Source organism: Cucumis sativus, chromosome 3 (genome assembly GCF_000004075.3).
Source record: "Cucumis sativus cultivar 9930 chromosome 3, Cucumber_9930_V3, whole genome shotgun sequence".
Classification (NCBI taxonomy): domain Eukaryota; kingdom Viridiplantae; phylum Streptophyta; class Magnoliopsida; order Cucurbitales; family Cucurbitaceae; genus Cucumis; species Cucumis sativus.
Genome location: NC_026657.2, coordinates 33,242,899 through 33,800,719, shown reverse-complemented (window position 1 = coordinate 33,800,719; position 557,821 = coordinate 33,242,899). Strand labels below are relative to the sequence as shown.

Below are 557,821 nucleotides of genomic sequence, written 5' to 3'. Positions count from 1 at the left end.
CTTTTTGTTTGATCCCTTAGTTCTAAAACTATAAATTTGATCCATCAATTTTCTAATGGTTTGTATTAATCTCCGTGTTGTCTCGTGATTGATTTTTCATTAATCACTTAATAAATATTCTTACCCTAAAAGCATTAATGGCAAGAGTAAAACAAAACTCTATGTCTAGTACTTAAGTCTAGAGAGAAAATAATAATAATAGTAGACAAGTTAGATATTGAAAAATTTAAAAGAAAAAATGAAAATACTTGGACATAATCACCCGACAAGATTAGAAAACATGGGAAGAAATGATTAGGTTATTGATTAAACGAAGAAAATATAACTGACAATTTCAACCATTTGAAGAATAAAAGAGTTGATACCTGTTTCCATGGAAAGTGTCGAGTTGCAGCAAAAGCCATGGTGACAGCCGGGTTCATATGGGCACCGGAAACGTGTCCGACAGCGTAAATCATCACAGTCACGATCAATCCACCTGCAACTGAAGCACCAAGCTGCGACACTCTCCGTGCATCGCTCGCGTTCAATGCTGCCGCCCCACATGTCACAAACACTAGCAAATAGGTTGCTATCACCTCCGCCACCAGCTATATCATTGTTGGAAAAGAAAAAAAAATCATCATCGTTGAATTGACTTTTACAGAGATAGACATGTTTAAGAGTCAAAATCTCTTCCGTCGATTCAAAACCACTTGTAAAGTGTTTTGATTTGTTGAATATCAGTATGAAAAATTGATTTAAACGTGTAAAATTAAACAATAAAGTGAATCTTTAGTGATGAACGCAGGTTTTGGAGTGATTTTAAACGAAGTAAACATAAGTGACAAGTGATATACAAGAAGGTGATTACCTTTCGGGAAAACCCAGGAGGGTAAGGGTTTTTGAAGAAAGATCCAAACTTGGAGCGTTTAGAATCTGGGTTTTCAACAGATACGAATTCGTTAACATCCACAACAGCTTCTTGGTTGGAGAGCTGAGGATTTTGAATAGAACTCATTTTTTTTTCCTTGTATTGGGAAGAAACAGAAATTAAGAAGTGGAAAAACGGTAGTTAGAAAAGTGGGGTTTGGCAAATTATATATTTACCAAGGAGAAAGAGGGAGAAGTAAGAATGATAATATTGATCTCCCTCTATTTGAACGTAAACGCTAATATTATTATAAAGAGAAAAACACTTGTTTGCATATAAGTTGGAGTTGCAAGCTACCCCCTTTTATAATGAAGCTGAGGGATGGGGTGTAGGCCTCTTAGTGGTTCACATCGGTATCTTGTGCGTATATGCTTTAAAGCTGTATCATTATTTCTCTAAATGTTATTATACTTTTTTATTTTATTTTCCTATCCATACCCGTGTGTTTATTTAGCCTTTCAACCCTTTTGGATTTAAACTTATTATTATTTTTTATTTACTTACTCTACTTTCCTCTCATCCAACAACACATATTTAATCTAACCTCACCTTAAACCCCAACATCAGTCATGACTTATACCAAACTCTTTCATTGGTTACATTTAACATGGATTATTCATATTAAAAATTGAGTCAATCTATTTGGCTCAATTCTTGGATCGCCTCATTGGACTGTACTCTAGAATGATAAATTTAATTAAATATGTTTCTCTATATATAATTCTCTTGTATATTATATTTTTCAAATTTAAGTTTCTTGATATATTAAAATGTATTTCATAATTTAAATTTTTAAATTTTTAGTTAGTGTAAAAATTTTAGAAGTGTTAAGAACTTATTAAACTTTTTTTTTAAGAAAAATAATTTAAAGTAAATGAAACTCTATAGTCTCGGTTATTTTATTTAGTAAAATAATGAAATATCACTTCTTAAAAATAAATTGAATAAAAAATAGAAAATGATGATCACATGTTAGATACATTTAAATGAGAAAATCCAAAAATAAATAAACTAATATCAATAAGCTAGTAGTCAATATAAATTCAACTCAAAATAGTTTAGGCATTGAACTTAATTGACCAATGAAGATTAGTTTAGAGTTGGTCCAGACACAAGAAGTGTCTTAAGCCCTCCGGACATGATCAATGAACTAATTCAGATAGTACATGCATACTTTCAACTCGAATTCAGAGGTTCGCTTCACTTACTAAAAAAAATCTTAAGTGTTGGAATTTACATAGGTCATTGATAACTTATTAATTTATGAGATAGAATCGATTTATCATAGTACCTATTAAAAGAAATAAAATGAGACGTTATACAAATAAACATTTTTATCTTAAGAATTAAGTATCAAGAATTTACATAATGTGGATTGTTGTGTCTTCTCACGACTATATTAAAAGGTAGAGTATTTGAAATCGTTTTTTTACCTAAACTTTTCCATTGACAATTTTTTCAAACAAAGTAAAAATATTTATACTAAAGATTTCTTGATAACTCAACCATATTTAATATATTATTTACACACCGTTGAATTATAACTTTAATTTTTGTTTTATATTTTTCTATTGCTATATAATTGGTCAATTATCATACTCGCTGCAATAATCAAAAGTGAGTGTTGAGATTATTAAGAATTATTGGTAGACTTTTCTTTTTCCTTTAAAATAGAAAACTATTTGTAGACTTGACCGTTCTTAACATATTTTAAAATTATCTATTCTACAACTAATTAATATGATAGTTTATACTTTGTTAATTCAACCCTTTTTTATTGAAGTAAAATAATAATTATGTTATTAAATTTATATTGAAACCTTATCAAAACTTTGAGTGGAAAAAATAGTTTTTGAAATTATATATATCTTATTTGAAAAAACAATAATAATAAATTATATGTATGTGTGTTTTCAAATTAGAATTTTTTTTTCTTTAGAAAGACAATAAATCTACATTAAAAAAAGTTGTAGAAATGGGAAAAAGAATTGATAATAACGAAAAGACTCATTTTTAAATGAAAATTTTAGTTTGTAATAATAGATTTGGACTTATAATATTTCTCTCTATAATGTCATTTCTTCGACCTACGTGCAGATACATGTCCAATTTTAAATATTATTGGAAGTTCGAATTATTATTGTAATATATATATATATATATATATATATATATATATATATATATATATATATAGTTTCTTTTAATCTTAGTAAAACAAGAAAAAAAGAACAAACATGCATAATACAATAGTTTTCTATTGAAATTATACAAATAATGAATGGTGTATTTTATATATCTTTTAACACATTTATGATCTTTCATTTTCTTTTATTAATATTAACAAAAAAAGACAAAAAGCTATATATAAATGACATTGAAACTTGTAAGAATATATATTTTTTAAAAAGTACTAGGGATCAGGGATCTTAAATTTTAAGATTACTTATCTTTTTTTTTTTTTTTGGCATCTATATAAACTTAGCTTAATTGTCTCATAGTGTACTGCTAAATACAAAATTTATAGTTCCAATCTAATAGAACTATTGACAATAATATTATAATTATATATAAAAAAATTAATATGATTTTTATTTTTTAATTGACACGTTATTTTAAACGTTCTTTTTCTCTCTATTAACGTTTAAGATTTAAATTCATCGTTTTTTTTAAAACGTTTAACACTATACAATTTTAGGCAACACTACTCTTCAATCATACACAATTTTATCATATAAAATTTGATCATAAAATTAGAAAACGCATAGCATAATGAAAATTCATTAGAAATAACAAATAAATAAATACTAAAAACAAACTCAAACAAGAAGGCACATATTTTATTTGTTGATTTATTTATTTTGATGTAGAAAAAGAAATATAGTATGAGCATTTTATCTATTCGCCCGAGTTGAAAGTCTAGCCAGGATCACTTTAGATTATTTCAAACATTTAAACTTCACATACTTTTTTTTGGAAAGAGATAAGGTACGAGGCAGTAAGTACACTCAAGTATCACTATTTATTTGTTTACTATAACGTACTAACATAATTATTAACATAATGTTTGAGTGTGCACACTAATATATCATTTCTGATCCAAGGTTGGATTATTGTGCTAAAGATTGTAAGTTCAATCTAATGTGAATATAGATATTAGTTAAGTTCTTTTAAACATACTTGTAGAATTCTCAAAAAGGTTGAAGTCCATGTGTGACAGAGGATTAAGATCAGTATGCTAAACAAAAACATATAAATTAATCCACCCGAACTTGATGAGCTGGACTAAAACTTCTGTGCTTTTAATTATTCTATTTAATATTTTTTAATAGTAGTAGATTATTACATCTAATGCTGAAGATTTGACATTTGACTGACATTTTTTTCTTTTGCTGCCATTTTAACACCATTTCCTCGTATCAACAGATACATCATTTCATTTAAATTAACACAACCGTAACACTTTCATGTATTCAAATCTTGTGGAGTTACATTCATTCTAAGAAATTAAGGATATAGTCATTTTATATAGGAAGAGAGTCTATAAATAGCTTTAAAAAAATAATATACAAGATAAGATTAGAGAAAAACCTCCCAATTTTACTTAAATCAGGAAGCATTAATTTAGAAAAAAAAAAAAAAAGGTTGGGTTAAGTAGTTCAAAGGTTCTCATGTCACAAATGAGATGGGTGTTTTTCTGCATTTTGAAATGTAATTATATTCCTCTCAAATCAGATAAACAATAAAGAAGGAGCTATAAGCTTAGGTTAGTCCTAATAATCTTAGATTTCAGAGTTCTTTGTTGGAGAGTGAATCAAAAGATCATGGTTCGGGGAAGCATCAACATCTCCCACCTTCTTTAGCATGCTTTACTTCCACTTTTTTAGTTTTAAGAAAAAAATTAATTAGGAGTCCATCCACCAATTTAGAATTGTTTCACGTCAAACACACTTAATTGCTTAGATAATAGTTATCAAATTCTTTTAAGTATATCTTAACTATATATGATATATTGATATATTGAATCCAACGACTAACCAACTTCAATCGTTACTCCAAGAACAGTGTAAAGTATATATATATATATGTGTGTGTATATATGAAGTTGCATAGAGTACAGACACCAAAACTTTCAAATACCACACAATCAATGACTCCGAAAAAGTTGCCATTTTGGTTTAGGAAGAGAAAGATAAAATAAGTTCACTTTTTCAAAGTTTGAAATACATGCTCTTAATTAACAATAAATGAAAAAGAACTCTGGATGCAACACTCAACGGACCTTTTCAAAAGTATATAACTTTAGTCTTTTGTGTAGCTTTAAGGGGGTGGCAAAAAGGGGAACCAGGATGATTTAAAAGTTTATCAATATAGTTAGTACCTTAAATAACTTGATAACTAAATAAATAAATACATCTTAATAAAGTGACCAAGATCCAGTCTAAATCAAGAAGGTATATTCTATAAGTTTTAGGGTGGTGGTGGCGACAAACCCTAAAAATAAGGAAGAAATCAAACTCTAAATTAAAGTGTCTAACTAACTAAGGCCTTATAATTAATGCCCTCTAGCTAGCTAGGAGAACATTTCAAGAGTGCGAAGTGTTGTGCTCTTTTTAATTCTTCTATTGGGTTAAAATTTGATTTGTCATTGTTGAATTGAATAGAAGATCTTCTTCTCTCCTATGGCTTGTGGTTTAATTTTTATTTGTTAGTCATCGTCACTTGCACGTACTTAATCAAAAAGAGTTTCTTATAGCTCTACTTACTTATCCTTAGATCTTAGGATGGATCCTGCAGGTGAAAAAGTCACACCTCTTTGATTTATAACATATTTAAATTCTAGATTGTGACCCCAAATTTATGTGTAGATTAGATATGAGAACAATAACATATTATCAATTTTATAGAAGGTTATCTTGTCGAGTTTCACGACGAAGAAATAAAATATTGATCAAAATATATTAATGAAACAAGATGATGAAGTATTAAGAGATGTCTATATGGTGTACATGCTCTAATTCACTTACTGATCTGATGTGTAATTTTTCAAAAAATTATATTGAGATATGATAACTATTATCGCTATATATATTTTATGACAAATAAATATGAGAAAGGATGAAAATGATTTATGTTTTTTTTTTTTTTTTGTACTTATTGATCCCACCATCTAACTTGTCAACAAAAAAAGTAATATATATTTTCATGATCAATTGTTTGTAGAATAAATTTCAATAAATCTTACAAACAAAAAAGGTACACATGGTAGATATATTTAAATAAATTGAACAAAATTTCATCAAATATGAATACAAACAGTTGTCTTTGTAAAAAAAAATTAAGTTAGGATTTATAACTTATTTAAGCAATAAAAAAAAAACTTGTATTATCGTTTATAAATTTTCTTCACTCATATGCTAATTATTTTTGTCCAATTCTAAAGTATTGAGAGATGTTAATTATTAAGATACATGAATAGGAATGTTTAATTGATTATTTTATCACCACTTTTATAAATAAACTATGTAGGGAGTTGGTGATTTTTTTCCTTATTTGCATGTTTTCAACATTAACTTATTATAGAATACCTATACATTTATCTAATACAAATATCGGTGTGATGTTTCCCAATTTAAGTTAGCATATGACTTTTGAGAAAAATAAACCTACAATGTCGACAAGATGGTAAAAAGCAGGTATTTATGTTTTTAATTTAGGATATTTTTAAAAATAACAAAATATTGAAATTATTAATAAAATATAGCTGATTTGAAATTTTTACTATATTTTATAATAGTTTTATTTGTTGGGTTATTTATACCATCTCTCCTTTTCATCATAATTTGAAATTTGCACAAATTTCTTTTATAATCAATATTGTTATATCATATTGAGAGATGTAAAAGAAAAAAAAAGGTAAGATATAATATATAAAATTATTTTTTTCTTATGTTTTCTTAAAAAAATTAGTTAGAAGAATAATGATTAGATATATTTGATATATCTTTTAACACTTTTATTATATCTCATAACCTTAAAATAAATGCACTAAGAATACACATAATCAAACAACGATTAAACTACACTGTTCAAAAGATAAGATGTTGAATAAAATAAATAGAATCATGGAAAGGAACGAAAAATAAAATTTTTAAATTCATTATCTCTTTCAAGTATTTTTAATTCAAGCAATATTCTAATAATCTTAAGGCTTCATGTGATACAGTTTTTGGTTGTGCTTGAAGTACAACCAAGGTAATGAAAGTGTGTAAACCTAATCAAAATATTTTGGTGCACTTTCCAATCTTTATTGACACTGTATATATTATCTTTATTTTTTATATTTTGCATGCTTTTTTTTTAAGGGACAGACTAAATATTAAAAATGAGTATTATTAGTATGCAGTTTAGTTTACGCATAACATTTTAATGTGAATATTGATTGAAAAAAAGTAAAAGATAATTAAGGTTTAGAGATAATAATTAATTAAGTATATAAAAAAAATTGAATATAACAAAATCTACCCACTTAGATTTTTTAATAATTTTTAAACTTGGTGAAATAAGTTTAAGAAATTAATGATGTCAATAGCAGGGATACCAAAACTCTTAGGTGTTAGTTGGTTGTGCATTAAGCATTCTAATTTGATATATGTGATCAATAATTTTGTGGATGGATGTTATTCTCACCTAGTGAAAATTAATATAAAGTATCAAATATTTATAACTTATGGTTGGTCCTAATTTAACTTAACGTGTCACAAAAAGAAGCATGAGAGGGTAGGGTGGATTTAGGGAAGAATCTCTCTTTATAGACATAATTTTTTAAGTAATTTAATACAACGTCTAAGATAAATAGTGTTAAATACTACATAAAATTATAAATGTGATAAGTACATGTGGTTTAACATCATGCCTACCATAGTTGACCATTTTTTATTCTAAACCTTCTTGTGACCATTCATAAAACCTATTATTGTTTTCTAGTATTACAAATTATTAAATATAGATTATATGAATTTGATACATTCGTTGGTTGATTTACTTCTTAACTTTTATTTTTAAACTAAATGTCTAACATTCCAAACATTCGAGACATAACATGGATGCTTATTGAAATTCAACCTTCTTCAATCAACACTAATTTTTATTTTAAAATGGAGTGTTTATTTAGATTTGAATGAGCTCTGATACCATATATATTATTGTGGAATTATCATTTCAAAATGAATTGACAATAAAAAAAAGTAATCCATTGTGAGAGATTCCTGATGTTTTCATTGTGATGCTTAATAGAGTTTGGAAAATTTTAGATCTTAACTGCATTTAAGTTATTAATAGTACTTATTAATTGCAGTTGAGTTATTGGTAAATCCACGAGTCTCCCAATTTATTAAATTGAAGTACAATACCTAAATGAATTTAATCAGTGAGAGATTATATGGTTGAAGAATGTATATTAGTCCCATTTTTATCTTAATTGAACAAATGGTTTAATTTCAACCTAGGTTAAAGTCTTTCCAATTTCAATTTACGTTAAAGATAATTATGCTAATTAGCTTGAAATAACTTTTTTTCTTTTTTTCCGATTGGTCTCTTAGGAAATTCAGTTATGAAAACAAATATAATGCAAGAATGACATTCTAAGGTTGCATGAGATCGGATGTGGAAAATATCCAAACTATTAAATTCTAATCTTTATCTAAATCCTATGTTTAGGCATTACAATAAATCTTAAGTCACCATTTAATATATTCTCTTGATAAATACCTAACATGGATTTATGTAACTCTAATATATGATGAAATAGCTATATTAGTATACATATTTGAAATCTTGTATCTATTTATTAAAAGCTAAATTTTAAAGAACATCTGTTTTAAGTTTTGTTTAAAAAAAAATCGTTCAACAATTGAAAAGTTTTATAAATACCTTTAAACTTAAAAAGAGATAAAAAAAAAAATACTCTTCTTTAATCTAGTTTTTTAACACTCAAAATAAAAAATAAAATTTAAGTTAAAACTATAGTTTTAAATTTTCATATATTTATATCGACATTTTCAAGGGCTCAATGCCTATAGAATGGGTGAATTGATATTTTCATTGCATTCCAGAAAATCCACAAATCATAAATAAAAACACATAAAATAATAACTAATATAAATAATAAATATATTCACTTATTTGAAAATAATAAAATATTTATTTACTAATTAATTTTTTTTATATTTTTTTTATAATTTTCTAGAAATATCAAACAAAAATAGATATTTATGAAAAATTAATATTTTGATACATCCATCAATATCAATATTTTCAACTTTGGATAAAACGTAAAATTTCACAAAATCTCACCCAGTTTTAAAAAAACAAACTTCTTAAAACATATTACTACAATAACTAGTCAAATTAAAAAATATATATATATCACATTGATAGATCTATTCAAGTATCATTGTACGTTAATAGTCAAATATATTTTTATTTGACAATTAACTGTATGTTAATAAGGGTTGTGTTAATAATCTATCGTTAATAGTCAACTAAATTTAAAACTATGGTTTTAACATCTTCTTTTTTGTAGGTGGAAAACCGTTGTAAATTTTGGATAAATGAAAGCATTTTTAACTTTTTGTAAGTTTAATGGTATTTATGAAACTATTTAATAGTTCAAGGATATTTTTGAAACAAAACTTCATACGCTTTCATCCCCTTCAAACTTTAAACTTTATTCAAACTTTAAACTTTAAGAGTAGTTTTTGAAAAAAAAAAACTAATGGTAAAAATAACTTTTTAAAACTTTAAATCATTTTTAAATTTTTTGAAAATTTAAGTGTATGAGTAATATAAGTAATAAACACTAACATCCACTTGGATTGCCTATAAAAAATATTTTTTTAAAATATATATTTTTTAAAAATATGTTTGTAAAATAAGTTTAAAATCTAAACCCTTATATGTTTAAAACTAATAACACGTTATTTTTTGAAATTTTTAACTTTTTAGTTACTTGAAACTAAACTTTAACTTTTCTGTATTAATTTTTTTGGACAATTTTATTTTAGAAGTACAAATATCTTGAAATGTAAATACATAACCATATAAAAAAAAATTAATTTCCAACAACAAGATATAAATAAAATAAATAATTTTTTTTATACAATATAATATCAATTAGACAAAAAGATGTGCAATTCCATCAAGTTTTCCGTTGATCTTAATTTCACAAATGTAACAATTATGTTTTTCATTGACAACCTCATGATTTCTTTCACAGATATTAGGTCGAGTAGATTTGGCTGAAAGAAAAACATTTGTAAATCACTATATTTAAATGTATATTAACACACATTGGAGAAATATTCAAAGTATTTAAAAACAAAAACAAGATGAAACATGGAGTGAATCGAAAAATAGATAGCAAAAAAGGAATAGAGAAAAATAGAGGAAGAAAAATAAATATTGGGAAGGTATTCCTCGTTAAACATCAAATAAACATTTATTCATGTGTTTTCTCTAGAATGATTTATTTCATAATCTCATTTTTCTAAAAATTATTTTAAATTAACATCAAACACTTCATTTATCTTAAAATGAATTATTTTAAAAATTGAACATTTAAACAATCAATCCAAACAGATGATTCGATTAAACTTTTTTGTTATAAATTCTAGCTTTGTTTGATTGAAGGAATTAGGAGGTGCCATCAATTTTATATTTTATTACATCGTATTAATTTCTTACATCTTAAACTGAAGAATTAAGTAAGTATGAATATTCATAATTCCATATAATTTAGATTTACAACCGAAATCTTATCCCCAAACAGTATCCCATTAAAAAAGTTGCATAAATGCTTCATTCCGCTGCCCCTTTTGTTGGCTGATTTAATGTCTTTTAAACCCAATGCCAACCAAGTCTGACTCACAAAACTTCATTTTCTTAATGATGTTGGCCTATATAATATAATACAAATATTGTTATTTTAGGTGGCATTATTATGTTCTCCAACTATTCAACTATTTTATATCCAACTTGGATATTTTTGCACCTGTTAGGACCAATTTCTTTTCTTTTACATCTTTCAAACTTATGTTTGTTTGGTAGTAAAAAATTTTAGAAGGTGTTTTAGGTTGTCCTATATCATTGATTTCTTAAAAAAAAAAAAAAAAAAGATATATTGAAGTTTGCTTACAAAATATTGACGTTTCATTAAATTGTTATATATATTTGGATACATAACATGCATGCATGCCCCTCAAAATATACTTTTAACACAAAATCCAACTCGTTATCCAACAAAATTTGAGCCCTACTCATCAATAAAATTTATATATTCCCTCTTGAATGGGAGTGACAAATTCAAAACATTAGGTATGGGCTAATATAATCCAGAATAATATGAGATATTTTTTTCTTTTTGTAAATCACTATGATATTAAACTCACTAGTTTATAACCTTGGATTCTTAAATTTTTAAATATTTTGTCTAAGAAGTTCTCAACTAAGTTCTTCAACTAATAAACTTTTGAATTTTTCATTATTTTTCCTTTTATCTCATTTAAGAAAAAGTCAATGAAATTAATGTTCTAGTTAAGACATGAAATTGAAAAATAAGTATAAATTTGATACTTCACCACGTGTGTTTTTAAAATAATTTGGAAGTATATTAAAATATATTAAACTTATAATTTAATCAATTTAGAGACAAAGCTTTCAATATAAATTAAAAGAGACAGAAACTTGATATTGTTTTTTTTTTTTCTTTTTTCTGAAAAATGGTTAGAATTAGACTTTAGCTTTTTCATCCTATAAAATCTAGTGTTGGTCTGGGTGAAATTTCATCCAAAAAGCCCAAAATTACATTTGATAAAATAATAAATTAATTTTTTTTTAATCCAAATCTTGATCACGACTTAGGATAAACTGAGAAAAACTATTTCAACCAATTTTTTAAAATGAGATGTGAAAGAAGGAAACATTTTGAATGACAATATAATTTTGTTCATCATAAAGATCAACTCTGGCTTTTAATGTTTTTTTTGAAAAAGAGAAAACAAAGTCATGTGATATTTTGATAACATGTTTGCTCTAAAGAAGAAAAAATATTGTTTTTATTTGTTTTTTAGGATTAATAAATTCACTAAAGGTCAACTCTTGTCAAATATAATATTATAACAAAATAATTGCAACAACATTATACTCTTTAATTATACATTTGGATTGATTTGTTTTATATTATATGTTAAGACCATTTATTTATCCCATTTACTAACCCGTCGTTATCGTATTGCCTATATGTACCTTCATATTTGACTAATTTTTAATACTAAACTTTAATCTTGAGATTAGTAAAGAAAAAGAAAAAAGAAAGGAAAATCTATTATAAAGAAAAACAACCAAAAAAATATTATGGTTTTGCAAGTTATTTTAAGGTTAATCACCACTTGACATCCTCTTAATTTTTCTTTTAGTTTAACATTATTGGTTTATCAAGAACAGAATATGCTCTTTTTTTAAAATATAAATTGGAATAAAAAATTTGAACTAAAATTTTTTTCTTCTCAAAATACATGTAAGTGTAAGTTGAACTAAACTTTTAATAGCTAACAATGTTAAAAAAATTACTTTATTTAAAATTTTATCCTGTCGACTAATATGTATAAATGGTAATTTTCTTTTCAATTTACAAAAGAAGCTATCAAGTTATATTTTTCTTACCAACTCTTTTTCTTGATTAATTTAATAGAACTCCCATTGAATTGGTGAAGTATTGTTTTTTCTTCTCTTTATTATTTCTTAATACTTGGAGAGTCTACCCAAATGGTTTCTAATATATTTACAGTAAATTCTCAAGTTGGTTCTTCATCTCAATTTAATTATTTTATTTTCTAAAACCAATAGGGATTAAATACTTTATTAAAAATTAAAGCATGGTGTCACTGAGTTAATATTAAAATTATACTTTCTTGTATCTATCAACTAAGTTTTATATAACTGCACACCTAATAAATTTCTTTTCCCATTTTTTTTATTGAATTGAATTAACCACTCTTGAGTTAATATGTTGGGTTATTAAGTTTGCACGTAAGGCGTAAAATTGTAAAATGAAGTTGTTTGTTCTTCCGTAAATATAAAATGTAGAGAAGGAGAGAAAGATCAAACACATTGTTATCCGATAAATGTGAAAAATAGATAGAAAAATGTAGTTATTGAGAATTGTGAGAAAAAGAAGAAGTTTTACCCAAATGAAAATGCAAAAAGTAGAAAAATTCTAAAAAAAAGAAGAAACTACTCAATAAATATGCAATGGTGTTATTATTCTAAACTCAAAACCTTGGAAGCAAAATGATAATTTTCCTATTGGTATATATACACACACAAGGATATATAATTTATATTTTGGGGGAACAAAAGGACAAGTAATTTGAAAAGCAGTTAAGTGACATTACATGATGATTGATGAGTACCACAGAAAGAGGGCATGGTTGCTTGTCAAGATTTGCCCTTTTGATGCCTCAAATGAAAAGAAAGGTACCTAAGCCTATTTCAATTTCGTGTTTGTAAGATTTATGATGGGAATAAAGTACTCTTCATACTATTCACAACAGACTCTCTTTCTCACTTCTGTATTTTCTTTTACCAAAAATTAGAAAAGAAAATCAAGAATAGAACAAAATTATATTCAAACTTTCTTTAGTTTTTTTGAAAAGAAAATGGTAGAATTATTCAAAACCAATGATACAGAAAGAAAGGGTGCATAAAATCTCTCAAAAGTTATGGTCTCATTTTTCTTTACCATAAATGATATTTTTTTTCAAAAGTCGGTCTATTTTTGTAAGTATGTTAGTGACATCTTCTTCTCTCTTCTTAATTCTAAAGGAGGATAGGAGTTATAATTAGAAACTTCTTCATACATTTAGATTCATTGACCGTCTTCATCTATCTACCTATTCATATTTATCGATAACGTTACCTTATAGTATGGTTAAAACATGATATTTAGATTCGAAATAGTAACGATATTATATATATTCTTTTTAAGTTACGATTTTGCATATTTAATAGTTCATAATATATTTTTTTTAGCATATATGTAAAATAAAACAAAATATTGAAATCAAAATCTGAGGTTAGAAATTAAAAACAAATTCTTAATTATAATAATTGGTATCTTTCATAGTTGCATATCACAATTCAAATTCTATATATAATTACAAAGAAAAAGTTGAAAAAGAATATCTTTTTTAGACATTTAAAAGTGACATCTTAACTATTGTAAACTATTATTATGAGTCATAACTTTTATAATGTCACTCTAACCTAATATATTGAAATATATATAGAAAAGAATATTTACATATTTTTAAAAGATTCAAATTGCTTCAAAGTCATAAAGTTATATTTTGATTAAATTTTTTAAAATTTATTATTTATTTTCTAAAGAAAATATTTTCTTAATTAGTCTTGAAATTTTCAGCAAGTATACGCTTAGTATTTAAATTAAAAAATATATATACTAAATATCTCAAAATTTTAAAAATTGGATCAAAAGTTTCTCGAGTTTTTTAAAATTATTTAATTACTATTATTATTACTTTGAATAATAATGTATTAAGAATAATATTCTAAATTTATTATATCTCTTTTCTCTCTCCTCTCTCTTTTTCTTTACTTATTATACTGTTTCTCAACGCAATTAAAATATATAAAATACCTCTAAAGTCATAAATATTGGCAAACCATATGACCCATTTAAATATACATTAGCAAAACTAATACGAATGTGCTCAAATAATCGTAAGTTCAACGAATAAAAATATATTTAGTAAGATTTTTCTAAAGCCAACTCACAATCATGGGGTTGGGCGAAATTAACAAAACAAGGTCAATATGATGTACAATAATACATTATTTCATCACTTGCCAATGAATAATGTGAATGTCTGTCCCTCTATTTTAGTATATAGTTAAAAACATTCATTTATTTTCTATTTTAATAAATTTAACATCTATTATATTAGTAAAAAATTAACAAAAAAATCTATATCCTTCACTTTTATATCATCCCTAAATAATTATTAGTTAACTAGTTTAAACTCTCTATTAAAATTATGTTATAAATTAAGATGAGTAATTTTTAAATATAGCAAAATGAACCATTTTTTTAAAAAAATCTATTAATGGTAGTATTTATTATTAATAGATTTTAAAATTTTACATCTTACCAATTTTTTTCATTTGAAATAATTCTTGTATTGATAAAGTTGTAGACGAAAAAAATGTTAGAATTAAACAGTGATATGAAAAAATGAATCAAATTCACGATCAGCTCCAAATTCTTTTTAATATATGCTTTTGCTTTCGTTTCTTCCATACGTGGATAATATAAATTACTTACTATTCAAAATGAAAAAGTAATTTGTCGGCATACAATAGGTCATTGTAAATTGTGATACTTTTTTAGTCGTATTTATTGCATATTTATATTTAGTAAAAATAACAGCAGCTTAATATGTCTCTAAAACAATCAACTTATATCATAATTAATTCAACATTCTTGTGAACTTCAAAAAATGTGAACCCACTTTTAACTTCAATTTGTTACACTATCTAAATTATTATGTTTTTGAATTATGCTATCTAAATAATACAAATTATGTATCTAAAAATTCGAATGGATAATCATATTAGAAGATAAAAATGTTGGTGAAAAATATTTCATTATTCTTAAACTAAAAAATATGTGTTATATATAATTTAGTACAAATTATATGATATTAGAAAATAAAACTTTTACAAAACTTTGCAACATATGAACTTAATTAATATTAGTTTATATTTTTAATCTAACATTTTCTCTGTTACAATACAATAGAAGTCAGAAAGATTGGAAAGACAAAGTTCATAATTTCACGATATATTGATTTAGTAAATAATGACACAATTAGTTTATTGATAAATAGAATTAATATCAAACATATTTTAAAAAATTATTTAAAATAAACTTTAATTCCTAAATCTTTTACCAAACACATATTTGATAAAAAATGCTAATATATACAATTTTATTTTTATTGAATCCATGGATTTTATATTTTCTTTTCCAAATAATTATTTAAATATAGGCTTTAAGTCATAAATTTTGTATTCGATAGGTTTGAGAATTTTCAATTTTTATGTTTGATAATTTTTTGATGGATAGGTTGACATATTTATATTTTCTTCACTCAATTATTGGTTTATAATTACAACTATATATTAGCATTCATATATTATTCTACCTTATTATTTAATTTAAAGATATCGTTTAGAATCGAATTAGAGAGAGGAATGAGAGAGCGAGTGGGGAAGTAGTATGGAGGAAAAATAATGAAATAGAGAATAAAAAAAGAAGGAAGGTTTTGACGTTGGTGTGCTAATATACAACATGTGCCACTTGCTTATTTTTTCTAACATTACCAAAGATAATGCTAAATTAAGTTTATTTATTTATTTTGTTTTCCTTAAAAAATTATACGAAGAAACTTACCTCTTCGTTAATTACAAAGCTTTGACATTGGTTTTGGAGAATATATAATAGTCTAAAAGTATTGACAATTTGATAATATATAATTAATCAAGGTCTCATTAAAAATTATATAAGAAATATCTATAGGTTTGGTAAAAATATAAAATTATCAACGCGATATTCCGTACACTTTGTTCGTTTGTGTTTGTTTAGTTCAATAATTTCGAGAAACGAGATTCCTTCCTCTTTTATTTTTAAACCAATGAATAAATATCGAACATAAAAGTTGAAGTTGATCGGTTAACTAAGTTTAATATTTAAGTAGATAAGCCTTCTCTCCCAACACCTAACAAATAAAATCTAACAATACTTTAACTCAATTGGTATCAATATATACTAAAGATTAAGAACTTTGTAGTTCGAATTCTCCTACTTCTAATTTATACTTTAAAAAAATTATATTATTTGTATGAATTCAAAATGATATGACACCCTATAGACTCTGAGGGACGGTTACTATTATCACAATTAGAACCAAAGTACTTGTAGATATAATATAATGAAAAAATTAACAAATATAATAAAATGTTGTTTAAGCATATGAATGAATCTATCATTATAATAGACTATAATTAAGATGTAAAATATGAATAATAAATACATTTAATGAATTTTGTTTGACTGATTTTATTTTGATGTTGAGTTCTCCCCAAATATTCTTTAGGTCGTTTGTTGATTAATAATACGGAAAGTACAAAATTAGTAGCTAAATTGTGATGACATCCTCAAATAATTTATTGATAGGGAGGTTTCTCTCTTATTAATTCTATAGTATGTTATTTCAATTTTACATTTTGTTTCACCACTCTATAACCATTTTAGTTCCACACAAATGTAAGCAAAATCCTAGAAAGAAAAAAAAAAAAAACAGCAGAGGAAAGTCTTTTTCTTAAGAAAAAATTAGATATGGGCTGGCAGCCCAATAGTTTTAACAGATCAAAAGGAATAGCTAAACTAGAGAGGGACTAGAAGATCAATGAGAATTCAGTGTATAATGAAAATAAATATTACTAATTAAAAAATAGTAATGGAAAGAATTTTGGGTACCAAAAATAGGTAGAACAAATAAAATGATAATAATTATAACATATGGTAAATTGTGTATGTAGTTTATAGCATTATTGACATGAGCTCGTAGTCAGATGTCTTTCATGTGATCTATGTGGACTAACCTAGAAGAAGAAGTACAAATGACAAATAATACTTGAAAATGTAAGGCCTACCAGCAATCTATTATATATAATAGGAGTGTCACAAGTTCATAAATTTTGTTTTGATTATGGTTTGAGTGTGTCTCACAAAATGGGTCAAGATTAGTTTAGTCTATAAATATTATAAACATAGCATGATATTTAAATATAGTACCTCGTTTTCATTTGAAAATTGTTTTTTGTTACATGCTATTGAATCAAAATTGTAAACGATTGAATAGTCTCCAAAAGAAACCAAATTTCTTAAGATGTGGTTATGAAAAATTTTGAATTAAATATATCAAATCAACCATTTAGAAATAAACTGTTTTATAAAGTAAAAATTTGAAATCAATATAATTTTCTGAAATTAAAATGAAAAGGTTAATTTAGTTAAAAATTATGGTTAAAAGAAATAATTCAAAATATTGAAGTTTGTTGTTTAGAATTAATCTAATGGGTTGATCCGATCCAATTAGTCAATGGCTCAAGGATTGGGCTGACCCGACCTAAAGCACATATTTTGGGCTTGGGCATGGGCATAGGTTAATAATATTCTTTACTTTTTTTCATATTAATGAGTTAATTGTTTCAATATTTGCACTTATGATCTGTAATTAATTGTTAATAATGTGTAATAATTTCAATATTTATGTTTATAATACGGTAACTAATTAGAAAGAAATACAATGTGACCATTGTCACTACAGCATAATTAATTGGTAAAAAAAATGTGTCCATTGAAAGTTAATATTTTGAAAATTAAAATGAGTTTTAGTGCTCATTATAATTTTCAGATTTTGAATCTTTGGAGTCCTTTTTATTATATTGTAAGGTATGATTGTAATTTGCATGTTTTCATTAAAGTTTTATTTTGTTATTTTTACCAAGAAAAGGTAGGTTTGTCATTTTCTCAAATGACAATTTTAAAAATGTTATTCTTCTAATTAGTTTTTTTCTTTTTTCCTTATAGGCAAGTAATGTTCTTTGTTAGGTTTTGTTGATGTGTTGTTTCCCAAATTCTATCTTCAAGAGTGTTTGGTCATGGTTTTCAATTATGAGATTTGTTATTTTTGTTTGTAATGTTTAAAGTTAAACTTCAAATTTAAACTATTTTTATCGTCAAATAAATTGTTATTCTCTAAAAAAAAATTGTTACTAGAAGAGATAAATTACTTCTAAATTAGAAATGTTAGGTTAAACTTATAAAATTTAATTGTTTATTTTCTTTTTATAAAAAGAATCAAATAATTATCATTATTTCTACATTATTGTGATAGATGAAATTATGAATTAATTTAGAAGTACAGAAGGCAAAGGCTATGTAAATTTTAATTTAAAATGAATACATTAAAATGTTTCATTCAAAATCATTAAAAATATTGATTAGGAATACACAAATTTAGAGGGACAATCTACAATGAGGCATAGCTTCCTCCCAATCGTCTCTATTTGTTTGTTTGGCAAACTCATGGAGATTGGTAAATGACCGTTTTGATTATGGGTTGCCTAATCCATCTTCTTGCAACTTTAAAACACCACCAACCCACCAAGAACAAACATATTTAACTATCTTTTTAATTGTTCCTTTTTTCTTTTTCTTTTAATCATTGCCTTATTTATGTTTTTGCCAAACCAAAGCCCAAAGTTTGTTCTTAATATATATATACATATATATATATATATTTATATTGCCTTCTTTTATATACATATACTCATATATGTATATGTATATATATTTATATTTCCAAAATTTTATTTTAAGGTTTGTTTTGAGGATTTTTTTACCTATTTTTTTCTCATTCATCATAAAAATGATTAAGTTTTAGGTTGCATATATTTTATCTTCCTAATCAATATTGGTAATGGTGTAATGAATAACATTTTAAAAAATCATAACTAAACATTTTAAACAATTTGTAAATATATTTACAATATATTAAAGTCCATAGAACAAACTCTTATAGTTTATTAGTTGTTGGTTGTTTATCATTTGATAGATCAAATATCACTAATAAACTTGTTTTTTTTTTCTATTTTAATATCAAATTTGAAAAGTCGTAATTTAACTATATTTGTTTTTGCACTTTGTTTTGTTTATCTATTTGTGTAAATATAAAAAGAGTGTCTTTTTCTTTCTTTTAGCCAACGTTTTTTCAACTTCTGTTGTTTAAAGAACGTAAAAGTAATGGGAGTTTTCCTTGTTGATAAAGGATTTAGGTTCTCCCTCTTGCTATTGCCTTCAGCTGCTAACAAGCTCGAATCTCCGTGATCTCTCTTCTCTTAGTTTGGTGAAATTAAAGATCACGATAATTAGTAAATATCAAACGGATTTGGAGGATCTTAAGGCTAAGAATCCCTTCCTTGCCTTGCCGGCGATTACGTGATTCGGCTCGTAAAAAAAGAAAGAAGCAAAGTTTCTGATTGAGAAATGGAACCTCAATGAACAAGGAAAATTTCTTATGAGAACTGGAAGTCTCGTCAATATTCTTTCTTCGTTATTTTCTTCTTACGTATATAATAAAATAATTTAAGGTTATTAATATTATTTCTATCTGTGTATGAGATTTAGAAAATATTTGTATTACGTATATAATAAAATAATTTAAGGTTATTAATATTATTTCTATCTGTGTATGAGATTTAGAAAATATTTGTAAATGATCCTTGAGTTAATTTGACTGCTAGTTTACTAATGAAAAATGGGGTGGTTAATATTTTTATTGTTTTTTTTCATGAGGTGAATTTATTTTATTTTTCCTTTTGGCTTTCGTTTTTTCTCTTTCTTCTTCCATCCCCCGCCCCCCGTCCCTTCTCCTTTCTCTCCTCCTTCGTGTCCTTAAAAGTTAAAACCAGAAATCTTTTTAGGAAGCAAAAACTCATTTCAAAGGTATAATAATTTGTTTAAAAATTCAATATATATATATATATATATATATATATTGTTGTTTACTTCTTACGTATACAACAGAATATTAGTTTGTAAAAAAGAAATTAACCTTACTATAGAATACAAACAAAACATAATCTCTATACCTGTGAATAAATTTATGATTAAAATTTCTTTTTAATGATTGTTATTTGTAATTCTTATTTTTCTTAAAATTATCTACTGAGTTCAAACATGGAATTCTTAAACACAACAGTTATGTAATGTAACATCATGCATTGACAGTAGGCATACCTTCACTTGCGTAAAATTAAGATCAATGAATGTATTTTCAAAAGGTTCAATCACATTTATTAAACTTTTTCAATATTTTGACGGTATTTTTTAAACAACATTTTAATGGTTTTATACAAAATTAATTATATGAATATTTCTGAACTACTTTTAAAGAAAATTTAAGAATTTTTTTGATTTTTTTTTAAAAAATATAATAGTATTTTGGACAGAAACTACAGACTTTATATATGTGTGTGACTGATATCTTAAAAAAAATTATTATCTTAAAAAGGAAAAAAAAGCAAAAACCCTTGAACGTCAGCAACGATGACGATGTACATTAAAAGTAAGACACTCGTCTGACATCATTCATCTTTAATGCCAGGTAATAACCGACATTAAAATCTTAACTTGTAGTTCTGTTTGTGCAGAACAATTTAAGTTTTAGTAATCGACAATTTAACAATAATGTGAAAACTCACAAATTTTAACTTTTCCATTGTGGTTTCTCTTTCAAGTCTATAAATTATTACGGATCATACATATGCTTTCCAAAAGCTTTTTCGTACAATAAAAATATAATATTTTAGCATTACATATTATTAACAATGTCTTTCCATTAAACCCCAATGTTCAAGGCAGTAAATCTGGTATTGACTGTTATGGGATGAGGTTGTCCATATATAGCTCCTGCTTTTAAGCACACAAATGCCGACTAAGACAAAGCAACTATTGAATTATTACTCTATTATTAACAACCCAATCCTTTCTATTTCTCTCTCTCTCTCTTTCTCTTTCAATTGTTCGGATGGATGATGAGTTTGTCCATCGCACATTATCAGGCCACCTCCATGCGCCGCTTCTTAATGGGCACAAGCAAAACAACGACGTCGAACACCAACCAACCACCATCGTCAATGCCGGTGGCACCACCTCCTTTGTCAAAACCTGCTTCAATGGACTCAACGCTCTTTCAGGTTCTAAATTCTCTTTTTTTCCTTTTTTTTTTTTTAAATTTTATTTTGTTTGTTGTTGCCGCCGCCGCCGCTTCTCCGCCACCGCCTATGGCTTTCTTTATCTTCTAGGGTTTTCTTTATTTACCCAAAAGGGATTTTATTTTGTTTTGGTATTCTCCATAATTTCACCCAACTAAAATTTAAAGTTTTTCTCAGTATACTTGCAGTAGGGATTGAATCTCACCCAAGAGGGCTTTTAATTCACATTTAGGGACAGAAACCAAGATTACTAAACTAAAATTATTTTGACAACTATAATTTCGAATTTCTTTTGATTGTAAATGGGGGTGAAGAATTTGAATGTAGAACCTCTTGGCTCTTGGTATACATTAGTGCGGCTAAACTCCCCAGATTTACCTTCACTCTTACCCTGAGGGAAAGAAGCAAGCTTACATGAGAATACCCTTCCAGCAGAAAAGTCCAACTTAACTAGAAAATAGTCTGAGAGAATACAATACCAACAGACTAAACGAAAACCCCCTCCACAAGGATAGAACACACCATAATGATACAAATAAACACCGTCTCCAGCAACGAGAACAACCTCAACTTCTCCTTCAACAAGAAATCCAGCAACTTAATCCGGCAGAGTCAATTCGATACTGAAGACGAGTTGGGAACCACTTGGGAAACTCATTCGTCAGAGTGACAGATCGAATGACCTCTTGAAATAATTCATCCTTTTTCCGGCATTTGATTTGTGTTTTGCCTGTCAAAAGGGCTGTTAACGGCCAAAAGTGCCGATCCACACCTGGGTTCACCCGTTTGGCTTCATTGTTAATTAGCTCTAAAACTTAAGAGTTTAGAGAGAAGAATCTTATTTTACACACAAGTCCAGTAATTTGAAAACAAAATATTATATCCAACTTCAGAATTAACAAAATATTATATCCAACTTCATAATTTAACTATTGAGCTAAACTAACTTCGGAAAAAGAAAAAAAAAAACTACAAATACGACTTCTATCTTAAAACCCAATTTGAGAATTTTTTCGGGAGAAAGTTAACTTTAGATTTCAAAGTCGATCAAAGTTGAAAAAGATATTTATAATGTTACAACTTACTTTATGTTTAGAAAAAGATTAAATAGTTGTTTTAGGAAAAGTGGCTCAGTATAGCTACCAAAACTGACAGTCTCTAATATATAATTAGAGACACATCAGAGTTTTCTTTTCAGTGAATTCATAAACCACTCTTTTTTTTGGTCTATACCGTTCAAAATTAATATACTTTTTTCAAATATTAATTCTGTATAAAGACAAATATTATTCTTTTATCGTGGTTTGGACTCGATTTAAATTTTATTTCTGTCTATATTTCTAACCACATTCTTCTGCGGAAGAACCTAGAAAATGAAAGAATAATAACAATATATAGGGTTTTATTTGAATTTTTCAAAAGTTTTGAAAAACTAAAAAGAAAAAATAAAATGAAATATGAAGAATAATAATAAAAAAAACACCATTTTTTTGAGTGATTTTAAACTTAGTGGTCTGGGCACTTTTTGCTTTCTCAGATCAGCTCTGGAGTTTCTGAATATACAACAAGAAGAAGACAACAGTACAAACAAAATAGTTATTCTTTATTTTCTTTTCAAAAAATATAAAATATAGAAAGAAATCGCAACAAAAGATTAATTATACTTTTTCCTAAAAAAAAATAAACGGATACCAATCGTTTTGGTTTTTCTAATTTTTAAAAATTCAAATCAAAGAAACTTACAACCCTTTCGCTAAGGTTTCCTATTTAACAAAATATATGAATTTTTCAAGAATAATAAAATAATATAACAAACCATATATATATATAATGTGAAAATATTTACAACTTTTTTTTATAAATGATAGACTTTTGTGTTAGGGTGTAAACAAGTTAGGTTGGACACATCCTCAATCTAATCCATATTTTCAGGTTGGTTGAGTGGATAACCTGTATTTCTAACTGAACCCTCAAATTATGTGTTCGGTGTCCAATTGTGAAAAAAAGAGAAAAGAAAGTATAAGGTAGCATTTGACCTAAATTTATCTTTACTAAATTAATAATAAAATTAAAATATAAAATATATTTAGTATTAATTGTGTTGAATTGAATTGAACCGAATTTTTCAATCCAACTCGAAACCCAACCCAACTTGAAAAAACTCAAAATTTTGAACCCAACCTAACCCAATCAAATCTTTATAATATGGGTTGAGTAGTTGGAATTGTTGGATTATTTGAATTATTATTCACCTTAGTTCCTATGAATGGGCTAGAAATGTTAGAAATGTAAAGCAATAACTAGAATTGAATAAGGAAGTTTATTATAATAGAGATGGAAGTGAAAAAAATATATGAAGCAATTAAAAAAACAAAGTCATAATTTAGTATTAATTTAAGGGGGGAAAAGGGAAGAAAACAAGTGAAAGGAAATGAAGTAACCACTCTAAAAGAAACCATTAAGTTTATTTTTACTTTTCTATTAAAAAAATTATGAATGTCATGATTTTGACAAAAAATAAGCATGTGCACATAATAAACCCGATCAGCTCAAATTAATCAATATTGATGCAAATGACAACAAGAAATTTTGTTTTGTTTTGTTTTTTTCTTTTTCTTGTTTTGTAAACCCCAATAACTTTGTATTTTCCTATAAAGGAAAAAATAAAAGAAATAATTTTCTTTTGTTTGTTATTAAAAGTATGAAAGAAAGAAAAAATTGAGCAGCCAAGAATTTGACGAAGTGATGGCTGTATGGATTGTTATACAGAGCCAAACAAAGGTCTATTGAAATGTCAATAATGGAGCTTCCAACGATACCTTTTTCTTTTCTTTTCTTTTCTTCCAATTGCTTGAATTTGAGCTTACCCTTTACCTTTTTCATGATAATAATCCTAATGAATTTTCATTTGGCTTCTTCCACTTCTTTCAGTTTCTTTTGAATTCTTTTATTATTACGTATTCAATTTGCTTATGTTTACTACTTTTTTTACTTTATTATTTGGATAAGAATTCACTTTTCTTTTCTTTAATTGTTACGTATAGCTCAAATTATTAGACTGGACTGGCTGCCTTAGCTAATTAAACTTCTAAACTTCTTAATAGGGCACCATTTTGATTAGTTTTTAGTTTGGTTGGATTGTTTTGAAGAGCACCATTTTGATTAGTTTTTAGTTTGGTTGGATTGTTTTGGGTTGGTTCAAAGAAGTTTAAAGTGAGAGTAAGCACAAGACATTATTGTTGAAAATTAAATTTATTAACAATTACATAAACTTCATTTGATGATTAATTACTTTGTTTTGTTTTGTTTTGTTTTTTTGGTTGAATTTGATGTTTCTTTAAAATAGATGAAAGACTTTAAAGTAATTAGAATAGACAAACATAAAATTTTAAAATATTAAAATATTAAATTATCAATGATCCAAAAGCTTAAATCGAGTGAAAGTCAATAGTAACTCACCAAATAACATTGCAGAAACTTGAACACAGAATCTTCTTCAACCACCTGTCTTAACATCATCTTAAATCACGTACAAAAGCTTAAGTTGAAAATTAAATTATTTTTAAATTAGAAAGATAATTTTAAATATTCTAGATATAAAAGACTCTCACGAAACGTTCTAGGAACATAACACATGAGATTACATAAATAAATAATATTTTCTTTGTTCCAATTTTCAAAGTGATAGGCAAAAATACGAAGAAAAATAAAATTATGAACACCAAATTCAATAGTAACCAAGTGATCCTAAAATTTGTATACACTAATTATACTATCTCGTATCTCCCAACAACATTATTAAATTCTCTCTCTTCCCAAACATACCCTTACATTATATTTGGCTTATTTTCCTAATCTAGATCTCGCTTAATTACCACCTTAAGAGACTAGAACAACATCTAAGCTTGTTTTAATGTTGGCCCTATTGTCTAACGATGATTTCCATTAATCACGGCAATATAAGAGATAAAGTAGAGTTGAGTTAAGTTAGATTATATATATTGTATTTGGTTCATTCGAGTCGTAATTGAATGAATCAATTTGAAAAACCGTATGGGTACACGACATATTTTAACTGGCCCAATCTAACATTATGCACACATGTACGATGTCTAGTTATTGGTGGTGGTGGTGGTCCATCAGCTCTTTTCTCCTTCCTGGATGTATATAATAAATACACCATAGACATAAAATTAATCTTATATATTAGTTATTATATATATGTTTTGTAGTCTAAATACATCATACGTGACAGACTGTAGTAAAAGTTTAGGATAGAAAATATCAAAACTATAACTAGAGCGTGGGTTTACCTAGTTGACACATCTAATTAACCAGTGTTATACTTCCAAAAAGAAAAAGATAAGTTTTAAGGTAGAAAAACAAATTATATATATAATTATGCACTTTATGTTCGGTGGCTAGAAAAGTCATGATATAATTTATTTGATTAGATATAATCATCACAAATCACTAGTGATAAAAATGAAGACATGGTTTCAATTAGAAACGACAAAAATTTCCACGAGGTAAGGTCCCAGGGGTACCCATAGTCAAAACCTAAATTAAATTAAGTTGAGGAATCAAATTAATTTATATATAGAATTATAAAATTGTATCAAAGACCCTAACTTAAAAAATAGAGTTTTAAATCAATAAAATTATGAATTTAAATTTTAAATTGATATAACAAACAAAATATCTATTGGATATTTGTTTTGAAGATAAATGATTTGGTTCCAAGGGCAAAAAGGTTTTGTTTTGAATGGTTGAGCTGTCTTTTGTACGTTAACATTTGAACTTTTTTCTTTTCTTTTACACTTTTAACATTAAATTTATGTTTCTCTCATTTCTTCATCTTACCCCAATTAAATGCCTTTTGACTTTATATAATTTTAAATTTTGGAAAGAGTTTTAAGAAACTATTTTCTTTTAGTATCAAAATTTTGATGGTTAACTGTACTCAATTATATTTAATTTTGGTTGGTTTAGGTATTTCAAAATTTGATTTTATGCTTATATTTAATCAAATTGATAAAGTTTATCATCATTCATATTCAAATTATAAATCTACAAATTAAACATCTAGCAAAACTTCATTTAATTAATTCATTTGTATATTTTGGGATCAAGAGGTTTGAGGTTTAAATCCCTTCATCTCAACATCACTTGAAAACTTGTACAAAAATTTAAATTTAGAGGATAAGATAAGATGGAGAGAAATTAGTGAGAAGAGTTTTTTTTTTTTCTGGTTATATTTATTATTTTCTATTTTCACTTGGTCTCATTTTATCATATTTTCTTCAAATTCTTTTTTGAAGCAAGGACCAATAAGTTTATTTGAATATCAATCTCAACTAAATTGATACATCTATATATCACTCTAAAAAATGTAGTAATTAAAATAGTCTGGACCGATAATAGCGGTCTATAAACTATTATAATCTAGTAAAATTAGAGTTTAAAGTTATAAAATAGAAAACCATCCTTTACTTTATAATGTAAAACCATAGTATATGGGTTTAAACATTTTCAACTAATAAGGAATGTTAGTATTCCTCCTAAACATAGAAAAAAAAAAAAAAACTGAAAGAAAATATACTTACTAACCTTTTAAAAGTAGTTTATATTTTTTTATTTTTTTTTTATAATGATATATCGTGGAAACTTCAAAAGTATTTTAAAATAAAAGTATAATAATTCAAAATATTTTCTATAAACTTTCGATCTTCGATACGTGTTTAAAATCGAGTGATCGTAACGTTTTCTAAAGTCTCTTTGATACATATTTAAAATTGAGAGATTTGAAATATTTGAAAGTTAGAAAATAGTTTAAAGTGTGTTATCCAGAGTGAAAACGGAGTGATGGTAACACTTTTCAAAATTGAAAAGGATCATATCCAATTCCGCATTTCACATTAATTAAATATCACATCAAACATTTGGGCCCGTGATTTTTTCTGTTTCCATCACGTGTATTTGGTGCAAATACATTCTCACATGTTCAATGCTCATTTTAATTAACCAAGTCAGCAAACTCACATTCAACAAACCCCAAATAATTACTCGTCTTACGTATCATCCCATTATTTAAGGAAGAGAAAACTCAAACAGTTTGCTCAAACTCAAACACTTTGCTCAAACTCAAACACTTTTTGCTCATCTTACTCCTTAAAATAGTTCCTATATCCTCTTGGAATTTTGAGTTGATTCTTCGTTTTCTTGTAACACAGAAATGAAGGTGAAGATGTTCTTAGATTCATTTTTGAGAGTACCTCTATTGGTTGGAGAGAAATTTGACAGTGAAGTACTGACTTTAGAAGAAGTTGAATCAAATATTAATATTCATAATTCATCCACTTCCCAAAAAACCAATTTCCTTCAAACCACTTTCAATCTCCTCAATACTCTATCAGGTTCTACTTCCAAAACATAACTCAATCATTAACAACTGATTTATTTCCCTTATTTCCCTTTTATTTATTTGTTTTCTATTATTATTATTTTGGTTCTCGACATACAGCATTTTAAGTTTCTTTATCTTTTCCCTAATTCTTGTTTCAAAAGATATAGCTTTTTGTGTGGTTTAGACTCATCACATGTTATCCAAAACCAGAGCTTTTGGATTATACGAATTCTAAGTATCATGAAATGAAGATCCCACCAAATAGCTTTAAAAAAATGTAAATTTGTGAAATTCATCTCAAACTCACTTTAAAGATGTGTTGGTGCTTCATATTTATGTATGTTGATTTACTTTATATTCTCCCTGATAATCACATGGCTGTGTCTATTTTGCAGGAGTTGGAATTCTATCCGTTCCATACGCCCTCGCGTCAGGTGGATGGCTAAGCTTAATACTCCTATTTGTGATCGCTCTCGCGACGTTTTACACAGGTTTGCTAATCCAACGATGCATGGATGCAAAATCGGATATAAGAACCTATCCGGAGGTTGGAGAGCTTGCATTTGGAAACAATGGGAAGATAGTAGTATCAGTTTTCATGTATGTGGAGCTATACTTAGTTGCCACAGGATTTCTAATTCTTGAAGGCGATAACTTGAACAACATGTTCCCCGACGTTGGGTTCGAACTCTTTGGCTTTAGAATTGCGGGCCAAGCGTTCTTTGTTTTGGTTGTTGCCCTCATTATCTTGCCGTCGGTTTGGCTTGACAACTTGAGTCTTCTCTCTTTTGTGTCTGCAAGCGGGGTTCTTGCGTCGGCCATTATCATTGGGTCGGTATTCTGGTGTGGTGCTTTTGATGGAATTGGATTCAAACACAAAGGAACAACTCTCATTAACTGGAAAGGGATTCCAAATTCCATCAGCTTATTTGCGTTTTGTTACTGTGCTCATCCGGTTTTTCCAACATTGTACACTTCCATGAACAACAAACGACAATTCTCCAATGTAAGTTCAAACCAAATTCCCCTTCACCTCTAATTTCTTTTTATGTTCTATTTCATATATAACTAAGTTCTTTCAATCAAACTAACTGTTGCTAATTTAAAAATGATAATATTCATGTAGTTATCATTAGATCCCTCCTTGCCCTTAAAAAAAAAAAAGCTTACGTCCTATTTGATAACTTATAAATACTACCTTTACTTGTTATTAACATTACTTTTACTTGTTATTATCATACACAGCCTTTAACAACCCAATATATTAGATTAACAAATATTTGCAAGACAAACATATTACCACATGAAAAATACTTGGGCTCATTCGTGATACACCCATTGTATGTAGTCTACTCAGTTATCCAATTAAGATTCGACACATAGCAAACCTTCTTTTGTAAAGAAAAATATAATAAACTGTTTTTTGCTATGTAGATTAAAGAAGATGCACGACAATATGTGAAAAAATATTCAATACATAAAGAGATAAAAATTATTATATAGACGAAGTTTTTGTGTTTCAAACACATTAGGTAGAGGGACTAAAACGTAAATATATTTAAACCTTTTCTTCAACTTTTTGATGACGAAATTTGGTGTTTTGCTTGTGCAGGTTCTAACTTTCTGCTTCATCATTTGTACATTTTGTTATGCCTCAATGGCTGTAATGGGATATGCAATGTTTGGCTCAGACATTCAATCACAAATAACGTTAAATCTTCCAACGGGAAAAATCAGCTCCTTGATTGCCATCTACACAACATTAGTAAACCCCATTTGTAAATATGCATTAATGACTGTTCCAATTGTCAGTGCCTTTAAGAATCGGTTTACATCGAACTACAACACAAAGCCCTTGACTGTGTTAATTAGTACCACCTTGTTAGTCAGCAATGTCATTGTAGCTCTTGCAATTCCCTTCTTCGGCTCTTTGATGTCACTCGTCGGAGCATTTCTCAGTGTCACCGCTTCGATTATACTTCCATGCGTGTGTTACTTGAAGATTTCTGGCAGTTACAAGAAGCCGTTTGGATTCGAGACGATCATAATAAGTAGTATCATATTGATAGGTGTTGTTGTTGCCATTGTTGGCACATATGTAGCTCTTGCAGAAATTGTAGGACAAATGTAATTAATTTATTTGTTCATGTAGTAGTATTTTATGTATTAGATAAACATGAGGTTCCCCAGAGTAGTTGATGTATCTTTCAAGGATCGTCACTTCATATTTTTAGTGTGGAATCACAAAAATGATTTACGTTCAAAGAATTCTTTTAAATTCTTGTTACCCCGTTTTGTTAGGAATTTATACTTTAAAAGTATTGAAATATATTACATCTCTTATTTTGTACAAATTTACTTTGTTTTATTCAAAAGAGTTGATGTTAAGGGAGAGGTCGAGACGTTATTATTTATACAAATTTTAAGAGATGTAAATCCAGCTTTTTAAAGATGTAATATTCCAAAGTTCTCTATTTAAAGATTTGATATCTATGGAGAGGATGAATCATTCTTATGTATACAAATCTTAGGAGATATAAATTTAGGTTTTTGTATGTATAATATTCGAGAGTTCTATGTAAAATGGTAAAACATTTTTTTATATACAAATGATTAAGTGTAAGCTAGATTACATCTAATATTTCAGGTTTTCATTTTCTTGAAAAATAACTTTATAGTACGTACATAGTATCGTACTTTCTATTGCACACTACCAATTTTTTCTTTATTAACAATTTGTACAGTGAAAAATTACCCATTCAAACTTTTGAATTACTACTATCCATACATACATATGGTTGGTTTGTGCCTTTATTTGTTGAGTTTGACAAGTGATAGTATTTCAAAGTGAAATTTTCACCTATCACAAATAACATTATGTTTTGCTGATTGACAATTAACTTAGATCGTTTTTTTGATACCATACATGAAATTTAAACTTCTTTAAATACTACTTTCAAATTGAGACTGGCGTATGTATGTACGTATCGATTCAAACTTTCTAAATAAGATCTCTTTCAAGATGGAAATTGAGACAGACGTCTTACATAATCATTTTAAAATACAATTGAACATGTGTGATAAACTAAAAAATTGAACCGACTGTTCAAAATTGACGAATCAAAGTCGATTGAGATCGGTCTTAGTTTGGAAGAATCCAAATCGAAAAATTTTATAAAAATTTCAAAGGCTTAAATCGATCTAAACGAATAAATGAACTGACTGACGATCGATTTGCTACTCGTCTATACAGTTGAAATCGATTTGAATATTTACAAATATATTATATTGGAGAAAAGAAAAGATTAGATATATAAGATTTGAGAAAGATAAGTTAAGATTTGAGGAAGATGTAAAGTGTGTATTTGGTCTTCGTTTTTAACCAAAGAAACATTTTAAACATTTTATATATTTGTAAAGCACATTTTATATATTTACATTCAATAAAGCGTGTGATCAATGGAGTTAAAAAAGGAAAAACAGCTTTTTAAAAACCAAAATTTTAGGATTCATTGGGTAACTAATTTAATCTTTTGCTATCAAATCAATGCTTTCTTTCTTTCTTTCTTTCTTTCTTTTTTTTTTGGGGGTTAATAAATTATAAAACCGTTTTAGAATTCTAAACAACTTTCAAAAACGAGAAAAGAAAAAGTAATTGGAAAAACGCATTTTCGTTTTCAGAAAACACACACTTTTCAAAACCCTAAATCCTAATGCCTCTGGAAATCAACAAAGAAATAAGCCCTGAAGATTCATCCATCGTCCTCGCTCCTCTTCCTACTCAAGGTTTTTCAATCTTATTTTACTCTTTACTTTACTTTGTTCTTGTTTTTAGTTTTGATTGTTTCAATTCGATTGTATTCTATAGCATCAATTTCTTCATATGTAATCTCAATGCAGTTTGCTTTGTCCTGTTCCTTTTCATCTTTTTCTTCCTCGCATTATAGCTGACTAGTGGTTTGTTCTTTAACTGGAGATTTGATTCTACTGTTGGCTTAAGTAATTGGTTTGCCAATGTCAATTGCTCTGCTGCAAAACAGGGCATGATTGAACTCCATTGTTGTTGCATTGAACAATGTCATTTGGGATTTTGGGCTGTGACTCCACACTTATATCTTTTAGGAGGAGCTTCTTCCATTTGTCATTGGATCTTGATCATCTTTCGATTGTGGGTTCTGATTCATAATCGTACTCATCTCTATCATCTTTCACTTCCATAACAGATTTTTCGACACTTCTCAATACATCATCATCAAATTCGGTTTCTTCTTCCACATTTTCATGGGGTAGAGACAGTTCTTCAGCTGAAGCATTCATCAGTCTTACTCTTCTTCAAAATCTTCTTCAATTGTATTTTCCAATTCACAAGTAGACTCATTTTGTTTAGATCCAACTTCCCTACCAGATTCTTTTACAATGCTCCTTTTGTGAACAACTACTTCAGTTGGCAGAGAAAATCAATTTCCTCAGCAGAAATCTTCACAAAAGCATCATCTTGGCAAGCTTCATTTGCTTCTTCATCTTCAGAGAAGCATGTCACATCCAAATTAGCATGTGGTGCCTCTATTTCAGTATGATCACCACTCTTATCTCTAACTAGATTTTCTTCAGAAGATTTCAAGGGATCATCAAGAACCATTTCTCTGGTTTCAGACTTCATCTCATTCTTCTCTCGTTCATCAACTTCGATGTCCAAATCTTCATTTAATTTTCTTTCTGGTTCATTGGTTTTCTTTGACGCAGTTTCTAATTCTGCATCCTTCTTCACGGGTCCTGAACAGTTAGGCATATCATCGAACGAAATATGGATAGTAATTGACTCCATTCTCCCCTTTTCCCCTAAACTCAATCTCTCCATGTTCTTGTCCAACAATCTGACGGACCTCCTTGTACTGCAATCTTGCTGCTCTACAGCTTCATTGTTCTGAGTCTTGGTTTGTTTACAGGTTAAGGCCCCCACAACACTACTGGCTTTTAGGCACAGCTGACGTTTTTCTATTTGCATTATTTTCTTGATCCCGATCATTGTTCTTTTACTGATCATCAACCATCATCTGAAAATCCACTTTCTTGCAAGCTGAAGAAGCTGCCACTGTCCTTCTCCAGCCACCTGGAAAGGACAGAGTAGTCGAAGCCACAATTAGATCTCTGTTTTCTGATTCCCTTGTGTCTCTTGCTTCTGCAGCAGAACGTGTTTGAGTAGTAATTGCAGTAGTAATTGTCTCATCTTCGACTATGACATCCTTTCTTCTTGTCAAAGATATCAATGCAGTTCAGGTATTTCCAAGGAAACCTATGCTTCCATCGGGGATTTAGGTATCCTTGATCTTTTACTGTTAAAAAATTCTTTGATTCTTTCAACGGATGGAAGAGTGTCAGCCATGATGACATTAGTGATATTGGCCGGAATCTTATTCCTCTTGCAGAGTGCTTGGTGCTCTCTTCTTGACAAGGTATTGAAATCCATGGCTGTAGGAAGATAAAGTTTTGTATGGATTGAAGAAATTTTGCACTGCCACAGGAAATGAGGGGATTCCAATTGGAGTTTGGGGACTTGAACCACAGATCGTGGTCGCTAATACACTTGGATGTTAGTTGAGCTATGCTCGCTTTGGCATGTCTTATGATTTCTTAGATGTTTGCTTTCTTTGATCTTGGATGGACCATTATTATCTCTCTTAAATTTTCTGTCAGTAAACTTAGATCTCTTAGTATGGCTATCATATATCTCTTCAAGTTGGAGGTTCAAAACTTCGTACCTTGCTTTATTCGGAAAATTTTTTTGTTAGTAATTGAAACTACTAAGTTTTCTCCCTTCAAAAGTCCTCTTGGTCGTTTGCATCCTGTATGTTAAAATAATTCTAACAGTTCGCAGACAAAGATTATTTCTTATTCTCAATCAAATTTAGGTGGGCGCCTCTATAAATATGTTCCTTTATGCAACCGTTTATATAGATGAAGATACTAAAGTAAGATTGTTATTTTCAGGATTCATGAAGATCAATCATATTGAAGATGTTAATCAAATTGATGTATCAAGATTTGATGGGCCTTGGTCATTTAAAAATGAGACAATTTTTATCAATTTGATGGAAGATGAAGTTGCAAAAGGAAATCGTCCAACTACAACCTTTACCAAAACTAGTTGGACTTATATAAAGGAACAACTGTATGTAAAAACAGGATATGCTTATTCTCATGAACAATTGAAAAATAAGTATAACAGTCTTAGACATCGTTACAAAGAATTCAAAAAGTTGTTGAGTGATATTAATGGAAAAGGTTGGGATCCTGTATTGGGAACTATTACTTTAGGAGAGGCGCAGTGGACTAATCTCATTAAGGTACTGTTTCAATTACTGTTATTTAATCTTTGTCATTACTCTATGATAAAATAATTTTACCAAGAGCTATAAGTTGGTAAAATTTTGTAGGTTAACAAGAAAGCTAAGAAGTTCAAAAAGAGTGGATGTCCACATTACGGAAAATTGATGGGAATATATGGAGATACAATTGCAACAACAGAGCTTGATGCTCTTCCATCTACAAAACTTTCTTCAGATTCTGAATATGATAATAAAACAGAAAGTGATTCTCCGATGAGCAATGAAGATTGTGGAAATAGTAGAGATGAAAATCAAGGTCAAAGTAGTATGAGCAAGAAATCTAAAAGAAAAAGAGAAGTCCTAAATGATATAATGTCATCTTTCAAGGAAGCTTATGTTGAGAATTTAAAGAGGAGAAATGATATACTTGAAGGAAGACTTTTTGGTTTTCCATCAGGTGAATTTAGCGAAATTTCGTCAAAAGAAAGAGATTATGCTGATGAAGACTTAAACAAATGCATCAAAATTTTAAATAGCATGGTCGATATTGATGATAAAGCCTATACAAAAGTATTGAAACAATTGGTTGCTGACACTACTTGGAGAAAAGCATTTTTGTGTATTCCTGAATCAAGAAGGAGAGGATTTGTTAATAATCTTTAATTATTTAACTAACTAATTAGGTTAGATGATGGTTTGTACAATTTTATATAGTTTTAGAAAAAGAAAAACTTATACTTTAACTACTTGTTAAATGTTTTTGGGTTTTATAGTTTATATGTTAGAAAGACTTGGCTCATGCCTCTTTTTTTTTTCCCTTTTACGAGTTTATGATAATTTTTGGATGAAATTGAAACATGTACATTCTTGACATTTTTCTACGTGTTTTGATGAATGAATTTGTGGATATATATATATATATATATATATATATATATATATATAATTGCAAGGAGACAATTCTAAGAATATAGTTACCTAAGATTCTTGCTGGATTGTTTAGCCTCCACGGCATTAAACATATTTAGTATTTGCTTGTGAGTGATTTTAAAATTGTTTAAGGAGATGATCATTGGTATTATCACGAGAACAATAATTTTCATTGGTAATAAAAGACATTTTAAGTTAAACAAAAAACAAAGATATGAAGATTTATATTTAAAATGGACAATCTGATCATACCATTGTAAAGATATTATGAACGTCGTTCTCATTAACAACAAGAAGGAAGAAGTATCAACTTTGTTTGTTTGTGTAGTGGTTTTGATTTTTCAATATAAATTATTTTGGACGTGATGAATGATGTTACATATTTGAGACATCTTTTCATCACACTTTCATATTTTTTTTTTCTGCTTTCTTTTGATTTCATTATGAATGTGGAGACAACATGAATGGTTCCATTTTGTTTGGTCCACCTTATCTCTCACTACAAGCCTGAGGCTATACATTATTTGCCCAAATTATACTCAATCATTTAGGTGCTTATTTTCTTTTCATATTATGAAATGTTTTTCATATCGATATTTTGTCAAATATTTTGAAACAAACTAAAACAAAATATTAAAATTAAAATAAAAGTAATAAATAAACATATCACATTCACATTTCTCACATTAACTGAAAACTTTGTTACTATTAATATCATTTTATGTTTCTTTTTTCTTTTTCTTCTTTTTTTTCATACCAATGATATGTCTATATTACCATCAAACATTATGAAAAATTAGAGGAAAAACATGAGAGAATTTTGTAGGAAATATTTGAAGGAAAGTTCATTAGAATAGTTATTGATCAATTAGTGTAGTTTGCGAATTATAATAGTGTGTATATCAGTCGAGTCATAATATAGTTAAAAATATTAGACAATATTTTTATATATAACAAAATAAATCTAAGATATTTACAAAATATAACAAAATTTTAGAGATACAGAGTGCCAATCAATGTCTAACATCAATAAAATTTGAAATTTTGCTATATTTTGTAAATTTTAATACCATTTTGGTATGTACGACGATTCTCCTAAACACATTAACTATTATAATTAGGAATCTAATTAAGTTAATTATAGTGGATAACAATTATAGAGATAATAATCTAAGTATATAAACTCGCAAAATATTGTAAAACTATCACGGATAGACTTGTATCGCTGATAGACTTCGTACAATCTATCAGTCATAGACCAATATTTACAACATGGTCTATCGGTGATAGACTTATATCATTGATAGAATTTGACAAATTTTAGTGTATTTGCAAATTTTTTAAAATGTTGTTATATACTTTATTGCTAAATTTACAACTATCCTTCAAACTATTACACAATCTAATTGTTACATTTAGAAATGTCTCGTAGTAATTAGAATCCCATAAAAGTTGTGGCCCAAGCGGGCTTTCAACTTTAAATTACCACCATCATGGTGATGCGTGCTCAAATCTTGAAAAATCAACTAAATGTTGGGAAATCTAAGGGGAGGGGGGAAAGTAGAGATCGATGAAGTGGAATTGGATATGGGTGGTGGGTTCACTGTGGGTGTTGGGATTATGGGGATGGAGAGAATTCTGAATTGGGTTTGGTTTAGGCCGAAGAGGGTTGAGAAGTTGTTGAGACAACAAGGCCTCGCCGGCAACTCTTATCGCTTTCTCTTTGGGGATACAAAGGAGATTACGGCGGCCGTCCGGCAAGCAAGAACATCGCAGCCCATGAGCTTTTCCCATCATATTGCTCCACGCATAACCCCTTATGCTTATCCCACCATCACAAATACTGAAATTATTATTACTTCTATATATGCAAAGACCTGGATTCTAAAATACGTCACATTTTCGGTACTTGCTACTTCAATCTCTGTCCTTCTGATCAATCACGTCCCTTTCTCCCCTCTCGCACTTGCACCGCCTTTTTCACTTTCCTTCTTTATCAGGAGTGTGAGGAATTGCTCTACTTCTTGTGTTGGCAGAGGAGTGGGAGAAATTGGAGCCGATCTAAGGGAGAGGGATAGATAATATATAGCAACTACTAAGAAACAAATAAACAAGAACACGTTTGTTAATTATATATCATTTTATACCCAAAAAAAGAAAAAGTATTTATATGCTTAAAGTGGTTAGTTTGATGCATTCATCATAATTTATTACTATTGTTATATATGTATCTTTTTAATTTACTCAACGTAAATGGTCTATGCATTTAAAATACATTTTGTTCCACTAACAAGTACTGTCTCATATGTGTTCAACTAGAGTGTTCGTGCTTCTTTAGATGATCTAACTTTGTAATGAAAATAGAATGGCTTGATTTAACTAAAGCTAATTCATAGTATATTTGAAATGAAATTTGGTAGGTAAGGATTCTTTCACATGAATTGGAACAACTCCAAGAGTATATATAACAGAGCCAGAACAAGTGAAGATTGTTTTCTCTCAAATCAATGAATTTCATAAGACATCTTCTTTTCCCTTTAGAAGAAGAAGGAGAAGTGGGCTTGTCTCTCTTGAGGGACGACCTAAATGGGCTAAACACAGAAAGATCATCAACCCTGCATTTCATGTGGACAAGTTGAAAGTATACATTTTATTTCTTCAGTTAATTGAACTCCTCAAGTGATGTCATTTTCCTCCCACACACACACATATATATAGTAAATAAATTGATTTCCACTCCTTAGGTCAATCTGCAATTTAATGAATATGTGATCGAGAGGTTAGAGGCAAGCCGCTTTGAAAAAAAAAGTTTTAAAATTCTTTTTTGTTGTCTATAAAATTTGACTAAGAGAGTTACTAGACTTCAGTTTGAAAAGATCAAAACCATGGTTAGTAAAAAAGTTGTATGAAAACAACATATAATCTACAATGGTTTGCAGGATATGTTTCCAGCATTCTCGAAGAGGTGTAGAGAAATGGTTAACATGGGAAAACATGATTAGTGAAGAAGGAAGTTGTGAAATAGATATGTGGCCTGATTTTCAAAATTTAGCTGCTGAGTAATGAAGGAGGAAAAAATAATCTTCCTGCTCTTGAAAGAGGCAGCTTCGCTATTCACTACATACCTAACAAACAGAGTTTATTTCATCCCAGGGTTTAGGTAACACACAATTCAATTGGATGATTTATATATGTTCGGTTTAACTTAATTAAATTTGTCCTTCGAGAGGGTGTCTTTCTTTTGGTTGGGAACTGAGTGTCCATTTGGATTACATATTTACATGGGCTTTCATATCATTTTAGTTCACATGTAATATTATTATCAGAGGACTAATTGTTCTAATATAGTATTAAAGCTCATCAAATTCAAATAGATACTCAGTCCGAAAAAATTAAAATTAGAATGTCTAATTTTTTAAGTCAAAAGAGGTACACATATATCTTAAGTGGATGGTTGAGAATTACACATTGGGAAAGATCAACAGACCTCATACTCTTTGTAAAACCAATGAGTTATTTCTCTTCCTGTCGATTAATTGATGAACGAAACCTAATGTGTGTTTTACTATATATGTGTGTATGTATATATCCATAAGTCATATTACGATAACCAACTCAACGGTATCCACGTTTAAATATCTCTATTGTTTCTATTCGGTCTTTTCAAAGTTCTTAAATGTTTCACTGTCACCGAGGGAAATTAAATTGTGTAAACTAAAATATAAAGTAATAAGTAAAACTACTTTCATTGAATACATCAGTTCTTGATGAAATATTATACATATTTGTTTTTAGGTACATACCAACTAAATTAAACAAGAGGATGGGAGAGATTGATAGGAAAATACGAGATATGGTTTTAAGTATTATAACCAAAAGACAAAATGCTATGGAGAAAGTTGAAGCTTCAAAAAATGAAAATCTTTTAGGCATCCTATTAGAATCAAATGCAAGTCAAATTGAAGAACAACAAAACAAGAAAGATGTTGGAATGAGCATAGAAGAAGTAATTAATGAATGCAGGCTTTTCTATTTTGCTGGTCAATAAACCACAGCTGCATTGCTTACTTGGACAATTATTCTACTTGGTCGATACTCGGTATGGCAAGATCGAGCGAGCGCAGAAGTCTTGGAGGTTTTTGGAGGTTCTAGAACTTGGATTTTGATGCTCCAAGTCATCTAAGAATAGTAAGTAAAATCATCTTTGTTAAAATAACTTAATTTTATATGTACCATTCGATACAGGTCATTAAGTATGATACTAAATGAAGTTCTTAGGCTGTACCCTCCGGTTGGAATGTTAGCTCGAGAGATTCCCAATGAAACAAAATTGGGGAATTTGACATTACCAAGTGGAGTATCAATAGGAATACCAATAATCTTAAGCATACACCAAAATCCCAAAATATGAAGTGAATATGCAATTGAGTTCAACCCACAAAGATTGTCAAGAAGGAATTTCCAAAGCAACAAAGAATCAAGTATGTTATGTTCCTTTTGGATGGGGTCCTCGTATTTGCATCGGTCAAAACTTTGCAATGATTGAAGCCAAAATAGCATTATCAATGATTTTGCAACAAATCTCATTTACACTTTATCCAACATATACTTATGCTCCTATCACGCATATCACTGTTCAGCCACAACATACATGGAGCTCATCTCATATCCTTCGTAAACTGTAATAATAGTTTTGGTTTCGTCCTTCGTAAGATATAGTTTTTTATTTGACTAATGTCTTTAGGTACAAACATGAGAGGTTATTCTAAAACCTCTTACGCTTTCTTTGTTTCTACATTAGTTTTGATTTTGTAAATTGGTTCTTTTTTTTTTTGTAATGTTATTTAACTCGACGTGATTATTTTTAAAATGATGCGAAACATGACTAAATGGGAGAAGTATCCTTACGATATATAATATATAGTTATGCGTATATATAATAAGCTTAGCACGCATATATATGTGCAATTGATATAGACTTGACCAGATGGAACAATGCCAAAATTTACTTCACTGCTCCCAATGATATTGGATGCCCGGTGTTACTACTCCTATTCAATGGAACCTTACTTCGAATGAGGCAATGGTAAGGATGATAAGAATTATATGTGTCCATTTTGTTGAGAACTTTCAATGCAACTCATTAATATCCTTCAATTTTATAGATTTTTCTCTACTAAACCAATAATTTTTTTTATGGTAATTTTACATAATACCATACGGAAGTGAGGACTCTTCAACTCAATATTGTAAAGTAAATAGATGTTTTAATCAGGCTGCAAAGTTTTAATTTGAATAAAGTAAAATAATGTTTATTGTTGAGTTGGACTAAACTAATCTAATGAAAATGTTTGGTGATTGAATTGGACTAAGTTGAGTGGTTTTTGTTATAGTATTATATAAAATAACATTTAATTTAATTTAAACAATAATGTCAAGATGGCAGACTCAAGTTTTGGCCTTTGTGAGAGGGCTATAAAACCACTAGAATAACCCATACGGTTATATTTGAAATAAAGCCAATCTTTGAACACTATCATAACGAAGGCATCATTTATATTTTCTTTTAACTATAAAATTAAAGAAGTCCCAAATGAATATGATTTCCAAATTTATCATCCATTTATTCATATTTCATCCCCTTGATGGCAATGCCAATAAGGGTAAGGCTTGGTTGCATCACTACAAGTGGCTGGCTGTCATTGAAGCACAACTCGCAAATAGTCATATTCATTAACTCCTTCACACCTTGCATGCTATGAATATATATGAATGCCAATATACTCAGAAACAACATATTTTCTCTCTGCCTCACCATTTTTTAAAATCCTTTTGATGCGTTTATCATCCTAAGTTGCTTGTAAATGATCATCTAATTGGTCAAACCTTATTTATAACAGTTTCATGTGTGTGTCCTCTATTATTAATTGTTTTCTTTTGGTGATACTAGTGATATTTGCATTACACACAGCTTGTTTCTATTTTATTTCTTTCTCTTTTTTTGTTGCCTCAATTTAATTAGTTTAAGGAGACTCAAGGGCTACACATCACCATCCATATTGGGTTTTTAAAAATATGATCATGTTGAGATAAAGTATATGCGTGCAAAATATCCTTGTGGCATTAATTTCAAAGATATAGTGCTAAGCTTGGAGGAATTATTCATTTATTTTAAGTTTGAAAATGATAAATAGAAAGTGATCCTGAATAACAATAAACCATTATCCCCTTTAAATTAAAAGAAAAAAACAAAAGAAGCATAAACATTAAAATGCTATCACTAAACACTACTTCACCTGCGTTGTTATTATTTTATGTAGTACATGAATGTCTATAGGTAAATGTTTCAAGTTGATTTTATTAACCTTTTTTTTATAATTTAATTTATTTTGTGAGTAATAATTGAACTTTTTAATACAGCAAATCCTCGTATTGTTTAGTTGGGTTGGATTGATAAATGTTCTTAAGTTATTTAGAAAAATATACATATAGTTATAACAATGTTAATTTCCATCCAACTCTAACGAAAAAAATGGGGTCAAACGATATATCATAGAATAAGCCAAGAAATCAGAATCATATTCCAGAAAACACATGAACAATGAAACAGTGTGTGTGCAACAATGAGACGACAAGGCGGTGGGTGAAAAGTGATGAGCAACAAGCAAAGCAACGCAAACTGAGGACTGAGGACTGAGGACAGCCTCATACTTGGAGTGGGCTGACAAATATCACAGATCCAAACTTGCCCCCAAGTTTAAGCATTACAGGCCTCAAGAATATAGGATCGTAGCCCATGCATAACCTTAGAAGAAAAATGCAAATTGGGCTCGACTCCGATGAGGATGAGGTTAAATCTTTCGATTTAGGTTAAAAGTCCAAACCAACTTCTTTATCATAGGTCTTAGTTAAGAATGTGACTGAGGTCGACCTTCTCCATTTGTTGAATGGACAATATTATGGTCTATGTATGCCGTGAGAAGAGGAATGCTTTCAGTCAAACATTCAAACTTCACTAGGCATTTTTGAATGAAGTAATTAAAGTTGAGTCTTAAAAAATTTGATGATTAATTAAATACATGACTTAGCTTATTTAATTCGAGAGATGAACCGAGGTTATCAAATTATGAAACCAATATTCTAATTAATCCTAGTGGGTTGGGTTCTTTACAAGGCTTTTACTTTTTCTCAATTATTAAGTTTTTTCATTGGGTTAGATATTAAAGTCCATTTTTTTACAGGTCCTCTTAAATGCAATTTTTTATCCAAAATTTAGCACGAACAATTTTAACGAAAAAGTTGAACAAAATGTTATGGTCTAAAAGTTTGGGAAACGTAAGAAAAAGTTATCTAAACTTTATGACTCTTTCGTAAAATAATTAAGTGGGGAACTAATCTTTAACTAAAAAAATGGTTGGCTTGATTGAAAAGGAATGTTGTGTACGTAATCAATGACGTTGTAGTCGTAGACAATTATATATTCTCTGATTTGAATTAGTTACATATGCAGACAAGTATGATGGCTCCATTTATTTCTCGGGATGAGCTTCATGGAACGTCTGCATCTTGGTTTTGACATTATTTTATGCTTCAATCCTTTTAACTCTAATCAAATTACAAATCTCTAAACAACTATCCACACGTGGAGCTCTCATCTAATTTTCCACACAAAAAATACATAATTTATTTTGTGCCAATTTTATCTCCATGTCAATGGCATATAAAACAATTATTTAAACAAAAAATACAAAATTTATTAACTTTTGTATGTTAGATACTAATATTTACTAATAAAAGATTTAAACGTAATTAACATATACGAGATTAGAAAAACTAAACTTTATCAAGTATATAAATATCAGAATGTAGATAAAAGAGCTAAAAATAAACAAATCCAATTTTATATGTATCTCTGTGAATTTGTATAATAATTAATATTAAAATAAACAGGGAATCTTTAAAGTTTCAAAAAATCTACCTTTATCTTCTAATGGGTGCTGAAGTCCTTGCCTAGAAATTCACACACAATTGGAAAAGAAATGATATATATAGAGAGAGAGTTTTGTGTTGGAAAATTAAAGTGTAGAGTGGGGAAGTGGATATGATGAAGTGGAATAATTGGATATGGGGAGTGGGTTTATTGTGGTTCTTGGGATTACTGGGATTATGGGGATGGAGAATTGTGAATTGGGTTTGGCTTAGGCCAAAGAGGCTTGAGAAGTTGTTGAGACAGCAAGGCCTCGCCGGCAACTCTTATCGCTTTCTCTTTGGTGATACGAAGGAGATTGGGGTGGCCGTCCGGCAAGCAAGATTGCAGTCCATGACCTTCTCTCATGATATTGCTTCACGTGCCACTCCTTCCTCTTATCCCACCATCCACAAATATGGTACTACTCGTCTCTATCTTCCTCTCATCTAATTCTGATCTTTTTTATCACTACTTCATCTGGTTATTATTTGTTTAAAATGAAATATTAATTGGTAGGTAAGAATTCTTTCACATGGATTGGAACAACACCAAGAGTGTATATAACAGAACCAGAACAAGTGAAGATTGCTTTCTCTCAAATAAATGATATTCGAAAGACATCTTCATTTCCCCTTAGACGAAGAATGGGTAGTGGACTTGTCACTCTCGAGGGATCTAAATGGGCTAAACATAGAAAAATCATCAACCCTGCTTTTCACATGGAGAAGTTAAAGGTATAATTATTATTATTATTTTGGCCTAATTTCAATATATTCCCCAAAAAAAGTTCATTTTTGTGCATTTACTTTATATTAAAAAAAAAAAAACTCGAACCCAAATTCTACCGAGTAGAAATTAAGACTACCATGTATATAAAGCTACAATTTATATGTATTTTCCATGTTTAAACTTCTTGTCTTTCTGCCTTACTGTATGTGTAATTAAAGGAATGGATCACCAGAGATTGAAGAGTTTGTTTTAGATCCAACCAAATTGTTCGGATTATTAATTTTGTCATGATTCTATTACCTCCTTTACTCTCCTTTTTTTTTTCCTTCATATTTTAGTCTTTCATGTTTGATTAGATTCCCATTTGGAGATGCAGAGTTTTGGAACTTTACCATTTTTTTAATTCATTTCTCATTGAAATTTATTTCCATTCTAAAGAAAAGTACGTAGGACCCACAAACACATTTCAAAAATACCTTCCTTCAATAATGTACATCTGTGATAGTGATATCATGATTAGTTTTTCCAGGTTCACTGTTTTTTATCAGATTCCAAAATTTTATTGAACTCAATACCAATTGTCAATAACAAAAATAGTCCATCCATCTATCTTATAAGTACAATCACAGTATGAGGTTCTTTGCTTTTTTAAGTGTATTTTATGCTTGTGAAATTTTGTGTAGGAAATGTTTCCTGCATTCTCGAAGAGTTGTAGAGAAATGGTTAACAAATGGGAAAAGATGATTAATGAAGAAGAAAGTTGTGAAATAGATGTGTGGCCTGATTTACAAAATATGACTGCTGATGTGATTTCAAGAACTGCTTTTGGGAGTAGTTATGACGAAGGAAAAAAAATCTTCCAACTCTTGAAAGAGTGGGCAATGCTATTGATGTCGTACCTAACAAAGAGAGGTTACTACATTCCAGGGGCTAGGTATGATAATTCAATGTATTATGGGTATATGTTGCTTTAGTTATTTAAATTGATCTCAACTAAATATCTTTTTGGTCTCTTTGCCATTTTTTAGTATAACTTTCATTTGGTCCAAAGTAATATATATTCTTACTCAACCGACCTCATAGCTAACTAATTCACAATGAGATAAATAGTATCAATGTATTTTTTAAAGATCTTGAGATCTCTCTTTTTGTTTCAAATATTGTAGGTTCCTTAATGTGTCTCAATAAGATGGTGTGTGATCTTTTTTAATTACTTATTTATGGATTGAATCCAATATTCTGAACGGTTGGATGCAAACGTTTGATCAGCTTCCGACTATCCTAGTATATTAAATTTAATTAATTTTTATTTGATGATATTTAATGTTTCAAGATTTTCATTTTCACTCACTTTTGGTTTTGAGTAAGGGTGTACAAATATGAGTTGAACCCGAATAACCCGGACTACACAACCCATATTATAAGGGTTGGGTTGGGTTAGGTTAAAATATGAGTTGGGTTGGGTTAAAAAAAATGATTTTTTCGGGTTGGGTTGGGTCTCAGGTTGGAGGGTTGAAAATTTTGGTTCAACCCAACCCAATCTGAATTATGTAATATATAAATAAGTAAATAAATAAATAAATATTATTTTAATAAAAAAAACAAATTAAATGTATATAAATCTTGAATTTATTGTATGAAAGTTTGAATTATGTAGGTTTGAAATTTAAATGTAACAATTTCAAACTTTTATAATCATTAGAAATTAGAAAATGGGAAAAGAAAAATTAAAAAAATAATTATATATACAATCCGACAACTCAACCCATATTTTACGGGTTGGATTAGAAACTAAATTCGGGTTATTCGAGTTGTCAACCCAAATAACCAGAAAATATGGGTTGAGTTGAGAATGTCTCCCAACCCAACCCAACCCGATTTCACCCTTAGTTTTTATTGGTAGCTTTTAGTTAATTAATTTTTTTTAATTGAGAAAATAACCATTTTTTGTACTTTTTGCTATTTATGATTCTAGGCTTAAGGCCAAAGAGTTTAGAGAAGTGTCATTTATATATTCTTTAATTCTATTGATGTATTTTCAATCAGTATTAACTAAGTTTTGTCTAATAATAAATTGATTTTTCCATCTATAGTTTAACACACGGTCAGATAATCAAGTAAATATTTGTGTTTATCTTTATTGTGAACTGTTTTTTGCTTTTTATTTGTCGTTTTCATAGTTGAAACGACTATTTTGATTGAATTGTTGATGAATAGTACATATATTTGGTTTTAGGTATGTACCAACAAAATTAAACAATAGGATGCAAGAGATTGATACAAAAATACGAGATATGGTTCGGGGTATTATAAACAAAAGACAAAATGGTATGAAGAAGGGTGAAGCTTCCAACAATGAAGATCTATTAGGCATTCTTTTAGAATCAAATGCAAGTCAAATTGAAGAACACAAAAACAAGAAAGATGTTGGAATGAGCATAGAAGAAGTAATTAGTGAATGCAGGCTTTTCTATTTTGCCGGTCAAGAAACCACAGCTGTATTGCTTGCTTGGACAATGGTTCTACTTGGTCGATACCCAGAGTGGCAAGATCGAGCAAGAGCAGAAGTTTTGGAGGTTTTTGGCGATAACAAGAAATTGGATTTCGATGGTTTAAGTCGTCTAAGAGTAGTAAGTAAATCATTCCTTTCTCTCTACATTTAAGTTATTTAATTTACCATACAAGTTTTGCTCATAAATTTTTATGTGTGTATTTATTCTTTAAAAATGTTAAAAATTGCTTAATCAATCTTTTAGGGACAATTAATGATCCTCCAACACATATACTTCTACGTGATGATATGAACATAACCTTCATCATGTCTTAATCTTTTAAAAGTTTTAGTTTTTTTGGTTTGATCTACAATTTTCTCGTTAAAAAAACAAATAAACCAAACCGAACTGATACTAGGTTATATGTAAAGTAAGAAATCGATTAAAACTCGAACCAAACCGAACTGGTTAGTACGATTTCAAATTATTTCTTGGGTCAAAATACTATAGAACCAACATGTTATGTTCGATTACTGCTTTTGACCAAAATCAGACGAACACCCCTACTCTCTAGGCAATAAATTGAAAGCTACCTCTTTGCTTGGTACGATTTGATCTTATAAGTATTATTTTTCACTTGTTAATTTTAGGTTTTGTTCTCAGGATTTGAGAACTAATTAGAAAATGTAACTTTTAGAAAAAAAAATCTGTTTCTAGAATTTTGACTAAGAATAATTGATCAGTATTTGTTATATGTATTTTGGTAATTATACAGGTAAATATGATACTCAATGAAGTTCTTAGGCTGTACCCTCCAGTTGGAATGTTAGCTCGAGAGATTCACAATGAAACAAAATTGGGGAATTTGACATTACCGTGTGGAGTATCAATAGGAGTACCAATCTTAAGCATGCACCAAAATCCCAAAATATGGGGTGAAGATGCACTTGAGTTCAACCCAGAAAGATTTGCAGAAGGAATTTCCAAAGCAACAAAGAATCAAGTATGCTTTATTCCTTTTGGATGGGGTCCTCGTATTTGCATTGGTCAAAACTTTGCAATGATTGAAGCCAAAATAGCATTATCAATGATTTTGCAACAATTCTCATTTACACTTTCTCCAACTTATACTCATGCTCCTATCACACATATCACTATTCAACCACAACATGGAGCTCATCTCATCCTTCGTAAACTGTAATAATAGTTTTGGTTTTATCCTTTTTCCTAAGCTTTTTCCTCAGCTATATAAATAGCTTTTTATTTCTCTAATGTGTGTTTCTTTTCCAATTAATATACATTTCCACGTCTTGCTTAGCTCTTTCCATATATTTCAAGCTGAATGAAAAAAAAATCTTTTCCCATTCGCTTAAAATTTTGGATTGAATCGACGAGAAATTAGTGTTGCAATATTAAAAATAAACTCTTTTGTTTGCCATAATATTTTCTCTAATACATCATCTCATTATCTCTCTCTCTATCTCAAGTCAGAAAAATCTTCTCCTTTACAAATTCTCTCTACTGCTTACGTTGTGAAACATTTACTCATCATCATTAATCATATTTAATGGAATACTGTGTATAAAAAATAATAGAATATATATATCAAAAGGTTTTAATTTGTAACTTCCTTTCATTTTAAATAAGAATTTATAAAGAAAAAAAATTCTTCTCCTCATGCTTGATATTGTTTTATATTCTTCTCCATAGCAATCTTCTAATGAGTTTTTTAAATGATTATTGTGTCTTAATTATTTCATTTTTTGTATTTTAAAAAAAATTAAGTCTATTTTGTTTATGACTTAAAATATTTTTTACATTTAATTTTTTTTAAATACAATCCTAAAATTTTTATCCAAAATTTCAAAACATAAACAATTATATTATATGAAAGCTGCTTTTTTATAATTTTCAATTTGTTGCAGTTTATAGACTTAATTTTAAAAAATAAAGACCAAAAGAGCAAAATAGTTAACAAAAAAAGTTGTAGTTAATCACTCATTGTCCCAGCAAATTGGAGCAATGTTTGAGTTAATATATATGTAACCTCACGTTATGAAGACAAATTTATCCAATCACTATTAATTCTTTGTAACGTGAGGTTACAGATGCTATTTTGGATTAAACCTGGAGTTCTATACAATTTTGTTCATAAAGAAAATTGTTAATAGATAATGTTGGATCGGCAGAGCAGAGAGTTACTTAATTCCAAAGTGTGGATCTACAAATGACAGGAGGAAAGTCCGGGAGAGTTCCTAACAAAAAAAATACAACGTGCAATTATGTCGAACCAAATTGAACCACCTCGTCCCTTAATTAGGTTGAGGCTAACTAGGCCTTTACCGCATGCCTCGGCCTCATCCATCGAAGCTAAACGCAAAGCTAAGGTCGACCCAAGATGAGTAATCTCACACAAAGGCGGCAGAATTGGATCAGCCTCCATTCTAGAACATTTTCGTGGCCAAAATTCAGTAACGTGCACTCGGTTTCTAAATAGGAACAGGAAATAGCTTCCAAATCTAAAAGAGATAAGGAAGATGTTTGAATCTCATCATAAATAGCAATGAAAGAGCCCAGTAAAACGAGACTTTTGCTCCTCCATCTCTAGCTTGCTCTATTTCTTTTAGCGAATATTGCTTAAGCATTTTAGAGGTTTTGTGGCATGCGTCAACACCGATGCTTCCTTTTCTCGTCTTTCCTCTTCAAAATAATAAATTTACATTGAAGATCAAATGGGTTTCTTTGTCTAATATAATACTGAGAAATTTTTTAAAAGAGAAAATATTGAATGAACCTAAATATTGAACAAAATTTTTAAAGGAAAAAAGAGAAGCATTTATGGCGTAACCCTATTAATTGATGATGGAAAATGAACCCCAATATTTTTCAATAGTGTCTAATAAGTAGCAATTATTTGGTTGAGTCCAAAGTGAGAGGGCACGTAAATACGTGTGCATGCCTAACCTAGCTACGTTCATATAAGCCGTCTCAGTTGAAACAATTGATATGAATATTGTAATTATCAACACCAATTATTTCACATTTTTACTTCAAATATCTTTGTTTCTTGTTCAATGTTATTACTGATGAAACTAATATAAAATACGTATACACACATACACTTTTAATATCATAATTAATGAATGATCTGGATAAGAAGCCACCCCTCATCTCCATTACTCCCACTGCTGTGGTCAAATCTCTTATAGGCTAATATCCACAAAAATGTTAATAAATAAATTCCCAATTGTGTACCTATTAAATTAAAGGGATGAATTGCAAAAGTAGTGAAGTTTTGAAGAAAAAAATATTAAAGAGAAGTAGTTGTTTTGAAACAAATTAGATAAATAAGGCATTTTTTTTGTTTCTCTCTCCCTAAAAAATGGCAAGTGAAGATTAATGTTTAAAAAAACGTTCTTAATTGTTGACTTTTTTCTTAATATACATCGGGAGAGATGTGTGAAAACATAAATAATATAAGAAACATTTTTTAAAATAGCAAAATAAATTAAAATATTTATAAGTTATAGCAAAATTTTGAATTCTATTACATAGTCTTTTATTACGATAGTATATCGATAACTATCGGAGATAAAATTGTTATAGGTTGTAAATATGGTTGTAAAATGTACTATTTCTAAAAATTCTTCCAAATATAACTAACATCCAAATGAATATATCAATCAAAATTTATTAAATTCTTTTATAAAAATAATTAGTATCTAAACTAATTTATATTATTTTAACCATCATAAGATTAAAATTACGACAATTAATTTTAATCCTCTTTTTGAAAAAAAAATTATTGTAAAAATAGGAATAAAGACTTGGAGAACCAATGGAGAAAATTAACCTTCCCACCACGACACATTTATAAGCTAGGGAGGGCTTAAGTCTCTTCTCAACTTTATACATTTTATATTGCATGTATATTTTATATAAATAAATGAAATAAGTATAACCATGTTCTTGACGAGATATTTGAAGAATATTTCAATAGCTTCTGTTACATCCATGTTCTTCACCAATTATTATAATTCTCGACTCAAATAACTATAACTTATTTCGCTTTAAAGAGTACACTATATGAAATAATGCCACCTCTCAAGGTTTTTCTTTGAAGTCACACATGTCAATATACCTTATTTCCATGGTGAAACTTCTATCTTATATTTGGCTCATAAGTAGTTCTTCAACCATCAACACATAACTTCCACTACGCACCTTACATAACTAATAAGTGAATGTTCATGTGTGATGAGGTTAAGTGCGCATCGAATTATAATTATATAGTAAAACCGTGTTGATAAATTGGGTATCGTTTTTAAATAATTAAAAATAATAACAGTAATAATAGGAAGGCAATATAATTAACATGTAAAAACTCCATCTCAGACAAAAAAAAAAATCATGATGAAGTAAAAATGTATATATTACGACCGTACATATAAATAATTGAGCTAGGTGTTGCAAACTTATATATGCTTCTTCAAATTGGGATGGATGGAAATCAAAGAAATGTGTCTTTTTATAGAACTGATCGAAGTACTCTCAGTTTGTTCAATCTCAACTGTGATAATTTTTTTAATATTTTTGTCAAAATCCAACAAATTTTAACATTAAAATTAGAATTGAACATTGGAAGAGTTGTGCCAATTTTCCCTACAAATAATTTAGCTAAACGTTGAAAATTCTAACTTTTTACAATTTTTGTCGTTCATTCCTTTATTTTTAGTTATTAAAAACCATCTTAAAACTCATTCAATACAAATCAAACTTTGCACGCAATTAAGTTGGTCAGACAAATCACATTAAACAACACACCCCCAAAAAATTAAATTTGCAAGTTTCATGGGAAAAAAGTTCGTATCATTTTTCTTTAAAAAGAAAAGTTAGTATCAAATTTGTAATCTTATCAATTTCATAACAAAATATATGTATGTTTTAATTTCAATTGATTCTTCTTGAGAACACATCTCATTTTATAGTAACACTCAATACATTCCTCTTGCATAAATGAGAGAAGTGTTGATATGATGTATATATTAGATATTATATTTATTAATAACTCTTACTTATTAGGTTAAGCTTTTAGTTTAATTGTTTATTGAGGAAGGTATCGATAAGCTCATGTGTTCAAGCCTTTGTTCCTTCCAGTTAATACTCATCTTCACGCTTAGGCTTTTGAAACGATTGATGGATTTAAGATGGTTTTTGGGTCTATAAATATTGATTTATTTAAGATAACGTGGCATGTATTGATAGACCGTCGTCATAATAATTATGGTGAAATATGTAGAAAGTTGGGAAGATTTTTTAGTATAAATAGTGGAGAGGAATATCAATGCTCACAACTTGAATTTAATTAATAAAATGGTGGTAGCAATGGCAGGGGGAAGGAGATCAGATATTAATATTGTGTTATTGTTCGTGGTTACCTTAAGCATCAGCTTGTTTCCTATTATGAAATCACAACAATTTGATAAATTTTACTTTGTTCAACAATGGCCACCAGCTGTTTGCGATGGACGTACAGGAAAATGTGTAGGAAAAGGGATGTACTACTTTACAATTCATGGTGTGTGGCCTCAGAAAGGAGGAAAATCTGTAATTAATTGCCCTGGCACCCAATTTGATTTCAATAAGGTATTCTATTTTAGAATTCTCAAATTCACTCTATAAATTTTCCTCTATCTACATATATATATTATTTAAATTAACTTTGAATAAAAAGAACGATTTGAAAATAAATACATAGTTTAGTCTCAACACGACTCTTTTTAACATTACGTGGGAATGAGTTTCAGATTTCGAGTTTAGCAAACACTCTACATCAAATTATGAAGGATGTGATAAACGCAGACGACCAATTTTTATGGTCTCACGAGTGGAACAAACATGGAGTTTGCTCAGAAAGCAGGTACTCAATGAAACAATACTTCCAAATGGCGATAAATATGAAGTACAAGATCAATGTTCTTAGTGCCCTGAGGATGGGTGGGATAACCCCAAACAACCACTTGAAGGCCAAACAAAGAGTAGAGGGGGCGATGTTCACTGCATATAACGCATATCCTCTTCTTCGATGTAAAAAAGATTCATCTGGCCAATCCCTATTGACGGAGGTTGTTATGTGCTTTGACAATGATGGTGTCACCCTTCTAAACTGCACTACAACGAAATCCAATTGTGATGCAGACGTTCTCTTTTGATAACATATGTAAACTCTTCAATTCTCATGCATGCCAATAATAATGTTATTAGTTAACAATCCATGCATGTGCTTAATTCCATGCATAAACATAAGAAATAAAATATATATGTGTCATGTGGTTATCTATCTATAATTAAAATAAGTTGGTGCTATGCTTCGTCACCAATATTTGTCTCCAAGTTTATATAATATACCGTGTGTTTAAAGTTGTTGTCTTCTGTAATTTAAAGATACAGGGATCGGTAATATAATACTTTGGAAGTACTTTTTTTATTCTTTTTCACCTTTAAGAAATTCTATACATCTGCATTTTCTAATTAACACTAAACAAATTTTACCACTGCTCTGATATTTAGCACCCAAAAACCATCATCCCTTCCGACGTTGTTCTTTCTCTTCTAATTCAAATTTCTCACTCTCAATTATAATTGAAAAAATTGTGAAAATGATCAGCAAAGACCAACCTCATACATGCGACCCCTTGTTTAGATTACGTAACCATGAACAATAACCAAACACTAACGTATATAATCATCTTTTCCGGAAGTCCTTTGTTTAACTGAATATATTATTTGTTGTTTTATCCTAACAAATTTAATTCATTACATTATTAGAATTTATCATAAAATGTCTTATATATAATTTGGAACCATATTTCTGCAAATATGTTTATTTCCTTTGAAAACATAGTTCATCCAATATAGTTTCAAAACTATGCTACATTTAATTAGTTATAGTTTGTTGTAATTATTCACATGTATTATGTAATCATACAATGAAATGTTACCGAAACCAATGATGATCAATCTAATTGTGTTTGAAGACATAAATATTGTTACTATAAAAAGTTTATGAAATATAATAAACCAGTCACAATATTATTATAATTACTAATATATTATCATGTGACTCTAAACGACAACGGTAAGTGTACGACAATGTAAATAATCAAATTTTATTTTAAAATGCTTAAACAAACATGATAAAAGAGAAATGTGGGGCTATTATCAATCAATTCATGAAATCTATTCAGCTTACCCTAATTTTAATTACCAATTACACCCATTTGTGTGTTACCATATTAATAATAAGTATATAACAATATTACTTAAAAATTACAAATATAAGTCAATTACCAATTACACCCATTTTTGTTACCATATTAATAAGTATATAACAATATTACTTAAAAATTACAAATATAATAGACTTAGTCTATTAATGTAGACTTCTATCACTGATGTGTGATATATGCATGACTGATAAACTTCTATTACAATAATATACATACATCAAATTAGGTTAAGAGGTTTTTTGACTAAAATATTAGAGTGATTTGAATGAAAAACTCAAAATATTTAAATAAATATAGGTTCAACTATCAAATTATAATATATATATATATATATATTTTATATTTTATAAATTTTTAAATATATACGACAAAACTTTAACAAAATAGATATATAATAATAATTCTAAAAGAAAAATATTAAAATGACAAATATAATGTATATTTCTTTTATTAATATATATTGAATTTAGATCAATCCAGATTCTTTTTTGGATAGATCGGCAATCCAACCTAACCCACCTAACCCTTATATCTTATTATAGGTTAACTCAACTCAAACTAACAAGAAAACTAAACTCAATCCAACCCATATATTTTATAAGTTAGGATTCAATTCTAACCCTTATATTTTATATGTTAGGATTCAATTCAACCCTTATATTTTATATGTTAGGATTCAATTCAACCCTTATATGTTAGGGTTGGATATTTGGCTTCTGATTATTTGAACACTCGTTATCATTTTATCAATGGTACATATTTAATATTATTAACACTATTATTATATATACTAATATTTTGTAATAGCAAGATTTAAAATCTCTCGAAATTATGTTTTGAAAAGAAAAGAAAAGAGAAGTGAGAAAACTAAGTTTATTGTCATAATATCCACAAACATTGTCCTGTAAGGATTCTTATTGAGTATGAAAGACAGTCCGTAAACTACAGTCATAAAAGGAACCTAAGCTTCAAAATTCATAATTGATATTGTTTCCCCCCTTAACCGATACCAAACTCTTCACAAAAGCAGTACCTTGAAACTTGGCTGGATCCCCTTTTATAGGAACCTCTTTCACCTCCCCACTTTTAATATTATACACAATCACCTGTCCACCATTACCCTCCATTAGAAGTTCTTCACAGCTTACAAACAACAATGGCTTCTCAATCCCACAAACAGGCCCAATTGTCAATACCTTCGACCATGAAACCCCACCCCATTCATCCTTCGCCATCTCCCACATGTCGAAGCTTCTTTCATCTCCTCTCGATGGATAATGAAACAGAACAATACATCCATCCAAAACCCCTAAACTCCTATACCTGTCCCCCGTCCCCTCGAAACTCTCCGGTACCGGAATTCGGCCGAAAACCTCCTCGCTCATGTCAAATGTCTGTATAATCTCCGTATTTCCTTCTGTATTTCCAGTCATCGCCCACCAGTAATACGTTCCTTCATGAAACATCTCAAAGCAAGGCGCCCAAAATACATGGCCACAAACAGGGCTTTCAATTTCTCTCCATCTATCTTTACTCAAATCGTAAACTTCCACTCTGGGAGGGTAAAAATAGCCCGGTCCTTCCACAAAATCAACAACCCTAACTACTTTGAAATCCCTAGATTTGGAATCGTATCCAAATCCAACCGCGTTGGTTGATGAATCATAGTCGTCGGGTTCAACCGGAGGTTCAGTGAGAAGGAGAATGGACGGGGGAAGCTTATGAAACTCTCTGGTTGAAGGATTGCAGAGGAAAATATCCTTGCGAAGATCGGTGAGGCAGAGTAAGCCATGAGAATGGCCACGGATTTCGAAAAACCGAAAATCCTCGTGGAATGGTAAATCGATATCGGAAAGGGAGAGAGATGGATGGATTGAGAGAGGTAATTTGAAGAGGGAGAAGATGTTTTCCTTGTTGCCGGAGTGTTTGGTAACAAGGCGCTTGAGAAGAATGTGTTTGTGTTGAAGAGAAGTGGAAAAATGTTTGGCTTTGAATTTAGGATCGTTGAAGAGAGCATACCAGGATTTACGGACGCACTTGAATCGGAGGAGAGACTCCGGAGGAAGTCTGGAGAGAATGTCGATGATTACACCATCAGGAAGATTTGGGAGGGAAGCCATTAGAGGCGTTTGAGAAGAGGTTGTGAACGTAATAAAGAGACGGAAGGTTACAATAAAGGGAGGTTTGAAATGGAGAGATTGGTAGTGAAGTCTTCGTTGTTAAGAAGAGAGGAAATTGTTGGGTATGGACGAGACTAGATACCAGGCTTCATGATTTACACGTGTGCAGTAGGATGTAAAATATAATGTGCTGTCAGTTGCAAAATTCCGCATGCATATACATATCACTAAATTACATTAAAATGAGGGCAAAATACACTTTCCTCATCAAATTTGACTTAATCTCTATTTACTCCTTTATCTTTCCATACAATAAAATATGAAATCGGCTTATACAAATATGGATGAAAATAAGATTGAATTAACAAGTAACATGAAAAGAGTTACACATACTAATATAAATTGGAAAAAGAGACTAATAAAAATGAGCTACATATTAATTCAATGATTTTTCTTTAAAAAAAACTATTTAAAATTAAATTACAAAACTTTTGAAAATATTTATAAATTAAAAAGAAACTAATAAAAAATTATTTTAGTGACTAAAACTTTGAAAATATTTAGTAATTAGAAAGAAACTAATTAATAAAAAAAAAAATCCTAGTCTATCTGATCAAATATTATACCGGAATAGATTACTGTCAAATGTTAAATAGAAAGTGATGTATGTTTTGTTTCATTTGACATTTGTCAAATATTTATAAACAAAACTGAACTTTAAAGCCTTTTATTTAGCAAAAGCACAAGAACAACGATGAATATATAAGAAATGATTATAAGAAGTTGATAAATATTTGTTGTATATGCAATAGGGCATGGCGTAGACGCCTCTTTCAGGCTTCAGCATACAATAATCTTGACAGTTACCTCAAAATACTGAAGTGTAATATTTAAGCTTTGGATGATTAATCTTTATTGTATATTGCCCATAACCACAATAATAATTGAAGTGAAACAGGGAAGCTGATAATCTTTTTTAGTATAAATAGAGAGTTGGATGGCAACACCATATTCACCAATCTCACACAACTTGAACGTTTGGGTGCAGCAACATAGAAAGATCGAGCAATGGAAAAAACAAAGAGTGTCGATGTTGTGTTCTTCGTGTTTGTCTTAACCATTTTGTTTCCTATCGTTAAATCGCAAACTTTCGATGATTTTTGGTTTGTTCAGCAATGGCCACCAGCTGTTTGTACTTTACAATCAGGACGATGTGTAGGACGAGGGACTCGATCCTTCACAATTCATGGTTTGTGGCCTCAAAAGGGAGGACGTTCTGTGACTAATTGTACTGGCAATCAATTTGATTTCACTAAGGTAAAATTCAAACATCCAAAATATATAATCTATGTTTTTTTAAGTTTAATTTTCAGTTGGTTAATGTATCATATATTATTATTATTTCTTGTTTAAGAGTTAATGGATAGTTTATGGTAGTCATTCTTTTTTGTTTTTGTATTCGTTCTTATATTTTAAAATGATATAGTTGTTTCTTATTTATCAAACTTCTAAAACATCTCTTCATCTCTTATCTAAAAACATTGACAACTAAGTTTGATTTTCTGTTTAGAAAATAAAAGTGTTAGCAAACATACTACAGTGCTTCAATTTAAAAAACCAAATGAAATATTATAAGAAATTTGAAAGGAATTATACATGATTATTAAGTATTATGTTTTGAAAATTTATTAAATAATCGGTTTTGATAGTTAAAAAAAGAAAAAGGGTTTGCAATTCTAAAGATTGAATAATGTGTGGGTGTGTTTCAGATTGCACATTTAGAAAACGATCTAAACGTAGTTTGGCCGAATGTGGTGACGGGAAACAACAAATTCTTTTGGGGTCATGAATGGAACAAACATGGGATTTGCTCAGAGAGCAAGTTTGACGAAGCGAAGTACTTCCAAACAGCGATAAACATGAGGCACGGTATCGACCTTCTTAGTGTGCTGAGAACTGGTGGAGTAGGACCAAATGGAGCCTCCAAGGCAAAGCAAAGAGTCGAAACCGCGATTTCATCCCATTTTGGAAAAGATCCAATTCTTCGATGTAAAAAAGCATCAAACGGCCAAGTCTTATTGACGGAGATTGTGATGTGCTTCGATGACGATGGTGTCACCCTTATAAACTGTAACAAAGCAAGATCCAATTGTGCTGGGAGCTTTATTTTTTAAAAATAAACCCTCCAATATAAACCCCTATGCAATAATGTTATTAATATTATATAATAATTAATATGGTTTTAATCATATTATATCTATACTTTTTTATTCCATAAAAATAAGAGTTTGCACAATTTCGAATATGATTGATATTGTTTAGTTTGTTTCTATTTTGTTCTACCAAACCAATTTCAATCCAATCGTATTCATAAACAACAAGATTCTTCATCCTTTGAGCTCAAACTTTCCCAGCTCTAGTGCAGGCAACTTTCCATTCATATTCATAAACAAATCAAAATTCTCATTAAGTACAAGCAAAATGAAGTAGATTAGATTATTTTTCTGTAAAAGCTAAAACATGAACTCAAAATTCATAAGTGGTATTACTTACTGATTTTTGTGTAAAAGCTAAGTCATCAATTCAAAATTCACAACGGGTGTTATTTCCTCCTACTAATACTAAACTTTTAACAAAAACAATAGCAAAGCAACTAGTTGGAAGCTTGCTTTTAGTATCATTGTACAAAATCAATCCTCCTTCGTTGACTTCTATAAAAAGTTCATTAGAGTTTGATCCACTATGCCTTCTCAATTTTGAAAACAGACCCAATTGTCAATATCGTCTTTGACCATGAAACACCCCAGGAAGAAAGTATGAGGTCCACACATATATATGAAAATAAAAAAAAAAGAACAAGATGTGGAACCCATAATTAATATAAATAATGAATAAAATAAGAAAGTGTTAGATCACGTGTAATATATAATATAAATAATAAAAAAATATAAGGTATGCGATCCAAAACTACCCTATTAAAATCTTAATAATTATATTATCCCTAATATAATTATTATTCTCTTCCAAACTTTAAATTTTACAAACAAATGCTAATAACCAACCTCTCAAATCTCAAATAATTAACTATTCTTCCTTAGTTCATCCAAATTCCACAAAAATCAAATATTTCTCAACCATTATCTAAAATAAAATCCAAAAATGTCCAACATAATAAATAAATTCAAAATAAATAAAATTAAAATTACCTTAATTTTTTTAATGATGCAATCTTCCTTTCTTTCAAAAACTTTCATCCTCCAAAGTTCTAATATTTGAATAACTTGAAATAACGAGCTCTCATGTTATAAATAACAGCACTCCCCATCAAAATTTCAAAATCTTTACTAAAATATACATACCCATGCACATATATTTAATTAATCTAACACATTACACCAAGTTCCATAACTTTACTTCAACCTCATATCATATAATTAGATCAAATTTTCAACGAACACCACGAATTCAAATCTTCGGATTAATTAAATATTCATCCAACAAATATCGAATTAATTTCATTGTCCATAAAATAAAGAATTCTCCTAATGTGAAACCAAACAACTCTCAACGAACTATTGTTGCATATGTTGTGAGAAGATTGAGTGTGTATATATGTACACACATAATCCTGTTTAAGATTATTTTATTGACTCTTTGTCATTTATTAAGAGATCTTAAGTACAATAGATTTTGGTTTGCATTATAATAATTGTCTACCATACTAGAGAGGTACTCTATGCAAATCGGGTAACTTAGAATGACGAAGTAAGCTTTACTAGTGGATATGTATTCTTAATAATAATAATAAAAAAAAAGTGTCATTGTATGGGGGACATTGGTATGAATGATATAGAAGCCTAATGGGAGATTTACCATTGTGGGGGGAGGGGGCTATACCAATATATCTTTATTGAGATTCATACACTTATAGATATTGCCAAGAATAGTATGTTGTGACAAAAGAAGACATATTTGTCTGAAACATGAAGTTGCGAGATGATAGTTGAATGAAAGAATTATCTTCTTGAAGTATATGAGGTACGAGGAACTTTGTAGATCAAAGCCTAACAAGGAAAGTAATTCTAGGATTTTCAACAAGTATGAGACTCAAACATTTGATGGTCCATAGCCTTTTATTTGGATGGTGTGTTGCAATAGACTCGATGATCCGTAGCTCTCTTCTAGGCAGTCTATTTTGATAGAATTGATGGTCCATAGCCCTTTTCTGGGTGGTCTATTACGGTAGACTTGATGGTCTATAGCCACATGTGGGTAATTCTTAAATGGATTTGAGAGATGAAATTAAAACTTTTGAAAATTTCATAGCCCTTCTTTGGGTGGTCCTGGTATGGACTTGATGGATAACTGTAAAATCTTCATAGCTCAGTTTTAAGCGGTTTGTCTTTGACAGACTTCATGAAGTTGGTCTTGATTTAGATTAGATGTGAAGTCTTCATAGCTCAATTTTGAGTGGTCTATTGTGATAGACTTGATGAAGCAATAATCGTGATTGTGAAGGTGTGGCTGCCTTCTATGAAAAAGTTTAAGGATTTTTTTCTTGAGCTTTCACGTTGACCTGAGGTTCAATGTGCATGGTCTTAAATAGCACAATTTTGAGTGGTTTATTGTGATAGACTTTATTGCGAACAAATGAAAATTTATGAAGTAAAACGTGTTGTGGGGTCTCAACCGTTGTTATCGAAAATTCAAAAGGTAACGTACTTTCGATAATTGGATTATTGTCCCACCTCACTATGCATCAATTCAAATTGAAAGATATTGATGTTTAAGTTTATACTACTTCTTTCTTTGCTTAGAGAAAATTCTTCATTATTATTTTAACTAGAATGCAGTAATGGTAGTCATTCGTGGGGGATTGTTGGGAATGACTATCATCGTACTCATTTATAAATAATGTTTGAGTTGGAAATTAATAATAATTATTATTTAATATATTTTATTAATTCTAAAACCATTCTTCTTCTTGCAAAAACCCTAATTTAATTCTCTCTTAGGAATTTTTCTTTGATTTTATTCCTACTCCGACGAGTGCACGCTTGAGTAGGAAGTTGTGTTAACCTTGGGGAGTAACCGACATATGCAATTTAGCACTAAGGTCGTGCCGAATTTTGCTCAACACGTCACAACTAAATTCAACAATGATCAACATTTGTTTTTTCCAACAATCACGAAACCAGGAAATCCACTTCTAGTTTCTGCATCTTTATGGAAGACACCCTCATTTCTTGGAAGTCCAAAAAGTAGAGTGATGTATCTCGATCCTCAGGTAAAGCTGAATATAGATTGCTTGCCTCAACCACTTGTACTGAACATGTGTGGTTAAATTCCCTAATTCATGATCTCTGTATGCATACCCATTTGTATAACCTTCCATCTTATATATGTGATAATGAAGTCACCATCGAACTTACAAACAATTCAAATTTTCATGAAAGAACCAAACATATTGAACTTGACTACCACTTCATTCGAGAGGATTAACTTGTTGTGTTGAATACCAATAACATTTAACTCTCAACCTAGGTGTGATATCATCACAAAACCACATGAACACCTTCTCCTCCCTATTTCTCTATCCTATTCAAGATGGGGATGGTTGATCATCCAACTTGAGAGGATATTAGATGAAATAAGTTGTTATTCTAATAGTTTAGCTTAAAAGATAATTTGTTAGTTATCAGTTAATCATGTATAAATACCCCTAAATCAAAAATTATCAATATCAAGCCTATTATTTGTCTTCTAGTGTCCAACTTTAATACTAATAAATTAGGTTATTTTGTACCTTTTCATGAGTATGCAAACGAACTTTGGTTTCACGTTTTTAAAACTAACGTTTTTTTCCCCTTCATCTTACATCATCAATATGCGAAATTAGCAAAATGATCCACCGAACCACTCGTCAACTTTCACTTTGGTTGCATTTGAAGATCCACTTTGGTTATCATTTTGAAGGTTTTGGCTTATTATTATTAATCTTCTTTTGAGACTTCTCTTCCCCGATTCCCTTACTAGTTTTCCACTTTCTTATCTGCCCAAACTCGTCAATATTCTTTCAATTATTTTTTGAGTGTGTTTTCTTTGTTCTTTTAATGGTATTTTCATTTTCTTTTCCTTTCTTCAACAATTGGAATTCATTAAACGTGTTACTACAATAAGAATCCTACCTACCTCAGCTTAAAAATGGATTTCAGACTTTGGTGTTTGATTTCCACAGACAAACCCATGAACACACACAAAAATAAATGTTGAACCATTCAAAATATTCTGTACCAATAAAAATATTTGTCATTCCTCGTGGCGATAGAAATAATTCCTTATATATATATCACTCACAAAGACCATGAGAACTATCAATATTGACAAAGTAAACAACAAACCTTGCTTTAAGAAATTTTAAAGAATTAAGTATCGAGTGATCTTTGTGTAAAAGCTAAGACATCAATTCAAAATTCATAAGTAATGTTATTTCCTCCCTTCACCGATACCAAACTCTTAACAAAAACAGTAGCAAAACAACTATCTGAAAGCTTCAAGCGTTGACTTTTAGTATCATTGTACAAAATTAATCGTCCTTGGTTGACCTCCAAAAAAAGTTCATCGGAGTTCACAATCCACCATGCCTTCTCAATTTCGAAAACAGATCCAATTGTCAATAACTTCTTTGACCATGAAACCTCACCGAATTCATCTTTCTTCATCTCCCACAAGTTGAACATTCTATCGTATCCTTTATATGGACAAGGAAACAGAACAATGGATCCATTAAAAACCCCTAAACACTTATCCATCACATCAAAATCATCAGGTAACTGAATTTGACCGAAAACCTCATCGCTGATGTCGAATGTCTCTAGAATCTCGGTACCTTCTTCACTAAGCCCACACCAGGAACACATTCCTTCGTGACACATATTAAAACAAGGCTTCCAAAATCTATGCCCAAGAAAAGGGCTCTCAATTTCTCTCCATCTATCTTTGCTCAATTCATAAATTTCCACTCTGGAACAGTAATACAATTCAGGTTCTTCTGTAAAACCCATAAACCTAACCACTTTAAAATCCATAGATTTTGAATCATACCCAAATCCAACGGCCCTTGTAAAAGAACTGTACATGTCAGAAGGATGGAGAATAATCGACGGCGGAAGTTTACGAAACTCTCTGGTCAAGGGATTCCAGAGAAAAATGTCCCAATGACGAACAGTGAGACAAATTAAGCCGTGAGAATGGCCAATAATTTCTACCCATCGAAAATACTCGTTTAATGGGAAATCTATATCGAAAAAGGACACTGATGAATTCAGTGAGAGGGGTAATTCCAGGAAGGAAAAGGTATTTACCTCTGTGTCAATGCGAGGACACCAGAGAAAAACGTGTTTGCGCCGACGAGAATTGGAATAGTGTTTTGATCCGAATTTAGAGTCATTGATCAGTGCATTCCAGGATTTGTTAACGCACTTGAAACGAAGGAGAGATTCCGGTGGAAGTTGAGAGAGAATCTCGATCATCACTTCTTCGGGAAGAGTTCCGAGAGACGCCATTAGAATTTAAACAAGAAAATTTTGGAGAATGGTGAGAAATATGAGCAAACAAACTAAGCACACTTATAAACATTCGTTCAGCTCCGGTACCTGAGATTTAGTTAAAAGATTTATTATTTTTTCATCATTTGGGTCTTCTTCTACGGCAGATTTTCCCATACGAAATAGGTTTAGGGTAAAAAAATTCAAATGTTTCTTACCATAATCTTTTCAAATCTTTAACACCATAAGATAACTGAGAAATTATTAATTTAGATAATCACTAAATCAATTTAAAATTTGTGTAAATATAAATTCTAAATAAGATTTACAATATTCTATATAAGGGTTTTGTTTTGGTATAGAATTGGCAGAAAATGATGTGAATCTGGATGGACAAAATAACACATTATATATTTGAACTTTATCACTGAAATTCTATATATCTGAGCTTTTTCATTAAAATCTTAGGCACCCTCGACACCGAAATTCTTTATATATCTCAAATCTTATCTCCAAAATTTGATCTATATCAAAATTTTAAAACGTTGCATTAATTTGAAAATTCTATTATCTTCTCTGCAAAATTTGATATATACCAAAATTTTAAAATAATGAATCTATTTGAAAATTCTATTTTGATAATTGGAAAACTCATTTGAAATTTTGTGAAACAAAAATTCGCTAAAAATTTACAGTATAATTTCAGTATTGAAAGATTACATACAAAAATTAGCAAATCTTGATGGGTAATAAGGAGAGATGCATCAAGAAAACAAGAAAACTTTTAACTAAATCTCAGCCATCCATCTCATCTAAGATGAACCAATAAAAGAAGGTATTTGAACGGATAGCCCCATCTGATAACAGTTGCATGGACAACACATTTGGAAGCTCAACAGCAGTGGCCATTTTTCTGTCCATTCTGTTAATCTTGCTTTAAATATTTCCTCCTATGAGAGCTTTCCATACATGCCTTTATGAAAGTTTAAAATCCCTAAAACATATAAGTTTTTCATATGGACCACCATTCACAAAGGGATCCTCACTACTGAGATGATTCAGCAGACTCAAAAATCTATGTCTCAACCCAAATTGGTGCATAATGTGTAAAAATAGTAACGAAACTTCATATCACATGTTCTTCATATGTCCCTCGGCTCTGTCTTTATGGAACAATAATATAAAGGTTCACACTAGGTGGAAAACACCTTCAACTGCCCAAGAGATCATTGTAAACGTATTTGCTCTATAGATACCAAATCTCAAAAGGGCCGGGTGTGATTCGCTATAATATCTTGGTCGCCACCATCTCGGATATTTGGTTGGAAAGAAATAGGAGACTCTTCAACAACAACCACCTCACTTCTTTAAACCTAATGGGAGAGAACATTTGCAACCTCACTGATCTCTGGTCATCAAACAACAAGCTTTTCAATAATTATTCTCCATCATCTATTGCTTTAAACATCAATGTTTTTTTGTTAGTTTTGCTATTTTTGGACTTCTCTCTAGCTCTTTTGTACTGATCGTGAACTTTGTATCCCTTATGTTTTATTGGATATATATTTGGAGATGATAAGGGCGTGAGGATGCTTAGTGTGGCTACTGATCCTAAGTAATGAAACCTCGTTTGGGTTATTTTCTGACAATTTTACAAAAAAAAATCACAAAATGGCATAAAACTCAAAAAAATTTCTATGATTGACATTTTTAAAAACCTTATTGTCATTCAACTTTTGAATATCATATTTACATTCAATTTTCAAGAGGACAGTGCGTAGGATGAGAGAAACAATAAATGTCTAACTATGAAAAGTCTAAAGAGGTTATTTTGACTAAAGTTGGTAATTATAATAGTGTGTATGGTTGTTATAATCTATACATGGAGTAAGAATAATATGTATATGAAGAAAATATATAGTGCAGATCCCAAAGATCAGCTGAAAGGAAGTTCAAAGACAACATATTCTGATATTCTTCCTGATCCCCAAAGATCAGCTTAAAGGAAGTTCAGAGACTAAATTTTCTGAAGTTGAAGACAGACACCAAAGATCAGCTGAAAAGCAGTTCAAAGACAAAATCTTCCGATATTCTTCAAGATTCCAAGGATAGGCAGCTCAAAGAAAAACACTTCGTGGGCATAGGGTTATGATAGTACTTTTCACGCATACATAAAAAATTTCCTCTTGCATCCATCAGAAACATTTTCGTCAGCCAGTTCTTTTAGGCTCTTTAAACAAAAAAATAGAAAAGATGCATTTAACAATCCTACTACAAACGCCAATATTAGTTGTAATTGTTTCTTAACTAAAGGAACTACTTTAATTATATATGTTAGTCTGAGCTCTGGTCCCCATTTATATTTCATTTCTTCTTTGTAGGTTATAGTACCTCGATATGCAAATTATGCCGGCCTCCAAGATACAAATGTTCGAACAAGATATAAAGTGCACGGACAGGTGCAAGAACTTTTACTTTGAGCTGTAATGTTAAGTTCAATTTTCCAGTATTTTATCACCTATATATGAATTTTTCATCTTGCAGGACCACGAAGTTTCATATTTCCAAACATATGTATATGGAGTGGACTTTGTCTTCATTGACAACAGCATGTTTCACAACAGGGAGCAGAATATATATGGAGGAGGTCGTCTGGTAAGATGATGGCACCTGTTATTTTACCTTCGCAAGTTATCCTTGGGGATCACCTTGGTTTAATAGTTATATTTTTGGTTCAAAGATGATTTCAATCTGATATCGCATGATCCATTTTATTGCCATGTATAATTCACTACGTGACCTTAGTTTATCTTCAATTTCATTGCCTCTAGCCTAATTTTTCTGCATAAATACAATGGTGCCCTATCCAACTTCACTGGAAATACAATATTTTAATTTTTCTTTGGCCTATTATGTTTCTTCATCTTTGAAATATCAGTGATTTGCCTTCTTTCTTCTCGCTACAAATTTCTTAAGGCACTACATTGACATAGTCTTCGCCAAATCTTATTACCCTCCAATTTATCATTAAAGCAATTAATTTATTATCATTTTCAAGTATTCACGTCTTAAATGCTCTTTTGTTCAGGATATATTAAAGGGTACGTATGATACTCTTTTGGCAAGTCAGCAATTGAGGTAATACTGGTGAAAATGTATATCTATTTAGATATGTATATTTATTTGATAGGGAAACAAATTTCATCAATGCAATGGAATATACAATAGTAAGGGACACCCAAGGATGGAGTTAACGAAAATCTCTTTCAATTAGCACAAATATTGGTAAGCAAATAATGACAAATGATGTCTCTTACACCAAGTGGCTGCTTTATTCAAAATGGGCTGTAAATGATCAATGAGGTCTCTCTCCTTTCCACTTTGCAAGGTAATAAACTAGTGATAAGCGGAACACAACTAAAACACACAAGAACTGGGAATGGATTCTGGTTAACAAGCACGAAAGGTTACAATGATAACTCACTTTTTTGTAGTACAGCTAAAAAGCAGATCATATGTTATTTGAAAGTAATGTTTTACTTCATTTTTTCCAGGTTCCCTGGTATGTCTCATGTGGTGGTGTATGCTGTGGAGATGGGAATTTTGTTTTCGTTGCAAATGATTGGCATACTGCATTGTTATCTGTATATTTGAAAGCATATTATAGAGACAATGGTATTATGAAATTTACAAGATCGATCCTCGTAATTCACAACATAGCTCACCAGGTATGTCATATAGTTTGGTGCATTTTATTCAATTCAGTCATAGTTCTTTTCATTGTCAGTGAAGCTCAAACATTTCAATCAACATTTGAGTGGAGGAAGATGGAATTTAGATGAAGTGCATTCGTTGCTCTTGTATGGAAATTTTAAGTAGACGTTCCAACCCTTGATCATGGTTCTCTGGCTGATGATTATTTATTTATTCATTATACACACATTCACACACACATACATATATATTTGGGTTTTAGAAACCAGCCTTTATTGAGAATAAATGAAGGAATACGAAAGAGACTTACAAAACCACTGCTTAAAAAAATAAGAAAACAATGGTTCAATTCAAGGGCAAGACCTAAAGGATAGTTACAAGCTTACAACTATCCTTGGACTCAAATTCCTAAAAACCAACGCCTGTATTTCACCACATTTCTTGATCGTACAGGGCCGGGGACCAGTTGATGATTTTTATCATGTGGATCTTCCAGAACATTATATCGATCATTTCAAGTTGTATGATCCTGTTGGTGGTGAACACTTCAATATCTTTGCAGCTGGTTTAAAGACAGCAGGTCGTGTGGTCACAGTTAGTCATGGATATGCTTGGGAACTTAAAACATCGAGGGAGGCTGGGGTTTATATGGAATAATCAATGAGATTGGCTGGAAGATGATGGGCATTGTGAATGGGATTGATTAAGAAGAGTGGAGTCCAGAATATGAGGCAATTGTGGTTTCTTGAAGAGAATCAAAATAATAGATAGAAATTTTTTAACTTTTTTTATGAGAAGTAAATATTTGGAAAATGTTCTATTTTTGACAATTTTATTAATAAACAAGAAAATTGTAGGAAAAGTAATCATTTACTGTTTAGACAGAAATTCTAATAATTTTGCCTGTAGAACCATCTAAAATACTTCTGACAATAGAAATAAATGTCATTCCTTATATATATGGCAAAGACCACGAGTATTGTCAACACAAAGTAAACAACAAACCTGATTTTTGTGTAAAAGCTAAAGCATAAGTTCAAAATTCATAAATGAGGTTACCTCTATTTATCGATATCAAACTCTTAACAAAAGCAGTAGCAAAGCAACTGGTTGGAAGCTTCAAGCATTGGCTTTTACTATTATTATACGAAATCAATCCTTCTTTGTTGATCTCCATAAAAAGTTCATCCGAGTTCACAATCCACCATGCCTTCTCAATTCCGAAAACAGACCCAATTGTCAATATCTTTGACCATGAAACTCCACCAAATTCATCTTTCCCCATTCGCCACACGTTGAACATTGTATCATATCCTTTATATGGATAAGGAAACACGACAATGGATCCATTAAAAACACCTAAACACTTTGGGCCGTCAGCAATCACATCAAAATCCTCCGGTATCGAAATTTGGCCGAAAACCTCATCGCTCATGTCGAACGTCTCTAGAGTCTCGATACCTTCCTCACTAAGTCCCCACCAGTAACATGTTCCTTCGTGACACATATTAAAACAAGGCTTCCAAAATCTATGACCAAGAAAAGGACTTTCAATTTCTCTCCATCTATCTTTGGTCAAATCATAGATTTCTACTCTTGTTCGGTAATAAAATTCAGGTTCTTTTGCAAAACCCATAAACCTAACCACTTTAAAATCCATAGATTTTGAATCATACCCAAATCCAATAGCCCTCGTAAACGAACTGTAGCTGTCACGAGGATGGAGAATAATCGACGGCGGAAGTTTACGAAACTCTGTAGTCAAGGGATTCCACAAATAAATGTCCCAATGGCAAACGCTGAGGCAAATTAATCCATGAGAATGGCCAATGATTTCTATTGACCGAAAATACTCGTTCAATGAGAAATCGATATCGAAAAAGGACACTGATGAATTGAGTGAGAGAGGTAATTCCAGGAAGGAGAAGGTATTTACCTCTGTGTCCATGCGAGGACACCAGAGAAAAACATGTTTGCGCCGACGAGAATTGGAATAGTGTTTTGCTCCGAATTTATAGTCATTGATCAGTGCATTCCAGGATTTGTTAACGCACTTGAAACGAAGGAGAGATTCCGGCGGAAGTTGGGAGAGAATCTCGATCATCACTTCTTCTGGAAGAATTCCGAGAGAGGCCATTAGAATTTAGACAAGGAAATTTTGGAGAATGATGAGAAATGTGAGCAAACAAAGTAAGCACAATTATAAACATTCGTTCAGCTCCCCTAGCGGAGATTTAGTTAAAAGATTTGTTATTCTTTTCATCATTTGGGTCTTCTTCTACGGCAGATCTTCCTGTACGTAGTAGGTTTAGGGTAACAAAATTCAAATGTTTCTTACCATTATCTTTTCAAATCTTTAACACCATAAGATAACCGAGAAATTATTTATTTAGATAATCACTAAATCAATTTTAAAATTTCTGTAAATATGAATTCTATATAAGATTTACAATATTTTACATAAGGATTTTGGTAAAGAATTGGCAAGTGAATGTCGATGAACAAAATAACACATTTATATATATTTGAACTTTATCCCTGAAATCTTGGACATATTTTACAACTAAATTCCATATATTTGAGCTTTTTCAGTAAAATCTTAGGCAACATTAAAACTGAAATTCTATATATATCTCAAATCTTATCTCCAAAATTTGATATGTATCAAAAATTTTAAATGCTGAATTAATTTGAAAAATCTATTTATCTTATCTGCAAAATTTGATATATCAAAATTTTAAAATAATGAAAATTCTATTTTGATAATTGGAAAACTCATTTGAAATTGTGTGAAACAAAAATTTGCTAAAAATTTACAGTATAATTTCAATATTGAAATATTACATACAAAAATTAGCAAAATCATGATAGGTAATAAGGCAAGATGCAACTAGAAAACTTTTAACTAAGGATGTGTTTGGTTTAGATTACTTAGGGTCTATTGAATTAAGAAGAAAATGTTTTTCAATAATACATTTCCTTCTAAACATTTTTTTGAAATGAATTTAAAATTTAAACATTTAATGTTTGGTTAATCATATGTTTAGTTATTATAATCTATATATAGAGTAATAATCATATGTATATGAAGGTGAATCGTCTATGATAAAAGTAAATACTATCTTAACGTGGATTTAAATAGTATGTGTTTAAGGTACATACCATTCTAATATAAGTTTAGAAAGTTTGTGTTTATGATGCATGCTTATTTTATCATATGTTAAGAGAGAATGAGGCACATATTATTTTACTCAAATTTTATGGTTTTTTTTATTATTGTAATATACCAACTCCTTATTTAAATATCATATTGTGTAAAATGAAAATAAAAAATAACCACGTAGTATGCAAAATTCTCCCCTGATAGCTCTTGGTTTTACTCAATGCAAAAGTTGATTACTCCTTATTTGTTCATGAAAAAGGAGAACACTCGTTGTCTTGTTAGTGTATGTTGATGACGTAGTCATAACGGGAGCAAATGAACAACATATCTAATAAGAATCGTGATGTTCAATACAAGCCAATTACAAAATCAAAGACATCAAAGATTAATGAATCATTCATTTTTCATGTACAAGAATGGATAATGTCAGATCGTCCTCAATTGAAGTATTGAATGTCAATGTTTTCTCAATTGAAGTGGACTATGGGTAGACATTCCTTGAAACCAACAATTTGAAAACTTCACGACTTACTTAATATCACAATTTTATTGTATTTTCATTTGTTTTAATTTAACAAGTTATGGTAACTACCATTAATTAGGATAGAATCTCTACAAGTCTATATAATGTCTTTATCATTTCATTTGTAAGCACAAGACTTTTGATAAATGCAATTTAAAATCTCATTTTGAGAGTTTTTCCTTAATTTGCAATTCTTGTGATAGAATGCATGCAAGTTATTCAATTTAACATAATCATAACTTTCTCTTGGTTAATCTAAATTAATATAAGGTGTTAGTTTCTTATTTCAAAAGTTATTGCTACGTTAATAGTTTAGATCTTTGGATTGAGAACTAAGGATGTCTTAGCAAGATCAGTCAAGTTAAGACCTTACAACATGAAAAGTTTAAACTCAAGAACCTTAGCCCCCTCGGGTATATTTCTTGGGTACTCTAGAACTTGCTTGATCCAAGGGAGGAATATCCATAAAGATATTACACTACATAGGTACTACAAGATGTTGGGCTGCTAGCAACTAAACTTCTTTCAATTCCAATATGGACCCTCACGTAAAATTAAAGAGTTCAAAAGATTGTTCTAGATGACACCCTTCATCATATGGAAGGCTAATTATTAGAAGATTATTTTACTTAACCATCTCACTTTGTTTTTGCGGTAAACAAACTCAGCCAACTTATGGCTAAACCCTGCATATCTCATATGGTAGTTGCTCACAATCTACTAAGATATCTAAAGTCTTCACCAAGGAAAATAATTTCTTACTTCTCCGACAAATTAAAGAGCTTCCAGTAAAATCCTTTGTTGTCTCCGTCTGGGCATCATGCCATGAAACCAGGAAATCCACCTCTAGTTTCTGCATCTTTATGGAAGACACCCTCATTTCTTGAAAGTCCAAAAGGTAGAGTGTTGTATCTTGATCCTCAACTGAAGTTGAATATAGATTGCTTGCCTCAACCACTTGTGAACTTGTGTGGTTAAATTCCCTACTTCACTTTGGTTTCACAAAGACCACGAGAACTTTCCCTTCATCTTACATCATCAATACGCGAAATTACCACAATGATCCACCGAATCACTCATCAACTTTCACTTTGGTTGCATTTGAAGATCCACTTTGGTTGTCATTTCAAGGTTTTGGCTTATTATTATTAATCTTCTTTTGAGACTTCTCTTCCCCGATTCCCTTACTAGTTTTCCACTTTCTTATCTGCTCAAACTCTTAAATTCTTTCAATTATTTTTTGAGTGTGTTTTCTTTGTTTCTTTAATGGTATTTTCATTTTCTTTTCCTTTCTTCAACAATTGGAATAAGAATCATACCTACCTCAACTTTCAAATGGATTAATCAGATTTTGGTTTTTGATTTCCACAAACAGACCCCTCAACACACACAAAAATAAATGTAGAACCATCTAAAATACCTCATACCCAATAAAAATAAATGTCATTCCTTGTATATATATATCACAAAGACCACGACAACATCGATAAAAAGTTAAAAGGATTAAAGTATCTAGTGAAGAATTAAAGTATCTAGTGAATTTTTATAGAATTTTGTATAAAAGCTAAGTGATTAATTCAAAATTCATAAATGATGTTATTTCCTCCTTCATACCAAACTCTTAACAAAAGTAGTAGCAATAGTATCATTGTACAAAATCAATCCTCCTTCATTGACCTCCATAACAAGTGCTTCGGAGTTCACAATCAACCATGCCTTGTCAATTCCAAAAACCGACCCAATTGTCAATGTCGTTTTTGACCATGAAACCCCACCGAGTTCATCTTTCTCCATCTTCCACACGTTGAACATTCTATCATATCCTTTATATAGATAAGGAAACAGGACAATGGATCCATTAAAAATCCCTAAACACTTATCTATCACATTGAAATCATTGGGTACCTGAATTTGGCCGAAAACCTCATCGCTCATGTGGAATGTCTCTAGAGTCTTGATACCTTCTTCATTCAGCCCCCACCAGTAACATGTTCCTTCATGACACATATTAAAACAAGGCTTCCAAAATCTATGGGTAAGAAAAGGACTTTCAATTTCTCTCCATTTATCTTTGCTCAAATCATAAATCTCGACTTTGGAAGTATAATAAAATCCAGGTTCTTCTAAACCCATATACCTAACCACTTTAAAATCCATAGATTTTGAATCGTACCCAAATCCAACTGCCTTTATAAACGAATTGTACCTGTCACGAGGATGGACTATAACCGACGGTGGAAGTTTACGAAACTCTCTAGTCAAGGGATTCCAGAGGTAAATGTCCCAATGACGAACAATGAGGCAAATTAAGCCGTGAGAGTGCCCAATGATTTCTACCGACCGAAAATACTCGTTCAATGGGAAATCAATATCGAAAAAGGACATTGATGAATTGAGTGAAAGGGGTAATTCGAGGAAGGAGAAGGTATTTACCTTTGTGTCAATGCGAGGACACCAGAGAAAAACGTGTTTGCACCGTTGAGAATTGGAGTAGTGTTTTGCTCCGAATTTAGAGTCATTGATCAGTGCATTCCAGGATTTGTTAACGCACCTGAAACGAAGTAGAGATTCGGGAGGAAGTTGGGAGAGAATCTCGATCATCACTTCTTTGGGAAGAATTCCGAGAGACGGCATTAGAATTTAGACAAGGAAAATTTTTGGAGAATGGTGAGAAATATGAGCAAACAAACTAAGCACACTTATAAACTTTCGCTCAACTCCGGTACCTGAGATTTAGTTAAAAGATTTATTATTCTTTTCATCATTGGGTCTTCTTCTACGGCAGATCTTCCCATACGTAGTAGTAGGTTTAGGGTAACAAAATTGGAATGTATCTTACCATAATCTTTGCAGATCTTTAACACCATAAGATAACTGAGAAGTTATTTATTTAGATAATTATATTTTATATAAGGGTTTTTTTGGTATAGAATTGGCAAAAAAAAAAAAAAAAAAAAGTGAATCTATATTTGAACTTTATCCCTGAAATCTTGGACATATTTAACAACGAAATCCCATATATTTGAGCTTTTTCCGTAAAATCTTAGACAATATTAACACCCAAATTCTATATATATCAAATGTTTAACAACATTAAGACCCTGAAAATCTCGGTGGGTAACAAGTTCGAGATTTTTAAAAACTAAATATCAGTCATCCATTTCACTTAAGATGAACCAATAAAAAAGTAATTGAACGACTTTTTAAAAAGGGTGCTACCTTTTCGGGGTGAAACCTCATTTCCGGACAATTCCACGTAAATTTTCACAAAATCACCTAAAAATCAATTCCAAACTTTTTATATGATTCACGCATTTTTAAAAATGCTATTCTCATTCAACTTTTAAATAATCATATTTACCTTCAACCATTATTTTTACCAAATAATTCTTCTTCCAAATATCAATACTTTTTCTTTCAAGTATTCTCAAATATCAAATTTCTTCCTAAATTATTACAAAATACATTTTTTTTCTCAAATATCAATAGTTTTGTTTTCCTAAACATCAAATTTATTTTCTAAATGAAAGATAATTTGATTTCCTAAAACTAAGATAATTTTTTTTTAAAAAAAAAAAACTCATCTAACATATAATCCTAACTTATTTTCTAGCCCTAGTTTGTTATCTAACAAATTTTTAAAAAATGCAACAAAATGGGTGATCCAAACTTCCACTCTCTCACCAATATTCCATAAAAAATGCATTGTTTTTTTATTATTTTCTTTTCTTTTTTGTATACAAATTTTAAATTTACATATTTACATTAAAAAAATCATGTGAAAATTGTCCATCCTTTTTATGCTACAAATGAATTTCTAGATTCGTTACTGGTTCGAAGTAAATACTATTTTAATATGAATTTAAATAGTATGAGTTTGAGGTACCTACTATTTTAATTTAAGTTTAGAAAGTTTGTGTTTAGGATGCATGTTTATTTTATTATATGTTCAGAGAATATGAAATTTCTAATTATTTTACTCAAAATTTAGGGTTGTTTTTATTTATTATTATTATAATATACCAACTCGTTATTTAATATCATATATTGGAAATGAAAATAATAATAATAAATTAATAACCACACCCTTTTCACGAGAGGGGCAGAGAGGAGTTCACTATGGTTAACTCAACGCTATAAACCAATGGCTCCTTGCAACTAATTTTGGTGTCATAAATGGTTTTATTTACACATTTTAAAATATATCATATAAAATCATTTAGTTTCAACCAAACTTACCACAATATTTGCTTACAACTGAAATAGTTAACATGAATTATTAGGGTAAATAATAGGTATTCCAAACATTGAAATAAAGTAATTTTAATTTGAACACAAAGTTGGTAAAATATAAAATAGAAACTATGAGTATTGAAAAGGTAATTAGAGTAACAATATCTGATTTGATATCTCCACTTGACAAATTAAGCGATTTTCAATTTTGATTTGTCAAAGTTGAGTTGAATCCTCACGTCGATATCGAGAAAATGAAGTTATTAACTTTACGAAAGAAAAAAAAAACCACGTTTTTCCAAATCAGAAAACGTGGCCGATTACACTGTTGATAGTTGATAAGCCCAATTTATTGAGTTAACGAAGAGTTGAAGGATGAACGTCTCTCAATTGAACGTTTTTATGGACCACCCTCTCAACAACGCTGTCACTCTTCCAGTTCCTTCCCACCACCAATTTTCTCTTCCTAATTTCTCAGTTAATTTCGGCCTCACAGATTCTTAGCTCCATTACCCATCTCTGATTCCTCTATTTGCGGGACCAATTTCACTGCCTTTTCATTTAGATTCTCCTTCTCTGAATATCCCCCATTGTTCTTCTCCTTCAAAACCTCTCTTCATTTCTTCTTTTTATCTGGTCTTCATCTGGGTGTCCTTGAATTTCCATTTTCTCACTTGGGTTTCTTGTCTTTCCTTGAGAAATGGCGTCTTTAGGATCTCTGCCATTCACCATCGAGGCCAAGACTGAGAGCTCCATGTTTGTTCTTAGTAAGAACTATAATCGGAGTTTCTGTTCTCTTAAGCCCCAGAATCAGAAGCCTGCGGAAGGATTGGCTTTACTAGGGGATAAAATGATTGTGAGGAGTGGGAAATGGCCTAAGCCTATGCAAGCAAGAGCAGCTATTTCGGATTCTAGTGGTCAAAGGAGTGATGATCCAGACGAAGCTATTCAAGCCACCATTGAAAAGAGTAAGAAGGTTCTTGCAATGCAGCAACAGCTACTCGAGCAGGTATTTTGCCTTCTTCTTTCTGAAATTCTGATTTTGTGGAAGATTCCATTTCTCTTTATTCTTTATGCATTGTTGAACTCGGTTCTTAGCTTTGCTATCACATAAACTAAAATGAAGTGTGATGCCTGAGTTTCCTGATGGTGATCAGCTAGCTAGTTAGGAAATCCCCAGATTTTGTGATATCACTAAAGATAGTGACAACCTTTTGTCTTTTTGATAAGGAACTGATAATAAATTGATCAAAGAGATTTGTACAAAAATAGGGGAAGGGGAACGAGGTTTTTCCTACAAAGCCAAAGGGTTACAAATGGGCCTCCCAACTGGCAAATCTATGTAAGAAATCATATTTACAACCTTTTTTGAAATTTAGTCAATGGAGTTACAAACCCTGATCAAACAGTTGAGAGGTCTACTACCCTCCGCTAATTCTACTAGGACAAAAGTGATAATAGCCTCTTGCTGATACTCACATATAGACTGACAAGAAACTGTACGTATCTGCCTAAAAGAATAAACATGGAACGAACTTATATATAGCTGGCAAACATGTAACAAACATCAAACAGACTTATATATAAAAACTGAAAACCGTAAGTACTAGCTGTTCTCTTAGGCATTATTTTGGCTTGTGCAAACTTCTAGTTCTAACTCCTATAGGTATAACAGACTGGAGGCCAGACATTATGCTGAAATATTGTTGTGATGTCCAGTTGTGTTTTTTAGAAGTACTCTTACACTTAATGCAATAGTTTGCAAAAAATGATCTTGTTATCCATCCTAAGATTCATGTTTTTCCTGAATTTCCATTTGTAGGAGCTCAAAGTTTGACATTGAATTTAACTTTGCTGTGTTATGCAGATTGCAGAGAGAAAGAAATTGGTTTCATCCATTAAAAGTACTTCTGCTGACTCCACGGAAAAACAAGATTCAAGTGAACAAATGGATGGCTTGTTACCTAGTCCTGATTTTCCTTCACGTAATGATGAAAGTAGCGTTGATGTTTTGAATGGAAGTAGTCTATCTGTCAGCAATGGCAATGTAGCTGTTAGAGAGCAACTGGATGCTGTACCATCTTCTTCCAGTAGGCCATCTGATAAAAATGATGAGAAGCAAGTAGTAGATCTTAAAAAGAAAATATATAATGCAGATCCCAAAGATCAGCTGAAAGGCAGTTCAAAGACAACGTATTCTGATATTATTCCTGATCCCAAAGATCAGCTGGAAGGAAGTTCAAAGACTAAATTTTCTGAAGTTCTTCCAGATCCCAAAGATCAGCTGAAAGGCACTTTAAAGACAAAATCTTCCGAAATCCTTCAAGATTCCAAGGATCAGCTAAAAGGCAGCTCAAAGAAAGACTCTTCGGATTTTGTTCCAGCTTTTCTTTCCAGTAAATCTTCACATTCCACTGTAAAAGAAGGAAAGGACGGACAACCAAGTGAACCAACTTTGAAGGATGATAGTGATTCTGTTGAAACTGCTGGCGTGGGTGTTAAGCCTCCTCCTTTGGCTGGGGTTAATGTTATGAATGTTATAATAGTTGCTGCGGAATGTGCTCCATGGTCAAAAACTGGTATTTTACTATTAAATGGATGATCCTAACTTGTGAAATCATTTTAGGATTATTTTCCTTTTTATCTTCCGTGGAAACATTTAAAACATTTTAGAGTTCCTAAATTTTTTTTTCCCTTTTTCTTCTCTGAAAAATATTCTAAGTAATTTACAGTTCAATATTTGTGATTTATGAAATTCACTGAGCATTTCTGACATTCAAACTGCTATATGAATGTATTTGCCTCATTAGGGAAGACTGATTAGAATATCATAAATTGGATAAGGATATAAATATTGCTCTGCCTTGGTTGTTGTCCTTCGGCAATCATTCCAGTAATATAAATAAATCTCTAGTTTAATTTGCTTAAAACATGATCCTTCTCCATTAATTGCACCTCTTAGCCTATGTTTATCCTTCAACTTCAGCTTGCCTTCGTATGATTATGATTTTGATTATTTCTATTAAATTATTGAAGATGTCAGTGAACAATAATTTTTTTTTGAAAAGGTGTCTACACACCCTACCTCATTTGTATGTACTTCCCTTCACATTCTAAATGGATTATGTGCTGATATTTGAAGATTTCTTACAGGTGGACTTGGAGATGTTGCTGGCTCTTTACCGAAGGCTTTGGCTCGTCGTGGGCATAGGGTTATGGTAGTACTTTTCACATACATAAAAAAATTTCCTCTTGCATCCATCAGAAACATTTTCGTCAGCCAGTTCTTTTAGGCTCTTTAAACAAAAAATAGAAAATCTGCATTTAACAATCCTACTACAAATGCCAATATTAGTTGTAATTGTTTCTTAATTGATGAATTACTTTAATCATATATGTTAGTCTCAGCTCTGGTCCCCATTTATATTTCATTTCTTCTTTGTAGGTTATAGTACCTCGATATGCAAATTATGCCGGTCTCCAAGATACAGGTGTTCGAAAAAGATATAAAGTGCACGGACAGGTGCAAGAACTTTTACTTTGAGCTGTAATGTTAAGTTCAATTTTTCCAGTATTTTATCACCTATATATGAATCTTTAATCTTGCAGGACTATGAAGTTTCATATTTCCAGACATATGTAGATGGAGTGGACTTTGTCTTCATTGACAACAGCACGTTTCACAACAGGGAGCAGAATATATATGGAGGAGATCGTCTGGTAAGATGATGGCACCTGTCATTTTAACATAGCAAGTTATCCTTAGGGACCACCTTGGTTTAATTGTTAGATTTTTGGTTCAAAGATGATTTCAATCTGTTATCACATGATCCATTTTATTGCCATGGATAATTCACTACGTGTTCACCTTAGTTTATCTTCAATTTCATTGCCTCTAGCCTGATTTTTCTGCATAAATACAATGGTGGCCTATTCAACTTTACAGGAAATACAATATTTTAAGGGAAATTGCATTAGATGACAAATAATTGACGGTAATCAGACAGTAATCTGTTCTTAAATTTGTCATTTTTTGCAATTTAAAAAAAGTAGATGACATGGGCTCTATTATCATAAATGTTTTTGCTATTTTTGCAAACTCTCCATATTTTAATCCGTCTTTAAACTATGTTTCTTCATCTTTGAAATATCAGTGTTTTGCTTCTTGCTTCTCGCTACAAATTTCCTAAGGCACTACATTGACATAGTCTTCACCAAATCTTATTACCCTCATTCAAGCAATTAATTTATTATCATTTGCAAGTATTCATGTCTTAAATGCTCTTTTGTTCAGGATATATTAAAGCGTATGGTACTCTTTTGCAAGGCAGCTATTGAGGTAATACTGGCGAAAATGTATATCTATTTAGATATGTATATTTATGTGAAAGGGAAAATTTCATCAATGCAATGGAATATACAAAAGTATGGGACACCCAAGGTTGGGGTGTACGAATATCTCTTTCAGTTAGGATTAATATTGGTAAGCAAATAATGACAAATGATGTCTCTTACACCAAGTGGCTGCTTTATACAAAATGAGATCTAAAAGATCAATGAGGTTTCTCTCCTTTCCACTGAAAATTCTCTTGTTCCTTTGCAAGGTAACAAACTAATGATAAGTGGAACACAGCTAAAACACACAAGAACTGGGGAGTGGATTCTGGTTAACAAGCACAAAAGGTTACAATGATAACTCAGCCAAATAAGAGAGCTGTACTCTCCACCAAAGAAACTATTGTTCATCATACAATTCAAGATAGCTAACCCTAAAACAAAACACATAAAGATACCTACATTCCCCTGACAACTGTACCAAGAAAGACCCCTCGCCCCCATCTGTCTGAAAATTCCCTTCCTTCCCTTCCTCTTGTAAACATGCTTGAGAGGAGGCCTAACATCCATTCAAGCTGCCTCCTCTCAAGCCATGTGTTCCAAAGAAAACTTTTATTCAAATTCAGCCACAATTCTTTTCATCTTTCTGAAAGAGTGATTCTGCAGCAGGGAATGAAGATTGCTTGAGAAATTGCAATGAAAAGGCTGCTACTTACCGAAAGTCGAGGGGAGTTTCAAAGAAAAACCAAAAGAGAGCCATGGACAAACAGATGGTACTGGGATTCATTATCCCACTTACAGGAAGGATTGTCTTCAAGAAAAAGATAGAGATGGGGATTATTTTTTGGATGCTGTGAATACATAAGCAACTCTCCCGTTTTTTATAATCTTCTTTGGGTACTTACCTCTCCAAAAAATTGAATTGAACTCGTGATGGAGAGAGGAGTTCCTTGAGGGAATGCTTTGACAGGGAGCTTAGCAGATGAAGATCCCCAGTAGTTAAGCCAACACCATGGTCCATGAACCCAGAAGGGATTGAGAGAAAGAGAGGCCCTCAGGGTTGCTCTTGAGAGAAACCGGTCAATTTTTCTTCTAAGATTCCTATAAAGGATATGTCCCAGGATCTTGAGTTGCTCGACTTAAGGCAGAGAGCTTATAATCTTTTGACTATTGTTAGCATCTGCAAACAGAGAAAATGTCTGGATAGAGAGAAGCAGAGAGCTTAACGACGTGTTACCAGTCCATGGATCTTCCCAGAATCTGATTTTCTAACCATTATCAGTTTTGTAGGATGCGTTAAAAGGTGATGAAGGCCATAGTTTTCCATGTCTCTCCACTGATCTTTATAGATTTCTGTAGAGCAATAATTCAGCCACCAATTCTAAGGGGAGTCTATATTTGTTAAGGATAAGGATAACGTTCCTCCAAAAGGCTGATTTTCTTTGGGCATTTCTCCAACACCATTCAGCAAAAAGAGATTGGCGTTCCAATGAAAAGTTACCCGAACGGTGCCCACCTTGAAGGGGGCTAGGATTACCTTCTTCCAAGCAATAAAGTGGCTTGGGGCCTATAACGAGGCATGTATTAATGTTAATCTTCTTTCTTCATAGAAAAGGAAATTTTTTCAACCTTGAACTTGAAGTTTGTTTTGAACTTCAACAAGGATGGGTTGCAAATGGGTAGGAGCTTGAGTTGCCATGCAGGGAGAGGGTGAGGCATGTTAGTCAGTGTTCAGTGGTCAATCTTGACAATTTCTTTGGTTATAGAGTCATTAGGGTTGATCTAGAGGATTTTTCTTTTGTTGAGGTTGGATCCGGCCTAAGGGAGGCTAGATTATATTGACAAATTTAAGCAAACTAGTCTCCAGTGGAGGATATTGAGAATAATACGGTGTTGTCTCCTAATTAGGGATGAAGATGAAGGAGAGTGCTGACCGATGGAAAAATTGGATATCAAAGGGAAAAATAGTATTCACAAAAAGAAGGAAGAAAACTACAAATTGAGGCGGGCGTGGACTCTCCATGGACTTTTCCCATAAACTGACTTGCCTAAAGCTTCTTATCCTCTTTACTTATAACTGTGAACATACACCAACTTCTAAACCCCGTTTAACACCATTTGGTTTTTGGTTTTCCTCTCTACTTGAAAAAATTTAGAGGTGGAATGAGTGTTTATAGGCTTAATTTTGAAAACCAAAAACTAAAAACCAAATAGTTACAAATCGAGAACAGATTATAAGTAATTTCAATTGTACACAGCTAGTTTTTTTGTAATAATATTTAAATTATTTTCCTATTTATATTATAACAAAATCCCTATGAGAAGATTATTTTTGTTTTTACTACTTTTTTTATAAGTTCAAGAATATGTGGATGGAGGATTCAAACATATGATGGTGTATGCTTTAACTAGATGAGTATTACTTAGCTTATCAATCTTTGAATAAGCCTGAATTCAAAACATTTTTGAATGATGATTGAATTAACCAATCACCAAATTGAATTTAAGGGTAAAGTGAGGACAACCTTGTCCAATACCTTAGGAAATTGTGATTATACTTGAGGTCTGCCATTATATCCTCCATTTCTAAAAGATGAAAAATGAGAAACGAGTTAGAGGACACAAACACTTTACATTTTATAAAGTTGGAACTTGGGAACACAAAAAGGAAATGTTTAGAAGACCTTTAATACATTAGTATTTAGTACTTCGATGTAATTTCTGAAGATGCAAATGATGATAAGAGATCTAGCCGATGTGAAAAAGTCTATCTAACATTTATGTTGTGTCCTAAATTTGAAAGTTGCTATTTTCCAGTAATATTCTCACTTTTTTAGTACATCTAAAAGCAGATCATATGTTATTTGAAAGTAATGTTTTGCTTCATTTTTTCCAGGTTCCCTGGTATGTCCCATGTGGTGGTGTATGTTATGGAGATGGGAATTTAGTTTTCGTTGCAAATGATTGGCATACTGCATTGTTACCTGTATATTTGAAAGCATATTATAGAGACAGTGGTATTATGAAATTTACAAGATCGATCCTCGTAATTCACAACATAGCTCACCAGGTATGTCATATAGTTTGGTGCAGTTTATTCAATTTCAGTCATAATTCTTTTCATTGTTAATGAAGCTCAAACATTTCAATCAACATTTGAGTGGAGGAAGATGGAATTTAGATAAAGTGCATTCGTTGCTCTTGTATGGAAATTTAAGTAGATGTTCCAACCCTTGATCATGGTTCTCTGGCTGATGATTATTTATTTATTATACACACACACATATATATACATTTGGGTTATAGAAACCAGCATTTATTGAGAACAAATGAAAGAATACAAAAGAAACTTACAAAACCATTGCTTAACAAAATAAGAATAAAATGGTTCAATCCAAGGGTAAGACCTAAAGGATAGTTACAAGCTTACAACGATCCTTAGACTCAAATTCCTAAAAAACCAGCGCCTGTATTTCACCACATTTCTTGATTGTACAGGGCCGGGGACCAGTTGATGATTTTTATCATGTGGATCTTCCAGAACATTATATCGATCATTTCAAATTGTATGATCCTGTTGGTGGTGAGCACTTCAATATCTTTGCAGCTGGTTTAAAGACAGCAGATCGTGTGGTCACAGTTAGTCATGGATATGCTTGGGAGCTTAAAACAACTGAGGGAGGCTGGGGTTTACATGGAATAATCAATGAGATTGACTGGAAGATGATGGGCATTGTGAATGGGATTGATTCAAAAGAGTGGAGTCCAGAATATGATGTTCACCTTACATCAGATGGTTACACAAATTACTCACTTGAAACACTTCAGACTGGAAAGGCCCAATGTAAAGCAGCACTGCAGAAGGAGCTCGGGTTACCCATTCGTGAGGATATACCTCTGATTGGTTTCATCGGGAGACTGGATCAACAGAAAGGGGTTGATATAATAGCTGAGGCCATTCCATGGATGGTGGGTCAGAATGTCCAACTAGTCATGTTAGGTACTGGCAGACAAGATTTAGAACAAATGCTCAGAGACTTTGAGAACAAACATCGCGACAAAATCCGGGGATGGGTTGGTTTCTCTATCAAGATGGCACACAGAATAACTGCTGGTATAGACATCTTACTCATGCCATCAAGATTCGAACCTTGCGGACTGAACCAACTCTACGCAATGAACTATGGCACAATACCAGTTGTTCATAGAGTTGGGGGTCTTAGAGATACCGTTATACCTTTCGATCCATTCAACGAATCGGGATACGGGTGGACGTTTGATAGCGCCGAGGCTAATAAGTTAATACATGCATTAGGGAATTGCTTACTCACTTATAAACAATACAAGAAGAGCTGGGAAGGACTCCAGAGAAGAGGGATGACTCAAGATCTAAGTTGGGATCATGCAGCTGAGAAGTATGAAGAAGTTCTTGTTGCTGCAAAATACCAATGGTGATGGGTTAATATTCTCAATCCTTTTATTTTTGGGATTTGCCTGGCTTTTATGAGTAAATTTTGATTCCTGATTGGTTGAAATGAATGTCACTACTTCCTTCTTTTCCATACATGCATTTCAGGCAAATGGAATTATGCTATAATAAGATTCTTTACCTGTAGCTAAAGTGTATAAAATTTAATGTTATTCCAAGTTTTTGTGCCCAACATTATGGTGAAGTATGAACTTGAATTTTCAAGTAAGCTTTGCTGATGTACAGTGTCTGATTTGTTTTCCATATACATGTGCATATATTTATATGCAGGTAGTTCTTTGTATTTAGAATTATACAAGTATTGGGCATATAATTTCATTTAATGTCACGATATTACTGAGTTTGATTCATTAAATTGAAGAATGACTTAGTTAAATCAAATTGAATAAATATACTTTATTCTCAAAATTGTTTAAAATATTTATAAATATAACAAAATGTTAGTTTAAAAAAATGAATGAACTAGAGTTCATATCTATAAGATAGTCTATTGTTGATACACAATAAATCATCTTCTCTATTTATAAATATTCTAGTTTATGTTACTATATTTGAAAACTAACGATAAAAAACCAGACTATAAGATTAAAAAGTTAATATATGCTTTTTAACGAAATTTGACTCAGTTTTCATTTGTTCCTGTTTGAAAGTTGAAACTCAACCTTTTTACCCAACTATTTTGGTGTCTATTTAGACTACAAAAGAAAAGGAAAGAAAGAGAAAGGGGTGGGGTTACACAATAGATGAGGGTAGTCGAGGTTGCCTCGTGTTTAAATATTGAGTGAGACTTCCAATATCTTCTATAATTATATTTTTTAATACAATACAAGTAAAATAATTTAAATAGAGATATTTTAATTTAAATATATTATATAATATATATGGTTGAACTATTTTCATTTTAATTCTTTTTAAAACAGTTTCCAATTTGTTTATTAATAGAATTAAACTAACTCACCTTTTGAAGCTAATGATTTCTTCCCAATTTTTTTGTGCACATATGTACATAGTTTCTATCACAGAAAAATTTTGTTACAACTTTTATAACTTGAGCTTTAATATTGTTTTTCACTGTGACTTAGCTCAAAGACTATACTCTACCTTATTTAATTTATTATTCTAAAAAATAAACATTTAACCCATATCTTATCCTAATTATTAATTATTAATTTTAACTCAACCTATTACACCATTGGCTTCCACTAAGTAATTCTCTTCTTATTATTTCAATATGCTCATGTTGACAGATGGTTCTTATTATTCATTCCACCCATTAATTTAATACTGGTTGGTCAAATATTAAAGTAAATTTGCAATTAATTATATCACAATATTTAAAAAATTAACCTTTTTTTACATTAATTGTGTTAAAATTAGTTGGATTCTTCTACCCACGTATTGTCAAAAATAAAATAGATATCGCTCATTCAATTTCCCATTTATTGTATACAACCATATACAAGCCCTTTTCTTTTCCAACTTTTTTCAGACTTAAAAGCAAAAAGGCAACTTTAATAAAATGCATGATTTATGAATCCACAAACAAACCCACTTTACAAAAAAAAACAAAATAAAATTAGGTAATTCAACATCAATAAACCCTTCTTTCCCTACCTTTCCCAAACAAATACTATGAACAAATAACATTCCCACACACACAAACACAAAATAGAAAAATTAAAGAAACCCTTTGTTTTAATTTATAGAGAATTGAATTAAACTTCATCCATGATTTGGAGGAGGAGGTGGAGAAACATAGCCACCTTTTACATTCGTGTTTGGCTCTGGATCTGCATAATCCATTGTCTCCATCTTCATCATCCTCCATTTTCTTCCACTTTCCTGCATTTTTTATTTTTTGTTTTTTAAATTTATTTGCGAACAGAACCCACAAATTAAATACCAAAATTTCCAAGATTCATTCACCAAAAAACTTTAAAGAAAAAAAAAAAAAAAAAACAATTTTGTTACCTCTAGTAGAACTCTGGAGTTATGATGTGAATCAAGAGGCTCCACCACCATCCTCAAATTCCTTCCAAATCCTTCAGATTTGCAACAGAAAACAAACCCTTTTAGTAAAATAATTAAAATTAAAAAAAAAAAAAAGGAAATTTAAGAAGAGATTAGAAAATTACCATTAGAGAAACAGAGAGTGATTAAGAAAGAAAGAAGAAGAAGAATAGAGAGAAAAGAAGAGCGACCCATTACTGTTAAGAGGATTTTGAGAAATGGGTTGTTTTTAGATTTATGAATGAATGAGTAAGTGATGAGTAATAACAGTAAGAAAATTGAGTTTTTCTCTGTTTCTTTGTATATTTTTCGAAAAGGAAGAAAGAAAAAAGAGAAAAAGGAAAATAGGAATTGAATGAAAACCAAAATGAAAGGCTAAAAAAAAAGGGGTTGTGGAGATCCTTTTTAGATTTGTTTCATCTTTCATGTGACTGAACTGTGAACAAACATACATCATACAGCTTTTTCTTTGAATTTTTCTTCTTCTTTTTTCTTTTTTAATCTCTCTCCTTTTGAGTTTAGTGTTTATATATATATATATACTTCTAAGTCAAATGGGAGAGAATCTAATTAGGTGAGGAATTTTAAATGCATTTCTCAAAAAATATTATCATTTACTTGCCTTTTTCAATGGTTTTCTGGTAATTGTACTTTAGATTTTGATTTTAGTTTTGTACTTTTTATGAATCTTAAAATTAATTTATCCTATTTTGAATCATTATTTTTTTAAAAAAAAATCTCTTAGTTTTTCCTATATAAATTTTGAAATAAGAAATCAATCTTTCCTTGAATAAAAGTTATTGATGTTATTTACCAAATTCTATTTAACTTCTAAACTTTTAAAAAATATCTAAAAGCTTGAAAATTCCTAGAGAAAGTTCTAAGTTTATAAATTTGTAGGCACTATTTAAAATTCCTAGGAACTCTATGTTTAACTTGAATTTATCCCTACTTAGATTTTAAATAATCTTAAAGACACCGAGTTAATCTTTTAATTAACATTAGTGTGGTTTCCCTTGTGAAGTTCTTATTCACCTAAACTTCATATAATCTTTGATATATTCCTATTTTCTTATTTCTTTTAATACAAATAGTTGATTTTATTTTGAATAACATATATCTTACATTCAATTATGTTAAGCAATTTTGGAGTTAAATTTGGGATATCAATTCAAACTTTTAATAGGTCAAAAGTTACTATGATGAGAATCATGGTGTTCCACTCGTTCTAGAATGACTAATTACATGATCTAAAGGATCAAATATTTAATAATCATTCATTCTTTATGTACAAAAATGGATACGGTCGGTTCACCCTCAATTTCATGTGTCATATACTAATACAATAGACGAAGGACCATTTGCAGTTTTGAAGGTCAATGTATTCTCCATTGAAGCAAACTATGGGGTAGACATTGAGCTTCCATGAATCCAACACTTTGAAAACCTTATGAATTAGTTCATATCACATTTTTATTGTATTTTCATTTGTTTTAATTTGACAAGTTAGAGTAACTACCATTAATAGCTTAGTATTAAAGAGGATGATTGAAAATTAGTTATTTGAAGATAAAAAACTTGATTAATGTTTTGATATTTTCATTAACTATGATAGAATCTCTACGAGGCTATATAATGTTTTTATCAATCCATTTATAAGAACAAAACTTTTGATTAATGCAATTTGAAAACTCATTTTGAGACCTTTCTTTAACCTTTTTTTTTTTTTTTTTTACAATTCTTGTAATAGAATGCATGCGAGTCATTCAATCTAACATTGATCAAGTTTGATTGTGGAGTCACTCAATTTAGAACAAGATTTTCAAATCTTGCTTCTAGATTTTTTATCTAATAGGTAATCTAATCCTAACTTTCTCTTGGTTGATCTAAATTAGTATAAGAAGATATTAGTTTTTTATTTCAAATGTACTTACTACGTATAATAGTTTTGATCTTTGAATTTGAATTGAGGATTAATTAGGATTGCTACATTATTTTAATCGAGTATAGTTCAACTAACAATTTAATTATATTACCGATTTTGATGATTTTTTTTTTCTACGATGAAAAGTATAAAAATTAAACCTCTAGGTTGAAAATTAAAAAAATAATTGAATATGGTAAAGTGGGCAGCTCATGCATGTACCCAAAAAGTAAGGCTTTTTTCACACCAAGTACAACTCTACCCAAAATCAACAACTTGGATATATACTTTTACTTTTCAAGTGTACACACACACATAATTGATTATAGTGTCATCAAACCACTAATTCACATTGGGATTAACCTTCTTTTCTTTCTTTAATCATTCTATTGGGATTAACTTTAGCTTTATATAATAATTTACCATCTCTTATTATTTCCCCCACCATTTTATTACATATCAACTATATGTAAAGGACGAAAAAGGGCTCTAAGAGCAGATTTTCTACCATTTTATTTCGCCCTTGAAATTCATACAAATGTTTATTAGATATTATTGTATTACAACTATTCTAAAGATCGAAATGGTTACGTGATGAAGTAGTGTATTCTTTTATGATATTAATGTAATATTTATCTTAAATACGAAATATCATGATCTAACGTTGGAGATTTTGTTTGAATATGAAAGAAAACACATCTTTTGCTTCATTACAATGGTATATCATTCCACATTTATATGATTGTAATCTAGATTACATATATAAAATATCACTATTCAATCATTAATATGTTTGAACGAATAGTCAAATTAAACTCTCATTAATCATAACTATGACTATTTGAATTGAAATGACAATATAAAGTGGAATATTGGAGTATAGGAATGTAATCTTGATCATAAATTTAAAAAATAATGTAATAGATATATACGTTTGAGCCAACAATCTTCTCATTTTTCCAACCTTCAAAATTTTATATAACTTTCCTAATTTGTCTTTGTTTTTTTCTTTCAAATAAGACTATTTCATTAGTTGATGTTATTATTAGAATAGGAAAAAATTATATAAAAAAAAACAAGTAAATAAATTTAAGGGAGGAAAAAAATAGTTTGCAAAGGACAGAGAGAAATATAGAAATCAATTGTTTTTTTATATGTACTTCTATTTTTCTTATCACATCAATTTTTTAAAGCATTTCACATTAACTTTTTTCAAGGGTTGTATGGTATCCCAATATTTAAAAATGGTATACAATTAAATTATTCCAAACAAATATTATTTATTTATAACTCTAACTATTAATAAATTTGAATATACATATATTATATTTACAATTATAGATTACATTGTACTAGCTTTTATACAACTAAATATTATTTTTAAAGTTTATATTAGAACTTAACCTTATATTCATATATAATTTATAGGACAAATTGCAAAACCCACTCGTAAGTATGGTGGTTGTTTCAATTATGCTCTTAAACTTTCCAAACTAAAAATTAAACTTTCAAACTTATTCAAAATTTAAAATTGGACTCTCAAACTTACATGACTGCATAAGTTGTACTAATTATACAAGTTTGAGATTTCAATTTTTATTATTTATGAGTCCAATTTTCACAATTATTGCAAGCTTGTGGATTTAATTTTAACACTTTTAAAAGTTGATGTACTCAATATTTGCTATTAAAATTTGATTTGGAAGCATGAAATGATGCTTTACTATTTGTGGGTCCAATACATTGTGTACCAACATTTTTGTAAATATTTTTACTATTTACAAAAGTTTATTTTTGAAGTATTTAAATTAAAGGAAAAAAAAAAAAGAAACTCCATTTTATTGTTTGGGTGTTAGTAATGAATGATGATGGAAACATGAGAGGCTGAAAATGAACAACCTATAGGTTTGATACAAATAATGAAATGAATATCTGAGTTTAAATGATGAGAGAAAACATAGACATTCCATTTCCAAATTTTCCATGGCCCTAACTTAACTATTTTCTACAAATTCAAAAGAAAAATAATTTAATTATTTTGAAATTGAAAATGCCTCAAAAGAAATGACAAAAAATAAATAGAAAAAGCAATTTTTGATTAAATGTCACCACGTGATTTGGGCCCCACCCACACCCAATCTCTTCCAATAATTCTAAATATCTTTTTTCTCACCTGAATTTTTGCTTCTTTTATCTCTCCCTCATACATACATACGTAAAACTACATCTCACACACATACATATATGATATATATATAGTTATAGTTATACCATGCTTTTCGAAGTATGATTATACTAATTAGAACAAATTAACACAAAGTTCAAACTGCCGCATTAAAATTGTTTCTGTATACCAAATATTCCAGGTGAAATTTACGATATAGTTTGACTAAATTAAAAATTTGTGTACTTATGGTGATACATAGGTGGTATTGGGATTTAATGAAATTTAAGATTGATAGGACTGATTACAAAATAATTTTTATGACCATTGGTGCCTGCCACTTGTTAAGATTCTTAAATACTTTTAGAAGTGGAGTTAAAAAAAGCAGGTTGGCTTTTTTGTGATGACAGTTCAACACTTATCTGCAGAAGAGAAGATGGGTTTTATCTTTCCAATAGCTTCCAAAAATGGCTGTTTCCTCATTGGTTTTCAACTCTTTGATTATTGTTGTATGTTTTTTCCAACTAAATGACAAACAAAAAGTAACAACAATCCAATTTCCTCAATAACTGTTCTTCAATCATCCCCATCCCTATTTATCTGACGGATCTGCTTAACATAACAATCACTTACCTTCAACAATATGCACAAATGGAAAATAGTGTGTGAATGTGAAAACAATCTAAAATCAATTTTCTTTTTTTTTTTTTATTTCTAAAACTTTATTTAAGTACACATTTTTAGTTATTATTGGTACTGCTACTACACCTCACTCATTCCTGTACTAGCTCTCTCTTCCTGGATCCCATACATTTATATATATATATATATATGTATATGTACATCATGATTCAGAAGAAAGACAAAACTTCAAACTACAAACAAAATGCCATCTACTTCTTCAACACTACAAGTACACAATAAAAATCAAAGTCATTTTCGTCCTCCTGCTACCGAAACTCGAGGGCTTTTCTTCTAGAAGGTAACTGCTGTGGGATCTACTGTTCTTTTCCTTGGATGGATCTAATGGTTTTATACAGATTTGAAACAGAAGGATCAACTTGTGGCAGATGTAAGTTTGTTTAAAGTTTGTACTATCCAGATGGAGTGCAGTGAAAACTTTGATGGCACATTTGGGGAAAAGCATTGTTGTATCCTTTTACGAGCTTTCGTGAAATTTGATTGATCTGGACAATGCAGCTGGATTAACTTGCAAGACTGGAGAGGCTTCCGTTTTGTGATTCTTTTCGTCAATCTTCTTTGACTGAAAAACCTTGAAGAGCCCTTCACTAACTGAATCAGTCTTGTCATTCTTGATTCCTAGAGTTGCCCATATGGAGCTTTTAGCTGCTTCGCCAGGGTCATCGATCCTCAATGTTTTAGGTATCCAAAGACATTTCTCAGTTTTGGTATCTTTCTGCTGCTCGTCTTCCCCAAGATCACTTTGCCTGGTCACATTCTCATCTCTTGAATGTTTCCCCAACGTTGGCGAGTTGGGAGCGTGATTTTGGGGAACAGGGCTTAGAGATGGCGGCTGGGAAACCCATGGAATGGGCCAGGCGCCAGGAACCGTACAACCCCAAAATGGGGCGGTCGGATAGAACGGCATAGGAATGCCAGGTGGATAGAAAGTAGGAGGCGGAACAGGAGAGCTCCATTGTGGTGAATTCCATGGGTAAGGCCAAGGAGTCCCAGGAAAGAATGGAACGTGAGGAGGTAAAAAGCCTTGACAATTATGAATAACTTGATCTTGTGGCCCAGTTTTGCCTTCTTCATTATTAATAAATGATGGAGTTGGAGCAGATTCCGGAGATTGATCATCGTTTTCACCATTCTCATAAGCCACAGGAATTTTCGGAGCTTCAGGTTTTTGAAAGCCATTTCTAGTACTATTCTGCCTTGTTTGATCAGCAATGTTTAAAATGGAAGCCATTGATTCACAAAGAGGGGCATCTGAACCAAATGCCAATACATTTGCATTAGGTTTGAGGGTAGAATGATGGATACCATTGGGAACATCGGTTCGAGCATGCTGAAGGGCTTCCGAAACAATAATCTGACGATGGTGAGAAGCGGAGCTTTTGTTCTTCCGACGTCCTGCACCAACAGGAACGTTCCTCATTGTCCCTCCAGCAGTCCAATACCTTTGACAGTTCTTACAGAAGTGGCGCGGTTGATTAACATTGTAATTATTATAGTAACAGAACTTGGTATCCATACTATTACAGCGAGGGCATGGAAGTATCTTGTCGGGTTTCTTGAGAGTCTTCTCTTGCGAATTACTTGTTTCGTTCTGTTCATCAGTCTTTGTAGTAGTAGATGGATTACTTTCGTCGCCAGAAAGTACTTTAGAATTTTCTGATCTCACTACAGAAGTATCTGAATTCGTGAACTCTTCAGTCGAGACAGACAACCCTCCATCTCCATTTTCCAGCTTAGCCCCAACTGATTTCTCGCTCACAGCATCCTAATACACCAAAACACAAATACAAAACAAAAACCTTTATGAACACATGAAAACAACATTACTGAATTTAAGCAACAAAGCTAAAGTTTCAAAAAGACATGTGTAGAAACTCCTGACAAACTCAATAACCCAAACCCAAATTCTGAAAGAATGAAAACAACATTTCTAAAAAGCCTTCATACTCAATTATGGAAATTACAGCAAAAAAGTAGCAGCATCACTAAATTAAGTAAACATAACAAGCTTTCCAAATTGGTAAATCTGAGTGCAAAAATGAAAAGTGAACATAGTCATCAACAGAATCAGAAAAGACCCACCAAGGAACAGAAATGAAGAGAATGAAAGAAGAAACCTAAATTTGGTAGAAGGAAGAGATGAAGATGTATGAAGTCAACAAAATGAATAGAAGGAATAAAAAGGGAAGAAAGATACTGGCAATAAAGGAAATGGGTAGGTGAAAAGAAAAAAGAGAAGCGATCAAAGGAAAGTGAATACCTTATCGAGTTCCAGATCTTCAGCATCGACATCGAAGGTTGAAGAAGAAGAATCGTGGTCATGATTAGGAAGGGGAGTGGTATGGTGAGGGGGTGAGAGAATAGGCAAAGAAGAAGGAAGGTGAGGAGTGGCCGGAGAAGGGTCCGGTAGAGGAATCGTCTTGCCAAAGAGCTTGATCGCCGGATCTTTTGGCTCCGACATTTCTGCCCTGTTTTTTTGTTTTTGTTTTAAATTTTTATTGTGAATAATTTGGTATTTTAAATTTTCATTTTGGAAATGAAATCCAAAAGAGAGAAAGAGAGAGAGAGAGAGAGAGAGAGAGATCTGACACGAGTGAAGTGTCAGCGTGGAGAAATTTTACATCCGGACTACCACAACGCTCAAACTCCGCTTTTTCCCTTTTTTCCTTTTTTTTCTTTTTCTTTTTCTTTTTCCTATTATTATTATTATTATTATATTATGTACAATACAAAATTACAAATATCATACTGTTCAAATACTTTTACATTCTTTCTAATTTCAATACCAATTTTTACTACCATCTCAATTTCTTGGAGTATATATGTATATAAGAAATATAGAAATGAAAAGGACGACGTAATTGGTGATGGTATTGGGTTATATTTTTTAGAAAAGAAAAAAAGAAAAGAAAAGAAAAGAAGGAAAATGGTTTGGATGGGGTGAAATGACACGTAAGCAGGAGTGGATGATTCTGAGCCACAAGCTTGTTTGTGGCCTTGAAAAGATCTTCTTTCTTTTCTCTCTTTTTGATTTTATTCTTTTTCTTTTTCTGTTTGCTTTCTTTTTTTCCTTTCTTTCTTTCTTTCTCCTTTTGGTTTTGTTAAATATATATATATATATATATTATATATATTGACGTCCTCTTTCAATCCTACTCACCATTTATTCGCTTTATATATTTCTACCTAATATCTCCCTTTCCTCGGCTACCAATCAACCAATCGCCCATCCAAAACCTTTTTCTCTTTTTCTTTTCTTTTCTTTTTTTTTTCTTTTACACTTTTACTCTCCCCTCCATTTTATTTCCTTTTTATCCATCCTATTAATTTGTAATAACGTTAATCTTCATACTTTAATATATATATTTCAATTTTAGTAATTAAAAATAATAAAGAAGGCAAAACGTGATGAGAATCTTAAAACATAAAAAAATTCTTGACATTATTTATTTTTTGAGGTAATAAAAAGAATATTTTGATAAAACACATACATATAGGCATCTTAAAATATAAAATTAAGAAACATGTTGAAACGCTACAATCCCTCAAACGCTTTCCAGAATGAATTGTAATACAATAAACCAAGAAAGATGCTGCTGGATGAGAAAACAAACAAAATTCAATTCTTTAAACATTAAAAATCTTTTCTTTTTTTTTATTTATTCAACCTTTTAAAATTCTAATTTTAAATATTACAAAATAAATCAAAATATTTACGACTACAGCAAACATATATCAAATACTTTTAGCAATTTAGAGATGAAGTAAATAAAATAAAAAATGTTGAATAAGAAACCATTAAAAGAAAAAAAAAAAAAAAAGGTTGAAATAGTGTCCGAGCTCTTGGGGAGTTTTATTTTGGGAGATGCAAATTGCAAATATCAAAAATGGTAAAGGGGGTCGCAAGTTGCAAATTTATATATTAAATAAAGTAAGGTGTGGGTGAAGATATGAAAATGTGGAAAGACGATAAAGCCCATTGTATCCATTTCAATTTGAGTTTGTTTTTTCCCCAACAAATCACGCGACCCGGGGCCCACCCTTAACATCTTACCACTTTCTTCTTCTCCTTCTCCTTCTTCTTCTTTTTTTTTAATTTGGGAAATTTATAAATACGTAAATAAAGTAAATAATAATAATACACAACCCAATAAAATACTTTCTTATGGAGAAAAAAAAGTAAATAAATAATAATAATAAAAGGGGAGTATATTTGAGTTTGAGTTGGACCCTATTATCTGAAACCACGTGTTTGAAAGTGCCACACGTGGGGTTCATTTGCCTTGGGATCCAATTCTAATGGATTACCTTTTTCTTTTTCGTTTTGTTCCTTTCCTTTCTTTATCCATCAACCACAACCAATTATATTATCATTACTAATAAGTGACGAAAATAATCACATTTTTCCATTTAATAATTCTAAATTTTGACCTTATATAAAGGAATAGAGTGATTCAAATTAACTTCGAATTTTGTCTTATCTCTAAATCTCATTCCTTAAACTTTGCCATATACTCCAATTCTTTCTTTAATTTCTCACATGCCCTACGCCTAATTGCTATTCGGCCCACCCGACTTTCTCTTCCTGGGCTTAACTTAGATTACCCCGCCCACGACTCTATTTTAATACAATTGGGCTGATCACTTGGACTTTAAACCAATGGAAATTCTTATTTTAAATTATTTGGATATTATTTATAGCTATAATTGAATTATTGGATTAACATAATTCAGTTTAAATTTATGAAATTTAGAACTTATTTATTTGAAAATTTTTGGTTGATTAAAATAATTAAATATTTGAGTTAATTTGGAATGATCAGATCAAAGTTGTCCAAGCTGTACTGTCGCTCCACTCTTTGGTATGCTATCACCTCTCTTGATGTAACTACCCTGAGTTTGATGAATTTTTAAATGAATTTTGTTTACCATAGTTTTTATAATATCAATTAAGGTTCAACCTTCTAAAGTTGAGTTTATTTTTTTTTTTTTTTGAATGAATTTGGGTTTTTCTTAAAGCCAATTGGAGACTCTTTTTTTTCTTTTAATCTAATTTGCGGACCTTGCTCTTGGTTAGAAATTAGTTTTCAACCTCCATTTAGGTAAGTAAATTAGTGTTGTAGTTGAAGATAAATTTATTAATTAGATTCATTGTGTATAGGTTGGATTTGTGAATTATTTTGCAACAAAACTTAATTTAAGTGAGTCTTCCACCCTTGACTTGAGTTGGACACTTAAAATAAATAATTATTCTTTTAGCTATGGTACCATATAAGTATGCTATCGTATAATACATATAAATTTATTTGCTATATATTGTATGGACATTATTTACATTAGGAAGCTTTGGACTATGACATTATGCTAAAGTTTATTGATTGATAAATGCATGCTAAGATGATCGGTGATTCTTAATTCTCTTGTCAGGCTATGTGCATCTTATATATGTTTTGTGTTTCTTTTAGATCACTACCTATGCTATGAATTGATCACTATTTACGATATGTTTTGTGATCCTTCAATGTCATTATCTGTGTCATGTTATCATTTGTATATTATACCTATGTTCGAATGAGTTTAATACCTCACCTAAAAGGCTACAGTAACGAGACAATTACTTACTGGGTATACTGCATATATTCAGACAAAGGTAAGGGAAAAGCTAAGCTTACAAGCAACAAGAAGGAATTGTGACCAGTGAGAATTGCTTGGTTTATGCTTCCGCTATTGTTTTTAAAAATTTAGGATAATTAGATTAGTAATGGTCTCAACTTGGTTTCGAAAAGTTTGGGTCGTTACTACTTCATCTTGGGCTTAACTATTATTTTGGTTTTGGAGCATATTGTTGTACATGTAGTCTTGGGATAGTTGCAAATATAACAATTATATTCAAAATAAGAAAATTATAAAAAAAAGTAAAATAAAATGATTTACTTAAAATCATGTATAATAAAATTTGTCTTTTACTTTTACTTTTTATTATATTTATGAAAAGTAAATTGTTCGTTGTTTTCCTATTTAAAAAGAAAATCCTTCAAAATATTAGCATATATAATAGCATATTCAATCTAACAAAGGAATAGAAGTCCATCACTAGTAAAGTTTATTATATTTACATTTTTAAAAAAATATTAATACATAATATTTAATTATTATTTCTAAAATTGTTATCAATTATAATTGTGAGTAGTATATTACACCCATATCACCCATATAGTCTATAGTCTATTGTTGATGTATTGTGTTGTATTTGAAATTTTTTATTAAAAAAAAATGTGATTTTAAAAATTCAACTTATTGTAATTACCCTTTTGAAACTCATCAAGTTTTTATGTTTTTTCTCTCTCTCTCCCTTATTTAAATCTTGGTTAAAAAAAGTAAAATATATTAGTTTTTGAGCATAAAGCAAATAAACAATATATATATATATATATATATATATGTTTGTTTTAAAAATTAATTGCTACCCCATTTAAAAGTTAGATAATGTTACAAATGTAATTACTTATAATTGGATTATTTCATTACCATAATGAGATTCAATATTTCATGTCTCCTTACCTGATTTACGTCCTAGAGAAGCAAGCTAAGGTTTTTCCTTGGTTGATTGCAGTTGCAATTTTGTTGAACACCAACTTGCTACACATGTTCACAAACATCGACAGACCATCGACTATGGAAATTTCTTTCTAATAACCTATCGATACTTTCCTTAGCTTTCCCTTTTGTCAAAAAAGTAAATTTTATTTTTTTGTTTCAAAAAAATTATTTCTCATAGTATTAAAATAAAAATTAAGAATGATTTCAAATATAGTAAAATGACTTGTTTTATTTATAAATATAGCCCAATTTTACATTTTATCTACAATAAATTTAACTTTTCATTACATATAGAAAGTAAAATTTTGTCATAAATATTGTCTTGAAAAAATTGGTATCGAAGTATTATAAAAATGATCGAAAAATGGAAGACAATGGAAGCATGTGATTAAAATTAAAAATTTGTATGGAATGGACTTTAGATGAGTGGGAATGTTTGGGAAAATGCATAAAGGTGAAAGGAGACTTTTGAATTAATTAAAGTAATGTACACTAGTTGCCCCATGGAAAAAGAAAAGACCTCATTTCTTAGTAACTTCTTCATTTCATTTGCTACTTTCCTTGCATATCTCAAAAAAAGGTGACCCATCACTCAATTATTTTATTCCTACCGTCATTCTCTTAATGTAAACGTTACTATGTATATCTTTTCAATTTTTTGTGTGTATCTTTCGGTTTAACAAATCAAATCTGACTATTACATTTTTTTTTTTTTTAATTCTTATCAAAATTGACTTCGTCTTTCATTAATCAAATCAAATCAAATCAATTTATTTGTGATTTTATATCTTTTTGACCACGATGTTTTGAAGTCTCACTACAATAGCTAAACAAATGGTGATAATTCATTGAAAGCTTTTATATTTGCTTTTTACTACAATATTATAAAAGTTGAGGTTGGTAGATATGTTTAAATTATCCTAAATGCAAATCATTAACGAGTGCGTTCCTTAAGTCTTAATTTAAATTTTAATTGGGGTTACTCTAACAACACTCGTGCAATGTTCATCTACTACCACATTGATTCTAATTTCAAATTATAATAATAAGCTTTAAATGTAGACTTTCATCGGTGACATTGATAAATAGTCTATCAATTTCTATTATCGATAAAATCCAAAATTAGGTTATAGCTTGTAAATATATATATGGTTCATTTTAATATTATATTTTAAAAATATTTACTATTTACTTACCACTTTGATTCGTTTTGATTTAAAAAGATAGATATTTTTTTCTTTTTTTCTTCTTCTAGTTTTTTAAAAGATAAATTAATTTTTTAAATGTTTAAAGATTAATAGAAACAAAAACTAAAAGTTCAAATACCAAAATAGCACACAGATATATAACAAGAATATTTAAAGATTATAGTGTAAGGATTATACCAATTGAATTATACTCATTTAGGTATCTTTATATTTCTCAATCGTCCATTCAATAAATATTTCAACATTTTTTTCTATTTCAAGAAATGTTTAAAGCATTCATATTATGTCTTTCATTTTTTTGTACAACCTTTTGGGTTTGTTTGGTTGAAGAACTATCTAAAACCGTAATATAATCATATATTGCTACTATAAATATTATTTTAAAGTTTCCAATTAACTATAGTACGTACACACGGTTTTAAAACTTTCAACATATTAATTGTTTTTGCTATTTTACCTTCATCATTTTTAAAATTTTATTTTCTATTACAACGTTTACTATTGTTTTATCAAACTAAAATAGTTTACCGTCTAAATACATATTACTATAACTCAAACTAAAATCATTTATACCATAAATATAAACTATTATAATTCAAGTAAAATAACGTAAAATTATAATAACTTAGTTGTACAAGAAATGGTTTGTAACTATATACTCACAGACAATTTGTCATATGAAATCCCTCCTAGTTGGTAACCCAACAAAGAAGAAAAAAAAAAAGAGCAGGCCAAGTAGGACACACTTGTTACTTTTCTTCTTCTCTTCAAATAATAAATTAAAAGAGAAAAAAACAAAACAAAACTTGAAAAATGTATTGAAGTTTCCTAACAAAACATCTCATATGAACGTTATTTTCAATGTTAATTGCACATCTTCTTGCACACATAATCACAGCAACAAGCTAGTAAATTTCAAATACCAACCTGATCAACTTCGTGTACACATATATATATATATATACACATAAACTCTTTCCCATCTCCAATTCACCACATTAACTTAGTCCCCAAACAAAATTCTATATCCATGTTCTTTAGATTAGAGTACTATTTAATCACAATGGAAACCCGGTTAACCGACATCAAAAGTGTGCAGCTCGACCCGTCACCGTTCGTGTTTGTCGATCGGATATCAATTCTACCAATTTTATTCAACTTTGCAGACAGAATACAAGAGCTGGTAAGATCTCTACCTTGGCCAATTCTTCAACCACACTCCAAAGAGAAAGCTTTATCACAATGTAATTGCTCTTCAAAATCTGGTGATCAAATCATCATCACTACTCAACAAAATTGCAGCTCAATGAGCAGAGAAGAAGTGAGATTTGTGATGGAAAAATTAGAGCTTTTCTGGAGGGAAGAAAGGGATGGTGGTGGTGGTGATAAAGGAATAGGGGAAAGCGATGAAATGATAAGAGGTATGTTTGAAGAGAATGAACCAAGCTTGGAAGAATTGAAGCAAACATTTAATGTGTTTGATAGAAACAGAGATGGTTTCATTGATGAACATGAATTGTTCATAGTTCTGAGCCTGCTTGAATCTAATAAAGGCATTTTCATCCATGATTGCAAAACAATGATTGCCAGATTCGATCTCAATAATGATGGTAAAATTGATTTCCATGAGTTTGTTAAGTTTATGGAAGTTGCTTTGTCTTAGAATATTTTTGGTTCTACTGCTATAATTATTTGTAATAATGTTTTTCATTTTTGTGGGCGTGGTGGACATTTTCATTCACATTTTCATATGAAACCAATCCACCTTTTCATGATATATTATAAAGATTTTTGATGATATATTATAAAGATTTTACGTAATAGAACAAAAGAATATTGAATAATATACTAATGTGAACATAATATAAAAAGCAAGAAATTTAACTTAATCATAAAACTTTTATATGGTAGCATTAATTTCTTTTGGAAATTTAAAATATAATTTGTGAAGGTAGAAAAATGAAAAGAAAAATGAAAGATTCAAAGGGCGGGAAAATGAGAAGTTTCGCACACAATTTCTTCCCTATTTGATTGAGAATAGAGTAATGCCAAAGTACGTGCAACTCACGTGTTATAATATTTTATTTTAAAATTACAAAATCACATTCAATTTTTTTGTTTCTTTTATTATTATTATTATTATTCAAATATGGAAGTTTAGATGCAAAGCTTTTGACGAATTAATTGATGCCTTCATCACTAACCTAAGCTAACTCTTTATTCACATTTGGCCCACACTCATGTTTTTGTTTGCTTTCATAGTTTTTTTTAAATTATAGCACATTTTTTAAAATTTGTGGGTCAATCTAAGGTGAACATCAAGAGTTTTCTAAAATTTTAATACTTTTATAATGTTTTAGGATTTTTGGATGCATCTCGGTAGAGATTCTATCTTTTTTTAAAATCTTAATTTACCATTTTTCCTTTTTCCAATTGGTTCTCATCTCCAACCCAAAACCTCAAAATTGGACAGCCAACTACCACGGCTCCCACTAGCATACTCAAGAAACAAATTGTAAAGCTCCTCGCTATTATTCTTCATACTATACCTCTTCCCAAAACACCCAATAATAACTGTGGGTAATCATAACCAGGAACATCTAAAACTTACTTCAAGTTCTTAAGCGAGGCAGAGCACAAACAAGTCTCGATATGATTTAATTGACGGAACAAGACCCGGTGAAATCGATGGTAGGAAAACTTCCATGTCCAACCTCATCTCCTCAAACCCAAAGAAATTAGAATAAAAAAATCGTCAGCAGGTTTTGGATTGAAGAAGAGAAAATGGGAAAAGGGAAAAATGATGATTTGGTTTTGGGTTGAATCAAGAAAACAATGGGGAAAAGAAAAAAAAAGGTCAATAAATAGTTGGGAAAATTGGCAGGAAGTAGCTAGCAAAAATTTGTTAAGATTTAGTGAAAGGTTTAGGGAAAGATTATGTGAAAAGGAAAAATTAGTTAAGATTTGGTGAAAATTTGAAAAAGTGTTTGAATAATTTTTTAAAAACATTAAAATAAAATAAATAAAATTTGGGAGGATTTGGAAATGATAGAATTTTGGTCTAATTGTCTACCTAAACCCAAAACAATTGATAATTTGGAAAATATTAAAATTTTATGAAAAACAGTTTTATGAGTTTTAAAAAAAATGTGTTACTTTTGAAAATGTTAACTAAAAGTATGCTATTTTTGCCAATTTTTCTATATAAATGGAAAATATGAATTTTCTTGGCAATACAATATTGAGAATGGATGAAAGAAGAAATGTCTAAGACTAATTAACTAAATCACAATATTTGAATAGTAATTGTTTTTTTAATGATAAAATAGTTGAAAAAAATATTTATAAATATAACAAAATATTTCATCAAATCTAATCATGTTTATCATCGATAGATAATCATATAATTTGTTGTAGTTGATTATATTTTAGTTCATTTTTGCTATATTTAAAAACATACGTATAATTTTAAAGTGAGATAAAAAAAAAAATAGTTTGAAACAAAATTTCAAATTATGATGGAGCAAATAGTTAGCCAATCACACAAGACTGTTGAAATTAAAAGGCATTAAAAAGTGTAAACACTACAATAAAACGAACCTTGACGTGTCCTTGTACCTTAACCAAAATGAATCGATTCGTCTTCCCGCGACATGTCCGAGAGGGATGTCACGAAAAAGTGAAGTAATAAATTAATTAGTATACTTACCGCGACGTTTGTTTTTCAGACGTCGTGGAATGTGGTATTTGGTGACGTGTTAACACGGACGTCGTGGAAAGTCCAGCAACGCTGACGTTGCTTTTAACGACGTCGTGTCTCGTGTCGCGATATCTTCGATTTCTTATAGTGAAAGGAGTGGATAAAATGTCGAGTGAAATTATTAAGTCTAAAGTTTGAGGCCAAAATTCAAATAAGGTAAAAATGGACGACTCATCGGAGTTTTCCTAGAAGTTATAATCTCTTTTAATTGTAATCCTAATATGTTGACTACTTTTCCAAAAAAAAAAATAAAACAAATAGATACAAAATTCAATTTTCTTTCTCACACAGAGAACAAGTTTAAAAGTAAATTTAAAGTGATTTTCATTTATAAGTTAAGAAAGTAGCAGAAAAAATACTAGAGAAAAGTGTTCCAAATAGGAGAAACTTTGAACACATCAAAATGAAACAGAAAGGGGTTACAATATAAATGTGCTACACATGACGATCTTTATCTGTAGTGTGGTATATGGTGAATGTCGTTTGGAGTAGAGTGATGAGGGCGAATATGACGGCAAAAATGAAAGAAGTAATAGTCCATGGCGTATTGAAATAATCACGCTTCAATATAGCCATCCATTGGTTACTTTTTGCGTCGCAATGTTTACGTAAATTTCTGCTTGTACTATCATAGCAAAAATGTCCTCGAAATCTCACACCTTTACCAATGTTATTGAACATATTGGAAACTTCTTCATCACTACCTCCAATAAGATTACTTAGGATTCCCTTCTTCATAAGTAAACTTGAATCTTTCTCTTTACTTATTAAAGCCCCTAAAAACAAAATATAATGAATTGCTGAGCTTTCACTCGCACTTCCACCTTGAAAATTCTCAAATGCCAACAAATTCCTCATGGTGATTTCAAAGAGATCATGAATTTCAAAAGGTGGGATTTTAAGAACCCCGCCTTCAAAACTTATGCCCATAATGTTGTAATGATCATTTGTAGTTATTGCTTTCTCCAAGATCACTCCAGCTTCATACAGCTCAGTCGTAGATGGAGGAAGAAATAACAATCTGTCGTTGCCTTGATTAATAATGTCTGTAGTGGTCGGGGAATAGTAAAAGCCTAAGAAATCTACCAAATGCCTTATATTTTTTCTAGTGGGGGAGAAGATATTTTGAGGAATCTTACAATAATGTTTCATGAAGTTAGCTTGAAAAAAATTATGTACAATATTTACTAAGACCGTAAAGCTATCGTCATTGTTCGGTTCATCAATAAAGTAAAGAAGACCTTGAAGAACGAAAAAAGGAAGCTGGTTCTCGAGCAAGATCAAGTCATGATATAGATTTATGTTCATAGCTTTGGACACTAAAGGATCAACTCTTGATGTAGTTTGAGTTTGAAGTTGTTCACTAGCTATCAAAAACTCGACCACGAAACAACCATCCACAAGCAGCATATGGACAAAGTCGTGGCTATTCATGCTGATGGCACAATCTTCATAACACTTGCGAGCTTTGGTCTCCCATTCCAAAGCGGCTTTTGTTAGAAATTAATAAGCTAGATACATTATGGATAACACATTAATAGATACATTTCTAGTTTCAAGATACATATGCATTTCTAGATACATGTAATTATTCAAGTACATGAATGGTATGTATTCATGTACTTCATTTATTTTGTGTCTTTTAGGAAGTGTCTCTTGAATACTATATATAGAGATCATTTCCTTCATTTGTATACATAGATAAAAAAGAATCAAATCAATAGAAGCAAATTGAGTTTTAGAAAGTAAGTGAGTTTCAAGAGAACAACATTCTTCTCTTGTGTGTTATTGAGTTTTCTAAGAGAACAAATTTCTTCTCTTAAAAGTTTGTGAGATTTAGAGTAAATTTAGAGTGGGCTCGTCAACGCCTCCAACAGCTTTAACAACGACCTCAAACGACAAAGGCCGTCTAGAAAGACGGGAAAGATACCGAAGGAGAAACTGTAGTTTAAATTGTTCCATTAGCTTCAAATGTTCCCGACCATGATGAAAAGGACCGATGGAAATGAGTTGAGGTTCGTAGACACTAGGGTAAATGTTAACAAGTCGTTTGGAAACACGATAGATGCAACATTCTTCAGTAACACAAGGTAGGTTTTGGAGCTTGTTCTGGATTAATGCAGCGATGTAGCTAACTTCAACGCTATCATTGGGTTTATGCATTTTTGGTTGCAACCAAAATAAATTTAAATGGAAAACAATATAAAAGAGGGATTTATTTCAAATATTAATGTTGGATGGATCATGAGAGATATGTTTCACATAACCTGAATTAAATGGATATATAAAGAGATCAGGAGGGATATATCTGGTAACAAAGTAACTCAAGTGAAGTCATGCAAACTAATTGCAGGCACTGTGTGTATATAATTTTTGTTCAAGAAAGGACAAGGTCAACTATATATATAATCATACACCAATACAACATAGTGGTCGTTTTGCTATATCTTAACTCAATTTTAGACCAAGTTCCATTACCTGATCTTATCATATTAAATCTCCCAACGTCACATGAATAACAACTAATGTGTTAGATTATTTTATTTATTATTATCTGTTTTTAGAAATAATAACTAGCTAAGAACACATGCCATCAAGTTAAATTATGTTTAATCCATGAATTTTCAAGCCTGTGTTTATCAACTTTACAAAAAATATATATATATATATATATATATATGTTACAAAATTTGTATATGTTAACCACGTTTTTGCACTTCTCATATATCTATTAAATCCTTGAAATTCTAATTATGTCCGACTCTCCATTTGTATGTACATAAGATTCACAAACTTCAAAAAATTTGAAAATGATCTAATATGGAACTTAATTAGATATAGGATTAAAAGTCTATTGTTGTTTTTGTTTTATAACCAAATCTATTGATCGGATTTTGGCGACAGCACTGGTTGAGCTGTAAAACAAGTGGATTTAATGTCATACGAAAATGATAGTTACTTAAATTGGACATTTCATGAATATTATATAATCCACCCTTTCAAACTTCTTCTTATTATTATTAATTCATCTGTATATACTTTTCATCTCTAATATTTCACAATTTTCAATAATAAATTATATGTGTGTGGACATAAATTAATGTGACCGAGACCAAAATCAAATAATACCCTTTGTTTACGTCGTTCTAATGATTTTTTATTTGTTGCCTACATCAATGTAGAAACATGTTTAAAAAATCAAGCAAAAATTTGTTTTTATTTTCAGAACATATTTAAAAATGCATGTATGTATTGACCATCAATACAAAATTGTGAGAAAAAAAAATACGTTCCATAAACTAAAGTGTATATGTATATAATATATATAATAGAATGGAGGAAGTGATTACGTTTGATAGCAATTGGATGTGTTTAAAACAAAGTGGGAGCATCAAATATGTACAATGCTCTTCAAGTCGTAGAAGAAGTATTGCTTAGAGTCTTTCTTTAAGCATTACAACAAAAAAAAAAAAAAAAAAAAAATTGGCACAAACCACCCATATCCACATATGATATATTTCAACAATATATTTAAAAGTAACAAAATAAATTAAAATATTTACGATATATATCAAAATTTTGGATCCTATTTATGACATAAACATATCAATGTCTATTATTAATTGAAATTTTGATATATGTTGTCAAATTTGTCATTTTTGACAATTTATCTGTATCTTGTGACTTTCCTTAAAATAATATTAGTCATTTGCTTTACTATTAAACTTTCAAAAGTTAAAAAAAACCATTGATTTAACTTTTAAAAATTACTGAAAAACCTTTAAAACTTTATTTAAAAATACTCATAAATTATTTTTAAAAAATCATAAATATCTGTAAATTAAAAAAAATTTATTAATCCAATTTCCAAAATTTTTACCGTTCAAAATTTTAAAAAAAATCACCCATATTTACTAGTATATATAAAAGTACCATTACACCAAGTAAATTCTATTTCATAATTACGATAGCGATATTTACAACTATTTTTGGCGTGAACATTATTAGCCATGTTAAAATATTTATTATTGTTCATTTATCATATTCTTCTTTTCTTTTTTATTTGTTATTTTCATCTAGATTATTTTAACCCACAAATTATTAAAACTAAAAAAAATCAAAACAAGTAAATTGTTATTCTTCTGAAAAGGAAAGTTGAGGAACGAAAGTAATTTTTAAGGAAAAATATAAAACAATTAATTTTGGAATGAAATTGGAAAGTGAATAGAAAATATATGTGTGTGTAAATTACGTATTTGTCCTTGTAAGGGCAAATACGGAGTAATGATTTCTTACCTAACTCAACTTCCTCCTGCTAAGTACTACATCCCCTTCTACATCCCCATTTAATTCTACTTCTGTTCCCTTCTCTTCCATCTCTTCAATGACTGATCCATAGACAGTGATTTTGATGCATCTTTCATCCTTTTTTTCTCTCTCTTTTTTTAGTTCTTCATCTTTCTGTATCAAACAATTATTATAACACCAATCCCTTTCATGTGCTGTCCACTTTAATATAAAATTCAACTGGTTAAAAGTATCCCAATAACTTTAACTAAACACTTAGATATTCAAATATGTTTTTAGTTCAATAACAAATGGAATGGAGATCGAGTATCTATCTCATCCAACACACTCTCTTATTGTTCCTTAATTATTATTTTTTTCTTATACTTATTACGATTCGATTGTAACTTACACACATTTGAATTTCTAACCTAAATATCAATACTATAAATTTTACCATATGTAAGATGAAAGATTTGAATATCTCTAAATGAATATGAATTGAAATAAGTTTTTCTTTTTTTGGTATTTAATTACATTTAAATTAAATTACATTAACTACTTTTGTAATTTTTTGAAAGCTTGTAAGAATTAAATATTTAAAAGAAAAACCATAAGATATATATAAATCAACACTTTTGCATTTCACCATATACAATTATTCATTAATATTTATAGTGTATTATTGTAACGTTGTTCAGACTTTTATTTACAGTTCGTGTGGTAACATCAATTCTCATGAAATGGAGAAGACATGTGGAATTAAATTTGGTCTCAATCCAACAAGATTTGAAACTCTTTTTCTTTTTCTTTTTCTTTTTTTTCATTTTTAACCAAATGGTTTTTAATAATTTTCGTTGGAGTTATGGAGAAAAGGACACAATTTTTTGACCCCTCCTTGGCACCAGATTACCCTCTTCTCTGTTCAACCTCTCTAAAATGCCTAACATTTATTGTTTACTTAATACTCTCCATCATCAATTTATATGTTAAATAAATAAAACAAAGTTATTAGAGTCTTGCACTTTCCAATTTCTCTACATAAAAACCCACCATTGGCCAATATGCTGTCAACAAACTCTTTCTTCTCCAATCCCATATTTCTTCTCTCCTTCTCTTCTTCTCCACGTTCTTCTTCCATTCTTTCTCCACTTCCTTCCCTTCTTTTTCTACTTTTTCGGAATTAGAATAACGTTTTTTTAAACATATCAGATTGAGTCAACTTATATTTACAAATACTACAAAAGTTCATTTTCTATTCATGTGATCATAAAAAAGTAAAGTTTTGTTATATTTGTTAATATTTTGAATAACTTTATGTGATTTAAAATAATTTTCAATTTTTTAAACCAATCTTTGCTCATATCATCATATTTACACCAAAAAAAAAAAAAGTGGATGAGGGAAGATCGTGACAGTGTGGAAATAATAATTCAGGAGAGCTTAGAAATTTTGCATGGGATAGAGAAAGAAATGAAGAATAACAGGTCACCTTTTATTTGATAATGAGTCTATATGGTATTTTTCATCAAAGCTTTTGCATGTGGGAAGGAGGTTTCAAGTGATTCAGCCAAGGATGACTTGCCGGCAAAACCATTTAAACTCTTTCTTCCTAGTTTCAATTTCTTTTCATCTCCATCTATTCTTAAGTTGGATGAATTAAATTCCAATAATTTAACCAATTCAATTACGTTTACAGTACTCCATGAATTGTACTAGAAAAAAACTAATCGTACAGTAATGTTATTCTATTATGGTTTACTTTTGGTCGGCAAGGCGTCTTTGGCTATATAACTTCCTCCTTCTTTCATGCAAGATCGTTTTTGATGAAGATCGCACCTACCAAATCTATATATTTGTGTTACATTGAGCTAAATTCTAGTTTAGCCTCATTTTACTTTATATTTATTATATTCTTGGACATCTTTTAATTTTAATCAATTTTCAAATATCATGTTTTAACATTTGAATCATTAGTGCATGCCCTTTTATTTACTATTTGTATTTCAAGTGTTTTTTTATACAGTTTCAAACGATTTTATGTTACTAATAAATTATCCCTTTAAGCCTTTAGTTACTTGCAATTTTATTTGAGATATGGATATATAGAATGGAATGATATAAATATGGTTGTGCTTAGTTATTTCTTCCTTTTCATGTAATAAGTTCTTGTAGTACATTTTTTATTCCATATTGTTGTTGTTAGGTTTTGATCTTTTGTTCTTATCTACAATTTCAACAATAAAATTAATTGATACTTCATCATTTGTTTGCACATTTATTATATATGGTACAATACTGTTTACAATTGAATCTAACAATTCAATATACATATACTATTGTATATGTCTACAACATGATATATATATATATATATATATACTTGAAAATCCCAATGTGATAAAGAATTTCTTTGAGATGTTAGTACAATGGGGTGGGTGGGTTTATATTTTGTTGGATATATTACATAGAGAATCTAAAACTTAATACTTTAATCATATATACACCAACATGTTATAAAGAAAGACAGCTACCATGTGACAGAATGACTACATTGAAATGATTTCAAGTTATTGATTAATTCGCAATAATTGTATAGAATTTTGGATAATTGTATAGAAGCCTACAAAAATTTTAAATGGATTTTGCTTTACTTTTTGAAACTTAAAGAACTTTGCCTTTGTGCTTATATCATCATTATGCAATACATTGCCAAAACGATTGCTTAATATATGTATATATATTTTTTGTAATTATTATCAAATGCATGAAATAAGTGTATTTGAATAGGACATTTTTTATCAGATTATGTAGCTAGTAATTAACAAGGATAGTTTGACTTTGCATAAGGCTGCTCATTTTTTGAAAAGTCCCTAAATTATTAGGGTTACAAATTCCTTTAACATTTAATTTACTCCTAAAGTTGTTATGAAAAAAGAAAAAGAAAACTACAAATACATTCAAGTAGTACTATTACTATTACTATTACCCATTAATTGTAAATCTTGAAGATGAGATCTACAAGATTTAAACAAAGAAACTAAAATTTGAAGCATAGCATCGGATCGCATCACATCACATCAACTTACACTACTCAATCTCAATGAAATTTTCAGATTTATGCAAAGCCTTGACCAAAAACATTAATGATCATGAATGGATCTCAAACTTGATATATGATCAATCCACCAAGATATTATTACAAATAAGAATACAAATGTTTAAAGAATACATAGCTAGAAACAAAAAGGTAGCGAAATTAAAGTTGAAAATAGGTGGAAATTAGTAGCAAAAAGAGAAATAAAAGGAATTATAGGTAGGGATGTTTAAAGAGAGATGAAACCTTCATTAACAAGAAGACCAAAAATGAGAACAAGAAGGCCCACTGTGATGCACTCAGTTGGAGATATCAAAGTTTGAGAATAAGCTGATAAAGTTATGGCTGCACCAACCAACCCTATTAGGAGAGAGCTCAAATTTTGATTCATTTTTCTTCTTCTTCTTCTTCGTCTTCTTCTTCCTCTTTCTTGTTTGAATGGATCAAAGAAGATGAAAATTGATAGAGAAGAAGAAGACTAATTGAATGGAATAATGATTAACATTTAATTGTGTGTCTATGTCTTTTCACCAATTCATTCAGCCAATATCAGAAGTCAACTTCGTGGAGAGAGAAGATATTCATGTGGACAGATCTATTTAAATAAGACTATACTACACAATGACAATACAATTAATGACAATTGTATAGTCCATATATATTTATTTGAAAATGATGTATATTTTGACTACAAACTTAGTTAGGTCTGCATATATCAATTTCGACTTTTAAGTTTTCATTTTCATCAAATTAGACTTGAAACTTAAATAAAAGTTTGTATTTGCCTTCCATTCAATAGAATAGAGTTATGCTCAATTTTATGAATTTAAAGTTCAAAGTTAAAAGAAGGTGAATAATGAGGGATCAAGATTCGATATTTTCTGTTGAGGTCAATAAATAGGAGTATAGCAAATTGGGTGAGAAAAGGATATTTGTACAAACCTTGAAGCCTAATCTCTAATCCAGAAAATGAATATATGAAGCTCTTTGAATTGTGGTGATGACTCCCACAAGGATGGAGAAGGAAATAGCTCAATTCCATTCAATCAAGTTGCATATATGAAAATCTTATGCAATTTTTCAACTTATAGATTACAAAATGGTTATTAATTGTGGTAAAAGTTGATGCAACTAAGGTAAGTTTAGAGGTAAGAAAAAACGTGGGCTTAAGCCCTTTAAAATTTAAATAGACGCATGGGGTTGGGCCTTTGGGCATTGCCTCCACATCGGCCTCACTTGATGCACTTTTGGGTGGTTCTATTACCTATAATATGCCTAACCATAATAATTTAGACGGCACACTATTGATTATAATATTTTGATTCAATTTCTTATATCTAAAAAATGACTCTAATTAAAATCTATACCAAAATTTTAAACTAACGTACAACTTCTCCATGGTAAAAACAGCAACAAAAAAAAATTATGATAATAAAATCATGTCATTATATTTTCTAAATTGTAAAAGTAGTAAATTTAAGACCCGATAAGTCTATGATTACCGTTGATATTACTAATTTTAATACGCAAAAAATATATTTTTTTATTTTTAAATAGAAAAGAGTAGTTTTCTTTTTTTCTTAGTAATTATTAAAAGTCTAATTTTGTTTTAAAATCTTTTCAAGCATTCAACTCTTTGTTCAAAGAAATAATCAAACAAGAACTTGAATTTTTATTTTTCTCATTTTAAAAATTAAGCATATTTTCCTTCCAAATGGATAATAATATCATTATCATTAGTTTTTTTTCCTTTTTTACGATTTAATTGTTATATTTTATTCTAGATGATTAAATTGTAGTTAATAATCTAAAATATGTTTGAGTCAATGAGAATTAACATAATCTTCTAAAAAAACATTCAATAAAAAAAAAAAATTTAAGTTGTGAATTGTTTTTGAACGATCGTGTTTAAATCTATTCCTAATTTAAATTATCGTAGACGTGGAATATGATTCATCTAGATATTAAACATTCAACCATCTGAATTATTAGCCATTTATGTAAGTAGCCTTTATATGCACATTAATTAAAGATAATCAAAGTCTCCTCCTAGTTTGTTAATAGAACTAGAAGAATTAACTTGCAAATAATAGAAATTCTCCACCACGATTGAAACAGAAAGTGACATTAACTTAATTTAATAAAAAAGATATATATCATTATTGACCAAAGCTTTTTATTTAAAGAACCCATCAATTCTTTGAAAATAATGTCCAATAATATATGCATATATAGATAGTGAAATGAAACAATGATGTAGAAGAGTCTCTTAGAACCCTTTATTTTAGATTTAAATAAAACTAATGAATAGCTTAGGAACTTACACCTAAGTTGGAACACTTAATATACTAATAAGTAGTTGGTTCCAACTTTAACAATTAAAAATGTTTTTCTTTTTTATAAATTTTTTAAAGCAATTTTTAAACTCATAAAATCATGTTATCTTTTAAATTAATTCAATCTATTGAATTTGGCTGTCAACAAAAGACCTAATGTAGCAAATAAATAAAAAATTTAACATTATCTTATTTTATTTTATGGTCTTTGATATGATGGACACAAATTCCTTTGTTGATTGTTTTGTTGACTAAAAGTATGCATGAAAGTAACTATGCCATACTTTTTAGAATATTTTCATTGCCAATAATTTTATTTCATAGTTTATGTTCAAGTTTATATCCCTAAAACAATTTTTTTACCATAGAAAAAATATTTTCGAGGGTTTATTATTTAACACAAAGAGGAGGATTTTCAATCTTGTCAAGAAGTAATGGTTTGCTATTATTTAAAACACATCAACTTATTAAATTCATTTAAATTTTTCTAATTGAGTTGTTCAACAACTTTGAGACATTATTAAACATATAAAAAATTGTAAAAGAAAGCTATTAATTAAAGTGATAATACCATTCCAAATTAATTAAAAGTGTGTGTTCTTAATGGCATGAAAAGTTGGCTCTAACTTTGGTTGATATTATCAATACTAATTTTTGCATATATACTCCAAATTGAGCAGCCAAATGTAAAAAGCCATTTTTCTTTGGAAATATGATAATAATGCTCCAATCTTTAGAGAAATAAAAAAGGTCTCTTTATATATCTAATATTAGTTCAATTTCATATCAATTTGCCAATTTAAAAGGCAAATTCATACAACTTTTAATTCCCATCTTTGGCTCCACAAAAATATTCCAAAAACCATCTAGCTAATTTATATGTCTTAATTATATTCAATTTTTCTAATTAATAAGTATATCATCTTTTTTAAAAATTTTAATTCATCTAATTCATTAAGGCCTTCAAAATATCACACCCCTAGGGTTTTAATTAGGTTTTCTTGCTTTCTATATCTCCACCTATATATCTTTATTCCTATTTCTTTAAATATAGACCACTTATTAAGTTATTTATCTTTTGCACTATAAGAGGATGTGTTTCTTTTTATTACGTATTTTTTAAAAAAGTAAAAAAAGAAAAAAAAATTAATATGAAGGTTTAATTTAAGATGTGTCGATGTAGATAAAAATAATGTTTAAGATTTAAATTTACAAATATCCATAAAAATATTGATAAAATGTTCCCATTAATGTGAATATATTTTTAAAAAACTTATAGAAACAAACAAATATATTTTTCATTAAATTAAAGAAAATGGTGTAAAATATTCCCAAATTTCAATATTGACTTTCTTGAATCTATACATTTTTTAGTCACTTAAATTTGAAATTTCATTTCATAATTACAATTTTGATCTTATCTAATGTCCACTATTTTCAAAATGATGCGTTTTGATTACTTTCTTTGTGTTTATTTTCTTGTTTTATAAAATGCCCTTGAAATTAACCCACTTTCATTACATCTCTATAAAAATAAAATAAAATTACCTACTCACAAGTCAAAACGGCTTTATTGAAAAAGAAAAGAAAAGGAAAATAGGCTAATTAAGAATGTTGAAGGAAAAAAATAAAGGTGTTTGGTGTTCAACCTCTGTCATGTCACTCTCTCCTCTGTCTTTCTTCGTTGGAGGTTGGAACTTACTTACGAGAGAGCTTTCACCGTTATCGTTGTGTCAAAAATATTATGATGCTTAAGTTAATATACGAAGTGTTCAATTTGACAAAGCACACAAAATATTGCTTGTCCCATGTGTTGATAGATTGAAACTATTTACAAAATATATATATATATATATATATATATATATATTATTTTACAATCACTTAGGATATATACAATATCGTGGTATTCAACTTAGATGTTTTCTTCAAGGTTACATGATTTTGGTTAGTAAGCTCAACTTGATTATTTCTCTTTTAACGAACTAAACTAAATTTGAATGAACTAACTCAAGGTTCGAGATTTTGACTTCTCATATACGAAACGTGGAGACTCTCTCAAAATGTCCTTGAATAATTTAGGTCCACAACTAAGCTTGAGTCTTACTTTGGAGAAAACTCCAACAAAGGGTTATAAAGCAAAATACATCAACTATAAAGTAAGAAAACTTTAATCTAACAAAAAAAAAGCAGATAAATATCAAGCAAAACATTTAGATATCACGAGATTTAGGTAGTATTTATAATTAAAAAGTAGAGTTAGAACAATATGTATAATAGTATACAAATGAATGATTAGTCATTAAGTAAGCCAAATTATTAAAGCAAAATAAAGAACTGGATTTATATATCATGGTTTGGTCATGGATACTTTTAGGATATCTCTTTGTTTTTCCTTTACATGCAAAAGAAAAGTTGGTTCCTTTCTTTGTTTTTGTAAAAAAGCATACACATAATTAAAATATTGTGATATTAGAGGAAAAGTTGGATGCAACCAAAGAGAGAGTCTCATATGTAGTATATATGATAGGAATACACAATCCATATGCATGCGGTTTTCCTCTTCTTTTGATTCAACAAGCAATAATTAGGGTTTTGAAATAATGGGTTCTCTACAAAAGCCCTTTGGTTGAATAGTCAATACTGTACGTTCTTCAAATAATGCAAATGTTCTTATCCTCTATTTACACCTCGTGATGTAATATATATATATTGTCCAATATAATCTTAATAAAAGTTGCCCATTCTCCAAAAGACTTTGATTGGATGGTTTACTTTATATATATACATAGCATAGTTTGAATATATCCTACCAAGAGACCACTTCTAAACTACCTTTTTTTTCTCTCTTCATGTATATATATATGATTGAATTAAAGTTGAATTCGTTCCGTTGGCATGGTTTTATTGAATAATATTGTAGAATTTTAAAGTAGAACTAACACATAATACATCAAAGCTAAACCACGATGTTTCGACAAGATAGCATATATATTAATCAACGTAATAACAAATATATATAACTTTAATACTTTCAAAAAATAGTGAAAGCATATTTCGATCAACGTGAGAACTATTCTTTGGAGTTCTTTATTGTACTAGATACATAAAATTCATAAAAATTAAAAGAAAAGTTCTACGTACTTATTGATGAAATTCAAATACGTCATCATCCATCCACACGTGAGAAACATCCATAAATTAATTACAAATTTAAAAATTTTGTAAAGCGCTTAAGTCGAATTTCAATTTCAACCAAATCCTTCAATTATACAACTCACGTAAAGCTGCAGATGATTGAAGGAGAATTATTTAATAATATATATGCTTGGATAGTTGGATATATGAAAAAAAATCGATGTAAAAATTAATTTTAATGGGAGATAAAATAAACATTGCAATAACTTAAACACAAGATGTCCAGCAACATGTATCACCTCCTCCAATACCATTCTGAAATGATGGACTCTAAAAGCTTAAAAAATATGAATAATGAATGTGACTTAATAATACATCATTCAACACACACTTCTCAATACAACATCGGACATTTGTGGCAAGTTCTCAATTACAACCTAATTGATTTAGGACACTCACACCAATTCAAACAAGTCTAATTGATTAGTGAAAATATCCTCGACATTAAGAGAACAAGAAGTTCAATAATAACACATACAAAAAGTAAGGTTTAGGTACAATTTGAATGTGCACCAACTTTGAATGTGCACCAACTTTTCTCACAAAAGGACTAGACCTAGACAAACACAAATAAGAACAAATCAAAACATCTTGGAAAGGCTGTTAAGGGAAGAAAATATTCTTTGCAATAATAAAGAAACAAATTAACAAATCTTAATGCACCCAAAAACCATAATCGATAAGGAAAACAAATTCCTCAATAATGTAAGTATTTTTTGTCTTCATTTTAATAGAAAAAGTTGACAAGATGATGGTATGAAATAAATTAAAAACCTATAACTTTTTATTTAAATTTTGTTTATTGTTTTCTAAATGCAAAAATAGTATTTTCTAAATTATTTACTTTTAAAATTAAGCACTTAAAAAGTTTAAACAAAACATAAAAATATTAAAAGCAAAATTTGAAAAGGGGAAGGATATCGTATCAAAATCTTATCCTAAAAGAGTTATTACATAACAAGAATTTGAAGGCTTTTTTTTTTTCTTTAATCTTGTTTTCTTTAGAAACAAAATAAACTCCATTCAAACTAAAGTTTCTCTTTTTAGATTATATTTACCCCAAAGTTCTGATAAGATAGCTAAATAAAGAATTTGACAATGATGGTCATATATAACATTATTACCAATATATAAAAAGAAAATGACTAAGAACTTAGTTGCAAAATCACGTCTGTAAAGTCACATCATCACATTTTCGATCTCAAAGAATATTATTATAAATAAATAAAATTATTTATTTTTCTCACCATTTCTGTTATGTGGTTGAAATTTGTCCAAATTGCTCCATATTAAAATATCAAAACACGGCTATATGTCATCTAATTTTAATATATAGTTTGTTTAATATAATTTTACATAAAAGGATGTTGACAAGTATGTCCATAATGGAATCCTTTTAGAAAACATAGCTAAGGGAGGTTGTTTGGTATGGGATATTAAAGAGAGAATAATAAATATGAGATTTCGAGATGAAAAAAAAAAAGGCTCGCCACGGATATAACAAATAACAATAAGTTATACTACAAAAAAAAATAGTTTTTGCCTAAACGATAACTTTTGACAATAATAAATTTATCAAAAGAAGTAACATTTTTCGATAGAAAATATTATCGTTGGGAGAAGTGATATTTCTATTATGTCACATGCCATATTGGACCATAAGAACTTAATTATGCGTCATTTATTCTAACGATTTGTATGTGTGATGTCTAATCGTATAAATATGAATATCTTCCAAACTTTAGATATTTTGAACAATTTTGAGATTTTTCTTACCAAATTAGTGCCCTTCATTTAAATATTCTTCTTTAGTACTTTAGAACATCAAATGTGATGTTGTATCTCTGGTTTCAACCATGTGTATAATTAATGATTTTATAGGTATCAATTGTGTATGTTGGTATTTTTGTCGACATAAGAATTCTTTTTAATATTTGGTGATAATAGGATATTTGATGGAGATAATTTTTTTTTGAAGATTGACCTATTTATTAGGAATCTTAATATATATCTTTTAATCAATAAGATCAGAAATATCTATATATTATTGCTGCTTGTCATATTAGGATCTGACAACACCATACCTTAATTCGAAAAGCATTATTTGTCGAAGAAGTTTTTTCAAAGGTATTGCAGTTAGCTTATGAGTTATGACGGGATATTAAAGATCGCTTAATGATCTGTTTAAGTATTAATTGATAAGAAATATGAATGAAAACTAAAATAGTTGAGTTGCAGTCAATCAATTTAGGGGAGTCTGAATTGGTTTTCAAGGAGATTTACAATTACCTTTAGGGAGAGTTTGAGTTTATTTTAAGTTTTGGTGATAACTTATCGAAATAGCTTTAAAATTAAGTTACTAATTTTTTAATCTCAATAATATTTCTTATTTGAGCTTAAGAACTCCCTAGATGATGTAGGTCGTATTTGTCGGATTGGGTTACCAAAGTCTTTTGCGTTATTTGTTCGTTTTGTTACGTTAGATATTTTTGCAGTTAATTACTTTTGATATAGTTGGAGAATATTATAGATCGTGTCTCACGTGCTTTTTCAGTCTAGAAGGAAGAATCAAGCGTTAAGATCAAACGATGGTTGAAAATGAAGCTCAAATGCATCAACTAAACAAAAGACCAAATTACAAAAACATGACGAAGGCAGGGCGTCGTGTTAGCACAAGACACTCAAAAGCAAAGATCACATATATAAATGTGAAATATAGTAGCGTTGCGAACGACGGAGTTCCTTCCAATTGAACAATAAAAATGGCCAAAAAGGTCGAAACTATTTAGAAGTCAGGTGTTGGCGTAGCCATAAGACTTTCTTGTTAACATCTAATTCGGTCGCCTAACCCTTCCTTCTCTCTCACACACACTCCGTACTTTTCCACCACTTGTGTCATGTGGAAATATGTAGTGGCAACTCTCATGTTGAGGTGTGAAAAGGGAAGCCCCACATTCGTTTCCACGTTAGCATCTCTCAAGTCTCCAACTGATCAACATCCCAAACACAACTTTGCTACTGAATAAATAGATAGAAAATTATTGTAATCTATTATAAATAAACAGTAATAATTGAGTATATACTTATAAACATTTGAGTTGAGGTGGTTTGATGAAAACTAATCCTAAAAAAAAGGGAAAGGAGGGGGTAGTGATGTAGCAGAAATTTGTGGATAGGCCAAGTTCATGGAATTAAAAAGCTTTATGGAAAAATGGGAGGTGGCAGAGTGAGCGATGAAGTTAGAGGCGTTGGATTAGAGAAGAGTTTGCCAATTAGATTGAAATTTCGGAAAATAGATGAAAGCAGCCACGCGCAATTCAATGCATGCCTTTATAGTTTCCTCAAATGGAAACCCTCTTCAATGCTCTTCTTTTTAAATAAATTCTTCTTTTATTGGCTTCAATAATTATACAAAATCTGCACAATTTTTACTATTCTTTTATCCCATTTTTAAAAATAATCTTAAACTTTAAACAAGCATTCAAAAATACCATTATTATTATTATTATAGAGCATTGATTCAAAAAGTGGTTCTTTTTTAATCGAAGAAAACCTCAGAAGAAGAAAAAAAGTATCAACATATACTAATAAAGAAGGTACAGTACAAACATTTTTCAATCTTTTCTTAGATAAAAGCTATTTGTAATTAGATGTTATTGGTTTTTGTTTGTATGCGAATGTAATGATTTTTTCTTTTTCCAATGTTTAAAGGGTATTTGTGAAACTTTATAAGATTTGGAATATTTTTTTAAAAACCAAACTTTAATTAACTTTTATATAAAATTTAAGAATTTTTTTTTTATATATATATATATAACATACAAAGTTCATGGACAAAATTTATAGTTTTAGGATAAATTTAAGTTTTTTTGCTTTTTTTTTTTTAAAAAAAAAGTTGGTCTAACTTATCTGAAAGCAATAATAGTGAGTATAAACCAAGAGATACCAATTATTGTAATGTCAATTCTTTTACGCTACAATTTTGTTTTAAAAAAATTTTCTTAAAGAAAAGAAACTTAAAAGATGGATTTATTTGCCATAAGAGAATAAGCGACAAAAAACGAATAATTAATATAAAAGAGAGAATATGATGAATTAGAGAGAGGAGTATACTTTTCCTTAATTGCTCCTTCAAAACAAAATCCAAAACTTATATATTATTAATAATTTATCATTCTTTGTAAAAAAGTATAAATATTCTTCTTTTTTTTCAAATTTTGATTAAATTATTAATGGGCCGCCTGATAAATAAACTTTAACAATTTTGGTTAATTTATAATTTTGGTACGTGCACGTGTCACCAACGTTAAATTTCAAGTGAAAGTGATTATCGACAAAAAGTACCAATATTAGTGTGGTATTTTTCTCTTACACTGTAATATTACAACAAACTCATTATAATTTTCACGTGTTTGGATATGAGACAAGTTATGCTATTTAAAGTACTAGTATCAAATTTTTTTCACACAACTTTACCTTGAGTTTTGAATGGGCCGTCTTACATGTGGAGGAGGGAGTACTCTATTCCCACTAGTAAAACTATGCATCTATAATTTAAGAAGCATTAAACTTACAAATATAGACATATTCATTATCATAGTTGAAAGAAAAAAAAAATTGTTAGGTTAAAATATTACTTTTTGTCTATATGTAGTTCGAGGTTTGTTGGATTCGCTCGTACTACTTGTCTTATTAATTTTTTTCAAAGATTATTTACTAAGATATTTACCTTAATGATTGAAAACACATATTCATATACTATATTCAAGTGTTTTTTTAAAATAAAAAATTAACAAACTATTTACTTCACATAACAAAATCATTATATAATTTTTTTTTCGTAAAACATTGTATTTAAAATGAATAGAAAATGATGGAGTAAAATGTAATTAAATAAGGAGAATTAAAGAAACAATATTTAGAAAATGGGATTTTGGTATTTTGACATTGCCATGAAAAGTGAAAGGTATAGAAGTGGAGCCTGAAGTCGTCACTTCCCCCAAGGTTAGGTAAATGCATAATGCCTCCTTAGTCCTTTCTCCATTCTCCATTGATGTGAATGCTTTCTCCAAAATGCCCTAATTAATTCTTTCATTATTTCCTCCTTCATAATCTATAATTTCTTTTGTTAATATATTTTTATAAATCACTTGTCATTTTTCTTTTTAAGAGTATTTTTCAAAAGGTAAAATTAATATTCTTCTAAAATCACATATTTTCTTAAAATTATCATATACTAGTATGATGTCCATTTTAAATAGATTTTAAATTTATGTAGTGAAAAAGAAAACCCAATTTAATGGTTTTTTTCCTTCTTAATTTATAATATATATGAGTCAATTTTAAAATAAAAAATACAATATTTTATAACTAATATTTCTAGTCTTCTAATTCGGCGATAAGTTTCTCAAAATTAAATATAATAGACCAAGGAATGAAAAATAAATAATTTTGTTAAATATGACGAGAAAGTGGCTACCAAATTTATTTATTTAAATATGTGATCGAAACAAATCCAACGTTTACTTTTAAATTTAATAGTATAAATACTAAATCAATTGAATTACGCTCACTTTCAATAAAATATATAAATAGCTTTGACTAAATAGTTTTTAAAAAACGTGATTTAATTTTTAAAATTTTGGTCTTCATTTTTATTATAAAATTAAAAACTATATATATTTGTATATAATGTTTAGTATATTTTAAACATACTATCATCCAAGAATGATATTATCAAAAATTTATGGAATGATATTTGTAATTTTATTTTATAATAATTATATTGATATTGAAAGCAAATTAAAAAATTGATGTCCGTTAATAACTACGAATATAAATCTAAGTTAGTTGGAAAGGTAACAAAAGTTTAAGAAAAATAATAGTATGAATGATGTTAGGATATAGTCTCTCACAGCATATTTATTTCTTTTAAAGACAAATTGTGTTTATATAAATAACAATGCTAAAGTATACTTAATTATACTTATGGACAAAAATTGTTTGTTGGCGGAGGTTAATCACATGACAAGTACTTTTGAATAAAATGAGATTAGGTTACCTTTATATATATATATATTATTTATTTAAAAACAAAACATGCAATTAATTTGAAATTAGTCTCCAAGATTTTTATGGCCATATGATTGTGTTTTTCAAACGTGAATAGCAATTTATTTTTAAAAAATATAGCAAATTTGTTAAAGATAAATTTAGATTTGATATATTTACTAATACTTTGTGTCTGATTAACATGTTTGTCATCTCTTCTTTTAAATAAATATTATATGGTAATTTATAAATATTTTTTTTAAAAAAAACAAGTATATGCATCATAAATTTTAAATTTTTTTTCAAGTTGTTGAAACAAGAAGGATAGAAGATAATAGAATATAGAAATTAAAACATCTTTTTACCTATCAAAGAACAATCGAACACAAAAGAGTTCACTTCTCGGGAGACGTAACAATTAAAAAGGGCATTTTCAATAAAGATCTCAATTATAGCTAAACAAATCTCATTTCCTATGGATAGGATTAACGATTTCCATGAAATCCAACTCTCCTACTCCCTTCTTCTTGAGAAGATTAATGACTTCTAACTAAAAGAATGTACTTCTCACACCATCCCGACAAACACTTAATGTAGATGTTTTTAATTTGTTATTTTGTACTAATTTAGATCTTATATCGTTATAATTATGATTAAGCTTTAATGAAATTTCTTAAATTAATTTAACCTACTATGTTTATAATTATAGTTAATTAATAAAACTATGAATTCTTTTTACCAATAAAAAATAAATTGTTACAAATTTAAAAGTATAAAAAATAACTAAATTCTCATGTATACTAAAAGTTTAAGAAGGTATAGTTACCAATTTGGAAAACTAAATTAAGTTTTATAACCCAAAGTAGTTTTAAATATTTATTATTATAACATAGAAATATTTTTAAAAAATTAAATGTAAAATATTTCTTCGTTTTAGAAAGGTTGAAATTGGAATGTAAAAAAGAAGAAATGAATGGATGCTAATAATTAGCGCAGTGTTGTCACTCCTTACCGACATTAAATCACATACAAATATTTGACAAATTCAAATATATATACAAAGCAAAATACAAAATAGATTAGAAAAATGGATATCTTCAACACGAAGACATTTTTATATTTGTTATAAAGTCTATGACTTTATGTTTAGGCAGATAACAACTAACACAATGACTTTTATTTTCTCCAACTCTCCTCTTTTGACCTAATTAATTAACCAATTTACACTATTCCCAAATAATATTTCAATTCCATTCCCAACTTTCATCTTTTTCAAAAACAAATTTATTTTCTTTTATTTCAATTATTCAAAACTTAAACCCTTTACAATGAATTCACATTAACTCAAACTATGTCTTCTTTTTCAAACCCCTTCCTTGTATAGAAATATAGTCAATAATTTTTTTTTTAAAAAAAAGATGACAACAAAGTTGAGACATTGTATATATTAAAGCAAATTTATCCCTAAACTAATTTCATTATTCATATAACTAACTTAATTACCTCAAACTTTAATCTCATTCAATTCTACATTAAATTTAGATAATTGTTCTTATTTTTCATATTTTATTTGGTGTGGAACTTAAAAGCAAATTTGATTTTTCATTAAAGTAAAAGTTCTTAAATTAAAGGACGAAAGTTGTAATACGTATGTTACATCTATATTAATCCAATTTATATGATAAAACTAAAAAAATCCCTCAATTATAAAGTATAAAGAAGGATATAATATGTATTTGGAAGAGAGGAAAAAAGAAAGAAAGAAAGAAGAATAAAAAAAAAAAACAAGAGTAGTACATATATAATTGGATAAGATTTGACGTAAAAAACCCCTTTATCAATTAGCATTAATCCATTAAAGAGAAGGGCATAATAAAATTTGAAGCTTATATAAACAAGGTAAAATGTTCCTAGTCAAGAAGAACACAATAAATAAAAAGAGAGAGAGAGTCATAAACAAGGCTTTATTATAAAAGAAGGATTAAGTTGTTTCAAAATTCCCATATTCCTCAGCTCATATATAAAAATTTAACCACTGAACCCCTTTTTGTGTGTGTGTGTGTGTGTCTCTACAAAAAGCCCCTCTGTTTCATTTTTCCCCACCACCAAAAACTTGGGAATTGAAATTAGAGGGCGATGGAACTGCCACCTGGATTCCGATTCCATCCGACGGACGAAGAGCTCATCACACACTACCTATCCCCTAAAGTCCTCTCCTCCACCTTCTCATCTCCGGCGATCGCCGAAGTGGATCTCAACAAATGCGAGCCCTGGGATTTGCCAGGTAATTAAAGACGCACAGTAGTACATATATGTCCTCGTCTCATATATATTTGATTACATGTTACGATCGATGGGGTTTTTGGTTTTGATTGTGTTGGCAGGTAGGGCTAAAATGGGGGAAAAGGAATGGTATTTTTATTGTGTGAGAGATAGGAAATACCCAACAGGGTTAAGGACGAATAGAGCCACAGAGGCAGGGTACTGGAAGGCAACGGGGAAAGATAAAGAGATATTGAAAGGGAGAAATCATAACAATAATAATATTGTGGGGATGAAGAAAACTTTGGTGTTTTATAAAGGAAGAGCTCCAAGAGGACATAAATCTAATTGGGTGATGCATGAGTATAGATTACATTCCAATAGTAATCATTCTTCTTCTTCTTCTTCTCCTCCTTATTCTCAACATCATCCTCTTCCTCTTCCTCTTCCTCTTCCTACTACTTCATCTTCTCAGGTACAAATCTCTTTTTCTTTTCTTAAATAATACCTTTAATTTCTATTTTCACATTCTCAATTCTTTTTCTATATAATTCCAAAATTTTATAATTATTTACTCTTCTCTATTTCTATTGTTTGATAAATTCTTTGTTCATGAAGATTATTTAAAGACTAAAGTTTAATTTGTTAAATCAATTCTTTCACAAACTTTATAAAATTTGACTCATTTATATGAATAATATTGAAGACACACTATTTTCTAGAAAAATATTTAAACTCAGTTTTTTCTTTATTACAGCTTATTTACCATGGTTTTTATTTTTATTTACTTCCTACCTAAATTTAAAAGAAGAAAACACTTTATTAAATAATAAAGTGGATAACAGAATATAACTTTCATAAAAAAAAATGTACTTTTCTTTTTCTTTTTGTAAATTAGAAAAAAAAAGGACTTAGATAATGAAGGCCATGGTGCACGAATGATATTGTGGCACGTGGCAATTAAATTTCTTAATGAATATAAGTTAATTTACGTTTTACCATTTGTATAAAAGGTGAAAAACATTTGGTAGTACAGCTAATGATCGCTAAATTTGATTATTTAAATTGGGTGCAGAAGGAATGGGTAATATGTAGAATATTCCAGAAAAGTGAGAGCTCAATGGGAAAAAAAGGAAACGATGAAATAACGATGGCAGAGAGTTCATCCTCTTCCTCTCTTCATGCCCTTCCTCCATTAACCGACTCAGATCCTGCTTTGCACGTGACCTGCTTCTCCAATTCAACGGAGATGGAGCCAGAGGACTTCCATTACCTTCAAAACCACGACGCTTTCTTTTGGTTACCCGATTTTCAAGATATTAAACAAACCCAAATCTTTTCTTCTTCTACTACTACTACTAATAAACCCTCTAATTATGACCACTACCAACTTCATCCATCTCCTCCTCCTCCTCCTTCCCTTTGGAATTACTAATCTATGTATATGTATATGTGTGTATAATCCTTTAATTTTCTTGTTTTTATTTATATGTTTTTCTGACTACGTGTGGTTTTGTCGAGTTTAATACTCGTGTAATGAAATGTCCCACTAGTTGATTTTTGGAATGAAAAGTATGTGTTACATTACATTTTTGGTCTACTTATTACAATATCAATCACTAAACCAGATAAATTTAAAATATTAATAACAATATTTAAATTTCTTTTATTATTGATGAATTTTACTATATATTTATTCTTCCTATATCTATTATAATTATTTTTTAATATTGATTAAAGTATGTAGATGGATGAAGTTTTTTGAAAAATTAAAACATGCATATAAATAAATAAGGAAGAGACATTATTATGGATAATTTGAAGAGAGAATTAATTTTCTCCTTTCTATAGTTTGGTTTTATATGTGAAGTGACCTTTCCTTTTATCGCTTTTGGAAAAAACTTGAAAGGTATTTCTTCTTAGGAAAGTTAGATGCTTGTAAATAGTAATTTGAAAAGCACACACAATGACTTTAGAGTTGCAATTCTTACTTTCTATCCAACTTTTATTATATTTATCCGCTACTTTTTTCATTTTTTTAAAAAGAAAATTAAGATATAATACGTAGGTCAAACAAGTGTACCGATACGTCATGACTAGATTAACTTAAACATAATGTAAAAAGGTTAAAAATTGTCAAAATGAGACATAGTTTGATTGTTATAAAGCGTGATTTCTTGACCAAATTAAACACATAAGATTAGTATCATCTAGTTGAAGTAAGTTGTATTTACAAAGAATCAATAATGTACTTTAATTTGTATGAGCATCTATTCTTAAAAAGGTATAGAGAATTCATATTTTTTAAATTAAAGTAAAAATTGCTATATTTATTAACATATGTCTTATTATGAAAAATATATAACCCATCTCGAATTATGTTCGTCTTTGTACATACACTAGTGTTGTATGATTGAAAAGAGATGAAAAAGACATATGAGTAAAGTTCAAGCTGATGCATATCCAAATATATTAAACAGTTTCATATTAGGAACCGTCTTTAATCAAGTAGATCTATAGACAACAATTTGCTTCAAAATGTTAGTTGAGATCTTCTTCTTGAAACATGACTTTAGAAATGGTAAAAAAAGTAATCATAATATAGCATCAATCTAAAAGTTGTTTGTAGCTATTTGTTTTCTTGAATAAATTACAACACTTGTGGTTACAAAAGTAAACATTTTTATTGTCTCATTTCTTATTTAAGAGATGAAGAGAGTGAGTTAGGTCACCAACCCAAAGACAATAGATGATAATCAAAATTACTCCAACAATGGCCAAATGAGGGAATGTGACAATTTTAGAACAATATATAATAACATATGCAATACACATGTTTATTATTTTAAGTCAAATATCATATTTAAATAATTATTTCAAATGACTAATAATTGTAAGCGTTTGATGATGTAGTTATCCGTTTAAAACGAAAATGATAAACATTTTTCTACCTAATATGAGTACATGTTGTTTTCGTCACTATTAAAAATTCACTTCTGCATTGTTTTTAATTAATTTATAGATATTACTGTCAAAAATTGAAAGTGAATATTATATTTATGAAAAACTTCGAGGTTAAACGTGTAAAATTTTGAAACCTATGGATCAAATTAAAATAAAACTCAAGTAATCTCAACGGTATAGTTGAAACTTTTTGAAGTATAGAGATATTAATTTGAAACCAAACTCAAGACTTGAAAACTAAACTTATGAAAATTAATTAGTTGCTTTATATATTTCAATTTTATTGAGTCTTTAAACCTTTTGCATATGAGGTTGTAGGTGAAAAATTATGTAATATTGTTAAACGTTTTTTTTTAAGAGAACCAATGGAACCGAACCAATCCAATTCTGTTTTTTTATGAATTAGTTTGATTTGAATTCATAAATTAACAAAGACTCAATTTGGGTTAGCATAATATACAATTAAAATTATAAGGTTGGACAAAAAATAATCCTAAAACTAAACCAACCCAACCCATGAATACCGTAACTAGAATACATTCCAATGTAATATTATTACATCAACATTTCAAAAGTAAAATTCTACGTTGAATGTTGGATGAAAATTGAGACTTTGAGTCTTGAATGATGTGGTTGTGACAACGGACGTAGAACTAAAAGTAGTATTTAGACACACATTTACTCTAGAAAACTAAATGTTGTATTATTTTATACAATTGACAATTAAAAATGTAGATTATAGTCTAATTAAGCATCAAAGTTTGGTTAATTAATTATAACAACATCCATAAACAACTATTGAAAATCGTATGGATTTCATTTCCAATTAACACCATATTTCAAACCTTGTTAGTAAGGGCTTCAATTTTGTCTTATTTATTTAATTATCCATCCCATCTTTCCTCAAGCTCCAAGGACCTCACGGCGAATCCACCATCTCCGGCGATCCTCAGGCGACCCAACTCAATTACAAAGAGCCGGACCGTCCTGGCTCTTCCTACTCCGGCGGATTCAGTTCCTCGCGGCAGCAGATCTACAAGTGCAAGTGACCCACGAACGGCTCCTGCGACGTTTCCCACTTATTCTTCTTCTCCGGGCAACAAGCTGCACCGGCGCTAGGTAACCTTCGAAAACAAATCAACGACGGCGGCATTTGGTTGTGCATTTGTTATCTCTGATTTTATATTTTCATTTGAACAGAAGAAAAATCGTTTTAAAGAAGCCTCAAGGTTGTCTCTGGATTTTACTATGACAAAGACTTTGGTCCTTCCGTTCCAAGTACATATGCTTTAGTTATCAATAAAATCCAATCTATTTATATTCAATTTGTATTTGGTTCATTTTGTTGTCTGTCATCAACTCTTCTTCGAGCAACGTTCATGTGGCGTATTATAGTTCAAGCATTGTAGGATGTACTTTGATCGTCATCTTCGGTGTGATATTTTCGTAGTTTCCTTAACCAATGACAATTTACTAAACTTAAATTCAGATCTCTGCTTTCATTTCACTGATTGCTACATTGTTGATGGTAGCCACTGAAATCACCTGGACAAAAGTTTGAAGGGGTTAAGTTCATAAGGCGCCAAGGGCCAAAAATGCAGCTCACACTTACCCAGCCTGATGATTGGCATCTTCATCTTCGTGATGGTGATCTCTTAAAAGCGGTCCTCCCTCACAGGTAAGCTTATCTTTTATTCTTTGTACATGTTGGTAGTGGTTTTGAAATGATTAAAATCACTTTTGTCAAGTTTAAGTTACTCTAATGCATGCTTTCAATCATTCATAGTCAATTTTAGTTGTATAAAAATAATGTTTAAAAGTGTAAAATCCAGCATTGGGTTGCTTTTCATTGATTGAGATATGTTTATGGGTGATTTTGAAGGTGTCAACAGTTTTAGAATCACTCCTAAACATATCATAATTGACATGTCAAGCAACCACATGATACATTCTATTTTAACATGTATATCATGTTTTCAATTGTTTATTCTTGTCCTAAACTATCAATATGCAGTGCAAGTACCTTTGGAAGGGCTATTGTGATGCCAAATCTGAAGCCACCTGTCACTACCACAGCTGCTGCTGTGGCGTATCGGGATTCTATCTTGAAAGCGTTACCGTCCAATAGCAACTTTGTTCCTCTTATGACCCTTTATTTGACGGATACAATGAGCCCAAACGAGATCAAGCTTGCAAGTAAGTTTTTGCTTTCAACAAGAAATTTTGGAAGAGATCTGTTATTTGGTGATTTTTGAGGTTGTATTCTATTCTTTTTTCTAACATGATGATAGACTGACAGGAAAAAGTGGGGCCGTTTATGCTGTAAAATTGTATCCTGCCGGTGCTACGACCAATTCCCAAGATGGTGTTACAGATCTTTTTGGGAAGTGTCTACCTGTTCTTGAGGAGATGGTTGAACAGGATATGCCTCTGTTGGTAGTTTGCTGATAGGAACACTTTGTTTATTCGTCCAATATATAGAGAAGCAGTGCATTCTTTTTTCTTGTTAATTTAAGAAGAGATATCTCTCTGTAGGTTCATGGTGAGGTAACAAATTCTGATGTTGACATGTTTGATCGTGAGAAGGTCTTCATTGAAACTGTGTTGAAACCCCTGATTGAGAGGCTTCCAAAGCTGAAGGTGGTGATGGAGCATATTACTACTGCAGATGCTGCTAAGTTTGTTTTGTCTTGCGAACATGGTATTTATACTTCATTATTTTCATTGAAGTGTTTTTGTTAGTTATCCCTCTTTCATTTTGTCGACCATTGGTATCACTTTTTTATTGTAAATTATGCTTACCAATATATGACTTTTAAAATCCTTTACAGCGCTTCTAGCAGCAACTGTCACTCCACAACATCTTCTTCTCAACAGGAATTCTCTATTTCAAGGAGGACTGCAACCACATAATTACTGTCTTCCAGTACTCAAAAGAGAGACTCACAGTATGTTCCAACTATATTTTGTGCTTATTCTTTATATTTTCCTCACACATGTTCTTCTTGTATGACTGTATCAGTAGCCTTCATGAAAAACAATTTCTCCTTACAAGTATAAGATATTCTTATCTAAGTTAGAAGGTTTTTTGGAGGTTAGGATGGATTAATCTCAACATAAGGTGGCTTTTGATATTCGTCATGTATCTTAGAATCATTGAAGTTGGCCTAGTGGTCAATATTAATTATAAAAGGCTTTGGGTGAATGAGTTCAAGCCATGGTTGTCACCTTCTTAAGATTTAATACCTCATGAGTTTTTTTGTTTGGACTTTTCTTCATGAAACTTGAGAATCCCCCAAAGAAAGATGATTATTTCTTCATTTGTGCTCACGCCTTTTCTCTCATCTAGGGCAGGCAATCGTGTCAGCTGTAACAAGCGGAAGTAAAAAGTTCTTCCTCGGAACTGACAGCGCTCCACATGAGAGAAAAAGGAAAGAGAGTTCATGTGGTTGTGCCGGTATATACAGTGCCCCTATTGCCTTATCATTATATGCAAAGGTGTTTGAAGAGGTATACCATCTTGTTTCTTATTATGCTAATAATTTGAATCACTTCATCTTTATCAAATAATCATCATTTTCTCCTTTTTGGTTTCTTTTTCTCTGTCAAGGCGGGTGCTCTTGATAAACTAGAATCATTTACAAGTTTCAATGGACCCGACTTCTATGGACTCCCCAGAAACACCTCAAAAATTACACTGCAAAAGGCTCCATGGCAGGTTCCAAAGTCTTTTTCATTTTCTTTTGGGGATATTGTTCCAATGTTTGCAGGTGAGACACTTGAGTGGCAGCCATGCTTCAACTGAGACTAACAAGTTCCAATGTTGCTTGCTTACACAATAACACCACATTCTAAGCATGTCCTCAATTCTCTTGTTTAACTACACTTCTGTAGATTTACCTGAATTAGAACTTTTTACTGTTGGGACATCTATGAATGATCCCTTCCCTCCCATTTTTGAAATGAGATCATGATGAACTTTTGATTTGTATGAGATTTTGAAGAAGTTGATCTTGGATATTGTTGGTTTGGTAATAAAAATTCCCAAAATTTGTTTTTGGTAACTCTAGTAAGTTCATACCATGTAGTGGTTGTAAGGAATTCAAATATGATGATTATACACCAGTTAATATCATAAAAAAAAATTACAAATGAGAAATTTAGATGTTCCTCGTTCATATGAATAAGTTGGAGGTTCGAACTCACATATCTCTTTATCACAAATTTCTTCTACTAGGCTAAAATGTTAATTTTATATTAATTATGTTATTACAATTAATTCTATTAATTTATAGTTTATTCCTAATTAAATAATGAAGATAATAAGATATGTGCAATCTCTCCACTCTCAACTTGTTCAAAGTGGGTAGCCAAAATAATTTAACTCTTCTTTAATGTTCATTTAACTTTTGGTGTTGAAAGTAAGGTTTATAAATATTTCTTCCAATATGAATTTTCTTAACCATGTTTTGAAAACAAACATAATCCTTTTTTATATTTTTTAAATATACAGGGAATTCAAATCTCGAAATAACAAAACAAACACAATTTAAAAATGTAATACTAAATGTGATCATTAAAGACAAAATAAAAACGTCTATAGATGGAATTTCATGGTCCATATTCCATATGATTTTAATCCTTACCTCTCAACTAAAGTCTTTCTTACTGCTATGAAATTTCATGGTCCCTAAGGTTTTAATTCTTTAGCTCTCAACCAAAGCAAGCTCACTAGTATTAACATGACCTTTGATTTTAAGTACTTAGAAAGTCATAAACTCTATGTTAGGGGTATAAGTGGATTGGTTTGGTTGAGTTAGAGATATTTCTTTTATTGATTAAATTGACAATCCAAATCATCCAAATATGATATTTAATCCAACACAACCTTAAGTATATTTTTTGCTCACTTAAATACTTAAATTTGTCTACAACACACATTAATAGTGATAAACTAATAAATTTAAGAAAAAAAAAACTGAAGTGAAACTTATTTTCATTATTATTTTGAAAATTCCAAAATTTAAATAATGAATATATTTTCATAGGTTGAAGATTGGGCAAAGTGAAACGACCACCATTCCTATGGGAATGCTGAGTAGCTTCCGATCACTCTGCAGCTGCCATTGCCACCGTTACTGACGATGTGGAACGTTACTCATGGGGCGCCCACGCCCACAATCACTCTTACCCATACACCAACCATTTTCTGTTCTATCGGTTTCACTGTTGCCGCCACTAAGCTTCCGCTCCGCCGCGGGAAATGGAAGCCAACGCAAATAATTGCAGTTTCCTCGGCTTCTCTAACTCAATCCAACACCTTTCATTCCGTCTCTTTATCAAATTTAGGGCCAAGCGAGGAGCACCGTCAGCTCCTTCCTCATATTTCGGAGGAAGATTTTGTAGTTGTTAATTTCTACCATTTCGTGTTCATCGAAGATCCCCAAGCTGAGGTCTCTAAGCATCTCTACTTCATGAGGGTAATTTCTAGTTTCTTTTTTCTTCCTCCAAGTATATTTAACCCATAGTCCTTCTTAACAAAACTTTGAAAATTTGGTTTTCGTAATTAGTTATGGGGATAATGTGTAATGTTCGTTTCTGTTTTTGCTTAGGACTTGGATATACATGGCCGAATCTACCTAAATGAACAAGGAATTAACGCACAGGTAATTTCCATGTATTCCTGTTTTTCTGGATGAGAGTCATTCACATACCTATACATTCTGTATGCTTTCTCTGATTTTTCACTTTGAAGTTTGAGTTTAGAGTTTGCCATAGAAACTCTCTAAGGGAGCTTGGATAGATTACACAGGCAAACTATGGAGAATCTTGTGGATAAGAATTGATATTTACCTTTTTTATTCTGGCATGAATCTTATACAATAGGGACGAGTATCTCCTTAGGTCTCATCCCAAAGGCTTTCCTAAAGAAGTAATGGGTCAATTTCCGATCTTGCTATTGAGAAAAACAGTTTTGGATTGAATTGCAGTAACACAAGTTACCAAATTGTTTGTTTTTAGATTTTCTCAAGATCATATGTCATAATTATCTATCATTACTTAAAGTGCAAAGAAAGTTGATTTGACTCTCAAGGTTATACTGTAATTTTATTTACGATAGCAGCATTTCTTGTTTGTTTGAGTGCTGCAAAAGAGGTGGAAATTGATACTTTTGAGCACTTCTTCTTGCCGGCTCGCAGTTTCTTTATTATTTTTTTTGTTTCGTATCTTTTTTCCATTTTGAATTCTCCAGATTTTCAGTTGCCTGTTAACAGTAATATACATAAACAGGTGGAATATTATTCTGCAACTCCGGCTAAATAATGCTATATAATCTTTGAACCTCAAACACCAAGATCAAATGCCTACGACGCTAGTTTTACTTTCTCAATCCATTGTGATTGTTAACCATCTCTTATTTATTTTCTACTCATTGGTGTTTTGCTTTGATGCTAATCATATAATTGTTGGTTCAGTACAGTGGGCCATCAAAACATGCTCTTGCTTATGCTAACTGGTTAAGAGAAGATCCCAGATTTTTGGATATCCTAGTTCAAGTTTCTCCAGCAATAAATGACCATGCATTTCCAAAGTTGAAGTTGCGATATAAGCCCTCACTTGTGCAAGTAAGCAAAATCACTTTCTTCATAATGAATTTCATTGTTTGGGTCCGCTGGATTGTTGCACCCTTTTTTTCCTTTAGCTTGTTATCTCATTTACTGTTTTTTCTTTGTTGAGCTTCATTTCTAGGTTTTTCCCTCTCACTGTAGGGTGCTCAAACTGTCTGTTTTCAATATGCTAAGGGTAGAGTTTAAGTGAACCATCCTTTTCTGTAGCTTTGGTTGGGAAGAAACTATAGCATTTTTTAAGACAACTTCTCTTCATGGTTGAGCCATTTGGAAATTATCAAGATCGAAGCTTCTTGTTGGTGCTAGTTTTCAAAATCATTTTTATGACCCTTTTTAAGTTATTTGTAGCAATTGGGGGTCTTTATTGTAGCTTCTTGGACTATTTTCCCTTATTTCTGCTGTTTTCTTCTGCCTTGTTCCTTTGTTAGGTTCTGTTTTCATTGTTTCTTGTTTCTTCTTTGCTTTCTCTTTTGAATTCGTCTACTCTTTGTAAACTTGATTTGCTTTTCTTGTGGTCGCTCTATTATTAATAAAATTACTGTTTCCTTTTTAAAAAGATTAATACATTTCTGTACAAGACAACTATTTGAATGACTTAACTCTAAGCCTCTAATTTGTTGATCCAAAGGGAGTGAGGAGAAGATTCGCTAACTTGTAAGCTTTCTTTTTCCCAGATGGAAGGAGATTTTTCACATGTTTCTTTACTTGACTCATCAAAGCGAGCAGTTCCTCTAACTCCATCTGAGTGGAGAAAAAGATTGGAAACATTGAATGGCAAGAGGGATACAAAGTATATTTTATTAGATATTAGAAATGGTACGCTTCTCTTCCAAAATCTTTTCTCACTTAATTTTCTTGTAAAAGTTGCTTTGGTTGTGTATTTAAATATTCCCTGAAAGTAACAATATGCAGTTAATGTACTAATCTAACTTACTTTATGGCTGGTAGAGTCCTGGGCGACCATTCCTTGACTACAGTTATTTTATTTTCAGTTCTTTCCTTGGAAATTTTACAGTTATTTTAGTTGCAGGGTTGATTCACTTCATTTTGTTATAAGTGCTTTTTAACTGCATATATTCAGGATACGAGTGGGACATCGGTCATTTCCAAGGTGCTCAGCGGCCTACTGTGGACAGCTTTAGGTGCACGTCCTTTGGTTTATCCCAAACTGAGGTATGCCAACTGTGCCGTGTTGTAAGAGTTGACATCGAGTCAGTCAGTCACCAAAAGCAACAGCTCTTGCAAAATTAAATCCTAATATAATTCCTTGTGCTCATATCCATTACTGATTTCATTTACAACAATTTTCAGAGTAATTTTGTTGTATTTGGATACCAATTGATGTAATTAATTCAATTTATTAATATTTAGTACATGTTTTCACACCCTTTTAGTAAAACACAGCATTTTTCCCCCTACTTTGTGAGGGGATAACTTTCTTCTTTTGTATTTGTTTTCTCTATGATTAGGATAAAGAAATAAAGACGAAAGATAACTTGAAGAGCTTTTAATTAAGAACCGTTGTGATTTCTGTTTGCTAATGTTATTGCCTCGTCCCCAATTTATGCTTTTTTAGGATGCTGCTTCTGATCCTTTGGCAAATGTTGACAAAGAAAAGACAGAGGTATTGATGTATTGCACTGGGGGTATCCGTTGTGATGTATATTCGACAATTCTAAGGTAACTCAGTTTCTCATCTCTTCCTTCTTCAGATAAAACATGGAAAGTCGATACAGTACACACTTACATTCATAGTTTTTGCTTGATAATTGAAAAACAACTTCAATTGCTGTAGAAGTTAGGTTATATGATTCATTTCTCTTCTACTTTCTTATTTTACGAAAATATAGCTTTCATTGACCATGCCCAAATCCCGATAACGTTTAGTACACGTTGATATCGTGATAGGAATTAGGATTCCAGTTATGAGGAAACAACACTAAAATTCTATGGCGATATGAAGAGAACTTGCAATGATGGTAGCCTTTTGAGAGGGTTATCTCTGCTCCAAGATTACTAACTCCCAAAATTATGCCTAATCTCCACCTCCCTAACTAGATTTATATCTACCCTAACAACTTCGGTAATTATAATTATACAACTGTTTAACATATTGCAGTGTAATTGTCTTGCCAAAAAGTGGAGAAGCCTTTATATTATTGATGTAACTTCAGCCTGTAATTGATACGTTGAATAACTGTGAGTAACCCGAAGCATCGATCGATTCACCATGAAGACATCATGGGCACGATGATGATGTGGTGTTATGGCCTGTGAGATGAAGATATAATTATTTCTTATCATTGTGGCAGGGAAAGAGGTTTTCAAAACCTCTACACCTTAAAAGGTGGAGTCTCTAATTATCTAAAAGATGAAGGTAGCAAGCAGTGGGTTGGAAATTTGTTCGTGTTTGACTCGCGACTCTCACTCCCTCCATCAGCCTACAACCCCGAAGCCGAATCATGCAGTACCCCTCAATTCTCTGAAAACAATGCTTTTGCCAGATGCTATATCTGTAGTTCCCAGGTTTCTCAATTAAGGCATCGTAATTGTGCGAATCTTGACTGCAATCTACTATTTCTGTAAGTTTGCATTCTATGTTTTTGTGATATTCCTTCTTTCTCTTTAATCATTAGCGCCTCTCTTTTGCAATCTTACAAAGATTGCGTGATTTTGATAAGGGAATGAATTCGTTTGTGGGGTTCGGTTTCAGATGCTGTAAAGAGTGCGTGGGCGAGTTGAGAGGATGCTGCTGTTCAGAATGCACGAGTTCGCCTCGTCTTAGACCTGTTTTAGCGGGGCCTCAAAGGTATCAGAAATGGCACATCTACCGCGACTTTAAACAAGAACAACCAACCTAATTTCTGTATCAAAACCTTCATTTCATTGTGCTACACTACAACTGTAATCTTCTCCTGATTTATAACCTTTTGTTTTAGATAAAAGAATGGGATTCGGAAAATCCTGTATGTTCCTTTGGAGTTTAATAGGTCTTGTGTCATGAAATGGATGATCTCCAGGTGGATAGGAAGTACAAAGTAGAGAGTTCAGTACTTTACTAGATGGAACTATTTTTAAATATTCATCTAAATAGAAGTTCCATCAAGTCAAGAGTATCCTGAAAAAAATGCTTTAAGTTAAATATCCTTCAAGTGTGTGACATGTTAGGCTTTTTTGACGCCTTAGAAAACCGAGATTAAAGGAAGACATGTGTTTTTTAGTTATGGATTTAGGAAATTAAACTTGGGTTTAGGTTAGCTTCGTGGAGTTGGAGTTTGTGATTAAACAGCTGTTTGGTAATTCATTTGTTCTCTGTTTTTTAAATTTAATTTTAGAAAAATAGATGTGTTACGAAATTAATTCTTTTTTTTTTTTCTATTTTAAACAAGAGAATTATTTTTAAAATAAAAAATGGAAAAAGAAAAAGAAAACTGAAAACAAAATTATGTTTTTTATTTTTAATAAACAAAAAGTCAAAAACAGTATTTAAAAATCAGAAAAAATAAAAACAAACAGTTGAAATGATTATTAAACTAGGTTTAAAAATATGTTTCTTAAAAAAAAAAAGCTTTTTGTCCAATGTCAAAATAACTTACAAGATATATGTATCAATTGGGTGAGGACTATATGTATCAATTGAGTTGTAGTCACCCAATGTATAATCCACTTAATATATTGAAAAATAATTAAAACTTTTTTTTAAAATAGAAAAAGATAAATTACTAGAAAAAACTTATTACATTTGATTGCTATTTTTGTATTTTTATGTAAAAAGTATTGAATTTGGTTATATTTTGTAAATAGTTTTAATATTTCTTTTATTGTAATAAAATATTGTGAAATGTATTTATTTTTATTAACAATGAGATGACACATTTATGACACATGTAAATTGGAAGGCGATGATTGTGCATAAATTCCAATGGAATATTACTAAGATTCGTTTCCCCTTAAATTAATTCTCTCTTTTACCAAAGTCAAGTTCCAACACACGCTTGCTTCCATTTTTGCTCATTCCAATTCCCCCCCACCACACCGACCTACTTCCCCGGCGATTTCTCCAACTTTTGCCGATCAACATCGATATCAGGTTTTTTCTCTTAACTATGTGCAGTGCAAAAGAAAAAGCTTCTTCACCTTTATCAAATTTTCTTTTTCTTCTTCGTCTATCCATTGAATTCTAAAGACGATCACTAACTTCAGCAGCTGCACTCTGGAATTCTCAAGCTCCGGACACCATGAGCGAGGTATTCGAAAGATACGAGCGTCAATACTGCGAACTTTCTGCCAATCTTTTCAGAAAGTGCACCTCCTCCACTGCCCTAGACGGAGGTATCACTTATCACCGTCCAATTCTTCTTTTCTGAGTTTCTATCTTCGTTTTTGTCTTGTAATATGTGTTGAATACTACGATTTTCTTTCTAATTCTGCAGAGCAGAAGAAGCAAAAGCTTTCTGAAATAAAAGGTGGTGTTGATGAAGCGGAATCTCTGGTACTTGTACAAGTTATTGGCACTGATTGAATTGGAATTTTAAACTAAATTATTGGATTGACCTGAACCTTATTGCATTTCCTTAGATTCGGAAAATGAATCTCGATGCGAGGAGTTTGCAGCCCAGTGTTAAGATTGGTCTTCTTGCTAAGCTAAGGGAATATAAATCAGATTTGAACAATCTGAAAAGTGAAGTAAAACGGATTACGTTTGGCAATGTAAATGCAACTGCGCGCGATGAGTTGCTGGAATCTGGATTGGCTGATACCCTCAATGTATGGATTTATTTAGTTGCTTGACCTCTTACAAATTGTTTTCATATGCAGGGGAAGTGATTAATCCTACATTCTGGAAAATGCATATTTACTCTTCTTTTTTGCTTTTATGGACGATTCTTATAATATTTGAAGCTGTTTAGTTGTTTGCGTATGAATAAATTTACGTGACTTTTTTGTTTAACAGAGTTCAAGAAACCATTAGCGGTATAAACTTCTGACAATTGTTCAAATCATTACTTCTTAGTTGTAGTTTTTGCTCATCCATCAAGAATTGAGAACTTGGTCAAGCAATGTATTGGTTGACTGTTGCTTGTAGACTTGTAGTTGTTTGGAAAAGTCTGCGCAATTAGAAGTTATTGAGATAAGGTGTGTGTCGAGAAAGCCGTAGTGAAAAAATTTTATTGAGAGAGAAGTTATTAGGAGAATGCATGTGGAGTGTAATTAAAGAAAGGAAATGTATCATGAGAGGTTGAGTATGAAGTGTTCAAGTAAATTGCATTTGATAAGCCACTTATCAATTGTTTCTTTAAAAGCGCTTCTTTAAGCTTTAGCTTTTTAAAAGTGCTTATAAATTTAGTGAATGGTAGATTAGTAGGAAGCTCTGTTAACCAGTTAAAAGGTGATTTATGCGCTTCAGTTTTTGTATCTGTTTGCTTTATCTTACCTTTCTCTCTGAAATTTGCGGAGCAATCTTCTAACGGCGATGAGGATGAAAACATATTCTTTAGGTCTCAGCTGATCAAAGAACTAGACTAATGACCACAACAGAGAGATTAGGCAATATGAGTGGCAGGATTAAGGATAGTCAAAGAGCTATGCTCGAAACTGAAGACCTTGGTGTCTCAATCTTGGAAGACTTGCATTCACAGAGACAATCGCTTTTGGGTGCTCATGACACGGTAATCCTTCTCATTATGCTGGAAATGGTCAATAAATCTTGCTTTAGTTTGTTTCCTTGTCTTTCCTTTTGTAGTTACTCTCCGGCCTCATCCTTAAATATTTTCTCTGCTTTCAGCATTTCATTAGCCTTAACCTCTTTTTCGACTGCCATTTTGACACCACTTACAATATTGAAATTAGGGAAATTATGAAAATATATCTTCATTCACCTTTTTCGTCAGCACCGAAATGAATATAACAGAATAATGTAATTGTTCCTTTTAAATCTTCGTCTGTTTGCAGCTTCATGGTGTGGACGATAACGTAGGCAGAAGCAAAAGAATTTTAACCAATATGACAAGGAGGATGAACAAAAATAAGTGGACAATTTCCTGCATACTTACCGTTCTTGTTATCGCCATCATTGTGATATTATACTTCAAACTTAAATAGTTAAATACATTCCATGTACAAAGTTAACTTCTTCCCCCTTCTCTTTTTTGGTTGTGAAATAGTTGTTGGGAGATTAGTTGATGGCCATCTTCAACTCCTTGGTTTCTTTGACTCTCACTATTCAGTGGATGTATATGAATCTTCTTTTTCTTTCCTTTTACGTAGAACATGAGATGGGTTTTGTTTTGAATATATTTTATCATTGTTTGTTAGGTGGGTTTTGATTTTTCAAAACATGGATATTAATTCTCCTAGGAGAAAAAATATATCCAACCTGATGTAACTTCTATGAAATATATCAATTACATAACATCCCCACCACCAAGGGTAGAATTGTCTTTTCTTATTTTTCTTTTACGATACTTCCAAATCAAAAAGCTGTTATTTACTTGATACAATATATTGTAAAAAAGTAATTGGAATAGTAATTGCTGATGCAGTTCCTATTTTGGTAGAAAAATAATTGATGAATTAAAAGAAACTACTTGCAATCAAACAAAATTGTTTATTTGATATAATATATATTGTAGAAATGTAAAATCTCTTAGGGACTTCAAATACAAAAGTAGGTTTCTTTTTATCATTATAACAAAGTTTTGGAAGTTAAAAAGGTTTTACAAAGATGTAGGGACTCATTTTGCAATGGGCCAAAAAATTACTATTTTTTTTTTCAATCCAGATAAAAATATGACAGATTGATTTGCCAACTTATCTCCTTAGTTTCAATTGAGAACATCCATAGTTTTAATTTAGTATAAAAGTTGATGTTATGTAATTTCTGACTAATTTTCGTAAAAATAAATGGGAACCTTAACTAGAAAGGGATGACTATCTTTGCATTATTTTTGAACTCATACTATTGAAAAGTAAGAAATCAACAACGAAAATAAAATTATAAAAAAGAAGATGGAGGAGGTCCACACAAAGAACAATCAAATTGTAGCATGTGATTTAGAGCTCTGTTTCCATCTCAACTTCAAGACAATTCAAAGCTCCCTTCAATTGACTTTGGTCGCATCTGTCATCATGGCCAACGAGTTCCAAGCTCAACATGGAGACTGGACGTACGATGTTTTCTTAAGTTTTAGAGGCGAAGATACTCGAAAAAACTTCACAGATCATCTCTACTACGCATTGAAAGATGCAGGCATCAATGTCTTTCGAGACGACCCAGAGCTCCAACGAGGCGAAGACATAAGTTCGGGGCTGGAGCGAGCAATCGAAGGATCGAAGGTGGCAGTTATCGTATTCTCGGAAAGGTATGCGGAGTCGGGATGGTGTTTGGAGGAGTTGGTAAAGATCATGGAGTGTAGAAGGACTTTGAGACAAATGGTTTTGCCAGTATTTTATAATGTGGATCCTTCATGTGTGAGGAAGCAAAAGGGTGAATTTGAAGAGGCTTTTGTTAAGCATGAAAAGGGTAAGGATATTGATAAAGTTCGTAGGTGGAGAATGGCTCTCACTGAAGCTGCTAATGTAGCTGGTTTGGGTTTGACACAAAATGCAAATGGGTATTTATTTCCCTCCTCCTCCTCCTTCTTCTTCTTCTTCAACTTAGTCGACTATGCTTTAATGTTTCTAATCGTGAGTGAATAAAAAAAAACAAAAAAAGTAGTTTTGAAAGCGGGTTTTTGTCTTTGAAAGTTGAACTAAAAAAGGACTAATTTTACCCAAACATCATAACGAATCTTTATATTTGAGGAAATGAATCTGATGTTTTGATGAGTAGATGTGAATCTTGTATGGCAGGTATGAGGCAGAATTCATAAGGTCAATTGTTAAAATGATATCAAAGGAGGTGAAGAGCAATTACTTATTCATAGCTCTCTATCCAGTGGGAATTGAATCAAGAATCAAACTTGTTTTACCACATCTTCATATTGGTTCAAATGATGATGTTAAGTTTGTAGGAATTTTGGGGATTGGAGGTTTGGGAAAAACCACCATTGCAAAAGCACTTTACAATCAACTTCATCACAACTTTGAAGCTGCATGCTTCCTTGCTAATATCAAACAAACCCCCAACCAACCCAATGGTCTAGTTCACTTACAAAAACAACTCCTCTCTTCGATTACAAATTCCAGTAACATCAATTTCGAAAACATGGATCGAGGAATCGTTGTGTTGCAAGAAAGCCTTCGTCGCAAAAAGCTTCTTTTGATATTAGACGATGTAGACAAAATAAGCCAATTAACTGCATTAGCAACAAGACGTGAATGTTTCGGTTCAGGTAGTAGAATTGTCATAACAACTCGACATCGACGTTTACTAAACCAGATTGAAGTAGATGGAATTTGTTCCATTGATGTAATGGATGACGCTGAAGCGCTCCAACTCTTTAGTTGGCATGCCTTTCACAATAGTTATCCTTCAGAAACTTTTCATCAACTTTCAAAACGTGTTGTTAATTATTGTGGAGGATTGCCATTAGCCCTTCAAGTGTTGGGCTGTTTCCTTTTTGGCAGAAGTAGAGAAGAATGGCAAGATACATTGAAGAATTTGAAGAAAATTCTAGATGATCAAATTCAAATAAAGCCTAAAATAACCTTTGATACCCACAATGATCACACTTGTAAAGATATATATCTTGTGAACCAAATGTTAGATGGGTGGGGATCTTTTCCAAGAATTGGTGACATAAACAGATTAGTGACAAGTGATTTGTTAAGAGATCATACCCAACTTTTTCTTCCGAAGGAAGTGCGCCTTTCTGTACTTGGACCAAAGGTAAGAAAATAAAGTCCTAATAATTTGGTTTGATTTTATACATATATATTTCATTGGTATTAGGGAATTGAAGATCTACAAGCTGTTAGCATCTACTGAATTGATGACTAATGTTTTAGGGAGGACTAGGCAGGAGTTTACTAGAATGTGGATTTACACACTGTTTTCAAATCTTTCTGCTTTATCTTCCCTTAAATCCCTTCCTCTTTGAAATTTATGGAGCAATGATTGAATACTGAGGATGAAAACATATTGTTTAGGTCTCAGGTGATCAAAGAACCATGCCCCAAACTGAATACCTTGGTATCTCATTCCCAGAAGACTCGCATTCACAGACACAATTGCTTTTGGGTGCTCCCCATGACAAGGTAATTCTTCGTGTTATGCTCTCTCTTTTCTCTTTCCTTTTCTAGTTACTCTCTTTCATGTGAAGTTAGACAATTACAACGTTGTGTTTCTCTGTAGAGACACAGCAATAACAGTGACACACAAAAAGCTGGGCTTATTGAATTGACACTTTAGACTCCCTTTAAATTTGAAACTCCCTCTCAAAACACCTTAAGATCCTCTTAAGTATGTGAGTACATATGTAAATGAACACTTTGGCTCCCCTAACTATGGAACTGCTACTCCCTAAGAAGCTTATCTCTATTTTTTCTAGGGAAGCTCACTGCACTTTATGAAATTGGGATCCCTCCAAGTTAGAGAATTCCTCTCAACTTTGATGCAGACTCGACCAGTATTACCTATACGATAATTGTTGACATATATAACACACAACCTTCACCGAAAAGGTCACACACTTGTGATTCCAGTAGAGCTCACAAGACAATGACAACAACGTCCTTTTTAAAAAATGATTCCCAGCCTTAGCAAACGCAAAGACAACCCTTCAAATATGAACAGAGCACAAAAGTAAACCTTCCCCACTAGACAAGGAAACAAAATCAAAGAAAATAAACTGCCATAAAATCTTCTCAATAGGGGAACTACCAAATTGCATAAACAATATCTTAAGGAGAACAACAGATTGTCTGAAGCCACACATTTTGACCACCCACGGAAGAAAGCCAACACAACTCTTAGAGTAAACAAAAACCAACCTTCAACAAATATTGCCGACAACGAAACTCTAACCTTGACAATACCTTTTCCTCTTCTCTAGATTAATATCAAGTAATTTAATTGCAAAAAAAATGTGAATAATATCCTCTGGTTGAATCTGTGGTTCGTTTTTCTTATTGATAAAGAGGAACGAAAAATACATCATCAAAATGAACTCAACGCAATCATGTAATTTGTTCCTTTTTAACCTTCCTTTGTAGCTTCACGGTGCGGATGATAACAACGGCAGAAGCAGAAGCGAAAAAGTTCTAACCAATGTGACAAGGGAGATGAACAGAAATAAGTGGACAATTTCCTGCATAGTTACTGTTCTTGTTATTGCTATCATTCTCATATTATACTTCAAACCAAGATGGGTATTGTCATGGAATAGTTGTTATCCTTGTTTGTTAGTTGGGTTTTAATTTTTCAAAACATGAATATTGTTTAGTTTAGCTTGGGGCGATTTTTTCCTCTTCCCTTTTCCCTTGTAATCAACAAAGAAAGAATATAGAAAACGTAAAGTATAGTTAATCGCCACAAAGATATACGTACACCAATAACTCTGACCCCTCCTCCAAATGATTTCAACTAGATGAAATCCATTGTCAAACTCTATAACCATTTAAGTTTAAAAGAAAATTTTTCACATTTTCAACAGAAGCTTAGAAATCACGAGCAAGTTTAAAATTTGAGAAAAGCAAAACATGTACCCAAATATGTACTTGAATCTTTGGTAGAGTTTAAGAAGTATACTGATTCTTAAACAAATTAATTTCCGATTCAATGTAACCAAGGAGGTTGGGTAGAAATTGTAGGAGGGGAATAAATTGCAAAAAGGAAATTAAAATGAAGAAAATATCAATGTCAAAAGAATCTAGTTTGGGTCATTCACCTAACCAATGTAATAGAAATTGTCAAATAATTTGTCCGAAGGTTCTAATTATTGTGTACGATATTGGATTTTTCAATTAGCATTAATTACCCCTTAGTGGAATGAGTAATTCTCAAACATCAAATTGACATTCAATAGATTCAATTTTAGGTTGGTTAGAATCAATATATATCAATATAGATTTACTTACTAACCTAACCTAACCTAGTATTGCTTCTAACCAAATCCTATCTAATTGTCATAAGTCAAGGATTCAATACAAAGCAAAGAGTTTTATATAATTTTCATGTGTCTAAACAAATGAACAGACTTCATTCGAAAATAAAATTAAACCAAAGATTATATAATACCAAATTTAAGCCCTCATAAATTTATAGGAGAAGGAGAATCTAAAAACTCAAGCCAAAAAATAGTAGCTTAGCCTCTCATCCACGTGCCCGATGATGAAGAATCTTTTCATTACGAACCAAAAGATGCTTTATAAAAATGTCTAAGCGCCATTGCGCTTGGCCATTTATGCAAAATTGGAGCTCTATGCCTTTCAGCGCGGTCGAGGCTTCAATTACCAAACCTTCAGTTTTTGCTTCATTTTGCCTCAATTCGCTTCCATTGAGGTTGTATGACTTCAAAATGGCCTTAGTACCATATTTAGTGATACGTGCACACACACCAGCCCCTGTGAAAATGTGAAATGTGTAGAGACTTGCTATCCATATTATGCACACAAAGCAATCTGTAGTTATACTGTTCACACACATCTTCAAATTTCGAAAGTTCAAAAGTGTACGTAGAAAAAGAACCTAAAGGAATCTGACTATTTTGCATTATTTTCAAACTTGGGATTTTAACAAATCAACAACTTGACAATAAAAATACTAAAAAGGAAGAGGGAAGAGGACCACAGTTCTGTCAATTTGTAAGATGTGATTTTTAGAGGTTGACGACTCAAACAGTTGACTTCCGTTGCTTGCATCCGACGCCATGGCCGACGAGCTCCGACCTCAACACGGGAATTGGACTTACGATGTTTTCTTGAGTTTTAGAGGTGAAGATACTCGCAAGAACTTCACTGATCATCTCTACTACGCATTCAAAGATGCAGGCATCAATGTGTTTCGAGACGATCCAGAGCTCGAACGGGGTGAAGACATAAGTTCGGAGCTCGAGCGAGCGATCGAAGGGTCGAAGGTGGCAGTTGTCGTATTCTCGGAAAGGTATGCGGAGTCGGGATGGTGTTTGGAGGAGTTGGTAAAGATCATGGAGTGCAGGAGGACTTTGAGACAACTGGTTTTCCCAATATTTTATAATGTGGATCCTTCATGTGTGAGGAAGCAAAAGGGTGAATTTGAAGAGGCTTTTGTTAAACATGAAGTGCGTTATTTTAGGGATATTGATAGAGTTCTTAAGTGGAGAATGGCTCTCACTGAAGCTGCTAATTTATCTGGTTGGGATTTGAGAAACATTGCAAATGGGTATTTATTGATTCCTTCCTTTCTTTCAAGTTTTGAATGTTAATTAGCATATAGAAGTTTCTAAATAACCCTTTTGGTTTTTTGAAATTAAGCTTGGGAATACTTGGTTAAATTGCAAATTTGGTCCAAGAAAGTTATAGTTTAGTTTCTATGATAACTTATAAAAATCTGATAAAACACCAGTTTTAGAAAACATGTTCTTTGTTTTTGGAAATTGAACTCACAATTCATATGGACTGAAAAATTTACATTAACATATCATATACCCAACAATTATATTTGAGTCTTCTCCTAAGTTTCGATGAGTAACTTATCTAAATCTTGCTATATGGCAGACATGAAGCGAAGTTCATAAGGTTGATTGTTGAAAAGGTATCAAAGGAGGTGAACAGTAAATACTTATTCATAGCTCTTTATCCAGTGGGAATTGAATCAAGACTCAAACTTCTTTTATCACATCTTCATATTGGTTCAAATGATGTTAGATTTGTAGGAATTTTGGGGATGGGAGGACTGGGTAAAACCACCGTTGCAAAAGCACTTTACAACCAGCTTTATCACAACTTTGAAGCCAAATGTTTCCTTTCCAATATCAAAGCTGAAACCTCCAATCTAATTCACTTACAAAAACAACTCCTCTCTTCCATCACAAATTCTACCAACATCAATCTTGGAAACATCGACCAAGGAATCGCAGTGTTGCAAGAAAGACTTCGTTGCAAAAGGCTTCTTCTGATATTAGACGATGTAGACGACTTAAGCCAGTTAACTGCATTAGCAACAACTCGTGATTTGTTTGCTTCAGGTAGTAGAATTATCATAACAACTCGAGATCGACATCTGCTAAATCAGCTTGAAGTAGACGAAATTTGTTCCATCGATGAAATGGATGACGATGAAGCACTTGAACTCTTTAGTTGGCATGCTTTTCGCAATAGTTATCCATCAGAAACCTTTCATCAACTTTCGAAACAAGTGATCACTTATTGTGGAGGATTGCCATTAGCTCTCGAAGTGTTGGGTTCTTTCCTTTTTGGTAGAAGTAGAGAAGAATGGGAAGATACACTGAAGAAATTGAAGAAAATCCCAAACGATCAAATTCAAAAAAAGCTTAAAATAAGCTTTGATGGGCTAAACGATCATACTTACAAAGATATATTTCTCGACGTGTCATGTTTCTTTATTGGAATGGAAAGAAACTACGTTGAACAAATATTAGATGGGTGTGGATTTTTTCCAAGAATCGGAATTAGTGTTCTTCTTCAAAGATGTCTATTAACAATTGGAGACAAAAACAGATTAATGATGCATGATTTGTTAAGAGATATGGGGAGAGAAATTGTTCGTGAAAATTTTCCAAAATACCCTGAGAGACATTCAAGACTTTTTCTTCATGAGGAAGTGCTTTCTGTTCTTACAAGACAAAAGGTAAGAAAAGAAAGTCCTATTTAAGTTGATCCAATTGTATTTTTAAGCTTAATATTTTTTATTTCATTGGTTTAGGGAACTGATGCAACTGAAGGCCTAAGTTTGAAGTTGCCAAGATTTAGCAAGCAGAAGTTGAGCACAAAAGCATTTAATGAAATGCAAAAATTGAGGTTACTTCAACTTAATTTTGTTGATGTAAATGGAGATTTCAAGCATATTTCTGAAGAGATAAGATGGGTTTGTTGGCACGGATTTCCTTTGAAGTTTTTGCCTAAAGAATTTCATATGGACAAATTGGTTGCTATGGACTTGAGATATAGCCAAATCAGATTCTTTTGGAAGGAGTCTAAGGTACACATTTTACTGTTGAATTAAAATGTTTTACTTTGGTTCTATACCTAGAATATAGCCAAATCAGATTCTTTCAATGAGTCTTTTTCACTGCTACTGTTAAAGTAGTGTTGATATTATTGAATTTACCGTAACTTATCAACTTTAACATTTTGGATTAATCACTGTTATTATAGCATCATAGCAATGCCATTTTCTTCTCAATTAACGATTTTTCCTGATCTCTTTGTTCTCTGTTGTGTGAACATGCAGTTTCTCAAGAATTTGAAGTTTCTTAATCTAGGCCATTCTCATTACTTAACCCACACTCCAAACTTCTCCAAACTCCCCAATCTAGAGATACTCAGCCTCAAAGACTGCAAGAATTTGATTGAATTGCACCCTACAATTGGAGAATTAAAAGCCCTCATTTCCCTAAACTTAAAAGATTGCAAATCCCTCAATTCACTTCCAAATAGTTTCTCAAACTTAAAATCCTTACAAACTCTCATTATTTCAGGTTGTTCAAAGCTCAATAGTTTGCCAGAAGATTTAGGCGAAATTACATCATTAATAACTCTAATAGCTGATAACACACCAATCCAAAAAATCCCTAACACAATTATAAACTTAAAAAACCTCAAATATTTATCTTTATGTGGGTGCAAAGGGTCACCATCAAAATCATCATTCTCTTCAATGATTTGGTCTTGGATTTCACCAAAGAAATTATCTCAAAACTACACATCAATTCTTCTCCCTTCTTCATTACAAGGCTTAAACTCCTTAAGAAAATTATGCCTTAAAAATTGTAACTTGTCAAATAACACAATTCCAAAAGATATCGGGAGTTTGAGTTCTTTGAGAGAATTGGATTTGAGTGAGAATTTATTCCACAGTTTGCCATCAACTATCAGTGGCCTTTTGAAACTTGAGACACTTTTGTTGGATAATTGCCCTGAACTTCAATTTATACCAAATTTGCCACCACATTTGAGTTCATTGTATGCATCAAACTGTACTTCATTGGAAAGGACTTCAGATTTGTCTAATGTGAAGAAAATGGGATCTTTGTCTATGAGTAATTGTCCTAAACTTATGGAGATTCCTGGCTTGGACAAATTATTGGATTCTATTAGAGTTATTCACATGGAAGGATGTAGCAACATGTCCAATTCCTTCAAGGATACCATTCTACAGGTTCTAATCTCTCTCTCTTTATTAATTGAAAACGAACACAAAATTAGAATAACTAAAATAAACATCGTTTTGTTTTGATTTGAAAGGGATGGACAGTTAGTGGATTTGGAGGAGTATGTCTTCCAGGCAAAGAAGTTCCAGATTGGTTTGCATACAAAGATGAAGGTCACTCAATATTTTTAGAATTGCCTCAGTATAATAATTCCAATTTAGAAGGCTTCATTGTTTGCATAGTTTACTGTTCTTGTTTTAACAACACAGTCTCAACTGACCTTCCAAGTTTATCAGTCATTAATTACACAAAATCTTCCATTACAACCAACAAACCTCTTACCAATGATGTAATAATGTCAACTCAAGATCACTTGTGGCAAGGCCATTTATCTAACAAAGCCTTCAAGATGGAACCTGGCGATGAAGTCGAGATCATCGTTGATTTCGGTGCTGAAATCACCGTGAAGAAAATTGGCATCTCGCTTGTGTTTGACAAGTATGTCGATCAAACAATGTTAGAGTTTGCATCCACCTCTAATGATGATGATGTCGTCGTGGATAACCAAGATGAAAATGTAAGTGAAAAGGATGGAGAAGTTGGGAGCAAGAGAGGTTTTGACGAGAATGATGATGAAGGATTGAAAAATTCATACCAAATTCCCAAAAGGTTGAAGTGTGAGATTGATTCTAACATGAAAATTGATGAGGAGTAGAAGCAAAAAGAAAGAGTCTGATATTGAAGTCATATTACTCTTATAGTATTCTTGAACCTCCAACGTTAACACTGTGATATGTCGATTATGATCTTTTATAATTTAATTCTTATCAACTTGTTTAAGTTTCTATATTATAAATTTCACAACTACAAGCACATGCTTTCATCACATTACAAAATGATAAATGAAAAAAGTGGAGATGCAGGGGATCGAACACTGTGCCTCTTGCATGCAAAGCAAGCGCTCTACCATTTGAGCTACATCCCCATTGATGAAGTGTAAAAAGTTTTAATCAAACTTTTTTACCAAAAAAGTCATTTGCTTTGTCATTTATCACATTTAATGTTCTTTTATAAAATCAATATATATATATATATATATATATATATATATATATATATATATATATATATAATTTTAGTTAATAAATATTTGATTATATGTTAACCAAAAATAAATAAATCCTCTTTTGGATTAAAAAGTCTTTGAAGTGTTTTTGAGAGTAAAATTATTAAAATATTTACCAATATAACACATTTTTTTTTATATTAATTCATTTCAAATTTATTTTAATGTTTTTTAGTTAGTTATTATTCAAGAATTAGCATTTTTTAAATGAGCTATTTTTATTTTAGCACGGTTAAATAGAGGTTTATCTTAATTTGTTTTGATCTCTTATTTGTAGATTTTGATATTTTACTATATTTGATAATACTTTTAGAAGTTTTATCATTTTAAAATAATTTTTCTTTTTATAGTTGCATACCGTTTTAGTTTTAGACTGAAACAGTAAAGCTTGAGTATCTAGACTAGTTTTAATATTTTTATACTAAAACACATTTTTAATTATTTAACTCATATACCTCTTTGCTCATGATATGTTGCCTAGTCTAATGAACACATTCTTCTTGTTTACATCTCGGACTTAATTGATATTATTTTACTTCATTTTTAGGCTCATTAGATAAATGTAAATGTTAGTGACTATGATACTAAACATATTTAGATTGACTTTTTAAGTGTTGTAAAAAGTATGTATAAGTACACAAAAAATGTTTATAATCACTTAGAAAGTCAATCCAAAAGCACTCTCAATCAAAAACAACACTCATGACATTACATTGTATACTTGAAGTTAAGTAGCTTTGCAGTGTGATGCAACAACAGAGGTATAAATAAAGAGAGAATGCAAAAGACCAAAGTATAAAATATTGAAATTGTATTGAAAAATCAACTTCACTTTTTAAGTAAGTTGGGCAAAGGATAATCGTTTTAAGTTCAACAATATGGTTTGTTGATAAAAGAATGTACACTGTTGAGAAGTTGAAGAAAGAGAGGGAAAAGAAGAACAAAAATAACCTTTCCTTATCTGAACCAACTGAGTTAGTAAAGGAGAGGAGAACAATCTAAATCCTGTCATTTGCTTTCATCTTCTGCTAAAGTATTACTATCCCTGAGAACCAAAGATAGTTTCTTGATGAACCATATTAGTGTGTTGTTGCACAACCAAGATCGTGGCATTCTCCATGAAATCTGACGATGATAATACCTCCCCGATTTCTCCAAGTTCTGTGCGCTCGTTCCAAAGTACCAACCCTTGAACCAATACCGAATAGGGGTTATGTCGTCTCCCAACCATTACAAGATCAAAATGATTTCCCATCGAACGGAGTACAGAGACTGTTCCATTGCCATCCTTCACCACTTCTTCTATGAACCTCACTCTATAGTTGTCTACCATGACTCTTTGAAACGCAATCACTGCTTCACAGTCGAGCCTCCTCTCTTCCATGTCATCACTTGTGACACTCCCATTCTCCAACAGTCGAATTACTGTCAAGTTGATATTGGGATGTCCAGACATTTTTGCCCCGATGAACATTGCCTCGCGATCGTCAGGTCCACCTAAGAACACCACAGCTATTTGAAAACAATACAAGTCTGTTGCAATAGACCTTAAGATATTTGAATTTCCTCGGTTGACAACAATAGCGACCGAGCAAGGTGCCTTATCAAGAATATGGTTGTTGACCAATTTTAACTTATTTTTGGATAATGACAGAACACCGTTGGAATGAAATCTCTTGTGGAAAGGAACAAGAATCAAGGAAACGCTTTTGTCGAGAGCAAGTGAATAAACATCATCATGCATTGATGCTGGAGGTGAAATCGCAGTGAAGGGATAAATTGTAACAATTTCACGGTTGCTTTGTCCAAAGTATTTGAATGCATTAATGATAGGTTCGGAAGGGCCGGACCTTGAAGTCCTTCCTCTTGAAAACTTGTGTGAAATGAGTTGGGGGTTAGCTCGACCAAAAAGCTTGACAAAATGAAGCATGTACACAACAAGATGGTTTCGTCTGGTGGGATTCAAAGCCTCAAGTAAGTTTATGGCATTTGGAACATCTTCTTGGTCATGAATACAGACTAGTACACGAAGATCAGATTCCGGTCTTGAGTGCATCACAGTTCTTCTCTTATAAACTACATACCTTCTTGAAGGATCAAACAAATATCGTATTATGGGAGTAATAATCCCAACCAAAACCATCACACCTGTGCACATAATTCCAAACGATTCGTTGTCTATCTTCTGCACATATTCACAAAACAAAACCGACAGGGAGTTTGAGAAACATGATGATTGAATGTAATTATCTATATAATGACAAAATACTTCATTCTTACCTTGTTCTTCTTCAACATTTTAAACATACCAAGCTCGAAAGCTCCTTGACTATTCATGATGAGGCTAAGTGACACAGCATCTCTCACCGGCATTTTGTTGAATAATGACATCACAAGGACACTCAAGAACTTCCCAAATGCACTCACAAAGATAATGAATGACAAACCTAGTAGTTTCTTTAGTTCGATGGACTGCATATTGACAACCAAGCTTGTTTTGAAAAAGAAGATAGGCATGAAGATCCAAGACGTAATGGACTCGAGTCTCTCCATCACTGCTGGTCCAATGGGAGGCCCTGGAGGTATTATAATCCCAAATACAAGAGCACCAAAATAGCTGTGAGCACCCAAAGATTGGCTACAGAATGCACTCACAAAAACCCCTAAAAGCAATGTAACCACAAAGCCCTCCTTCAATGGCTGCCCCACTGGATTCTTCTTTATCATCCACATAATAACACATCTACTACACAAAACAAGGCCAATTCCAATAACCCAAGATACAGATTCCACAAATAATGCATCATAAGTGGTTCTTTTTATTGGATCCAACATAGATCCTATCATTATAATACACATGGTGCTAATACCTGAAACCATGGAAGATGATAAAGCAATCCTCCCAAACTCAGAGTTTATTAAATGAAGCTCAGAAAGAAGAGAAGCAACCATGGGAAAGTTGATAAATGACTCTACTCCACCTACTAGAAGAATGGTTTTGGAAGTTTTTGAATCAAAAGCATTCACCAAAGCTACAGAGAAAAAGATGGTGAGAAGCAAAGGCACAATCACAGCACAATACCCTATACCAAATGCTCTTGTGTCAATCTTCTTCACAATCATCATATCTGTTTGCACTCCAATCAAAAAGAAGTAAAAAATACTCCCAATTGAAGACATTACATCCAACAAAACGAATCCCCTGCTGGGAAAAATTGTTTCTCTAAATGCTTTCCATTGCCCTAAACCCGAAGAACTCAGAACGAAACCACTCTGATAAAGATCATAACACAAACAATAAAGCAATTTAAAAACTCAAATTCAAAAGGATAATCGAATTGAAGAAACAAAAAAAAGGAAAGAAAAACAGAAGTTACCAAAATTTGTGAGACGATTAGGGGTTGACCGAATGGTTTGAGGAGCTGATAAGAAAAGAGAGTAGTTCCAGCACAAATTCCCACCTGCAACAAAAGAAGAGGAACTGAAAATTCCAAAGGGTTTGCTCCTGTGAAAACGCCGGTGGAATGAATCCGGTGAGCAGATGCACATATTTTCGTGATGTTCTTCAAAGTCCTACCAGCTCCCCCACCGCCGCCACTGAAAAACGCGGATAGATCGTCGGGTTCTGTTAACATCGAACCCATTTTTGTGAAGCTTGGAAGGCGAGGAAAAGTGAAAGGAGAAATGGGAATAGGGGGTAAATGTAATGAAAGCCATAAATAGAAAAAGCTTTGAACATTAACTATTAGCTAACAAACTAACAAATTATCCAACAAAATATTGTTCCTGAGTATTATTTGTTGTTGTAATAACCCACTATGAAGAACTTCAAAGAGATAAGAAACCAAAAGAGAAGGCAAGAGAAATGGGAGAAAGCCATTGGGAAATGGGTAAAGCTTTAAATGGAAGATGGGAAAGGAAGCCATTGGTAAAACTGCAGAGTAGTGGGAAGAGGAAGAGCTTCAGACAGAGGAAAACAAGGGAGAAGGACATTGTTCTAATCTAACTCCTTAACAGAAAAGGCATAAAACTCCTCAAACATAGAAGAAAGCCTATGTAGACTTATGTAGACTAACCAAATAAAACTCCTCAAAGGACAAAATTGAAAGAAGTGCAAAAAGGCATTTTTTGACTTTTGAAAAACCAATATCAAATAGCTATTTTTATCCACATCCAACCATTATTTTAAGAAATGAATTGCTAAGGATATAAATAACAAAACCCATCACATGGTTCCTCAAATTATACTGTCTTTTTCTTCGAACAATTTTCTCATTTATATATCTCCACACTAGAGCTCTACACATATAGTAAAGTAAATTGAAAGTACTTTTCTTCTTCTTCTCATTACAGAAAGCACTTTGGAGGATATTGAAGAAAAAGAAGAGCAATGGTTCACAGTATGGTTGCTGTTTCTCTTCAACTCCCACAGCTTGTTATCAATCCAAATTACAAGCTTAGCTCAAAATGTTATGTTCATCACAAAAAGAAGCATTATTATTATTATTATTCTAATTTCATTTGCTTTGCATTGAAAAAGAATAACAGTAATTGCAATACTATTCAAAATCCTCCAATTTTCTCTCTCAAGTTCTCCAGTTTCAGTCCACTTTCTGAATCTCCTCAGGTAATTAATTATCTCTCTATTTAATTTGGGAAATCAAAGTTAGGTTGTTCTGTGAGTTTTCTATTTCATTTCATGCATGGCATAGGCTTCCTTTGATGATTACATTGAAGATGAAGCTAGATTGTTGAGAGCCACTTTTTCTGGAAAAAGTGAAAAAATCAACCAGGTATCTTCATCTTCTCAATTACTTTTCTTTTATTTTATCAAGAATTGAAAAGTGATTTTTCCTTGTTTGGGGAGTAATGTTTTTGAAGGATGACTGGAGAGTTGAAATGCCATCTTTCCAAGTGCTTTTCTTGAAGGTGAGCCCAGTAGCTGATGTAAGATTAAGTTGCAAAAGCAGCACAAAAGATAGCCCTATTCATATTCCTCAAAATGTCTCCAAATTTATTGACCTTCAATTGGTACACAATTCTCTCCAACTTATTATAACCTTTCTAATTTTTATCCAATACTTATACAAAATATAACTATCTCTTTCTAATAGTATTTACCATAGCATACTATTCTAATTTAGGTAAGAAATAGTAAACATGGTAGAAAAAATATGCATATAATTTGCATCAAACATGCAATAGGGTATAGTGATTTACTCCACCAACTTTTGAAAAGTTTTGTATAAAATGATGATGAACAGATGGGATGGGAATTGAAAGGATTGAGCAAAGATTTCAAAGCATCAAAGATCAAAATCAATGTAAAAGGAGCTATGTATGCAGAGAGAACAAAATCAAAAAGTGTTCTCACAAACAATTTGCTTCTCAATCTTTACAACTTGGCTCCCCAAAAGCCCATTGATTTCTTTGCACAAGATTTCCTTCAACCTCTTGTGGAAAAGGTATTGATCATCCATCACTCATCACTTTCTTTTTTCCTCCATAAGCCCTCGCATTTTTCATATATTATTGCATTTAAAATAAGGGGACTTGTACAGCAAATGTAACATTTTGTGAGGATTGAAAGAGAAAAGGGGACAAACCGGTAGATAGGAATGAATAGATGAAGAGATGTTTGAATTAATGTAGAAACTTTCCATTCATCTTTTTCCTACGTAGCTTTATGCCTCCACTTTTTATAATATCAACAATTTAACATATAAATTTCTTTAATTGTAATTATTAACTTTGTTACTAATGTTTAAATAAAACAGGTTAAAACTTCCAAAAAAAAAAAACTATTTGAATTTAGGTTCAAATGAACTAAAAGTTTGTTTTACCCCTAGACTATCTTCTAGCATTGTTAATAATTTTAGTCATGTATATATATTATAAAGAGCATAAAGTAAAAGAAGGGATTAAGTCCCAAGACCTATATTAAATACATCGATAGTTGTCTCTCTATCCTTATTTCAAATTTAAAGGAAAATTTGAGACTATGAAATCTCTCTTTATTTCATACGTCTCACCTATATTTGAAACTTTTTTAAGAAGAAATTGAAAAGTGAGGGAGAAAATGAGAAATAGAGCTAATGCAATGTGAGCTATGTTAGTGATCAAAATGCCAACAAATATAGAAAATTCTATTAGTGTGGTAGACTCAAGCGCTAATGACTTCTATTAGTGGTATATTTTGTAGATGCTAGATTTTTACTAATAATATGAGTCTATCATTGATAAACTCTAATAGCTATAAGTAAATTTTTAGAGATCGGCAATAATTTAGATTTAATTGTTATATCTATAACTTTCATTTTTGAATAAATTATAAATGTTAACATGATGATTGATTATTTGATGGGTATATATATATATAGGGATTGAAGGGAATGATGGAAGAAATAATGAAAGAATTTACAGAAAATTTGCTATTGGATTACAACAAATACAAGAAGGAAACACAAAAGAATGAAGTTCCTTCCAATTATATATAAGCTAATTACACTCTGCCCTATTTATCTCAACATTTTTCCAATATTATTGTAAAACATTATTTGCAATGTTAAATAAAATTTTCAAATATATATTGAAAATTCCTTCGTTTTTGCTTTATTTATTTTATAAAGTATAATATTGTTGTGTTGATGCCTTTCTTTGTTTGGGTGGGTGAGTTAACAAATTTATTTGCAAAGTTAAATCATTGGGAATAATCCATCCATCATTTACTCCAGTTATCTTTTTTGTTTTTTTGTTAAAAGTACCAATCCCACGTCATATTAGAATAAAATTCTTCTAATAAAAATTTGTATTAATACAATTTCCAAAATTTATATATAAATAAAAGAATGATTGTAGACGTAAAAACTTATGAAAATATATTAAATTTTTAAATTTTATTGATGATAATAGACTTCTACCTACCATGGTCAATATTGAAGATAAATTTAAAATTTTATTATATTTTTTTCATTTTTCTGTATTTCAAAATTATTTTTATAGATAAATAAATAGTTAACCCTGTTTGAAAATAAATTATAAAAAATAAAGAATAATAATTCTTTTAGTTTGTAAAAAAGAAAATTATTTTGAAAATAAGCAATAATAAATCTATAAATTATATATAAAAAAAAGAAATAAATAAATGAATCTGTTTCATTTCTTAATGAAATAATGAATAAAGTAATGAGAAATTAGAAGGAAAAAATGGGATCTATTGGGTAACGAACCAACCAGCTGTCCTTTGAAGATCCAAAAAGGGACAAAAGAACGCGAAAACGACGCCGTACACACACGGTTAATCCCACTACTAATCCTTCGTTTCACTCTTCTTCTCTTCATCTTCTTCTTCCTCTCGCAACTCCAAACACATCCGGAAAAGGAAAAAACCACGAGATTTTACAATGCCCTACTACTCCAGAGATGATGAAGCTGTCGACGACTTCGATGAGTACGATCCCACGCCTTACGGCGGCGGTTTCGACCTCTTTCTGACATATGGCCGTCCACTTTCACCCTCCGAAGAAACCTGCTACCCTCACTCCGCCGGCAACGACGACGACATCGATTACGAACGTCCCCAGTTTGAATCCTACGCTGAGCCCTCCGCTTACGGCGACGATGCCCTCCAGGCTGAGTACAGCAGCTACTCCCGTCCAAAGCCCCATTCCTATGGAGCTCCCTCTGGGGAACAAGGATATGGATCTTCCAGGCCACAGCCGGCTTATGGCTTCCAGCCCAGTGGATCGGAGTATGGGTCTGAAGGATATCGCCGTAAACCGGAGTATGGAGAACAGGAGTACGGATCTGGTGGGTATGGGAGGAAACAGGAATCGGAGTCTTACGGATCTGGAGAGTATGGATCTGGTGGGTATAGGAGGAAACAGGAGTCAGAGTCTTACGGATCGCAAGAGTATGGATCTGGTGGATATGGGGGGAGACAGGAATCAGATTCTTATGGATCTGGTGGGTATGGTGGGAGAAAGGAATCAGACTCTTATGGATCTGGTGGGTATGGGAGGAGACAAGAAGAGGGAGAATCGGAGGGATACCGGCGGCAATCTGAATCTGAAGAGTATGGATCAGGGCGGAAACAGAAGTATGGGGAAGAAGGGTATGAAGGTTCTGGGTATAAAAGGGAGGAATATGATAGGCCGAGTTATGGGGATGAGCCGAGGAGGCCGAGCTATGGGCGGTCGGAGGAAGAGGATTACCGGAAGCCAAGCTACGAGAGGCGGGATGAGGATGAAGAACGCCGATATGGGTATGGGGAAGAAGGATATGGGCGGAAGAAATACGTAAGTTAACTCAATTTTCAATGGAAGATTCAATAAGAAAAGATGAGACTGTAAAGATTTTGTTGTATTGATATTTGTGGGTTTTGTGATTTGCAGGGTGGGGAGGATTCCGGTTCCGACGAGGAGAAGCACAGCCGCCGCCACCACCACCGCCGGAACTATGACGACGAGTGAGTGACTGTGAGTTAGTGATCGGCGTTCTGAAATGGGTACTAAATAAGATTGGGACGCCCATTGGTTGGTTGTTTCTGATACATTTGTCCAACTGTGTGTTGTGTTGATGCTTTCGTTTTACTGTTTTGAATGTTTTTGTGTGGTTTTTGTTGTTTTGTGATTTTGTAACATAACAACAACAACAATCTACTTCTAAATACTTCAATCAAAGTTCATTGTGATGTTTGATTGCATCCTTTAGTTTCAATTTGAACCTCTACTCTCTTCAATACTAAAACATGCTAATTTTCTTTTGTTATTATTATTAATGTTCTTGAAATTAAGGTTTAAATATGTTTTTAATTTTGGTTGATTTTGGTCCAACTCTCAAAATGTTCAATTATGTTTATATGTTAATTTTGGTCTTGAACCTTTTTTACAAAGCAGCGGTCTCTTCGTTCTCATTGTTAAGTGACCAAAAAAAGCAATAAAAGTTACAAGTCTAAGGATATAAGTGATGGAACCAACGTCTTACCTAGTTTAAACGTATATTTTAAAGAAAATGCAGTAGTTTTAAATAAAACCATAGAACATGTTTTGTTCCTTCCATCCAAATTATTGAAAGGGAAACTATAGCCATTGGGGTACATAGGTTGAACATATTTTGTTCAGTGTACATTTATTTTTAATCTTTCTTAGTTTCTTCTCTCAATTTGAATGATTATAGGTTCCAGATTTTATGAACTTTTCAAAATTTTCACTTTATCTTTTATACTTTAGCACATTTATTCTCAATTCTTTTGAACCATTTTAAATTTTCTTTTGGCTTATTTAAAATTAAATACAAAGTATTCGAAGTATTTCTTCCGCAATGTGAAATCTTAGAATAGAATTTAAAAAGAAGCAAGGATAAATTTTAGGATAGAAAACTAAGAATGAAGTTCTACTCTAAACATTGGTTAGTGTACTGTCATACAACATTTAATTACTCATATAATTGTTCTTACAATTTGCTTTGTTTATTTTATTCACATGATTTTTAATTCACCACATAGTGAAAGGAATTCAACCACAAAGTAATTATTAATACAAACGATGTGAAGCTCAATGCATATCTAGACAGACACCAATTCGAAAACAGTTATGAAAATGTTGTTAATACCAAGATAACTCACAAGGATGAGAAAATTGGGACTCCAGGTAATGTGGCTCCTGCATCGACTATGAAAATGTTGCCCGTAACATATCTAGAAGAGTCATGCACCAAATATCGAATAAGTGTTGTTAATGCTGGATCGGACGTTCCGTAAGTCTGTAGAGGAACGGTCTTCAATGCTACATTTTTAAGCCAATCCTTTTGCATCAAAACCTTTGTAATCTCAGATTTAAAAATTCCAGGACATATGGAATTTACTCTGATATTGTATGCTCCTAATTCAAGGGCCATGATCTATCGCCACAGGTAAACTTTTCAAAGTTAAAACAATTTTAACAAAAGGAACAAAATATTATAACATGAACCATACATGCTAGCACAAAGAGAATCACACAGATGATGAATTCGTGGTCAGAATCTTAACTACAGAGATCAATTGACCTATCAAGTTTCAAACTGGTTTAGGTAATGTAGACATTGCCTAAGAAGCAAAAACCACTTCGGCCTAATTTGGCTAGAGTAATGTCCAACATATATTGGATATTTATTGGACACGTATTAGACACACTAGTTGTGAGCCCTAAACGGACACACACATAACAAAAGACAAAAAAAAAAAGATTAAAGGTGAAATACATGGAACTAAAAAGTCGAGCATATTTTCTTCTTGTATAGAAATAATATATATTTTAATAAACATGTTATTGGAGAAGTTGAGAGTCTCACATTGGAAAAACCAAGGGGGACTCATACTCCATATAAGATAGGTCGACTACTATTCTCATTGTCAATTGGTTTTGAGATGGAACCTTATATCATCAAATTTAACACATGTCATTGTCTCATTTGCATCCTAGATTTTTTTTATATATATAAAAAAAAAAAGACAGCATATCACTTGTGTCTGTTGTTTCATATCCATGTCTCCTATTTGTGGTATGAATATGTTAATCCAACTTTCAAAACTCACCTCTTTAACCAAACACTTGTTTCTAGCATACAATATAAACTCGCCCTTCGTAGCTACATAAAAACGTGCATATGCTTTTCCACTCTTCAACATACACAAACTCAAGTTCATCAGAAGTATGAAGCAAACCATGGCCTAGCAAAAACAAATGTCAATGAATACCAAGAACATTACCTTTGTCAAAGTGTTTAAGCCAGCCTTTGAAGCACCATAGACAGAGCCTCCAGGAATATGACCTCTATTAAGACCACCAATTGAAGAAATGTTGATAAGGGATCCACTTCGATTGGTGTCACGCATGTGAATGCACACATACTTTGATACCAACCAAGACCCTTTCAGGTTTGTTCCCATCACATCATCCCATTCTTCTTCAGACAGATCCAATGAAGACTTCACAGTCCCTGATATACAGAGCTACTCAAACAGACTTCATCTCAATCAAAATTTAAAATCAGGGAAAAGAAGCTAACAGGGCATCACATTCAGAAATCATTACCTTCTTGAAGATCAAGTGAAAATCAACACAAAAACTGGATTATTTGAACCTAAAAAGTTGAGCCAAAATGCTATTTGTTGGAGGCAATGAAAGAAACTTAGGGTAGAGTACATGATGAAGAGAGCATGTGGATAAAATTCTTCTAACGAGTCCTTTTTTTCTTACTTGTTCATAGGTGTCAAAAGAAGACTCTAAACATTCCTAATAAATAGTTCTCGCAAGGAAATTACAGTCTTTAATTTATTACCAGAACCCTGGCATGTTTCAAAAAGTCATATTGAAGAACTCAAACAACTATTAGAAAATACATTTTTTTTAACAATTTGACCCAGTTGTTTAAAATAAGATTTTACTACCCTCTTCAAACATTTTTTAGTATTTTCTTTTCTTCAATCTCTCTCCCTTTCTTATTCCTCTTGTCTTCTTCCTATACATTCATTCTCTATATTTCATCTCCAGCAAGAACCAGAGCAAAAGCTAGATTGGGAAAGAAAAAAAAAAACTTAATGACCCAGCATTAGAAAACCTTGGTTTGAGAAGGTAGGTCAAACTTCTTTTTTTTCCCAAAAATTCAATGTGCAAAAGTACCCAAAAAAATTATTAGGATTCAAATCAATATCGACCTGAAGTTCGAATTCCGACAGAAGAATATTTCCTGCTACCTAAATTTCGTCAAGAAAACAACTTCGAACAACAAAATTTACCTCTCAAACCACCATTGTTCACTAAAGCATCGATGAAGCCGAAAGAATCCCAGGCTTTTCTGACGGCATCCTTGATTATCGTACTATCGGCTTTGAGATCAAGCTCCACAGCCACAGCTCGAGGGGTGGCCGTCGGAAATGTAGAACCGGAAGAAGAGGAACTGTTGATTTCTTGGCAGAGAGATTGAAGCCTATCTGTACGGCGTGCGACGGCGACGATTTTGCATCCAGCCCTAGCAAGATCAAGACAGAACTCGCGGCCGAGCCCCGACGAGGCTCCGGTGACCATCACCACTTTGCCGTTCAAGTCATTCCATGGTTCAAGCTGGGGAGAATCACGCTGGAGGGCCATTAGTTCCGACCGATCAACAAGTGGGAAAGAAGATATTCGTTAAGGCCGTTTGCGTATGAGAATTGAAAGGGAAATTACTGTAAATGATAATACTACAAAATTTATATATATACATTTATAAATATAAGAAAGTTTTAATTTTACACATCTTTCCAATAGAATTTACAATTGGCTATATTTTATAAATATTTTATTTCACTTTATATTTTTTTATATTTTATGTATATGAGCTTCTTTTAAAAAGTACAAACTATTTATACTCTAAACACAAAATTTTATTACATTTAATTTTGAGTATCAGTATATTTGGCTATTTTTTACTATTTCGCTGTAAAATTATCTTTATGAGAAATGTAATCAAAATTTTGTGATGAAAGATTATTAGTATATTTGGTTTAAATTTTATTGTTTAATACAAAAAAAAACAAAAAATATCACTGTTAAAAAAAAGTTGAAATCACTCAAAAACAACTTATGAAATAGTTTGGTTTCACAGAATATATGCTCTAATAAAGTCTTTTACAAAAAAGAAGTAAAAAATAAATTAGTTATTATAGTCAGATTACAATAGTTGGTATTTAGATACAAATTATTTTACCTTGAGTTATCATATATTTAAGATACTGTAAACAGTAAACACGATACGATATCATATTGAAGTTTTTGAATAGTATTTACTATTCACATGATTATTAGAGATAGTTTGGGTGATGGAATTTGGTGGGATGTAATGTAAGATTATTGGTAATTATACCAAAGAGGTTAGAGTGCATAATTGGATTCGTCCTATTATAAATTAATGTGTTTGGATTGTAGTATTGGAATTTGTTCGAGCTTGACTGTTTGTATTTAATTATATTTTTCTACTTTTAGATTTGTTGTTTTTTAATCATACTAGAGAAAAATATACCATATATATCTTAATTTTATTAGAGACCAAAAAAACAAGCAACACCTCTCTTTTTTGTCCATGTCTAACAAATATTCATGTGTAACACCTCTCTTTTTTGTCCATGTGTAACAAATATTCATGTGTAACAAATATTTTTGTCCATGTCTAACAATATTAGATATATCAAATGGCTATTAAGGAGTTAATAGACTACTTTTACAATATTTAGAAAATATAATGATATTAGTTTTATCATCATAAAAAAATTTACTACTTTTGTACACTCCGTTTTCTTAATTTAAAAGTAGAGAAATTATCAAAAATAAAAATTTGACAAAATATTTACAAACATATAAAATTTTGGAAGAAGAGATCAAATTTATAAGGAACCTAAATTTTGGAGGCATAGGTGGAACCTATCCTAAAAAATTCAAGGGCATAATTTAATTTCAAGGTAAAGTATGGAGATAATTGTGGTATCGATAAAAAAAACTTAAAGTCAAAAACCTCTTTAATTATTATTTACTTCTTCCTTTCTTTTTGTGCCATTAGCGTGTCTTATGGTCGACGAAAATTACCAAATACATGCTGCACTCTTTAATTCTTGGCTCAGTCATTTCCACTCTCACCACCCTCGCTTTTGTTATACCTTTTTCTTTTTTCTAATATAAAGAGGGATACCAAACAGTAATGAACAACGAGCGAAACCCAAATACAAAGAGCATGAGTGAAAGCAAGTTGTAACACAAATTACGTATCAAATTTATGCTGTACTGTGAAAATTGTGAACCTGATTTTAACTTTAGAAAACGTGTAAATGTAAAAGAGAAATACTGAGTAGACGTAGACAGAAGAAGACAATTTAACCTTGATGAATTGGTTAAGGAAAAATAACAACAATAACGTCTAGGGATCATTTTCTGTTCCTGAGGGGAAGGGGGCGATAATAAGAAAGGGTGTTTGTTACCATACAAATGAAGGCTCCAATTTAATCGAATCATTAACAGTACGACGACTACAATTGGCAAATCAAAATTCAATTGATACACCAAAACTCAAGACCAAAGAGCAAGATGGATATCTTAGAAAAAGAGAGACAGAGAGAGCACAATTATCTGTGTGCAGCTTTAAATGGCATCAAGAGCCTGCAGAATATCAGCCTTCAAATCCTCGAAGTCTTCAATTCCAATGCTGAAGCGCACCAAATTGTCTTTTATTCCATACTTGAGCCTCTCCGTTTGGTTAAGATCCCTATTCCATTTCCATCACCAAAAACTTCATTACTTCCACCATTAACATATAAAACCATGGACTCAAATAAGTGATTTTAAAATGGCTAAAATCAATTTTTTCATGTCCAAAATCACTCTAAAACACATCTTTAATCACTCAAATTTAATGTAACATTTCATTTTCCACTCTTAAATGCAATTTTCATATCAAAACTGATTTTGAATGAATAAATGTTCAAGAAAATCGCTTGTAACATCTTTCATCACTCAAAATCAAGGTTTAATGTTACACGTTTAAATGCGTTTTTCACTGCATTAACATTGATTTGAAGGAACAAAAGCATTCTTTTGAGTGATTTTAGAAGTGTACAAACCATTTTTTACTATTCCAAAATTACTCCTTAAACATGCTCTAAAATATGTTTCGGAATTGGATACTTACCAATACGACATTATTGCTGGCTGGTCTATGATACTCTCACACCCACCAAATGATGGAGCAATGTATGGAATTTTTAATGAGTCAATGAATTTTGCGGTGGTCATTAAATCGCCATCAACCTGCACCAGAATGAAGAAAGTGATGAACCAAACATGGTGGAGGGTAGTGGAAAAAGAATTAGGAGATAAACACTTCAAACGAAGGGACGTTTTTCTAACCTCGAAACTAACTACACCCCCAAAACCAGTCATCTGCCTTTTGGCAAGATTATGTTCAGGATGACTTGGCAGTCCCGGGTAGTAAACACATTTGATCTGCACATGGTAGAGTATTAATTTCATCACATCTGATAATGCAAATAAATTTTCAAGCACACAATCATATCCAGTTAACGTATAAATTGGCTATCTAGTCCATGTTAATTAATAAGTTGATAAATGCGGTTTCAACATGCTACATGAGCATGCTTAAGCCTTAGGACTTCTAGATTATATCCTTGCCATTGATGCCTCAAAGCTTCAACAGTGAAACTTACGTTTGTTCCTTTGCATTGCCTTGGTTGTACTTAGGTAGTAAAATTAAACATGTGAAACAATATTCAGTTGTATTTTTCCTTGTAATACAAGCACTGCAGCTAGATAAACTAAATGGCATACCTTAGGATGAGCCTCTAAAAGCATCGCCATCTTAAGACCTGAGGAATTCTGCTGCTGAACACGAAGATGCATTGTCTTCATGCCTCGTATAATTAAGTAAGCGGCATTCTGTAGGATGAAGAAATAGGAACTTATTAGACAGTATGACTTGGTGCAAGAAATGGTTGAAATGAGCACAAAAAAAACAATGGAGCATTCAATCATTAGAAAGCATTACTCCACAATTAACAAGCTACATATCCAGTAATTAAAGAGCATAGGAGGACTCACTGGGTTTAAAGCACCACCTATCACATGATGAAGATTCCGAATCTCTGAAACTAGTTTCAGAGAACCACTTATACAACCCGCAAGGACCTAAAAGACAATGCTTGGTAAATTTCTTTTATTAAAAGAAATATTGGTCACTAAAATCTTAATTGATTAATAATTTAAATTCAGATTACTCTAGTAAAATCAAAATCACATGTGGACTTACATCATTGTGGCCCCCAATATACTTGGTTGCGGAGTGAAGAATTAGGTCAGCCCCAAGTGAAAGTGCCTTCTGGTTCAATGGTGTGGCAAATGTACCATCAATGCACACCAATGCTCCGTGTTGATGACACATCTCTGAAACAAGTTTAATATCAACGCATCTCAAAAATGGATTTGTTGGGGATTCAGTGAAGAAAAGAGAAACCTGCATGGAAGGAAGTTACAGGTAACATCAATTTCTGAAGAAACCAAACGCAATGTTTTGAACAAATGAAAAGAATAAGGTTGGTAAATGGTCACACATTATTCTCTTTCAGAGCTACTTCAAGGGCGTTGATATCCGCAGGATCAATGGTGGTGGCCTGCATTCCAAGTTGTAGTTATAGTTACCAAGTCAGCTATCAACACAAAATTTTCATTGTGCAAATAAGCAATTTCTGCAACTTCCCACGAGAAAAAAAAAAAAAAAAAAAAAACTTGTTGCTTTTTAATTTTAATTTTGGCATTTATATTTACCATTTTCTAAATTTGTACAGAATTCCGACTTAACATAACTAGCACAACATAAAAAAGATGGCCAGAAGTATAGAGTTTTCCAACCACCCAGTTCTACCACAGACCATAAGGCACCAACAATTAAACAAATCCATCAAATTTTCCTTTTAAAGAAAAGAAATCCCATACGATTAGAAAAATTGTCAACATTCAAAAAATTTAGATCTTCTATAATCACTGAAAATAAAACAAGAGGAAGATCGTCAACAGAAGCTACCACATTATATGGCAATGGAAACTATAACTTTCAGATCTGCATGTCCATCTAACCAATTTGTTTGCCCCATTTTCTTTAAATTAAAGAAAAAAAGCTCAATAAATCCCATTTTCTCATATTTTCATTCCTGATACTTCATACTTTTTGGTATCTAAAAAACACTTTTTAAAACAATAAGAAAGTCCAACCCCCTAAGGTGGCTAGAAAGAAGTAACCAAGTGGTAAAAACAGGAGACCAGAAAGACTAGTCCCCCCCCAATGAGCCAAAATTGCTTACTCTATTCTTCAAACCTAAAGGTAAGTTGTTTGTACAAAGTTCACAATTCTGTCTGGGGTAGGCCATTTACTTACTTCTCCTCCGATCTTAATTATTCTCTTTCTTTGCTTCAATACTATAACTAAATAGATATACGTCTGTGTGTAATAATAATAATAATAAGTTTGTTTTTTCTTCAAATAAGTTCTCGCATTAATTTGAATAAAAACAAAAATTAATCTCACACACTCTGCCCAGAATTAAAACATACATGTGGGGAAAGGCCATATCCCGACAAGACTGATCAAGTTTGACACGAAATCATTGAAGAAGACAGCAGAAAAACATCAAACAAGACTAGCATTAGCTAATAATGAAAATATATCATTCCACCAAAAAAGAAGATAAATAAAATAAACAGAACCAAAAGTGAAAGCTATAGTACCGTGATTCCCATTTTGGGAAGCATGGTCTCAATAAAAATCCTCGTCTTCCTGTAGCAATCTGTGGTCGTCACGATATGCCCTCCAGCTGGAACCAACGCCAGTAACATCATAGTGCTAGCACACATCCCTGAGGCCACAATCAGGGTAGATTCAGCCCCTTCTAAAGCACTGGTTCAAAACCAAAATCAACTTCAACGCTCAATTCTATTTGCTCCAAAACATGGCCAGCTGGTAAGGATTACAAAAGAAACCAACAACTAGTTGAGAACCAAAACCTTATCTTCTCCTCCGCAACAATCGTCGTTGGATTTCCATAGCGCCCATACTCGAAACTCACAGCGCGCTTCTCCTGCAATGGAATCGAATATGCAGTAAAGACTAAGAAAGAAGATCCAAATGTTTTCCGATATTGTTTTATTCCAATTTAGTTGTATGTTTGACAATAAACAAACTCATAGATTGCTAGGGAAAAAATGATAGGTAGCACTGTAAGTTGAAGTCAACCGTTATGAATCAACATGGAAATGCAAGTACGTACCTTGAAATCAATGAGATCAGCAGTTTTTTTAAAGAAATAAGCGGAAGTATTAACCACGGGAGTAGTAATAGCGTCATCAGCTCTACCACGACCAAATCTTTCGCCTGAAATCCGTAACGAAAACACTATTACATGTTGCCAGAAATGAAAAACAAGATTCCTAAAAAGCGATAAAAGAAAGCATCAAAGACGAAGTCAAACTTCAAACTGAACCCTACCGGCGTGGATTGCAACACTCCCGTCGGAATCAAAAACAGAGGTTCTGGAATCAACTAAACCCTTCTCCTCTACCTTCAAACTCTCATTCCCAACGGAACCTTCCAGCGCTACCGCATCAGATGCGGTAGGCACTGCGGCAGCGGCAGCAGCAGCGTCGACGGTATTAACCGCCGACGCCGCCGCCGCCGCCGCCGAGGAAGAAGGAGAAGAGTTGTTCGACCACGAAGCAGCAACAACTTGCGCAACACCAATATTGCTACAATTTCTACGCGCTTTGTTACTGAGTTGCCTGACGAAGTTAGGCGGGAACTTAAAAATCGGGAAAGAAGACAAGCCATGAGACGCGACCGTTCCCTTCACCGATTTGGGTTCGTGAGCGAATCGGCCGTAGGTGTTCCTTCGGTGAGCAGATGCAAGAGCAAGAACGGGATCGGAGCGACAGTCAAATGTAGGGGAGAGAAGACGAGCGTGAGAAGAAACAGCCATGGCGGAATAGAAGATGATGATGAAAGGAATCGGAGACGGTGGGTGGTTTGAGATCGGAAAAGAGAAGTTGGAAATGCGTTTGTGTGTGTGGACTGTGGAAAGAGTGGAGTTTTAATACGACGTGTTGTGGTTGTCGTTTTGTGAGTTAATTTTGTTGGGGTATATATTTAACCAGTGTTAGGTAGTGGCAGCTTAACTATGGTTAGCTAAGGGTTAGGATGGGATTTTTGTTGCTATTGCACTTTGAAGATGAACTAGACATTCACGCGGAAGCGGACGCGGACCCTGAGGCCATCGAGATTCAAACTCCCGATGGGGCCATTGAGTCTGACGTGCCTTCTTCTTTTAGACAGATACTGTTATTACTCAGTATCTCCTTTTGGTTCACACCCACCCTTCTCATTGTCTTCTTCTTCTCCTTCTATCACCTCTTCTTAATAATCCCTCCCCCAAAATCAATTTGGTTAAATAATATTCACACCATCTTCTAAATAGTAATCTTTTTTTATTTTTAATCCTTTTTTAAAATTTATTTTCTCCCGTCCTTATTTTGTTACAAATTTCATAAACTTCCCACTTCAATTTTCCAATTAGTCAAATCAAATCACGTGTGCAAACGATATTAAGTTGTCTTTTCAAATAATCCCTTATTGGATATTGAGTTTTTAATCTGATGTCTAATATGTTTATTAACTTTCAAAAGGGATGAATTAGTTTCTGAACTTTTGCTTTTAAGTTTTTGTGATACACGATTAGAAAAATAATGTTATTTTCTATCGGAGTTTAGTTTTATAATTAGTATCTTCTAATTTTTTAAATTGTTCAAATTTCTCAAATCTATGATGTTAATTTGTTAAAATCAAAAGAATATTAATTCCAAAACTAAAAGCTTTAAAATGTTAATATAGTTTTGAGGATCAAATAATGCAAACTTTAACAATAAATGACAACATTTTCTCCCTGGTTTAAAATAAATTATAAAGATGGATATACAATATAAACTTGATAAATTTGAGAGAAAAACAAAGTTCGACTAAGTTAATCTTATAGAATATTAGTTAATTTATTGAATTAGTTATTTGAATCTATTCAATTTTATGGACAATCCATTTTACAAGAAGATTAAACTTCTAATCTCAACAAAAGAAAATACAAATAATTACTTATTGGGGCGAGTACAGTAACATTTATTATTATTCCAATAATCTTTAAAAAAAATACAAGTCGCTTTCATTGAAATGGTAACTAATCTTTCACTAAAATTAATTATATGTAGTGTGTATATATTAACCATTATTGTTATGAAAATAAAGAAACTCAATGCATGTACTAAAGAATATTCTTGATTTGACAATAATGTTGGATTTATTGAGTTAATTAGAGGATGCATGTATCTACCAAAATTAGAAAACCACTCATCCAATTCAAAATGAATAATTGTGTTAGGACCCAATATTTTATATATGTTTTGCATTATGATCTATTCTAAACTTTTAGGAAAACTTCCAAATACCACTTGTTGGGGTAAAAATTCAAACTAATTAACAACCTAATTCAAAAAAGTTTCTAATTAGTGTAACCATAAAAAAAAAAAAAGTGAACCAAACTAGGAATGAATTAGAAGTTGAAAAAGATATTTGTGTTTTAAGTTTGTTTAGGAGTCCATTTAGATCCCACTTGGAACCTGTAGTTGAAAGAACCCACAAAGCTTTTAACATAAATAAGTGGAAGTGGGTAACACAAAATAGTTAAGAAAGGGTAGGTTTCCATTAATTTCAAATGTTGTGCAAATTTGGCTATTTTCCAAATGCATTATATATTCTTCGCGTTGTCTTTTTTCCTCATTATTTTCAATATTTTGTACAATTTTGTCTTCTATAAGAAAATTGTAGGGATCTTCTAAAAAAATTATGTCCACGATGAAAAATACAAAAAATGTTATGTGATAATTAGCATGCACAAATCTATACTATATTTTTCAAGATTGTTACATGATCGTTTAGATTTGACACACAACTAGATTGTTTAAATTTGGATAGCCAAATTTTTTAAAATTTAGTATACAATCGTTTAGATTTGACTGTTCTTTTTGTATACAATACCAATCTAATATACTAAAAAAAATTTCTATCATCTTTTATATTTGGCATGCGATCTTAAACAATCAAATACTTTGAAAAAATATATAAAATAATTTTAAAAACAACCAAATAATAATTTGAAAAAAAATTGCACAAACAGGAAAAAAGACATGAAAAGAAAGGACAAACAAAAATATTTTTAAAAAATGAAGAAGAAGAGAAAATGGGGATGAAAAAAAATGGAGAAAGAAGAGAAAATAAGGATGAAAAGAAAAAAAATCGAATAGGAGGAAAAGAAAAAAATCGTAGTAGAAAATAAAAGAAAGACGATAATAAGGAAGAACAAACCTAAAATTAAAAAAAATATATATTCAATTTCACGGGGCCCTAAATATTTAGACGACTTGTTAGATTTATGAAAACTTCCCAAAATTGTACTTGATATTAACCTTTGTTTATTTCCAAAACTCTCGCTCTCTCCGTCTTCGTCCTTCGACTTTTTTTCCCTCTTTGAGCTCTAACACGATACACAATTGTCGCTTCACCTTCCATCCCAATTTCCCTTGTCAATTGTCTATGCTTGTAAATGTGTTCTAGCCTACCTATCGTGAACCTTGTTATCAAAACTTGTCTTGTAATTGTAGCATCAACACTCTTTAGTTTAAAAATAGTTGTAAATAATTTATTTGTGATAGACTGCTATCTATATCTAGTATGAAACAAATAGACACATATAATAGTTTATTGCATACACATATTTAAATTTATTTGGTTGGATTTAAGAGTGTTTTATTCACTCATCTTATTTTAGAAACGTGATAGAATTTGTTGGATTTAAGAGTGTTTTATTCACTAATCTTATTTTAGAAAAGTGATGGAAGAAAAACATGTAAATGGGTGGTTGAATGTATATGGTTTACATATTCATTTTTGGATATTAATTCATTGCATGAATACATATTATATATCTCACCTAATTTCATACTCTTCACCTTTTGTATGGAAGCAAAATTTCTAAAAACTATCATTTTTGAAAAAGAAAAAGAAAATCATATGGTAATTCTTTATTGGGTACGACTTCTAATGTCCAAAGATCAATACAGTTGAAAAAGTACCCAAATAACTTTCTATATCACCACTTATACAACTGAGTTATTTAGGGTTTTTTGCCTTTTTCTTTGTAATTATATTTTGGGATTAGCAGCTTCCCATAAATAATCTTTCATGCAATATATATATATATATATATATATATATATATATATATATATATATATATATATATATATATATCCAAGAGCTTTGAAGATAAAATAACCTTAGTATGTTACGTTATTGTTTTCATAAAAAAAGGTAAAAACACAAACAACAACTAATAAAATTTGCTTGCTTGACACTCCATTTCTTAATTCATACACACAATGGAAAAATATAATTTGAAAAAAGAAATCTGTCTAGGGAAATAAAGAACACAACTTTGAGAGAAGATGGCAATATAAAATGTACAAACATTAACAAAGTTTCAAAGAAAAAAGTGTAGAAACCCAATGCTCATAGAAGAAGTTTCGTGTCTATTAACAATTCGGATATTGCAGCTAATGAATGATTTCACAAAAGATGATTCCAAAACACAATATCACTTTCAACCCTTCTTGGAACAAGGTTATAGCTTCCAGTACAAGTTCACATCTCAATGCTGGAACCTAAATCTTCTTCATTTTCCTTTTGTTTTTTGTATTTGGTTTTTTTTCTAGTTTTTATTTCTCTATAGCCCTAGTAGTAGTAGCCATTTAGCTTCTTAATTGCTTTACTAGTTGTCAAGAAAAAGAAAAGACATTTTAGGTATGTATGTTAAGTAAAAATTTAAATATTGAGGGTTTTGTTTGTTTTGTTGCATTTTTTTCTTTTTTATACTTTAGCATTTTATTTGTCTAATAATGTGTTTGTGGATTTGCACCTTTAGAGGCACTCAAAAGGCATTACTTCCATTTTAATTAATACAAATGTTTTGGGCATGAAAAAGGCCAACTTTCTCTTTCCACTTAATATAAAATTATAGGCTCAATTCACTATTACATATGCTTTTCTTATTATTGTTTTTTATTTTACCATTTATTATCGAGATTGACGATACAAATTTTAAATCATTTGAGAGATATGCTCTATCTTCACTTTGAAAAAATTTAAAATAAGTGTCATTTTAATTTCAATATAGATTGGTTTAATTTTTTCTCACTCGAAGTATTAGTATTGAGTTTATTTTATAAAAAAATGTGAATTATGATTTGAGTGGTTTATGACAATATTTACATTTATTTTAGAGTTTTTTTTTTTTTTAACAAGAAGGGAATTACATGAAATCAAACAAGCTAAATCGAAACAACAAAGTATTCATTGACATGGTTCGCTTTACATAGAGAAAAATTCAAAACCTGAATGTTTCTTAACTCTTTCAAAATGTAAGGACTTACTATGCACATACAAAATGCAATGAGCAGCTTGATTCTCTTTTCTATTACAAAAGGAAAAGAAAATCGAAGAAGGAACTAAGGACCCAAACAATAGTTCGACCACCTCCATATTGAAGAAGAAGCATGTGTGAACTTTAGGCTGCACTTAAAGTATGAAATGATCACACAGTGTGACAATTTTCTTTTTTAAAAAGAAAGAAAAAAAAGATACATTTTAATACTTTTGTAAATGGTGGAGAAATATTGAAATATGTGTAACCTCAAGCACCCCTAAAAATTGTGGTTTATGGTATTACAATAATCATATATGATATGATATGACATGATAGGAATAAAGACTTTCCAAAAGTATATTCCTGCTGCTATGGCCTATGCACATGTGATAACTTTTTGAATTATATTTTACTTTCAATTGTAAAAGCTATGCTTAAATTATATTTATTTGATTATTAATTTCAGTCTACAATTACTTATTTCAACAATTGTTTAATGAGAGAGTTAGGTAGCTTTGGGAAGTTATTTAATATTATACTTTCTTAAAAAGGTGGTTAATAGAGAAAATCATTTTTTGACTATATTTTGTTCAAATAATAATTTTATATTTCTCGTGTATAAGGACATTTAAGAACTAAGGTTTATTATAGCTATTTGCTAATTGTTAATTTTTATATTTATAAGTGTTTGGGCAGGTTAGATTACCTGCATATCGACTAACTCCGTGAGACAACGCGTCTGACTCTACAACATTTAGATGTTTAGAAAAATTAATAATGTATATGTAGGTGATCACCATAAACTGAAACCTTAATATGATATCTTAGACATTTATCCCTTAACACATTAATTAATATTGTTTATTAAAAGGTTAGTCATAAACATTTAGTGATTGCAAGAATAGCAAAAATTTCAAGTTTAGCCCACATGTATTGGAATGAAATGTCCAAAATACCCTTACGGTTTAGTTTCCTTATTTGAAGGGTTAAATAACATTAGTTGCAAGATTACTAAAAAATGGACCGCATTTGTAGAAATGACAAAAAAAATGATCCACCCAGATATATTATTGATATACTTGACAGTTGTTTGTTTGATACCTATTATGGACCATTTTATTGAAAATTGATTGATATCTTATATATGTATTATCAATATACTTGAATGTTGATCATTGTGTGATACATTTTTTATATTCTTAAGAGTTGTTATTTGATAGACACTAATATTCAACTGATATACTTAAATGTTGATTGATATGTGATATATATTAGATTTCAACATAAATTAGTAGCTATGGCTAGAATAAAAATATACGGATATATATTATCAACCAAAAGGTTAGATGTTCGAATGATTCACTTTAAATTAAAGTTTCAATGTTCAACTCTACTAAGCTATTATTAATTTAAAAGGTGAGATAAATTACTCCATATATTTTCTTCTCCTTGCAAAAGATATCTCATACTAAGACATTATTGTTTCACCCACTAGCACGTTCTCCCATGGTTCCTTTTGTGTAGCACTTTGGTTGCATTTTTAACAATCACTTTTTTAAATTACAAATTAATATTATTACAAAGTCTCCTTAAAAATAGTTATGATCCGTCTAACTCCTATTGCTTAGCTATAGCTATCTTTCCACATCATTGTCAATTCGTTTAGAGCTCGATTTTTTGAATCAACTCAATTATAGATATGACACCAAAATAACTATATCTATCTTCTAAGGCTAACCACATGCTTCTAATTTGTTTGAATCTAACACCAATTGATAAGGACAATACCCTTTTTGTACATCTCCACATGAGTATGTTGTATTGTTCACTTTAGAAATAAGCTCTTAAAACTTTATTTTCGAAATCTCAAAAAAGAAAGAAGTTTCATATATATATATATATATATCAATAAATATTTTATCCTCACTAAATACATCTTGAGATCCCCTCGTTGTCTAACCTAGTCCCAATATATAAGGCTTTAAGTCGTGTTTCCAATATTTTCTGTAAGGTTTATTAATAAAAGTATAGGAAAGAAATGAATAAGGACATTCACCTTTTCTCTCTTAAAAGAACGTAGGACAAAGGTGGTTGATGCATTTTTTCAAGGTAAATGGTCTTCGAAAACAAATGTTCTTGATTGGCTAAGGAGTTCTCAATACATCAACAACGTTAACATATTTCAAAACGACAGTCTTCATTATTAACTTTTACCACGAACAACTTTAACATATGTATACTAACATTGTTTAGCGTCAAAAATGTCAATTTTAGATTCTTTGCTGACACTTTTTCCGTTTTAAACAATAGCTAATGACGATTAAATTTAGAATTAAAGCTATTTAACATAATATAACAAAAAAAAAATCATTTTAGGAAAAAGAAGAAAAACCACATGGTATGGAGAATCCTACCTTGACAAATTTGATTTTTGTGATATATATAGAGAGATTGTATGAGTTTAAGCAGTTGAGAGAAAATAAATGATAATAAAAGCACACTTTTTTGGATGTCATTACTCTTTAAAGATCAATACTTGCATAGATAACAATGCCTATAAGTTGCATATATAAATATAGATGTGTTGTGTACAATAAACTATATGAAATTTTCTTTATATACTTTTTCTTTTAATTTTAGAAGTCATCCAACAACATGTGTACTTCATCTAAAAATTAATATCATATACTTCAAACAATTTATACAAATAACATTATTTACAAACGGTTTGGTTTAATGTTTTATGAATTTCTTGAAAATATCATAAAGAAATACATCTAAAATGTATAAAATACAATAAAATATTGTTTTTTTTTAAAACTATATACTTATCAAATTTTATATTTTTTGACAAACTTTCTAATTCTTTAGGTATATAGACACGTAATTATAAATACTTAATTAAATTAATTTTACATATATTTTCACACAAAAAAATTGATGTTACATATTAATAATTAAAGATATTTTAAAAAATAATAAAATATTAAAACTATTTATAAAATTAGGAAAATTCAACCAACTCTATAAATATTTTTAATATCTTGATATTCATAACAATTACTCTTGAATTTTTTATAATAATTCAATTAAATAGCTTAATATTTTCTGAAAATATTGAATGACTAATTGATAATATATAAAATGTATGTTTCAATGAAATTAAAATAAATTCGCGTTTCATAAAATTTCAAATAAAATCATGAACAAATGTTTTTTTATTTATTGTAAAAATAAAGACTCAACCATAATAAGATTTTAATACAGTAAGAAAAAAAAAGGGCAGATATTGAGAAGAAAGGAAAATTGCAAAATAAAATGATGATAAAATTAAGATATATATAACTAATAACTCAATTTTATTAATTTTCATTAATTCAATACTTGGCCTCAAACTAACAAATGAATACAAGCTCACTAAATAATTCAACACACACTAAACAATTTGGAAGAGAGAAATTAAATTGAACTTATTATATAACCAAACATAATTAATTGTGTATGATCAAACTTTCACACATTAATTGGTAAAATAATAGTTTTCTGTCATAACTTAACTATAAAGATTAGATCTCATAATCTCCCAAAAAAAAGAAAATTTAAAAAAATTATATCATAATTATTTTTTGAGTAATTTTCTTCTTCCTTCTTAAAAATAAAAACTCACTTCCCAATCAGAATCTCAGGAATTCACCAAGAATTGTGTCCGGCCACCCATAATTCTTGCTCTCGCCAGCGCTGCCACTTCCCGACGACGGCAGATCATCGGCAACACCCCTCTCTCCGGCCAAATGTTGGCAGTTTCCGGTGGCAGTTGACGACGTGGTTGGGGACTCCACACCGCCTTCATAGCAAAAAATAAAAATAATAATATAGAGAGTTATACCGATTTGGTATTCTGTTTTTTTTAAAAAACTAATTTCTAAAGAAGTGTGTTTGTAATTTTGATTCACTTTTTTTTCTTTTTTCTTTCTAAAAACTTGTTTTTAAAATTATGAAAGTAAATTGAAAAGACTTTGAAAAATACATTTTGTTTTTAAAAACAAGAAACAAAATCAACTATCAAACATATATGATTTTTGTTTATAATAAACAAAAATTTAAAAGCAGAATTAAAAAAAATAATAAAGAGATTGAAATGGTTAGTCAATGGTTTTAAGACTTTTATAGTTTTTTTAATTTTGAAATTTGATAAACCAATAATTTTATTTTTTGTGTTTTTGATTTTGACACAACCTGAAGAAGAAGGAATTGGTTGAATCTTATGTTGACGAGCGAGTCTTTCTTCGGCTTCGAGTCGAGCTGTTTCCCACTGAGCCATGTGGCTAAGGGTGGAATTATTGATATTATTTTTCACCTTCATTTCTTCATTATTGTTCTTCGTTGGTTTGTGAGTGATTGGATCTATCCCCATTTTTATCAGCTTTTTCTTCAGATGAGTATTCCAATAGTTTTTTATCTCGTTATCTGTTCTCTTTGGCAAATGTGTTGCTATGGCAGACCACCTAAAACACCGTGTCATCAAAATCAAAATTCTTAAACAAAAAAAAAAGACTAATGATCTTAAAGTTAAATTTTCAATTTCATGTACAAATCGACCTGTTTCCAAGGAGGGCATGCAACTGTTCTATTGCTTGCTCTTCCTGCAAACTGAACTTTCCTCTTTTAATGTCAGGTCGGAGATAATTCGTCCATCGAAGTCTACAACTCTTTCCACATCTCTCAAGACCTATATGTTTTTCAAAAGAAAGAAAAAAAAAAGTAATCATTTCTGATCTCCTAGTTGTCGAAAATTCAAAACGTATACGTACCGGCTTTGGAGGGCAAGGCGCGCCAGCTTCCATGGCCATGCTGGTGAATGTAAGCTAAGAGCTTGTGATCTTCTTCAGGCGTCCATGGGCCTTTCTTCAACCCCGAGCTGTCGCAGTAAGGAGACCTTCCCATTTGGATTTATCACAATTTTTGTCGTCGTACAGATTATTCTTTGCTTTTTTCTTTATCTTCTTTGTTATATATTTATGTGAGGAAAGGGATGTAGGCTTCGGAAATGGAGTAAATGCCCTAATAATTTGCCACTTGTTTACAGACATAGTTTAGTTCTTTGATATATGATTTTCTTCTATGTATAGTTTTTGTAATAGTAATTATGTACTCTCTATTATTTGAAGAGTTTAAATGCTTCTGATTATGACTTATAACCATTGTTTAAAATGTGCATTTTTTACCTAAATTTTGTAAGTTCTAATTTTCTGAAAATGTTTATATATATCTTCGACTAAAATTAATTAACAAATTGAATTGTGTCAAGACAAGTCTACTCGATTCACATGGTTGTGGTATATTATCAACTTCAAAAGGTTTCATACATTTTTTGCTAGATTTAATTAGATTTTAGTAATTTTATGATCAAGTTTAACATTTCTTACACGACTTTGAAGGTTTTGATGATTGAATTCCATGTGATTTAGGCTCTGTTCGGAATTTATGTAGCTTTAAAAATACTTTTTGGTGATTGGTACTTCTAGAAAAATTGACCTAATATAAAAAAAATTCATCCAATCTAAAATTACTAAAATCACTCATTAATTAGATTTTACAATAGTTTTGAAAAGCAGCTGTCATAAAATTTATGAATTTAATTGACTCACCCAATGTAAGTACTTGAACAGTCATTTTTCCATATTCATTGAGTTATGAATTATTCATCTAATTGTTTGGCATAGTTATTCAGTAGTAAATATGATGCAATATACATAGATCACATTTAAAAATGAATTAATTGTAAAGCTTGTATATTCTTAATTGGCTTTCCTTTTCTCCAAAGCAAGTGAACGAGGAAAAAAAAAAGAGTAAGAATCATCTATTCTTGGTTGCCACGTTAACATTTCAATGTAGGGTGTAGAATAATTAACCATTAAATATATATTTCGACCTAACAATGTATGATATTAATATTTTACCAATCTCACTAAACTAAATTCATTTGTCAATAATAAACGTATTTGTGGTTAACTTTTAGATATTTTTTCAGCACAACCTTTTGGGATTAGAAGGTATATCAATACCATTGAGCTAGGATTTACATTGACAATATAATATTGTTATTAGGTAATCCAAACTCACGATGCTGATCTTAATATACGATTTGTTTTCTTTGATCATTAACGTACTTTTATACCTAAGTTGAAAATAAATATTATTTTATTGTTAATTACTAATTTATTAAGTAGAAAAGTCATGGGAAAAAAAGTTATATAAGTATTTAATGTTGTGTCCAATAATGGAACCGACTTGGTGGATATATGAAAAAGATATGTAATGCATATTTCACCAAATTGATTGATCTATTTGTCCCTTAACTATATATGTTTGAGATCTAGAGGTCTCTACTCTATGTGTTCTATTATAATAAACGGTTTTATTTATCAAAATGTCTAGGAAGCTTTATGAATTTTGTTGGAAGCTTCTTAAATGAACAAAAATCACTCAAACTTTTTATAAAATATTGTAAATTTTGAGAAAATTATTTATGGAATAGTACATATCATTTGTGTCTTGTCACGTATAACATATAGAGTTTTAGAATCAAAGATATCGTTTTCTCCACTATCGACTTTGTATCCAATCATCTTCACACCAAGTAATGATCTGATTGTTAAATTTGTCAAAAGCGTGTTGGAAATCAAAATTGAAAATGAAATAATGGAGAGAATTTTGTGGGAATATGGTGAAATTTTTTTCTTATAATGAAATAATGAAATATGATTTTTTCCTTATACTTCCAAAAGAATTCTGAAATATTTCACATGTAAGATTATATTCAAGTTGTCTTCCTTTTTCAAAAAATCTAAAGTTAATTTCGAATTCAGAATACAAGAACTTTTCCTTTTTGAGATATTGATAACAATCGGTTTTTTTAAAAAAAACTATGACAAAGAATCTTTACTACATTATTTTCTGTCCACAATTATATATATTATTGTTGATCATGCCCTCAAATTACTCCAACAGAGAGAAGAGGAAACCTCAAAGATAATTTTCATTAGCCAGCTCTGCTTGTGCCCATGTCGATACTGATGCCGTGTTGACATTGTCAATACCCTAATAGCTACATTGCTAATATTAGCTGTCGTTCAATAACACCATGTCCCGTAGTTTCTTCGATTCGACAACGTCCACCATATACCCCAATCCCCAAATCACATCCCTAGATGATTCCTACATTTGTGTATTCGACACCACTCTTCGTGATGGTGAGCAATCCCCAGGTGCATGCAGCCCTGACATCGAAGCAGAAGCTCCAAATTGCTCGTGAGCTTGGTGTGGATGCATGCAATCAAGGCAGAGTTCCTTGAAGGTATTAGTACTAAAGAGATCTTTTATACTAATTTTTGTGAACTATTGAGTTAAAAATGACCGAAGAATTCATTCTAATAGCATATATCGTTATTGATCGGTTGAAAAAAACGAAAGTAAAGTACACACCAATAGAGTTTAATAGACGGAGAAGGCAACAGAAAATTCATCCTTAAATAAACACATTCCTAGCTTTTATGATATACTTTTTTTTTTTCTTTTCCTGTAAATTGGTTAGAATGTTGGGTTATGATTTTTTTTTAGCGAATATAGAAAAATGAATTGACTAAATAAATATATGCTATTTTTTCTTTTAAGGAAAAAGCTCCAAGTGCATGGGCAAAAACCAATAATACAAAATAATTTAGTAGAACCCCACCTAATTTGAAAAACAATAATTGAGTAAACATGAAACTTGGCCATGGCCCATGACAAGGGCCTAAACATTTAAATGTAAGACGTCCTCTAGTCCGATCCCTCCCTCTCAAAATGAATTATTTTTTAATTCTAAATATTGAAACAAAAAATGGTAAACGTATGTAATTAAATTGTTAATAAATCAATTTTCTTTTGATATCTATAAATATATAAACATATATTAACTATGTATGTAAAAATTTAACAATAAAATAAATAAAAATAGATGTTTACCATAATTTATTGAGTTAAATTATAATTTATCAAATAGAAAATATAATTAGTAAGTTAACTTTTGGAACCAAATCTCAATGTTAAATATATAAAAATTAATTCATTACCCACCCGGCTCTCACTCGCCCACCCGACACAATGGGATTCGTCAAAACGCACACAAGATCGACTAAACCCTAACGACGCCATTGAAAACTGTAGTTTTCACATCTAAAACCCTTCGCCATCCGCCATGGCTGCAGCTCTCCCCAGAACTCCAAGACGCCTGTTTCTCATCTCCAGACTCCATTCCTTCTCATATTCAACTACTCCACCCCTTCAACCTACCTCCGATTCCCCTTTCCCTTCACTTCGTGCTGCTAAATCTGCCATTTTGTCTCAATCCGATCCCGATAAGCTTGCCCAATCCTTCATCCAAGCTTCCACCCTTCCTTCCTTCTGCCGCTACCGCCCAATCTACCACCAGTCCATCCGCAAACTCGCCCGTGCTCAACGCTTCGACCTCATTGATGTTATAATTCAATCCCACCACAAATCCCCCTCCGCCACTTCTGAAGGCTTCTGGATCCGCCTCATCATGCTCTACTCTAGCGTTGGCATGGTCAACCAAGCTCTCTACATTCTTGATCAGGCAATCCTTCACAAATCCTGCAATCTGTCGGAGAAATCGCTCTGTGCTATTCTTTCTGTTTTTCTCGACAATTCCATGCCCGAAAAAGTCCACGAGATGTTCAGATCCATTCCGGAGAAGATTGGTGTTACTCCGACGGCGGTTTCCCACAATCTGGTATTGAAGGCTTTTGTTCGGCAAAACGATCTTCCATCGGCTCGGAATTGGATCGATGAGTTGTGCAAGGACGATGCTAAGGTCATCCCTAACATTGACTCCTTCACTATTTTGCTAGGAGCTTACTGGAGCAATGGCGATATGATTGGATTCGATGAGATTGAGAAGGAAATTTCAAAGAGAGGTTTGGAGTTCAATTTAGCTACTTACAATTACAGGATTTCGAGATTGTGCAAGAACAAGGAGTGTGCTCGGGCCAAGAAAATACTGGATGAGATGATTTCAAAGGGTGTGAAACCCAATTCTAGTAGCTATGATTCAATCATCCATGGCTACTGCGATGTCGGGGATATCGAATCGGCTATGAAAATTCTGAAGGGTATACTGGAAGATGGCCATGTTTCTCCTACTTCTCGAATCTATTATCGTTTGATTCGAAGCATGGTTAAGGAGGGGGAGTTTGAGATGGCATTGGAGACATGTAGAGAGACGATAAAGAGGAGATGGGTTCCTCCATTTGAGGCAATGGAGGCCCTGGTTCGTGGGTTGGTGGCTATGTCAAAGGTTGAAGAGGCAAAAGAGGTTGTTGAGAAGATGAAGAAGAGGCTCAAAGGGCCTGCAGTGGATTCATGGAGAAAAATTGAAGCTGCTCTTCCTCTGTAGAGTGAATTTTGAGTTTTACAGAGATATCTGTGAAACTTTGGTGTTCGTCACTGGTTACATAACATCCAAGCACATATTTGATTTTGATATGTTTTGTAGGTTATGTGCGTGGAGAAGTTATAACCGGTGGATTTAGATCCAAAATAACCATTAGATATAGACTCGAAACTGGTTTGGTGCAATGGAGTACTACCATTTCGTGACATGACCTTGTTTTTATACAAGGATACTGATTTGGAAGATTTGAGATGTGTTGGTGATTGAAGTTTTCTATTTAACAAAGAGACTAAAGAGCATCAAATTCTCACTTATATATCTGCCTCTGTTGCTGATCTACCCGTCTATTATTCTGGTATGGAAGTTGCTACCCGTTTGCTCTTCTTATGCCTGTTTTTTTTCTGTTTTAAATGAAAGGAACAATGAGTTTCACAGTGCTACTACCTTTTATTCTTTGGACTCCATGCTTTGGATATTTAAGTTAGAACCAAGAATTGAGTCTATGGGTTCATCTAAAATCTAAATCAACAATGAGAGGGCCTTCTTTTCTTCTATGTGAGGTGTGTTTGGATTTAAATTTATTTATTCGGATCTCAATTTTATTTTTGGATCGAACTCCTTTTTGGGGATAGATTTAATCTCACACCAATTAGCAACAAGAACTGTATGCCATCTATCTTTTAATTGTGAAGTTGAAGTTGATTCATCATTTTAATGGATAGGTTTAATTAGAGGAAATGGGTAGAAAGATTACTGAACGAAGCTATAATGATTAAAATGTGAAAATGTCACGTGGACATTGAGATTTCAATTTTAAATTTTATTTAGATTAATAACCGAATTGTTTTTATCAATAAATTAGATCGTTTTTATGAAGTTATGAATATGGTTATTGATATTTTTATTCATATTAGATTAAATAGATAACATATTGTCTATGAACATTTATAAAAAAAGAGGTTGGATATATCCATAAAAGAAGCTAACCACAACCACCGTCCTCTTCAAAAAGATCCAACCACTCCTTCAGAGCTAGAAGAAGAGTTGCACGAGCTAAATGATGAGCCATCCCATTTGCAGAACGGACACACCAAGCAAAAGACTCAGTTGGCATTAATGAGTTGTAGGATTCAACACAAATTCCATTCAAAGCCCCACAATGAGAAATATTAGTGAGAGAATTCAAGAATTTTGATGGGCCACTTGAAACAAATTTTTTTTACAACCGGCGATGATGAGGAATCCTGAACCACCCTGCTAATGCCTAATCAGTAATCCTCTCGACTCCTCACCACTATCATGCCCACTAGTTTAGTTTGTGGTTAAGAATGAATGGAGTGATAGAGTTTTCCATTGCACATTTTATGAAAAAAAAAACCACATAGGAATGATTGATTTGTTTACCTTTGGTTTTGATTTATACTATTTATTCCACTTTTGATATAATTCTCCATTTTCATATTCTAAATTAGATATCGCAATTTATTTTAATAAATAAAAAAGAAACTAAGAATATGGACTAAGTTCAAGTCTGAAGAAGTTTTTAGCAAGTGATTTAATCAATTATAATAATAGATGATATTTTAAATTACTTTTACCACTGTCAAAACCAATTTTTGTAAAATACTCATGTTTAACACAAAAATAAAATTGGCTTGAGTAAAAAAAAAATCACTTTTAAATTGATTTACAAAGCATGAACAATTAAAATCATTTTTGTGATTCTTAGAATTACGATGAAACATATTTTAATAATTAAAACAATGTTGATGAAATAAAATTAATATTTGGAAGTATAAAATTGGCCTTTTATTTAACTAATTTCCATAAAATTGACATTTTTGAAGTAACTAAATTTAAAATACGTAAGTGGAAGATATGACTAAAATGAAACTTAGTCCCAAAATTTAAATTTAATTATTATTAAGAAGGTAGCTTTGATTTGATTATGATGAACCCGGTTCATTCCCATCAAAGCTAGGGACTGAGAGAAAGAAAGAAAGAAGCAAAGACAACCCACGAGTCTCTAACGCAACCCAACTCAGGTAACCCTATCGCTCCTCTCTTCTCCATCTTCCTCCTACCTGTTTTTTCTTTGAGATCCAATTTCTCCACTACCCATTGATTCAAATTTCATGCTTTCCTTGTTCATCGCTCCGTAATCTTTGTTTTCTCTGCCTTTTCCTTTCAAGATCTATATGCTTTCAACCCCTTCACGAAGATTTATGCTGCTGTCTGTATTGGGTTCTTTACGAAATTTTAGTTTACTATGTACAATTTCTCTTTATCTAATTTGATGGATCTTTTTTTTGTAGGTTTTAACTTTGATTTCATGAAAATTGGTTAATAATGGCTAGCTATGTGGGTAAAGGAGCCCCCTCAAATGGGTCTATTTACATCTGCAACCTGCCGTATGGGACAGATGAGAATATGCTTGCTGAGTATTTTGGGACAATTGGGGTATTAAAGGTTGGGAAATTTGCTTGCCTGTTTCTATGTGTATTTGCCTTTTGTTTTATTAGTATTAGTCTATGTGAAGATTTTCTTTTTCTTTTTTTCTTTTTTTTGCCTATTTATAATAGTTATTGCTCTTTTTTTTCCCGCTTGTTTAATCTTCAAAGAAAGACAAGCGAACAGGTAGACCAAAGATCTGGTTGTATCGTGATAAATCAACGAATGAACCTAAAGGGGATGCTACTGTAACATATGAGGATCCACATGCAGCTTTAGCAGCTGTTGAATGGTTTAACAATAAGGATTTTCATGGTAGCATTATTGAAGTTCATATAGCAGAGTCCAAAAGTAAGGATGATCTTTCATTTAATGTGGTGGTGGATCCAATTGTTGCTGCTGGTGATGATATTGGTTCTGAGGAAACTGCTGTGGGTATGAACGGTGGCGGTGGAAGGGGGAGAGGTCGTGGTGATGCTCCAGGAAAAGCATGGCAACAAGAGGGAGATTGGCTGTGTCCAAATACAAGGTCTGTGATGTGATATTGGTGAGCAGCTCCTTCTTGCTTCTTTCAATTAATCAACCTTGGTTGCCTTCTAGCTTTCATTTTTTGTTGTTTAAATGGCTTCTCATGCTTTATCCTACTGGCAGTTGTTCCAATGTTAATTTTGCATTTCGTGGTGTGTGCAATCGATGTGGAAGTGCTCGACCTTCTGGAGCTGCTGGTAGTGGTGCAGGCTCTATAGGCCGTGGCAGGGGCCGTGGCACTAGCAACCAGGACTCTGGAGGCAATAGTCGTCAAGTTGGTGCCCCTACTGGGCTCTTTGGTCCAAATGATTGGCCTTGTCCAATGTAAATATAATTTTCCTTTGCATTTCCTTTTCTGCAATATTATCATTTGGTATGTAAGGAATTATAGTCTAATTTTGTAAAACGACTAAATTAATTCATTTCTTTTCAACTAAAGTATACAGATCAGAGTGGATTATTTAGTTAGAAGTTAAAATTCCATTCAATTAAAATAGAAGAAGATAGATTTTTGGTTTATTATCTAACGGCAAGAAGTTCTCTCTCCAATAATTGATTCCACACGTTTTGTATCCAATCTTTACTGCTGGTTTAATAGAATAAGCACTAAAGTGGATGATGGTGATACACTTGAATTTATGAAAAATTTTGCGTTATATTTTTACTTGTTTTTTTGGGTGTGTTTATTTATACATTTATTTATTTTGGTTTTTCTAATGTTTTTAAAAATATCATGGGAATTGTGAAAGGATGCATCTCTGGAGAGGGATACGAAGGAGCAATAGCAATGTTAATTTGAAGTTTTGGGAGAAAGTTTCTCTTGTATGGTTATTTGTTTCTAGATACTCGGTTCTTTGGTTGGATAATACTGCTTGCTTGTGTAACTGGTTCTTCCTTGTGCTTATGTTTCAGGTGTGGTAACATTAATTGGGCAAAGCGTACAAAATGCAATATTTGTAATACAAACAAACCTGGTCATAACGAGGGTGGTGTGAGGTATAAAGTTAACAATTTTTTTTTTTGAAAAGCACACGATCTTATTTTCTGATGGCGTTGCTTGCATTTTGTTTTTTGTGTGTCTGTGTGTTTTAGTTTAATGTGGCAACCTTCTCTAGGGAAATATGCCACCTTTTATTTGATTAAAATGTGCTTTAGACTTTCTATCAAATTGACATGAATTTGACTTTTGAGATTAGCTTCTCATGTCAATCAATTGAGTTTAAAGGAAATTTATAATGTATTTGCAGTATTATGAGCTTTAACTTTTCGGTTTATCTAAAAGATTAGTTTAGAAAATGGGAATTAAGACTTTCTGTTACTACCTTGAAACTGAAAATCAGAATCCAGACTTTCACTTGACCGTTTAAACATCTTTTGTCTTGAATATTAGTTTCTTAGCAGTTTTACTTGACCTTTTAACATGTTTTTTTGTCTTAAAAATATTAGATTTGTATTGTCAATCTGAATTCTGGGCATATAGCTCAACTAATTAAAGCATTCCCTCGACCAAGAGGTCTGAGGTTTGCATCCTCCCACCCCCTCTAATAAATGGAATTCTTATTACTTTGATAAACTTTTACTGTTTGATCAGAGTAATCCTCTATTTAGGAATGATTTTGAATTGTTGAAAATCATTTGTCATTATTCAAAATCACTCTCAAAAGGATTTAAAAGCAATCTTAATGGTATGAAAGTTGTGTTTAAAAGTGTAAAATCAAACGTTAGATTGTTTTTGCATGACATTTCTGACTGGTTTTGAACACGAGAAATGATTTTCACAATTTTAGTATTACTTTGAAATGTGCCCTAATGCCTACCTCACTTGAATAGATTTGTTCTATAGAATTGTGTACTTGAGTTGTACTAATAATAATAGCCTGCTACAAAAACTTCTCTTTGTTTTTTCAATTATGATTGAACAGAGGAGGGCGTGGTGGAGGTTACAAAGAACTTGATGAAGAAGAGTTGGAGGAGACTAAACGTCGGCGACGAGAAGCTGAAGAAGTAAGATGGGGAACCATTATTTTGTGGAAAACAATTTTCTGATTTTGATTTGACAGTCTTTAATTATAATATCAGGATGATGGAGAGATGTATGATGAGTTTGGAAACCTTAAGAAGAAGTTTCGTGCCAAATCCCAGCAAATGGAAGCCGGTCGGATACTTCCAGGTGCTGGGCGGGCCGGATGGGAAGTTGAGGAACTAGGTACGAATCTGTCCACTAAGACCTTGCTGTTGTCCTTAAAATTATTATGAGAACTTTTGTGCATGACTGTTAAATAAAGCTTGTAATATCGTCGGAGAATTTAGCCCCCCAGGGGGCAGCTCCGCTAGTTAAGATCTGCAGTCTCTCAGTGTCACTTCTTGGTGATTGCATGTTCGAATCTTTGAGTGAGCTTAGCATGGAAAGTTCTTGATGTCTCCATGATCGGGTCTTGGGTTAGATGTGGGCTTAAAAAAATTGTCTAAAAATATTTGTGCTATGTTATGAGAAGTTAGAAGGAAACTATAAGGAAGCAATATCCTAATGGAGAAGTAAGCTGTGTTGAAATCATTGTGTGGAACGAAATCAAAATCCCAATTATTATGATCGTACCGATCATCTTGAACAATGATTGGCTTGAAACAAAGCTACCTGATTACATTTTTTTTGCAAACTTTCACTTGCAGGTGTAGTTGAGAAAGATAGGAGGGAGAGAAGTAGAGACCGAGGAAGGGACTGGGATGACCGAGACAGCAGCAGAAATAGAGAAAGAGAAAGCAGGGAAAGACATCGGAGTCGAAGTAGGGAGCGAGATAGGGGAAGAGATCGTGATCTAGATTATGAGTACGAGCGAGATAGAGAATATGGGAGGGACAAGGACCACCGGAACAGACACCGATACTGAGAACGAGTGGTGTCTGTGAATTGATAACCGGTGGGGATATAATTTTGTTGAGGAGTCAGGGGGAATGGTTGAAACATTTGGTTTATAAAACAATATGGTAGAACCTCGTGGGTCTTATTTTTTTTTTTTTGAAAGATTCTATTTAATACTGTGATACATCTTTTTGTCACTTGATGAATTTGCAAAGCGATTGGAATTGTCTTTTGCAATCTTATCAGGTTTGAAACACCCATTCTCTACCGTTTTGATACCACTTTTCATTTAATGCACGTTGAAACCAATTTAAAAACTATAAAATTTAAAATGTAGCTAGCCTTTGTTGTACTTATTAAACAAAAATAAAGATCAAAATCCCCATGATTGTGCAGCAACGAAGGATAGATAATTCATAGTTTATGATCGAAGTGCACTTACCTATCTTCAATGGACAAATGAATACCCAAAGCTACAAATTTAGAGGAATAGGAAACCCTTTAACAAACAACATCATTGGAAACTAAAAGGTTAAAAGAAATTAAACTTTCTTTTTTTCCAAAAACACAAAAGGTTAGATGTTTTCTTTTCAAAATATTTTATAAAACAGTGTTAAAATTAGTATCCACGTCTGAAGGAACTGTTTTTCTTTGTAAGAACGTAGATAGCTGAAATATTTAATACTTGGAACAGCTATATTTGTTTTTGTTAACATACTTAAATAACTATGCTTGCTTTTGTAGAAACAACTGTTTTCCTATAATATATTTAGTAATACTATGGATAACTGTTTCTGTAGTACGATTTCTACACATACTTCAATTTACTGCACAAAAAAATGCCGTAATTCCGATACCCACTCTAAAAAACGACCAATGAATATTATTTGTAAGAGGAAAAATAAGCTTTTAAGATGAACCGATTCGGATCGGTTATAACCCGGGGTGAACCGAATCGTTAGCAGCCCATGTTCAGCCGAATAAATACCGGCGCAAGCCCAAGCCCAAGTCTAAATTGGAAAAACGCCAACCCTAACCCTAAATCCCCCACCCTTCCTCACACTTCCCTTCGCCGGCGTCTCTCGTGGTCTGCACTCTGCAGTCGTACCTCCGTTTCTGGCAATATATTCTCTACGAGTACATTCTAGCTTCGATCTTCATCGAAAATGCGTCCAATTTTGATGAAAGGCCATGAACGGCCTTTAACTTTCCTCAAGTACAATAGGGATGGCGATCTTCTTTTCTCTTGCGCCAAGGATCATAACCCCACCGTCTGGTACGCCGACAACGGCGAGCGATTGGGGACTTATCGTGGTCATAATGGTGCCGTTTGGTGCTGTGATGTCTCCAGTATGCTTCACCTTTTTTTCTTTTATTTTTTGTTTATTCAGATTGGTTTATAGAGTAACGTGAAACTGAAGTTGTGTCTGGTTCTACTTTAATTTCAGGAGATTCAATGCGGCTTATCACTGGAAGTGCTGATCAGACGGCAAAGTTATGGAACGTACAGACTGGACAGCAACTCTTCTCCTTCAATTTCGATTCACCTGCTAGGGCAGTTGATTTTTCTGTCGGTGATAAGCTTGCAGTTATTACCACTGATCCTTTTATGGAGTTGCCTTCTGCTATTCATGTTAAACGCATTGCCAGAGACCCCTCGGAACGTAAGATTTCTTATTCTTTCATTTTTTTTACAAAAAATTATTGAATTATTTTAATTAGCGTCATTATCTTGTTTTCTATGCACTGTGGTTGTTCGTTGAATATGAATTCTATTCTGTTGAATGTCTTCTTTTAAAGATCAATTATGTACTTCGTTTCATGATTTGAATTCTCCATTGTGCATTTGAGTCGAATAATTCATTTTACAAGGGATTTGGTGAGATGCATTATGTTTGCATATTCATTAGTATTCTTTGATTCAGCATTTTCCATTTTAAGTAAACAAATGCTGATTGTGAGCGAGATCTTGTTGTAGCTAACTTGAAAACTGTATTATTGCGAAGTAATAGGATTTTCGTTTTACACCTTTTAGGATCTTAAACATGCATATTTACGCTCAATAAAATTACATTAGCTTTGAGGAAATATGCAATTTTCTCATTCATATAGATACCAGGTCCTAAGACCCCAGGAGTACGTCGATGTAATTTTGCAAGTTTACTGCAGACTTGTTTGTGCTTTATTGGTTTTTTATGCTTGTTCTCCCTTATGAACAATGTATGGGCTTAGGCTATTATAAGCGAATTCCAACAATTCTGGGATTAGAATGAATATTTGTTTTTGGCTCCTAGCAATTTGTTTATCCTTATTAAAGTGTTTCCGATATGCTACAGAGACTGGTGAATCTGTGCTGCTTCTTAAAGGTCCCCAAGGAAGAATCAATAGAGCTGTTTGGGGACCTTTAAATAAGACCATCATAAGTGCAGGAGAAGATGCTGTTGTTCGCATTTGGGATTCTGAGGTAATGATTGTGCTTATGGATGCTTATCAAATAGTATAATAAATTATTATGACTCCTTGTCTTTTATAAAATTATAAGAGCCTTCTGTAGGTATTTTATTGGATGTTCGACTAGATCTTTCATATTTAAACTTTTTAAGATGTACTTAATACGCAATATTGCATTGTTAATTTTAATCTGATTAAGTGGGGCTGTGGGTTAGGTGTTCGGAACTTGGACAAATGATGTAGTCCTAGTGAAATCGTTTATTCCAACCCTAACCCCATTAACTTGTCTATTAAGTTTACATTTGGACTTGTCCTTTCACCTAAAAAACGCACTTCAGACTTCAGTAGTAGAGCGTATGAATTAAGTTGAAACATTGGTCAAGTGTGTTCATATGCCATTTTGTAAACTCAAGAAAAAATTGAAATTAAAAACATGAATATTTAATACAGTGTATGTAAGAGGTAAAGTTTGATATATATTTTTGTAAATGAAGTATTTGTATTACATCTAGAGAAACTCTTAGATATGGGCTAATGGATTTTTAAACTACTGTTTACGCTTTTATGGAAATAAAAAACATGAATTTATTTATTTGAGTTTTTGTTTATTGTTTTTGAATTCTACTTTAGTTTGTACCTTCTTTTATGTTTCTTGGTGAATCTGGTTTATTCTTCACTTGATGTTTAATTAAACCACAGACAGGTAAACTTTTGAAAGAATCAGACAAGGAGATCGGCCATAAGAAAACAGTAACTTCCCTTACGAAATCCTCTGATGGTTCACATTTTATTACTGGTTCTTTGGACAAGTCTGCTAAGGTACTTCTCAGATCTCTTATTCCCCCCTCTCCCACCCACGCATGCAAGCATATCTGGTTGATTGATCAAAATTTGTGGTTTAATTGTTTTCAATTCCAGCTGTGGGATACTAGAACATTGACGCTTATCAAGACGTATGTGACAGAACGCCCCGTCAATGCAGTTACAATGTCTCCACTTCTTGACCATGTATGTGTATATATGTGAGCTGCCAAAGTAGCATTTCCAGACTTCTGTTCCTGAGACATTTGTCTTATGCTTGATTGCCTGATATGTTGTTAAATGTCTTGACTTAGAACATCTTTTTTGGCTTTCAGGTGGTGCTTGGTGGTGGTCAGGATGCTTCAGCTGTGACAACAACTGATCATCGTGCAGGAAAGTTTGAAGCTAAATTTTATGACAAGGTTCAATCTTCTGTTGCATTCTTCTTGTGATCGTTGAGTTAAGAGTCAGTTTGGTTGTATGATATTTTTCTCTTTTGTCTGATAGATCCTTCAAGAAGAGATTGGAGGTGTGAAAGGGCATTTTGGACCCATCAATGCTCTCGCTTTCAATCCCGACGGAAAGAGGTATGGTGTATTGCACTTCTTATGTGATAAGCTAACCAAACCATTGCATTGATTTGCTAAATGTTTGACAACAATTGATATAATTATATATGGATTTCGTGTTCTTTTAGTTTTTCAAGTGGAGGTGAAGATGGTTATGTAAGACTGCATCATTTCGACCCCGACTACTTCAACATCAAGATTTAAATTTGCCGAGCCGGGGGGAATGCAGTTGTGCGTAGGGCCGTTGATGATAAAATTTGCACAGCGATGTATTAATGATAAGCTTTTTACTTGTTGTAGTCAAGAACCTTGCCTCTTAGATTTTTTACATCATGGTGAATTAATTCAAATATCTTATGAAGTGATATTCCAATCTTGTGCGACGAGAGGCAGAGTCTTAGACGTGGAATTCCATTGTAGCCATTGCTGGAAGAGGATTTTGAACTAGTAATCACCTTGAGTTAATCATAAACTATAACTATAATCCACTATGAGAGATTCATACAAAAAGGCTTTAGCTTTGGCTGGAGACTTGCAAGATTTGTAATGATCAGAACAATTTTTTTGCCCCGTTTCTGATTATCCTTCCCATCAAAATCAGAGTTTAGATTTTTGAAAATTTACATCCCAAATTTATTCTTTGGAAGATTTCATAGTGTTGTGTACTTTATGGCCGTCATCATTGCTAATTAACTTTGAATAATTAAAGATGTATTATTTTAGTGCTTTTAAATAAGATAAAAGTGATGTAAAATTGATGTTTCCTAATTTTGTTTATTTTCTTGTATAACCTAAATTAAAAATCATTGAGTCATTTTTTGTGTGTTTATAAATATGATTGAAAATATTAATAACAGAACATATATTGTTTGATATATAAGACACTTTATTTTATTTATTTCTAATATTCCTTGTCAAATTTTTTCTTTTTTAGTATGTGATAACTTCTTAACTAGTTGAATTTGTGTTAAGTCTTTTTTTTTTTTTTTGTGTGTGTTATTTATATATGCAGACTTTAATTATCTCATTAAGAAAGGAAATTATGGGGTTGAAACTTTAAAAGATGGCCAACTCTCCACGAGTTAATAACAGTTATATATAATTCAATGTAGATAAATAAATGGTATTCAATGCTTTGTTTTCTTTTTTAAAAAAATTATTATTGTGTAATGTTAGACAATAAATGAAATTAGAAAATAAGATATAATGTTAATTATTACAAACTAACTCATTTGAAAATTGATATCAAGGATAGAATCGAGCATTTAAGTGCAGGTTTGAAAACAAGATATTCAATAAAAACAAAAGTTGTATTTTATATAATTATTAATTTGTATTACTATGTAATTTATAATACATTACATATTACGTATTATATTTATAAAATGAATTGAATTTTTTTTAAAATAAACAAATCGTGTTTGTAACATGACATATTGTATCTCTAAATAGTAATTAATATAATTATGCTTTTTAAGATGTAAAGTTCAAATTCTGAATACAATAAAACAAAAAATATTGTTTTCAAACTTTGCACTATTTAGATCACAACTGAAAACAATTTTAAAAAAACAGAACTTATTATTTACCAAACGCATGTATATTGAACTCAGTAAATTTGAAAACATAAAACATAATCTAGATTCTCTATCAAACAAGTCTTAAGCTTCAAGAAAAGTGAAAAATGTAGAATCTACAAACCAAATATAAATTTAAAAGTTAAAAGTATTCACGTACAAATTAAAACTAAACTAAAAATTTATATTTAAAAATATAATATTATGAAATGTAGAGAATTTAGGAAGTAGATTTATTTATTTTGTGAATGAAAAATTCATTTAAAAACTATGAAAGTTGCAAACTATATATAATCAAAATTTAGTGTTTAATTAGGTAGATTAAACTAAAAACATAGCTTAATTAATTAGTTGAACAAGTTTTAAAATTATATATAAAAACATAGGAGAGGTTAGAAAATAGTTTAATCTTTAGCAAAATGGCAAACGTTTCTCCAAGAGAATGGACAAAGATTGACAAAGGAATGGTTTCTTTTTATTTCTTTCTTCATGTCCTTTCCATTTTCGTCCCATTTTATTTCAATTGGAAAGCATTTTGGGTTGCTTTTGGGTCTCGATATTAGCGTTTCATATCACAAAAATCTTTCACATCGAAGTTTTAGCCTCCCCAAGTTCTTTGAATACATGTTTGCTTAATGTGGAGTTCATGCGCTACAAATTTGACATTTAACGTAATAATAACTTTTCTTTTCTAATATTTGTTTGTTTTATACTAAAAATCTTTTGTTATTTTGTATGTTTTAGGGTGATCCAATTGATCCAATTGGTTGGATTAGTACACATAGAAGTCACCATTGATTTGTTGATACAGAAAGGGATTCACATAGTCCTATTCAAGGATTTTTGTTTAGTCATATCACTTGGACGTTTGATTCAAATTTTTACACTAAAAAGGTTTTTCCAAAACAAACCATTAAAGAGATTGAAGAGAAGCATATGCCTATTAGTGGTAGGAAGCATGAGAGAGCAGATAATGTTGGTGACTTGGAGAAGCAAATTTTGTATAGATTTATGCACAAAACCTATCTTCTTCATCCAATTATTCTTGCAATGTTGCTGTTTCATGTTGGGGGACTTCCTTTTCTCACATGGGGAATGGTATGTAAAATTCCACCTTTGAAGAAGAGTGACACAATAACCACCATGCTTTCGAGTATTCGGCTAGGATTGGTCTAGAATGGTGGCAAATTGACCTTGGTTGGTACGTGATTATGCTTCTTCAAGCAATTGGAGTGGCCACTAATGTCAAACTACCTTCTCAAACTCAACCAAAAATTGGCTATGTATTAATCAAAATGTCCAGTCTTGTGTCCATATAAATATAGATATACGATATCTATTATTAGTTAAGGTTTTAAAGAAAATGTACAATGATGATATTTCTTAAATAACAACTTGGACATTTTTCAATTTATTTTTGTTAATATGTTTGCTCTCATTTCTCAATTCTTTAACAAATATATTTGAATTGATGTCGTGCCATTGTTGAACTTAATAATTTTGTTAGTGGGAGAATGCAGTTGAACCAATGAATTTAACACATCAAATTATTTAAATTTACAATCTATCAATGTCAATAGAAACATATCAATGACTATTAATATCTATTATTTATAGAATTTAAAAATACAAATTTTGTTATATGTTAAGTAAATATTTAGTTAAATTTGTTATCGTGGATAATTTTTTGTAATAAATTATTATATTATTTTCTAAAACTAGAAAAAAAAATGTGGTTGAACAAAAGAAATCCAAAATGAAATAATAAAATGTAAATGTATATACTTATAATTACTATATACATAATTAATTATAGAAAAATTCTTTGCTTCAACATCAAGTGGACAATTTTAGTAGATTTCTATTTTTCATTCACTAGTAAAAACACAATTATTTGTAAGGATATTTTTAGTTGTTCACTCGAAAAATATATAATAAATTAATAAATTATTTTAGTATATTTCTATTTTTCATTCACTGATAAAAACAAAATTATTTGTATGGATATTTTTAGTTATTTATTTGGAAAATAGACAATAAATGATTTAATGACGTGGTAGAAGGAGATGGTGACATGTGACAAATATGTGGACAAAATATTTGCACGTGTTGTGGGCTAACGTCCAAAGAAAGGAATTAGAAATCAGTTATAAAGGAAAGAAGAGGAATTTCATATCGTGCCGCCAAAAGCCAACGGTTATGGAAGTTAGCCTTTGAAATTGGTTCCACGTTCCATAGCCATTGACCCCAAAAGCTTCCAATTTGTTGTGTTTTGCCCTACAATGGCGGCCATTTTTCCTCCAAATTTGGGGCTGAGAAATTCTCCCCCAAACTTTCTCTTCTTCCTCCTACATATCTTTCCCTTCTTAATTTTACCACCCCCCTTCCTGTTTTGCCCTAATATGGACTTCAACTTCTCCTCCCGCCCACCTTGAATTCCACCTCCTTTTTTTTTTCGTTTTCAAGCTTTTCTAGGGTACTCCAAATCTCTCTTTTTACAGGCTATTTACCTAATTGGATGCCCTAGAATTGTTTCTGCTCTTCCTAATTTTCATCTGAGGAGCTTATGTTCTATCATTCCTGGTAATCACCTCCTTTTCCTTTTTTTTTCTTATCTACGTGTTAGATGATATGATATTAAGATCTCTTGGGTGAATCGGTGATTTAGGACTTTGCATCCCTTGTAATTTGTAATGTGGTAGAGATCAGAACGTTTCTTTAGATATTGGGGAAAAAGAAATTTGCAATTGTAAATTTTGTGTATATCATAGTCCTTCAACTGTAGAATTTATGAATGAATGAGGGTGAAAATATTGAAATTAATTGTTCTTTATACAAAAGGGGCTTTGAAAATAGCAATTGATACACGTTCTGGACTAACTGGTTTATTGATAGGTAGTTTATACCATCTATGAGGAGGAGCCTGTCATAGGGGTCAAATGGGGATTAAATTTTCAAAGCCAAATCAGGTGAAGGTGGACAACCTTAGTCTGCAACACCACCTGATCAATTATCTCTCGAAAAGCTTTTACATCCGTAACTTGGTATCTAAGCAAAGGAGACGCATGCTTGTTGCTGGATACGATCTTGACATGTCATACATCACTGATCATGTATTGGCAATGTCATTTCCTGCGGAACGGATGCGCGCAGTGTATCGTAATCCCCTATGGCAGGTTAAGTCTGTATTGGACATGAGGCATCAAGGACATTACAAGGTATCGTTTTGTGTTTGCCTACTTAATTATAAATCATTCAATCTACCATATATACTTGGTCTTGCTGTAATTTATACACTGTAATCTATAACTTTATTTCTCTAACCATTCCTAGTTTGTGCTGTGTAAAACTAACGTGATCCGTGTACACCTTGATATTTCTTTTGGGACAACACAGATCTATAATCTCTGCATTGAAGAATCATATGATCCATCACATTTTCATGGGCGCGTGGAGTCATTTCCTTTCGACGATAATCATGTTCCACATCTACAGATGATCAAAATCTTCTGTGACAATGTCTCTTCATGGTTATCATCCCACCCAAAGAATATTGCGGTTATACATTGCATGGTAATTGTGATTGTAAATAAATCATTCAAACTATTGGTTGTCAGCCAGAGGAAGAGCAGGACTGTTGTTTCATTTCTTAGAAATACTCTGGAAATCTAAGAAAAACATTTTCACCTCTTTATCGTACCATTTTTTTTTTGCCAACTCCTTTTTTAGTTTCGTATTACTTGTAACTATTCTTCAGGCTGGAAAAGGTCGAACAGGATTGATGGTATGTGCCTATTTGGTTTACTGTGGCATGTCAGTGGAGGATGCCCTTCAGCTGTATGCTCAGAGGCGGACAACCAATAACGAAGGAGTAAGTCATGTTAGGTGCTAGAATTTAATGGTAAAGTGACATTAATAGATGGATGGATTCAGTAGCATAAAACTTTTTATTTTAAAAATCAGGCCTCTTTTGTTACTAATATTGGACTACAATCTAAATTTAGCAATCTTAGACAGAGAGAGGTAAAACATTAACCTTGCCTTGTGCTAATTTACTATTGAACCCAAGAACTGACGTCGTTAGATTATAGGTTTGATTTTGTTACATTCTTAGCATTTTCACTCAGTTGTGAGCCTAAATTCCAGTTATTTTTCATGATATTTAACACATTTATTATTGATGAACTAGAATAAATATCATCATTTAATATTATCTCAACAAGACTGGGAAAAAGAAGTTATGACTTAAATCTATATAGGCAGATAACCAATATCCATTTGTTAAATAAAAGAAAAGAGAAGATGAGTAATTCAAGGTATACTGTGAAGATTAAAATTTGGGTTAACGAAAGGGAGAATTGAAGCTAGTTCTAAAACAGTCTAGCTCAATGAGCAATTTTTCATTTTGCTCTTCGTATTTTTCTAAAGTATTTATTTGTAAATATAATATAAAATCTTTAGTGTCGTGTTTGGTCAATCAGATTAAGTGTGCTTCTAATGTTAACAGGTATCAATTCCAAGCCAACGACGGTATGTTGGCTACTGGTCAAGGTGCCTTTCCTTTCCCAGGGGAGTTTATAATGGACCTCCCGAGGTGAAGTTGCCCAAACCATGTCGGAGGGAATTGCAAAGAATTCGACTTTATGACGCAGTTAACACTGAATCAATTTTCTTTGTGGTCTCAGAATCGCAGGAGGTAATTTATGTTCACATATTTATTTAGGAGTGATTTTGAAATTGTTAAAATGCAATTTTCATATCATCAAAATTGTTAAAAGCATGTTTGAAAGTGAGTTTAGAAATGACAAAAGTTATTTTAACACTTTCATAATAACTCCCCAACATGAGTCTATTTGAATTACTTCTCACACTCCTTCACAAATTGATAACATCATCTCTCCATTGCTTTTGTTGCGATCCTCAATTTGCTAATTTAATGTAGGGAACAAGTGATTGATTATATTATCCTCTTTTTTTATGTTCATCAAGAGTTTGTTCGTTAATGTATGTAGGTTCCTTCTCAGCTATACCGTCCATCTGCGGAACTTACCAGGAAATGTTGCAGACAATTTAAGAGTGGATATGAAAGAAGTAATAGTCCTCGTTATTTTCTATCTTTTGTTGAAGGCGAAAATGAAGGGAACAAGTCCGAAGTAGAGCCTCATCTTGTTGTTCAAATGGATACTGAGTGTTCCGCACTATACAACAAAACCTGCCTTGACTACAATTTTGAGAAGCCTCTACCAGTAAGTTACTAGGAGGCTACCTTTTTTCTATCATTACGCTTAGCACTCATTTGAATATTCGCCATTTCTTGCACACACTGTACAATTAATTTGATAAAAAAGTTGATGTGCAGCATATTATTTTCTGATAATTTTATATGATATATTGAATAATTCAGAGTACATAATACCTATTACATTGGTGAATAAATAGAGATCAAAAGGAAAAATACAAATAGAAAAATATTAAATCGGAATAAATACAATAGGTCCTAATTTCTTTGAACATTTACTAAATTTTTTTTGGAAACAATTCAGCAGGCCTCTGTCAAATAGTAAAAAAGAGTAAAATCACTACTCTTACGTTAAGAACTCATTGATCGATATACTTGGGGAAAGTTTGGCAAGATTTTTAGGAGAGTGAAATTTTTTATAGCATTAATTTTGTTGATTTAAAACGCACTTTGAAGTCCTTTTAGAGGAAGCCCTTAATGTCTCAATAAGAAACATGTTCATCCAGAAGTACTTCTTTGATAAGTAATCTGAAACTCACTCTAATACTTATTTGTGTTCTTTGAATTTTGTTTTCCTTTCTTTCTGAAAAGCTATGTAATTTGATTGAACAGCTAACGGGAGATGTGCGCATCATATTCTACGCAAAGATGTTTGGAGGTCGTCTCTTCTATGCATGCTTCAACACAGCATTCATTAAAAACAGCTTGCTACAGGTTCTTTGACTCTCTGGTTTTCTACTGCTTCTAAATTCTTAATTGCTCTGCGCTTGAAAACTAATCATCTCGTTCACCATGATTTCAAATCTTTGTCTGAGAAGGCTTCAACTTGCACTCAATGCTGTGATAGCATTTTAGTTGTTATGGTTTATGCTCGGTTTCAATTTAAGAGATTTAGTCCCTATTAAATCTCTTAAAATTTACATGATCTTACGAAATGACTGCTTGTTTGCTTATATGAATGATGAAGAATCACGACATGTATATGGTGTGAAGAGACGCAATGGCGTCCAAAGAAATGCGCCACGTAAGAGAACCACCGCTAACATTTATTCAATCAAAATAGTAGTTATGTGGGATCCAACTAAACCACATTTTGATAATACTAATACTGATGAAACCATAAGAACCAAGCTGAAACCAAACACTAATTGTAGGACTAAATGGAAATTTGACCAAAGCACTGTCATGGATGTGGCTAAGCAAAATGAGACACTTTTAATTCTTACCCTTTAATTGACGCCTTGTTGCAGCTAAGGTTGCAGGATTTGGACAAAGTTGGGAAAAAGGGAAGGTCAATTTGTGGTCCTTCCTTCTGCTTGGAGTTAGTATTTGGTCCTGCCAATGCAAAACACTTGTTTTCGACTTCATCGGACGACAATGATGATCCTCAAAGTGATTTGTCTTGAAACCTCAAAAATGTAGAATAATTCTTCTTTCTTCTTCTTCTTCTTCTTACAGGACAGACAGGGAGAGAATAGTTTTAAATTCATTTATCTCCTGTAATCAAATCATCTTCTCAGAGAGCAAACAAAAAACCCCACATTTGTATTTATTGAACTTTCTATTGGTGGAAGGAAGGCATTAGGAGGAATAAACACAAATTTTGTATTCTAGTGTATAAAATTTTGCAGGAAAGGAAATGGTCCAAAGAAAAAAGGAAAGAAATTTCAGTTTTGTATATATTTCGAACTTCAAAGTGACCACAATTCATATTTTCTCAACTTGCTCTTATACCTGTTTTAAGTGGGTATAAGCAATTAATTCTTGTTAGCCCCGTCCGTTGTTTCATGCTCTCTAAACATTTTTATACCTCTTAAATAAATGAAACATTATTAATTATCACTAATATTTTATCTTATCTTAATTTTGTACAAATTATAAAATTTTATAATTCATTATTAATATTTTAATAAAATTATTTAATCAATAATATTCATCTAATTTATGACTAATATTATTTGTTCGGTATCTTGGGTAAATTATTTTAGTTTAGGTTATAATAGTATATGTTTGGTGTGTGAATTATTGTAATTTGATAAGAAAATAGTAAACATTGTAGGAAAAATTGTAGCTAATAATGAAGATTTTACTGTAACTAATTGAAGATTGTATAATAAAGATTTTTAAATTATTATAATGCTCTCAAACGGCCATTGGTATTTGGTACTATAAATCAAATACATTTTCTTAACTTTTAGACATTAATTATCTTACATAATCAAACACAAACATTAACTATTTCATATATTGCAGATCCAAATAACTAAAAGTGTTTTAAACTTTGTTAGTACACTTGTTTTTTATAGAGCAAAACCTAAAATGAGTACAATAATTGAAGGGGAAAATTAATGTTTAATGAAGTGTTAGTATATTGATTTGTTGCAAATATTATAATTAAATATAACATATCCACATCAGTCTATCATAAATAGAAATCTATTAGTAATATATTTTATCACTAAAATGAGATTATATTTATAATTTTGTAAGAATGTTGTTAAACACTTCATTGTTGTTATTAAAATTTTTATCCATTTCAATTATCGAAAAACCAAAAGTGTGGTTGTGTTCTCACTCAGTAAAATATTCATCAATTATTTTTACCATACTTTACTTATTCAAAATTGAATGAGGAGTGGTATTTGGACCGATCTATTAAGGGGCCGGGGGCATGTGTCTCCCATTCACATTCCCGATTTTTGTATTTTAATATTAGTTTTGAAGTGTCAAATTACTATATATCTTAAAAAAAATGTATCCCCTCACATTTCCGATTTTTGTATTTTAATATTAGGTTTGAAGTGTCAAATTACAATATATCTTAAAAATGCATTTTTTTACTATATTATGTCTTTGTTACGGTGGTTGTGTTCGTTTTGAAATCCAAGGTCGTGGGTTCAAAACTTATCCATTTCTAGATACGTGGTAAGATGCAGCCGATGACCATCTTACTTGAATCAAATAATTTTTTTATTCTAAATGCAAAAACTTGCTTAGTGAAAATATCTTATTGTAAACGTCAAAACTATTGAATATATGAAAGTAAAATTTTGCTAGTAAATATTTTGGTTTATTTTCATATATTTAAAAAATGTTACTCACATTATATAAGATAATTTTTTTAACCCTAGAAAACAAAAAAAAAAAAAGAAAATAGAAAAAACAACTCTAGGTTGGATTTGTCCAAATCCTTGAGAGAGAGGAGAGGCAAAAGGGGAGGATCATTTCTTTGTTTTGTGTTATTCTAAATTTCTGTTTAAGAATTGACAATTCGTCAATTCGTCAATTCGTTCTTGTATTGCTTCTGCTGTTTCCAATTGAATAAGATCACTCTTAGTTGGTGTGTTATATCACATTCTCAATAACAAAAATAAACTATATTCATTAAGGAACTCAAAAGCTCCTAATGTCATCATAACGTTACAAAGTATACTCAGTTCCTAAAGTCTTAATCCTGAATATGTCAACTATGCACCTCTCTTTAACACTATCTTGTACTAACATTGATACACAAACATACGTACACAACAATTTACCAATAACGTTAGACTGTCAAAGAGAAGCTACTGTGTTGTGGTGAGTGCAGAATGAAGAACATCTTCAAGATACTTTTCAGCTGCAGCATACTGCCTTTTCTTGTCCTCAATTGCTAAAGCAGCCAAAGCTTTATCCTGTAATTAAGACAGAAATTCAAAGTTCAATCCTTTTACTCTCTTTTGATGAAGTTAAAGGTTCAAGAACTATTTGTACACAAAACAAATTGGCAGTGTATGAGTAAAGGGGAATGAATTACAGGGGGAAGATCTTGGTAGCTCCTTAAAGTATCAAGCATGGGCTTTGTTTTCTTCTCCAACTCTTTCCTATGCTCAGCCATTTCCACCAGTATCCCATGACTAATATCTGGTGAGTAACCCACACGATTAAGCATTGCCTGTCAAATAAAATACTTCATCAAATCACATTTTGAAGGAGACAAGTCTACAGAGAACTTCGTAAAGAGATGATGATATTATACTTGCAGTTATGAAGAAGAAATGTGATTTTTCTTATTTTTCCATGTCAACATAATTCAACAACAGAGTTCGGATTCATCAACTTTAGCATCAATATCAATACGATACAACCTTGATATTATTATTATTTTTATAGGAAACAAGAATTTATCAATAAGACACAACATATCAATAAAATATAACATATATCTATGCTTCAAAACAATTTTCTTAATCAACTAGGTCATCAACTACGAAGAGTACTTTTTTCAGTTTTGAAAACTACACTTGGTCTTTTATAACATTGGTAAAAAATAGATAATGGAGCAAGAAATTTAGAGGTGAAAAGGGTGTTTACAAGCTTAATTTTTATAAAAAACAAAAACAAAATAGTTATCAAACAAGACCCTGAGTTTTTTTGTTCCATTGAAGGGTTTCAATTCATCCAAAAACTTGGAGAACATCTCCAAACATCCTGTATTCCCGAATCATGAGGCCACCCATTGGGTCTCTATGCTATGAAAAAACTCATATCCAGATGCACACCAGTCTACATGTTTATTTTAGTAGGTAGCAAAACAAAAAGAGCACAAGTACCTTGTAGTTGGCACATTGCTGCATATACTGCCTCTCCTTGGCAGCCATTACAGCTAAATTTGTCTTCCAATTATCCATTTGAGCTTCACATGGAGCTACATCATCTTCTAGCTGTGCTAATGTTCTACCAAGTTATTCGTTCATGTCAAAGTGATAACAATCGAAACCCAAACACTAAATTGTAAGCACACACAGAAATGTGGTAAGAAAGAAATTTCTCCAAAAAAACTAACCTCTTCAAATATGTTAATCTAGCTATTGCCTTTCGAGTATGATCAAGTAGAACCTTAGAATCCTTCTCCACCTTTGCCCTCTTCTCCTCAACACTTATTTTCCTCAAAGAAAAATCCCCCATTGCAACCAGAAAGCTACATTGTTTAACAATCTCTCGATCAAACAAACACTCAACCAAATTTCAACCACAAATTCATCAAGAAATTTAGGGATTTCAATTTCATTACCTACTGAGCTCAGTATCCCTAATGTTCAACAAATTTGCCACATTAGCAAGAACTTGCGCCGATGAAACCACATTGGAGGGTAAATTCTCCTGTGCCATCCCTACGCTCTCCAAAATCTCTCTGATTCTCGCCTCTAAAAGCCCGAAAAACAAAATCAATCAAAAGAAACAAAACCCCATAACAAATCTCAATCGAAAGCTGAGAGATATAGTGTTTTACCTTGGGCGCGGTACTCGGCGGCCTTGAGGCGGAAGTCTTTGGCCAGAATCTCGGCGGCGCGTGTCTTTGCTTGGGAGAGATTGCAGAGATTGTGCAAATGAGAGACGCTAAAAGGGGTGTATTCAAAATCGGGAACTTCTTTGCCTGCCCTGCCGAATTCAGATCCCAACCACTCTTTCACTTCGGCAATTCGACTGGTTGGATCTGATCCCATTTTCGAATCGGAATCGACCGCCGGTGACATTATATCGCTCATAATTGGCCGGAAAATGGGATGATTTTTTATCCCTTAACCAAAAAAAATAAAAGCAAAAAAATGGAAGTCGGAGGTTGGAGTAAAGAAGATCGGTGGCAGCTCCCAATGATCCGTCGGATCTGCAGGCGAGTAGTGAAAATAGTTTCTAAAAATTGTCCTTCGCTATCGTTGTTGTTATTATTATTATTTTGAAAAATATGAAAACTAAATTCTGATTTTGGTGGAGTTGAATATAGTATGTGTATGGATGGAGAAAATTGATGAATTTTGTTGGAATCTATGACTCTTGACAGAAAATTCACTAGTCTTATGAGATTTTGTTTAATTTAAAAATTACAATGTTTTTCTAAAATCACAATAAGATTAGGTTAACCTAAAAAATGCATGGCTCTTGTGAGGCCTAGTAGCAATACCATGAAAAAGTTCTAAATCCTGATGGCATGCACATCCAATTAACTTAGGATTATGATAATTTTGGATACTGATAGATGTTTGTAATACAATGCTAATATAAAATGAGTCAAGTAATCTTAGACCGTTAAAGTTGGATATTTATTTATTTTATCAAATAATTAAATTCATTATTTATTAGACAAATTTTATAAAATAAAATTTAAATCGTGTAGTCGAATACATGCTATAATGATAAAAGTTTAGATGTGTATAAATATTTTAATTTATTTTATTATTAAAAAAATGAACGGGAAAGGTCACCGAAACAACAATTCATATGAAAAATTTACTCGTAAAAACTAACAATTCATATGTTTGAAGACTAACCTCTCCGCTTCTTTGTTCCTCCGTGGTTGCTCTCCCTCAACATCGTCGTCGCTTCCGTCGTGGATTGCTTGCCAGATTTGAGAAGGCAACCTGTTCTCAGGCGCCCGTGAGTTTCATATTTATTCTTAACGCTTTGTGCTTCCGCCTTCTCATTCTCCTTCATTTACCTATTAATCAATTGATAGAGGAGGTAATTTCGGCGCGAAATTTAGCATATCTTGCCTTTTCATAGTTAGAATCTACTTTCTCTTGCCAATCTCAGTCAGTTTATCGATTTCTTATATTAACGAAACTACTGCTACTTGCCGATTACTAGAATCAAGTGTCGTAGGAGCGTATTATTCACCATCGTACTATTCTCGGTTCTCGCCTATCTGAATGTCGGACAGTAGTTTTAGTTTGGATAATTACTTCGAGTGCTTGTTTGTGTTCCAGTATTTCTAGGGTGTTTTTATGTCTATTAAATTTTTGTTTTAAAGCTGTTTTCAATGGAGAATGTCCCCAACGGAAATCTGATTGCTTCAAATTGCTTGATTTTTCTTGCTGAATCATATTTCATGAAACTCATCCAACCAATTTAAATAGATAATTCCTTTTAAGCTTTGAGAACTTCTACATGTTGTCAAACAATTATGATGTCACTGATCGTAGGGTGCTTTTTTTTAAAAATATTGAAATTTTAGTTTTGGAACCCCTTGAAGTCTAAAGCTCTAGGAATGGACCCCAAGCACACGGGAGAAATTCTGAAGTAAGTTCTTTTCAACGAACTTTTTTTTGTAACTCCTTTTGTTTCTATGGATATTGGATGCTGATCAGTGATTATTAACTTCTGATTTTGTGGTGCAGGCATTTGGAGAAGCAGGGTGAGTTTCTTATGGATGCTTATAGATCAATGTCCCACGAACTACATAAACTTCAGGTTTCTTTTCTTTCTCTGTATGTCTGATTTGTTTAATGTACTTGTTTTACTGATTTAGTATTATTTTTATCTGAGTTCATCTTAATGCAAATGTTTGAGCTGTATTGCACACATTTCTTACCTTACAGAAAATATGGAGGAAATCTGACATATTAATACATATATGATTCCATAACTCTTGTCTTTACAGATTTACTTGACTGGTATCCGTGAATATTTCATTCAGTTGAAGACTGTATTTCATTTGACTTTCATTTTTTAAGTTCTTAAGCCTCTAGGCCTCTAATTTCTTAAGCCTCTAGTGCGTAAGTAATTGGGATTCTAATATTTTCAGGTGGAAGAAGAAATGCTGATGCGCAAGTTTTATGAAATAATGTCAGCTCATGGTCTAGTAAAGAAGGTAGTAATATCCATCCAGCATTATTATTTTATTTGGATGATCTTTTATGTGCTCAATGAGCTCAAATGGTCAATAATTTGTTTTGATTCTGATCAACCTTAAGAACTGATAAGGTGGCTTAGATGGCTCAATAATTATTATTGCTGTTGTTGTTGTTATGATTATTATGATTATTATTATATTTAACAGGAAACCAATTTTCATTAAATGGCTTTAGTATTACTATTAATCGCAGGTTACTTTTGCAATTAGGTTGTTCAGGAGTAGTGCAAACTTGCTAATTATCATTGAAAGTAAATCAAGTAAATCTTACTTGTCCTCTTTATCACTTGTCTGGGAGGATTAGTGGGTGGGGGTGAGTTCCTTTGTTCTTTGTTTCTGCATCTTTATCACTTGTCCTCTTTTAAAAAAACGCCTGATCTCAGATCCTTTGGTTGGGTCTGAGAATTCTGTGTTCTCTCTTTTGGGTTCTATGGCAATTTATCTAATAGGGAAATGACGGAGGTGGCCTGTTTTCTTTCTTTGTTTGAGCGGTGTAGCTTTAGGGAGGGGAGGAGGGATACTTGCATTTGGAGTCCTAATCCCATTTAAGGTTTATTCTCTAATGAGGGATAGTAGCAGCAGTAGTTGGAGGTGTTTTTCTTCTCTAATGAGGAAGGGTGTGACTTGTATTCCTGTTTTTGGTATGGTTCTTATGACAGATGTTTGGCTGTATTTGGTTTGGTTCAAGCTTTTTAAATTTTCATTGGGGGTCTTTCCCAAAAAATAAACTAAAACTACAGCCACTTAAAGTGGGAGCAGCCTCAAGCAAGTATCTGGAGGGCAGTAGACCAGTAGTCATGTAGATCTGTGTGAAAGTACTAGTTAAGGGTATCTGAGTAAGATTCGTAAACATTTGTAAGGGCATAGTGAAAATTAGCGTGTCTTGGTTATAAATAGAGGGTTTTATAATTCTTAGAGGTGAGGACCATTTTAGTGAGAGTTTCCATTGTGGGACTTTATGAGAGAGGCAACCCTCTCGAAAATTATTTTGGTATGTTGTAACTTCTTTTGATAATGCAATTTAAAATGATGAGTGGATTTACACCAAGAAAAAGCTGAAATCAGAAGCAGTAACTCATAACAGCTTTGTCATTCAAAGTGGTGGTTTTTTCCCCTTCCAGAGCAGCCAGAGCTTCTGCTTACAGCATATATAGTGTCAGAGGGTTCATGATGACTGCCAAAAAAGTTATTTGATGTCTGAGCCGAATGTCTCCTTCTTTTGGATCTGAATGTCCGCCATGAAAGTACAGGACATAAAGAAGTGGTTTTGATCTTTGCCATCTGTTTCTGAAAATATAGCACCAATTTGAAGAGGTGAACTGGTAGGGAAATCTTTTTTAAAGGCAATCCCCGTGTCTACATCTTGTGGAAGCTCTCATAGAAAGAACTTGGAACTTGTGGGAAGGATCCTTTCCCAATTAAATAAAAAAAAAGAGGTCTTTTATTTTTTGGATTATGAGTAAGGTCTAGAATCTAGATTGAGAGATTTTACCTTGAAGTTTGATGGGGGTCCAAAATCCATTTCCATTCTTCCGCTCTCTCATTTAGCACAATTTGGGGAAAAAAATGTTCAAGGGATGCCCATTATGTGATTTTATCCTCTTTCAGGTTTCAGTTAAATTTGATAGTATGGGTTCCATCTCAAAATCAATTGGCAGGGAGAGGAGTAGTCCATCTATCTTATATGAAGTGTGAGTCTTCTTGGTTTTTTCAATGTGGGACTTTCAACATTTTCTTCAAATGTCAAGCAACTAAGAATTAGTATCCAGTTTCCTCAAAATCTTTTTCAACTATTTAAGCGTCACTTTTGGCATTTTGAAGAGAGATGGGTAATAAATTGAGAAACTAGACAAAGTGAGGCGCCTCCTTGGGAAATGTTAAAATGTTTCCAGTTGTGAAGTTTTTTATGAACTCTCTTGATAAAGGCTCCAAAATGGAAAGAGTCTTTGGTTTACCCCCAAGTTGGAGGCCTAGATAAGCAACTGGTCAAGAACCCACCCTAGTTGTCGATTTGTTCAATTCTCCATTTATTAAGTTGACCCCTGACAACTCACTTTTCGTAAGATTAATGTTTAGACCAGAAGCTTTCTCAAATAATGAGATGAAAGTGAGATAAAAGTATGAAGATTCTTGATTACTATTGAGTCAAAAGAGGAGAAAACCAAGGTAATATGTGCAAACGGTAAGTGATTTATGCCAAGTGAAGATTTACCAACATTTTGGATTTCGTAAATCCTCCCAAAGCTCCATGGTTCAGCTCCTACTTTGACAATCTACAACAATAGTGAAAACGAATTGTGATGACGGGTCACATTGCCTAACGGCCCCTTGTGGGGATGATCTTGACCTTGCCTTTGGCCTATTAATAATAATAATAGAGGGTTGACGCTTGAAATACAGTCGTGAATCCACTCCTTTTATCAATCTTTTTCAGGATGAGACAAATATAGGTCTCATTGAGGGCTGCATTGTATGATTTTTAGTGTACCAAACGTTCTTGAAGAATTCAGCGGAGAATCCATGAGGTCCCATAGTTTTATTAGAACTCAAAGCGTTAACTGTTACATGGTCTCTAAAGAGTTTCCTTAATCACCCGAGATGGCCTGCCAATCGAGATTAATGGGGATGAAGCAGGGGTCTCTATTCTTCGTGTAAAAATAAATCAGGGTAGAATTTCAAAAACTCTTTTCACTGTCTTAGTCATTTAGAAGGCGTAAACCCTCTCTTCCCCTTACAAACTTCTAAAATGTCATGTAAACAGCCCAATTAAACCAAATAAGTAGCACTTCAAGTCATGTAAAAAAAAATTAACCACTAACTTTTAGTAAAACAGATATCAAGTATCGATATAAAAGTAATGTGAACAATTGAGTGATATCTTACCAATTACTCTAATCTTTTTCGAAATTTATCAACTCTGGTCTCTTCTTTAAATCTATCATACTCTAATTTACTTTATATTAGAGCTGATATTTCTTAGCAAGTATTATAAAAGTAAAGCAATTATCAAACTAAGCCCAACACTTTCCTTATATAAACTGTTGTGAACTTTTAAGTAAGTTACCAACTAATTAGTAAGACTCCCCTAATGACATTCTTAGTAAGACGCTATAGCCTATTGAAATGTAATTTGTTTGTGGTTTGCAGAATGAAGATGATCGTAATAGTTCTGGCAGCGCAAGGAATGGCGATAACAACATCGAATAAATTACCGCAGCCACTCGATCCAAGGAAAGTCTCAATGTGACTCTCATGTATTTATTTTTTTGCATTGGTACCAAATGAAACATTCTTTTGAAATATAGAAAATAAAAAGGAAAATGTTCTTATTTAATTCATAAATCATTGTTACAGACATCGATAATAATTAATAGATAGTATTGAATATCAAAAAATGAAAATCGAACTCTTTTTTCTTTTAAATTAAGTATATAGACACTACTTTCATTTCTAACTTTCTTCCCTAGTTATCTATTTGACGGTTTAAAATACCAAGTTAAAATTTTCAAATAAAAAAAACTTTCAAAAAAGCTTTTGTTTTTGGAGTTGGTCAAAGAATTCAACCATTGTGTAAAAAAAAATACAAATCATTGTCTTACAAAGGAAATACACTTGCTTTTATAAAACAAAAACAAAAATAATATAAAATGGTTATCAAACTATGTTTTGTTGACAATAATTTTCGGTCAAGAGTATAATTCAGTAATATGATTGTGAAGGTATTAAACTGAATTTAAATAATTTACATAGTTTGAAGTGCATGAGAATCATCGATACATTTCATCAAACCATGTCATTCAAACAAGAATATGCTATTTTTTAGTTCAGTTGGTGAATGAACATTTCATCAAACCATGTCATTCAAACAAGAATATGCTATTTTTTAGTTCAGTTGGTGAATGAAATATAAGTACCATAATCCTATGAGAAAAGTTGCTTATTTGAGATTTTTATATTAATAATTTAAAAATCAATACAGAATATTTAAATCTCTAATTTTATAATTTGTTTTGTGTAAATATGCGTGGAAGAATGAGCACATGATAAAAAAAGATGATCGAAAGAAAAAGAAATTGAAAAAATATAAATATAAAAATATATATATAAGATCTATTAAGATTGACTTAAGAAAAAAAAGAACGTAATTGTTTAAATTCGTTTTCATAAAATTTATTTAAATACACTTAAAAATCTATTTTGGATGACATCAAACACTTTCCTTTATTTTAAAATAACTTAATTTTTAAAGAAATTTTTAAATACAGAAGAATTGACAAAACTATTTTTTTAAGTATTTCTTTTTTGTTATAGAATCTAAATATTTTCCATATTCTTCTATTTATATAACTTCTAATTTTTAAAATTAAACACTTAGAAATGTTTTTATATTTATATAAATATTTTTTTTATCTTCATATAAATTTCACATTTTAAAATTATCAAATACAAGTTAAAAATGTATTCAAATACAAGTTAAAAATGTATTCAAATACAAGTTACCCTTTCATGGGTTAACAAATGTATCTTACTCTACCTTTGAACTAATTGAAGAATTTATGTTCATCTTCTGATGAATCTATCCGAGAATGAAATTTTTTTAATATTAAAATGCCAAATTAAACGTGCACTGCTTTTTAAATATTTCATGAGCGTCCATACGCACATCTTGACTTTCATCATAACAAAACCCATCCAACATTACAACATTTAGGTATAAAGAAACAAATGTACACTTTTCTCGATATTTATATCTAAAAAAATATCATAATTTCATCAATCTTACTTTGAGACCATCTCCCAGTTATACTGATTTCTTGATTAAGTAAAAGATCTTTATTTTCAAATATTACAACTTACAAGGTTAGGCAATAAGCACTGAATAGTGCCCAGAGAAAACAATATTAATTCTCAAATATAAATTATCTTCATAAACTATTTCGTTCCCAAACCATAAGATAACAAGCAATTAAGTTATTTATCAATTTTAATCAATCAACATTTCTCCACTTGTGGGTTGAATGGTTGCCTTGCTGCTCTGCATTGCAACCCCTCCATCTAGTTGCTTCTTCAGTTCTTGTGACCTAATAAATTCTTTGATTCTTGCTTTCAGTTCTTCATTTGGTATTAGCATGTCCGCGGTCAGATGAGACCGGTTGAATGGGTCGGTCTGCAAATTGTGCAAAGTTTAGCACAGAAAACTGAAAACTTTTTTTCCGTTAAACAGATGTTACTGGAAGGAAATGTAAGTCTTACACTGTCGCTGAGGAGATGTCTTTGAATGACGGGTCTGTCGACGGTGATCCTCGAAGAAGGTAAGATCACAGGGTCCTTCATTAAAGTGTACTGCATAAGAAGAAAGATAAAAAAGCTTGAACTAATCTATCCACAGCATATAGGTATTAGTTTCATTCTTGAGAAACACGTTCAAAGCTTTTTTTGCTCAGTCATCATACTCGTACATAATGAATTTGATAAAAATATAACTTGAAAGAGCGAGTGAAATCCATGACTTAAACAAACAATGAGTGGAAAAAAACATACTTGGATTGGGTCGAGGAATTCGTCGGGTATATCTCCTAGAGTAGCTTCAGCATCCATTGCCTCAGAAGCTGCATCTTTGGCTTTGTTACCAAGATCAGTAAACTCCTGTATTATCCTACTATCTTCTCTAATACGTCTAATAAGTACATCTGCTGCAGCAGTGAACAACTGGAGAAAGCTCCAAAATTTAGGTAGAGAATTTTTGAATTATCATACCAAGGGTTTGTCACAAAGTATAAATAAATTACCTGCTCGTTGTACGATCGGCCGTCCTTCGAAATGGCAGCTGGGAAAATATTCTCCGTATCCCCTCTTGCCAGATGAACATATATTTGAACAATCTTCAAAATTAAACAAGAAAAGTCAGACACCGCGTGCACAACCCAAAAGATAACAATAACTGCCAAAACTTCCTTCAAAGTGCCCGAAATACATCTTCACTATTTGTAGGGAAGCATTTCATATTATCTCGTCAAAGTAAACACAAGGGAAAGAAAATAAAAACTTAGCTTAGAAATTGAAAATGACATAAGAAACATAAACAAGGATATCAATCAGAATTGTATAGGATATCGACTAACTATTTCCAATGCACCAAACTCTGCATTTGGCTTAATAATCAAGAGAGCAAACGTGAATATGAAGAATGTGGGTACATGAACTTATACTTGCACTTTAGATAACATTAAAACAGTTGTGATATTATATTCAATATAAATTTCATTGCTTGTCCCCTACATGATTACATGAACAAATAAATCCAATCATGCTACTACTCCCTCAATTACAGACACAAATTACAAGACAGTGATTAAATCTATTAAAGCTAATGTAACATTAAAAGACGGAATAATCTAGTGACCTATAAATAGAAACTAGAATCTAATTCTCATGTACCTGCTTAAGCAATTCTCTTGGACGGAATTCATACTTTTCAGGGTCTTTCAGACTAAGAGATTTTCGCTGAGGACCAACAAGTTGCAAGAGAAAATAATTAAGCATGCTGGCCACCCTTTCAACCTGTAAGAAAAAATTTGAAGGCACGATTACCAAATGTGATGAATTAAAGAGGAAAGTGTAGTCAAAACACATAGAAAATATGTTTGTGGGCAACAGCGGGAGCACACCATCTCTGGAAGTAGGAAAGGAGCTGTGATTTGCTCTGAAGTAAATGCCAGCATACTCACGTCCTCATTTGCTAATTTCATATCGATTCGGATGATCTGAGAATATCAAATAATGTTGGATCAAACAGGTCCTCGAAAATCAAAATCAATATCAAGGCTTTGGGAGTAATTTACAACAATTCACAAGGTGCATTCATAGAAAGGTCATCAAACCAACATTTTCTTGGGAGTGAAAGAGCCGAGTTCTTTCCTGCCTCTCTTGAGCAGGTCGCCGTTCCCATTCTGCAGTATTTGACATTTCAGCTTCAAGCTCTTTAAGTTCAAGAATCTTATTAAGGCTTTCGTCAAGAAGATATATGCTATCGTTGATTAGGAAGTTCAAGAAATTCAGGTAAACACCCTTCTCCTCTTCCTTGGCAATCTGAGATGGAAAATTAAGGGAAATAACATGTAAAAGAAAGACCCATAACGCTGATCAACTAAAAAATTACTGAGGAACAGGAAGAACATTTACCATTCTCCAAGCATTGCGATGACTAGGAACCTGCCAAAGGTATTCCAGAAGTTCGGCAATATTATGACGGATGTTAAACTTGTCATAAAACTGCACCAGAGAAAAGAAGACCAGTCAAGCAATGTTGAGAATTTTCAATTCCTCAAAATTGGAACAGGCGTAACATTAACTAAAAATCTTAATTTGCGAGAATAAATTGTAGGCCTCGTTTCCTAGACTAATTTTAAGATCTTGAACAAGAGAGCAATTTATTTTGTTCTTTTTTGATATAGCCATTTTTGTTATTGCATTGTATCATTCTAATATCCTGTAGAATCAGCTTTGAAGATAAAAGCTGTAACCATTTCATAGAATAATTAGTGCAAGATCAATACAGAAACAAATGGAGAAAGCAGCCAAGATCTCCCTGAAAACAGAATAATTGCCTTCGCCTACTACATTTAAGTCGGCAGTTTAACCATGCTGTACCTGTGTATGTGATCCAGTAAACTCGATGTCTACATAGAGTTTTAAAAGATTCCTAACAAGATACTCAAGCGATAGTTGGTGGCCTTCAAATAGTGTTGCCGTTACAGATGAACCACTGCAGTAAACAAAACCCACACACTCAACTCCAAAATTAATGTGGAAAAAATATCAAATGATTAATATATGTACATATCAAGTACGTAAAATAACCTTCTACGAGGAATCCAGCAGTTCAGAACTTCAACCATCTTTGCTCTTAAGTAAGGATTTCTAATATATTCGGGACTTGCCATGAACATAATAATGAAGTTCATAAAATCATCCTGTCAAAATGAAAACAAAATATCAAAATTTTCCACACAACACAGATGCTCAGCATTTAAAGATATGAAAGAATCAATTAGGATGAGTTAGATACCAAATTGATGCCATCCAAAGCTTTTGGAATCCGAGAAGCAAATATAAGCAATTCCATAGCATCTTCCACAAAATGTTCTGGCATGGATGCAAATTCCATTGGACAAGCTGATGGAAGAGGCATTTTAAATCCACCAACCAAACCAACTAACCAGATGACCATTAATCGATAGAAAGTAAGAGCTTGCTGGATCAGTGTCCCATCCTGTAAAGAGAGAAATTACCACCACTGTTAGTAAAAGCCAGTTACAAACATAGGGTCAACTGATATAGCCAATAATCAACCACAGTGAAGTTTAAGTTCCTAATTTAATTCAGGATAAAAAATGATCTCAACGTGGAACCAAATGTTATATAGCAAAAACAAAGATCACGTTTTTGTTGGTGTAAATACTATCTTTGAACTCTCAAATAAAGATGGTGAAGAAAGCTGCAGATATAAACAATGATAGCTCCAGTACAAGAGGAAGATTGAGGATATCGATCAATTAGATAAAAAATGAACTTGTAGGTCTTACAGTATCCATTCAATTTATTAATTGCAATCAAACACGTTAGACATAAAATGAAAAAAAATACAAATGGAGATCTCAAAAATAAAAAATTATAAAATAAAAATGATAATAATAAATAAATGAACAAAAGAATGAAAGCTTCTTAGCTAAAATAAGGTGATTCAACACTAGTAATTATTTTTTTTCTCATTTACTTCCCATGAAGCTTCATACGTTCCAATAAATTCTATTAGTATAAATTGGCTGGCCAAGTTCATATCATTACAGCGATCAATCAATCATTAAGGTTCTGTTGGAATTCGCAAATTAGCTTGCCATCTCCTTTGTTTGCCTAATTCTAGCTTTTTGCCATTGACTGAATTCTTCTCTATTCTCTTGCTCTTAGTATAACACTCTTGTACTTTGAGCTTAAGTCTCATTTATTAATAATAAATAAAGAGGCTTGTCTCCATTTTAAAAAAAAAATCAATCATTAAGGTTCCAATGCCAAATTACCCTAACATGTGGACTTGCAAAGACTTACTATGCAAGAAAAGTGTAGGGAAATTTTCATCTTTTTTTATGCCAATGGGTCAAGTTATGGAGCCTCTTTTTTTTGGAAATAGAAACATTTCATGGATGAATGAAATAGATGATTACAAGAAATCTCTCCAATGGGAGAGGAAAAGGGATAGAGAGTAAGAATTTAAAGGAGACTGAGTTATGAGTGTTCGGGCCAGCTGATGTGCACCTCGATTAATCTCACGGGACAACTCACCTGCCCCTATAAGGTGTCAAAGTAACTCCTAGGTTGAACCACAACCTCTTAGTTAGTTATTGAGACTATGTCTTCTTTTTACCACTAGGCCAACCCATGATAGTTTAAAGGAGACTGAGTGCTACAACTGTTAAACGCATGAATAAGCACAAAATAAAAAAAATGATCCAAAGAAAAAGAAATGCCTCGAAAGATACTCCCATTGCGATCACACCAAAGAGTTTGAACACTACTAAATTGAACCATTTTTCAAGACCCACTTTACCTTTAATTTCATCCAAATGAACAATATACTCGATTGGGTAGTGAGGTCAATACATTTGTGTAATATTACCTTTTTTTCATAATTTAATAATGCAACATTCAATAACATAACACAATCTGATAAAGGTGAGACAGAAATATACCCTCAGTATTTGAGCTTCATAACAAAGTTTTTCCTGTGAGTACAACTCTATTTCCTTCTCAAGGCGAGCTATATCCATTTCAAGCTGTGGGGCAGGGCCTTGTCCCTGCATGGCTTTAAGCGTGGACAATGTATCTTCACACCTAGATATATCCTGGTCAAAAATTGATTGAAATGAAAAGATCCATCAAAGAGAATGAATAAAAGAAAAATATATATAGAATGAATATAAATTCTTAGCAAAAAAAAATAGAAAATTGTATGTGGTTTTTCGTTTATCCTCCATTGCATGATTTATAGCTACCTGTACTAAATGCTTGAAGTCTGAAAATGCTTTTAACAAGCCCAAATTCAGCACCCTTGCAGTCATAAAGAAGCACTCACATATAAACGGGTACCTAGTTTTATCACTACTTGATCTTGCTTTTGCAGTAGAAGATCCAATAGTAGCATTACTGCCAGAACTGGAAGCCTCCTGGGATTGTAGCAAGCGACTTTCACTGTCGCTGGACTGCCCAGGGTTATCAGTTCTCAACTGAGTACCATTATTAATCCACTCGGTAACTTCTTCAGATGAAGCATGTAGAGCAGTTAATCCTCTGAAAGTTACATAACCACATTTAAGAAAAGTTGTACTAGGCCAATTATGAACAACAAAATAAGCAAGAAGACAAAATCATCTTACCTCAACTCCAATCGGTTACTATAACATACATATTTTGGATCAATTTTATCCCTTTTGGTCAAGTTTGCATCTAGAAAAGGCTCACAAAGACGTAGCATGATGGCACTGAGATTAACAAACATGCCCGAACTTGCACAGGAGAGAGGATCAACCTTAAGAAATAAAATATATTACATAGATTGTTAGAAGTTGTACCATTCAACATTGATCAACACGTCTCTATAGTCACTAAAAAGAAAAAATAAAATAAAATTACAATAAAAAATCAAATTTTGAGCTAGAAACTAAAACATTCTTTTGAAAACAAAACACTGCCCTTGTAGCTTCCTTTCTGAAAATAAATTTGCCCCCTTGGATACAAACGACTTGCTCCATGTCTTGGATTACTCCTCCAACATCCAGAGGCTCTTTCAAGGTGATGACTCTAATGACAGAAACGAAGACAAGGGCCTCCAGTTGATGGTTTTAGAGGAAAACGCTGATCTTACAGCGCCTAATGAACAGACGACCAAAATTGAAAGCGTTACTGAATTAGAACTAGTTGCCTCTCTGCAAAATCTGTTCCCGTTAAGCAAGGAAGTAATTGCAGCACTTCTTGGGTATGACTTATATCCGGGCAGTGACTAGGAAAGGGAAACTGTAGAGAAAGGGTGGGGCCGCCACAAGCAGTAACAAGAAGCTTACTAGAGAAGTTAAAGCTTTACTAGGTAGTAGGGAAAGGGAAGCCAAGCAGCCAAAGCCAGTACTTCCCAGAGCTCTGATAGTGATCCATGCTAATTCTTTCCTGGAACGTTGGGGGTCTTAATGCTCACCCTAAAAGAGTTTTTGTTAAAGATTTGCTTGTGAAGTTCAATTCATATGTTGTTATTCTCTAGGAATCTAATGTTAGTGTTGTTGACCGAAAGCTGGTGAAATCGGTTTGGAGCAGTTGTTTAGTTGGGTGGGCTGTTTTAGAAGCCTGTGACTCTTCGGGCAATATTCTTCTAATGTGGAAAGAGGATTCAATCATGGTAATCAACTTTATTCAAGGTCAGTTTTCTGTCTCTATTCTTTGCAAAACTAATGCTGGCTTCTCTAGGTGGATTACAAGTGTGAAGTGTGTATGGTCCTTCTTCTTATAGGCTAAGAGATCAATTATAGTGAGAACTATCTGGTTTTTGGTCTTTGTAATGAGTATTGGTGTGGCCTGCAACCTTTGGCAAAAACTTTCCCTAGCTTGTTCTCTTTGCCGCTGAACAATGATGCTCTTGTTGCTAATTGCTGGTGTAAATGTAATGTTAAGTCATTCTTGGAATTTGGGTCTTAAAAGAAACTTGCTTAATAATGAGCTTGACAACGTGGTCACCATTCTAGAAATTCTCCATTCTTAGGCCCCTTCAGATGATCGTGATAGTTTTAAATGGACTCTTAATGCTAATGGCAGCTTTACTACGAAGTTTACCTTTCTTAAATAACCAAGGGATCTCCCTCCATTGCTGCCCCCTGATTTGCCACATTTGGAAGACTAAAATCCCGAAAAGGATGAAATTCTTCTTATGGTCACTTGCCTATAGAAGTCTCAACACTCATGAGAAAATTAAAAAAAAAATTCCCGCACACCATGCTCAACCCCTCGATGTGCTGCCTTTGTTCCGTATACAAGGAGACCCTAGACCACCTATTTTTGCATTGCGCTTTCACTAAGAAAGCTTGGTATACTCTGTTTAGAATCTTTGACGTGGAGGTTTGTCTTCCTTGTACGATTGACAGTTGGATGATGGAAGGACTCAAAATTAGAGGCCTTAGTCCGAAAGGTCACATCTTGTGGAGTTGTGCTATCCATTCCCTTTTGTGGTGTATTTGGAAAGAAAGAAATAGTAGAGTTTTTTAAGATAACTATAATTCTTTTGATTCTTTTTGGAACACAGCTTCTTGGTGGAGTACAAGTTATACCAAACACTTCAGTAATTATAGCCTTTCTATCATTTTCAACAATTGGAAGACCCTTATTCTTTAGTTTCTCTCGGGGAGGGCCATCTTGTCCCTTGCCCTAAGGCTGTTTATCTTTTTTATCATTGGATATATCTGTTTCTTATAAAAAATAAAAATAAAATAAAAAAACACTGTAAATAACAAGTTGACAATAATCAAACTGGTGGTGTACAGTTGACACCACTAAGCTCATATAAAAGTACCTGTATATGAGCCCTTGATGAGTTTCTATTTATCACCTCTGCCAGATACTCAAGAACATTTTCACGGGTCTCTGTGTTCTTAAGAAGGGAGAGAAGAACTTCCGAAAGGCCATCATATAAGTTATTCATGACTGTTTTAATTGTAGTGAATGAAGATAGTAAATCAGCTGGTCTACGAGTTGATGCTTCTGAAAAGCACTGCTGGCTGAAGTTCTCAACAAGACATTCACATGTCAAAACAGAACCAATTCACACAAAGAACTAAAAACTCAAAACACAATAAGATAAACACTCACCCAACATCAGGTTGGCTCTTAAAAATGGCATGGTCAGGCAGAGCACTGACATGGAAGAAAGGCCCCAAAATGCTTGTCATCTCAATGACACGCCCATTGGAATATTTACCAGTAGGAATCCACCAAGGGTGATTCACAAGAGATTTAGCACCGACAGGAAAGCTGACCAGAAACCTAAGTGCTCTTAAGGGCTGCTGGAAGTTCCCAAGAGCAGAAACTTTAAGGACACTACCCCTTAAATCCTCATACAACCCCTTCAAAATGGGTTCTAACGTATCAAAATCCGAGTCACGGAGAAACTCCTCCAGGAAACCCGGAGGGCACTGATAGGCTCCACCAACACTAGTACTAGCCCCAAATCCATCCATGGAGCTCCCACCGACCTCAGAGAAAATCAAAGGAAGCAAAGGCGAAGTGTTGGAGTTAGTACCTAAATCGGCACCGGAAGAAAACAATTCAGGATTGCCTAAATGAATCCTACAATACGAAATCGTCAACTTCTTGGCCTGCTTAAGAGCAATTTCCATATCAGAGCGCAAAGTCTTATCCTTCATGGAAGCGATTTTCTTAGTCTCGTCGTGAGCTCGACGGTAGCACCCAATTAGGTACTGAAAAGGGGGTTCGGCGGAGGGGACATGGGCAGAAAGACGATCGATTATGATGCGCTCCATTACATCTCTTGAAATCCTCAATGGTTTGCCTTCGCTAAGAAGTTCGGCGGCGGTTTGCTCGAGATAGACGATTCTGGAATCAGAATCGGAGGTATCTGTGAGAGAAATTAAGAAGACTTTACGAAGGATGATATCTTCGACCTCCTCAGGTGACCTTTGGGGTTTTGAGGTCGCCATTAGAGTTGAGAATTAAAGAAGAAGAGGGAGATCAAAGGACTGAACTTTTCTTCGTTGTTGTGTCAATGGCAAAGAGAAGAGAAGAGAAGAGAAGCGGAGAGAAAAAAGGTATATATGTTTTTCTTTACAAAACAACTTATTCCTAATAGTATTTGGAAAACGAGTTAAAATACCAAAATATAATTCATGTCAATTCCTTTTTTTAAATAATAAAAATAACCAAATTTAAAAACAATTTGATTAATCTTATATTCCTCAAATTTACAATATACACAAAAATATTATTAATTGTTTTTTATAAATTTTTATCATTTAATGCCATTTTCTTAATCACAACCAATATTTTAGATATATTAAAAAATATTCTTTTAATTCAATTCAATTGGTCTGAAAAAATGGATGAACCTTTCAAAAAAAAAATCAAATCCCATAATCTAATTTATCATTAAATCTATTATTAAAATCTTTCATATTTAACTAACCAAATAAACTAAATCTCTCTTGTATATAATGTAAAGAATAAATTGATAACAATATTAAAAATAGGAAAAAGTAGAATTATGAGAGTGTGGAATTTCTTCAACTTTCTCCAAAGTTCTTTGAAATCTACAAATGTGTTTTACAGAATCTATAAACAATCACTTATTGGAGAGACTTTGACAAATGGAATGGTGACATGTTTGAATACTAAATAAAAAAAAAGTTACTTGGGCTATAAATCATATTTATTCTACACGATTTTCCATAATTCTTATAGCACCCTAATAATCATAACAATGATTAGCAAACATAAACTTTAAAAATAAAATACACAATTGTAGTCAGTCTTTTACTAACACAAATATTTTAAATCTGTATAATATATTAATCAAATATCTATCACAACCTAATGATAAATATAAGTTACATATAACAATCCAATATTGCCTTTAGTTACTATTTACCTTAATGGATATAGGAAATACTATTTGACGGTTTAATATTTTGGTATACGAGAACCATAACCGGTGTTTTTTTTTTTCTTCTAAATATTCAATTACGATTCTCGTTAAATCCTAATCTATTTGCAATAGACAAATTTAATAAAATAATCAAATGTAATAAAATTATTAATTCTTATGCATAGTCCACACTTTAATTATACATTTTATTAAATATAAATGTGATTTAAAGTTTTCATGAGAGGACATAAGCCACTTTGGAAGAACATTTCTTCATGCCATCTATTGAATTGTACTTGTTTAAATAAGAATATGCATGGACATTTTCAACGTTTTCATTTGATTTCTTAATAATAGACTTCATCTTTTAACTTTTCTTAAAAATGTCTAGATAAATTCGAATAAGAGAGAAAATTGAACTAATATTAGATAAACAAAGTTTAAATGTTATATATAATGAAAAATTACAATAAAAATATTTAGAAAAAAACAGTTCATCGTATATATATATATATATATATTATGAAAAAATTTAAAAAATATTTATAACCTATAGCAAATTATATAACTATATGTAAATATTTTAAATTATTTTATTATTTTTAAAAATTGTTTGTATCATATATATATATTATATGGTAAATATGAACCATATTAATATTGTCGACTTTTTAATTAGTTATTTTATAATTTAATAAATGTATTGTAATAAGGTAATTTTTTAATGCTATTATTGGAAACACTAGTATATTTAAAGAAAAACGCATTCTCTCCTCCCTTTTTATTTTTTTATTTCATATTTTCGTCTCCTGAGTAGAAGCACTCAGCTCAGCAGGTTTCTCCTTTCTTCTAAAACCCTATTTCACTGTCACTCACGCTCCCCCCGGTCGTGGCCCTCCCATCTTCTCCGTCGTAGCCTCACCCTTACGAAGAACTCCTAGCCGCTTCCTCTCACATTCTCTCGTCTATCTGAGGAAGCATAGCTACTTATCTCCCTTGTTCTTTTTCTTCTCCTCAGAAACAGAAACTGTGGTTCAGCTCCTTACTCGCGCCATTGGTGAGACCGCTCATTTTTCAGAACCCTAAGGTTTTTATTTTTATTTTTATTATTTTTTGTTTTGTTTTTCGATTCACGTTGATCAATTCCGTTCACCCTCAAAGAAGGAAGTCAAGAGAAGTTTTTTTTTTTTTTTCTTTGAATTCTTCATAACCCAATGTAGATGAAACCATAAAACTAAAAATGGATACCTCACGAATAGAAAAAAATTTGAATCAATAAATTAGAAGGAATCCCAAGAAGTACTAAATTAAAAGAAAAACGAGTTTAAGAAGATGAAGGAAGTAAAAAAGAAAACTTACCAGCTCTTGTCAACCATCTTTACCATTTTTTTTATTGTCGACATGGTAATCTTAGATATAAAACATCCTCATTTTCAGGCACTTTGGATTTTGAGCATCAGTGAATCCTTGTAAACCAAGATGGACAAGGTGAAGATAGAAGAGGTACAATCAACCTCTAAGAAGCAACGGGTAGCCACTCACACTCACATTAAAGGCCTTGGTCTTGAGGTATCTTGCTCTTACTTTGTTCTGGTGTAAATGACCATTGTTATTTGGTCTAAACGAACTTTGAAATCCATAAAAAAAATTAGTTTCCCCCCTCCATGATTTAGCGTATGTACGATACTGCATATACTTTCTTTGAAATTTTGGTATCAACTTTCCTCGTCTTTTATAATAAAGTTTGCCTTCTGACATTCCTTCTGTGCTTTATTATCTTTTGGAGTAAGCTTGTTTGTTACCACCTTCTCCGTGCTTCAAATCTTCTCTCTAACTCTATCTTAAAATATTCTATCCTAGGCCTCTGGAAAGGCGATGCCACTGGCTTCCGGTTTTGTGGGTCAATCAGAAGCCAGAGAAGCCGCAGGGCTAGTTGTCGATATGATACGACAGAAGAAAATGGCAGGCCGAGCACTTCTTCTAGCTGGACCTCCTGGTACTGGAAAGACTGCGCTTGCACTTGGAATTTCACAGGAGCTAGGAAGCAAGGTTCTTCTAATTCCTCTCCTCACTCCAAGAAAGTCACCAAGAATTATTTCATTGTTGGCTTATAAGGTTAGCAGCCTTTTGTTTAGAAAATGTTCTTACTTATGATCATGGACAGGTGCCCTTTTGTCCAATGGTTGGGTCTGAAGTATACTCATCTGAAGTGAAGAAAACGGAGGTTTTGATGGAAAATTTCCGACGATCTATTGGTTTACGGATCAAGGAAAATAAAGAGGTCTATGAGGGTGAGGTTAGTGCCTACTGCCAACTGCCAACTGCATATGAATCTCTAAATATTGTGGATAGCTACTACAAACATTTTCATTTTGTAGTGGTGTTGATGTGATATATCTTTACCAGGTGACTGAACTTTCACCAGAAGAAACAGAGAGCGTGACTGGTGGCTATGGGAAAAGCATAAGCCATGTTATTATTGGTTTGAAGACTATTAAAGGAACAAAGCAACTAAAATTGGATCCGACTATCTATGATGCTTTGATTAAAGAGAAGGTGACATTTTCTAACTTATTATTTCTTTAAAATCTTCCAACTTTTCTTTTTCCATCTTACTAATGACCAATCTTGGCTATAATAAATCATCTTCAAGCAAAGTAATTTTCAGGTTTGATTATATTGTAAATGGTGGGAGTGAATGTGTGCATTCTGCAGGTAGCTGTTGGTGATGTTATATATATAGAAGCAAATAGTGGAGCTGTAAAAAGGGTGGGCAGAAGTGATGCTTTTGCTACGGAGTTTGATCTTGAAGCTGAAGAATATGTTCCACTTCCTAAAGGGGAGGTTCATAAAAGGAAAGAAATCGTCCAGGTTGTCTCCCTGTGAAGTACCCTTTTTGTGTTCCATTTCCTCAATATCTCATAAGTTTATGCAGTTCTAAATTTTTAGTTTGCTAGCTTAAGAGAAATATGTATGCTTTCTTTGATAAAAATTTTGCGTTCTTACTTAAGTTATTATTATCATATTTTTGAGAACTATTAAGTTGTAGCATACCAGCTTGCATATTTAAAACACGTAGAATATGGGTTTTTGTATCAAAACTTTGTCCTATACAGGTTGACTGTAAACTGTTTTCTGTTGGTTAGTTATGTCTTGTTATGAGAATCTTATGTTTGATGATATTCTTTTGACTTTGTACATATGCCCTTAATTGTCTCACGCTACTTTAACTTGTACTAAGCTGCAAGAAGCTTATGCACTAGAATGCTTAGCTTCATTAAGAGTCTGAGCCTAGCCTGTCTCATACAAGTGATTTTAATGGCAGAATCATTTTGAATTTTTCCGGCTTACCATTCTGAAATTTGAGGATCTGTAGACTTTTAATACTTTGAGTCTGCTTTCTGATTTGAAAACAATATTGTTGCCTACGTTTTTGTTCCATTATTCTGGAAACCTTTTGCATTTATTGAGATACAGCTTACACTACAGTCCTTGTATTTATTTATTGTATTAATTTCTTTTTGTATCTGACAGGATGTGACTCTACATGATCTAGATGCTGCCAATGCACGGCCTCAAGGTGGACAGGATATACTATCTTTAATGGGTCAGATGATGAAGCCGAGGAAAACGGAAATCACAGACAAGTTGCGGCAAGAAATAAATAAGGTATCTCTTTCTGTATGAAAGGGTTTTCTTTTGAGTTGCATACATTCTTGGTGATTTCCTGAATTGTGGATAGTATTGTCATATTTGATTGGGAATGTGAGTTCTTAATTGTTTTTTATGAGAAAAACAACTTTCATTAAGAAATAAAATGAAAAAATACAAGGGCATACATACAAAAAAACCCGAAACCTCATATACAAAAAAAAACCAGCCCACAAAAACACCCTAACTAAAAGAAACCAACTGAGAAGAATGTTACCAATTGAATAATTACAAAAGATCTTCGAAATCGAAGCTCAAAAGGAAACATGAAATATAATCAAAGATCAAACCGCACTATGATCCCTTTTACTACCACGAAACACCCGATCGTTCATCTCCCCTCAAATATCCCACAAAAGAGCACACGCCCCAGAGTTCTTAATTGTTTTCATTTATTTTTGTTTTTCATGATCTTAAAACTAACCTAAGAAGGTAAATTGTAAAAAATAAAACTAACCTAAGAACTGTATTGTTGCCGTGTTTCATATATTCTGTGCGAGAACACACTAACAAGACCATTATAAATTTCATTGATATTTTCAATAGTACTGGATGGTTTACTTTTTCTATGCTTCATTTTTTCTCAACAAAAGTGGCCTTTAAGAAAAAAGCACTAGAGTACTGGAGGGTTTATTCTATTTCAGTAAGGAATTTTTTAACACAAGAAATATTATTATAATTGTTTGGGGTTTATTTAAATGACAGGTGGTTAATCGATATATTGATGAAGGTATAGCAGAGCTAGTCCCGGGAGTTCTATTCATTGATGAGGTTATTTCTCCTTTTAAGCTCTTTTAACATTCTCTGTACTCAAAATCTTTAGCTTGTTTATGAGGTAAGTAAAACTTGCAGGTGCATATGCTGGATATGGAGTGCTTTTCGTACTTAAATCGAGCTTTAGAGAGCTCACTCTCCCCAATAGTGATATTTGCAACAAACAGAGGAATCTGCAATGTGCGGTAGGAAGTTCTTACTCTAGTTGATCGTCTTTCAAGTTGTTCATTCTTGCACCTTTATCATGCTATGGACATTTACTCCATCTATACATGGGTTTCATATTCAACTTGTCGGTGGTTGATTTTTTTCCTAATTATTTATAGTTTACTTCTGTAAATTTTCATCATTGCTAAAACCTACTTGAATAATGATCTGAAATCATTTATTTTAGAACAAATAATATAAAACGAAGTTGGAGACTTAAAAGAGACGCCATCTTTCACCAAGTTGAAATTGATGCAGCTGCTATCTTAAATGAAACATGACATATTTTCACCCGTAAAAAATTATTGCTGAATAAATGCTCTTTTCTTTCTTTTATTCAGAGGGACTGATATGAATAGTCCTCATGGAATACCTGTTGACTTGTTGGACCGATTGGTGATCATCCGAACTCAAACATATGGCCCTGCTGAGATGATTCAGGTCAATTTGCATTCTTTTGTGGAAGTTTAAATCTTATGCTGTATATGAAGGTGCCAAACCACTAACGAAGCTATCTGATGCTTTGTGAAGATATTAGCCATTCGGGCACAGGTGGAAGAGTTGGTTGTAGATGAAGAAAGTTTAGCTTTCCTTGGGGAGATGGGCCAAAAAACATCGTTAAGGTACCATAACGTTAGATTTTTGTGTTTGGAATGCTTTTAGAATAAGTAGTTTTAATAGAGGTAATTTGATTATAAGCATTTTAGTGAAAAGTGTTTAGTTATAGCTCTTGTAAGTGCTTCCATGAAGTTCACATAGGTTAAAAGTTTTCTACAACTCTTGATTTGATTTGATTGTTTTTGTTTTTTCCCCCTAGAGGCATTTATGAACTACTAAAAGTAATGAATTTGAGTGGGACGTAAGCAATTTTGAGCATCACAAAAGTGCTCAAAGATAATTCCAAAATCAGTTGTGAACATATAACCATAATAAGGCTGAAATCTTTTGGTTGTGCTGTAGACATGCTGTTCAATTGCTATCGCCTGCTAGTGTTGTGGCGAAAATGAACGGTCGAGACAGCATATGCAAGGTATGTATAAAGTTCGACAGATTCTCGAACCTTAGTTGTATGTGACATCCATCCATGTTTGGGTTGACGCGTTAAAGTGAGCTCTGCTTATAGACTCTTTAAGTTTTGATTGCTTCTCATCCACAGGGAGATCTCGAAGAAGTTTGCGCTCTTTATCTGGATGCCAAGTCTTCGGCTAGGCTTCTTCAAGAGCAGCAAGAAAAATACATTTCTTGATTTGTTTCCAAGTGCTACTCCATTTTTAACCATTTCCCACCGAGAGATTTTTAATCCCAAGAGGTAAATTTCTTTATCTCACAACATTAAAGATGGAAAAGAGAGGGAGAAGGATTATTCAGTGGTAAATTTTTGTGATCCGCTAATCTTAGTTGTAAAATTTTGACAATGAAAGATGTATGGATTACTTGGTAGTTTTATGTCTATAGTGAGAGTAAACATTATGCAGTGTTGAATGTAGATGCACATTCTCTCATATTTGATTTGATATTGTACAAACTTCAATCTTACCACCTGAAATGAAAATTTGGGTTCATGTTTAGTTTTGTTTGTCAGCATTTTCATTTCACAACTCTATCGACCTAACCTAACAAACTCAAAAGATTAGAGTTAGTAATTAATACGATCTATTTGGTCAATGGAACATAAAGGTGAGTTAATAACATATATATATTTTTTCTCCCTTTTTTGTTTCAAACAAATGTAGGAAAGTTCAGATGATTGCGTTATGAGACTAGCTGAAATGTGTGGACGTTCACTAGTGAAGAAAAAAAAAGATCATTGTATCCATTTAGGTGAATTAAGGAGTGAGAATGAATAGGATTAATGATACTAAACAATGATGATGAGCCAAAAGTAAGTCAATGTTTATGATTGTGGCTTATTATGATTGATTTACACTCTCTATGATCATATTTATCTTAGTTATGCATCAGTAAATTATACCTTGGACTACAACATTTTTTTAACGATTTAATACATTAGATTCTATCTCATCTCTCATCTGTTAATGAGATATACACCCATCTATTAATTATTATTTAGTGGACACTAATTTATTTTATTAGTAATTATTCCAATAGAACTAATGCTTTTTTTAGAGATAATTGTCTAGAAAATTATTGCCAAGATTTTGCTAATTTTTTAAGCTTTATTTTCATTTCCTTTCTTTTAATAAAAATTCCCATTAGACATTGTCATTCACTAAATTTCTTAAAATATTAAAAAGTGTTCGTTGGGTATAAAATTTGTGTTAAGAATTTTACAAATAGAGATTAAAAAGATCATCTTTCAAAAGAATAACAACGGAGGTTTTAGTCTTTTTAAAATTTTAAAGTTAACTAAAGTAAGTTTAATTACTTACTCTAACTTAATACTTAATGGTATTGACGTGCACTTACTTAATAAAAAAAATTGAATTTTAATTAAAATTAAAATTATAGAGACAAAAATTTCCAACCACAAAGTTTATGTGAATGTTTTTATCCCATTTAGATATTGATTCCCAATTCGACAAAAATTTCCAACCACAAAGTTTATGTGAATGTTTTTATCCCATTTAGATATTGATTCCCAATTCTCTCTTGATGGAAAAGGTAGATAATATCATTGGAAAAAAAAAAGGATTCCAAACAACTAAGAGTTGGTTTGGTAACCATTTTGTTTCTTTGTTTTGAAAATCAATTAGTTGAATTATTTGTCAAATTTCAAAAACAAAAGCAAAAGTTATGTTTTTAGTTTTCAAATTTTGGTTTGGTTTTTTAAACAATTAGTAAAATATATAAATAATAAAGAAAGAAAGTTGAAGGTAAAAATAGTATTTATAAGCTAAATTCTTTTTTAAAAAAATTACCAATTGAAGCCGAAGGTAACGTTTCTCCAAGTCAAATGGAGAACTACAATAACATTATACAGAGGCATATGAGTTGATGTAGAAGTTTTTGGGATAGAACGCAGCCTTTACAAACTGCTTTCGAATTCATTGCAAATTCCCGGAGCCCCGTTTTAGTGTAAACTTTGAAAGAGATTCCCTGTGTTTCTGCTTCTCGTAAACATTTCCAACACATCAAATGCCCAAAACTTTTGGCATTCTACAGCAATACCTCCGTACTAGAGATTGCGGAACCCTTCCGCTTTGCCAACTCGTTCGCAATGCTGATTGCACTCTTGCTATGCCTAAGAGAGAACTCCGCCAGTAGAATTTGTCTTTCTTCTGATGTAAGATCTCCATGACAGCCCTGAAAGGTTTGATAAAGAACATCATAATCCATCAATTCTATGATAGAAGCATTTTCGAATTCCAGCTCTGAGAGAGACGATGAGAATTCTCCCTTATTGAGCTATCCAAACCCTTATGGCCTGATGAATCCAAGAGTATTCAAACATGGTTTTTTATAGTTACCAGCCGAGAAGTCCGATTGCAAACAGCATGGTGCATGAGGATGCCAGCAGCAACTGAAACGTTGAAGGAATCTACCATGCCATTCATAGGAATACTGCAATGCAAATCTGATAGCTCCAGGGCTTCATTACTTATTCCCCTAAAAAAGGAAGAAATCTTAACCTCAGAAATCAACATAGCTACAAGTATAGTTTCTCCAGACTCCGACATCATTCATGCGTCGAAACTTGCTAACTGAAGCATGAGATAATTGTCAATTTCAAAAAAATGTTGCTACTTTTAAGCGTGTATTCAGTTATGATTTCCTAAATTTTACTGATATCTATTATCTCCCAACTTGCAGTGATTCAAAAATGTTCATCGAATAACATAGAGAAAACAGCTATTGCAATCATCCCGTAACTAATTGCTTTGAACTTGATCACACTCCATATTACTGGAGCAAGAAGATAATTACCTACTTTCATTCCCCACCACAATTGCAGTTGGACACGACCAATCCATATCATAGACAGAAACCTACAACAGGACAATCGCAATTCAGCTGTCAGGACAAGCTTACAAAATTTCTAATGTGAAAGAAGGGCTTACAAAATCAATCAATACCGCATTCGCTCCTAGATGAGTAGAGACTATTCTATAACCCCGGGATTTCAGAATTTTAAAACATTCTGGGGTAGAGTTCCAAAGTTCAATGTCCAACCATTTCTCTGCTCCCATGCTAACATGACGATTCTCTCTGTACCTGAATTGAATAGCAATGATGTCGGATGAAGAAATACGAGAAAATATTCACAAAGAAAATGTAAGCAATGGGAATTTTTGCCATTCTTAGTAAGCTGAACGAACTCATGTTGCACCCTAATTTATCAAAGCATGATCTCATTCAGGGTAAGCATGAGAATACAAGCACTGGAAAAGGTTTCATGCCCAAGACAAATATGACTTAATGTTATGAAATGGCGAGATAAAGATGGCAAATGAAGGAAGAAAAAACATATGAACATATACTTTCACATGGAAAATAAACGTTGTGCAATGAAAAATAATACATTAAAATCGACATTTGGTATAAAGTTTTCAATGGTTATGTGCATATAAAGATACAATATATACAAGAGATGCACATTTGCAGGAATTCCATTGCTCAATCTGTGTCACATTGTCATCCGTATTTAAAAATTACCAATCAAAATCAAACGTATTTGATCGGTTTAACCTTCTAACCATATTAACCAGCAAGGGCATTCGACTAATTGATTGAATTCAAATGGTCCATTGAACAACAAAGTAAAAGCACAAGAACAGTAATGAAATTCCACACCATCACATTGAAAACAAACCAGCTTCCAAATTCCAGAATCAAACAATTTTCCCGAAAGAAATTAAAAAAAAAAAACAAATGCATTCGAAAACAATTTCACCTCCATGGTTGTTGCACCTTTTGGAAGCGTCGCAAGAGACCACATGAACCGACTGAAATCCAAGCGCATCAGCAGATCGAAACGCCGCCGAGACGTTACCGAAATCTGTCAATCCCTCCACCACCAAACAAACGGAGTAGCTTCTATTCCGCACCACGTTCTTGAACCGCTCTTTCCTCGAGTCCAATATGAGAGAATCCAAGGCCTCCAAAATCTCACCACTATTCAACCAAGAACTTCCACAGCTATACTTATCCAGATACGGAAACCACCGCCCTTTATGTGGATATTCAGCTCCATCTAACTCAACCGACCTCCGTTCCATCTTCATCAACCTAGCAACGTCATTGGAATGCGTGAGCAGGTGCTCCACCGTGTCTTGTGTACGAACCTCCGGTGGTTCTACGTCAGCCACAATATCTTCTACTTCTAGTGGCGATGTTGCGGCGGAAATTGAAGCGAAACATCTTGTAGAAACTGCGTTAGGGTTGCTTCTTGAGACTATGTAGCAATAAAAAGAGAAATAAAGTAAAGAAGAGACTAATAAAAAGAAATGTAAAGATAGGGCTCCAAGAGAGGGAAAGAGAGAAGACAGTACATCTGTTAGTGAAGAACAGAGAGAAGGAGGGAAGGTGTAGAGAAGGGAGAAAAACAGAAGAGAAAATCCGTTGAGTTCTTCGGGGACTGCAGCTTTGGAGCAGAAAAAGAGAAGAACGGGATACGATTCTGCAGGACGCCATGGATGTGCGTTGAAAGAGGTTCAACGGTTCAGACAGAGGTAAGAAGAAACCAACCCAGCAGCTACTAAGAACTAACAAGAAAGATCTTTTTTTAGGGGTACCAACCACAAGGAAATAACACAATTCCATCTCATATTACTAATTTTACCATATTTGCAACAGGCAGATGACTGATATAACTTTTCTTAAAAGTATAGGTTTTGACCAAAATTTAATATTACTTCTTCTTTTGTTGCTCTCCCTTACTTCTTCATCTTTTCGTTCTCACTCACTTGGAAAAACTCACATAATACCACTGACATTGCACGGAATCATCATTTCTAGCTTCTTTTTTTTGCCTAAAAAACACTCTATCTCCTAAACTCGAGACATTTGAATAGATTGGAGAGTAAATTAACGGTTTAAGTTTTACTTGTACATATTTAGCAAAAGACACGTATGCTTTGCTATTGAGGTTTCAACATGCATTTATGTTTTAGGTCATTACAAGCTTAGTTTTAGCTTTAAGTGATTTTTAGGTTAAATTTTGATATTGAACCGATCTCACTTTGTTACATCTTATAGTACTTCGAATTTACTTGTTCACCGTTCGATGATATCGTTGGACATAATACTAAATTTGTTTTCACTCATCAACTTAAGTATTTGAATCAATCAATAGTTTAAAATAGATTAAGAGAAAGTAGTTTAGAAGATCAATTGTTCAAATATTAGAAGATATAATATTAAAGAAAAATTGATTTATAGCATATTTTAGAGTTTAATTTTGAAAAATGACAAAAAGCTAAAATGGGAAGAACTAGAGCTAATCACTTTCTTTTTCACAGGCAGAGTGTCTAAAGCCGTACTTTGTATAACTTGAAACAAAGAATGACTGTATGCTTAGATGTTGGACGATTAGTTTTTTTCTTTTCTAAGAAACAATACATTAAAATAACAGAAAAATAAACATACTGAAAAATGAAGCAAAAATAGAAGTTAATATGTGTTAACCCTAAGTTATTAGGAGGGCAACAAATTAAAAATGAAACAAACATATAACTATAATCCACCAAAAACAAACATCAGACTATACTTTTAACCAACAAACTAATTATTGCCAGTTGACACATCCCTAACTAAGCATTCTTTGAAATGACATCAAAAGATATGCCATTCTCTTGGAGTCTTTGTTGGAGATCAGTTGGTCCAAACACAATACCTGGAGTTAGAACTCCTCCTTTTGGCAGAGCCTCACGTCTGCTTAGAACAATCAAAGCACATTGAACAAGGATTATAGGGGTCGTTAGATACCCAATCTCGGGCCCCATCACTCTCGTTACAATTTCCATTTCGGGTTCCACATTTGCCTCATTGTTGCTGCTTCTAAAACCGTGACCAACAAACCACATTTTGAATGAGGCACTATTTACCTCTTCTTCTGAGGGACCCTTCTTTCGGAACCACCCAAGACTGAAAACCGAAGGGAACGTCAAGAGAAGCCACCTTCCGAGTGAAGTTTTACCCAACAGCCCTATGAACATACCAACTGCGATGATTCGAAGAATGCCAATCAATGACTTTGTGCCAATTTTTACTCCAAAGTGAGCTGGCTTTACCGATGACCAAAATGTCTTCCTCTGTTCGATTTCGTAAGCGCTCTCGTTAACACCAGGAAGACCTTGTGGGTTTTCGACTAGAGTAGAGAGTGTTCTTCGAACAACAGTGGAATCAGCTGAAGGTAATCTTACAGACCAAAGGCCTATTTCCTTCTTGTGTTCAATAGTTGGTCCTTTAGGAGGAGGAGGACCAGGGATCTAAGTGACAAGAAAATTTACAACACAGAGTGAGGACTGAGGACGATCAATCTTGAAGGTTTTGATTAAAAAAATGATCACAAATTACAAAGGCTTCCCAACGACAGACAGTCAAAGCTGCCAAACATATTGTAAATTTATGCATAACGTTACTAATAAAGTTCAACACAAAGCAATGGGAAAGAAAATTGGACGTTAAAAACTTATTCAACACATAATTAATAATTTAGGATTAGGAACATATTAGACATCTTTTAAAGTGCAGAGACCAAATAAACACAATTTGTTCATGAACTAAACTAGGTTGTATTCGAATTTCTGTTATTTACAATTTTAGCCTTAGGATTTGAATGGGTGCACTATATTAACTTTCCGACTTTAGAGGTACATCTAAATTCTATAATCTAGTATTGTAACTCTAATAATAACCCTCTCCCTCTACCCATGAACATGGCCCTAGCTAATACACGGCGGGAACCATATAAATCTCTTTGTCGATTTCTTTACTCTTTACATTTACTTGCTTTGTTTGATCTTTGAATTCTTAACATAAGCCTAAATCATCTATCATCATGGAGTGGGTTGAGCATACCTTTTAGTTGTTATTCAGAATCACCTGAAAAAATTATGACAAACACTAGTAACCTGAGGCATGACACATTCAAATTAAGCTGCCAATATATGATGCTATAGACTCCATCTAGCAACTCTTATAGTTTGAAGCACAATCAAAAAGTCTCACAAAAGATATGTAGAGTAACAATTGTTAGAAATGGCTTCTCAAAACTATTCATACTGAAGCATTCAGTAATGTAAAATTGAAGGAACTTCCTCACCTTAGGCCGAGGTTTTCTAGGCCTCGAACGCCTCAATTTCAACAACTGATCAGCATTAGCAACACCCAAAACAGCCGATTCAAAAGTCCCAAAGTTCCCAACTATTTTCTTGCTCGATTCCAAGCTCAAATACGCTTCAATCCGATTCGGCGCCGTTTGCCCAACCCACTGCCTCGAATTGAACATCAAACCCAATTCAGCAGGAACCGAATCAAACCCGCAAGCAGAAACCACCAAAGCCCCACTCTGAACCGCCCTCTCATGATAATTAGCTTCCATTTTCTCCATGAACTCAGGCTCTCCACATATATCCAAGTAATCACACCCTGTCTCCACGCACGCCGCAACCACCGGCTCGCCGTAGCGGCGAAAGGGTCCGACGCAGTTGAGAATGAGCTTGGTTTGGGTACAAAGCCGGTGAATGGATTGTGGGTCGGCGATATCGGCGATAAGGAGAGGAATCGGCGGCGGGGAGTGGGGATGAGCTGCCCATTGGAGGGTCTGGGTCAACTTGGTGAGGTTTCGACCGGCAAGAGCGAAAGATTTGAGAGGAGAAGAAGGGTTGAGGAATCTGAGAGCTTCTCGAACAACGTACTTGCCCGTGAAGCCAGTGGCGCCTAGAATGATGAGATCGTAAGGGGTACCTTCCATTGATGAAGGTAAGGATCTGAATTTGAAGGCGGTGGACTCAGAAATGGAATTTCTATAAGAACACAAAATTCCAATTTCTTCTTGGTTTGTTGCTATCATTAATTAGTTATTAGACTGCTTACATTTATGCTTTAACCGAAATTACACTATTAGGAATTTTAGTTAATCTATCTTTGCAAATATAATAAAATATTAATATTTATTTAAATAAATTATTAATTATTCTTATTTATCTAATCAAGAGATAGTTATACATTTACACGTGTATACATCCGAAATAGATAATAAAATTTTGTTGTACTTATAAATAATTTATTTTATTAATTTTTAAAACTAACATTTTAAAAATCTAATTAGTAAATTGTATGTAAGAGAATAAATTGATGTAATTTGAAGGTGTATTTGAATTATTTTTAAAATGTTTAATTTAAAAGTTAAGTTATTAAAAGAAAAAGTGTTTGAAAGCCCACAAATTAGATTTTGAGGTGTATTTAAAACAAGTCTTACAAAAATGAGTTTAAACAAAAATAAATTTGTTGAAAAATATATATATTTTTTTTAGAAAACTTAAATTTTAGAAATTATATTAAAAAATAAAATATATGTGTTTTCTTTCTTTTAATATTTTAAAATTTTTGAAAATTATATAGAAAATTAAAAATAAATATATGTATTTTCTTTCTTTTAATAAATAAATAGATGTATCTTAAGAATTTGTTATTTTTAAGGAAATATAACCAATCATCCAAATATTTAGCATACAGAATAATTTCGAATAACCTACCAAAAAAATATAAAAAAAGTGTCATGTTATTAATTGGTCACTCTGTGAAATATGAACTATCAATATCCAATTTTTTAAGGCAACAATTTTTGTTCACTTTCATGTACCAAGATCATTAAATATTTATTAAATCATCTTGGTGCACGATCTTCGACAAAAAAATATCATGATTTCAAAAATAAAAATAAAATAAAAAGTGCGGAACAAGGAAAGAAAAAAAAAGAAAAATTACGGAAAGAAAGAAGAACAAACTTGAAATAATTTTTTTAAAAATCTAATTCCCACTTTTTAATTTTGTCACATCCCATCTTTGGTTTTATTTATGAAAATTAATTAATGTAATATTGAGAATTAACAATTTATTTTGAGCTTTAAAAAATAGTTAAATAAGCATGTGCATTAATTAACATATTAATAATAAAAATAAAGATTTTACATAAAGATTTATGATAATATAAACTATTAATTACAAATTTGTTAGTTAGAATTGATCAAGCCTATTGAATTAACTATTAATAATTGGTAAAGATTAATTAATATCAATTCACTAATTAGACAATTATGTTAAGATGAATTCATTGTGCCATAAATAACATTATTATAAGTTCTAAAAGTTGAAAACTTTTAAATGAATAGGAAGATATTAAAGAAATTATGGAGTAGCATATCCAAGATTAAATTGGAGATTTTTACTTTCTATCTCTATATAGATAGCAGTTACATTGTTGATTCAATTTCTAAATCTCATGGATAAATTAAGCGTGGAAGATTTGAACTTTGCACTTCTCCGTCTTGAATTCATGCAAGTGTTCGTTGAGCTAAACTCTAGTTGTCCGTATGAATACTTCATTCAAATGTTAGAATAGTGCTACTTGTTACATTTTATCAATCTAGCATAAGTAGTATGTATTTCATTGCCAAAAGTGAGTTTAGTTCAGTCTCTTTTGAATTCATAATTGTTGTATTAAAAAAATGTATAATCAGTAAAGATTAAATATGCTATTTTAAAATTTAAATTGTCTTAAATGACAAATTTGCTAAGATATTTACAAACTCAACAACATTTTACTTTATCAACAATAGACTCGATATACCATTGTTTGAAAAAATCAAAATCAATCGGAAGAGAGAAGTTATATTTATTTATAAATTGAAAAATAGAGCAACAAAGAGCTACAACAAAAATACCGTATTTATAAATCACACACTTCATTTCTCCAACTTAACATCATTAATTATTTGAAATAACATCAAAAGATATACCATTGTCTTGGAGTTTTTGTTGGAGATGAGTTGGTCCAAACACAATACCAGGAGTTAAAACTCCTCCTTTAGGTAGAACCTGACGTTTAGTTAGAAGAATGAAAGCACATTGAATAAGTATTATTGAAGTGGTTATATACCCAGGCTCTGGCCCCATTATTCTCGTCACTATTTCTTTATCATTCCCGTTATCATCAAACCCATGTCCCACAAACCACATTTTGAATGACACATTGTTCACTTCATCTTCTGAAGGGCTCTTTTTGTTGAGCAAACCAAGGCTAAAAATTGAAGGGAATGTCAAAAGAAGCCACCTTCCAAATGCTTTTTTAGCAAGCATTCCTATAAAAATCCCGAATACGATGAAACGTAAGATTCCGAGGAAGGATTTCATTCCGATTTTTACTCCGAAACGAGCTGGCTTCACCGATGACCAAAATTTCTTCCTTTGTTCGATGTCATCTAGAGTCTCGTTTGAACCAAGAAGACCTTGGGGGTTTTCAGCTAGAGTGAAGAGTGTTCTTCGAATTACACTTGAATCGGCTGATGGAATTCTTACACTCCAAACTCCAAACTGTTTTTTGTACTCTAACAATGGTCCTTTTGGAGTTGAACGACCAACAATCTACATAACAAAATAATATCAAACACTTCTCAAAATCCTTAAAGTTCAAAGTATTGAGAATGAAATGTTAATCACTAAAAGTGTAACCGTGATTAGGTGCAACTTATATATTGCATCTTCTTATGAAATATAGTATTTTAACGTTAAAACTACATTTTATTTCTAGATTAGCTTTTTTTATTATTGAAATTTGAATTTTTTTTTTGTTACCCGGTAAGATTTACATTTTTAACTTTAGAGTTTTAATTTTATTTTACTAAATATCCACCTTTAGTAAGTTAATGTTATTAATTAATTTTAAAAGAATTAATATAATTATAATAATTGGTTCTCACTAAATTTCTATCACTATTAAAATGAATTAAAAATTTCTACTTCATATTATTTTCGATCAATTAATTAAAACTACTTAGTTTTAAAATTTAACCTGCAGACCCTACATAATAAAACCTATAAATCTAAAGTAGTATTATAAGTTTGTTTATTTATAAAAAATGTTCTTATTTTTACGCTATTTAGCACAATATTTTCTATAAATAATCGGTATTATAGGCATATCATTTTGTTCCGGATATTTGAAAGAGATACACTGATTAATATATACACTCAAACTCGTAACTCACCTAATTTTGTAAAAATATTCTAATTACTAGTAAATTAAATTAAAAAATTAAAAGAAATATATAAATATATTAAATTTTATTGTGAATATAACTCAACTAACATATAAGATAAAAAAAATTAAAAAAAAGTGCAATTTAAGATGTTTAAGATGAAGTGAGAAAAATTAAATTATTCAATCTAGTGCTCAATATTTTTTGAAATAGATTTAGATAGAAAATTAAAACTCTAAAGTTATAATATACATAAAATTTAATTTTATATCATAAATATATATTTTCAGTTCACACGGCTTATATCTAAATAGATTTAGATACAAAATTGAAAGTTTTAAAATATATTATAGACAAAATTTTAAGAATATGTATTATATATAAAATGTAAAATTCAAACACTTATTGAACTCTAAGTTTAGAGATCAAATACAGTTGTTCCAAAATAATTAAAATTATCTTTTCCTATTTTTAAAATCATCACGAGTCATCAAGAATTTAGTTTAATCGATGCTAACATATGTTGAGAACAAAAAAAGTTTTAGTTCATTCTTTCACTTCAATGTGTTTTTTCTGTTTAAAATTGATGATTTTGATATATAAAAATTATATTTAAAAGTATAAAATTTAATATTAAATTAATTTTAGATTTAGTAGAAAAATATTTGCAAACATAAGAGAGTAAGAAAAAAGAAATAGAAAATTGTTACTCACCAACGGGCTGCGTCTTGGGGGCCTTGAACGCCTGAACTGGCGTAACTCACCGGCATTAGCAACACCCAAAACAGCTGATTCAAATGACCCAAAGTTACAAACTATTCCGTTCTTCGACTCCACATTCTGTACGCTTCAACCCAACTCGGCGTCGATTTCCCAACCCACTGCCTCGAATTGAATATCAAACCCAATTCCGCCGGAACCGAATCGAACCCGCATCCCGAAACCACCAAACTTCCTTTCTCAACCGCCATCTTATCATACTCTGCCTCCATTCTCTCCATGAACTCTGGCTCCCCACATATGTCCAAGTAATCGCACCCTGTTTCCACACACGCCTCAACCACCGCCTTCCCGTACCGCCGGAACGGTCCAACGCAGTTCAGAATCAGCTTGGTATAGCTGCAGAGCCGCCGGATGGAATGTGGGTCGGTGACGTCGGCCAGTAGGAGTGGAATTGGCGGCGGAGGCAGGGGATGAGCTGCCCATTTGAGGGATTCGTTCAGTTTGGTCAGGTTTCGACCGGCGAGAGCGAGAGATTTGAGAGGGGAAATGTTGAGGAATTTGAGAGCTTCTCGAACCACGTATTTGCCTGTGAAACCAGTGGCTCCTAAGATTACGAGATCATAAGGAGGTTCTTCCATTGTTTCATGCTCTGTTCTTGGAATGAGTTTTGGTGAGTTTTAACGACGAAATATTCCCACTTCAAGTATACTTTTTCATTCCCTTCATGTTCTTTTTTAAAATTAAAAACCAACAAATAATTAAAGCTCAAGTAGGTGAATATCAAATTGTTTTTTAATTAAATAGTAAGGTTGAGGTGTATTAGACTTGTAACAGGTTACTATAGTTAAAGTATGAGTTGCTATTTTAATAGTAATAACAATAACAGCGATAATAGTAACAATAATTATATTTTGTAAAGGCAGTAGAAACATGCGTTAGTAAGTTTCATATATTTCTTGCATGCAATCAAATTGATCCCACTCTTTTTGTCAATCAAATATTGGAAATGGACCTCACATATCAAGTATATATAACAAAATTAGACAATACTAAATACAATCAAATATATGTATTTTTAAAATTAGCATTGAGTTATTACCTTGAGATTAATGATTTTTTGATTCAACATTATATTTTGTTTCACAAATAACATTATTTAGTAAGGTTTTGTTTTTGGATGAAGGTTAGGGTATAAATGAAAGATAATAGACCAAAAAGGCAACCTAATCTTTTGTTGCTTAGTTAGGGAGCTCCGAATCTGCCGTTCTACTAAATTGTCAATTTAAAAGAAAATGGTGCTAACCTTTCCAATTTTATATTTACAAAATACATTAATTAATAAATGTTTAGGAGTGTTATTTATGGGTTTAATTGAATTGATTTAAAAGTTTTATAATCAACCTAACCTAACCCAACCAAGCTGTACTATCAAATATTTGGCTTATTTAAATATTTATTCTAATAATAAGTAAAACGTTAATACGACAAAAGTTATTTAATTATTTTCATATAATGTATTGAGAGTAACACCTCATCAATCTCAATTGAAAAACTTATGCATATAATTGTTTTTGGAGAAAATTTAAAATCAATATAATAACTTCTTAGCTTGAGTTAATTTAGTTAAATTGGTAGTATGGTTGGAATATCTTTTTCAAATGATTATATTAAAAGATGAAATTGTGTGTTTGAGAATTATCTAAAATATATATTTTTTAAAAAAAAATTAGTTATGAGAATGAATTTGTGGAACACTAATGAATTTTTATCTTTTAGTGGTTTTTTAAACTTTTTTTTTATAAAATAAGTTAAATTAGAATTAACACTTAAAACCAACTTTAGAAAAATGAACGTTAGCCAATATGAATAGAAAGTATTTCTATCCCAAGCGTTGTAGTGTGTGGGGTGGATTTATTAAAAGTGCTTCCTCACATTCTTAATTTTTGTATTTGAATCAGTCGCTTTTAAAGAGGGCACAACCACTATACCAAAAACAAAATATAATAAAAACTTGCATTATTTAAAATATATTGTAATTTGACACTTCAAAACTAATATTAAAATACAAAAGTCGGGAATGTGAGATGCCTCCTGGTCCCTTAATAGATCTGTCCATGTTTTGAATGACACATTATTCACTCCGTCTTCTGAAAGTCCCTTCTTATTGAACAAACAAAGGCTAAAAATGGGAGGGAATGTTAACAAAAGCCACCTCCCCAATGGGTATTTAGCAAACTTCCCTATGAACATCCCAACTGCGACGTATTGTAAGATTTCAAGAAAGGATTTCGTGCCGATTTTAACTCCAAAGCGAGTTGGCTTTACCGACGACTAAAAAGCGTTCATTTGTTTGATGTGTTGGGGGTTTTGAACTAAAGTAGAGAGTGTTCTTCTAACTACGTTTGAATCAACTTATCAAGTTAATCTTACTATCCAAAGCCCCATGCCCATTTTGTGCTCTATTAATGATCCTTTCGGAGGAGCACGACCAGTAAATTGCAAAATAATTCATTAACAAATCCGGAGCCACAATGGATTAATTAGGATTAAAAAAACGTTGCTAAAAAAAATACTTTAGATGCATTATGAGTTCACATGACCAATTTTTGTTACTCTTTAAATTATTTTAAAAATCACTGTTTCTAAAAACAAATACACTCTCAAATATACCTTGAATTTATTTTCTAAATTTATTAAATATTATATTAAACCTCTGCTCACTTTGTTGCTTTCCTACTATAAAATATTGTCTACAGTACAAATTAACATTCAAAATAAATATAATAAACTAAACCAAATAAATTTGGTAAGATTTGCTAGTAATAATTAAGTATTATGTTGGGTTATTCTTTTCTTTTTTTTTTTCTAAACGGGGTAAACGTTTAAGTTTAAAACTCAAACAAATCATTCAATCATTAAAGAATTATATTTTGTCGGTCGATTTGATTTTTTAAAGAATAAAAAGAAAAACAAGCTTGTATACTTTAATTAGTTCGATGAGTTGTTTTTGATTGATTCTGCAATATATTCTTTTGAAAAGAGACATATTTCATACTTATACAGCTAAATATTCTCACTAGATGATACCTTCATTATTTCCACTTCAAAATATATTCAATAAAATCTAATAAATGCATAATAATGTGAAAAAAGAGGATCAGAGATAAGTTCAAATAATAAATAGAAAGTAGTAGGAGAAAAGAGTATATTAAGAAGAAGTTAAAACTCCAATATATTAGGTTGGGTTAGTTGGATAATTAATATTAAGTTATGCACGTTTTGATTCAAATTGAAAAAGAAATGAACAGAAAAAGTTATGATGAATATTTTGTTTGTAATTTAGTGAAAAGTTAATTGACAATAATTGCAAAAGTAATCAGATATTTGTTTTCTTAAACAATTATTTAATACCATTTAAGTCCATTGGATGAATACTTGACTTTCTCATTTTTTATTTGAAATCTTTTAACATAACAATCTTATTTTTTTTTTGGGAAAGAAATATACAAAATTATAGACAAATTAAAAGAAAAAAAACGAACCGTAGAAAATGAGAATATAGATAAACTATTTATTTATGATAAAATTGATAAAATCAAGCACAATCATTTTTTTGTCATTTTTTTTTCATATGATATAATAGTTTGTATTTTTTTATTATTCTTCAGAAGACCCCTAAAAAATTACATCCATTACTTTAACAAAAGAAACTACTAATATAAAAAATTATTTACTTTATATGGTTTGAAAATTTTATTGAATAGTTTGTGTCAGTCGACCGACTCATCATGATTGGACCAACATAAATAGGTTTTATTTTTTAGCAACTTAAATATACAAAAAAGAAAACTCAAAATAGCTCAAAAAAATATTTGATTATTTTGTTAGAGTTTGTAAATAGTTTCAATTTCTCTATTTGAAAATTTTTCATTGGTTAAAAAATTAATTATTTAATATTACTTTTTGAATATAGCATAGTCTTTTTTAGATATTAACACACCATTTTTAGAAGTATTAGAAAAACAAAGGAAACTTTGTTTTAAAAAATTACATTAATAATTTATATAAAAATAAAATAAAAACAAACAATATTTCATGAAGAAAATCTAATTAATATATTAAAAAAATATAATAATAAATGTTTAATGAGATAATTGAATAAATTAGCATGTGTGAATATTCAACTTGAATCCAAGTGAAAAAATATAAGAAATTCAATTCAATCCAAAATAAAAATTTATTTAACCCAACTCTTGTAATTTAGATTGGATAGTTGGCATTATTTGAAAATGAATAATTTGAAGTTTGAAAGAACACGTAACGGTCAATTTTAAATGTTTAGATCACATTTTAGTTTGTTTTAGTTTACAAGAGGTTGAAAAGTAATAAAATATATTTTTAAAATGCTGTTTACTTGGTTACCTCAACTTCGATCTAAGGAGAGTTCGATTATTGAAAATTAGGTGACTTGTCCAAGCTGCATAAACAACACATTAGGCTATTGGGCTTGGATTTGGATCAAACCCAAAGTGAATCCACAAGTATTTCTCAAACCATTTTTATTAAATGATAATTTTCTTTAGTTTAATTACCAACCTTCATAAAATGACTAATGTCATTTTAAAAACATACTTTTAAATCATTCAAAACCAATAGCAAAAATCTGTATTTATATTTATAAACATCATATTTTCACTAAAGACATATTTTAAATTTGATGTATCGTTGAAGATTAATGATTAGGTGTAGTCTAGATTGCACTTAACTATCATGCATCCTCTTCTTAACCATACAAATAAAAGAAAATTTTAAAATAAATCAAACGATCATGCAACAAAATTGAAAAGCATAGAAGATGGAAGCATTCTAGTTACATCCCACATGTTTTATGATGGTAGGTAATATGAGTTAGAGAGAAATAATTTTGCTAACCTTGGAGCGACGTCTAGGGGTCCTTGACTGTCTCAATTGAACCAACGCATCAACGTTAGTCACATCCAAAACAGTTGATTCGTAAGTCCCAAAATTATAAGCCATACCTCCATTACACTCCACATTCACATATGCTTCAACCCAACTCGGCGTTGATTTCCCAACCCACTGCCTCAAATTGAATATCAAACCCAATTTCGTTGGAACCGAATCAAACCCACATCCAGAAACCACCAAACTCCCACTCTCAACCGCCCTCTCGTCATACTCGGCCTCCATTCTCTCCATAAACTCTGGTTCCCCACATATATCCAAGTAATCACACCCGGTTTCCACAGATGCCGCAACCACTGCCTCCCCATACCGACGAAACGGCTCAACACAGTTCAAAATGAGCTTGGTATGAGTACAGAGTTGGCGATGTTGTATGAGGAAAGAAGATTCAAAGGATATGTTTTAGTTTTTGTATATATAGAGTTTATATGATCAACGACATATGATCTTTTAAAGATTACTAGTAAACAACCAACAAAATTTTAGTTTTAATTTAACTTTATCAATAGTTTAAATCTTTCTCATATTCATATATGAGTGAAAAATAAATACTAAATTTAGAAATATCATAATATCCTTTTCCAATTTTTTTTTATTTTTTATTTTAATTACAATTTAAAATGAAAATTTACTTTTTATTTTAATACAAGTGTGAAATAGAATATTTCAACTATACAAATATATCATTAGTATAAAAACAATTGATTCAATAAAATAAATATCATAATTATATTATATTTTTTTTATAGAAAATGTCCAATACTTAACAACTTAATTAATATGAATTATATTTAATAAATATTTAAAAATTTGTTATATTTGTCCATATTTCATTTAAATTTCAATCATTACATAATATGTGAATAATTTTTTGTGTATTTTTTATTAAAAAAAGAAGTAAATATACACTTTGGCTATAAACTACATTTTTTATTATTTGCATTTACATTGAGTTGTAGCGTGAGGCCATAAAGAAATAATTCTTTGCATGACCATATATTTTATAAATAATATTAATGAGTCATAAGAAAATATATTATCAAAATACCCCTAGATCTCACATTGTTTTGTTCACACATCTTCTGTCTTTACCATGTTAAGTACCGCTATTCTTAAGACTTTTCATATTGCTTTCCTTGTCTATAGTCTTTCAATTAGCGAGACTAAGTTGTCATGACTCTTGCATCCGAGAAAAATACATTTGGTTAGTTATTAACAATAATTATTGCTTTTGCAACAAAATTAAAAGTATTTTATGATTTTTTGTTTATCTTTTATTGCTTTCTTCTTTTGGCATGTTAATCTCTGGTCGATAACTTTTTAGCTTCTTATCGTATTTCAAACACAATCCTATGTAAACCTAACATTTTTCACTTTTTTAATGGTCAATTTAATACATTTTGTAATTAAGTAATCAACCGAAAATACACTTTAAGTTAATTTGAGAACGATGTATGATCACGTGAGCTGTCATCGTAATTAATCTTATTATAAATTATTGATGGGTATATAACCCATCTTAAAGTCTTATGCTATACACACATAAGGTGCTAGGTATAAGTGTACATGTGTTATGAGCTACCAATGAAGCAATAGTCCCTAATAATGTTAAAGCAAAACCTAATAGAAAATGATGTTTATTATTGATTGTGTCATGAAAACCTTTATATCTACGTTCCAATTGTCTTATTCTACTAGATATTTGTACATGTATATACAGGGTTTAGTTTAGCTTAAAAACGAAATCAACTAAAGTATTTCTATGGATGGATGACTTTGTAAAAGTAAGAATATTTTTTAATTCTTTTTAAAAATCTAATGGTTTTTATGAGTTACAAAGTTAAATAATATATATATATATATATATATATTTTTTTTATATAATTTAAGCTAAAAATATATAAAGTAAACGTGAGCTATAATGAAAATTTAAGAAAAAAAAAAAAGTTTGAACTTTTGTAAAGGAAACCGAGGGGGAGGGGTTTCAGCCAAGGGGAATCTACAACCTGATTTGGAGCTCTTCTTCTTTGCTGAGAATAAGGACGACGGTGTCAGACACTCAACGCCACGATTCTAACTCTTAACTGTACACAAGACACTCTCCGAATCTCCAACACAACCCACCAATCCTCTTCCATTTACCTTACCACCCACCGTCTCAGATTCCTCTTCATTTTTTCATTTTCTTTCCTCTCTTCTTCTTCGTTTTTGTTTCAATGGAGGCTAAAGTTTTGGGCATTTCCCCTTCTCTTCACCCGGTTCGATTCCGCTCAGAGATTTCTCGATCCAGCTGTGCTTTTCCCATCCAGAATTGGACGCCCGCAAGGTGTTCGATGTATTGTTCCAGTATGATGAGATGGGGCTTTCGGCCTTTTAAAGCTTCTTCCGCTTCCACCCGGTATGTATTTGACAACCCTTTTGAAGAATGTTGGTTATTTGTTTGTTTGTTTGTTTTTTTTTTTTTTTTTTTTTTTTTTGTGACTATTGGTCACTTTGGTTTCTGAATGTTATATTCAATTTTTGCTTACTTTTTCACGTGATGTAAAAGCTTAAATTCTACGAAACTTTCCACTTTCGTTGGACGGTAGGTTTATCACTTGGCAACATGGTTATTAGTCAAGGCTTCCTGATTCGGGGCAAAATGTACTCAGTCCCTCTTGCTTAGAAGTTATTTGAGGAGGAGGAGGATGGGGATATTGCAAATTTACTTCAAATCCGGATGTTTTCCTGGGACTATGAGATTCCTGGATTTACATCCAACAACTAGAAAGAGGCTAAGAACATTATCATTAAATAAATTTTCCTTGTTTTTTCATTGAGCTTTAGGTACCTGATGTTCTTGTTCATTCTCAGTCAACCTGTATTTGTACAGGTAGTAAAACTTTTATGAGGTTCTGAACTAGTATACTCTAGGTTAAATAACAAAATATATCCCCAAACTTGGATATGGCCTTAATGTAATTATTTTTTAAAGGAATATTTTTTTTTCATTGATGAAATGAAAAAAGACTAGCTGTACATTAATTCCCAGGGAAGAAAAGCAAAAAACACCGAGAGAACAATGATAGAGTAAAAAATAAAGTGAGCAAAGTGACCCATAAATGATGTAAAAGGGTGCAACAGGATGGGACCTTGAAACTAGTGAGTATGAGCAAAACAATCTGACCATGGGAAGCTTCCTAAATCTCAAGATTAAGGCTTTTCTCAAACCAAATTTGTAATACCAAGAACATGGTCTGTGATACACAAATACAAAATAAAAATTAATCTTCCCCAATTTTGGGCTAGACCAATTTAACAACTTTCATACCTGTGAGAAAAGCTTTACTACTAATGTGGTTGACCCCAAGACCATGAGAAATCCGAGAAATAATTCTAGAAAGTCTTCGAACATCAAGCATAAATTTGGGTGAAATCAACCAGATAAAATTTTTTGGATGGAATTTGAGAAGGGGAAAGAGAGGCTATCGCCCTTGATTCTATTGGACATTAAAAATTCTGGTCCTCCTAAGGAAGCTCACTGATTAGACCATTTTAGGCCCATTTATTTTTCTCTCCACATGTTATTAGGACCCAATATGAACAAAATTTGTTATTTTCTTCCCGATACCAAATTCCAATAATATTGGATTCTTACAATATGGACGTAGAGGAAGGAAAACTAAACCTAAAATGGCCTAAACGGGTCTAATTAGCTGTTTGCTGACAACAAAAGAAACATCCAATAAAAGGTTGCTTAAACTATGTTTTTGTGGCATTTTATTTTCTATCAACCTTCCGTTTTCTTTTCTAAATGTCATGAATAATTAGTCCTTTCTCCAATAGGCATGTTATTATTTTGTTTATTATAAATAATAACAAAGCTACATAGAATTCTTATTTAAAGATTGAGAAAATATTTGAGTCTTTTAGATTTCTCGGACAATGAAATAATCAAAGTTCATCAACTAAAGTTATGAACAAAACTTATTATTTTGGGAACTTTCTTGGTTGGTTGTTCGGAAGCAGTTCACTCAATTTTATGCTAATAAGTTGTAGGCACACCAAAGTCCACCGCTAAAGAATTACTGTAATCATACATCTATTTACTCTCTTTTCCATTTGTCAAGAAACCTTCTAGAAGGTTCTCAACAATACTTAGTATAAGAAAATGGTTTTACACTTAGTTTATATGTGCCTATGGCATCTTTATGATTACCTTGATTAAAAACGTTTTTTTTGTAGCCCGAAGGATCTGAATCCATTTTCTTCTCCAATTAATTGTACATGGATTGCTATAGATTACTAGCAATGAAGAAACGGGTGGACATGAGTGAGACCTTGACTCTCGAAAGTATAAGATTTTCATTAATCCGACAAGAAGATAGCATAATATTTGGTCTTTTGGAGAGAGCACAATATTGCTACAATGGCAACACATATGATCGAGACACTTTTGCTATGGATGGGTTTCATGGTTCTTTGGTAGAGTATATGGTCAAAGAAACTGAAAAACTTCATGCAAAGGTGTGCAATTCTATATTTGAAAAAACAAGATATAACGAGGAAGGTTTTATTTTCATTTAGATTTTTTGTCTAACAACAATCTGTTTCATGTTAGGCGGGTAGATATAAAAGCCCTGATGAACATCCTTTCTTCCCTAATGAGTTGCCGCAACCGTTATTGCCTCCACTGCAATATCCTCGGGTATAGTTAAGGTTTCGTTTGAAATGAAAATTCTTAGAATATTTCTAAATTAATGTACATGTCTCTTTAATCTCTTCAATTTAGTAGAAATTGATGACTTAGGCCACTGGTTCGATGGTAGTGTTGGCTATGTTCACGACATTTTACCTATAATAAGTAGTTGCGTTAGTTAAGTTGCATTGACCCATCCTATTTAAAAAATTATAACTTCCCGTGGATTGTTCTCTCTATAACACCTGATTAATTGTCCATCCTTGTATCTTATATATCAGCATGCTTTAGTCTTAAGGTGGATTTATTTATCAGCTTGGTGTAATTTGAATTTTGGGTTGGCCTTCATAATTTGGTTTATAGTTATACTTCACTAAGATTAGCTTAAAAATTAACAAAATAAATCTTTGTATTTACATATGATTTATGAACAATACTCTAGAAAATTGGCTTGTTGTATAATGGTTCTGTTGCTCTATTTTTTTAAAACTACATCTTGTGTGGTAAATAGGTTCTGCATCCAATCGCAGACACCATTAACATCAATCCAAAAGTATGGGACATGTACTTTAGAGATCTGATTCCAAGGTTAGTCGAGGATGGAGATGATGGTAACTGTGGATCAAGTGCTGTTTGTGACACAATTTGTTTGCAGGTGTGCATTTCAACCAATCTATTCTTTAAATCGTCACTGTTAAAAGGAAAATGGAAATATTATGATGTCAAAAAAAACACGGACAAACAAGAAAAATTAGGTAGTGCCATACCCTTAATTCTTGAAGATCCAAAGTAACTCCATGACTGTGGAATTGGATCTAATTGTGTTAGAGGAGTACAACGTCAAATGAGGCCAGGGACAGTCACCCCAACTAACCTTCTTTGTCCAAATAACTAATAGCTACTTCACGTGTCACGAAGAATCACTCGTCTCTCCCAATAAAAAATTCTTCCATTTTATCAAATTTTTTTCCTTTTGGCGCAAGTGTTAAAGCCTTAGGCTTGAGTTCTTGTCTTTTTCACTCGTCTTATCATTTATTCGTCCTTATAGGTATCCTAGCCTTTGCTTTAGTGTTCCATTTCTTACTTTGTGATTGCAAGGTTGTACTAAGATTAATCTTAGGCCCGCATGGAGTGAACAAATTTTTTTTGGAACAATAATTGACCCCATGACAGCTTGCATAACTACAAATTTATTGTTGACTGGCAATAATATTTGTATATTTCAGATCTTACTATATTGAGCCATGTTACTTGTCTTCATATGTATGTTAAAGTGCTGCTAAGCTGTTGAATCTATCCCGGTTAACCAAATTCACTTGCTACACTTCTCAACATTTGATTTTTCAAGGCCTTATCCCAAACACTCTTAAATATTCGCTTTTCTTGCAGAAATTTTATGCTGATTTAGATGACAACTACCTTGTATGAATGTATTCCTTACTATTTGCAGGCCTTATCAAAGAGAATCCATTATGGAAAATTCGTCGCAGAAGCTAAGTTTCAAGCCTCACCCGATGCCTACAAAGCAGCAATTAGAGCACAAGTAAATAAACTCAAATTAGATGGAAGCCCCCAATTGCCTGTTTTTCCACATCCCTACTGAATAACGTTTTCTTTGTGAAATTTCAAAGGATAAGCAAAAACTGATGGATATGCTGACGTACCCGACCGTAGAGGAGACCGTGAAAAGGAGAGTGGAGATGAAAGCAACGGTTTATGGTCAAGAAGTGACTACTGATGAAGAGGGTGAACTCCAAGCAGCTTACAAGATCAAACCAAGCGTAGTTGCTGATCTATATGGGGATTGGATCATGCCATTGACTAAGGAAGTTCAAGTTCAATATTTGTTAAGAAGATTGGACTGACCACATTAATCTCCAAAGTCAGGCTGAAGCTGTTTTGTTCCAAATAATTTATTTTGTGTCATATTGTATGATTATAAGTTATTTGAATCTAATGTCATACACATAAATGGGAGAATTTGTACTGCTTTTCCCGTTATTTTTCAGAAAATAAGATAATATTTTGTAATCCGCTTATCTGGTCGATATTTAAAAAAAGGCAAAAAAATCTTATATATGCAGATTTCAGTAGACTTCAACCAAGAAATTTAAGAGTGGAACAAAGTCCGAGTTTTATTGATTATCATGTGCCAAAAATGCTTTGATGTATGCTACTTTGATTTTCGATTTATGCATACTTGAGTTGAAGGTTGGAGTGTTTATGGATGTTTGATAATATTATAGTTTGAGAATCCAAATCTTGACATTTTGTTTTCTTAGAAAAGCAAATTGACAGAGAAATAGGTGAGGAGATTTGAGTTACATGTTTTGATTATAAAAATAAAAGAAGCTAATTTTATAAGTTAGGACCATTGTTTCTCTTTGGCACATATAAAGTAGTTTAGTCTAAAAAGGACTCATCCATTGACAGCTAGATTACATGTGAAATTAATAAACTTTTCCCTTTCATTTTCAACCCCCTCAACTTCCCCAAATATAAAAATTAGAGCCATCTCAGCCTTAATTCATGCAATATTCAAATCATCATCATCATATATATATATAGTCAAATAGTATTAGGTTGAATTTGGTATTTGACATTTTGAATTTCCTGACTTGTGTTTTAACTTAATTCAACTATATTGAAATTATAAATTCACATTTTGTAAGTTTACTTATTATACAAATATTAGCTTATTTACATGTACGAATGTAGTAGAAAAGTAAAGTTTAGTTGAGGTAATGTCACATCCTCTAACCTAATCTATGAGATTATTTGTATTTAAAGTTTTAAAGCATGTAAGGGGCAATAATATTAATATTCATTAGCTATATTTATTATATCTATATATACATTTGGTATTCTATGTTTTTTGTTTGAAAGCACATTTGGGATACATTTATTGGTTGCCATTTTGGATGAAACAATGATCCTTTTGCAATTCTATTCTCTTAATTGATATTAGAAAACATAATTATTACTTGACATTATTATGTGTAATAAATAATAATAATGACATTAGTTCCTTATTTATATTACAAAATTTTGGATGAATCATGATGTTACCCTTCAACCAAATATCAATAGCAGTTTTTCCTTTTTCTAATTAGCAATCAAATTTGAAAATTATCTCAATAATTATCCCAATTTCATCCCTCATTATTTCATTTTATCACTTCAAAATTAAAGTATATTATGAATTCACCAACTTTTTTCTAAAGGAAAGTGGAGATTTTTTCTTTTTCCTTTTTCTTTTAACTCAAAATCAAATTTGAGTCGTCAATCATTATACTTTAAATGAGTTAGGTTGGACAATAGAACTTTTTTTTAGAACTAAATATACGATAGTATAAATATTTTTCATGCTACGTTCATTCTTTACTTACCATAATGTTAATTATCATTTCAAAATTATATAAAATCTAAAAAGTAAATGAGTATATAACTATAGCAAAATATTAGTTTTTTGTGATAGAAATGTGGTAGACTACAATATATTACTATTGTATCGAACTATCTGTTTCATGATAGAATAATAGTGTATCTACGATGAACTATGGTAGACCACGACAAATTACTAACTATATCTAGCTATTTGTATCATGATAGAATAATAGTTTATTTTGTAGGGAACGAGCATCGATTAGTTGGAGTAAGTTTTTCGACCAAACTGTCGATTCAATAAATGTTCAATCATGAAGGAGTATAAATCAAACATTGATCAATCGATTGTTCGATCTATTATGCTCACTTTTATTATCTTAATCTATCGGTCGATAAACTGTGATAGTTAAAAGAAATTTAGAATAGTAGATGAGATAGCAATGTAATGTGTTTCTTTGTAATGAAAGATGATTGATGATAACACATACCATAAGAGGATAAAAAGCCGTTGGAGCATATTTAAGAAAGAGCAAATCAGCTAACTTTTTCTTTTTTGCTTTTAAAGTTTTAAAAAAGATCATGAATTCAGAGAATAATACCAAACATGAGCTGGCTGTCGTGAAGAAAAATCCCAACTTTTGTATCCAATTTGTTTAAATTTTATAAACAATTTTTTTAAGAAAAGGCTGAGGTATAATAATAATTTGTACTAACCCAGAAGTTTAAGTTTGAATTAAAAAATTAATGGAAGTTGTAGATCCATAAAGCAACCTCTTTTCTCTTTTTTCAATCCTTTATAAGCCTCACTTCGCCCCTTCTAGAGAACATTGGAAATACAGAGCAAATGGAAGTTCTAAGAACAAGGGTCGGTGGCAGTGGGCTTCTGGTGGCCGTTGCGGCAGTGGTGATACTGCTGGCGGCGGTGCCGGAAGTTTCGGCGACACGGTGGACTGTCGGTGGCAACATGGGTTGGAATACTAATGTGAACTATACTACCTGGGCTCAGGGAAAGCACTTCTATTATGATGATTGGCTCTGTAAGCACCTCTATCTATAGATCTGTGAATGGTGTTTAGAGTTATTGCTGATTTTCAGATCTTATGTGGATTTTCAGCCTCTTTAGTTTGTTTTTGGGGTCTTGTTGGATTTGCCGGGGTTTTAAACCTTTAGCTTGAAGTTTTTTTTGTTCTGTTTGGTTGCTGAGAAAATTGGGGGGAAATTAATTTCTATATGAGTTGTTTTTGAATGGGTTCTTTCTCAACTCAAGATAACTTCAAAGGGATTGACTGTTTGTGCTGAGAAATGAGTGATTGAGTCGTTTCTCTGTTTATTTTGGATGAATGTGGATGAGTTAGGAACTTAGGATTGTTTGTGTTCTTGTTATTTTGTTTGATCCATATATCTCTTGCTCATGCATTGACATCTAAATACAATGTAGTGATATTTTCTTATAAATCAACTGAGTACTTTCTTCATGTTTTGTTAGAAATTTGCTATGAGATCTTTTAATTTAGTCCAAATATGCCTAAGCATGAAGTTACTAGCAAACGAGTTTACTAACAAAAGCAGGAATGTGGCTCTGGCTTGTCTGTAACCTGAAAAACACAGTGTTCTCCAAATTAACAAAAAATACTTTCGGTTTTTCGTTAGATGGGGAGTGTTTATTTGCTCCTTAGTTACTAGAAAATGAGTTCACTTAACAAAAGTGGGAAGATGTCTCTAGATTGTCTATAACCACACAATATTCTCCGAACCAACTACAAATTCCTTTGGTTTTTTTTTATTCGTTTTTCGAAACCTTACATAGAGATTAGTAACAATTGGAGGGTGATTTTGGGTCACTTCCTTACCCTTGTTGTGTACTAGTTTTTGTGTATGACAGGAACCAAATGAATGTGTTGGAGGTGAACAAGACAGACTATGAGAATTGCATTTCTGATCATCCACTCCACAATTTCACCACAGGAGCTGGAAGAGATGTGGTTCATTTGAATGTCACCAGGCCTTATTACTTCATAAGTGGAAAAGGCTTTTGCTTTGGAGGCATGAAGCTTGCTATCCATGTCGAACACCTACCTCCCCCGCCCTCATCCTCACCCTTGAACGAAAAGAGCAGTGCTCTTAGATCTACCAACACTGGACACACCCCATTCGTTCTAACCGCTGTTTTCGCCATTGCTGCTGTACTTGAAGTTTTCACTCGGGTCTGGTAGAGACCAGTTCTTACTTGATTCATATTCAATAGAGTACATTTTTCTTCACCAAATTGTGGAAGGAAGATCAAGTTATTAATTCTCTTCTTTCATATTTTTTTTTGAGGGTGTAGTGTCTCATTGTGTTATCTTTTGCTCTCACTTTGATTTAGACTTCAATGTTTCAAAATAGTTTTTCTTTTTTTTGTTTGCTTTTGAAAACTTAAATTTTGGAATTTTTGTTGTTTGGGTGGTGGATATAAAAATTGTAGGGATTGAATTTTTGATAAGACTCTAATTTATTTGTCCTGTCCTCTTAAATGGTTTTTGCAAGCAACCAAGCATGTGAATATAGATTCTTTTGTCTCTTTTATTCATTAAATAAACTGGAAAGCCATTGCACCAATGATCTCACCTCTAATGTTGTTTGGACCCTTTGTCCACCCCATTAAACCACCCTTTTTTTTTTTATTTCAATTCGATTGAGTTTGTTTATGTTGAGGAAAAAAAGAGAAATTAAGTAAGTTTTCATTCGACAAGGTATTGTAAATACAACTTGGGTTGGAGGGTATGAATGTGAGACGAATCCTCGAGTACATACATATGTGAGGGTGTGAAGGTTTATGTTTAGTTCGATGATTTTTCTCATTTGAAAAACCAATAAATCAAAATCAATTGAATTTCGTTGAAATATTTTCTAAATTTCAAAAACATAAACAAATTTTTAAAAACTACAAAATTTTGTTTGGTTTTGAAAACATCAACCAAATGGATGAAAGTAAGATTTCTAGGGTTAATAAATTTTAGAAAATGAAATTCTTATTTATTTATTCTTTGTTTTATGAATGTTGAAAATATTTAGTTGAAGGGATGATTTATTAATTGAGATGAATAAAAGTGTATGTACTTTAGGTTTTCTTCAAATAAATTATAATTTAGAAGTGGAAAAAGAGGTTATAAAGCAAAGTAAGATTAGACTAAAAAGAGAAAGAAATTAATGATGATTTGATAAATCCATCTTTCAATAAACATGATTTCTTAAGATTTCACACTTCAGCATTGATCCACTTTGAAAGAGCGAAATCAAGTCTTAGGATTGATTTCTATATTAATTAGATCTTTTCCTTTGAAAGATATATGTTTATGACATCTTTAAATTTGAATTAAGGGGGTGATATAATTGAAATCTTTTCCTAACAAAGAGCATCAATCGATTGAAGTCGATTTTTTGTAAATGTTCAAATCTATCTCAACCGTTGAGAGGTGAAAGTCAATCAGTTTGATTATTTGAACTTTTTTTTTTGAATTTTTTTCAAAACGACATAGATCAACACCACTCTTTGGACTGACTGATGGTTGATTCGATTTTCAATCTATCATGTTCATCTCTAGTTACTTATATATATATATATATATTTGAATGGGAAAAAGAAAAAGAAGAAAGATGCATGAAAGAGATCAATTATAAAGTAGAATTGTGGAAGAAGAGAACGTGGGAATTAGAAGTTGAGAGAAAGAAAGAAGGGAAAACGCGTCGTCTCTAATGAACACTACACTTTGAACTGACGAACCCCACTTGGAACCTCTTCACATGCTATATGCTATATGCTATATATATATATATTATAAACACAACCACACTTTTCTTTTCCTTCTCTTTTTTCCCTTTAATTCCTTTTTCCAAATAACAATAATATTTCATTAATATTTGTATACCTTTTTTCATTTGAAATATTGACATAACCTTGCACATGTTTACTGTTCCGATATCGTTCAACATGCATCAAATGAAAAGCTCGTACCCTAAAGAGGAAAACACAAAGCAAGATTAGGAAAAAAAAAAATACTAAAATCTTAATTTTAGAATTATAAAAACTAATTTTAATTAGTAAATAAAAATCAGATATCTATCATTTATAGTATAATATATTTTAATTATGTGTTATAATGAAAAAAAAAGAAGAAGAAGAAGAAGAGAGAAACGAAATGATTATAAAATGGAATTATGTAAAAAATTGGATAACGGTATTTCCCCCCTTTCTAATAGTAATAATGAGTAGAAGGAGAGGAGGTGTGGTGTCCACGCAAATTAAACGACTTTAAAGAAAAGCCAAATTCAAAGGTTCGTGTTGACTCCACTTTTCCCCCCACAACAATTCTTTCATATTAACCCTTCAAACAAAACTTCCATAATTAACATTTATTTTCTACTCAAAATGCTCACATGATGGATGTGAGTTATAATAAATTGTTATATTTTATGGGTATCTAACCAAACTATTATTTATTGTTGAGTTAATTTACTATTTTAGTTTATTGTTATAGTTGGTGTCTCAAACATGGAGTGAGCTATAATAATCTACTTTACTAACTTTTAGTTATTGTACTAAACGATTTCTAAAAGTTTAATGTACATTTACTGTTTTTGATTCTTTTTTTCGAACTGTGAGTTTTAAATACCTCACTTTTGTTTACTAGGCTTGTGGAGAGATCTCAGCTCGAAAAATTTCATTGTTTGTTTGGGAAGAAAGGAGAAAAAGAGGATGGGAATAGGAAGAGGAGGAAGTGGTAGAATAAGATTTATCATAAGGAAGAAGATGGTAATGGTTTGTACTGGATGGTTATTGTTAATAATGGTAACAATTGGAAAGGGAGAGGAGCTTCATAAGGTGGGAAATTCACAAGGATGGACCCCTAATCAAAACTACACTCATTGGTCCTCTTCTCACCATTTCTATCTTGGTGATTGGCTTTGTAAGTTTTTCTTCATTTTCTCTCTTCTTCTTCTTCTTTTTTTCATTAAATCATGAGCAGTCCTACACTTTTTTTTTTCAGATTAATTATTAACCACCAATTCTTTAGTGTGTCTTAAAAATAAATTTATGAGGTTGATATGACTACAATAATTAATTTTCTTGTTTTAATGCAAGAGAGAGTGAGAATTTGAACTTATCATAATGTAATATGACTAACACTATTTATGTCTCATATTAAATCAATAACAATGATTGATACTATTGTACTTCTTGAGTGTTTTCTTTTAAATAATAATAAAAAAAACTAAGAAATTTAGTTTTAGTTTGATAACCTTTTAATATATGAAAACTAAGCTTAGAATTCAACACTATTTATGTACTTAATTATATAGGTCTTCTTAATTTTTGTTATTTACGTCTTGATGCAAAGATATAGTTTTCTAAAGAACATTTATTTTGTTTAATTATTTATTTATTTTTGGTTAGATTTGGTTGTAAATTCACTCAAATGGTTTCTTAGCAAAATATGAAAAAAATTGAGATATTTGAGAAAATTAAACAACATGTGAAAATTAATATATTGTCTCAAAATCTTAACATATTTTCTATTGATCCATATTCGATATATAGGGTGGAGAACGATCAAAAGATAATGCAAGTACATTAAAAATAATAAATTAAACATAAATTATTATTCTTTACCAAGTCAAGGATAAATTCATATAGAAAAAACTAATATATACCCTAACAAAAATGAAGTTATATCCATCAAAACATCAAATCTATTAGTTGATTTATAACTATTTTTACTTTGATGCAGATAAAACTGAGGTGAACATGAGTTTAAATAAAGTTATACTCTTCTGAAATACCAAACCAAAAGTGTAAAGAAAAAGTACTATTGTAATTCTCACTAAATAACTAAAGAAAAATAAGAGGAAGAGAAGATAATTAAGATGAAAATCTAAAGAAACCTTTATTATTTCTCTTTAAAGTCTTTCTCTTTCATTTCTTTCTCCCAATATCTGTCTTTTCCTCTCTCACACTCATCTCCACAAAAGTTCAATCCCAAGAAGATTTCTCAATCCCTCCCCCAAGATATTATTTTAAGTAATAATTCACTTCATCCAACCAAAAAATACATATTACGTTATAGCCGAGGTTTAAAATATTGATATTCATGAAAATATCGAGATCTTAACTTTTCTTTAAAGAAGTTAAACGAGTAAAAAACATTTTGTTATTTTCAAATATGTGGAAATACGTATCTATTATTTACGTTATATTTATTTTAGAGGCAATTTGATTCACTGTTCGATATCTAACTATGACTACATGTTGATTAGATTTTGTGTTCGACAAACGGTATTACAATGTATTGGAAGTGAACAAAAGGAGTTTCGAGGACTGCAACGAGAAGGACTTCATAAAGAACATCACAAGAGGTGGACGAGACGTGTTTCAGCTGACAGAGTTGCATCCATACTTTTTCATTGGCGGTGGCGGGTACTGCTTCCAAGGAATGAAACTCGCCGTCTACATGTCGACAGTTGATCATTCCGCCCCAGCTCCGTCGCCTGCAGGCTCTAACAAAAGTGGTGGTGCATTCCTATCAAATAATCCCACCCTTTGTTGTTCAATTTTGAATGCCCTTCTGCTTTTTGTAGCCATTTTCTTTCTCGGTGGTTAACTAAGATTGAATGGCACTGAAAGCGCCTAAATTCTCTCTTTTTGAACCTTTGTTTGATTTAGAGGCTTTGGTTTTGAATTTAGGAAGTGAATCTCTTATTCAATTTGTTTGGTTTGTTGTCTGCTTTTAAGCTTTGGCTTTATATATATATATATAGAAAAAAAACTTTGAGAAAATTTTTATGTATTTATATGTAATTGCATTGATTTGTGTTTTCAACTTTTTTTTTTCTTTCCTCATTTCATTTTATATTACTAGGGTATTACCAGGTGCATTTGACGACCAAGAATATGAGATTTTAAAGGGACACAACCACCATACGAGAGGTCAAATTTAGTAACAAAAGAAGATTAGTTAATATATATTGTAATTGAACACTTCAAAATTAATATTAGAATACAAAAACCGAAAATATGAAAAGGCACGTACAATATGGTCCCTTAATAAATTCGCCCTTATATTTATAAGTGTATTTTTGTATCAATATTGGATGGGAGACGTTCATGAATTTAGGCAACACAATGATCGGTGAATGAGTATTATGATCCAAAATTTCAAGAAATTAATAGAATTTTTATTTATTTATATTAATCTTGAATGACATTTTCTCTCGGAATCTCTCTAAATTCAATATTTGAAGAGTAATTTTGATGGTAACATTTTTAAGTACAGTGGATGTTGTAATTAAAAAAAATTAAAATTATTAAAACATATATAAGAAATTAATGAAATTAAAAGTTTTTATATAGTGATTAAGAACTGCCTTTTAACATTTTTATTGACGACGACCGAACTAAAAGGACATTTATCAAAATAATATTTAACATATTTTTATTTCAAAGTTTATATTTTTTATATTTATGGATGATAGAGTCTATCGTTACTAGATTTTGTTTTATTTGTAATCTTTTAAGAAGATTGCTCCAAACTTAACATATTATTATATTAAAAACACTATCCAAATTAAGATTAACCTTTTATATATATATATAGAATGAATAACAATTTGAGCTTCATGTGCTTGACAATCGTATTAGATAAATATGAGTAATTAAATAGTGTATTCGCTGTGTTGACATCCACTTGCGTTAAGGTTCATTGATATATAGGTACAACAATAATAATTTTGGACAAGGGATCAATGCTATAGCTAGGTTTGATTTTATGCGACAAAAAGATATGGATAATCATCATACATTTATTAAAATATAGTCGTTTTTTCTTTTTAAAAAATCAATACATGTACGCACATGAATATCACATGTGCAAATTTAGTTTAAAATAGTAATAAAAACAAACTGAGCTATATATAATCGAGGGAGTGAGAAAACCACACGAGAAAGAAAAGAAAATGAGAATGAAATGGAAGAGAAAGGAAGAGGAAAAAGAAATACAAAAGGAAAGAACATCCCATTATTATTTTGGGGAATGAAATTTGTAAAAGAGAGAGAGAGAGATTTGATATCATATATTTCCCCATAAATTTACAAATTGATCAACTTTAGGCAAAGTTTGTTGAGTACTCAATCCTCCTCTTCAATAGTAACTAAAGTTGGGAGCTGGCCTTGATCCACAAAATCAACTTTGTTCAATCTCAAACAGCACAACACTTGCTCTGGCAATTCCTCTGGCTTTTGTGCCTATTCATCACAATTTATTATGTTCATACACACAAACTTAAATAACATAATTTGATTTGATTGTTTTTCTAATTTGTTACAAAATTTTATTGTTCTTACCTGGATTGTTAAACCAAGATCGATTATTCCGTTCCTTAGACGGTCTCGAAATGAATCGAGTCCCTTTCTTGATATGTAGCTAAATCGATGAATATCTAAATCGATCTCAAAGTAATTTGAACCCTTGCAAATCAAAGAAAACAATACGAATAAACTAATTTATCCTTGTGAATAATGAATGAAAAACATACATATTATGGTTTTTAACTTGGAACTACAAGTACAAACCTCCGTTTTCATATTTACCTCCTTTCAAATTTTAAGCTAACAAACAAGTCCTAAACTATAATAATTTATACCGTTTACGGAAAGAAATAACCTATACGAGTAAATACGAAATAAAAATTTATGGAGTTGTTAAATGTGTTCTAAACTATAATAGTTTATACCGTACTTGAATATCAAAGTTTAGAAACTAAATTTGTAATCTAACTTTAATTTTAACCAAGAAAGGGTGTAGTATTTTACCGTAAAAAAGTTGTGCTGAGGACGAGAGAGGACTGGTTTTTCATTGTAGGCATTTACAAGCTTCTTTTCTGTTGAACTTAGTTGGAGATCCTCCGGATTAACAAGTCCTGCCATGATCTTAAGCCTTTCTCTAAAGGGAAAAACTGACTCTTTTGCAAAACCCTTGCACCTTTCCATCTCGTCGTCGATAAATTTCTACCAACAAATACCAATTATCGTAAACATTGATACACTGATCATTTGGATTTTGAAAATTAAACTTACATGTAAATGTTACAACTCAATCACGAAACGTGGAAAATACGACTAACAAAGTCCTATATCTTAACTATACAAGCGTCATGCAACATTTATATCGGTATGTGGTATTCGGTGCAGAACCAAAAAAGAAGATAGGAAGATTTTCCTTGTAAAAAGAAAGAGGAGAAGGTACCTTGATGTTTTCCTTATAATGACTAGAGATTTCGTTATTGAAATTCTCAGAAACTCTGAAGTACAAAACCAGACTCATCCCTTCCCCATCACTATCACCAAGGAACATTGCAGCTGGATATGTTGGTAACTGCCAAAATGAATAGATAACAACAATAATTATCTTTACCTTATTCCACCATTTTCAACTAATTTCATGAAACTAATATGGTATAAGAAAGAGGTGTACCTGGATGTTTACAATGAGCAACGGAGGAACGTCAGTGGCATTGGCTTCAATGTTGGGAAGCTCGAGGTGCTGTGCAATGTGGTTTATCTTTCTGGGGCATATGAACAAATCGACACCTATCGGGACGTATGGACTAAAGTTTGAAGCGGGGGATTTTACTCTATCTCTGTGTTACAAATTTTCAAGAGAAAAAAATAGATTGAATTAATTATATTTTATTGAAATAACAATTGAAAAGTGAATTCAAATGGACTCGTACTTACTTGAAATAGTTAGGACCTCGAAGTTTAAATGTTGATGGGGGAATCTCACACCAACATCCAGGAGTTGGTTTCTCTCCTTTGAACCTTGGAATTATATGCCCAGCTCTTGGACGGTATAAGTACTTCTTCGACTCACCTATTCAAGTTTTTAATCCACGTTAACTACTTTTAGTTATTCATTCTTGTCAATAGTTACATTCATCCATATATTGTTTTCAATGTCTTACTGGTGTCGACATTTTAGAAGTGTTATCAAAATCAAAGCCAACTTTTAGAAGCTAAAAAAAAAGTAGTTTTTGAAAACTTGTTCTTGTTTGAAAAAATTAACTAAGAATAACTAGTAAAACCAGAGTTAGATAACTATCAATTGAACCTAAATTTTTTATAATGGAATGACTTTTCTAAGTGTGCACTTAGATGAAGTCAATCCAAAACTAGAATATATATATATATGATGAGGGTATAGCAGTATGTTGTTATACGTACAATGTTCGTTGGTTTCGAAAACATCACATGATCGACGTCTAAACGAAAGGCGAAAAACAGCAGATTGCATTTTCTGAGGAGGTTGGGGAGTTTGAGAATTCAAAATCTTCTCATTAAAGCTAGCAGCAGACACCAATTTCCTCAAGCTGGTGTTATTATCTTCGTGGCTTTGCCTATCAACTTTGAGGCCTTTAAAGCTTCCATAAGAATGACGATCCAACAAAGTCTTCTTTTTTCCACAAGCTTCAGCCTTAGCCAAACGAGAAAGGCCATAACCAGGAGCACTAACCATGGCATAAGTACTGCTAGATTCTTCATAATTTTCTTTTCCTACTAACTTCTTTGCCTTCCCTCCATCTATTTTCAAGTAACTCTCACTACAAAACTCTTCATATTTGCAATTGTTGTCCACAAAACATGCTGATCTTTCATATTGAACCACTTGACCAGTTGCTGGTATGTTCCCAATTGCATTCCCCACCACTGGAAACCCATCTGCAATCATATCTGAGAGGTATACGACGTTTTTTATATATATAGTTTACCCAGTATATAATATGACTACAGATATTACTAGTTTCTCCCAAGAGTGGTTACATAAAACTTTATTTGGTATTGGAAGCAATATTCCAATTATATATATATATATAGTAGTAGTTACCATCATTTGGAGAGTAAAAAATTGGGGAGAGGGAGGGTAAAATTAAAAATAAATGAAGCAAAATTACCTCCATGTACACTACAGAACTCTTCATCAGAATCAGATTGATCCACTAAGCTCACAGAATCATACCACAATTCCTCTTGGCAAATCCCTATAAATGAGCACATTATTAATATATATATATAGTCTAGCTACTTCTCTCATTTGTCAATTTGGGTGCATACCATTGGCGTCATATTGACTATGTTGCCATTGCAATTGGGTGAGATGGAAAGTAGAATTGGTAACCTCTGATCTACAACATGTGGTTGTAGCGCCATGTTCGAAATCCATATGAACAAATTCACTGACGGCATAATCAGTGACGACACCACCTCCTCCTGCATTGCTATGTCGTTTCTTAACATGACCTTCTACGATAGAATTTGTTTTTCTCATACCCTTTGACTTTCTTGATTGCCTACGATGATGACGATGATGTTTCTTTTTTGCTGGTACTATTTTTGCATGAGTTGATACACAGGTCCCCATTTCTTAAAAATATTTTATTTTTCTTCCTTTTTGATTTTACAACAACAAGCCCACTTTCAAACTTGCCAAAAGTTAAAACTCCAAATGTTTTGTTTTATAGGCCTGCAACCATCATAATTTCAAAATATAATATAATATCTAATTATCAGTAACTACATCTGGACATAGGCATCGGTAGCACATCCTCATCATACCCCAAAATCAAGAGCGATGCATTCATTCAAAAAGGAATGTTCGCTATAAGATGATCAGAAAGAGAAAGAGCACGAAAACCACAATAAAGAGACTACAAAGGATAATGTATCATATAGCTATAACAGGGGGGATTTTTTACGCCACATAGCTGCTTGCATGATCTTGCATGATATATACAACCCATAAGTAACTCAGATTGATCAATCATAACATTCATTTATTTAAACCCAACTCACCAACATGTCTTTAATCGAACCTGATCCGATTTCTTGACCACTCGACCCGAAATCTAAATATCTCAATTGATCTGTCTATATGTATATATACGTACATATAAAAGGTGAATTATGAAGATCACCGTAATGACACATCCACTAATACAAAACCATGCAATGTACACAAGATCTTTTGTTTCAGCCGTAAGAAGAGCACATAAAAACAGATTAAAACGCAATAATTAATAACAGAAAATAACAGATGAAAAAGAAGAAGGAAGAAGAAGAAAAGATACCCAACAAGGAATAAGGAGAAAAGTAGCCTTGTTGTCCTATGTAACACCGAAAAAACAAAAGGAGGTTACATACGAAAGGGAAAATTTAGAGCCCCACCAAATTAAATGGAAATTAAAAAAAAAAAGTGGGATGATGGAGATCCAAATTGCAAGCAATTATTCCTAAAACCTGCAACTTCCGTTTGTAAGAAAATAGAACCCATTAAATAAGGCTTCCCAGAGAAAATTACTCCGACTATAATGCCGATCAACATTGAGATTGAGATTAAGGATCACTATAATTCTTTTCCTTTTTCTTTTTTCTTTTTTTAATTTCCACACATATGCATGCATGCACACACACACAAGTGTACCAAACAAATCCAAACCGATAATAATGATGGTTTGGTTTGGTTTTCGTATAAAATCGGACATCTAGATTGGTTTTTAGAAAAAACCAAAAAGAAAAAACGTTGGTTCAAATTGAGGGTTTTGTTGAAAAAATCAATAAAATAAACGAACGGACCGATCATAAACTAATGGTACGTGTTTACCCTTGAAAACAGTGGAAATAAAAATAAAATTTCTAAAAGAAGAAAGGAAGGGCCAAAATCCAAGAACTAAACGGATAATAAACCGACGTAACCGAATTGACTATCACTTGATACTTTTTATAACACTAGTTTGGATTATTAATTTTCTTGTAAAACCAATTGATTTAGTTTGATTCTTGGTTGTCTCCAAGATTAACAAAATCAAATCTAACTATCATTCCTTATATTTATTGTATAGCCTTTGCATGAAAACGTTTATTAACCAACCATCTCTCAGTACAAAATAGATTTCTTAATCAACTGGCTTCCTCTGTTCTTTGTTTCTTTTCAAATTCATATTCAAAAGTTATTTTTAGAAATTTAGTTTTATATATGCTCTACTTCTATATAATTAGTAGCTAATTTCCTTCTTTGCAGGGATTTTGATTAATTTACCATCCCTTTACAACTCGTTTAAATTCAACTAAACTTGGGGAGTTCTCAAATATATTTTAGAGGTGTGTTAATGTGTCGGGATGGGTTGTATTGAATTGAACAACTATTTAAATCTAATGTTATAAAGTTTCTTTTAACCAAATAACTTTTATTAGAAAATGAATAATCGCTAGTTCATCCTTAAAACATTCGAATTTCAATTGATTTGGGTTTTACTTGGTTAGTTTATTTAAATTTTTGGTGTTGATCAGTAAAATATCAATATAATTATTTTTATACATAAAATTAAAATTCATTAAAAACTCAGTTTCAAAAACCTATTTTTAATTAAGAGTTATTGGGCAATTATAAATTTTCTAAAGAAAGACCTAATTCTTACATTATAAATTAACAAGGAAATTAATAGCGCAGGCCTTCAATTGTAATTATATATACCTGTCCAAAAGTATACAAAAACAAAGAAACAAGATTGTTTTTTAAAAACGAGAGAGAGAGAGAGAGATGAAGAAAACAAAAAGATACAAACACACATATTGTCATGATTACTTTCAAACTATTTGTTTATGCTGTCTCTCATTTGGTTCCAGCAAATAATGACACAAAAATCTACGTAATGTATTAACAATGGGGTTATATATGATCTCTAAACCCGTAGATCTGAAATAGTAAATAACATATGATGCATATACCAATCTGGGTTTCAAATCTTTCCAATAGCAGATCAGTACTTTTTGGTCATTCCATGCACTAGATAAGTACACGAAAATCAAACGAGAGCTTAGTTATTATATAACATTCAAAATTTAAGCACGCATGGGCCATCTGCTTGGATACTGAAAGACAAAAACAAAAAAACAAAACAAAAACCGTTCATATTATTATATATACAAAATATGGTTGTTGGTGAATACAACAATAGAGATAGGGGGAAGGGGTATATTAAAAAGAAAGAACTTGATGTGATTGAAAGGAGAGAAGACACAAAATAAAAAATGGATTCTAAGTGTAAGCAATGGATAATATCAATACTATTATTGGTGGGAGTAATTCTGTGTTCAAGAATAGAGTGTTCAAAAGAGAGTGATAGAATCTTGAGGTTGCCAGGACAACCAAGTAGTAGTACTGTTAACTTCCAACAATTTTCAGGTTATATTACAGTTGATGATTACCAAAACAGAGCTCTTTTCTACTATTTTGTTGAAGCCTACACTGATCCTTCTTCTAAGCCTCTTCTTCTTTGGCTCGATGGAGGTAATTAAGGGCTTCCCTTTTTCGGTAATTTATATACAAACTATACATTATTGATGGTAAAATTAAGTTAGGTGTTTTGTTGAATTAAATTAAGGTCCAGGGTGTTCATCATTGGGTGTTGGAGCTTTTGTTGAGCATGGCCCTTTCAGACCAGAAGGAGATGTTTTGATTCATAATCGCTTCAGCTGGAACAATGGTCGTTTCTTAGCTTCTTCATATAATTAATTAAAACATTAATTTTCTCTTTATCTCTTCTTCTAATTTAACTTATTTCCTTAATTAATTGTGATGAAACACAGTGGCAAACATTCTATATGTTGAATCTCCAGCTGGAGTTGGCTTCTCATTTTCTGAAAACATCACATTCTATACCACAGTTAATGACACTATTACAGGTATATATATCAGTTATCACCTTCTTAATTCATTATTTTGTATCTAATCATTCTTTTTTATTTATTATCATAAGTAGAATATTCAAATTAAACAGTAAACCGCCCCTCTTAACAAACGCCATTATTATTTATGTCTTTTCAATTTTTTTATATATCAAATATTCCATGATGTTTTTGTTATAAATTTATAAATTTCAGCACAAGACAACTTGGTATTTCTTGAACGATGGTTCAAAAAGTTTCCTGAATACAAAAATCGAGATTTCTTCATTAGCGGTGAAAGCTATGCAGGTCATTATGTTCCACAGCTTGCAACACTCATTCTCCAATCAAAACTCAGCATCTTTAACCTCAAAGCTATAGCTGTACGTAAGTTCATTTTGAAATAGTTAAAATATGAATATATATTTTTTCAGATTACCCTAAGATATATTTGTACGGACACGTTTGAGTGTGTGTCAGTATTATATATAGAATTACTTTGGGTCAAACATATATAAATCTAAGATATGACAATTAAATCTCCAAAACTTTGGATGAATTATTGGGACAAGAAGTGGAGGCTGTAAAAATTAAACCATGCATTAACTCAAATTGTGGATTAGTTTGAAGCAATAAAGAAAATAAATAAAGAATTGAAAAATATACCTCAACATGTACTCAAACATTTTCATCGATTATTTTTACCTTTTCATGAGTTGTTCAAACATATAATCGTTATTAATTGTAGATAGGGAATCCATTGTTGGAGTTCTACACAGATTTCAATGCAAGAGGGGAATATTTATGGACACATGGCTTGATTTCAGACTCAACATATAAGCTTTTGAACAAAGTTTGTAATATTTCTGAAATCACGAGACAATCCATTCTCCACAATGTTTCAACATCTTGTTCTTTTGTTGATAATTCGGTATCTAAAGAATATTCTGAGTTCATCAACTTGTATTCTGTCAACCTTGACGTTTGTACATCCTCAACACTTTCACAAGCAGCTTCTTCGTTTCTCTCAAAACGAACTCCTCGCAAAACCCTTCCGCAATACTCGGTACTTCGTTTTTCTTTTGTTAGCTAGAAATTTAAAAGTATGAAAGGAATCTAAATCGTAACAAAGTTAAAGTTGAAGGACTGAATTGTAACTATTATGAAAGTATAGGAAGAAAGTGGAAAGATAGATGTGTGTATAGCAGATGAAGTTAGTAGTTACTTAAACAGAGAGGACGTCCAAAAGGCTCTTCATGCTCACCTTCTTGGTGGACTTTCCAATTGGAGTTTCTGCAGCTTGTAAGTATTATTAATATATTATTATTAATTTTAATTTAATCAGATGATCTTTGATCATTAATATTTATTATTCATACAATACATTAATTATTAAATTGTATATTATCCTAATTTAATTTTGATCTCAGCTAATTAAATTGACTATGGAAATAATGAAGATAAAAATTAAATTTTGTTGCAGTGTTTTGAAATATGATAAGAAGAACTTATTGATACCTACCATTGACACCTTGGGTTCCCTTGTTCACTCAGGAATTAGGGTTCTTGTGTACAGGTATTTCAAATTATTGTTATTATTATTATTATTATTTTGGTTTGAAATTAAATTACACTTGTAGTCCTTGAGATTATTTCATTTAGATTTCATTTTTTTGTTTAAGATGTAATAATATTGTCAATGATTGAATTGGCAGTGGAGATGAAGATGCAGTTATTCCATTGATTGGGAGTAGAAGATTGGTGAATAAATTAGCAAAAAGTTTAAGGTTGAACACAACCCTACCTTACTCACCTTGGTTTTACAACCATCAGGTATATATATCTATCTATCTTTTCTTGAATATCAGATTGATGATTTTTAGATGTAAGTCCTAACTAAAAGTGGAATTTGATTATTGTATTCAGGTTGGAGGATGGGTAGAAACATATGGGGAAAAGAACAGTCTATCATTTGCAACAGTGAGAGGTGGAGCTCATCAAGCTCCATATACAGCCCCTCAAAGATCTTTAACACTTATTACTGCTTTTCTTCAAGGAACCAACCCATGAGTAACATTATATCTTCATTATTCCCAAAATAAATTACTTACAAATTAAGACAAATGCTCAACTAAGAGTTAAATCAAGCTTTAATTTATGACTATATAGTCTATATATATACAGATTCGGAAAATCGATCGATTTGAATAAAGCCTTTAAAAACTTTCTGATATTTTGGATCTTTTTAAGTTCATCTTGCTTAGCTTGCTTGAACTGTGATATGTTGATCTCTATATATAGATTAGTACAATATTTAAATATATGGAGAATTATTGCATATATGTCATTATTTATAGAATGAGAATGCATGATGTGTTTCCTATCACTTTTTAGTTAAACTTTCACTGTTTCTTTTTTATTTGGGATATTATTCTTTTCATATACATCACTATATTTAATATCAAATTGCTTAAATTTTCTTGTAGGACAAAATGACTACCTATAAAATTATGATTATATAATCTAAAATGTCTAACCATATATCTCAACCATATTCATTATTATTATCTTATGTAACAATAAAGCTTGATTTTTTTTGTTTTTCTTAAAGGATCAAAATTTTAAATATACACTTTTAGTTCTTTTGAATTTGGTATTTTTCGGAAGGGTATTTGAGTTAAATTGGAACTTGGAACTTATTATGATATAAAGTGAAAGAGAAAGAAAAATATATAAACTCAATAAACTATCGCGTGTCAACCAATTTTTTTCGCTAGTCAATTAATATTAATAGTGTTAAATTAATTAACTCAATGACTTCTTACCACCATTCTCAAGATTTAGTAGAAGTGTGTCTCCAAGTTTTATTTTTGACTCAATTAAAATTTTAGCTTAAATAAATAATATTTAATTAAATCAAAATAATTAATTTGATTGAATGATTATAAATAAAAATATACAGTATCATATTGCATTAAAATTGTTTAATGCATATAAAATATATTTTACGTAAATATATTTATGAGAGTCAGATTTTCAGAATGGGTAAATATAGATTTACCTATTAATGCATAAATTAATAGGTAAATGTCTAATATTTTATATGCATAAAACATGAAGTATCAAATTCTCATTAAATCTATATTTAATAGGTAAATGTTATATTTTTTAAAATTGCATTAAAATTGTTTAATGATTTAATGAGACATAAGAGAAAACCAAATAGATTTTAACTTATTTTTAGTAATAATAATAATATTAATGGAAATGAATTTATAAGAAGAGGGAAAAAGGCACGTGGTAGGCACGGGAATAAAAGGAATGAAGAAAAAGTCAGTGGGATTTGGCAGCGTCTTGGGGGTTCCGTACCACGCGGTCTATTACTATTCTTCAAAGACAAAGTCAAGTTTCTTCGTTTTTTCTTTCTCTTTCTTTTACTTAATTACAACTAATCCATTTTCAACCTATTTTTTATACATTCATTTCCCTTTTTCTCTCTCTCTTTTTTTTTAATCCTTTACCTTTCAATTATTTCTCATTTTTATTCCAAAGTATATTCCACAACTAAAAGCTATCCATTTCATACATCTCTCTAGATTCAAACATTCTACACAAATCAATTTCATAATCCAAAAGGAAGTGAGAAAAGTGAGTTTATTTATTTATTATTTTACAGAAAAAGAAAGAGAGAAAAATGAATTAATTATATGGAAAGTCCTTTAGATTTTGGTAATTCCTTGGCCAATCCAAAATTCTTCCCTTTTTTATTTTCCTTCTTTATTAATTTCCGTTTTTTCCTCATATTTTTAATTTTATTTTCCGGTTCCCAACGCCTTAATTTCTTTCTATGTCGGTGATTTCTCTGTTTAGGTTTCAAAATTCTCACAATTCCTTTGCCTTTTGAATTTCAATCGTATGGGGAATTGGAGAAGACGATACGGCTCTGAAATTCCTCATCATCAGCTACTCAAATCCCCCAGAAACCCCTCTCCAGGTATTTATGTAATGCGCTTCCTCCCTTCAATCCTATTTCCTTGATTTTTCCTAATTTTAATCGTTTTCATTCTTCGATTTCTTGATTCTTTCTTCTTCTCATGCTTCCTTCTTCTTGGTTCTTTCATTATGAATTATCCCTCTCACGAATAATGGTTGCGTTTATTGTTCTGTTTTTCCCTTCTTCTTTTTTTCTTTTCGTTCAACCCTTTTCTCCAATAACTTCTTTGAATTTAGCTCTTGTTTTATAGCGGATTTTGATTCCTTGTTTAGGTTTGTTAGCTAATGCTTATTTTTTAAGTTATGCTTTCGATTCATTTTTAGCATTCTTAAAGTTTCCGACTCTATTGTATAAGCCTATATCGATTTCATCTTTGAAAGTGACTTTACTTTTGTGTTTTTGCTTGTTTTGGGTATTCAATTTTCTTCTGGGCAATGAAGTTTTGTAGTGTAATTACTTTGTATGGGGGGTTTTGTGCGTTTTTTTTTTTTTAATAATCCTCTTTTGTTACAGATAATTGGCACGCTGGTGTGCCGTCGTGGGAAAAGAAGTTTTGTTCATCTGTTGGGTTGATTTCATGGAAGAAGTTGTTGGATACTAAGAAGTGTATGTACCTTTATGACAATGTGGTTAAATGGAATGACTCGGCTGGTGAAGAAGCGTTTCATAATGCAAAGAGTAGGTTTTGGGCGGAAATTAATGGATTGCCTTGCGATATATCGTTGCCTGATCCTGACATTTATATCGATGAGATCGATTGGAATTGTAATGTTGACCCTGATCTAATGTTAGATTTGGAGAGAGAACAGATTGCTCCTGTTAGGGAGGGAGATGTAGTGATTGCGAGTTTGTATGAGGCTCTTGGCTTGTATCAGTCATATACATGCGTCGGATGGGGCGAAGCTAAAGAAGATCTTCAGAAACCGAAAGCAGAGCCGGGTAATTGTGATCAGAAGGTGGATGATGGACAAAACTCTTGGGAGATGAGTTCTGCTACCAAGAATAATGTGGGTTTGAGAGATGAGTATTTGAATAATTCAGTTGGTTGGAATGATTGGGGGAATAATCACACTCACAACCCCAGTTACAATCAAAATCACAATCACAAAGAATCAGACAATAGGTTTACGAATCGGATTTGGAGAACATGTGATGTGAACTGCAAAAACTCGGGTGGGAATTGGTACCATTCATCGACATTCAAGGGATCGAGATTTCATTACGATGGCTATCAAAAGGAAAATGGTTGGAGAAACAGCAGGAGAGGAGGAAGGAAGAGAGTAAATTTTGCTCATGAACCTAATAATTCTCCTGAATGTTGGAAGAATTCGAATCCTAATAGACCAGTAAACCAACAATGGTCTAGCAATGGGATAAATGGAGTCAGGAGAAACCAGTTTTGTGAATATTGAGTCTATATATTATCATTCCTTATATTCTTTGTTACCTTTCAGGTAGAAATCATATAATATACAAAAACAGGCAAACTACGTGTCGTTTGCTTTTCTTTGCGCACGGCTTGAGTTTCGGTGAGTATAGAAATATATATATATGTTCATTCCCCCCGATTCCTTTGTACAGTACAGTCTAAATGAGCAATATTGTGGCATATTTTTTATGTTGTTAGAAAAAGCTTTCCCTGTAAATTTTTACTTGCCATGTTGGTTTCTTTTTTAGAAGTTTCATGGCTTGTTCAGCTGGAAGTTTAGTAACTGAAAATGGATTCATGTGTCACGTTATTGTTCAAATTTGGTCCATTGTTGGGTTCTGATGGTGACTGTCTGTTTTTGGATTCTTTAGAAAATAATAAATAAATAAGTGTTTGATGGGTTTTGAAGCCAATCGTTTAGGTACATATAAGGTTTGTTGGTTGAATGTCTTGCCTTTACAAGTAAAGCCCTTCAATCAATCTGAATAAACTATATTATGATGGTACAAAAAAGGTTGGTTGGTATAAAAATATGATTGTTGGTACGATCATAACTGGCTACGGTTAAATTATTAGTTTAGTCCTTGAAAACTTATATATGTGTGCCTTTTAAACTTCTATCAGTATTATGTGAAAATGTGTCTTGTAATATATATTGAAAAGCACATTTAATTTCATTTAAAAAAGAGAAAGATTATTTGTTTTAAAATTGTATGTCATACTAATTCATAGATTTTCTAAGACTATACATGGAAAGATCAAAATAATCCATACACTTGTAAACACTTTTTAAAGTTCAATTAGAGATTTGGTGGGCATGGATATAGAATTTTAGGTTGGGTTTAAAACATTACTTTTTATGAGTTTTTGTATCGAAGAAAAATTTGATAATTGTTTGATTTTAAATTTTTAGTTTTTAAAAATTAAATATTTTTTTCACTTTCTCAGTATCAATCTTAGGAGAAGAGTTGTTATTCAAGTTTCAAATACAAAAATGTGTTTTTAAAAACTATTTTTATAGTTTTCAAATTTAACTTTGTTTTTTAAAATATGAATAAAAGCTAATATGGTATATAGGCTTAATTTTTAGAATTTTCAAAAACAAAAGATAGACGAAATTTCATTTTCCAAGTATAGATTAGATTTTTTATAATTGAAGCCAAAATTTGAAAACTAAAATAAATAATTATTAAAAAATATTTATATTTCTAAAATTTAATTAAGAATTCAATTCTTTTGTTTGTAAATATGGTTACACACAGTAAAATATTGAAAGAAAATATGATAGATTTTCAAAGAAACTTAAAAATAAAATAATTTAAAAAAGAATTAGTCTTTAGAAAAACTTAATATTGTTTTTAACTTAACTAAGTATTCAATTGTTACTTGCAAGTATGGGTGTGGGTTAAGTATTGTTTAAGTTTATGGACCATAGTGGTTTAAATTAAATATTTGTAGTGGTAGTTTTAGAAAAATCTAACCACATATATCCTTTTATCAACCATCAACAATTTGATTAAACATAGTTAACTAATAATTTAATTAACAATATTAAACATATATGATAAAATAAAATGTTAGAATGTAAAAAGTTTTTACTACGACATTCTTTAAATACAATAATTAAAATTTAAAAGTTGTAGAACTCGAAACATTTTATAACTCATTCTACTACCTATAATGAGCCCTTTTTCTCTTCTTTATTTTTGTTCTCTATCTTCTCTTTGCTCTCAAAAACCTATTCAATTTTCAAATCATCTCAAGATGTTGGTGGTATATTAAAAAATTTGAATTACACATGTTTTCATGGTATACTAAAGTTGCAATGGATCATGCACGTATGAATCTATATATTGTTGAAAACCAAAAGGAGAGAGAGGGAGAAACAAAAAGGTCTATATATTGATTGCCAAATGAGCCCCTTGGTTCATAAAGTGGGAGGGTTTTCCTTTTTTCTTTCTTTTGGAGAAGCAAGGCTAAAGGCTAAAGCTTGAGAACAAGGCCAATGGGACAGTGATCACTACCTCCCACATCGGGGAGTATGTAAGAGTCATGTACCTTCTCTGCCACCCTCTCTGATACAAGAAAATAGTCCAACCGCCATCCTGTTTCACAAAAACCTTTCTCTTTACTATCTTTTTCTTCTCTATATATATATATATATATATATGTATGTATGTATGTATACATGCATAACAGATTCATTTCATTGATAAAACGAGATTATGAAATCGAGACATCTACCCCCAATGGATTACAGAAACATCTCTAATTGGCCGTCCAAGCCTAATTATGAAGAGAGCTCAAGTTTACGCCAAACTTTGGTTCTACTATCATACTGATGACCGTAAACAAAATGCCCCACAAAAAATAGCTCAAAATTGATAATAGAAAAGGATAAAATTCCAGTTGCAAAAATGTCAAGAGAAAATGGTTCAGTTAAGTGTGCTAGACTGGAAAGTTCTCCAAATTTACTCATAGTTGAGGAATCCCATAGGATGATCACACTTGTTTCAGATGGGCTGGCTGAGTTTTAACAGAGTAAAGCAAATGAGAAAAAAAGACATGAGAATTAAAAACAGAAGCAGTTTTGGTTACCTTTGTTTGTTTTGCGTCCACCATGACGATAACCCCAATATGTATAGCCAACAACATCAGGATGCTTTTGTCTAAAAGTATCAACAAACCCCTTTTGCAGAAAGTTGGTCTCAAATGATTGCCTTTCTTCGTTGGTGAAACCAGCACTTTTTCGGTTTCCCTTTTCAATCCAAGCACACAAGTTCAACAAATAAAGAAAGGTAACAAAAGCCAATGGTACAAGCAACAAATGCTTTAAATGAGCTTGCATGAAGCCATGTTGCCTTTACGAAATTTGCATTTTAGTTACATTTTATAGGATTCAGATATAATAGCGGAGAGAAACTCAGAGAGCTAAATTTGATGGCTTACCGCAGGATTATAGAGGTCTATCTCCTGATGTGCACAATTTAGATCACCAGTCAAAATCACGGGCTTCGACTTTTCCAACTCCTATACAAGTTGTTAACAATAAATGTTAATACATACACTGAAACAGCAAACAATTGATTGCTTTGTTTTTTGGCACTAAACAATGTTTTACACCCCCAATCAAAATCGCTAAATTGGAGAATAATACAAAAATAATGTTTGGCAAAAATCAAAATCACCTTAAAGTGCTTTGTAAAAATGCACATTTCAAAGTGTTTGACAAGGGCCAAACATCAAACTGGTTTGTTATTCAATAATTATAATAAAGTGCCTATGATTAAAATGTGTTCGCTAAAAGTACTTATTCTGAAAGCACCTATTGACCACTCCCACAATCACACTAAGACTTTGGGAACATCCAGTGTTGTTTAAAAATCACTTTTAGAGGAAACACTAGTTAAGTGTCTCTCCCACAAACATTTTTATAGTTTTCAAGATCACTCATAGTTATCATCCAAACACTGAAAATTTTGAAGGGCTAAAGTCCTTTTTCAAATTTCACCATTAAAAAATCGTGTCAAACTCACCCTAACTACGGAAAATTGGGAATGATAAAGAAGTAAACTGAAAAGATAAAAAGGCATACCTTAATATAGTTACTGAGAGATGGATCCCACTGGGTAATCCTGTATGACTTGTGAAAACAGAGATAGCAAGGCAACAAGAAGCTTCAAATTAGAATCTATAACCATGATATCAAGAATTCATGTTACTATGCAATAAACCAAACTATAATAAAGAACCACAGTTGGGAAGTCATACCAGTCTCTTTAATCCATCTCCAGAATTAGGAACATAAACATTCAATAGAAAAAAAGAATCGAACTCCACCATCACAACCCGACCTTCACCATCATGTTCTGATATGCCTAAACCATATCTAACTGAAATTGGCTTTATCTGTAATAGAAGTTTATTCACCAGATTATAAGCACCCGTCAAGAAAACATTTTTAAAAATAAATGGCGGTAGCTAAACGTGTCTGCAGGTGGTAGTATCTTTTGGCACTGAGATAAAAAACTTGTAAGATTTAAGTTATAATGATGAAGCAAAGAGCAGCGTCAAAAGAAAAGTTACAAAAAAAATATATCATTTGTTCATAAATCAGCTGAAACAACTTACTCAGACCTTAACCAATAACCTACAAAACTATCGCCTGACTCTACAACACTTTTGTCTGGCTCTACAACCTATAGAATCAAGAAAATCATAAGTTTTTGAGTAGCTTAAGAAGATAGCTACCACGAACTGCTTCAAAAGCATTTTACTTTACAATTCGCCTATCTCATCAGACCAACCACACTAGTCGAATCAAAATTTATAACAACTTACTCATTAGACATCCAGTAGGTGATCATTTTGTCTAATTTGATAATATATAGACTTCATTTCCAAGTTTCAGAAAGCATATCAAGATAAAGCATATGCAAAAGAATGACAAAAAAATAATGGGAAAAGATCAATTTTAACTCTGAACTTGGAAAGGTACTAATGTGTATCAAATTTTACCCTACACTTCAAATTTCATCCAATTGAACCCCTTCTTCCTCTCTCAATAGTCAATACTGCCAAATCTTCCAAGAATATGGTCTTCACTTCTTAGGTTTTGTCTAACTAACTTTCAGAATCAAATTATAAGTTGAATATCAATACCATAAATTGGTCACCACAAATAGGATCCAGGACTTGATCGTGATTCATTAATCATTATATATGCATTTTAGATGATCAAGATAACAAGTTTATTTGCTATTCTTTCTTGTCTAAATATTGTTGTTCATATATGAGAAAAGGAGAATCATACCCGGGATATGATTGCAGTTCCAGAATAGCCAAGTTTAGAAACGCTGCACGTCCAGTAGGTATAATGATATCCATCCACAAGAGATTTTGTAATATTTAATATGTCCTTTTCCTGTAGGCGAAATTGACATTATAACTCAAGTCCAGTTTGTAAGGAAGAAAAATTAACATTTTTTTTTTCATGATATGGCATGTGGATACTGACGAGTGAAGATTGCTAGAATAAACAATTGAATACTTCAAATTTTCACCCTTGCTCTCCAAAAGCAAAGTCCGCCAAACCAGAAGTTACTATTTTTTTTCCTTTCCTTTTTCTATGGTAAGAAACCTATCTTTCATTGAAAAAATGAAAGAAATGGGCCTACAAAAAACAAGTCCCTACTAACTACAAACAAGAATGGACTCCAATCCAAAAGAATAACACTAAGCTGATAATTACAAAAAAATCAGCAAACCAACTTCCATAAAGAAGCATTAAACCTCATCCCTCCCATATATCATCCAAAGACATCACCACCCCTCTCCCCTTGCACAAAACTCAGAGTTCATTACGATCTCCCAAAAAAAAAAAGATAAAAAATGAATATTACATGATTTCACCCCTTGTTGCAAAACTCTGAGTTCCTTACAATTCAATGATAAAGGAAAATCATTTTATGTTGACAAATGATTCAATCTAAAAACAAAAGTCCTGAAACTTCGCCAGTGTATATAATAGAATTTACTAAATGTAGAAGTGAAATAGGAATTAATCGACTTGCCTGCAATTTGGTCTCTTGTAAGCACAATACGTCAAAATCTTCCCTTTCAGCAAGTTCCACTGCTGAAGACCCCTTAAGTAAGGCTCTTAACCCATTGACATTCCAAGATAAAATTTTCACAGATTTTGTATCCTTGGAAAGAGGTTTAGGCCTCATGATTCTTGGGTTATACGGGATCCAACCTTTTTGAGGCTTCTTATGAGCAAGAACAACCCATGGTTCATTTTGCATCCCCTCTACTCCATCCTCTTGCTTCACAATGCTGGAAACAACGTCTGAGGAATCTTTTCTCTTTCTGCTAGATGGGTTACTGCCTACAATGAAATCATTTACGCAAGAATTTCTTTTTGTCAGTGTACCGTACCAGTAAACAAACAAAGTACTCAAGTGCATGTATTGAGGTATATAAAGGGAAAAATAATGCTAAAGATAAGAAAGAGAGTTCAAAGGATAGATAGCATTACCTATTGCACCACTTGAAACCTTGTTAGATTCAGCTGACTGCCTCTCCTTTGGTGTTAGGATTTTTGTTTCAGCTTTCACAGTGTCACCATCAGAAGCTGATACATTAGAATTTCTCTCTGTCTGTTGTGTTCTATGATTTTCTACTGCATCAATAAAACCACCTACATCAGATATATGCTCAGTCTCCTCACTCATTCTACAATTCAATAGAAATCGAGGATTGTTAATCACTTGATCTATAGCTTGAGAACAAAGACTATAAACTGATATTACTTCATATGAAATTCAACTTCAAAATTAACTATATTTATCATAGTCAGCACTAAAAGTGGGGATATTTCACATATCTTCAATGGTGTAGAACACTGGTCACGTCAAGTAGTAGTGCACTTAAAATTTGGAAGTACAAAAATGCAACCTTCGAAGACAAATAATGCATACCAACTGTTTCATTCTCCACAAAGCTTTGCAGTGCAGTTACAAGATCACGCTTAAGCCCTTTGGCTAGAAGACCCAAGCTTCTGAAAAATGTGAACATAAATGATAAATAAGAAAGTTAGCTACAATTCTATTAGACGGTTACAAACTGAATCCAGAACTGGATGCGCTTGTGCTTTGAAATGGCAGCTGCAGCACACAAACTCCAAGCCAATATTCAAAATGAAGAAGTTTCAACAGGGCGCATCAAAACACGTTATTTCAAAGATAAAGCTCCCAGCACCTTAATGTCATTCTCAGTTTTTGGACCGTCATAGCCTCAATTTTCGACGGGTCATCCTTAAAACTTTGAATGTCCACTTTACAATCATGTTCCTACATGTCAAATCCATGAATCAGAATAACCAAGAGCCGCCGCATAATAGGTAAGTGAAATATACTCAAACAAGAACCATCTCACAACCTGGACAACAGTCTCATTGAAATTCCTTCGCACACTTATACCTCTCCCCGCCCTGCTAGGCTCTGAATTCTTTGTGAATAAAGGTACAGAGGATTGATTCAACCTCGACGACATTGCATTCTTTTGCAAAGGTCGTATCAATGTTGCAACTCTCAGCCTACTCTGATTGACTGCAAGGCTAAGGAAAGCCTAAGTCAGTTCAGCTGAACAATGAGCCCATTGAAATAAGAAATGAGACAAAAACGTTCATCCAAAAGTGGTGGGGTTTCTTAAAAATCCATTCCAATCTAAACGGAAGACGTTTGATTAACTATCCCTCAACTTTTATGAACAAAGATAGATGCAACAAAAAAAAAAAAATAAAATAAAAAATTAAAAGGAAAAAAAACCTGAAGAAGGAATGAAGGAAAGTCCTAGACCAGAATTGCAAAACAGACTTCATGGGCAAATTTGAGATGGAAAAGAGCATTCAGAGGGAGAAATTGGTTAAGGTTGAGAAAGTTGAGAAAAGAAAAGTAAGATATAGAGAAAGAGAGCAATGAAACGGCAAAGACGAAGAGGAAGAAGAAGAGAAGACAGACCCAGACCCAGACCCAGACCGTTGCGCTCCGCATAAACCCCACGCATTCCGGAGAAACGGGTTTAGGGGTGCTTGTGTGTGTTGATTTGCTTGGGTTGAGACGGTCAGTGGCAAAGACGTTTCTCTCGTAGTTTTTATTCGCTTAACTTTTTCATTCAACTAATTCAATTGCCGCACATGAATTTGTAACACTCATTTGTGTGGCCACGCCTGCCTATGCCTCCATAACATTCAATTTACTTCTATTCAACTTCTTAAGAAGTCCATACTATAATTAGTTTGATTAAATCAATTGAACCATAACCATTTACACATCTTTAACCTTTATAGAATAGTTTATTATATACAAATATGGTAGAGAAGAAAAGGGAAAGAAAAATCCATTATGTATATATTTTGTTGATATATGAGTTAGAAGAGGTACATTAAATAAAATGTCCATAACGGTAGGTGGGAAAAGTTGGAGCATTATCATTTATATGCTTAGTTATTGAAAAATGAAAGCACACACAAATTAATGATAATAATGTGTGTATGAATTACTAATCAAGGGTTTTTAGCTTGGAGGAAAGCAGTAAAAAGTGTCAAAGATGTTGCTGGTGAAGTGTAAGGAGCTTGATGAGCAGCTCCTCTAATGGTTGCAAATGATAGATTGTTCTTCTCTCCAAATGTTTCTACCCATCCTCCAACCTAACACCACACACACACACACACACAATAAATAATTATTACAAAAGTCGATGAATACACAAAATTGTTTTGCAATCCGTAAGTGATAAACCACAGGAAAGATATTTGAATTTAATTACCTGATGATTGTGAAACCAAGCTGAGTAAGGGAGAGTGGTGTTCAATCTCAAAGCTTTTGCTAATTTATTTACCAAAGTTCGACTTCCAAGTAATGGAATTACGGCATCTTGATCTCCACTGTCATTTTTTTCGTCAACAAATTATTATTTTCAAATATACCAAAAAAAACTCAATTGTTTACGATAGAGTAAAATACCACAATCTATTTGTAATGGATTGTGATAAACCACTATTTGTATTCATATGTATTATGACATATACATATAGTAGTCTGTTTTTGTATATCTTATATGAAAAATTTTAGAGATAGTTGTAAATTTAGCAATTAAATTCAAATTAATTAAGTATATAGCACAATTTAAATTTTTTTGCAAATATAGCAAAATTTGTCAAATTCTATTAATGATATAAGTCTATCACCGATAGACATATTACAAATATTGGTCTATCACTGACATACCATATAAAGTCTATCAGCGATAGTTTTGCTATATTTGTAATTTTTTAAAATGTTGTTATATTCTTAATTATTATTGCTAAAATAACAATCCATTGCAATTTTCCAAAATTTTATCATTTAAAATAATTTTTCTTATTTTTACTCACAACTCAAATTTAATCTTTTTCTCCTATAATTTGCTCTTATTTTCGTTTCTTTAAAAGAAATGTTTACTCATTTTATTGGCTTGTTTCATAATTATTTAAACCTAATGATTCATTTTTTTTTTTTTTGAAATTTACGTGTTTGCTTTCTTTATTTTTCTTTATTATTGTATTTTGAAATTTTTTTAAAAATAGTAGATTTTACAAAGTATTCACAACCTATAGCAAATTCTATCACTGATAGTCGTTGATATGTTATAGTAATAGAAGACTATCAGTTATAGAATCCAAAATTTTGCTATAGCTTGTAAATATTTTATCTTATTTTACTATTTTAAAAAATGTTCCTTGTATTTTTTATATACATAAGAAAAATAATTTTTAGTTAAAGTCTAAAAAAAAAGTTTTGAAGACTATTGGTTTTAGTAATCAACGCTTGGTTTCATTTTTAAAAATATAAGCAAATAAGTAGATAATAAATATATGAAAATGTGTATAAATGAGAGTAGTCTTTTTACATGTACAAAATTAAACATTCAAATCATATTAAATCATATTAGTCTAGATAATGTTTACATTGAAATATGATTAAATTGAGTTGTATAAAATATTTATAAATATATAATAAATCAAAATAAAGAGCAAAATGTTCAAATAAAAAAAACATAACTAATTCGAATTAATTGAAACAATTACCTGAAGATCAAAACTCTTATTCCCGAACGTACAAGTGAACCCACGATGTTAATGGTTGGTACAAATAAATTGGTCCTATCGTAGTCCAAAATACTGCAATAAACAAAATCAATATCTATAAGATATATCATTAAATGTAAAAAATTAAAAAGGAAAAGTAGTATGATTAAATTGGAAAAAGAAAATAAGGGGAAAGAATTTAAAAAAAAAAAAAATGATGAAGAACTTAACTCGCTGCAAAGGGACCAAGTAGAAACTCCAATCAATTGAGCATGAAGAGCTTGTTGAACATCCACTCTATTTAGATATGCATCTATCTCATTCCCTATACAAACATCTACCTTTCCTGCATCCCCCTGTCATCAAAACTCTTGGGTTGTTGATTGACCGTTTGATAACATTGAATTAAAACGTATACAAAAGTGGTGAGAGACGTAGGTGTGGTGAAATGGAAAGTTTTGAAAGATTGGAGATGAACAAAGTATTAAAAGTAAAGAAATTACTAACCGAGAACTGTGGGAGAGGGGTGGAGGAAGTAGTTTTTGCATTAGATTGCTCATCTCCTAATTGTTTGGTGAAAGTGAAAGAATGGAGAGCTGAAAGAGCTGTTTGCGTTTGATCACCACTCAAACAAACATCAAGATTGATGGAATATTCATTTATAAAAGGAGACATCTCCCGAGCAATCAAATCATTGATACTTAAACATGCATCTGAAATCTCCCCATTGATACCCTCTCTTACAATTTGAGAAATGCTACAAACTGTATTCAGAAGCTCAAATGTGGACTCAGATATCACTCCATGTGACCACAAATATTTCCCTCTTGAATTGAAATCCGTGTTGAATTCCAATAATGGATTCCCAATCTGAGAAAAAACAAACAAATGATTCTAAAGGAATGATAATAATTTGATAAGTAGTAGTAGTAGTAGCAGTAGTGTGTATATATATGACTTACAGCAATTGCTTTGAGTTTAATGCTAAGTTTGGATTGAACAATAAGTCTTGCAAGCTGTGGAACATAATGACCAGCATAGCTTTCTCCTGTTATGTAGAATTCTCTGTTCTTATATTCTGGAAATTTTTCCAACCATCGTTCCAAGAAAACAATGTTGTCTTGTGCTGTATCAAATAAACATTGAACCCAAACAATAATTTATCGATCCACATCTTCTTTATATTAATAAACATTATGTTGGAACAACGTTTATAATGAGAAAACTCACCAGTGATTTTGTCATTAACTGTATCATAGAATGTGGTATTCTTGGAAAATGAGAAGCCAACTCCAGCCGGAGATTCAAGATATAATACATTTGCCACTATCAAATCAAATCCACAAATAAGTAACATATCATTAGTAAGTAATATCATTCAAAAACAAAGAGAGTTGAGAAAAAGGCATATACACGTAATACAAACCATTGTTCCAACTAAATTCATTGAGAATCAAAACATCTCCTTTTGGTCTAAAAGGACCATTCTCAATAAAAGCTCCTGCACCAAGTGATGAACAACCAGGACCTAATAAAGCAAAACAAAACATATATATATATATTAAACCCCAAACATTTGAATACAAATTGAAAAAAGGAATTATAGAAAAGAAGAGAGAAAAGTTAACCTCCATTTAACCAAAGAACAAGAGGCTTTGAAGTGGGATCAGATTGGGCCTCAACAAAGTAGTAAAAGAGAGACCTGCTTTGCAGTTCATCAATGGTAATATAACCTCCAAATTGTTTAAAATTAACAATTGGTTGTCCTGGCAAGCTCTTGATCAAATGACCTTCAAAACACTCTCCAAATCTAAACATATTTTGTTGCATCAATAACAACATAATTAACCCAAAAATGCCCTCTTTTCTCCATTGCTTACAGTAATAATTATGCATTATTATTGTGTTAGATAGATGTCACGAACTCTTTAGTTTCTTTGCCTTAGCATAAACTAAATAATGCTCATCTACTTATATGATATATATACTTTCTAACTTTGCTTCAATGTTGATGCCTTTAAGTTGGCTTTTTCCCTTAAACCTTTTGTTGGATGGCATCATCAATAACATTGAATTTGGATTTATGTATTGATAGCGGTATTTGAGTTACCCAACAAATGTTACAATCTTAAATTTTCGAAGTTTATAAAAATCTATATGCATTAATGGCAGCTTAGATGTCAATATGAACATAATTCAACTAGTTAAAACATGTATTATCTACTAAAATGTTATAGATTTGAATTCTCCAACTTACATGGTTGAATTAAAAAAAATACTTTAATTAGTGCAACAATTAAGAGTTCGAGTTCTCGTTTGTAGTAACAATAGTTCTTCTCGTCTTTAAAATAAATTCAATTTACAAATAACTAAACATAATTATATACAACACAAATACGGTTTATGTGTGATAGTTAGGGGTGTTCGCAAGGGGATAAACTCACTCATTTCTCACACCGTTATTTGCATCAACTCCTTGGTTTATAAGAACCATCCACTTAATCCAAATCTCCGTACGAAACATCGTTCTATAAGTTGTTTCGACCCCTTGTGGTCGATTGTACCAACTAGCTAGTTGTATGCTTCTTTTTTAAAAAAAAAAAATTGATGTGTTTTTATGTTTGTTGGAAAAGTTGAATATTATTATACGTAAGTTTTGGATTAGAGCAGAGAAGCAATATAACATATATTTTGATGCTGTTTGGTTTGTCATTTTCAAAGAATGAAAAAGGATAGCCGGCGTTAATCTCCTAATGTGCAAAATAGTTTGTTTTTGTCAATTTGTTCAACCATTCTTGTTTCTTCTTGGCCTTTCATCTCTATGATCATTGCAGCCCTTGGCCGGCATTTTTGCTATTTTGTTTATCCCATTTATCAATTTCATTACAATCCTTGATTTTATTCATTTCTTTTTGTTTAATTAATTCAATCGTTAAATTTGATTACAATGATTATATGTCTTCTTTGTTTGAGATTAGTTTGAGATTATCTAGATGCATATTATTTGAAAGTAATTTTTTGAATGGTTAAAATCCTTTTAAAAAGTTAAGGGAAACAAATAATGTTTATATCGCTTAATCTTCTACCTCAATCAAAATTGTTATCTTATTTCCATTCCATTTCAGGATTCAATGTCACTAAGAAGAAACTGACGTCTACATATATGCAATTGTACGTTAAAATCTCTCGAATTAAGATTAGTTTATTAGCCATTTATTGCTCAAATTCAAACCTTCGGTAACAATCTAATGGACTAGATTTAAGAAAAGAAATAATGTTAGTGAGAGATAACATCTATGAAACCTTTGATGTGATGATTAGACACAGGTAAAATCCTGGAGTTGATAGTAAACATATGGAGAAGGGGCTGTAAGGATTAAGGTGTGTTAATGTTATTACAATGATGTTGGTTACACACAACAACACTCCATGCCATTTTTATGAGTTTTCGTCGTCTTCCTGTGTGTCATCCGATGTTAGAAGATGGCCAAGGGCGACTTTCGCCTTCTTCGGTTTTGACAGGGCTTCCTCACCAATAGTCCCATCACTCTTCCTCTTCGATTGCTCGTCCCCTTGGTCTTCTTCATCACTTTGCTTCTTTGACTGCTCAACTCCTGGATCTTCTTCATTTTCAGTCTCATTTGCCTTCGGAGAGGGTGCCTCATCTTCTCCTGATACTGTTGGCTGTGAATGAGTTTTCCCGGCTTTCCCTTTATCTTTTGGCTCTTCTTTCTTAGATGATTTTTCGTATTCTTCCAAGAACAAGCGGATTTCTTCATTACTAGCCAAATCAAGAGGGGTTTCACCTGCCTTTGTTCTAGCACTCAAATTTGCACCTTTCTTTGCTAAGTACTTAACAAGCTCCAAATACGAACCTTGCACAGCATAGTGCAGTGGGGTCATACCCTTTCTAGTAGAAGCTTTTAACGATCCGCCACATGAGATCAAAGTACGAACTACTTCTAAATGTCCTTTCTGAGATGCAAAATGTATAGCAGCCATATCATCCATGGCAGCGGCTCCAACATCGGCCTTGTTCTTGCATAGATAATTTATAACCTCTGCTTGTCCAGACCATGCTGCCAAATGCAGTCTATAATTCAAAGTGAAGGAAACACAGTCGGAGGGCTGGGATGCTAGAAGTAAGTGCTTGCTCAGTCAAGCCAGCAGAAATCATGAAATTGAAAAGATAAGAGAAACTTAATAACCTGTCAAGCATCATGCATTGTGATAAAATTTAAACATAAGGTAAAGAAGACTTTCAAGAATTTGAATACACCATTTAAATACAATCAGCATTAATAAGCCAGGGAACTCTGCTCTAGCAGAAACTCTACAAGCAGGGTTTCTTGGGAAAAAATGAGAATATATCATTTTTACTCCTTACAATTTTAACATTGAACTTTCAATTTCATCCGGTCAAACCTTCAACTTGAGTAAGTGAAATACTTTTTTAAAACAATAATTGAAAATTGCACACGAATCAACCATACCACACACCCATAAAATTGAACTACCAAATCATTCGATTTCAAAGTACAAAAATGCTCAAACTCAACCATGAAATTGCCAGAACCAAGCCACAAAATCAAGAAGGTAAAACAGCTCCCAGAATCTACAATGAAATTCAAACCTGGCTGAAAAGCATCTAAACAGGATTGGTTTACCTTGTACCCACAAAAACAGAGTACATGTAGATTTTTGAGTAAAATACTAGAAGAATATGTTGTACCACATTGCAAAGGTTCAAGAATGTGATGGACTCCAAACGTTATAAAATAAAGTCAGCCTACAACTTGGGTTTCTAGCTTAAGCATGAGTGTGCTAACTCTAGTTCAATTCCCTTTTTGTACTCTATAGTTTGAGAGTGGAGAAAAAGGGGTGAATGATACAAGAGTTTTGAGTGAGTGTTCTTGTAATTGGGATGGGGGAGAGATTTAATGTAATTGTAACAATTTTTCAAACAGTGAAGTTTTTTCCTAGTAGACTCTAGTTTTTCTTTGGTTTGAAGTTCTCCACATAAGTTCTTGTGTTCCTTAGTTTGTTGTTTTCTTTTAATTTCTCCATTATTTTCTATTTTTCCTGCGGTAGAATTGGGATTTTTTCCCCCAAACATCCCAAATAACACTTTTAGTAAGATAAAACATGTTAAGAACTCATTGAGGGCAATAGTTGACCTCTTTTAGTATAGAGTTTAATTTGATGAAACTAAAAGTTGAAATGTTAAAATTAACTCCCTAAGCTATACAAGGTAAGAAATGAAATTTTCCCAAAGAACTAGTTTTAAGTTACAAAACAACGTCTTCCTATCCAATGGCAGCAGCAGGTAAATTGAGGAAAATTTTCCTTCATTCATTTAGTGTTAGCAATTAGTCAATAAAAGGTGTCCCGACTAGCTGTGTTCGTGTTTGAGTCATTCAGCATTAATTCCAAGATTTCTGTTCATTAGTTGCAAGCAGGAATACAATTCCAAGTTTTTTAATTTTTAGAAATAATGTCTTAACATGCTTTTTCAGGATAAACTATCAAATAATAGGAGAACCAGTGCATCCCCTCCCTATTGTGATATAATGAAGTGACGAGCTAGACTATCAACAGTAGAGGGAATAATGAATGAAGAGATACAGTTTTTGTAGAGCAACAGCAAAATTCAAAGACAGTCAGTTACCAAATTTCTTTCAGAATGTTCTGTATGCCCTGTTACCCATCTCTTGACAGTTTAGATATTATCTACTCTCCCTATTAATTCACGAAGCATAGATTTCATAATAGCCGTGAGGCAAGAATCCACCCGAATTCTCACAATGAAAGCTTGAAAATCACTCATCAAGAGACAAACTAAAGTTATTGGACTCTTCTCATTAAGCCAGTGTCAGGCTTGAAAAAAACATTTCAAGGAAATTTTTTTAATCGAGAGATTACATTTACATATTGGTTTCTCCTCCTTCATGGATAATAATAGTGGAACTTTACTTATACACACACACACACATATATAGATGTCTTTTGGATTCAGTGAATATACTCAAACTCACTCATCAAATGACTCTGGTTATGACAAAACTCAATTCAATCACTAATCACCATACAGCATTACTGCATTAGATTGATTTAGATTTTTCGATTAACTTACCCTAAAATTTATAATCCAAAAAAACAAAAAACAGAACAAACCGTATTAATTTCCAAAAATTATTGAAGGATACAAGACCTAAAAACGAGTACTTGGGTGGATAATAAAATATCCTCATATAAAGATAAATTTTAGAAATTAATTTACTTGGATTTGTACGGTTGATTTAACCTAGAAACAACCACTAAGAAGCTACTTAAACCAATCTAACCTAAGCAACTTCAATTTAATTAAACTCAAACTGAGTCAAGCAAACCTATAACTGAAAGCAACCCCTGTATTTAAGTAAAGCAGAACGAAGGGATGATGATCCGAACAAAATTATTTTAAAAAAAATTATCTGCAAAAAACAATTAATAGGATGAAACATAAGGATACGGAGTCCGGGAGTGCTTATCTCTGGAATTGACAGACGAAGGGTTAGATGCCAAAATAGAAATGACGGAACTCAAGTCGCCGTTTCTGGCTGCGGCGTGAAGTTGATCGTTTCCGCCGGTGGCTCCGCCTCCGCTCTTTCTTTGAGGCCTTCCCATTTTACGGTTGCTCCTGAGAGTGAAAATGGAGGAGCTGCGAGCTGAGAAAGAAGAAGACCCATTGGACCTTTCACACCAAAACTTTATGGGCTTTTCGAGATAGGCCTCATTGTCAATGGGCTTTGATTATCTCTGTTTGAATTAGGGAAGCCCATTTTCAGAATTTTATTATAGGTATAGTCAATTTATTGAAAAAGAAATAATTAACTAAATATAGAAAAATGTGTCAAAATTTATAAAAGTCTATTACTAATAGTTGAGGTTACAAATATTGTTTATCACTAATAAACTATAAAATTCTATCAATAATAGAAGTCTATTATTTATAAACTTTGCATCATTTTAGTTTCAAAGAAACCAATAAATTAAACCTATTTGCATGAATTTTGAAACATAGTTGGTTAGAAACGTAAAAAATAAGTAAATAATTGATTTTTCTTTACCTATTTAGGGTTTAACTTTTAGACAAGGCATTTTCCATTCAACATGTTAAGTAGGCATTTAAAATGTCAAGTTGATATTATGTTTTACTTTTATCAGTTTTGTTAATGGTAAGTGACCTTTTAAACCTCACTAGTTTGATAGAATGATGTGAAGTTGCTTTAAGCATTTTCCTACAACTTGGTAGCATCATTCTTGTTTGTATTAGGATGTTTTCGAAAGTTAGAACTATTCTCACATATAAATAAGGCATTTTAAGACACATTGTTTCATTCACTTGATATTCTTTTAGTACAACAATTGTGGGAATGATGACAAGAATCAAACTTCTTACCTTCACAATGAAAATTCATGTCAATCATTGTTGAATTAAGCTCACTTTGATATTGATAGACTATCGTTCTGTTCAATGGACAATTATTTTTATATATTTTCTCAAACTACATTCATGTTTATCACAAATAGAAACATTTTCGTGTTTATCGTCTATCACTGATACATACTTATTACATACATACAAAAAAAAAAAAATGATATATGAGCAATTGATTACTATCAACAATTTATTGTCATTTCATATTTTATATTCTCTCCCCTTATATATTTACAGATAAATAAATAATGGTTAGTTTATAAACTTGGAAAATTGTTTATGTTTAGAGACTAAAACATATATTTCTAAAAGTTTAAGGATCAATATAGAATAAAAAAAGTTCATAGACCAAAATAGAATTTGAACCAAATTATTGTTAACCAATATTACATAAAATTTTGGATATATTACTGTATTACGTACGTTGTTGCTTCGAATATGTAACTTTATTTAAATAATATATAGATCGTTTCTTTGGCCTTTGGGGGTGCTATATTGCATATGAATATCCCAAAAGAATTAGAAAAGAAAATGAAGAAGAAGGAAAGGGTCACATTTGTTGAAGAAGTAATTAAATTCCATCCAAAAATGCTTTGAAAAGCGCCAAAGATGTCTTGGGTTGAGTCTCTGGAGCCAAGTGAGAAGCTCCTCTTACGGTTGCGAAGGATAGAAACTTACCATAAGCTTCACTCCACCCACCAGCCTATCAAATCACCCCGTAAACACAATCAACTATCATTATTTTCAAATATAATTACTCCAAATCCTAACGGTAGAACTCATAATTAAGTATATAGTAATATTTTTAAAATCACAAATATTTACGGATAAAATAAACTTTTACTTTCTATAGACCATAGATTATCTAACTTTTACTTTCTACCGACGATACATTTAGATAATTATAGTTCATTGTAGCCGTTTATATAAATATTTTCATCCGTTTGATTGAAAACACATTTTTTTCAAAAAATCAATGTTAAAATAAAAAATTTAATGACTCATCTTAGTCCTTTTATTAATTTTAAAATTTTTTAATGGTGGTAAAAATGATATAAAAATATAAATATTCATGTTTTAAAAAAATAATATGAACATTTTTAGAAATAACAATATTTTACCGGCTATAGCAAAATTTTAGATTCTATCAATGATAGTTATTGATAAACTGGTTAAACTTTTACTAGTATTTAAAAATTTTGCTATATGATGTAAATACCTTATAAAATTGGCTATTTTTGAAAACTTTCCAAAACAATGTTAGAAGAAAAAATTGAATTGTGTTGTTTTTGGAGAATAAAAAAAATATAAGTGCACAAATTTTGTTTCTAAAAATTGAAAACAAGGTAAATAAATTGTAAACTTCCACGTAAATTATCATCAAACGAGCCATGAATACTAACCTGATTGTCCACGACCCAAACTTTGTAAGACATAGTTATATTTAGACCCAATGAGTTTGCTAATAAATTCACCAATGTCCTTGTTCCAGTAAATGAGACGACTGAGTCTTGATCACCACTGTAAACAATATATCAATAGCCTTCAAAATTTACTTATCAATTTCAAAATTTGTATTTATCAAAGTAGTAGATGATGGTCATGAGAAGATGAACCTTTAGTAATAAGGTTATTTTCTCTCTAATTACTAATTAGTAATTAGTACCTGTAAACCAAGACTCGAATGTGAGACTTGACAAGTGAGCCAACGACACCAATCGTAGGTGTAAGCCAGTTCTTAAGATCATAATGCCAATCTCTGCAGATTAATTTATTAGATATTTGATTCTTTAATTTCTAATTAACTTCAAAGATTAATATATATAATTAATTAGTTAACTTACGAATTGTTGCTGTTGCATACACTCCATTGATCGACTCCAATAAGTTTGGCGTGGAGAGCTTTTTGAACATCGTTTCTATTTAAATACTTTGCTATATTTTCTTGTGAACAAACATCTCTGTCAATACCAACCTTTTCCTGATCATCCATCACACACACCTCAACATTTTAGTACTAATTAACAATTTGTATATATATGTGTTTGTGTAAATTGCTAGAGGTAGTTAATTAAGTAATCTCACCTGAGGGTGACTTAGAAGGTGGCGTTGTGAAACAGATTTAGTGATGAAAGAGGAAAGTGGATGAAGGAGAACGGAAGGCTGTGATTTGGCGGTGAGGGAACAAACGTCGCCGATGACATTGTAATCATCTATGAGGGGAGAAAGTTGCTTGGAAACCTCAGAAAAAACGAAGATACAATCTGAAGAAATGAAGCCTTGAAAGATCTCTTGATAAAACCGTGAAGTATTGCATATTGAACTCAAAAGCATATAAGCTGAGTCGGAAATGACGCCGTGTGACCACATAAATTTATCTCTAGCGTTGAAGTCATTCACCAAGTCTAGAAGTGGATTTCCTATCTGCGCCCATAATATACATCCCCTCATTAGAGTTCAAATTCAAATTCCATTCCATTCAAATTAATTAAAAAATAAATTAAGTTAGAAACTACTCGTGTCGAACTTTTTGTTGTAAAAATTGAGCTCTTAAATTTACAACTCTTCGTAAAATTTGAACGTTCCATTTTTACCAAGTTTGAGGCTTCAATTTTGACCCTATATAAAAGATTGAACAGAAAACTCAAGAGCGTAATTGAAATGGGGTCTAATACTATACTCACAGCGATTCCTTTTAGTTTGATATTGGCTTTGGACTTGAGAATGAGCTGGGCTAATTGTGGAACATAGTGTCCTGTCCTCATAGAAGTCAAACATGGTGCAAAATTAGCATAAAAAAGAATACGTTCATTGAATTGATCGATAAGTAATTAACGTGAATAATATTATACTATTGTAAAAGTATTTATCGTTTTTTAAGAGACAGTAAAAACGTAATCAACAAAGAAAATGATATGAACTATAACACCGTAATAGTCTAAGGAAATTTAAGTTAACAGTAATTGATATGACTTTTTATTGTATAGAAACTAATTTAAAGAAATACCTCCGTAGCTCTCTCCAGTAATGTAAAAGTCTGCATTCTTGTACTCGGGAAATTTGACGAACCAATTCTGAAGAAATAGCAGATTGTCTCTTGCTAATCACCAAACCCACATTTCAGATCATTTTAATATCACATCATTTCAATCATTTTATTTTATTTAAACAAACCTATATTACCTGTAATTTTATCGTTAATTTTGGAGTAGAAAGATTTATTAGAAGAATATGAGAATCCAACACCTGCTGGTGACTCCACATATAACATGTTTGCTTCTAAACAAAACCAACAACATCAATGATTCACTAACTCACTAAATCATGCTACTTTATTTGTTGCCATCTACTAAATAATTCAAATATGTCTTGCCTGTGTTCCAACTATACTCATTCTTCACTAGAGTTTCTCCATTAATTTTAAAGGGCCCATGTTCTATGAAAGCTCCAGCTCCAACAGAAGAACACCCAGGACCTACCATTCAGGAAAAAGAAAACCAAACTTTTCAATCAAGCCCTCTATATTGACCATTTAATATTTGATTATTCAACAAATCATGCATTAAACTTGAGATAATTCTTTCCCATTCATCTAATCATAAAAAAAGAACTTTCGCATTGTGATTTTTCAAGAAAAGAAATAACAGAAGAGATCAATTGTACAAGAAGAGATCGAGGTTTGGTGTGATGGGTGAGAGAGGGAAGAACAGAATAGAGAAGAGTCTACAAGTGAGTGAGAGAGATGAGACCAAAAGAGAGAGTGAGAGGAAACGAAAGGCCAATCTATGCGTACAAGATTCCATTTTAATGGTTAAAGTGGATCTGACATGAACAACAATAAGAAAAGTAAGATAAAAAAAAACTTAAAATTTGAGAAGTAAGACATATTTCATTTCCAACTCAAATTTAAGTCATTCATCCACCGAACCAAAAACAGAAAGAAATTACCTCCATTGAGCCACAAGACAAGAGGCTTAGAAGTAGGCTGGGTTTGTGCTTCAACAAAGTAATAAAACAGAGCCCTCCCCTGTTTCTCATCAATCGTAACATACCCACCAAACTGCTTGAAATTTGCCTTACTATCACTTGGTTGGCTTGGCAAGCTTCTAATTTCATCTTCTAAATGAGCACCCAATACACTTGAAAATAATAGTACTGCCACATGAATTACAACCAAACTCACTACACTTAGCTTCTGATCATCCATTTCTTTCTTCTTTCCCCCCCAAAACTGCCAATCGATCACTCCAGTCTCTTTCTCTATTATCTATCTATATAAACACATTTGGCTAGAAATAGATGGAATTTAGAGAAATAATGGCCATTGGTGCACTTCTCACATGGACCAAATCAACACGTAATTGAAAGACTTTTTGAATGATCAATAGTGGTCATGTCTTGCCCCTTGGAAAAGAAGGAGCTTTGTTGGGTGTTGTTCACGGTTGTATTAGTGGAGTTGGAAATGATATTGAAAAAGACCACAAGAGAGCCAAATTTGTGAGCCTACTTTTTAAATAAGAGCGTTATGAAAAGGAAAATCAATAGTATCGTGTATTATAGAGTTTATGTTTTGTCTTCTGCTAGCTTTCTTTTCAATATGCAGTGAGACTATAATGGTCCCATGATTTGGGTTTCTTAGTTAATTATCACTTGGTCTTACACGTTTATTATCACTTTGCAATTCCACACTTTCTTAATTACACCAATTGATCACTCTCTCACTTTCTATTCACTCACGTACACCTTTTTTCCCTCTTCCTTTTTAACTTTATCTGGTGGGAAACAAGTTCGGTTTATTTTATAAAAAGTAATAATTAAACCGGATCTAAATAACTAGACCGAGTCATTCGATATCTGTCGGTTCGAAGCCTTCGAACCGGCTGCTGAAGTGCTGATTGCTTTGGGGTTTTTCTCAGCGTCGATTCTCTCTCTCCCTTCACTGCCGTCAGTCTCTTCCCCACTTGCCTCTCTCACAACTCACACTGCCGTCGATTCTCTCACCCACTGCTTCCGATGGTTTTTTTCACACGCACCTGCTCTCTCTCGTGCCTCATTTCCTGTATTCATGTTTCTTTTAGGGACAACGCTTTTTCTGGGTTTACAATTCTTTTTAGTTTGGGAAACTTGAAATTGTGATTTTATTTGATTAATTTGGTATCCAAACAGGGGATTTGGATTTTGGTGGGTTCTTCTGAAATAATGTAGAGATAATGGGATCATATCCAAACCTCAAATTTTCTGATATTACCTTATTTTTCTTCCTGTTGAAATGACGTTATAGTTAAAAATGCATAGGGGAATTCAGAAATTGTTGGAACTCAGTCACTTAACTGAACTGTGATTGTGTCAGCTCAGGTTATTTGAAAATTTTCGTGTAATTGAAGTTTGCCTGTTGCAATGGAGCTGTTAATTTATGGAGTTATTTAATTATTTATCAAATAAATTTGTTTCCATTGTTAAAAGATCTTGAATCGAAAGTTGTTCATGAAAGGTTTGTTTCAGGAATTTGATTCAGCTTGTTTTGAGTGAATGAGTTGCAGATAATTTCCGGGAGAATGGTGGGAGGAGAAAAGATTTATGGGATGCTTTTGGACAAATAGGAGATGAAAAGTCCAGATTGTCCCTTAAGTTAAAAAAACCCTACAAATCTCAATTTGGTGAATCTCCATCTTCTTCTCGCGCATACGGCAGAAATTCCCCTAAATCAGGCTATCAGCAACCTCACTATTAGATAGACTATGCACGAAAGTGAGGCAAAAACTGGCGGCGGCTTCATTGAACGGAGACAACATCAGAGCTCTGGCCGTTGAACCCTTCGAACGTTTGGGTAGTCACACGCGTGGGGGTCTAAATCGTGTTCACCTTCCGTCGAAGTCGCCGGCGGTCACAGTCAGCCAATCCGAGTGATGGAGAGGGGAAGAAGGAGAAGGTCGATTGAAAATTTAGGGGTTTCTTTAGTGAGGGCATTTACGACATTTCATAAATAATTGCCTCAAAACTCATACATTTTAGAAAGGTATCCTAAAACCCTTAAAACCTCCTAAAATTGTCTTATTTTTGGCAATTTCCCGTTCTTTCTTAAATTTATATTTACTGATTCCTTTTTGTTTTACAGCATTTTCAAATGGAAGTAATGGTAGCATGTTAATGAATTTTGATATAAGAAAGATAGCTATATGGCCAAATCTTTGTTTCATAATCTTCGCAGAGCTCCTCTGCTTTTCAGATCATCATCTCTGAACCAACTGTCTTTCAGGTACTATTCATTCAAGCTTCTTCCATCTTCTTTACTTGAATATCGATGTGTTTTTATTTTGAAGAGCAATTTCCAACCCCCTTTACTTCAATTTTGCACATTACTGATAAATTTCTTTGTTGTTCTGTTTCCTCTCGTTTTTTATGCGTTTATAATTTAACCTGGCCTAGCAGGTTCTAGATTGGAAGATAAAAACTTGTGTTTGATTTTGAAGGAAATAGTTTAGAATCTACAATATGGATTTATTAAATTTTGCTGAGTTTTCTGGTTGAATTCTAATTTGTTTCCATCATATATTTTTCTTGCAGACCTATTCTTGAGATCCCTGACACTGTTTTCTCCCAAATCAAAAAATTTCCTGAAGCCAACATCTCAAAACCTTTGTTGGGATTTAGAAATCTGAGCCATGGTTCTGTGAATCTTGTCGTATCCCAAGGGAAACCAAAGTTTGAAACACATGAAGTAGATCCTCCAAAAAAAGAGAAGTGGAAAACTAAAAAAAAGTTGAAGATGCAGCGAATGAGATTAAAGCAGAAAAGAAAAGCAGCAAATAAGAGAGACCCTCGTCAACTGCGTGTCAAGGGGAAGAAGAAACAGAAATTTCCAAATGCAGCAGAGAGAATCAAGAACAAGCTGGAAAACGTAAGCAAAAAAGAAATGTTTCAGAAATGTTACATGGGTCTATAATGTTAAGGTCTAGTTTATTCAATGTATTTGGGGAAAGTTCGCTCACTTCAAAAGAAAAGATTTTTCTTTTTTTTTTTTTGGGATTAGAGGAGATAGTTTTCAACTTCATCGATGTTGGCAATTTTTCATATGTTATTCAGTTACAGTTGCACATATTTTGTTGCAGGCCAGGATTAAGGAAGCATTGCTGATTGAGAGGTTAAGGCGGTATGAAGTTCCTAAAGTTCAGGGTCCTATGGTGAAACCACACGATCTGACTGGTGAGGAACGATTTTATATAAAGAAAATGGGTCAAAAGAGATCTAATTATGTACCTATTGGAAGAAGAGGAGTTTTTGGAGGTGTGATTCTAAACATGCACATGCATTGGAAGAAACACGAAACTGTTAAAGTTTATTGCAAGCCTTGTAAACCTGGCCAAGTGCATGAGTACGCACAGGAAATTGCAAGATTGAGTGGAGGAATCCCAATACAGATAATCGGTGATGATACTATTATCTTCTATCGAGGGAAGGACTATGTGCAACCAGAAGTTATGTCACCAATTGATACATTATCTAAAAAACGGGTTAGTCTTTAAATTTTCAGTTTTCCTAATGTATTCAGTGAATTTTTGTAAAGTACTTGTCTTTAAATTGGAAATCCGAGTGTTTGGACCAGTGCATCTTTATTTTAGACATTAAAGTGAAGGAGAATGTACAGTAGGATTATTTAGCTTTTTGAGTGTAAAATATGCACATGGGAGTGAGCCGTGTAATTAAGTAACAGTATTGAAGTTAGAGAAGTGTGCAGTTCACCTAAGCAAATATTTTGGGTTTTTGGATTGTTGGAGTGTCAAACACTGGGGAGGGAGAGTACAAGCCTCTTGGAGACTTGGAGAGTTTGTAATTCTTTTCTTCAGTAATGATCCAGATCCAGCGGTTTCATAGATAACAAGTCCAAAATCACAACTGTGCTTTTGTTCTATGTTCTCTGTCCTATCAGAATTTTGTGGTGTAAATGGTTCTATAGCGGCTCTTCTCTGAGCTTTCTTGGGGAAAAAAGAATCAAACAAACAGAGAGGGAAGTTTAGGATTTTGCATCTTGTGAAATTTGATAGAGAGCATTACTGTACAATGATATTGCTAACATTTAACAATAACAGGCAATTCCTATCATGCTGTCAGGTGTGTAGATACCTTGAAGAATAATGCAGTATTCCATTTTCACGTTAAGTCATTTAGTTAGCTTGATTAGAAAACAACGTACTGAAATTAGGCCGTTGTATAGGAAAGCCTTCATTTAACAGCAAATACCCAAATGTTGCGAACTTGGTCTGGTCTCCCGTTATGTTATCGTATTGTTTGCCTTTTGTTATCCTACCTTTGTAGCAATGGACATGTTTAAAACGTCGATGTGAATGTTAAGTGGATTTTTTTTCTTTTTCTTTTTTCGGAAATTGAATATGAATATATCATGTGAACGCCTTCCATCCTTGCAGGCACTGGAAAAGTCCAAATACGAGCAATCCCTCGAGTCTGTACGCCGCTTCATTGCCATTGCTGAGAAGGAACTGGAGCTATATTACAGGCATATTGCACTTTACGGTGATCCAAATGATAGGAACCCATTGTCCATCTTAAACGTTCCATCTGACAACTTGAACTCAGACAAATATCAAATTACTAATATGGAAGACTCTCATTCTGCTGCTCTTTGCCTAGCATCTGATGTTATGAATCAAAGAAATCCCGATTTCTCGGATGACGAATCATTAGATATTGGAGATGGATTTGCAGATGCTTGCTTTTCTACAAGTGAATCAGATTTTGAAAGTGACAAATTAGATGAGTCTGGTGAAGGGAGAATGGAAGTTAGTGTTTCCCAGACGGAAGAGATTTCCTCAACCACAATGAACACATGTTCAGCTTTCCCGAACAAGTGTGAATTTCATAAGCAAGAACTACCGATACACTCATAAAAATTGCATTAGATGGAAGTTTGATTTTTGTTCAACTTCAACAGATGTATGATACTTTGATTCAATGAAAACACGAGTTAATTTGTGTATAAAAGAAATTTTCAAATATCATAATAGCCAACTGCTTCTATAGATTTGACCTTGAATTTCTACCACTTTTAAGTTTCATTAAGTTGGAATTTGATTTTGATATTTAAATCAAATTAAGTTCTGTTTTAGTTTTATCTCAATTTTTTTCTTCGTAAAAGACTTGAATTCTTCACCATACTTTTTTTAAGCAAAGGACTCAAGTAGAAGTCAAATGGTTATCAACGGTTCTGAGATAAGATGTAAGTTTCTTGCTATTTCTATACGGTCAATTAAAATGAAGCCTGGTTTGTCAATTTGGTATCATCTTCGATGACACTTAGGCTATGAAAAGCTGTTTTGATTCAAGAAATGAAAAGAGGAAGTTCTTGTACTATGTAAGATTTGTAGTTCTGGGAAAATAAAAAATGTTTGTTTGAATTTTAACATAATATATAGTTGGTAACTACATTACAATGATATCTTTATAAAAATGTATTACCCAACATACATCTTTGAAATTTCATTACTAAATTTGATGCAAAATGCAAAATACTAACTCTAGTCTTGATGGATCCATTGTCTCACTCCACTCTAACTTATACACAGTCTTGCATTATTCAAAAACCATTCTGCCACGAACAAATGAGCAATCTCACATGTTCAAGCTTCGAAGTGTACACCACTCAACGTTCCCCAGCTGCTCAAACCTCCATTTTGCTAAGAACTTGATCGATGTGAAATCAATACTGCCACAAAAGAAACATTTTCATTGATTGGAAAAGGCTGAGAAAAGGCAACTTCAAACACTACAAAAGAATCTTTACTTTGCTCACAATTACATCAACTATCAAACTATTTAGGTACTTCTAAGTTCCCACATTATGAACAGACATATCAGGAATTTTGAATGCTAAATCTCCACCCACACGCTGAGAGGATATACTTGAAAAGGTAAAACAAAGAGCAGACAATAGAGTAAATGAGGAAAGGTGAAAAACAAAAAGATGGCTAAAATATTGAGAAAGGAAAGGAAGTGTGGCCGAGAATTAGTGAAGAAATGAGGAAAAGGTGAAATGTGAGTAAGTTAAATACCCTTTAGCTACCACGTTTTCCTATTATGAGTTTGTTTCCTTCTTATGTGGAAGAAGGTATCTCCATAAAATATTTTGGGAACATATATATATACCAAGATCGGTGGTTGTTACGGAAGTACGAAGAAATCCGATTCTCGAAAGAATTATACGAACTCGTCTGATCAAGTTGTTCAAGGTGAATGTTTAATGAATATATCATATTGATCTTGACATTGTAGACTGTGTTGTTGATATGTGAATTATGAGAAGATAAGAAATATATTTATATGAAGACCATTGAATTGAGGGATCAATTCACGAAGTCAAGGGGAGTCTGGACTAGTTTTAGAAGAGATTTTTTGTACCTTCAGAGGGAGCCTGAGTTTACTATTAGTTTTCATTATGACTATCTAATGTAACTAGTGAGATAAGTTACATATGATGAATCTCAATAATATTTCTTATCTGAGCAAAGAAACTCTCCAGATGTAGGCCGTATTTGCCGAACTGGGTAACCAAAGTGCACTGTGTTACTTATTTTCAGTGTGTTTTAGTTATTCGTATAGTTAGATACTTGTGATATAGCTAAAGAGTATTTAACTTACTCACTTTTCAATTGGTATCATAACGGGTTCGATATAAAAGGAAACGCTAGGAGAAGTTGTTGTCGCTACAAGACCACCCATATTGGATGGAAAAAACTATTCTTATTGGAAGACTCGCATGACGTCATACCTAAAGTCTCTGGATGCAAAGGCCTGGAAAGCAGTTAAAATTGGATGGAAACCACCTACGGTTACTGTTGATGGTAAGCCTGTGCCAAAACCAGAGGAAGCCTGGACTGATGCAGAGGAGCAGGAATCCTTGAGAAATTCTCGAGCTCTCAATGCCATACATAATGGAGTCGACCTGAACATGTTCAAATTAATCAACTCCCGTGTTACAGCAAAAGACGCATGGAAAAGCCTTGAAGTAGCATTTGAGGGAACATCTAAAGTAAAGACCTCTCGTCTACTGCTGTTGACTACTAAGTTTGAATCACTAAGAATAATGGAAGAAGAAACCATAACTGAGTACAATGTACGGGTTCTGGAAATTGCCAATGATTCTTTGATCTTGGTGAAGGAATTCCAGAAGCAAAGCTAGTCAGGAAAGTCTTACAATCTCTCTCCAGAAGATTAGAAGCACATGATGTCATACTCTCTCTAGATGAATTGTTTGGTTCCTTACTCACATTTGAAATCTCCTTAGCAGATAGAGTAGAAAGTAAATGTAAAGGTGTTTCGTTCCAATCAATTCATGAAGATGAATCCCTTGAGAAAGGAAAAGCACTCTATGGTCAAGTAAATGAGTCCATTGCCATGCTAACAAACCAGTTTTCCAACGTGATCAAGAAAATCAGCAGTTCCAACAATTATGGATCGAATAATCGATTTCAAAACAATTTTAGAAGAAGAGAGTTCCAACAATTTAGTCTCTGACATTTGGTCTATTAAACTCTCTTCTTTTGATTTCAAAATAATGTTTTGGAAAAATAACACTAGAAAAAAAGAATAATTGTGTTGTTTCCAAACTTTTAATTAGAAATGCTTATGAAGAATAAAAAATATATAAGAAATAAGAATAGTTCATTGCCAAAAAATTTATTTCTAAAAATTGAAAACTAAGCAAATAAATTTAAGGGTTACTTTTGAAACTTCGTAGACGAATATAGACACAATCACCCAACCCAAAATCCATAAACCAAATAAACACCAACTCCAAATTATAGGAACTAAATAAAATCGTATTTTAACCATTGTTAACCTATAACTTTGAAAAACAATAAATTTAAACCATGAGGTTGAAAAGGAAAAGTGAAGTATTCAAGTTTAGGATAGAAAAATACCTGAAAATGCAAGACGAAGTTAGGAGTAGATGGGAGCCAAGAGAGGATGCCGTTTCGTTCAGGTGTTTATGTGCAGATTACAATTCTTTCATTTCTTTTTCTTGATTGGCAGGATCACAATTTACAAGACAATGGCCTGTGCATGACATTCAGTAACCTCCATCCTCAACGAACCCCACACTTGACTGCATCTCTCCCACTTTTGCTGCATACTTTCCAAAAATGCCTCTGCCCATGCCTCCTTCGCTCCTCTCATGCTAAGCTCATAAGGCACTGTGAAACTGTTGTTCAAATTTATTTAGTAAGATACTCAATATCTATTTTTCCAACAATCGTATCCCAAAATTTGAACCTTAACTTACCTTAGAAGCTCTTCTAGCTGAGATTCTTTTGTGGAACCGCCTCTCCTGTGGTACAGTAACTCAGTCAGTTGAAAGACCTCTAGAGAAAAATCTTTTAAGTACTTCTTCAATAAGAAGTACTTTTTGAAGAACCATTTTTTCAACAAATACTTTAATCGTGCTTCTTCTATAATTGCTTGAAAGTGAGATTTTTTTGTAAGTTCATTTATATGTTACTTCCAAATTTTCTTTTAATTATTTAACTGAGCCATATGAAATATTGAAAACTGTTTCTACAAATCGGCTAATAGCATTATTCAATATTCCGAAAGTTATTGTAAACTCATTCTAAGAGAATTAGCTAGCGTTTAGTTTAGTTTTTTTCTTTATCTGATAGGTATGCAACAAGTTTGCACAACTCCACTTCATATGATGTTAGAGAAGGAAAGGCTTTATGAAAGAAGAACTGTCAAACAACACGAAAAAAGCATCCATCAGTTGAGTCATTAACGAAATTTAAGGACTGGAATTGGGTTTTAGACATATGAAAAGTTTGTCAGCCAACTAGTTTACTGTTCTTTCGAATTGATTTTGAACCATAAATAGATTTGAATTATGGAAGGGTTATGTCAGTATCTTGAGTATGGTAATCATGCAGAAATGAATATAGATTATTTTTTCCCCTACTTTTACTTTAAGATTGTTTCTTATCATGTTTAGCATTGAAACAATTTTACTTGAATAAACTTTCTAAAATGATCATTTTGCTCGCAGGAAACAAATTAGAAATGGTGTACCTGCTAACTGATAATCTGAAGATGTGAAGAGGCTTAGCAGAAAGATTGTAAGTAGCCTCAGATATGTGCTCCTTATCAAAAAGGTATACAATTGGATAGCCAAGAAGCCATCTGAAGCAAATAAACTCAATTTATAAAAAGAAAGAAATTAAACCATGCTATAAATCACATTGAATGCTCATTTGAATTCCTCTTCGTTCCCTTTTAATAAGAAACATTGGAAAAGAGATATTAAAAGAAAAAGCATAGCAAAACCACCAAGGGTCTTGGGAGAGCTAAACAAGAGGAAATCTACAAAAGAGAGCCTTCTAGTCAAAAGTTATAATTGATTTCTTTACACTTATTTACATTTTAAATTGGTAATTCATTCTCATTGATAGAATCAGAGTTTACAACAGGACATAATGAAACTTCTGAACCCTTAGAGCTAACAAAAAATTGCTCCAACTAGAATTACCTACTCAAGTGCTAAAGCTACAAAAATGCTTCTCCAACTAACTATATGAGAAGAGAGATTTTCCAAAAAGGTCTACTGAAGGATCCAAATTCAATCCCCTAATGTCTCTCTAGTCAGAAGGTGGTTACTTTACATACAGGTAAATTTCCCTCTATATCCACTTCATTCCACAATTTTCCAATAACGTTGACTGCAAAGCTAAAAAATGCCTCTAGGTAGTCTATGAGTCCTATGGAAGCAATGAAGGATAAAGGGGTGCACAAAAGTAAAGAATTACCCATTTAGAGTTGGCAGAGTGATTTCAGTATGCTGCAAAAAGTTACTAAGATCAATGACAGAAGACTGAGAACTAATCCCATGAATAGAGGATCTGATATCCGTTGTGCAGGTTTCCCCAACAGATGGTAATGGGCCACTTTCTGTTTCATCTTGAGAAAACAAAGATGAGAACAACTTTTGAATTGATTTAAGCTGCAAACCCAGTGAACTTTTCTCAGCATCTACTATCATCTGAAGCAAAGAAGACAAAAGGAAATCACCAAAGATGGTAAAATGCAGAACCTCGAAAATTAAAAGATGATAATCAAAGATCACTATGAACCTTGGGAGGGTCCTGTTCAATGTCCACAAGGAGAAGTGTGAATTTGGAATTTAAAGTTGAATGAACATGTTCGGCGAGTCCTTGCACATGTATCAGATATATCATATCTTCCATGACCATTACCTTAAGATTCTCAAATATATGTAATTCCTGCACCGGTTTAAAACATCAATATTATAAAAGTTGCAACACAGGACACTAAGATAGATAAAATGGCCATAAATCTTCAATGACCACTGACCAAACGATTTTAACGATATACAGACATTAAACAACGTAATTTATATTCCAACACAATATGCAAGCAAGAAGTAAGTAATGAACCGTTTGAATCAGTTTCAGAAGTGCACAAAGCCGCTGTTGCAGTTCAGGCATCTTCCCACCATAGTCTATCATCACAACTGGTCTCATTCCAGTACACAAAGCTAAGACATCTGCACCATCAAACAAACCATGATCAAGGGATGATGAATGTATGGATAAAAACCTGTAGCTTATGAAACTTTATGTTCTACTGCAAATGCTTTCCAAACTCGAAAACTTCATATATGCAATAATCAAAATTCAAAACCCATTAGCATGATGAGTTGCAAATTTCGAATAAACCATAAAATGAAACGGAGGTTGCCAAAACGAGGATATTAGGAAACAACTAAGGAATTGAAAAGGTGAAAAGTTGAGGGGAAAGAAGAAAGGTAAGAGAAATTGACCTAATTGGAGACGACGCTTGGCTGGAAATTTGAGACGCCATTTGATTTGAGAAAGAGAAGAGTCCAACACCTTCAGTGCTTCCTCCATTTCTCTTGCCTCCATCTTTCTTTCTCATTCATTCATATTATTTTTTGATTTTCTTTTAAACTAAAGAAATAAACTTTAAGTTCAGACTATTTTCATCATTTGCAATAAATAAATAAATAAATAAATAAATAAATAAATAAATATATATATATATATAATATTATTGACATTTTTAAAAATAGCAAATAAATTAAAATATTTACGAGTTATGCCTAATTTTTGGATTCTAACAATGTCACTTGTACATTTTTATCTGAGTGACTGTCAATATCTATTAGGGATAGAATCTGAAAATTTTCTATATGTAATAAATATTTTATCAAATTTGTTATTTTTTTAACAATTTTTTTATTATAAATATTATTAAATAGATGAACCTACGTGGTAACAAAATGTAGTTTTTTTACCTTTCACAATTTTTTTATAAATAGAGATATTTGATAGGTTTTGTATTATATACCCTTAGTAAAAGTTCAAAAGAAGTCGGAGATTGCATAGATTTTAGAAGAATTTTTCTATTTTCATTCTTTCTTATTTTTTATTTTATTTTATTAATATCTATGTTTTCGTGTGGTTTTCGTTTTTTAAAAATTCAAAAGTTTAGTCTTTTACTTTTTAAAATTGTCGATGCACAATTTTGATCAAAGATGTGGCGTTGAAGAGATGAATTCCAATACTGAAATCACACATAGATTTATACAATTGGTATGTCAGTAATATACCTAGTTTGATATTATGATATAGCATTTGATTTATAGGAACATTTGAAATAATTTAAAACTTTTAAAGTTTAATAAAAAAAGAATGTAGTCATAATTCTAAAACACAAAACGTGTTGCTATAGTTGTGAATATGACATATTTTAGGAACTCATTATCACGAAAGGAAAAAAATTAGACAAAGCTCGAATGAATGTAGGAATTAAGTGAGTGTGTTCACTTTTATTTACTACAGGGCCCATGGATTTTATTTCAAGCTTAGTCTTACAAACAAGAAAGTCATACTCAAGGATACTAGTGATCATTATTTTGTCTTGGGTGTACTTTGGAGTTCATATAACCAAAGATGTCTAAAGACCATTGTTCAAACCATAGATTGTATCAATTGGTATTCATGTGTTGGGCTCTAAGGTTTGACGTATCTATATTCTTGTTGCATGTTTATGTGATTTCTTCCACAACATAAAAAAAAAAAAACTATCTAAAAGAACAATATGGATATTTTTAAAAAGAATAGTTGCAAATTTAGCAATTAAATTCAAATTAATTAAGTATATAGCACAATTTAAAAAAATTTGCAAATATAGCTTTGCAAAATTTGTCAAATTCTATCAATGATATAAGTCTATCACTGATAGATCATGTTGCAAATATTGGTCTATCACTGATATATGATATGAAGTGTATCAGCGATATAAATCTATTAGTGATAATTTTGCTATATTTGCAATTACGATGAAATTGTAACTTGAAAGTTGTTACTATTTTCTGTTTTAAATATGGGATGTCTGAGTGAGGGAATGAACATTCTCAAAATCCATATTTCTTTTCTGATATGTATAATAAGCAAACAAACAACTGAAGAAATCACAAACTGCAGCAACAGAAATGTTTTGGGGAATGTAGTCAAATAGGGCTACTAGAAAAAACCAACCAATCATTAACAATAAATCCAAAATCCAAGCTCTCTCTACAATTCTAACTCTATAGACTGTAAGATCTAAACCTGAAATGTACATCAGCCGCTTGGACAGTGATCGGGAAGAACCCCATGAATCAAACACTCAAATTTTGCATGGCTAGGCTAGAGATCGATCAGTCACCTCTTGGTAAAAGTTCCCTCCTTTGCCAGACTAATGAATTCCAAATCCTACAACTGAGGACTGTGTGAAATCGAAACAATTTACGATGATGTATGGTGATAATTATGTGTCCACAGGAACGGGAACGTCTTCGTCGAGGCTGGGGGGAGATAACGGTGGGATAGCTGAGAGATCAGAAAGATTGTCCACAATTTCCAGGATCTTTCGGGCAGTTGCTTGAAAATCTCCGCTATTAATACCAACCTTTCTAGAAGATAGACCTCCAGATTCAATTCGTCTAGAAGAGTTACTACTCTCGACAGATGATAAGAATTGATCTTTGGCAAGTGTATTTTGAACAGCAGATGAGATTACAGAACTAAAGATGCCAGAATTCCTCAATCCTTGAATAATGACCTGTAGATAGAACGAAAGGCATTTGAGTTTATCTTGCACCATGCATCTTTTAAGCAAGATGATTGGTCATTCGAAGGTAAATGCTTAAACAATAAAGAATTTATACAATTCAACTCACCATAGGTGCATAAATGCGAGTCAGAATACCCTTTCTTAAAAGTTTTAAATTCAGTGCTTTATCAGTCCACACAATCCGTTCACGATACCTAAAACAGAATAAGAACTTGTTAAAAGCCATGATTTATGTGAATCTGATGGCTTGAGTCTCAAGATAACAAATAGGTCAGCAACGATGATAAGCAAGAAAATAACCAAGTTGAAGAAGACACAATGGGACAGTAGAGAAGAATGCCTGGCATGATATTTCACAACTGTTATCTCAGGAATGGTTTTGCCATAGTGACAAACATTCAGAAAGGCATTCGAAAAGGAAGTAGACTAGACATTAGAAACAATACACTTATAAACATCTGGAAACTAGACTATATGTCATCGACTCCTTGCTATCACTGTGATTTAAGAAAGTTAGACTTAGAAATATCCAACCCATTGACCATTGACCATTGAACCAAGGCTCAAGTCTATAGTAGGCATGAGATGACACAATCAGTTGAGATTTTATCCTTGCCTGGTGCAATCTCTGATAGCCTTGAGATTTAGATTCTATTCAAACTAAGATTCTACATTCGCAACCAAATGGAGATGGAAATTATACTATTGTGCATAATAATTACCAGCGTAGCATTTCTTCCTCTGTTGCAGTTGAAGCAATTATGAACGCCTGTAGAGAATATAGTTTGAAGATGTCAAAGAAAAGCCCAGTCTAAAATCCAATAGAAAGAACAATTTAAATAATTGTGTTAACAAAAATTCATACGTGAGTTGAAATCAAGAGTTCATGTTATATATCCTACAAATAGCTACTCCCATAAAAGAAAGATAAGGACCCTTTGAATTTGTTAGTCTCCGTGTAGAACTTCAAACCAAAATGCGCAAAGAAACTTGGACATGGACAATAGACAAGATGCAACATAGGTACACATCCATTTTGAACAAACTAGCATACAGGAATTTTTCAACACATTTCAATAAATTTTACGTGAAAGAAGTTTCCATGAAACAGCAGGAGAATGATCGGTAACAATTTTAGCTTTTCTAATCATTCTTGGTTCTCTGAAAAATATTATTCAACCTTTAGACGGAAGAGAAAAGAAAGAGTCTGATCAGAGGGAAAAAAATCGAATCCTCTCAAATTTAACCATGTTAACTTTCCATTGGCTTGGTGAATTTCTTCAGAATTCATCACCTAAATCAGCTGGATGAACTTCCTTGTTCTTTACTATAATTTTCTTCCACTAGATTTCTCACGCATCAATGTAACGTTGAAGTTTTTGCCAAACATCATATATTTGCGGCATATCCCTTAAGGATTTTTCTTTCTTCTCCCAAAAAGTCTTTTCCTTGTAGTTTTTCTACGCTTTAGAGAATGAGTACAAACAAGTGCCCGCAGAAATGCATCTTTGGCCTTCAGGACCTGATGAATAGGACTGTTCTCATAGCGGGAAAAGAAGATAAAGTTTATTGCTGGCATGAATGTTTGCACTTCACTCTGCTCAGCAGTTCAAGAAAACTCTTTGACGTTGCTAATTGCATGCCAGCTTCAATATCCAGGTGCTGGAATGAGAAATCAGAGTTCTTGAGTTATTTATTTTCCCATAATCACAAATCAAGAGGTGAATGGTGGTGCAGTCCATGACCTCTCATGATTCTGTCACCTCTTATATATATAGGATAGGTGCTTGTGCAAATACTTTTTTGGTGACTTCTCAGTAAATCTTCCCTTATTAACTTGTACTAGGACAGATTCCCATAAAACTTTAGTTAAATGGAAAGGTAGGCATCCAATTCTCTTAAGGATTAAAAGAGGCGTGCTAACAATACTTATTTGATCCAAGCTACCTTTTCTATTCAACGTATTTCGTACAATAGTCTTTTTTTTTTCTCTACGTCGATATCCCCATCAACCAAGAGGATTACAAAAAGGATTCTCAATTGGAAAATTATATATCAAATCAAAATTTTAAAAAATAATAATAAACAAATAAAAACTTATGAGATTAGACACCAAGAAGAAGCAAAACAATTGATATATGCCTTTCAGATTGGTATAGAGCAGTATTTGTGCGTCCAAGAAGTAATCATATACTCCTCAATAGTCATAAACTCAGCAACACCAAAGATCTAAACCTACGCATGCCTTGTATGGTCATATCCCCCGGCTGGTATATTTTATGTAAAGCTGATGATCAGAGTCATACTTTTAGCCGTACTTTCGCATGGTAGTTTTGGAGTACCGTTTTTTAAGCCTTTGGGTGGTTCACGGTTCTGCCTAAAGGATATAAAGGATCTCCTCAACACTATCCTTGTAGGTCATTCTTTTCGCAGGGTCAAAGCCTTGTTGTGGAAACACATACCAGGGCTTTCTTCTGAATCCTTTGGAAAGAGAGATTCGTAGAAACCAAGGAGTCTTCAAGGACAAAGCTCTTCCTTTTGAAGTGTTCTTTGACCTCGTTACTTATTATGTTATCTCTTGGTGTAAATTGTCAATTCACTCTGCTTCTTAAACTTGTGCTTCCCTTTTTAACCAAATGGGTAAACATTTTGTAGTTCTCACGGATTTCAGAACCCTACTGTAAATTTCATGTCATTGAATTGTTTCAGCAAATCTAATGGGACTATTAATCTTAAGGATGACTTGTCAAGGCCAATTCTCTCACCTTTGTGTGACTTTTTTGCTTCAAGAAAATCTTCATCACAATTTAAAAGATCATTACGAAATATATATACAAATCTTTCTTTTATAATAGCATGTAATTACAAATCTAGACTCTAAAATGTCTCTACATACAGTTTTGAGACTTAAAAAGAAACAACACAATGAGTTAGCGGAGCACAAGTAACAACTGAAATGGCTTAACTTAAAATTAAAAGCAGTAAAATGGGGGGGAATGAGGGTAGTGAAACTCACAGCTCTATCAAATTCTAACATAAAGCATCTTTTAACATCGTCCTTTGTTGGTTTGCAGCCACATCGATCACGTCTTGAAGTCAAATCGGTAAATTTAGGGTATGTGTAATGTAGAACAGCAGCTTCATCCAACTTGATCTCACTACCATTGTTAAATACATGCACCAAGTACAAAGAAATGATCAACAGAGGTCAAGAGTCGTTAAGGATGATATTCTAACTCTGACCTACCCAGGCATGACAGAAAAAATAAGCTCAATTTGAGGAAAAAAAGAAAGAAACTGAAAAGATTACCATGGATTCAAGTAACGGTTAGCTAAACTGCTTAATTAGAAATATGATTAAATAAAAAATAGAAGCATTTTAAGACACAGAAATGTGAAAACGTCAAATAGATGAAATAATAATCTATACTTGGGGGTTTTCATGTAATTGTGCCATCGATGTGCCCCATTTGGACGAAGATGGTCTTGAATCCGAGCAGCTGATTTTCCATTTCCATAAGTCAAGAAATAGTTTGGATTGCCACGGGTTGCATCTTTGTAATTACCAAAGTACACATCTTTTGGTAGATGGTCATAATTCTTTTTAAACATCGAAACCTGAACAAGAATAAAGGATTAGATAACAAACTTGGCCAGATTCAACAGCAAATGGTTTAGCAATCCCAGCCCATGACTTTATGGTTCAACCCAGACTCCTTTCTGTTTCGTATAGACACAAGCTAATATATTCAATTACAGGCGAAACAAAAAAATGAAGATCGTTTGAAGGAACACGTTGCATATGTTGTAATGGAACTAGGTCTGAGTCCATATGAATTCCATTAATCACAGAGAGCAGCCTCTGCTTAGAAACGCCAGAGAAAGTGAGAGAATACTATCGGAAAGAGATCATAAAGGCATGTTTGTGTTTTTTTCTTTTTTGTGTGTGTTCTGAAAACAACTTTCAAGTTTTGTTTATTGGATTGATTTATAATATACTACACGCTCACCTATTCTCAATAGATAAAAGATCAACCGAATATTACTGTAAGGGGCACCTCGACTATTTTTACACGCACCTAGATAGATAGCATTTAAACCAATTCCTCTATAAAACTATTTGAAAGCATATTTCTTATAACATGACTAATAAATCAACTTTACAAAAACATTTTTTTTTTCTTAATATTAAATCTAAGTACTTTTTTAGAGCAAAAAAGACAAAAAAAAAAAAAAAAAGAGTCTATGAACAGTCACTTCAGAGCTGCAAAGAAACATTTGAAAATAGTAAAAGTGTAAAACATAGTCTTGTTTTCAGTAATTAGTAAACCGTCCAGGGAAACTCTATAACTTGAGTAGTTCCCTGAACCAAAACTGTTTTTCAAATAAAATAAAAAGCTAATAATGAAACTGTATTCTAACAAGCACTTAAAAGTTACAATTTACAAGCCCAGTACCAACTAACTACATAAGCTTAAATTTTTTTCAATAATAACACTTAAGCAAATTAACTACTGAAAATTTCTAACTCCACATGACCTAACAAACTTGCAATAATATTTAATTAGTTAAACACTCAATGGTTAGCCTTGAACTGAATATATGAAAGATTCTGTACCTCACTGAAAGGTTCCTTGACATCATCTCGCTCAACACTGCTCTCCTGATACAAAGCACACCCAATATCATCCAATCAGTGACCACTTAAAATAAAGCAATTAGGTTCATGCAGGTTTCTTAGCACCGAAATGAAGGCATTGAGACAATCATATGGAGCAATCTGAAGGAAAACTTTATGAAGTTAAGACTCACATAATTTGGAAAAATAACCATATCAACATTTGAAGGCACATCCGCAAGCAATTGTCTCAATGAATACTCCCGCGTGCCCGCAGGGTGCATCAGTTCATCAGTATCCAGGTGGATGATCCAATCCATACCAGCACTCTGTTCAATAAGAAGCAAATTATTTAGATCGAGAGAAGTTCCCATATTAAGAAACTGGATGGATGTCCAGTGCATACAGAGAAAAAGAAAAATACAATACCTTGGCCATGACAATAGCCATTTCCATGTTCAGAGACTGCTTCACGAACAATTCATAATTGCATGGTTTGTAGAAGAAGCTTGACAACCATGTCTCATTCCAAATCCGACTAAAATTCAAACAAATGAATCTCAGTTAAAAACAAAAAAAAAAGACAAAAAAAAAAAAAGAATAAAAGATCGTTATTCTAAAGAAAGAAGTGTTTTACAAAAGAGCATTCAGAAGCCAGGGAAAAAAAAATTCTCCAAAAAGCAACACAACGAAGGCAATGCAGGGTTCTCTATTCTTTTCATTTATTTTTGTTCGTGTAGATGCAACACATGATATGTTGGTGGGTAGTGATGTATATATTATAATTTAGCTTCCTAAATCGGATAGTGAAAAGATTAAACTAGCTATCCAGAGTTGAAAATAAAAGACAAAAATTACAAATCAACTATTAAGAGAAATAAGAAGGGAAGGAAAGATAATGCTATTCATATGTGGGAAAAAAAAAATCACTAACCTTTTTGTTTGTTGCTCTTCTAGCTCTTTTGTTCTGTATATAACTTTCACTCCCTGAAAACAAATAAGTTTTAGTTGAAGAAGACAAATCCAGAAGACAAGAGATATAGATTAATTAACATGGAGTTCACACTAAGGCACAGAATAAGACATGGCTCACCGGAATGGTCTCTAAAACTTTGGAAACATTTGGAGAGGCAGCCTTTCCTTCCACGAAAAGGAAAAAGTTTGAAACTCCAATCACCTTGTGGTAAAAAATCCAGGGTAAAGTCTGCTCTAAACCAGCAGAAGTGCTTGTTGTAATGCATATCTGATAAGAACAAGAATTCAGAGAGATAAGTCAAACATAGCTGTCTAGGTACATAAGCAACAAAAACAACTAAATCTCTTTTCCCAACGTTGTTGAACTAGCAAGGCAAGAATATTACATAATCCAAGTAAAAAACGATAAAATTCACGTACATGATCGAAATTTCAAACAATTTCCAAATGCTCAGTAAATCACTAGCGTCTTACGCAAAAATTCATAAATAATATACCAGACATTCGTCAAAATCAAACACATACCCATTCAAATAAAAAAAAAAATTAAATGAAGGGCATTGAATGGGATCCAACAAACAGTGGCAGTCCAAACCAATCAGCCACCTTAACAAGATTCGATCAAATTTGGGGCCACACCCAAATCCAAACACCGAAATCCCGCGAAATCGATTAAGCAGCGAAACCCCACAAATCCAAGGGCATGAAAAGTAATTAAACAAAGTAAAAAGAAAAAACAGAAATACTGACCTTGGGCTTCAGATCCGTACCGTAGTCGAACTTCCAGTCTCGGTAATAAGAAAATGCAGGGGAATGACTCCGACCTAGAAGATCGACACAATCCGAACGGGAAGAATGAGAAGCTATGGAAGGGGCAGTAGTGGACATACCGGGGAATTCATGCTGGTCGGGTGACCAACGGGTAACGGGATCATTGAGGCCGCCACGCCATTGGAGAAGGAAAGCAAAGCAGGCGAGAGTCAAGGGGAGAAGAGTTAAGAGGAAAAGCAAGCGAGAAGCAAGAGTAAGAGATGAAGAAGAAGATGAAGATTGTGAAGAAGAAGAAGAAGAAGAAGAAATGGGTCTTAGAGAGAATTGACCCGCCATGTGGAGTTGCAGAATGAAAGTGTTTGGTGCATCGAAAGAGAGAGAGAAATGGGGATATAGAGAGAGAAAGTTAAAGGAGTTGAGGAAGGAAGAAGGAACCGTTTTGTCGTTAGGTGTTTGTTAATGGCCCGATTTTCATTTTCTTTTTTTCATTAAAATAAATAATTTTGAAATTTAAAATGGTTATTATTATGTACTCTATCATCAGCCAATCATACTTCGCCACCTCCTCTTCATTTTTCTATTATTATTCTCATTATTGTTAAACCTTTTGTTGAATTTTAGTTATTTTACTATAAATAAATAAATAAAACTTATTTAAATGAACCTTCTACCTCCTCTAACAATAAATTTGTACTAAACAAAAATTTGTTTACTTTTAATCAAGTTTTCAATTTAACTTTATTAAGACAGATTAAATAAGTATTATAATATTTTATAGCTATTTTGTTTTATATCACAAAACTGCTAAAAAAAAATATTTTACAAATAGTTTCTACGAAGGATGTTCAAAAAATAGTTGAAAACCAAACCGAAATCAAATGTACATGGTTTAATTCGATTTGTGTTGAATTGAAATTGATTCTTATGCGGTTCGGTTTGGTTTAAGACGTTAAACCGATTCTAAAACCAAACCAGTTTCAAACTTCAATTTAATTACCGTACAAATTAATATAACCTATGTTTGTAATTTTGTAGAACTTTTATTGATACATAAACCATTCAATTTCGATTCGGTTTCATTTATGCATAAGTTGTTCGGTTTCGATTCGACATATTTTAGTCGTACTTTGATTTGTTTTACTACATTTATGAAGATTCATATTTTCTACGTGGGTATGTTTTCAAAACTTAGAGTAAAAATGATAATAAATAACAAAATATTTGGTAGAAAAATCAATCCTAAAGAAGCAGTCCCTGTTAAGATTGGTTGAAAGTAAATGCACTAAAATTGGACATTTTAAGGCAAAAACCACTCTAAGTTGAGGATTTAAATGATAGTGTTTTGCTTCTCTATTATGTGATGTAGTAAAAGGTTGAAAGAAAAGGAAAAAGTCATTTTAGGAATGTGACATTAATGCCATCTTATTATATTTGGTAAATGGAATCACAACAAAGATATAGCTGTTCTAGACTACAACCTTCCCACTACAATTTACAATATATCTTTACACCATAATTTGGGGATAATTACACTTTTCTTTACACCATTAATTATTTTAAGGAAAATATATTTTTTTTCAACCTCTAAATTAAATTATTTTAAGTCTAGTTTTACATTTTTAACTTTAGATTAAAAAAAAATTATCTCTCTCTTAATTTTAAGATTTATACTTTTACTTGTTAATATTTATTAATTAATTTAAGAGAACTAAGTAAATTATAGGGTATTTTTTAAAAAAATAGAAAAATTAATTAAATTTATATTTATGTTAGTTTCTCACCATTATAATTAATAACACATTTTCACCTTTTAATTACTTTAAATTAATTAACTAAAAGTTAAGGTAATAAAAAGGAATAAAAAAACAAATACAAAAGTAAGCATTAGTGAAAATTTGGGACAAAATTGTGAAATAGTAAAAATTAGCAATAAAATGAAAACTAAAGGTGTGTAACTCTTGAAATAGTAGTGTAAAATTATGAGAAGTAAACCCTAATCTAAAATAATTAATTAATGATAATCTACATGTATGAACATTATAAATTTAACTTAAAACGTTAGTTAACTTTTTTTAAAAAATTTGAATGTGAGTACCATTTATTTTCATTAGTTATATGGACTTGTGCCTTTTTTGTTATCATATTTTGTTACATCTTATGATAGCAACAATTGAAGTTGAATTTAATAGAGGATGTTTTCTTTTGTCTATTTTATATGGAAATTGCACATTATAAGCTTTTCAATTCATTCAAAGCAATACTTAATTTGTCATCCTTCATTCTAAAACCTCAATCCTTTTGACTTGAAAATACACATCTACATTGGGTATGGGTGAAGGTTTTTATTATTTGAGACTTATTTTTATTTACTCCATTTACCATTGTGTTTTTCTTTTTATCTTTATTAAGCAAAATTTTAAACATTTATTTGATGTGTAAAAGGTAAAAAACTAAGGGATATATGTATAGCAAAAAATTATAAATATAGTTAAATCTGTCAAAAGTCTATCAACCATGTTGTAAATATTGGTTTTTCACTAATAAACTATAAGGGGATAAAAGTCTATAAGTGAACTTTGCTATATTTGCAAATGTTTAAAAATGTTAACATATACTTAACTATTATTTGTAAAATTATTGTCCATTATAATTATCCTAAAACTCAAGAGTTGTTTTCAAATATTTATAATTATAGAAAAAAAATTAGGGTTTATTAGCGACAAATCGTAATAATATAAATATGTTTGTCTATCACGATCTATAGTTTTGTCATTTAATACAACTTTTCAAAATTAAAACGAGTGCAAAGGCTTGAAGTAATAAATATTGATAAGAATCAACAATTTTGAACTTGAGAGTTCCAGAAACAACGCCTTCATTTCCTTTTTCCTTTCTTTTGTATCTTTGTTTTTGTTTTTGTTTTTTTTTCTTCTCTCGAATGATACTCATTCCTACCATATATCTTAAATAATGCGTTTTTTTATTATATTCTGTCTTTAGTGTAGTGGTTTTGTCTCCTTTAAAATTCCAAAGTCTCGGATTCAAAAATCGAGAATGTGAGAGGACACGTATCTCTGACCTCTTAATAGATTTTTCTATGTTGGTGGACAAGAGGAAATAAGAATAAGTTCAAGATGCTTTTATCAGTGTACTCCTTCGACATCTGAACGTATTGATCACACAACAAAGTTTACCATTTTTGTTTCTTTAGAAGAGTTTTGACTTACAATGCTTCATTTAAACAAAATAATCCTTAAGCATTTATGCAAACAAACTTCACTGAGGTTGAGTGTAAGACATTCAATATTTATGAGGAGTTATTTTAGTGCGTATATAGTAAGCATTAATAAAAGTTTTTATAGTCAGACTTGAAACTTGAATCCTCTTCTCATATTTGTGAATTTATTTTAGATAAAAAAGTTGTTAAAAATATTTATAAATATAACAAAACTTCATACTCTACCGGTCAAAAATAGTAAATGACACTAATAAGTTAGGATCTACTAACATCTATCAATGATAGATGATAGAAATTTATCACAGTATATATCAACATTTTGCTATATTTATAAATGTTTTAGTTTATTTTGGTATATTTGAAAACAACGTATGTTGAAAACGATTCCTAGCACCAAATGAATTAAGCAAATCAAATATGTCAATTTCATTCTTTGAGCAAAATATGAGAGATAATGCATGCATTCGCATCCTCAAATTCAGAATTTAAATCTCAAATCTGTAAATTTGTTTTAAATAAAAAAAATTGCTAAAAATGTTTATAAATATGGCAAAACTACATACTCTATCGGTGAAAAATAGTGATGGACACTAATAGTTGTCAGTGGCTCTTAGCATCTATTAATGATAGATAACTATCATCATTTTACTATATTTGTAAATATTTTAGTTCATTTTTCGACTTAAAAAAAATAAATCAAATGAAATAGGACAATTTTATTCAAAATATGAGAGATAATTGACATGCCTTCCCTCCCTTGAATTTAGAATTCAAATCTCAATAAAAATAAATAAATAATGATTGTGGTATTAAAAGCAAAGGCCAAGCTACAAAGTTGAACGTTAGAAAGATTCAAGAAGAGATACTATCACAAACACCAGAAGTTATTGAACAAATAAATAGTATATTACCAAAATCTCAATGATTTGCACCTTGAAAAAGAATAAAGTTTTATTTTTCCATGAAATATCTACCACCAGAAAATGAATACCAAATAACTTCAAAATTAATTTATTGAGACATGAATTGAATGAACAAAAGAAAATTGGGAAGAAACCCAACCGACAGGCAGATCCTTGGAAGTTTGGAATACCACATCCTTAACGATGGGGGAGACCGGATGAGTTCATGTTCATCTAACATCACCTTTTTAATAGTTTTAACACGTCTCCTACTAGATGAAGTGATCCAGTGACAAGAACCTGAATCCAACACAGAATTTAAATAAACAACTATTTTCGTTATCTTCTTTTTCTTTTTTAATTTAATCTTAGAAAAGAATACAATGAATTGCATGACTCATGAAATACAACTCTGAAGAACTCAACCAAGCACAAAGTAAATGCATGACTCGTGAAATACAACTCTGAAGACCTCAACCAAGCACAAAGTAAATGCATGACTCATGAAATACAACTTTGAAGACCTCAACCAAGCACAAAGTAAATGCGGATCATGGAGAAATCTGCAGAATTATGATCAATGAAGAAAGAGAGAATAGAAGAAGAAAAGTTATGACTTAGATATCTATCAGACTATCACCCTATGACGACTATTCCCAACTTTCATCTACCAATGAAAAGAACAAACTATTCCCACCACCATCTTGTTCCACTTGAAAACTATTTAAGAGTCAAAAGGCCAAAATATGGTGTCAAGAAACAGAAGTTTCACACGCCATTCACAGAGTGAGATTTGACTGCGCTAATTCAGTGAAATATCTAACCTGTAGTCTAATGGATGGGGATTCTCGAACGCAATCTCTCAACCATTTTATCGCCAATGGCAACGAAGGCATCACTGCACTGCTACTCAAGTTGTTCTCCGAAAGACTTGAGAGTGAATCTTCATACAGAGCAGGCAAACCCCGCTCACTGTCTAGCTTAAGATCCTTTTCTAATATAGCATCTGGTAATCACAAGCAAATGAGATGACAACCATGTTTGATCATGATTTAAATAAGAAAAATTAAAACATAAATAATTAGTTGACTCCTTTACAAAATCACCTACTACAAATAGAGATCTATCGTGAGTTAAGTATTTAAACTATCGATAGCCTTACAATGCTGTTCATTTATATAAAGTGTCAAGTGAATTGCCAATGTCAAATGGAATCATTTTGCTGCATCACCAAATATAAATATTGTTCTACGGAACTACGTATAAGTGACTTGCCTGTGAGTTACACCATTTTTATAGCAATACAAAACCTTCAAAAGAGGCCTATCACACACAGTAAGCCATTACTTTGCTGCATCATCACACTCAGGTCTGTGATTGTTTGTTGTATTTGTACGTGTTTGTTTGGCTTGAAATAGTTTGTAGTTCTAGTTATTCTAAATATAATGAGGAGGAGGTTCTTTGAATCGGCCACTATGAGAGAAGGGTTCGATTTTGTGGCAAGCTGGCTTTTTTGGCCCTTTTGTAGGGCCTTTGATTTCAGAAAAATATCAGGATAGTTAGAGCAATTGAGAAATCCTAGGAAGAGGTGTAGTCTCTTGCCAGCTTTAATGCTTATCCTTGACTAAGAACGTTAGTCTTCTACAACTTTTGTAATTATCCATTGTCGCAGCATATACTTTTGGATCGGAGCCCATTACTTTATGCAGTTCAATCTGGTTTGGCTCCTTCAGTAGGGATGTTTCTGTTCCTTTATTTTTCCTTAATAAAAGCTTGAGATTCCATCTAAAAAGAGAAAAAAAGAATCCTAAGTCTCAGGCCAGTTATTTTTTTAATTGGGAGGGAGTCTTGTGGACGTATATGTGGGGTGGGGCCCTATTTTGTAGTAACATATAAGATAACATTCTGTTACGTCAGGGAAGGAAATATTTAGGGAGCTACGGTGTTCTATGGGTATCCTAACAAAAAGCGTTTCACTATAAGGTTCTGAAGTGGAAAGTCCAACCTCCCGAAGAGAACTTTCTAATTCTTTTCCATTTTTGTATCAATGTAATCAGTGCAGTGAAACTTATTACTTCTATATTTTTCATTGGTAAATTCAAGAATAACCACTGGTTGATACAGACTAAAACTTACAGCTTCATCAAAGGTTTATTTATTTCATTTGAAGAACTAAGATGGTGTTTGGGGTGCTAAATTGGTAACTATAGTCAGTTTTAATATAGTTTATGGATTATAATAGTTTGTGGTTGGGTATAGTCTATTATTTTAGTCCGAGATATAATAATCTCTTTTTAGAGTGCAAACTATAAAGTCTATATAGAAAATAGTACACACTGTAACAAATATGATTTTGAAATAGTAACCCTCAAATTAAATGTAGGTTATAATAGTTGAAAACACTAACTTATAATTGGAGCTCCAAAATGGAATGGGCTATAATAGCCCACTCCACTCACTTGAAATTGGGGGCTCAAACACCTCCTCCCTAAAGTTTGAAGTTTAGTATTCCCTCCACAAGTGGGTATCTAATATTGGTTATTCATATTGCTGAATGCTGATCATTGTAACAATTTCATATATATATTATATTCCACAGAAAGAATTTGAAGAATTTCTATTAATTATCTCTATTTTCAAACAAACTAAAGCCAGATTGGAATTAAACAAACATTTCACTTCCATAGAGATTAGAGAATGCACGACAGGCATAACTGCATTATATAAAAAACAGACAAAGAACTAACATAATATAATCAATTGTTGTGCACACTTGAGAACAATAAGAGAATGAATAAATACCCTTTCCATGCATAATCTTCTCCCAAAGTCTCTGTAGGTTGAGTTGCCATGACAAATCCTTGCTTATATTATCTGATGAAGTCACTGAATTACCAGAAGAGACTTTGCTATACGTTGACATGGTAGGGACAAAAAGGGCTTTCGAAAAATGAACACCTACATTAAAAGACCAACGTCAGAAAAATGGGCTCCAAATCTTAAAACCCTGCTGATTTGAAATGAAGATTAATGAGGCGTGCCTATTAACCCTTTTTCCAATTATAATAAACAAAAAACACCTTTTTATCAAAATTTGCTGCAGAAAAGGAAAATTACTTCAGAACCACCACAGTTAAGCATTTACTGCTTGCCAATGAATCGGCCTGTTAGAATTCTATCAGAAGCTTCCTGGAAATCACCATGGCCCTCTCTACTCAGCAAGATACCACGCCATAAGGCAGTTAGACCCTCAACACAAAATATGATTGACCAGAGGGATTAAATTGGCTGTTGCAACTTGCATGGACTCTTCTCCATTCCAAGTTGAATATCTTAGATAAAATCCAAAAGAATAATCCTCAACTTTCTGTCATCTCCTTCATGCATTATGTTTAATATTGACCATGAGATGGAAGATATATCATGTTATATCGTTCTTAATTGTAAGTTTTTCTTATTTCTTAATTATAATTTTTTCTTATATCTTTCTTGTTATTTTATTCACCTTTCTCCATCAGAATTTAGTATTTTTAAGCATCAATCTCTTTACATTATATCAATTATATATATATATATAGTCTAAACAACATGTATTTTATGAAGATTTGAATCAAAGACTATGCACCCAAAAGTGGAGGATAATATGGCTTAACGTACAATGAGCCTGTATGTAAGGGGAAGGAAAATTGAATTGTGATTATTGCAGCTTTTTGTGGGTTATTTAAGTTGAAAAAACCCAATAACATTTGAAGCCTCAGTTTCTTGTGCCCAAAATGCAGATGCAAAATTTTTTGGTACCAAAATGAGTCACGTAGAATACACTATATACAAAAAGGCTAACATCCAAGCCAATTCGAGATGTTTATAACTTCCTTAGCTAGGTTGGAAGGTAGCCTCTTCTTCCTCTCCTTTTGTACTCTCTTTTTTCAGTATAGTATTGCATTGTACTAGTTATATATATCTTTTTAAAAAACAAATAAAATAAAATAACAAGGATACAAGTGTATACCTGAGGAAGCACATGTATTCACTAGTCGTGGAAGTAATATATGTGGGTCTCTCACTTCCATGCAATTGAATAGGAGAACCTAAAAAACAGGAAAAATAAAATTGACTGTCTTTTACAACATCCAAATTTAATAGGTTACCCAAATAAATTGTAGTAGACTGTACTAGAAGAAATTCACCAGTAACGATGAAAAGAAACACTAAAATCCCACAATATAATGTTAATTATGGAAAATACCTGCTTTGATAACTTTGTGGACTCGGCTTCCTGCAGAACTTTTACAGGGTCATCATTTCCTGAATCTCTGTCCACATTTTTAGCCCTAAAACTATTTAACGACTTATGATTGCCCTTCACAACACTAGAGAACCAGCTAGCACAAGCCTCCATGCTTTCTGGACTATGAGCACCATCCAAATAGAATACTAAATCTCCATTTGAGTTGTCAGACTGCGTTGTTGAATTAAATGACGATGTATAATAATCATAAACTGTCTGAGCTCTCCCTGAAAGATTGGCAGTTGAAAGACCTCTAAGAAATGCAGCTGGTATTTTGGCCCCTTTGCAACCCTGAGTTGTGCAAAAGACAGAGATAATCACAAGGTTTAAAATATCTTTGTTTAAGAAAATAATAAGAAGAAGAAAAAGGTCAACTCCTCCAGTTTGATTAAGGCGCAAAATCCTTTAGCTGCCTAGATAAAATAGATATTAGATAAAATAGTTATCTAATATCATCCAACATTTTGATAGATGGGAGATGCGTGTACATGCATGTACGTATGGCAAGAGAAGCACATCCATTACACAACATGCATGTCGACAAGGAGTGGGGAAGAATAGACTAACAAACCTAACACTTCCCGTCACCATATTCTCACGCTTTCTAAGTGCCACGACTAACAATTCAAGAAAAGATCCATCACAAAAACACCATGATAAGCATAAAGTAAAATGTGAAGATTGAACCAACATTTAGGAGCATCCTTTCCCAGTTTCCAGTCCTCTGAAGCCAACATTTACAAAGGGAGACAGCAAGACCAGAATTAACGAACTGGTGATCACCAGACATGCCAAGCTTCAATCCATCCAGCTTTTTATCGTTAAGTGGTTCAGCTACCTCTAACGGGACCTGCAATAGGCACATAGGTTAATGTCTACTGAGGTTTCGTATTATGACTCTTCACATCCCCCATTAAAATGTACACATTTGCTATTCTAGACCTTTCGAATAATACCCATACCACCCCATGTAGAATTTTAGCCTATCTCTATGAAATTCTCTTCAGCCACGAAAATGTTATTTGTTTTCTGTGACAAGAGATGATTTCATTGAATAAAACTATAAAAGATTAACAAAAGTATAAGGGGATACCAAGGAGTTACATAAAGGATCTCCAACTGCTATGCATGTAAGATCAAACATAATTACAAAATAACTTGGAGCTCATACATGATACCAACAACAGGAACCAGAAAACATAGTAGAATCCAGTGACGTGCTTAAAAAGAATACTACATCTCCACAAGCATTAACCTAGAGGACTTTCTTTTGGTAAAACCAAAGAAATTCAATAAGATGTGGCGCAATCTGTCATTGCTCTACTAATATCAACACCCATTGATGTGAGGCTTTTATCGCTGTTATATATACGTACATGTAATATGTATGTATGTGTGTACGTCTGTGTGAGTGTGTATATGATTATGGACATAGAAACCCACTTTTTTATCACTGTTACAACATGACCAAAACTCTTAACTACAAAATCCTTAAATTTTTTAAAACAAAGATCAACAAGTATTTCACTGCTTAACTGCTTGCTCCAAAATGTCGTTGAAAAAGAAATCCATTTCATGATTCCATTCAGTTCACAGATAAATGCAAACCCAAGAAACATGAAGCTGCTTATAAGCCAAAGTTTAGCTGGAGTTGTAACTACTCTTCTCGTGGGAAGAAGAAAATTACCATAAGCTCACGTGCCTTCTTCTGGATAACATCCATTGCTTCCGGAAGCTGTGGTACTGTGAATGCAGGAACTTGAGGCTTTACATGGACACAAGATGTGAAGCTGACTCAGAATATGAGTGAAAATCAGGCATAGTGTGAAATATATTTATATTTGTTTCTTTAGAACTCTAATTTTGTATACTCAAAGTAGAAATACAGTAGTGATTGGGCATATTTACACTTATCCGCTAGAAAATAAATAAGCAAAATCATGAATAACACTTTGTGCAATATTGCGGTATTTTATTCTTCAAAAATGTGATTTCTAAAATCAAAGTAGAATACTACCCTGGGTAGTCATGTTTAGAACAAAATAAACAAATCATGTTATTGCAATTGCTTACATTGACACTGTACCTTGAGAATTCCAGCCTTGTGTGAAGCAATCATCCCAAGCGAGTCTCCTGGAACATGTGTCACTGTCAAAATCTAATTTCAACAACCTACCCCAAATTCACAGTTAACTAATTTTTTGTATCACACATGAATGCCTGAACCAGGCTTATAGCATTTGACCATTAATTTGTTTCTAGAATTCATACTGCAAGTCATCTCCATCTCGGCACTTGAATGGTTTTCCCCATAAAATGCACATGAAAGAATTTAAACCTAGAAAACTGAAGATAGAAAAACTTAATAACAAGTAAGAAAGATATGCCTAATATCTCCATGTGGTCCATCCCAAGCGAAGTGATGCCACATACTATAGGTTCTTCAATCTGCACAACAACCACTAATTGATCAATCAATTTTTATTAATTTTAAGATTTAATAATTTCAGTATCAAAAACATTTGGAATAAACCTATTATAATAGGCAGAGCATACCACATTTGTTGAATCATACGTTCCCCCAAGACCAACTTCAATAATTGCAACATCAACCTATTCAGATAAAATGGATCGATAATTTCATAATGAGAAACAAGAATGGGAAAAGGAAAAAGGAAAACAAGAAGGAAGATAATCATGCAACTCTTCGGACCAAGTTACCAAGTACGAACATGTTTAGAAAATCTAATCCTAAAATTAATCAAGTTTAGAACGATGCAACTGGTAGGGAAAGAGCTTCTTTTCTACGGATAATCTTTTTATGAAAATCCTTGTCATAACCTTTCTTACTTGGCTCCAACAAAGAAGAGATTCTAAGCAGACGAAAAGATATATATATATACATATATAAATTCCACCTGAAACAGACTAAATCAGTGAGTCGACCACCTTGAGAAAATAAGGTTTTCTTCCAAGACAAAGAAAGTTTTGGCAGACATCACTTGGCCATATTTTTTTCTGGGAGAACAAGGGATTAAAAGGTTTGAAGAACCTTACTGAAACTCAGACGACTACTTCCCTGCCATCTCTATTATTTCAACACTCATAATAATATATAGGAAAGGGATAGAGAGGCTAGAAACAAAAAATTGTGAATTTTATGCTAGGTTATCATGCTATGACATTCAAAGTACACGCCAGTGAGGATGCTCAATTCTTGTACAAATAGTAAGTTATTGCCGAAAAAAGAACAAGGCAATATGAGCAATCATTGCAAGCATCGCTCACTGTTTAAAATAAGAGCTATATTAACTGAAACTAAAGTGACTTACCTCTTCGTCTATGAATATTTTAAAAGCCAACAGTGTTAGAAACTGAAATAGTGCAGGCATTGGCAGGTGCTCTGTAACATTTTCCTGCAAATTAACACCCAAGTCACAAAATTGAATGTTCGAATTTGCAAGCTGGTGGAAGAAAAAAGTGATGCACATAGACATTGTAGAATTGTAATTTGTTCCCTTATATATATATATATATATATTTTTTTTTTTTTCTATGAATGATATATTTGTTTCCTGTCAAAAAATTAGGAAACCCACGAGAGATAGCTATGCCATGTGAGAACAGAAAATAAAAACATTTGGAGCTCAACATAGAACAACAGGCATTATTGGAGTTTTCACACATGATTCAACTGAATTATTGAACTGTTCAAATATTGGTGTTTTCACAAACTCTATTACCAACTATTACTCCAGCGCACTCCTAAATCCAAGAAGATTGGTATGTGTACATCTTCACCTCCCAAGTGACTGACTCGTCAATTCCAAATAAACCCAGCAATTTAGCTGAATTGGATCTTTATATTTTTGTATTAGAAACATCAGCAAAAAAAGTTTCATCAATAATCGAGGATACAAGAAATTATGGGCCAACTGTTTGTGGGTATACCAAAGCAGGTCAATTGTGTTAATGCATATGTAAGTCATGTCATCATTTGATATTTTCTCATGCAGATCTACAGTTGACTAAACCATTTGAACATGCAAATGACGTATATACTCATTGAAATTTTTAAAATCATAACTGCATGGGTTTAAAGTTCAAAGAGAATAAAACTAAAGAATAACAACAAACCTTCAATTGCGTCCAGCAGGCCCAGAAATACTGCAGAAATTTATCCTCTGATATATCCAATCTGATCTTTCCATTCAATGTGAGATTGTAAAAATAAAGCAAGAAACACAACTTCAACAAAGTTAATGAAGCATGAAAATAGCAAGTAAACGCAAAGCTTCTTAATAAGTTCTTTGTGTTTGCGTGTACATGGTATCTGCGTATGATGTTGGTGTTTTATAATAGAAAGAGAGGGATGGGTAAGATAAGCCACATTTTTGCAAAATACAACATATGTATTTCAACACTAACCCATTTATTCGAAATCTTTCTCGCACATCAATGAGATGAGGGGAAGTGAAGAGTCCAGTTCGAAGACCACATTCTCGTAAAATTGCTTCACAAAAGGTGCAAGTGGAACCCTGAATATACCGATGACATGAAGATGAAAGAAGATCAAATAACATTGCAATACTGACTTACTTATTCTTTAACCAGGTTTTGACGTTAAATTTTCTGCATCAGCAATATATGAATGAAGGTCAAAAAGTTTTCATTTTAATTTGTATAGCCAGTAGACAATCACAAGTGAGTTAACTTTTGGTTTACAAATTCGCTATGCATTCATATTTAGTTCACTCCATTATTTAACAAAGTTGTATCAAATGTCGTTCAAAGAAAACTAGCCAGCTCATTCATTTTATTTGTTAAGAAAAAAGTATGAATATGAAATAAATGATGGATAATAAGTAACTTTTCTACAAAAGAAGATACTTCTCATTGATATAGTAAAAAGTTACCAACAAAATTTAATATCTCAGGAGGAATACAAAAAACACTGCAAGATTTGAGGTGAAATTTCTGGGGAACATATATTTTGTATGAAATATTACCAAAATCCAACCCCCCTAGCTTTAGAGGACTACAAAAAATTGTCTCCAAGGCTAGAAGATCACTAAGAGACTAAAAGGTAAAAAGTTCAAGGTCCTTCACTCCTAAAACATGTATCCTATGTAAGTTTAATTTTGTGAGCATGATTTTGATTACATCAACAAAAACCAAAACAAATTCACCTCCTTAATGTACTACTTTTCCTTTCACGAAGGCCATAGTGAAGCTATCACAATAGGCACCTTGTTCCAAAGCTAAAATTACCCTCTTGATTTCCTTCAAACTAAAAGGAGTCTCCAACCCTCTTGTGGATCTTGAATTATAAATTGATGAAAATATCATTAATTTAAATATAAAAAATTACATAAATCTAATTTGGTTGAGACACAAAGAGGTTATGAAATATACGATACTCCAATGATCTTATAAACCAAGTGTTTTTCCTCAACTTCAATGCATATATGCAATGTTGAAGATACTAAATAAAATATTTACCTTCCCCTTAGTTCCTGCCACGTGAATAATTTTGAGTTTCTTTACACATTCTTCTATGCCTAGAATCTGCAGAAGAAATAAAAGCATTGTGATCTGATCTATAGAAAGAAGTTCAAGCATTATGATTGGCAGTCACAACTTATCATTCCCACCCTTCTCTATTGTAACAAAAGTAAACATTTAGAAAGAGCAACAAAACTAAATAATTGAACCACAATAACTTTTATCACATATTCACAATATCAGATCAGCAATATTGATAGATTTTCTTTCATGATTTATTCATTAGAGTCAGATAGCAGAAGGGTTACCTCTACGTACTTTCTCATCCTCATCGATTTCTCCTCATTACGGATTGCAGAAACCATTTCTCCACGCCTTTTCTGTGTTATCAAGGAGGAAAGTGCTTCCATAGTAGATTCATAGGAAGGCAATTGAGGCAAACTGTTTCTCATTTTGTTTTACAAGGAAAAGCTTCTATGCCTTTCTGAAACCTATCGCATCACTGAAAACAAACAAGAATTTGAGAATCTCATACTCAATAATAAAAAATCATATTGAGGCAATGCCAAAGAAGATTCCAAATCTTTCTATATACACAAATCTCACAAACCATGAGAGAGATGGAGATAGAAAACCAAGTAGTTTTGAGAAGGAAAGAGATGGTCCATTACTGAATATCCTCAAACATAAAAACCTAAGAGCAAGGTGAAAAAAAAAAGTGCAGGCATCAGGGAAGCAACACACGCAGTGCATCAAGAAATTGGTATTTTATAAAACGAGAAGAACAACCGAAGAAGTGTAGTATTTTGAAGTAGGAGAGAAATAAAAGCATTACAATAGAGATTGTCAGGCTTTGTATACAAAAAAGATAAGCAGGGGGGAAAACTTCAAGCGTGTGGTAAAGCTCCAATGAATAGATGGCTTTCTAAATCCAATATCTTAACAATGAAATGGTGTGAACTCTAAGAACCAACTTAGACGAGTGATTTCAAGTGGGGTTTATCTAATGCTTTCAAATTGTAAATACCCCCATTAGCAATCAATCAATATTGTTACAGGAAGAAGAACACTGTGTTGTAAAGCTAGATTAGAAAGTAATAAAATTTAAGTTAATTGCACAAAATTCAAACTAAAACGTCGACATATACTCCAATTTCTCAACAAAAGACAAAACATCGACAGATAAGGATAAAAACCCAGTAGTTCTATTTCAGTCAATTTGTTCTCAATCAGTAGAAAACAAGATTTACGAAGGTAACATTGCATAGAGAAAATGAGAGAACAAGGTGGCAAAGCGAGAAAAGAAAAGGTAAGAATTATACGTACAAAAACACAGAAATGCAAGAAACTGGTGTGAGGGTGCAGTGAGATTGATAAGACTAGAAGAGAGAAGCCGCCATGGGAGAGTATCCGAATCTGGATGAGCAATGAGAATAGAATAGAGAAATTATAGAATATATGTCCGCGCTTTTTGGCCGTTGAAACTGCTGTCAATATATCAACTTCGATATCTCTCGACTCACCCATGTTTTTTCTTTTCTCTTTTTCATTTTTTCATTAATAGTCCTTTTAATCAACCAAGTTTCACTCAATGCTAATATTTGATGTTATTAGTCTATCAAATTTCAAAACCCATATTTGAGTTTCAAATCATTCCAAAATAGTTCTAAATCATCTTTATGTTAAAAAAGTTGACTAACAAAAGAATAGCAATTGTTCTAACAATTTTATATCAACGTGTGTTGATTTATTTTATTTCTTATGTCTTTCTTATTGAGCTCTCATTCCAAAACTAAATGGCATATGTTAAATGCAATCTAGCAGGTTATGTTTTGTAAAATTTTGGTATTATCAAACTCATTGCTTAAAAGAATAGCAATTATTACTTATTTTTTTTTTCTTTTTACAATATGTAGAATGGAGGTCGAATCTCTCATAAGTACATACGTAGTTCCTAAGTTTTTTAAATAAATGTCTATTTATTTAAAGCCTTAATTTTACTTGTCTAATAACTTTTTTTAGTTTTCAATTTTGTGGGATATATTGTACTTATTGAGCATAAAATTTGGAATTCGAATTATATCAGATACAAAATTTAAGTCATGAAAAATTGGTTCTTTGTTAATTTCAATGTCGTTGAATATGCGATCTAACCAAGATGCTCCCTCAAAGGTGATCCGTAAATTAGATTCTAAATTTTGAACAAAATAGTCGACTTCATGCATTCTAATATTATAATAGATATAAACATATGATTAAGTCATCTCAAAAATTAATTTGCAAAGAGTGGAGTAACTCATGTAGCTTCTAAATATTATAATTACGTTATTCCATCTTTTTAATATGAGATTTTTAATTATTCCATCTTTTTAATGTGAGATTTTCAATAATGCATTTTTAGAATTATCATTTGATTTACAAATCGTTGTGCCTCTATTAAAATAAAATTAAAAAACAAAATTAAAAATTAAACGTTTTTTATACATTTTAAAATTTTAAAGACCTAATAATTTCAAGAATAAAATTTCAAGACTAAACATATACTTTAAGCTAACTCTAAAACGAAGGTTTAGGGTTTAGAGTGTAGGACTCACTTTGAGGCACCTAGCATTTATTTATTCTTCATAATCTACCACGTTAATGAATTAAATAATATTTAGTGCCTGTTTATATTGATTTTTTAAAATATTTAAAAGATCAAAAAGAAAAAGAATTATAATTATTAATACACATTTTTCCACAGTCTATATATATATATTTTTGACACTTTTGTCACTATTATTATTAATTATTAATAGAAAGATAACATGACACTCAAATTCTACTTTCTTTATATTCAACCAACCATGTCAATTGTATATTTTATACCAATTGATTTGTCCTTAATTCTAATTTCTAAATACTGTGATATATAGTTTATTGGTAGTATATTATACATAAACTCAATTAATATACTCCAAGTCAATATATTGTGCTTCTTAATAAATTATTATTGGTTTATTTTCTGTTTGAATTGTGTTTTATCAAATATTAAAGAGAACATCACTCAGCGGATATATTCTGACTAACATTAATTATATATACCTCAAATACAACGGTGCTAACAAAGCTCCCTAATATATTAGTAACACTACTAATTATTCATTTATTTTCCAATAAACCATACACACTACTATCTCAATAATAGTAAGAAAGAAAGAAATAAATAAAAAGATTAGTCCACAGCCTGAGCAGTAGTCTACTTGACATATGAAGTAAAAATAGCTATAGTTTCAAATATATTAATTGATTTTACGAGGAGGATGTATTAGCAATTAATGTCATAGTTCCGAACTATGCTAGATATTCAAATATAGTAAAATGTCACTGTCTATTAGTAATAGGCTATGTTAGACATCGACAGATTACTATCATCTATTACTGGTATAGACGTCTATCACTAGCTATATTTGGAAAAAGATTCGTCGTTCGAAGCAGTTACCATATTAATAAATGGATCAATATGATTATTGATGTCAATAGCCTCAATCTAAGTTTTGTGGTCTCAGCTTCTACCAAGAATGATCGTAACCTTTTTGGCTGGATATTCAAATGTAGGACACACCCCGGTGATGTAAATCAAGGTCGGAATAAAATAATTCTACTTTTCCTTGATAATTTATACGCTTTTACAACATATAGAGAATGATCAAAACAGTGAAAAATACAGTTCTTTTGGTGCATCTACAAGTACTTAAACTACCCTTCATATTCACAGTCCAACACTTCAAACTTTTGAAAATCATAAGAAATTTCACGCTATAAGGGCCATGGAAGTAACCCTTTTCTCCAACAGACCAAAAGACAAAAATGAATATACAATAAAAGAACTAAAAGCAAAAAAAAGATTGAGAAGATCTTTGGTCTTACAAGATGCAGCATAAAAAATGTGCAAATGAATGCAATGAAGAATTGATGCTAAGGTTATTGTCACTTACTGATTGTTGGATTTACTGTCTCGAAAGCTTGTACGAGTAACTCGACTTTTCGCTTACGAGCAGGAGTGAGTTTGGCCACGGCCTGCTGAAGTGCGTAATCAAGCATCCATTCCTCTGCATTCTTTCTATCTTCTGTGTCTTGATGCCTCAATTGAACTTTTTCTGATTCTGCATCTTGCGTCAAAGGCAAAAAATTTGGTTTTTTTGGGTTGAATTTCTTTACTTTCTCTATTGCTTTGAGAAATCTCTTCAAAAGAATAACTTTTTTCAAATTGCTCCAATTCTTTAGAACTTGCCGATTGTCTTTGCTTCCAAACTTTGGCTCTTTTTCATCATCCTGGCTGTTTAAATCAACAGCATTCGTTGATCCTTCATCAACATTAGAATCAGTAGTATCGTATGCTTCCCCTTTTCTGTCTTTTATCTCAGAGGCATCTTGTTTCTCTTCTAGGAATAATCCTGGGTCTCTGATCAAGTTGCTGGAGAATGATCCATCATGGGGCGAGGTATTGTTTTCTGGAAGAGGAATCTCATCAATTGCTTCATTTACGAGCTTTATGGCTTCAATGCATTGGAGTTTCACATCTGGGTCATTCACAAAGTTATTTTCCAATTCCATATTTTGTTTTCTTGAGGAAAATTCCTTTTCATCCTTGTCAGCCTCCTCACTAACGAGAGGCTTCGAACCATTTTCAGCATCAATACTTGAAGCCATGTGCTTGTATATCAAGAACCACATGCTTGCATTTTTCTTTTCCTCAACCCGTTTTTCACTTGCTTCACCAATGCTGGAAGCAGCATTGGTTTCCTCTGGAGTAACAGATTTTGCTTGCGTGGAACCAGGTTTTGATTGAGCTATCCGACTTCTATCGAATATAGCAGCCCTTGTTTTTTCCAGTAGTTCATTGACTTCAGTTGATTTCTTGTGTTCTTCACAAGTAAGACTTCTAGCTGCTGCTGATGTCTCATATTCTTCTGAAGAAAGGCTTTTGGATATATCAGATACTCCACTAGTTACACTGATCGAACCATCACTTTTGGATATATTTTTATCAGGCTCCAGATCTTCATTCTGAAGTAGTTCAGTGTTTAAACGTGCAATTACATTTTTAGATATCTTTAGAAGTTTTCCATTTACTGAAACCTCTTCATAGCTAGTGTCTTTTGGCTTCTTGGCGGTCTCCCTGTCTAATATGGCATAGTTGGCCTCTGGCAAACATATATCGACTGGCTCAGGATAGGATCCTTTCACATTGACCTCTTTTTTTACCGCAACGTCCCCTACTCTCCACCCTATACCAGTATTTTCATGAATAGCTTGATCTTGTTCTGGTTTCTCAAGTTGTTCCAAGTTTGCTTCACTTTTAATAGAAAATGTCATGGAATTCCTGTTTCCGACCTTGTTTATATTGTTTGCTTGGCCTGCAGACGCTTGGACAATATTTTTCATGTTCAAAAGATTCCCAAAAAAGGTATTATCAGCACTATTTTGACGTTCACTTTCTTTATCAGTTCCATCAGAAGCTACTTTGGTCTTGATGTGAGCCTCAACTCCAGGCACTGGAAGAACTGTTTCGAAAGCTTCTACAAGCAGAGAAACTCTCTTCTTCTGAGCTGGTTGTAACTTTGAGATAACCTGTTGTAATGCATAATCAAGCATCCATTCCTCATTGTTTTTCCTTTCTTCTGTCGTTTGACGTTGAAGATGAACCTTCTCTCCTTCTGGGTCAGGCTTGAGTGATAGAAAACGTGGCTGCTTCTGTGGGTTAATCTTTTTTACTTTCTCCAAAGCCTTGACAAATCTCTTGAGAAGAATTAACTTTTTAAGGTTACTCCATCTCTTAGGTCCCGACTGATTTCTGTTCTCAATTGGCATTGTTTTCTTTTCCTCAATAGATGGTGAATTCTCAACTTTTGTTTGCGTGTCTTCTGCATCTTGTGCAAGATCCTCTCCTGCAGAATGAGTACTGGAAGAAGACGTTAGGAGGTTTGATCCTCTAACTTCAGCCGGAATCCTTTCCGGCAGCTTCTCTTCTGAATTCCAGTCACGAGATAGAGATTGTTGTTCTTGAATCTCTGGTAGAAGGATTCTATCAAAAGCTTCTTGCACTAGCTTAATAGCTTCGTTCTTGAAGAGCTCAAGTTTTCTATAGGCTGCTGCTGCATGAGGAGACACATCTGCTCCTTCCTGATCGACATTGGAGACAAGCTTAAAGGAGTTGGAGTTGGTATCTACAAGCAATTTGTTGTCAACTTCCTTTGACGTTTCCTTCACCTGAAGAATAGGTAGTTCATTACCAACATTGCCAGAGTCACTGTCCACTACATTCTTATATACCAACTGCCACATTCTGATGTACTTGGGATTTATCTCCTGCACTTCTGCTGTAAAATTTAAGCTGATACTAGAGCTGGAGCTCGTACGCGATAGACTATCGATCTCCACTGCCAAATCTTCCTTTGGATTTTCATCAGCTTCCCTCTGATGTTCCATTTCCTCATAACCAAAAGCAGAAGATCCCAAAGTGTCCTTCAAGTTGCATTCATCTGCATCCAATTTACTTTCCTTCATATTGGATAATTCTCCCGTATCGATATCCCTAAGAACACTAGGATCAGATTCTTCCTCTGTAGCACATACTAACATGTCTCCGTTCATCGTCTCATTAGCTACTGATCTTTCTCTGTCAACCACTTTGCTTGCATTCATCTGCATCCAATTTACTGCATCCAATTTGCATTCATCTGCATCCAATTTACTTTCCTTCATATTGGATAATACTCCCGTATCGATATCCCTAAGAACACTAGGATCAGATTCTTCCTCTGCAGCACGTACTAACATGTCTGCGTTCATCGTCTCATTAGCTACTGATCTTTCTCTGTCAACCATTTTGCTTGCTCGAAGACCTTTCTTCCTATTTCCAGATTGTTTGGCTTGAAAAGGTGGTTCACTCTCGCTCTTGTTATTGTTAGCTCTCAAAGCACGTTTCCTTATAGACTTGAAACGCTTCAACGGAGGGGTATTTCCATGAGAATGACCATGGAGGGAACAATAGCTATAAGGACAAATCTTTTTGACAGCAAGTTTTTCAGATTCTTTCTCTTCTCCTGGTTGGAGCTCAATGCTATCAGGAAACTTAGAACCCTTGAAGGTCGAAGAACATGTGGCCTTTTCAACACAAGATTCTGGATTTAACTCAGATATTTCCATATTTGAACATTTCTTGGACTTAGAAGCAGCCAATTTCGCTAACTTCCTTACAGGTTTAAGTGATGGCTTTCTAGTTAACATTATCCCTGAGATCGTCGAATTTGATTTTTGTTGCCCAATGTTCTGATTCTCCAATTTAGATTTGCGAGAACTTACTGGAAATTCCAATTCTCGCTCATCGGTAGACTTCCTGATCAATGTTCTTTTGAATCTAGAACTCGACATTCTTGTCAAAGTTCTGGAAGGCTTTGAACCAGAGCGATTTGATTTCTGTTCCAACCAGTAGATTTAAAAATCTTACTACAATATCCACTACGACCAAACGCAATTACTTGAGAAACAAGAATTTGAAATCTGAGACAGACCTGGTAATAGTTCCTTCTCGCTTCTGAGCTGGTAGTGGTCTTCATGAAATTTGGGGCCGAATCTAAAATTGAACTTGGAGTAGACTCATCAGAGCTAGATGACGATGATGAAGAAGAAGAAGAAGAAGAAATGATACCCAAACTAAACTCAGATTTCTGTTGTCTTGCTGGGGATTTATCCAAGCTTGAGGCTCCATCATCTGCATTTCTACAATCTTCTTCTGATTGGGAGTGGTGATGAGAATCGAGGTCGATCATTCTCTCTGAAGCTGGAAGAAGAGAATCAGAAAACCGATTGGGTGAAAAAACAAGGAAGGGGTGAGGAATTTTGATGTTCAGAGAAGAGAATGAGTGGGAAATTGAGAGTTTTGTGGATGAGAAAATATGGAAGCAATAAAATTGCAGTCAGATTTGAATGTGAAATTAAGGAATGAAAATGGTTTTCTTGACTTGTACAAATGTATAAGCCTATGCCTAATGCCTTCCTTTTCATTCTTCCGTAATTGGGTTGACCCAATTCTCACACCCTTCACCAATAATAACAACTTTCCCTTTCTCTCCCAATTTGCTAACAATTTGCTACCCTTTTTATTATTCCATAATTCAATCTTTTTTTTTTATAAATATACTTTTATGATTCAAATTAAATTAATCTACACACGATATCAAACTATAATAACCTAAGACAATAATAAATGACTCTTTGTTCAAACGTTCGTTTTTTCCTGCGTTTCAAAATTTAACATTTTGATATCTAAAATTTTAACAATATTTAATTTAAGTTCGAATAAAACAATGGTGATGCGGCCAACTTCTCATCCTTTACTTCAAGTGTTCTATCACACGTTTGCCATGTCAACCTCTTTGTTATGTCCCATCCTTTTCATTAGTTTCCGCTTCTTCAAAATGGAAGTCAAGAACCCTATAAAAATGAAAGAATCAAATTCATTTGAAGTCCATTATGAACTAAAACACTTCAAAATACAAAACTTTCAAGTAGAACATGACAAGATTCGAGACCTAAATCTAAATTTTGCAATATTTGTAGATTATATGTATTATGTTATATTTACATATGTTTTGAGTTTGGTTGTTACATTCGTAGCTATTCCTATATTATTTCCTACAAGAACAACTAAAACAACAACAAACAATAGTGGATTTAAAAATTTTGTTGATGAACGCTCTATAGTTAATCTGAAGGAAAAAAATGCAAGAAATAGAGCTTGAACGTGAGCTTAGAGAGACTAAACTACAATTTAACCAACCCCACGATGACAACAAATACAACCTATCACTTTTAAGGCAAATGAGCAAAACCGAGAAGAAGACTATTGTCCAAAAAATAAAGTCTATATAACATAAAGCATTTTTATTGTTTTAAATTGAACAAAAATAAAAAACAGTACCAATCCAATCCTATATAACATGTAAACTTCTATTATATACTTTCATAAATTTTATTATATTTGTAAATTATTGAAAAATGTTATATATAATTAACATTTTAAATTTAATTACTATATTTTCAATTTTAAATTCACAAATTATTTTTCTTTTTGTTTGGTATTTCTTTTCAAGTCAACGGGTCAAAAAAGAAAAAGAAAAATTACTCTCTATTTCATCCCATTTGATCTCCATGGCTAGACTCCTTCTTCAACCTCAGAAAAAGAAAGATATTATCTAGTCTAGATCCATCCAATGTCAAAGGAGACGAAACCCGGGGTGCTGTGTTGTATAGGGGACATCCATGGATACTTCACCAAGCTTCAGAACCTATGGCGAAACCTTGAATCCGCCATCGGAGCCTCTGACTTCGCCTCCGCAACTGTCATCTTCTTGGGAGATTACTGCGATAGGGGGCCCAATTCACGAGAAGTCATTCAGTTCTTAGTCTCACTGCCTTTCAGGTACTCAAAAGATTATACCCTTTTATTCTTTTTTCCCCTTTTTTTGGTTAAATTATAAAATGTGCATTCAAAGTTTCAAAATGATACCCCTCACTGTTAGTAAAAGAAACGAAAAATGATATGAACGGTTAAAAATTCAAAAGCATATTAGTTGTCATCGAGATGTGCCTAAGCTACTTGTAAGTGTATTTACAGTGTTCCAATTAAATTAACATCACCTTTCTTCCCAGTGGTCTGAGATTTGATTACTCATTCTCGTAGTGTTGTTGTATTCAGTCAATTTTCCTCTACTTGACCAATGTTGAGGATAGTTTTGGACCGAAGGGGTATATTTTTTTCATATAATTTATAGAATTGTATGTATTAAAAGATATAAAAGTTAGAATGAACAGAACTTCGTTTAGTAGGAAATTTGAAAAAGAAAATAGAGTTAAGATACATTACAACGTTATAAACTAAAAAGAAAATATCAAAAACAGAATTTGAGATGTAGTTCAGCAGACTGTAAATTTAAAACAGAATCTAGATTCTCGATTGAATAAAACCTAAAATTTTGGGTTGGTTTGAAAGGTATCCAGATCAAAAACATGTGTTTCTAGCAGGAAATCACGAGTTCGGATTGGCAGGGTTCTTGGGGCTGGTGGAAGCTCCGTCGGACGGATCGGGGTTCGAGACGACATGGAAGGGGTTCGAGGAGAGAGAGGAAGAAGAAGGATGGTACAAGGGGGAGGGGTATGAGAAGATGCATTTGCAAGCAAGGATGTGGGGTGGGACTACAAGGGAGAGATTTGATGCATATGGAATTGAGTTTATGGGCTCAGTTTATGATGCTGCACCAACATTTGAGTCCTATGGTGTTCCTCATGGATCTTATGGTAACTCATACCCTTTTTTTTCTTCTCAACTTAAATTTGATTCCATATTATGATATTTCTTTTAGACAAATAGAGTGAGGGGAGATCAATAATTCTTAACACGCGAATATCAAATGAGTTACTATATTTTTGTTTGTCAGATTTGATGAATGCAGTACCTGATGAACACAAGAAGTTCCTTTCCAATCTGGTTTGGGTTCATGAAGAAGTAAATATTTGCAGTATTTTTGCTGTTTTTAAAACAAATTTTCTTATATATATGAACACTAATGAAAGAAATAATTAAGAAAATAAAGTGTATGATATGTAGGATGATGTGTGTTTGGAGACAAAAGATGGGATAAAAACGTACAGATTGATAGCAGTTCATGCAGGTTTAGAGGAAGGGAAAGATATCGAAGAGCAACTCAAGTTTTTGAAAGCCAAAGAAACCAAATTCCCCAAAATAATGGGCCTCAGTGGGAGGAAGAATGTTTGGAATATCCCAAAGGTCAATATTCTTATCATTTTAGGCCCCATTTCATTATACTTATTTTCTTTTTTTTTTTGTTAACTTTAAATTTAATGGAAAATGATGAATTAATCCACCGGTAATTCTATACATTTAAACATAAAATTAAAGATTACAAATACATAAAAGTCGTCACTTCATCACTTCTTACACGAGCTTAACTTCTTCATTTTAATTTAACAAAACAAATTATTAAAATTCATCTCCATACATAAAAGTATAAGTTTCACTGTGATACAATTATATTGTTGGAAGTAATAATTATGATGATGTTACAGGAACTAAGTGAGAATAATAATGATGAAAAGGGAACCATACTTGTAAGTGGACACCATGGAAGACTTCATATGGATGGGTTAAGATTCATCATTGACGAAGGTGGCAGTGCCCCTGAAGTCAATCCCTTAGCTGCAATAATTCTACTTCCTTCCATCAAAATTGTCCGTGACACAGACCTCCTTTAAACTCTCTATCTTATCTTTTCAATAATCACAGTTGTATTCAACTAACAATTTAGTTTCTTTTCCCTGTACTGTATTAAAAAATGAAACTATAATAATAATAATTTAAGAATGAATTGAGGGCCAAGTAGTAGAGGCAGAGGAGATTTCGGTGGGCATGCAGTTGGTGTATAATAGTTATTTTCTATGTGCACCATAGTTTCCGTGTTGTATGCGAAGTCGGCCCCGTTGGCGGACTCAATCACGCCCCTAATTGTGCAACTTTCAAACCTTCTCAATACATATATATATATATATATATATGATATGCATTCTCACACACACTTATCTTCTTCTTTTGATTTCAAATACAATAAATAATAATTCCTTTCGTTTTCATGGATAAATTTTGATAACGACATCTCATTTTTCTATACTTAAATCCTCAATTTTATTCAATATTATCTTCATTTAAATTCGTTTATTTGATTGCCTTTAAGATTATTATTAATAAATATAAAAAAAAGATTGAGTACTTTTCAGTTAGTTATGTATATTACAAAATATCAACGTTTGCAATCAATTCTTCGTGACAATGTAATTAATTAATAAGAAAGTAGTGATAAATATTCAATTCAACATTTAATACGTAGGGTGTGTTGTTGATTGACAAGGTAGTGGTTTTTACTATTAACAACATTTTATTCGTTGGGTATGACTTAATATTAAATATTCACCTTGTTTCAACTTTTTTCTTCTTTTTTTAAGTACTCTTATTCTTCAAATTAAATATATTGCTTGTTAGTTAAAAAGATACAAAAATAGATTTTGTGTTCATTTTTTAATTACACAGCAGATTAAAAGTACAAGGTGATGATTGTTGGTTCAATTATATGTTCATTGTTATAGGGTGGTTTTTTATATGTGTAGTTTATATCATACTTAAAAGAATACATTATTTGGATTCTAGTAATTGTAACAAGGGAAAATACGTGACTTTTCAAACATATATCTCAACTATTAGTTCATGGTATTTCATATCTATAGTCTAAATTAAATCACTCATGTGTGAACGTTGAATAGGAAATTTTGAGATCAATCACAAATTGTCATATTATTTATTAAATTAGTGGTGAAAAGTACAAATAATTGAATTTGAAACTAATTAAAAAATTGATATGTATCTCAAATTCAATTTGAAAACGTAAATTGAACAATTCTGATAATATCACATGTTTTCATCGTACCCATTGGATCAAATTAATTATTTTGGTTCAATTAAATATTATTTACTTATACTAAGTTTAATTGAGCAAAAAAAACTTAATTGAGTCCAAATAGTAAATATGATTCAAATTCATGTGGTTGAGGTGAGAAATGTGGTTGAGGTCAGAAGTCTGGTCCATGAACCAACCAGGCTTAACCCATAAAATTCACTAGACAACTCTATAAATAGAGGAGTCATTCTTCGAAGAGCTATAAGACTCACTAATTTATGAATTAATTTGTTCCTCCCGAATTAATTTGCTTCCTCAAAAAGCCACATTCTGAATTAATCAAGCGTAAGCATCCAATCGATGGAAGAATCCAATCGAGCGTAAGCATCCAATGGAAGGAATCCAATCGAGCGTAACGGATGCGAGGGAATCCAATCGTCGAATACAATCGATCGTAAGCATCCAATCGAGAGAGAATCAGATGATCAAATTTTAGAGATTGAAGCACATCAAATCAACAAAAATACACAAGTTCAACTCCACAACATCACATCAAATCAACAAAAATACAATATCAACTCCACGAACCAAATTTCTCCATAAATCTATGCGAACAATGAAATAATTAATATACCCCATTTAAACATATTTATTACAATATCAATAATGAAGTAATCTAAAGAAGGTTAACTAAATCCACAAATAGGAAAAAAAACAAATATTAATAGAAAAAATATTTGAGGACACAAATGGTGTGAGAGAATTTGGTTAAAAATTTTAATATATTGAATGAAAAAGAAAGTGTGTGTTGGTGTGAATTAAATTCAATGTACCTGTGAGAAAAGAGAGTTTATGTGTAGGAAAGATTTATGATTTAATAATTGAATGTTTCTGTATTGATATATTAAAAAAAAAGGAGACAATGATTTGGGTATGATTGGATGACCAAAATGTTCCCATTTCCCATTACGCGTAATCCTCGTGTGCCACCCGCACCCACTCATTCAATTCCTATTTTCTATATTTCTTTATATTATAAATCTTTTATTTATAATATCATGAATAAATTCTAAAAAATAGCAAATTTAATCAAATGTTTACAACATAATAAATTTTTCAGATTCTATCAATAACGGTATTGATGAACACTTATATACTTCTATAAATAACATTGATAGATACCGATAGAAGTCTATTATCGATAGAATCTAAAATTTTCCTATATCCTGTAAATATCTTAATTTATTTTGTTATTTTTAAAAATGTTTCAATACATTATTTAATTTTTAAAATACATGTGGTAAAATTAATCTATATTTATAAATTATAGTAAAATATAATGGACTGTAGTAGTAGATCAACAAATACGTACATTTCTGTTTGTATTATTAAATTATCTCATTTTAAAATAAATTATCTAAATAAAATAATAAAACAATTTAATAATAATGCAAAAATAAATCAAATTTTACCTTAAGCTTTTGTAGGATGTTTCCATTTTTATGCTTGGTTTAATTGAGTTAAATCGTTTAAGTCTCGTTTCGTTCATGATTATTTGTTTTTATTTATACGTTTTCAAAAACAAAAAAAGAAGTTATTTGGTACGCTTGTTTTTAAAAAAGATTCAAATTTAAAAACAACATGCGAAATAGCTCATTTTTGAAAATAATAAATTATCATTTTCTTTGTTTTTAGAAATAGTGAACGTGAGATACATTGTTGTATTTTCAAAACTTATAATCAAACATAAATTTTAACGTTTACTAAACTGACCATAGTTAGTTTGATGCAGTTTGATGGAAAAATCAAATCTAACTTACCACTTCTCATCTCTATTTACAAACCTACTTAACCATTAAAAAGTGAATTTAATTTAACTTTTTGCTCGGTTGAATTTCTAACCCCACACGTATTATTATTATTAATGTTATTATTGTACTAAAATAATAAAAAATAATACATTATGGAATTAGTAACTTCATATATAAAATGCACATGTTAGTTGGTTTGAGAGTGGAATAATCCCAAATTGAAATCAAAAATATAAATTAGGTTTAATTTGAAGGGGACAGAGAATGAAGAATCTATTGATTTACATATCTTTAAGAATCATAGTAGAGCCCAATCATGGGTTGCCACTTGTACAGCTATCCTTCCCAAAGAATCTTCAAATTAATTATTTGAATAATTGAGTAAAAGAATATTAAAGATGATGAGCAGTACAAAAGCCACTTTCTTTGTAATGATTTTGGGTTTTTTTGAACATGGGATGGCAACCCTACTTTCTGCTTTCTGCTTTCTGCTTTCTGATTTATATCAAAACTTCATTCCTTTTCATGAAATATATTTTGCCTTCTCAATGCAAAAATGATCACCCACGGGCTTAAAAGCAAAAGTGGCTTATGTGAGGCTTTTACAACTATATATCTCAATTGCACTGGTGTATGTGTTTGTATATGGATGTCGTATAACTCATTCGTTCATGTGAGGTACATGGGTATGATACAAAGATCTCTAAATTATATTCTTTGATGCTCTCTCCTATGTGCGTACGTATACTTGCTTGCTTGTGTTTCGAACAAACTTGGTTTTATTGATCTTTATGTTGGACATTTGAATGTTGGATTTGACCTATAATTTGGCCTTGTTCATCTTTATACGTTGGATTGACTTTTGGTTTACTGATCTCTTGAGTACGTTCGCTTCAATTTGAATGTGTAAAATGCAAAATGTTTGATTGAATTACCAATAAGAGAGCAATTATCTCACCACAACAAAGAGGTATAATCTTTTCGGTATTTATGTGATTTAGATTTCTAGAGACCGTATATATATTTAACATTGGGAATAAGTTTGAAACGACGATTACACTCTCTGTCCTTTAAAATTCAATAAATTGTTTATTTTATCTCTCTTCAAATGGCTAAAAAATATTTAGAGATCAAACAATAATAACAAAAATATTTTTATTAATTAGTTCTTTTTTAAGAAAAAATTAAACCAAAAAATGTTTGATAGAATAAATATTTTTAATTTTGATAGAATAAATCTTTCAACTTTTAATTAAATTTGTGTCGGTAAAGGTTAACTTTTGTACGGTAGTAATTAATAAATTAAAAAAAAAAAAGATGAAAGTGTGGCTCTTAATTTATAAAATTTAACCCAAAACTAAAAAAACGTATCACGAAAACGTTTGAAAGAAGAAAGAAAAAAAGAATTGGAAAAATAGAATATGAGTCTAATTTTTATTTTAGTTTCAACACTTTTCATGTGTACTTAACACGCTTACAAACACTTCCTTTAAGAAAAAATATATTACATACACGACAAAATTAAATAGAATCGAATCCATTACCTACGACCTCTTCATAGATAGTAGAGGAGAACCAATAATCATACAAAAACAAAAGAACTTTAAGTCAACTTCTTCAAAGAAAGAAACAGAGATATTATCAAAACTAACTTGATGTTATCGAACTTTGCCATCAAATGAATAAGACGATTCATAAGCTCAAAACATACATTCAAGTACTTTGCCAATTAGCTATTTTATTTTTTAAAAAAATAGCAATTTGCTATTTTTCTTCTTCGAATGAAACCTTTTATTAATTAGTTATTCATCGAACATTAAACTTGACATGTATTCATTCGATTGGATTATTATTATCTCCCACTTTTTTTTGTCTTTTTAAGATGAATTTTAGTATTTATTTATGTTCTTTTAGTTTTGAAAAGATTGTGACTAGAGAATGTACTAATTATTTTAGTACTTAAAGTAAATTTCATGACAAAATGCATGCATGAAATTAATTTCAAAAACAAAAAATCAAATGATTATCAAACTCAACATTAACAATATTTTCACATGTGAAAGAGCATCTAGACTCCGTAACTTCTCAATATTCGGTTTTTATATCATAATTATTGAAAATTCTAATTATTATAACTCATACTAGGTACACAAAAACTATTTTAAAACCCCTCATTTTTTTTAATAACATTCGTAGGATCTGGAGCTCAAATTAAAGCCATGAAACAAGTAGCTGGAAAATTAAAATTGGAATTGGTTTATTATATTTTGTGTAATAATCCTCTATCCTCATACAAAAAAATAATATACCTTCTAAACACAAATTAATATAACCTCTAACCATAAACTATATTAATTAGCTGAACGTTCCAACACATCGTAAGTTTCTATATTTTCTAATTGACTTCAAATGAATATTTTAAAAACTCAAATTATAATAATAATAAATACAAAATAACCACATATGATTGTTTATTAAAATTTAACTAGAAATTCATTTCAGAGGTAATTATTATAAAAACTACAGCAATCTGCCTTCATTATTATTTCCTACACATAGGTGAGCAGAAAGACAAAAAGGTTAGGTTAGACTTTATGTAAAAGTAACTATATGACATATAAAATAATATAAGTTAGGGTAAAACAAAAGGACGAATATTAAATTTTTCCTTTAGGTGGAAAGAGTAAAAAAAGGTGAATAAATTATTGAATGAGAGTATCCATTGGAAAAAAAAAGTAACAAACTATTTTGCATCTTTCCAACCAGAATTCAATTCAATTGATATTTCTACTTAAGTTGTGGTTCGAATCTACTAATTTTAATTTGTACTAAAATTTGTGTCTCTAATTCCGTGAGGGATGAAAACTACAAACAATAAAACAAAAAAGATTTGAAATCATTGTCATCATTAGTTTTAGAACAAGTACTTTGAATTATAAGACATATAATTCATCTCATGATTTTCATAAGAATGTAAGAGATGTTTTTAGCCAATAATGCAACACGTAATGTAATCCAAACCTCTTGTTTGGATTGATTTTTTTGGACCCAAAGTAAAGGTATTAAACTCGTTTTTCATTTTGACATTTCACAATCTCATTCAGGTTCAGTTATCAATTCGATGTACATTTTAATAATTTCAACTACATTTTAACCTCTCAAACAACTCCTTCGTTAATTACGAGCGCACATTTCAATCTCTCAAACATTATACTAATTTCATTTTTTAAAAAAAATAAAAAACAAAACATTTAATGACCCATTCTTTTAAATATCCATTCTTATATTTTTATTTGATATATTACCGTTTCTTCCCACGAAAAGTAATGAAAATGAGAAAAGATAAAAAAACAAAAGTCTATAGAAAGGAAGTTTCCGGGAAGCTGCACTAAGGGAAGGAGCAGTACACAATTTTCAGAATTCTCCACCATTTAACCCCCTCTTCATCTTCTTCACACAACTTGTCTTCAAAACAAACTTCCATTTCCAAAACCCCAAATCAAAATTCATACTTCATTTCCCTCAAACATGAAGCTTCTCAAATCCTTAAACCCCAACCGTCTCTTCTCTTCCAAATCCCACCGCTCCAAACTCTCCCGATCTCAACCTCCTTCTTTCGGCTCCGCCTCCTCCTCCTCCTCCTCCTCCGCGGCAGGAACCCCCACCAGCGTTCTACCCTCCCTCGACTGGTCCGATTTCTCCGACCCCACTCTCTCTCGTAAAGAACTAAAGGCTCTACTCGGCCTAATCGGAGCCGAACCGCCGAGTGAGGAAGAGATTAAGATCATGATGGGCGAAATGGACCGGGTTGGACCGACTTGCCACTCCGAGTTACGTGATACGTTTGAGATATTCGACGCGGACCACGACGGGAGAATTACGGCGGAGGAGCTTTTTAGTGTGTTCGCAGCTATGGGAGACGATGGGTGCACGTTAGAGGATTGTCAGCGTATGATAGCAGGTGTAGACAAAAATGGGGATGGGTTCGTCTGCTTCGACGACTTTGTGCGTATGATGGACTGCCAGAGATAAATCCAATCAACGCCTTTCATTTTTTTTTTCTTCTTTTAAACTCTTTTCTTATTAAATATAATAATGATGATAATAATTTTGAGAAAGAAAAGAAAAAGAAAAATGGATGTTTGTGTTTATGTGTTGTTGATGCAAAGTATATAAAATCGGCAGTAAGTCGTCGGATCGGACATTGGTCTAATTCATCATTCCTTTCTCCAATTCTTTTTTCTTCCTTATTTATTTAATTACTTCTAATTATAAATTGTGTAATTTTATATGTTGAAATGTTTTCAAGTTTAGTTTATATATATTCCATGTATTTTTCTTTAAATATAAAAACAGTCTTTGTGTTTGGATTTGATTTAATTTCACAATATGATATTATGAGATTTAGATATTTGAATAAGAAATCAAATTTGTCGAAGGAAGATTAATAGAACGAGTTTTTAGTGAAGAACATATATAAATTAGATTTAGTTATTTTTAAATATAAAAACTATTAAATTTAAAAGTTCAACAAGTATAAATACTAAAATTAAAAAAAAATTGTGAAAAATAATAAAAAGATATAAATTTTTTACATATTGGTGATCAAAAAGCACTAATGATTTATACTTGATTTTACATTAAGGTGCAAAACTAGATTTAGCTTTGGTAACAAGTGAAAGATTATATAGTTATTAAAAGTCTATCATAGTAGATTACGTTCTAATTCTGCTATCCATTGTAATTACTTTTTTTTTTTTTTTCTTCAAAGAATAGTATGGAGACCTAAAACAAAACAATAAAATATTACACTTCTGGTTCCCTACGATTTCAGTTTGATTGCATTCTTACCCTTGAGTTATCATATTTGCTATGTTTTTTAAAAGTTGACAAAGGGAAGATGAAAGAAAAAGAGAGTGAAAAAAAAAAGTTGACACACGATAACGGTAACATTGACGATAAAAGTAATCAGAAGAATATAAAAGAAGTGTACTTTAATTATATATATATTAACAAAAGTGTTGCCACATAGATTTGGTTACCCACGAAACATAAAATTGGTAACATAAAATACTTCAAAATACAAACTTCATGGATCAAAAGTACAAGTTTTATTCAAAATAATATATCACCTAATATTGTTATTAAGGTCCTTCGGTCCACTAAGCTAAAATAATTAATATTAGATTCGATATGCTAAAGTTAGTAAATTTTGTGTTTGAAGTGTAAGATTGTAAGATGCAGTTCTTCAATAGATGCGAAAAGTAAAGAAAATAAATTAAATGATGACGTTGTCACTAATTTTACTTTTTGCCTATATTGTAATTACAATTTTATTGTAAAATTGAAGATTAAATCTCTTTCGTTCAATTGTTGTACCAAAAAACAAATTTTTTTTTTGAAGTACGTGAGAAAATGGATAAATTAATTAGAGGGAAGAAATTTTAGGGAGTAGGTGGGAGAATAGAGTGACTAATTAATGAAGGATTTTCCCGAACTCTCTTTAAACTAAACTCAACTTAATTAATTATTTAAAATAATCAAATATGTAAAGGTTTATAGAGTAGAAAAACAATTTGATTCACAAATCTGTTTGTCATTAACACAAATATTTGTAAATTAAAATATACTCAGTTCGACACTCATCTACATTGTTAAACAACTTAGAAAAATCTCTTCCCACCATCGAAATCATATAATTTTTTATCATCATCTCGTTAGATTGAATAAAACTCGAATGACATTAGAATAATATCATCAAAGTTTTTCTTAATTCATCGAATATGAGGTTACAAAAATGAAACCATCAACTTTTGTATAATAATCACATCCTAATTAGCTTTATAATCTTACAACGTTTGTTACGCTTAATTAAATTTGGAAGTGATCTGAAATGAATTGAGTATATAATTAGGTCCAACTACTAATAAAAGATGAATGTAGATAATGAAATGAGGTGAATTGGAAAGTTAGGGAAGAATTTATGTGGAAGTTTCGAGGAAAGTAGAAGGATATGGCGTGGAGTTAAAGGGAAAAGAGAAAACTATGCTTTCCCAACCAAGAACAACCCACAACATATGAAACTGTGTCTCTTTCTTTGATTTGGAATTATGGTCTTAATTAATTGAAATTCAATAATAATACAAATCTAATCTTCCTTTTCTTTCTCCATAATTAAAGTCTAAATTAAACTCATTACTTTATTGCCGTCGTAGACTCAACTTATATGTGTTACTCCATAATCAATATAATTAATTAATTTAATGTAGAGTAAATCAGAGATTGAAAACATTATAATACCATTTTGATCGCTTATTTTTAACTAGAAGATACGAGAAGATAATTTTTGTCTAATATATAATTTATTTTATTTTCACGATTTTCAAGTCAAAAATCATTTAAATTATAAAGATGGAATTATTTATTGAAAAAGAAATTAGGGAAAATGTGATATGATATGATATGATATGCCCAAACTCCAAAGTTATCATGTTGCGTATTTATTTAATTTTGGATGGAAAAATGAATATAGTTGTAAAGAAAAAAAATGTGAGTTGGCATTTTCTTAAGTTTCTTGGAAACTTCCCTTGTGTTCGTACGTCGGCATTGGACAAAGCACATAAGTGGTTGTAATATTTCTGTTTATGACTATGACTACACCAAACACTCTCTCCCTATGCTTCCTTTTTTTTTTTTTCTTTTTCCCAAGCCGGTGGATTTTTGTGATTTTCATTCTTTCCTTTATTTATTATTTCATTTCATTTCTAGTACTTCATTAGAAAAAAAAAAAATTATATATACACACATGTGATAGTCTCGTATCAATCAAGATATCTGTCATCGTCTTTATCTACAAAATATGGAACTTTGGTTGTATGTAATTTCCATTATATTTTATCTATTAGATGGGTTTTACATATATTTTGAATAACTTAGAGAAAATTATTGTAAATATTTACAATATATATATATATATATATATATATATAATTGGTCTAGTTGTAAAAAGAATTTTTTTAAAAAAATTATATTGTATTTATATATGGAGTATGGTATTTATATTTGAATTATTCAATGTGTATCCAATTACACATATATATCTTGTATGTATGTGTGTGTATGTGTCTTCCAATGGGCAGTAACTACGTTCTAGGCGGGGGTTCAACTGGATTTGACATTTCTTCATGGATCAATCAATTTCTTTTTATGATATGGTAGTGATCTTCGAGGGTATGAGGGAGGAAATTCATATTAAATATCATATAGTTATCCAACTGTATTAAATTAATATTGGTATCTTAGTGGCTAAAATCGATTTTTATGTCTAGTGATTTATGTTAGAGTTTCATTGGAAGTTTTGGGAACAATTAATTCAATATTCAGTTGGTGAAATTATGATTTGTTGGTTCCATTGAACTTGTTTTGTTGAGAATGGTGTTCAATTTCTTGCATAATATTATTGTAGGTGAAGAAGTAGGTATGGATTTAGCATTCTAATTCTATTGATTATGGTCTATGCGTCATTGTTATTGCAAACTGTGATTTCATAACTCCTTTAATTTGGTGTTTTTGTTATGATTCTATATTGCTAAAAAGTTTTACACAACTATAGTTATAGTTAAATGGGTTTCAAATATAATTTTAATTAAGAATTTAAATAGATTCATTTCAAAATTAAAATTTGAAAGAGTATGCAATTTAACTATATCAATAGTGAAATAACAGTTTACCTCAACTAACACCTATATGTATTAAAAATTGGGAAGCTTGTGATTCAAATTCTTCACACTTGTATGCATTAAAATAATTAATAACTACGAAAGTCAAGAATAATATAAAGTTTTAAGGAACACTTGCAAAAAAAGGTAAACATACGTTATAACAATCAAGTCCATAATACACATGTTTATTGTTTGCAAAAATGAAGAAAACAAAACAAAGCCCAACTCACATATACAATATGTAAAATGTTATAAATGTCCTATATACATTTGATATACTAAACATTTCTTGATAAATCTGATACTTCGATACAATTGATATATACATTTGATACTTCTTGATAACTTTTGGATCTTGATACACTTGTTGCACCATGATTATTCTTTATACACTTAATACCCTTTAACCCTTGATTCACTTAAATGTCTCACTGATAAATTTGATACATTGGATGCACTGCTAATATATTTGATGTATTGTAGATATACTTAGTATTATTCACTGATATAATCGATTGATTAAATAAACTTGATATGCTTGAAGTTCCACTCATATACTAGGTACGTTATTGATATACATTTATAAACTTAATTAATATACTTAATAATGATTTACGTTACCGATATGTTGATATACCTTTAATAATATATTGTTTATATATTTAGATAATGATATAATGACTTGTATTGTTCGTATACTTAATAATTTCACAATGAACTGCATAAATTTTGAAAAAAACAATAAAACGTAGTAAATATATAATATAACCACATGACAATAATGATATACAAAACTGATATAAAATAAAACCAAAACAAAACTAACGTGAAAAGATAAAACAAAATCATTTGAAATTGTTAGATTCAACTCAAAATACATGTCAAAGAAAGTAGAGAAAAATCATAAATAAAGTTAAATTACTTCGATCAATAACCATTATACGTCATGTTGTAATTAGTGTACTAGGGACATATATTCTAAAATCAAAATTAAGAGAAAAAAAGATTAGATTTTCTATATAAGAAAGGATAATTAGAACCTTAAAACGAGAAATAAATGATGTTTATGACTTTTAAAGAAGGAGAAAAAATAAATTATTGAAAAATAGTTTGGGAATGAGAATTTTAATTTTAATTTAAAAATCTATAAGTGATAGATATGAAATGTGTCATGTGTATAATTATTATTAAAAAAAAGTATAAAGATATATATCGATTGACGTATGGGGTTATGATCTTGATCTTCATCTTCTTTATACGTTTCTTACCGGACTTTCCTTCCTGTGATTATGCAAGCTGCAAAGCTCTCTGCTAAATTCACTCGACAATCTTTTTCTTGGCGTCATGCTTATAATCTCTCCATGGAAACTCCCACCCCATTTCTTGTTTCACCTTCCGCCACAGATGTAGGCGTCAGCTCCATCAGAACCCCTGGCATACAACGAGAATTTTATAATTGCAGGTATAGTCGAAACGATTCTGATTAATGATTATAGGGAGAATTGCTCGTACCCTTTTGATTTTTAAACTTTTGCTTTGTATTAAACCTCTTGATTATCGTTGCAATAGCATTTGCGGAAAATGTGCTGTAGAATTCTTTCAGTCCTTTAGGGGATGAGTCATGGAATATGCATCGTGAAATTAGGGCATTTTTGTTTTCTAAATTTATGATGAGAAATCTACTTCATCTACTTTTGTTAGAGTCCTTTCAAGAGTAGAGCTAATAATTTGATTGGGTTTGGAGAGAATAATTTGATTAATTTCTATCTTCAGTCTTCGCTTTCAGTTTCTATACACGGTGAATGTAGGAATTATCCCTTTTTGGATTTAATAGAGATCAGGAGGTCCCTCGTATGCTATACCTGGCTAGGTTTATTGGACTTTCTTAGTAACGGCACAGAACTTGTGTAATAGAATCTAGAAGTATTATATATTTGAATTAACTGTGGTATCTCTTTTTTTTATTTTCTTTAAGTCTCGTATTAAGTTTGAATGTAATGCAACATTCCATTTCTTTCTCTCCAGTCAACAAGATGGAAGAGATGCAGTCCTTTCGAGAGAAAATAAGGGGGGATTGTCCCAGGTGATGTTCTAAAATGGATTTTTCTTAGTATAAGATGTAAAATCTGGGAGTTGAGTAATCCTTATCACCTTGAGCATTTACCGAATTGTTAGTATAGCTTCCACAATTGTAAATTGTCTATGGAACACGTAACATAGGCGTTTCAAATGTTGAAATAATTTTTTCCCTTTGTGCTATTCTTGGGTTCTGTTTCCCGTCAAGATCTTTGTCCTCTTATTTATATTCTTGTATGATATGATTTGTAACAAGTCTTTATTTTATTTTATTTTTCTGTTTTTTTTGTTTGGTTTTTTTCCTCTTCTTTTTTCTGTACTGTAATCTTAATCTTAACTGTTGTTTTCGATTATAATGGTTATTTAATATATTCAGTGGTTTCTGTTTCTTATATAAAAGAAAAGAAAAGAAAAGAAATAAATACATTGAATTTTTTGATGAAAGTCTTTTTCTTCCTTTGTAGTATTTATGCCGTATTCCGCCATTTGTGAAGATTGTTGAAGTTGGTCCAAGAGATGGACTACAAAATGAAAAGCACATTGTACCTACTGCTGTTAAGGTTGATTTAATAAAGATGCTAGTCTCTTCTGGCTTGCCTGTTGTTGAAGCCACGAGTTTTGTTTCTCCAAAATGGGTACCGCAGGTAAGGTTGCTTGATACTATGAAAATATTGGTTGGTATATTGTTTCTATTCCTGAAACAGTTACCTTGTCTCATTCTTCCTTCTCCTGACCTTCAACTTTTCATGTGCTCTGTCTTCGTGTTTGAGTTTCTTGTACGTGTACGTATTAATCTCTTTTCCTCATATTTTCCTCAGTTAGCAGATGCAAAGGAAGTCATGGAGGGAATTCGAAATGTTGAAGGTGCTCGATTTCCTGTGTTGACCCCAAATCTTAAAGTACGAGCTTTAATACACAAATGCAAAATTGGCTGTATTAAAAAAAATACAAAACAAAATTAGGACTAATCTGGAAGGCATTTCGTGATTTTTGGACTTATGAGATTTTTTACTTCTTTATCTAGGGTTTTGAAGCAGCTGTAGCAGCTGGAGCAAAGGAAGTAGCCATCTTTGCTTCAGCGTCTGAATCCTTCTCGAAGTCAAATATCAATTGCAGCATAGAAGAAAGTCTTCATCGCTACCGCCAAGTTGCTGATGCGGCAAGAAAGCACTCACTTCCAGTTCGTGGGTAGGTATATGAACCAGAAAACTGAATATTTTCTTTTCAACAATCATACATCTGGTTTGATTTTGTTACTTTTAGTGCTGAGGCTATAATACTTCGACCCCTTTATGTCTACAAAATAATACAGTTGATATGCTCATAAGCCAACAGACATCATCTATAAAATGTCTACCTCTATCTGGCATGAGAGCACTTTGGTTGGTTTAAATGATCCGATCCAATACAAATGGTTAGCAAGAACGTTTGACATAATTTTGTAGATCAGTGATCACATTACATATACCTGTTGAATGAAAGACAGATTCAATTCATTAATATTGGGCTTAGGGAGTTTGATTGAAGGATCATGAAATGTTCATTGAAATCAACACCTCTATGAAAGCACCCTCTACTCTCGATTTCATCTCAGAATTTTCAGAACTTTTGATTGAAAATTACTAATTATAAAGTCCTTACACACTAAAGCCCAAAGGGAGGTACGGACCCTAACGAGGAGGGATCTAACTTTCTCCTCAGATCTCTTAACTCCTATGAGAACTTTATTGGTTCCTCTCACCCTAAAGACCTCAAAACATTTTCATCTATTTTGTAACTTTTTTAGGAACTCTTGTGTTTTCAACAGCTTTCATCATTTGATTTGATGATGCTCTGCTGTGAAATCAATCCTCCATTAACCTTTGCTTTTAGCTGGTTTTCTTCGTTTCAAAATATTTTCTAGCTTTCTCAGGACCTGAGGTGAAGGTGCATTGGTTTAACATCTGAAGTGTTCTTCTTTGGAAAGTGTGGTTGGAATGTCTAGGAGATGTTTCAGAGACGAGGATAATTCAAGAGAGCAAATTTTCGAATAACTTATTTATTTTTTGTTGTTTTAGTTTCTAAATTCTGAAAATGTTTGTTGATCTTTGTAGAGCAACTTTGGCGTTCTTTGTAGTCTCTTTCTTATTAAAAAAAAAAGAAAAAAAGAAGAGATAATCATAGTCGGACGTTATTACCAAAATATTTTTTCATGTTTCAATTGCATCTGCCTCCTTTTACTATTAGAGGTGGGAGGGTGTCCAGCCCTCCCATCTTATATGTGCCTTATAAATTAAAATGTAATTATGTATTGTTGATAATTATATGTTTATTTAGATTTAAAATCTTTTAGAGGGAGTGATATGATTCTCTTTTTATATTTTGAAAATGTCTCCTATAAACATGTTAGATATGTATCATGTGTTGTGGGCTGTCCCATTGAAGGAATGGTGCCGGCATCAAATGTAGCATACGTTGCTAAGGAGCTTTACAGTATGGGATGCTCAGAGATTTCCCTTGGTGATACAATTGGTGTTGGTACTCCAGGTAACCACTAGGACGATCATCTTTCAAGCAATTTTCTGTACTTTGCTCAGTGAGTGAGATCAGGAGGGGCTCTCGAATCTCCATGACTTGTACAATTTTTGTCATATTTTATCTTACTTTTAAGAGAATTTCCCGTAGAATACTTATATTCTATTCAATTCGTATAATCATCTTATTGAAAGCATCAAGTTATTAACTTATAAAAAAGTATCATTATCTAGATATTACATAATAATTTTTTTTGGTCAGAAATAACTTTAAAAAAGCATCAATTCTTGCTTTCTTCTTTTCCTTCTTGGTCTTCTTCTTCTGCTGCTTCTTCTTCTTCTTCGCCTCCTCCTCCTTCTGCTTCTTCTCCTCCTCCTCTTCTTTAACTTTAGTTTTTTGCAACTGCAGGAACTGTGATTCCAATGCTTGAATCTGTAGCTAATGTTGTTCCAACTGAAAATCTTGCTGTTCATTTCCATGATACTTACGGGCAAGCTCTGTCCAATATTTTAGTCTCACTCCAGGTATTCTCTTCTTTTCCATCTTGGTTTTAATTGCTCGGAACCTACAAGTCCTCAAGCAATATATACCAATGAATTGGTATTTATTGGCGAGTATCTGATAGAATCACAACCACTGTATATATTCAGAATCCAAGGCACAATTTAGGGACGTTAAAGAGACCTTATCTTTGGTACGCTACCTTGCAGTTGCACTTAGCAAGAATCCTTGTACCCTATCCCTTTCTAGCGCCCTATATACTCCTAGGCAACCCACTCACACAACCATCTTATAGCAGCCCACAAATTGAAATTTTGTCGTCTTTTTAGACATGAAATTCAATGTTATGTTTAACAAACATTTTAACTTTAGAAAATGCCAAATAAAAAATGTTAAATATAACTTACTAGTTTAAGAACTAGATCTTGAACAAGTATCACTGACTGATGTGTCAAATAGTAAAGGGAGGGTACCCATAGTACTGAAGATTTTCCCCTTTCACTTGCTTTCTCTTGGATATTGACTACCAAAGGCTTATCCTTATCCCTTGGCATCTAAAACTTGTTTGGGTTTTATTAGGAGGGAAAATATACAAAGCACCTAGTTACCAATATACACACACACATATATGGGGGCGTTTGGTTAGTGATAAAAACAAAGAGTTGAGCTGAGTTGGCACTAATTATAGGGAAGTTATTGGGGGAGTTGACATGATTAACGATGTGAGAATTGTGAGTATTTTGGTGCAAAATGTGAGTTGATGTGAATAACAAGATAGTAAACCTCTTTAATTATTGGTGAATCAAACATATGATTGTTTTTTTTACCCATGCAATCCAACTCTTCCAATTTATTCAAGTTACCAAACACCCTAGTTCAAAAAAGACAAAATGAAGACCTTGTCCTAGAACTTTGAAGCTTAGAACTAGATTTTTGTGAAAGAAGCAATGTTATAAAGTGAGGGTTAAACAGTTACGACTCCATTTTATAGTTGTATGGTTTTCTTAAAAAAATTAAGTTTATAAATACTACTCTCACTTCACCTATGAGTTACACTATTTAATTGGGATTGATAGTGAAAACGAATATGTGATTGTGATTGATTGTGAAAACAAATATGTTACACTTGCACGGAATGGATACAATGATGTTTAAAAATGGATGAAAAACATTTTATCTTATTATCAGATGGGGATTGGCACGGTGGATTCTTCGGTTTCGGGTCTTGGGGGTTGTCCATATGCCAAGGGTGCTTCTGGAAACGTTGCAACTGAAGATGTTGTGTATATGCTGAATGGAATTGGGGCGAAAACCAATGTAGATCTTGGAAAGCTCATGTTGGCTGGAGATTTCATCTGCAAGCAGTTGGGGCGTCCTTCAGCTTCAAAAGTAGCAATTGCATTGCGGAAAGTTGCCTCCAACACCAATAAATGCACAGCCACTGCATCCAAGTTATGAGGTACATTTTACCAAAGCTGCAAAAGATATGTATACTCCACTCTCTCTTCTCTGATATGTATACCTCTTTTGAGCTTCTAATTTTTAGGTGAAATGAAAGAATGGGTTAAGAATAAATTATGAGTATATGAAGAATCGAACGTTCATTTAGAAAGGAAGTGAAATAGAAAAGGAGATGAGCTACAAGAGGGAGACACGTTGAAAAAAATACAAGACCAAACCTCAAATGAATTCCTCGAACCCTCTAATTGATAAGAGTATTAGCTAATTATGTTGACACAACTTATCATTCAGTTTAGGTGAACAGAACATTTCTTGTTTATCTAATCATGAGATGTTTGTGAAGAAAGTTCTTGCTTTGACACAGTGAATGCAGAATTCAGCATTAAATCGATGCACGATGTTAGATGAAAAATAGACATATGAAGAAATAATGGAGTCGGTTTCAGATGTGGTTCCATTTGGTCATTGAAATTTTTAGACAGTTTATGTTGATTTTAGCAAATTAATTAGAAGTTTTCGAAAACGAAAATTACATATTTCAATCGAGTAAATATGACCGCATGCCTAAGGAATGTGTGCGCTAAACACAATGAGCATCATGATAGCATGGTGTGGGAAAGCAAATCCTTTTAAGGTAAAACAGACCCTTGTCTTCACGTAATAATCTTTTACGATTGTTTGACCTTAATAAGAACATTTTGAGTACAACAAATCTAATAAATTTTGGTACAAAAATATTTTTGCAACTAAGATTTTAAAATATAGGAACTAAATGAAAAATTTATAAGTGAATGATATAAGTTTGTGGAGTACAAATATATGCTATTTAGTGCTATGCACAAATTAAGAAATTAGTTCACTTAATTTATATGGTTTATAGAAAAATAATGTTTAAACTACCATTACTAAATCACCATTTAGTTCATCATTTATCCTATGATGATAGTATAATGATTTAATTAAAAAAAAAATTAAAATTGAGCCATTTTCAAATATAGCTAAACAAAATGTTATAATAGTAGTTTTTACGGATAGATGGTTATTTTACTATATTTGTAAATATTTTCAGAAGCTTTATCTTCATATAATATTTCGATTTTGACACAGAAAAGGGGTTGAAGTTGATTTTGACACAGGAAATGGGTGGAAACAACTTGATTTGATTATGTTTGGTGGTCAAATTAGACTCGAAGTTATTTGTTTTGGTTTAGTTTGGTAATTTGTTTTAAATTCTATTTTGTTATTCAAAGTTTCAATTGGTTTTACTCTCTTTTTTAAATATATAAAATATTTATAAAACTAAATATATTGTAGTTAAAAATGGTTTAGTTTGGTTTCAATTTTTTTTAAACGGACTTAACAATAATTTTTAGTTTTATTGAGTTTTCAATTTTTGCTATTTAAATGACCACTCCTAACACAACATGTTATTAAGTGAGCTACATAAAATAGGTGCAGTAAAGTATTCTTCCAATGAAAAAGTTAAAATCATTTTTTGGTTTATATACTTTGAGGCGCTCCAAATTTTAGTCTCCTTTTCTTAAATGTTGATTATTAACTTATATGTTATCAATTAAATTAAAATTTATACTTAACAAAAACAGTATTTTAACCTTAAAAATAAACGAAACAAAAACTAAAATAACTTGTAGGAAATGATTGATGATAGCCTACTATTTCAGTTCATAATAAAAAATAAATAACACCAAAAATACTAGCTAATAGGACAATAGAAAGTAGATAATGATAGAGAGGAGTAGAGGATTGTAATCCATTTTTGATACATAGATTGTAAAAGATTCCTTTGCTATATTTGGTTATATATATATATGGGTATATATTTGTTGGTCCTACAAACAATTATAAGTTTACATATATAATTTATGGAACTATAATAATAATCCACCTATCGCTATTCTTTAGACTAAATAGAAAAACTCCGAAAAATATCAATGGAATAAAGCAGTGTGTAGTACTTTCCTCAACTTACAATGACCGGTATTCAAACTGCAAACGTGTCCGACGCGCGTCTTTATATTTCACTTCACACCTTGCCTTTTGCCGCTCCACAGATCATCCTTAGCCATGGAACTTCACCGGACCTCTTCACTTCCAGGTCTCTCTCTCCAACAACTCATTCTCGCCTCCATTCTTCTGTTTTCCATTGCCTTTCTTCTTTCAGAATCATGCGTTTGATTTCCTATTTTGTTGTTGTTGTTTTTTTTTTTTTCTAATTTTGATTTTCTGGATCTAAACCTACTTGTATATGCTTTCTTAAAGGATTTGATGATGTGGGAAGGAACTGGTTTGTGCATTGTCATATGCGAAATTTTTTGTTGAATTTTCAATATGAAATTGAAGAGATTTCAAGAAGGATGTAGAAAAATCATCCCAAATTCGGTTTTACCTGTTGATATTTTTGCTTTTATTTGTTTACCCCAGATAAGAGAGATGATTCTTCTGTGATGGTTGAGAAAGACGTTGCGGAATCAGTTTCAAGCTTACCGAAAGATGTGCAAACTAACAGAGGTGGGGAGAATGTTGTGAAGGCTGAACCTACGCAACGGGTTGATATGGCTGGGGAAATTAATATGGAGGCTTCCATGTCGGCTGATGATGTTCTACGGGCTGGAGGGTTTGGTGCGAGGGATGAAATTGGTAGTTTTCTTCCTGTTGCAAGTGATTCTACTGACTTTGAGGCTACAATTCTCAATGCTCGAGACTATGAAGGGCCGCAGGGGGAAATTTCTAGACCAGGTCTTGGGTGGAAAGAAGCTACAAAAACTGAGTAGTTCTGCTTTGAGCATTTTTTTTTGTTCAACTTCAGTCATTTGTAAGTATGGTTTGTTTACTAGGTCTGTACAGGATTATGTTTTGAATCAATATAGATCAGGATTGCGATCCAATCGTAAAGATAGATTTTGAGAGTGAATCTTTCAGAATTATGCTTTATATGTCCTTTGGAAGAAAGGTTAAGCTCATAACCCTTTGGTGCACTGGACATTTGATTGTGATTTTAAATCGTAAAACTCTCACTGACAACTCAATACCTCCAGTCCCTTTCTGATTAATGTTATTATTATGCTTGGATACACTTGATTTATTTCGCCTTTATTAGATCATTTTAGCATTCTCTTCCTCTAGGATGCCTTTTTTGTGTTTTGTTTTGGATATAAGATGTTGTACAGAAGTGGCTTTCTGGAAGACTCTTTGTCCTGGTGCAAGGATTGATAATGGGTCATAGGCAGATTTCCTCTCCTTCAGTACCCGCCATTTGGAGCCAAAATGAGCTTGCCATTCGTCTTGGGAGCGATAATGAGGCAGATATTGCTTACATCCTGGAAGGGCCCTGGCACAGTAGTCCAAAATTATTTGGTTTTGGGCTAAAATGTATTCTAAGCTCTCTTTTCCGGTTGAAGTTGGCAGTGTAGAAAATAAGAAACCCACTAGGTAGAAAATTTCTTCGTCTGGTGTGATCAATGATGTTTTATTGTTCCACCTGTATAACCCAAACTGATTTGTATTAGAATGGGGAATTAATAAAGTTCAGAGTTTCTGTGACAAATCTAATGAAGCAACTACTTGGATTTGTTGACTGGGTAGATTAGTATGGGACCACTGGTAGAATCTGAAAGAATTTTGCCAAACACCTCTGCTGCAAAATCATGTATGCTGCTTCTTGGGATCATTAAATTCAGCCAAGGATGAGGAACCTCCCACAATCCTTTTGCCCTGAGTTTTTTCTCAGATATGTGCACTCTATCCAGGAACTCCTCGTAAGGAACTTCCGACAGAAAGAGAGTGGCTGGAATGTAGCTCAATTGCAATAGCAACTTCTCGACTCTCTGCATGACCATGTAGAAATGACATTATATGGTAAACATTTCTTCCTCCCTGCCCCAGACCTGAGCATGATATCTGATAATGTTTATTGAATTGCTCACCTTGTTCATAGTTTCTTTCTCTTCAGAGTTGAAGTACATGGCCATTTCTAGACAATACAGAGTTGTCCTATCTGTGACGAATTGGCTCGCTTGAACTGGATCTTTGGGATCAAAGGAAGATCTCCAATTGTTGAGAATACCAGTTCTATTTATTAGAACAAAACCTTCGATATAATCAAAGGAATATTTGGAGGATATCAGATGCTCCTGGTCCTTGGAGAATATGGCAAAGTCTGAATACAAGGTTCTTATCCACTTTACCTGACAAAAGATGGTGGATTGTGTTATACATTACAAGATATCACAAAGTTTTATATTATATACCTATTCTGATGGAATGCAGGGTATATTACCATTTTTGGTGCTAATTCTAGAGATATCCTCGCCCTTGTGATGATGCCGAACTGACCAAGGCCTCCAAGTACACTGTAAAACAAGTCTGAATTCTCTTGCTCTGAACAGGTAACTACTTCTCCCCTTCCTGCACAGTTGAAACTACATTGGTTTTGTCCACTTTCAAGGTTTTATTGTTGAAATGAGTTAAAGTCATTCAAGTAGTTCATTTGCTTTGGTGGGCTCTCTTTTGTGTTTTTCCCCTGTGGTCTCTCTCTCAAGTTAGTTCCCTCTGGATTTCTCCATTTGTAGTCGCTCTTGGCTCTTTTCAGCCTCATCATCATTATTATTGTTATCATTTTTAAAAATTTCTTACCAAGATTTAGGTTATTTTCATAGTGCTTATTTTTCACTCTTTTTTTTCTCTTGACTATTTTGTTTGCATCGAGAGACAGACATTATACTATCATTTTTTATTTTCCTTCCTTTTTCACCGAACGGAAAATTATTCCTTCATGGTTTTGTTCTATTTTTTAAAACAAAAAAGGAAAATCAAAAGAAAACTTGGGACCGAAAACTATAAATGAAGTTAGAGACAAAAAGCCTATAGAGATTCTAGTACTTTATGTTTTCCTTGTGAATGATAGCATTTTGATTTGAAGGTTTACTTTCAGAGTGTTTGAAGAGTTATTGCCACTTATTTCAATGCTGTATTTTAGTTATAAATCTTACATAATTGAGGGGTTGACCGAAATGAAAGATTATAATGTCTATAAGAAAGCTCATGCTTCAGATAGAATTGTAGGCAACAGGAAATGAGATTTGGAATTGTAGGCAATACTTGCTAAACTTCTTCGACATTATTATACTTTTTCAGAACAACAATGTTGTATAAATCTATTAAATATCATTGGTTTGTCATGAAATGGGTTTAATTATTGATTCTTTTTTTTTTGGTAAATTGGAGATTGTGGTGATTGAAATTACTTGCATTTTTTCATTTCCTCCAAATTTTATCAGGGATTATCCATGTTTTCATATTTGGTATATGTCATTGTTGCCCTACATTTTCTCAACTGTGAGATTAGTCATTCAAGTAGAGGGAGAAACATATAGCATGAGTACTCCATAATTTATGTTTAGTTAGGAGGTGAATTTTTTCTTCTCACTAGAAAGGAATTACGGAAGATTTCCCCAGCCAACAGCACAAGTACTATTTAAATTTCTCCGCCCTATTACTTTGTTATGACTTACGGAGGATGTGAATGGATTACATATTTTTGTCCAGAGTGAAAAAAACCAACTCTAAATTATTGAGTTCTCTTAATAAATTAATCCTTCTAACTTCCATAAGCGTAAAAGTTATTCTCTTTGTTGCCTCATATTAAAGATTCTTTTTAATGAGAAAAGAAAGTCTCTTTCTGAAGAAACATATCACTCAACTACTCTGCTCTAAGCAAATATCTGCTTCTCTATCATACAATTTTCTCAAAAGATTTCCTTATTGCAAGCCTTCTCCCTAGTTCGTTGGATAGATAAGTGTGTGGTGGGGGGATAACAATAGTATTTGAAGGGGAACATGTGAGAGAGACATTTTTAGAGAAAGATTGTTAATGGAGGGTAATAGAATGATCTGTATTTTACACTTCAAAAGTTTGGCGAGTCAAATTCTTGAGGGCCACCTTAATTAAATTAGGTGGTTTTGCTTGCCTGGTGATTAAGTATAGCAGGAAGGTTCATCATTGATATCCAATATTGGTAATTGACACGCAAGACAAATGGCAAGTATATCCTTGAGGTTGAGAATTCAATCTCCTAAAAATTTGATCTCCCATTTACATAATTATTGTACTAAAAAAAATTCAAATTTCCCTTTAGGAGTGTGTTTGTTTATTATTTTAGCTTTTGATTGAGTTCTAGGGAGGGAGATAGGGGGGATTTGAACATCTAATCTCTTGGTTATGACTGTGTACTCAAGTCACTTTAGTCCTAAGTTTATACCTAAATTTGGTGCTAGAAGGAAATAGTTGAAAGTACTAGACATGAGCCCTTCCATTACTATAAGTGGGTAATGCAAGAGAATTTAATGGTGCAATGAATTCGTGATCAATTGACTGTTATTACTGAGTGAGGAATTCTAAACAATAATATATGCATTATAAAAAGCTTATGAATAATCCAAGAAGGAATACCTGTGACAACTTCTAACTGGTGAACGTTACTGATTTGAGGTCCATGTCTAAAAGCTTGCCCACTAATACCAGCATTTGATAGAGTACCACCCACAGAAAGATGAAGGTAGTCAGTCCAAGATTTTGGTGTTAAGCCATATTTAAGTGTTTCATGCAAGATATTTATCCACAGCTCCCCTCCGTGGACATCCACCCATGAAAGATTCCCACTGTGAACCTGCATGGCTGGTTCCTTCAGGGACTCCATGTTGATAACTATGCCTCGCAAGGCTTGTGCCTGACCTTGAAGAGAATGGCCGTGGCCCCTTGCAGCAACTGTAAGTTCTGTTCCTGAACCCATTTGAAAAATATGCTTTAATGTAATTGAAATGTCATGAACGGAATGTGGATGTAAAACTGCTAAGGGTAGCATGTTATATCTATTGCCAAAATCTTTAGCTGCTTCTTGATTGTTTTTAAAGCTAAAGTATCCATCTAGGTTTATTGTTTCCAAGGATGAAAGCACTTTGGAAGAAGACTGTATAGCAGGGTCATCGGTTGGCTCCCCGAAACACTTGGTGAAACAAAGATTAGGTCTATAAATTGCCCAGTTTATGAATAGGATCATGGAAATTTTGAAGAGTAAGAAATTTTTGTGGTTGAGGAAGTTGGAAAATGGTGACCCCATGTTTCTAAAATTGATCTTCTCTTTATTTTTCTTTATGAGGCAAAGAGAAAAGAAGTGGTGTAGAAGGGATTAAGGTAATTGGAAGTTGAAGAAGAGAATTTAAAGAGCTTGTTTGGCCAATGAACAGTGTCGACTTGGGTGCAGACATTATTTACTTATTGTCTTGTCTTGGGATAGTAGGCCTCTTTATTAGCTCAGCTTGGGTCCTAATGTAAAGGCGGCATTTGGTTGAGAGAAGCTGCTGAGGTCATTAATTTTTTTCCCTCCTAAGAACAATACATTTAGAGTGACTTTCATCCTTCTAAATCTTTGAATAGTGATTTCATGCCACGGTAGTATTAAAGTTAAATAAGCTTTCACACTTAATTTAAATACAGCAGAACAAAAACTGACTCAGAAGTTCCAAGTTCAAACCTTTATGCGAATCCTGGGTTTAGGCCTTGAGGTGTTGGGCATGGAGGAGTAAAGCTTCGACACCTGGTTATACGAGAACAAAAAAAAAAAGTTTTGAAAATCAAGTTTGGTTTTCATATGTTTTTTTGTTCTCTGATACATTAGGATATTTCATGTATATTATTTCCGTACAACTTATGGGTAAATAATTCAAAGTGCAGACTAGCTGTTTCTGAAAACAATATGTATAAACATATATTAAAAGGAGAGGAGCTGATTGTCGGGTGATTCCTATTAAAAGCAATGTAAGTTGTTTTGAATGGTATTGATTCTGTTATTTTCTTTTCTTTGAGAAAAGTCAATTGACGAAGTGAAATGAACTGAAGCAAGTTAAAAGGCACAGTGGTGAGTTGAAATGGACCATCTGGAATTCCTTGGGGATGTTGATGTATGCAAACTGGTCCAAAGTTTTAAAGGTATTTGATCATTATAGGTAAGGTGTCATGTGGGTCCCTGAACATGTGATCGCCACAAGGAGCCACAGGTACAACAATTTTCCTCACTCTCACCTTCTCTCTCGATATTAAATTTTCAAGAAAACCATAATTTCCATAGCTCCTATAGGAGACATGTTTAGTTCTGTACTTTACATGCCTTGCAATATCTTACTCTCTCTCTCTCTCTACATTAAGAAATTTGATTGGGAGAACATTAGTTAGGACAGAAGTTAGAATTTTGCTACGAAATCTTTGCATTCTTTCTGTAAGTGCAGGGTTTTCTTTTATAGTAATACCATGTAGGAGGGAAAATGGTTGGGAACAGATGGGTATGTGAGGTGAGGCATATAAAATAATGAAGCAGTAACAAAATAGTACAATTATTGTTTAAGTTGTCTCTACTAGAGTCCCAGGGTTGTTGCAGAAGCTTTAAAGAAAACTCGGCAAAGACCTTGTGGTTAGAAAGCAACTTGGTCGTTCTACTAAGTTCTATACATGACATCCTCTTTTCACAAGCTGCATTGATGTTGATGTGCTTTGGCCTTTTGAATGATGATATATCACAATGACCTTTTGATTGACAATACCATTTCAAATAAACGATTTCATGAGATGATGACATGATAGTAATGATACTAAAACAGGCTTAGAAATGTAGTTTTTTCTTCTAAGAAGCTTTAATTCCATAAGGGAGTTTTAATTTTAGGACAGCATTTAATTCCTTGTATGTGTTATTATTAATGCTCTTTTTCTCTTAGTCCCTACATCTTTGTAAAGAAAAGATTCACCTTTTTAATATTGGATCTCTCAGAGATTGGACTCTGCCTCTGTGGCCCTTCCTCAATAATGCAACCTTTGTCAATGAGTATCAAATCTTGTCATGGGGTAGATGCTTCTTTCGATGCCTCATATTTCATAGTATCAAGATTTTATACTCATTTTTCATAGTTTGCTTGATTTTATTTTTTTCTAAAATCCAAATTTATTTATTAATGTTATAAATAGGAAAAAAATACCTTTTGTTGTCCCAATGATTTAGTCTTTATTTGTTCCTTAGATTTCAAATGCTACACATTTAGATTGACCTATTCAGCCCACAAACTTCTTGAGTTGGCCAATTCAATAGTAAACATCGTTGAAGTTTTCACATTTATCACTCCGTAATTTGATATTTTAATCTTTTTCTATCTGTATTTTGAAATTTCTTCTTCTCATCTATATACTTTTCATATTTATTTTTATTGGGTAATTTTTCCCTTTTGTTTTACTTTACCAATATTAAGTGAGATTTTATAAGTGTAACTTTTGGACCCAAATGAAACAAATTTCTAATTTCAAGAGTAAAATTCGTAATGCTCTTGAAGTTTGGGTAAAATTTTGAAAGTTAGAGATTAAATTGAAGTTAAATTAAAAACTTGAAAGGACCACATAAAAAGTAAATTCAAAATGATATTTCGGAATTAAAGTAGATATAAGCAATTCCATAATGTTTGAATATATGTCCATCACTCTCATGTATTTCTCCAAGAAATTCTGCAAGGCATTATGATCTTACAATGTATATACACAGTTGGGCAGGATCTTACTTTCTTGATCTCTACTTGCTCTATGATTGCTTCTGTTGGGATTTTCTTCTTGTTTTTCCTTTAGTTTTGTAACATGTTACAACCGAGCAAGATCCTCTGCTCTTTTTATTTGATAAAGTGTACAGTTTTGTTTTTATTTCTTTTGTATATGACAGATTGCATTATATATTTCGTGAGGTCATTTATTGGAGGGATAAAGAATAAAATCCCAATCATGGCATGGTTGGATGAGTGCGTTTGGATTGGTTGAGACACAAATCTAAATTTACCATTTAGATTACTCATCAAGTTTACTGCTTTCTTTATATTTAGATTACATTATCAGGTATCCTGTTCTCTCTTTAAATTTATTTTTTTATAATTTGACTCAAATATTAACTCTCAATATACTTTATGAAAATTGTACCTTTGATATCTACTTGACAAGATTAAAACAAAATGTGGCCTATCACTTCAATACTTATTTTAACTAGTCTTGCTTGTGTCATCGCTGTCGGAGTAAAGTAATGGAATCGACCCAATCGACCTGTTGGGTATGTGTGTTGGTACTTAAATTGCAATTTCATTATTGTTGGGTTCAAACCTCTCAATTTCATAGCAATAATAAGCAGAAAAAATAACATAGAAACTAAAGGAATTAGAATGCACATGAAAATATCTCATACTGGAGAAAAATATTACTATGTAAAAAATTGTTACATTCACATTAGATTTTTTTGCTTCCTGTTTTCAATTAACAACATAAAAGTTTTGACTACTACCATCTTTTTTATTCTTAAATTAAAAATAGCTTAATCGATTAAATAGGTTATTTACGTAGGTTTGGAGTCATTCACCTTCCTACGAAATATTTATGTGGGAGTTACACATTCTACATCTTGTCATGTCGAATTCAACACATTCTCTCTTGGCAAGATGTTTGAAGAATTCACAACAATTAACTCATAGAATCATAAATTATCCACCATAGAAAGTAAACTACTAGGAGTACCACATTTCAAGAATTTTTCTTTTTCCTTGCACATGGATAAGACTTGCTGAAATTTATATAGTGCAATTTTCACTTGCTTGACTTTACTTGGAAGTCCTTCAACCATTATCATAATTTTTACCATACACTTTGTATAACTATCAGGTCGACTTCACCTCTTTTATCATGGTTAAGGGGACGTTTATGGCGATGGAGACAACATTACATCCAACTCAGAACCCTTTGACAAATCTACTCTATTTGGACAGTTTTTTCTCATGTGTTCATATTGTCTCTAATTTCAGCAAATTAAACTATATTTTGTATGAACTTTTCCTTCTTCCATTTGTTAGCTACCAGTGTTGTACTCTTTTTTTTCATAATAGTTTACTAGTAACCTCACCAAGATCTAAAGGTTTTTTCTCGCACGTCAAGATTGACCATGTCATATGTCTATAAGAAGGAAGTGACCATATAAGTCGGAGTGCCTTATCTTCAATTTCTATCTTCACTCCTACCTCTAAAATTGAGAACACTTAGATTAAGATTTTTGTCCTTCTGCCTATTTACAATAGGAAAAACGTTTCTTCAAGTAGAATTGCGTCGACATGTTTTTTGCTTGATACATTGCACGAATCAAGCTTTTCCTAATCTTCTTTGACTGTTGAAATTTCATGCACGCTTGCAGGAACATATTTATCTAATTTGCTAAAAGTGAGAATTGATATTAATCGAGTGAACATACACTCAAACGTATAGCAACGATCAACGTTGATTTTGTAATTTCACTACTGAAGATGATGCAAATAAAATGTTGTACAACTTGTGCTTTAGAAAGTGGGTTAGGTTTAATTTAGGTTTTGTGAAAATGTTCATACACAAAAAAAGAATGAAAACTCTTAGATATTTATTTTGTTACAGTAACCCATTTTGGTTCTGCATCTCTGTGATCTTTTTTCTTTTTTCTTTTTGGAAAACTTCAATATAAATGGCATAATATTTGTAATTCATAAATTAAAATATAAATAAATAAATAGTTATATCAAATGATGAGTACTCTTAGGTCCCCTATTGTATGAGATATGTTGTACGAGACCACATTATGTAGCATGGTCATAATGTCCTTTTTTCCAAGATATATTAAAATTTGATCATCCTCCCGTTGGTTGTCGGAAGCTTAGTATTGGCGTTCCACATATCTCTACAATAATAAAATATTGTTTACTTTAAACATTTACTTAACGTCCTCGTGATTTTACTTTTGATTTCAAACAAAAAGGTCTCATGCTACCGAAGATAATTGTTTAAATTGATTTAGGGGCAACGAAACTCTAGATATTTTTACGATGATATAATATTGGGTACTTTAGACATCCACCTTCATGGTTTTGCTTTAGTTTGATCCCAAGAAAATTTCATATAAATTATTTGAGAGTCTCGAGGAGATATCAGGATAAGTTGTTCACGACCTTGCAACGTACGGCAAAGCTTTCTAAGAATAGTAAGGAAAAGCAACGAATGAATTAATAGTAATAAGAGAGAGAGAGAGAGAGAAAAGATGAGTAGGAAGGAGTTCTTGTGAGTGTATTGATCACTTATCCAATGTTTCCCAACTGACTTCCACTCCGAATCTTTTATCCTATTCTTATCATGTTCCTACTACATCCCTTCACCTTCATACTTCTTTCATCTTTTTCGTACCAACATCATTTCATTGCCCACGCCTTTGTCAACCATTTCTTTACAATCAACCACAAGTGGGTTCCTCCTCGTTCTTTGCGACTTCTCTTTTAAACAAACAAAACCCATATCAAATTATACCAACACCATTATTATTCTTCTTTTCAATTTCAACATTTTCATTCTAATTATTCAATTAACATGCACCATTTTGTTTTTACCTTTTTACTTGTACAGTTTTATTTCTATTTGAAAGAAGACTCTAATGTTACACGTTCTTTAACACATGTAAAATATGGTGCATGTTTGATCACATTGAAGAGATATATATAAGAGAATACGTTGATGTTTAGTTTTCAGATGATACTTTGGTTTTTGGTATACGTTGAATATCTCCATAACCACGTAGATTTGGGTTTTGATGCCAACTAACTCTTTTTCATAGACCCACCTTGTTGTTTCAGTTATTATTTTATGTCGATTATATCATTTGATCCAAAATCACTCATAACAATTATTAATTTTAATTAATTATTAAATATAAATATATTATTTAGACTTCGTCGATTTCAACTAATACATCTACTATTAATATTCTAAGTTATCTTAACTATATAATTATTCAATCTTAAATAAATTTTTCATTGTGTGATGATACATCATTCACATGTCTCCATATAAATGATTTAGATTGTATGATTTGTGACTATTACAAAGTATGTAACAACGTTCTATACTTACTATATATATTTTCTAGTTGTTTAGTATAACATGTTCTTTCCATGTCATCTAGTTTCAAGATTAGATAACACTAATTGCAAGTAAAAATTAATTAACAAAAAAAGAATAATTAATTAAGAATTACAAAGGCTATCTAATTCATAAAGAGAGAAAAATTAAATCAAGCCAAGATTTCAAGGAACACTATCATCTATTGTTGTTCTATTCACTAATCAATACCCTTTTAACTTACTTCATTGAGGTTGAGCTATTTTACTAGAGGTTAAGTGGTTTGTTACAATACAAAAACCCATTTTGTTTTTATTTACTTTAAATTAATTCACACACACAACCATTCAATTTGAAGTTGTTAGGATTGTATTACAATCACAATCACAAGTACACCTGCACCTACGCACAATGCAATAAACATCAAATTTTCTCTATCTTATTATTTTTTTTGCACTTAAATCAACTAGTTCAATGTTCATAGTGTTCATAGTTGAGAAAAGTAACCGAGATTGGTTCTCAATAGAAAAAAGTTTCTACACGTTCTCTTTTCATTCTAGCCTTCAATCTATAAGTTGAAGTATATGTACTTGAGTTGCTAACAAAAAGTTTGAGTTGAAAAGTGAAAATCAATATATATAGAAACTTGAACAAATGACCTCATGAACTACTGATACCAATTGACCAAAAATCTTAAGTTGAAGAGCAAAAATTCTAATAACACCTTTAACAAGTCTAACGTGTATCGATGATATGAGTCAAACAATCATATTTAATTTTACAATGAAGTATAGATATCCGACAAAGTATGCCCAAAAAAACACCAAAAGTCAAAGAACACTTTAACCTCTAGATCAGTCATGCACATGTGTAGTTAATACGAATGAAAGCAACATTTTAGTAAAATTTCTTTACCCACGTGAAGAAAGATTGTCCAAGTGACCTTAACTGTAAGGCCTAAAGCATAATAAATGAATAGCTGATTTCCCCAATAGATCTTCATGTTCTTTCCTTTCTCAAATCTGAAGTTGAATCTTCAACTAAAAGATTAATTTGAAAAGCATAAAAGTAGGCCAATTGGCACAATCTGGAAGTGATGTTAGCTTTGGGCTTGTCTCCATATGTCTGCGAGCCTTATCTGACTTCAGGCCCAATTTAAGTATATATATAGTTTCCCAAGTGCTCAAATTTAAGTGAGAATTGAACAAATGGCTCAAATTGTTGGCCATTTTGGAAATAGCTACCTGTAATCTTTTTTTTTTTTTTTTCCAAATATAACTAAATGAATTAATCTATTAGCTACTCAATTACATTTTTAAAAACCCAAATTGGATATTTACTACTTGCAATAGAACAAATCCAAAAAGGAAAAAAAAAAAAAAAAGTAACTTGCACATTTATCATGAGTAAATGAAAGTGGTGTTAGTGAATTTGTCTTAACCTAAGAATGCTCTATCACCACTATTCTTTACTACTTTCACTTATCTCATCTTCATAACCACATCGAGCCTTAACTTTTCTAATTTTTTCAAGACCCTTGAATTATTTTCTTTCATACTTTACAAATTTAATAATTGATTCATTTTCAACATCAACAAAACCCACCTCGAATTTTTTGAATAAACATAATCAAATCTTTCATCTATGAGATCAAAGTAACTCCACAAGAAAAACACACACACCCACACAGAAGCACAAAAATATGAATAGCACAAAAAATTGTAAATTTGAGAGAGAGCAATTCTCAAACATGGTTAGAGATACTCCTAACAAAATCTCCATCATATGATGACCAAAAAGAGACATCATTAAGAAATGGAAGCCTTTGCCTAGGAGTACTGATTGATCTTGTCTTAGCCTTAGCTGACTCTGTGACAGCCATATATGTTGGAAAAAAAGAGGAACAGCTTGTTGCCATGGAAGGACTATTGTCATCTCCACCACCAATTGATGAGTTTTGTTTTAAATGGCAGAAGGATCTTCTGGGGAATGAATATCCTGAGCTCATATTCACATAGTTTCCAATTTTTTTCCCATACATTTCTTGATGATCACTCACTAAATTTATGTGCACACTTGGCCTTAAACTTCTTCTGGGACTTTCATCTGCCATTTGGATGTTTCTTCCTTCCTGCAAAAACAGCAAAAGCACATGTTCCAAACATAAGTTTTGTGTCATTTTGAGTGTTCGCGTAAATTTCTGCTTCAGCTTAAGCTTTTGGGAATTGGGATATGTTGTGAATGGCTGAGTTTTGGTTGAAGCTTCTCTGAAAATGTTAAAGAATATATGTCCTAACTTTATTAGCTAAAGCTTTTTTTTTCTTCTAATATATGCTTTCAATACATATTTGGAAGTGATTTTGACATGGCCAAAATAACTTTTGCCATTCTCGAAATCTTTTTATTGATTCTTTCAAAGTTAAATTGTAAATTTAGTTCTTATGATTCAAAGAAAGTTAGAATTTAGTCTCTATAGTTCATCGTTAGAAATTAGTTTTTATAGTTTGATAAAATACTCATAAATAGTCTCTATGCAACAATTTTATCAAACCATCCAGACTATGTATAAACTTTAATAAAAAAAAATAAACTCTAACTTTCTCCAAACTACGTAGAGACTACATTTATATTTTAAACTTATTTCAAAATCACTATTGGTGTCAACTTAAGCATATTTCAACATAAATTGATAGTGTATACTTCTTTCCTTTTAAATTGAGGTTCAAATCACTGTTCTCTTATATTTTTTGTACTAAAAAAGTGTGTGCAAGAGATCTCATGTAATTGATTAAAGTGCACAAAGAACAAAATCTACCTTGCATGCATATTCATATTCTTACTTGTTTAAAATATAGGGAAATGAGAGAACTTACTCTATGTGAAAATGAATATTTCAACATTCTTTCCCTTTTGATTATTGCCTCTTGTTTTCTCAACTGCAAAGCTTCAATGCCCTTTTTAGACATACTGCTGCCATCCCAGTTTCTCAGATTACTCAAATCAAGCTGACAAATTACAATAATCAAACTTTTAATTAACGCTAAGTACTATGAATTATAGTTTTATAAAGCTACTAATTTTGATTGAAATACTTCTTATGTTATTTCTACTTCTGCATACCTTTAACTCATCTTCCTCAAACTCCTCCTTTGGTTGGATGAACACCTTCTTCCCACAACTGTTGCAACCTTTCTCTGGAATCAGGTTTCTTTTCTTTAACATTTTTGAATTCCTTCTTTCCTCGATTATCAACGGTCGCTTCAAAACAGCTTCTATTCGACGTCTCACAGCTCGACCGCGAACTATTGCTTGTAGTTTCACTATTCCCTTTAGCGCTCTCAATGCCTTCTTTGCCTTCCTCAAATTTAAAATTGAGAACAAGTGAGTTTGGAATGACTTTTCAAAACGTAAAAACACTTGCAATGTTGAATCACATGGGAATTATTGCAAAAAAAAGAACTTACAAGATATCCCCTGAAATAACTTTGAATCTTAATGGCAGCCGAGATTCGATCTCTCTTCGAAAACGGACAGTAGGAGCCTGAAGTGACTGTAAGGCGGACAACCTCAGCCGCAGCATTAGCAGCAGCAACAGCAGCCTCGGCAGCAGCTGCTGTGGCAGCAGCAACACTCAAAGCTTGCCTCCTCCTTTCATCTGTTGCTTCAACCAATGTTCTTTGTGGTGGTGGTGCAATCACTGGACATTTCTTTGTCTTGAATCTTTCAGTAACCCATCTCCACTTTCTAGATTTCTACACATTAAAACAACAAGGAACCAAAAACAATTCTAATCTCAAACCAAAACAAATTCGCAAATACAAAGAAAATAAATTAATTAATGAATCCAACCTTTTCAGATTTAGTTTTGGGATGATCAGAACTAAAAAACCTCTTGACCCAACCAAGCCAACACATTGTCTTTGCCATTATAGATGCAAAAAATTCATATCAACCATATGGATGAAACACCATCCCTACATGAAAAGGAAAGAGATCACTCATAAGATTTCGCGATTTCAGTATATCAATGAATTTCGAACGCCAACCCGACATAAGCAACTAAATGATCAAGACATCAGTAACTTTTCTCATAAGTCAGATGTTAGAATCCCAGTACTGGGTCTAGTAGACCATTAGGAAAAAGGGTGAAGAAAGAAGGGGAAACCTGGTGGTTTTTGGTTAATTAAGGGTGCATTAGAGTGAAGTTGAAAGGGCTTTCTTTGCTACTTTATCTCTCATTCCCAACTGTCAAATTCACAACTGCCATGGACTAGTTCAAAGTGTTTTTCTGTTATGGTGGAAGTACTTAATTGACATCTATTTTCAATGTAATAAGTCCATATATATGTGGTTCCATTTTCCAAACTTTGCCATGTGAGGCTAATCTTTCATGATCATCATGATTTATTTGGTCCCATTAGGTGGCTCATCTCTTTTGCAAATAATCTTGTTTATGTCAATCTATATTTATATACTCTTTTCATTTTCTTTCTTTAATATATTCTTAGGTCCATGAAGTTTTAAATTTAAAGCAATGTGAATTCAAATGATTAACCAATTCCTCATATATATATATATATATAACTACTCCTATAAAAATACTTTTTTATACTTTCAATTTTGAATATTATATCTACAAATCACTAGCTAATTTAACTTTTCAACATTGAATAAGTGAGACTTTGTTTAAACACTATTAACTACTCCTATAAAAATCCTTATAGTTTTATTTAACATAAGTAACAAAATACATAAAATAGCGTTACATTACAAATAGTATCAATTTCTTCTTTCATCACTAGTTACAACATGTCAAATCAACCGATATTTGTTTAATAGAATAATAGACATGTGACGTTGTTATTTGACTAGTTAATCATGCAATATTATAAAACATAAACAACTACCCTTTTCCACTTGGGTTAAGAGGGAAATTTCAAAGCCTCTACCAAAAAGGCTTTGAAAGTACATAAAAGTTCAATCATGATGAACCTTGTCAATTTTGGTACTCACTTTAAATCCTTCTTTTGACAATTAATGTATAGTTGTTTTTTTCTTTGTTAGAAGTATTCAAGAAGCATGCTTCAAAAGCTCCAATTCATTCCTTTAAAAAGCTTTATATATATATATATATATATATATATTTCTTAAATTATTCCCATTAGATTTCATGTTTTGATAATAGAATAGAATATAGTTTTTCTATGATGGGCCTTGGATTAGCATATGAAAGGGCCACCAAGTTGGTCCCAATTATACATTGATGATGAGCCATGTGAACAGTTTGATGACTTTGTTCAAAAATCAAAACCAAAAGAAATTGTGAGCCTTTTTAAATTAACCAACCCTAATTGTGGCCCATAAGAATGAGATAATCAAAGTAGCTTTTGAGCTGTTTCAATAACACCTAACCCTAGAAATTTTAAAATCAACCCTTTAATATTATAACCTTAGATTGATTGCTACCATTGAAGTTCATGTACCCATTTTTTTTGAGCTGTTTCATTATTTAATCATTGTATTTAATTTTTTTCATATGAATATATTTATTAACCATCAATACTAATTATTGAGACCCATTTCCAAACTATTAGATTTCTTTCTTTTATGAAAATTAAATTCATTTTCTCTCTATTTCTTATCTTATCTTGGTTTCTGTCTTTCTTCAACAAAAATGTTGCTTTTTTAACCCAAATTTAAAAATCAAAATATGTTTTATTAAAAAAATTTGGTTTGATTTTTTGAAAAGGTTGTTAATAGTAAATAAGAGAGCAAGAGTGTTTACGGCTTTAATTTTGTAACATGATCTAAGTTATATAATAATGAAAACTTGTACTATAGTAGAACCATTTGGAATTTCACGTTACTTTTTTTTTCAACAATCATAAGAGTTCAAATATTTGGTCGATTTGTCAATAATTCATATCTTATACCGGTTGAACTATGCTTTTGTTAGTAGGTTTATGTTTGAGAATAAATGAATAGAGTTAGAAATATTTTATTAAAAAAATTGAAGGTCTTAAGGAAAAGAACACTAAATTAATCTTCAATTTGGATTGTTGATGCTCATATTAAAATGTCTTGAGATAAAGGTGTCAATGAGTTTGCATTGTTTCAATTGATTGCATGTTTATCATTCAAATGAGTCCCCCCACAACCCCAATTCAATTTATAATTCAATTGCTTTTTCTTGCATTATTATTTTATACCATTGGATATATAATTTAATTCCCATTCCAAATTGGCTGCTGTGTTTCTCATCAAGTATTATATTGATTCATATCAAAATAATCAAACTAATTAACACTAACTGTGAATAATTTGGCTAAAACAACCTTATAACTTTCATTCAATAATCCCTATTTCCAGTTATATCTTCTAACTAATAACAAAAAAAAGGTATAATATATTGTAAATGCTTGAAAATCTATTGACCACATTCAAAGGAGAAAAGAAAGATTGACTATGGAGCTAAGGGCACTAGTGCACATTGCTTGATTTAAAATTTAAAAAAAGAAAACGATCCAACTTTTGCCATTTATTTAAAACGTATACTCTCCAACGTTGTAATGTTTAGATTAACATTTTATAAATGCTTCAAAACTGTCATATGAATATAAATTTTTAAAAAATTTAAACGAAAATTAAGACTTGAAATGATGTGACGGTGACCTATAATAAAAGATTGGATTGTCACAACCACACTAGGGTCCATTTTATTTTTTATTCATTAGTTTTTAATAGATTTCTATTATTTATGAAATGCTAGGGGTAATATAGAGCAACTTTTGGAGGAATATGAATATTTTGAAGTACATGAAAAGGTTCAAAACTAATATATATGTGAACAACAAAACACATTCTTAATACGACAAATTAAAACGTCGAAAGTCATTCTTCGCGTGACAAACACACACATGAAGTGTATGGGAGAGGAAAATCTATTGAGTCAAGATGATTTCACTATGCAATTGACCATCCTCCATCCTAATCCAAGATTTGAGAGAGAATGGTTGGTGTGTGATTTGGATGATCCTAGCTCCTCTTGGCCAGTTGCCATAGCCACCATACCCACTATGTCTTGCAAAGCATAGCCAAAGTTTATTTTTGGTCTTGTGAGGGCAGCACCAATCTAATCCATGGTTATGTCCTACAAACACTGCCTACAAACATACATACACCACATCCAAACATATATTATTATATGCCATATCATATATATTCTTCATTATTTTACTTTTCTAGAAGTTAATTAGATAAGCTTTTTAAAAAATTGTTTACCTTGACAGAAGGTCTTTGCTCAAGTAGACTCATGATACCAAAATCAGCTTGTTGAGCAGCAACTTTCTCCATGTTAATTGAACCAACGCAAGGCTTCTGTATGGAATGATTAGATAAAGGAGCTACATCCTCATATGCTCCACTTGGTATGTGCCAAAATACAATCTCTGGTACCCTGTTCTTCACAAACATGCATTGCATTATATATAGTTGGATCACAACCAAAACAACCCAAATTTAACATTATATATTGTTTATTTTAAAAGTCACGAAAGTTTACGTGGAAAAAGAACACATAGTACAGTAACATCATACTGTGAAAGGAGAGTTTCTAGCCCTATACCCTTTTGTACAACATCTTAATTATTCTAGCCGATGTGAGACTATATGACATTGTTTGAGGTCGAGAATCATCACTAATATTCCATACCTAAAATGAGGATTGAGTTGTTGTGTTGTTTGGCGAAGCCATTCTACTTGAGCACTGGAAATGACTTGTGGATAAGAACCACCCCCAGAGTCTAAGAAATACAAATTCATTATAACGGGTGGTGGTTCTAAATCTTGTTGTGATGATGGAGTGATTTGAATGTAATAGTTGGATACACTTGGCCATAGATTCTTTGGACCATTTCTAGATTGTGATAACTTGCTATTCTCTCTCTCTTTTTTCATCAACTCCAAACGTTGTGTACCTCTAAATTCACATTCTTCATCTTCTTTTGATCCTTAATAAATAAATATTAATAAGACACAAGTTAATATTTCATAATATTTTGAACAAAATTAAACATCATCAATTTTTATATGAACAATGTATACAGAGTGAAGTTTTTGCGTATAAATAATAGCAATTTGAATCACCGACTTTTTCTGGTGGAATATCGACTAGGACGACGATCGGGACTCATATTGAATAAAAGGGGAGAAGAATAATTGATATTTTTTTGTCATTTTGTTCGAATGTGTCACTTAAAAGTTGTATCAAGTCCAATCGAGATAGAATCGACGTGTTGTTAAAACAATTGGACAAAGATGAAAACTTTTCTTTGCGATATTTCTAACCATCATTTAAAATATGTGCATATTTATATATTCACCTGAACATGATGTAACATCCTCCCGACAACGTCGTGGAGGAATTCCGGTGGAAGAAAACCAGTCAATCGGCCATGAAAACGGCGCGTCGTCGTGATTTCCAAACACAGTGGCCCATGGAATGCCTTTGGCTTTTGTTGGAGAGATTGCCTGATCCCAGAACAAACTTGCATTTGATGTTGGTAAGTTGTTTGCTGTTATCACATCTCCAAGATATACAACCAAATCTGTATATATATATATATATATATGATCACAATTTCACTTATTACTTGCTTTCTAAATTCAAATACATGCATTATTCAAATCAATAAAAAGTTCCAAACCCATTCAACTGTCAAATTTTGAAGAGCTAATTAGATTTTTATTCCTGCAACTATTATTATTATTAACTAATATACCTTGTTATTTTCAACCCAAGCTGTAATAAAATGCATGTATATATGATACGTATATAAACACTTGTTGAAGATTTTCTAGCTAAACTCAGAGTATATAATCTATTCTTTAAAATTATCGTGCAGACTTTATTGGTGCGACTTTTTCTTATTGACGCTAAGATATGTGTAGCTCAAGTTGTGATCGAACAAATCTCCCATAAAACTCAAAAAATCTAAACAACTGGGGGAAAATTTTGTCTTTGTTCCAAACAATTTAAAACTAAACGTGTGTTTTAAAAGGGATATTTTGTAACTATTGATCTTAGAAATTAGAGATACGATTCCTTAGCTCACTCAAAAAAAGAACGGGGTTAGTCGAGTTTGAATGAAATTGAAAGTGAGATTGAAAAAAGGAACCTGGGTTCTCATGGGAGAGGACAGTGGAAATGAGACGAGAGGAATTGGCATCTTGAAGAGGACCCCAATCAGTCCAAGCATCCTCCCCAAAATGCAGGTCTGCAAAGAGAGCGATGTTGAAGCTCGGAGAGCCCGACCGGAACCGGAGAATGCTGCCTGTGACCGGGACGATCGGGCAAGTAATTATTATGTAGGTGAAGGAGATGGAGAGTAGTGTGATCAGTTTTCCATTGAAGAAGTACTTTTGTGTGATCATCTCCTACTACTCGCTTCCACAGAGCTTTCTCCTTCTTTGTTTTCTATTTTCCTTTTAGTAACTGAAATTAAAGTTTCTTTCACCATAATGCTGTTTTTGTTGTAAGGACAAAAAACTAGAAGAGAGCCTCATCCTCTTTCGCAACTATATTCTTTTAGTTGCATTTGACACTTTGGAATATTCTTCCAGCATATGTGAGCTTAATGAAACAGACACTTTTGTTTTTAAGCAAAGGGCACCTATTATCATATAAAAGATACCTGCAAATGTTATTTGGAACATGCTAAAAATAATATTAAACCTGGGGAAGGATGCAATGGCAACAGTTAACGATGAGGGATAGATTATCTAGGTTGGAAGCCTGGAAGGTGAGCTTTCCTATGCCAATTACTCGTCGGGAGTGGTGCTTTTAAATGACTATTTGTCTATCTTTTGAGAAACAATGTATATACTATATGCATAGTGTTGAAAACAACTCTTTGGATGATGGGTCAATACCAAAAATAGTTCTACAGAAGGGGAGACTTTTTCCCATGGTTTACCTTTACCCTGACATTGTCTCTCAATTGGTAAATTGGAGAGTTCAACTTAGATATCAAAGATTAATTGAAGTGATATATCTCTAGATCTAGAAGGAAGTATAACTAATAACAACCTATGTTTTAGTTTTGAAGTAAAAAACTACTTTTTGCTCCCTTTTACTAAAACGGAGTTATAGTAGCCACCCTATATTGTTAACAAGCTCCTTTAACTCATCTTTAGACTCCCTTCCTGCTTAATGATATATTATATGGGAGATGATAAAAGTATCAAGAACGTCCTGACCTATATTTGGATAAACCTACTTGCTACTGATTGAAGGGCGTCTTTTTTAATAAAATAAAAAAAATTAATTTTAATCATTTTAATAAACCTTTTTATTATATATCAATGTTGTTATTGTCATCTTCATTTGTTTTGTTTTATTTTATCCTAAGTTTTGGTTTGATGTGATGTTTTAAAAGGATAAACTTTGGATTAGTCAGAAATTGCGAAAACATTCTTATAAAATAACAAATCATTCGAATTGGAAATTTTACTATCATTCAAAACAGCGATGAATAGATAGAAAAATTTTTCTACTTCCATACTTTTATTCTACTGCTGAAATGTTAAAATTTTGAATTATTTGTGAACTTGAACTAGTTGAAGTGTGGCATAAAGCAAATCAACTTTTGGAGGGCATTAAATTTGTATAATCATCTCTCCAAACCAAAAAAAGAGTATATTAAGTATTGTTTTTAATAAAACTCGTAGTTCATAGTGCAATTATACATTCATCCTATGATATATGATCTCTAAGGAAAGGAAGCATATTTCTCCACCGACAGAAATGGAGTTGTTCTTCCTCTCAGATCAATCAGTATTTTGTATTTAATGAAGATCACAAGCAACGATTGCTACATTGTTATTATAAAATTACACAAATTTCGTTATGTCATTTCATCATTCGTCTTCATGAATGGAATGATACCAATTTTTTCTTTTACTTTGACACATGTCGGACAAACAGACTACAGAAATTTTCTCTGTTTTCAGTTTTTTTCATTACCAGCAAAACTTCCCCAATAATCGCTCGCAACGATTCCGTAGAGATTAGAGATTACCCTTTTTCTTTTCTTTTCTTTTCCCATTCCATCCCTTAGAGATCCCAAAAGGGAAATGCCATTTGATGCCATTGTAGCTCAGATGAGAGCTTCCTTTCCAAATCCACCCACCCTTTGAACCATAATCCATAACCAAATTTGAAATTCGAAGAAAGCCCAATTCAATATGGCCTCCAATAAGCAAACCTTTTTCATATTGTCCCTTGTAATTTTTTGGTATTCATCCAACATTGGTGTTCTTCTTTTGAACAAGTTTTTGCTCTCCAACTATGGCTTCAGATTCCCAATCTTCCTCACAATGTGTCATATGTCCGCCTGTGCCATTCTCAGCTACTTCTCCATTGTTGTTTTCAAGATTGTGCCTATCCAGATGCTCAAGTCGAGGTCCCAATTCTTTAAAATCGCTACGCTTGGCTTGGTTTTTTGTGCCTCTGTCGTCGGTGGCAATGTTTCCCTTCGGTATCTTGCTGTCTCCTTCAACCAAGCGGTCGGTGCGACGACGCCGTTTTTCACCGCTCTCTTTGCTTATTTGATGACGCTTAAGAGGGAGGCTTGGGTCACTTACGCTGCTCTTATCCCTGTTGTTGCTGGGGTTGTCATCGCCAGTGGGGTATGTTTGAGTTTTTGTTGGATCACTTTTAATTCTCTTTTGTTGTTATCTATTTTTTGCATCTTTTGGTTGTATATAGTAAAAGAAAATAAGGTTCCTTAGGATTAGCTTCGAATTTAACAGGCCAGATCTGGAATAATGCTGGATGCAAAGCTTTAGAATTTCAATATTTAGGAATGGGATCCCAGATCTTAAATACCATTAGTAATATTGATTGGTTCAAGCTATGATATTGTCTTCCACTTTCAAATAGGCCATTTATGGATCATTGGTTATAAACAGATCAAAGTTAACGTATATCAGGGCAGGCGTAAGTAACCTCAAAAAAAAAAAAACAAATATAGCCTGCTGGAGTGCAATGGCAAAACAAATGTAGCCTGCTGATTGTGTTTGTGACTTTAAGGAGGATAGTTTAGGGGATTTATTAGAAAAAAATAGAGGATCAGCCTTCAAATTAGCAGATTCCTGAGGCAAAGCCTGTGCCTGTTTGAATGCAGTAGTTCGCATCGAGAGTATTTTATTCAGAACACTGTTCCTACATTGTGTAAATTGCTTTTTTTTAACGTGGTTTTATTATTATAATGTATTTGTGTTATATTTTCTCTATGGAGTCAGTAAGATTTTGACTTCCTATGGGTGATGGCAGGGTGAGCCGGGTTTTCACTTGTTTGGATTTATTATGTGCATAAGTGCGACTGCTGCAAGGGCGTTCAAGTCTGTTCTTCAGGGTATCTTATTGTCTTCTGAAGGGTAATTCTTGTTGTCAGAAAGTGAAACTACCTTGCTTTTCCCTCTCAATACATTTTATATTGTCAAGCTATTGCCTAATTCATAGAAATAACATCTAAAAATTCAAATCTTTGAAGAATCATCCCACATTTGGTAATTAAATTAGATTGATGCTACATTTTTCTTGAGGAGCATGTTAATGTGGAAAACTCAAGTTTGCATGGAATTGACTCATGAATAAAAAAAAATGAAAAAATGTGATACACTGATGTGCAATTGATGCGACCATTATGTTACCTTCAGTTGTTTGCTTGTTTATCATTTTAATGTTGTGTGTGCATAATTATCACTTAAATGCTATAAATTGCTAATTAGGATTGGATAAAATTTTCTCTATGTATAACAAAGCCCAGTTCCAAAGGGTCTATTTCCTCTATCCTTATGGAGGTTTGCTTCTGTTGCATCATAAAGATTCTGTTCCTTCTTTGGTACTTCGTCAGTTCATTTAGCTATATCTTCACCCTCTGAGTGACAAAACTATATGCTTCTGTCTGTTGATTGTTGGCAGGGAAAAGTTGAACTCAATGAATTTGCTGCTGTATATGTCCCCAATTGCAGTTCTAGCCTTGTTACCTGTAGCACTTGTTATGGAACCAAATGTTTGGGATGTTACCTTAGCACTTGGGAGGGACCATAAATTCATGTGGCTTCTTCTATTATTGAATTCAGTCATGGCTTATTCAGCAAACCTGTTGAATTTTTTGGTTACTAAACACACCAGTGCTCTGACACTCCAAGTAAGATAGTTCTTGATCTTTTTCTCTTGTTAAATGGCTCTAGGATATTACTGCCACAAGCCCATATTACTTCGTTTTCATTGCATCAGTCCTACCATAAGTTTGAGGGTTATGGATGGATCTTCTACAAATTTTTAAGCAGACAAAAGTTCATCGAAACCTGGACAAGATAGAGCTTCAATAACTCGAAACCAAAAGTTCATCCTTTCTGAACATCTTTGGAAAGTTTTGGACAAAATTTTGTTTTTGTATGGCTTCTATTTGATAACAATGCTGTTTTTATCTTCACTTCCTATTTGGAAAGAGCTTTGGTGGAATTACCAAAGGTTACAGACTTAGAAGAGTTTAGATGAGTGAGATTACCCCTTTGGCAACTTTTTCTTTGATAAACGTCTGCCAGTCTCAACTTGCTTTGTGTGGTGGACAGAATTCCTGGCAAAGCTTGATGTAGCATAGTTTTCACACACCATTTTATGGTATTCTCTGTAGGAACCTTCAAACCTATTAGAACTCATGCTGATGACATTCCTTCACGTTTGCTTTGCAAAGCAATTGATCTTTTCTTGCTTTGGAAAATTATGACGTTGCCTCAAATATATGTACAATAGCCAAAAGTGGATCTCACTTTGTTATAGATCCTACCCAATCAAGAAAAGAAAATAATCCAGTACTTCTTGTCGTATTCTTTTCAAAGAAGTTACCTCTTCGGGGGTTATTTTAAGATATTTGATATTCTGTATACAACATTCATATAAACTTTAGTAGATTATTCATGATTAGACTTATAAAGAGGCACTCAAAAGTGTCGTTGCCAACAGTCCAATCAATAGTGGCTGTAAGGCGTCCAATCCTGTCCCTATTGATTCAGATAAAACATGTAAGCTAAAATTTCTAACGAGATAGAAAACTCGGTCATGAACTTTGGAGTGGAAGAATGTAGAAACTTTTTTGGAAGTTTGGTCTCTTGCTACGTCCTATATTTATCTTTGGATTTCATTGTAAATTTCTCACTTAATTATCCTTTAGGTTTTATTTGGATCGATTGGACACCCTTTCTTTAGGGAGAATTCCTTTTTTTCTGGGCTTACTGTTTTTTTCTTTTGTGAAAATGCTCTTGTTTTCCTTTTTTCTTTCTTCTTCTCAATAAAAGTGGTTATCAAAGAGTCAGCATAGAAGCTTTTTTTGAATGTTGACAGAAGGGCACAAGAAGGAGCATGGTTTTGTAGAAGAGCCTTTACTACATTCAGTAAAACCTTGGGATGCCACCTCTTCTTTGTTTTGCTTTTCTATCAAAAACTCTTTTTCATAGAAATGCAGAATGAATTCAGCTTATGTGCACTCTGGGAGGTCGATGGTTAGAGGTTATTGAAGAAAGGTGGGAGAGTATTATATTTATGATAAAACCAAAGTTCCTCAAACTGAAGCTGGAAAGTGGTATGGGAAGATGTTTAGGAACCTAAGAATCCAAAAACAGGAAATCATTTGTAGTATAGGGATTCCAAGATTCCAAAAGGCGAGTTCATCTATTCTCAAGATTTCTAGGATAAAGGTGAAATTGAAAAATTCAAGACTCCAAGGTCGAGGAAGGGAGGTGAATCTCATACTCTCATTTAGAAAATGGGAGTGCAGTGTTGATACTCGTTGTGGATGGTGGTCTGTGCATAGGAAATTTTGGCAGAAAAAATTGGACCTGTTCAAATAGTTGTGGTTCTCACAGAACATTACTTTCAGACCATTAGGAACGTGTGGAAAATGAAGGATGATCACTCATTTTGCTGGAGTGGGCGTGCTCGCTACTAAGCTGGTTTCATTAACTCATATGGTTTTTTTTTATCCCTTCCCCTAGAAATTATCTAGAAAGCTTCTTCGGTGCATTAGTGGCCATGAGGAGAGAAACCATAGATGAAGAGATTGGAGAGGATAACTTGTATAATAGTGAGGTGCCCTCCTCATATAAAAAGTTTTCCCCTTGGGAGCTCTGTCGGTTCTCTGAAGATTATAGGATCCCAACAAGAAGAGTCAATAAGGAAACCTCTAGCTAGGCTAGTGTTTTAAGTGGGTTGTTCGATGTGAGTCCTCACATTTGATACACAATTATTTGGGTTTGCCATAATTTCGAAACATATTTCATAGATTGAAATTAATGCTTTCTCAAAGAGATGTGTAATGTTTAAAATATTGTCTATGTACTGTTTGGTAAGAGAGGGGAAAATAAAAAAGAAGTCTTTGTGAACTTTTAGCAATGGTTCATTCTCATAGTCTCCTTAAAAAATACCTTTTTTTATCAGGTGTTGGGGAATGCAAAAGGAGCAGTCGCCGTTGTTATCTCTATTCTTCTGTTTAGAAACCCCGTCACAGTCATCGGTATTGGTGGTTACACGATAACAGTCCTCGGAGTTGTTGCTTATGGAGAAGCGAAGCGGAGGTATAGATAATCGAATGTGTATGGAAAAGGCAAGGTATGGAGCCATCACCATGAAGATGACACGTTGTTATTTTGTGATGATCTGAAAAATATGAAGAGGAGTTGGAGATTGTCTAGTAGAATCATAGGAAAGATGGTTGAGTAATAATTCTTTTTGTTCTATTCATTTGTGTTCCACGTTATCTTTTGTAGAAGATATTGTCCCTTGTTCATTATAAAGTAAGCTGAGTTTTCATCACCCCACCAAGAAGAATATATAGTTCAGATTTGATTGATCTCTGTAGAGAGCTGTATGTTGCATGGAATGGAAACCCCATCTCACTTTTCAAAATTTTTTTTCTTTATTTTTAAAAAACTAAGTTATAATGTTTGAACTACTTTCAAATGGAAACCCTAAACCAAGAGAAGTTGCATACTTTGCTCACAAATATTCATAATAATTTTTAGTTTTAACTCAAAAAATGAAGTGATTTGTCTCAAATGTAATTCTGTGTTGTGTAATATTGTAATTTTTCTATGAAATATGTGAACGAGGACAAAATCTGTTTAGAGGGTCTTTGTTGGTATGCAAGGATAGTTTTTGTTCTTGTAAGCTATTTGGGATAAGTAAAGTGAAATAACCTAGTCAAATGGGAAGTAGGAAAATGTCAAAGAAGAGTGTCGAATCTGAACTATAAATCCTATCAAATCATGGGCCTAGACTCGACACATTATAAATGAAATCAAAGCGGAGTACCTATCAACATGATGTCATTTAAGGATGAACCACTTACACAAAGAAATGATTTAATAGTGAAACAAAATCACGTTGAAATGAGAGATCATAAGACACTGTAAGCATTGTTAAGAAAATGCTTAAAAGTATTGAAAGTATCTATACCAATAAAATTTACTTTATTTTTAGTGGCTTAATCATAGAAGTTCAAAATTTTATTTTGAAGCAATTCCGTCTCGGGTGTTTTTTTTTTTTAGTAAGTTAAGATAAAACATATTGTGGTAGTTTTAATAAAAAGCATGCGAGTAAAAATAAAACATATTGTTGCCACTCTACATTCTTTGAGTTTGAGATCATATAGAACATTTAGTATAGGCTATCAAAATCGTCTCAAAATTTTGAAAATAGAACAAATTAATTGTTATATTTTCCATTTAGAATATCACTTGATACAACTAATGCAATTAAGATGTCTTCAAAATCATATAAAAGAATTTGAAAACTCCACATATCACCAAGTTTAAAACTCTACTTATGACTGCTTAAAATGGTCGTTCCATCAATTCAAAGACATAGGTGACGTCTCTGACACCCAACACACTCGCCAAGACAAAACAAACCATTTGCCATAGAGAAACAATCGCATGTGGGTTCTCTTGATCACATATCCATTTCTATGTTTTGTGACAATAGCTCCTAGATATTTGAAGTGGACGGAATTGGAAGAAAAAAACACATATTTAGGCCATTAAGAATTTAAATTATGAAAGTAAATTTCCACTCAAAATAATGTTGGAGGGATAATTTTTCTACACATATAGTACAGCTCAATTGGTCTTGCATTGCATTACTTACCTTCTTAAGGTGCTCTTGTCAACAATAACAAAAAGGCACCAAAAAGGTAAAGAAGAAACATTTTGTTTTATTTTTCAGTTGTTAAGAAAGAGAAATGGTAATAATTAACAACGTTCTTTTGTTAATGAGACAAAAATTTGTGATCACACTCACACCTCAAGCTTAAACAAAGTTCATTCTTTATGATCCCCAATAGAAATTCAGATGCCTTGCTTGGTGGTTTTAGAGCTCTGAATTTCAAGCCTGCTCTAGGCCAGAAGGGATTGGTTCATAGCCATCATGATGAGCTGTGAATGCTTCTTCTTTACTAACAGGGATGAGCTTCAACACAACTGCAACTGGCATGCTCACAAATCCAATCAGCACACTCAGTCCCCACAGTTCCCGGCTCAGTGGTACAGTGCTTGCAAAAGCTCCCAGAAATTCTATAATTATTATTTGAAACCCCACTGTGGACACCATTACTCCCAAAAATATCCAGCTGCTGAACATCCCTCGGAATATGTTGATCTTTTCTATCTCACGGCTGTTAATTTCGTTGAAAACCTGCAAATAACAACCATCCAACATGTAAAATTTGTTGAATTTTGACAAAATATTAGAAGTTCAATTGTCGCACGTTAGAAAAGTTTAAGAAAGTGATGGACTCTAAGTACACTATAAAAGGAGTCTATGACTTTGGTTTCCAATCGTCCCATTTAGAAACACTTTAAATTTGGATGTGCTAACTCTATTTAAATTTCTTTTTTGTATCCTTAAGTACCAAAGTGTTAGTCTGGACAAAATATTAAAAGTACAATTGTCTCACATAAGAGAAGTTTAAGTGATCGGCACCTATAAAAGGAGCTTGTGACTTTGGTTTCAAATAGTCCAAAATAGATACACATTAAGCTTGAGCATGTGGAACCCTATTGAAATTCTTTTTGTCTTCTCTAGTTTGAGAGTGGGGAAAAGGGTGTAAGCATGGCAAATGCTTTGGAAAAAATGTCGAGGAGATTCTTGTTTGATTGTTAAAAATTCCAACACAGTGGAATTTTCCTAATATGTGGTTTTTCTTCAGTTTAGAGTTTTTCCACGTTAATTTTTGTGTTATCAATTTTATTATGTTCTATCTTGTTTTTCTGTTTCTACCTATGACAGATTTTCTTCAATCAAATGAGTGACCGAAGTATTTGAAAATTAAGCATGAGGCAATTTTGATGGACAGTGTGAGTTGGGCATAAGCATACCTGGCAGAACACAAATGAGTTGAAAATCAAAGTGTTTAGAACTATGGTGGAATCAGATCCATCAAGTCCAAGAAGTTGCTTTCCCCCAAAATTAAGAATAGCAAGAACAGCAAGTTGATATATACTCTGACCAAAAATGTTCCTCCACATGGCTTTGGTAATAAAGTTAACCCCCTTCGGAATTGGAGGTCTCTGCATAAGTCCATCATTTGGAGGCTCTGTGGCCAGTGCCAAAGCACCAAGAGTATCCATAATCAAGTTCACCCAAAGCAACTGTACAGCCGTAAGAGGAGCAGATCCTGAAAGTTGGGTAGGACACAAAGAATTCATCAACTTTAGTCGTTTTCAAATGGTTTTACATAAAGGAGCAACTTCGTTGATGAATACACCTGAGAGGCAAGCAGAAACAAAATTGATCACTAGAGCAACAATGTTAACGGTTAGCTGAAACTGAACAAACTTTTGTATGTTAATGTACACCGCACGCCCCCATCTCGCAACATTTACAATTGTTGAAAAATTGTCATCCATTATGATGACATCGGCATTTTCTTTGGCCACCTGTAAGTCATCCAATGAAACCATATGAAACAAATAGTAACATTAACCAAAGAGCATAATAATGATAACAATTCTCTTCGTTAATCTCCTTCAACCAATCACCGGGTGATTATAAAGATATCAGCAATCACTAGTAGTTGTGGTTCTATTTTAAATCAACATGATAAAGTTCAGTTATCAAGTCAATCAATCTTCAATACAAGGCTTAAGGAATGTTCGTCCCCACTTCATCAGCCCCAACAAAGGTAATAGACTAAATTTAGATGGAGTCTGGAGACAGAGATGCTGCAGTATGAGTTCAAATCAGCTTTGATACAAATACCATGTCTTTGAAGTAGAAATTCTTGCGAGGTAAACTAGTAGAAAATTCTGTTTTCGGTAGTTTGAAAAGTTGAATTAAGTTGCTTTAAAAAAAAATCTGAACACAGAACTGAAAAGAATGTTTCGTTCTGATTTTTTTCTACCTGAAAATTAATTATGCAAGCACAATAAGCATATAACAGAGGCAGAAAAGAAAAAGGGAATCTAAAATGAGTTCATTCACAATCACAAATAGAACCCTGTATTCCAGCCAGTAGCAAGCAATTATACCACTACTATTTACTTAGCTCATGTACAGACCTCAGTCCCAGCAATTCCCATAGCTAGTCCAATATCTGACTCATGCAATGCTGGAGCATCATTTGTCCCATCTCCAGTCACTGCAACGACCTCGCCCATACTCCGCAAATTGTTAACCAACGTGTATTTGTCCAGTGGCAAGGATCGAGCCATCACCTATATCCATAGCAATTTAGATAAAATACACAACCATATTACAAGAGAAAACAGATATAACTAAATTCAAGCTTGAGAGAGTAAACCTGGACTTCTGGTAAAATTTGCTTCATCTGTTCTGGAGATAAATTACGGAAGTTTGGTCCTTCTATAGCTAAACCATCATCAGTTAGTATACCACATTCTTTAGCAATAGCCTTCGCTGTATTAATATTGTCACCAGTGACCATACGCACAGTTATTCCAGCAGCTAAGCAAGATTTAACGGCTTCCTTGACACCTGGGCGTACAGGATCCTTGATCCCAACAATTGCAACTAATGTATATCCATCATCTGGAATAGTTTTACCGCTAGAGTCCCCTATATCTTTGAAGGCCAAGCAAAGTGTCCTCAAAGCTTCATTGGCAAAACTATTGATAACATTTGTAGCATTATTTACCTTCTCTTCTTTTAAATCAATAGATTCTCCATTGGAATCTATATATGTGTCACACATACTTAGTATTATTTCAGATGCACCTTTGACAAAAGCTCTGACCCCACCATTAGGAAGCGCTACAAGTACAGACATCTTCTTCCTAACAGAATTGAAAGGCTCTACTTGAAGTATCTTATATTCTGTACGTTGGGCACGAAAATCCCCACCCAAATGGATGCCAAACTCTAATAGTGCTGATTCTGTTGGTGTTCCACCAACGATTGAGTTCTTCCCATCCTTATCTTTAGTCACTTCGCAGCTAGTATTTTGAAATATGGACTGCAATAATATGCCTAAAACGTCTTCAGAGATCTCTGATTTCAATTTGTCTACACTTCCATGGTCTTTATTCTCCATAAAATTTTCACATACCCATGCACGGCTAACTATCATATGGTTTGTGGTTAATGTCCCGGTTTTATCTGTGCAAATGCAAGTGGTTGAACCCATTGTTTCACATGCAGACAGATGCCTAACTAGTGCTCTTTCATCCATCAGTTTCTTCATAGCAAAGGCAAGGCTTAATGTCACTGCCAGTGGTAAACCCTCAGGAACTGCAACAACTATTATGGTAACTGCAACAGCAAAGAAATCTAAGAGTTTTAGTGCATCACTTGAAGTCCACTTTGTAAATTGACGGTGAGCAGCTTTTTCCCCAAGAAACCTTCCTGTCATCACCAGGAATGTCAATACAGCAAAAGTCAATCCAATTTTACCAATAAGAGTTGCTACACCATTCAGCTTCACCTGCAATGGAGTCTCATCTTCTCCTCCCTCACTGAGAGTTTCCATCAACTTTCCCCATTCAGTTTTCATACCAACTGTTGTTACCATCATCTTTCCAGATCCATCTTGCACTTTGGTTCCTGATAGAAGAAATGGTTTCTCTTCATCTTTTTTCACTGGTTCACTCTCACCTGATAAGCTGGATTCATCAATTAGTAGACTATATCCTGATATGAAAACCCCATCAGCGGGAACCTGATCTCCAATGGATAGATGAACAATGTCTCCAACAACCAAGTCGTAAATCAAAACTTTTTTCCTCAGCCCATCCCTAGTGACATCAACATAAATTTTTTTCTTCTCCTTGTCAAGATCCTTAAATTGCAAAGACTGCTTGTAATCACTAATAGAAGTAACCAAGACGACCAATAGTATACTGAGTAGAATTCCTAAACCATCATAGGTTCCCTTCGGCCATCCTTCTGTGGCAATTCCAACGCCTAAAGAAATTAGTGCACAAAATATTAGGATGATTAATGTCACGTCGTGTAATGCTTCCCAGACAAACATCCAAAACGGTCTGGAAGGTTTCTCTGTGTAACGATTATAACCATAAATCTCTTGTCTCTTGGACGTATCCTTTTCACTGACACCTGCATCTAGTGAGACAGAAACTTTCCTTGAAAGTCCTTCCACACCACCATAAAATTTCAATGCCTTGTAATCATGGCTACGGACAATGGATGCAAGCTCATCTGGATGGATACTAAAGCCAACATTCCTAGCCTCATCTGACAGATGGTACTCATCCCGATTCACGACTGCACAAGAATACAACATACATAAAGAAAGGGATAAAAACTTAACTGTGATACAAAATCAAAGGATTGAGAGTAAGCATAAGCCATTACCATCGATAAACTGTAATGCTGCCTTGTGAACATAAAGAGCAACTCGAATTTTTTCCTGGTAAAGAAAATTGAAGGAAAAAAGATGAAAAGAATAAGAGGCATAATTTTTTAGATAAAGCAATTGCTGGAAAATTGTAGTACAGTTCCATGGAGAAATAAATCAGTAATATATTTAACTAAAGAAGATCACAGGCATTAAAGTTGTCCCTCCCTGTCTACAAGATTGAAAAGGCAATGGACAATGTATTCACAACCATTGAGATCTATAAAATAATCTAGTCTTAAAACTAGCCACCAGCCTTGAGTAAGTTTTCACTTTGTGGAATTAATTTCCCATGGAAAGGGTGACTTAGCAAAAGGTCCTGATGCAAATGAGTTGTGAACAACTTAGTTGGAGATGCCTTGGGAGGAAATCATTGAAAGATAAACTTTAAACAATAGTTTATCGAAAGATTATTACAAGTATCTATCAAAAAAAGGAAACAAAACTAGGAATGGAAGAAGAACATTCTCTTCAGATGGACATCTTATGGTCAGATTCTGTTTGATCTACACAATTACCAACAACAAAAAAAGTAGTCGAAGTGATTTTTGGGAGTGTGGAATAGAGTGATATCAAAGTTTGTCTAATGATTTTTGGAAGGAGACACTGGTGGAGTTGGGTTTATTATGGAGCTCGCATCTGCTTTTGTAATTACTCCCTCCATCTAATTAATGGAAGTTGTGGTATTATTTTGTGAACTTTAAGAGGGTAGACAAGATACAGAGAACTAGTAAAATACTTTTAGATTCTAGTATACTTCTTTTAACCAAATTCTTAAAGGTATCTATTGAAAATTCTAACCTGCAAATGAATAACTATCACTTTAAAAAATCACTTACAGAAATGTGGTTGTGACAATGATAAATGTAATTTTTCTTTTACAATGTGCGGAGTGGGGAGCATCCAGTTGATAGTACAATTCTATGACAGTTGACATATGAAAATCACTTCCGTCTACCGTTCAAACTGAACATTAGATTTAAACACCAAAACAATGATCCCTAGCTTTTTAGTTTTTTATTCTGGAATTATACGTAGATTTATAAAAACAAACAAAAAACATGTTCTCTTTCAATTTCACCCATCCATCTGCTTTTCTCTCTATAAACTTTGTCTTTCTAATCTCTCTGAAAAGAAGGATCTTTTATTTTTTTTTCCTAAAATCAATTGAAATATTTAAAAATATAGCAAAATAAATCAACTTATTTACTATAGACCACAATAGACCTAGACATAATCTATAGCTTACACAATCAAATTAATACCAAGCAGTTCTCACTTTGCTGTCAAACCCTTGCACTTACAATCACTTTCTAGATAATTTGTTAAAGTTCTCCCACCTAACTTTCATAATTATTCATATCGAAAATATCTCTCGCATCCCTAAACCATCTATAACAAAATAAAATAGTTATTACACAAACCTAGTCTAGGTATGGGAATAATTTTAAAATAGTTAAAAACAAATTTTATCATATTAAAAATTATCTACACATCAATAACTAAAAATTTATCACTAGTTAATATTTAGGCTTTTTAAAATAAGTTTTATACCATGATTTTGAATTATTAAAAATATTTTTTAACTAAATTTAAATTTAAAAATGATTAGAAAGGTCAAAGCTATTATAGAAAATAGCTCTGCGCTACGTCTAGTTTTCTACTCTACAAAGAAAAAAAATATAAAAAAATATCACATGACATCATTTTAATTAAGAGAATTTTTAAAAATAACAAATTTTACAAAATATTTACGACCTATGACAAAATTTTTAATTTCGTTACTGGTAGTCACTGATATTCTATAAAAATATAGGCTTTCATTAACATAATTCAAAATTCAAAACTTTGTTATAATTTATAAATATTTTAATTTATTTTGTTGTTTTTAAAAACGTTCATTTTATTAGACTATACTCAGTAAAAATAGTAAAAATGCATCCAAAGGAAAACTAAGTTTTAAAAATCACAAAGAAACAAAAGGGTTGATTAGTTGATTATTGTTTTCTGTGGATTATAATAATTAGTGTTCGTGTGATTTTAGCATTAATTATAATAATAAAAATTTGTCAAAAATAACAAAATGGATAAAATATTTACCTTTCATTCATTTATTTTTATCTTCCTTTTTTCTATAAAGTCTAATAGTTTAAACTCTATAATAAATAGTTTGATTTTTCTAAAAGACTGTACAATAATTTATATTTGAAGTGTAAACTATTTTTATTTTGATAAGAAATAATGTTAATAGTAAAAAAAGAAATAAAGAATGAGTGAAAAACAATAAATATGGAAGAAAAAAAAATTTGAAATCTTATATACTATACTTATCATTAGGTTGTAAATAACTGTATATTATTATATAACTCACACCACCAACTAGAACTAGAGTATACATAAAAGGCTAAAATCAATTCAATGAATGGAAACCCACTGAACTAGAGTCAATTAGTTCAGTCTATGGTTATCTTTGTAAAAGAATTGAAAAACTGATGGAAATACGCACCTACATAGCTTGTTTTTAATTTGTTTAAGAAAAAATGAGTATAAAAGTGAATCCACTACTAACTCAAGTCCAAGCCAATTGCTTCAGTGATTGTTTTTTTTTCATGTTGCTTAATTCTCAAGCCACTACCACTATCAAAGAAAAAATCACAAAACTATAAGATCGAATTTCACACTATCGTTTGGGTCAGTTTTTTCGACACCGACCGTTCTCGTACACCACTACTATCAACTTCTAGTTTGTGTCCACAAGGGTAGCAAGAAGAAGATAAGGAGTGGAGAGAATAAATAAAGATAACAATAATTATAAGGAGAATAAATTAAATGAACAAAAAAAAAACGTAGAAGAAAAGGTATCCATTCTCATCCCCACACGAGAGGTTAAGAATTGCAACTTGGCCCCCCACTACAATAACTGCCTCCAAAGAAACCCTATCCTTTTATGTATTTAAAAACCACGAAACTTCCAGGAAATTTCTTCTCTCACACGCTTTTCCACGCTTGCCAATGAAAGCAGTTCAATTTCCAACTACTTTCCTCCAATAACTTGATTTTTTATTTTTTTTATTTTTTTCAAAGACTTTTTTAGTTATTAGCCCAAAATATTCATTACCAGCCATCTTTCTCAAGATGCGTACAACTCTCCAAGAACTATGCTAAAAAGAAAAAGTTGATAAATAAATTTTAAATATAATTACTTATATTTCGCCCCATTTTTAGATGCTGCTGACATCATGTTGATGAATTGAAAGGGGAAGCATTGTGCAATGTGCATATTCTCATAGGCAGTAGAGATTTTTTATGGTTTACGACAAAACCCATCTTAATTTCACTCTCTTCCCGCTATTTTCTCATTCATTTCTAATTATAAAATGAACGGTGAAGAATACAAAGTAGGCAAAATCAAGATTTGTGACACAGTTTTGAATTTTAATAGAAAGTCATGATGAAATTATTGATTTAGAAATATGAACATTTCGCCAGATAAACAGGATCTTAATTTCCATTACCTACCTTTTTCTCCGAAAAGAAAATTCCATTATTATAAACGTAATAAAAAAAACTAATAATCCAAAACAGTGGAAAGAAAAGTCCTGCCTCTAAAACTATTTCCGCCGGGGTAAACCCGATGAAGAAGCATCTTTTTCTGTCTGACTCACTACCATATTTTAAAAATTAAATTCATTAAATAAAATAAAGTAAAATCATCGACAACAAATAATATTACTGATAGATTAATATAATTCCATCAAATTTGAGATTTGGATTTTTTTTTTTTTGGTAAATATTTTTATTTATTTTATATATTTAAAAATGATGCTAAAATAAAATATCCCACATTTTAATGCTTTTTAAAAGGCACTACTCTATAGATTACCATCTTTATTATTTAAAAAGTAGATTTATATGATTAAATAAATTAAAAAGAATTACTCAAATAAAGAAATCAAACAATTTGTAGAAAAAGTTTTCAATAATGGATGTCACGATCTAATTGACCAGATCGATGTATTATGTCAACCATACAAATGGGCATCACATGACCTGCACATGACCGACCAATTGCGAATGGTCATTTCCTTTTGTTTTGAGTTCAATTAATAATCTGATCAACTGAAATATTTCCGTTTGAAAATTATGAAATGTTAGCTGAGAGTTGAAAACTTTTATAAAGATAGTTTCTAAAGACAATATCAGAACTTGGCGATGCTCGATTGGATCAAAGATGTACATTTTTCCCACCCTCCTCGTTGACATTCTTTTACAAATCTTATTAGAAGTATTATTGTTATTAACTCTGATTTTTATTTAATTTTGATTTTTAAATGTTGAATTCTATTTAAATCAAATTTAAAAATTATTGCGACTAATTTTTTTATGATTTCATCTTTTAAAGAAAAATCACTTAGCTATTAATATAGTAAAAAAATATAAACATTTTCAACTAAACCAACTATACAACAAAAAAAATATAGCAAAATTTATTAAGCTTTTCTTTAACACTTGTTTTTTTACTGTTAAATAGTTTCAATTATTTTTTTTATCAAATATAATATTTTTCTTATAGAAAAACTATCGTTGTTATATAAATAAATTAATTTTTTTAAAATAAATATTTCGAACAACTAAATTAAGATTTTACGAAAGTATGTGAACTAAAATGAAAGAACCCGTTCTATTTTTATAACATGATATTCTAACCTTATTACTATTATATTTTTGTTATATTTTATAATTGATGTGCTTGAACCATTTTATCAAAAAAAAAATTCATGCCTACACTAAATGCATGCATTCTTGTCCTCTTCCTTACTTTCCAAGTAAATATGAGCTTTAACTTTTTTATTTTTTAATTTTAAGTAAAGCTTAACTTTACATTTTAACTATATTATTTCGACAAAAATATGTTGCACTTAGAAGATCTCTTACTTTTCTTTTTTGAACGGAAAATATTAAAAATTAAAGTTAGTGGTAAATAAAAGCCAACCAACTATGTCGACGATATTAAATTACTCTATCCGGCCCACCTGACTCATTTCGGGACCTACCCTAATTAATTTGTTTATTTATTTAGTTTCCATTAAAATATCATTTTAGTTTGAAGATTACTTCAATTTTGGTTGCGGGTGATATTTTCATTACCATATTTTCAATAGATTTTAAATAATAATTCTTTTTGTAATATCTATAAATATATTAAAATGTAACAATTTATATGAGATAGTTAAATATAAACTTTTATTTGTATATATAATGATACCTATAGACATAACTATTAAATCATGTTATAATAAATCTAAAATTAATTTATTAGTTAAATAATAAAAAAAATCTAATACTATAATGATATCTATAAAATAATGAAGAATTTATATTAAGAAAATGAAAAATGTTTAAGTTTGAATTTATATTAAAATTTTAGTTATTCAATTTGGGTTTGGATTAAAATTTTATTATAGATGGTAAATAGTTTACAAATTCTTCCATTTTTTAAAATCTCTAAAATAATTCATCACATCTAGCAAATTTTCTAAAATCAATTGAATTTTTTTTCTTTATATGAAAATGGAATTTTTAAGAAATATAAAATTCAAAACAAAATGGACAAAATTCATTCCATTATAAAATATTCTATTTTTGTGATTTTCTTTTCTTTTATTAACAATTTTCCATATAAAGTGATTTTGTAACCTTTATTTTATTTTAGAAAAAGGACCCACACAAATTTTTAGTCGCCGTGTGGCATCTGCATCGACGTTCCTCCTCGACGGCAGATTTTTTTTTCCAAAGTTCTTGGTGGTTATGAAAATTCACATCCACCTTTAATGTTTTCTTAAATCTTTTTATATATGTGAGTATTATGGTCAACTTAAGCCCTCTAATTTGATGAGATAAGAAAAAGTAATTTTCATTAGGTAGCCACCATATATAAAACCTATAACCTCTTTACAAAGTGTTTTTTCTTTAAACTAAGCCAAACGATGATGGTTATAACTCACACGGCCCAAATAAACAAATCCTACTTCCTCCAAATTATTCCGTCAAGGAAACTTATCTTTGTGTAAAGATGGAAAAAATCGAGGAGAAAAGATGAACTCAGAAACCTAAAACTTTTTCGAGTTTACCTAAATTAAACTAAAACGTAATCTACTTTTCTAGCATTTTATCAGTAGCCAAACAGGCAAGTAAAAGGAGAAAAAAAAAAAGAAATCGGCATAGTGGAGATTGAAATCAGGAATATGAATCATGAGATTTTAATAGGCTTAAGAAATAAAACCTGGATTTTGAGTTTCTTCTTCTCAGCCTCGGAGCGTTTCTCGAGATCTGCAGTGTTTCGGAACCTCCGTCGGCGATTTCTGACGATTGTGACGGCAGATCGCCATCTCCTCAAGGTTGCCTCTGAAGGACGTTTTGGCTCGACTTCGAAGTCTTTCAGAAGATACTGCTCCATAGTCTAATAAAAGCGAAACAGAGAAGAGGAAAATGAAATGTTATTTGATTCTCGTTTTGAGTCGCCAGCGAAGCCGTATCCGTTGCCTTTCCCGGTGTTGTTCCGAGCAGATCAGATAAAAAAGGAAGAGAACAAAAGGTTATTAAATAGACGGAGAGGGTTCCCAGAGCAGAAGTTCTGGACAGAGTCCACAAGAATACATAGAGTGAACTAAAATGAAGATATGTTGAGATAATTTCTCGCTCTCTCTCTTCTTTCTATCTTCTTCCCACATAAATTATTTTAATGCTCTAATTTTTCCCTTCTTTTTATTTTACTCAATAATTCGTTCAACTTCAGATCCTCTATTTGCCTGCTTTTTAGGTTCAAAAGATGGTCCATAGACTCAATTGGATGAGAATCAAAATATTAGTAGTTCAAATTATTAACTTCTAATTTGTTTTCAATTTTTTTATAAAAAAGATTGAAATTCTTTTATATAAACAAATATTTTAAAGAGACTTTTACAAAAAAAAAAAACCAAAACAAAATTATAATAATAGAATTATTCTACAATATTTTTTAAATTTGTTGAAGTAATAAATTTAAAAGCGATGAGTCTCTCATAATTCTATATTATCATCTGATAGTGGTTCGATAGAGCTATAATTATTGTATAATATCACTGATTTCTTCATATTCACAATATACAAAAAAAAATTGGTATCATAAACGGTTTTTTAAAAATATTTTTGTCATGTAATTTTACTATTTTAAAATGATTTTCTTTAGAGAACTTTGACCATTATTTGACAAATGGATAAATGGTGTGAAATGCAATGTTGAACCAACCTAACGTTTATTTTGGCTTTTTTTCGTAGACACCATGGGCTTTTAAAAGTAAATCTATTTTATTTCTTTCCAACTTTATTTGTATTTAGTCTATAGTTTTTTCCTCTCGTATTTTCCTCTCGTACAAAAGTACATCTCACTTTTTTTCTATCTTTTATGAATTGTGTGGATAGTTTTAGAGAGTTGATTGGGTTGGATTTGGTGAGTGAAAATATAATTTATCATTTGGCTCACCAATAATGATAAGGGTTTGTTTTGTTATTCGTATCCACTCATATTTTTCACTTCGATTCGTGTTAACTCCTCCAATAATTTCTTAGTTGTTATCAATTAAATTTTTTGTTTTTTATCGTCGACCAAATATGCCCACTGTGTTTTTTATTGGAGGGTCTTCACTTTACATCCTCCTCATGCAAGTAACTTTTTTCCATCTTTTGTGTTTGACTAGGTTTCCTATCATGGTTAAGCACCCGCAAATTTAGCATAGATTCATAGGCTTGAGCTCTCCCAATTTTATGCTTTTTATATTGCATATATATGAAAAATTGAAATAATGTGAGAAGTTACCCTAACGATAAATTAGTATCCCAACCTCCTCTACATCCAGATTGAAGCTCCACTCTTTTCATTCAACGAGCACGTGTGACAGGCATAGATCATGAAGTGGTTGTCATAGATTTCTTTGCAAGGCCACCAAGGAGCAAGCAAGGAGGACAAAGTAGGACTTTGGAGCAATGAGCATAGAGCATCAAGTACCAAAAATTTAACTTCTATTTCAGGGTGTGGGTGGTTTCTATAATCGATAAATCTTTTCACAATAAGTTAATGTAAGTAGAAAACCATTTTTCATTTTTTAGAGTTATCCACGAATTTTATTGATTATAAAAAACCTCCCAATTTTAATGAGGTAGGAATTTTTATTAATAGATGAGGTGCACTTCTTCTCTTTCCCTCTTCTTCTTCTTCTTCTTCTTTTCCTTCTCTTTTTCCCCTCGTCTCCCTCCACGTTCTTTCTCCTCCTCCCTCCTTCCTTCCTTTAAAATCTTGAGTGGCTAGAAAGAAAAACACACAAATAGAAGACAAAACCCATACGATGGGCAATAAGAGAAGAAACAATTGAAAGAAATGAAAATAGATTTGACCCGACCCCTTTCCTTCTTCAAACAATGAACTTTGATTCGATCTTTCTGTCCATCTCTACTTTTTTGAGTATTAGAAGAGAAAGTAAAGAGAAAAATCAATCTTGTCAACTAGTTGTCAAAGTAGTTCATCTAGATTTAGACACGTTTTTCAAATTTTAACAACTAAAATATTGATTTTGAAAATCATGAAGACCAAACTAAATACTGCCTCAAACTTCTAGGCCCCCAAAAGGCATTTTACACAAAGTTGTTCATGAAATATTGGTTATTTTCCTTTTAAAAAATGAATTAGTTGTTTAGAAGGTTTGTTCTAAGTAGTCAAAAATTTTATTTATTGAGCTGTGCGACTTATGTCTCCAACTTGGGCTGCATCTGAGGCACACCAATTTTGTTAAGATTTGTTTGGAATAGTTGGAAATAAATATTAAAAAATGTTAGGATATACACCAACCACTAAAAAATATATACAAATACACTGTAATTTGTATTGAACATATTAGTTACGTTGAATGATTGATAGATTTTTTTAAGAGAAATTACAATCGATGACCATTTTATGAATAATAATCAATGATATAGCAATATTTTTAAAAAATTACAAATATAGCAAAACTATCACTTGTATCAGTGATAGACTTCGTATGATTTATTAGTGATAGACCAATATTTGCAACATGGTCTATCGGTAATAAACTTATATCATTGATAGAATTTGACAATTTTTGCTATATTTGCAAATTTTTTAAAAGGTTGTTATATACTTACTTATTTTGAATCTAATGGCTAAATTTGCAACTATCTCTTTCTTTAAATGTTTTCGTTCTTTAACAAACTCTTCCTAAGCCGCGGATGCTCACTCGATATGGAATGTAACTAATTTTGGTGTTGTATCTTTTTAAGCATGAATCTTATTTCTCTTAGATTATCTCTTCACACTGTTCTAAATAAGTAATTGTCATAAATAGCAAAATATTGAAACTAAAAAAAATGAATATTTGAGATGGGGTAGAAAGCTACATTTTTTTTATACATAGAAAAGGGAATATCTACCATTTCAATTTGAATTAGGAATTTCGCAGACAATACAAGTGGTTATTAACTATATATATACATTTGATGGTATGTAATACTAATATGTATTACAAGTTACTATAAAGTAGGACTTTAATGCGAGATCTAAAAACATATCTCTCTATGACTTTGATAGTAAATGCTATATGATTCGGGCCTTTAGCAGATCTATTAATTGAGATCAACATTTATTTTTGGATGCATTGATATTCCAAAATATTGAAAATATCTATAAAATACAATAAAAAAAACTTAATTAAACTATAAAGAAAATTTGGTGAATTTTGTAAGAATACTTTGCTATTTTTTTTAAAGTGTCCGTTTTGAAATTAAAAAATATAATTTTGTCATTTTCAAAAAACCTAATAACGTGACTCTATTTTTTAAATTGCACTCTCCAATTTATCATTTTTCTAGTTATCATATGAAAAAAAAGATTCTATTTTTTAAATTGCACTTTCTAATTTATCATTTTTCTAGTTATCCTATGAAAAAAACATTTATTATCTATCAAATCTGAAATTATGCTATATGTTTAAATATTTTTTACCATTCTCCTCTCTTTTAACCATGGTAAATGGGCAGAGGAATATAAACCAATTGTTACGGTGGACATCAATCATGCTCTTTTATTATAAAAATAAATAAATAGATTACAATACAGTGAGATGTAAGCATGTGTTTGGATGAGTTGCTTTATACCATGCTTTTATAGCATTAAGAGTGATGTTTGTAAAAACATGTGGTATTAGTTGTGATTTAGGGAAACTAAGCATAATGCACACAAAAGCAATCAAATTTGTAGTCATTTTTATGTTTGAATGTAATTTTGGAGAGTTATGCCATATATATACTTTTTGGATGTGACACCTTCTATTAGTCGACGTAATTCAAAAAAACTAGAAAAGAGTCGATATTTGATAGATATTTAAGATTCAACCGCAACAACTCGATTTCATTAGAAATTCTCTCTTAAACTAAGTAAAAATTATTATTGATTAGTTTGTATAGATTGAGAAACATTTGCTTTGATCCATGTAAATTTCTAGACTGAAACTCTCATACTAGATTGCAAATGCATTCTTCATATTTTGATCGTTCATACACGATGCAACAAAAAACCATCAAATTATTTAAAACTTAACTTGTGTATAACTCTATAAGTCTTATTTTAGTTTTCATTAATGTTACTTGTTACATAAAAACTAAAATGGCATGATCTCATTGCACACATGTTTAAATCCGAGAAAAACTGACATACAAGAGGACCAAGCTATCACACTACTATGTATATATTTTAACATGGACAAGAAAAATTATAAAATCAAAATAGATTAAACAATTTCACCCCTTTCTTCTAATTTTTGACCCAATCATATATTTAATTGAAGTATAGAAACAAAAAGAAGAAAGCTGATATATTCACTTCTTGTTTAACACAAGAGTTCGTGAACCCGTAATTCTCCGATTAAGCAATTTTTTTTATTCTTTTTTGAGAATTTTACTCATAGTCCCTTTGTAATATTTTATTTTCTCCTGTTTATTATTTATAAGCTTATTTTTTCAAATGAGGTCAATACCGTGGAAGCCAACCTCTGTCATCTCTAGGCTACAGCCACTGCCCATTCTTCGTAACACGCCTATTGTTGTTTCTCAACAAACCCCTCTAATTCAAAACCTTAAACCCTTTCTTCTTCATCTCACTCCCTGGGCCACCGTCTCATTCACTTTGGCTCCGCTCCCTCTCTTTTAGCGCCACCACCTCCGCCGCCACCTCTCTCCCGCTTAAGGGTATTGGGCCATTGAGCCCCAATTGCCCTTTCCTCTCATCACAACTCTCTCGGTGTCTCCTCTTGAGAGCCATGGCGAACGACCAAGACATGAGTGGCTGGACTGATCTGCTTCACTCTTCTACAAAGCTCCTCGAACAAGCTGCTCCATCTGCCCAGTTCCCTCCTCTCCAGGTTTCATACTCTCTCTATGCTTCTCTTTGGTTGCTTTGCTTAGATTTTGCTGGAAATTGAGGATTCTAATTTATTTATGTACCTGCATTTCCCAACTTTCAACTCTTACTCGAATGAGCAAGTCTAATTGTTATCGTCAATGGATTAAACTCCTAATGTGCTGTTTAAATATTTTTTTATATCTGGAAATCTATGTATTTCAAGCTTTATTGTTATCATTCGTTTATGATTAGTAGTATCTTGTTAAATTCGAGGCAGTGTAAATGGGTGTTCGTAAAAAAGGAAATGAAGGTAACGGGAGGTTTGGGACTTTTTAACTGTGCTCTCTCTTCGTAAACCTGTGCTACATCCATCTCAACTGAAAAAAAGAGGAAGAATTAATAATGGTTGAAATAAAATATGAAGTAACTATCGACGAAGAGGGAAGACAAGATTCAGAAATAATAGTATTTTCTAAGTATAGAATAAAAAGAATACAGGAAAAACGACCAAGAAACAAAATATCTAGGTTATCGTCTCCACGTTATGTCCCTGTGCTTATCTCTGAATTTCACGATCTGTGATTGTTTCAGAGGAACTTAGATCAGTTAGAAGTGTTATCTAAAAAGCTCAAGGCAAAGACCCTGAGAACTGAGGCGCCCACACAATCTATTGCTGCTACAAGGTATTTCTATTCCTGCTATCCAAATGTTAACCTCTTCAAGTCTGATTTTCTGTTACTGCACTATCTCTTTAGCAACCAAGAAGAGAACACATTTTACAATTCTGAATCTTTTTCCTTGTATTTACTTGCAATGAAGTCTTATACCCAATGGATTTTTGTTGCTGTTATTACATACATATGACATGCAGTTAGTATTATCTTTCAATGGGATGATTGTAGGTTACTTGCACGTGAGGGAATAAATGCAGAGCAACTTGCTCGAGATTTGAAGTCTTTTGAACTAAAGGTGAAGATTTTTTCAATTTTCTTACTTGTAAATAACTTTTATTTTTGATGTGTATAAAATAACCAATAGACCTTTCATTATTATAATGAAATATACAGAAGGGTGAAGGAAGTCTCAACTCATGACTAATGGGGTTACAAGTCACTTCTCCATAAGTCGAACTATTAGAAATAGAATAATCGCAGAAGGAACTACTAAGTCTATACCTAGAAGCAACAACCAAACTATATCGATAAAGGAAACAGTAATTAAAAGGTTAGCCTCTTGGAAGAAAGGCTTCTTTTCCTAGGCTGGAAGACTAACTTTGATCTGATTTGTGTGGAGTGGCATTCCCATTTACTACTTTTCCTTGTTTTCCACTTCAGTTTGTAAAAGCCTTGAGAAGTACATGAGAGACTTTATTTGGGAAGGGATGGATGAATAAAATAGTTTTCATCTGGTAAGCTGGTAGGTTGTTGGGCAACTGTGAATCAAGGTGGATTGGATTGTAACTTAACGCTACGTAGCAAAGCCAAAACCTCTATTGGCTAAGTGGCTTTAGCGTTTTTCCCTTGAGCGGTTGAGCCTGAATCCTTGTGGCATATGATCATTGCGAGTAAGCATGGCCCTTACCCTTTTGGTTGGGTGGTGAAAGGGGTTAAAGGCACACACTGAAATCCTTAGAAAGATATCTTGCTTGAGCTTTCCTCTTTTTCTCCTTTGGTCAGATGCATTGTGAGGAACCTCTGCTTTGAGTTTCCTCATCTTTATCTGTTGTCTTCCTGTAAAAATCATTTGGTTTCTGATTTTTTGGTGTCGTCGGGGGTCCATGTCTTTTTTTTTTCAGTTTCTATCTTCATTATCCAATAGGGAGACGATGGAGGTTGCTTCTATTCTTTCTTTGTTGGAAGAGTGCATTTTTTAAAAATAGAAACAACTACTTTCATTGAGAAGAAAACAAAGAAGTATTAGGGGATGGAATAATACAAAGGCCATGTTCTTGATGGATATTGTATGGCCAATTTATCAATGAGAATGAGGGAATGTTGGTAGGATGCAGTTGCTAATGGAGGGGATTTTTAAATCAGGTGGGAATCTGGGGAGAAAGTTGATTTTTCAAATGATGGAGGTACAAATTGGAACATAATGAGGTACAATCCAAAAAGGAGTTGAATTGATATTCATTGGTATTAGAGCACATTTGGGCTTGCTTAGCAAGTTAATTTGATTTCTTAAAGCCCAAAGTGAGAGTGGGTCGAGGCTTGTTTGGACAAATGTTGAGAGGTATAAAGGGGAATGTGGGTGGGAAAGTATTTGCGTTCTCTCCGAAAGAAGAGGTAATGTACTTGTAAATTCTTGACATGTGTCAGAGGGTTGTTCAAACCTTATACTATTTCCTTTGTCCTTTTTCTTTATATGCCCTTGTATTCTTTCTCTATGAAAGTAGTTTCTAAAGAAACTCACTTCGTCCTTTCTCAATGACTTTTGGTTTGACTGTCTTCCTGGGCATAATACAAGTTGGGTTTCCAACAATTTTTCTGGTAGTTATTTGGAGGTTGTTTGACTTTCAACATAGACAACAAGATCCCCCAAACCAGTGGTCGAATTCGGGAGCAGAATTTTAGATTTGATGAAGTCCCAACCATTGCTTTTAACCCTTATACCCCATAAAGATCCAACCCTCAAGAATTAGTGTTGTAACCTTGTTTTTTTTTTTAGTTTCTCCACCCAAATAATGTAATTTTCGCTTCTTAGTTCTTTGAAAAACTTGAAGGAGCAAGGTTCCATAAGGAGGAGCTTGAAGGATATCTTAAAGCCACAATAACAATTTCCAGGTGATGGACAACATGTAATAGGGCCTATGACCACTTTCTTTTGTTCTTGCTCTACAGCCTTCGCAATGTTCATCAAAGCTATGAACAAGTTTTCCAGTAAATGGTGATTGCTCTCTTTGAGTAGTTCCAATTAGGATGTGGCTTTGTAGTTGTCATTGATTAGGGAAAAAGGAAGGAGGATGGTTACCGGCCATAGGTGAGGGTTGGGATGGGGAGGAGGAAGGGTAGGAGGAACGAGGGAGATGATAGGGAAAAAACAGGGTTTGAGATCAAAGCAAGAGTGTAAGCCAAATCATGGAAACATATCTATCTTGACCTATAAAATAAGGTGGCTTCTTTCAATTGAACTGCACCACAAGAATCTTTTGATGTGGTCAGATTTTTTGCCTTCTTCTTAAGGGGGTGATAATGAGTTTTACCTCTACAATCCATAGGAGAATATGGCTAAAAAATGAACATTGGCTTTTCCCTATATGGGTCAAGATTATTTTTTTCTTGTAAAGTTGCATATATCTTTGCTTCCCTGATATAATTTACAGTGATAAATTTTATTCTGGTATGCTATTGCTTTCTAATCTTTTATGTTCGTGTGTATTTCTTCTTTTGAAGACTACATTTGAGGACGTGTTTCCTGCTGAAGCAACAAGTATTGAAGAATACTTGCAACAGGTATCTTTTATGCAATTTTTCCTAATTTTGCAGTTTTGCAGATAAATTTTACTCAAGAAGCTATTGGTTTTATGAAATGTTGGCTGAAATATCTATTTCATACCTTTTTCCTAATTAATGCTGTTACTAATTTGATTATTCATTTATGTCTTATGATGTTACTCTTGTCCAAAAAATATATCTTATGTTGTTAGAAAAAGTAATGTCATTGATGACATAAAAATCTGTCCCCCAAAGGATTGAAACCATCTAACTGAAAGGCTTCTAGGTAATAACAATTTCAGATAATCGTAGTCCCTCACAGAAACATTTCTATACGAGAAAACGGGTGTTGGAAAAACAATCCTCAAAATGGAGCCATACAAATAACCAAAGACTTGAAGACAGCCCAAGGAAACACTTCAGAATGAATTCATTATTCATAGAAACACTTCAAAGTTGTTTTTTTGAATGATTGTGACAGAATACATGTTTCCTGTTTTTTTTTTTTAAATGCTTCATTAGAAACACTTGAACAAATTTTGTTTCTTTGGTAGGTTGCATAACTGTGTCTTTGAGTTCTAAGAACCACCTTTACTGCTTTTCTTTAAATGAATTTCTGAGGAAGATTGTAATTTGGAGTAAATAAAATTGTCTTTTTTTTTCTTAATTTTAGAATATATGGTCTTAAAACTGATCTGCTTAGTTTCTGTGTTGTGCTATTCATTTTACAGCTTGGCAATTCTATTAATATTATTATGGAAAAAATTCCAACTTTTGTGATGCTTTTTTCACATGTTATCCAGGAAATCATTAATGTTGATATGTTTGATATTTGTGCTTTTTTTTTTTGCATTCATCTTAGGTCCATGAAATGGCAATGATCTCAGCCATACAGGAGGCACAGAAGGACAATGTTAGAAGTTTTAATGATTACATGATGAGAGTTTTAGAGGTTAGCATGACTCGGTTATTTTAAGAGGTTAAATTTTTTCTCCCAGATTCCCAGTACCCCTTTCCTTCAATGTACAAACATAGTAAGCAAACATTTAATTTTAGTTATTGATTTCTTCCATATTGTTCTCATCATTTTTGCTGTGTGTTTGCTGTTTATAGCACGGGAAAGGTCAAGTGGTTGAACAGACTTTTGATTGGAACTATTTCTGCATGTTTCAGAAAAGAGTTGGATGTTCATGTTTTTCCATTTGAGGTTGAGTTTCACAGAGATAACTGACGTATTTTGTTTTTCCCCGTTGGTTGCCCTTTGTAAATCTGTAAAGAGCTCTAGTTGGAGAAATATTAGAATTATTAGTAAGTAGTAAGGGATATTCTAGGAATTAGAGTCATAGACATTAAGTTTGTTAGGTCTTTTGAGTTATGAATAATAGGGGAGAGTGAGGCTAGAGGGGTGGAGAATTTTGGTGAGCGTTTTGCTCTTAGGGGAGGATACTCAACCCTGTAGAATGTGCTGAGAAGTGCCAGTTCTTTATTTCTATTGCTTGTAATCATTTCCTTGTCAGAAATACAGTTAGTTGTTTTTGTTGAAGGGTGTTCATCCTCTTAATGTATAGTTGGTGAACATATAAGACAAGTGTATTCACCTTTGTGATTTCTGGGATATTTGTGTCTTGTTCGGATTTTCTGCTTACAGGGAAGAAGAATCCTGACACCCTCTTAATGTTATAGTTGATGAATATCTTTATTCTATTCATGGTGGCATTGGATTACTGGTTTCGTTGTGGCTACTTTCAAGGACTTCCATAGTTACCTTGGGAAAATCTTGAGCTTTTTCATTCACATTATAGATGTTTAGTTTCGTATATTTGTCTTGGAAGTTAGAAAAATGATGGCCATAGGTAAAGTTGATCGCTATTTTGTCAATTTGAATTCTTCATGCTTTAGCCACTTAAACTGATAGTAAAGAGAGCTCGTTTTTGTAGAATGGTAAATATCTGCTGGGCTTATTCTTTACTAATTGCATATTTGTTTTTGATTTTCTATGGAATCAAATGTATGACAGGAGGATTGGAAAAAGGAAAAACGTGATTTCCTTCAGAGTTTAAGCCGAATATCTACATTACCTAGAACTAACATGATTGATGATAAAAGTGGGGCTTCAAAGACGGGTCAAATATCCTCCTTTGTATCCAGTGCACATGTTTCGTCTGGTGTACCCAGCCTGGAGTCTGTATCTCTAGCCAACAAGCCTATTATTGAGAAAAAGGCATCAACATATGGTGAAGTAGTGAAGAAAATGAACGATGCAAGGGAACGTGGACTACCCTTTAAAGTATGAGCTGGTTTTTTCTTTACCCTTGTTTCGTAGTCAATTTATTGCATTACATCCCTCTTGACAGTCTTGATAGCTTTGTTGAAATGGATCAATTTAATTCATTTCAATTCTTGTTTTCATTAATGAAATTTACGGCCTGTCTTTTGGTCATCTTTACTGTTTGTTTGCCACCATTAGCCTGCTGTAGCTTTCAAAGGTGCTTATGAAAGTTTAGATCTCCATGCATCTGCTGGGAAGTCAGTTAACATGCAAAAAATTTGGCATCTTATTCAAGTAAGTCACTAATCCTTTCTTTAGTTGATCTTCATTATGAATACCCAAGCATCTTCCTGCCTCTCATTCCTTTATGATTTGATATATTGTTGATATTTATTTACTTTTAAATGGTAGACATTAATGGGCGAGGAATCAACTTCAAAACGAAATATTTCAAAAAAGATGTCACTAATACTTGGGGCAAGGCGCCATCTAGAGTGGGGACACGAGAAATATATAATGGATACAATACAAAGTCATCCTGCACAGGTATTGCTAGTTTCTATTATGATTCTGTTTACTATTTATCTGTTTGGATTGAGCACATTTGTTTTAACAAAGAAGAACCGACAAGGTGAGCAGTGTTCCAATAGAGACTAATACTAAAAAATACAAGATACCAACTATAAAGAAAATAACGTAAATAATAAAGACAACAATTAAGCTATTAGATAATATAATATTAAATTTATCACCCCCCATAAGCTTAAACTTAGTCAGTTGGTGATTTAAGATGATACAAGAGTAGGTGGTCTAGGGAGGTTGTGTTCAAAACCTTGCAATGTTATTTTCTTCCCAATTAATTTTGATTTTCGATTATTGGGTCTTCCTTCCTATTTCAAACCCACAAGTGAGAAGAAATGTTAGATGACATAATATTAAATTTACTATCATCCATAAGCTTAAGATTTTGGGTCAATCGATAATTTTAGATAAATTTGGCTTATAAAAGCGTTCCAATTCAGGTGTCTTGAATGCAATAACTATCACAAGATTTAGATGAAGAACACTAGGAAGAAGCTAGAACACGAGCCTAAACCTTCTGACTAACGAGTTGATTTATCTTGAACAACCTTCTTATTATGTTCAAAGCAAATCTTAGAAAAACGAGCTTTAACTGCATCAGACCATAAAAGTTGAGATATTGTGGAACGGAGAGAACCAACTAAGATATTTTCCCAAATAGACTTGCTAAATATCCATTGTAGCTGAAAGTACGAAATGCCACCAAGTTGACGTTTTATCAATGAAAAGTTTTGTTCCCGTTTAAAATAAGAAGAGAGGAAGATGATGGAAGTTCTTTAGAATGTTACAGCACTGAACTTGATACTTGTTCATCTAAATTTGAGACGTGGAAAAAGTTAAAATTGCTGTGTTGGTGATAAGTGTGATCTAAAAGGGATTACTGATCGCGACAGAAAGTTGGTGAGAACAAAGCACAATCCCCATTTCCAAAAGACTAGAAAGAAAGATGGGGCCGAGTGTTGAGATTTTGAGAAGGCGTAAGAAGTACAACCAAAACTTTCCATTTTGCTGAGGGAGATGGCAACTTATGCTAGGCCTCCCATTAAGCATGTGTACAAGAGGAAGGGCAGAAAGAGGTTTTCACCCAGAAAAAGGGGTAGTTGGAGAGATCAGTGGTCTTAGGGTCTACGTGGAAAAGGGAGAGAGCTAGTATATATGTGAGTATTTTGTGCTAGGGTTAGTTTTCTTGGTGAGTGTTTTGTGGATGAACGGTAGTTCATTGTGGAGAGTACAACCCTCTTGTTAGGCTGAGTTTCTTGAAGTGTAACCTTTTGTGCTGGTCTGTAATCAATATAGATATTCCCCCGATTCCTTGTTTGTGTTTGTGTTCTGTTTATCTTTGCAGGAGACTTTGAAGCTTAGCAACTTAAAAACCAACAAAGAAGTCCAGCAAATGGAACACAACTCCCCTAATGCTAATTAAATACTATTATTGCCTTCTATTTTGACGAGGAATATGGCAATTTACAAACTAACAAATATCTCCATAGCACATCCCAATATTTACTCTTGCATTAAGGTATAAATTCTAATGGGCTGTCATTTAATGTCGAAACTAATAAAGTTGAGTGGATTGTCTCAAAATTTACTCCTCATTTTCTTTCTTTATTTTTTTCTTTAACTTGGAAGGTTCTATTTTTTTCCTTGCGTGTTGATACTTCTGTGCTCAAAATATTGTAGCTGCCATAATTACAAAACTCGTATGTTGAAATCTTCTTTATTTCCTTGTAGGCTGCCCTTGGTGGTGTTGTAGGAAATCTGCAAAGAATTCGGGCCTTCCTTCGGGTTTGTTCGTCACAGACTCACACGTGTTCAAAGAATTAGAAACGTTTGAAATACTATGTCTCGTCTTGCAATTCATTTTAACTTGTTAATTATTTGCAGATTCGCTTGAGAGACTATGGAGTCCTAGATTTTGATGCGAATGATGCACGTAGACAGCCTCCTGTTGATACTACTTGGCAACAGGTGTTGATTGCTTTTTGAATTTTACAAGTATTCACTTTGAAATGTTACTCATTGAGAAAAAAGAAAATTTTACATTAATAAATTTAGCAGCAGCAAATCAAGTGCCATGTTTTTTAGGGTAGCTCATTCTGGGTTGGTTCTTTTGTATGCCCCTTGTATTATATATTCTTTCATTTTATCCCAATCTAATCCAAATAAGACCTACAGTTTCCTTATACTTGAGAAGACAGAAACCAAAATGTCAATATATCCATGAGTTTTGCTCTATCAGGCTCATTCGTTGTGCTTCGCCCAAGATTTTGGAAAGTGTCCAATCAAAAAGATTTAAAGCTACTCTCCCATATACCATGTTTGTGTTCCAAACAACTTTTGTGCCAGGAAGACAACTTTTGGATAGTTCTCTTATTGCAAATGAGCCATTGATGATTTGAAATTGATGGCTGAATTTCATTTGTGCGTACCTATGGTCTATGGCATTGTCACTGGAGTTGGGGTTGAGTGGTTTAAAAGAAAATGCAGAGTGCAGAAAATGTGTTGTATTTGATTTCATTTTTACTGTTTTAGAAAACAAGGGATCCAGCAAATTGTAAGAATGTGTTTGGTTGGCCAAAACCTTGTGTAAATTATTTGGAAATTGGAACATGTTTAACCCAAATTTTCTAAAGAACAATCCTAAAATTAGAAAACACGGGATGCCATTTTGAAGGATGGTAGTTTCCATAAAAAAGTTTGTAAATAGACATTGTTTCCTTCTCTCTTCTGTTTCTCAGCTTCTTTTCCTCATATGTTGCCTTCCCTCTTCTCCCTACGTTCTGTAGAATGATGTGTATCCTTGCATAAATAATTGAAGCTGAGAAAAAGATTTGAATGAAATTATATTTTCCAATTCTTTTCTCCTATTTATAGGTTGGAAGAGGGAGAGAGAACCCGGGGGAGGGAAAGAGAACCCGGGGGTAGAAGGGGTAGAACTACTGCTGTTGAGCTGTGAAAACATTAGAAGAAACAAATATTATTTTCCTTTTTCTGACCATTCTTAAATTTAATGAATTAGGTTACCAGTGAATACATTACCAGACACGGAACTATTAAATTCTGAAATTGATATTTCATTTTTGAATTTATTACAAAACTCCATTTTAACCCATTTTGAAATCAAGACAGAATTCACATTCTTAATTTGTTGTCAGACAATCATATGGGTTGACTTATTGGTACAAAAGGAGATAGTCTCCATAACTAGTTAAGAGATCATGGGTTCAGCCTAGGAATTAATTTCCTACGAGTTACCTTGACACCTAAATTTCGTAGGATCAGGTGGGTTGTTCCTTGAGATTGGTTGAGGTGTGGATAAGCTGGCTTAGACTCTCATGGATATAAAATAAAATAATTTGTCACCAGAAAAACTAATAAATCATGAAAATGTGAAATGTAGCTGAGTTTGATTCATTGTTTCTGGATTCATGTTTTCAGATTACCAACCAAACACAATGGATCCTTCAGTTTCCTTGAAATATGTCTTAAGTCGTGTTTTTATTTCCAACAGATTTACTTTTGCTTGAGAACTGGATATTATGACGAGGCCAGAAACATTGCGCTGTCATCTCGTGCTTCAAATCAGTTTGCTCCACTGGTATGACTTTTTTAATTGTTTGTAAATGTAACTGATACCATTTTCAACCTTAAGTCACCATTTATTTATTTCTTGACAGCTTACAGAGTGGATTAATACTGGGGGCATGGTACCAGTGGACATAGCAAGTGTTGCATCAGAAGAGTGTGAGAAGTTGTTAAGAATGGGAGATAGGATGGGCCGAGCTGCATATGATAAGAAAAAGTTATTGTTATATGCTATTATTTCAGGTTCTCGCCGGCAAATTGACCGTTTGTTGAGAGATCTTCCGATGCTGTTCAATACAATAGAGGATTTTCTGTGGTTTCAGTTGTCAGCTGTACGTAACGGCCATGGGGAATCCTCATCTATTGTTTTGAATGAAGGCTCAGTACCTTATACTTTGGATGATTTGCAGTTTTACCTTAATAAATTTGAACCGTCATATTATACAAAAAATGGAAAAGATCCCCTGGTATATCCATATGTTCTTCTTTTAAGTATTCAATTGCTGCCTGCGGTCTTGTATTTGTCAAAAGAAACAGGAGAAGAAGGATTAAATATTGATGCTGCCCACATATCAATTGTGCTTGCGGACAATGGAGTACTTTCAGAAGGAACAGGGGCTGGGCAAAAATTAGGTGTGATGGATCCTTATGCAGAGGTAGCCAGCATAATCAGGCAGTATGGTTCTCTTTATTTAAGAATGGGTAATTTATCTATGGCACTGGAGTACTATGCCCAGGCTGCTGCAGCACTGGGCGGTGGACAGTTGTCATGGTCTAGCAGGGGTAGTATGGATCAACAGAGGCAGAGGACTTTGATGCTGAAGCAACTGCTTACTGAGCTGTTGTTACGTGATGGAGGTATCTATCTCTTGCTTGGTGCAAGGGGTGCTGGAGAAGAAGGTGAATTACGAAGATTTATGACTGACATGAAATCTAGGCAACAATTTCTACTTGAAGCTGCTCGACAGTGTCAGGAAGCTGGGCTTTATGACAAGGTAATAATTTGTCCCATCGTATAAAACTAAAACTTGGTGGCGGTTGCAGCATGTTTGCAGTTCATATGCAAAACTGTCGTGAAATTATATATTTAACTAATGCCAATTTTTAAAAGGTTAATGTTCGCCACAAGGGCATTTTCAAGGAAAAGCAATAAGGGGTAAAGCATGAAACTGGATAAAGTTCCATTTCTTTTATATATTTGAATCAGTTCACCAGTGGAAATGGATTTGGAACAATTATCAGGACATCGTATCATAAAAATAACCCTACCGACTAAGCATTCCATAAACCTTAAAAAATTTTATGTTTGTGTCTTGCTCTATGATCTACGTTTCCTGATTCTTTCTTGTATTTAATATCTATGAAAAATTGTCATATTTATGATTATGGCTTATCATTTGGTTTGCCTATCTTTCATTTAATTCTTGCCTTTTTAAAATTTTGGATTTTACTTATCAGTCAATAGAGATCCACAAGAGAGTTGGGGCATTTTCCATGGCATTGGATACAATTAATAGGTGTCTCTCTGAAGCAATCTGTGCTCTTTCACGTGGTAGACTGGATGGGGAGAGCCGGACTGCTGGCCTTATTCATTCAGGCAATGACATTTTGGAAGCATACAAATATTGTCGTGAAATCAGGTCACTCATTTATGTTTAATCGTTTGTACACATGGCTCTTAGTTACTGCTTTTAATATACAAATTACAGGTTATGAACTGTTTCATGTAAATGTATATTTCTAACTGTTTGAGTTTGGGTGGTACAGTTCTGTTTGATTAGTCAGATTTTGATATCTTGAATCGTAGAATTCATAAAAGTAGTTTTTCTCCCCTTTTATATGCTTAAAATGTTCTGTGCCATCAAGAACATTATTTTTTATTGAATTTTCCGTAAAATGGTGGCTTGGCTGGTGCGTTCTACAACATTTGTAAACTAGGGAGCGACATAGTTTTGTTTACTCAAATTGACTTGGTGGGTTGTAACATGCAGCCTTCAGGAAAGAGAATATGTCATGGAACAACAGACCGTGTTAAGACAACTGGAGGCAGTTCTTTCAATCCACAAGTTGGCCAGATTGGGTCATCATCTTGATGCTCTAAGGGAGATTGCTCGAATTCCATTTCTTCCATTGGATCCACGAGGGCCAGATATGGCTTCTGATGTGTTTCAAAACTTATCTCCTCACATTCAGGCTTGTGTCCCGGATCTTTTGAAGGTTGCACTTACGTGTCTGGACAATGTGACAGACTCTGACGGATCCCTTCGAGCCTTGAGAGCCAAGGTATGCAAACAGCACCCGTTAATCGTGTTTCTAATGCAATGCTAGCAAACCTTTAACATTTTTTTGGCTAATCTGCTCCTCATTCATGCTGGATTTCTTTTACTTTTGCAGATTGCAAACTTCATTGCGAACAATTTAAATAGGAATTGGCCTCGGGATTTGTATGAAAAAGTTGCTCAAACCTTGTGAAAGCATGAGACTGCAGCATTAGAGGGGCTGGCCAAGAAAATGGAAACTGCAACTAATGTGGCAATGGAAAATGTAGCATACTTTTAGGCTTGTAGCATTGTGTAAGAAGTACAAAAGAAAAAGGAAAATGAATTTGAATGTTGGGAGAGCGGCCTGTTGATTTGCGCCGTTTTTGTTTCCCCAACCAGAAAACTAATTGTAAGTTTACAAGCCCATTTTAGATGTTTCTTTTTCTTTTAGTTTTCTTTCCTTTTGATGGAAAAGCTAGAGCATAAGAGTTGAAAAATGGTGCCAAGTTTAGGATTTATATTTGATCAGATGTGCTGTGGATCTGTATCTATTCTTAAATATTAAGAAAATGACTGTTTTATTGATTGTATGTACAGAGAATTCGGTTGATTTATTTCCTCACACCTTTTTAGAGTAAATTTTGCAGCAAACTATTGGGAACCATCTCATTTAAATCAGTAGTACAAAAAAAAAAAAAAAATCTACAGATGTTCAAATGGAAAAAAACCCATCATGTTTTTCTATACATGGATTATCTCTAATGAACATGATGCGGCAGCTGCAATGGGCCGTACGGCAAAATTCTCGAGAGCACCGGCAAAAATAACGTCGGTTGTATGGAGCTTGCCCTTGTCCTACAACAGATCAGATGTACTAAAAATAACTCACCCACGAACAAAAGTGTTAGATTTTGGATCTTAAACCCATTTACAACCACAAGTCAAAATGAAAAATGCACCTTGGGTAACTAATTTCTTTCACATTCACCTCATCAGATGTCTTTTGCAGACCACTGTTCCTTCAACATCATACGATCAAGAAAAAAACTCGCTCGAAAATTTCAATTGAACATTGAAATAAGAAAAATGCAAAACAGTAAATGCAGTTTCAACCAAGTAATCCGAATCATAAAGATCATTAAGCAGCAATCGAAGTTGACTAACCAGTACACCTGTTTTCCGTTTTTGTTCATTTTTTTAGAAATTGATCTGCATAAATTGGGGTCACATTTGTAAAGAATGGGACATTTTGGCGAAATTCTCAACCACCACATCAATCAATTGAAAAGATTTATTCTTTTTCCACTTATTTTAAGTTTAAAGATTAATTCATTTGCACATGTTAGAATTCATACTTTATTTTAAAATTAATTCATTTCTTTTTCGGTTACGTCCCTTGTTGTTATAAGGTTTTTCGTTGTAATTTCCATACGTTCAAATAATCTTTTCCTATTAATTTTCCTTAAAATAGTATAGATTTGAACGAGTAACTAAAATTTGGTATAATAAAAACTAGAATTTTGTTATATTGTAAACATTTTCAACATTTTTGTTATGCACAATAAATTGTCTTTTAAAAACTAAAATTATTGTTGTTGTATATTTTGAAAAAGGATCCTTTGGCTTCCATCGTATTTTCCCACCCTTTCTTTCTTCTTCCCCTTCCTCACACATCTTCGGCAGCTATTCCACTTTTCAGTTTTCACCTCTTATATTCCAACGGCAACCCCCTCCGCCGGGCCGTACCTGTAACTGTCGGCGACTCCACATTCGGTTTTTTGCAACCCTCCATTTTCTTGTATGTGAGTTTTCTAACATTTTTGTTTCTTTCTTTCTTCAGTTGAATCAATTACAAAACAGGGTGATCTTAAACCTCGCCAAAACCGACCTATTTTGAGAGGAAATGTTTTTGTAATCCAAAATTTCCCACGTATAGTTTGTAATATTCTTTTCATTTCATTGTTTGTGGTAGACAGTTTTCATTACTGAAATATCTTTATGCCTCCCCCCTGCTTATTCTAGAATAAGGAAAAGTAAGTTTTTGTGTTGTTCAATAAACTGTTACCAAATAATATCTAGCAATCTTATTAGTTTTGGGTCGTTATTTCTTCATGTTTTACACAGTTCAGTCACATTGAACAAGGAGTTTTGATATTTGATTCGGAGGTATCTGATGGAGGCTACAGATTGGGAAAGCTCATCAGGAGGAGCTAGTGGTGATGACGACAATTACGAGCAAGACATAAAAGATGAAGAAGAACGTCTCTTCGCATCTGGATACTTGCGCAAGCTGCAGTTTAGGTTGAGAATTTCAAGAATTTGAACTCCTCCAAATCCTTCAATAGGATGTTTCTATTTGCTTATTATCAAGTGTTTGTTTCAATAATTTATTTGTCTCCCTAGGAAGCATGCTTCAACTGTTCGATGGAATGATCGAATGGGAATGGCAGAAGTTGTAGAGAACAAGAGCAGATAGACGGCTTTGATAGACGGATGATTCTACCAATCCGGCTTTGATAGACGGGTTAAAATCTCCTGCCAAGCACCATCAAGAACCAAATAAGCCAAAGACCCAACTCTTCCTTAAACTTCTTCCCTGTTCATTTGCAAGGCCATTCACTCCCAATGATCTGTATTCCTCAATCTGTCCAAAGAAAAGCAAGAAAATTGATACAGAGTAGATTCCTTTAACAATCTGTCAAGAGGTTTAGCAACTCTAACATCCCATCATCAAAATGATTCCCTCAGTAGCCCCCAGAAACCCAAACATACCCACTCCATTTTCCTTCTTCCTCCAATGACTCTTCATCAGCTGCTTAGAACAATTCCCCTGCTTTGGTTCCACCAAAATAACAAAGCTAGAATTCTCTTGTGTAATAACTCCTTAACCAATCTCCTTATATTTCTTTTCCTAAAACTTCTAACATTCCATACTACCTCGACCATTTATACCAAAGCCTTCGACGCCCTCCCTACGACTAATTATATCTAAGGTTTCAACACTCAATATTGATATACTAAGCCACAACCATTTATACGTTGATACTTACTCGTCTTATCAACCCTAAACCAATTATCGGCTCCAATATTCACTTACCTTAACATTATACCATCCTTCGACCATTGGACTCGAGGTTATGATACTTCTGTTTATCACAAACTCAAGGTCCATTGCAGTCTGTCCTTTGACCGTTTTCACTATTCACTCAAAGTAACTCTTTTCTAAATTATATTTTCTAAATCATCCTAAACGGATTTGAGTTTCTTTTGAATTAGAAAGATAAGCGACCTAAAATGAGATATTTCCAAACCTAGGGAGATTTATTTTAAAATCTTGTTTTCCAAATTTTTTTTAATTTATCTACCCTGACGAACTTAATTTGGGATTCTAATTTTTCCAATTAGAACCATAGACAAATAAAATTTGTTGGCCTTTGGTCTGTCTGTTAGGTATGGCCTTAGGTCTCCATCCCATATCTAACAGTACGAAACTACTAATCCATTTTGGTAATCCCTCAATTAATAGTGCTAGACTTTTAGTCACAAACTTAAATAAAACTTTCGAATTTTCTTTTGCAGCCTAACTTTGTGGCGAAATCACATGGTTCCACTTTGCAAACAGATAATAATAATTATTATTATTGTAAACTTTGTTTATTCTGGTGCGATTGAGTTGTGCTGTATAAATATGATACATTACCACTCTTTTTGTTGCTCCACTCTCTCTCTTTCAATATCCCCACCGGCACCGCGTCCCTCCCCCCCTCTCTCTCCGCCGTGAAAAAATGAGACAACGCCGGCACCTTGAGCTGAGTAGTCTGAGCAGATCTACCAGCTCCGCAGACACAGCCATTGTTCTCAAGCCTTGTTCAACCACCTCTTCTCACAGCCCCTCCTCCCTCCTCCACTCCCTCTTCCGTTTCTTCCTCCACCGCCGCAATGCCCTCTCTCTCATCACTCTCCGCCGTAAGCTCACCGGCACCCTCTTTGGCCACCGCCATGGCCATGTCACCTTCTCCCTACAGCTTGACCCTCGTACCGAACCCCTCACATTACTCCATCTCCACATCTCCACCACTGCTCTTCTTAAAGAGATGTCCTCTGGCGTCCTCCGCATTGCCCTCCACTCCCACAAACTCCCTGGCCGAGCTCGACCCACGAAGCTCCTCCAACACCCCTCCTGGACCATGTACTGCAACGGAACGGAATCTGGTCTTGCCCTCTCTCGCACTTGTGAGGCATATGACCGACATGTCCTGAACACCATTCGAAGCGTGTCTGTTGGAGCTGGGGTCATTCCAGTGCTCCATGATGGAACAAAAGCTGCCGGCGGGTGCTCGGAACTGGGTGCATTGGTGTATATGAGAGCCGAGTTTGAACGAGTTGTTGGAAGTGCAGACTCGGAAGCTTTGTTTATGATTAACCCCGATGGGAATGCCGCCTCGGAACTCACTATCTTTTTGCTTAGAATATGAACCCAAAATTTTCTGGTAATTTAGTTTTTTTGAGAGTTAGGTAGAAAAGTGTATCCCAAGTTATAACCATTTTCATGCATGCAAAAGGTGAAAACTTTCTAATAAAAACAATGAAATAAAATTGACCACTTTTATTATTTTGGTGCTCAAATAAAATTACCGACTAATTACTATGTTTTTTCTAATTTTTGTTAAAAGAAAATGTAGGGTGAGAGAATAAAACATCAATCTTTAAAATAAAATAAAAAAACACTAAACTTATTCCTAAAAAAGTGCAATTTTGACTCAAATATTAATATCTCTTTACCAACTAAGCCTTTCGAAGTAACACGTAATGGATAATATTATATTACAAGAATCTACAAAATGAGATATTAATGTCTACCCCACAAGTTGGCAATAATTATTCAGTCATTTATCTTAAGAAAAAGCTAACATAAATCTTTCAAATTAACTTAATATTCCAAATTATTCTTAAAATATAACTTCAAATCCACACCTAATAAGATTGTTCTCATATAATATACAACATTATTAGCTGCCCTTTTTTCTATGTAAAGTACATTAGAATATGTAATCTTTTTGAAATAACTTAAATAAAATATTAAGAAAAGTTAAAACCAGCTATCGCCCAATAACATTTCTCTAAATACTTTGAATTAACGATAATGATAATAAAAAAAAAGAGTAAGCTATTAGATCCCAAATATAATTACAAATTATTGTTTTTTCTCTTGTTCATGTGGCTCTAAATATGGATACGTTATTTCTATTTCTATTTTATTATTTTTAATTGTTCAATAATGAAGTGAAAGCACAATAATATATAATCATAATTAATTGTTCAATAATGATCAAGAAAAAGTTTTGACGTATAGCCGCATGGGTTTTCCTATAGTTGATTCGGAACACGTTCCCACACACATATATATATATGAGATATTTACGTATTAAATTACAAAAGTTCCCCTAACAGAAATATTAAAATATTAATTTATACCAACTCTTCTTTAATTTTATAAAACAAAGAAATATCAAACCACAACATTAATCTAATTATCAAGTGTAGTTCATTAGTAATATATAAATGATGAACCATATTTTCCTTGAACACAACCAAAACTAAAGTCACATATTCTATTTACCAAAAACCAAATCATACATAATACGATAACAAAGGCGTTGGTAGATTTTGATCTTTTTTTTGTATTTATAGGAAATGTAGATTTTGATAATTAATCACTATTTCTATACTTGAATATCATATATAAAAATCTATATGATTAGATTTAAAATTAAACTATAATTGACATATTTGAAAACAATCAAACATAAAGAATTAGATTTGTTTTTGCTGTGACATAGATATTAATATAAAAAAATCTAATTAAATAAAAGAAAATAGGACAAATTAAATGTGCATAAGAAACACAAAGTTGGGGAAAAGCAATATGATTAAGTATAAAATAATAGGATTCTTATGATAGAAGCTAAGAAAAAAGGAGTGCAAAACTAAATTACCACCAAATTTCGTTTTAGTCTCTGAATTTTGAACAAAAGTTCAATCGAAATTGAATGTATATTTACCCTTTAAAATTAAATTGTAATGTTAGATATTTTAAGTATTTTAATACTTATGAGGGTGCATAGGCAATGGGCATAGATATTTGTTTAGAAAAAGAAAAGATAAATTATTATGAAGTTATGTTTCTTAATTAGAAAACTGCCAACAAAAAAGGGACAAAAACGTCTCATTTCAATCAATGTATGTATGAAGAAATAAAGATCCAATTTTAATTTAAAATTAGTATAAAGAAAAAATTAAAAACAAAAGTGGAAATAAACTTTAAATAATGCAAAATTGAGAATGAAGCCAATAATTAAAGGGAACAAGAAAAATACAATTAATTAGTCATTGATTTAGATCCACATTGTATAAAAATCGATTTAATTTGTTCAATTTAATTATTGATTAACTCATAAATCGACAAAATCGAACCGACTATAGTTAAGTAAATCTTAAACATTAAACGTGACAATCTAATGTAAGAAGGTAAATTTGAAGAGGAAAAACAAAACAAGTCCATCTTTCTTTTGTTAAAGCAAAAGGACAACACATAATATTTGGTTTTTCCAAGGAGTATTGATATGATACAAATGTGAGAGAGAAATGATTCTGTTTGATGAATAAAGTGGGAACAAAAATGCAGGTTTACCCAACTTTGTAATTTAACACATACCAAAGCAAACAATTTCTTCCCTATTAGATAACCTAATTAATTAAGAAATTCAAAAACATATCTACCACTACAACCACATCCACTTATATGCCTATCTATTATTCTCAAATATGAAAAAAATAAGTACATAACCTTTCATTCAATAATTTTACCTTTAAAGTGGAAAAAATGAGTTAAAGTCTTTACCATTAGTTTGAATGAAAACTATTAAAATTGTTGTTCTTTTTTAAACTTCTAAAAGTTTAAAAAATATCCATAAGTTTAAAGAAATACGTTAATATATAAAAACATAAATAAATACTAAATACCTATAAACTCTTTATTTTAATAGTAGATTTGGTAGATGAAATTCATATCAATGCTAGTGAATTAAACTCTTTTTAATATAAGTTGCATAGTGTTTGATTTTTTTCTTAATTTTAGCTTCTAAAAAATTAAATTCATAAACATCTATTGCTTTTTCAATGTAAATAAGGACAAAATTATTGGTTGAAAAATAAATAAAAAAAAGAACAAAAATATGGATACCCTCAATTTAATATTACTATTTATAAATATCTCAGATGCTTTTGTAGTGATATGATCTGATGGAATATCGAGTCTTCCAATGAAGATGGTGTATTTTTTTTTAGATATTTTGTTTCTTTACCATATGTCTCAATTTAGATATTTAAGTATTTTATTTAATTAATTGGAGTAAATCTCTTACATTAAAAAATAGATTAAATAATTAGATTATACTTTTAGAGTAACGATCCATCTTTAATTTATAACGGGTTAAGAACGTATATACATTAGCGTAGTATTTGTCACATACACTTCAGTGATTAAAATATCAAGGAGTGAAAGAATGGGAAAGTACGAGAATTTGAGATTAGGATTATTCAAGTTATATATCTTGTTGGTAGCTGTAATGAGTGATTGCTAATCCAAATCTTTTTACGGTGATTGGATTTTACAATCCGACGAATTGAGGATGGAGTTAAGTCTTGACGTTCAGTTCAACTTTTTTTTTTTTTTTTATTGATTAGTCACGGATGTTTGGAATTAGGGCCTAAACAATAATTCAAATAATTCATACGAGAATTAAGAGTAAATGAAGTGGAGAAGAGATAGATATGTGTTGAAGCAATATCGAACTCACGTTAAAAAATGTGGTAATTAATTTTATGCAGCCAAGCCACAAAGCCTACAAACTGATCTAGATTTTGTCAATTATGTCATGTGTATACACTTCAATTTCGTGGAATTTCATTTGTAGCATTGAGATATTGTCCTTGGTGTCTCAACGTTACTTAAGAAATGGGTGGCCAATTTCAACCTTTTTATACACTGTCTTAATGTCATTGGTTTCCTATTTAAGCCTATTTTCCAGCTATATCTTTTAGAGGAAAAAGTTTGTATTTCAATTTATGTTCCATCTATAAGGTTTAGGAGAAAGATATTCGAGGCTTGAGATCTATGTGAACCACAACATGAACGAGTATTTAACACACATATAAGATTTTTCCTACTCTTTTGCTTTGTATTTCTTCATCTAAGAATTTTTCTTATATGAGTTCATTTGAAAAAAAACAGATAATTAAATTAAAAGAAAATTTTTGATTGATTACAAAATATTAGACATGGATCGATTTCAAACTTAGAATCAAAACTTTTATTTTTGCTGGCACACAAAAAAGAAATATTTTAATTCACTTTATTTAAAAAAGATAAAAAAATATGGTTTAATTTAACACACATATTAACTTGTTTGATGTCAAAGATTCAAATCTGGATATAATGTAGCAGTAGGAGAATAAAATAGATACAAGTTTAGCAATAGCCAAATAAATGCATATAACACAAACAATAATACAGTGAAATTATACATCCTCAGAAACCCTCATATGTAGTGACCATAGCTTGGTGAGCTTCAGCATGGTCATTATCACCCAAACAAACCTTAACAGTCTCAATCTCGTTTATATTGTTATTTGTATGCTCCTGTTTTGACTCTGAAAGTAGTCCAATCCCAGGATGACTCATATTGTTATTCGCATCATCATGTTTAGTCTTTGAAGGTTGTTCAGTCCCAGGAGGACTTGCATTGTTATAAGCATCATCCTGTTTTGTCTCTGCTTCCTTAGGTTCGTCTGTTGATTCTACTGGTGGCGTCATTCTTTTGGAGTCCACATAAATGGTATGGATGTAAAAGATTACCCGGCTTTCAGGTTCAATTTCCTTCATGCTTTTTTTCAACAAAGACTTGCTCAAAGACCCACAAAATGTGATCCTCAACTCCTCAATCTTATCACAAAAATAATTTAGCTCAGGAGGGAAGGAATCATGCTTCAACTTAGGACAGTTGGAGATCCCAAGAATTCGGAGTTCCCAAAAGTTTAAAAGCCAGATTGGCAATTTTCTTAGCGTGGGGAACTCTCCAATTTCTAGCACTTCTAAAGTACCATCCAAATTGGACAGCCAATTAGGCAAAGTGGACACTGCTGTAAGTTCTCTGAGTATCAGTTTCTTGAGGTGAAGTGAAGCCAGTGAGAATGTAAATCTCAGCCGATCACATTCCCATATTCCCATATTACATATAGATTTCATGTTTTCCAAGCCTTTTGGCAGTGTTAGCAGCGATTTGCACTCATAAATGATCAGTGTTTTGAGGGAATTGAGTTTGTTGATATCTTCAAACAAGTGAGTCAAGTTTTCACTCCTTCCAATGGCGAGAAAACGAAGGGATGTTAAGCTTCCTATTTCATCTTTTTCCAAGCGGGCTTGCTTTGTTTGTATCCATAAGAATCTGAGGCTGATCAAGTTCTTTATGTTTCTGGGAAGCTCTTCAAGCTCTGAGCAGAATGCAAGAACCAAAGTCTGTAGGCTCTGTAGTTTGCAAATTGATTCTGGCAACCTCTTCAGACGTTGACTCCCTCGCAAATCTAAACACCTCAAATGTTTCAGCGTGTCGATGGAGGTTGGAATTTCTTCCAGAGAAGAGTTGCACAAGTACAAAAACCTTAGCTGCCTGAACTGGGTGATGCATTTGAAAAGGTCACTATTGATATTTGGTCCCGCACCTCCTACCACGGGAATGGAAATAAAACGAGTGTTATCATAGTTTGTCGACGAAGGGATGCTGTCGCAATCGACAAATGAAAGCATATGAAAATTTCCGAGGTTCTTTTGTTCCGTAGCCTTTTGGACTGCAAGATCATGTACAAGGCTATGGATTTTGAACCAATATCCAAGAGTGTGCTCCTCAACATCAACGAGTAAACGGCGATCCCGAAATTCCTTGAAATATTTCTCCCCAACTTCTTCAGGATTATCTTTGGTACCCGAAGGAAGGATTCCTTGTGCCATCCATAACTGGATTAGCTCAAATGAGAAGAACACATTATCTTTCGGCAACACTGAAAAGCAAAGAAAACAAGGTTTCAAATAAGATGGCATTAGATCATAACTCAGTCTTAGTGCACATAAAACGCCACCACCGTTGTTTGCCTCTTCCTGTTTCCATTTCTCACTCAAGTCCTTGACATTTGGACTCTTAGCACCATCGCTCGGTTTTGAAGAGAGCAGTCCAGCCAAACATTTGATTGCCAAAGGAGCTCCTCCACATTCTGCCACAAGGTTTTTGAGATACAAATCGTCTCTAAGCCCTTCGCTAAGCCCTTCGCTTCCATATGTATCTTCGAATATTTGCATAGATATCGTCTCGTCGAGTTTGTCAATCTTGTGTGTCGTAGCAACATTTAGAGTTTCATCGCTGCGAGTGGTTATCATTATCTTGCTGCCACCAACACCCATCTTCACGATTTTTTTCAGTTCTGATACTCTTTCGGGATCCAAATTCCCAAAATCATCCAAAACAAGCAAGATTTTTTTGCCAAAAAAGTACCGCTGGAGCCGGATTCGTAAACGACTTTCGGTTAAGGCAACAGTGGTAACATTTTCTCCAGTTGCAGACATCAGAACCTCCCTTAAGATTCTCCGGATATCAAAATCTTCAGAAACGCATACCCACATTCTCTTGTCAAAATGATCAAACACTTCGTCTGCATTGTAGACTAACTTGGCCAGAGCCGTCTTTCCCATCCCTCCATCTCCTTGGATTGAAAGAATACGGGGAGATTTTTGTTCATCATTCACAAGTTCCTTAATGATACTCTCTTGTATTTTATCTCTACCAAAAATGGAATCTACATTAGAGAGAATCGCCTCTCTCCTCAAGCGCAGAAGCCTAGCGAAAGCATGCGAACCAGTAATGGAGGTCCGCAAAGTCATTTCACCCTTCAATTTTTTTATATATTCATCTTCATCTTCAACCAGAGAGAATTTAGACATGGCTTTCTCAATCGAACGTAATTCGGAGGTAATTATTTTAAGATCTTCCTGGAATTTACTGCCGGTATTAAATGGAGAAATGAGGAAATTGGAGGAGAAACAAGAAGAGAACTGGCATCCCTTATCGTCAACGTCGTTCTTTCGATTCTGCACTCTCCACTTCAAATAATCGCATTCCAATTCCTCAATTGCAATGTCTGCCCTTGAAAACACATTTTTGAGGTTTTTAAGCAGTTCATTGAGTTCACAATTACTAGCCTGCTTCTCCTCGGCGTCTCGGAGTCTGGCCTTAAGATTCAACACATCTGTTTCGAGGTTTTTCAATTCGCTTTGGATAGCACGAAACTCTAGTCGGTCGGCGGCTTCGATTATCCTTCCGAGCAGATTTCCGGCCACACTGTCGAGAAGTCCAACCATTGCCAGAGTTAAATTTAGTGAGATTGGTTCTCGTTGTCAGTTCTTTTCGTCCTTAAAATGCATCGTTCGTTATCTAAAATCGCCCTAAATTCCTTGCATTTGGAATCAAGTAAGAAATCGCTACTTTGCTCAATTTCTCGGCTACTGTATTCGTTTTCTTTGTAATGAAGCAAACAAACATAATAAACAACAACCACCACAAAAACTTCCATACCTGTTCTCTTTGGCTTTACAAAAGGAAACCAAGTGAAAGTGGTTTTGTGTTTGTTCTCAATGAACAGAATGTTCTTGGCCTCCGCAATGGAATGAATGGATTCCATTTATCTTCCAATCCATGGATGCGTATGCGGATGCATCTTGGAGTTCAATTTTTGTTTTTTTCATAACTAAGGATTTAAATACATCAGTTCTTTTGGTGGGAAAGTTGAGAAAGAAGAGAGATGTATGATAATCATTTGCAAATGAACACTAATAGAGTAGCCATATAAACGTATATATACCAAATACAAACTCTTCCATAACATGAATTTCTAATATACCTTTGGCTATGCATGGAAGAGCAAGGAAGTCAGTTTTCCAATAGTTGCATTCACCGTGTGGATATTCAGTCTCTAACTGATCAACGTAGCATTCTCGATCGATGGCCATATCTACCAATGTCTTTTGCTTCATCTCCCAAACAACCCTTGAGTTCAAATATAAGGAAAATTACTTTCTTAGTCCTCAACTTTTTTAGAAATATCTGTTTCGTCTAAGTTTTGAATTGTATATTTTTAGTCTTCCAAAATACAAGAATAGATCAATTTGGTCATTCATTTTTCAAAATGTATATTTTTTGTCTTCATATTTTGAAAATAGGTTTAAAAACTCAAAGACCAATAAGATACATTATAAAAACTTAGAGATCAAATGGATCTATTTCTATAAAATCGTAAACTTAAAAAAGGTACATTTTTAAAACTCTGGAACCAAATGCGAACCAAAAGGAGAAATAATAATGGTAGGAAAAGTCTTGCAACAATGCTTATTTTCACCAAAGATTTCAAATTCAAGTAGGGAAACACATGACATTATTGAAATTAATTTAAGGAACTCATGACCTCTTACATAATATTTATTATAGTAGGATTTAGTTTAAAAAAGATCTTAGAACTCTCATACTGTAGATGTTATAAGTGTATAGTTCGAAGCTGGTAGAAGCTGTTGGCATAGGCCACAAGAAGTGAATTTCTAACCCCATTCTTGGCTACTTCTTTCTAAGATCGTCCCAGTCCCATCGCTTTGAAGGAGTACTTATATCCTCACTTTGCTATTTAATTTGCACATTTGACTGAAAAAACTAGAGGTTATACTATAGAAACAGAAAGCCAAAGTCGGTGAAAGTGACATACAGATTTGTAAAATAGATCATATTACACATATATATACATTACTAACATATGACTGCCAATATAGGATTCATAGGGGCCGGCCTTCCACAGCATGCAGCAAGCTCACAAGAGCATGGTAATATATGGCCTCAAATATATCCTTGTTCAGTTCTTGGGCCTGATATATATATATATTCGTTCAAAGTGTTACATAAAACATTGTATGTGTAAATTTAGCAGAATAAGTTAAGGCTAACACGAAGGTTGAATTAATTAATTACCTCAGGTGAATCAAAGGACATCCCCAGTAAAATGAAAGTATCTGCAAGATCTTGCACCCCAACACCAATGGGTCTATGTCTTAGATTACACATGTTGGCAGTATCAACAGGGTAATAGTTGACATCAATTTTCTGGTTCAAAACTTGTTGTTACTATATATAGTGTAGTTATCTAAATTACCCAAAGAATAATAAAGAATCAAAGTCAATTGATTAATTAATTCAACAACAAAGAATGCGTGAACAAATTGTTTTCATGAATTAATAATATACCTCATGATTCTTGGAATCTCTGCCACCAATAAGCTTAGATGGCTGAGACTTGGTTGGAACCCTGCAGTAACGTAATAGATCTTAAAATTGCATATTGATCTAAAAGCTTTAACCTCCTGGATGGATGAAAATTTAATATCATATATAATCATCAGTCTGAAAATTTGTTAGAGATTTGACAAATCTTTTGTCTAAGAAAACGAGGTAATATGATTGAGGAAAGATTACACACATCAGTCTCTGTTGGACTTGAGTATTCAATGATCTATGTGCATAAATTAGATGATTTAATTCTCCCAAGATTCTGTTGTGGTTGCTTTTCTTGTTACAAGTATCCTATAAGTTGGCAAATTGCTCCATAAATAAAAGTATGTTATTAGGCACGCTACAAACAAGTTATTGGATTAAAGAGTGTGTTTGGATTGACTATCTAGATTGTGATATTAAGATTTTATCCCAAAGTTTTCGTGCCTTAACGACTTTCCTAGCCTTTCCCTACCAATATAACAAAATATCCATGGTATAGAATTAGACCAAATTTCACCATATAGTTACAAACTGATCAACATAAACATATATAAATATACAAAGTGATGTCGAATTCTCTTATCCAATTTGTACCGAAAGGGAAAAAAATTGTTATTTTTTTTTGTATGCATGAAAGAAGTGTGTATTATATTATAAAGATGAAGAAAAAAAACTCAAGGGTAGTTTAGAAAAAGTAGTAAAATGATTCGATGCCATGAATTAGTATAAGTAAGAAAGTTTTATACAGTGTTAGTGGGATATAAGTTTATGCAACCATTTCTATTTTTCCTTTCTTCCCTTGTAAAGAGAGAGAGAAAAAGGGGCTTTGCATTTCTCATGAACTGTGGAGTTGTGTTGGGTTTCTATTGTTGGGGTTGGGTGTTCTTAACTGCCCTTCTTCTCTTCTCCTCCTAAAACTCCTAAATTATTTATATATATCCTTCATATATATATTTATATATATTCTTCATTGCTTTTCTGTTTCTATTGGTGTTTTTCTTGTGGGAGAGGCAATGGTAAGCCTGGGTAATGTGTGTGATCAGCTGGACTCTATTGGCGCCGTCCGCGAGTTGGCTCCATCGCCGTTCTTGACCAAAACCTACATGCTTGTTGAGGATCCGATGACAGACGACGTCATATCGTGGAACTCCGATGGGACGACCTTCATCGTATGGCAGCCACCGGAGTTTGCAATAGATCTCCTACCCACCCTCTTCAAACACAACAACTTCTCAAGCTTTGTTCGCCAACTTAACACCTATGTAAGTTGAATATTGTTGTGTTTATACATGTAATTCATTCTTTTCTCAAAATTATTGTCTTCAATTACTTGAGGAGTGAATCTATTTATCTACTTGTTTCGATTTCGATTTTGGTAGGTTTGATTTAGAGTTCGTTTGATTACGATTTTGTTATAATAATATTGCAAATTGGTAGGTTTGATTTAGAACTCTTTCATTACGATTTTGTTATAATAATATAACAAATTTTTTATATAGTTTTAAGTTTTGAAATTATAGGGAAAAAAAATAAAAACGAAGAGAAATCACAAGAGGATTTAAATTTAGAAAGTGAGAAACCAATAGAGATATTGGTAGATATTGCAAAGTTTGACTTGAAATAAAAAATTTGCATATTTTAGCTATGAAGAAAAATATTATTCTTTAATGGTTACAAGTGCTATCCTATTTTAAATATTTATTCTTGACTATAAGTTATTTTACCATAGTAATAAAATATTTTTCAACATTTAATGACGTTACATTACATCTCTTGCACAGTTTGAAATGTTTCTGAATTTCTACCCATCTAATTGTAAAACTATATACTAAAAATAATAAAAAGAAAAGGTCAAGATATATTAAAAAAATAATAATGATAATTAAACATGATGACTGTTTTTACTGCTGACAGAAAAGTTTGTATCATGCTTACATGGATTTTTTTTTTTCTATTTGGATAATCTAGAAGTTTTTCAAAGATACTTAAATTAATATAGAACTTTGAAATCGTAATCTTTTATTTTTTTAAAATAGACAACGTGGCTTCAAACAATAATCTTGTGTTAAAAGTATGAACTTTTGAGTTTGGTAGAAATTTCAAATTATATGAAAATAGAGGTCTAATAATCAAGAGTAATTTCTCCACTATTTATATTGATCAAAATTATACGTAACCAAACTTTGATGTAGGGATTTCGCAAGATTGCAACAAGCAGGTGGGAGTTTTACAATGAGAAGTTTAAAAAGGGATGTAAAGAAAGACTATGCGAAATACACCGAAGAAAAGCATGGACCAACAAGCGAAAACACAATAGTAATGCAAAAGCAATCCAAGTCACACATCAAGATAATCACGATGAAGATCAAAGGTCGTTGTCGACTTCATCGTCTGATGATCAATACACAATGCTTGCTTATGAAAACAAGAAGTTGAAAAAGGAGAATGGAGTATTGAGCTTTGAACTAACAAACATGAAGAAGAAATGCAGAGAGCTTCTTGATTTGGTGGCCAAGTACAAATTCGTGGTTGTTAATGGCAACAAAAAGAAGGCAGATGAGATAATGATGAAGCCAAACTTGAAACTCTTTGGAGTGAAGTTGGAGGTTGAGGAAGAAGATGAAATGGAAATCAAGCAAAACAAGAGGAAGAGATCAAATTATCCAGATAAACCTTTTCTGCTCTCACAAACATGCAAATGAATTTGCTTCCATCGAACAAACTATTCTATTATGACGTTTGCTTTTAGTTTTCTGTTTGAATCCACTCGTTTGTGTACTGTTCTAAACTGAGTTTTTTTTTTTTTTTATTTGTTTCAAAATTTAGTTATAATTACTCATTTATTTCTGCTAGGAATGTTTTAAAAGATTCAATGAACCATTAAATGAAAAAGATAGCTTTTGATCATAGCAGTAATAATTCTAACAATTTGATTTTGTACCTTCAAACCTTCCGAGTGAAGGACTTAGTCTGTCTAATATCTTAATAATACTTATCGCAGTGAGGACTTGCTAGTTATTATTCTCGTATCCATAGAAGCTAAATCATTAGTTCATAGATTAATTGCAATTGTTACTTCTTCGGGGGATCAAAAGTGGTTTCTAAAATTTTAACATGTACTTTTCTTCAAGAAAACCAATTTGGACATGAGGGTAGTAGCTCTTTTGAGCTGCAAAATCCAAACACAACTCTCTAAGTTTATTATATTGATGGTCCAGAAGGAAAGCCTACTTAGGTGGAATATTCCAATAGGTAAAGGAAAAAGATACTATCACAAGTATAAAAGTTCTTAGTTGTACAATTTTGAAAAATATTTGATACTCAACTTCTAACCAACCTTCATATCCATGTCAAAGATGTATTACCTACCTTTTCTACTACCTTTTCTATGAGAGCAGAAGGATATAAATCTATAGATATATGTATATTTCATTCTTTCTTTTTCAATGCATCTTTTTTACTAGGGACTTGATAGCATGAATACATTTTGGGTTATTCAAATGTTTCTTTAATTTTGATATTAACTTTAATATAAACACAATCATTTGTTTATTCTCTCTTTTCAATCTATACCATTAAAAGAGCAATTTGGTCTCTTGTTTTATTAATAATTATAGAATGTAACGCGAGTAAAATGGAGAGCCAGACAATAAAGTATTCTTGAAAAGTATGTGTGCATGGTCAAAGAAAATAAATGAGAGTGGGTGGAGATGTTCAAAACCTAATCTAAAACGAAAAGACAATTCTTTGATTCTCTGCATTTAATGCAGTGTAGGGTACAGAGAAATTGGAATTGTATTCTTCTGTTGTTTTAAAATAAATAACTAAAATAAAGTTTTTGAGACCCTAACAATAACATAAAGTATTCGAGTCACTTAGAAAAAAAACTCAATTTGAAAACTACCAATTATATGATTAATTCTACCCCTCCTATGATTAACATTTGAATGTTTTCTAGAGTTTGTGTTAGCGTAGCAAAAAAGAAAAAAAGAAGGATTGCATCAAATTTGACCTAAGATTATGGTCTCTCCCTACAGCAATCAAGGAATTAGGGAATCATTTTGCAAGTCTAAAAACTCCCAAACCTTTGGGTGCAAGTCAAACCATCTCAAACTCCCAAAGCATGGCCGAAGCCTATTTTGCTCACTTGGGTTGTTGGACCTCTAAGGTTGGCTCGCTGACCAGGCTTGGGCCAACGGGACTTTACAAGTGGCCCCCATTCCCAAAATGGGAGACATGGTTCTGTTGTTCCTACTTGTGTTTTCGTTGTTTTGGTAAACAAATTATGCATAAAGTCCAAAAGAAGTGTCCACCAAACGAAGCTTATTCTTTAGGTTTAATTTATTTGCAGGTAAACAAATACGGTAGAAGAAGTCAGAAAAGCTAAAATCCCAAAGTAAATTACTGCAAAATATGGACGTTATTTGAATTTTGATTAGAGAAAAGAAAACTTACTTATGAAGTCTGGGGCCCAGCAGGACAATAACATCTGAATGCAAGCTGCAAGCCTCCTATCCTTCCAACTATATTTACCAGATTACTGGGAGTAAAACATTGAAATTTTGTTAAAAGAAAATAGAATGATTATACAACAATCCTTGTCTAAGCAAAGTGGGAAACAGCAGCAAGATCTTGATATCGATAACCGGATATAAATATCACCAAGTAATACACATTCAAGTACGGAATCAAATTTATATGACTATGACTATCAGATAACATGTGTATGATATAAAACAGACGTGTGATATTCTAAGACTTGATGTCGTCCTTTCTTCTTCAACTGTATGTGCTTCCTTTGGTGACCATATTCATCGCCTCTTGCATTTTAGAAATATCGAAGAGGCCTCAGGTATGTACAATGTGTAATGTGTTCTTGAGCGTAATGTGATTCAAGTAAAGCCTTATTCCTTAAAGCTTGTTCTCTCATGTATAGATGCTGCAACATCAGCACAGAAACCCAGTCTAACTGAGATCAACCCAAAAGTGATTGTAGGGTGTGCGAGAAATTCCTTGAACTTTATTCCTCAGGCCGAAACAAAGTGTAAGTTGAAGAGGTTTCAGTTTTCGTAACCTGCATTGTAGAACCGAAAGGTTATATAAGAAAGCAACAACAAATCTCCACGTGCTTTTGATTTAAACATAATATATTTTACTAAGATTATATCTTCATCTTCTCCCGCTAGGGTTACTTTAGTTCAGGTCAATGCAGACTGAACATTAACATTTACTATGAGTGAAACTGGAATGTCCTAAGAGCACTAGCCTATAAAAGCATTTTTGGAAAGAATAATCAAATGTTTATTTCCAAAGTGCTCTAAATGTTTATAGGTTGTTTTAGAATTTTTAGATATTGTCTAAGATGTAACCAAACACACAATTTTCTTTTACTAAAAGTACTTTCCATCCTTCTAAAAGACGCCTCAAATTCACCTCAAAAAACAACAGTATACACACTAACCTCAGCTGTGCGAGAAAGTCCGGTAGGAAGAACAGAAACAAGAGATGTCCAATGAATAGGATCTCCCAAAGGTTCAACGGTGTTGTAACTGCTAAGAAGAGGTGCTGTTAAGAATGGAGTCAAGGGGAACATATTTCTCTGAAGTGGCAATCCACCACTTGTTCCAAAAGTAACCCCATATCTCTCACTGGGATCACCACCACCATGACTTGTGGTAGGTGTTTCAACCACTTTCCCGTGATCTATCTTGTTAACAGTGTTTTTATTTTCGTTCTCATCGTTCTCGTTGTTAGTTTCCTGTAATTTCAAAGCTTTCTCCTGCAAACTTTTGTAGGCTGCTGACCGTGACAAAATACTTAAAGCAGAGACCTTGGAAGCAGCCTTCTTTACTCCAGAAGCACCCAAACAGGGCATCTCATATGGCTCTGTAGGACGGGTGGTCTGTCCCAGAGCTTTGAGTTCACTGCCAACTTCTCCAACACAACTATTTTTGTCTTCTTCTGATGACTTTGAGCCTGCACTGGCCGTTCGAGATTTGTTTGGCCCCCACCACTTAATGTGACTTGTTAAGTCAATCTTCCTTTCAATGCAGAAGTTGTGGACAAATTCACTTTCAGTTGCTTGATCATCTCCAGCACCTTAAGGTAACATTGCAGGGTAGGCACTGTTTATTATTCATATGAAAAGTCCTTGTATACTTTTAAGTAAACTCAAAGATCAAATGAATCCAATGAGAGAACTATAATTGAAGCTAGAGACATGATATAGTAACAAGTTAAGCCAACTTACCATAATTTATACTGCTAACATAATCAGGGCCCGGCATACGACCAAATGAAGGATCCCATCGACTAGTTTACAAAAGCAGCAACAATAGTCAACAGAGATCAACAAAATGAAGGCTTAGGTGCATCATGTCTATTAAGGATTCATTTGAAGCCACAACAATAGTTTAAATATTACAGTCTAAATCAAAATTTCAATGATACAAAGAGCATTTGAAAGTGGAAGTGAAGAAGGGAAATTGAAATGAAAGAAAATGATAGACGTATTCAACGTTTTTATTCTACTCCATACCTCATACGACTCTAAAGAAATGACATCAGGATAGTAAATAAGCAGTATACTAATTTGCAGGAGCCAAGGTGAAACTATGAGATGATTATGTTAAGAGATCCACAATTAAAAGATGTATAAAAAAGTAGAATATTTCTTTAGAAAATAAAAAACCAACAAATTTCACAGATGATATGAAAAGAACAAAAAAGGGGACGGAAGCCAAGCCCATACTAAACGTATTTTCTAAGTTGTTGAAGGTCTAATGCTCCCTCCACGCTAAAGGTGGTTCCAAAAGAGAGCGCTAATAAACTGAAAGGAAATGTCCTTTCTTTTACTCGATGAAAGGATTGTCCAAGCATGACAGGAATGGCCTTTGGCCTGTTAGTGTTATCCTCCGTCTAAGATTTGTGCCCCCCACTTGTTTCTTGTTTCGAATCCAAGCGTGACATATAATAAAGTTAACATATAACAAAAGGTTCAATTGTAACATCAAAGCTAAGTTCTTGCAAGTACCATCCTAACTGAAGAGCATGATACGGTGCAACTCTTCCAGAGTCACAGCCAATACAATCTAGGTTTGATCAATAAGGAGCAAGTTTATCCATTTTAAAATTAATTTGTACCCTGTCTAAGAGTATATCAAACTCTACCAAGTAATTGAACCACATCAATCATGTTTCCCAAAAACTTTCAATGCCAGCAACTTGACTAGCTATTCCCTTTTCCTAAAAAAGAAAATTAAAATTATCTCCTCTAAATCATTCTATTAAGCCTGTACTTTTAAAAAAATAATATTATAATTTTTTTATGATAACTAAAAAAGAAAGAATAAAAGGGCATAAAAAACCCACAAAAATATGCCTGTCGTAATGTGATATTTTGTATGGCTCCTTTGAATCAGTTGCCTTGTATGCATTATTGTATTCTCTCAGCTATTCTTGATCGAAGAGCAGTTTACATACATTTACTAGGAAAAAAAAGAAAGAAAAGAAAAGAATTGCAGAACATAGTAACAGTTTTAATCATGAGGTATTAAAATTATAAAATCATAGCCTATATATTTCTGAACTATCACGAGGACATAGAAGAGGTCAACATATATGTCACAAACAAATAATTCTTATTAACATTAACAAGGAAAAAAGAAATACCTTGAGAGACCACGATATTTGGATATTCCCCTGGAGAATCCACTGCTCTTTCTGAAAAGTATATAATTGTATGAGCAGTAGCTCATTGTATCACACTAGATGTTTCAACAGTTTCTACTTACCTTCTTAGAGATGCAAGGTATTCCTCTCTTGAAACATTCTGCATTTCTTCAAGGTCCCTGGTATAATCAGTCACCTGCAAAATGCAATTGTTACATTTCTTATTACACAAAGAAAGTTGAGCAGAACAAAATATGCAAGTACTGATGATACTTTTCTAGATAATATAATACTTTTTCCTAAACTCTGTAACTATTTAATACTCTTTGAAAAGCTAGAAAAATGTCCCAAAATTTAAATAGAAACAACTCTAGGACTGTAAGACAAAGGATAAAAAAGAGGAATACATGCTTCAAAATAATTATTGAGAAACTATGGTCATGAAAGTATTGGTTTCTATCTGGTATTTTTCCATTTCTTGAAGGGGAAGGGGATTAAGCGACATCTCACTGGAAAATTAATAAGAGTCCCAGGACCCCAATATTTTAAGGCAGCCAAATCGTATGCTCTAGCAGCAGCCTCTTCTTCATCATATGCTCCTGTAAATTCAGGTTATTCATTAAAAGTATGCGTAAAGGCCATAATAATCCAGTATTAGTCAATGTTAAAAAGTACAAAGAGGAAAGTAGATTAGAATACTAACCCAGATACACTGGAATGATCAATCATATGCCAGAAGTTCCATGCACATTTTAAAGATAAAAGTGCTGTCAGTACTCAGTACTCCAAAGCAAACTGGTGATTGGTTTCACACTGATATTTGTGTGTGCCTATGTGTGTGTGAGAGAGAAATACCTTGCTTTCCCTTCTTGTTCTGGTTCTGGTTCCAAGTACTTTTATCCCAAAGATGAGCTTCATAACGACCAGTCCATCTATGCCTAATATCACCAAACCATTCACACGCGCTAGTTCAGCATAGAAAAAGGTAAAACTAAAAAAATAAGTGTACATTACTAGAAATGTTAGCCAATTGATTCTCGCTAGATAAAAATAAGGAAGTAATTCTTTTAGTTGAAAAGAACAGTTGATCATCTTGTGATAATAACATCTGATAACACATCTACTGACTTGGTAAGGTAACGAGGTGGGTGACTTCAACAAAATGATGATTAGTTACAATGCGCAATAAGTATATATTTTGTAACTTGCCTAAAAATAGCACTTGCCTCACCTCACGAACTCAATCATTATGGTCTTATATACCACACCTGCAACAAATCAGCTCAATACGAAAAATTCCTCTTATGCCTAGATCTACTTAAGATGCTGTTGATCATTTAGCCATTTCAGTTTCTCTCTCTTTCACCAACGTGAGAATTATCGAGTTCAGATTCTGTTTTCGTGCGTAACTAAGGCTTGATACTATGGCATAAACTGCAGTAGCCATTAGCTCAACTTAAATGTTCACCCATGCAAAGAGTCACTTGATCGTATCCTTGTCTCATCGTATCAAAATCTCCCTATATGAACAAGGACTCGACTCTTATCCAAATGAGTAAACAGCAAATTTTGCACAAAGTATCAAATTAGTCTGCGAGCGACGAGCAACAATTCTACACTTTTCCGATCAAATTTTCGATAATCCGTAAGCAAAAGAATCTCAAATCGTTTAAAATGAAAGAAAGAAAAACAGAACTCTCAGCAATCAAACGCACCAGCTTCGGTTTCCACTATGAGAATTACCTAGTGACTCCGCGGTATATAGAGCTTCTTTTTCCAGCAGCACACGGAGGCATTTTACTAATGCGTTCTTTGGCAGTACAACCTCTCTCTTTCTTCGCTTTCTTCAACCCTCTATAGAGTAAAAGCTGATCATTCGCCATAACAACCTCGGAAGATTCCGCCGTCCCTCTTCCAGCAGCAGCAGTGCTACAGGCACCAGGTTCGTGTTTGAAGCCAGGATCAGAAGACGAAGAAGCCATGGAAACAACAAACAAAACCTAAACCCTAGGAAGGAGAATCTCAGCGAAACGAGGAGAGAGAGAGAGAGAGAGAGAGAGAGAGAATGAGAGAGGTTCAGTGAGAGTGTGAGTGAGGAAAAAAGAGCCTGAATTTGGTGGATTTTGATTGACCACGAAGGGGCAAAACTGTAGTCCGGGGAGAGAGAAGAGAGGGAAAAGGGTGCAGGAAGTTACTATTTTGTCCTCGGAATTTGGAAGGCCTTCGAGGGTACCATCGCATGCCTCTACAGCGGGAAAAAGTGGGTGCAACGGCTAGCATGGGGTGGAGGGTAAAAAAGTAAATTAAAAGAGTTTGAAAGTGCGCGTGATGATCACGTGATGGCCCGATGCCACTTGTCGGCTGCTGGAAAAGCCAGGTTGCTACCTGTCGGCCTAACATGCTATGTTTGTGGACGTTAATTCCATTATTTCTCCATTATTCTAAACAATTACTAAATGCTTACTCTTCTTCTTTTAGAGCATTTTCATTTTTACCCTCTCATAGGATTATTACATGCATTTAGTAACAACTACCATCATTACAATCATATTGCTTTTCTCTCTTTATATACAAAAACCATGAAGTTGAATGAGACTCCATTTATGCTCAATTTTCCGTGATTATAATTATCGTTTTGTTATAAATATTGTTATTGATTGATCTTATATGTTAACGATAACGATAACGATGATGAAGAAAAAATAGCTTAAAATATAGTAATTCTTTTTTTATCAATTACATAAGCTAAGTCAGCTTTATTCAATGGAAGATATTTATTTGTGTCTATTAGTGATAACTTATAATAATTTATCAGTGTCTATCACGGTTTATCGTGGTAGACAATAATATTTTGTTATTTTTATAAATATTTAGGTTCACTTTTGCTATATTTAAAAACAATCTCTCACATGAAAAAATGAGGAGATGAAAGAAGAAAAAAAAGGTCACTCAACACGAGCATCGAAAAAATCATGTGTTCCATGAGGACATAAAAAACTTAAAATGTCCATCGTAAAAAGTTGTAAGATATTTGATAATCTTATAAATCATGACATTTTACATCATCTTAAAACAAATATATGCACTAATCTAAATATTTGTTCCATCAAACTTTTGGGCATCAACTAAACAAACGGCTTAAGTTTACATATATGTGTATGTGTATGTATATATACGTGTATATGTATAGGTTAATATTGAGAAGAGAATTGCATGGTTTTTGGCCGGTTGTTTTTTAAACTTTTAACTAACAAAAGTTAAACTTCCCAGTTATAAATTTACTTTTTTTTTAGCATAGAACCTCCAACTTTTATGAGATGGAAAGTCATACTAATTATGGCTTGAGTTTTACACTCATATGAACTTATATTATTTTGGTAAATTATATATAATACTATCGGACATTGTATTTTAGGTCAACAACATTCTATAAATTAGATCTATTACAATCCATTTTAAAATATATGTTAATTTCACGTCTAATTTGAAGGCATATTTGAAAATGATACTTAAAGTGGTGATTTTAGAAAGATAGATTTATATGCAAGTTTAAAATAGATTTATATACAATTGATCTTGTAAAAGTAATTTTTAACTATCATTTTTTTTTTTTTGTCTGGTTTCAAACTTTTAAAATTGATTTTTAAATACTTCAAAGTAAGTTTGAGTTAGTATGTTTGGTTGGAAAAGTAATTTTAAAATTATCAAATTAAAATTTATATTTAAAAATTATTTAACAAATTAATTACAAAAAATATATTTTTTTATTAATTTACACATTTGAGTTTAAAAAAATATTTTTATTAAAAAGTTGGTTACCGACGGTTACTAGAAAATTGTAGTTGGAAACATTGATTAGTGAAAAATGGTGACTAGAGGTTGGTGGCCGTGGTTGCTCAAGTTGACTAGTGATAGTCACCAAAACACGGTCGTCAACATAATGGATTAAAGCGGTTGTCGGAAATATGGTCACCCAAAATTCTAATAAATATATAATTTTATTAATTTATTTTTAATAAATATCTAATTTTATTAATTTATTTGTAATAAATATCTAATTTATTGGAAGTTGTTCGATGTCAAATGTTGAAACGTGATCGTCAAAAATTGACTAATGGTGATATTGGCAAACATTGATTTGAGGTTGAGGTTGCATGAAGTGGTAACAACGGTTATAAAAAATAGTTGTTGAAAATTGATTGACGATGATGATTGTGAAAAGAAAAAGTGGTTGTGCCAAGAAACATACGTGAACAAGGGTTACAAGTGACCGTCTTAATAAAACTATCATTAGAAGTTTGCCGATGATGGCCGTCAAAAGTTTGGTGACAGCAAAACAGAAAAGTAATCGAAAGTTGGCTGACAACCGTTATCAAATATTTTAATGAATATCTAAGTTTGTTAATTTATTTTTAATAATTTAAAAAATGTTAAGAGGTGATTCGAGAAATTACTAAGAAGAATCATCTGACTAGTTTTGATGATTTAAAAATCAATTTAAAGTGATTTTTTATTTTTCAAAAATCAATTTTATTTTATTTATTATTTTAGATAAAGATACAATATCACTACATTCATAAGATTCAAGAAAAAATAAAAAATTTTACATTAAATATAAAATATGTCGCAACACTTGAGATATAAAAAAGAAAAATACAAACATATTTTTAAAATAACAAAATATTGAAACTAAGCTCAAATTTTTTTATAGCTTATTGAATATATTTTATGAACACTTCTATTTTTTTAACAATTTAAAATATATATATATATACGTACTTATTATTTTAAAGAAATTTTAGACGAGATACCTGTACTGGTCGCTACTCAGCTTGGCTCATTTCATTTCTCATGGTCTTTCTCCCTCTCTAATCCATGGCGTCACTGCCACCCCACTGCCATTACACCTCCTCTAACCACCACAAAATGTCCTATCCCGTCGTTTGTCCTTGCCGGAGCTTGAATTCCACTCTTCCTAAAACTCTCATCATTTGCAAGAATTCGAAAAACGAGTCGGCGTTCGAAGAGAGAAAGCAAGTTTTAGTAGACTACGACAACGGCAAACACGAAATTCGAACACTCGTTAACGGGCTCAGGAAACAAGATATTCCCAGGCGGTACCAATTGCGAGTTAAGGGCGAACGATTCCAGAAGGACTGGACGGTCACTGAAGTCGTACAAAGGATTCTGAAGCTACAACGCTCTGGTGATGTCGAGGCTTTGCTAAATTGCTGGGTTGGACGATTTTCTCGAAAGAATTATCCTGCTCTTATGAAGGTATCGCTCTTTCTCTCTGTCTTCTTTAACAGCTTATTGCGCAATGGTTAAACTTTGATTATTCGACTCGTTTGAGTTTACATGCTTGGTGTAAGTTTGTGAAACGGTCATAAAATATTCCTTTTACGTTATGAAGAATTGAGTTAACAAGATTTTTGTTCTCTACTTCAAGAATTTTCTTTGCCGGGAAATATATATCTAAGCAAAAAAAAAAAAAAAATCAACTCAACGGTTCTTTCCTCTTGTGCAGGAGTTGACTCAAATTGGTTCCATTGAACACTGTGTTCAAGTATTTGATTGGATGAAGAACCAGCGGAATTATTGTGCCCGTAACGATATCTACAATATGATGATAAGGCTGCATGCCAGACATAACCGAATTGATCAAGCTCGTGGTTTGTTTTTTGAAATGCAAAAATGGAGGTAGGTCTTAGATTCGCCATTGTTGAAGTATTGAATAATGTTTCTTGTGTGGTCATGTGAAAGTTTTGTTGTTGTGTGACGCCACTTTGATTTCTGTTCAAATGTTGTTAATTGAACAATATTTCTTTTTAGATGCAAACCTGATGTCGAGACCTACAATGCCCTAATCAATGCACATGGTAGAGCAGGTCAATGGCGTTGGGCAACGAATATAATGGAAGACATGCTACGTGCAGCTGTGTGTATTTATATACTTCCCTTAAGATCTTAGTGCCTCTGATTGACTGTGAGCAACCTTCTTGTCTTTGATTGGTCAAGTACACTTACACATACATGCATGCATGCATCTGTATGCCCATAAGCCACCACCCTTCCATGTTCAAGAATGTGAAGAACTAGGAATAAACCTTTAAGATCAACACCTCAGGAACGATAAAGTTTTGCATTTGTACCACTACGTTCAGCTCTAGCTTCATACCGGAATGTAAAATAGTTATTTATTGATGTAGACATCAAGTTCATCTCCTGTCGGTGTTGAGCAGCCTTTGTAGCTTATTTTCATTTTTGCACATTTGATACCTTTAGCAGCATTACTTTTGCCTTTTGAATTGATACTTTCTAGAGCATTTTTGTGATTAGGCTAGGTTGCCTAGTTTCTCAGAGGTAGTGAAGTACAGCCTCTGGCTTCTTTCGGTCAATAGTCCTATTCCTTAATCTCTAAGAGGGAGGGGTGTGGAGGGGGAGGGCTCTTTAAGGAGAGAATCAAGGGAGTTGAAGAAGTTTCAATTCTGTTATTTGCAATGTGAGCATGTTTCTGCAAAAGCTAGGGACTCAACTTTTTACACACGCACGCATATATTTGTTGGAATCTTTGAGGGCTTGGGGAGGGGTAAGAGAAGGTTGGTTTATGAGCTTTTTCTCCAAAAAAAAAAGAATAAAAAACTTCGATTTGGAGGTCGAGGTTGAATCCATGGAGGCCACCTACCTAGGAATTAATTTCCTATGAGTTTCCTTGATACCAAATGTTGTAGGGCTAAGCGGGTTGACTCGTGAGATTAGTTGAGGTGCAGGCAAGCTGGTCCAAACACTCACGAATATAAAAAAAATCTTGATTTGGTTATTTTGTTAGAATCCAAGTGATTCAGTTTTCGCGTGAGCTTTGTTTGGAGTGTTTATGGAAGAAGGGGGTCTATTGAGTTGTTTTTTGCTTGACTCTTGAGGTTGTAGTTGTAGGTGCTTCAGGAGTCATTTTGGTGTTGTGGAATTACGCATAGTGTCTTTTGTGGAGATGGTTAAGGGGCTCATATTTTCCTTATGTATTGTTTACCTTTCCTGATCAGCAATTAGGTTGGACAATTTGGGTGCACGAGCTTTTGAGATAGGGAAATGAAAATTGAGAGTTTTTTGGTAAGAACTAGAAAGTTGTTACGGGTTTTGTGGGGCTTGTTGGTGTTTAACTAGGGACTTCCATGTTTCTAGATTTTTGGTAGTGGTGGAAAAGTTGAGCGAGGGCTTCTCTGGATAACAAGTTTATTGAGGATGGTAGCATTGTGGACCTCCACTGATCAATGGAGATTTACATGGTTTAACTTGCATGAGAGATGGTTTATTTCATGCACTAATGATTGATTTGAGTCCCTTTAGCTTTTGCATAAGACATAAGTCCATCCCTGGGCCACCATGAATAGGGTTGTTCTTCCCCAACTCTCGCTCTGTCACTTTATAGGAATGGTAACAGAGAGAGCTATGGTGTAGAAAAGAACAGTTGAAAACACAATATCAATCCATATATCGTCTCTTAGTTGAAGATGTTTCTTTAATACCTTCAAAAAGGTAGGAAGAGCAGTTTTGAATGGGTGAAAAGCATGGGGATGGAAGATTTTGTGAAAGGTTAAAGAGAAGAAAGGGGTTTCTTGAGATGGAAGTATGCACATTGTAAAGGAATGAAAAAGAAATTTGTTATGGATTGAGAATTATGGGGTGATGGACTGACATGCATCAGAAGCATTGTTTGCTATTTGCTTGGATGCTATAAGTCCTCTTTTTTCTAGCTTTAGCCTTTTTATGGGATCATATTTCTTTTTTTGGCTGGTCTCTGTCCCTTCTGTACAACAACCCGAACTTATGTGAAATATTTTACATTATAAGACCAACTGAGTTACAAGATTTTTTTAAAAAATTCAGTTTCTACTGATATTATTTCTTATTTATTATATAGATAAATAACCATTAATGATAAAATAATAAATAATGAAGAAAGTTATCGAAAAATACCGTGAATATTCAAACAATGTAAACAAGTTTATGTGAATTAATTTTTAAATCTTAATTTATCAATATAGATATTGTGCTATGCAATTTATGATTTCTTGATTTGCACAGATCCCTCCTAGTCGATCGACGTTTAATAATTTAATAAATGCATGTGGATCTTGTGGAAATTGGCGAGAAGCTTTGAGAGTTTGCAAGAAAATGACAGACAATGGGGTTGGTCCTGATCTTGTGACCCACAATATTGTTCTATCTGCGTACAAAAGTGGGGCTCAGTATTCAAAAGCTTTGTCATATTTTGAATTGATGAAAGGCACAAACATCCGACCTGACACCACTACACTTAATATTGTGATTCATTGCTTGATAAAGGTCAAGCAATATGGACAAGCCATTGAAATCTTTAGTTCCATGCGGGAGAAGAGGTCTGAATGTCGTCCCGACGTTGTGACATTCACAAGCATCATTCATCTTTATTCTGTTCGTGGACAGATTGAAGATTGTAAAGCTGTATTTAGTACAATGCTGGCGGAAGGCATAAAACCTAACATTGTTTCGTATAATGCTTTAATAAGTGCATATGCATCCCATGGGATGGATAAAGAAGCTTTTTCAGTTTTTGATGAGATGAAAAGGAGTGGTTTTTGTCCGGATGTTGTATCTTATACATCTTTAATTAGTACATTTGGAAGATCTCAGCAGCCTGCTAGGGCTAGAGAAGTGTTTGATATGATGAAGAGAAACAAATGTAAGCCAAATCTTGTTAGCTACAATGCACTGATGGATGCATATGGATCAAATGGCTACTTACCTCAAGCTGTTGACATCTTACGTGAGATGGAACAAGATGGAATTCATCCAAATGTTGTTTCCATATGCACCCTCTTGGCTGCTTGTGGACGATTTGGTCAAAAGGTGAATATAGATTCTGTGCTTTCAGCTGCTGAGCTTCGGGGAATTCATTTGAACACTATTGCGTGTAATTCAGCTATTGGGAGCTATATGAATATTGGTGAATATGAAAAGGCAATTAATTTGTATAGATCAATGGAGAATAAGACTACTAAACCAGACTCTGTCACATTTACTATCTTGATAAGTGGTTGTTGTAGGATGTCAAAATATGAAGAAGCACTCTGCTTTTTCAAAGAAATGTTAGATTTAAGAATTCCTTTGTCCAGTGAGATCTACTCTTCTATGATCTGTGCCTATAGTAAGCAGGTGAGTACTCTAGCAAGACGAGATACTTCCCTCATCTAGACTACCTGTCAATTGAGATAAATCCTTTATTGCTTGTTTAATTTTCATACATTTCAGGGTCAACTTGTGAAAGCAGAATCTTTGTTCAATTCATTGAAGGGGAGTGGTTGTTGTCCTGATTTAGTTACATATACAGCAATGATAAATGCATATAGTGCATCTGGTAGGTTTTTCAGTTCATTGATCTGATTTGACTGTATTGATATTGTTTGATTCTGAATTTTTATAATTTAATTTTCCTATCAGAGATGTGGGAAAAAGTTTGCGCCTTATATCAGGAAATGGAAGCAAATAACATTCAACTAGATTCTATAGCATGCTCCGCGTTGATGAAAGCATTTAATAAGGGAAACCAGGCTTCCAACGTTCTTATTTTGGCAGAAATTATGAAGGAGAAGGGAATTCCTTTCAATGATGCCAATTTCTTCGAAATGTTGTCAGCTTGTAGCATGTAAGATTTAACATGTATATATTTTACATATTTTCTTTAGTAGTTAGCTAAACATTAACTGACAGTTTTTTCATCATCCTCAAACATTTTAATACGATAATCACTTACGATTACAGATTTATGGAATCATTACAATTTTTTCTGAGGCATCCCTCTTTGCTTTGGATCATTTGGGCACATAAGGTTTTCAGGTTTACTTAATTGTGTTATTTCTTTCACTAAAAACTATTTACTGAACTGTATATGCAGACTGCGGGATTGGAGGAAAGCTACAGACTTGATAAATCTGATGGAGCCTTCTTTTCATCTTGTTTCACTTGGAACTATTAACCATCTTCTGCAGTTTCTGGGAAAAAGTGGAAAGACGGAGATTATGATAAAGGTAATTGGAAATGAAAGTATACTCTTAGATTACCAATTGACCCAAAGCTAGGTTTTGGGTCAAGGCAAATTAATATCATACTGAGGCAAATAAAAAATTATATCACTCGATATATATATTATTTTTATTAGTTAATGTTTGGAGTTTAGCAAAGTTTTCTACACCTTTCACTTCGGTTCTCTGTTCCCCTTTTAAGATAGTTTAAAGTACGATATCTATGAACATGATTTACATCTACCAAGTGTTTGTATCCGTGTAATGTGTTGAACTCAGATATTTTGCCCACAAATACAGCTGTTTTACAGATTCGTGGCATTGGGATCCAGTGTCAATATCAATACTTACTCAATCTTGTTGAAGAACCTTTTGTCTGCTGGAAAGTGGAGAAAATACATTGAGGTATGCTTCATATTTTGATAATATGACATTTCAAAACCCTTGGAGCTTTTCATACTAATATATATCCATGACGACTGAATATAGGAGTTGTATATTACTTGGACATTAGTTATCCCATGCATTTTTTTTTCCTGATATCTTGGTACTACTGCTATTACTAAAGCAACTTGTGAGCAAGCCTAGACTTTGGAGCAGTGCTATGAGAATTATTAGTACTTTTCTATATATGGAAGTCTAAAAGAAGCTTTAGTCAAGATACTGATAGTTATGGTTTCTAAAGTAAGAAAAAACGTTTAAATGTCTAATGCAAATTGATATGTTGAAAGATGTTCCCAGTGCCTAATATGGCGTATGTTCTTTTCCAGAAATGTCTTTTGGCCTAAAAAGTTTTTTGAAACACTGTTTACTCTTAGGAATGTCTTTTTGTCATTCATGTTTTGATATGGACGAGGGTTTATTTATCAATCAAGGTACTAAGTCAAGGGAAGAATTACAGAGCTTCCTCCGTCTCCGAAGTTCAACTTTCTATCAGACTGAATATAGCAAAAACGTCCCCCTCGCTTATTTTCTCACTATGCATATCACTCCATTCGCAGCCCACTTGCTATTTTCTCGTGGGTCCACTCTTAGCTTAGTTCTATCAGCCTATTATTCACCACTACCCTCTCTCGTGGCCTCCTCTTCTACACTTGCTTAATAGGGGTGCACCAAGTTTCGGTTCATTGGTTCTCATTTGTTGTTTTGGGGCTCAGTTTTCTTTTTCTCCCTTATGGTCTTTCCTTTAGGTTGAGACTCAGCTCGTCCATAGCTTTTTTGGTTCTCAGTGTTTTCTCATTGGGGAAGTTTCTTTTTGTATATTGTATTTCGTTCTCTTTTAATTCTCTGCAGTGGTTCCTTTTGTCTCATTCGGTTCTATTTTTCACTCAGTTTGAATTCTTTTTATTTATTTAATGAGAAGTTGTCTCTTTTGTTTTTCTTCAAAGAGAAAATCCAAACAATGTAACTGTCTTTAAGTCTCTGGAGTTCGGTACAATTTTGGTTAATATTTTCACCCTTTAATTAAGTTTTTGCTTTCTATGGAAAAATAGATAGAAAATGACCAAACTCGCCAACATTTGATTCCGTTGAATACCACATGACACGATTTTTAAGTTTTCTCATCATATTCCCAGCTAGGAATATAGAAATTTAAACAAACTAGCGTACAGGTATTGCAGTGGATGAATGATGCAGGAATTCAACCGTCTCATGCAATGTACAATAACATACTTTTCTTTGCACAACATTGTGGTGATGCTGAGTACGCTGCTGTCATCAAAGAAAGAGTTGGTATGCGGTTGTGTATTTCTCTAATTAGTGTTGTTTTAGCTCGAAACAACCTTACATAAAATAAATTTAAAAATAGACAAGTTATTTGACTTTGTTACTTTCCTATATGGAGGGCTTTTGAATGTTTGAGTATTAGTCTCCTTTCATATTTTTAGTGAAAAGTAAAACTTTTTTCAATAATAATAATAATAAAACAACTAACAAACAAACAAAAACCCAAAGCACATGGAGCAAAAGAAGAAGAAGAAAAGAAAGTAATGGCGAACAGCCGTAGTTAAACTTCCCCAATACATCTCTACCCTTGCCGAGAATCTTCTTTTTTCTCTGAAGCTAAATGTTTCAGACTTGTGAATAAAAAAACTTGTCCTCTGCAAGATGACTTCTATAACTAAACTAACCATACAAAGGCTAAACTTACAAATTAAAAAGACTTCGGGTGAACTTATGATAAAGCATGAGAATGGTACCCTGCGAAATTTAAAGTAGAGATGTATGATAAGATAGCTGTATGTAATTTTCTGTCATTTCAGGTTTGGTTGAATTGAGTTGAGTTGTCACCATCTTTAAACGTGTGCTTGGTTATTAATAATGGAAAGCTTCATTTAGTTTCATTATATTATCATTTTCAATCTTGTAGTAATCTTTTGCACCACACAATCAAATGCAGAATCTCTAAAGAGATAGCCAGGAGCAAACTTTGTCTTCGTATCCTTCCATTTTATCAGATAAGGTGTTAATATGCGTCTACCCCCTATGAGGGTGCAGCACAGCGGTTGGAAATCTTGTTGAGAGATACAACAGGTGATTTTGCCACCAAAGTTTCTATGTTCATAGCTGGAATTTCCGTAATCACATCGTGAAGAGGGATTTTGAAGAAGTGATGTTTATAGCTGGAATTTGTCAGCATTTATCAAGGATGGCACAATCTAGCATTTCTTATGTAGCTGCAGTGATGTACGTGGGATAGAGGAGTTGAACTTCTAACCTCAAGGTCGATAATACGAGCTCTACATTAGTTGATTTAGTGCTCGCTTTGGCAAGGTCTCTTGTTTATAGCTCAAGTTCCTTGAGAAGTTTGTCCTCGTTATATGTAATGTAAAGTTATAACCAGCTGTATCAGATGTTTGTAATGCAATCTTCTATATTTCAATAAGACATACTGTTTAAATGCAAGAGCTCTCTTATAATGACTCTTCAATTAGCTCAATCTTCTCTATGGATTTGGGGAGGGATTTCTTATCTAATATTGTGCTTGATATTACATCTTTTTCTGGTATACAATAGGAAATGGGGTTGGGAAGATTTGAATTCCAAATATCTGGTCATTAACATATTCGTATTCTAGTTGAATTATATATGCCACTTTGGAACAAAAACTCGTGATAGATTCACGTGTTCACACAAACTATGAGTGGTTGATCGGTTTCAAAGAAAGGAACACTCTGAATTATTAGTTTGTAGTTGTGATAATAACTTGTAGTACACATTTTTCCAACAAATTTGACCATTGTAAAGGTTCTTATGAAGTTGTTTACGAACATAGTTTTCTTCTTTATTTAATAGCAGTGTCTATTAATGATAAAATCTTAAATTTTTTTATATTTCGTGAATATTTTCAATAGTTTTACCTTTTGCAATAATTCTCTTTCAAATATAGTAGAATGAACAAAAATGTTTATAAATATTATAAAATATCGTAGTCTATATGTAATAGATCATAATAGGTTACTATACGTGTTTACACAATAGTTATCTGTTGCACTGTAACAATACAAATAGATATAAATAGTAACCTCTTGTGATCTATCATAAATAGATTATAATATTTCAAATAGGACACAAACTTAGTAGTCTATCTGGATATAAGTATTTGCAGATATTTTAACTTATATTAGTATTTTTTTATATTTGAAAAGAACGATGCGTAATCTTAAATGCAACCTAGGATGTGAATTAAAAATACTTTGTTATAAATGTTGTCAATCGACAAACTTGCTGAATTTTTTTTTTTTTTTTTGCTTTTCACCTATTATTGTTTAACATAATAATTGTTAAAGAAAATCAACTTAAGTGTGGAGTGACAACCCACATGCCAGCGTTCGCGAGAATTGATTCCCGATAGAAAAACCTACCACGTCCAATTGATCCAATAAATTCACAGGAAATAGGATATTTGGACAATTTATGGTGGAGAAGTCGAGAGCAAATCCTTGGATCTATCCAATCTCAGAGATTTTACGAAATTAATACGGATGACGCACAAAGGTCCAATCTAGGCCATTAAGACGAAATCGGGTGACATCATCATCATTGTGATATGAAAAGATAATATCGAGAAATACTTAAGGACAAATGCAAACATGTCTTTTCAACTCTAGTTTGCTTTACTCTTGTATTTTGTTTGTACTTTTGTTTTTTTAGATTACTAAGAGATAAAGAATAAGTGGGGTAGCGTTACCACCAAATCCTATATAATCTTTTCCTATCAAAGAGACAAGAAGCCTCCTGTCCTATCAACCAACCTTGGTTCTTTTTCATTTTGTAAACTATTGTCGACACATGTAAAAACCTTTTTCAATGATTGAAGCTCTTGGTGGAAGATTCATTCATCTATAAAATGGCACGTCCCTTAACCCTTAATGATACCAAAGCCTACAAACTCGCATTTCACGACATTCTCAAACAAAAAATTGACAGAAAGGAACCCTTAGTTCGTTATTATTCTGGTGTTTGGACTAATGCTCAGAAAGAACTATTCCACAGTCGAAAAAGAGTTCTAGCAATAGTCCTATCTATCCAAAAAATTTAATTACGCTATGGATCTTGGTTTCCAAACCATATTGATCCTTTTACAAGGTTAGCTGAAAATCTTTCTTTTTGCTTTTCATCAATTATTGTTTAACATAATAATTGTTAGAGAAATAACACATAAATAGACGATTACGGACTTATAAACAAACTCTCTGTTATACCAATCGCGGATTAAATCAGTACTTCAACAAGTTGACCGTAGGAATGATAATTTGGTAAAGAAAAAAGAAAAGGTGTTGAATTACTTTTGAACAACACACATATATAGATATTTTCCTCCAATTGGTATATATATTCAATATCTTACTTTTATTTTTCTTTCATCAAAATAGTCTATGGAATTCAAATTTGAAGGTCGAACCAATCTCTTCAGCAGTTTTAATATTTTTGTTTGAACTGAAATCTCCAAAGCTGCTACCTTGTACAGCAAATCAATACTATAAAGAACATCTTTATATGACAATCTTTATTGATAATAAATTAAATTAAAGACCAAGCAATCTTACACCTTAAATGTAAAACTTACACTATAAGTAAACTAACCCCAAATTGGGCATGATTAAACAAGTAAGACATGTATGTATACTTTTCTAATTTGAAGCAAAAGTTTGAATTCTCACCTATCACTTGTGATGTCATGTTTTAAAAAGAAGAGAGTTGCCTTGGAGAACCATCACGGTGTTAAGCTGACCAATTCACCACCACCATCAAAACATTTGGCATTGAGCTTCCTTCTTGTAAAAAGTTCTAAAAGAAGGACCAGGTCTGCTCATGTCGTATTCGTTTTCATTGCATTCCTGATTACATCTTCCTGAAACAGAGGAGCATGCAGGCGATTCGAACAAGCAATGCAGGGGCTTGTGCAATGTGGGACTTCTAACTTGCAAGAACTGTTGTTTACCGTTCTAAAAATACCCAACTAATAAGATCCCCAATCATCAACTAGAGGAGTTATTGTGATTAGATTTTGAAGCTTTAAAAGGCCTACGAACTCCAAATCTTTCTTTCTGATGTCTGTTTCCGTGTTTGATCCCTCCCTTTCCTTCCTTTCTAGGATCCCCACGTCTTGAAAATTTTGTTCTCCGACCATCTCCTCGACCGTCCACCATTGAACTCCTCTTACTACTGGAGGTCGCAGCTCTTTTTCTCATCTTAAATCTACTACCATCCTCAGCGGATGCATTATCAGTTTTGCTCCTGATGAAACCGGAAGGTTTTTCCCACTTCCTTTTCCTGTGATGACCCGATTCATTTTTCTTGGGAAGAGAGTCCAGCCCGTCCTGTTGCTTATCCCTCACCCTGACAATTAAAAAGTTAAACGTAATAAGCACATGTATATACAACGTACTGAAAACAAGTTGGCTTGAAACAAATGATCTAGACCCGTTAGTGGATAAATCTGCAACATCTGTATTGGCATCACCAACATCCTTGGAACTGGTCTTGTTAAGGCGTTTCTGCAAGTAGACGAATCATGGATAAAAGAAGTTTAGGGGGTAATTCAGAAGTTCGCACCTACAAGTATTTTCTGTTCTACGTCTCCCTTTGAAAAGATACATTCAGCAGGCAAATACTTAGATTGTATTTGTATCATATAACATTTATGTATACCCAGCTGTGAACTAGTCAAGTATGGATCGATTGGAACATGCTACAGTTTCAATTACAAATGTTACACTGAATAGGTGACTGACAACAAGAGATTATCCTAACGATGCCTATGAATCCATAAACAGAACTTTTATTCAGACTAAAACTGCAGTTAATTAAAGTTCGGGAGTAAAACTACATAAGACTCAAGAGATTCACCTCCCCAAAAGGTTTGATGAAACCCTTGTAATTTTCAGGAGTAAAGCCCTCAATTGCAGCATAACCACATTTTCGAATGAGAATCTCCAAAATCACTGTGACCTTTAGCAAAATGAACAAGTTTATGAAGATATTGTGAGGATAATTAACAACAATTACGAGTGTCTGAGTGGAAAAAAGAATAAAACAGGAAATTGGTAGAATTGAATACTGTATAGTTAGTTATTCATACAAATATTTATTCCAAAAGTTTCTATTGATATAATTGAAGGGTTACCTTGGATCTAAAATGATGCCTTGAGACAGACGACCAAGGTAAAGCCGCCGTAAGAATATCAGAAATGATGCTCTGAAGATGCTTAGCTTGCAAGGAAGACACTAAAACTTTCACGAACCCCAGCACTGCCTATTTAACGAATCAGGTCAACTTGTTATCTCTGAGATTAAAATGAAAATAATATTAGAACCCAAAGTTAAGATGCATACTTTTATAACTTCTATAGCCTTTCCTCGTAGCAAAGATAAGATGGAGGGCACAAGATCAGGTATTGAAAGACATATATCTGCGTCTTCATAAATCAACACTGAGACTGCAGAGATTGCTCCACTTTTTACATGAGGAGATGCACCAGACAGATAGCCCATTATCTGAATCAGCCATAGAAGAACTTGTCATAATTATTAAACTGAAGTAACCAGATTCCATCAGAAGATCATGACATTAAATTGCTCATTGAAAATAATTTTTAAAAATAATTGCATTGATTTGCAATACTTATTTTTTATTTTTAATATGAATTAACATAATCAACACCCTCTTCGTATTAAAAAAAATAAATTAAACTAGATTTTTAAAAATAAGAAATGATTTATTTGATGAGTAAAATAGACCAAAGGATATACAAAAGAGCCCAATCTAAGGGTCTACAAAATCATATTCTAATTACCAACAAGGTAACATAGGAATCTTTAATGGCCTTCATACCCTAAAACATTATTTGTGATAAAACTTGTATGCTTTCGGAGATAGAAACAAAACTTTTGCTGCTAACATCATTTCTTTCAAAGAAACAAGACTATTACTGTAATGAGAATACATAATACGCAACAAAAGACCATGAGGTGACAAAAAAAAAAAAAAAGACTGTCAATTCGCCCTCCAAATAGAAACTGAAGTACAAAAGAAATTTTCTCCTCATCCCAAAGAGGGTCTTTAATTTTCTCCTCATCCCATCCCAATAAACACATTTGTCGCTGATATTTAAATGGATACCATAAATAAATTAAAATCCTAAGGAAAGATTATAAACACTTACCATGGCCACAAATTTTTTATGTGCATCAGAATTTGTATGCGACAAATCTTTTAGGCTGCAACTGATACAATGAAGAATGTCATAAGCTGCTTTCCTGCTGTCTTCCTCTGCCTACGTCACAACATAAATGACATCCGGCATATTAACATGTCAAATATTTCTCAAGATATTACATGAGCAGAGAGAAAACAAAGAGTGCACATATGAACTCAAAACTTCATCCTATGAGATATTAGATTAAAAAATGAGTTAATGGCAATGCTATGATTTAGTACAACAAACAAAAAATAATTGTAACAATGCTGAACAAGACACTAGGATAAATAGAAACATCCCGGCTTTGAAAAATATCTTGCATAGAAAATTGCCAAATAGCTTCAAAAGAGAATACCACTAGAGTCCAGAAGACTTAAGATGAGTTGAATCCAATCTCAAACGATAAGAAGGATAAGAATTTTGGAACACTCTCTGATTTCTTTTAAACCGACTCTTCTTGTAATTCACTATAAGGTGGTCGTTGAGTTTTAACACCATATCATTTATCAATGAAATGGTTTGTTATTATAAAAAAATCTTAAACTAATGCACAACGTTTTATGTAAGATGACCCACTCAAAAGTTTCTTTTTTGGTAAAAGAAACAATTCATTTAGTGCCATAAAAACTATGAAACATGCCTTACAGTCCCATTCCAAATGTAGTAGCAAAATAAAAGCATTTTCAAAAGTAGCTCTTACACTTTTTAATGTGATGATGATCTCGTTGAGCATAAGAAAAGCCTTGTTGCTCTCCTCTGCCGAGCTAACCTACATGAAGTATCAATAGTAAGTAAAAGTTAGGTCACATCAAAATAAGGAGAAACAGAAATCCACCTTCTCATATATTGTTGGAAAAATGCATAAAAAAATACAGGAGTGCTCCATAGGCTTTTTACTTCCTCTCCAAGAGTAGACACCATGGCTAAAATATGAAAATAACCCATGTACCCATGATTGATTTTTACATGTTTTGTTTTGTGAGTTTTTTTACGTTACCCAGAATACACAGAGCAATGGCAACATGGGTTTCGACTAACAGTAGAAAAGATGTAAAATCAAGGGTTCACATCATCTGTGACCAGCTATTTAGATTATTATATAAAACATCACAAAAAATTAGACTACCAAATATTGCAAGGTTCACAATTTTCTATTAGTCAAGGTAGATGCATGCACGAGAAACTATTATTTAAAACTTCACTATAGTTGTTACTTCTTTTCATGGAAAAATTTATTCCAAAACAAGCATCAAGAAAGGTCAAGATTCAAGAATGTATGTTTAATGAGATGGCCAACAGTCTCATTTATGCTATATCCTGCATCGTGTTTGTCTGCGTTTATTGAGCTTTCTTTCATTTAATCAATGAAAAATTTTGTTTCTTGTTTAAAGATAATGACTAACGTTAAATACCCACTGAAAGGAGGTTCATGGATCTAAGGACAAAAAATGCAAATGGTGCTATTATTATAAAGTAAAAATAAAAATAAAAATAAAAATAAAAAGTTATGGAGGAAAGTAATTGCTACAAAGTTTTGTCCTCTTCACTTCGATGTGAACCAAGGTACAAATTCTCTATGTATATATGGAACCTTTTCCTCTTAGATATTTCTAGTTAATCTTTTTCTTTTAACAAGAAACAAATTTTCAAAAGTAAGCCAAAAGCAAAACAGCAGCCTCCAAAAATGAATTACAACTAAAAACCTCGAACAAAACAAATAAACAACCAACAACAAAGCTAACACGCAATAAATAACCAAAAAACCAAAGAAAATGTCAAAAAACTTAAGAAACCAAAAACAATAATTAAAAGAAAAAATTGTATAAAATTATTTAAAAAATTCGGACCTTCAATGAATGAACCAGAAGAATGTGGAAGCAACCAAACCGACTTCTTTGAGAAGAAGTATCAACAGGGGATTGCAGATCAATTAACATATCTACCAGTTCAGGAAATCTAGAAGAAGCAAACCAAGCATGTTCCTGCATCATGTCATGAGTGATTAGACTAATATAGTTGTAACATAGAGTTTATTACTAGAATACAGAAAGACAAATCAACTAGCATTCATGACAACCAACACCGCATATGAGAGAAAATATTAGTTAAGGAAAATATGAAAAGAAAATCTAGAATGAAAAATTAGCAGGATGTAGTTTAAAACAAATATAAAAGAAAATCATTTCTTGCTCATCTTAGCAGGTCTATAATTCAGGTTACAGAACTTTCCATTAAACCCCTGGAATAAATTTCTTAAATCAATATGATGTGAAGCAATTATTAACTGATCAAATTCAAAAGACAACCGTTAAGTATTGACATTAATCATCATTATTTTGAATAGCTCAACCCTAAATTTTCGTACTGCCAAAACACAATGCTACACATTCTAAGTTTTTTTTTTCCTTCTTTTTTTTTTTAAGGAAACTACTATTTAAAAAAACAAGTCATGGGTATAGAACTGTAAAAACTATTGACATCAATGATGGTGCTGGTTGGATTAAGATGTTATTAACGGCCAGCTTGTTAATTTCAAACTATCATTTAGTCGGTGCTCTACTGCTCTTAATTGCAAATGGTAGCATACTTCATGTACAGAAAAAACGGATTTTCAAAGCAAGGACTACGAATTGATTGCATGAGTCATCCTGAGTTGAATATCCAAGTAGCATGGTGTGCCTAACCTCCAAAATTCTGCTCAGAGTTTGATACACTTCATGATGGTCCGACCCTAAAGATCCCTAAAAACAAAAATTTGGAAATAATAATCAATTAAAAAAACATAAGTTATTATTATAGAGATAATTCTCTAATTTATCATTCCTTCTCATTAGAAGATAGCCAGGAGCGATAAGTTGAGTAAGATCTTATATGCATTTGTTACAGCCAAGTGGAAAATCTTTCTGAAGCCTCTGGATTTGACAAATAGGAGGAGTGACATGTTCCACTCAGCTCATTCATCTTAAAATTCATTCTTTATAAAAAAAAATTAAAAATTTTTCTGAAAGGAAACTAAATTCAAAGTTGGACTAGTACGATGAGAATTGGAAGTTTGATGATTCATGCATGTGAACTATCATCCAAAAGTCCAAATTTAACATCTATCATAAATTAATTTAATACTAGGACACATGCATCTAAACTTTCATGATTAATGATAATTCAACGGTTAAAATAATAAACTCAGTCAATCTTGTTGTAGAAACCATAAGTATTTGGTGCTTGAAGTTGTTCAAAAAGAAAAAAAAGGAAAGACAAGATACCTGAAAAGAAAACTTAACAAATTTATAAATTAGATCAATTAAATCCTCATCAGCTCCCCTGACGATAGCTGCAGCTAGCTCCAGCATTACACATCTACCAAAAGAAATATTTAATTTAATAATATTTTGCCAAAGTGAGATGCACTTCAATAAATAATAGATAATAAAAAAAATCTTTAAATAAAAAACTATAATTTCATTTTTTTAAAAATAAATAAATAATAGAATGGGCAAAAAAAAGAGTGCACCCTGTACAAAAGACCTCCAATCAATCAAAATAAGACCTGAATACTCAGTCATAGAAGCCCACAAGAAACATGGAATCTATCAAGGGACCAAATATCACTCAAAGATCTCTCAAACGTCTAAAAATGTTATTTCTCTCTAATATTCCCACAAAATATCCCCCAACCTCACCTACCACAAAACTTCCCTCTTTTGCAAATTTATATTGAAAACATAGCCATAGACAATAACCCTCATGAGTTTGTCTAGTGGCCAAAAAGGGCTATGGGTATAACAAAGGGCTTAGATAAGATGAGTTCAATCCATGGAGGTTACCATCTAGTATATTCTACGAGGTTTCTTGACACAAGTTTTTAGGATCAAGTGAGTTATCTCGTAAGGTTAGTCGAAGTGCATGTAAGCTGGTCCAAACACTTGTGGATACCAATACACACAAATATATACAATGCACTTCATTTCAATTGAGCCCCGTTTTTTCACCCCATGGTTATACTTGTGCCCAAAATAAATGTCTTAAAAATACTGTTTGGGCTTGGGGACTTTGGTCATACTAGCTTAGAGGTCCAAAGTTCAAATCTTCAACTGAGCTTGATGACTACTGAGTTCAGACTTGGGGTGGGCATAGGGCTCCCAAGCATAGGGGAGCAAAGCTGTCTCCTAGTTATCAAATTTATTTATAAAAAAAAACACCTTCATGCAAGCAAGTGCTTGAATTGCTAGTAACATGGCAATAAAAATACATTTTGGTATAAATCATGATTGTTCAAATTTATTCCAAGACCCAAAAGCCTAAAAAAATGCTAATTTGCAAAAACTAATTGATATTTTCAACACATATCTTGAACTTTATTTAATTTCAATCAACAACGTCCTAAAAATCACAGGTTTACCTCTCTCTGGTCCTAGACTTTCCTTCAGCATTCTGAGCTGATTCATCAGCATTGGCTTCTCGCTCCTCAAACTCATCCTTAGTATTTAGAAACTGAAACCTCTCAAGAAGTGACATAAAAACCTTTTTGGTCACCCTGGAGTCCATGATAGAAGCCAAGCATCCAATGGCATCCTAATAATATAAGATAGAATTTGTGTTAATAAATATGTTCTCCAGCTCCCAAATTTAAGACCTTCTGAATATCCAAACACATGAAGAACATGAATATCAATTTGTAAAACAGAAAAACTAAAGGGAATCACGAACAAGCATTAGAAAAGGAAACATTCACAAACAGAAAGAGGCTGTTCATTGTCATGATTGAAAGCATGACACTCTGACAGGATGTTCTAGTTTCTTGATGTGTTTAAATACATCAATTTCCAAACTCCAACATCAATAGAATTTGGTTTCTTAAACAATAAATATTTTTAAAGTATGACTAAGATGCAAAATTTTCATCTCTAAATACATTTAGCTTCTTGAAAAAATAAATATCGAACTTTAAGTTTAAGTTCATGCAAAGATAGAAATTAGAATACCTACCGAGCAACTTCAAATTCAATTTTGTGTATACTTGGCGACATATACTATCAGATAGAAATAAATAAATAAATATTACAAAGAAATGGAGAGATGTCACCAAATAGCCAAGGAGATAAAAAAAAGTAAATAAATAAATAAAAACCCATCCAGTGAACCCTCTTGGTGAAAGAACAATTTCCTGTCATGATCTTGTTAAAGATAAATTTTCGCGCATCTCAACTTATGTTAAGGGACAACACGCTTGACTAGATTGCCAAGAAATAGGGTAGCGTCACGGCGTTTGCGCAACGCTGACCCTGACGCTTTTTCCCAAGAGGTGAGAAAATAGGGCAGCGCTGCTGCGCCCCACAGAGCACAGTGCAGCACGTCAGCAGAGTCAGGCAAGGCAGTAGAAGAAAACCTTCAAATGTGAGCGCTTCGTTGGTATGGAATCAACAAATAACTCCGCGAGAGCCTGAAGCAAATTAGTTGAACATGATACCAACGCCTTCATGTTCTTGCTCTGCATTTTCTTTGAATAAACAGATACATCATTGCAATTCGGTACAACTGCATTCTGATTCACAAGGACCTACACCAATTGAAACAAATTAAAAGAAGAAAACAACTTTTTTAAAAAAAAAAATAAGTTTAACACTTCAGAGGGTGGGTGATCAAACTATTGGACTATTAGGATAGTCATTTGTGCCTTATCCAATGAGCTATTCTTGGATTGGCATAACTTTATCAAAATATTAAAATAAAACAGAAAGGGAAAAAATAGTACAATATATAATAGCACCAAAATCAACATTATTGTGATACCTGTAAGGCAGCAGCAATATCTTCATGCATAAAGGAGTCTTCTTTAAGAAGTGTAATTAGAAGTTCAGAAAGCATTCCCATTCTTCGGTGCATATCACTAGGATGGCGGCAAAAAGCAGGTAGTAATTTCCACAAATTACGAGCACATGTCCGTAGATTTTTACACGCTGCAATCTTCTTAACTGTGACACATTGGAGACATTAAATTGAAATCAACAACAAACCCAAAATATTTACCTAGAAGAGAATATATGCTGAAGGTAAAATGCATTATCTGCTCCCTCAACCATAGATAACCACAAAATTCAAGATCAACCAAATATGGACCAAAAGATCACCTTTACAACTCTCGTCCTGAAAAGATTTTGCAAGGGGCACAATATATTCTAGATAATACCCAAGTGATGCTCCAACAACATGACTATGTAGAACTGGTATCAACCACATGTTCTGCACAGTTGAGTCGCCAGGATTAATGGATATGGGAATAAGAGTAAGTATCTTCTCAGGTCCCATAGCAGTTACAGCAGATCCAATACAGTTCTGAAGCTGCAAAGTAAAAGCCAGCATTTATTAAGATAAAAAAAAGTAAATTTTAATAAAAATAAATACATAAATATGGCAAGGAAACATTAAAAAATGTTTCCAAAATGGCTCCAATTCACGAAGATAAGGAAAAGAGATTGCAGAACTCTTTGGATAAAAAACACCACATGGAGGAAAAAGTATACATTACTATCCCAAAAATCACCGATCTCTTTTATTTTAGAAGAGCTGTATTATAAACAAAAATGAAGAGAAAACAGCCTAAGGCCGATAGATGAGAAGACCACTGCCAACAAAACTAAACCATCAAAGGCTCCAATCATTATTAATCATTGGAGACTATACTTACAATAAAAAAATTCGTGGTTCAAACACTACCAAGAAGTTGTAAAATTAGCAGACAACCACACTACTTGCACAACCCCACAGTTGGTTTCAGTTTTTTTGAGGAAGATCCATGGATGGATGAAAAAGAAAATTTTGAGTTTACAATTGGCTTCAGTTAGCAGATACTTTATATGCAAATTTTAATTTTAATTTGTTAACACTTAATGTTTAATTACACTTACATTATCAATGTTTGATAGATTCCCCGCGATATTCATCAAATCAGCAAGCTTGAGCAAAATATGTTTCATATAGATGATAGAAGTTGTTCCTACAATGAAAATGAAAAACACTCAGTAGACCAAACAGTAACTTCACAACATATTAAAAGCTGTAGCAAATCAAAGTATAAACTATAGCAGCACAACCAGAACTAACAGCAATTAGTGAAAGTAAAAGGAAAGAGACAGCAACACAATTGATTATAATATATCAAACGCAACCTATTGATCCTCACTCTCCACCCCCCCCCATACGAGATAAGGGTAGCAGGCTTCGGTGTGCTTGTCTTTGTGCTTCGGAAAAATGAAACAAAAGAATTTTTAGAGGGTTTGAAAGATGGTGGGGAGTTGTGGTCCCTTTTCAGATTTCATATTCTCAGGGTTAATTGGGCTCCTCTCAGAGAATTCTTTTTTGACTTCCATGTTTGACTCAAAGTGTGTAAAAACAACAATAATAAAATCAGATTTTTATTTTAATTTTTTCTCAATAATTACTGTTGATGAATTGCAACTAGATCTTAATTTAAAGTAACTTAGTAACCAAATCAAGAAAGAAAGAAATTCTAAAATAAGATTTATAATCTATTATGTCATATTGAAGACGTACCTAATTTGAGAAACAAAGCAGATATGACATCCAAAATATATTTCCCAAGATCTCCATCACAACTATTAAGGACATCCTCACAAATGGCACACGTTGATTTAATGGCCTGTACTTCAATGTTCTCCAGGTTGCAGTCTTCTAGATGTAAATCTTTATCAATCAGGGCTATCAAGCATTCCTGATCTACATAATCCTGTATTAACTCTTTCACTACACTAGAAGCATGTACAGCCTTACTCACATCAGAAGTCAAAAGACCTGCATTATTAAGTTAACAATCCCAATACATAAAGATGTGTCTAACAAGATCACAAGTAGTGAATACATTGCACATAAAATTGACAAACTCCATTTGCCAACGAAAGCAATCAACAAAGCAATGATTACTATTAAACCACCAATTCACCCAAAAGCTTAAGCTAATGGCTGAAGAAAAATTTAATTATATATCACCAACACTCCCTCTCACTTGTGAGCTTGAAATGTTTCAAAAGCCCAACTAGTGGAAATCTATTTTAATTGGGGAGAAAACAACAATGCAGGAGCTTGAACACAGAACCTTCCTGGACCACCTGCTCTGATACCACAGTAAACCACCAATTCACCCAAAAGCTTAAGCTAGTGGTTGAAAGCAAACTTAATTATATATCACCAACAATTACAAGTCTTAGTCATAAGTATACAAGTCAAGGGAAATTTTTAGGTAACACATTATCAAAATTGAGACCAATTAAAATTCAATAAGGTTACTTTTGGCATGCATAATTAAGTTAGGTTGAGATGGTTTAATATGTTCGTGGAGTTAATGTGTCTTTGGAGTCAAGTTAATATGTTTGTGCTTGAGGTGCAGTGTCAAGTTTAGTTAAACAAGTCTGTATCTGGTTTCTACTTAAGCCAAGAGTACTTGGTGCAGTTTTTTAACCTAAAAAAGTTCATATTTTACAGGTTTTTATTTGCTTGACCTTTTTTTTCCCATTCAATTACACAAATATGTTAGACCATTTTCAACACTCAATTAAGGTATTAACTTAAAAGCTTTACATATTTTACAATTTTCTGCATGCAACCATTGCACTTTTTCTGAAAAGGAAAAAAAAATCATTTAGCGGCTGATTACCTTCTGGAATGGTTTTCAAAATGTATTTTGGGGTTAGAAAAAAAAAAAGAAGAAATGTTAAGGTTCTTTTTTAACATGTAATTTGGTCTACTTTTAACATCTATAAAATTTTAATTCTTTCCTTCTTTTGAAAGAAAAAATTAATTAGGGCCTGTTTGAATTGCCTAGGAAAAAAATAGTTCTTCTAAAAGTCAAATACAGTTTTGGCTAGTCTCCCAACATACTATCTATCTGTGTTCTATCCCTGGGAATGTGGCAGCCTCTTTGGAAAAAACCATGAGGAATTTCTTTTGGAAGGCTATACTGGCAGCAAGCTCAACCATCTTCTTAAATGGAATTTGGCCTCCCTCCCTTTAAAGGGTGGGTCTCGGTGGCATTAAAATTCACAACTCAGCTTTGCTTGTTAAGTGGGGGTGGAGATATTCATTGGAAGAATCAGCCTTTTGGAGGAAAATTATTAGCAGAATTCACGGCAAAGAGGCCTTTTGACTGCTTTACATTGGGAAAGTCAGGGAATAGCCCAAGGAGTCCATGGGTAAGTATCTCAAGAGTGTGGAGGTCGGTGGAATCTCTAGCACTATTTAAACTTGGTAATGGTAGTAGAATTGGCTTATGGACAGATATTTGGGTTGGTGCCTCCCCTCTCAAAGCCCTTTTTACCTTACTTTACAGAATTGCCTTGCTTCCCCATGGCTCGGTTGCAGACCATTGAGACTTCGACACCCTTTCTTGGTCTCTATCCTTTAGAAGATGCTTGAAAGAAATTGAAATTACAAAATTCCAATTCTTCCTTTCTCTCCACTCGCCTAAAAAAATGATTGATTTTGAAGGCCACAAAGTATAATCTCTCTCAGTACACTTATATTCTGCCTCCCCAATGGATAAACGATTATTTAAAGCCTTGTAGAAGTCAAATAGCCTACGGAGAGTTAATATTCTGATTTGGGTCATGCTTTTTGGGTCTCTTAACAGTGCTGATATTTTGCAAAAGAAGTCCCCTAACAAGTGTCTACTGCCTTCAGGTTGCCCTTTTTGTTTGAAGGCCAATGAGACTCTACTCCATCTCTTTTTGCTATGTCCCTTTTCATCCTTATGCTGGAGTAGACTCTTTTCCATTCTCAACATTGCTTGGGTTTTCGATGGCTCCCTTAGTTCCTCGATTCTTCAGCTTCTGGAGGGTCCATCGCTTCCAAAGAAGTCTCGGCTAATATGGTTAAATTTGTCTAAAGCTCTTCTTGCTGAATTGTGGTTTGAGAGAAACCAGTGGATTTTTCTTGATAAGGAAAGACCAAGACCAGAAATTTTTCCTTCCACAAAGCGTAACGCGGCAGCTTGGTGTTCTTTAAACAAGGAGTTCGGGAATTACTCTATTCAAGACATTTGCCTCAACTGGGCAGTTTCCAATCCTTTAATCTTTGTTTTGGTGCCAATGCCTGCATCTCTCAACCAAGGTTCCCTCCTCTTCAGCAGACCTTCTTTGGAGCTTAGTTTTTTCGTTTGGTTTAATTTTTCACCGTAGTTTTTTTGTTAGGCTCATTTTTTTTGTTACTGGTGTTGGTTTTGTATTGTTTCTATTTCTTTCCATTTTTCCTTTGTCTCGACCCTATGTATTTAAGCTGGACATTGTTGATTATTATCTAGTACTTCGTCTGTTTCGCTTCATGTTTTAATTGGGATATGATGTTTTGGTGCTAAGGTGGTGTCAACCTAGTTGAGATGTCCAGGTGTCTCTTCTGATCCCGCCTACTTTTTGCTCTTTAGGCTTCTTTATTATATTTAATGTATATCTCTCTTGTACTTTGAGTTTATATTATTAATAAAGAAGTTTGTCATCGTTAAAAAAAAAGGTCATTTTCATCCTCCCATGTTTATGTTACTACATAGTATTTTGCACTTGATACAAGTCATTTTGATGCAGTAGAAGCCTTAATTTCAGAAATATCAGATGTTCTTGGATCGCTTAGCCTAAGAGTGTGAAGGTGAACACCAAAACACCAAGAAGAAACTTTGAGAATGCTTTCAATTTTCATTTATCCTTTGTAATCAATTCCTGATTGGAGATGTCCCTTATCTTTGCTTTCCTTTCTTTCCTTTTATTTCACTCAATTTGGAGTTTGTATCTTTCGAGCATGAGTATCCTTTCATTTTTTCAATGAAAAGTTTTGTTACTTATTTTTCAGAGAGAACAATAAAACAAATAAAGATTCAAGTTCACAATGAACCAAGAAAAGTCTTGACTTACCTGCCATATAACCACAAACTACTGGAAGATTTTTTTTCGCTACACTTGAACCTCCAGCATCCATGGCACATTTCAATAGGGTGATAGCAGAAAGCACCGTGTCCAAGGGGTTCTTATCACCCGAAGAAAGGTATGAGCCAATTGCAACAATAATGCTCTCAACCTCCAAAGCAGGAACTCCAGTTTTTGAAGATTTAAGAATAAGTTTCATGGCTTTGAAACTATGCGCTGTAACTATAGAAAACTGTGGACTTACAAGTTTAATTAATTCTTTAAGCATTTTAAAACGAACTCTTTTTGATAGTAATGGAATAGTAAGAATGATAACATTCAGTTTGTGCAAGACATCAAGATGTTGAGCATGCGATTGCTTATCTTCCCCAGGCCCATCAACAGGAGTGCTGGTACTTAATTTAACTGCCGAGGGCATACAGCTTTTCAGGAGAGAAAAAACCAAACTGCTGGCCTGTTTCTTAATAGCAGAATGCTTTAAAGAGTTCAAAAACGTAATAAGAGATTCTTGAGCACAACGTCGAACCTGCATTCAAGATAATGTGCATATCAAATCAAGGCTATCAACTCTAAGCTACATTAAACAACTGACCAAAATGATTTGATCCACCAATTCCGAAACTTTTGAGAAACAGCTGTGCTGAACAGCCACTCATGGCCAATTTGAAAAACAAATTCACATGAAATACAAACCAATTGCATACCTTAGGACGCCGGTCAACCGAAAACTTCAACAGAGTATCAAATCCCAGCTCTACCGATGCCCAATCCTCCAAATTACAAAATCCTAACAAAATCCCCAAGCACTTCACCGCAGCCCTCACAGTGGAAACAGTCAAGTTTTTCATCCCCAATAGAACCACCAGCACACCCGCCGCTTCGCTCGCATTTGGAGCAGAAATTCCCCCAGGGGGGACCAATGGGAGCGCAATGGCTAAAAAAGACAACAAGGCAGACAAGGCAGTGGGGTCCAAGGTGTCGGAAGCGGAAGCATTATCAATGGCAGAAATAGCGGCGGCGAAGTATGCGGCAGGGGTGAGGGGGAGGGACTCAGAGTGGAGAATGGAGCGCATGGCGACGGCGGAAGCGAGGAGATGACGGTGTTGGGGAGCGGAGGACTTGGCATAGCGTTCCATGAGTTGGGCGCATATGTCTGTAGCATCGGTGAGAACTACAGCTTCAGCATCGTCTTTTTCCGATTCTTGTAGCTGCTGATTGCCTTCTGACATGGATTTCATTGCTTATTTCTGGGATTAATCTCAAATTAGCAGAAACTTAGATGAAGAAGAAAGCTGCGGGATTCAAAAACCCAAATGGGAAGAGAAACAACAAGAACAGGGGGAAGAAGGGTTTTGGGTTTTAGCTGCGCAAATTCTCTTTCTTTCCTTGTTGTTAATCGTTTCCTTTTTCTTAAATATTCAGCTTATGAATGTTATGTATACGCAATAGATTATAGACTTCAAATTTTCATGTGTATTTTCTTTTTATAAAATCATTTAGGCTACTTAAGTTATCAAAATAATTTGTAACATAACTTCCAAATAGTATTCGATAAATATTTTGTCACTGTTTTGAAAATTGGGTAACATGTTATATATGTTTTTTTAGTTCACTAATATTTCAAAATTTTGACTTTACTATGGAAGATCACTATACTAATATAGACAAAATTAGCTCCAAAAACTCATATTTGATTGGCAAATTTTTAACAATATCTTTTGACGAATAGTAGATATATATGTTAGTTGAATTATGTTCATGATTATCAATTCATTATTAATATATATGTTAGTTGAATTATATTAATTGATATCACACCTGTTTTGTGCAAATAAAATCATTACAAAGATTAACAAACTAATGGGATGGGATAGAACCTGTTGAATTAAGTTTTAATATACTAATTAACCATTTATTTGTAATTTATTTATTTAATGAAAATCATAAGTTATTATAATAGAAGTATAACTCACTAATTCTTTAGTTGTTAAGCTTTTGTTTTAAAGCTCTTAATACATTAAACCCACGTGCATAAAATGGTACTTATATGTAGGAATTAATGACATTATAAAATGATGTGAATTAAGTAGATATTATCAATTACTAAAAAGACAATATATTTTTAATCTCCTCATGCTCCAATATTTTCCTATACTTATTTGAACAGAAGTACAAGCTAATTTTTATTCACTCATAAGAAAAATTAAGAGAAGAGTTTTATTTCGAAAAGTTGTAGATCACTAATCAATTATCTAAACATTATTAGGAGTTTGAAGTGATACAACACTGAGAGCATCACTTGATTATGGATATATATACACACACACCCTCTACTGCTAAGCTAACATCTAACCAATATTGGTATCATATCCTGCTGTAAAACACAATAGCAGAAAATAGACAAAATTTCGAAGTTAAAATGTAAAGGAAGGTTTATGAATATATGAAAAAACGAAAGGAGAAATTGATGAACAATGAGGCTGCAAAATCAGCTAATGAGAGAGCAGACGAATGTATAAGTGCAGCTTAAAAATGCCAAGTTTAGACAGCTTTATCGGCACCAATCAGATTTGATACAGAACTCAATCAAGAAAGTAATCTAATTGTTCTGGGCTATTACTATACAAACTTCACCTTCTAAGTTGTTGGCTATTTACAGCCCCCTTTCCTAGTTTCCTCTTGCCTTTTCCAAGTCTGGAAGATCTGTCAAGTAGTGTCAATAAGAAGTAGAACATTATTACCCATTTACATATGTTAATCATTCTGCCTTTACGAGATAATACACTTATTTACAAACAATGCCTCTGTATCATTGTTTACTTTTTAAGAAAAATTTAAAAAACAAACCAGCCAGAATTTTCAGGATGTAATTTGGAAAAGAGAGAAATAAAGAAATGGTCAAAAATTAAGTATGCTGTGTGCTTTTGGAAAATAGAGAACTAAAATAAAAAAATCATTTAAAACTAGGTTACTGCAATCAAAGCATCTATGTAGGGTTATAGTGTGAAAGAAATCACCACAAAGGATTTGTTTTAGGAGAAGGCCTGATTTGAAAGAGAGCTGACCAGGCACCATGATTCTTCATGGACATGAAGCACTTTGTCTAATTTTTTATGTAACTATACTTTTATTGTTATCAATTCCACGTGGAAAAAGGAGTGTAAATACCTTAAATCAGCTTAGGATTTTTATATTTCATACTTTGCCAAATGATTTATCCATCATTCACATGTTGAATGAGGATTTAAGAAAACCAAAAACGATGAAAGAGCCCTGCAAGAACTTATAGTACTCAAGTTTTAAGGGTATGTTTGGTACCTTCTAGTTTAATAACATTTTAAAAAAAATATATTTGTAATAAAAAAATTACAACTTGCATTTTTTAGTTGTATTTTTTTTTAAGTGAATAAAATAATACATGTGTATGCTATATTCATATTCACAAGCTATTCTAATAATTACAACCTTTTGTTTCTTGCTATATATTTTAAAGATTTTCTTTGATCCCTTTAAAGTCAATTTCATATAACAATTAAAGTTACTAAGTTTTTCAAACATTTTATATATATATCCGTCCTGTCCAGGTCAACTTACGCACGCACACCCTCGACTAATCTCATGAGACAACTCGTAAAAAATTAATTCATAGCTAGGTGGCCACCATAGATTGAACTCATGACCTCTTAGTTAGTTATTAGTTATTGAGATTGAATTTCTTTCACGGTTAAACACAGTAAGATTTATAAGAAACTAGATAATATGGTTGAAGAGGACTTACAAAGCATTCCTCCATCCTCGCCACTTCCATCATCTTGGCCCATATACTACAGAAAGTTATTTACATAGCTTGTGTAAGCCAACTTAAATTTTTGCCTAACTATAGACTAGAACAAATGGGAAATAAATGGAATCAACTTACTTCCAGTTCGTCATCAGAAGTCAAAGCGGCTGCAAAATCAGTTATACTGTTAGAACTCGAGTATTAGAAATATGCCATGCAAGATCAAAGTTCTACTTCAAAGAACTTTGAAAGCGCTGAGTTAAACTTGACAAATAGCATAGCCAAACGGTAATGGAATAGCATGGATGACAGTTTCATATTTAAGTAAACAGAAGCAGAGCTAAATCTGCTAAGGATGCCAATCTTAGGGCTGGGGATAAGAAAATAATGGAATTGTATGTTGATAAAAGAGAGAGACTGAAAAAGTATACTAGTATAGCATTTAAATAGAGCTATCTCTCTCCAACGGAAACTAATCTTCAAAATTCTGCCTACCCAAACCCAACTTCATCTTTACATAAATTTCAACACAAACCAGCATGTAAGTGATTATAAATACGGCACATTGTCATTTCTAATTTATACTATTCCTGACAATATTCCCGGGCACTTCCATCATAAACCACTGTTATAAAATTATTTCAAGGGAGTTCAGAATATTTTCAAGGCAGGATATCTGCCATGGAAGGTTGGAAAATTCAAGTAGTTAAATGTTAAGTAAAGCAGTAACGAATAAGGCCAGAAAAAAGGGCAGTGATTTCTTTTATGTGTAAGGTTGGAAATCTTAGATTGTTGAATACAAAAAGAAGAAGCTCAAATTGGATGTTTTCCTATCAATTGTTGGCCGATCCTTTCAAGAAAGAAATGGAGAACTTGTTCGGCTTCTTCTGGAATTTCACAAATTATAGTTCGATAAACTTTTATGTAATTGTAACTTGTAAAGTTTTAATGTAACTTCCTTTAGAACTGAGGTTCTTCCCTTTTTGTATATTCTATCTACATTTCCTAAGGTGTTTAAGAGCATCTATAATATAGATAAGAACTTACAGTCTGACTCATCCTCATCACACCATTTGTTCCAGTCAACCTTCAAGTATGGAGCAGGTTTTTCTTCTGTTTTCAAGAGCCTTTTCCACCAACCTTTTTGTTCTTTTTGGATGGAGCAAATTATGTTCCTCAAGCTAACCTTAGTTTTACAGCCCTGTACCAAACAAAGAGAAAGCTGCCGCATAAATATAAAGTAATGTTAAGCCAGCAGAGTAAGAGTGCTGCTTAAGTTTCTACTCTGCCTGATTTAGCTTAATGTTTAAAGCTGATTGTCATGCTGTTATATGTCATTCTTGCTAGGAGAATAAGAAACTACTAGATATGTAATACGATCAATATAATGAACGCACCAAGGTCAGTCTATACACGGTCTAAACAGAATAAAGAAGTGCATCAAAAGTTAGTCAATGACTCACCTCAGGCACAATGGAGCCAAAGAGTTCCAAAGTGAAGTCAAAAGATGAACCCTGCAACCCCTTTGCAGAGAAGCTAAATAACCCATGAGGTTCACACTTGACAGAAATATCTTTGGCATCCGGTAAAGAAACGGTCAGATAAACCTTATCCGAACGCTGAGCCCATAGAACTTCAGGATTACGACTACTGCATACACGAGAAAAACTATGGTGAATCGGTGATGACTTAACTATTGCCTTCATCCATCAAGGCAATCAAAACCTCAACTCTATCCATGCTGACCCACATTTACCACCCTCGCACTCATTCAAATAGGTTGCGACAACATCTTCTACCAGCAATCGATCCAATAAACAAAACAAAACCAATTTATCTAAAAAATTAAAGAAAAACCCAGGTTGAAGGAATGGAAATTTTCACATTCTTTCATCTCAAAGAAGTTAAAAAAGAAAGAAACAAACAATGGCATGATTTAACTGGGAAAAAAAGAAGACTACATAGGAAAGTAAAAGGGGCGAAAAATCGGAATCAGAAATAGCTAAAAACGGTGCAATAAAAGCTAGAGAATCGAATACACGTACTGAAACATATGAAGAAACAGTAAAATCAACAGAAAATACCTCATTCTGGGGAGGAAGGAGAGTATTGACCGGAAGGGATGTTGAAGAGAATCGAGAGAAACCCTTCTAGGCTAGGACTGTGGAGAAGTTTTTGAGCCTGAATTTAAAAATGGAAAGCCTCTCTGGGGCTTCGTGCGTAACCGTTTAAACCCATTTTTTGCTCAAACAGGAAGATTTTGTTTGATTAAAGTAACTCCGACTTTCAAGTTCGAATGATGCTCAAAACATACTTTTTCTTTTTCAATTTTTTTTTAAAAACTCCCCAGCACTAACATCCCAACGATTAATCGTAATTCTAATTTGCGGGATTTTTTTTTATATTATTAGCCTCAAAGTTAGAAGTTGTGATCCTCGTTCTTTCAAATAAGCTTTAGTTTCATCAAACATGAACGGCAAGATTTAAGTTCAACTGGTTTATTTTATTATCGAAAAACAGATCCATTTTAATCTCATTATTGATGGGTTAATATTTGATTACTACAAAATATTGCATGATTTGAGTTATCCATTTTTCTTTTATTTCCTCATTTTTCGTTTTGGATTAGAGAACAGAGGAGATGTGACTATATGAAAACTATAATAGAGTTAGAGAATTTAAAGAGATAAACGGTAGAACCTTTATAGTTTTTCAAATATTACAAAAAAAATTATTATATTGAATATGTTAGTTGAACTATACACAAAGAATTAAAACTAATACTAATGAACGCAATACAAAATATAATCATATCAATATTAAATACTCTAATCGAATCAACAAATTCAAGCGAAATTCATGACCAAGATTAAAGTTAATGTCAATTTATTTTTAGGTTTAAGGTTTGATAAAAAAAATTAGTAAATAAATCTACTTTTCCAATGAATCAAAAACAATGTTCACATCTTTCTGAAAAGAAGAAAAAACCCCTTTATTAACAATATCTACTAAAAAAACTTTAAAATATTGATAACTTAAATGATTACTATTTAACAACACTTTAGCAAATTAAATTGTATACTAACCTTAAATTTTCAAAAAAAAAGTAAATAATTAAATAGTCTAAATTATGACTATTACCTCCTACCTTTGCCATTTATGGCTAAATATTTTTGAACTATAGTGGAACGTTTTAAAATTACTAATAAAATTGTGTGGTGATAACCTAAAATGATATGGTGGCCTAACTTTTCTTTTAAATCATGATCACACTGTTTCATATTTCAATTTCTATTCGAAAATTTGAATGACGTATATTATCTAAATATTTTTGAGAATATCTTGTGTTGATATATTTGGGAAAAAAAGGTATTATGAAATACCTTAAATTCTTTGTTTAACTCTGTCTCTCTCTCTCTCACCAACTTGTCTTTGAACCCGTGACCTGGAGGATTTGGGTTAATCCATGAAGCCAACCAAGCACCAAAGACAGTCAGTAACAAGAAGACACATTTGTTTAATTTATTATCTACAGAAATTTTTCTGCATTTTCTAACTTTTTAGATACTTATTAAAATATAATTAAATAAACACAATGAGGCTTCTTCTTTCACTTCCATAAGTTAATTTTCTTATTATCTCTCTACGACTGTTGAGTTGAGTTATAATTTTGAAGTTAATGTATTCGTGGGTTAAAAAGTTTTGTACGTTTAAGTATAGAGATAAATCGTAAAGGCATGTATTTGGTGCAATTTTATGTTATGTATACTTTATTGTTGTTTTTGTTTGCTTTAAGTCTATGTTATGTATACATATTTTTTTGTTCAAATGTAAACATTTCGATTGAGACATTGGCTTAAAACATTAATTACCATTGTCTTAAGGTAGACAAAATACTTTTGTTTTGTACAAATAACAAAATTATATTATACTTTCACATTAACTAAATTTTTGAGTGTAATATGCACAAAAAAAAAAAATCATCAATAGTTTAGACTTTCTTGTGAAATCTAATTATGTGAAAATGTGTAAGTCATGATTTATTATGCATGAATGTTAATGTTGAGAGTGCAATCAAAACTCCACATTACCTAGATAAAGAGTTGATAACGAGTATATAAGGATAAATGACTATCACCAATCGTACAAGGCCATTTGAGTAAAAAAAGTCACTAGGGTATAAACTAGACAACTATTAAACATAATGAACTATGATCAGCTGAGTTGGTTGTTAGAGTTAGTTGTTGAAGGTGATCGATAGAGTTGGTTGTTAGAGTTAGTTGTTGAAGGTGATCGATAGAGTTGGTTGTTAGAGATGGTCGATATAGTTGGTCACCACATATGATTGTTAAAAGATGGTAGTTGCATAGAGTTGGATATTGAAGGTCGTGGTTGTTCGATATGATTGTGCAAATGTGTTCGTAGTCAAAGTTATCAAAGGTGATAATATATATATATATATATAGACAAAAGAAAAGAAAACCAAAAGACATTCAAATTTGAAACTATTTACCAATATCTATCAAATTCTTCGGATTCATAACGATTTCTCTTGGAAGGGTAGAAGAGTTTTTATTTGTTAAAAACCATAAACCCTTCCAATGGTGTCCGATATCGGCAAATGGAGCCAGCCGTATCTAACAAATGCTTGAAGACAAGTGAAGCCGAAGAAGAACAGTTAAACTGTGGTCTCCTTCACTGCGCTCACCTCGTACTTCCATGGCTGACCTCTCTCGAGCTCGCAACCATATCTCTCTCCTGCAAATCCCTCAATGCCACTTCCAAATCTATCACTCTCCGCCGGACTCTCGACGCTTCCAGATCCCTCGAGAAAATTCCCATCCCATTCCATAATTCAATCGACGATCGCCTCTACGCCTTCTTTATCTACACCCCCACGGTTATTATCTCCAATCAGCATTTCCAGCGCCAATGCTGGGGCTCAATTTCAGATCCCCAGTCGGTCCATGACGAGAGCGAGTCGATTAATTTGGTTGATAATTGGGTTGATGGTGTATTTGGATGCGATTGTGAAAATTGCGGGGATTTTGAGTTACAATGCCCCTGTTTGAGCTTTGATGGGTTGGAGGATGTTGCTAGCGAGTGTGGACCGCGATGTTCTTGTGGGCTGGAGTGTGAAAATCGGTTGACCCAGAGAGGAATTTCTGTTCGATTGAAGATTTTGAGAGATGAGAAGAAAGGATGGGGTTTGTATGCGGACGAGTTGATTCAAGAAGGGGCGTTCATTTGTGAGTATGCAGGTACTCTCTTTGATGTTCATGATGTGGAATTTGTTACGATTTTGCATAGTTGTTCTGCTCACTCTGCAGTAATCTGGTTGAGTGGCTGAATTTACTTTGAATATTACAGTTAAAGATTGTCTGCTTTCAATTCCAATTAGCCCAAGTAAGGATTAAATTATCTTATACCAATACAAGAGCAAGACATCATAGAAATGTTCATTTACTTCGCATATATTGAAGGAGTGAATTTCATTTTGTAAGACTTTTCTTATGTTCCATTGGTTTTTTAGTGAACCCGTGTTCTTGGTCCAACTATGGAATGAATTAAATAAATCTCTCTTAAGCTAATAAAAGAATAAGGTCTCATTGTTTGAATCTTCAACTAATGTTTTAAGAAGACTACTCATTTACTTTGTATGCACATGGAATAAGTTCATTTCAATTCTTAAAATATATTTGAGTTCTTACTTTGTCAAGGCCCAGAATAGTATGTATATTGAGTGTTTGCAAACTCCAGTGATTCTGAAATAAATGGAGTTTCAGTAGAGATTGGTAAAAAAAAACATATAAAATTTTTGGAAAAGCATGTGTGATGCAGATACTTCTCTATGAGAACGTTTTGGTTTTCAAAATTTTCGATTTGTTTATGAGGGTAATCAATCAAGGGCAAACAAATAGATGAAAACTATTTTTTTCTGGGAAACATATGTAGATGATGTTTGTTGGTCTGTATATCATATTTGTGGTCCATGTAAATGAGCATGTGTTTATACGAAGGATATTTTATGACAGAAATAAGTATAGCAGATGTATAACGTCTTAGAGGCTTAGAGTACACTCCATGCAATTGAGAAATTATGTTCTTTAATTGAAATGAGAATTATGAGAATACTACATACTGCTCCGTGGGCATCTCATGCTGCCAATTCTATTGAAAGAACATTTAGGGAAACTGCTCATTAACTTCCATTGATGCAACTGAATTTTGCATACGAAAGGTGAACTTTTGACCACTGAAGAAGCAAGAAGGCGGCAGAAAATATATGATGCACGTGCCAAAGGTGGGCGGTTTGCTTCATCTCTTCTCGTTGTGAGAGAGCATCTTCCATCTGGAAATGCATGTTTGCGAATGAACATCGACGCGACCTGGATTGGGAATGTCGCACGATTCATAAATCACTCTTGTGACGGAGGTAATCTAGTAACAAGACTGGTGAGAGGTACAGGTGTTATGTTGCCTCGCCTTTGTTTCTATGCTTCTCAAAGCATATCAAAAGAGGAAGAGCTTACCTTTAGTTATGGTGATATCAGATTAAAGCATGAAGGCTTGAAATGCTTCTGTGGTAGTTCTTGCTGTTTGGGAACTTTGCCTTCAGAAAATACATAACTTCATGAGTGAGAATAGAATGGGAATGGGAAGTAAAGGAATTGAGAGTAATTTGTATGGTTTCTCCTCCAATTTTGTACTTCATTTTAGATTGGATGGATGTGAAAAAGAACTAATTTGTTTATTTGACTAATTATGCCTGCTAATTATCGTCAATTCAAACGACCAGTCATAGACATTAATTACCATCCAAAATGCTGATGGCTCGATTCCTACCCTCACAATCCTTGGCTCAAGAATTATGCTCAGTAACTCCCATGCTTTTAAGTAGTGGTATAGCCGAGTTGGTCGAAATCGACTATCTCTTCTGTTTAGTTGTGTACTTTAGAAAACTGAATCTGTTTGATTGGCAATGTTATTTCAAAAAACTTAATCTATCTGATTGACAATCATGCTTCAAAGCGATTGGATTAGCTTGTTTTATCAGTTTTTATCTTATTTTCCTTCCTATTTCACACTGTGCCCGGTTGCATCCCTACTGTTAAAGTTGAAAATTTTGATTCCATCGGTGTTCTTTTACTCCTACATTGATTCTATCTTATAGTTTAGCTGGGAAACTTCTGGAAAATCACTTTGATGTTATTCTTCCTCAATCCTGAACAAAGGTAAAAAGGGTCTTAATCAGCAAAGATAGCTGGCAGCTGGCTGTTTTCCTCGTCTTCCTCCTCGTCGATTGGGCGGTGGGGGAAGTGAAGAGGCTCTAAGTGATGGGAAGACGGGGCAGTCTCGGTAGGAAGATCATAATTGGAAGCAAAACTACTCAAGTTGATTGCATTAGGAGCGGAGGTAGAGGCGGAGATGGAGGAGTTGTTAGAGTAAGCTGGCTGCAGAACTCCTACTTGGGATGACTGTGAGTTTTGAACTGCAGCTGCAAATGCCAACCTGCTGCTTATCAATTGAGCTTGAACCGCCGCAAGCTCCGCCTGAAGAGATGCTACCTGAAGTATATAAACCAATGTTGCAAACACAGTATAGCATAGATTCTAGAATTTAATGTCTTTTTTTGTTAACTAGTCTCTAAAATTTTTCGAAGTTTTAGTTTTTAGCTAGTATGGTGTGACATTGGAAAAATACGTGGAAAAAAAATAACTTTTGACCTTGCGGTCATTAGAATAAGATTTATGCCGATTAGTTTATGTTAGATTTAAATGGTTACACAATTTTTTTAAATACAAATTATTTTTAAGGAATTTAAACCACCTATTTGACCTATCAATGTGTTATGTTTACTTTGACCTTAAATTAAACATTAAATTAGTAACTTAAATTGAATTGATTGAGAACTCTATTGTCATTAAGTATAAATGTGTGCAAACATATACTTCTAAATCAACATTAACCAAATAATAGTTGATGCATTTATTTGCAACCAACTATTAATTATATTAAACTATATAGTATGTTACCAATTACATTTTCAATAGTTATTATATATGTAGTTTGATCGATAAAGTATTAGATCTTAATATATAAAACTCCAATATTGTATTTCCAGGTTTCCTCAATTTGAGAGGCGACTAGTTTTTAGTCAGTTAAATAATTGAAATCTTTAGATGTTCATAATTATAGATCTTCAAAATTACAATATTTTTCTATCTCTTGATAACTATGGTGTTGTTTTGTTAGAATATATTTGAAATACTTTAATAAATGTGTTTGTTTTGTAGAATTCATGCTCACAAATGTCTTAAATTTTTAATTTAAAATATAGCAAGATGAACCCAAATATTAATCGACAAGTATAACAAAATTTGAATTTGATCAATAATACACTATAGACTCTAATTGACTTACTATAAGTGTATTAATGTCACTTAGATACCGATAAAAATCTAACTGTGTTTATCGTTAATAGAATCTAAAATTTTATTATATTTTGTAAATATTTTTAGCAATTTAACTTTTATAATATTTCCCTTAAACGAAATATAATTTGAACTTATATAACACATATTATATGCCAAAAGAAAAAATTGTTCCCATTACAAATAAAATGTTATAATCAAGATAAATACTCACTAAAAATTTAGGATGCTTTCTATTTGCGACTTATTATGCTAATAAGTTTGTTGACAATTTTTGTTTTAAAAATATTAGAAAAACCGTAATTGAGTTGCATTAACTACAACGTATTAAATAATATTTTCAAACTTTACATATTAAAAAAGGTTTTAACATTATATTGTCTTTAAATAATTTGATTTTCGAGAAATCTGTATGAATTAGCAAACAAAAAAAGATTGAAACTATTTTTAAAAAATCTAGCAAAAAAATTTAAATCTACTATGAAAAATTGGATAGATTTTATAAAATTTTTGCAATATTCGAAAATACCCTTTATTTTTATATAACTTCCTATAATTCATTGTTTTAAAAATAAATAATCTATAACCTAAATAATAATTAATATTTAGTAAATTCAAATCTGAAGCAAAACATCTTACTGAAAAACTAAATTTGTAAATAGTTAGAAACTTTTTTAAGAGGTAAATACTATTTGATTTCTAATTAAGAACTAATTTCATAACTTCAAGTCTTATATAATTCAATAATTAGGACTAATATAGGGTTTTGTTCGAGCAAATGTTTATATATATATAGCCAAAGAAAAAAAATTAAATTAATATTTAGCCCTAGATTTTCCTTATGCTATAAATTTTATATCCTAAAATCCCTTTTTTAGAGAAAACATATCATATCAATTCCCCTAACCAATAATTTTTTTGAAAAAAAAAAACAATAAATAGAAAGATAAGAGCAAAAAGAAAACCTGTTGTTGTAGGGCAAGAACAGTAGAGACACAGCCATAGACAGGGTCGGACAGTCTGGCCTGCGCCTCATAGGAGATAGTAACGACGGCATCGTTTCGACGGCTGACCGGAATATGCAGCAGCAGCTTTGACACGTTGCTAGCTCCAAAGATCTTGTGCACAGCAGCGAAACGTGCAGCACCCTGATCCGAGGCAAAATGTGGCGCAAAGATACAACCATTGACACATTTTCTCCTGAGAAACTTGCATGCGCCACAAGGAGCAGTGACGGTGGCGGAGTCGGGGTCTCTATTGGCACGCTTATTCCCAAGGGGTTTCCGGCGAGGGAGTTGGTCGGCGTCGGCCATGTAATGTGCATGGAGGGAAATAAAAAAAAAAGGGTATTAGAGGGATTGTTAATATTTAGTTGAATTAATAACAATAAGGTTAAGATTAAAGAAAAAGTAATGGAAATAAAACGGAAGAGAGAAAGAGAAGGGGAAGCAATAGTCTCGTGAGAGAGGGTTGGCGAAAATGAGGAATTATTATTATTATTTTGAAATTATAACAATAAGTTCACCTTCTAGAGGGGGGAGAGAGACGTTATGAATTATACGAAAGGGTTGGTGAAAGGTGGTGTGAGAAGCACGTGCAAAGGGAGTGACTTTCTTTCTTTTCTTTCTTTTCTTTCTTTTCTAGCTATCTTTAGTTTTCTTAAAAGGCAATTAATGGTGATGATAATGAAGAAATGAGGAACCACAACATTTGTGCCGTCCTTGACGTGTGGGATCATCAAACGTAATAGAGATGAAAGAATTTGAATCCATTTAATCTCTTGAGTTTTTGTATGAATGCATGAGTAAAATTTCAAAATATGGTTTGTCATTTACTACCTACAGTTTTTGAAAATAATGAAGTTTATCGTTGGTTTGAGTGTATCAATACTGCGTTAATTATCTATATTGCACATCATGCACCAATATTAATGGGGGTTTAAAGAGTGGTAAATACGAGCACAAAGAAGTGGGGAAGGTGAATGAGAGAGACTAAAAAAGAAAGCAACGAAATCATAGTGAAAAATTACATTGGAAGAGTGAAGGAAAGCACTCGGCGTGTGTGAGCATTATTGTATTAGATTAGTTATTGTTGAACACACGAGCATTATAGTACAAGTGGATGAGGAGCACAAGAGGGTTCGAGGGAGGAAGAACTACGTGTGTGAGAGAACTATTTTACAAACAACCTTACATTTTCACTAAAACTTCATAGAGAAATATAGAAATAATTAACACGTCCTTATGTGTTCTGACAATATAACAAAGGATTATTATACTTCATTAAGATCATATATTCAGTACAAAAAGCTCCTAATTTCTTAGTCAATTGGTCAAACATAGAGCAAATTGCTTAGTAATAATCAAAACAATGTCTTCCCTTCATGAGATCGAAAGCTATATAAATTTTGATACTCAACATTTTTTTTTACATGTTAATATAAAGGTTGGAGTGAAAGCTTGCGTATCTACACTCAAGTCAACATGAACTTAGTGCTTTTAGTGATAATTGAAAGGTGAGATGATCTTAATTGAGAAGCAAAACAAATGGTGATAACCAATAATACGTTAATTAATTATTCTATAGAAATCAACTTGGGAAACGAAAAATTTAAAGAAAAAAAACCGTCCTTTCACACTATGGTTTATTTATTTTGAATATTTTCTAAATATAATGTAGTAGTTTTGCGAAACTATCCAGATTTGTGAAATTTTTATATCTTTCAAAGATCGTAGACGTGCGTTTGTGTAGATGACTTGATTTGGAAATGAGGGCTTAATTTGTGAAAGCAATACATGAGTATATGTATATATATATGGTTTGACATTTCTTTGAAATGGCAGAAGAGAGAAAGATGGGAGCATGCATGTAATTGAAAATATTGATCCAGTGGACTCCACACTAATTCCCACTCAACAAAACAATGTTAACTAAAAAATATGATTAATTAAAGAAAACTAAAATAGTAGATGGAAGAAAAAATCAATAATTTTTATAATAGTATGAATATATTCCTATATATATCCTACTTTCCTAAAGACTCCTACTTGAGTTTTTTCTACTAGAATGATAATTATATATATGATAGAGAATTAAACTGATTCAAAACTCATTTCTTTTGATTAAGATTCAAACCCTAATTGATTCTTTATTACAAGCTAAGAAAACTCAAACCTATATTATTCATGTATGTTCTATACGATAATTAAAATCAAACCACAAATTATTTTAATGTATTCATAATTAAATCATGATTGTACATAGCTCGATTAGAATTATAGATCCACTCACTTAGTTTTAAGATGTATCCATATTTGATTAAAAAATTCAATCACACGTAGAAAAAATAAACTTCCAAGAGAGACCATGTAGACAATTTAGAAGCACTCTAACATCTACTCTCTTGAACGAAAATCTTTCACACTATAGGGATGGAGAAATTTAAACAGTGATTTGGGGGAGGAGATATGCTGAAATGTCAACTAAATTTTAGCTTAAATAATTGTATTGGTCGTTTTTTAAGTTGTTTCTATTTTCTTAATTACAACAACTAATTAATGGGACGAGAGTTCAAATCCTTAACCCTTAAAAGGAGAAGATTATATCAATAACAATTCGAACTAAACTTAATTTTATCAAGTTTGTTCCTATTTAACGATCTTTAAAAAATTTTAACATATCAATTTTGACATGTTTTTAGAAAATAACCAGTGGGTCGTTGCCTATAAATTGATAATAACAAAATGACACAAATTCTTTTACATGTTGTGTACTGCATGTTGTTAATAAAAACAGGATCTCAAGGAACAAAGATAATTAAATACAAGACAAAGTAGAGTTTGAGAAGATAAAAACTACCATAATTATTTTCAGAAAATTGTGAAACTAAAAGTAAATCCTTGTATAAAATTTTATGAACATAAACTAACATTAATATAGAAGAAACTCAGGGTTTTTTAATCTTCTTCATTATTAAAATGGAACATCGTACATGTGAGTTGGAATCTTACACCTTTAGAGTTTAGGTTTTCTACTTCACAACTCTCCTATTTTTTCCTTTCACTCTTGTTAATTATTTTTTTGCTCTTGCTTGTTGTATAGTAGAAATCGAATTATAAACATGAGCAGTAAAATCAAAAGCAAAAGAGAAATGAGTAAGAGTAGCAGAGCAAAAAAAAAGGTTAGAAGTTGAGAGTCCAATAATATGCATTCAATGAAATCATTTGATAATTTAACATGTGGATGATGCAAAAGATAAAAAAAAACTCAAGTGTTAAAAAGAAATAGGTGCAAATATAGCCATTAAGTTCAAAATATTTACATATTTTAGAAACATTATAAAATAAGTACAAAAATAGCAAAATTTATAAAAAATGTTGCTATAAATTTGTACAAATTGCTACTTAGTATAATTACCTTTTACAAATTCCATTAGTTGCTCCAATTTTGGGCCAATAATTATCTCAAAACACATGGACCCAAATCAAAATTAGACCAAAATGGAAAAGGCCTATTAGCCCAGCCCACTAAAAAAGAAAGAGAAAACAGAAACACACCCGTGAGAATTCCAGCCGCCTCACCTTCAACTCTCGCTCTTACTTCACTCCAACCGCGACGGCGACGGCGACGGCAACGACAGCCGGCGGCCAATTTTCTGTCCCTTCAACCTCTCCAGCTTCCTTCCATCGGAGTCCTCACTGGAGACAACTTGTATGAATTGAGCAAAAATCGGTCAAATATCCGTTTAAAATTCTGAACTAAAACCCTTTCTTAACCCCTTCCGATCATTCTTTTCCGCCCAATGCTACGCTTCTACCGCTCCCCCACACTCTCCCGAGTCCTCCTCCGGCGGTACTCCGCCGCCACCGCCCCCGCCACTGCCCCCGCCTTCGATTCCGTTTCCGAACCTCTATTTTCGTACTTGGAGGGATTTCCAAAACCAGATCCCAAATACGCCGAGACGATCCTCGCCATTCCTCGCTCCATCTCCGGCAAGAGCATTTCCGCTAAAGAGCGCAAGGCTGGCCGCGTTCCAAGCATCGTATTCGAGCAAGAGGACGGCCAACATGGCGGTAATAAGCGTCTGATATCTGTACGGACTAACCAGATCGTGAAGCTTGTCAAAAATCTCGGTCGCTCCTTCTTCCTCTCCAGGCTTTTCGATCTTGAGGTTCTGTCCGACTTCGAGTCCGGGGATATTGTCGAGAAGGTTCGGGTTTTACCTCGGAAGGTACTCTATTATCATGTTTTAGGAAGAATCAGTAGTTCTTCTCATATTAGATACGATTTCTGTAAATTGCTTTTAGGAAGTTGTATGATATTTCCAACTTACTGAGTTTGGGAAGTGATTTACAAGAAGGCTTGAAATAATTACGATTGTTTCATGGGGGAGAAAGATTATGTTTTGTACTTTGGGGTACATATTCTTGCACCATTAGATATTTCATATGCTTAAATGAGGAACCCATCTATTTTAGCCTTTTGCTTTGTGCTGAGAGAATTATGCCCCTACTTTGGGAACTCTAATGTCTAACTCTAATGTCATGATCATTATGTTTCATCTCTATGTTTTGATTAATCAGAATATAAAAAGATGGGTTTAGTTTAGTTTTGATTACAAGTTAGTGTAAGTTCTTGTGAGACTGTATTTGAGTTAGATAATAGCCATTTTGAACTTGCACCGTCCATGTTTTTTCAGATTCATCTTCATGCGGGAACAGATGCTCCACTTAACGTTACTTTCATAAGGGCACCTTCACATGCTGTATTAAAAGTTGATGTACCTCTTGTGTTCAGAGGGGAAGATGTATGTCCTGGATTGCGAAAAGGTACTACTACAAGACTAAGTTCCTTGTATTCTATTTTCTGTAGTCTGGTAATATTATGTAGTAATAGGCAGCTATAGTAGTTTATGGGTTGGATTCTTAAATTCTCAAGCTAGACGGGGATATGGATCTAAATGTGTTAACATTTCCAGAATAGCTAGTACTAGATTGGAAGATCAGGTTGGTTTTCTGTTAGATTGAGTGGAAAGGATCTAGTTTCTGTTTTTGCAATGTACTTAAATCTTTCCAAAGAAGAATAAAACCGCACCTGAAAGAAAGTGTTGGAAGTATTTTTTGTTTTCTTTGTAGCTTGTAGTTTTCATTTGTACTCTTTTTGAAGTTTCTGATCTACTTGGAAATAGTTTGTGTTCCAATAGAGAATCACAGGATGTGATCCTGATATGTAGTTTCAGAAGGGAATAATTATATTTTTACTCCTCTGATGACCATTTTTCTAATGTTTAACAAATTCTACAGGATCTTATTTGAATACAATTAAGAGGACTGTTAAATACCTTTGCCCTGCTGATATTATTCCCCCATATATCGATGTGGATCTGAGTGAGTTAGATGTTGGCCAAAAGTTGGTTATGGGTGACCTCAAGGTTCATCCTGCGTTAAAGCTTGTTAAGTCAAAGGACGAGCCTGTTTGTAAGATTGCGGGAGCCAGAGTTTCTGATCAACAAAAGAAATCAAAATAGAGTCCATTGGATTATCAAGTTGATTCGGCATAATAGCTTCTTTAGTTCAGGACGGCGAGTCTGTTTGTAAGATTATGGGAGCCTGGATTTTCTGAACAGCCAAAGAAATCTAAATAAAACCCTCCAGATTTTGATATTCCTTGATTTATAAATTTTCTCCCAATATTTTAGCTGTTCCTTGGGAAGCACATTGCTTTTTTTATGGTTCATTAGCATTTATTGGATTTTTCTCTGTTCATGGAATGCTTGAACTCTGCTAAGTGACAAAATATTCTCTCTTTATTGTTATTATTTTTTTAGAAGGGGAGGAAGTGTTAAGTTTATAATTGAAAGAAGCATTTGTAACATATTATGCGTCTTCTCCTTGCCTTGTATAATGTTATTCAGGGTGCAATTGGAGATTTGGGCAAAAGGGTTGAGAGAAAACAGTATACAAAAAGATGTGGAAAGATAGTTGCCAACAGAGTTTTGCTTTGTCGTAGAATGATATAAGGATATGGGTAATTGTAGCACTCAAAATGATCTCATTTAGGTGTATAATAACAGTTTTAAAGAATTGCAAATATATTTTATTAGCAATATAGGTGATATATATTAATAAAACTTTTAAACTTAACCTTAAATTTAGTTGTATTTACAATTTTTTGTTGGGATTGTGCTATATTTGTAATACATCTATACTTGCAACTGCCTTGAGGTGAATCTTTGCTTTTTAAAATGTGGTCGATATCAATTTGATTCATTAAAATGTTTTTTTTTTTTAAATTGAAGTAGTTTGTACTTTGTACTGATATTTAGTTTAGTTCATGTTAGTTTAAATTTATATTGCTTCTTAAACTTTCTATTTTATTTTATTTTTATTGAACAATTTTTAAAAATTATTTTAGTACCTGTCATTGTAATTACTTATTTTTCTAGTTTATTTTATCTTGTTATAGATGTACTTCAACATAAATTTGAAAATAATAAATAAAGAGCGGGGAGTTGGGAAAGAAGATGCGAGAGATGGGATTTAAGTTTTAGATATAAAAGAACAATCTATTTGGCTCAAGCGAGTTATTATATTTCTTTGTTGGAATAAAAAAATTATGGAATAAATTAGCAAGATTTTCTTTATATAAAACCTAATAATCCAAATATAGAAACTGCATCATCATTGTGTTAAATAGTTTACCCACGTCATCATTGTATTAAATAGTTTACAGAATTCTAACAACAAACAAAAATGAGTTTTTTTTCAAAAGTTTAATGCAAAGGTTTGAGAGTGAAATAGAATTTTAACATTCGTTTATTCTAGTTTTATTTTAAAATGTAGTTAAATGAAACAAAATCAAAGTATTAATAGAATATTATAAAATATCAGTTGACCAACTATAGACTAATAGAGTAAATCATATCATATTTTTTTGGTTATTTATCTTAATCTCGTGTCTAAAAATATTTTTTTAAAATAAATAAGTCCAAATAAAATTGAAATATGAAACATATACCAATAAAATATCACTAATAAAGATTTAGTATTATTAAATTAAATATTTAAATTGTGGTTGCTTTGTTAATTTGAACTTTTATAAGAAAGTCTTTTCCATCACATTTTCATCTACCATATAAATATTGATTCTTTCTCAAGTCCTCAAGATCCATAAACATTATCAAAACAACTTCTGTTTGCCAATAATTCAATTGAAGTATGAATTGAATATTTAATATGTTATCAAAATTTTCATAAACATTCCGAGACTTCTAAGAAAATAGAATACATCCTAATGACAAATCAGAACGTCCAAAAACATAAGGGATTCATTTCCTGTGGTCACATGTTTTCCATTAAGAGAGCTCTATCAAAGAGCCGAATGTACAAGGGAGTGATCTTATGAATAAATATCTCACCTGCACTTGGGACCAAGAAAATCGAGTTCGGACAATGTTCTTTTTACTCTGCAGCAGCTTTTCGATGTTTTGCTCCTGCTACAGTTGCATTTCTGGACATTTGTATCAAGGATTCATTGGGAAAAAACCACAATTTTCCTTTTCCTGTTAGAATTTTCAATCAGACAAATAAGTTTTGAGAAACAGTGTGAATTGCACGAAAAAGTTGTAGACAATAAGATTTAAATTGCATTGCTAAGAACTTGGCAGCACATGTAAGTATCTAGTAAGGAAGAAACACAAGGACAAGAGGATTTACCTTAGTGATCTTCAAGTTCTGAGGCAATTGTATCATAATCCTCTTGCTGCAGAATGAATGCTAATATACAGTTTTGTGTATAACATAGATAATGAACGAATCTGAACTCATCCTTTTCATTCACTGAAGTTTGGCGTTGAATTGAAGTACCAACTACTCAGATGCTCGTGCTTTTTGTCTGCTCTTTGCTTATAGGTCTTTCTTTGGTCACAGTTACTCCTTTTCGTATAAATTTCTTCTGCAGTTTCGCAGCATCTTCCAATGAGCCACTCGTTGGTGCAGCACCACCTTTCTGCACATTAGTTTCTTCTATGTTCTCCTTACCAGCTTTCTTAGATGTACCTTTATCAGCGCCCTTTTGCATTGCAGTTTTATTTCTAGAGGGGTTACTTGTATTCTCCTTCGAATTGGAATCCTGATCAGCATCTGGAAGCAGTGCACGACGGCTAAGGCGGAGCTGGCCCTTTTCATTTACCTGTATCATGGAGAAAATAACTAAGTAGGTAAAATATTATTTGACATTTACTCCAAAGGTGGGACCAGATTATGGACATTCTCAATAACTACTTCCGTTCTTGTTTGTCTTTCTAAATGTTTCTAATAGCAGATGTCAGATACTGAAAGCTGAAAGAGAAGTAAGTTGACAAGGAGAATTCCGCAGCAAGTAGAGCATAAAGCCTATAAAATAAGGTTGTACAGTTGTGCAATTGCAGAAGTTTGGAATGTTGTCAATTGAACATTTTGTTTCTAGCTCCTCGAATAGGCTCTTTATCCAAAAATTACCGCAACTATTCTCTCTTACTAATTCTCATTTACTGGAGAAGGCTTTTGAAACCTAAGAACACTGAGTGAACTATTCATTGATGATATCGACTCTGAACTAACTACAAACCAATTTACAACAAAACAAAGCAGCATAGAAACTAATTCAACTACTGAAACAAGTTAACAAGAAAACCCAACTAAAAACTAACGATTAAGACAAACAAAGATTATAAGATTATCTCCAATTCTACACGAGTGAAACTTCCTTTAACTTGCAAACAATCAATATTCATACAATATCAAGACAACAAGGGCATATAATCTAACCTCAATGAGTTTGACATCGATTTTATCTCCAACTTTAAAAGCCTGCCACAGAAAAGCTTTCTTATCTAAAGAGTAATTCTTCAAAACTATGACTGAAATAACATTTACAAAATGGTCGAACCAAAAAAAAAACAAAAACAAAGGATTTGAGAAGAAAAAATGTACTTACATCTTCTGCCTTCGCCAACCAATCTGAGCTCAACTCACTAATATGGCAAAGTCCCTATAGGAAAACTTACAATAGGCACAAGTCAAGGGGCTATCAAGGGTTGCATAAAATGGTTTTACGGCAATTAAGAAAACCAAAACACAACATGGAAGGAAATGCGAAATAAGGCTTTAAAATCAATAGTTATGTTTGATTTAAAATAGTCAGAACAAGGATATTTCAAACAAATTGATAGTTTTAGAAAAAGGAGAAAAAGGTTAATAATTCTCTCCTTTTTTTTATTTGACCTTGTTACTGGACGTTGTTTTCTGTGTTCTGTTTTTTGTTATTTAAGTACTTTCTTGTTTCTTTTGTTATTTGTATTTTGGAGTATTCTGTTCTTTTGTGATGCACCCCGAGTGGGTTCTGTGTATACAAAAAGTGGTGTACAGTACACCGAGCATGATGCTAATGAGAAATTGATGCATATCCAAAGGAATGGAGATAAAGTGAGCCAGGAATTAAAATTATTTAGGTTCTACTAGCATTAAGTTTTCGACTCATATTGGCACGTTATTGTATAATCTGGCCACAGTATTGGGGTTTCATACAGAGTATTTTAAATACTCATTCTTTTCTAAAAATGTTTTTTAGGTAAGGGAAACAATGTGTCGGCCACTTGGCAAGGAGATTTTTCTGACGATCCCATGGGACTAATGGAAATACTTCCGCTTATTGTCATATTTTCAGGATGTTCTAAATGCTTTAATGAGAACTATTGAGGCTTAGTATTAAATTTAAATGTTTATTTTAAACTAAAGTCTTAAGCATTTGAACAGAAGATTAGTCTTGGTCTTTTGTCAAATGGTCTTGACAATGTTTTATTTATTTATAAAATTTTATTTTAAGTTTATTAGTTGGCTAGTTTTGGTTTTGAAACTGCATACATATAGCAATGACCCAAAATTAGAAATCGTGAAAAGTCAAGTCTTTACATCTTGTAGTTCTTTTATCTTTTATATTGCAGTAGTTTGGATTCTAGCAAACTAATAAACTCAAACTAAAATTGGGAAATTACTACTTGTTACCCTATATCATAAAAATCTCTGCCATATACATGAATGATAAAACAGTTTTAAGTTTCTGCCAGGCTCATGCCATTATACCTCTCGTCCAGGTGCTATCTCAACAAATGCACCATAAGCAGCAATCGTCTTGATCTCACAGTTCCTGGAAGGAAAAAGAATGAGAAAGTCTGAGGTCGTACTCCAATAGTTTTGTTTGAAGAAACTAGCAAATGTTGGCAATGCAGCATATGATATCTTTATTAGGATGAAGCGATGTATAAAAGACCTTTGAAAAACAGGAGATTTTATCTGCAGAAGCAGTGTTCCAGGGGAGCATATGATTTCCAATTTTATCTTTACAAAATTATCATTAAGCTCTCAAGTCCAAAATTATCACATCTGTATAGAACTCATCTTCATGTATTTATAAATTTTTAACGAAATGAACAGACAAGTAAATAAATCAAAGTCATGCTAACTTTATAATCATTTGGGCCTGTTACTATCGACATTTTATTTTATACATTTGAAACGTATTTACTTGTTTTTGGAACCTTAATCCTCTGAAAAAGCTTAACTAACTGGAGCCAACTAGCGCATAAACGAAACTGGTTAAAGCATTTCAAACTTGACTAACAGGTTCCAATCTCCACATAACATATTGTTGACTCAAGAAAAAGAATAAAAAGAAAAGCTCTCTAGCCTTCAATAGAATTCTCTCATTCTTTAGGCTACACCAAAAGTAGTACTGTACTGCAAGATAAAATGAAATTATGTGTAGCCTAACTCAACAGAAGTAAACCATCCCAACTAGAAGTCCAAGTTCTATAGGGCACCTTCCTCGAAAGGAAAACGATGTAAAAATTATTTGGAGAAGTAACTACCTATAGATATCACCAATAGTTGGAACCATTGTCAGATTGCTAATAATAGCTTTAGATTTTTCCAAGCTTGTCAAATCCTTTGCAGTAATTTTAACCTACAAAAACAAAAGATAACAAAATTGTAGTCAAAAGAGTCACAGCTGGCTAAGTTGGCTAATGAAATTGTTCTGAACATACTATCCCATCATCTCGAGTGTCAATAGCCTCAACTCCTGTTTCCTCTATAATGCTCTTCACCTTTTTTCCACCCGTACCAATGATTAGATTTATTTTTTCAGGTTGAACCTATCAAAAAATCAGAAAATGAGAGCAGTAAACTCCAAGTAAACTAGAACCTATCAAAAAATCTAAAACATTTGACTTGAACTTTGAAAAGAGGAATAAAATCATTTTCTTCTTACACTTCTACAACAAATACACAATCTTCTTATATAGAAGAAATACCATCAATCAATACTGGAAGAAATATTACGAATAAAAATAATAAATAAATACATAATACACAATCAATATTACAAAAGACGAGAAGGAAATTCAACAATTTGAGATGGGCATTGACAAACCTTCATGACGTGAATCAATGGAGCATAGGGTGAAAGCCTTTTTGAAGGAGGAGGATAAGAGTTCAACATTTCAGCTGCCATTTGAAAAACATAGTATAGGTAAAATCATAAAACTTCAAGAAAATCACAGAACTTTACTTACCAATAGCCCAACTAAAATTCCTTTACGGTTATTTATGACCTAGACTATTTAACTTAGGATGCATATAGAATATGTTTTTGCATTGACCCTTTAATATTTGGGTGTTAAAGAAACTCGTAGAAAATTAATTCCTAGGTAGGTGGCCATCACAAAATGTACCCATGACCAGAGCTGCACTCATGTATATATGTGGAAAGCGCAAATACGTTGTCCTAGAAACAGAAACGACATAGCCAGCTGATACTGGTTCTAATTGCAAGCTTGAAGAAGTAGAAGAATAGTACAGTAAGGTCTTGGTACGCTTTCTTTAAAAAAAAAATTGGTTTATAAGTTTTATGACAACCAAGATATCAAGTATTCATTAAACTTTACTAGAACTAAATGGTTTCATTGGTCTGTATCCTTTGGTGATGATCACAATAGACTCTGGTGGATCTTCCTAATGGAAGAGGAAACAGAAGTCACTAGGATATTCCAAAATTACTACAATATTATCAGAATGCTAGTTCAAATAATGGTCCTTATTTATTTACTAATGTGCACCTCCCTTCTGTTTGCCTCTCACCTTGATTCAATCAGAAGACTTGTTGTTTAGTGCCTTGTGCTTAACTTGTGTACTAGTATGTTCATTACTGAAGGGTAAAAGCAATAACCAACATACAATGTATATTTCACGTCGAAATTAGAGGTAAACGTTGCAAAACCGAAAATCTTAAAGTTAATCTTCTCTATCAAGGAAAACCCACTTTTGTTAACTGTCAAAATTTCTCTTTGATAGAACGTAATGAATATACACACTGCCAACTAATTAGATTTCTCCCTCAGAAACAAATTCACAATCATAAACAAGTTCTGAAAGGGAGTACCAAAGCAGGTTTACTAACCAAGAATATGCTTACGCCCATCCTTTGCTTGCAGGAGCGCCTCTCTCATGATGGGTATGGTAATGCCTCCCACCTATGATATCGAGACAGATTTTTATCTTCGCAAGGACTTTTGAAGAATATCAAGTAAACATATTTACAGAAATGACATAATTATTAACCAATCTGTAAGAAACTGGGAAACAACCTATGAATAGCATACCTTTATGTCCATCTGAAATGCTGTTATGCCCATTTCGTTACCAGCTAACTGTAAAACAACAATTTTATGCATAATAATCGGAGTTAGCAGCCACAGTTCCAACAACTTTGTAGGTTGGAATCTTGTTTCAATAAAAAATCAATTGAAACTTTAAAACAATACCTTAAAATCCATATCTCCGGAAGCATCCTCAGATCCTGTTATGTCAGACAGAATAAGTGGAGTTCCATCTCCACCAAATTCTTTTGTATCAAGAACCAACCCCATTGCTATACCAGCAATTGGACACTTAATTGGAACTCCAGCATCTTGCAAAGCCAATGAACCCCCACAAACAGATGCCATGCTATCATGAAAAAACTAGTAAATACTAAAAAGTGAATAAATCTTTAAAAGAGTCTTCAAAATTGTCAACAGTATAGTCAACAAAGATACTGTAGTTTAGATGTTTTGAAAGCATTTAACTTTAGAAAGAAGAAGAAGAAACAGAAAGCGAGAAAAGTTTTGAAAGCATAAAACATATGAAGCAACTAACCTTGAGGACCCATTGCTTTCAGTGATTGTACTCTCAACACGAATGGTGTATGGAAAATCATCTTCAGAAGGTAAAGATGGTTCCAGCGCTCTCTCCGCAAGCATACCATGACCAATTTCCCTTCGACTAGGTGCACCAATACGCCCAGCTTCTCCAACACACGATGGGGGAAATGAGTACTGAATATGAATATTAGTTATTATTAAACCACTGATTCATCCAGAAGCTTAAGCTAGTGGTTGAAAGCAACTTTAATTATATATCACTAATACTCTCTCTCACTTGTGAGCTTGAAATATTTGAAAGGCCCAACAAGTGAATTAATTTTAATTGGGGAGCAAACGACATTGTAAAGGCTTGAACATAGAACGTCCCTGTACCACCTACTGTGATACCATATTAAACACAACCAACTCACCCAAAAGTTTAAGTCAGTTGTTGAAGGAAAATTTAATTATACATCACTAACAATTCTTAGTAACAATCACCATACATTATCAAAACTCAACACCATCTTTGTGAGATATTTCGAAACAAATACCACGCACACAGCTAAAATTGGAGGAGTTTCTTTAGTGGATATGAAAATATATGATTATATTTTACGTTATTTAGTTGCTACTTGGTCCAAGCTAGATAAATCCTTATAAAATTATTCTTAGAGATACATATGCTAATTGGAGGGGATTTTCACAACCTCCATTAGCCTGAGAGCTTTTCCTCCCTTTTGTAAATTCATTAAATTTTTTCTATGAAAAACCACACTTCCACTAAGAAAAAGAAAAGGAAGAAAGAATAGAGTACAAGAGCATACAAAAACCAAAGTCCACAAAATAAAAACTTCATCAAAATCACTAGGTCCTTTCTCAATTCCTCTAAAGGTTTTATTGTTCCTTTCCCCCAAAGAACTCACAACAATGCACACGCCCCAACTTGCCAAACCCTTCCCAAAAGGCTAGATGGAGAAGACTCCTTGTGCTAAAGAAGAAAACTTTATTGGAAGCTTAAGCTGATGAGTGAAGGTAAATTTAATATTCTATCAATAATTTAACACCTGCCTCGCTTGTGGGTTTGAAATTTTGTAGAATACCCAACAAGTGAAAATCAATATTAATTGGAGAAGAAATTACTTTGCAAGGGGTTTGGAAACAAGATTTTTTTTAACCTCCTGCTCTGATACCATGTTAAACCACTAATAAACTTAAAAGTTTAAGTTGATGGGTGAAAGTAAATTTAATATTATATCAACAATTTAAACATCAACTATTCTATTAAAACATGCCAAATGAAGAATTTAACCTTCTTATAAATTTTCACCTTTCATTTAGAAGAAAACCAAACTCCTAAGAGGTAGAAGGGTCCAACAAGCAATGGAAGAACTAGCTACGGGAAAAGCCCTCAATAAGGTTTAGGCTTCATTGACAAACATCTCTTCTCATTAGTCTAAGCTCAAGTCCCAAACAAAGATATGAGATTCGTGACATCTATTGTTTCCCTTTAAAACATAGGATGACAATATGAACATAGAGACGTAGTATAGAGGGTTTATCCCAACCCACTACATTCATATTATTTCACTTAACATCCATACATGATGTTGATGATACATGTGCTAGTAAGAGGAGAATTTCATAACCTCCATCAGCCTAGGAGGTTAACTTTCTAACTTAATTACATTAGTGAAACTATATTTCTCTAGATATACATATATATATCTCCCAACTGTCTAGACAACACACACACACACACAAAAGAAAGAAATGAAGGTCATATAGTATAAAAAGAGAAAAAATAAAGAATTAAGCAACCTGAAGGTAGAACCTTTTCAACTCATCTACATCAACAAGGTTGTCCACTCTTTGTGCCATTTGCCTATCCCCCAACGTAACCACAGCAAGTGACTGAAAAAAAAGGACCATATAAATATTGTAAACTTTATGCTACTACATCTCAAGATTTTTCTGCTTACTAAATCAGTCATGCCATACCAAGGGGCACGAGCAAGAATTACTTGCAAGTTTGCACTTCACATATTTTCATTTCATATATTTAGACAATATTTCTTCATTCAAAAGGAATATAAGATAATCCCTAGTTTTTCAATTGTATTTGTCAGTTTATTTCTTTTCTTGGTTTCTTTGTTCTTTGAATCCTTTTTATTTTGAGCATTAGTCTTTTTTCATTCTCTTGATGAGTGTCGTATCCTTTATAAAAATAGAAAATAAAAATAAAATTCTAATTTAATTTTGATTTTGGATTCTTACATTGATAATAACTCCTAAATCGAATGAATCAAGGATTAAACTACTATAAACAAGGCATCTCCTCTGCATTCCAAACAGACCTCATTTACAGAGAAAACAGTCATCAGTTTCTACATGATTTTGAAGTTTAGGAAGACATTATAGTGAGCTGAGGAAAGAAATAAAAGCTCAGGATCACGACTTTCATGTCGGGAATGAGTGTGGCACAAGTCTTTCAAAAAATTTCTTTCCTTTGTTTTCTTTTTCTAGTAGATTTCTTACTTGGATTGTAAGGAGTTTGAGTTTTATGATGATTTGAGTAGGAGTACACTGTTGACTTTCAATGCTTGCGAGTTTGCAGGGTGTACAAATCACGTGACAAGAGGAAGCAATCCAAAGTTACAAAAACGACCTTTTATTGATTATTGTTAGTTACACATAGGCGTGTACATTCACAGCAATCTGCTACTAGATAAGCATAGTATAATATCTGAATCTACTCATTTGTAATGAAATATATAATCCAGTCCATCCCCAAATTTACTGAAATACATAAAACCTGTCTCCAATTAGCTTTCCTCCAAACTTTCAACATGGTGTTTTCTTCATTATCTAAGGAATATGCTCTTGTTTCACCAGCAGTAAATTTTCCTTAATTGGCATTTTGGGTTGTTATAGACATTTGGATGATCAGAAAAAAAATTGGTTTGAATTGACTACTTTTTTATTTATATCTTCATTTGCGTTTTACAACTCAAGGACAGTTTTTTTAGGAGGGATAGAAAATGATGTAACAGGGTTAGGATAATTTAGTAAATTTTGAATAAATCTTGGTTAATCCTTGATTAATTACATTTTAGTTATCCCCTTTTAGGATTCTTCTAATTCTCTATAAATTGAGAATCCCCCTTGTACTAGACAACTTTTCATTAATAATATAAACTTTGATTGGATTCTTGAGTGAATTCTCCTTTTATTTCTTCTTGTTTCTATTTTTCTAGACATGATGGGGGCGCTATTGGGGTGTTAACCTTATTGAGATGTTCAAGCACCCCCCTAATCCTTTGGTTTTTTTTTTTTTTTTGCACTCATTGTATATTTCTCATGTACCTTGGGTTTTTTCATTAATAAAGAGGTTGGTTTCCTTTAAAAAAATACTCATTTTATTTCTTTATGCTACATCAATATTAAGTAGGTAAGGTAAAACACATATGCAATAATGATTGTCGCAACCTGAGTTTCCCCACGAGTGAAAAGTGTGCTGCCATGTGCCCGAGGAAGTAACCCAGATTTGGAGTTAATTGGACGTATCTCAACCGGCGTCCTCCCATCACTTCTTCTTCCACCCTAGCAGTAACAGGCAGAGAGAATATGAAAACGGTGCCAGTTTTTATTCTTTAATACATGCGAGTGTCTGGGCTTATTTGCACACACGTAAAATATTCTCATAGGACAACTGTCTGACCCTACTACATTTGGTGAATGGTGGATAAAAAAAATTGTGGATTATTAAATCCTAGGCAAGTGTTATGATCAACATGTCCTGAGCTCCATTGGACCTTTTTAACCATCAAGCAAACTCAAATTGATTGACATGGAAATAGTTTTAGTTAATTAATTGATCAAACTACATTCTTCGAGCTACAAAATCACCTTTTGACAAAAAACGACTTTCTTCAGAGTAAGAAGATATTGTTTTTAACAAGAAACTAAACCTTTTATCTAAAGAGCATCACAATTGTATAAAAGCCACCACTATGAAGAATATCTTAACAAACAAGGCAGATGATTCAAAGTCAGCAAATACTATACATTTACTCTACATTGCAACAATATTGTCCAAATTGCAGGCCACGGATTGAATGAAAACTGAAAAGAACTTTCTACAATTGTTGAACCCACACTACACTTCATCAATGGAAAATGAAGACCAGTACCTACTTGGCAGTAAGCAACCAACCACAGGTCTGTGATGCCCTTAGGTGACAATAACAGCCTAGCAATGTCCCAGTTAATTTTTCAATACATACTTGCATTGAGGGGAAAAAAAACTCTCATGAGCCTAACAAAGAAAATTAGTGGCAATGCGAAGGCAATTTTTTCTAATCTATTAAAGATCTGCAATACTCTTTGAAATGGAAAGAAAATTATATGATCAGAATGACAACTAGTTATCAGTGACACTACACTTTTTACACAGTTATAGCAACAAGACATGCGTGAAAGCTATGATTGAGAATGTGGAACTAATGGCAACCTCTACCATAAAATTTTGTATAAAAACAAATCAACAAATTTATGTAGGTGATGAAATTAGATGTATAATCTTATCCATCAAAGCCTCAGCCTTCTATTCAAGAGGGGTATGCTAAAGACGAGAGGAAGATAACATTGTGGAAAATGTTGAATATAGAGCAATCGTACCTCTACAATACGTCTCCGGAGAAACTTGGATGTCACTTCTTTAAATACTAACTTTACGTCTACCTCAGAAAATAGCTAGAATAAAATAGGACGAAATGGTGTTAAAGAAAACTACATACCATATAACAAAGAATGCAAATAACAAAAGATAATTCTTTCGAAACAAGGCAACCGAATGGAACAGTTACAGGAAGTAATCAAGTTTTATTCTGCTACATGAGATATGAAAATTCTTTAAAATTGAATTTCAATATTTTAAAAAAAATTATCCAAAATATGTTTTTGTATTTATAAAGTAGAAACTTGAAATATACTTAAAAGAATAGATAGTTGAAATTTCCCTAAAAAAGCTAATATGTCATATCCCACATAGATGGCTAGGTTCACATATAGAAAAACATTTTTCTAATTTGCTTCATACTTGAGGTTTGAGTCAATTCACTCCTCATGCAAGCATTTTACTAATATACTCATTGATGCAAAGCGATCTAGGATTAGAGATATTGTTGGAGCAATGAATTTAAACATGGAGAACTAGACCTCAATAAAAAGCCAACTATTGAGGTGAGAAAGCTAAGTCACTTAAGTACCATAATAGTCATCCATTCTAAACGATGTGAGACAAAGGTAGCTCATACTAACTTAGTTCCTAACAATACGCTATCCACTATTAGGTACTTAAACACCATGGAAAACTACACCCCAAAGTCAGCTATTGAGGTGAAGGAGTCAAGTCATTTAAGTACCACATTGGTCATCCCATTCTAACCGATATGGGACAAAGGTAGCCCACACTATATTGGTTCCTAAAACATATATCATAACAGGATTACTGTTGGAGCAGGAGAAAACTAAAAGAAATCACAAAATACTATCCAAATAACCAAATATAACTAGGGTAAAAGGAGATGAGGATTACTGTTGGAATAGGCTTGCGTGTAGTTGGTTTAATATGGACATCACCTTCATCAACTTCACCATCCACCACTACATCATCCTCATCTTCATCCTCCACCAAATCAGGTATGGGTTCGAGACCCCCTGAAGTGGTATCTAAACTGACGTAACCTTCTTCTGTCAATATGGTAATAACTTTTTCTTCTAATGATGAGAGAGCCTTTCTTCGGGGAATTTTGTTTCTAATTTGCAGAACCTTTTCTAACTCATTTCCAGCAATTTCCTGCAAAAATATTTTTTTAGCAATCATCCAAGCATATGAATAAAGGGAAGTGTACAAAACGAACGGCGTTAAAGATCAATGACATGCCTTCCATTCAAAATTATAATACATTAGGATTCACAGATTCTGAGGGCTTGAGACTCGGAAGCTCCAATATTGGGAGCATATATAGTGTATATTGACAAACTGTAATATTACCATTATGTGTTGTGCTTTTTTTTGTGAAAGAAAGTTACAATAGTGGAAATTATCATAAACATGAAAATTCCATAAAAATACCAAGTCATTACCAGTAGTATCTCTCTCTCAAACCCATACACAATATACACAACGAACATAATTTTTTTAGGAAGGGAAAGAAGATTGCCGATACCTTATTCAGTGAGAGAGAAACAAAATACTTACTTCAACATGTTTATATAACAGAGGAGGAGGAAGCCTAATGGCATCAAGCATTTTTGGTTTCCCACGCTCTCTTACTAAAGAATCCACCTCTTTGCAAATTGCTGTTACAGCATTCTGACGTCAAGAAAGAGTTTTGTATTGTTATTTAGGGTAACCAGACAAAATACCTCATCATTGAGAAGCAGAACTTAGGAAGAGAGTGACTAATGTAAAACATTTTAAAATTAACTGCAGCTGATCAAAGATAAAAATATCATGATGTCAATATTCTTCCAGTTATACGAAGACACACATATATAGTCATTATTCCAGTCCAAAAAACTGAGTGCCAGCTCAATGTCAATGTCATGAAGAAGATCAAATATAAATCCGGATAGCACTGTCCACATATACATTCTCTTTTTTCTAGAACTTTATTTGACTATAAAAAAGGACTCTTAATGGTTTGAATTATAGATGTGAGCTTGGATGAATATCCAACCCTAAGATATCAACTTATGAGCCAAGTTACTGGAGTGTAACCAGAACATTAAATACGCTTGTTTACTAATAGTTCACAATCAAACTGCTTTGAGGACATTATGATAAGTTATGTTGATTTTATGGAATCAATCTATATTTCATTAATTACTTAATAGAGATACAAGCCTATATATAACCATAGAGAAATACACTTAAGGAAATAATATCAAATAATATCTCCAGAATAATATCTCCTAAGAATAATATCTCCTAAGAATAATCTAATTATATTAATAAGTTAAAGAACAATCATATGCTTAGTGAAAGTGTGAGAAAGTGCTCTATAGGGCACCAAAAAGAGTTTTTTATCTTTTAGATAGAGACAACTTCATGTATATGAATGAAGTTACAAAAGGAACGTTGAAACCCTTTCCTTTAGTAGGGGTGTTTTAGGCCGGCTGGTTCTTTTGTATGCCTTTCTGTTCTTTCATTTTTTCATTGTTGTTGCTTATATATTAAAAAAACAAAAACAGAAGGAATGATGTCAAAAGTTATAAACAAACTCCAATTGACATGTATAGTTGTTAGAGAATATATATAGAGAGAGAAAAAAAAAGAAAAACATTCAAAAAATCAAACTTAACAAACCAAGGAGAGGTAAAAGGACAATAAAATCCAAGATACGAGATTCTTGACAGAGAAGTGGGGAACTTTGACAGTTCGACTGCAGAAGGCATTCCACCAAATTGAATAAATAACAAGAAATACTCCACGTGTGCATAGCAAATTCTAAACAAATATAGAAATTAACTTAAAATACATCAGTTTCCGTAACAAGTGACATACTTAAATTAAGTAACAACCTGGCCAATTTCTATAGCTTGGAGCAACATCTCTTCTGATAGAAAATTACAATACCCCTGCAAGGATATTTCAGTAACATTTGTTATTCTGAGCACAACGGAAACACAAATGCAAACTCCAAAATCACAATACATAAAATAATTTATTAACAAGAACGATATAAAGGAAAAAGTCTAAAAGGAGACTTCAAAATGAGAATCTATTCTGGAGAACTTTGAAGGGGGGATAATTTCAAAACTCCTTCGTACAAGAGCTCCAAAGGATGTCAACAAAAATTATCAACGATCCTGCACCTATCTTTGGTTTGGTTTGTTATTTTTTCTATAAAGGATATAAGTCTCACTATTATTAATATTGAAAATAAAAACCCATATAACAGGTTTCTAAAAGCAATACAAAATCAAATCAAAGGCCACAATACAAGGCCAAACAAGATGAAAGAAAAAACTGTCCAAAACAGAATCATAAGGAAGGTAGCAAGCCGAATACAAAACAAAAAATAATAATCCTCGATTGAGCAAAAACTGATTGGAACAGAAGCCTGATTCGGAAGGCATGATAATCTAGAACTTCAAGGTGGGGAGGCTATAAAGGCTGGCCAATTTAAAACAATCTTCTGCGAAGAGTAATCCTGAAAATATTTAGATAATGAGCACCATGAAGATGCATTCAAATGAGCAGAGTCATATCGTTCCAACCAAAAAGATCTGAAAATCTTTGGTTTGGTTTGTTATTACTATTAATATAACGTTTATTTATATATTTTTAATAAGAAAATGAGCTTTCATTAAGTGAGAATAAAATAAAAGAATGTACAAGAGAGCATAAAAAAGAGCTCGAAAAGGAGTCTTCAACTACCTCCAAGAACAAACCGAATTATTATTTTGGCGAATTTTTTGACATTTTCTTCAAAAAAAGCTTATTTTGGTGCAAATTGACAAAAAGTAACCTTCGCAAGTTGATTCCTCTATTTTGTTTATGCTTGCCGATGGAAGCTTCTTTGGGTTGCATTCTCTCTTTTAAGTTGGTTTATAAAAGATGAAGAGATGATTTTTCAACATCTATTGATTTTATAAGAAGGTTTTAAAAAAACGTTAACAAGATTATTCATTGAAATAATGATTTTATAAAAGGTTAAAAACTGGCTATTCCCCTTGTTTTGTATAGCTAAAATTTGATGGCCTTCAAGATTATTTTCCGTTCTTTCTTCCTTCAAGCTTTTGGTTTCCTCTTCTTCAAAGGATATTCTTCTCTATTAAGGCCGGTGGAAGCTTCCATACCACTGTTTGTCTCCCTCATTTGGTTCAGTTTGATTGGTGGTTCTTGAAGGGATTCAGTATCTTTTTTTATTTGAGTGCTGCTTTCCAAGGTTCCATTGTTTTTTCAAGACAAGCATCAATCTTAGCTTGTTCGATTTGAAGTTTGCCAGAGTTTAAGTTTCTTCTTGATGTAATAAGTAGAATAAGAGTAAGATAGTTAAAACAGTTAACCATTCTAACTGTTTTTGTAAAAACTTTCCTATAACTACCTTGTATCAAACTCTCAAGATGCTTAACAAATACCCCATCTCTTAGCCTTTGAAGGCAGAGGATTCATTTGGAAAATCATATCCAACTTTGAATTACACCACTTCTTCTTGGTGTTCTGTCTTTAATCTATTTGCGAAATTTTCAGCGTTTTATGCTTAACCAGGATTATACTCTTTTTCCAAATTTAATTATATTGTATCAATTTGATCTATGTATTACTTTAAGCGTACATGGCAAGTTCTTGTTTTGTTTTTTCCTCGTATTTTGAGCATTAGTCTCTTTTCATTTATCCAATCAAAAGCCTTGTTTCTCTCAAGCCAATTGAAAAAGAATAGAGCAAACTAGTTACAAGAAATTCAACTCACAGACACCCATAAAAAGCCATTAAACTTCTTACACTTCCTCCAAAGACTCTTGTCTCCTCTTTTTCTTTTCTTTTTTGAAAGGGAAACAAGTCTCTATAAATGATAATAATGAAACAAAAGCTCATAGTACAAGAGAGCTATACAATGAGCAAAAGAACCTAGAGATGAGTAGACACAACTAGACATCTCAACTAGTTTGACACCCCCTTAATGTCCTCATCAAATCCGTAGAAACTAATAAATACTTGAAAACTAGGGCCAAACAAACAGCCTCTACAGCATAAACAAGAATGTACGAAAATCAAAGGAAACAAACCTGAATACACAAAATATCCAAACTGTCTAGTAACACAATTTAGTGAAATAGGAGACCAATTATCCCCAAACCCTGGTTAGTTTGCTGAAATGAAGGCACTCCAATTCAGGTTTAGCTCAGAAATGCTGTACATATGAAACTCCTTAGATAGAATGCACCATGATGAAGCGTTTCTATGAGCAACTTAAAACGATCTATCCAACCAAGAGATTTGTTTTGAAAAGTCCTTTGGTTTCTTTCAAACCATAAATCTGCCAATACTGCTTTGACCACATTCCACCATAATATCTGAGAGGTCTAGTTAAAATCCCTCCTAGAAGTTGTCTAACCGATTCTCTACATTCCCTATCAAACACCCATGACATGTTAAAAATGGAGAAGATCCATCTCATCTCTTGACTCCTCTAAAAAACTATTCTATTGCTCTCAAGCCACATACCCCACAAAATAGCGAAGTGTTAAATCACACCACTTACACTAAAAAATTTAAGCTGATGGGACACAATAAATTTATTTATATCAACACTTCAAGTTTTCAATATTCCCCTAGCTAGTGAGTTTGAAATTTTGTGGAAATGGAAATTAGTATTAATGGAGAAGGAAGCAACATTTCAAGGGGTTTCAATACCATACTACTAGGAATTAAACCTAGCCTCCTCTCTACATATTGTTATCATCATACTGCTATTTAATCAAAGTCAATTGGCTAATTATAAGCTCCTTTGGCACAAAGTGGAGCTTATGTACCATTTTTTGAAACTTTCCTAGATGAATTATGTCATGGAAGAAAATAGAAATAACATGTGCATCATATTAGTTTGTAAATATTCCGTATGAAATGTAAATTGTACTGAAGGATGTAGAGAGAACAAAGAGTAGGAACACAAAAATCACCCTTTCAGAAAGCGTAAAAATTGGACTTGCCTCTATCATCAATATTGCACTATCTGTGCCAGCAAGTACTAAATCAAGCTCAGAGTTTTCCATCTCTTTAGTAGTTGGGTTAACAATAAACTTGTCGCCAACAAGACCAATTCGAACTCCAGCAACTGCTTGTGAATTAGGAACTTCTGAGAGTGCACTGTACATAATGAACCACGATGACTGAGATGGAAGACTGAGATGAAAATTAAATATATATACTTTTATGTCTTTTTCTATTAATTTATGTTCAAGTTTGTTTTTGTTTTACTTGCTTTTTTATGTTAGTTTTTCACCCCTCGTGTAGAGTTAGTATGCCTTGAGAATTGGTTCTTTTCATTTCATCAATAAAAGTTTTTGTCACTTGTTCTTGTTCGAAAAAGGCCCAAGGGTGAACAATCAAAAAGATGACAGACTTACACTGCTATTCCAGCTGCTGTAATTGCCAAACAATCAGGAGTGTGCAGACCATCATAACTCAAAACCTGTAAGAATAAGTAAAAGCCAATAGTTCTTGTTGATCTATAAAAAACCCCAATATGACGGACACTTTAGCTTCTCTTTTTCTTTTCTTTTTTTCTTCTTCTTTCAGATGAGAGATGATTTTTCATTAAATAAATATATCATAAATGATGCACCATTGAAATTTGTTTCTTATTTATAATTTATATTAAAAAAGGGAAAAAAAATTTGGTGGTGTCACAGCTATAGTAAATTAAATCTTTTGTGATGTTCCTACATCCTTGATTTTTCTTGATTGGGAAGCTCTTTGTAAGTACTTCCTCGGTGGGGTCTCTCCCAGCCCTTAGGATATTGTTTTGAGGCCTTTTTGAATTATACTTTTGTTATTTCTTATGAAGAATACTGAATATATATATATATATGATTTCCACTTGTTGGACATTTCTATAAATTTCTAAGGCCACAGGTGAGAGAGTGTTGAAGTATTGATATAATTGAATTTATCAAACCCATTACTGAAACTTTTGAGTTGATTGATGATTTAACATGCTCTTTCATTTGTCCCCATGGAAGCCAAATTTTTCATAAATTTAAAAAAAAATGAAAATTAATATCATCATCAAGCTTAAACTCATACCCAAGATAATATCTGTGTTTCATGGTAAAAACCTTTGAGCATAGTTGGACGTATGGGCCTATCAATCAATCTACAAATGAGAACCTGAAATAAAAGAACAATAATAACAGAATGATGAGAAAAAAATAGTTTTTTTTAAGACAAACAGAGCAATTGATCAAAATGAAATTTACAGTGTAAGAAGCAAACAAAGAGAAAAAGGATTAAGAGCTGGATAATTATTAATGGAAGAGAGAGAGACTCATAGCTACCAAAGGCCTATCACAAAGCCCAAAAGGGAGCCTCAAGGATCTAGCTATCCCAAAATCATCGCTAATCTTTTCTGTAACTATTCATGAAAAGATTCCATCCAATCAATCAAGCAAAAAGTTATACATAATCTACCAAGATATTTGCCAGGGATCGATATTGGTGGAAAGCCCATGCAATGAAGTTATCAATTAAGCACAAAAAATATTTTGGAAGGGACATAATCACAGCAGGTGGCACAATATATCCATGAATTGAACAAAGAAATACCAAACTGTCCTTCCTCCGATCCTTAGTTCTGTTTCAGTTCCTATAATCAAACGTGGTTAAAGCCTTACTTGTTGAATTATGGTTTGAAATAAATCAAAAGGTTTTACAAGACAAGTTTTTCGCATGGTTAGATCATTCTGAAATTGCTTGGATTAATGCATGTTGCATCCACTTGGTGTTCTCTATCAAAACAATCTGCCAACTTCTCCATCTCACTAAAAAGTTTGTTTATTGCTTAAAAATGTTCAAATGTGCATTGGCTCACATCTCCTGTTGAGCTTTTTTCTTGCAACTCCTTTTGCCTAAAATATTTACTTCTTATATTTTGCATCTTATCGTGATTAAAATAGCTCAAATGTAGCCCATAATTAACATACATTGTCAATCCCATTAATCGTCACAGGAAAAGTCGAGCTAGAAAACAATGTTTCTTTTGAAACTATAAAAATTAAATAAATACAGCAAATAGAATACCTCATGATCTCTTGCTCTTCCTTCTCGTTTGAAGAATCCTCCACTGAGCCAATGGAACAAATGAGGTTATACATCAAACTAAAAAACAATATATATAACAATCGGAAACAAGTAGGCAGGAGTGCAAGGCAGACCTAGTCCGACCTGCTGCAGAAAAACGCTCTTGATAATTAACAGAAAGGGGAAAGAAATCTGAAGGTTCACTTGGTGTATCAGCCAAACAAACAGTTGTATAAACAATCTGAAGATATAGAATTCAAATGTGTTAGTTTTTCCTAATCAATTTGTTTGAAGGAAGTAAAGATAAAATTAGTTCCTTGGTGTGTGGAAAATCTATGTCTTTTTAAATGAAAAGGGTGAGAATAAGAGAGCATATACAAGGGATACATGAAAACGAAATGGGCAAAACAAAAAGAGGAAACGAACTAAAGACAAACAAACTATAAAATTACAAGAAGATTGCAATTCAATTAATAAATCCAAAGAGAGGCATCGAACCTGGCCAAGGCTCAAATCTCCTCCCAAGACTGCAAAATTGCTAAAAACCCTACTATTTCTGTCAAGCCAAATATTCAATAAAACCCCAAAGAAAGTAGCACACGAAAGAGTCAACCATATCTCAGAGAGCACCTCCTTGATCCTAGACCCTACGCAAACTACGATGAGCCAATTACTGAACTACACTCCAAATATATCCAAAATGCTACTCCCAATTGCACCTTCAGATAGGCGATCTCTTAAAAATGTTGCATTAGTAAGGCCCTAAGAACACCAAAAGTGAATTTTTAGTTTCTTGTGTGAGACCTACTAAGCAAAGATTAATACTTCCTTGTGGACGGTGGCCCTTGGGGCCCTTTGTAATGTTCAATCCCTTTAATTCGTTACTGGTATGACTATACATAGTCACTTGGGGCAACACCCCAATACCTAAGTTCTATGGAGATTATTATTCAATTTTCGTTTTGGGGCTTATTCTAAGTAGGATTTAAGAGTGGTACTATATATACCCTTCTAATCCTTACCTGCACAAATCTCTATATTTTGTACTCTGTTGCTCCTCAAGATAATAAAACAATTTATCTCCCTGGACCCTGCCCATAGATGTAGCCATCATATTATTAGTGAACTATGTAAATCTATATGTTGATTTCTTCTAGTTTGATTCCTTTGTCCATTGTTTCTGTCATAACATGTAATCGTCTAGTACGTGCTATTCTTTTGGACTATAGACCCTTTCTGTAAGCTTGGATTCTGCTTGTGTGGGATGTCTTTTTGTATGTCCTTATTTACTCCTCCATGATTCACAATGAAAGTCAAGAAAGATAATAAACAAAAATAAAAAAATTAAAGGGAGGGGAAAAGACAGATACTGTCATTAAAGAAAAAAATATTCATGGATACCGGTATGATAATTTGCAAGAATGGGCGTCAAACCCTAGTTTAATTTTCCGTTAGCAAGCAAAAGAACTATACGAATTTAAAATACATCTTACAGTTTCTCCATCAGTTACTGTAACAGCACTACTAGCTTGCCTCCCAATATGGCCCGTCTCAACCAAAATCTGATAGAATCAGTATGTAGAATAAATTAAAGCTCTACTAAAGACACACATATATGTTGAACATGCTCGTTCAGACAATCAGATAAAAGCTACAATCATGCATACAGACAAATAAACTAAAGCAGAGTACAAGTACAATAAAAGGCAAAAGCTAAGTGGTTGTACAAGGTTGGTCAAATTCATTAGAATGATCACCCGCCCTCCTTTAACATTTATTAACCAAACAAAGCAAATTACATAGAGCTCACATAAAATGAAGAAGAACCCCCACCCGCTCACCCACCCTCAAAATTTCAAGTTTGCTCTCTCGCATCCACAAGCTTCTTTCACCACTCCAGTAGTTCTACCTTCTCTCAAGCTTCTTAGCTTACAGTTCAATATAATCCGGTGGCTATTTTTCAGCTACAACTCTCACTCACTCACTCACTGCCATTAACTTTAATTTACTATTCTCATTTCTTACAACTCTCACTCAATATAATCCGGTGGCTATTTACACAATGCTTAAATAACTAAAATTTACCTATTGGCAACACATATACAGCAATATAAAATCTTCTCCACACAGTCTAAATTAAAAAAAAAAAAAAAAACAATACAAATTAACCCGCACAAACAATTAAATATTTACATTTCCCACCAGGAAAAAAAAAAAACCTACTTGAAACCATACTCTAAGATTTCCACCTAACCAAACTTCCACAAACTCCTATTCAACACAGCAAACTCGCGGAGAGTAAAAATTGTCAAATTACATGTCTATCCCCAACAGGAATTTTGACAGAGAAAGGCCGCAAAGAACCGGGTGCCTCATCGCTGGCCGCAACAGAGTCAGGTACTGAAGACTCCGAGAGAGCCTTGGTAACCAATCGCTTAGCGCTTTTCTTGCTTCGAAGAAGCGAAAGAGAAGAGAAGTTGGATTTCGTGGAACCATGGAAGCGAGGGCAATAAGAAGACAAGGAGATTTTGGAAGTCCCAAAATGAGAGAATTCCGAGGTATGGGAATAGCATGGTTTGAAGTGGAGGCCACAAGGGTTTGCTAACATTGTTACTCTGCAGCTGTAGCTGCCCCGTACTCGAGAAGGAGAAGAGGAAGGGAGAAATGAAGAAGAGTGTACGGATTTTATCCACTTCCTCTAATTGACGGCTCGCTAAAATTGCCTTTTCGGTTTTTTTTTTTATGCATCGTTTTTGGAGGGAATAATTAATCCTTTCAAATGCACAAAAATAATAAGGTTACATTTTATTGAAGTAAGGTATTAGTTTTTTAACTATACGTTTTTTTTAGTATAAAAATAATTCTTGTATGTTGATTTAAATACAATTGAAATTTGGATAATTAATAAGAGCTACTTATACTGTGACAGTAGTAGGTGAGGTTATGGGAAGATTGAAGAGCACCAAAATAAATAATATAAACACCGCTAGAAGGAGGGCTTGAACCTCCGACCTTGTGGTTAACAGCCACACGCTCTAACCAACTGAGCTATTCCAGCTTACTTGGTGTACAAAGGCTGTAATTCTTTATTATATCAGTAAAGAAACCATAAACTGTCTTTGCATTAATAATCTTGTGAGCAATTATTTTATAGATTTTTTAACTCTTTCTTTTTTATGTTTGAAAGTTAAAAGATTGTTTTTTGTCCTTTCAAATTAATGCTCTTGGCAGATGAAAATAATAATAGTGAGTTTGAAAATAATGTTTGATATAAGTTAAATTAAGAAAATAGATTTCATTTTATAAAGAAACGATCAGATGCATGTGATTGTGATTTTGATTTACTCTTATCTTATGTAGATGTGTTTCTATTGTATATTCAAAGAGTGATACATATTTTTCGGACCCACCTACATGAATACATAGACGTTGGATTATCGGTTTGAATATATTATTTAAGGAACATGATATATTAATTAAAAAAAAAGTTTTAGAAATATGACATGTTACTAATGATTGAAGTAAAATAAATTAATTACAAAGTAAAATTGATCTCAATAAATAATGGATTGATTATTTAGAAACAATAAATTAATTAATTACCACGGTTGAAAATGAATTTTTATACTCAACTACACTTAGTTTACTATTAAATACATCTAATAGCTAGTTAATTAATAATTAATACAACAAATGAATTCAAGCCTCGAGGTTTAAACATTTATATGACTAATGTTGTAATTTAATTTAAGGAAATTTATTTATATAAATTGTTAAATTATAAGTTAATTTTATAAATAGTGAGTTTTTGGTTGAATTAAGAAAAAAAACTTTTTCAATAAAATCATTTTTGTTTAAACAAAATACACTTAAAAATATATTTGGAGTGATTTAAAAAATAAAAAATTTTCAAAATACTTTAATACTTTTAAAATAATTTATTTTATAAATTAAATACTTGACAAAATAATCCAAACTCAGCCTTAATATATGAATTTTAGAGTGTAACAAACTAATAGTTACTTACAATTTTAGTTTTGTGTTTAATATCTCACTTAACTTCTGTTTTTTTAATATGTTTTAATTTAAATTTTTACAAAATTAAATGACGTACTAAATATAAATATAAATTTTATAGATAACATAATCGAAATTTATGTATAATAAATCTATAAATTTTAATAAAAACGTGACAGTTCAAGAAATTGAACCAAAATGTTCTTTTTGTTTTTTTTCTTTTCCAAATTCTTCATCTCATCATTTATACTCAAATAAATAAGGAAAGCTATGTTTAAAAACCCTTATTGTATAAATCTTTCAAAATGTAATGTGGAAATTTGGCACCTAAAACGATGTCACGATGAGCTGAAATGGCTTAAATATTTCTACTCTATATTAGCTTTTAAATGTTGATAAAAAGTTGATGGTAATATTTTCATTTTAAAAATCCTTAAAAATATGAATATAAAACAAGGGTTATACATGTTAAATACCACATTTTATTATATAATTTCACCCAAAAATCAAGTTGAATGTTTTACCCTACCATGAAGTGGAAATATTTCGTCCACTTTACTAGTGATAATTGAGACAAATTATGTATTTTTTTTTTTAATCATTGAGTTTTGATTTAGATTACATTCGAGAATTTGAGTTCTTAAATCAACAATTTTAGTAACGAGAGGTTTGTAGTTAGTAGCATTATTATTCCACATAACACCTACTTCTCTATTAATTATTGTTCTCTCTAGAATTTGATAACTCAACGTGCTACATCAATTTGTCATTAGTTAACTACTTATCAAATCAATTAACAATTTAAGAGTAAATGTGTATTTTTCACTTTTGAAACTTCAAGTCTATTCTTTCCTCAAATATTTTGTATCTAACTTTTAAATTATTAAAACTTAAACAAACATTTTCTTAAAATTCTCTCTATTCTTTTACAGGTCTCCTCTAGGAGTGCGGTTGGGTTGGGCTGAGGGGTATTTTGGAACCAATTTGAACTTTTAGGTTGGTAATTGGGTTAGCAACTCGAGTGAACAAAGAAGCATTCCCAACTCAATTAAACCGAAGTTGAACTACATGTCCTTGGTAACCTGGAGGATCACAAAGCATGAATGGAAGTTAATGGGATGTTTTGGCCCCGTCAACATAAGACAACATTGATTGATGGTTGCGACTGACATAGGGCATTACAAGATCTATGTATTCAACTCTACGCCCAACTACATTGAGTAAACGATTATGTATAAAGAACTAAATTACGGTAATTTTGTTTTAATCATTGAGTTTTGATTTAGGTTTACATTTGGTAATTTGAGTTTGGAAATCAACAATTTTATGCAGATCTATTGAGAGGTTTGTAGTTGGTAGCATTATATTAATTTGAATTAGTTTTGATAATGTGTTTATGAGCTATGAACCGTTTGGAGTGTTTGTTCAGGTGGTAGGATGAGGTGTTTGGGTAAGTTGAAATGTGTTTTTGAAGCAAATGAAAGTTGGACTTAATTAGATGGATCCAGATGATATCATACACACCCACATGCTCACTGCTGCATGCTACACCACTCCTCCCATTTTTACCTAAATTTGTAATACTTAGCTAATTTCTGTTTTCTTTACTTTATATATATATATCTTCCTTGAATTTTGTTTTCTTTTAACTTGACTTGGTGGTATTTGATATATCCGAAACACACCCAACACCAAAAGCAAGACATCATCTCCAAAGAAAAATAAAATGGAGAGAGGTAGAGGAAGAAAGCTCTCAAAACTCTCAATACAGCAAACGAGACAACAAAGTAGACAATCCAAAAAAGTCGATGGATATAGAAGCAACAATAGATGGAGATTGAGTATTTCAACTCATGAGATCATGAATCTATTAATGAAATTAAACATGTGATTGTGTTCTCTTCTCTGGAATAGATTTTAAAGAATGAATTAATTTTTGATTTGTTTCGATGTTTCTACATTTTTTTAGTGAAATTTATTGGTAGTGGGATAGATTTTAAAGAATGAAATCAGTGCTTTAGTTTTTGGTGATTTTATACTAATGGTATAATTTAAAATCTCCTGTTAGGCTTAATGTTTAATCTCTATTCTTTCTTCCTTTCCTTCTATCAAATTCAATATAAATTAAATTTAGAATAGAATTAAAGAGATGAAAACCAAATTAAGATTTGTTCTGATTGAAGGTTTGAATCTTCAACCCACACATGTTGAATTAATAAGGAAAAAAACATATGGCCTCTCAATCATTTCACAATTTTCTTTATCTTTTTAATTATTTCCCATAAGAAAATATTTTGAATATATCCTCACAACCACATATTGTTATAGTTGTCAAATAATATCACCTGCCTCTTCTAATATTTTTTTTTTAACATTGTGTGTGCAAAATTGAAAGCCTTTCAATTATTGTGAGTGAGAAGGTTCGTAGACAGAGTAAAATTGCTTTTGTAGGTGTGGAGCTGCCTTTAAAAGTTTTCATCAAAGTATGGCTGAAATTGGAACTTTTGTTGTTCAGGAAGTTTTGAAGAGGATTGTAAAATATGGAGCAGAGCAAATTGTTGTGGCATGGGAGTTGGAGAATGAGGTGTCCCTGTTGAAAGATAAGTTACACGATGCTGATACAATCTTAGAAGACATCAACAGAAAGAAATCACACCCTGGTAATTCTGTGAAAAGATGGGTGGAAAAACTTGAAGATATTGTCCATGAAGCCGATGATCTACTGGATGAGCTTGTTTATGAACATCTTCGACGAACAGTGGAGCATACTGAGAAATTTAGCAAGGTAAGTGATTCAATCTCATCATCCATAAATTCTTTTTTGTTTCGTCGCAAGATGGCCAAGAAAATCAAGAACATTACCGATACTCTAAATCAACATTATTGTGCGGCAAGTGCTTTTGGGCTAGTTGGTGTGGAAACTGTCACAGAAATAGAGCTTGCGCTCAATCAGATTCGAGAGACAACCTCAATTCTTGACTTCCAAGTCGAAGGAAGGGAGGCTGAAGTTTTGGAGCTACTTAAATTGGCGATTGACTCTACCAATGAACATCATATGTCTGTGATATCCATCGTTGGAATGGGTGGTCTTGGCAAAACAACTTTGGCCAAGATGATCTTCAATCATCGTGAAATTGAAGGACATTTTGATAAAACTATATGGGTTTGTGTGTCAAAACCATTTATTGTCACAAAAATTTTGGAAAAAATCTTTCAGGGTTTAACAAAAACTTGTAGTGGGTTGGAATCCAATAAGGAGGCCTTGCTTGGGAGGCTGCGAAAGGAGATGCAAGACAAGAATTATTTTCTTGTGCTTGATGATGTTTGGGATAATGAGAAACACTTGTGGGACGAGCTTAGAGGCTGTTTGAAACATATTGCTGGAAAACCTGGAAATACTATTATGGTGACCACAAGGAATGAAGAAGTAGCGACGATGGTGGAGCCAATTTCTATTTATCGTCTAAAAAAGTTATCCAATGATCAATGTTGGGCGTTGTTTAAAGAAAGTGCAAATGCAAATCAGTTGCCAATGAATTCGAAGTTGGAGATTATGAAAAAGGAGCTGGTTAGAAAAATGGGTGGTGTACCACTCGTGGCAAAAGTTTTAGGAGGTGCAGTCAAATTTGAAGAAACTGAACTTGAAGAGGAAGATCATGAGATCAGTTGGATGACAAAAGTTGAAAGCATTGTAAGGAACATTTCATTAGAGGACAAAGATTTTGTTTTGTCCATATTAAAATTAAGTGTGGATTCTTTACCAAATCCCGTGTTAAAGCAATGTGTTGCCTATTGCTCAAATTTTTCCCAAGATTATGACTTTCAGAAAGATGACCTAATTAAAATGTGGATAGCACAAGGATTTATCCAACCCGGACAAGGAAGAGATAAGAACTTGCTAATGGAGGATATTGGAGAACAATACTTCAACTTCTTATTGTCTCGTTCCATATTTCAAGATGTCACTAGGGATGCGAATAAGAGAATTGTTGGGTTTAAGATGCATGATCTAATGCATGATATTGCTTGTGCAATTTCGAGTCATCAAAATGTGGAATCAAATCCAAATAATTTGAGTGGAAAAAGTGTAAGAAAGTTACGCACGTTGATTTGCAATGATGAAGTGATTAATTATTTGAATCAGAACGACATTGTTTGTTTACGTGTTTTAAAGGTTATTTTTCAATCGCATACGGATTTGTGGATTCCAATAGACAAGTTGATTCATTTGAGATATCTTGATATTTCAGAATGTTCTATAAACAAGCTTCTTCTTGAATCCCTTTCTCTTCTTTATAATCTACAAACGCTAAAGCTTGGACAAAGTGGTCTACCGAAGAATTTGAGAAAATTGGTTAACTTAAGACATTTAGAATTTAAAATGTTTGGTGATACAGCAATGCCTTCAGATATGGGCAACTTGATTCATCTTCAATCATTGTCTGGGTTTTTAGTTGGGTTCGAGAAGGGTTGTAAAATAGAAGAGCTTGGACCGTTGAAAAACCTGAAAGGTAAACTAACTCTTACAAATCTCTGGAGAGTGCAAAATAAAGATGAAGCTATGGCTGCAAAATTGGTGGAAAAGAAGAACTTACGTCATCTAAACCTATGGTTTTTCGAAACTGATAAGAGAGGAGAAGATGATGAAGATGGTATAGTACAAGTGTTGGAAGGACTTCAACCACACAAAAACCTACAATCATTGGAAATCCTTGGTTTTCGAGGAAAAGTTTTGCCTACTGGTATTTTTGTTGAAAATTTAGTAAAGATACGTTTGGGTCATTTTGAAAGATGTGAAGTGCTTCCCATGCTTGGACAGTTGCCCAATTTAAAGGAACTTGAGATTATGTACATGGAAAGTGTGAGAAGTATAGGGAATGAGTTCTATGGAGTTGACTCCAGCCACCAAAATTCTGTTGCTTTTCCACAGTTAAAGAAACTCAGCATTTATGAGATGATGAACCTAGAGCAATGGGATGAAGCAACGGTGGTTCTTGAATCAAATCTCTTTGGATGTCTAAAAGAAGTTAGGATTAGGAGATGTAATCCATTGGCAAAGTTGCCAAGTGGGTTAGAAGGTTGCCATTCCCTTGAATATTTGAGCATCCGTGGTTGTTTTAATTTGATGCTAAATGTGCAAAATTTGCACAAATTATACCATTTAGAGATTGATGGGTTGAAAAGATTGCCAAAGGGAATGGACGGACTCACTCGCTTGAAAGAGTTGAAAATTGGAGGATGCATGCAAAATTATGAGTTTAGTTCCGTCATACACTTGGCTTCTCAGCTTGTTGAACTTGAGTTGTCTGGCCGTTATGGGTCAGTTGACACCCAACTTCCCCAACAACTTCAACACCTCACTAACTTGCAAGTATTAAAGATTACACAGTTTGATTGCATTGAAGCTCTGCCAGAATGGATTGGAAACCTCATCTCTTTGAAAACATTGAAATGCTCCTATTGCTTTAAGTTGAAAGAATTACCTTCGAGAGAGGCCATATTACGCCTAACCAAATTAGAAAATTTGGACATTTTTGAATGTCCAAAGCTACTAGTTGGGGAAGGTGACCAGGAGAGGGCTAAGCTTTCCCATCTTCCATCAAAATGTGTTCATAAATCTGAGTAAGGCACTTATTTTTATTGTAATATGTTAATTATTATTTGTGTTTTCTTATCCAATATTTCTAACACCATTTTTTGCACAATTCTAAAGGAGCTTTTATTCTGGACTGCTTTAGAAGAGGAAAATCTTTCAGTAACTGACATATATTAACAACTTCGTATTAATGTGATGAAGAAGCTAGAGCAATGGGATGAAGCAACGGTGGTTCTTGCATCAAATCTCTTTGCATGTCTAAAAATGGTAAGTATTCAGAGATGTTATCAATGGGCAAAATTGCCAAGTGGGTTAGAAGGTTGCCTTGCCAGTACATTGAATATTTATACATAAGTGGGTGTCATAATTTGATGCTAAATGTGCAAAATTTGGACAACTCATATCATTCAGAGATTAAAGGGTTGGAAAGATTGCTCGAGGATTTGGTGGGCTCTCTTGCTTGAAAGAGTTGATAACTGTAGAGTGCATGCTAAATTCTCTAATTTTCTTCTAGGTTTTTGTTCAATTTTTGGGTTGCAATTTGAGAAACTTGATATCTCGAGTTAAGATGTGAGTTAATAACTGAAAGAACATCTCAGAAAACAAAGAGCGATAATAACTATTGAAAAGAGAGACAAAGAACACACCAATTTACGTGAAAACCCGAGTACCAAAAGAAAAACTACGATTGTTTGTTGTTATTATTTTCTAATAAATAATACAATAGGTACAAGGGAGAATAAATAGAATATACAAGGAATAAAAAAGGAAAATATTTAGGAAATAAGGAAAATATTCTCATAATCTTTTCATAAATATTCTAGGATTCTAACAAAGAAAATATTTAGAAAATAAGGAAAGGATTCCAACAATAACCGATAAATCATCGGACATTATTGTTAACCTAGTTCGACGTCACAACATCTACATCTAGAGGACCTTTAGCCTGATTGAAAAGATCATTTATAAAGATTAAAGAGATCACAAATACATAACTTATCAAGAATAAACTATCTTGGATTATATGACTATTACAAGATAAATGTTTAGGCTTTCTTAAACCACTTGATGTGTGAACAAGGAAGTCGATCTAGGCTCCCCTAGATCATATGCTTTACGTTTCACCCTTGTATCTTAATGTCTTGGCTTTCCTAATGAAAAACTTCAATGTTAGGCTCCTATATTAATTAACTTGGACAAATCTTCTCAAACAAGTACTTCACAACAATGAAAGTAACATGATGGTCAACACCACACACCACAGAAAAGGGTACCTCGTAACGAATTTCTCAATACATAATTTGTTCAACGTACACCCCACTTTTATCTTCCACAAACATAAATATACCATAAGACCCACAAAGCCCCTAGCTGTATTTTAGGCAAAATAATCCAAACCAACTACATCTCTCCATTAATTTATTAATATACGATTATTAATAAATATTGATCATATATTTATGAAAATTTGTCAAAAATAACAAATTGGACAAAATATTTACAAATCTATCAATAACATGTATTTGATAGTCAATAGTTAGTGATATATTCTTCTATCACTAGTTATCTTCTATTAATAGCTATCATTGATAGAATTCAAAATTTTGCTATAACTTTAAATATTTTAATTTATTTTGCTATTTTAAAAAATGTTCCTATATTTATTAATAAATATTAACCAACTTGAGAAAATACATGGTAACAACTCCAACTTGAAAATTTTGCTATAGTTTTAAATATTAAAGGTGTGTTTGGGATGGAGATTTAGGAGGATTAGGAAAAGGATTATGGCTCAAACCTTGTTTGGGCCAAAGTTTTCCATTTTTGAGGATTAGGGTTAAATAACCCTACAAACTATTCTACTTCACCTTTTCATAACCCTACAATTTTTTCTACTTCATCTTATTATAGTACTACACTCATAACTCTCTTCCCCCAAACATATGTTATTATAACTCTTCCCCCAAATGCATATTATCATAATACTACAATAATAATCTTTCCTCTAAACACATATTATCATAACATTACCATTCATATTCCTTCTTCCACACATATATTACCATAACACTACCAATAATAACCCTAACACCAAACACATATTATCATATAACACTAGGATTATTATAATCCTAACTCATTCCCTCCCTCAAACGCATCCTAACTATATATTTATTAATAAATGTTAATCCAACGTAACAACCAAATCTAAATAAATAATAAGCATAATGAATTTATATTCCAATTTTACCTTTTAATAGAATAAGGCAACTTCTCTTTAACACAAATTGATTTGGATATTCTCTAATCTTGATTGCATGGCCCGACAGTAGATGGAGAATAGTTTTCTAATCTAGAAGTACGATATATCCAATTTAAATTTGTTAAAATTGAATTTTAATGTAATAAAGGTACACTAATTAAGCTAACATACGTTTAGTTCAACAACAACTAAAATAAGTGTGTACAAGAAAAAAAAAAAAAAGTACACTAACTAATTAACTCTTACATATATGAAGAAAGTGCAAAGTAAAGAGGAAGCTATTTGTCTGTAAAATTGGTTGTAAAGAAAAGTCACGTCATCTAATCTTTAAATGGTCTTTCCTTGATGAAGGAGGAGAATATGATGAAGACAATATAAAGTATTTCAACCACACAAAAATCTTCAATCATCGGAAATTGGTGGCTTTCTAGGGAAGGTTTTTGCCTAATAGCATTTTTGTTGAAATTAATTTAGCTGAGATAATTGTCTCATTGTGTAAATTGTGGAGAGCTTAGCTTCCAATGCTTATACAATTGCCCAACTTAAAGAAACTTAAAATTTCAATTGAGTTCTATGGAATTGATTCCAATAACCACAGAAATTGTTTTGCTTTTCCCAAGTTAGAGGAACTTCATATTCGTAGTATGGAAAAGGTAGGGCAATGGGATGAAGCAACAGTTGTTATTGCATCAAATCTCTTTGGACGTCTAAAAAGGCTTCATATTACTTGATGCGATCAAGTTTGCCAATCCATTGAGTATTTGATCATAGATCAATGCCATAATTTGATGGGGCTAAATATGCAACATTTGTACAACTTATATTGTTTAGAGATTCATGGGTTGAAAAGATTGCCGAAGGGATTAGTTGAGATACTTAGTCAAGTTGAAAAAATTGATATTTAAGTGATGGTTTCTCTATTTCTTGTTTCGTTGAATTTTGAATTTTGAAATTGTAATTTGAATTCAGACTATAGCCTTCTGATTATATGCTTCTAAGGTTATCGACGACACACGTACTTGATATGAACGGTGATGATATTTTTGTTGGAAGTTTATTTAGAAACAAGAAACACGAAATTGTTGAGGCTGGTTATGATGTAGGTATTGTAACTCCTTGGAAGTATTTAGATCATCTTAAAATCTACATGATCTTGAGCATCATCTTAATGAACTTGAACACAGTAAAGAAAAGTTGAGATACAGCCACTCAAGCATCAAATTGTCAAGTTAGAAAATCATTTTGAAAATAGATTTCAAACAATGACGGCATAAACGTTTAAATAATTGGTTTTTACCTGATTACAATGGTTTGACGTTGAGTAATTTTGATAGCATTTTAGCGGACTTTTATGGCATCTAAGTTGATTTATATTGTTCCCTATTAATTATGTTGATAAAATTTACTTTGAATAACATTTTATAAAGTGATCCATATGTTGAGATGTTCAATTTACTTTTCGATTGAAACACAATTAGATGCCACGTCTTATTAGGATTGACATATTGTAATTCAATCCCTAGCTATCATATGAGAATTTCATACCCACAAGTTTAGCAGACGAATTGCAAGATATAATAAATCAATCGGAATAGAAAATCAACAACAAATGTGACCAAATTCAAATTGTATCACGTTTACATGTAAAAAGAGAAAAATCTTTAACATATTTCTTATCCAAATGCACATTGAGAATTTCTAGAAACCGAGTCCAAAACAGACAGTTTCAACTTGACTTATCTTAAGATCAGATGTCGGCTATCCAACATTTCTTTATCATCACACTTTGGTCGGCAGTCGGCACTCAAATTTAATTTCTCAGATTAAGAAAGCACATCAATTAATTTCTACAAACAACTAATTAAGGCCCTTTTCCCTTTTCCAAAAGTTAGAAATAACAAAGTCCTTTATGCAATGAATCTTCCTACATTCAACTTTCAAACTTCTGATCAAAATCAAATTGTAAGACACTAGGATCGGAACAACAAACTTGTATTAAATTCATGATATGTTATTAATATCTCCTGAGCTTCCATAAACTTGGCCGACGTCGGTTTGGTTTTTGATACACAACATCAGACCTTACAAAAAAACCAAGTAGAATTAATTTACATGAAACTAACTAATTGCATCATCAACATTAGAAAAACACAATTACATTGGTTTTTCTCTCTTTTTTCTTTCTCAATGTTGATGATGGTAGGTTGGTAGTAAGAGTGAGTGTCAAATGGTTCTAATGGGAAGAACCAAAAGCTTGCAAAAGCCTTAAGAGCAAAGATGTTAAATAGATAGCAAGAAGGCCTCCTCCCAACACAGCATCAAGCCTCATCTCTCTCCTTGGCAAAGCCACAACTGCCCAAAGCAATCCTCCTACCAATAGTCCCAATGTCTCCATGACATAAGGGTCTGGGGGGATGGCGATTGGCTCAGGATATTTCTTCCATGAAGCGCCAACAAGTGACATCCCGAGGCCAAACAGAGTGTTGAAGATGGGGCCAGCATAGCAGGCGGAGATGGCAATTTGGGCACCTCGCTGACCACCGTTCAAGGCCATGGTCACGTTTGCCACCAAATCCCCTAGAGAGTTTCCCCAAGCCAGGAAGGTAAGTCCTAGAATTGAAGGGCTTATGCCCATTATGTAGCTAAGTGAAACTAATAGGCCTATCAGTTCTTGAGCTACAATATAACTCCATGTTAAACTCATGGTGAAGCCAGCTGCAAGCCAAGGGAAGAGGCACTTCTTTGGTGGGCTTGAATTCTCTGTTGTCACAAATGCAATAATCCCAAAACTAATTCCGAGCAGCAAAGCGACAACACAGATGATCAGGTTAGATTGAGATGGCTCGCCCTGGTGGTGAAATGCCCATAGAAGAGATAAGAGAACTGGGGCCAATATTACTGAAGCAACTGCATATACTCTAGACCAGTTTTCTTCAGCAATGGCTGGAATTGTCAATCTTCTAGGCAAGTAAAGAGGAATCTCAAGAATGCGAAGGAAAAAAAGACAGGAAGGTGATAATCTTGGACAAAAACAGATTTCATATACATTGATTCTAACATCGTCATCATCGTCACTGTTGTCCTGTGGTTCATTTCGACCCTCAAACTCATCCTTTGATGGCTCTTTCAAAAGAGGTTCGCAGATGTCACTTCTAAAATTCAACCACTGGGCATGGGAGACATACACAACCAAAACATAAACAATATACATGGAAGAAAAGCCAATGGAACCCCACAGATTGATATGACCACGAAGTAATATCAAGAAAACAGACAAAAGAACCAAGAGAAAGAACAAAACATCTCTAATGAAGCCAGACCTATTCACCTTCATCCGTCGCCGACGCAGCAAAATACTTATGATTCCAACAACGACGCAAGTAACAAACGAGGCTCCGCCAAGAACAGTATTCAAGCCAATATCACTAGTTCCATCCCCCATGAAAGCAACAAGGCTAGCAAAAACATCAGGTGCCCCATTGCCAAGAGAAAGCAGAGTAACACCAGCAATTGTTGGGGAAAGATTCAACAATTTTGACAAACTCTCAAGGGAAGAGCAAAAGTATTCAGAAGCAGTGTTACCCAAAAGATAGAACAACACAAGAAGCCACAGAAACAACAGAGTGTAGCCCAGGATGCTAAAACTTCCATACTCACAATAGAAAATGTAAAGATAATCTATATATCCTTGGGTGTCACAGGGGTTGTTGGATTTAAGAACAGAGCACTTAGCTTCAGACTCAGTTAAAGCGATAAAACTCTTGCAATCTTCCTGAGGGTTGCCATGGATTCTTCTCGAGCTTTTGTTAAGAACATGGAAATGGGATTCTGTGGAGTGAAACCGATTCACCAAAAAAGCAGAGCCCACTAAGAGAAACGAGAGATTCAAGAAAATGATAAAACCCCTCTGTTTGGAGAGAGATGATAAGAAACCCATTCAAGAAAACCAATCAACAGGCTCTTTCTCTTTCTCTCTATCTATCTGAAGAACTGAGGAAGCGGGGAAAATGGGTTCATAATTTCACGATCTGTGAAGTGAGTAATTGGCAGATAAAATCAAGAACACGACAGAATTCTTCACCAAAATCAAAGAGGGGCGAATCAAAATTAAAATTAAAATTAAAAGAAAAGGGGTATATTAAAAATCGAAGAACCAACTCATTCCTATTTCCAATCCAAAGAAGTGGGTTGTTTTTGTCGTCTAAGCCAGAATGAAAGCGTGATGGAATTGAGTAGACGGACCTGTTTTATCCATATGCGGAACAGTTTGCGGTGTTGATTTCTGTGTCGCCATTCAATCAAAATCAGAAAGAAAAAGAAGGATGAAGCAGTAGAAATTTGGGAAAGAGAAAAGTAAAAAAAAAATCAATCAAAGTAACAAAATTAAGAAAAACCCACCTGTCAGATGTTCGCATTAGCTACTCGAGAAGAGAGCGTAATCCAAAACGAAGAATCGGATCCTTTTCAGTTGATCGAGGATCATGCGTTTTCAGATGCTCAAAACGTGTATTTGAGAGAGAAGAAGTTGGCTTAATTGCAAAGAAACCAACAATTGTTTATCAAATTCACATTCACATTGAAATTGACTACAATGCCTGTGTGTAAACAAGACTTCTCTTTGAATTTCTCGGGAATTCACTTTTCTTTTACTTTATTTTATTTTCGATACTTTATAAAAAATTTATGATTTTGAAAGGTTTTATCTCACTAATTCCCCATTCTTTTTTACAAATATCTAGTTAGCTAATTACCTATTTAACTTCAAAATTGCATTATTAGATATATATATATCTTTGAAAGGACAGACTAAATTTGTAACATTTTCCTCCAAATAAAAAATTCTTCATACAAATATTTATCAGTTAAAATTGAAAGTTGCTTTGGTTGATGTATCTTTACGATTTTGAGTTAAAATTTCAATATTAGTCTTTATCAATATTTGGTCACAAAACTTTAAAACTCATGACAATTTAACTTTAGTTCTTGAAAAATGGTAAGCGATTACCTATTACAAATATCATAAAATCGAGAATACTATTTTGATCTTTTACTTTTAAATTTCAACTACAAAAATGACTTTGCATAATACATGATGAATAAAGCAGCATTTAACATTACTATAATAACCGTTTATTGATAAACCTTCTATTCTAACATCATTAACTGACCTCCAAGGTTAATCTAACGGGTCATATTTAAATTTTTAGGTGAATAACAAAGGCTAAGGATGATTTTATTTTTTTAATTAATGATTGGGAGAGAGAAAATTTTAAGGTTAGAAAAGGAAAAGAGAGATGGGAGGGTGATGGTGTGTGTTACAAGTCTCAATCAAATGGATTCAAATTCATCACGATTGTACATAAACTAGTTTAATGATAAATATATTATATAGTTTGGTATTGTGTCTAGCTCAATCCCAATTCACAACTTTGGTACAATAATCACATCTATCTCTTACTTTGCATTTCAACCCTTTTTTTCCTCAATTATTTTGCGCCCTTCCTTTTGTTTGTTTTTGTACTTTTGGCCCCTCTCTTTCTCTCTTCTTTCTAGGGCTTCATGTGAGTTAGACAAAGGAACACGTTTGTGATATATACATACATATATATATATATATATGTCTACATTCCTTTTCAATTATGATGTCTTATATATATTATCTATCATATCATCAATAGTTTGCACTTTTATTGCATTATTTGTCCTACTATATAGTTTATATGATTTCTATTTCATTTCTCTATATTTTGTACAATACATAGTTAAATTTTTGGTATTAAAACCCCAATTCATATAACTATATTCCAGAAAGTGAACGATTTTATGATATAGTTTACCTTTTTTTATTGTTGTAATTACTAAGTCATTTGTTTAGAAAATGGACTTTGGTGTTGTATATATTAGTGAACTATGAATGTGTTTTGGTTTAACTTGATTATTAATTTTGAAAATAAGTTATATTTCAAAAAAATTTACTACTTCACTTTTAATAGCTTTTATAAATAAAAATTTAATCATTTACTTATAAAAATTCTCTTATTTTTTCTCATATTAGATAGATTTTTTAATTGAATCGTGAAATTATTATCCTTGACAAATAACACATCAATATTATCCTCACCTACAAATAAAATAATTAGAAGCCTTCATACATAATTGTAAAGTTATTTTCACACATCACACACATATATATAGATATAATCGTACCATAATAGAATATTTGATCCCATGTCAAAAAGATTTTTTAATCATGCAACAATATTGTCCACAATGTTGTTCATATAATAATACATGGAATAATTGGATTTTACAAAAATAATATAAATAAATAGAAAACACCTTGCCAACATTTATTATTTAAATAACTTAATTATTTATTTTTATTACTTTTACGATGCGTGTTAGGGGTCTCGAAACCTCTCACCCGTAAGAGAAAAAGTCATGTATCAATTGTAGTTAGAACTACCGATTTGCCTTTCTTTACATACCACGTTGTTTGATTCTTTTGCCTTTTTTTTCGCATTGGTTCAAAACTCCTAATACTCAATCTTAATTCTACTAACTTTAAAATATTAATTTATAAAAATCCTCTCTATTAGAATACGATTTGACAGTATATATTTACTCTTGACTTCTTGATTGGTATTACTCACTTAAATTATAAATGATTAAGTTAACAAAATAATTGAATTAGGTTTAAATGTTCATGCAACTTATTTTTATCCATGCATTTAATTTGATCACTATGTTTAATTGGAATGTAAATTACAACAAACGTTAATTACGAGCATTAAAGAAATTGAATTAAATCTTATTTTATTTGTGTCATTTAAGAATTTGTTAAATTTGAACTCTCACCTTAACCAAATATGTTGATTTATCATCATCAACTTATTAACATAGTATCTTCTTATTTTCTTCTAATTAATAGTATCATTTGATTTATATATAAAGAAAATACTAAAGAAATATCAAAATCGAAAATAATGCAGATTTTATTTCTTCCTAAAAAGTAAAAAAGTTGAGGTCATAAATCATCTACTAACCCACACTACCTATGTATCCTTTTCAACTTTTACCTATTCAATTTATTTATTTCTTAAATTTTAGTCTTTTCTTTTATTTACTTTTAGGCTTACACCACACAATGAAAATAGTAAAAGTTCAATAAAATGATCAAAGTCGATATTAATTTATAATGAAATCTCCTTACAACAGTTTATAATCTATAGAAACCCTAATAATTAACTCATGCATCTATTTATAATTGATTGTAAGTTAAACAAAATTATCAAGTTTGGTACAACATGAATGAATATAACATTCTTTTTTAGAGGCAGAAGGTTCAATCTCATATTCAGCTTGTGTTCTTTAAAACAAAAATATGTAATTTAGATCACTAATTAAATTATTTGTAAGCATCAACGTATGTCTATCAATATCAAATTATTTCATATGAATTTATTAGTTTGACTCTGAGTGGTATTAAATGAATTGATGTATCAAACATTTCTATCCATACGATTTTCTGTCATTTTGTTCACAGAAAAAAATAAATTTATGAATATTGCTTATTTGCTATTTAATATTTTCTTCAACTTTCTCTTTTTATTTTCCCTCTCCAAATATTATTTGAGGTGATACCTATAATTTGTCTTTTCATAAACTTGAAACCTTAATAATGTAATGAGTTAGAGATTATATATGTTTTGAAATGAAATGATAATAAATCATTTTTGTTGTAGGGACGAATGAAGTGAATATATATTGGATGGAATTAACTAAAGTTTTTATTTAATTTATTATTTGTACAAAATGACAAGTTGGGTTTACATTGATGGAGATATTTTATGGCTCTTTATTGGACAATATTGCTTATCCAAAATTCATTGCATCAAACCAATGAAAAAAAAAATCAACAATAATATTATTATTCATTTGTAAAAATTAGGAAAACAATCTTAGCCACGAAATCTATTCACTTTTTTTTTTTGTATTATTTGACAAAGCACACAAGAATTGTTTTTCGTAAGAGAAATAATACAAATTTTAATAATAACATTTTAGTGCATATTTAAAATTTTCAATGTGAATTTTATTTGTTTTAGACTAATTTTAGAATAATATTATGGTGGTTAAAATATGTTTTCATTTGGTATGACTTTAAGGAAAAATTTAGGTTGGTTTAGTTAGTGATTTTTTTAATCTTTAAAAAAATAATAAATTGAGGAAAACTATTTTTAAAAAATAACTCATTTTCAAAATTCTCTACCAAAATTTGTTCATAAAAATTATCAACGTCATATACATTATTGTATTTTCTAATTTATAATAAAATTTGAATCAAATAGATATTTTAATACAATAAAAAAAAGAATTTATTTTGTTTTCTACTCAATTTTAATTTCTTTCCTAAAATAATTTTCAGATCACCCAATTAGAAAAAAAAACTATTACGTTTCATTTCGAGTATTCACACTTATTTTTTAAATTTGAGTACGTTAACTATAGCAATTTATTTTTATCTTTTTTCTTTATTCTCTGACTTGTTGATTAATTATATAATTAATTGATTCAGTCAATCAATTTATAAATAAAATATTGGCAACCATTTTTATATTATTAAATAAATGTTGCAAATTGAATTAACTATTTACATTTCTATTATCAATAAGTTGGAATAGCTGACCTTAACCACACGGTTCGAGCTTTAAGCCTACTATTTCGATTTTAAAATGATATCTTTTTTTAGTTTACTACAACAGAGGGTCTTTGGAAAAATTGTATATAAACAAAAATCTTCAAGTGTGAAAAGCTAAGTCATGAGCAACAGAGTCAATTCTTACTATTGTTAAATGAAATTTTTTGAAAGACCTCAAAACATAAATAGAGATAATGAGTAATTACTCAAAGTTTAGATCAAATCTCATTTGCATATCACAAAAGAGATAAACGAAGCTCAAGTGTTTTACGTGTAATGTTATAGCTATTGCAAAATCAGTAAAGAACAAATAAATTTTAATTTAAGATCAGAATGAAAAACAAGGTTTGATAATACAATACCATGCATCCTTTGAAAGATAATTTGCACCACCTAGATTTGAATCGTAAACAATTGGTTTTGTTGAAAAGAAAGGCATGGGGATGGGAGAGGGCAGCGTTCTGTTAGAGACGATGGAGCCATCTATAAAGATAGGAAGTTGGAAGGCATCCATTATTAATTCTGAGTATATCATTAAACCACGTTTCCATGCTTTCAGTTTCACATCTAAATTTGAAAAAATCCACAAAATAAATTATCACTACTTCTAAACCACCATAGTTCACTTATATCATGTCATAATTTTGATATCTTATTTTTTACTCCTAAATTGTTAAAATTATAGATGGAGTATGTTTGGAACACATTTATTAGTGTTTAATAATTTTAAGAAAAAATTGTTTTTCTTAGAAAATTTATTCTAAAAACTTTTTAAGCATTTTTTATAAAAGAAAATTAAAATAAGAAAGATTCTTTTTGTCCAAATCGATCAAAAAAAAGCTTCTACACCTATCTTTCCCACGTTGTTTAACGAATGTGTAACATTTTGAGATTTAAGAAATCGAATGGAAATGAAACTCAAATCCTAAAGGGAAAAAGCAAAAAAAAAAAGTGTATATATATTTTTTTCATTAAGATATTAGCAGTGAGAATAAATATACGATAGAAAATTTAAGTACCTCACACAGCTATAAAACATACGTATATGATTTGTTTTTATTATAGTAACATGGTGTCTAGCTAAGCAGAATCTTGGAATAAAACAACAAATAGAAGATGAAGTATCTTAACACTTTGATGGTTGAGTAGACATATGAATGATGAGATGTGTCACAACTTATTTCCATTGATATATAAGCATATGGTTTTGATGATCATATAGTATAAAGGTGACAAATTTGATCAAAACCTTCATTTTTGATTACGAATAGCAGGTCATACTTATTTACATATATATGATGTGACAAAATTGTGGATATACGTATTGATATTGATGAAGCAATTGTCCTTTTTTTTTACAAAGGAGACAAATTAAAGATCAATTTCAATTTGCAATTTGCAATTTGTTTGAGAGGAACAAGATAAGGTAATGATCAAATTTTGGGCAAATCCTGCCCATTTTATTTTCTTTTTCTGAAAGCATTCTTTATATATTAAAACAAAAACGTGGATGATACTAATCTCAATAAACAAGTTTGATTCATAGAATGAGTTTTAGGTGAATATTAAATTATACTCATTTTGATATACTATATATACACACAGTTGTAAATAACATGAGCATCTCAAACTTCACCCAAATAAAAATTGAAAATTTGTGCAGTAAAAGAGAAGGAAATCATAGTTGTTATTCATCGACATGTTGATATTTTCATATTTTTATGCGTTCGAAATCAATATCAGAGTGAGTCGATATTTTCATTACATCATAAAAAATCCACGAAGCACAAAAGAATAAATATCAAAATATCACTAATGTAAACAATAGATATGTTAACTTATTTGAAAATAATTGAAACGTTTAATTACTAAATCCATATTTGTTTTCTTGAAGTTTCTGTAAAATTATTTACGTCAATGTCGATATTTTAAACATGGATACAACATAACTTTTCTATTTGAAAAATTGAAGGAAGAAAAAACACATAAATGCAAATAACTAATTTCTACAAAGCTGGTGGCACATGTTTTATGGCTTATCAATCATGTGTCATACTTTTCCAAAAAGAAAAAAAAATACCATGTGAGTCTTAATAAAATTACTTCCAGTCTAATTTCAACTATGATCTAACGAATGTGTTTGTTCTGTATATTTTTCATCCACCATCTTAGAGTAAGAATGACAAAAAAATAACAAAAAATATATTTTTTTGACGTTTGACTCTACTTTATATCATATTTACTCTTTCCATGTTTACTTATATTTTTTAGATTTTTTTTAATAACATATATCATTTTGAAAAAGTTAAAATAGAATACTCTACACGTTCTTTTCCATCGTATTGTGAGGACAAGTGAAGGAAGACGAAGATTTCTACTTCTAACATATTTCATAAAATGTCAAGCTTAATGAGAGAGATCACCAAGTGGACAGAGAGCTTGAAGTGAATGAATACATCAACCCAAAGAGCTTCATTTGTAGATTAATCAAGGTTAGAATGGTTTAAACCGAAAGTAGTTTCCATGTTTTCTCTTACAAGTTGCAACATGCTTTTGTGCTTCATATGTCATTTGTTCAATGGATAATGGAATAAGTAGCTAAGTCTTAGGCCCAATAAAGGAGCCGAGTGGGTTTAATTGGTCCATTTCATAAACTCACAACTTGTAACTAAGCAACCCAATATTTCTCCAAACATTTTATTCTATTTAGGCTAATTTATGATTTAATTCCGTTATTTTTTAGTTTCTTAGTCACCCAAAACATAATGAACTGAAAATGAAGAGGTTTAAGTTTAAACTTTTTCACTGTACTAAAAAAAGTTGCTCAAACACATGAGACTATTATTTAAAGTTTTAATTTGTGCAAACCTAAAAAGTTGGAACTTATAGTAAATGAGATCCAAATTGAGATCATGTTGTATCTTTAAAAATATTTCTAGTTATATCTATTTTTACTGTAAGTAAGAAAACAAGTGTAATTTAGTTTTTTTCAACCATTTGGGAAATGCTACATAAAATATAAAACTAAAGTAGATTTATATTCAAATCGTAGTCATCTCTTGAAAGTACTTTGGTTTAAATTGAAAAAAATTTGTTGCCATCTCCAAGATTGTCATTAGGTTAATCACCAAAAATGATTATTGAAAAAATCACAAATAACAAAACTAACTTATTTTTCTTCTAAACAGGAAAAGAAAAAACCAAATCCAAATCCAAATCCAAAAAGAATCGCCACGTGGCAGTAATAGAAGAACAACCAAATGAAGAAATGGATAAGCTTACCATCATCCTAACCATGGCAATCGCCACCACCACCAACACTCCAACGGAATCGGAAACTAAGCCATGAGTGTCGCCGCCCCAACGTCTATGCTTTCTTATTCCATCCATTCCCACCGTCGCCTCCATTTATTTAAACCCAAATCCTCTTCCTCCATTTCCCTTTCTCTTTCCCCTCCAAAACCCACCCAAACCAGCGTCGTCGTCATCGGAGCCGGCCTCGCCGGCTTAGCCGCCGCCACCCACCTCCGCTCCAAAAACATCCCCTTTATCCTCCTCGAAGCCTCCGACGGTGTCGGTGGCCGTGTCCGCACCGACCTCGTCGACGGCTTCCTCCTCGACCGCGGCTTCCAAATCTTCATCACCGCATACCCTGAAGCCCAATCTCTCCTCAATTACCAATCTCTCCGCCTCCAAAAATTCTACTCCGGCGCTCTTGTCTATCACGACCGGCAATTCCACACCGTAGCCGACCCTTTGCGCCATTTCATTGACTCTCTCGGTTCTCTATCCAATCCAATTGGCTCTGTTTTGGACAAATTGCTCATTGGGCTTACCAGAGCCAGAGTTCTTGCCAAGTCGGATGAGGAGATTTTCACCGCCGACGAGGTTTCTACCATTGATTTGCTTAAGCAAATTGGGTTTTCTGATTCTATAATTTCCCGATTCTTCCGTCCGTTTTTTGGTGGGATTTTCTTCGATACCCAATTGGAAACTTCCTCCCGATTGTTTAATTTCATTTTCAAATGCCTTGCTCTAGGCAATAATACTCTACCAGTCGACGGAATCGGCGCAATCCCTCAACAACTGGCGTCAAATCTTCCACCAGAGACTATTTTACTGAACTCCAAAGTGGTCTCTGTCGATTTCGATGACTCATCGAAATCGAAATCGCCGATTGTGAAGTTACAGAGTGGGGAAATTATAAGGAGCGAAATGGGAGTGATCGTGGCGGTGGAGGAACCTGAGGCGGGAAGATTACTGGCAGGAAGAAAAAAAATCGGAAACCGGAAACCGCCGAGAAGTACAGTGTGTGTGTATTTCACAACGGATCGAGAGAGGATTCCGGTGAAGGAACCGGTGTTGTTTCTGAACGGATCAGGGAAGGGGATCGTGAACAATATGTTTTTTGCGACGAATGTGGCGCCGTCGTACGGGCCTCCGGAAAAGGCGCTGGTGTCAGTGTCGTTGATCGGGAAATTTGAGGGTGTTGAAGATGAGGATCTAACGGCTGAGGTTATCCGGGAGATGGGGGATTGGTTTGGGGAATCGACGGTTGAGGGGTGGAAGCATCTGAGAACGTATAGGATTGAGTTCGCGCAACCGAATCAATCTCCACCATGGGATGTGATGAAGGATCCAACGGTGGAGAATGGGCTTTACGTATGCGGTGATTATTTGACATCCGCCACATTCGACGGTGCTTTAGTCGCCGGGAGAAAGGCGGTCGAAGCTTTGGTCAGGGACAGGGCGGTCATTTACGTATGAGTTTTTTTAATTCTTTTCTTCTTTTATTTATTTTTCTCTAATTTTAGATTCTAAAATTCTAAATTGTCTAAAGTATATATATATATTTAAAAAAACATAATTTACATTGAACTAATAAATATAGAGATAAAAGTGGATTTGGTATAGGGGCACAAGTGTGTGTACCTATAAGGTTAAAAATAATAATAGTGATAATAATAATAACGTTTTCTTAGGGTATAAAATATATACTTTTGCCTTTAATTCGTTTTGTTTTCCTATTGTCTTTTAACTTTTAAAATTGTATATTTTTAAGCTCGATTTTTAAGTAATGTCTATTAATTATTTTAAAAGTTAAAAGAATTATAATTAGTTAGTTTCTATTAATCTTTCATTGCTAATAAATTTAATTATACAATTTTCCATCCTAATTATTTTAAATTAACTAACACTTTCAATTAATTAAGCTCACCTTCACAAGTAATATTAGCTTATACATGTGCATACAATTATAAATATGTATCACTTAATAATGAAAATGAATATTAAATTCAAAATTGAAAAACAAAGCTAAAAAAATAGCACGTTGGAATCAAATAAAAATTAAACTTAAAAAATATAGAGAATAAAAGTGTTTAATAGGTTACTTCTCCTTTTTAAAAAAATAAATTTCATTTTTGTAGATTTCAAAAAATGAATGTTTCTTTTGAGTGTTGGACAATACAAACTTAAAAAATTAATTATATAATTATTCACTAAATATATACAAATTGTTTTGCTTTTTAAATTTAACTAAAAATTGAACAGATCTTGAAAGCAAAAAGAATATCCTTATAATATAAGTACACTATAAAATCAATTTTTAATTCAATATTAAAATCTTTTTTAAAAAACTTAGAACAAAAACCAAATTTCAACTTTTTATTATTATCATTATTTGTGTAAAGCACAAATTTTGAGTTTTATGACTATTTTTCAACCATTTTTAATTTTGAAATTGTTTTAAAACTTTAAGATATTTTTGTTTAATGAAAATCATGGAAATGAGGTGTAATTGTTTGAAATAAAAATGTATAGAAAAATATGTACAAATGTAATAAAATTTTATTTTCTATGTAACCGATAAAATAAAAAATAACTAATATATTTTAGTAGCTTTTATACTAAAAATTGATATTTCATTATTTTTATAGCAAAAAAAGTTTTGAAAGGAATTTAATGATAATATTCCATTTGGTAGTGTTTGCCTTCTTCAGCCACACAAACTAATAATATTACTTAGAATACTAACAAGTACTTCACCCTCTTAACTTTCCATCCTCCTATTTTCATACCTAATACTTTTCTTTTATCATATACTCATTTTTTTTTACATTGTTGGAGACACGTGTCACTTGCGCTCGTAATAAAGTTAAATGTAAAATGTTTAAAACTATAGTTCGACATTTCATGTTATCGATAGGTTTGCGTCTTCTATGATAATTTGACGATGTTATTCTTACTTGTCTTAAACTACTTATCTCAAACCAAACTGACATAGTTTTTTATTTTAGAATAAATTAAAAATCAACTTTGCTCCTTTTATAATCTTTACTTTCATGATTATGCAATAAAACCCAAACATTGTATATAATAATAATGTGAAGATCTTTGAACTAGATGATTTTACAAAATTAAACTTAGTTAAAGAATAGCATACTTTGATCCATGAATAACCTTCTTGAGGAACCGTGTTTCTCTTACTTGGTCTTCCTTTAGAACATAGTATACGTTCATAGACATAATACGCAAAATTGAACTTTCATAACATATCATATCAAGTCAAAGAAACTACTAAACAATCATGGCGGTCATACATCATTGCATTAAAATACTCCCTTCCATGTATCAAGTGAAATAGTTATTCTATTAACATGATCTAGAATAAAGATAATCAATAACGATCCAGCAATAAATGTTTTTATCAAAGACGATACCATGTTTAACATAATTCATTTATATATATACTAATCATAAGAACAAAACCATGGGATAAAATCAGAAACAATAAATAAATGAGCTTGAAGTGTCAAATAACATAATCTTAATTTCAGTAATATGATATCTACTAATGCCCATATATTTAACATAATCATTGAATTTCTTTGGTGACAATCCTTTAATTAGCAGATCTACGATAATAACAATCCTTTAGTTAGCAGATCTACGATAATAAATTAAGTGTTAATGTGTTTGATTGACACTATTTGTTTTTGAACTTCTTCTTGAACAACAAAATATTTTAATTCCATAAGTTTGCTACCTTTAGAATACTTGTTGTTTTTTTAGAAGAAAACTATTGCATAATTATCACAATAAATTATCAAAGGCTTAGCAATACTGTCGACAATTCCAAGTCTTGAGATGAAGTTCTGCAGCCATAAAACACGAATTATAGCTTCAAAGCATGCTACAAATTCAACCTCCATAGTGGATGCCACAACAATACACTGTTTCGCACATATTCATAAAATTTCTCCTTCAGCTAATAGAAACAAATAGCCAAAAGCGAATTTTCATGTATCCACACATCTAACAAAGTCTGAATCTTAAATTTCAATCACCTCGAGATGATCAAATATCTTGTAAGTAAGCATATAAAACAAGGATTATAATTAAACTTACTCCCACTGATCCTTAGATATATACATCGATCAACGATGTTTTCTTTAAAGCTAAAAGATGTGATGGTATCAATTGTACTTAAGATATCATTGTCTAAAAGCTTGTTTGAGTCTATATTGACCTTTTTAATTTACACACCATATGTTCCTTTCCTTCAACCATAACATTTTTCGGTTGATCCATGAAGACTTCTTCATCTAAATTCCCATTTTTAGAGAGATAGTTTTCACATTTATTTGATGAAGCTCTAAATGATAATGAGCTACTAAAGCCATAATAATTCTTAATGAATCCTTTTTCAAGGCAGAAGAAAAAGTCTCTTTGTAATCATGTCATCTTTTTTAGTATAATATTTGCCAACAAGTCTAGCCTTGTGTCATTCGATATTGTCATTCGAATCATGTTTGGTCTTAAAGACCATTTACATCCAACTTTTTTTTTTCTTTTTTGAGGAAATTCTATAAGGTTCTAGACTTCATTATCATTCATTGATTTTAGCTCTTCTTTCATGCATGACATCTAACCATTTGGCAAAATTACCTTATTTAATGGCTTGTGAAACAGAACTAGATCATCATAACATTGTATATAACAATAATGCCAAGATTTTTAAACTAGATAATTTTACAAATTAAACTTAGTTAAAGAATAACATACGTTATCCATGAATAATCTTCTTGAAAAATTATGTTTCTCTCACTCAGCCTTCTTTTAGGACTTAATTTAAATTTTTTAATGGAGAAAAATGAACTACTTAATAAGATAATGAGAGAACCCATCTCTAAGATTCTATTTATAGACATCACTCATCATGGTTTAATTAAGACATTATCTTTTACTTAAAGAATTTAATAAAATAATATGTCCAAAAGAGATCAAATATGATATAATACATATGGATTACATTAATAATATTATATTTAAATAAATGTTACGAATATTTGGCCATATGACATTTGTAATAAATGTCAACAAATAAAAGAGAATGTGAATACGATACTTAAGAACGGGAAGAAAAGGATGAGAATGAAATCAATTTCAAAACTACTTTTCCTAACATCCTTTTACTTTTTGAGATTTTAAGTCGAGGGTCCCATATGATAATAATACAATTTTTGTTCTCCAAGTCGACAACTTTAGGAGAAACTTTAGAGAACGGTTGATGTCACACTCCCTCTCAATTTACCTACTTAAATCGAGAGAGAATGTGAGAGTTGACGTTCTATTAAAATTGACCTTCTACTAAGATTACAAGAAAACTAACATTCTCGCAATGCTAATCTTTCATAAATTTGACTTTAAATTTTGTTTCTATGAATGTTTCAAGGCACCTTTATCGGCGAACTTTCAACTTTTTAAAACTTAAATTTTGGTTGTAAGCATTACTACAAAGCTTCTTCTTAGTTAGTAGAATAATATTAGCATACTCCAAAATTTTCACTAGTTTTTTTATCCTTAAACTTTAAAGTTAATTTAATCTTTCTCACTTTTTTTCTTATTTAGTTATTTTTAATTAAAATTTATATAAAATTTTAGACATTGAATAAACGACAAAAGAATATAATTTTCACTACGTGGAACATTCTACTTAAAACCTCAAGAAAAAGTGAGAAAGAAGTTAGAAAAAAGAGTTTTAAAAAAGAGTTACCTTTATAAGATAAAAAAAAACTTTTTTCAAGGTTTAAAAAATAGCAAAAATTCTCCAAAAAGTATGTGAATATGAATATGATACCCAAAGAATGAGAGCAGAAGGATGAGAACGAAATCAATTTGACAATTTCCTTTCATCTCCTAATCTCAAATATATTATATTTTCATTTCTTATTCCATGGACCCATTACCTTTTTCATTCTAAAGTTTAGGGAAACTTTTAAAAATTACCTTCTTTTTTTAAAGAGTTTTTTAAAAAGGAGAAAAAAAATTGATAAATTATTCAACATTCTTCCAACCAAACCAAAATTTATTTTTTCAACTCACTTTTGAGATTATAAATGTATTAACCTAGTTGAATTATCTATATATATATCTAATAATTCATCGACCTTTAATACTTTGCTAAGGACGGTTTAATGGTAAAATTTGATATTTTACTTTATTTAAACGAATTTTCTACACCAAACTTTTTTTTAACTACTAAAAGGTAGAGAGATTAGTGGGCACGTTCAGATATCTAACACAAACTTATAAAAATCTTTCGGAATAAGATTAATCAACATATATTCTTTAATTTGGGTGCATTTTGAAAATCATAATTTTTTTGCACTCATTCTTACTACTTGCATAAAAGAATATTAAAACTTTTCTTAAAAAAAGGTAAAATTTGTTGCATGTCAAGATTAATTGGATAATTTGATGGAATGTAAAAATGAAGTGATGTTTGGGATGTATCTAAGTATCTTGTGGTTATTAAATGTGGGGAAAAAAGTAACTTTTATAAAGTTGATAATTAAGATATAAATTAAAGTCACCTTCCAAATGACAAGATAGTAAATGAAGTCACAATTTTCCTTTGGGAGATGCTCCCTCCCCCGAGCCCGAACTATTTTTAAAAATATGACAAAAATAGGAAAGTGTGTGAGAAAATGATAGAAATGGAGTGAACGGTTAAACTATTGGAAACGAAGAAAGTCGTGTATTAGATACAAGACTTCATTTAATCAACGTCAACCTATTTTGACCCATGTGAAATGTGACTAGATAAGGTAGTCGTGTATCAAGAACTTGACTTCTTTTAAAAAAAATTATGGTTTAATTTCTTAAAAACGAAATTAATCAAATATATAATTAAAAAAAAAAACTTAATATTGAAACCTTATTATGATTTAATTTCTTAGAAAAAAAACTACCTTATTTTTTAAAAACTTATACATTTAATTAATCAATCAATTAATAACTTAATTATGGTTTAATTTATTAAAAACTTAATTAATCAATCCCTTATTTTTGCCTCAATCCAGCCAAAATTATTACGGTCATTTTACAACAAACTTCAATTTCAATCTCTATGTTTTATTGCATTAGAAATTTCTCCCCACATTTTTCTTTTGAACACAAACATTTAAGATTTTCTCTCAACCTAATTCACTTGCATTACTTACTTTTCAAACCATAATCACAATTCAAAGTAATTAATTAGAAAGATTTGTATAGACTAAATTTTGAAATAATGGTGACAACTTAATAAATAGTGTCATGAAACTTGAAATTAGTGAATTATATGAGTTTGTTATATAACCATGGTTTGGGTGCAAATAAAAATGCATTTTCAAATAATTCTACATTTAAAATATTGAAATTTATAAGAATTAAAATTTTGATTTACAAACTAAGTATTTTATTGATTTCCCTCTACGACATCGTTGCCGTATATGTCGAATGTGTCTTCAATCTATGTCAACAATATTGAGCCGTCTGGTTTGTTGAATAATTTGTTCTATATTTTTCAAGGTCTAATCACACGTTGAACTCAAATATTTTAAATTGTTTTGCATGGAGTAAGTATGTACGTCTTCAACAAAATTATTTTGAACGACTACAAATAATATAACTAAATAATGTACACGTATTAAATTTATAAAACAAATCAAACTAAAATTATTACCATGCATGCAACAATAGTAAGCGTCATCAGGTCTATGACTCCATTCACACATTTCGACTCTTAGACGTGTACCCGATCGACGATTTAGCAAAGTCGTGTATATGGTACACGACTTTGCTACTCTATTTTTTACGTTAGTTCTCCAACTACCCTACTTTGATCATTAATTTTTAAACAAATAATTAAAAAAAAAGGTATCTTCTCTTTTCGGTTTTATTTTAAAACCCATCAATTAATAAATCAAAATATCATAATTATTTTAAATTAATTAATAGACATGGTTATTATCCGATACAAAAAAAGAATATTAACAAAACTATGTGGTCAAAAAGTGTACATTCAACACTAATATAAAAAGATACAAAAACCTACCTACGTTTGCTCTCATCTCTATACAGAAAAGGTGAAATTTTTTTTTTGAAGTGTTCAATAAAACTTTTGCTTCTTCTTCTTTAGATAGATAACCAGAGAGAGTAACATTTGCTTACTTTCATGGATTCAGGTTAGACAACTTCTCTCTATTTTTATTTGTTTTATTTTTTTTATCAATGTATATAAATTTCAATGTTTTCTACTAATTTATCTTTAAGTTCTATATATAAAAATAATTTTCTATTATAATTTAATAGTGAAGAGAAGCAGTTTTCCTGAAGATTTTTTATTTGGCACAGCATCTTCTGCTTACCAGGTGAAGAAATTAAAGTTTTATAGTTTCTATTGATAGCTTTGATTTGTTATATGTTTATATATTTATGGTTTTTTGTTTAGTTTGAAGGTGCTGCCTTTAAGGATGGAAAAGGAGCAAGTATTTGGGATACCTTCACTCATAAATACCCACGTCTGATGATCTCTCTTATCATCTCTCTCTTTCAATTAACTCTTAATTACTTATTAAATATTTAACAACTGTTATATTATTGTTCATTATATAATTAACCAAAGTGGCATGATCAATTAATACTTGTGTAGAGAAAATTATGGATGGCAGCAATGGAGATGTAGCTGTTGATTCCTATAATCGTTACAAGGTTTGTGTGGGAAAGTTGTGTTTTGTTCTAAAGTTTTTCTAACAAAATATTTTGCAACTGACGTAACTCTTCATATATATAACATAGGAAGATGTGGCGATTATGAAACAAATGGGGTTTAATGCCTATAGATTCTCAATCTCGTGGCCGAGAATTTTGCCAAGTAAGAAGACAAAGAGCTATATGTTTCCTCTTTGCTTTGATTTTTTTTAAAGGTTATTAGAAATGTGTGAATAGATGTACAGGTTGACACATCCTTAAATAAAATAATTTCATTGGAATAAAAAATAAAGATGATCAATTTTCTTTATCATATACTTGAATTTGATTATATAATTACTATGATTTATAGATGGAAAGGTTAGTGGAGGTGTGAACAAGAAAGGAATCGAGTACTATAACAATCTCATCAACGAACTTGTTGCAAATGGTAAATAATTACTCCAATATATATATGATTCTCTAGTGTTAATTAATTATCTAATTGTAATTAACCATTTTTCGAGTCTCAATTAATTGTTGATCAACAAACACTAATTAATTAATGGTGATAGATATCCAACCCTTCGTCACACTTTTCCAATTTGATCTTCCCCAATCTTTACAAGACGAATATCAAGGCTTCCTAAGTGATCAAATTATGTAAGTACATATGTTTTATAATTCTCACCATCTCATTGTGATATTTCTATTTGTTATTTCAAGATCCTATGTAATACATGCACCATATTACTTGTTAAGTAACTGCTAATGTCTCGCACTTTAATTATATCCCACCCTTCTTTCTTGTCTTATGTATATTGTTTAAAAGAATATTTCATACACTTTGATTATATTCAAGAACTAGATTTATGCATAACTTTAGTACAATTTTTATCATTTGTGTACGTAATTTGACAATGAGCTTAGAAACCCTGTAAATGATTAATAAATCCAAATTAGTCAATCAATTATTTATGTTTCATTAATCAAAACTTAACGTAGATAAAATTAAACTATTCTTTTTCTTTAAACCCATCGTTGGATATTTATTAAGTTTTACCACCTTATCAAATAGACTTCTTAAATAATTTAAACAATTTTACTATATTTGAAAAATATTTAATTTTAAATGCTAAATAACCTTTTAAAACAAAATATAAAGGTTATTTTAAAGTTTTTTAGATGTGGGTACAACTAATAAGTATTTTAAAATGATAAAATAATACACATAAATTATTATTAAAGATGACGAATCTCCACAAATTTCACAATGGTATGATCATAATGTGTATATTAGGAATAAAGTTCTCTCGTGACTTTCTTGGTTTCAACCAAAAAGATGTTATTCTAACTTTTATAAAATTAATAATATGTAATAACAATTTAAAATTTTATTGAAAAGAACTTCTTGAAATATTTCTAAATGAACGAAAATATTTACCTATACAGACAAGTTTCAAAAGCTATCAGAGATTGATACTGATAGATTGATCAATTGATGTTTATAACTAGTAACATTGATAGACACCAACAAAAATCTATCAGCGTCGATTGATATTTATCATTTTGAAATTTTGAAATTTTGCTATACTTGTAAGTTGTAAGTATTCAATAGTTTTACCATTTGAAATAATTTTTCTTAATTATAATTAAAATATAATTTGTGGATCAAGAAATTGATACAATTGTAAAATTGCATGTAGAAATGACTTTCGAGACTATGCAGAGCTTTGCTTCAAAGAATTTGGAGACAGAGTGAAATATTGGATAACCTTAAATGAACCGTACATCTTCAACCTTATGAGTTATGTGGAAACTGGAAAATTTGCACCAGGTCGTTCTTCTGCCGAACATGCATTTGATATACTTAGAGGAGGATCTGAGGGAACTGAACCATACATTGCTACTCACAACCAAATTCTGGCTCATGCAGCTACTGTGAAGGTCTACAGGACAAAATATCAGGTTTTGTTTCTACTTATATGTGATAGCTTCTTATCGAAGTTTGAAAACATCCTTACAAGTGTAAATTATTAGGTCAGATAAAAACATTCTAGTTGTTACTGTAAGTATTGTATTATAAATTATATTTCTTGCTTCGTTATAATATATCTGCTTTCTACAAACTACTCTTCTAAAAAGCCTCATCTAAGTTTTAAAAAGTTGTTTCTATTTTTAGAAGTTGGCTAAGAATTCCATTATTTTATTTAAGAAAAATGAAAGTTATTATGGTAAGAAATTAACGGTAATTAGAAATAATTTTTAAAAACCCAAAAAAGAAATCCTGCAATGATATTGAAATAATTATTAAACTAGACGTTGTTATTCTTTTCGACCACAATTTTTTGATGTGTGAGATTTTCAGGAACAACAAAAGGGTGAAATTGGCATGGTATTAGTGGGAGATTGGTATGTACCATATTCGGATAGCGAAGAAGATCAAAGCGCAACAAGTCGAGCTTTAGATTTTACTTTTGGTTGGTTAGTAAATAAACATTAGCCCTCTCGATTGACAATCATTTCAGTTGGACTTTATAAATTTCAAACACTAGAGAAGTACATTTTGTTTCTAAAACCATAGTTAAAATACAATTTTTTGGACTCTTAATTCTTAAAAATGATTTGGAAAAATAATTATAAGATTGGTCCTTATCGTTAAAGTGACACTTTCACAAACGGAAAAATGGCATTGTTGTGTTGATGGTTGAGTTAGTAATTTTAAATGATTATGAAATATTTATAAATTTTATATTATCTATAGAAAAAAAACATCCCAATTAAAAATAAACTAAAAGTTATTTTTAAGTTATGGAAATTTAAGTTGTTTTCTATTTATTAATGATTTGCATGAGGATATTTTTAAATACACCAAAATGAGATAACTTATTTATAAATATAGTAAAACTTTACTTTTTATATGTGATAGATCTTAATAAATATTTGTATGGGTTAATCTATCGCTATAAGAAAGTAAAATTTCGTTAAAGAATTTTTTGAGAAAAATAAGAGAATAAATTAAATAAAATTTTAAAAATTATGACTTCAAATAATTTTCAACAAAAACTTGGTTTTGGTTTTAACACTTCACTAAACGATGACATGTTTGTTAAAAGAAAATATGAAAATTATACTAAAGAAGTAATGAATAAAACAAAGATGGTTGTCATCCATCGAAAGTTTCCTTTAAAAAATGGTTATCAAACATGGGTAAAGTGATAATATTTTTTTTTGACTAATTATCGTTAAAAACAATTGCATGGTATAGGTTCCTCCATCCACTCGTGTATGGAGATTATCCTTCAATTATGAGAAGTGTTGTGAAGGAAAGATTGCCCAAATTCACAGAAGAAGAGACCATTTTGATAAGAGAATCCTTCGATTTTATTGGATTTAATTACTTTACAGCTTATTATGCAAAGGATAACTCCAGTGAAGCCATTCCAAACACTCAAACTCCAACCTATTTGACTGATTTGGGTCCAATAACTATTACACGTACGTATCTTATGTCAATCTAACTAGTTAAGATATCTAAATTCATCGACACTTATAGAATTATTTAAAATGAAAATGTCAGCATACTCTTCACTTTAGCTTTCTTTAACTATGATCTTTGTGATGCAGATGAGCGTGATGGAGTCCTAATTGGTCCAAAGGTAATTAATTAATTGATGTATAAATGGTATATATATTGAGTAAATTTATTGATTATATATACGTATATGGTATCTTGCCTTTTGAAAAAACTTAAATTAGTTTTATGAGATTTATTTATTATAAAAGAATTAATTAATGTGTTAAAGAATACTGTAGGTGGAGGAATCATCATGGCTTGCAACTTATCCACAAGGATTGAAAGATGCATTAATATACCTAAAGAACAATTACAAAAACCCAAAAATCTACATCACAGAAATTGGTATTCAAAAATTCACTTTTTATGTATTAATAACTCTTGTATTTGTTGTTTTATCATTTAATTAATTACATTTTACCTTATTCGTAGGATCTATTGATATTGATGGCCCTCAAATTGATGAATTGATCAATGATGAAGATAGAATTAAATACCACCAACATCATCTTTATTATCTTAACCAAGCAATCAAGTGAGTTACTATACTGATGACCATCTTCCCACCGTTAATTATATCATATGAATCAAAATATTTATATAAATATAATAAAATTTCACATTAGATCGAATTATAAATATCGATGGATATTAACAGTCTTCTATCGTGTTTATCATTGAATCAATATCTAAATTATCTAAAATTTTCTTATATTATTAGTTTATATCTATATTTTTTTATATTTGTAGTTAACTATATATATGAAAAAATTGTAGGGATGGAGCAAGAGTAAAAGGATATTTTGTATGGTCATTGTTGGACAACTTTGAATGGTCAATGGGATTTTTACATCGCTTTGGTCTCCATTACATTGATTTCAACGACACCGATTTGGAAAGAATCCCAAAGGCCTCAGCTAAATGGTTCCAAAATTTCCTTAAGGACATGGAAGATGTTCAACAAGATTGATCTTTTTACGTATTTTCTCTGTTGATATCTTATGGTTTTTATCGTTATTGTCTTCTAAGAAAATACTTTGCTAAATAAGTCAATATATGACACATGTATGTTTCAAATTTTCATTTCTCTAGTTTATTAGTTGTACTAAATATATATTTCTTAATGAAAAATACATATTATACAAAATATGTCAAAATCTCCATAAAATTTTTATTATAATCTGTACAATCGTTTAGTAAAACAAAAAGTTGTTATCAAATCATTTAAACTTTTACGGAAACATTAAAATTTTATTGATAGTTTTCACAAAATGACCTAAAACTTACGAACCTTTCCATGACTGAACCTCTCTTTCTAAAGACTTTATTGTCACATACCATTCTCTCCCTTATTCTCATTGCCTTCTCAATAATCGCTCACTTCCTCTCATTATGTATTTTATTAAAAAGAACCAATGTATTTAAAGAAAAGCTATGTATTTTATATATATACACTGTTGTTTCCACAAATTAATATAAGTTGATTTCCTTTTCGTAATGACAATAAACAAGTATTTCCCAAAAGGCAAATCCACCATTAATTTATATATGTACATAAGAAAAGGTTTAAATTCAGGAGCTTTTACAAAATATATATATATAAAAACTTGTTATAATTAATATCATAAGTATCAATTTTTAACGTTTATTGTCAAGTGTTAAATTATACCGACCTATTTGTTGTTCATGTATCTCAATATGACATATTATTAGTGTCTATTGAATCTACCACCTACTTGTTATTTTATCTATAAATAGATATTGATCGAATTTCAAAAGAACTTGGAGATAGTAGAATGAGGAAGAATTTTGGATTATCTTATTTTCTTAATTCTTTGTTAATATTATTTTATTTATTTTGATATTATACTTTTTCGATACGACTATGTATTGTTTTTGCAACAAAAATGATATTTGATTGTATGTATGCCAAAGAAAGCTTAAAAAGGAATTCCACGATAATACTCCATTTGGTAGTGTTTTCCTCCTCACACAAACATAAACCAATAATGTCACCTAAAATAATAAAGTGCCCACCCACTTAAATTTCCTACCATAATGTGTGTGACCTAAACTTTTCTATTTTCTTCGTTCTCTCTACCCTACTACAACTACACGTATCACTCACGTTTTTAATAAGGTTAAATATTTCTAAAGTTTGAAGATCAAAATTCTCAATTTATAATATACATTATCCTAAACACCCCAGAATTCAAAATTATGGTTTTGGCACGTGATCTTCTCGACATTATTTTACATCATCAACGACTTTACAATGTTTTTCTTAATTATCTTCACAAACTAACCTCACTATTTTTCAGCATGTTTTATATCAAAATTAGTTTATAAGAGAGTCTCTTAACTTTGAAGTTTCTATGATTCAGCAGTTATAGTAGCTATTAATTTTTCTAGAAAAATTTTTAGTTGTATCTTTTTTTATATTTAGAATCTCTTCTACTATTGTAAATGTGGTTTGTATCCCTCTAAACTTCGACAACTTGAACATTACATATAGTTTGAATATGTATAACATGTATTTATAAATTAACCAATTTCGTAAAAAGTTAACACACAAGGTACAAAACTTAATTATGAAATAATTATAACATGTGTTTGTGCATTTTTGATAGAGTTAGTTTTTAGGTTTTTAACTCTTCAAATCATTATAGAACTTGAAATTGCTTTTCGAAATATACTCTTGGTTATGGTAAGATATAAGGATTGAAATGTACAAAATATATATATATATATATACACACACGACTCTCTTCCAAAATATTAGTTAGTGAAAAATAATTAAGATATATATATATGTATCATCTTACAATTGACCCCATCCTTGGTTATCAAATAAGGGGCCATGGAAACCTTGAAAAGATGTTTGTTTATTATTCCATATTGTTTCCTTTATGAACATTATGGATACATCACCAAAATTTAAAATCTTAGCGATCTTAGCCATTGTGATCTTAAAAGATCCCACATGTTCCCCACAATCTTGATAAATTTGCATAGTGCCTATGTACATGCTTTGCTCCCCTCTTAATTAGCTAATTTTAAAAAAGAAAGCACAACCAAACAAATTCCACAAATACATGAGAAGATAAGTTCAAATATGTACTCCAAAAAATAGTGAATTATAAAGTATTAGAGATGGTCTCAATCCATTTTCTAGAATGCCAAAAGAGATGGGCATAAAATCCAAAAGATATAAATAATAACTTTTTAGATAACAATTTTGTTTTTCCTTTCATATATATGTTTTTCAAATTTACCAAATTATTCTTAATTTTCTTCTTTCTTAAATTTACCGTGGAATAATTTAAAAAAAATACAAGTTCTAAAAATATATATCCATTCCGATTTTGAAAATATAAAATAAATTGAATATCCAAATGAATGATGTAGTTTAACTTTAAAAGTTAATAAATTTTTGTTCGATAATTATTTGATTTTTAGAAAAAAATAAATAAAATAGGTTATATATATATATTTTTTTTAACTAGGAAAATAAATGTTTCCTTAATATAATTAATATAACCATGTTCAAAAGTTAAAATTAAAGTACATGATATAAATTTAAAAGGCAAAGATTTAAAATGGAATCGTTATCAAAAATAGATTTAAAAATAGCTATTGAACGGCTTAATTTTTTATAAGTATTTTGATACATACATGAGATGTCTAAATAAAAATAAAAAATAAACTAAGAACATATTTATGGTGTATAATCATATTTTTCTTATTCGATCAACTTTGATGGGTGCATGTGGTCAGTTTACAGGAGATTTAGATAAGTAAATAAGACTAGGTTAGAATATTAGTTATTGCATAATAGATATTGTAATAATGATCAAAAACTACTCTAGTTTCTAAAAAGGGATTATTTTGATAAAATTAAAACTCATTTTATAATCTGCTAAATCATATTGAAAAGTTGACAGAAAAAATGGTATACTTAACAACTTGATTTCATCTTTCCAATTGTCAACCTAATGAAATAATGCATATGAAATAGTCTTTTTCATGATGTTGAAATTTGCCTAATCTTCGTGGTTTTGTGCAACTTATCCTAAAGGATCTCACTATATTATAATATACATTTTCATAACAATCATGTCACACACCACTTTAGTTGCGTTTGTTTACTTTAGTTCACCAAAAAGTTAGCTCTTGATGTTGCTCTTTATAACAATTTAGTGTTTCTAAAATGGAAATTTTTTGTAGTAGTTAGATATCCGTATGTGATTAGTAAATCGTGTTCCATTTGAAAGGGAAGTTAAGTATTACATTATTTTTCCATTAAGGGCTTGTCATGTGGTCATCTAATTTAGTATATTACATAACTCTCACTCAAATACATTTAATTTCATTGTTTGGATGGAATATGATATATGCTTTAATAGTATACTTTTCATTATTGTTTTTTCAAAACATTTTCTTTACACCATTTTTTTTTAAAGTTAAGTGTAACACCTCTTCCATTATAGTTTGGTTTTTATTGCTAAACAAGTTTGATTAGCTTTCGTGGTATTCATAATTATTGTAGTATGGAAATTAAAACCTTGATAATTAATGAAACCAAACCAAACCGGCATTATCCTATAGTAGAGTAGATTACATTTAATATAAAGGGAAAACCTTATTGACATGTGTACTTGTAAATGGGAAATCAAAATACGTCTCTTTTTCTAAAGTCAAAATTAAGAAAAATAAGTTAACACTTTCTATGGTTGTAAATGGACATTCTTGAATTGACTTCCAATGCAAAATTAAGTGGAAACACAAACATTTATGACAATGAAATTTTGTATGGTCAAATCTTATGTATATATATATTTATGTAGTGGGTTTGTGATTTTTGCATTTTCTAAAGAATCTTTTTGTGTGTAATCATAACTTAAGACAAATAGGGCTCATTTGTCTAATCTTAGTTACTATTCTAAAATCATATTTAACTCGTTTTAAAATGAAATTAACTTTATTTACATATCTATCCTATTTTAGTACATGAACCCCTTTGGGTTGCACTCCATCTTTTTCAACCCAATCTCAATCTACATAAAAATTTAAAAAGAAAAACTCTTAAAATAATTTTTTCAAAAGGAAAGGGAGAAAGAAGAGTTTGATATACTACATTGCAAACAGAGTTGAAAAAATGTGCTGAAAAGAATGGATGTAGTGTGTAGGATGTACCTAAGGGGTGTTCTTGTCCACCAATTTTGTATTAAACAATTCATCAACTTTAATAATTGAGAAATTTTACATTTATCTACAAAATTCATCTTATAACTTCAAATTCCATGATTCGATTATGTGCTCCAAATTATAAACATGTGTGTATTATCTATGTGTTCTGATACTTTTAATTTTATTTTTCTGCATCATACTATCGTTTTGAACCTTAGTTAGATTATGGTTTTTAGTTGGTATACAGTGATCTCTAGATATAATGAGGTCTTAAATTTATAGTTTTATTTTAATTTATTCTTTTAAATTAAAAAATATTATATATATATTTTTTTTTATTAACTAATAAAATAAAGAAAGATAGAAGAATAGATCAAGTTGATAAAATAAAGAAATGGTTATAAAGGGAGGGTTTAGTGGAGGCCTTCCTCCCCCACGAAGGATTTGAATTCTTATCCACCACTTCCATCTCTAATTCTCATCCATTGTAATTTAGTATTTAGACAGCTTTGTTCTAATTAAACTAAATTGAAATCAAAAGGGTAACATTTTAAAATTGATCAACACCTAAAACTTAGAGGCCAAAATGAAAATATATACTTAGGTGTATTACGGTAACTGCCCTCATTCTCCAGCCAACTCCTTCTGATCAAAATATAAAAAAGGTTTCAAAATTATTTGCTGAAATATGTTTATCACATAATAAACTTGTGGGTGGATTATATTGACAAATTAAAACTGCACAAGAGATAGGAGATGAAAAGATAAGTAAGTAAAAAAAAAAAATGACAGTTTTTCTAGGAAAAGGAATTTTTTGATCTTATGTTAGGTCTGCACGTCGAAGATTACTTAATTAATCACAAAGCTTCTACAGAGCTTGTCTTTCATTCAACTTCTGTAGAAGAAGAAAGATGAAGTCAACTTCTTGAATAACACCTTTCCTTCTAAAATTTGGATGAATAATCCAATTCTAACATTTTTAGAAATCTAGTGTTGATTGAAAGTTTGATGATTTTAACAATTTACTAATTTTTTTATCATGTCATTTAAATCAACTCAACTCATGTTTATCTACAAATTACATGATCACATCATGGTTTAGTTAACCGCGTTAACAACATATATTATATAAAATCATCTTTTAAAAATTGAATGAAGAATATAGAAAAATAATCAGTAAGTAAAAGAATGCAATTCTATTGAAATATATAAAATATTTGGGAGGAGATAAAGGTATACAAGTAGTTTTTGGCATATAGTTTTTGCGTTGATGTGATTTCAAGGGACTTTGTCAATGAGAGAGGAATTTGATTGAGATCTATTTTATAAAGTACATAGAAATCAAATACATATTAAAATATGATAGTTTAAGATACAAGTGGGATTATTTAATAGTATAATATTAGTCTTAGAAAGCAACATATTATATTTTTAACATTTATGTAAGCATATTATATAGGTCATTTAATTAACCCGCACGTGTGAAAGCTAAGATGTGAAGAGAAAAGGGTTGATGATGATCTAAAATAAATTAAATTAAGCAAGATAGAGGGAGAAAATTTAGCATTAATTGATGTTAAGTCAACTTCTAGGGTTAGACACCCCACCCGCCCAATCCACAAATATGTAATGTTCGATATTGTCAATCTTATACGAAAAGGTTCGATTTGGTAACAATTTTGTAGTTAGTTTTGTTTAATTTATAAATATATGACAAACTTCAACTTTTGATCGTGTTTTCTATATTTATGTATGTATTGAACGTGACAAGAAAAAATGTGGTATGTGGGTGTGATTTTAAATATATGTTCATAAAACAATATATAATTTATTGATCTACCAGGTTTCATAAACAGACATGTTTGGTTTTAAAGGTTTGGATCAGAATTTTAATTATTGGTGAGGTAAAGTGTGAGATCACTAACTAAATTATGACCTCCAAGCAAAATGGGGTAGCTAGCTACATGATAATATAACGAAGTGATAGTTAAATTATATGTTGAGGAGGTAGAGTTTGCATGCTAATATATACTTTTAATTGTTATGTGTATATATTTTCTGATAACAGTTTGTACAATATATTAAAATATGAATACTACAGTGGTGTGTTATACTTTTTGAAAGTAAGTTGAGGTTAGATGGGTACATTTGTAGAGTTGAGAAGTTGGATTATTTAGTCCACAGTTATTATATAATGGAAACAGAAAATATGAGTACCGATGTTATTAATTGAAGTGTAAGGGTGAAAACTACTTGAACATGTTTCATTAATTACGTGGAATGGAAGCAAAGACATTAATGGTGGAATCTAAAGAAATGTAGAAATAATATTTGAGTGTGGAAGAGGGAGGTTGGGGTCCAGAACTTGGAAAGTGTATATATATATATTATGAATATTGTGTGAATATATATTTGATGGTTTCTTGTGATTCCCATTAAATCCCTTTGTATGTAAACCAAACGACAAAACCAAACTTAATCACTATCTCACGGACACACCTCTTTCCCTCATCTCCCCACCATTCCTTATTCTCTTTTTTTCTATTGTTATTATTATCATTTTATTTGTATTTGTAAGAGAAATGGTTCTAAATATATATATATATATATATATTAAAAGAAATGTTCTACTAAATAGTTTTGAATTAGTTTGGTTGATTACTGGAATATAGTCTCAAACCCAAGCCTGCATTACATGGTATAATTTGAATTAGGTAACTGGGGGTGGGTGATACATGTATGTTAAATGTTGGAGAACACTAATATTTTAAAGAGTATATAGATAATAAAATAATGAAGTTGACTTTAGAGAAAGGCAATTATGATTTGAAATGGGAAAAAGAAAGAAAACTAAAGAGTGGTTTTCTCTTTCTGTGACTCTTTATATATATATATATATATATAAATGATGTCTCTCACATGGATATTTCTTCAAAAACTCCCATCTTTTCCTTTTCCTCTTTGTGCAGATCTAACATTGGGTGTTTGTTTCCCAAGAAAACATGGGTCAGAAAATTTTCACCTTCTTCCTTCTCTTTCTTGCTTTCTCCTTTCTCCTTTCTTCTAATTCTTCACTTGCTGTTCCCACCACAAGTAAGTTCTCTCTAACATAGTTTCATTTTCCCTGCTTTCTTCTAATTCTTTCAATTTCTACTGATTAATTCATTTTTCTCTAATCAATTTTCTTGCACTTACTAGGAATCCTCAAATCAACTTTTGATCACCCATCTTACCAAGCTTTGGTTCATCAGGTCTCTCTCTCTCTCTCTTGAAATTCTCTCTTAGGAGAACAACAACCAAATAGTTGTGGATATGTGGAAATTGATGTTCTAATTTTTTGGTAGGATGTAAGAGATATGGAGATAATTGATGGAGATTCATTTGAAAGATTGTTTGAAGGAAGATTGATTCTGGAGAACAATGATTATCCAGGCACAGGAGCAAACAATCACCATGATCCCAAGTCTCCTGCAAAACCATAGTTTCCATTGGAGATTATTACTGTTTGATAACCATTTTACTTTTACCTTTTCTTTTTGTTTATATGTATGTATGTATTTTTTGAGTCTTAACCAAATTTTAGAAATAAAAGAGGCTAATTTTTAAAATTTTGTTCTTTTTTATTTCTATAAACCTTGGTTAAGAGTTCAAACAAAGAATTGTTATGGAAATGGGATGCCTTTGTAGAAAGAAAGTAAAAAAAAAAAAAAATGTTATTAAGAAGTTTATTAGAAAATTGAAGCTAAGGAATTGGAAAAAGAAAAGAAAAGAAAAGGGCAATCGTGTCTTTTTACTTTAGTTTCTTTCAGTCTCCTAATAAATGAGTGGAATGGTTTAATTTACTTTTTGTGCACCAAAAATTAGTATTATTTGTTTTTGGACTTTTTCTCTCTTTGTAATATATATATATATACACAAGTTTATTGGCTTAATTATTGTATATCATATCCTATTCAATTCCCTACTTTGTCTTCCAACTTTAATTTTGTCTTGTAATAACCTTTTTATGATATATAATGTTAATCCTTCTCCTTACCCCTTAGTTTAATTATCATTTTATCAACTCCCAAACATTTAATCCCTTGTACATGCTTGCCTTTTTTATTTTTTGACAATATATGAAGTGGGAAGATCCAACTTATATTATAAGATTGATTGTAGAAATTGATGTCAATTAATATTGGTATTGGGCCACTAAGTTGTTAGTATTGATAAGAGAGAGAGATAAAAAAATAATTCAATATTTTTGCAAATTATTTGTAAAGATATAGTAATTAAACCAATTTTATGATGTAAATTTTTGTTTAATAACGTAACAATTTGAAACTACTTATTTTTAACTATTTATTTATGTATATTGATCGAAAGTTAGATAAGAACTTTAGTCCAAATAAAAATATCTCATTACACTATTACTTAAATTTTTTTGTTTTTGTTAGGTGAATAGCTTAATGAACTATTATTTTGCACATATCTCTAAAAAAAAGAATAAGTATGTAAGAAAAGTTTCTCGTGGTTATGAACTATTGAAAATAGTAAGAAACTTTCTTCAAAAATTTAAAAATCGTTTATAAACACACCAAAAATAAGTTATAGATTGTTGAATGTCTATTGACATTTTACCATTTTAGCAATGATGAATTTTAAACTAAGGATAAAGAATAAAATAAACCAAACCTTCTAAAATAAAGGAAACGTTTAATTTGAAATATTTGTAGTTGAATATCAACCAAAATTAATACATAACAAAAAAATGTGAAAATTTGAAAATAGTGTTAATAAAGAAAATAAAATTAAATACTTTGTTTGTGGATATTATTTATGTTTCAAAGTACAACAAATAAATATTTTTTAACATTCTTTTGAAAATCAATAAATTACATAATTTCTTAACTATGGTTTTTTCTTTATCTCTAATAATAAGTTCTTGAAGTATTCTGGACCAAATTTCAAAAACAAAATTGAGTTGTTATTTAAAAAAAACGTTTTTTAATTTAACTCAGGATACAAGTTCAAAAGATTCTTGTTAAATAATTTTTAAAACTAAATAATTAGATTTATATTTTGTTTTTAAACTAAATTATGAATCATATACAAGTTGACTATTTTTAGTACATAATTATGGAGATAGGATTGAATTTCATACTTCTAAATTAGTTTTGATTTGTATAATGTCAATTCGCATTGCAACTTTATCAATCATTAATTCCAATATATACTTTATTTTTAAAAAAATCCAATATATATTCGAACAATTCAATGATTATATTTTTAATATAAGCTAACAGCAACAATAGGGAGAAAATAAAATGTATAGACAATATGATGGTTTGTTTTATATTATAAGAATAAACTTAAAGAAGTTAATCACTGGCCATAATCAACCACTCTTAGGCGTGAAGGATTTAAGTATATATTATGCATACATTAATTACATCTTTCTATCACCACTTTAAATTTAATCATGATTAGAATTTAAGCATCTTAAAAGCTAATAAAAATGATAATGGACTTAAGCCCATACAACATAAAGGCCCAAACTAAACTATCTAAATCCAAATTGCAAGAGTCTTGGGTTAGAAGATCAAGAGCTCTATTTTTAACTTTAACTAAGAATTGAACTATAGTACTAAAAAGATATGCAAACCATGGTATGATCAAATAGGGAGAATTTAAATTTAATTTATCTAGCTAACAAAAAAAGTTGAAGATATGTAAATCGTGGTGTGAAAATTTTACCGGATTGAGTCTATTTAGTTTTAATAAAATAATAGAAATAACCAAATATACAATACGGCCTTGATATTCTTCTATTGTTGGCTCTACCTTTTTATATGAATGTGAATGTGATGTTAGGCAATGGATTGTCCTATCAATCTATCATTTAAATTGTTGATATGTTAGAAAAAACTAAAATGGTAAAAGAAAAATAATCAAGAAGATTATTGGGAGGAAAGCTTTTCACATTCGACATCCTCGCGATGAAAACAAACACATAAACTTTGTTAAATGCCATATAAAAGTATAGAATAAATTTTTTATATAGTGTTCGAGAGATTCTAATATAGTTAACTAAGACTAACATAAACGAGTCCATTTTTTTCAAAAAAAATTGAAGGTTGAAAGTAAAGAGTTTAAAAAGTAAATTAGTTAGAAAATGGAGGTAATTAAGAAGAGAGATAAGGAATGTCCAAAACGTGATAAAGGAAAGTGCTTTAACAAATTGACTCCTCAACTAACTTTGAAACTAAGGCAAAGGAAAAGTTCAAAAGTTAAAAGTGGGAGAAATAGCTTTTCTTTTAGAACCAAAAAGGACTTTATTTCTCATTCTTCCTTTTCTCTTTTTTTCTTTTTCTTTCCTTTCTATTATTATTATTATTATTTCTTACATCTAGATCAATACCAAAATGTAATTTCATAAAGGTAATTGAAAAACAAACGTTAAGTTTAGCATTTTAAAACTTTGGTTAAAATACAATTTAGTCTTATAATTCGAGATAAAAGCTTTCTTTTTAGGTTTTTATAACTGTTGCGAGTAAATTTAGAGATCTCATCATACACGCTATTGATAAAAAAAAATAAGAAAGAAAATAAACATAAGATAAAGTGGACTTGATTCAAATAAATTTGCCACCTAATAAATATCTTCAAATCTAATCCTAACCCTAAAATGAAGAGACAAAAAAAAATCCATCTCATTATTCATGTAAATACATTACTGTATATGAGATAAACTAAAATTTGATGTTAATTATTGAAGATATGAAACTTAAACTTATAAATACTTTTAAACTATTTTACAACATTTATCATCCACGTTGCAGTCATTTTTCATTGGTTTACAAGTTATTTAATTTTTTAAAATTACAAATTTATTTCTATCCATAATTCACATATTTTCATAATTATAATTAACACCATAATACAAAATAGTTAGATAAACAACATTGAATTTTGTAAAGAAAATGAATTGAAATGTGATGTGGGAGTAGGAGTTCAGATATATATATGTATATATATGTATATATGATTGATGATCTTTTAGTGGAAACTAAAATGAATAATATTTGGGTACAACCATCATTTAATTTATGTCTTATTTTTCTCTTGTGTTTGAAGTTTAGGGTTATAAAAAGGGATGAAATTTGGAGTGGGGGTGTGGGTGTGGGTTCTCATGACAAAAAAGTATACTATATATATATATATATATATATATATATATATATTATGGATAAAAAAGATGAAGATGGAGATTGGTGTTGCAATTGGGAGCATAAACATGGCAAATAGAATCATTTTCTCTTCATTCTTCAACTCTCTCTAATTTCCCACAATTTCATTTCCTCTTTATTTGGAGGTCCCAGTATTAATTTGTATTGTTTTATTATTATTCATTTGGATGTTGGGCCATCTTCAATTATATATCTGTGGTTCTAAAATTATTCATTTTCCACCTCTATTAATTTATATCTTTTTCTTTTCTAAACCATAAACATAGGAAAATATTTGAACTAATTAATAACTTCTTTGTTTCCTTCATAACATATTTGATTTCATCTTAATTACTATATTTAACCAATATATTACTTTCTCTCTTTAATTTTCACAGATAATTGGGTGCCTATGTTATTATCATCAACCTATATATATATATAGAAAAAAATTGACATTGTTTTTTTTTTTTTTTTGCTTGAGAAAATTAAATTAAAATTATAATTCTACTCAAAAAATCGTTTTCTAAAATAAAATATTCATATAACTCTTTTGGAATAAATAAATATATAAATCATTTTGTAAAAGAATAAATCAATCAATCAATTTTACTCAAAATTTCAGGTTCATAAAATTAAAATATATAATTAAATAAGTGACCATTTGTATATCATATGTTTACAGTATACATAAACTCATCTTTATAGAAAAATTAAAGTAAAAAATCTTTGAGGAAACGTTGAATCAAGTTAAGTTTTTGCCAAATTAATGTAAAATGTTACTTCCGTATCACAAAAGACAAAATAGAAATCAATTGTATTCTTAATAAAGAACGTATATATCACCAAAGTCTAATATGTACTTCTTGTGCACGAGACTTGAACAAAATATATGATTCTCTAATATATTTTGTATGGATGTACATTTAACTTATCGGTTCTTGAAGCTAAGATTTCTAATCTCTTTAAGTGTCGATAAATTAATCTTTAAGGTTTTCAAAGAGTTTCAAGTCTTCAAGTGCTTCAGATTTTCTTTTCCTTCCAGTTTAATTTTGAGTGTTTTGAATTTGTTTGAATATTGGACCTCTTAATTGAATGAGAGCTCTTTAATTTAGATAGTTTTCCAAGGGTATTGTGTGGGCTAGCTAGCTTTTGTCCTAACTATTTGAATTTAGGCTTTTTATTTGACTATGGGGATTAAATATTTGGATTTTGGTTGTAGATCTAACCCCTTTCGATTTTGACTTCTTGGGAGGGACTCGCAATTATATTACTTGCACTCCACAGATTTTGTTGTCTCACTCGAGAAGTTAGGGTTGGAATGAGTATAAATATATATGAGAGTTTTATAGAACTTATTTTGCAAAGTGAATATATAGAATGGTATGCAGTAGTTAAGACTATTTCCCTTGGCTCAAACGTATATTTCAACTTTTTATCACATATTTCAACTCTCTCTTCGATAACTAAAATGTTCAAGATGAGTATTGAATAAAGCTTGAAAGCAACGAACATAAACGATATTCACACATAAGTCATGTCAAATCTACTTTAAGGCAGTATTTGTCATGACATAACAATTCATATCTAATATATATTGACGACGATTAACAAGATTTGATGTTGGTCCCATTAAATTTAATTTGATCAAACTAGATTATACAAAGATATGTGATTCATTTGTTTGGACTGGCTGCTTTTAAATCGGGTTTGCTAACAATATATGGGTTTATTTTTTTCTTTCATTTTGTTATTTTTATAATTAAGGCCATGATGAACATCATTTCAAAATTAGAATGAGAGAGAGACCCCCCCTCACCCCCTTCCCCATCACCTTTTCCTAAGACCTAACTTCAATAATTCTAAACACACATATATATATATGTATGTATATCATCCAAACCCTTTTCACATAAAAGAAAGGAACTCCGTCCAACACTTTGCACATAATTAACCAAATGAATGCCTCTTTACCCCCCCACTCTTCTCTAAACTAAATTTGCAAAAGTGTGTAATTTTCACACCCACAGTACAAGTTTTGATGTGATGTCTAAGTCTATGCAAACAATAATAATCAATATATAAAATAAATGTTGCAAACCTTTGTTCTTCATCAATTGACATCTTGAATAACCCTAATCCATTTTTAATGGAGTTCCTCTTTATTCTTTTTTATTATACTCACTCTCCAAATGAACTTATTCAGATTAATATAAATATGTGCTAATGACCAAAAAGTTTATACTTCCAATCTTCCACCAATACACATACACATAATGCCATTTTTTCTAATCTCCCACCCTAATTCTCTTCTAACTTCTTTCTCTAACACACATAAATTAAATTACCTATCATTGTTATGAAGTTCTCAGAAAGAAAAAATATCGTCAAACAAGACGTGTGGCCTTTTAAAAAAAAGAGTTATTATGAAACAAATTTATTTAAAAAGACATTAAGCTGAAAACAATGAGAAAAGAAGCAATCAGAAGAACCTGAAGGCCAAGTTAAGGCATAAATTAAAGTACCAAGTACCAAAGTTATAACCTAAGGACAAAAGGAAACAACCAAATTCACATAAAAACCCAAAATAATAATAAGAAGAAGAAGAAGAAATATATGAATATGAAGAAAACATAGTCTGAAGAGTATTATTAAGTAGAACATGAAAATATTATACTCTTTGAAATAAAAACTAAAATATATTATAGAAGCTCTTTTAATGAACCATGCATATTGAATAAATTGAAAGGAAAAGAGAAAGGGGAAAGATGAACCTAAGGCTCATTCAATGGGGTTAAAAAAACAAATAGTAAAAGCATCATATAGTAAACAATGGATAGTAAGATAATTAACTGAGTAGAGAGAGAGTAATTTGGATGGGATTAAGGAAAGTGAGAGAGAGAAAGAGTAGAGAATAGAGAATAGAGAATAGAGAACAGAGAATAGAGAACAGAGAATAGTAGAGGAAGAGGGAAAAGGCATTAAAGGCGGCGTAGAAAGCGATCAACGCACGAGTCCGCATCACTTTCCCTAATCGGACCCACACGCTTACTCCTTCTCTCTCTTTTATTATTTATTATCTCTTTCCTTTTTTGTTTTACATTTCTCTCCTGCTTACCTCATCTCCCTCTTTCTCTTTCTTTTACCATTTTTTCTATTTCTTACCCCCAATTTTTCAACTAATCATTTTTATTTCCACCACTTTTCTAAATCAATCAACTTTGTATATTTTATTAATTATATCGCTATTCAATTTCTAAAAACTAAATATAGTTTCATTCTACACTTGTTTAAATGTGATCATTTTTTATGGTCAGCTGCTGCTTCTGTTTTATCGATTTTGCTCAAAAGTTGACATTTTATAGAAAAAAAAACTTTTAATATGTTATTCTACCATTATATTTTATAAATTAAATCAAAGTTGTGTTTCAATAATTGTACTTGTTTAATCTTTAGGGTTTAAAATATAATCACGCATGTTTCTAAATTTTGATTTGTAATTTCTTAAGTTAAAAAATGGTGTTGGATGGCTCGATAATTGAGATTAGTACTAATTCATTAACATTTTTTAGATGCTAACAAGCATCTAAGCTAGTAAATTATACATAGTTGAGTTTTAAAATGGGACATATATATATATTAGATAAATGTAGGTTAAAACAACACATAACACAATAATATATGGTTTGAAATACTAAACTTCCTAATTTTAACTCTTTTTTTCTTTTTGAAAAGGAATTATCAAAGTTTAATATCTCTCTTACCTAAATTGTCAACCTATTTGTTTTTCACTAACATTTTTAACGAATTACATCGATAAATTAATTATAATCTTTTTTTTTATTATTAGAAATTCCACCAAACCAAAAGTACAACATAGTTATATTGAACAATAAAGAGTAATGATCAAATGCAACTTAACATGTGCATCACTTTTTACACATACAGAAGATAATTCATGACAAAAAATTTGAACAATTACAATTAAGGTATCTAAAATTTTTCAATAAATTAAAAGTATAAATAAAGTTATTGTTTAGTCTAAATTTGAAAAGTATTTTAGAATAAAACGTTGTGAATATCTAACATTTTAAATATGTGTAATAAATTTATCAACACCGGCTATAAACTAAATTTGAAAAACTGATTATGACTAAGTAACATTTGGTTTTTTTACAAATTTCTATTCCAGTATTAAAAGACTATATATATTAGAGAGAGAATTGTTTTTAAAAGTTTTTTTTTTTTTTTGTTTAAAATTTGACAACACTTTTACTTAAGAAATATAAAGATTATGGTAAAAAATAAAAATAAAAACTAGTTTTTTAAAAACTAAAATATATTGTTTTGATCGGTAATCTCATATGGTGTTTTAAAATTGTACTTGTAATTTTATCACAATTTCTTACCCATGGTTATCACATTTCCTTTATAAAATATTTAATCCCTAGCTAATTTTCTAAACATTAACAAAGATTTTAAAATTTTCTTTTATTTTTAAATTTTGACTTTGATATTTTTTTAAAAATAAATCTTTAAAAATCCAGACAACAAACTATAATTTCTTACCCATGAATTGATTTTTATGTACTTCAACTTTAAAAAATTCAGAAAAAAATAATTAAAAGTAATGACTAAATGGAATTTAAATGGTTGCCAGAAAAAGGTATAAATAAATTCGATTGGTAAATTCACTTTACCCTATTTAAACCTTCAAAGTTTAGTCGTGTACAAAATGAAGTCGAATATTGAAAAGAAATATTTTGCTCAATTCTCAAAAGTGCTTTTGTTATTGTTCTTCTTTTAAAGTCGGTTTCATTGGTGAATGGTTGAATTTAATTACTTATATTACATATTTATATTATTGATTTGTTTTTATAGTTTTTACCTTTCACATATTTTTTTACCATACGATAATAATTTTGCTTTACCCTCGGGGTTGATGCAGAAACTATGGCACATTAATGAAAATTTAATACTATGCTAAAACTATAATATATGATCATAAATTATAATAGAAACTATCGTTCTTTTTCTTCAAAAATTGCCATTGCAATATTATAAATTAATTGATATTTTTTTAATTCAAGTTATTAAGCAACAATAGAACATGATTTGCAATTATAAAATATTTCTTCCACATTGTAAATGACTTTTTTTTAATGTAAAACTAACAAGTAACAATAATTTGATATAATATTTATTATGAATGCGATATTATTATTTGTAATTGCATAGTATGAATATGTTTTTTCAAATTATTAATCATTGCATTCCAACCCTCTCCTAATATTAAACAAATGGTGTAGATGTTGAAGAAGCAATTATTTATATTATGTTATTTAAAATTTCAATATCACATACAAATATATTATGATGTTATTAGAACAATAATATATATATAAATATTGTAGATGATTAAATTGCAAAATGCAATTAGCAATTTTAAGGTTGATTTTATATATGATGGGTAGAATAAGCATCTTAATGATATTGAGAAGAAACAAAAAGCACCCTATAATGCTTCCTGTGAAACAATTTTAAAAAATATATATTTATTCTCATTGTTCATTCCTATTTTGTAATAGAGTCTTCCATATATATTTTATATTCTCTATAAATTAGTATAAATTTTTTATTCGATTGTTTCAAATATAACAAAATTAGTCAACGTTTATAAATATAGCAACATGACGCTGGTAGGTAGTAGATAAATATTGCTATGTTTGAGAATATTTACTGTAGTTTTGTCATTTAAAATAATTAGCTTTCTTTATTTTAAATAAAGAAAAACAAATTTTAAAAAAAGAATTATAAATTTCCTAAGGTTATAAACTAAAGAGAAAGAACAAAATGTTTAACTTATCCAAAATGTAAGAATGAAAAAAAAAGTGTTTATAACTCTTTTTATTTAGTCAAAAAAAAAAAAATTCTTTATTAAAAAGATAACACGTAACGAAAAGGCAATTAAGAAACTGTTATTCTAAATACGTCTATATTGATAAAATTGTCAAAAACAAGAAATATAGGTACGTTCATTAATTTTTTTTTATTAATCACGTTATATACATTTTTTGTTTTTGTTTAAAAAGATGTCAAATAACTACGAAAGAGAAGAAAATTTAAACGTATATGCTATGTGGGGGAATGAATAGTGATTAATAGTTGATTATTTGAGTAAATATTTAAGTCTTGTTTGAAACCTCAAATATATAAAAATACATTCTAACTATACATTTGACATTGTAGTTATCATAACTTTACATTGACAATGATGTGATATTAAGTTTATAAACATCACTTTTACTTGTAAGTTTAAAAAGTATAAAATGTAACAAAAAAAAAAAAAAACAAGAATTAAGAAACATTTACTCAATACGTATGATTTTATGTTCATAATTTTGCCTTTTTTTTTACTACATTTGACAATATATAGATGGAAAGAGAATTGAATTTCCAACCTCAAAGTCGACGGTACAAATTTATGTTAGAGCTAATAGTATAACAATTGTGGGATTGAAAGTACAAATCTACCATTTTTAAGATTGAAAAGTCATGACATGTATTGGTGAGTTAAAGTCATATTTAGAAATAGTTGATTTCTTGAAATAATTTTAGGTAAGTTAGGGAATTATAAAAAGGATAACAATGGTATAAATGAATGGTAAATTTATTTTAAAAATATAAATGTAATAATTAGAATAATGATCATAATTGAT

General features: G+C 31.9%; 78 protein-coding genes, 1 long non-coding RNA gene, 2 other non-coding genes and 2 pseudogenes across 129 annotated transcripts in view; 43 read left to right on the top strand and 40 right to left on the bottom strand.

Annotated features, from left to right (window-relative positions):
- LOC101205692 (aquaporin NIP2-1-like) overlaps window positions 1–1,000 on the bottom strand; it is a 4,156-nt gene extending 3,156 nt beyond the window's left edge. The window contains 2 exon segments of the mRNA NM_001280770.1: window positions 366–590; window positions 854–1,000. Coding sequence (NP_001267699.1) covers window positions 366–590; window positions 854–1,000 — 372 coding nt within the window.
- A 20,533-nt stretch (window positions 1,001–21,533) lies between these two features.
- LOC101205921 (amino acid transporter AVT1J) lies at window positions 21,534–30,595 on the top strand. Of its 2 annotated transcripts, none has more exons than XM_004147427.3 (3): window positions 21,534–21,817; window positions 28,637–29,247; window positions 29,854–30,570. In XM_004147427.3, exons 1-3 carry the CDS (start codon window positions 21,649–21,651, stop codon window positions 30,370–30,372), a joined length of 1,299 nt encoding a protein of 432 aa, XP_004147475.1. In that variant the 5' UTR covers window positions 21,534–21,648; the 3' UTR covers window positions 30,373–30,570. The 2 variants fall into 2 exon arrangements, with proteins under 2 accessions (XP_004147475.1, XP_011652237.1); XM_011653935.2 differs by lacking the exon at window positions 21,534–21,817 and adding an exon at window positions 27,948–28,251 and having other exon boundaries at window positions 29,854–30,595.
- A 2,540-nt stretch (window positions 30,596–33,135) lies between these two features.
- Window positions 33,136–35,438, top strand: LOC101212009 (L10-interacting MYB domain-containing protein). The gene is made up of 4 exons (XM_031882738.1): window positions 33,136–33,187; window positions 33,430–33,518; window positions 34,230–34,585; window positions 34,676–35,438. Exons 3-4 carry the CDS (start codon window positions 34,235–34,237, stop codon window positions 35,228–35,230), a joined length of 906 nt encoding a protein of 301 aa, XP_031738598.1. The 5' UTR covers window positions 33,136–33,187; window positions 33,430–33,518; window positions 34,230–34,234; the 3' UTR covers window positions 35,231–35,438.
- Window positions 35,439–36,838: 1,400 nt separating this feature from the next.
- LOC116402471 (secologanin synthase-like) lies at window positions 36,839–39,663 on the top strand. Its single transcript, XM_031881739.1, has 6 exons — window positions 36,839–37,576; window positions 37,938–38,138; window positions 38,437–38,475; window positions 38,566–38,657; window positions 39,293–39,503; window positions 39,553–39,663. The coding sequence occupies exons 1-6, from the start codon at window positions 37,028–37,030 to the stop codon at window positions 39,661–39,663; spliced, it is 1,203 nt and encodes a 400-aa protein (XP_031737599.1). The 5' UTR covers window positions 36,839–37,027.
- A 3,780-nt stretch (window positions 39,664–43,443) lies between these two features.
- On the top strand, window positions 43,444–48,140 carry LOC101207867 (cytochrome P450 CYP72A219). The gene is made up of 5 exons (XM_004151260.3): window positions 43,444–43,884; window positions 43,983–44,200; window positions 44,879–45,129; window positions 46,432–46,825; window positions 47,463–48,140. Exons 1-5 carry the CDS (start codon window positions 43,599–43,601, stop codon window positions 47,886–47,888), a joined length of 1,575 nt encoding a protein of 524 aa, XP_004151308.2. The 5' UTR covers window positions 43,444–43,598; the 3' UTR covers window positions 47,889–48,140.
- Window positions 48,141–52,047: 3,907 nt separating this feature from the next.
- LOC101212733 (ribonuclease MC) lies at window positions 52,048–53,124 on the top strand. Its single transcript, XM_004147449.3, has 2 exons — window positions 52,048–52,333; window positions 52,495–53,124. The coding sequence occupies exons 1-2, from the start codon at window positions 52,061–52,063 to the stop codon at window positions 52,897–52,899; spliced, it is 678 nt and encodes a 225-aa protein (XP_004147497.3). The 5' UTR covers window positions 52,048–52,060; the 3' UTR covers window positions 52,900–53,124.
- Window positions 53,125–54,835: 1,711 nt separating this feature from the next.
- LOC101212975 (F-box protein CPR1-like) lies at window positions 54,836–56,178 on the bottom strand. The gene has a single exon (XM_004147450.3). It carries the CDS (start codon window positions 56,094–56,096, stop codon window positions 54,945–54,947), a length of 1,152 nt encoding a protein of 383 aa, XP_004147498.2. The 5' UTR covers window positions 56,097–56,178; the 3' UTR covers window positions 54,836–54,944.
- Window positions 56,179–57,164: 986 nt separating this feature from the next.
- LOC101213213 (ribonuclease MC) lies at window positions 57,165–58,270 on the top strand. Its single transcript, XM_004147451.1, has 2 exons — window positions 57,165–57,413; window positions 57,866–58,270. The coding sequence occupies exons 1-2, from the start codon at window positions 57,165–57,167 to the stop codon at window positions 58,268–58,270; spliced, it is 654 nt and encodes a 217-aa protein (XP_004147499.1).
- A 4,215-nt stretch (window positions 58,271–62,485) lies between these two features.
- On the bottom strand, window positions 62,486–63,684 carry LOC105435134 (F-box/kelch-repeat protein At3g06240-like). Its single transcript, XM_011654562.2, has one exon. It carries the CDS (start codon window positions 63,659–63,661, stop codon window positions 62,564–62,566), a length of 1,098 nt encoding a protein of 365 aa, XP_011652864.1. The 5' UTR covers window positions 63,662–63,684; the 3' UTR covers window positions 62,486–62,563.
- Window positions 63,685–67,519: 3,835 nt separating this feature from the next.
- Window positions 67,520–69,729, bottom strand: LOC101221497 (F-box/kelch-repeat protein At3g23880-like). Of its 2 annotated transcripts, XM_031882071.1 has the most exons (3): window positions 69,294–69,729; window positions 68,417–69,156; window positions 67,520–67,919 (listed from the first exon to the last, which is right to left on the bottom strand). In XM_031882071.1, the coding sequence occupies exons 1-3, from the start codon at window positions 69,377–69,379 to the stop codon at window positions 67,867–67,869; spliced, it is 879 nt and encodes a 292-aa protein (XP_031737931.1). In that variant the 5' UTR covers window positions 69,380–69,729; the 3' UTR covers window positions 67,520–67,866. The 2 variants fall into 2 exon arrangements, with proteins under 2 accessions (XP_031737931.1, XP_004151361.3); XM_004151313.3 differs by having other exon boundaries at window positions 68,417–69,726.
- Window positions 69,730–72,566: 2,837 nt separating this feature from the next.
- On the bottom strand, window positions 72,567–73,980 carry LOC101213456 (putative F-box protein At3g21120). 2 transcript variants are annotated; one of them, XM_031882151.1, is made up of 2 exons: window positions 72,949–73,980; window positions 72,648–72,866 (listed from the first exon to the last, which is right to left on the bottom strand). In XM_031882151.1, the coding sequence occupies exons 1-2, from the start codon at window positions 73,675–73,677 to the stop codon at window positions 72,789–72,791; spliced, it is 807 nt and encodes a 268-aa protein (XP_031738011.1). In that variant the 5' UTR covers window positions 73,678–73,980; the 3' UTR covers window positions 72,648–72,788. The 2 variants fall into 2 exon arrangements, with proteins under 2 accessions (XP_004147500.2, XP_031738011.1); XM_004147452.3 differs by having other exon boundaries at window positions 72,567–73,980.
- Window positions 73,981–75,643: 1,663 nt separating this feature from the next.
- Window positions 75,644–84,369, top strand: LOC101213691 (granule-bound starch synthase 2, chloroplastic/amyloplastic). Its single transcript, XM_011653933.2, has 8 exons — window positions 75,644–76,285; window positions 77,144–77,855; window positions 78,430–78,494; window positions 78,722–78,799; window positions 78,886–78,996; window positions 79,571–79,615; window positions 82,508–82,681; window positions 83,110–84,369. Exons 1-8 carry the CDS (start codon window positions 75,977–75,979, stop codon window positions 84,064–84,066), a joined length of 2,451 nt encoding a protein of 816 aa, XP_011652235.1. The 5' UTR covers window positions 75,644–75,976; the 3' UTR covers window positions 84,067–84,369.
- Window positions 84,370–85,519: 1,150 nt separating this feature from the next.
- Window positions 85,520–86,630, bottom strand: LOC105435001. Its single transcript, XM_011653932.2, has 3 exons — window positions 86,236–86,630; window positions 86,072–86,142; window positions 85,520–85,942 (listed from the first exon to the last, which is right to left on the bottom strand). The coding sequence occupies exons 1-3, from the start codon at window positions 86,303–86,305 to the stop codon at window positions 85,823–85,825; spliced, it is 261 nt and encodes an 86-aa protein (XP_011652234.1). The 5' UTR covers window positions 86,306–86,630; the 3' UTR covers window positions 85,520–85,822.
- Window positions 86,631–90,881: 4,251 nt separating this feature from the next.
- On the bottom strand, window positions 90,882–93,503 carry LOC101213936 (cyclic dof factor 2). The gene is made up of 2 exons (XM_004147454.3): window positions 93,161–93,503; window positions 90,882–92,665 (listed from the first exon to the last, which is right to left on the bottom strand). Exons 1-2 carry the CDS (start codon window positions 93,359–93,361, stop codon window positions 91,358–91,360), a joined length of 1,509 nt encoding a protein of 502 aa, XP_004147502.1. The 5' UTR covers window positions 93,362–93,503; the 3' UTR covers window positions 90,882–91,357.
- Window positions 93,504–99,771: 6,268 nt separating this feature from the next.
- On the top strand, window positions 99,772–100,371 carry LOC101214178 (probable calcium-binding protein CML45). Its single transcript, XM_004147455.1, has one exon. The coding sequence runs from the start codon at window positions 99,772–99,774 to the stop codon at window positions 100,369–100,371; it is 600 nt and encodes a 199-aa protein (XP_004147503.1).
- Window positions 100,372–102,903: 2,532 nt separating this feature from the next.
- Window positions 102,904–103,902, bottom strand: LOC101214419 (UPF0481 protein At3g47200). Its single transcript, XM_004147456.1, has one exon. It carries the CDS (start codon window positions 103,900–103,902, stop codon window positions 102,904–102,906), a length of 999 nt encoding a protein of 332 aa, XP_004147504.1.
- Window positions 103,903–109,855: 5,953 nt separating this feature from the next.
- On the bottom strand, window positions 109,856–110,424 carry LOC105435000. The gene has a single exon (XM_031881995.1). The coding sequence runs from the start codon at window positions 110,241–110,243 to the stop codon at window positions 110,082–110,084; it is 162 nt and encodes a 53-aa protein (XP_031737855.1). The 5' UTR covers window positions 110,244–110,424; the 3' UTR covers window positions 109,856–110,081.
- Window positions 110,425–123,352: 12,928 nt separating this feature from the next.
- LOC101214698 (NAC domain-containing protein 100) lies at window positions 123,353–125,288 on the top strand. 2 transcript variants are annotated; one of them, XM_011653931.2, is made up of 3 exons: window positions 123,353–123,721; window positions 123,822–124,174; window positions 124,778–125,288. In XM_011653931.2, the coding sequence occupies exons 1-3, from the start codon at window positions 123,574–123,576 to the stop codon at window positions 125,132–125,134; spliced, it is 858 nt and encodes a 285-aa protein (XP_011652233.1). In that variant the 5' UTR covers window positions 123,353–123,573; the 3' UTR covers window positions 125,135–125,288. The 2 variants fall into 2 exon arrangements, with proteins under 2 accessions (XP_011652233.1, XP_004136698.1); XM_004136650.3 differs by having other exon boundaries at window positions 123,356–123,721; window positions 124,775–125,288.
- Window positions 125,289–127,501: 2,213 nt separating this feature from the next.
- Window positions 127,502–130,727, top strand: LOC101214458 (dihydroorotase, mitochondrial). Of its 3 annotated transcripts, none has more exons than XM_031881664.1 (9): window positions 127,502–127,782; window positions 127,864–127,892; window positions 128,196–128,341; window positions 128,678–128,859; window positions 128,963–129,099; window positions 129,199–129,364; window positions 129,495–129,611; window positions 130,013–130,173; window positions 130,274–130,727. In XM_031881664.1, the coding sequence occupies exons 3-9, from the start codon at window positions 128,259–128,261 to the stop codon at window positions 130,466–130,468; spliced, it is 1,041 nt and encodes a 346-aa protein (XP_031737524.1). In that variant the 5' UTR covers window positions 127,502–127,782; window positions 127,864–127,892; window positions 128,196–128,258; the 3' UTR covers window positions 130,469–130,727. The 3 variants fall into 3 exon arrangements, with proteins under 3 accessions (XP_031737524.1, XP_004136697.2, XP_011652231.1); XM_004136649.3 differs by having other exon boundaries at window positions 127,864–127,941; XM_011653929.2 differs by lacking the exon at window positions 127,864–127,892 and having other exon boundaries at window positions 127,503–127,782.
- Window positions 130,728–131,703: 976 nt separating this feature from the next.
- LOC101220344 (rhodanese-like domain-containing protein 8, chloroplastic) lies at window positions 131,704–136,434 on the top strand. Of its 3 annotated transcripts, none has more exons than XM_004136754.3 (8): window positions 131,706–132,143; window positions 132,276–132,329; window positions 133,140–133,289; window positions 133,967–134,108; window positions 134,374–134,465; window positions 134,869–134,972; window positions 135,605–135,874; window positions 136,006–136,434. In XM_004136754.3, the coding sequence occupies exons 1-8, from the start codon at window positions 131,808–131,810 to the stop codon at window positions 136,151–136,153; spliced, it is 1,296 nt and encodes a 431-aa protein (XP_004136802.1). In that variant the 5' UTR covers window positions 131,706–131,807; the 3' UTR covers window positions 136,154–136,434. The 3 variants fall into 3 exon arrangements, with proteins under 3 accessions (XP_031737634.1, XP_004136802.1, XP_011652230.1); XM_011653928.2 differs by having other exon boundaries at window positions 131,751–132,143; window positions 133,145–133,289; XM_031881774.1 differs by lacking the exons at window positions 135,605–135,874; window positions 136,006–136,434 and adding an exon at window positions 135,412–135,591 and having other exon boundaries at window positions 131,704–132,143.
- Window positions 136,435–137,227: 793 nt separating this feature from the next.
- Window positions 137,228–139,736, top strand: LOC101213977 (vesicle transport v-SNARE 13). 2 transcript variants are annotated; one of them, XM_004136647.3, is made up of 6 exons: window positions 137,228–137,382; window positions 137,499–137,624; window positions 137,726–137,784; window positions 137,871–138,059; window positions 138,791–138,961; window positions 139,245–139,736. In XM_004136647.3, the coding sequence occupies exons 2-6, from the start codon at window positions 137,531–137,533 to the stop codon at window positions 139,392–139,394; spliced, it is 663 nt and encodes a 220-aa protein (XP_004136695.1). In that variant the 5' UTR covers window positions 137,228–137,382; window positions 137,499–137,530; the 3' UTR covers window positions 139,395–139,736. The 2 variants fall into 2 exon arrangements, with proteins under 2 accessions (XP_004136695.1, XP_011652229.1); XM_011653927.2 differs by having other exon boundaries at window positions 137,496–137,624.
- Window positions 139,737–140,282: 546 nt separating this feature from the next.
- Window positions 140,283–149,392, top strand: LOC101219868 (TMV resistance protein N). The gene is made up of 9 exons (XM_031881738.1): window positions 140,283–140,905; window positions 141,144–142,122; window positions 142,383–142,490; window positions 143,448–143,648; window positions 145,079–145,593; window positions 145,929–147,021; window positions 147,097–147,372; window positions 147,625–148,551; window positions 148,638–149,392. The coding sequence occupies exons 1-9, from the start codon at window positions 140,301–140,303 to the stop codon at window positions 149,256–149,258; spliced, it is 5,325 nt and encodes a 1,774-aa protein (XP_031737598.1). The 5' UTR covers window positions 140,283–140,300; the 3' UTR covers window positions 149,259–149,392.
- A 63-nt stretch (window positions 149,393–149,455) lies between these two features.
- Window positions 149,456–149,528, bottom strand: TRNAA-UGC. Its single transcript has one exon. It is a non-coding gene; the product is annotated as a tRNA-Ala (tRNA).
- Window positions 149,529–150,463: 935 nt separating this feature from the next.
- Window positions 150,464–153,798, bottom strand: LOC101219626 (cation/H(+) antiporter 15). The gene is made up of 3 exons (XM_004136751.3): window positions 153,047–153,798; window positions 151,950–152,942; window positions 150,464–151,854 (listed from the first exon to the last, which is right to left on the bottom strand). The coding sequence occupies exons 1-3, from the start codon at window positions 153,311–153,313 to the stop codon at window positions 150,709–150,711; spliced, it is 2,406 nt and encodes an 801-aa protein (XP_004136799.1). The 5' UTR covers window positions 153,314–153,798; the 3' UTR covers window positions 150,464–150,708.
- Window positions 153,799–153,928: 130 nt separating this feature from the next.
- On the top strand, window positions 153,929–156,284 carry LOC101213732 (hypothetical protein). Of its 2 annotated transcripts, none has more exons than XM_011653925.2 (5): window positions 153,929–154,296; window positions 154,382–154,462; window positions 154,551–154,598; window positions 154,934–155,134; window positions 156,050–156,284. In XM_011653925.2, exons 1-5 carry the CDS (start codon window positions 154,060–154,062, stop codon window positions 156,164–156,166), a joined length of 684 nt encoding a protein of 227 aa, XP_011652227.1. In that variant the 5' UTR covers window positions 153,929–154,059; the 3' UTR covers window positions 156,167–156,284. The 2 variants fall into 2 exon arrangements, with proteins under 2 accessions (XP_011652227.1, XP_004136694.1); XM_004136646.3 differs by having other exon boundaries at window positions 153,930–154,296; window positions 154,551–154,700.
- Window positions 156,285–156,946: 662 nt separating this feature from the next.
- Window positions 156,947–158,387, top strand: LOC101213496 (uncharacterized protein At5g39570). Its single transcript, XM_004136645.3, has 2 exons — window positions 156,947–157,966; window positions 158,063–158,387. The coding sequence occupies exons 1-2, from the start codon at window positions 157,073–157,075 to the stop codon at window positions 158,138–158,140; spliced, it is 972 nt and encodes a 323-aa protein (XP_004136693.1). The 5' UTR covers window positions 156,947–157,072; the 3' UTR covers window positions 158,141–158,387.
- Window positions 158,388–159,060: 673 nt separating this feature from the next.
- LOC101213090 (3-oxoacyl-[acyl-carrier-protein] reductase FabG) lies at window positions 159,061–161,900 on the bottom strand. 2 transcript variants are annotated; one of them, XM_031882835.1, is made up of 4 exons: window positions 161,449–161,900; window positions 160,420–160,649; window positions 160,246–160,329; window positions 159,061–159,569 (listed from the first exon to the last, which is right to left on the bottom strand). In XM_031882835.1, the coding sequence occupies exons 1-4, from the start codon at window positions 161,798–161,800 to the stop codon at window positions 159,291–159,293; spliced, it is 945 nt and encodes a 314-aa protein (XP_031738695.1). In that variant the 5' UTR covers window positions 161,801–161,900; the 3' UTR covers window positions 159,061–159,290. The 2 variants fall into 2 exon arrangements, with proteins under 2 accessions (XP_031738695.1, XP_004136692.1); XM_004136644.3 differs by lacking the exon at window positions 160,246–160,329 and having other exon boundaries at window positions 159,175–159,569.
- A 1,636-nt stretch (window positions 161,901–163,536) lies between these two features.
- LOC101212851 (cystathionine gamma-synthase 1, chloroplastic) lies at window positions 163,537–168,320 on the bottom strand. Its single transcript, XM_004136642.3, has 11 exons — window positions 167,730–168,320; window positions 167,512–167,615; window positions 167,249–167,322; window positions 166,973–167,141; window positions 165,802–165,861; window positions 165,501–165,704; window positions 165,293–165,379; window positions 165,023–165,130; window positions 164,585–164,680; window positions 164,367–164,485; window positions 163,537–163,943 (listed from the first exon to the last, which is right to left on the bottom strand). Exons 1-11 carry the CDS (start codon window positions 168,214–168,216, stop codon window positions 163,820–163,822), a joined length of 1,632 nt encoding a protein of 543 aa, XP_004136690.1. The 5' UTR covers window positions 168,217–168,320; the 3' UTR covers window positions 163,537–163,819.
- A 7,891-nt stretch (window positions 168,321–176,211) lies between these two features.
- Window positions 176,212–177,825, bottom strand: LOC101212616 (transcription factor MYB106). Its single transcript, XM_004136641.3, has 4 exons — window positions 177,573–177,825; window positions 177,361–177,490; window positions 176,998–177,266; window positions 176,212–176,605 (listed from the first exon to the last, which is right to left on the bottom strand). Exons 1-4 carry the CDS (start codon window positions 177,703–177,705, stop codon window positions 176,436–176,438), a joined length of 702 nt encoding a protein of 233 aa, XP_004136689.1. The 5' UTR covers window positions 177,706–177,825; the 3' UTR covers window positions 176,212–176,435.
- Window positions 177,826–181,000: 3,175 nt separating this feature from the next.
- Window positions 181,001–182,218, top strand: LOC101219388 (pentatricopeptide repeat-containing protein At1g61870, mitochondrial). Its single transcript, XM_004136750.3, has one exon. The coding sequence runs from the start codon at window positions 181,001–181,003 to the stop codon at window positions 182,216–182,218; it is 1,218 nt and encodes a 405-aa protein (XP_004136798.1).
- Window positions 182,219–184,177: 1,959 nt separating this feature from the next.
- LOC101219150 (transcription initiation factor TFIID subunit 15) lies at window positions 184,178–188,310 on the top strand. 2 transcript variants are annotated; one of them, XM_011653922.2, is made up of 8 exons: window positions 184,178–184,260; window positions 184,531–184,684; window positions 184,837–185,195; window positions 185,318–185,518; window positions 186,107–186,190; window positions 187,117–187,198; window positions 187,274–187,400; window positions 187,865–188,310. In XM_011653922.2, the coding sequence occupies exons 2-8, from the start codon at window positions 184,565–184,567 to the stop codon at window positions 188,080–188,082; spliced, it is 1,191 nt and encodes a 396-aa protein (XP_011652224.1). In that variant the 5' UTR covers window positions 184,178–184,260; window positions 184,531–184,564; the 3' UTR covers window positions 188,083–188,310. The 2 variants fall into 2 exon arrangements, with proteins under 2 accessions (XP_011652224.1, XP_011652225.1); XM_011653923.2 differs by lacking the exon at window positions 184,178–184,260 and adding an exon at window positions 184,267–184,448.
- A 737-nt stretch (window positions 188,311–189,047) lies between these two features.
- On the top strand, window positions 189,048–192,446 carry LOC101211648 (eukaryotic translation initiation factor 3 subunit I). Its single transcript, XM_004136639.3, has 8 exons — window positions 189,048–189,404; window positions 189,503–189,718; window positions 190,391–190,518; window positions 191,205–191,324; window positions 191,424–191,513; window positions 191,642–191,728; window positions 191,814–191,893; window positions 192,004–192,446. Exons 1-8 carry the CDS (start codon window positions 189,221–189,223, stop codon window positions 192,077–192,079), a joined length of 981 nt encoding a protein of 326 aa, XP_004136687.1. The 5' UTR covers window positions 189,048–189,220; the 3' UTR covers window positions 192,080–192,446.
- Window positions 192,447–193,871: 1,425 nt separating this feature from the next.
- Window positions 193,872–194,771, top strand: LOC116402470 (annotated as a pseudogene).
- An 874-nt stretch (window positions 194,772–195,645) lies between these two features.
- LOC101212127 (phosphatidylinositol 3,4,5-trisphosphate 3-phosphatase and protein-tyrosine-phosphatase PTEN1) lies at window positions 195,646–200,326 on the top strand. 2 transcript variants are annotated; one of them, XM_011653921.2, is made up of 8 exons: window positions 195,646–196,035; window positions 196,352–196,670; window positions 196,849–197,025; window positions 197,210–197,323; window positions 197,960–198,148; window positions 198,465–198,698; window positions 199,304–199,405; window positions 199,942–200,326. In XM_011653921.2, the coding sequence occupies exons 2-8, from the start codon at window positions 196,392–196,394 to the stop codon at window positions 200,095–200,097; spliced, it is 1,251 nt and encodes a 416-aa protein (XP_011652223.1). In that variant the 5' UTR covers window positions 195,646–196,035; window positions 196,352–196,391; the 3' UTR covers window positions 200,098–200,326. The 2 variants fall into 2 exon arrangements, with proteins under 2 accessions (XP_011652223.1, XP_011652222.1); XM_011653920.2 differs by having other exon boundaries at window positions 196,348–196,670.
- A 1,706-nt stretch (window positions 200,327–202,032) lies between these two features.
- LOC101211882 (AUGMIN subunit 1) lies at window positions 202,033–204,518 on the bottom strand. Of its 2 annotated transcripts, XM_004136640.3 has the most exons (6): window positions 203,961–204,518; window positions 203,742–203,874; window positions 203,514–203,648; window positions 203,281–203,404; window positions 202,485–202,622; window positions 202,033–202,362 (listed from the first exon to the last, which is right to left on the bottom strand). In XM_004136640.3, exons 1-6 carry the CDS (start codon window positions 204,214–204,216, stop codon window positions 202,255–202,257), a joined length of 894 nt encoding a protein of 297 aa, XP_004136688.2. In that variant the 5' UTR covers window positions 204,217–204,518; the 3' UTR covers window positions 202,033–202,254. The 2 variants fall into 2 exon arrangements, with proteins under 2 accessions (XP_004136688.2, XP_031739187.1); XM_031883327.1 differs by lacking the exons at window positions 203,742–203,874; window positions 203,961–204,518 and having other exon boundaries at window positions 203,281–203,391.
- Window positions 204,519–204,923: 405 nt separating this feature from the next.
- Window positions 204,924–209,691, top strand: LOC116402896. Of its 2 annotated transcripts, none has more exons than XM_031883329.1 (5): window positions 204,924–205,186; window positions 205,680–205,744; window positions 205,843–205,915; window positions 206,250–206,315; window positions 209,505–209,626. In XM_031883329.1, exons 2-5 carry the CDS (start codon window positions 205,713–205,715, stop codon window positions 209,562–209,564), a joined length of 231 nt encoding a protein of 76 aa, XP_031739189.1. In that variant the 5' UTR covers window positions 204,924–205,186; window positions 205,680–205,712; the 3' UTR covers window positions 209,565–209,626. The 2 variants fall into 2 exon arrangements, with proteins under 2 accessions (XP_031739189.1, XP_031739188.1); XM_031883328.1 differs by having other exon boundaries at window positions 204,935–205,102; window positions 209,505–209,691.
- A 1,410-nt stretch (window positions 209,692–211,101) lies between these two features.
- LOC101211398 (probable ubiquitin conjugation factor E4) lies at window positions 211,102–220,231 on the bottom strand. The gene is made up of 16 exons (XM_004136638.3): window positions 219,258–220,231; window positions 218,962–219,166; window positions 216,788–216,939; window positions 216,407–216,701; window positions 216,104–216,256; window positions 214,426–214,629; window positions 214,218–214,330; window positions 214,008–214,122; window positions 213,540–213,629; window positions 213,243–213,446; window positions 213,026–213,121; window positions 212,796–212,918; window positions 212,147–212,239; window positions 211,899–212,066; window positions 211,611–211,700; window positions 211,102–211,524 (listed from the first exon to the last, which is right to left on the bottom strand). Exons 1-16 carry the CDS (start codon window positions 220,103–220,105, stop codon window positions 211,342–211,344), a joined length of 3,132 nt encoding a protein of 1,043 aa, XP_004136686.1. The 5' UTR covers window positions 220,106–220,231; the 3' UTR covers window positions 211,102–211,341.
- A 1,601-nt stretch (window positions 220,232–221,832) lies between these two features.
- On the top strand, window positions 221,833–227,306 carry LOC101210899 (ruvB-like protein 1). Of its 2 annotated transcripts, none has more exons than XM_011653918.2 (13): window positions 221,833–222,103; window positions 222,484–222,615; window positions 222,907–223,095; window positions 223,211–223,342; window positions 223,453–223,602; window positions 223,762–223,917; window positions 224,581–224,715; window positions 225,463–225,528; window positions 225,610–225,716; window positions 226,080–226,179; window positions 226,270–226,361; window positions 226,699–226,768; window positions 226,895–227,306. In XM_011653918.2, the coding sequence occupies exons 2-13, from the start codon at window positions 222,526–222,528 to the stop codon at window positions 226,982–226,984; spliced, it is 1,377 nt and encodes a 458-aa protein (XP_011652220.1). In that variant the 5' UTR covers window positions 221,833–222,103; window positions 222,484–222,525; the 3' UTR covers window positions 226,985–227,306. The 2 variants fall into 2 exon arrangements, with proteins under 2 accessions (XP_011652220.1, XP_004136684.1); XM_004136636.3 differs by having other exon boundaries at window positions 221,834–222,133.
- Window positions 227,307–228,566: 1,260 nt separating this feature from the next.
- On the bottom strand, window positions 228,567–231,524 carry LOC101218911. Of its 2 annotated transcripts, none has more exons than XM_011653917.2 (6): window positions 231,189–231,524; window positions 230,608–231,067; window positions 229,773–229,911; window positions 229,624–229,685; window positions 229,167–229,305; window positions 228,567–229,002 (listed from the first exon to the last, which is right to left on the bottom strand). In XM_011653917.2, the coding sequence occupies exons 1-6, from the start codon at window positions 231,457–231,459 to the stop codon at window positions 228,856–228,858; spliced, it is 1,218 nt and encodes a 405-aa protein (XP_011652219.1). In that variant the 5' UTR covers window positions 231,460–231,524; the 3' UTR covers window positions 228,567–228,855. The 2 variants fall into 2 exon arrangements, with proteins under 2 accessions (XP_011652219.1, XP_004136796.2); XM_004136748.3 differs by having other exon boundaries at window positions 230,608–231,091; window positions 231,189–231,513.
- A 703-nt stretch (window positions 231,525–232,227) lies between these two features.
- Window positions 232,228–234,711, bottom strand: LOC101211148 (probable mitochondrial saccharopine dehydrogenase-like oxidoreductase At5g39410). The gene is made up of 2 exons (XM_004136637.3): window positions 233,963–234,711; window positions 232,228–233,126 (listed from the first exon to the last, which is right to left on the bottom strand). Exons 1-2 carry the CDS (start codon window positions 234,611–234,613, stop codon window positions 232,449–232,451), a joined length of 1,329 nt encoding a protein of 442 aa, XP_004136685.1. The 5' UTR covers window positions 234,614–234,711; the 3' UTR covers window positions 232,228–232,448.
- Window positions 234,712–236,512: 1,801 nt separating this feature from the next.
- On the bottom strand, window positions 236,513–239,353 carry LOC101218672 (annotated as a pseudogene).
- Window positions 239,354–245,545: 6,192 nt separating this feature from the next.
- On the top strand, window positions 245,546–250,429 carry LOC101210658 (chorismate mutase 1, chloroplastic). 3 transcript variants are annotated; one of them, XM_004136635.3, is made up of 6 exons: window positions 245,547–246,006; window positions 247,889–248,114; window positions 248,209–248,295; window positions 248,798–248,941; window positions 249,737–249,829; window positions 249,918–250,429. In XM_004136635.3, the coding sequence occupies exons 1-6, from the start codon at window positions 245,825–245,827 to the stop codon at window positions 250,149–250,151; spliced, it is 966 nt and encodes a 321-aa protein (XP_004136683.1). In that variant the 5' UTR covers window positions 245,547–245,824; the 3' UTR covers window positions 250,152–250,429. The 3 variants fall into 3 exon arrangements, with proteins under 3 accessions (XP_031739202.1, XP_004136683.1, XP_011652218.1); XM_011653916.2 differs by having other exon boundaries at window positions 245,867–246,006; window positions 247,833–248,114; XM_031883342.1 differs by lacking the exon at window positions 248,798–248,941 and having other exon boundaries at window positions 245,546–246,006.
- Window positions 250,430–252,364: 1,935 nt separating this feature from the next.
- LOC101210415 (lamin-like protein) lies at window positions 252,365–254,186 on the top strand. Its single transcript, XM_004136634.3, has 2 exons — window positions 252,365–252,710; window positions 253,540–254,186. The coding sequence occupies exons 1-2, from the start codon at window positions 252,518–252,520 to the stop codon at window positions 253,884–253,886; spliced, it is 540 nt and encodes a 179-aa protein (XP_004136682.1). The 5' UTR covers window positions 252,365–252,517; the 3' UTR covers window positions 253,887–254,186.
- A 2,139-nt stretch (window positions 254,187–256,325) lies between these two features.
- Window positions 256,326–258,517, top strand: LOC101209999 (lamin-like protein). Its single transcript, XM_004136633.3, has 2 exons — window positions 256,326–256,619; window positions 257,968–258,517. The coding sequence occupies exons 1-2, from the start codon at window positions 256,409–256,411 to the stop codon at window positions 258,309–258,311; spliced, it is 555 nt and encodes a 184-aa protein (XP_004136681.1). The 5' UTR covers window positions 256,326–256,408; the 3' UTR covers window positions 258,312–258,517.
- Window positions 258,518–259,533: 1,016 nt separating this feature from the next.
- LOC101218440 lies at window positions 259,534–263,992 on the bottom strand. Its single transcript, XM_004136746.3, has 10 exons — window positions 263,830–263,992; window positions 262,817–263,225; window positions 262,657–262,743; window positions 261,929–262,435; window positions 261,443–261,578; window positions 261,180–261,345; window positions 260,952–261,080; window positions 260,519–260,713; window positions 260,051–260,173; window positions 259,534–259,951 (listed from the first exon to the last, which is right to left on the bottom strand). Exons 2-10 carry the CDS (start codon window positions 263,121–263,123, stop codon window positions 259,835–259,837), a joined length of 1,767 nt encoding a protein of 588 aa, XP_004136794.2. The 5' UTR covers window positions 263,124–263,225; window positions 263,830–263,992; the 3' UTR covers window positions 259,534–259,834.
- Window positions 263,993–265,789: 1,797 nt separating this feature from the next.
- Window positions 265,790–268,495, top strand: LOC101218199 (serine carboxypeptidase-like 45). The gene is made up of 9 exons (XM_031881737.1): window positions 265,790–266,048; window positions 266,143–266,244; window positions 266,348–266,443; window positions 266,642–266,808; window positions 267,174–267,498; window positions 267,604–267,727; window positions 267,909–268,001; window positions 268,141–268,258; window positions 268,352–268,495. Exons 1-9 carry the CDS (start codon window positions 265,790–265,792, stop codon window positions 268,493–268,495), a joined length of 1,428 nt encoding a protein of 475 aa, XP_031737597.1.
- A 1,452-nt stretch (window positions 268,496–269,947) lies between these two features.
- LOC101209753 (probable serine/threonine-protein kinase fhkB) lies at window positions 269,948–272,261 on the top strand. Of its 4 annotated transcripts, none has more exons than XM_031881754.1 (3): window positions 269,948–270,073; window positions 270,296–270,419; window positions 270,933–272,261. In XM_031881754.1, exons 2-3 carry the CDS (start codon window positions 270,341–270,343, stop codon window positions 271,829–271,831), a joined length of 978 nt encoding a protein of 325 aa, XP_031737614.1. In that variant the 5' UTR covers window positions 269,948–270,073; window positions 270,296–270,340; the 3' UTR covers window positions 271,832–272,261. The 4 variants fall into 4 exon arrangements, with proteins under 4 accessions (XP_031737614.1, XP_031737613.1, XP_004136680.1 ...); XM_031881753.1 differs by having other exon boundaries at window positions 270,019–270,154; XM_004136632.3 differs by lacking the exon at window positions 269,948–270,073 and having other exon boundaries at window positions 270,197–270,419.
- Window positions 272,262–273,602: 1,341 nt separating this feature from the next.
- On the bottom strand, window positions 273,603–279,534 carry LOC101209509 (DNA-(apurinic or apyrimidinic site) lyase, chloroplastic). Of its 6 annotated transcripts, none has more exons than XM_031883506.1 (13): window positions 279,369–279,534; window positions 279,177–279,223; window positions 278,788–278,965; window positions 278,608–278,699; window positions 278,328–278,407; window positions 277,886–278,029; window positions 277,422–277,735; window positions 276,662–276,772; window positions 275,620–275,757; window positions 275,444–275,491; window positions 274,798–274,878; window positions 274,447–274,606; window positions 273,603–273,953 (listed from the first exon to the last, which is right to left on the bottom strand). In XM_031883506.1, the coding sequence occupies exons 1-13, from the start codon at window positions 279,399–279,401 to the stop codon at window positions 273,832–273,834; spliced, it is 1,548 nt and encodes a 515-aa protein (XP_031739366.1). In that variant the 5' UTR covers window positions 279,402–279,534; the 3' UTR covers window positions 273,603–273,831. The 6 variants fall into 6 exon arrangements, with proteins under 6 accessions (XP_031739366.1, XP_011652215.1, XP_031739368.1 ...); XM_011653913.2 differs by having other exon boundaries at window positions 278,788–278,957; window positions 279,369–279,521; XM_031883508.1 differs by lacking the exon at window positions 279,177–279,223 and having other exon boundaries at window positions 278,788–278,957; window positions 279,369–279,533.
- Window positions 279,535–279,907: 373 nt separating this feature from the next.
- Window positions 279,908–283,294, bottom strand: LOC101217961 (serine carboxypeptidase-like 45). Its single transcript, XM_004136744.2, has 9 exons — window positions 283,105–283,294; window positions 282,903–283,004; window positions 282,707–282,802; window positions 282,439–282,602; window positions 282,064–282,346; window positions 281,708–281,828; window positions 281,477–281,569; window positions 280,177–280,294; window positions 279,908–280,057 (listed from the first exon to the last, which is right to left on the bottom strand). The coding sequence occupies exons 1-9, from the start codon at window positions 283,292–283,294 to the stop codon at window positions 279,914–279,916; spliced, it is 1,311 nt and encodes a 436-aa protein (XP_004136792.1). The 3' UTR covers window positions 279,908–279,913.
- Window positions 283,295–284,709: 1,415 nt separating this feature from the next.
- On the bottom strand, window positions 284,710–288,203 carry LOC101209264 (putative ankyrin repeat protein RF_0381). Its single transcript, XM_004136630.3, has 2 exons — window positions 287,988–288,203; window positions 284,710–285,569 (listed from the first exon to the last, which is right to left on the bottom strand). The coding sequence occupies exons 1-2, from the start codon at window positions 288,140–288,142 to the stop codon at window positions 284,915–284,917; spliced, it is 810 nt and encodes a 269-aa protein (XP_004136678.1). The 5' UTR covers window positions 288,143–288,203; the 3' UTR covers window positions 284,710–284,914.
- Window positions 288,204–289,284: 1,081 nt separating this feature from the next.
- On the bottom strand, window positions 289,285–293,390 carry LOC101209020 (serine carboxypeptidase-like 45). Its single transcript, XM_004136629.3, has 10 exons — window positions 292,905–293,390; window positions 292,330–292,431; window positions 292,140–292,235; window positions 291,964–292,056; window positions 291,641–291,711; window positions 291,042–291,380; window positions 290,801–290,937; window positions 290,623–290,715; window positions 290,360–290,477; window positions 289,285–289,659 (listed from the first exon to the last, which is right to left on the bottom strand). The coding sequence occupies exons 1-10, from the start codon at window positions 293,161–293,163 to the stop codon at window positions 289,528–289,530; spliced, it is 1,440 nt and encodes a 479-aa protein (XP_004136677.1). The 5' UTR covers window positions 293,164–293,390; the 3' UTR covers window positions 289,285–289,527.
- A 439-nt stretch (window positions 293,391–293,829) lies between these two features.
- On the top strand, window positions 293,830–298,005 carry LOC101208777 (uncharacterized CRM domain-containing protein At3g25440, chloroplastic). The gene is made up of 5 exons (XM_004136628.3): window positions 293,830–294,972; window positions 295,072–295,212; window positions 295,521–295,854; window positions 296,066–296,467; window positions 297,380–298,005. The coding sequence occupies exons 2-5, from the start codon at window positions 295,133–295,135 to the stop codon at window positions 297,857–297,859; spliced, it is 1,296 nt and encodes a 431-aa protein (XP_004136676.1). The 5' UTR covers window positions 293,830–294,972; window positions 295,072–295,132; the 3' UTR covers window positions 297,860–298,005.
- Window positions 298,006–298,329: 324 nt separating this feature from the next.
- On the bottom strand, window positions 298,330–303,956 carry LOC101208537. 2 transcript variants are annotated; one of them, XM_031881925.1, is made up of 9 exons: window positions 303,796–303,956; window positions 303,410–303,519; window positions 303,086–303,235; window positions 302,762–302,994; window positions 302,028–302,138; window positions 301,252–301,296; window positions 300,890–301,170; window positions 299,737–299,910; window positions 298,330–298,674 (listed from the first exon to the last, which is right to left on the bottom strand). In XM_031881925.1, the coding sequence occupies exons 1-7, from the start codon at window positions 303,896–303,898 to the stop codon at window positions 301,011–301,013; spliced, it is 912 nt and encodes a 303-aa protein (XP_031737785.1). In that variant the 5' UTR covers window positions 303,899–303,956; the 3' UTR covers window positions 298,330–298,674; window positions 299,737–299,910; window positions 300,890–301,010. The 2 variants fall into 2 exon arrangements, with proteins under 2 accessions (XP_031737785.1, XP_004136675.1); XM_004136627.3 differs by lacking the exon at window positions 299,737–299,910.
- Window positions 303,957–305,395: 1,439 nt separating this feature from the next.
- Window positions 305,396–312,915, bottom strand: LOC101208298 (glycosyltransferase-like At2g41451). Its single transcript, XM_004136626.3, has 11 exons — window positions 312,457–312,915; window positions 311,825–311,974; window positions 311,666–311,718; window positions 311,161–311,269; window positions 310,926–311,060; window positions 310,732–310,776; window positions 309,544–309,731; window positions 309,130–309,271; window positions 306,836–306,882; window positions 306,220–306,307; window positions 305,396–306,101 (listed from the first exon to the last, which is right to left on the bottom strand). The coding sequence occupies exons 1-11, from the start codon at window positions 312,811–312,813 to the stop codon at window positions 305,808–305,810; spliced, it is 1,608 nt and encodes a 535-aa protein (XP_004136674.2). The 5' UTR covers window positions 312,814–312,915; the 3' UTR covers window positions 305,396–305,807.
- Window positions 312,916–316,550: 3,635 nt separating this feature from the next.
- Window positions 316,551–327,922, bottom strand: LOC101208053 (folylpolyglutamate synthase). Of its 3 annotated transcripts, none has more exons than XM_004136625.3 (16): window positions 327,737–327,922; window positions 326,719–326,912; window positions 326,408–326,473; window positions 325,334–325,443; window positions 325,043–325,103; window positions 324,238–324,321; window positions 323,462–323,518; window positions 323,293–323,353; window positions 322,992–323,038; window positions 322,593–322,670; window positions 321,597–321,755; window positions 320,864–321,196; window positions 320,627–320,705; window positions 319,420–319,575; window positions 317,442–317,623; window positions 316,551–316,917 (listed from the first exon to the last, which is right to left on the bottom strand). In XM_004136625.3, exons 2-16 carry the CDS (start codon window positions 326,860–326,862, stop codon window positions 316,858–316,860), a joined length of 1,677 nt encoding a protein of 558 aa, XP_004136673.1. In that variant the 5' UTR covers window positions 326,863–326,912; window positions 327,737–327,922; the 3' UTR covers window positions 316,551–316,857. The 3 variants fall into 3 exon arrangements, with proteins under 3 accessions (XP_004136673.1, XP_031738888.1, XP_031738889.1); XM_031883028.1 differs by lacking the exon at window positions 327,737–327,922 and adding an exon at window positions 327,246–327,264; XM_031883029.1 differs by lacking the exon at window positions 327,737–327,922 and adding an exon at window positions 327,021–327,038.
- A 2,102-nt stretch (window positions 327,923–330,024) lies between these two features.
- LOC105434998 (calmodulin binding protein PICBP) lies at window positions 330,025–337,711 on the bottom strand. 2 transcript variants are annotated; one of them, XM_011653910.2, is made up of 3 exons: window positions 337,581–337,711; window positions 333,967–334,888; window positions 330,025–333,871 (listed from the first exon to the last, which is right to left on the bottom strand). In XM_011653910.2, the coding sequence occupies exons 2-3, from the start codon at window positions 334,222–334,224 to the stop codon at window positions 330,380–330,382; spliced, it is 3,750 nt and encodes a 1,249-aa protein (XP_011652212.1). In that variant the 5' UTR covers window positions 334,225–334,888; window positions 337,581–337,711; the 3' UTR covers window positions 330,025–330,379. The 2 variants fall into 2 exon arrangements, with proteins under 2 accessions (XP_011652212.1, XP_031738000.1); XM_031882140.1 differs by lacking the exon at window positions 337,581–337,711 and adding an exon at window positions 335,580–335,717.
- On the top strand, window positions 335,618–338,042 carry LOC101207810 (tyrosine-protein phosphatase RLPH2). Its single transcript, XM_004136624.3, has 5 exons — window positions 335,618–335,876; window positions 336,447–336,751; window positions 336,892–336,959; window positions 337,062–337,241; window positions 337,541–338,042. The coding sequence occupies exons 1-5, from the start codon at window positions 335,668–335,670 to the stop codon at window positions 337,724–337,726; spliced, it is 948 nt and encodes a 315-aa protein (XP_004136672.1). The 5' UTR covers window positions 335,618–335,667; the 3' UTR covers window positions 337,727–338,042.
- A 6,086-nt stretch (window positions 338,043–344,128) lies between these two features.
- Window positions 344,129–344,963, top strand: LOC101207567 (probable calcium-binding protein CML35). The gene has a single exon (XM_004136623.3). The coding sequence runs from the start codon at window positions 344,259–344,261 to the stop codon at window positions 344,760–344,762; it is 504 nt and encodes a 167-aa protein (XP_004136671.2). The 5' UTR covers window positions 344,129–344,258; the 3' UTR covers window positions 344,763–344,963.
- A 4,695-nt stretch (window positions 344,964–349,658) lies between these two features.
- LOC101207316 (hydroxymethylglutaryl-CoA lyase, mitochondrial) lies at window positions 349,659–357,119 on the top strand. 3 transcript variants are annotated; one of them, XM_031883011.1, is made up of 9 exons: window positions 349,659–349,913; window positions 350,477–350,534; window positions 350,992–351,171; window positions 351,346–351,426; window positions 351,552–351,715; window positions 352,917–353,053; window positions 353,450–353,565; window positions 354,731–355,001; window positions 357,076–357,119. In XM_031883011.1, exons 1-8 carry the CDS (start codon window positions 349,741–349,743, stop codon window positions 354,998–355,000), a joined length of 1,179 nt encoding a protein of 392 aa, XP_031738871.1. In that variant the 5' UTR covers window positions 349,659–349,740; the 3' UTR covers window position 355,001; window positions 357,076–357,119. The 3 variants fall into 3 exon arrangements, with proteins under 3 accessions (XP_031738871.1, XP_011652211.1, XP_011652210.1); XM_011653909.2 differs by lacking the exon at window positions 357,076–357,119 and adding an exon at window positions 355,089–355,468; XM_011653908.2 differs by lacking the exon at window positions 357,076–357,119 and having other exon boundaries at window positions 354,731–355,468.
- LOC101207074 lies at window positions 356,513–358,095 on the top strand. 2 transcript variants are annotated; one of them, XM_004136621.3, is made up of 2 exons: window positions 356,513–357,119; window positions 357,446–358,095. In XM_004136621.3, exons 1-2 carry the CDS (start codon window positions 357,089–357,091, stop codon window positions 357,793–357,795), a joined length of 381 nt encoding a protein of 126 aa, XP_004136669.1. In that variant the 5' UTR covers window positions 356,513–357,088; the 3' UTR covers window positions 357,796–358,095. The 2 variants fall into 2 exon arrangements, with proteins under 2 accessions (XP_004136669.1, XP_031738872.1); XM_031883012.1 differs by lacking the exon at window positions 356,513–357,119 and adding an exon at window positions 357,142–357,308 and having other exon boundaries at window positions 357,446–358,050.
- Window positions 357,923–362,754, bottom strand: LOC101217722 (cytokinin dehydrogenase 9). Its single transcript, XM_004136743.3, has 5 exons — window positions 361,473–362,754; window positions 359,301–359,428; window positions 358,948–359,208; window positions 358,586–358,848; window positions 357,923–358,502 (listed from the first exon to the last, which is right to left on the bottom strand). The coding sequence occupies exons 1-5, from the start codon at window positions 362,137–362,139 to the stop codon at window positions 358,118–358,120; spliced, it is 1,704 nt and encodes a 567-aa protein (XP_004136791.1). The 5' UTR covers window positions 362,140–362,754; the 3' UTR covers window positions 357,923–358,117.
- LOC105434997 lies at window positions 358,738–366,019 on the top strand. 3 transcript variants are annotated; one of them, XR_004215415.1, is made up of 5 exons: window positions 358,738–358,879; window positions 358,974–359,191; window positions 359,291–359,409; window positions 362,754–364,940; window positions 365,751–366,019. It is a non-coding gene; the product is annotated as an uncharacterized LOC105434997 (long non-coding RNA). The 3 variants fall into 3 exon arrangements; XR_969118.2 differs by having other exon boundaries at window positions 362,754–365,930; XR_004215414.1 differs by having other exon boundaries at window positions 358,757–358,879; window positions 358,959–359,191; window positions 362,754–365,930.
- Window positions 366,020–369,549: 3,530 nt separating this feature from the next.
- Window positions 369,550–372,291, bottom strand: LOC101217488 (protein IQ-DOMAIN 14). 2 transcript variants are annotated; one of them, XM_031882154.1, is made up of 6 exons: window positions 372,160–372,291; window positions 371,844–371,968; window positions 371,459–371,746; window positions 371,115–371,348; window positions 370,868–370,999; window positions 369,550–370,125 (listed from the first exon to the last, which is right to left on the bottom strand). In XM_031882154.1, the coding sequence occupies exons 2-6, from the start codon at window positions 371,919–371,921 to the stop codon at window positions 369,739–369,741; spliced, it is 1,119 nt and encodes a 372-aa protein (XP_031738014.1). In that variant the 5' UTR covers window positions 371,922–371,968; window positions 372,160–372,291; the 3' UTR covers window positions 369,550–369,738. The 2 variants fall into 2 exon arrangements, with proteins under 2 accessions (XP_031738014.1, XP_004136790.1); XM_004136742.3 differs by lacking the exon at window positions 372,160–372,291 and having other exon boundaries at window positions 371,844–372,133.
- Window positions 372,292–374,748: 2,457 nt separating this feature from the next.
- On the bottom strand, window positions 374,749–377,574 carry LOC101217258 (probable inactive purple acid phosphatase 16). The gene is made up of 5 exons (XM_011653907.2): window positions 377,171–377,574; window positions 376,376–376,600; window positions 375,706–376,003; window positions 375,276–375,450; window positions 374,749–375,157 (listed from the first exon to the last, which is right to left on the bottom strand). Exons 1-5 carry the CDS (start codon window positions 377,424–377,426, stop codon window positions 374,936–374,938), a joined length of 1,176 nt encoding a protein of 391 aa, XP_011652209.1. The 5' UTR covers window positions 377,427–377,574; the 3' UTR covers window positions 374,749–374,935.
- A 1,204-nt stretch (window positions 377,575–378,778) lies between these two features.
- LOC101206837 (UDP-URONIC ACID TRANSPORTER 1) lies at window positions 378,779–383,876 on the top strand. Its single transcript, XM_004136620.3, has 4 exons — window positions 378,779–379,682; window positions 380,329–380,432; window positions 380,980–381,208; window positions 383,497–383,876. Exons 1-4 carry the CDS (start codon window positions 379,239–379,241, stop codon window positions 383,641–383,643), a joined length of 924 nt encoding a protein of 307 aa, XP_004136668.1. The 5' UTR covers window positions 378,779–379,238; the 3' UTR covers window positions 383,644–383,876.
- A 1,211-nt stretch (window positions 383,877–385,087) lies between these two features.
- On the bottom strand, window positions 385,088–396,674 carry LOC101206199 (calcium-transporting ATPase 4, plasma membrane-type). The gene is made up of 7 exons (XM_004136617.3): window positions 396,213–396,674; window positions 389,887–389,941; window positions 387,857–389,796; window positions 387,615–387,770; window positions 386,822–386,993; window positions 386,433–386,731; window positions 385,088–385,749 (listed from the first exon to the last, which is right to left on the bottom strand). Exons 1-7 carry the CDS (start codon window positions 396,384–396,386, stop codon window positions 385,441–385,443), a joined length of 3,105 nt encoding a protein of 1,034 aa, XP_004136665.1. The 5' UTR covers window positions 396,387–396,674; the 3' UTR covers window positions 385,088–385,440.
- Window positions 396,675–400,992: 4,318 nt separating this feature from the next.
- Window positions 400,993–414,120, top strand: LOC101205955 (nuclear pore complex protein NUP93A). Its single transcript, XM_004136616.3, has 15 exons — window positions 400,993–401,394; window positions 401,967–402,058; window positions 402,278–402,344; window positions 404,768–404,827; window positions 405,672–405,761; window positions 406,827–407,096; window positions 407,277–407,372; window positions 407,490–407,624; window positions 409,392–409,445; window positions 409,545–409,628; window positions 411,172–411,258; window positions 411,338–412,240; window positions 412,704–412,885; window positions 413,237–413,528; window positions 413,640–414,120. Exons 1-15 carry the CDS (start codon window positions 401,293–401,295, stop codon window positions 413,715–413,717), a joined length of 2,592 nt encoding a protein of 863 aa, XP_004136664.1. The 5' UTR covers window positions 400,993–401,292; the 3' UTR covers window positions 413,718–414,120.
- A 1,009-nt stretch (window positions 414,121–415,129) lies between these two features.
- Window positions 415,130–418,118, top strand: LOC101217016 (protein MIZU-KUSSEI 1). 2 transcript variants are annotated; one of them, XM_031882017.1, is made up of 3 exons: window positions 415,130–415,304; window positions 415,631–415,807; window positions 415,910–418,118. In XM_031882017.1, exon 3 carries the CDS (start codon window positions 417,292–417,294, stop codon window positions 417,979–417,981), a length of 690 nt encoding a protein of 229 aa, XP_031737877.1. In that variant the 5' UTR covers window positions 415,130–415,304; window positions 415,631–415,807; window positions 415,910–417,291; the 3' UTR covers window positions 417,982–418,118. The 2 variants fall into 2 exon arrangements, with proteins under 2 accessions (XP_031737877.1, XP_011652207.1); XM_011653905.2 differs by having other exon boundaries at window positions 415,130–415,308.
- Window positions 418,119–421,908: 3,790 nt separating this feature from the next.
- On the bottom strand, window positions 421,909–425,638 carry LOC101216783 (putative disease resistance protein RGA3). The gene is made up of 2 exons (XM_004136740.3): window positions 425,513–425,638; window positions 421,909–425,359 (listed from the first exon to the last, which is right to left on the bottom strand). Exon 2 carries the CDS (start codon window positions 424,971–424,973, stop codon window positions 422,097–422,099), a length of 2,877 nt encoding a protein of 958 aa, XP_004136788.1. The 5' UTR covers window positions 424,974–425,359; window positions 425,513–425,638; the 3' UTR covers window positions 421,909–422,096.
- A 1,885-nt stretch (window positions 425,639–427,523) lies between these two features.
- On the top strand, window positions 427,524–429,836 carry LOC101216546 (heat stress transcription factor B-3). Its single transcript, XM_004136739.3, has 2 exons — window positions 427,524–428,186; window positions 429,117–429,836. The coding sequence occupies exons 1-2, from the start codon at window positions 427,938–427,940 to the stop codon at window positions 429,624–429,626; spliced, it is 759 nt and encodes a 252-aa protein (XP_004136787.1). The 5' UTR covers window positions 427,524–427,937; the 3' UTR covers window positions 429,627–429,836.
- A 1,629-nt stretch (window positions 429,837–431,465) lies between these two features.
- LOC101206434 (AP2-like ethylene-responsive transcription factor At2g41710) lies at window positions 431,466–436,706 on the bottom strand. Its single transcript, XM_004136618.3, has 9 exons — window positions 436,339–436,706; window positions 435,451–435,533; window positions 435,299–435,307; window positions 435,106–435,194; window positions 434,718–434,791; window positions 434,596–434,646; window positions 433,175–433,236; window positions 432,386–433,023; window positions 431,466–431,998 (listed from the first exon to the last, which is right to left on the bottom strand). Exons 1-9 carry the CDS (start codon window positions 436,575–436,577, stop codon window positions 431,945–431,947), a joined length of 1,299 nt encoding a protein of 432 aa, XP_004136666.1. The 5' UTR covers window positions 436,578–436,706; the 3' UTR covers window positions 431,466–431,944.
- A 2,698-nt stretch (window positions 436,707–439,404) lies between these two features.
- LOC101216296 (pentatricopeptide repeat-containing protein At2g41720) lies at window positions 439,405–447,585 on the top strand. Of its 5 annotated transcripts, none has more exons than XR_004215126.1 (10): window positions 439,405–439,872; window positions 440,123–440,295; window positions 440,428–440,533; window positions 442,678–443,787; window positions 443,884–443,989; window positions 444,073–444,277; window positions 444,527–444,659; window positions 444,965–445,058; window positions 446,267–446,387; window positions 447,055–447,076. XR_004215126.1 is itself a non-coding variant. In XM_011653903.2 (10 exons), the coding sequence occupies exons 1-10, from the start codon at window positions 439,471–439,473 to the stop codon at window positions 447,069–447,071; spliced, it is 2,478 nt and encodes an 825-aa protein (XP_011652205.1). In that variant the 5' UTR covers window positions 439,405–439,470; the 3' UTR covers window positions 447,072–447,585. The 5 variants fall into 5 exon arrangements, 4 of the variants coding, with proteins under 4 accessions (XP_011652205.1, XP_031738070.1, XP_031738071.1 ...); XM_011653903.2 differs by having other exon boundaries at window positions 444,954–445,058; window positions 447,055–447,585; XM_031882210.1 differs by lacking the exon at window positions 446,267–446,387 and having other exon boundaries at window positions 444,954–445,058; window positions 447,055–447,197.
- A 2,015-nt stretch (window positions 447,586–449,600) lies between these two features.
- LOC101216060 (RRP12-like protein) lies at window positions 449,601–464,678 on the bottom strand. The gene is made up of 18 exons (XM_004136737.3): window positions 463,986–464,678; window positions 463,270–463,807; window positions 459,911–460,168; window positions 459,265–459,353; window positions 458,488–458,698; window positions 458,150–458,331; window positions 457,746–457,916; window positions 456,759–456,931; window positions 455,623–455,716; window positions 455,044–455,100; window positions 454,207–454,341; window positions 453,060–453,128; window positions 452,324–452,434; window positions 451,494–451,655; window positions 451,285–451,413; window positions 451,008–451,109; window positions 450,582–450,655; window positions 449,601–450,497 (listed from the first exon to the last, which is right to left on the bottom strand). Exons 1-18 carry the CDS (start codon window positions 464,517–464,519, stop codon window positions 450,137–450,139), a joined length of 3,450 nt encoding a protein of 1,149 aa, XP_004136785.1. The 5' UTR covers window positions 464,520–464,678; the 3' UTR covers window positions 449,601–450,136.
- Window positions 464,679–465,687: 1,009 nt separating this feature from the next.
- Window positions 465,688–469,338, bottom strand: LOC101205727 (co-chaperone protein p23-2). Its single transcript, XM_004136615.3, has 6 exons — window positions 469,147–469,338; window positions 468,526–468,712; window positions 468,110–468,263; window positions 467,201–467,229; window positions 467,060–467,105; window positions 465,688–465,984 (listed from the first exon to the last, which is right to left on the bottom strand). Exons 1-6 carry the CDS (start codon window positions 469,149–469,151, stop codon window positions 465,950–465,952), a joined length of 456 nt encoding a protein of 151 aa, XP_004136663.1. The 5' UTR covers window positions 469,152–469,338; the 3' UTR covers window positions 465,688–465,949.
- Window positions 469,339–471,562: 2,224 nt separating this feature from the next.
- LOC101205490 (histone-lysine N-methyltransferase SUVR3) lies at window positions 471,563–473,874 on the top strand. Of its 2 annotated transcripts, none has more exons than XM_011653901.2 (2): window positions 471,563–472,311; window positions 473,304–473,874. In XM_011653901.2, exons 1-2 carry the CDS (start codon window positions 471,684–471,686, stop codon window positions 473,690–473,692), a joined length of 1,017 nt encoding a protein of 338 aa, XP_011652203.1. In that variant the 5' UTR covers window positions 471,563–471,683; the 3' UTR covers window positions 473,693–473,874. The 2 variants fall into 2 exon arrangements, with proteins under 2 accessions (XP_011652203.1, XP_004136662.1); XM_004136614.3 differs by having other exon boundaries at window positions 471,571–472,323.
- A 155-nt stretch (window positions 473,875–474,029) lies between these two features.
- Window positions 474,030–476,978, bottom strand: LOC101215818 (LOB domain-containing protein 20). Its single transcript, XM_004136736.3, has 2 exons — window positions 476,463–476,978; window positions 474,030–474,630 (listed from the first exon to the last, which is right to left on the bottom strand). The coding sequence occupies exons 1-2, from the start codon at window positions 476,808–476,810 to the stop codon at window positions 474,310–474,312; spliced, it is 669 nt and encodes a 222-aa protein (XP_004136784.1). The 5' UTR covers window positions 476,811–476,978; the 3' UTR covers window positions 474,030–474,309.
- Window positions 476,979–480,046: 3,068 nt separating this feature from the next.
- Window positions 480,047–482,326, top strand: LOC101205251 (50S ribosomal protein L25). Its single transcript, XM_004136613.3, has 3 exons — window positions 480,047–480,727; window positions 481,196–481,325; window positions 481,800–482,326. The coding sequence occupies exons 1-3, from the start codon at window positions 480,299–480,301 to the stop codon at window positions 482,021–482,023; spliced, it is 783 nt and encodes a 260-aa protein (XP_004136661.1). The 5' UTR covers window positions 480,047–480,298; the 3' UTR covers window positions 482,024–482,326.
- Window positions 482,327–483,662: 1,336 nt separating this feature from the next.
- LOC101205015 (probable polyribonucleotide nucleotidyltransferase 1, chloroplastic) lies at window positions 483,663–505,251 on the bottom strand. 3 transcript variants are annotated; one of them, XR_969117.2, is made up of 25 exons: window positions 504,847–505,251; window positions 504,023–504,091; window positions 502,664–502,770; window positions 502,530–502,572; window positions 501,537–501,620; window positions 500,858–500,922; window positions 500,441–500,597; window positions 497,306–497,362; window positions 495,981–496,094; window positions 495,315–495,575; window positions 494,396–494,470; window positions 493,205–493,318; window positions 491,537–491,629; window positions 489,729–489,907; window positions 489,356–489,539; window positions 489,194–489,241; window positions 488,992–489,064; window positions 487,966–488,039; window positions 487,580–487,687; window positions 487,403–487,497; window positions 486,618–486,681; window positions 485,473–485,526; window positions 485,304–485,345; window positions 484,212–484,686; window positions 483,663–484,057 (listed from the first exon to the last, which is right to left on the bottom strand). XR_969117.2 is itself a non-coding variant. In XM_011653900.2 (24 exons), the coding sequence occupies exons 1-24, from the start codon at window positions 505,135–505,137 to the stop codon at window positions 484,369–484,371; spliced, it is 2,769 nt and encodes a 922-aa protein (XP_011652202.1). In that variant the 5' UTR covers window positions 505,138–505,251; the 3' UTR covers window positions 484,211–484,368. The 3 variants fall into 3 exon arrangements, 1 of the variants encoding a protein (XP_011652202.1); XM_011653900.2 differs by lacking the exon at window positions 483,663–484,057 and having other exon boundaries at window positions 484,211–484,686; XR_004215231.1 differs by lacking the exons at window positions 504,023–504,091; window positions 504,847–505,251 and having other exon boundaries at window positions 502,674–502,770.
- A 262-nt stretch (window positions 505,252–505,513) lies between these two features.
- TRNAN-GUU lies at window positions 505,514–505,587 on the bottom strand. Its single transcript has one exon. It is a non-coding gene; the product is annotated as a tRNA-Asn (tRNA).
- Window positions 505,588–508,908: 3,321 nt separating this feature from the next.
- On the top strand, window positions 508,909–512,709 carry LOC101215583 (disease resistance protein RGA2). The gene is made up of 2 exons (XM_004136735.3): window positions 508,909–512,168; window positions 512,260–512,709. Exons 1-2 carry the CDS (start codon window positions 509,032–509,034, stop codon window positions 512,282–512,284), a joined length of 3,162 nt encoding a protein of 1,053 aa, XP_004136783.2. The 5' UTR covers window positions 508,909–509,031; the 3' UTR covers window positions 512,285–512,709.
- Window positions 512,710–516,381: 3,672 nt separating this feature from the next.
- On the bottom strand, window positions 516,382–518,999 carry CAX8 (cation/calcium exchanger 2-like). Of its 4 annotated transcripts, XM_011651922.2 has the most exons (3): window positions 518,804–518,998; window positions 518,648–518,687; window positions 516,382–518,433 (listed from the first exon to the last, which is right to left on the bottom strand). In XM_011651922.2, exon 3 carries the CDS (start codon window positions 518,340–518,342, stop codon window positions 516,639–516,641), a length of 1,704 nt encoding a protein of 567 aa, XP_011650224.1. In that variant the 5' UTR covers window positions 518,343–518,433; window positions 518,648–518,687; window positions 518,804–518,998; the 3' UTR covers window positions 516,382–516,638. The 4 variants fall into 4 exon arrangements, with proteins under 4 accessions (XP_011650224.1, XP_011650223.1, XP_031737448.1 ...); XM_011651921.2 differs by having other exon boundaries at window positions 516,382–518,687; window positions 518,804–518,999; XM_031881588.1 differs by lacking the exon at window positions 518,804–518,998 and having other exon boundaries at window positions 518,648–518,778.
- Window positions 519,000–526,190: 7,191 nt separating this feature from the next.
- LOC101204524 (15-cis-phytoene desaturase, chloroplastic/chromoplastic) lies at window positions 526,191–528,099 on the top strand. Its single transcript, XM_004136610.3, has one exon. The coding sequence runs from the start codon at window positions 526,452–526,454 to the stop codon at window positions 527,871–527,873; it is 1,422 nt and encodes a 473-aa protein (XP_004136658.1). The 5' UTR covers window positions 526,191–526,451; the 3' UTR covers window positions 527,874–528,099.
- Window positions 528,100–534,487: 6,388 nt separating this feature from the next.
- On the top strand, window positions 534,488–539,788 carry BG2 (beta-glucosidase 24). The gene is made up of 14 exons (XM_004136734.3): window positions 534,488–534,619; window positions 534,747–534,805; window positions 534,886–534,955; window positions 535,087–535,145; window positions 535,233–535,308; window positions 535,498–535,575; window positions 535,700–535,787; window positions 536,831–537,092; window positions 537,493–537,608; window positions 538,393–538,622; window positions 538,752–538,783; window positions 538,941–539,046; window positions 539,134–539,236; window positions 539,479–539,788. Exons 1-14 carry the CDS (start codon window positions 534,610–534,612, stop codon window positions 539,669–539,671), a joined length of 1,482 nt encoding a protein of 493 aa, XP_004136782.1. The 5' UTR covers window positions 534,488–534,609; the 3' UTR covers window positions 539,672–539,788.
- Window positions 539,789–557,821: the final 18,033 nt, after the last annotated feature.

Excerpts from the sequence above, each read along its gene's own strand:
- LOC101205921 (XM_011653935.2), top strand. The coding sequence starts at position 28,071 with ATGAAGGTGAAGATGTTCTTAGATTCATTTTTGAGAGTACCTCTATTG. Across the intron at positions 28,252-28,636 it reads TCTCCTCAATACTCTATCAG|GAGTTGGAATTCTATCCGTT; the intron begins GTTCTACTTCCA and ends TCTATTTTGCAG. Across the intron at positions 29,248-29,853 it reads ACAAACGACAATTCTCCAAT|GTTCTAACTTTCTGCTTCAT; the intron begins GTAAGTTCAAAC and ends TTGCTTGTGCAG.
- LOC101212009 (XM_031882738.1), top strand. The coding sequence starts at position 34,235 with ATGAAGATCAATCATATTGAAGATGTTAATCAAATTGATGTATCAAGA. Across the intron at positions 34,586-34,675 it reads AGTGGACTAATCTCATTAAG|GTTAACAAGAAAGCTAAGAA; the intron begins GTACTGTTTCAA and ends AAAATTTTGTAG.
- LOC116402471 (XM_031881739.1), top strand. The coding sequence starts at position 37,028 with ATGTTGGGAAATCTAAGGGGAGGGGGGAAAGTAGAGATCGATGAAGTG. Across the intron at positions 37,577-37,937 it reads ATCTAAGGGAGAGGGATAGA|ATTGGAACAACTCCAAGAGT; the intron begins TAATATATAGCA and ends TCTTTCACATGA. Across the intron at positions 39,504-39,552 it reads TTGGAATGAGCATAGAAGAA|CTGCATTGCTTACTTGGACA; the intron begins GTAATTAATGAA and ends AATAAACCACAG.
- LOC101207867 (XM_004151260.3), top strand. The coding sequence starts at position 43,599 with ATGATGAAGTGGAATAATTGGATATGGGGAGTGGGTTTATTGTGGTTC. Across the intron at positions 43,885-43,982 it reads TCCCACCATCCACAAATATG|GTAAGAATTCTTTCACATGG; the intron begins GTACTACTCGTC and ends ATTAATTGGTAG. Across the intron at positions 46,826-47,462 it reads GTTTAAGTCGTCTAAGAGTA|GTAAATATGATACTCAATGA; the intron begins GTAAGTAAATCA and ends GTAATTATACAG.
- LOC101212733 (XM_004147449.3), top strand. The coding sequence starts at position 52,061 with ATGGTGGTAGCAATGGCAGGGGGAAGGAGATCAGATATTAATATTGTG. Across the intron at positions 52,334-52,494 it reads CCCAATTTGATTTCAATAAG|ATTTCGAGTTTAGCAAACAC; the intron begins GTATTCTATTTT and ends AATGAGTTTCAG.
- LOC101212975 (XM_004147450.3), bottom strand. The coding sequence starts at position 56,096 with ATGGCTTCCCTCCCAAATCTTCCTGATGGTGTAATCATCGACATTCTC.
- LOC101213213 (XM_004147451.1), top strand. The coding sequence starts at position 57,165 with ATGGAAAAAACAAAGAGTGTCGATGTTGTGTTCTTCGTGTTTGTCTTA. Across the intron at positions 57,414-57,865 it reads ATCAATTTGATTTCACTAAG|ATTGCACATTTAGAAAACGA; the intron begins GTAAAATTCAAA and ends GGTGTGTTTCAG.
- LOC105435134 (XM_011654562.2), bottom strand. The coding sequence starts at position 63,661 with ATGGCGTCTCTCGGAACTCTTCCCGAAGAAGTGATGATCGAGATTCTC.
- LOC101221497 (XM_004151313.3), bottom strand. The coding sequence starts at position 69,494 with ATGGCCTCTCTCGGAATTCTTCCAGAAGAAGTGATGATCGAGATTCTC. Across the intron at positions 67,920-68,416 it reads TTTGATATCGATAAATAGAG|CTGCAAAGATATTGAAGTGT; the intron begins GTAACCTCATTT and ends TCTTTAAACCAG.
- LOC101213456 (XM_004147452.3), bottom strand. The coding sequence starts at position 73,677 with ATGCCGTCTCTCGGAATTCTTCCCAAAGAAGTGATGATCGAGATTCTC.
- LOC101213691 (XM_011653933.2), top strand. The coding sequence starts at position 75,977 with ATGGCGTCTTTAGGATCTCTGCCATTCACCATCGAGGCCAAGACTGAG. Across the intron at positions 78,800-78,885 it reads GATATAAAGTGCACGGACAG|GACTATGAAGTTTCATATTT; the intron begins GTGCAAGAACTT and ends TTAATCTTGCAG. Across the intron at positions 79,616-82,507 it reads TTTGCAAGGCAGCTATTGAG|GTTCCCTGGTATGTCCCATG; the intron begins GTAATACTGGCG and ends CATTTTTTCCAG.
- LOC105435001 (XM_011653932.2), bottom strand. The coding sequence starts at position 86,305 with ATGGGTCGCTCTTCTTTTCTCTCTATTCTTCTTCTTCTTTCTTTCTTA. Across the intron at positions 86,143-86,235 it reads CACTCTCTGTTTCTCTAATG|GATTTGGAAGGAATTTGAGG; the intron begins GTAATTTTCTAA and ends GCAAATCTGAAG. Across the intron at positions 85,943-86,071 it reads ACTCCAGAGTTCTACTAGAG|GAAAGTGGAAGAAAATGGAG; the intron begins GTAACAAAATTG and ends TAAAAAATGCAG.
- LOC101213936 (XM_004147454.3), bottom strand. The coding sequence starts at position 93,361 with ATGTCGGAGCCAAAAGATCCGGCGATCAAGCTCTTTGGCAAGACGATT. Across the intron at positions 92,666-93,160 it reads AAGATCTGGAACTCGATAAG|GATGCTGTGAGCGAGAAATC; the intron begins GTATTCACTTTC and ends TTGGTGTATTAG.
- LOC101214178 (XM_004147455.1), top strand. The coding sequence starts at position 99,772 with ATGGAAACCCGGTTAACCGACATCAAAAGTGTGCAGCTCGACCCGTCA.
- LOC101214419 (XM_004147456.1), bottom strand. The coding sequence starts at position 103,902 with ATGAATAGCCACGACTTTGTCCATATGCTGCTTGTGGATGGTTGTTTC.
- LOC105435000 (XM_031881995.1), bottom strand. The coding sequence starts at position 110,243 with ATGAATCAAAATTTGAGCTCTCTCCTAATAGGGTTGGTTGGTGCAGCC.
- LOC101214698 (XM_004136650.3), top strand. The coding sequence starts at position 123,574 with ATGGAACTGCCACCTGGATTCCGATTCCATCCGACGGACGAAGAGCTC. Across the intron at positions 123,722-123,821 it reads CGAGCCCTGGGATTTGCCAG|GTAGGGCTAAAATGGGGGAA; the intron begins GTAATTAAAGAC and ends TTGTGTTGGCAG. Across the intron at positions 124,175-124,774 it reads CTACTACTTCATCTTCTCAG|AAGGAATGGGTAATATGTAG; the intron begins GTACAAATCTCT and ends AATTGGGTGCAG.
- LOC101214458 (XM_004136649.3), top strand. The coding sequence starts at position 127,912 with ATGACAAAGACTTTGGTCCTTCCGTTCCAA. Across the intron at positions 127,942-128,195 it reads CTTTGGTCCTTCCGTTCCAA|CCACTGAAATCACCTGGACA; the intron begins GTACATATGCTT and ends TGTTGATGGTAG. Across the intron at positions 128,342-128,677 it reads AAAGCGGTCCTCCCTCACAG|TGCAAGTACCTTTGGAAGGG; the intron begins GTAAGCTTATCT and ends ATCAATATGCAG.
- LOC101220344 (XM_004136754.3), top strand. The coding sequence starts at position 131,808 with ATGTGGAACGTTACTCATGGGGCGCCCACGCCCACAATCACTCTTACC. Across the intron at positions 132,330-133,139 it reads AACAAGGAATTAACGCACAG|TACAGTGGGCCATCAAAACA; the intron begins GTAATTTCCATG and ends TTGTTGGTTCAG. Across the intron at positions 134,109-134,373 it reads TTTATTAGATATTAGAAATG|GATACGAGTGGGACATCGGT; the intron begins GTACGCTTCTCT and ends GCATATATTCAG.
- LOC101213977 (XM_004136647.3), top strand. The coding sequence starts at position 137,531 with ATGAGCGAGGTATTCGAAAGATACGAGCGTCAATACTGCGAACTTTCT. Across the intron at positions 137,785-137,870 it reads TTGATGAAGCGGAATCTCTG|ATTCGGAAAATGAATCTCGA; the intron begins GTACTTGTACAA and ends GCATTTCCTTAG. Across the intron at positions 138,962-139,244 it reads TTTTGGGTGCTCATGACACG|CTTCATGGTGTGGACGATAA; the intron begins GTAATCCTTCTC and ends GTCTGTTTGCAG.
- LOC101219868 (XM_031881738.1), top strand. The coding sequence starts at position 140,301 with ATGGAGGAGGTCCACACAAAGAACAATCAAATTGTAGCATGTGATTTA. Across the intron at positions 145,594-145,928 it reads TTGAGAAACATTGCAAATGG|ACATGAAGCGAAGTTCATAA; the intron begins GTATTTATTGAT and ends GCTATATGGCAG. Across the intron at positions 148,552-148,637 it reads TCAAGGATACCATTCTACAG|GGATGGACAGTTAGTGGATT; the intron begins GTTCTAATCTCT and ends TTGATTTGAAAG.
- LOC101219626 (XM_004136751.3), bottom strand. The coding sequence starts at position 153,313 with ATGGGTTCGATGTTAACAGAACCCGACGATCTATCCGCGTTTTTCAGT. Across the intron at positions 152,943-153,046 it reads TAATCGTCTCACAAATTTTG|AGTGGTTTCGTTCTGAGTTC; the intron begins GTAACTTCTGTT and ends GATCTTTATCAG. Across the intron at positions 151,855-151,949 it reads AAATGTTGAAGAAGAACAAG|AAGATAGACAACGAATCGTT; the intron begins GTAAGAATGAAG and ends GAATATGTGCAG.
- LOC101213732 (XM_004136646.3), top strand. The coding sequence starts at position 154,060 with ATGGTTCACAGTATGGTTGCTGTTTCTCTTCAACTCCCACAGCTTGTT. Across the intron at positions 154,297-154,381 it reads CACTTTCTGAATCTCCTCAG|GCTTCCTTTGATGATTACAT; the intron begins GTAATTAATTAT and ends TGCATGGCATAG. Across the intron at positions 154,463-154,550 it reads AAAGTGAAAAAATCAACCAG|GATGACTGGAGAGTTGAAAT; the intron begins GTATCTTCATCT and ends ATGTTTTTGAAG.
- LOC101213496 (XM_004136645.3), top strand. The coding sequence starts at position 157,073 with ATGCCCTACTACTCCAGAGATGATGAAGCTGTCGACGACTTCGATGAG. Across the intron at positions 157,967-158,062 it reads GATATGGGCGGAAGAAATAC|GGTGGGGAGGATTCCGGTTC; the intron begins GTAAGTTAACTC and ends TGTGATTTGCAG.
- LOC101213090 (XM_031882835.1), bottom strand. The coding sequence starts at position 161,800 with ATGGCCCTCCAGCGTGATTCTCCCCAGCTTGAACCATGGAATGACTTG. Across the intron at positions 160,650-161,448 it reads GAACAATGGTGGTTTGAGAG|GGACTGTGAAGTCTTCATTG; the intron begins GTAAATTTTGTT and ends TCTGTATATCAG. Across the intron at positions 160,330-160,419 it reads GCTTAAACACTTTGACAAAG|AGTGGAAAAGCATATGCACG; the intron begins GTAATGTTCTTG and ends TGTATGTTGAAG.
- LOC101212851 (XM_004136642.3), bottom strand. The coding sequence starts at position 168,216 with ATGGCTGTTTCTTCTCACGCTCGTCTTCTCTCCCCTACATTTGACTGT. Across the intron at positions 165,862-166,972 it reads TTCCCAAAATGGGAATCACG|GCCACCACCATTGATCCTGC; the intron begins GTACTATAGCTT and ends CTTGGAATGCAG. Across the intron at positions 164,681-165,022 it reads TTTTAGAGGCTCATCCTAAG|ATCAAATGTGTTTACTACCC; the intron begins GTATGCCATTTA and ends TACCATGTGCAG.
- LOC101212616 (XM_004136641.3), bottom strand. The coding sequence starts at position 177,705 with ATGGGAAGGTCTCCTTACTGCGACAGCTCGGGGTTGAAGAAAGGCCCA. Across the intron at positions 177,491-177,572 it reads CGCCTTGCCCTCCAAAGCCG|GTCTTGAGAGATGTGGAAAG; the intron begins GTACGTATACGT and ends AAAAACATATAG. Across the intron at positions 177,267-177,360 it reads CATGCCCTCCTTGGAAACAG|GTGGTCTGCCATAGCAACAC; the intron begins GTCGATTTGTAC and ends ACGGTGTTTTAG.
- LOC101219388 (XM_004136750.3), top strand. The coding sequence starts at position 181,001 with ATGGCTGCAGCTCTCCCCAGAACTCCAAGACGCCTGTTTCTCATCTCC.
- LOC101219150 (XM_011653922.2), top strand. The coding sequence starts at position 184,565 with ATGGCTAGCTATGTGGGTAAAGGAGCCCCCTCAAATGGGTCTATTTAC. Across the intron at positions 185,196-185,317 it reads TGGCTGTGTCCAAATACAAG|TTGTTCCAATGTTAATTTTG; the intron begins GTCTGTGATGTG and ends TCCTACTGGCAG. Across the intron at positions 187,199-187,273 it reads GGCGACGAGAAGCTGAAGAA|GATGATGGAGAGATGTATGA; the intron begins GTAAGATGGGGA and ends TTATAATATCAG.
- LOC101211648 (XM_004136639.3), top strand. The coding sequence starts at position 189,221 with ATGCGTCCAATTTTGATGAAAGGCCATGAACGGCCTTTAACTTTCCTC. Across the intron at positions 190,519-191,204 it reads TTCGCATTTGGGATTCTGAG|ACAGGTAAACTTTTGAAAGA; the intron begins GTAATGATTGTG and ends ATTAAACCACAG. Across the intron at positions 191,325-191,423 it reads CTTTGGACAAGTCTGCTAAG|CTGTGGGATACTAGAACATT; the intron begins GTACTTCTCAGA and ends TTTCAATTCCAG.
- LOC101212127 (XM_011653921.2), top strand. The coding sequence starts at position 196,392 with ATGGGGATTAAATTTTCAAAGCCAAATCAGGTGAAGGTGGACAACCTT. Across the intron at positions 196,671-196,848 it reads GGCATCAAGGACATTACAAG|ATCTATAATCTCTGCATTGA; the intron begins GTATCGTTTTGT and ends GGGACAACACAG. Across the intron at positions 198,699-199,303 it reads ATTTTGAGAAGCCTCTACCA|CTAACGGGAGATGTGCGCAT; the intron begins GTAAGTTACTAG and ends TTGATTGAACAG.
- LOC101211882 (XM_004136640.3), bottom strand. The coding sequence starts at position 204,216 with ATGAGCGATATAATGTCACCGGCGGTCGATTCCGATTCGAAAATGGGA. Across the intron at positions 203,875-203,960 it reads CGCCGAGTACCGCGCCCAAG|AGGCGAGAATCAGAGAGATT; the intron begins GTAAAACACTAT and ends TCGGGCTTTTAG. Across the intron at positions 202,623-203,280 it reads AGCAATGTGCCAACTACAAG|GCAATGCTTAATCGTGTGGG; the intron begins GTACTTGTGCTC and ends TTTATTTGACAG.
- LOC116402896 (XM_031883328.1), top strand. The coding sequence starts at position 205,713 with ATGGACCCCAAGCACACGGGAGAAATTCTGAA. Across the intron at positions 205,916-206,249 it reads ACGAACTACATAAACTTCAG|GTGGAAGAAGAAATGCTGAT; the intron begins GTTTCTTTTCTT and ends TAATATTTTCAG. Across the intron at positions 206,316-209,504 it reads CTCATGGTCTAGTAAAGAAG|AATGAAGATGATCGTAATAG; the intron begins GTAGTAATATCC and ends TGTGGTTTGCAG.
- LOC101211398 (XM_004136638.3), bottom strand. The coding sequence starts at position 220,105 with ATGGCGACCTCAAAACCCCAAAGGTCACCTGAGGAGGTCGAAGATATC. Across the intron at positions 216,257-216,406 it reads ACTTCAAGCATTTAGTACAG|GATATATCTAGGTGTGAAGA; the intron begins GTAGCTATAAAT and ends ATTTTTGACCAG. Across the intron at positions 212,240-212,795 it reads CAAGAGAATTGCTTAAGCAG|ATTGTTCAAATATATGTTCA; the intron begins GTACATGAGAAT and ends TTAATTTTGAAG.
- LOC101210899 (XM_011653918.2), top strand. The coding sequence starts at position 222,526 with ATGGACAAGGTGAAGATAGAAGAGGTACAATCAACCTCTAAGAAGCAA. Across the intron at positions 222,616-222,906 it reads TTAAAGGCCTTGGTCTTGAG|GCCTCTGGAAAGGCGATGCC; the intron begins GTATCTTGCTCT and ends ATTCTATCCTAG. Across the intron at positions 226,180-226,269 it reads GCCCTGCTGAGATGATTCAG|ATATTAGCCATTCGGGCACA; the intron begins GTCAATTTGCAT and ends TGCTTTGTGAAG.
- LOC101218911 (XM_004136748.3), bottom strand. The coding sequence starts at position 231,459 with ATGGAATTGTGTTATTTCCTTGTGGTTGGTACCCCTAAAAAAAGATCT. Across the intron at positions 231,092-231,188 it reads TCTGTTCTTCACTAACAGAT|TCTCAAGAAGCAACCCTAAC; the intron begins GTACTGTCTTCT and ends ATTGCTACATAG. Across the intron at positions 229,912-230,607 it reads TCTTGCGACGCTTCCAAAAG|GTACAGAGAGAATCGTCATG; the intron begins GTGCAACAACCA and ends TATTCAATTCAG.
- LOC101211148 (XM_004136637.3), bottom strand. The coding sequence starts at position 234,613 with ATGGAAGGTACCCCTTACGATCTCATCATTCTAGGCGCCACTGGCTTC. Across the intron at positions 233,127-233,962 it reads CTAGAAAACCTCGGCCTAAG|ATCCCTGGTCCTCCTCCTCC; the intron begins GTGAGGAAGTTC and ends CTTGTCACTTAG.
- LOC101210658 (XM_004136635.3), top strand. The coding sequence starts at position 245,825 with ATGGAGGCTAAAGTTTTGGGCATTTCCCCTTCTCTTCACCCGGTTCGA. Across the intron at positions 246,007-247,888 it reads GCTTCTTCCGCTTCCACCCG|ATTACTAGCAATGAAGAAAC; the intron begins GTATGTATTTGA and ends GGATTGCTATAG. Across the intron at positions 248,942-249,736 it reads GTGACACAATTTGTTTGCAG|GCCTTATCAAAGAGAATCCA; the intron begins GTGTGCATTTCA and ends TACTATTTGCAG.
- LOC101210415 (XM_004136634.3), top strand. The coding sequence starts at position 252,518 with ATGGAAGTTCTAAGAACAAGGGTCGGTGGCAGTGGGCTTCTGGTGGCC. Across the intron at positions 252,711-253,539 it reads CTATTATGATGATTGGCTCT|TTTTTGTGTATGACAGGAAC; the intron begins GTAAGCACCTCT and ends GTTGTGTACTAG.
- LOC101209999 (XM_004136633.3), top strand. The coding sequence starts at position 256,409 with ATGGGAATAGGAAGAGGAGGAAGTGGTAGAATAAGATTTATCATAAGG. Across the intron at positions 256,620-257,967 it reads CTATCTTGGTGATTGGCTTT|ATTTTGTGTTCGACAAACGG; the intron begins GTAAGTTTTTCT and ends CATGTTGATTAG.
- LOC101218440 (XM_004136746.3), bottom strand. The coding sequence starts at position 263,123 with ATGGGGACCTGTGTATCAACTCATGCAAAAATAGTACCAGCAAAAAAG. Across the intron at positions 262,436-262,656 it reads GTTCTGTAGTGTACATGGAG|ATATGATTGCAGATGGGTTT; the intron begins GTAATTTTGCTT and ends TATACCTCTCAG. Across the intron at positions 261,081-261,179 it reads TGCTCATTGTAAACATCCAG|TTACCAACATATCCAGCTGC; the intron begins GTACACCTCTTT and ends TCATTTTGGCAG.
- LOC101218199 (XM_031881737.1), top strand. The coding sequence starts at position 265,790 with ATGGATTCTAAGTGTAAGCAATGGATAATATCAATACTATTATTGGTG. Across the intron at positions 266,444-266,641 it reads AGTTAATGACACTATTACAG|CACAAGACAACTTGGTATTT; the intron begins GTATATATATCA and ends TATAAATTTCAG. Across the intron at positions 267,499-267,603 it reads TCCGCAATACTCGGTACTTC|AAAGTGGAAAGATAGATGTG; the intron begins GTTTTTCTTTTG and ends AAGTATAGGAAG.
- LOC101209753 (XM_031881754.1), top strand. The coding sequence starts at position 270,341 with ATGGGGAATTGGAGAAGACGATACGGCTCTGAAATTCCTCATCATCAG. Across the intron at positions 270,420-270,932 it reads CCCCAGAAACCCCTCTCCAG|ATAATTGGCACGCTGGTGTG; the intron begins GTATTTATGTAA and ends CTTTTGTTACAG.
- LOC101209509 (XM_031883506.1), bottom strand. The coding sequence starts at position 279,401 with ATGCGGAGCGCAACGGTCTGGGTCTGGGTCTGG. Across the intron at positions 278,966-279,176 it reads TTCCTTCATTCCTTCTTCAG|CCTTGCAGTCAATCAGAGTA; the intron begins GTTTTTTTTCCT and ends GGCTTTCCTTAG. Across the intron at positions 277,736-277,885 it reads GGTTTCAAGTGGTGCAATAG|GCAGTAACCCATCTAGCAGA; the intron begins GTAATGCTATCT and ends ATTTCATTGTAG.
- LOC101217961 (XM_004136744.2), bottom strand. The coding sequence starts at position 283,294 with ATGTTTAGATTTGGAGAGTGTTTTGAAGGTCATTTGATCAAGAGCTTG. Across the intron at positions 281,570-281,707 it reads ACTTGGTCCCTTTGCAGCGA|TATTTTGGACTACGATAGGA; the intron begins GTTAAGTTCTTC and ends TGTTTATTGCAG. Across the intron at positions 280,295-281,476 it reads ATAAGAGTTTTGATCTTCAG|TGGAGATCAAGATGCCGTAA; the intron begins GTAATTGTTTCA and ends AAAAAATGACAG.
- LOC101209264 (XM_004136630.3), bottom strand. The coding sequence starts at position 288,142 with ATGGGAAGGCCTCAAAGAAAGAGCGGAGGCGGAGCCACCGGCGGAAAC. Across the intron at positions 285,570-287,987 it reads GATAAGCACTCCCGGACTCC|ACTGCATTTGGCAGCATGGT; the intron begins GTATCCTTATGT and ends TTTGAATTATAG.
- LOC101209020 (XM_004136629.3), bottom strand. The coding sequence starts at position 293,163 with ATGGATGATCAGAAGCTAAGTGTAGTGAGTTTGGTTGTAATTCATGTG. Across the intron at positions 292,432-292,904 it reads TGTCTTGTGGCTCAATGGAG|GTCCTGGGTGTTCTTCTGTT; the intron begins GTAATTTCTTTC and ends CCTGAATGGTAG. Across the intron at positions 290,716-290,800 it reads GTATGCAACAGCAACAATTC|AGATTGGCATTATGATCTTA; the intron begins GTAAGTTAACTA and ends ATTAATCTGCAG.
- LOC101208777 (XM_004136628.3), top strand. The coding sequence starts at position 295,133 with ATGGCCAAATCTTTGTTTCATAATCTTCGCAGAGCTCCTCTGCTTTTC. Across the intron at positions 295,213-295,520 it reads CTGAACCAACTGTCTTTCAG|ACCTATTCTTGAGATCCCTG; the intron begins GTACTATTCATT and ends TTTTTCTTGCAG. Across the intron at positions 295,855-296,065 it reads TCAAGAACAAGCTGGAAAAC|GCCAGGATTAAGGAAGCATT; the intron begins GTAAGCAAAAAA and ends ATTTTGTTGCAG.
- LOC101208537 (XM_031881925.1), bottom strand. The coding sequence starts at position 303,898 with ATGGAGGCAAGAGAAATGGAGGAAGCACTGAAGGTGTTGGACTCTTCT. Across the intron at positions 303,236-303,409 it reads TTCTGAAACTGATTCAAACG|GAATTACATATATTTGAGAA; the intron begins GTTCATTACTTA and ends AAACCGGTGCAG. Across the intron at positions 301,297-302,027 it reads TTCAGATTATCAGTTAGCAG|GAGAGGCGGTTCCACAAAAG; the intron begins GTACACCATTTC and ends ACTGTACCACAG.
- LOC101208298 (XM_004136626.3), bottom strand. The coding sequence starts at position 312,813 with ATGGCGGGTCAATTCTCTCTAAGACCCATTTCTTCTTCTTCTTCTTCT. Across the intron at positions 311,061-311,160 it reads TGGCTATTGTCATGGCCAAG|AGTGCTGGTATGGATTGGAT; the intron begins GTATTGTATTTT and ends CTTATTGAACAG. Across the intron at positions 310,777-310,925 it reads TGGTTATTTTTCCAAATTAT|GAGAGCAGTGTTGAGCGAGA; the intron begins GTGAGTCTTAAC and ends GCTTTGTATCAG.
- LOC101208053 (XM_004136625.3), bottom strand. The coding sequence starts at position 326,862 with ATGAGAAACAGTTTGCCTCAATTGCCTTCCTATGAATCTACTATGGAA. Across the intron at positions 323,039-323,292 it reads GGACCACATGGAGATATTAG|GAGACTCGCTTGGGATGATT; the intron begins GCATATCTTTCT and ends CACATGTTCCAG. Across the intron at positions 321,197-321,596 it reads GGGAAAGGATGCTCCTAAAT|GGTTGCAAAGGGGCCAAAAT; the intron begins GTTGGTTCAATC and ends TGCACAACTCAG.
- LOC105434998 (XM_011653910.2), bottom strand. The coding sequence starts at position 334,224 with ATGATCGACCTCGATTCTCATCACCACTCCCAATCAGAAGAAGATTGT. Across the intron at positions 333,872-333,966 it reads CGAGAAGGAACTATTACCAG|AAATCAAATCGCTCTGGTTC; the intron begins GTCTGTCTCAGA and ends TGGTTGGAACAG.
- LOC101207810 (XM_004136624.3), top strand. The coding sequence starts at position 335,668 with ATGTCAAAGGAGACGAAACCCGGGGTGCTGTGTTGTATAGGGGACATC. Across the intron at positions 336,960-337,061 it reads TGGTTTGGGTTCATGAAGAA|GATGATGTGTGTTTGGAGAC; the intron begins GTAAATATTTGC and ends TATGATATGTAG. Across the intron at positions 337,242-337,540 it reads ATGTTTGGAATATCCCAAAG|GAACTAAGTGAGAATAATAA; the intron begins GTCAATATTCTT and ends ATGATGTTACAG.
- LOC101207567 (XM_004136623.3), top strand. The coding sequence starts at position 344,259 with ATGAAGCTTCTCAAATCCTTAAACCCCAACCGTCTCTTCTCTTCCAAA.
- LOC101207316 (XM_031883011.1), top strand. The coding sequence starts at position 349,741 with ATGCAAGCTGCAAAGCTCTCTGCTAAATTCACTCGACAATCTTTTTCT. Across the intron at positions 349,914-350,476 it reads CGAGAATTTTATAATTGCAG|TCAACAAGATGGAAGAGATG; the intron begins GTATAGTCGAAA and ends CTTTCTCTCCAG. Across the intron at positions 351,172-351,345 it reads CTCCAAAATGGGTACCGCAG|TTAGCAGATGCAAAGGAAGT; the intron begins GTAAGGTTGCTT and ends TATTTTCCTCAG.
- LOC101207074 (XM_004136621.3), top strand. The coding sequence starts at position 357,089 with ATGGAACTTCACCGGACCTCTTCACTTCCAG. Across the intron at positions 357,120-357,445 it reads CCGGACCTCTTCACTTCCAG|ATAAGAGAGATGATTCTTCT; the intron begins GTCTCTCTCTCC and ends TGTTTACCCCAG.
- LOC101217722 (XM_004136743.3), bottom strand. The coding sequence starts at position 362,139 with ATGGGGTCACCATTTTCCAACTTCCTCAACCACAAAAATTTCTTACTC. Across the intron at positions 359,429-361,472 it reads CCAGTTAGAAGTTGTCACAG|GAAGGGGAGAAGTAGTTACC; the intron begins GTATTCCTTCTT and ends TCAACTGTGCAG. Across the intron at positions 359,209-359,300 it reads TAGAATTAGCACCAAAAATG|GTAAAGTGGATAAGAACCTT; the intron begins GTAATATACCCT and ends ATCTTTTGTCAG.
- LOC101217488 (XM_031882154.1), bottom strand. The coding sequence starts at position 371,921 with ATGGCAAAGACAATGTGTTGGCTTGGTTGGGTCAAGAGGTTTTTTAGT. Across the intron at positions 371,747-371,843 it reads CCAAAACTAAATCTGAAAAG|AAATCTAGAAAGTGGAGATG; the intron begins GTTGGATTCATT and ends TTTAATGTGTAG. Across the intron at positions 371,000-371,114 it reads TTGAGGAAGATGAGTTAAAG|CTTGATTTGAGTAATCTGAG; the intron begins GTATGCAGAAGT and ends GTAATTTGTCAG.
- LOC101217258 (XM_011653907.2), bottom strand. The coding sequence starts at position 377,426 with ATGATCACACAAAAGTACTTCTTCAATGGAAAACTGATCACACTACTC. Across the intron at positions 376,601-377,170 it reads CCTCTCCCATGAGAACCCAG|ATTTGGTTGTATATCTTGGA; the intron begins GTTCCTTTTTTC and ends ATATATATACAG. Across the intron at positions 376,004-376,375 it reads GGATGTTACATCATGTTCAG|GATCAAAAGAAGATGAAGAA; the intron begins GTGAATATATAA and ends TTATTTATTAAG.
- LOC101206837 (XM_004136620.3), top strand. The coding sequence starts at position 379,239 with ATGGCCTCCAATAAGCAAACCTTTTTCATATTGTCCCTTGTAATTTTT. Across the intron at positions 379,683-380,328 it reads GGGTTGTCATCGCCAGTGGG|GGTGAGCCGGGTTTTCACTT; the intron begins GTATGTTTGAGT and ends GGGTGATGGCAG. Across the intron at positions 381,209-383,496 it reads CCAGTGCTCTGACACTCCAA|GTGTTGGGGAATGCAAAAGG; the intron begins GTAAGATAGTTC and ends TTTTTTTATCAG.
- LOC101206199 (XM_004136617.3), bottom strand. The coding sequence starts at position 396,386 with ATGGAGCAGTATCTTCTGAAAGACTTCGAAGTCGAGCCAAAACGTCCT. Across the intron at positions 389,942-396,212 it reads AGAAGAAACTCAAAATCCAG|GAAAAAATTCGAGTTGCTCT; the intron begins GTTTTATTTCTT and ends TTTCTTTACCAG. Across the intron at positions 386,994-387,614 it reads TGGGAATTGCTGGGACTGAG|GTGGCCAAAGAAAATGCCGA; the intron begins GTCTGTACATGA and ends GATGACTTACAG.
- LOC101205955 (XM_004136616.3), top strand. The coding sequence starts at position 401,293 with ATGGCGAACGACCAAGACATGAGTGGCTGGACTGATCTGCTTCACTCT. Across the intron at positions 401,395-401,966 it reads CCCAGTTCCCTCCTCTCCAG|AGGAACTTAGATCAGTTAGA; the intron begins GTTTCATACTCT and ends TGATTGTTTCAG. Across the intron at positions 409,629-411,171 it reads TTGATACTACTTGGCAACAG|ATTTACTTTTGCTTGAGAAC; the intron begins GTGTTGATTGCT and ends TATTTCCAACAG.
- LOC101217016 (XM_031882017.1), top strand. The coding sequence starts at position 417,292 with ATGAGACAACGCCGGCACCTTGAGCTGAGTAGTCTGAGCAGATCTACC.
- LOC101216783 (XM_004136740.3), bottom strand. The coding sequence starts at position 424,973 with ATGGTTGGACTTCTCGACAGTGTGGCCGGAAATCTGCTCGGAAGGATA.
- LOC101216546 (XM_004136739.3), top strand. The coding sequence starts at position 427,938 with ATGGTAAGCCTGGGTAATGTGTGTGATCAGCTGGACTCTATTGGCGCC. Across the intron at positions 428,187-429,116 it reads TTCGCCAACTTAACACCTAT|GGATTTCGCAAGATTGCAAC; the intron begins GTAAGTTGAATA and ends ACTTTGATGTAG.
- LOC101206434 (XM_004136618.3), bottom strand. The coding sequence starts at position 436,577 with ATGGCTTCTTCGTCTTCTGATCCTGGCTTCAAACACGAACCTGGTGCC. Across the intron at positions 434,647-434,717 it reads TACCTTGCATCTCTAAGAAG|AAAGAGCAGTGGATTCTCCA; the intron begins GTAAGTAGAAAC and ends TATACTTTTCAG. Across the intron at positions 433,237-434,595 it reads AAATATCGTGGTCTCTCAAG|TCGATGGGATCCTTCATTTG; the intron begins GTATTTCTTTTT and ends TTTGTAAACTAG.
- LOC101216296 (XM_011653903.2), top strand. The coding sequence starts at position 439,471 with ATGGCGTCACTGCCACCCCACTGCCATTACACCTCCTCTAACCACCAC. Across the intron at positions 440,534-442,677 it reads AAGACATGCTACGTGCAGCT|ATCCCTCCTAGTCGATCGAC; the intron begins GTGTGTATTTAT and ends TGATTTGCACAG. Across the intron at positions 443,788-443,883 it reads TCTGTGCCTATAGTAAGCAG|GGTCAACTTGTGAAAGCAGA; the intron begins GTGAGTACTCTA and ends CATACATTTCAG.
- LOC101216060 (XM_004136737.3), bottom strand. The coding sequence starts at position 464,519 with ATGAAATCCATGTCAGAAGGCAATCAGCAGCTACAAGAATCGGAAAAA. Across the intron at positions 457,917-458,149 it reads ATATTGCTGCTGCCTTACAG|GTCCTTGTGAATCAGAATGC; the intron begins GTATCACAATAA and ends CAATTGGTGTAG. Across the intron at positions 456,932-457,745 it reads CGAAGCGCTCACATTTGAAG|GATGCCATTGGATGCTTGGC; the intron begins GTTTTCTTCTAC and ends TTATATTATTAG.
- LOC101205727 (XM_004136615.3), bottom strand. Across the intron at positions 467,230-468,109 it reads TGATGAGGATGAGTCAGACT|CCGCTTTGACTTCTGATGAC; the intron begins GTAAGTTCTTAT and ends CTGATTTTGCAG. Across the intron at positions 465,985-467,059 it reads CGAGGATGGAGGAATGCTTT|ATCTTCCAGACTTGGAAAAG; the intron begins GTAAGTCCTCTT and ends ACTACTTGACAG.
- LOC101205490 (XM_004136614.3), top strand. The coding sequence starts at position 471,684 with ATGGAGCCAGCCGTATCTAACAAATGCTTGAAGACAAGTGAAGCCGAA. Across the intron at positions 472,324-473,303 it reads GTTCATTTGTGAGTATGCAG|GTGAACTTTTGACCACTGAA; the intron begins GTACTCTCTTTG and ends TGCATACGAAAG.
- LOC101215818 (XM_004136736.3), bottom strand. The coding sequence starts at position 476,810 with ATGGCCGACGCCGACCAACTCCCTCGCCGGAAACCCCTTGGGAATAAG. Across the intron at positions 474,631-476,462 it reads TTCTTGCCCTACAACAACAG|GTAGCATCTCTTCAGGCGGA; the intron begins GTTTTCTTTTTG and ends TATATACTTCAG.
- LOC101205251 (XM_004136613.3), top strand. The coding sequence starts at position 480,299 with ATGCTACGCTTCTACCGCTCCCCCACACTCTCCCGAGTCCTCCTCCGG. Across the intron at positions 480,728-481,195 it reads TTCGGGTTTTACCTCGGAAG|ATTCATCTTCATGCGGGAAC; the intron begins GTACTCTATTAT and ends ATGTTTTTTCAG. Across the intron at positions 481,326-481,799 it reads ATGTCCTGGATTGCGAAAAG|GATCTTATTTGAATACAATT; the intron begins GTACTACTACAA and ends CAAATTCTACAG.
- LOC101205015 (XM_011653900.2), bottom strand. The coding sequence starts at position 505,137 with ATGTTAGCAAACCCTTGTGGCCTCCACTTCAAACCATGCTATTCCCAT. Across the intron at positions 502,573-502,663 it reads TCTGCAGCAGGTCGGACTAG|TGGAGGATTCTTCAAACGAG; the intron begins GTCTGCCTTGCA and ends CCATTGGCTCAG. Across the intron at positions 486,682-487,402 it reads ACTATTGGTGATATCTATAG|GAACTGTGAGATCAAGACGA; the intron begins GTAGTTACTTCT and ends TTTTCCTTCCAG.
- LOC101215583 (XM_004136735.3), top strand. The coding sequence starts at position 509,032 with ATGGCTGAAATTGGAACTTTTGTTGTTCAGGAAGTTTTGAAGAGGATT. Across the intron at positions 512,169-512,259 it reads AAATGTGTTCATAAATCTGA|GAGCTTTTATTCTGGACTGC; the intron begins GTAAGGCACTTA and ends ACAATTCTAAAG.
- CAX8 (XM_011651921.2), bottom strand. The coding sequence starts at position 518,342 with ATGGGTTTCTTATCATCTCTCTCCAAACAGAGGGGTTTTATCATTTTC.
- LOC101204524 (XM_004136610.3), top strand. The coding sequence starts at position 526,452 with ATGAGTGTCGCCGCCCCAACGTCTATGCTTTCTTATTCCATCCATTCC.
- BG2 (XM_004136734.3), top strand. Across the intron at positions 535,146-535,232 it reads ATTCCTATAATCGTTACAAG|GAAGATGTGGCGATTATGAA; the intron begins GTTTGTGTGGGA and ends TATATAACATAG. Across the intron at positions 535,576-535,699 it reads CAACGAACTTGTTGCAAATG|ATATCCAACCCTTCGTCACA; the intron begins GTAAATAATTAC and ends TAATGGTGATAG.